The sequence below is a fragment of the Peromyscus leucopus genome, chromosome 1 (assembly GCF_004664715.2).
Source record: "Peromyscus leucopus breed LL Stock chromosome 1, UCI_PerLeu_2.1, whole genome shotgun sequence".
In the NCBI taxonomy this organism is placed as follows: domain Eukaryota; kingdom Metazoa; phylum Chordata; class Mammalia; order Rodentia; family Cricetidae; genus Peromyscus; species Peromyscus leucopus.
In genome coordinates, this window is record NC_051063.1 from 73,698,447 (window position 1) to 74,275,162 (window position 576,716).

A 576,716-nucleotide genomic window follows, 5' to 3' on the forward strand; every position below is an offset into this window, starting at 1 on the left:
GGGGCCTAGGGAAAATGAACCTGCCACATGACCCTGCTGGATGGCCTCCGGTGTGATTTTGATCTCACAGCAAAGCTACTGGGACCCTTTGAGTTCTAGTCCATCCTCCAGTCTTGTTTCAGGACCCCATCATCCCCTTCCCCTCTCATCACAACTCAGGAGCTGTCACCATGCATTAAGGAAGGGTGTCCACTTTCCCGCCTCAGTCACTCACTAGTAAAATGTCCGCCCTCGCTTTGGATCTAAGAGTTCAAACGTCTATGTGTGCGGGCTCCGAGGGCTCCTCCTCACTGCTCACCCACGCTGTGTGCCGCCGTGGACTGAGGTGGTAGCTGACAACACTCTCAGGCCATCTCTCCTGAGCCTCCAGCTATCCCGTCTGCAAGGTGACAGACAGCAACCAGAGGTTAGGGCTGCTGGGTGAGACCTCTGCCTGGGTAGCAAGAGAAGACTGGGGCCAGCGGCGCAGAAGAGAGTCAGCTAAAGGTAGAGGGTGATGGCCTGTTCCTGCTCCTCCTCCACACAAGCGTTTACCCTCCAGCCATCCCAGAAATATGGCTTTTAAATCGGACCTGATGTCTTGCCTGGATCACTCCTCGGCTATGAACCTAGTGTCACTCTGTGCACAGTTCTCATCTTGATTGTGGCTTTGGGGTCCATGTCTTATCTCAGCCACCAGGTTGTGAGTGATAGAGAAGAAAACTCAGATTTCTACACTCTCCTCTCCATCTCTCTCTCTCTCTCTCCTCTCTCACATACACATCTATCACTGAAGTACAGATGCTAGCTAGGAAAAGAGCTTTGGGTGGTCCAAAGATGCACAGTCAAACAAGATAATTCTTGAGCAAGAAGAACTGAAAGCTGAAGTTTCCAAAAGCAATAGTCTTTTAATTCAAAAGAATGGATTGCCAATGGTGCAATTGGTGGGATTCGGGCAGTGGAATAGAACAGGCATGGAAGAGACAGAAACTCTGGCCAAAGGCTTTTTTTAAGATCTGAGGGGCAGGTCTGACCTACTCAATCACACACAATTTTGTTGTGGCCATATCATTTTTCATTTTTCTTAGGACAAACACTTACCTTCATTTACTTAGAAGAGCAGAAAAAGAATCCATTAATTTACCATTAATTTAATGTGTGTGTGTGTGTGTGTGTATGTGTCTGTACAAATGTGTGAGTGTATGTCTCTCTGTGTGTGTCTCTGTGTGGTGTGTGTGTATGTGCACGAGCGCCGACACCCCCCCCCCCCGAGTGCACGTGTGAGTGTGCGTACAGGGGTGTGGAATCCAGAGGTGGATGCCAGGTGCTTTTCTCAGCCTCAGCCCCAGCACTGCTGCCACGCAGCTGTGCGATCCAGGGCTCCTCCCTGCTGTCAGGCTCCCTCTCGTGTGTACGATGAAGACACAGACAGAGCATCACAAGGTTAAGCATTAAACCCGGTGGTGTACATTTAAAGACTGGCATCACAGGGCCCGCCACAGTAAATTCAAATAGCTAATCTTTGAGAAGCCTTGGGCATTATTTCAGGAGTTCCAGAAGCCTGGCTGTCCTTGGTATTTGCCATCTGGCCATCGGGGCCAACTCTAGGTCACAGAAGCACCAGGTTTCATTGAGAGGCCGAACTAAGGAATTTCCATCTTGCCTGCAGTTAAAGCTTTGGCAGGTCCAGCTGTAGGGCAATTCATTGCCCTGTATGAGAGTCTTCATGAGTGACACTGTCAGCCTTTTAAGGAGCGAATGAGAGACTGTTTATATTCTTGGCCCTTTATAGATCCGTGAGAGGCCTGCATAATGAAGAGCAGAGACTGCAGAGTATGACACTGAACTCTTCCACCTGCCCCTCCCATGAGAATGTTGGTCCATCTCTCCGTAATTCCCACCCTGGCCAGCTCTGACCACAGATGGCCAGCATCCAGTGAGGGGCACAAAACTGCTGTTTTGGTGTGAGGCAGTGGCTGACAGTTAACTCTTGTCAACCATGCTGGTTGTCCTAGCTCCAGTCCCCTTTGGTAAAGAGGTGACTGATAACACCTCCCATTGACTTGACAGTTACAGCTACCTGACAGTTACCAGTCAAGCTCATACGATCTCCGGTGTTCAATCCACTTTTGACTTCAGGCTCCATGACATGTTTCACGGGGCTCAGAAGGACCAGCTTTCTGAGGGAGACTCTAGTACCTGTAACTTCCCATGAGCTCTGTCCTGGGAGGTTGTGGGGAAAGTGACCTGCTTCAGTCCAAGTCAGTGCACCCTGGCTGACAGAGGCTTCCTGCTCTTTCCCGGTGTCCTCTGGTCTTGTCCCACTCATTGCCCTGTAGTCTATCTGGGATCTTTGTTCCCTCCTGTCCTTCCCTGGGTCACTCTGTTGTGATGAACTTCATCTCAAGTTCTAAGGTGAAGAATATAATGTGGAGGGTCCCTTTAAAGCCCCACACCCAATGTTGGGTTCTCACACAGTCCTTAGACCTTCCCCATCTTATAGCAAAGCTATAACTAGGCCCCAGGTATACTGCAAATGAGGCCAGGCTTCTTCCTGGCTCACTGTAAGATAAGGAAAGATTGCCCACTTTTCTCTAAATCATCAAGGACAGCCAGTTACTCAACATGTTTACTGAGTGATGGCCATGTTCCCAAGTACTTGGTACTTGGTGAAAAAACAAAACTTGGAGTCCTTCTGCTCCTTAGGTTCTGTCTGTATAGAGTACATAGGACAGGGATGGGAGGAGCAGGTAAACTGAATAAATTATATGGCACTTTGAAGGTGAAAAATTTAGTTGAGTAAAGAGGATATGGATGCTGAGGAGGGGAGGGTGTGGTCCAAGTGAGCTTCAAGAAGAAGGTCATGATTGTGCTCAAGATTATGGAAGGTTTTAATGTTTTAACTTTTAGGTGATGTGATGGCTGGCTTAATTGTTAATTTGACACATTCTAGCATCATCTGGGCAAAGAGTTAATGAGGATTATTTAGGTTAGGTTGGCCTCAGGGCATGTCTGTGGGAAGGTTACCATGATTGTGCTCCTTAAGGCTGAAAGACCTTCCCACTGTGGGTAGCATTCACTATGCAGGGGTTCCTAAATTAGATAGGAATGAGGAAAGCCGTCTTCACACTGCATGCCTGCGTCCCCACCCTCTCTGCCCCTGATGGGAGATGTAATTAGCTGCCACTTTGATCTTTCCCACAGTGATGAACCTAGACCCGTGAGCTAAAATATGCTTTCTCCCCCCTAGGCTGCTATTGACGTAGTATTTTATCACAGAAACAGAAATAAACCTAAGGCAGGTGTAGAAAAGCCAAGGATTGCTCCTAGGAGACTTTGAAAACAACGAATACTAGAGAAACAAGTTTGTTTAATTCCAAAATGAGAAAATGCTAATGCTAGAATTAATAAAAATTTAAACCTCCACATATACCATATAATAAGTTCCTTAGTTGTTAAACCGAGGTAGAGTTTTGGGATGCTTAAATGAACAAAACAGATTTCTTTCACTTCACAAAAGTTCCAAGTCTACAGAGTTGCTAAGAAAGCATCATTGATTACACACTAAATATTATTACAGCATAATTTCAAAACAAAGCTGTAAACATTCTTTCAAAACTGAAAACAAATTATCAAATCTAGGTCAGATTAGATGTGGAAGGCACCAGGTTTTCCTTTGTTTCCTGTATAGAGAGTGGGATCAGGTCAAAGATGGTCCTAAGGTAATAATAAATAGTCCCACCCATTGTGTCTTAAGTCTCAGTGTCGCATGAGATACAGAGGGACTTTACAAGCTGTGAGAGTCAGCTGCCCAGCAGAACGTGCTGCTGCCCATTGTGTGTAGAAGTTTTTCTTCTCAGTGCTCACAAAGGAACTGAAGGCCTCAGTCTGTTTCCTACCACTGAGCTGCATCGCAGCCCTCAGAATTGGCTTCTAATGTCTTTAGAACTGTCTACATGCACCAAGGAAGATCTGGGTTAGTTTCTTTGTTCTCTTGAGTGTTTCCCTGTGGAATCTCATCTTCCTGTGCCTCCCTTTCTTTCCCTGCATCTGTAGCTGGACATATCTCACTGCCTAAGGTACGGTGTCCAGGGAAGAAGGAAAATTCTTCCACCCACTAGACAGACCAGATTGCATAAATCCAAGACTCTTCGGATGACTATACAGCAGATGCCTGCCATGTGTCTGATGCTGGACAGGGTGCCTGACCAGAAGAAGAATTTTAGTACATCCTCTCTATTTTTTTTCTTCTTTCAGTGCTAGGGTTTGAACCCTGAACTTTCATCATGCTAGGTGAGTTCTCTACCACTGAGCCACGTTCCTAATCGAGCACCTACTCTTGATCTACTGTAACCCAAAGCTCATGTAACTATGCTGATTTAGAGCCTGGTCTTCTAGAACAAACTGTCAGCAAAAGGGGCCAGTGAGAAATCCCCTGAATGGACAGCAAACACACCATCAAGCTTCCCTCCTGCCCCGTCTGCCTCCCCAGAGAGCAACCCCACACTCAAGATCCCCATACATCCTTTCTACTTTATTCCAGGTTCTCAAAACATGGTCCAGAGACCAGCAGCCATGGCCTGCAGTTTTGCTGAACGAAGTCTCCCATCACCCCCAGCTCCACCAAGCAGGAATTGCTGGGGTTGGAAGCTCAGGAGTCTGCATTATATAACAAGCCCTCTGCTGATTTCAACGTTGCAGCTGCTGCTCAAGCCTGAAAACTGTTGAACCAGATCAGTGGTTCTCAACCCGTGGGTTGCGACCCCCTGTGCTGAATGACTCTTTCACAGAGATTCCCTAAGATTATTGGGAGACACGGATATTTACACTACAACTCATAACAGTAGCAAAATGACAGTCTGACGTAGCAATGAAAATCATTTTATGGTTGGAGGTCACCACAACACGAGGGACTGGGTTAAAGAGTCCCAGCCCTAGGAAGGTTGAGGATCACAGTTATAGATGATGTTCTCCATGTGGGTGAGTTCCTGCTCTCATAGTTCGATGCCATGGACTCTGGGAAGTCCTGTACTGTGGAAGCCTTCCTGAAGAGTCATAGAGAGCCCACTTCATGGACAGGGGAGAAGATGTGATGCCATCGATAACTGAGTCCCGAGGCCAGGGGGTCTGTGGACCAGCACCTGTGTCGGAACACACAGCCTCTGAGAGGCTTGATGTTTTTCCTGAGAAGTCCTGGGGTCAGTAAGGGAAACAACCCAAGAAGCGGTCCACCTCACAGCAAACACTCAGCCTAAGTTCCAATACCATTTTGCAAATTAGAAGTGTCACAACTCTGAAATCGTGGTCCAAATATTTGTCCTGGGCCTCAGAGCCCATGGGGCAGTGACAGCTCTTCCCAGCCGGGACAGGCAAAGCACAGGGTTTCGTCCATGTTCTCAGATCAACCCTGTCTCTGGTTTTCCTGTGGCTTCCTCCCTTTTGTGGCAGTCCTCAACAACCCAACAAGGCCACCTCTGCCCCCTGCCAAAGGTGGTGGCTCTTTTGGTGGCCCTGTAGCCAGATCAGTGGGTAGTGAGCCATACTGACCTCTTTTCTTTTGTCGGCCTAGAAACACTTGGGCTGTGGGTGGATTCAGGCACTGAAGAATACCAAACATTTTCAGAATTCTACCCTTGAAGAGCAAGCAGCCTGCCCACCGCTCTATACCGTGCACTCAGAGGCTGCTCTGGGGCCTGGTATCAGGGCCCAGGCATTTCTTATACATTCTCGGTGGGGGATTGGTAGTCAGTGAGTGTTTAGAAACAGTCATAGTGTTTGGATGTCACAGTTTGCAAATGTGTGATCAGTGAGCTCGGACTGTGGAAGCCTTTGTTTTTCCAGCCACTTACATTTCACAGAGTCGTCATCATAAATGATCTCCATTGTTCCCACACAGGCTTCCCCTCTGAAGGCTACAAGAGCTTAGAGACCAAGAAACGTGGAGACTTGGAAGCCTGACTTACATAAACTCAAAAGGGTCCTCTTTTTCTCTGCCTCCTCTGGTCCCATCCTTCCCTGCCTTTGGTGCTACAACTTTCAAAAATCTAGAATGATCCAGAACATTTCTTTCTGAGGAAGGCATCAAAGGAAAACCTATAGCAGTGCTAAGATGCATTTTGGACCTTTACCCAAGCACTGGGCAGCCAGGAGTGACTTTCCAAACATCTTACCTGTGCCTGGAGGAGCCCAGTGAGGACGGACAAGATGTGGGAAGGGGCCAGCAGGGGAGATGCAGTCTGGGATAATGCCTCAAGACCCAGAGGACGACAGAGGAAAATACCAAAGGAGATCCTTGGTACCCCGAGGGAAGAGGGGTCTGCCCTTTGGTGGGAACATCACGTGCACTCTTCCAGAGCTTTCCACTGACCCCCTCAAGCCACCACAGTGGAAAAATCCCTTTATCTCCTTCTGTGCCTCTTCCACTTGGCTGGTTTGGGAGATTTTCCAGCTCAGTGAGCCGTGGACTGAGAGATAGGCTGCATGTGGCTTTCAGATCCTAGACCTCCAGCCTCCGTCCACAGTCATTACGCTGGGGGAGTCAGCTAATTAATTAGGCGACCTTTGTGCGTGGTTGGGCACTGTGCTGGGTTCTGAGTGCAGGCGCTCTGTAGGCATGACCCCTCTTCACAGAGTGGCAGTGCACAAGCCAGCGGTGAGCAAGTGCCAATCAGAGAGCAGCAAGCAAGGGGAAGCCGTAAGGCCAGAACTAGCAGTCTGGTGGCAGGCAGCTCCTCATGGCTCTTTAGGCAGATTCATGCGATGTGACAGAAGAGTCTTCAGAACTGAAAGCATCCCTCCCCGAGACTCACACATGAGCGCCTGTGACTAAGCTATGCTTTGAAAGAGGCGTGGTCCTCACCTGTGCAGTGACCCGAGGGCAGCTGATCTGCTAAGAAACAGGTGTCTGCCCTGGAAAGAAAGGCCCACCAGCAGGCCCTGGGGAGGCCAGAGGGTACCAAAACCTCGCCAATGGGTGTGTTAGGCCAAGGGCCGGGGTCATGGTTACTTTTCAGCGATGTATCCCATTAGCTCTTGGGGGAGCTTAGGAGAACTCTGTGTCTTTGGCTCATATCTCTTGGTGACTCTGACTGCCTGCAAGGAAGCATTTCTCTGCAGCCATCTGGACAGGGATCCATGATGGGGTCTGCTAGATATCTTGAGATGTAGTCGTCAACATGCCAGAATGCATCAGGTGATGTCTACGGCACTACGCTGTGTGAAGGAGTGGGTACGTGTCCTTTCAGGCCCCATCATATTACCAGAGCCCACAAACAATACAGCTTGTGTCTGAGAGACAGTCAGAGTCCACTGGAAGCACTCAGGGCCACTCCTCCTGAGCCCAGGCTCCAAGCTAGTGGCCACGCAGGGTTAGCTAGTAAATGCAGATCAGCTGCAAGCCACAGCCCTTCCTAGGAGCCTCCTAACCTCCTTTTGAGTGAGCCTGAGCAAACGGGCATGAATAAGCTGACGCATCAATGGCTCGTGGATACCCACAGCTTTGGCGGCTGTCTATCATTTGCTTCAGCTCCACAGGAGAAGTTCCTTCCATTTCCGTAACTGTATACAGCAGCCTGCATTAGTTACCTGTGGCTGCTGTGACAAATGACCGCAAACTTGGAAGCTTAAACAACATACTCGGGTTGTCCAAATGGCTCAGCACTCTGGAAAGGAGCTTGCCACCAAGCCTGAAGACTTGAGTTAGATTTCTGGGATCCTCTTTGTAGGAGAGAAGCCACTGCTATATGCCTGACCTCTACATACACTGTGACACATGGACTACCAAATAAATAAATATTTTTTTAAAAATACCCTACACATAGCCGGGCGGTGGTGGCGCATGCCTTTAACCCCAGCACTTGGGAGGTGAAGGCAGGCAGATCTCTGTGAGTTCAAGGCCAACATGGTCTACAGAGTAAGTTCCAGGACAGCCAGGACTGTTATACAGAGAAACCCTGTCTCGAAAAAACAAAGCAAAACAAACAAACAAACAAAAAAAACCCCTACACATTAATTATCTTGTAATTTTGGAGGTTACAAGTCCAAAATCAGTTTCACTGAGCCAAAGTCAAGATGTCTGGGCTGGTCCCCTCTGGGCCCCTAGGTAGGAATCCAGTCTTGCTTCTTGAAATTCCCAGGGGTGGCTCACACTCTGTGGCTTGAGGCCACATTACTGCATCTCTGCCTCTGTTATCTTATCACCCTCTGCCTCTCAGCCCTCCCGCTTTCCTCTTAGAAAGCCCCCTGAATGAGGGCTGGATACATGGCTCAGTGGTTAAGAACATAGTTTCCTTGCAGAGGACCCTAGAGTTCAGTTCCCAGCACCCCCATCAGGCAGCTCACAATTACTTGTCTTGCCAGCTCCGGGGAATCTGACACCCCAAGATCTCATACACATACACATGTACACATAAATAGTAAAATGATTTTTTTTTTTTTTTTTTTTTTTTTTAAAAAGCCCCGATGTGGGCCTTGGGAGAAGACTCAGGCCGTGAAGTACTTGCCTTGCTGGCACAAGGGTCTGTGTTTGCTCCTCAGAACCCACATTAAAAAAAGCTGGGCATGATGGTGTGTGCTTCTAATCCCAGCCTTGCAGAGATGGAGACGGGCCGATCCCTGGTGCTTGGTAGCCAGCCAATCCAGCCTCCTGTGTGAGTTACAAGTTCAGTGAAATTCTGTCTCAAACAAGAGAAGGTGCTGGTGCCTGAGGACCAGCATCTGAGGTTGCCCTTTGGCCTTGGAGTTGGGGGCGGGGGCGGAGAGTGAGAGCACTCAAGCTGTTTCTCATATAAGGCAACAGCTGCGGGTTGCAGGAGCCGGGACACAGGTGTCTTTGGAGCCATTATTCTTCCTACCACCTCCCCCTGCCCCCATCCATCCTTCACTATCCTCACAGAGGCTCTGTGAGGAGCTGAGAGGTTAGGCAACTTGCCAAAAGTCACCCAGCCAGAAAGCGGTGAGGAAGCGAGGTGGGATGCAGAGTCGCATGGTGATTCTGACTTAACAAGAGTCCAACAGAGCCAGAGGAGGCCAAGGCCCTGGCACTCTGCAAAGACCCTCCCATTCACGCCTCCTCCAGCCCCAGAGCCGCCCTTTGTTCTCCTAAGGGTTAGGAGCGGAGTATTGTCTGAGCACAAAGAGAACACCTGCAGACTGTCCTAGCTCAAGACGTGACCCACATTAGAAGAATAGAGCCAAGCAGGCCACAGCTGGCTCCAATGCCCCCGCCCCGCCCCCCACCTTTATGACACTCCAAAGGTTGCTGGCCCAGTGTCTCACATGTGGCTTGGTCAATGATTTTCTTAATTAGCCCAGAAGTGCATAACCTTCGTATTACTTAGGGAGATGCTCGGTGTTCTGGGGACCCTCAGTCTTGGTCCAACAGCAAGAGAAAAAAAAAACAAAAACAAACAAACAAAAGAACAAAACACGGTTTTGTCTCTTTGGCTCGGTGCCAGACCCCTCCCCCAAGGCTATTAAGTCAACATTGACTTGTTTTCAATAAGGCACTGTTAATTCAATATTTAAATGGCATTGGATGGGGCTGACAGGCATTATGCATTTTCTCAAGGACGTGTGGACAAGCAGTCAAACCTGCCAGGAATAAAGCACGCTCAGGCCACACTAAGATATCCAGTGACTCACAGAAGCTTGCTGGGCCAGCAGGCAGACTGAGCTGTTCAGTAATTCGAGGATTAAAGAAAAGTTAATCACTGGGCAGGAGGCTCCCTCGTGACAAGCCTTGCCCCAGCTGCCATCCCATGCAGCCTCCTGGCCTGGCTTCTTGTGGTAGTTTCCACTTTTCTCCTGCCCAAGTGTGCCCTGGAACAAACCAGACACTATTGGTTGGGTGAGAAATAGGTCAGGGGAAAATGTGGGTCTGGGTGGAAAACCAGGAAATCTGTGAAGAGAAATAAAGCCGGAGGCCACGTCTGCTTTACTGAGGGTCAGTTCCGCCAATGGCTGGATCGGCCTCTTTAAAAGCATCAGGTGAGGGGCCGACCCCAGGGGAGCAGGGCTTCCGGAGACAGTGACTCAGGAAGGCTCCTCGCTGCAGGTGGGAAAAGGAATGGTCACACTGGGTTAGAGACTGATTTCACATAGCAGGGTGAAGCATTGCACACCTATGGACCTATCATCTCATACTAAAGGATTTAAGATATTCATATTTTGGGAGTCACATTTACACACTTTAAAAGCTGTCCAATTCATAAATTCCAAAGGTATTACCATGGGACGGTTTTTTTTTTGGGGGGGTTGGTTTTTTTAGACAGAGTCTTACTGTGCACCCCTTCTTGTCCTTTAGCTCACTCTGTAGCCCAGGCTGGCCTCAAACTCACAGAGATCCGCCTGCCTTTGCCTCCCAAGTGCTGGGGTGAAAGGTGTGTACCACTATGCCCAGCCATAATAACGTGTGTGTGTGTGTGTGTGTGTGTGTGTGTGTGTGTGTGAGAGAGAGAGAGAGAGAGAGAGAGAGAGAGAGAGAGAGAGAGAGAGAGAGAGAGGAGAGGGGGTTTTCTCTGTGTAGCCCTGGCTGTCCTAGAACTCGCTTTGTAGACCAGGCTGTCCTCAAACTCACATAGATCTACCCATCTACCCGTCTCTGCCTCCTGAGTGCTGGGTTTAAAGGCGTGGGCCACTATGCTCAGCCCCCATATACATTCTTACAGTGGATTTACTTAACGACAAGAGTGTGTCTCTGCTAACTCTTGCTGGGCATACCTAGTAAAGCACCCTCCCAAACTTAGAGACTTACAACAATGACTTTTTATGACTCTGGGCGGTCAGCCTGAGAGATCCTCCACAGGGTCTCCCCTGGCATCTTCACCAGACTGCATCCCCCGGGACGGTGTTGCCTGGAAGGCTCTAGCAAGCAGGTTTGTGCTGGTGGTTGGGCTGAAGCACGTGCTTTTCCTTCCCATGGCTCTCAAGTGTCCAGAAGGCACTTTATGAACACAGGGTTTCCAAAGGACATGAACAGGGGCTGCGTGGCTCCTAGACTCTCAATTTTTCAATTCATGTGCTGATGCTTTTGTTACATTCTGCTGGCCAAGTGGAGCCCCAGGTGCAGGCCAGACTCAAGAGGGTGTAGAAATGGAATCTCTCCATCGATGGGTGGAGCTAGAGAATCAGGGTGGAGATCTAAGGTTGTATGACTCACTGAGACCATTATCATCTTGATCTGTCACAGGACTGGACATCCTAAACCCTTTTCTTCCCTCTTCTTTTCACCCCTTTTCTTCTCAAACAAGGTCTCATGTAGCCCAGGCTGGCCTCAAACTCACTGTGTAGCCATGGATGACTTTGAATTTCTGACCCTCTTGTCTCTACCTCCCCGGTGCTGGGATTACCGGCAGTCATGACGGTGTGGGTTTATCTGACTCTGGAGATGGAATCCAGGGCTTCATGCCTGCTAGGCATGCACTCTACCAACTCAGCTCCAGGCCCTAATCCCTTTTCTGACATGTACATAGGCCCAAAAAAGGCAGTCAGCCACGGTCTTTCCAGAATATTTAACTTTATATGAGCCAGTAAACCACTTCTGGAACAGTCTGCACAGTGTGATGGGGGATGATGTGGGGGGCGGTGTCTGTCCCCTGAGTGGCCACAGTGACATGGCTGTGACCAAAGCAAGCTAAAGGGTTATACAGGGAAGTAGAGGGATCCTCCTCAGCTTTGGATAGAGCAAGTCCTGAGCCCCCAGGACGACATTCCTGCCCAAACTCTCCCCCTCTTCTAGGGTTGCCACAAAAACTTCTTGATGCTACTTGACCTTCACAATCCCTCCAGGACTTTTACTGAATGGCCATCCAGAAAGATAGTTCACTGCCACAGCACATTAGAAAAGAATACACATGTCATCAGGGTAGACACACACTTAAAAGAGAAATCAAAATTCAATGCAGGTAACTGCCCTCCAGAATCCTTAAAGTCCCATCATCCATATCTTCACCATCCTCCAGGATCCTTAAATCCTATCATCCATATCTCCATCCTCCTCCAGGATCATTACAGTCCCATCATCCATATCTCCATCATCCTCCAGGATCATTACAGTCCCATCATCCATATCTCCATCATCCTCCAGGATCCTTAAAGTCCCGTCATCCATATCTCCACCATTAGGATCATTACAGTCTCATCACCCATCCTGCTGCTGGCTCTGACAGCCCTGGCCACCCAGAAAGAATCTGTGAGTTTGGAAGGTACCAGGCTTCCCTGCATGTGCTGTCATCTGGACTAGACTCTTCTGAGCTCCCAATTTCCTTCTTTTGGTTCTTGCTTCAGCTTTATGTTGTAGGATTTGGACATGACGGGACTCACCCACTCGAGTGCAAAGACCAGTGGCGGTCAGCACACTCATAGAGCAGGGCAACTATCATCACGCTCGGTTGCAGAATACTTTCCTTACCTCAAACAGAAACCTGTATCCGTTGACTCTTGTTCCTAATCTCCCTCCCCTCCTCAGCCCTAAAAAAACTCTAACTGGCTTTCTGTCAAGAGAAGTTCCACCTCTTAACATTTTCTTTTTGTTTGATTGGTTTCTTGTTGGTGGATTTTTGAGATAGGGTCTTACCTAGCTCAAGCTGCCCTCAAACTTGTTATATCGCTAAAGCTGGTCTTGAACTCCCAATCTCCCTGCCTCTCAAGAGCTAGGATTATGGGTGAGTACCACCACCATGCCCAGCTCTGGACATCTTTCTATGAACAAACTCACACAGGATGTGGGTTTGGTGACTGCTTCTTTTAGTCAGTATGCTATTTTCAGAGTTCATCCGTGTACTGGGCACAGGTCTTCCATGCCTTTATTTTTCCTAGGGATTAAGCCAGAGAGAGCCCTGAACATGCTAAGCACATGCTCTACCACTGAGTTATACCCCGGTCTGAATAATAGTTCATTATATGGCTTGCCCACATTTCATCTTTCTACTCACTTATGGATGGATATGTAGGCTTTCCCACCTTTGGGAACTTACAAATAATATTGCTATGAACACTCATGTGCAAGCTTCTCTGCAGACATGTGTTTTAGTTTCTCATGGGTGTGTACCTAGGTCCTTCTAGGAGGAACCATCGCTTTGCATTTTATATCATATTTCTGCTTTATATATTTCCCCTGGCAGTGCACAAGGATTTGAGTTCCCTACATCCTCCCATAAGCTTATTCTACTTCTCATTCCTATTTCTGACCTTGGGTTAAGCACCCCCTCCCCGGGGAAGGCCCTCCTTTGGACCCCCGCCCCCAGGGTCTAGGCCTGCTTTATAGTTTCAAAGGGCTGCCCTGTCATTGGTACACACAGCCATATCCTCAGTGCCATCACAACTTCCCAACCACTCTTTCCAGACATCGGCCTCCATAACGGCAGCAACTGTGGGGTGTTTTTGTTTGCCTTTTTTTTTTTTTTTTTTTTTTTTTTGAGACAGGGTTTCTCTGTGTAGTTTTGGTGCCTGTCTTGCTCTGTAGACCAGGCTGGCCTCGAACTCATAGAGATCCACCTGGCTCTGACTCCAGAGTGCTGAGATTAAAGGCGTGGGCCACCACTGCTGCCGCCACCATCGCCGCCGCCTGGCTGCGGCTGTGTCTTTTGCTCACTTTTGCAAGCCTAACTCTTGGCCTGGCTGCAAACTCATATATCTGGAGTCAAGGATCAGGAGCACAAAGGTTATGTGAGTCAGAATCATGAGAAGCATCAATGTTGCCTTCTCTCCTGTTCCTGCCCTGCCCCCAACTGGGCAGCCATTAGCGATGTGTGACTGGTTACTGAACATGACTGCTAAGCAACATTCCATCCTGTTTTATTTTGATGAATTTAAAAATATACATACATACAAATAGAAAGAGCAAGGTACCAGTGATATTGCAATCCAGACAGAGCTCTACTTCCCTGGCCTGGAGTATGGCTTCTCCTGGTTCCTGAGAGATGGCCTTCGCCACACCACATAGTTCGGCTGAGGTTTTTGAGGTGGCCCAAACTGAGCCTGAGACATGGCTGGCTCCACTTGTACAGGGAAGCAGAGGGTCTTGAGCCCTGAAGAGTGCGGCATGAGGCACGCTGGTCCATGTTCCCGAGTGAGCACAGTGCTGTCGTTCCATTGACTTCCACCAATGGCTGACTAAACTTACAGCAGTAAGATGGCAGAAAAGTCAAAACCCAGTCTCTTTGTTGCACTAGCCATGCCCCAAGCACTCAGCGGCTGTGCGTAACTTGTGGCTACCGCATTGGGCAGGACAGACATATGGTATTTTCGTCCGCATAGGAAGCTCTGTTGGCTAGCCCTGCTTTGGGGCTTCCTTGGGGGCTTGGGGGCAGGGGTGGGGGGTGTTGTTGTTCTCTTTCCCTAGAAGCTCCTCCAACTGTCAGCTGGCAGGACTCAGGTCCAAGCACCAAAATCTCACATCCTATATCCATTCTGTAGGAGAAGTGGGGCCAGTCCGGCCCTCCTCACTGCCCTCCACAGTCCACTCGTCCTCTGAGAGCTCACATGCCTGGCACTTCCCGCCCCAACCTAGGTTTACAAGGGCTTCCTCTCTCCTCCTGGTACTGCAAGACACAGGGTCTGCAGGACACAAAACCTCTGAAAAGAGGAGAGAGAGTTAGGTGTGGCGGCGGCGTAATCCTGTGGTGCCTGCAATCCTGAGGCAAGAGGGTTGTGAGTTCCAGGCTAGCCTGGGCTACATAGTAAGATGCTCTCTCAAAGAGGAGGTAGGCAAGCCTGAGTGGTGGTGCACACCTTTAATTCTAGCACCTAGCACTCAGGAGGCAGAGGCAGGTGGAGCTAAGTTTGAGGCCTGCCGGAGAAATCCTGCTTCTGTCTCCTTCTCCTTCTCTTCCTCCTCCTCCTCCTCCTTCTTCCCCCCGCCCCCCATGCATGTGTGTTCTCTACATTTATTTCTATTTGTTTGTTTGTTTATTTAAGCATTTAGACAAGGTCTCAATATATATAGCTCTAGAATTCACTATGTAGACCAGGATGACCTTGATTTGAACTTGCAGAGATCTGCCTATTTCTACCTCCCAAGTTCTGGGATTAAAGGTATGTACCTCCCAGTTCTACGTTATTTTTCTGAGACAGTGTCTTTCACTGATTGGCCAGTAAGCTTCAGGATGTCCTGCCTTGCTTGGCCTCCCCAGCAGTGATGGGGTGTCCACCACCACATCTGGCTTTGTATGTGGTTCTGAGGATTCAAACTCAAGTCCCATTCTTGTGTGGCAAGCGCCTTATCCACGGAGACATCTTCCTAACCTACAGTTCATTCTTGTTCTGACAAGTCCATGGTAAAGTAAGCCAGTGTACACTTCCCCATCTCCACCACTCCTGCTTCAACCCCTCCTCTGCTCTCTAAAATCACCATCTGTGACTGCCCCCTGGAAGATCCGAGGGAGCCACTGGTCCAACCATCTCCTTCTGCATCAGGCCCCAAGAAGGATGCACCCAAGCCCACACGGCATCCGGCTCAACCTTCAACAAGCACAAAATGACTGCAAGCAGCGTGTGAACCACAGGAATCAAGTTTATCAAGTGTTCACGACGTGTTTAGGGGCTTGATAAAGTCACTACGGTTGGTTTAGTACCACCAGCGCCAGCATCACCAGCGCCAGCATCAGATTCGATTCTGAGGCTGAGAGTTTAGCTGACTTGCCTAAGGCCACACAGCTAGTTAGAGGTGGAGCTGGGACCCAAATCTAGGTCAGCTGGAACCTGAAAGTCGCTATGCGTCAAGTGAGTCTGAAACCAACTTCCGAGGACCAGTCTTTCCCTCTCTAGGGTCTGGGATGAGGTGAGTGATGAGAGAAGCGAGCAGAGAGTTGGTTTCAAGAGCAGCACGTAGGATGCAACACTGCTCAGTGCCCATGCCCACTGTTTTGGGCATTGTAAGTAACCATGAGTCATAAAATCAGAGTCTATGAAGTTTCCCCTCGTAAGATGAGCTTGTGAGAGTCTCTTGAGGATTTCCTTGTCTCAAGACTTGTACTTTCCAAGTTCAGAGACTGTATGGTTGGACCCCTTGCCTCTCACCCCAGATGTGCTAGTTTTCATTTCCAACCATGAAGCAAGGAGGGCCCAGGGCTGCAAGGTGCGGACTCTAGTTTAATTCTGCTGCTACCACCCAACGCAATCGTGCAGAGGAAAGGATGTGTTTGACTTACACTGCCGGGCACGTCACTGAGAGAAGTCAGGGCAGGAACTCCAGGGAGACTTTGAAACCAAACCTGTACTGAGACTCCCTTCTCAGATGACTCTAGACTGTGTCAAATTGACAGTTAATGTTAACTAGGACAATGAGTTTTTCTAGATTGCCAGTTTCAGCCACTGGAACTCCGGCTCCCAAGTTCGAGGTCAGCTGTGCCCTCTGGTGGACAGGAATGGATTCTCAGAATTAGAGCAAAATGGTTCTTCCATGAGGGAGCTAATTTACAGAGACTGTATTGGTATTGTATTAGAGGGTGATTTCTTCCTTCTTTTCACCCAGGGTGGTAAAACAGATTCCTATGCCTGTTGTTTTGTGGGGGATAGGAACACTGGGAAGGAAGACCAGTGTGTGTGTGTGTGTGTGTGTGTGTGTGTGTGTGTGTGTGTGTATGTGTGTGTCACAGTGAGGATCCTCAGGGAGGAATGGAAGCTTCTAGATTGCAATCCTTTCTAGCATCACCCACAGACCTCATGTGCCATGAGTGTATAACCCATTTTCAATGGGAAAAAAATCTCAGAGACCCCCCAAACCATGCCAGAAGGCCTTCCTTATGTTTTTTCTCTCATTATTCTTCAGCAACCTGTTACTAAGCAACACTGGTTTTCTAAGGAGTAAAACGACCATGCTTGTCTGGTAAACTGCGCCTCTAGGCAACTGTGGTCAAATCTCTTAGATGTGCTGTTAGATGAAAGTGTGCGGCCCCAAAGGATGCCTGTGATGGTGACAGTGGGTGGTCACCCTGACAGGATCTGGAATCAGCTATGAGACAGGTCTCTGGGTGTCTTCAACGAGTTTCTAGATTAGGTTAACTCAGGTGGGAAGACCCACCCTAACTGTGGGTATCATCATCCATGGGCTGGGGTCCCAGACTGCAGAGGAAGAAGAAAGTGACTGAACACCGCCGTCCATCTGTTTCCTGACTGCAGAGGTGAGGCCGGCTGCCTCAAGCTCCCGATGTCGTGACTCACCTGCACGATGGACTGCACCCTTGAACTGTGAGCCCACGCCGCCCCTTTTCATCGACGCCATTTCCTGTCAGGCATTTGAGTACAGCAACAAGAAAAGTAGCCAGTACAATGGCCAAGGCATGTTTGTAAACTAGTCGGACTCCATGGCCAAACTGGTCGGTGGTGTTGGAAGTCTGGGTAGTGTTTGCTGGGGTGAGGGAGCCTAGGAGAGGCTGGCTGGGGCGTGCAAGACCTGACCATTATGGTTTTGTCGTTTTTATTTATTTATTTATTTATTTATTTATTTGAGGCGGGCTGTCCCAGAACTTGCTTGTAGACCAGGCTGGCCTCGATCGAATTCACAGAGTTGGGATTACAGGTGTGTACCACCACTGCCCTGCTCCATTGTTTTTTGATATGAGCACTGGTCATATTCGTGTCCACCTCACAATGGTTCATCCATCTATATCCTAGTGGATTCTTTTTCCATTGGTTTGAGTTTTCAAAACAGTGCATTAGAATGTCATTTGTCCAGGTAACTGAGCATTTACAGGGCTATGATACCCCATAGTCTTTGTGCCTGAGTGAGTGTCTCGCTGGTCCTCACCTTGATCTGAATTATGAAGGCCATGTTTTCCAATATTCATCCCGCTGTGCCATACATATTTCCAACTCTATCAGACTCTTGCTGTGTAGCCTGGAGGTAATAGCTACCCCAGTTTCTCTCCTCTCTTGTCTCCCCAGCTCCCATTACTACGTCTCATGGACTGGACCTGAATGGGAACAACAGTGTGGAAGCTTGGAAGCGTGGGACACAGGAGGGAGGGGACAGACCTGGCAGTAGGCTCTCAAAGTCTGCCTCTTGACCTCTGATTCTTCCCCCAGCTCTACCTTCCACATTCCCACCACCCTTCCAGCCTCCTGAGAGTTTCTGTTGGGAAGAAAACTCCCTCAACGGGGTGTCATCCCACAGCTGCCGTCAGAATGAATGTACCCCCTCATTCTTTGCACAATACCCTCAACTCTCCACATTCTCGAAGATGATAGGAAATGCAGAGAGGTGGACACACCTGAAGGTGACTCTTCATACAACTCTCTCTCTTAGGAAAGGGTTTAACTTCTAACCCAGAGGGGACAGGATGTCTCCCAGGACTGCAGGACATTGTGTGAGACTATTAGTAGCTGCTGAGGCTCTTAGTCGTACAGCTGCAAGAAGATTAGTCTGTCGACAGCCCGAGTGAACTTGGACATGACTTTTCCCCAATCCTATCTTTGGATAAAAAGAGAAACAGATTACGACTAACCTATGATGTGAGAGCTCGAACAGAGGACGAGGTGGAGCTAAGCAGCAGACAGCTGAGCCCTGGGCTCCCCTCATTAATGTCCTTTTATTTCCTCTTATGTAGGCAGGTTGGTCAGGGCAGGGGATCCCACAGATTCCTCTGAAAACTGTCAAGATGCTGGGAAAACGAATGCAAAGCTGGCATAGATTGGGATGCCCACGGTTTGGATCTTCAAGGTCTGAGATAAGAAACAAAAGAGAACAAATGAGACTTTCAGGACGGGGCTGCAGTGCCAAAGACAGCGGCGTAGGTTCCTGGTTCCCAGCGCTGGCTCCACAGAGAGTGTAAATACACAACGTTTTAGACATCGTTTGGACGCAGGGAGGTGTATAAATCTGTGAGAGTTGTCCCGGGGTCACACCTGTGCTGTCACCTGATCAAAGGGAAGCACGTTGCCAGCCTAGCCTCTCCCCACTCCCCCACCCCCCAGAGAGAATGATTGTGCTGACTCCAGCCCTCCCCAGGGTCAGGACTGAGAATGACTCTGGTTTGTGGAACAGCCCCATACCCAATAGAATACCAGCATGAGCCCCAACCGCAAACCCACAACCCAAAGAACCCCCTTCTGGTTCTCTGGCTATTTGGGGACTGTGGCCACCAAAAGCCAGGTAGGTACTAAGTCTGCTTAGACGTTGGGGCCACCCTAGGGTTGACTGGGCTCTGTGTTCCTGGATTAGCCTTCGGGAAGATTTCAGAGGAACTGATGAGCTGTGGCACCTCACATCTATACACAAATACCTAATGACATTTACAAGGTGGGTCTACTGTGCCCCTGATTTGATTTGTTAGAGTCAACCGCAACTACTGCTTTTTGTTTTAGAAGGTTTTCCCTTGGTATCATTTGGAACGTGATCATCCTTAGGAAACTTGTTGGAGCCCACTAGGTTTCCTAGTGGCTGTACCCAACAGGACTGCATAAGAGGTTGACTGGACTCCGGGCCTGGGTACCAGGTGTTTGTAAGGGTCTAACTAGCAAGGGGGAGGTCTTTTGCTCTACCCCTTGGCCTTGTTATAAATAGCCCTTTGGACTAAAGCTCTGGGCCCGTTTGGGTAAGGATCCAGGGTCACTTGAGTCTATCCTGTGTTTTCTCTGTTTCTTTACCCTCTATTACTAACTCTCTTATCCCTCATTCTTTAAGAGATCCTGGGGTAAATAAGCGTGGGGGCTGGTCTCCCACAGAAACTGAAAACGATCCCCTCATAGGTCGCTGGTGGCCTGAAGACAGGGATGCCCATAAAGGGGCGAGGGAGGGAAGGAGCATAAAGGAAAGAGAAGGAAGAGAGAAAAGCCAGACAAGGGGGACGCTCACGTGGCTTTTGCAGCCTGGCTTGACGAACCCAAACTTCTGCGTGATCTGGTTTGTCCTGAACTCCTGCCATCTGCCATCCACCATTGTCTGGGCTCTGATCTCGTACTTCACCAGGCGCTCGGTTCTCAGGCTGATGGCGCTGTGCTCGCAGATGGGGGAAGGGCACTCCAAGTCGGTATGTCTGATTCTCTGCAGAGAGAGTGGCCCATCCAGTGTGACCAGGTGACCAGCCTAGTGACCAGGGTGACCAGAGCTAGCTAACAGTTCCTGACACCCAGCCTTCCTGTTTCATTCTATACAGATAGGACGGGGCCATTTCTCCAAACGGCCACCGCTGGAACCCTGTGACGTCTGAGACCTCTCTGTATGCAAACCGCTTTCAATGGACTAGGGCTTGGCCGTCAAGTCAAGCTTCCTTATTGCTGTGCTGGGACAAAGCTCCAACCATGTATACACAAAGGCCAATGAGGCTGTTCCATAATTCATCCCTTCCATTCAGTTAGGAAGATGCCTGAGGGCCTGGTGGCCAAGATTGGAGGGAGGGCCCAGGCAGAGAAGAGACTTGTTCTTGGGACACATTAGAAGGTGGTGACCACACTGGGACTAAAACTCAGATTTCATCATTTGGTCATTCATTCATTCATCTATCCTCTTATTCACTCACTCAGAGTTTCTAGGTTGGAGACTGACAGCAAAAAATAGAAAGCCAAGTGAGAGCTTGACATTTAGAGAAGAGCGATTTCTAAGCAAATCCTAAATGGAATACAGCAGTCCTTCACCACGGTACCCATCGTTGTCACTACCCTCTCTGCTGGGCTAGGAGCACAGTTCAACTGTACAGCACGTGCTTAGAAGGCACAAGTGTAGTCGAAAGTTTCTCGGGTCCCACGCCTGCCACCGCCCCCTCCCATCCCCCAGCCACTTCTAAAATAATCACTCAAAGGCTTAATACTAATTATCAACTGTGCGGCCTATGGCAGGCTTCTTGCTAGCTAGCTCTTATAACTTAACCCATTTCTATTAATCTATAAGTTGCCATGTAGCCATGGCTTACCGGTACTTCCACATCTTGCTTCTCCTGGCGGTGGCTGGTGTCTCTCTCCAGACTCCACCTTTCTCTTTCCTGTCTCTCTCCTTGGATTTCCCACCTGCCTCTAAGCTGCCTTGCCATAGGCCAAAGCAGCTTATTGATTAACCAATGGGAACAACATAGATTCACAATGTACAGAAAGACATCCCCCAGTACACAAGGCCTTGAGTTCCATCCCTAACTACCAATCTCAGATAAAACATATACAATGCTTTCTATGCCCAATCTGTTGCAAGCCCTTTGCACAATTAACACATTAATACTCTGAGGTCGGTCCTGTCCTTGTCTTCAGATGCCCTGCTGTGTCACGCTAGACAGACTCATCCCCTCTCCTACTTGTGGGCACTACCTGTCACTTCTTCCAAGTATGACCATGGGCAAAAAGAAAATATCAGCTATTATGTACAAACTGACAATGATTTGACTCCCAGGACAGACAAGCTGAACCCTGACTTTGTCAAGAGGCCACATGACATGAAAAAGAAGTCACTCAGAGTTGACAGCCTCATCTACTACCAGTACCGACCTCCCTAGCTGCTTGTGAAAATCACATGGCATCGCATCCATGAGTGTGAACAGTGCTTTTGGACATGGCCTGTGTGAAGGATGAACTAACGATTCCTCAGTTCCGTTTAATCCCGTATGAACGGGCTGGCCCTGAGTGGCTGCTTCAGAGGTGTGCCTTCCCTGTGCTCCTGCTTCTTACCTGCATAGAAAAACTGTAAGAGGTCGCATCATGTCTGATTCCCTTTATCTCAAAGAAGTATCCATATATAGAAATCCTTTCCGAGTAAGTGGTATATTCCTACATCGGGAAAGAGAAGCGACAAAGTGAGAGGGGGAAATACCATCCATATTCAAACGCAAGAGGATGCAGGAAAACCAGAGGGACACACTCAGAAACTGCCACTGCTCAGAAACAGCTACCAACTTCTTCCAATATTCCTAATCATTACTTTGTATGATTCTTTGGGGGAGAAATAACAAGTTCGGTATGGTCTGAAATGACCGGGGGGGGGGGGGGAGGGGGGGAGGGGGCTGCAGTGACTCTTGTTCTAATGTGATGGGCCTGTGAGACATGCCGTACTATTCTGCAAAAAGATCTACTTTGGTGGGTCGCTGCAGCCAGGTACTGAATCCATCTCTCAGATGATAGATTTAGATTCCAAGTCCCTGAAACATGAGTTCTTTTAAGATCTGTGCTCATTACCTTAAATAAGTCATACACCAGCATTAAATATATATGTATTAAATTAAAATATAATAAATATATATAGCAACAAGCCCAAGACAGAGCACAGCCACCCACCCCAGATCCTGTCCTGTGACTGAGCACTAAGATGCCTCACACTGGAGCTCCTTGGCCACCTGTGGTTTGATTGGAATCCACTGAAACAGCTCCGTGAACGAGGCAGGTCTTGACATTTGGACCGGAGACTTGCTGAGTCTTTGGTAGCTGTCAGCCCTTGTGTTTGTGTGTGTGGTGGTGGTGGTGGGGTTGTGATTAGCCCATGATTTCCCCAGATGTTTCCTGCTTTTAGGAAGAAAACTCTCAACTCCCAGGAATACTCTTCCATCCTGGGAAAAGCAGGGACCATTGGTCACCCTAGTGGGAAATTTGGGCCACACACATCAGATTGCTGACTGGTTTGTTCCTGTCCTCTGTTTTATCGATTTCCTAGGAGTTTGAGTGGTCAAACCAGAGGTCAGAGTGGTCATGGGTGGCCCCATAGAGCTCCTTCGCCCAGCATAGAAGGGATATCTCTTCCCCTTGGCTGGGTCAAGTTTTCAGTACCTGCCTAAAGAGCAGCCCAAACCTCAGGGCTTGTGTAGAAAGATCTTTCAGGTGGATCATGTTGCCCCCGTTCTCCAGCTGAAAGGGAAATGCACACAGCTTACCTGATGCATGGTAATGCACCCCTTATCATTTCCCATCCACCCACTCCTGGATCTCCAGGCCCCACGGTTTTGTCTTCAGACATTTACTGAAAACCTACTATATCCAAGCACTGTTCCCAGTGTTTCCAGAGCATGCAGAGGAGAGAGGAAAATGGCTAAGCAGTGTGATCAGGGGAATAAAAGATGCCCATCAATAGCATCATCATGGGAATGATCATGGTCACAAATTCAAGAGTGGGCAGGACCCTTGTGTGACATTCTACAGAGAAGATTGGAGAGTGGGGTGTGGATCTCAGGAGCCTGAGTTTACAGCCAAGGGGTAAAAGGAAGGATTGGGCTGGGTCAGGGGGTGTGGGAAGATGGAGCTGGGAACTTCCTCAGTGTCAGTCTCTCTGGCCACCTTGAGAGAGGAGTTTGAATTCTATCCTAGAGAAGCAGGAGCTCTCCGTGGAGCGGCCCTCTAATGCACAGGGAGAAGGGCACTTGGACGGTTGGTTCCAACATCACAATAAGTACTTGTGGAGCTGGCTGAATTTTAACTCGTGACTCATGCATCTTCAGAACTCAAACACTGCCCCGCTTCATCTCTGAAAATGTTCCATTGGAAATGCACAAGAAGCAGGGCAGTTTGTATGGACAATCCACAAAGCAGACACGTGGAAAAATACTTGTGTTTGCCAGTCATAAAAGAAATGCATATTTAAAGATGAAACGCCATTGTTCCCTCCTCAATTAACAAAAGTGGTCTGAAACTTAAATGCCCTATGCTGCCAAGTATGGGGACAATGGGGGTGAGTTCATTTCTTTGGGGGGGGGGCAGCCATTTGGTCCCAACATTTATTAATATATACCAGGAACAAAACTGTACATATGCTATAGTGCTAGCATTTCTACTGTGGAAAATCTCCTACAAGCAAATAATTCAAAGTACAGAAAAATAAACTATTATGTGAAAATGTGATCCCTATATAAAGGCAGTAAAGACAGTGAAATATTGACTGTGGCTGTTGCCTTTGGGTGATGGTCTGAGGGGATTTCTTTTCTCTGTAGTTTGAACAGTTTTAATAATAAGCACATTCGTATTTGTGTCTACTAGGGCCTGGGTTTGGAGGGAGGTCTGACCAAGACTCTTCAACCCTGGCTGAATTTCCAGATCACAGGCCATGTGGGACCTCGCCCTCTTCTCTTCCCCTGGAGGAGGCTCCAGATAGGCCTCAGAGACCCAGAGATTTCAAATGAGGAACATATCTCCAGAAAAGGCAAAGCTGCTTCCTTGAGAAGCCGACTCACTGCGTGATAATGGTTGGCTGTAACCCGGACCAGCCAGGACTCAGGGAAGAAATTAATGTGCCTTAACTCCTCCAGATCCTTGCCTTAGAGAGACACAAGGGGAAGTGGTTACAGGCTTGTTCAGAACACAACTTCAAACGTCTGGCTTACAGAAGGAAAAGGAGAGCCATCAGGCAAGCAAAAGGGCTAGTTTCCCTTGAATAGTTGTTGATAAATGGGAGGCCAGTATCTAAGAACCACTATGGCTGTATGCGTATTCCAAATTTATCCCTTTTTGAGGGGAGGGGGTTCGAGACAGGGTTTCTCGAGCCAGGTGTAACAGTCCTGGCTGTTCTGGATCTCACTCTGTAGACCAGGCTGGCCTCAAATTCATGAGGAGATCCACCTGCCTCTGCCTCCCGAGTGCTGGGATTAAAGGCGTGTGCCACCACCACTTCCCCATCCCAAATTCATTCTTAAAAGTAAAAAAAAAAAACTTACAGTACCAAGGAGATAGCTCAGTGGGCAGAGTGCTTGCCACGCAGGTGTAAGGATGGGAGGTCTGGGTGGACACCTGCAGACCCAGAGCTGGGGAGGTAGACAGGAGAGGCCTGGAGCAGGCTGGCTAGCTAGGCCAGCCCAGTTGGTGAGAGACTCTGCCTCAATATATAAGATGGAGAATGATGAGGAAGACACTGGATGTCAAATTCTACATGAACATACAAATGCATATGCTTGCATGCTTACACATATATGGACATGGACACACATACACACATACACACACACACACACAGACTTATACAAAGATACTTCAAAAGGAATAAAATAATCACTCCAAACTGGAGAGCAATTTCAAATTAATAAGAAATGTCTTGTACTATATACTGTTTATTAAAGTTTCAGTTAGCCAGATGTGGTGGTTCATGCCCTTAAGGCCAGCACTTGGGAAGCAGAGGCAGGAGGATCTCTGTGAGTTTGAGCCTAACCTGGTATACACAGTGAGCTCCAGGTCAGCCAGGGCTACATAGTGAGACCTTGTATCAAACAAATAAACACCAAGCCAAATAATTCTAGCATTTAAGTTATATTATTTTTAAAGAAACAGTCTCAACAACCCTGCCAGAACACACCACTGCCAAATGAGCCTTCATCGGTTCTCAGGAAACTCATGAACAGAGAAAGTTGACATCAAAGCCCCTGAGTCCGGCCAGGCAGGGCCTTTCCCTTTGAATAGTTTGCCAAGGTTTTTCCACCCTCTTGACATTACTATCAACAGACATCACAGAGAAGAAGGGAAGCAGCTGCTTAGGCTGTGCACTGGTCCTATTCAAATCTGCCTCTGGCAGGGCTGGAGAGATGGCTCAGTGGTTTAGTGCTCCTGCTGCTCTCGTAGAGGACCTGAGTTCAGTCCCAGCACCTACGACAGGTAGCTCATGACCACTGTAGCTCTAGCTCCAGGGGACTCTTTTGGCTTCTGCAGGCAATTTCACCCTCTATCCCATACAATCAAAAATAATAAATCTTTTTTTTTTTTTAATCTGCTTCTGACCAGACATGGTGGCACACACCTGTAATCCCAGCACTTGTAAGGTGGAAACAAAAGAACCAGAAGTTTGAGGCCAGTCATAACAAGTTCAAAGCCATCCTGGGTGACATGAGACTCTGTCTCAGAAAACAAAAAACAACAGTCAGTGAGATGACTCAGAGAAAAGGGTGCTTGCTGACAAGCCTGATGGCCTGAGTTTAAATCCTCAGGATTCGTAAGATAGAGAGCGTCGACTCCTGTGAGCTGTCCTCTAATATGTTCCTGTTTTTATTTTCCCCAGAGTCCCGAACATGTCCATAAATTACAGAACGCATCACCCCCCAGTTCAAGCATTCCAGCGTCCTGGCTGCAGTCCCGCCTGGCCAGGGGCTGGGGTTACAATGATGTTATCAGTGTCGCAAGGGCATCTAGAAGCAGCTTGCCCTGAGCTCCCTGACTCCATCAGCCACTCCCAAGTCTTCAGCTATTACCACATCCCACAGATCTGGGAATGGCTTTGAAATAGTTCTCAAAAGTCCTTCTAGATGCGGCTATCTCGCAGAGTGGCCCTCCTGAGCTGCCCGGAACATACAGACAATATTTTCCTCCTCTTTCCATATCATGTCACCTTTCCTCCACCCAGAGCATGAGGAACAGGCAACAAAAGAAGTCCCAGCTGAGGACGTAGACCTGGCACTTTAGGGTTCATTGGACAATGCCTCTCAAATGTATTCGTATGAAAAAAATGGGCCCCTGGTGCATGCAGTGAAGGAAACATCGAGTTAGTTTGTGGGAAACTGCCCCGGTGTGTGTCATGAGGGGGAATTGAAAGCATTACCCCAAGCCTCTTGTACCACATCAGGTCAGCCAATTAGAAAGGCAATAAACGGCAGTGAACTCTTCTGGTCTCATCTCTGCTCCGTATTCACCGCAGGAGGGGACAGGAAATGAAGCTGAGGTTAATATGTTTAGCCTGAGCATGTTAGGAACCAGAGACGAGGTGGCTCACAGATGGCTGGAGAGGAGAGAGCCAGGCTGGGCTACGCTTTGCAACAAAGTTGGAGCAGAAGTGACTGAGGACTTCTAGAGAACTGCAGTCTAGCTGATAAAAAGGGGGAGCCACACTGCAGACACCCGGAAGCCTGCCCGCATTTCCTTCCCTAGAGAAGACCGGAAAGCATTTCACCTGCTGGGACAAATGGTTCCAGCAGGTGAAATGCTCAAGAGAGAGCCAGTTTCTCTCCCAAACTGCCAAACAAGTGAAGTGACCTAGAAGCTGATCCCATGCAGCAGCAGCAGGCGATTCAATTAGATGCTAAGAGAACAGCCTCGGGCTATGGGGGTATTATCCAGCTCAGGTGGTAGAGGGGCTTGCCTAGCATGCATAACTCGACAGGGTCAGATCCCCAGCACCACATAAATGGAGTGTAGGGAAACATAATCCTAGCACTTGGGAGGTGGAGACAGGTGGATCAAGTTCAAAGTCATCCTCGACGACATATTGAGTTTGAGGCTAGCCTGGGTATATGATACTCTGTCTCAAGAAAAAGGAAAGAGATGGGGGGGGGGACTTTGGGTGGCGACACAGGCCTGTAATCCCAGAACTCAGGAGGCTAAGGCAGGAATCATCACAAGTGTGAGGCCAGCCTTGGCTGTCAACTTGACACACTTGGGAAAAGGGACCCTCAGCTGAAGACTTGCCTCCATCAGATCGATATGTGGGTATGTCTGTGGGGGCATTTTCTTGATTGCTAATTGATGTAGGAGGGCTCGGCCCACTGTGGTTGGTGCCATCCCTAGGCAGGTGGACCTGAGCCCCATCAGAAAGCTAGTAGAATGTGAACCTGGGCGTAAGCAGGTAAGCGACTTTCCCCCATGGTTCCCTTCTCCCCCTCTGCCCTGACTTCCCTCACTAATAGACCTGGAAGCGGAAGCCAAATATACCTTCCCTTCCTAATTTGCTTTTGGTCATGATGTTTATCACAACAAAAGGCAAACAATGATAGCGCTTTCTACCCACCATGGTATTCATGGAACTTCCTGTTAGCCCCCATTTTACAGCTGGGGTTCCTGAGACGGAAGTCATATATCTTGGAAGTGACAACCCCAGGGAGCATTCCTGTTGCAACATCTGCTGGGGCTTCTGGGGAGTGTCTGAGACATCATCTGCTGGGGGTTCATCCCCAACAGCCTTCCCATGCATGCAGCCACATGGGTGGCGACACTTACCACTGGTGATGCCATGCAGACGCAGACAAAGGAAGAGGGGCGTCCAGCTCTGCCCAGTATCCTGTTCCAGAAAGCAGCACTTCTTGGGAAAGCTTGGAAGAGAAGAACAGAAAGCCTTCAGAAAACTCCCCTCTGGAATGAGTGAGCTGCTGAAAGCCATGACCTAGAGACCCAGCAGGGCTAGACAAGGCAGAAGTACAGACGCAGGGACCACTTAGATAATAAGAAGAGATGAGTGGTTACATTCCCCTCTACCTTTGAGCCACAGGCTCAGAGGCTCACAGGCTACTTGAGAGGCTGAGGCAGGAGGATGGCAAACCATACATGGGCTATAGAGTGAATTCAGGTATGTATCCCTAGAACATACATATTAAATGAATGACAGCATCCTATGTCATTCACAGAGGATTTCTCTACATTTCCCCTTTGAGTTTTACAAATCTGTGGAACAGACAAGGTAAGTTCTGTCAGCTCCATCTTACAGAAAGCTGAGACTTGGCTAGGCTTTAAACCCCAGAACTGAACATCTGACTCCTTAACAGATGCTGCCCTTGCACTAAAAACCAAAAAGGCTCTGGTAGTAGCCATTGCTGGTAGAATTAGGAAGAACCTGAGAGCCAACTCTGGATCCCTGGTTTCACTACCAGTTCTGTGACGGCCAGTGTCAATGCTAGTGCTGATTAACTGCAACACTGGCTGAAGGTCAGGAATGGGTAGAGAAGGTCAGATTTCCAAGGGAAAGATGTGCTCATGGAGGCTCACACCTACCACCCTTGACACATGGTAATCAGTGAGCTGCCGCTTAAATACAGTCAGATGCAACCACACAGCAGGGAAAGGCCAGGCCTAGGGGAAGCGTGTCTTCCTCAAACACAGAAGCCACGAGGTTCCCATTTTGCTACACCACTTGGAGTGGGAAGGCTACTGGAGGAGACCCAGGGCCGTGACCTTCCCTTTGGGAAGCACTTGAGCAGAAGGACTGTCAGCCAGACCCTCTCTGGACAACCATCCTGTCTCAGAGAAATGGGGAAGAGCTTTGAGACAAGCACTCGAACTCCATAACCCTGGGAAAGTGGTGAGGACACAGACGGTTAGGGCTAGTCTGAGAGGTTATGGTCAGCTCATCAACCAACCCATCTGGGGGCCTGGAGCCAGGCACACCATAGTCCGCTCCTAGCCTGGACACCCATCCGTCATGTGACTGAGCCTGTCTGAGCTTAATTCTCCTCTGTGGAGACAAGAGCCACGTGTGTCTCCTATGGTGGATGGAAGAAGCCGAGGTGACAGTGCTTGGGAAGTACCAGGCACAGTTGCTGGAACGCAGTAAAGTCTTCTGTGCCTCCTAAGTCCTCCCAGGGCCCAGGCATGTTGGGAACATGGAGTTGCTCCTGGCGACATTCATCATCATTGTTGTCCAAACTCACAGAGATCCACCTACCTGGTGGCCTCTGATTTTCTAAATTCTCCGAGGGCCTGAGGGGGTGTGACCCACACTCTGGAACCAATCCACCTCACTCTTCTCCTATGGCTTGGTGACATCCTCTGACTATGCCACCACACAGGTCTAGCCCAGCACCTTTCTACCTGTCTTGATGGTGACAGCAAACTTCCATCTGATGTCACACAACAGGAGCAGGTGGGCTGCCTGGCTGGGGACCTCCGACCTGGCTGTGCTGATGGATTCCAGGGCTTGTCCAGCTTGTCTGCCCAGCCACTGTGCTCTGTCTGTGCAAAGACCTCATGGATGGCTCTGCACTTTTCAGGAGCAAACTGTATAAAGTTCCTCAACCCTCAAGGATTGGACCCCTCAGGGAAGACAGTTCCTGGAAACTCAAACACAAACTGGTCACCTCTAGGTCCTGCTTTCAAGGTGTACTCTCCCCAGACCTCCTGAAAGATGGTGCTGGAGGCAAATCCCCTTCTGAGGTCACAGACTGAGATTTTAAAGACCATTCCAGCCACACTTTTCTCATTTCCTTCTTCCCACCATCTGCTGGGGGCAGTGTCCCTTCCTGATGGTAAGTGTGAGGCTCACAGCTCTACTGGCCCTGCATTTCACACCTGAGCCACTGTGCGGTGGAGGAATCTGATGCTATACCTGGGCGTATTGGTTACTTGTTTGTTTGTTGCCTGACAGAAGCATCTGAAGGGAGAAAAGGTGGTTTTTTGTTTTATTTTGATTGTTTTTTCCCCTCACAGCTTCAGAGGGATTTCAGTCCCTCATAGGAGAGAAGGCATGGTGGAATCTGTGGTAGAGGCGTCTCACATCCTGGTAGGCTAGGAAGCCAAGAACTCAGGCTGGAACCAGGGTCAGGCAAAAAAAAAACAAGCCAGAGTCACAGGCCCATAACTCAGGCTACCTGAGAGGCTGAGGCAGGAGAATGACAAACCATACAAGGACTACAGAGTGAGTTCAGACCAGTTTGAGTAACAATGAGACATTATCTCCAAATTAAAAGTTAAAAAATGGGCTGGGATTACAGCACAGTGTTCTGGTGCACGCCAAGCATACATGTGACACTATGTCCCATGTGCATGCGCGCGCATGCGCGCGCACACACACACACATACACACACACACACACACACACACACACACACACACACACACACACACATGGGCCACACACTGGGGACCAGGTATTAAAAACATAAGCCTGTGAGGGCATTTCAGATCCAAACTATAGCACCGCAAACACAAAGAACTACAATTTCTGCTCCTTCAGGAACCAGATCAGTCAAGTCTATAGAGAATGGAGGCGAGGAAGGAGAGGGCTTAGGCTAATGAACATAAAGTTTCAGTTTGCCAAGGCAACAAAGTTCTGAAGATGGTTCATGATGCCACTAAAGTGTAGACAGAAGAAAGTTGAAAAAGGCAAATTGTATGGTGAGTACATTTGACCACAATTTAAAAAAAAAGATTTAAGGTTTCAGAATTATTTTGCTTATTTGAGAAATATCTGAAACCCCCATACACATAAATAAATAAATAAATAAATAAATAAATAAATAAATAAATAAATAAATAAATGATATATATTTAGGGTTTTTTTTTCTAGACTGAGTTTCTCTGGGTAGCCCTGGCTATCCTGGAACTCACTATGTAGACTAGGCTGCCTCTGCCTCCCAAGTGGTTAGATTAAAGGTGTGAGCCACCACCACCACCCAGCAATAAATAATATTTTAAATGGACTTTGAAGTTTCCTGCCTTGTTCATGATCAAGTATACGGGTTTTACCAGCTGTTTGCTTAGTTTTTGTCAACTTGACACAAATTAGACTTGCCAAGGAAGAGAGAACTTCAGTAGAGGAATCACCTCCATCAGATTGTCCTGTAGGCACATCTGTGGGACATTTTCTTGATTAACAGTTGATGTGAGAGCACCCAGGACACTGTGGGCAGTGCCACCCCTGGGTAAGTGGTCCTGGGTGGTGTAAGAAAGCAATCCAGACAAGCCAAGCTAGTAAGCAGAGTTCCATCATGGTCTCTGCAATGGCTTCATTCCCTGACGGCCTATACCTGGAAGCTAACATCAGCCCTTCTCTCTTCGGGTTTCTTTGGGTCTGGGTTTTATCACAGCAACAGGAAAGCAAAGGAAGGTAGCAGCTTTCCTGAATTCTTTAGTAAGTGGGATGGAATGGAGCATTAGCTTTGTTTACATATTCTTTTCTTTTTTTTATTTTATAATTTAATTTAATTTTACATATCAGCCACGGATTTCCTTGTCCTCCCTACATATTCTTTTCTATAAGGAGATGTTAAGATTCATTCTGGACAGCTTGTCTGCTTTTCCAAAATAATTACTTGGAAGAAACAGCCTGTAAGGTGCCAAGGTATGTGTGTCTGTCTGTCTGAGTGCTCATGTGAGGGTGTATAAAATTATGTGTGCACATGTGAATGCAGGTGCGTGTGTTGCATGTGTGTGCATGTGTGTGTTCACAAGTGTGCTCATGTGGGAGCACAGGCTCCCTTCCTACACCATTGTACATAGCAGTAAAAGCACCTGGCTGAATCGAGAGACCTTCTGTCAATGTACCAGGCACACAGTACACACTGAGAAGTATTTGGTGAGTGAATGAAACATTTTGTAAAGGTCCACGAGGAAAAGAAAATGGAACAGAAATGGCTCAGACGTAAATATCTACATTTGCTTCTAGCCTTTCTTCAGATGGGGCTGGAACAGGTGAGAAGGGAGCTATGTGCCCGTGGTAGTTGGTTATTATTCTTAACCTCCTTCAGGATGCCTAGCCAGCCAGACTGCTCCTGCAGCTGTAGCTGGGCCTCCTGGTAGGCTGCACATCCTTGCTCTCTAGTATTCATGCAGCTTGTGGCCACATTCAGACAGTCTCACATAGGAGGTCCCCATAATGTGTGGTCCTCAGTGTCCACTCCATTTCTTCTCAAGAAGAAGGCTTAAGATCACTATCATTCAAATGATTTCACCAATATGTCCACTGTCCCAGTAGAAGATGCTCTATCCTCACTGCTAAGATTGGGCCAGTGAGATGACTTCAATACAGGCGAATAGCAGTCCCAAGGAAAATTGAAGGAGCTAGGGTTTGGGGGCAATGTTGAGTGGCTAGAAGTTTGAGGTTCCGGATCAAATGTGAGTCAGTATGCTGAGAAATGTCTATGTGCACTACACACTGGGAAGAAGGCCCATGGGCCAGCTCTATGAAGCCCATCCTTGGTGGAGGGGCCCACACTTCAACTCCCTTCTAGCACAATTTTCCTCACACCTTAACCACAGCTCCAATGAGTCACTACATGATAGCTCACTCCCTATCTCCCTGTGCGAAGACAAGAGCTGACCTGCAGGCAAGTGGTAATTTTCCCTGGTGGGCATGACTCACTGGAAAGAGTGTCTCTGGGATATTAAAAGAGGGGGGAGGTGGGACTAAAACATTTGGGTTCCAAGCAAATTATATAGAAACAGAGCACAGCACACACAATTCTGCCACGAATAATGCTTTCCCCAAATAACAAGACAAGAAAAGAGCAGGCTTTGCAGTTAGCACGGTGCCCAGATGTTCCAGGAATGGATGAGATGTTTCAGAACAATCCAGATGAAACTTGGCTCAAACAGGTCAATTTGCTCATTAATATGTGAAGACATACTTATCTGCTAAGTTCCCATGTGCAAAGAACATGCCTCATCGTGCCAAGAGGCCCCAATTCCTGTTCCTACAGGAACATGGACCAGACAAGAAAGCAAGGTTGCCCATGGCTTCCTTTCTGGAACAGACTCTTTACAGCTAGTTGGGATAGTCTTTGGCTACAGAGTCACCACACTCACCCACCATCTTGGATGATATGGATGTAATTTCACATTTAATATAGAAGTGTTATAGTTTGCTGTTAAATACTCCCCCTGCGCTCATGTGGTAGACTTGGTCACTAGGGATGGAGAAACCTTCAGGTTTGGGCCTCGTGGGAAGAAATGAGATCTCCTGTGCTGCTCTAGGTGGGATATTACGACCCTAATCCTTCCTTTCTTTTTGCTTCCTGGTCACCATGACGTGAGCAGCTTTGCACACCCCATCATGTTCTGTGTCAACACAAGCCCAAAGGTCACAGAGTCAGTTGACCATGCATTGAAATCCTTGCCCCTGAGCCAGAAGAGACCTTAACTCGGGGAAATGGCTCAGGGGGTAAAGCGCAAGCATGAGGACCCGAGTTTGGGTTCTGAGAACCCATGTGAAGTCAGGCGTAATAGCACGTGTGCCTGTAAACCAGGGCTCCTGTGGTGAGGTAGGAGACAGAGACAGGAGAATCCCCAGCAGTCCGATGGCCAGCTAACCCCATGCGGCTAACAGTAAACAAGAGACTGTGTCTCAAACTGGGTGGAAAGTGAAGACCAACACCCAAGGCTGGCCTTGACGTGTGTTCTGTGGCACACACATCTCTGCACTCACACATAAACCTGTGTGCACACACACATCCTCCACACACACCACACCCACGTGTGCTTATGCATGTCTGTACACACACACACACCACACATACATATGAGAGAGAGAGAGAGAGAGAGGGTGAGAGAGAGAGAGAGAGATTAAAACAAACAAGAGCCCTTCAGTATTGTACAGATAAACAGACAATGAATAGAAAGTTTTCTTGTGAGTGCCTAGTAAGACACTCTCAAAGGGCACTCAGTATTATCACTCTAATTATTAGTTTTTACTTGAATGTTGGGATACACTAATTTTTAGATCATTTAAGTTTAGAGACCATAAAAAAACTAGATTCATGCTAGGAAACTTCTGCACATTCAAATGCTTTTCATTTTTCCAGAAAACTCAGAATTTTATATGCTATCTTAAAAAATATAAATGAGGCCAGGCAGTGGCACACGCCTTTAATCCCAGAACTCGGGAGGCAGAGCCATGCGGATCTCTGTGAGTTCGAGGCCACCCTGGTCCACAGAGCTAGTTCCAGGAAAGGCACAAAGCTACACAGAGAAACCCTGTCTCGAAAAACCAAAAAAAAAAAAAAAAAAATTATATATATAAATGAAAACATCTGGCCTGATGTTTTAAGGTCAGTGTATGGCCATTTTCCTGAACTATTACCTTCTGCATCATGGTTGTTACTGGGCACACCAGTTCCCCAAGCATGTGGCTATCTCATAGCAAAACAACTGTGATCAACTCTTCTAAGTGGTTTGAAGCATCCTGTCACCACAGGCTTCACCCTATGCTCTCCAGATGATGCTAATGAAAATTATATTACCGATGATATTTTTTCCCTCACAATATTTTAAGCAGAAAAGATAGCTACAGGGATAGCTCAGTGAGTAAAAGTGCTCTCCACCAAGCCTGACAATAACCTGAGCTTGGGTTCCAGGGATTCACACAGTGGAAGAAGAGAACTGACTTCTACACGTCGTCCTCTGACCTCCCTGTGCATTTGGTGGCATGCACACCCATACCATAAATAAGTAAATGATTCTTCAATTAATGAAAATGCTTTAAACCAAGTACATACAATTTATTGATCAACGTTAAGGTGCATTACCTGCTAAAAAATGCCAGCATGGTCTCGTGGATTGGAATCACCTGGACCTTGCCGTTCAGCTGCAGGTAAACCCACATGAGTAAGGTTTTCAGGAGATGGAACTCACTAAAGGTGAACAAGCTGGTCAAAATGACAGATGGAGAAGAAATGTTAGGACTAGGAGGAAAAAGCCACTTGTAAGAAAAAGAAAAGGTAAAAATAAGTCTGGGGGTGGGACACAGCCAGCCGGAGTCTGTAAGTGGCCTCAGACAACGAGATGCTGAGTAACTTGTTTAGGGTGACTCAGCTCAGCTGAGGGAGAACTAGGAACCGGAGGCTGGGCCCTGAGCTCTCAGCCACCTGCCATGCCGTTACTGACATGATGATCTTATTTGGTGAGCTCTCACTAAATGCTGTGTTTTCAAGTCATTATAGGTTCTACTGTAATCCCATAGCACAAGCCTATGAAATTGAGATAGGCATGCCTGGCTTTGATAGCTGTTGAAGTTGGTCCTAGCCTTGTGTTTATTTAGCATTTCAATTTGTGTTCATTGTAGCTCTTTGCATTTATTTTAATTTTGATACATTGCGCACAGATACTTGATAAGTTAGGTTATTCAATCAGCCATTATCCCTTCTTGCCTGCTAAATTTTGCAGCCAAAGTGAGTGTCTCATTGGCCTCACTGGACCTTGGTCTGGCTCGAGGCTGAAATGAATAACTTATCTCAGGTCACACTGTTCTGGGCTCAGACCTAGGCATGGGTCTGGAACCTTTGGGATAGGGCTATGATCCCTCAGCTGTGAAAGGGCAATCCTAGCCACTTCTCAGAATGGCAGTGGTGAAGACCAGAGGAGAGGACTCACTGTGTAAGTGTCCAGCTGTTGCTATAACTGTCACAGGGCAGCTTAAGAGGACACACATTCATCATGGTTCTCTGGAGGTCAGAAGTACAAAATGGAGCTCACTGGGCTCTGATCACGGTGTGAACAGGATCAGTTAGTCCTTCCTGGAGGCTCTAGGGAGAATCTTTCCCCTGCCTGTCTTGGCACCTGGAAAGCTCTGTCATCCCCTGGCTTTGGCCCCTTCTTTGGCCGAGTCAGCAACGCAGCGTCTTCTGATGGCCTCTGCCTCCGACTCTTCCCTTTCACACATGGTTAAGAGCCTTCCTGTGACACGCTGGGCTGACCCCCAGGGTAGCCTTGATTTTTGAAGTCAACCAGTTAGCGACCTTCATTCTACCTGCAACCCCAAATCACCTTTGTCGTGTACTCTAACAGAGCCAGATGTTCTAGGAATTATGTGAGCATCCTTGGGGCCATTACTGTGCTGACCACACACAGATAAAGTACTTAGGACAGTGCCCGGCACAGGACAATGTGCTCAGCCATGGCAGGTCTTACTCAAAGTGGCAGCGATGGCTGCTGGCTCCAGAGCCCATGCCGTGGCCACAGCAGCAAGAATCCACAATGTCACATGGTGTGGTGGCGCATGCCTTTCACCTCAGCACTTGAGAGGCAGAGGCAGGTGGATCTCTGTGAGTTTGAGGCCAGCCTGGGTTACACGGCGAGTTCCAGGACAGCCAGGGCTACACAGCGAAAGCCCACTACATCCAAAGCCACTCTGTAAGGCCTCAGGCTTCTGCTGGCTCCACTAGCAAAGGAACTGTTCCAGCACTTCTTCAACCCACTGATATTTCTGGTGTCAGACCCTGGGCACAGCTCCTGGCTGTAAAACATGTCATAGCCTCTCCATTCCTCACCTCAAGGGGTCATCGTAGGTGGAAACCGGGCCAAATCGAGTCTCTAAAGAGCAACACAAATGCAACCCTCCCACCTCCCACTCTATTTCTGGACACCGTATAATTGCTTCGTTCCTTGTGTTTGTCTCCAGGCCACCTACAGGTGCACTGTCTTGAGTCCGGCCAGACAGAACCAAGTTGGTCACTGTCTGGGCCACAGCAGCAAGGCAGGAAAGGGATGTGCTTCTTAGAGGCAGATGCCACGTCCCCAAAGAGAATTTAGGCAGCTGGGTCGGGGGGCTGACTGTGTGGCTTCTAGAGGATATGCTACACATGTGGCCTTCAAGTCTAGAAAGTTTCTTGAGACCTTTCCACGTCAGAAGTAACAAGAAGGATGATCTGATTCCATCACTTGCGTCCTGGCTTTTATTACGACATTTGCTGAAGTTGAGGTCTCTGCATTTAGGACAACATCAGTCTCTAAAAGCATTTCCAAACATATCCAAGCTGCAGCCCTGCATGCCACATGCACCCCAGGAGAGTGATAGATACATCTTGATATAAAATCATAAATTTATTGAAAGCATTGTGAGATTTTTTTTGTCTTTTTTTTTTTGTAACTTCATTGCACGTCCCTTGAACACTGTAGATGACAATGCTGTCTCAATGTCAGCTGCATGTGACATGGCAGCATTAACCCCTGCAGGAAGTAACCACAAGGAGAACATTGGCACACACTTTGAATTAATCCAAGAGCTTTGGAGACTTTAGTGCAGATGGAACTCAGTCTTCTACCCGGCACTATGCCTTTTCTCTGGTATTTGCTTGCACCCACCTCGATGTAACCGATACTTGTTCTTTAGGAGAAAATCGTCATCATGCACAAGACACTGTCTTCTTATTCTGTTTTTCAAGGAAATTGCTGTGCATAAACAATAAACCTCCTTTCTGAACACTGACCGTGGAGAAAGCCACGCCCACGTGAACAGGCTACGAACAAGGACATCCATTACTGCTCTGTGTGTCATAGCAAAAAGACTAAATAAAATAAAAGGCCTTTAGAAGAGGAATAAAAAGAGATGGTTGTGGATTTGTTCCATAGAACCCTGCACAGAACTCAGAATTAGAAAATCTGATTGAATACATCAGCATGGGTTGGGAAGGAGCACAGAGCCTGGCCTCAGTGAGTAGGTCATGGTACTGCCCTACCGCCACAAGGATGCTGATCTGCAAGACAATATAATCTGTTATTCTGGATGTACAAGTATGCAGATAGAGTTCACACACATAACTGGGGGTCCCTACAAGTACCTACCAGCCATTCCCTTGTTTTAAGAATGGTCTAGCACTGGAGGGAAGAGGTGAATTGCTTTGTTGGTAACATTCTGTTGTTACAGTTTGTTTGTTTGTTTGTTTTTTGAGACAGGGTCTCACTACATAGTTTTGGCTGTCCTGGAGCTTACTATATAGACAAGACAAGCTTCAAACTCATAGAGATCTGCCTGTCTCTGCTCCTGAGTGCTGGGATTAAAGGTGTATGTGTCACCACTCCTGGCCTGGTATTTTCTTGTTTGCTTGCTTGCTTTTCTTACTTTTGTTTTTCTGCGTAGCCTTGGCTGTCCTAGAACTCATTCGGTAGACCAGTCTGGCCTCGAACTCAGAGATCTGCCTGCCTCTGTCTCCCAAGTGCTGGTATTAAAGGTGTGCACCACCACTGCTCAGCAATTTATTTCTTAATTTATGATAAAATGTTACTATTTATTCATTTAAAGCAGTGAATGTATTGTTTTTTGTATAAAAATTTGTCCAGTAAAATGGTCCAGAGAGATGTCTGAGTAGGTAAAGGTGTGACAAGTCACCAAGCCTGATGACCTAAATTCAATCCCTGGGACTCATGGTAAAAGAAGAAAACTGATTCCCACAGGTTGTCCTCTGACTTCCACACATGCATCAGGACATGTGCATGCACACACTCATGCATGAGCGTGTGTGCGTGTGTGCGTGTGTGTGTGTGTGTGTGTGTGTGTGTGTGTGTGCGCGCGCGCACACACAACACAAATTAACATTGCTGTGGGATATCGTTCTATATGCTGTGAATGTGTTGCTCTGATTGGTTGATAAATAAAATGCTGATTGGCCAGTAGCCAGGCAGGAAGTATAGGTGGGATAAGCAGACAAGGAGAATTCTGGGAAGAGGAAGGCTGAGTCAGGGATCACCAGCCAGACACAGGAAGCAAGATGACAAGGCAGAACTGAGAAAATATACCAAGCCACATGGCTAAATATAGATAAGAATTATGGGTTAATTTAAGTGTAAGAGCTAGTCAGTAATAAGCCTGAGCAAATAGCCAAGCAGTTATAATTAATATACTGTGTTTACTTGGGGGACACAAGTGGAAAAGATTTGTCCTAACCGCCGACCGGCTGGGACACAGGATAACTTCTAGCTACAAAACATAATACAAAATTTTAATGTTTTTAATAAAAACAGTAAGATGAGCATCCTTATTGATCTTGACCACTGGTAAGAGAACTAGTTTCATAGGTATATTATAGTCTGGGGACAGCCATGGCTCAAAGGGAGTTCTAACCTGGGTTCAAATCCAGCTCACCTGCTGTGTGGGGTGGTGGAGGGGAAACACAGCTTTGACTAATCCTTCATTTCCCATGCTCTCCATCTCACAGGTGAAAACTGTAGATGAAAGGACCGAGCACATGGGGTTGCTGTAGGGAGGAGCCCTCTGGACATCCACTCAGAGTGTTCTGTGTTTGACAAGTGCTCAATAATTGGTAGGCATTGTTCTTGTTTGCCAGAGAAGGACCAGCTTCAGAAATCCCATGTGGGACTGCTCAGCATCACACACCCTGTCAGAGTGTGGGACAGGTGTGACAAGGATGACAGGTGTCTTTTTTTCTTTAAACAATAGTGTGTGTGTGTGTGTGTGTGTGTGTGTGCGTGCATTCCATGGGGTAGGTGAGTATAAGTGCACATGTGTTCTGATCTATGTGAAGCCAGAGAACAGGTGTGGGTGCTCAGCTCTCACCTTCCACCTTGTTGAGGCAATAGCTCCCTTGTTTCTGCTGCAGCCTGTACCCCAGGCTAGCCCTTGAGCTTTTAGGCCTCCACCACCCGTCTCATAGTTGGAGTGCTGGGATTACAGATGTGCACTACCACATCCTGCTTTTTACTTGGGTTCTGGGGATGGAACCCAGGTCATCAGGCTTGCACAGCAAACACTTTTTACCTGCTAGGTCACCTCACTGTGTCTTTTGTTTAGGGAATTCCCAGGATTCTGAGCTTCCCTGGGCCACAGATAGGAAGCAGGGCATCTTGGAAGGCGGCTAGGCTCACCACTATACCACCAACAAAGAGGAAGCAGAGGATCATGGGAACAGAGGAACTGGGCCTCCTGTTGTAGGGTACCCTTTTGTGTAGATGGGAACTGGATTGTCCTTGGGGCTTCCAGGAACACAGAACTTGGAATGAGGTTTTCATAAATTAGGGTTCGTAGAACAAGGCTCACCTGGTGGTGACCTCTACAAGGAAAATGAACTGAGACCACATTCTAGGCAAACAAATTAAGCCCAGAGGCCCAGGAGGTCAGGAAAACAGTGTATATTTGTATATAGTTTGCAAAATGGAAAGTAAAACCAAAAAAAGATGAGGTCAAGGTCAAGGGACTTTTAGAGAGGAAATGCTGGACAGTCCAGAGGTAGAGGCTTCTGCTGAGAAAGGCTATTGATTCTTGTGCTTTTCTCACAGGCTGGGGTAAAGTGACAGTGAGTAGCCAGCAGGTCAGCTGAGTGGGGCCCGGAAATGCTCTACGCCTGTGTGTGTGTGTGTGCATTCCATGCTTCCTGCTCTGGGCTCAGACAACCTCTCAGGACACATAGCCCAGGCCTGGTTTACCTCTTTCTGAGAGGCCTCACTTCCATGATGACTAGGAGAGGGTGTCATGTTGGAGGCAGGATGTGGGCCCAGGAGCCCGCAGAGGCCCTGCCCAGCTCTCCATCAGCTGTCTGCTCTAAGAGATGGTGACTTCTGTCGTGCCAGGCTGGGGGTGCTGAAAGGGTGAACATGCAGTATAGCACTTGGTGAGGGCTCCGTTACTGGAGGAGGTGTTCCCTCTTGATTAAGGTGGACAGTGGTGGTGCCAACCCTTCTCAACGAATGCCCCGACAAGAGACCCTCTGGCCTGGTTACATTCCTTTCTTATTTCCTTTATACGTATATGCATGTGTGTGTAGAGGCCAGAAATTGATATTAACTGTTTTCCTCAATCACTCTCTGCCTCATTTTCTGAGAGGGCCTCTCCCTGACTGAACTAGGCTGGATGACCGCTGGGCTCCTGGGATCTGTCTGACTCTACCTTCCCAGTATGGGACTGCAGACGGGAGCTGCTGTGAACCCAGTGGCCACTCAAGATCGAGTTCCGCTTAAGAGGAAGTGAGGCGCCTGGGCTGCCTGAGTCTTTGTCCACTTCAGGCTGTGTGAGCTGAGGATGTAGGCCCTTAGGCAGGAAACCCTGGCCTAGCTGCACAGGTGCCTCCTGCACAGAGCCAGAGGGACAGGACCCAGTTTCCACCTCACGTCTGCCAGGCTGGCAGTCTAGACATTTGACACGTAATGCTCTGGAACTATTTTCCTGCCTGGTGAGCATGCTGTCAGGCCTGGGTCATCACCGACGTTCTGGCTGTGGTCAGATGTTTTTTTTCCCCCTCTTTTTCAGTGAAATGTTACCACTGTAGGACAGCTCAGCCTTTCCAAGGGAGGGATGGGTGGTGTTATGTAATGTCTAAGGACGCCATGTTTACGTGTTCTTCACTTTCCTGACCTTTGCTCTGTTGGAGGGTGGGGTGGAGGGTGGTGGGTACAAGAGTAAGAAAAACATAAGGAACCAGAGCAGAGCGTCTGGGGCCCACCAGAGCCCTGCGGCTCTGCAACTGGCTTCTGGGATCTTCCTAGATAATGGTGTCCCTCACTACCAGGACTCTGCCTTGCTGACCTCCTTCCTCTGTTCATGTGAGGGCACTGGGTGTCACTTAGTAAATCTAAATTGCAGAATAGGTTAATGATCCAGCATGGAGCAACACACACACACACACACACACACACACACAGGCCAATTGAGGGAATCAGGTGTCCTCTTTTTCTATTGCTGTCTGCCTTATCCCTTTGAGGCAGGGTCTCTCCCTGACCCTGAAGCTCACATTTTTCTTCTAGCCTGGCGGCCAGCAAGCCCTAGCAATCCCCCCATCTCTACCACTCCCCAACACTGGGGTTATGGGCATGCATGGGACCATGCTCAGTTTGTTATGGGGTGCTGGGATCTGAACTCAAGTCCTCATGCTTGTACAAAAGGCATTTTTACGCATGGCGCCATCTCTGTGGCTCTTTTATACAGAATTTCTAAAAATCAAGACACTTTCTACCACCGAAGCACAACAAACATTTGTGGTTTTTAATTTTACTACTAATATTTCTTTAAAGTAGAATATGATTCCCACCTTTGAAAGTCACCCAAAGGGAACATGTCTTTAGAAAATGTCTGTGAGTACCAAGATCCGTCTAAAAAGAGACTTGATGTTCTAGGTGCCTTTCTGATGCTGTGATATAACACTGTGACCAAAAACAACTCAGGAAAGGAAAGGGCTTATTTCAGCTGGCACTTCTAGGGCACAGTCCATCCGCAAGGCAAGTGAGGACAGGAACTCAAGCATGAACTGAAGCAGAAACCGTGGAGGAACACTGCTTATTCTCTCTCTCATTTTCTCTCTCTCCCTCTCCCTTGCCCTCTCTTTCCCTCCCTCTCCCTCACTCTGGTTCATGCCCAGCTAGCTTTCTTATACAGCCCAGGTCCATTTGCCTAGGGATGGTACCACAGGGGCTGGGCTCTCTCACATCAATCAAGACATTTGCCACAGACATGGCCATAGGCCAGTCTTTCCTGTGCAGTTCCTCAGTTGAGGCTCCCTGTTCCCAGGTGACTCTAGGTCATGTCAAGTTGGCAATAAAAATTAACCAGCACACTCTACATCTGAGTATAATATGTGGTCTTAAACTAAACTTTGAATCAGAGGGAGAGGAAATAATGATACCGGGTCAGTGATATCCAAGTATCATGTCAATGGCAAGTTTCCTGAAGATAATTGCCTTGTCATCATATTTTTTTAAAAATTCCCTTTCTTGAGGCTGGGAGGATGGCTCATAGGTTAAGAGCACTGGCTGCTCTTCCAGAGGTCCTGAGTTCAATTCCCAGCAACCACATGGTGGCTTACAACCATCTATAACTGTAGTCCCATGGGTCCGATGCCCTCTTCTGGTGTGCAAATGTACATGCAGACAAAAATACCTCTATTTATAAAATACATAAATAGAGAAATATTTTAAAAAAATCTCTTTCTTAGGAAACCATCTCTGATGGCATTTGGGGTATAGGAGCACTTGTACATAGCTTACTCCAGTTCAGAGGTGTGTGTGTGTGTGTGTGTGTGTGTGTGTGTGTGTGTGTGTGTGTGTATTTACATATATGCAAATAATGAGGCAAATGGAACAGGGACAGAACACTAAGGTGGGTAACTCAGGGCAAAGGGTGTACCTGGGAGTGACAGTGGTTTGATTGAGTTTTTCTGCTCTATGATAATGTAAAAACCACCCATATTCAGTAGAAAGCAAGGTTCAAATCTTGATCTTTTCCTCAAAGAGTGATAAGTGTGATGTGGTCCTTTCTCACGATGTTGAGTGACCATCTTGGTACAGCAGCCCTATCAGCCAAGAGATCACAACAGTGAACACTGGACACCCTATGGTGGCCATATGGCTGGGCTGTGAGGTCAGGGAAATTAGAGGCATCCCAATGCATCTTCAGCGTGGGCTGTGCTTAGCTGAAGATGGCTGTAGTCAGAGGTGAACCATTGCAAATTGAGGAGCCAATGTTCTTTCCACTATTCTTGTTTTTCCTGAAGTTTGAAATTTTCAAGTAAAATATGTTTAAAAGATGAATTAAAAACAGTCCTTTCATCTTGGCAATTTCATTTCTAGAGGTATAACATAAGGAAATAATCTGAGATGAAGAAAAATACACACTGAAGGCCAGTTACTAAGATGTGAATGTTGGTAAAACATCAGGAATTGGGTAAAAGCCAAGAACTGGCCATGGCTCCATCAACAGCCGGAGAAAGCAGGAGACAGAGTTTGACAGGACAGGACAGGGATTTCCAGCAGGAGGAAGCATGCACAGCGTGGCTACCCCTCTGCAGAGAGTCCGAGGAAGGTCCCCGTGTGGCTGTGACAGACCAGGAGATGGTAGAACCAGATTTGCTTTGTAGAGATCAAAGCCAGAGCAAGATCTACATCAGAGGTGTCTCATTAGAGGGCCTTGCCACGGGCCATGATGATGGAGGCCTGGCCTTGGCGTGGCACTGGCACCTTGGAGTGCTCAGTTTGGAAACAGAATTGGCCTCCTGGTCAAGGTGAGGTCGAAGTGGTGTCCAGAGGACTGCCAAGGTTCTACTGTGTTCTGAAGACACTGAGCCTGGAGAGGGGTGTGCAGCAAGAGCTGGGGGCTCTGAAAGTTGGAGTATTTGCCTTTGACAGAGAGGCCAAACAGGCAGTGGATATCCAGGTTTAGAAATAGTCAGTAAAGGAGTAAGGACTAGAGATAAAAATCTTGTCTGGGGTGAGAGATTTTTCTTCTCTTTTTCTGACTTTCCTTGTTTTCCGTAATTAATGTAAAAGAATATTGTCAAACTTTCTTTTCTTTTCTTTTAAATAATGACCTAAGCAATAGTTCTTTGCTTTTCTGGCCTCGGCAGGTAAGGAGACAGCTGACAGCAGCACATCTCACCTAGAAGGAGCATAAAGGACCTGACCCCCCACATGTGATACCCCGAGCTTCAGCTCCCATCCAAGACCTAATTGTCCAGGAGAGTGGAGAATTGGGAACTACAGGTCGAGTCCACAGTGACGTAGGTGTGTCCACTACTGGCATATCTCCTTCCCGCCCCTACCCGCCCCCCCCAACAGCCCCTGTTTCTTCCCACACCCTCCCTGGAGGCAGCACACCAGCTCTGACCTGGGGGACTTCAGCACCTTGTGCAGCAGATGCTGAGGGATGTGCCGGAGGTGGATCTGTGTCCCGACTAGAGGTACCAAGTTCATTGCCAGCCACTTCTCGCAGGAGACAATGAGCTGCTCTTCCATGTACTGAGGAGGCAAAAGAGAAAGGGATTGGATAAAGCATGGCTGGTTCCTCAGCCCCCTCTGCTGGCTTGCGGTGACATTGCGTGCAGATGTGTCCCATTTTCATACAAACTACACTGGGGTCAGCATAGGGGGTGGGGCGGGGAGTAGGGTGGGGGAAGGTGGGGAGTGTGGAGGGGTGGAGAGGTGGAGTGGTGGAGGGGTGGAGTGTGAAGGGGTAGAGGGGTGGAGTGGTGGAGGGTAGTCACAGAGCATTGAACCTCGCTGATTTAAACCACCCCTATGAGATCGGCTCCCAGTTATCTCTATGTCACCAGTGGAGAAACTGAGGTTCCGCGGTGCCTTCTCTTTCTGTAATCACAGAGTAACTGGTCCAGCTACTGTTCAGGCTGCCTGAGCAGAGGCTGGCATGCTGAAGGACCTGGGCTGCCTTCGATGACCCACTGCAAGTCTGGGGAGGAATGAGCCACGTGGAGCTCAGAGGCTGCTCCAACATACCTTTTAGAAGAAAGAATTAAAAGACAGGACCTGCAGGGAGGTGGGCACACAGTCCCACCCAGGAAGCTATTGGCCATTGATAGCTGCTGGAGAGAGTGTTTTTAAATCTGTGGCCCCTAGCAAGTCAACCAGGCTCCGCCGAGAGCATAAAGCCAGCACAACAGTACTCAGTGGGTTGTAAGCAAACTCACGGACAGAGGACGCACATTGTGGTGGTTAGGGAAAAGGAAAGGCTGTGGGAGGACATGGGGGAGGGGTTGAATATGATTAAAATACACTATACAACATTGTCAAAGATCTAATAAAAAACAAGAGGAGGGAATGTGAAAACGACTCCTAGAATCAGGGAGATCTTGGAAGGATCTTGGTTGACCTTGTGTGTCCTAAAGGACGTTGCATGTCCTGAGGACATGGGTTGAGAGGGTCTGGGCAGACCTTGCATATCCTGAGGACATGAGTTTTTCTGGACTAATGACTTGCTGAGAAATGGTAACCAGAATGCAAGGGTGTCACCAAGAGTGACACTTTCTAGTCCCATGGAGTGACTCTGGGAACCAGGTGGTTCTTTGACAAACACTGAGGGTCTTTCTTAGGTAAGTATCATGACATGCTGGCTATGTGGGAACTCTTGCTCTGAAGTCTCATAGTGTGCCACTAGTCAGTGAGTGGGAACTTCAGGGCAGGGGTTAGAATTAGGAGGTAAGGCTTGGGAATCAGCACTGGCCTTCAGCAGTTAGTACCCTGAGTAATTTGCATCCCTCCTCATGTCCATTGTCCTCTGATAACGAGAGCTGCATTGCATTACTGTTCCCAACACTGACACACTGATTGGACCCAGGTGGGACGAGAGCTCATGGTCTGGTCTATGTTCCAGAAGGTATTTGCTGCCTTGGTGAGAAAAGTCATGCTAGAAACTGTTCTCAAATCCCAAGATTAAGGTTTTTCAAGCTATTTTTTTCTTGTTCATGCATCTTTAAAAAAATTTTTTTTAACACTTTAAAGTTAAGTATTTCTACTTTTAAGTAGGTGCTTTTGAGTAGACATATTGGAGTTAGGCCCAGTGGATGACATCCTGGAGCTGGGTGCTTTTGAAACCCTGGCACCCCATGGCCTACATACTCCACCCAGCTGGTCTCACCTTGCAGCCAGCCAGATAGAAGTTCTTGACGGTGCACGGTGTGAGTCTGGACAACATCATGTTGACACACCTGTGGAGAGAGAGCTGTTGATACTGATGACTCCCACATGCCGTCAGAGAAGGTGGGGACAGAGACTTTTGTTCAGCGCTAGGGTGGTGGCAGAGACCTCTCACTGGGAAGGGGGCCCTTATTTTAGGAATTTGAACAAAACCAGCAGGCCTGTTATAAGAGCTCTGGGCTAAGGGAGGGAGGTGAGGCCGGAAGGAGCTCAGGCTCTTCAGAGGGCAACTGAGGAGCCTCTTCAGCAGAGAGTGGCACCATGGCCTAGAGCCAGAGAAGTTTACCAAGATGGCCTCTGGGTGCCCTCCTGCCCAAGGCGTTTTCTTCCTGACACACTGCTAGGTGGCTTCAAATGCTATTCCTTTCTGTCCACTAACAAATTCCAACAGTAACCTTCTGATGAACATCTCAGTTCTTTCTCATAACTAGGTCTGGTTCCCACTTATCAATTCCTCACCAAAATTCTGTTTACTGATCACATACCATGTGCCTGACACAGGCCCAGGACTTTGATGTGCAAGGAACAAAGCTAACGGCCAATGGGAAGACACACACGGCTAAGTACACACTTGAACAGATTACCATGCGGTTACAATTGGTTAGGGGGGGTAGGACAGACACACCCAAACTGCAGCCCAACACATTTGTAGATGACGTCATGTCTCAATGTCAAAAGGTTGGACACCCTTGGGCTAAAAGGCTAGAGCATAAGGTACCATGGGAATGCAGAAAAGAAGGAATCTGATTGTGCTTAAATCTGAAAAGCAATCAGAAACCCAAAGAGTAAAATTTCAGACCTGAAACAGCAGGACAAAGAAGTGGCTGGGGTAGGGATTGAGAGGCCAGTACCCCGAGAGAAGGAAAAGCATGTGGGAAGGCCAGCGGCAGGAATGTGTGCAGACGGTGGAGGAAAAACAAGGATGACAGAGATGACATGCAGAGAGACAGAAGGACGACCGCAGTGAGCTGGAGGTCGGGAGCCGTAGAAGGGTGGCGTGCCACATAGAAGGTGGCATCTCAGAAGTATCTGTCACTTAACCTTCTTATCTGATGTTAGGTCATAGGTCACTTTCAGGCATGAGGCATGCTCACCTTACCAAAGAGGGCACAGAAAGCAAGCTGACACAGACCTCTCAGGGCATCATGTGGGCTCATTATCACCCTGTGGTCATGGTAAAAATCAGTTGAGATTCACTTAAAGGCTAAGTGGTGACTTATTAATTACATTTATGTGCATGTGTGTATATGTGTGCATGTGTGTGTGTGTGTGTCTGTATGTCTGTGTAGGTGTGTGTGTGTGTGTGTGTGTATGGGTGTATAGGTATGTGAAGGCCAAGGCATGCATGTAGGACTCAGAGGACAACTTATAGGAGTCAGTTCCTAGATCCTTGGGGGTTCCTAGGGATCAAACTCAGGTTCTTGGGTTTGGTGGCATGTGTCTTTCTGCTCCGAGCCATCTCGTTGGCCCCACATATTCTAAACATATCCATCACTGAAGCCAGAGTGGCCAGTGAGCAGGGGGCTCCCTAACCCCTAGAGAACTGCTTTTACTGACTTCCATTTCGCTGTGGCACCTTTGCCAATGTGAAAAATAACAGAGATGCACTGTCCGTCCCCTCTTTGGCTGTCACTGAGGACACTGAAGATACCCACAACTGCTGTGCATCTCCCAAGTGATTTGTTTCTCTACATTTTTAGGTAATTTTAATCTCCATCTCATGTAACCCATCAAGTTTGCCCTAGTCTTAGCTGCTAAAACATTCAGAACTGAATATGTGGTGTACCTATGCTATGGTAGACAAGTCTTTGTTTTTCTTTCTCCCTAAAAAAAAAAGTAGAAGTAAATTAAGGTGTCTAGTTGCTTTTATTTTATGTATTGATTTTAAAGCCTGTGCTAGAATAAGGTAAGAAATAACCAGTGAATGAATAAATAACCTGGCCATGACCAAGTTACCCTCTACCCTTGTGTTCTAGGATGGCCTCGTTGCTGCCAGGAGACTTGCCCCAGCAGGGCTAGGCTTGAGGACAGGAGAACCCTGTGCTGAGCTGATTCTAGGCCTACAGTAATCTTGTTATCGAACTTATGAGTCACAGCCTGAGTCCCAAGCCAGGCGCAGCCACCCAGCCTCAATAAGCCATTTAAAAGAGCCAAATTAAAAGTAGAAAGCAGAAAAAAAAAAAGATTTATTCTCGCTAATAAGTTCTGCTAATAAATAAATTTGTATTTATTTATGTGGGCACATTGGCAAAGAGAGATGAGATTCAATAGCTGTACCACCTCACCTCTGCCTTTGGGGCTCTGGTGTGAGATTAAAGTTTAACTAGAAGACTCTGCCCACCATGCACCCATCGCTGTCTGGCCTTCAGTCTCATCCTGCACGGTTGTTTAACAAGTAGTCAGAACTGTGTGGAATCTTTTTCTGGGCCACACGTTCCCCCTCTGGCTGGCACCTTTTCCTTTTCTCAGCATGAGATTCCTGGGGAATTTTTCATTTCTTTGTGGTCCATTGTTTCAGTAGTCTGACAGGTCAAGAGACACAAAAGTCTTTTTAGAATATTTTCATTTCTGCCAGGGCCTATCAGGATTCCCCACTTTCTGTTTTAACACTGCTGGTTCATAAGATTGCAAAGCCCATTAGCTCTCATCTTCATGTCTCTTGGGTCTCTTTTCTCCCCGAACCTAGCTCAGATCCTCTCTGCCTCCTAGCTCTTCCCACAGCCTCCCACAGTGCCTAAAGAACTACGCCCACACCACAGAGGGGTTCCTGATTAACCATTCTTCAGGTCCCCCCCCCCTCTGATGACTGTAAACCACGTAGAGGAAGTTGCTGATGTGACCTCTGAGGTCCTATCTGACCTGGGTTCATCCTAAACTCCTGATTCACCTTTCGCTTCCTCTTCTGCTCCAGCCAACCTGAGTCATGCTGTCACGACACTGATCTCATCTGTGATCCCAGCCTAGGTACCAATGCAACATCACCAAGTGACACATGTGTGCACCGATTCCATCTGTGAAAGACCTCCAGGATGTGTGATTCAGACTCAAGTAGCTGTCAGGGTTGATTTCTCATAAACCAGGATCTCAGCTGAGATACTCCTCAGGGTCTCATCTGATGCCTGAAGTTACAGTGTGGTAAGAGTGACCCAGGGGCCCTGTGGTCCTACTATATGAGCATATATGCATACGCACATACTCATGCACACCACACTCATGACCAGCACATCCCTATCAATTGTACCAACGGCGTCTCAAACACGGGCTCAATTGTGTGGCAGGCCTGCCTGGCCTCTGACCTAGAATATGAAGCCCACTGGTATCATCTGAAGAATCTGGGGCAGGCCCCATGTGCCCAGGGTCATGAGCAGGTCAAGAGGCTTGGCTTGTTATGACCATCGCTCTTCCTGTTCTGGTACTCAAAATAAAACAAGGGAGGAGGCAGGGGAATAGAGACCTGCTCTTCTTGGCTCATCCATGGATGAACATGATGCTAAGAGTCATAAAAGGCTTCCAGTATCAGAGGAACGTGATGCTAAGAGTCATATAGGGCTTCCAGAATCAGAGGAACATGATGCTAACAGTCATACAAGGATTCCAGTATTAGAGGAACATGACATTAACAATCATGTAGGGCTTCCAGTATCAGAGGTGGTGGGCAGAGACTGAAGGTGGCTAGAAGCCCACTTCAAGAGGAAAGCCACCCTCTCAATATGTGAGCAAAAACAGCTGCTCAGAAATGATGTGAGTGCCAAGCTGTCCTTCCGCAGGTATTACGATAACCGGCTGAGCCATCAGTTCTCAACCTGTGGGTCGTGACCCCTTGGTGTCACATCTCAGATATCCTGGAATAGTAGATATTTACATTACGATTCATAACAGTGGCAAAATTACAGTTATGAAGTAGCAATGAGATAATTTTACAGTCAGGAGTCACCACAACATGAGACACTGTATTAAAGGGTCACAGCATTAGGAAGGTTGAGAACCACTGGACTGGGCTGAGCTGAAGTGGGTGTCAGCTACAACATAAGGAAGATGGGAAGTCTCAGGCAAAGTCCGACTCACCCATCCATCAATGCCTACATAGTCAAGGCCAGCTTCCTTAGACAACCACAAGACACCACACAAACTGACTCGGACTTCAGCTGCTCATCTCCCATCATGAGCAGCTACGCAGCTCTGCAAGTCTGGCCACACGGACATGCTGGAAGACTTTCTCAGACCCCAGACCCCTCTCAATGTGTCCCCTGAAGACTAGTCCGGACCTCTGCACACCTGAAGAGTCCTTGGCTTGTGGGGTATCTGTATCCCCAATTGGCCTCTGAGAAGCTCCAGGGGGAGTACCTGACCTGACGAACCCTCAGGGACCCCAGGGAATGAGCTGATAGCTCAGAAACATATAATATTGAATCTGAATGTGTGGCCCCTAAAATTAATGAGTGAGATCCTTCCAGATTTCCCAGGAGAAAGCCTTCTCTGCCCTCTCCAGAACAGCTGGCGTCTTCTGTTGGCTTGGGCGGGATATTCATTCACTTATACAAACTGAGGCTTGCCAAGGAGCTGTGGTAGATCCTTGCAATCCAAGCACTCAGGAGGTTGAGTCTGGAGGATTGCTAGTTCAAGGCCAGCCTAGGCTATACAGTATGCCCTTGTCAGCTACAACCCAAACTAAAACCTGAGGCCCGAGGAGGTTAAATGAGTCAGGCAGACCATCTAAGTCTTTGCACCGAATTGCATCACAATTGCATAGGAAATCAGACCATCACACAATTTCACTCCATGCCTGTCTTCAGGACCAAACGGATTCAGTGGGTATACATCCCTGCAACTTGGAGAAGGAACAGGAGAGTCTAGAAAGACAAATCCCACAAAGGGATTTCCATGTGGCACACATACCCTTTCAGAAGCGCCAGCACAAAGGCACTTCAAAAGATGCTAAGAGGAGGATTTCAGAGAAGTGTCTTTGCTTATCACAGACACAAATTGTGCTTGAGGTGAATCCTACCCAGCCCGAAGGAACGCAACCTTCAGGACTTGTTGACTTCACTCCACCCTGCCTGACTCATTTCCTGTGTTGTGGGGACTTTTGAGCCATAGGCTTGCAAGCCCAGCCGCTTGCCCATCTGTCCCTCTGCATCCCAGAGAAGCCCAAGAAACAGTTCTGGGAAGAGCAGAGGCGCGAATGAGGGCTGAATAAGCAAAACCTCCCCTGACCAGCACCCTAGAAGGGGTTAGGACCTCACAGAAGCAAGTGACAACATGGCTACCTCACCCGAGCCAAATGGGACAGTGTGGTGAATAATTGTAGGTTTGGGGTCCTGGCCGCTCTACTTGGAAGCAAGTTTTGTGTCTCTCAGGCCCCAGCCTCCTCACTAGTAGAGCTGGATCAGGAACACTGCCAGCTCTCAGGGCTGCTTGTGGGGAGGACAGTGGTAGGGAGAAGGAGCTAGGCCCTGCAGAAAGCTGAGAACCATGTCTGACCATGGCCAACATGCCATCTCCAGGCTTTGGGGCCCATGTTCCCTAGGCAAATCCCAGGCAGTGGTTAGGGGATGATGATGAGCCACAGTTTATGACACAAACCACTGTGGCATGTGGTGAACAGGTAGCTTACTACAGAACTAAACAGGGCCAAGCCCCATTAGTCTACATCACTGAAGGCTGAGATGTGTCCTCGGGTTCTCATGATATACAAGCTCCAGGGCCCAGGTGACTTCGGAATGCAGAAGCTTTAACATTGGACTTAATTAATTCTCCTGGTCCTCCTCAAGCTCCATGAGCCCACCTACTGGGCAGCCAGACCAATCAGCAGCCCAGCCACGAAGGCCACACCCCAAAGCAGACACTGGGATCATGGCCACATCTGATCTTTGCGTTTATAAAAACGAATTTTAAATTACATCAATCAACTTTGTGGGTGAGAGAGGAATGCACAGGCCACTGTGCACATGTGGAGGTCAGAGGACATCTTGAGGGAGTTAGTTCTCTACTTCCACCATGTGCGTCGTGGTGATCAAATTCAGGTCACCAGGCTGTGGCAAGTGTCTCTAGCACCTGGGCTGCTCACTGGCCTGATCTTTGCATTTTTCCCTTTCCAAAAGATTCACCGTGACTATATGCAACATTCTCAACAATTAAAAAAATATTTTCAAAAATAACACAAAGCTTTATCTGAAGTGAGAGGCCGGAGGACAGGCAGAAGTGAGGAAGCCAGCTGAGGTGTGTGTGTGCTTCATGGAGAAGGTTTTTTTATTCCCAAATGAACTCAGGTAAAATCGATAGGAGAGCCAGGTCTGAGGGAAGTCACTTTGCATACCTGCATAAACTCTCCCCATGGTAGGGTCCCCCCACTTGTAATTTATTCCTGTGAATCAAGAACTACTTGGCTGATACACACAAAATAATGGGGGCTGTCATAAACACTTAATGCATCAGGGTGAGTTTCATGATGTCCTTTTCTGGGTTCTAAGTCATGCTTGGTACAAAGGGAACTCCAAGGAAGAGGAATGTGTCATGAAATGAGCTTCAGAGAATACTCCCAGTTGGGCTGGAGAGATGGCTCAGAGGTTAAGAGCACTGGCTATTCATCCAGGGGTCCTGAGTTCAATTCCCAGCAACCACATGGTGGCTCACAACCATCTATAATGAGATCTGGATACAGGCACACATGCAGACAGAACACTGTATACATAATAAATAAATACATCTTCAAAAAAATAAAAAAGACTACTCCAAGTTTACACAGGCTGGCCTATCCCTCCCGTCATCCTTACTTTTGAAACAGGCGGTTGAACTGGAGAATGTGAGCAGAGGCCAGCACGCCCAGCACATTGTCCACATTCATCTCCACCTCGTTCATGTAGAGGTTCTTCAGGGCCAGGGCGAAGGCTGGGGGAGCAGCAGCAGAGGGGAAGCCATTAGTGTGGGATTTGTGTGCCCACCCAGGGGTCTCACTACTCCTGTAGCCAGGCGTTGGTGTAGATGCTTGGAGGAAAGGTGAGCGCTGACTTGGGTGCAGACTACCTGGGCAGATGTCCACCTGGACCCGCAGCTTCCTGGGGAAGCTGAGGATGAAGGTGAGGACAGCTGATCTCCCACTATAAGGATCCTCCTTTGAGCCTGTCTTTGGAGTCTGTGTGTCAGATAACCACGGGGCCGACATGTCCCCCGACATATCTCCCCTAACCTGGGGTCCACGCCCGCCCCCCCCAGGAATGTGTCTTCTTGAATCTGTGGAGAATGTTACCTACAGGCTGGTGCACCTTTTCTCTAGGTCCATGCCATGGAGCTTAATGATGGGTCTCCCTTGGAGTCTGAGAACTTCAGAAGAGGCCAGGCACTTCCGGGAAGAAATCAGGATAATTCAGTGATTTAGAGACCAGACTGTCTGGCTAGAGGTCGGATGGACTTGGCCTCCTGGGAATGCAACACGTGCCAGGACGGTAGGGCTATGCTGTTGCAGTGTACTGTGAGGACCATGAGCTGTCTGTACCAGTGCCCCAGGGCATCATCTGTGGTGCTCCTGACCTACCTCCCTACAGACCTGTGTCATTACAGCATTGTCGTGCAAGCTGTGTTCACACAGATGACTGCCTGGGAAAGCTGAGGAAAGGTTGAGAACTCCGCAGGAACCTGCTACTGCTGCTGGAAGCCAGTCAGTGGGGACCAGTGTGGTAGGGGGCAGGCCAAACACTGTTTGGGAAGAAGGGTAGGCCTGTGGTGTCCCTGTACTCTACGGGTGTGAGCTCAGTAGGGTGGTTTCCCCCAGGTCTGAGAAGCCTGAACATCCTTCCCTTCCTGTATCTTGTCCCCTGACCAGTGGCCACATTGATCCTTAGGAGTGATCTGCTTTCCTATATGTGTCCCAGCCTTCTTGATCCTTCTTTCTGTGGACTGTTCATTCCCTCCCCACCAATTGTGTGTGTGTGTGTGTGTGTGTGTGTGTGTGTGTGTGTGTGTGTGTGTGTGTGTGTGAAAGCCAGGGGTTGATGTCAGATGTCTTGTCAATCACTCTCCACCCTTTTGTTTGTGAGGCTGGGTCTCTCGCTGAAATCACTTTGGCTCAGCTGGCTGGCCACTGATCAGGGCTTGCCCATGTCTGCCTTCCTGACCCCATCCAGAACTTGGGTTACAGATGTGCATGCATCTGGCTTTTCCTTATGTGCAAAGATCTGAAGGTGGATCCTGGTGCTTATGCAGTAGGCTCGGTACTGACTTAGTAGTTTCGAGGAAGAGCATGTATCTCTTGATTGCTATGTTTTGCTGTTCAGTTTTGTCTCTGGAAGGACTGACTGACTGTTCAGCGGCCTTCTCAGAATATGAAAGACGGGTTACATTACCGACTCTGGTGACTGCCGGGTCATTGACCTTCAAGGTAATGATGATCTTCTTCACAGGGGACTTTTCTTTGATCTTCTTAGGTGCCTGAGCTAGTGAAGAGAATGCAGTGTGAAGATGGAGAATGAGGCCCACCCACCCCATACACAGCCTGGGTCTTGGCCCATGTCATTTGTATTGTTAGTTTGATTGTTGGGTGGATGTATTTTAGCCGTGACAAGTTATTTTGAAATAGTTTGAGACTCACGAGAGGCTGCAAAGTGGCACAGGAGTTCCTGGGCCACTCTCTCCCTGCTTCCCCCAGTGATCTTAGCATTGCCAAGACGGTGACTGAAACCTGCATTGCCTTGCTGGACTTGCTTCCTGTGTCCTGCTCTCTGCCCCCCGCCTCTCACTGGACTTGCTTCCTGTGTCCTGCTCTCTGCCGCCCTCTCTGCCCTTCTTCCATTCCCCCCATCCAGGCAGTCTGAGGGCAAAGCAGGCCTCAGCCACTGGTTTTGGTGCCTGGGCTGCACGGGCAGAGCAAGTAGCAAGTGGGAACACAACCGGCTACCTGCTGCAGGATGAGCAGGTGACTGTGACATCACATGGTGGCCCTCTTCTTTTTAAAAGCATTATTACGCCGGGCGGTGGTGGCGCAAGCCTTTAATATCAGTACTTGGGAGGCAGAGGCAGGCAGCTCTGTGAGTTCAAGGCCAGCCTGATCTACAGAGTGAGTTCCAGGATAGCCAGGACTGTTTATACAGAGAAACCTTGTCTCAAAAACAAACAAACAAGCAAACAAATGTTATCACGTCCATATATCCATGGCACATCTGTAGGTCGGTTCTCTTCTTCCACCACGTGGGTCGCAGAGACCAAAATCAAACTTTTGGACAAAGGCAAGCACCTTTGCCTGCTGAGCTGTCTCACAAGCCTCATACGGTGGCTCTCGATGCTTTGCCCCATGGGTTTTCAGATCGAGAACCCCTGCCACCGAAGAGTTCTGGGTGAAGGGATGGGGCAGGCCAATTCATTGTTAGCTAGCCCAGGTACTTGGAGTTGTTCTAAACTGAGACTCTCAGAGGGCGTTTCCAAGAGCATCCTTTCTCCTTGGCACAGAGGCCAGAGCTTCGCCTATGATCTCAGGAGCTTCCTGGCCTCTAACTTCTCCCTAGGTTCTAAACTTACCAGTCTGGGTTTGCTTCCCTGAATAAGTGGTACTCTCTCCCTGCCTTTCTCCTTCTCTAGGGGCCTACACATGGGTCCCCTTCTCAGAGAGGCCTTCCTTGGCTGACCCTATATGGAAGACAACACCATTACCCCAACTACATGGCCTGTTTCTTCTCCAAAGACCAACTTACCACAACCTGCTATTATACCACCAATCTGCTGTTACACTTACTGGGCAGGCACATTGATGGTTCACTAGCCACACCATCCCCAAGATGTGCCATGGTCTTTCACACACTGGCCCTAAGTCAATATTAGCTGAACCGACAAAATGAATAGGTTCTAGCATCACAGAGCTCAAGACTGCATGAGATGGGAGCCAAAGAGGAAGTCATGCTGTGGAAAAATGAGCCAACAAAAGTTCCTTTTCCTCAGCATCCCCTTACAACCCTCTGACATTTATCTGTATTCAGACTTAACATTCAGCAGATATTTATGAAGTACCCACTAAATGCCATGCTTGCCTTCCTCTGTACCCACTAAGTGCCAGGTTTTACCAAGCTCTGGATCACTTTGCTCTTGGCCTGATTGCATGGTTTCCTGAATGCATGTTCTTGCCAGTTACTCACCCCATTGCAGAAAGCGAAAGACACTACACACAAATGCCTTGCACACAGTATACACACAGGAGGAGTGGCTAGTATTATAATGGATCATGCTGCTTACCATATTTTATCATTTTTTGAGGTGTTTTAATATCCCCCTAGATGCCTAGCACAATGCCTGGTAAAGCAGAACAGCCTATATTTTTGAAGGAAAAGATAATATGAGCTAGGACAGAGAAAGAGACAGACACACAGGCCCAACCTTCCCTCCAGGTTAGGTCACCAATACCCAGACAGATAGGAAGCTAACCATGCTCCTGAGGTCTGTGGAAATCAAGGCAGTCGGAGTGTGCTTAGTAAAAGAGGTCGTCTCCTTTGGATATCATCCTAGACAATAAACACTAGCTCCTAGTTCAGCTGCCCATCAATGTTAGGTAGAAAAAGGACGAGCAGCCATGGGAAGCCTCAGGAACATACAGCTCTTCAGCACTTTTCCAGAAGCCTCATCCATGCCAACTCCAGGACAGCGCACAGACGTTCCCAGGGAGACCCAAGCAATGATTGTGAGATCAGTGTGCAGCCTTGGGCTGGAGGCTCTGTTTACTTCTAAAGGCACAGAGAAGGTGGTGATGGTTGCATGAGGCACCCTGGGAATGCATGCCCTGGCACTTGTCAGTGTGTGTGGTTATGAGGAGAGCAGTGACAGTCGTGGACATGGAGTTCTCATTGCTATACCTTTTCTGGTATCTGCAGCTAGACTTTGTCACCAGCAGGGATCTTGGGTTAGAGGGGCAGGACCTAGTCTTTAGGGACACTCTTCTGGACCCATGAAAGATACCATGAGCACTGCCTCCCTTTCCACCACTGGCTCTCTTCCTCTCCAGTGTACTCCCTCTCTAAGTCATCAGAGCCTCCATTGATGACTCAGTAGGTGGTCTAACCTGAGCTCTGGGAAGATGGAGGAGTATAGCCCTGTTCTAGAGGACATGAGGCAAATGCTTAGGAACAGAAAAGACATCACAGGAAGGGGCTCAGGTCTCCTTGCTCCTGTGGGGAGTCACAAGTGGCTCACCTATCTGACTCCAGGCCAGTTCAGATGCTGTTAGGCCAGGTGGATGCTAGCAGGTAGGAGAGTGCACTCCAGGCTCAGGGAGGGGTCCTGACTGGGGACTCTGACTGCCTGGCTGGCTGTAGAACAGCAAAGCATGGATTCCACGACCTGAAAATACAATCTCACTTTGACCAGCAGCTGGCTAGCTTTGGAGACCATGAATTTTCCATTTCACCTGCTTATGAGTCAATTTTGAGTATACTCAGGCTGTTGCCCAAAGAAAATGGTCTTGTAACTGCTGAAGACATGTGGACTAGGAAAGAGGAGGGCCAAGGTGGTTAGGGTGCAAAGAGGAGAGAATAAAAGAAGTGAGCTAAATTCTTTTTGGAAGGAGATAAGTTGAGAAAAAGAAAAGAAAAATAGAACAGCGGGGAAGAGAACAGAAGGAAAAACACACATCTTAACCTCTAACCAGCATGAACAGGGCAAACAAGTCAGATTTCGGAACTATGCTTTCCTTCCAGAAAGTTCTTCATGAGATTCAACATAACTCATCTTGTCTACTCTAAATAGTAGGTAGGCTCTGTGTCTTCAGTGGCTGGGTAAGACTCGTTTGTTACAAAGGCAATAATGGGGATGTACTGAGCACTTGCTATATGCCAGGTATTGTTCTAGAACCCCACACCCATTACCTGCTCTAGGCTCCAAAGTCGTGCAACGAAAACTACCGTCCCACTTCACGACCGAGGAAGCAGGTTCAACTCATGGTGAGCACACATTGTAGAGCATGATTTATCACTAATGAAGATGACCATATGCCAATCAATGACCATGTTCTTCCAATCCTGAGGGTACCTGCAGCTCCAGTCCCAGGTCCCCTGGGAGATTACCTTTCAGAATCCTGTTCAGCTCCCTTGAGGGGTTTTTTATGTTCTGCATCAGGGCTGTCAAATAAAGCTTGGCCAAGGTCTCAGACTGAAAAATCTGAGGGTGATGGAGTTCCCACTTGAAGCCGAGGCATTCTAGAATCACGTCTGAGGAGAGAAAGTGATGCTGAGTCACACTTGGGAACACTGCTACCTGAAGATAAATAATAGGCTCCTCCCAATGGCCACAGTTACTCAGTAGATAGCACAGACAAGTGGCTTCCCAGGCCTTTGGGTAGTGTGGGGCCAAGCGCTTGCTGGCTTTGAGAGGGACCCAGTAACAATGTTATGGCAATCCGTGCTCTGAGGGTTGCTGACGAAGTTGTCGATTTCCAAGGCATGTAAGCTGCTCTCTAACTCAGGGGCTTGAAAACAGCTCAGAAGGACCTTTAGGGACCCTCTTGAGTGGACTCTCTTAGGGGGCTTCATATTGAAGTAAAATGGCACTGTAAAGAAAGCCTTTTCCAAACCATGGAATGCTTTATGTGGGGCTGTCCGACCTGTGTCTCTCATAGATGACTTAGAAGAGACCTTAATCAGAGGGCAGGTGAATGATGCCAGGTGAGGCATGATGGGGGTGGGTGAAGCATAAGGTGACTTAACTCTTACTGTTAGTGCAGAGCTGGGGGAGAGGCTGGTGAAAGGGACCATTGTTCTAAACCAGACATGACCTAGAAGGCCACTTGCTGTTTCTTGGCTTTGCCATTATTTTGACTGTGTGACTTGGGCACCTGTCTCTCCTTCTTGATATTGTCATTCACCAACTTAAGATATTGTTTCATGTTGGAGTTCAGAAGCTGAGTTTATGTCTCAAATCTTGGATGACCTCAGGTAGTTTGGTTATGCTGGGTTAGGGGGAAAAAAGTCCCATATATGTAGGTTGATTATAGGAAGGAACAGAATTATAGATCCAGCATACTCCTTCTCTGGTTATCAATCTCAACTTCTAAGATGGCCACTACACAGCAGATATTACTAATCTATCCTGGTGTTCTCTCTCCTCACCTGAAAGGTCTCAGACTGCTTCTCTAGATCCATTAGAGTTGGAGGATGAGAAGGAATTATTAGCTTTCCCTTGGAAAAGAAGCTGCCTCTGACCTCAGGCAACTGTTCTGTGAAGTTTAACCCCAAACAGCTCCTTCAAGAGGCTGGCTTTGGAGTAGGGGTGCGGCTAAGTGATAGAGTGCCTGCCTGGCACAGATGAGGGCCTAGGTTCAGTCTCCAGCATAACAAAAGACAGAAAAAAAAAAACCCACTACAGTTATCTTTCTACTTTCCTTACCTGGATCAATGGACCTTTTTCCTATCCTGATTTATGCTCCTATCACAGAAAAGTCCTTTGGAACAAGTGTCAAGCTGGGTGTCAATCATGACTCTTTAAATCCCAAAGGGGCAAAAATCCCGCTGCCTATTCCTGAATGCTATGTGTAGACTCTTCTAAAGGCTACTTACTGTTATCAGCGTGTTTGTCTTTATTGTGTCACGTGTATACATGCATGAGGAGCATGGATCCACTCCTCACAATGGAAGAGTGTTTACAGGTACCTGTTTCCTGTTAGACTCTGTGGTGCATGAGAAGTGTGGTTCGTGCTGGTTCTGTTCCACAGGGACCATAGTAGGGCCATGAAGTCAGCATAGTTCTGGTTGAATCCACTGGTGACCACTCACCTGCTTCCCCGCTTTCGGTGCCACTGTTTGCGATAGTCTCAGAGAGAAGCTTTTGGAATTTTGAAATGAGTAATCTTGAGAGAAAACACAAACAGAAGATCCAGAGGTTAATAATAAATCAAATTTTTGCTAACTATAACACTTATGAGAGGTGTGGGAGACAGCCTCTGTATGTCTTAACTCATAAGAGCCAAGAGTTGGAGAAAGAAGGGCAACATTCCCAAACCTTAAATGTCTGACCAGATAGGACCCAAAGGGCCATGTAGCTCCATCTAGCTACTTTTGGCTTTGCCATTACCTTGGCTGTGTGACCTGGGTTTCCCGTCTCTTCTTCTTGATATGATTATTGCTATTCAACTTTATGATAGTGTTTCATGGCAAGGTTCAGAAACTGGGCCACAACCCATCCTACTGTATACTTTACTAAAACATCAGTCCTTATATCGTCCATCTCCATAGCAGCCATCTACCCTTACAACATACATCATTCCAGTATCCCTACATTATCTATCCTTACAGCATCCATCCCTACAACATACATCATCCCTGTATCCCTACATCATCTATCTTTACAGAATCTATCCCTAAATCAGCACCTGATCACATCTCCTCTTTGTGAGAGTTTTCTCAACTCTTGACATGATTGATCCCAAATACTGATCCCTGTTCCTGCTAGTGAGCATGACCTACCAAGAAGATATTCAAGACTACCCTGCCTGTGGAATGACTTCCTTTGGAAAGTCTCTAGAACTTTAAACTCTAAAATGGCATACAGTAGAGTTTTCTTTTCTTTTCTTTTTTCTTCTTTCTTTCTTTCTTTTTTTTTTGGTTTTTCAAGACAGAGTTTCTCTGTGTAGCTTTACACCTTTCCTGGAACTCACTCTGTAGCCCAGGCTGGCGTCGAACTCAGAGATCCACCTGGCTCTGCCTCCCGAGTGCTGGGATTAAAGGCGTGCGCCACCACTGCCGGGCTGAGTATTCTTTTCTAGGACATTAACTGCCAATCTCAGGACAGCTGAAAATTAATATTACAGTCTACCCCAAACCCTACCCTGTTCCTCTACCCTGGTTCCTGTCTCAGGACATGGACCCCCAGGTACCCAAGCCAGCCAACTGGGCATGGTCACCGTATCTGTCTCCATGTGATGGAATGCTCTCTTCTGCCTGTTCACGTGCCCTTGCCTTCATCGCTCAACCGTTGTCCAGGCTGCTTCTCGTCTGCCCAGTCATTGCCAGTGTCCCAGCCTCTATCGAATCCTTTCTTTCTTCTTTCTTTCTTTCTTTCTTTCTTTCTTTCTTTCTTTCTTTCTTTCTTTCTTTCTTTCTTTCTTTTTTTTTAAAGATTTATTTATTTTTTATGTATACAGTGTTCTGTCTGCATGTATCTCTGCAGGCCAGAAGAGGGCACCAGATCTCACTACAGATGGTTGTGAGCCACCATGTGGTTGCTGGGAATTGAACTCAGTACCTTTGGAAGAGCAAGCAGTGTTCTTAACCTCTGAGCCACCTCTCCAGCCCGAATCCTTTCTTATCTCACCCCACACAACGTACAGAACTGGTCTTGTCTCTCCTGTTTGGGATCCACCCTTGTGTCCCCACAGACTACTGGCAAAGCTACAAGCTACTGCCTCACTATAACCTTGTGCCTCCCGCTCTGGTCGCAGCCTTTTCTGGCTTCCTGAATGCAGCCCCCACACACTCACAGGCCCCCTTCCTGTGCTGTGGGCTTTCTGGCTTCTCTCCAGGGGCTCTTACTAATTCTCTAGGAAAATCTTCATTGTTGCTTTCTCTGGGCCAGCACCTCCAGCCCCATAGATCCTCAAGACTGCCCCACTAAAACTTCTGCAATGTCTTCTGGTTGCCTGTCTACTCCTGAGTCTTTTACACAACCACAGGGTGTCTGTTTACTGCTGAGGCCCTGGTGCAAGTGTCCGTACCAGTGTTGGGTCAATGTCCGCTCAGTCTATGAGTGTAAATAGCCACGGTGATAATGCTTTTCACAGATGCTGTGTACTCTACATGCAGAGTGTAGAAATAAACTAAAACGAGTCACATATTCAGTTAAAAGATGATTGTCCCAAGAAAGTCAATCATCCAAGGGACACTTGTAGACCACATCTGGTCTGTGTATCCCAGAGTCCACTTGGGAATGCTGTTTTCCAGTGATTCAGAAGCCGTCATGAGCCAGGTGCATGGAGGCGGTTTGGGCAGGAGCCTGTTTCCAGAATAATAGTGACAGCATGCCACCCTTTCAGGACAGAGATGACTGCAAGTGACTCAAGCCCAGGAAGGCATGGGAGCCTGAGCTGTTTACTCAGCGTGAGTGATGGACTGGACCCTCATATCCTCCCTCAGTCACTTAAGTGACATGTCTGAGAAGAGCCGGGCAGGGTTAAGAGTTCAGACCATTACTTTAAATGGGACTGGTGGGTTTTGGAAACTCCAGAGCACTGTCCATGAGCTCAACCTGCCTCACAAACATCCCCATTGCCAGCTGAGCCAGGAGATGCCAGATGACAAAATGGCCACACTGCCTCTCCTTGGGTGTGACCACTGTTTACTATACAGGCTTTGGAGACCTCAAGAGCAGGCTCATTTGAGGATCACTTGTAGAATCTATGGTATAAACATCTCTTTACTCACCAGGAGGAAAAATGCCCTGTGAAGATGTGCCAGGGGGCAGTGGTAATGTGTTCATAGGCTGGCCCTTGTTCCCTTAAGTTGTGGCCCATGATGAGGAAAGAGAAAAGGGAATTCGAGAAGTTTCTCAGAGAAGTATAGGCCTCCTGCAACAAGCCACACATGGAATGCTGGCTTGATACTTAGGTGTCGGGGACTCCAATCTGACTAACTGGGAAGAATTACACAGACCTGGGTCCCAGTCCCTCCATTTTCTTCCACATGACCTTGGGACCTGCCTCTTGGTCTCAGAGCTTTCCTCTATAAAACGAAGATGGCTGGGCAGGGTAGAAGGCTGGATGTCTGAGGGGTCTGCCACTAAGTCTACACTTGGCTGATGTTTGTTCTTTTGTTTCCTCTATAACTCACGTCCTATGTCCCTAATCTCTCTCTCCCTGAACTGTACTCTGATAAAATAGCCAGGGGTCTCCTGTTGACATCCTCACCTCTTTGCATGACCTTCCCGTCCTTGATACGGACTTGGCGCTGTAGACAGGATGAAAGGGCAACACCAACCAGAGTTGCCAGCCAGGGATCAGGAAGGGCTCTAGGCTCATTGCCCAGCATGTCTGGATCTGTAGTGGGTGGGCCTTTCCTTTAAGTCTTGGGGGGGCAGAACCTCCCGTATGCTGCCTCTTTGGTAAGTGACAGTGTGCATGCACATATGCCAGAACCCCCCAGACAGCTTGAATTGTTTTTGAGTGTGTCTGTTCAAAGTTTTCCATGAATAATGTCATATAAGAGAACAGATTCAATTTGTATATAAGAATTTAGGGCTTGCCGGGCAGTGGTGGCACATGCCTTTAATCCCAACACTCGGGAGGCAGAGCCAGGTGGATCTCTGTGAGTTCGAGGCCAGCCTGGGCTACAGAGTGAGTCCCAGGAAAGGTGCAAAGCTACACAGAGAAACCCTGTTTCAAAAAAACAAACAAACAAACAAAAAAAGAATTTAGAGCTGTACAAAAGTAATCAATACTCCCGTGTCTCTCAGCCCTGGCCCCATTCTGTACTCTAGGCAAAGCCATCCACAGAGCTCTGCACAGCATCTCGAAGTGAGCAGCCTCCGAGTCCCCCACACCCTGGGAACCCACAGACACAACAAGCAGAGGTGGCCAGCTGGATGGCACCCAGGGCACTGACCAGTCCTAGGCACAGCTACAGATCCAAAATAAACGGGGGCTGGGAGCCGAGTGGCCCTTGATGCAATATGTTTACTACGGTTGGATCTGGCTCCTGTCAAAGTTGACAGTGACCCCAAGTGGGAGAAGCCACAATTACAACACAAGAGGCAGAGCCAGGACTTGACTGATGAGGTAGGAGCTGTGTGTGCTTTGGGAGACACATGGGTGCTACACAATACAATTCCAGACACTCACACGCACAGTGGCCTTGGAATGTGACAGCAGAAAGTCTCCTGGTATCTAAAGGTGCACATTATTAGGAATACTTCCTTTATTACCTAAATTAAATGTTGTCTATCAACATGAAAAATAAGTAAACAGAAAAACAAATAGAACCTTTAAGGCACTTTCCAAGAGTTTTTCACTACAGATTCCCACTACAAAGACAAAATTGCAATCCCCATGTTTGTGAAAGAAAATCTATCCCATCCCCCCACCCCATCATGGCAGACTCCACCAAGAAAATCGTACAATTTATTCAGAGTCTACTATTTGTAAGAATAATACTCCACTGGGCAGTGGTGGCACACACCTTTAATCCCAGCACTCGGGAGGCAGAGGCAGGTGGATCTCTGTGAGTTCAAGGCTAGCCTGGGCTACAGAGTGAGTTCTAGGAAAGGCTCCATAGCCACACAGAGAAACCCTGTCTCAAAAAACCATAATAATAATAATAATAATAATAATAATAATAATAATAATAATATTTCTAATACATAGCCTGTTGTAGTGCACCAGATTTAACCATCCATTCCAGTTTTCAAAGGAGTTTCCATCAGGACCATTTCACAGATGAGGAAAGTGAGGCTCAGTGAGGTTTGGCCATAACCTAAAGGTCATATTTAACCAGTCACTCAGCAAACATGGAACCAGCAGATCTTCCATGCCAGGTACTGTGCTGGGGCAGCCTTTGCTTAGACAGTCTTAACCATGAGCACGAGACAGGACTTCTGGTTCAGAGATTAGTGGCATCAAGCCAGGGCAAAAGCACCCAGAAGTGAAGGGTCCTTCTGCAATAAGTTCCTTTGCTGTGTCCTCAGGACAGGCAGAACTCACAATTTGGAGAGGTGATGGTCTAGCCTGATGCTAACACTACTTACTAAGAGAGGGAAGGGGAAGGGTGGCCTGGGTAGAAATGGGAATTCATGAGAATTCACGTCAAAACAGTTAGCCATGGTGCTTTTTCAAGAGATCTTTTGCCCCTGGATGATGAACTTAGAATCTGCTGAGGGTCCAAAGCTCATATATAAAGGGAAAGCTGCTCTTTTATCCCCATCAACAGACCTTGTCAGAGCAAGAAGTCACTTCAGACCCTGTCCATGCCTATGTAAGATCCTCTAGTGAAGCTTCCTTATAGACAAACCTGAGCCAGCCAGCCAGCGTGGTCTAGTCATCCAGTACCTCCCCTCCCTTTCTGGGCTGCCGTTCCCTGCCGTGGGCCTTCGGTCCTCCCTACCTGTCTGGGTTCTTCAGAGCGTCGTCAAGGTCTATGTTCAAAACATTGCACATCTGGGAGAGTGCCAGCAGGTCTCCACAGAAGTGCTCCTGGGGAAAACGCCACCGGTTGGTTCCACCAACGATCCGGCGCTCCAGCCGAATCCTGCGCTGCTTGATCAAAGAGAGAAGGGCCTTTAACTTTACACAAATGCCAGCTTCCCCAGACTGTGTAGCACAAAGAAAATCAACGCAAACTTTAAACTGCTGCTGAACTCTCGGACCTGGCTAGCATCCGTCACGGGGCACCTAGTCAAGATCAGGGTGCCGTGTTCTGTGTTTCAAACTATGAAGTACTTTGGAATTTGGGGTCTGGAACAAGAGCTTCCCAGGACAAAAAGGCCAATTGTTTTTTATAGGTAGCAAAGAATTCACAAGTAAGTATATTACTATGCTTCAAGTACTGTTCTTTGAGTACTTAGCCTAACATCAATCAGAGAGATAGTATGGACAGAGAGTTTTCTTTTTGTTAAAATACACAACACAAAATTCACCATTTTATTTATTTATAGTGTACAGTTCAGTGGCATTTAGTACGTTTATAATCTTGTGCAACCATCACCCCTATCTAGCTCCAGAACATCTTCATCACTCACCAAAGGACCCTGTATCCATCAGGCTCCCCATCCATCACCGTCTCCCCACGACAGGTGACCACTAAGCTCTTTTCTGACCATGGTTTTGCTCACTCTGGATAGTGCAAGTGTAGAATCTCACAGTGTCTGCCTCCTTTCAGTGGCCAGGTTTCCAAGGTTCATCCACATTATCAGCACTTCCTTCCTTTTCGAGGCTCCATGGCATTGCATTGTGTGACTCTACCACAATCTGTGCATCGGTCCATCAGCTGATGACCTTTGAGTTGTCCCTGACTCTAGCGTTAGGAATCGTGCAGCTAAGAACGTTCATGCAGTTTCCAACTCTCAGACTCATGACCCAGAGACACTTAGCAAGAAATTCTCACCATGAGGAATCCATGGGAATGGAAGCTGTCAATCTTAAGCCACCCAGGCACCAAGGGAATAGTGAAACTGTGGGATGTGGGATCTGAGTCTAATTCCGGCTATTGCCACTTAGTGATGGACAGCTTCGGGCAAGTCACCTTACCTTTTGAGCCCCTCAGACATCGTTTAAATTGGGGATTAGCTTAAATGGGAATGGGGACAAAGGTGATGATAGTGGTGATAATTATGATAATGATGGCAATAGTAGTGGCAGTATGTGTGGTGATGGTGATGGTGATGTCATTATGGTGATGATGGTGACGGTACTGATGGCAGTTATGGCGGTGAAAGAGATGATGGTGATGATGACTGAAGTGGTATGTTAATAGTTATGGTACTGATGGCAATGTCAGGGATGGTAGTGATTTGGGTAGTCATGGTGATATTGATTGCAGTAATGCTGGTGGTGAGGTGTTGGTGCTGGTGATGTTGGTATGATATTCGTAATGGTGGTGGTGGCAGTGACAATAACGGTGACAAAGATGGCGATCATGATGATACCACCTTAGTTTGGGAGTTACTGAGAGGATAAAATGAAACCTATTGGGAAATGTGTCTTCTTAGCACAATGCCCAGCGAGGTGACTGTACGCTGTGGACTGAGTTTAGCTGTGGTCCTGATGCAGTGAGGCACTAGCATGGATGGGCTCAGCCGTGGGGCTGCTCTCGAATTGCTGGACAGTGCTCCCTGGACTCGCCCTTCCCTGGAGTCAGCCGGTCAAGCTTGAGGCCTTCAGTGGTGCAGGCCCTGGCCCTTATGGGAACATAGGAATCTCACTGTAACCCTGTGCTGCTTGTCTTCCCATGCTGTGTGTGAGCGTGTGAGCATCAGTGCACATGTGTGGTGCCTGTGAGCATGAGCATGTGTGCATAGTCAGAGGCTGACAGTGGATATTTTCTTCATCACCCTTTGCTTTAGTTTCTGAATGAAGAGTCTCTGACTGAATCCAGAGCTCATCATTTCAGTGAGAACAACTTTCTAGCAAGTCCCAGGATTCTCCCGTCTTTTCCCATCCCCAGCACTGGGGGTGCTCAACTCATACTCAGGTTTTCTAAGGGTTCTGGGGGATCAAACTCAAGTCATCAGTCTCACACGGCAAGCTCTTTATCGACTGAGCAATGTGAATGAAAGTTTCCCTAGAAAGAAACTATGCCTGATGTTGAAATTTCTATGAGGTTGATTCATTGATGACGACCTCAATAACTATGGAGAGGTTGGAATGATGCAGGTCCAGAGCCTAATTACAATGGAACTTGGGCTAGCTTCAGTGCCCTTACTAGCCATTCCTTGCCTGCTTCTGTGTATGACACACCCCTGTGACTATCGGGTGACACATTTTGCAATGTATTAACAGCCTAAAATCTCAAAATGTCATCAGTTAACACACACACACACCAGTAGCAGATTTCCCCAGGTTGCTGTGACCCTACCTACCTGGTGGCAGCGTACTTGACAATGTATTGATTTATAATTTTCTGTGTTCTGTTAATATCAAATGTCGTGAAGCTGTTACCATGTCAGAAAACGGACTTCAGAGTAACCTAAATCTGTTTCCTGAGCCAAGATCATCTCCATTTGGCTCCAGAATAAACTATCCCTTATCCCCGTTGAGGGGAGGATTGCGGTTTTTGCATCAACAGCCATCTCCCCAGCCCTACCATTACCTGCCTTCTGGTGAAAGGATCCACTTACCGGATTCAACATTTTCATGAATGATAGTGGAGATGACACGGAAGGAAAGAGATGAGCACCTGGAAGATGAAAGAGCTAGAGCTGAACATTTCAACACGCTCCTGAAGCAGCTCATCAGAATATTGTAGCGGAGACTGAGCTAAAGAATCTCTATTTACCACACACACACACACACAAATAACGACAAAGCCTCAAGGGTGGGTCATGTATCAAAGCAAGACGGCATCTAGGCTTTCTGTTGTTAGCTCGCTCTGTGTTGGACGTGGGGCCTCATACTACCCAAGAGCTCCAGCCTGGAGCTCCACCCCCATGCCTGGGTTCTAAAGGCACATCTGTGGATAGATCTATGCCGTCATGTTGGAAAAGCCGCTCAGATGGAACGGCACAGATGATGACGTCTCACGTTGTCAAGAGGATGAAGATCAACGGATGGACGGCTGCAGGCAGGGTGAGCATGGAATTCTTTATTTGGATCAGGAGACAAAGGGGGAACTTTACCAATTAGTCCTCAACAACAGGTAGAACCTGGTCTGTGCTAGAGCCCAGTGGATTTATGATTACCTTGGCTTACAGGCCATGAAAGAGGACTGGTGGAACATCCATTCTTCTGTGGTTCTGAATGCAATTAGGGCAATTTGGTTACAAGCAACAGAAACCTATCTGATTAATGGGATGCCAAAAATAATAATAATAATTGTAGGAACAGGAGGGTAGGATTGCCTGAAAGATGCTCATGGGAGGAGGACACTCACAGACTCCCAGAAGGACCGGGAACTTCTACAGGGACTGAGGTACAAGCACCAAGCCTGTTTTTGTCAGAGGTTCCCACGGGGATGAATCAGTTCCCCACACCCTGTCTCTACGAGGTTCTGAACAAATTCTTTTTTTAAAATACATTTTAACTTTTTTATTTTATTTTATGTGCATTGATGTGGGGTTGTTGGATCCTCTGGAACTGGAGTTACAGACAGCTGTGAGCTGTCCTATGGGTGCTGGGAATTGAACCTGGGCCCTCTGGCAGAGCAGTCATCTGGCCCCTCTATTTTTTTAAATGTATACAGTTATTTCATGTGCGGCAGATCTCCTGGATCCAGAGTTACAGGCAATTGTAAGCCCCCATGTGGATGTTAGGGATCAAACCCGGCCTTCCGCAAGAGCAGAAAGCAACCTCAACAGCTGAGCCATCTCTCCAGCCCCTCGAGGTCCAATTCTTGACAAGTGGGTCCCACTGACCTAACTTAAACACCCAAGGAATTCTTCCAACTAGACTTCATGTAATGGGGGGCGCAGCAGTTCCCCAGAGCAAAACTGAGGAGAAGGGGAAGTGATGGACAGGGGAAGACATTAAAGTCTGTGGCCCTTGTGAACCAAGACCCTAAGCTACCCCCTGCTTTCCGAGTAGCATTGACCCAAACTGCAGCCGAGTGGCTCGGTCATGCATTCATTCTACAGGTGCCTTCTGTGGGGGAGCCCAGGGAGGGTTGCTTGTTTCTGAGATATGGCAGAGAGCAAGAATGGGCATGAGCTCTGCCTCATGGGATTCCCCTTCCATGTGAGCAGACAGAATTGTCTTTACCTTTACGATGAAGTATATTAAAAATAAACAAGCAAAAACACTGTAAAAGGTAACAGCTGGATCAATACAAAAACAGCAGGCAAAGAAAAGGGTGACAGGGGCTGGAGAGATGGCTCGGAGGTTAAGAGCACTGGGTTACATTTCCAGAGGTCCTGAGTTCAATTCCCAGCAACCTCATGGTGGCTCACAACCATCTGTAATGAGATCTGGTGCCCTCTTCTGGCCTGCAGGCATACATGCAGGCAGAGCACTGTATACATAATAAATAATTCTGAAAAAAAGAAAGAAAAACTTGACAAGGGTTTCATGGTATTTCATACAATGGATGCCTCGCTCTTCATTAAAATCGTCCCCTATCCCTAGTCATCGCAGCTGCTTCCTGTCTTCTAGTCCCAGAAACAGCAAGAGCAACACATACCACACACACTTCATACAGGTTGGTAGTTTATATTACTATATGTATGTATGTTACCAACATAGGTACCCAAACATGCATATATTTAAATATATATCTTTGTATGCTGCTGCATTTATTTCTACAAACCAGACCTTATAATGGAATTATGAATTACACTTGTTTATAAATTATAGTAGAGAAATGCCAATTCACCTTCCCCAAAGTTGCCACAGTTGGCACCCCAGCACCAGTTTTTAAGTACTAGGCTTATCGGTGTATGATTTTTTGCTAATCTGGTGACAGATGGCTTCGGACTGTTCTCATTTGAACTTCCCTGGCCACCAGTGAGCATGGGTGTCCTTTTACACATTATTCTACCGTTTACTTCTTTGTTCCTGGACTTTACTCTCCTCCCGGGCTGCTGAGGTTCCTGAGTGTTGTCCGGGTGCTTTCTATGCACAGTGAAGGGAGCACAAAGCTTTGTGCTTTATGTGTCTGCCCCGTGTGCTTAACAGGTGTGTGGCGTTCTCAGCATACCATTTGGTTTTGCTTTGTTTATATTTTCCAAATTATTGAACTGGGAATCATGTATGGGAAGCATGTTATGTGTGTCTCTGCTTTCTTTGACTGACTCTCATTTGAAAGCTTGTCTATCAAAGCAACCCCGGATGGGAATGCGTCTGAGTGGTAGAGCTGCAAGTGCATTGCCCTAGATTGAATCCTCAGCAACATGTGTGTGTGTATACATATGTGTTTGTGTGTGTGCGCGCGCACGCGCGCACACACACACACACACACACACACACACACACACACACAGACATGCATGCACACACGTACATGGTTTTTCTTTTTTTCATGGCTGGGTTTCTACATCTCTGCCCCCATAACCTGGAAAATACATAGCTGCTTCTCTGACCCGTTTTTCACATAGAAGTCAGAATGGCTTCTGCCTCCCTAGCCTAAAACCCTTGCCTACTTTCCACTGTCCTAGATAAGAGCTCTGAGTCATCAGTGTGGCCCAGAGGCATGTAAGGAGAGAGGAGGGGCTTCATGTGGACCTCATGCAGAGCTGGTCAGCACATGAAGAACTGCTCCTGCCAGGACCCTCCCTACAGAAGGCTCTTTCAGCTTAGAGGCTGCTGTCCAACTTCTGCTTCCTTTTCTCAAGTGTCTTAGTAGCTGACCTTGAGCCCCAGGGCGTTCCGACGGCATTAAAATGTACTGTGATTTTGATGGTTCACTGGGAGCTGTGCTCTTGGTGGGCTTTAACTGTGGCTTCCTCGGTCCTCTGGTGAGGAATCCGTCTGTGACCCTCCTTCAGCTCCCAGCCAGGAACCCCTGACGTGCCTTCCTGCTCTGGCGGAGCTACATGCAAGCAGCTCTCATCACTGGGTGAGCCCTCGGGCTCTGCTGTGTGTGAGGTACCAGATTCACTTACAGTTCTGAAGTCCTGTTCCCCACGAGGGGTGATGCGGGAGGATGGTCACAGAGGTTGCGTGTGGGGTGGAGGAAGGGTCCTTGCACTGGACTCCGAATTACGGCAGAGTTGGAGGCTGGGCACTTTCTGAGCCTGAATCTTGAAAGCTCTCATGACACCTGGGGCTCACCCCTTTCTCCTATGGGCCGAGATGCTTTGCTGGGGGAGCCTGCCTTTGGTTTCCTGGGGGTGGTTGTGGGTACCATGGTAACAGCAATCAGATTCCAAGGACTTCCTGTTCCGGGTTCTGGTGCTAGCTCAGCTGGAGGCTTCAGGTTGTCTGCTGAGGAGAGACAAGGCTGTCATTGAACAGACTGTGAGTGACAGCTCCTCACCCAGACCACTGGGTGCCGTGAGCGTCCTCCAGCCCCCCTCTGGAGACAATGGTGCTATACTAGTTCCGGGGAACATATCAGTGTCCTTACAGCACCTGAGCCACCTGAAGGATCCATCCTCCGATCTTTAATTCCTTCCACTAGAAAAACTTGAGGTCCTACCCAGTTCTGGAATTTGGGGTACTCAGTTTCTAGCTTTCTGGATCCAGCAATGTTTTGACAAAACAATATTTCAATAAAAATCACAGTTTACATTATTGAAACTACCCCCAAAGAGTTACTTTGTTAAGGGGTGATTTTTTTTTTCTTCTGCTTTCCCTAAGAATTGCCTTTAAGTCAAGGATGAGACCAAGACTTTTCTTAATAGGTATCAGGGTAGAAGGTAAAAGTCCCCTCGGTCATGTCCCCTGGGAACTTTGGTCTAGGTCTAGTCCATCACTCCAGAAACCACAGGGAACCCTAGTCATAGGACAGGAAACTGAAGTCAGTTAGGCAGCGTGTGAGGCCGAAGACTGACTCTCGTGAGCTTCATTCGCAGCCTCTCCTGAGGAACCAGGTAAATTATAAAGGAGAGCAAGAAGGCATGATCTTCTACCTATAATTATGTTCTAGAAAATATACAACACAGAGCGCACTGGCGGCATCTCTGGATTGGCCTGCCTGCTCAGCTCCCACCCTCTGGATTCTGCCTGCATCCTCTTTGCTGAGCAGTTGGTTGTATGGAGGATTCTGAGTGGCTTTATCCATCCCAAGAGCCTGAAACCAAACATGGCCTTTAGAAAGTGCTAAAAAACAAAGTCCCTAGAATGGGTGAATTGAATATACAACTCTGCTTTTACATTCAAATGAGCATTGCATGTGAGCCCATGCCTTCTCATGTATGTGCACATGCAGGTATGTATATATGTCTGTGTGGTCATGGACCTGGTGTTTGTACCTAGCTGCTGTGTACATGATTAGAATTGTGTTCACATTTGCATGTCAGGGGGCATCTTTAGTAGCCTGAGCAGCTCCTGGGTGTGTATTTTTTCCTTCTGGAGTGTTCCTTGGATTGGGAGACTGGGAGTGCAGTAAAAGAGGGTTCATGGCAGCTCACAACTGACCCTGTCGGCTGTCACTCAACCTGGGAGGAGCTGATGCTCAATGCTTTGTGCTTTATGGGTGGATAAAGCCGCTCACAGAGCCCTCCACACAACCAAGTACTCTGTAAAGAGAAAGTAGGCAGAATCCAAAGGGTGGAGGTCGAGGAGGCAGGCAAATTCGGAGACACCTCCAGTGTGCTCAGAGGCATAGAACTAGAAGAAGCACGGATTTGGGGTGTAGTCCAAAAACCTTCTGCCGCTTTTTGTCATCCCACCATACCAGGAGAGGTCAGGAAGGGGTACTCACTGGCAGGACGTGGTGACAGAGAACACAGGCTGAGAGCACTGACTTTGTTTTATAGGCAGGGGTTAGGAGCCCAGCTCAGGGTCTGCCCATACTCCTAGAGTATAGCTAGGTGGGAGCAGGTTTCAAGTGGATGCACAGGACTCACAGGGGCCAGATGAGAGCCTGTGCTCCTGGCTAGGATGTGGGCCTTCTCTACACTCTGGAAGCAAAGCATTATTAGAATAATTTTTCTTTTATAAATCCAACACACAGAGGAGACAGATTCAGAGGCAGGAAAACCTGGAGGGAAAGGCACCGAGACAAGAGCTCACTATAGAGCCCAAGACAGCCTCATACCCCCTGCCTTGATCAGCTAGGCTGAGTCTTGCATCAACACCCCAGCTCTTACCCCTCAAGTTTGGGGATGGATTACAGCTTTGTACCACCATGCCTGGCTGCCAAGATATTTTGAAGATAAAACTAATTTGAATGCCATGGCCAAAATTAACCTTCATTAATACTATATCAATATTTGTGCATGCGTGTATACATCCCCCCCCCCCCATGCCTGTGTATTATTGAGAATGGTGACATTGTATTTCCTGATGTGGGGAAAGCGATGAATAGTGTAACCAGGCACTCTGACGGACATTAGTGTCTACACACACTGTCTACACACACTCTTCTGGAGCCTTACCCACCCATCAGTGTACACACAGTCTGCTCTGTGATCTTGAGTCTGTCTGCTGCATCCCTCCTAGCCCAATGCCAAGACCACGCTGTGATAGAATGGTGTGTGTATGAGGCGGTCCCTCAGCAAAAGCACTGCAGGACAGATCTGCCCTCTTTATATCGCTTCTTCCCCTTTACCCCAAACTTTCCCCCATGTACGTTTTTCTCCGGAATGGCTTTATAAATGATCTTAATTAAGATATTTGAAATACAAGAACCTGAACCCTCCTGACATCCCCGCCTCTCCTGAGTACCACTCCTGGCAGGGCAACTGGCTAAGAGAAAAATCCCTGAACACCTCCTAGTGGCCACAGTGGGGAAGTGTCCCGTGACACAATCCCCAGCACCCCGAGCCCAGCCTTTGGCCTTGGCTGTGTTGACCACAGCCTTCAGCTCACCCCTAGAGTCCATGGATCTCTCAGGAGCTGAGCTGTAAGCCAAAGTCAAAAACAAACGCACAAAAGTGGGAAGAGCTCCAGCTCCCTGCCCTGGAAATTGCTGTGGGATGTCCTGTATGCTGTGAATATATGTTGCTATGATTGATGGATAAATAAAATGCTGATTGGCCAGTAGCCAGGCAAGAAGTAGAGGCGGGACAAAGAGAGAGGAGAATTCTGGAAAGTAAAAGGCGGAGGCAGAGAGATGCTGCCAGCTGCCACAATGAGAGGCAGATGCAAAAATACCGGTAAGCCACGAGCCACGTGGCAACTTATAGATTAATAGAAATGGGTTAATTTAAGACAGAAGAACAGATAGCAAGAAGCCTGCCACAGCCATACAGTTTATAAGTAATATAAGTCTCTGTGTGTTTAATTGGACCCGAGTGGCTACAGGAGCCGGGTGGACACAGTTACAGGAAATTCTACTTGGTGGCATCCACTTGATGGGGATGGCAATGACCCACCCCAAAAACTAAATGTGGAGAGGGAAGCATAGCCTAGTCAAAACAGTAAGTGAACCTCCAACCAGACCATGAAGATAGATGCATTGTCTCACAAGAAATTAAAAATAATTCTTTTAGAGCAGGTATGTCGGGTGCTGGCCTGTACTCCCAACACTGGGACGTAGAGGCAGGAGTTCAAGGTCATCTTTGATTATACGGGAGTTTGAGGCCAGACTATCATAAACAAATAAGGAGGAAAAGACTCTGACAGAAGCCCAATATACCTCCAGACAGCACAGATAGCTAGGCTCATGGAACAGCCTGTTACATATGAAGACATGCTGAGGCAGGAGGATCATAAGTTCCCGGTAGGGACTGGAGAAGGAAGAAGGTGACAGCCATCTTTGCCCCATCTTCCCCTGTGGAGGTCTACTTCAGTCTCAGACCTCTGTGTGGTCCTGACACGGTCCTTCAGCATTTCAAAGGAGAAGGCAGGTGACTGGAAACACATTGCTCTGTCCCTCAGTTAGGCACAGCTGTTTCCTGCAGCCCCTCACTGAGAGCACACTATCCCAGCAAGCAACACCAGTGAAGAGAGGTGACCAAGTGCAAAATAGGCCAAGGCAGCTGAATGGCACAGAGCCATCCATATGCCCCATAGGGTGTATATATACACTGAAGGCCAGGGAGCAGTTATACGTGGGAACTGTCCTAGTTAGGGTTTCTATCGCTCTGATGAAACACTATGAGCAAAGCTAACTGAAAAGGAAAGCCTTACTCTCTCATAGTCTTTCATGGAAGTCAAAACAGGAACCCAGGACAGGACAGGACAGGACAGGAACCCAGAGGCAGGAGCTGATGCAGAGACCTTGGAGGAGTGCTAATTACTGGCTTGCTTCTCATGGCTTGCTCAACCTGCTTTCTTATAGAACCCAGTGTTGCATGAATCTTAAAAGTTCTTATTAATAAAATCAAACCTGAGGCCAGGTATTGGGGTGAATACTGGAAGATCAGAGAGACAGAACAAGCCACAGCTACCTCACCTCACCAGTTCCTCAGCTGGTCCCGTTTCCTCAGACTGGAAGCCTCTGAGTCCTCATCCAGAATGAATCTCAGCTGGACTGATGCTCGAAAGCCTGAAAGCTTAACCAGCCAAATGCTTAACCATCCAAATGCTTCTAGTTTCTGGTCTTCATGCCTTATATATCTTTCTCTTTCTTCCTTCCGTCACTCCCTAGGATTAAAGGTTCACTTTCTGGGATTAAAGGCGTGAGTCACTATGCTTGGCTGTATCCTTGAAGAGATGAATTTCTGCCTCTGGAATGCTAGGATTAAAGGCGTGTGCTACCACTGCCTATCCTCTATGTTTAATATTGTGACTGTTCTGTCTCTGAACCCAGATAAGTTTATTAGGGTGCACAATATTTTGGGGAACACAATACCACCACAATCCAGGACCACCAGCCCAGGGATGGCACCACCCACAATGGGCTGGGTCTTCGTCCATCGATCACTAATTAAGAAAATGTCCTACAGGCTTGCCTGCAGCTAGATCTTATAGAGACATTTTCTTAATTGAGGTTCCTGCCTCACAGATGACTCTAGCTTGTGTCAAGTTGACATGCAACTATCCAGTACAGGTACCAACTCAGGAAGGATTCTAAGCAATGAGCTTCCTAAACTTTAAAAAGCATAGTCCTGAGTTCAGTCTCCAGTACTACATAGAACAGGGCACTGTTGCACAGGTAACCCAGCCTTTGGAAGGTAGATGCTGAAAGATCAGAAGTTCAAGGTCATCACTGGCTACATAATGAATTTGAGGCTAACCTGAGCTATGTAAGACTGTCTCAAAAAAGAGGGGAAAAAAATAGGAATAAGAAAAAAAAAAAGACATCTCAACCTGGCTTCTTGGCTTGACAGGCAACAGGACAGCCCCAGAGCTGACCTGGACCTCACAAGTGGGCCTTGGCCATAAACACTGTCACAGGACATTAGCATTTGACAGGCCACCTAAATTGTGATGGGTCAAGAAGAACTGAGACCACTCTGTAAGCATGTCTAACATAGACAAATTAAACCTGATTTGAACCACGGCAAGGATCAAGTATCTGTTAGTCCTGGCTTTTAATAGTAGTTCTGCCTTTCCTTCTGAGAATCTCTTCTAAGATGCCTTGCAGCTCCCCCTGGTGGAATTCCTGCTTCACTGCAACCACAATCAATCCCGCTCTATGTTCCTAGTGGTTGGCTGGAACGGGGGCTTCTCACTACCCAGCCCTGTGTAAATGGGCATATAAATGGCATGCAAATCAGACATTTGCCAGTAATAAATCATGAAGAAGTCTATTTTGAAACAATTGTTTAGTAGACATAGTTTACCATGTATTAAAGATGAAAGCAAATTTGCACACCAATGAGAAGGTATGCCTATTTATTTTCACATAAAAAATGAGATCTTAGTTGAATACTTGATACTGCAGAATACAGAGTATCTCCAGTGTTTTTCAGAGTTGGTCAATATTAGATTTTATAATCATCAATGCTAACCTTCACATGAATACACAGTACAAAATGACAAAAGGTACAATGGCTATGGAAGAAATTGCTGGAAATTCTGTCCTAATCCCATGCCAAAGTCTATTTAGTGGAATTTCAAGAAGCCTAAATTAACAACTCAGTTTTCATTTAAAATCAAGCATCCCAATAACACACCCTCCCAAATACTAATTGGATGTGTGGATTCTGAGAAGTGATGGTAAGGAAACGTTTTAAGCCATCGTTTTCCATAATGAAACCATCAGAGTAGAAAACTTTGCATCTGCAGTAAAAACACTGCCACTTATCATATACAGCAGCCTCAGATGGAAGCCAGGGTGTTTCAGGCAGAGCTGCTGGCATTGTGTGGTGTGACGGCCTGCATGGTACCATCGGCTCATGTTGTATGTTCAGAACCCAGGCTGCAGTGAAGTTGTAAAATGCAACAAGACAGCCAGAAATGCCTTGGACTTATCATGCATTTGAGTTTTAATTTTTTTGAGCATTGCAGATTCAGAAATCTTTTACTATTGCCAATTTTTTCTCACTCCCCACATTCAGTTATACAAACCATATGAGATCATGACCCAATTGAAGAAGCTGGGGTCTGGAGCACAGTGGCATCTTCAGCCCAGGTAAGCCACTCTGCAGAATTCAGCTTAGGGGCTAGAGAGCTGGCTCAGCAATTAAGAGCACTTGCTGTTATTGCAGAGGACCAACGTTTGGTTTCCAGTACCCACAGGTTGTGAACCACCACAACCATTTGTAACTCTAGTTACAAGGCATCTGATGCCCTCTTCTGGCCTTCCATAGATACCAGGCATGCACATGGTGCACTTACATATATGCAGGCAATACAATCATGCAATACAAAATAAAAGCAAAAAAAAAATAATAATTAAGAGCTGGATGTGGATCCCATCACTCAGGAGGCAGAGGTGGGCAGATTTGTGAGTTTGAGGCCAGCTTGGTCTACATAGTGAATTCCAGGCCAGCCAGGGACACATAGTAAGACTCTGCCTCAAAAACAATCACCAAAAATTATTCAGCTTAAAGGAGTATGTTCTCATAGGTACATAAGGACTCTGCGGTAGTTCAGAACAATAGCAAAACTGAACACAATGTAAGTGCCCACCATTCCCAGGATGATCGTTTGCCTGGTACTCTGGAATGCTATGTGGCCACCCAAGGAAACAAATTGCTATATTTACTGATATATAATTTACCACAGATTGTAGCTCACTGAGCTCCACGGAGAGTGCTCGAGCCAGTGAGTGGATGGGCACAGAGTCTCCAAGGAAAAGAAACTGAACGTGAGCAAGAGTTCCTTAGACAGAATGAGATTCTTAGAAAACAGGCATTCTCAGGTGAACTCTCATTGCTGTCAGATCAAAACGTCTGGCAAAGGAGAAAGGACTCATTTTGGCTCACGTGTGCAGAGATTCAGTCCATCACGTGCAGCTCCGTTCTCCTGGGCCTGGGATGAGGAAGGAACATTACTGTGGGGGAAGCATGCGGCAAAGGCTGCCTAAGCTCATGGTAGACAGGAAACAAAGAAAGTGAGTGGGGACCTGGGACCAGGTGTAACCTTCAAAGGGACACTCCCAGTGACCTGCAGTAAGGCCCCACCTCCTAGACACATTTCCAGAACTTTTGTTTTTTTTTTTTTTTTTTTTTTTTTTTGGTTTTTCGAGACAGGGTTTCTCTGTGTAGCTTTGTGCCTTTCCTGGAACTCACTTGGTAGCCCAGGCTGGCCTCGAACTCACAGAGATCCGCCTGGCTCTGCCTCCCGAGTGCTGGGATTAAAGGCATGCACCACCACCGCACGGCTCCAGAACTTCTTAATAAAATATAACCACCGTCTGGGGACCAACCACTTATCACATGACACTGTGGCAGGTGTTTGGTATTGAAGTCACCTGCCTTAGTGTTTCTATTACCGTGAAGAGACACCATGGCCACAGCAACCCTTATAAAGGAAAACATTTAACTGGAGCTGGCTTATTGTTCGGAGGTTTAGTCCATTGTCATCATGGTGGGAAGCCTGGTGGCACCCAGGCAGACTGGTGCTAGAGAGGTGACTGAGAGTTCTACATCCAGACCAGCAGGCAGCAGGAAGAGAATGCCACACTGGGCCTGGCTTGAGCATCTGAAACCTCAAAGTCCACCCTCAGTGACACACTTCCTCTGACAAGACCACACCTACTCCAACAAGGCCACACCTTGGGGGGGGCATTTACATTCAAACCACCACATTCTACTTCCTCCCCCTCATAGGCTTGTAACAATATCATAATGCAAAATGCATTTAGTCCAACTTCAGAAGTCCCCATTGTCTATCGCAGGCTCAACAATATTTAAAAGTCCAAAGTTCACAGTCTCTTCTGAGATTCACGCAATTTCTTAACTGTAATCCCCTATAAAATCAAAATGAATTACAAACTTCTAACATACAATGGCTCAGGATATACATTACCATTCCAACATGTAGGGAAGAGATCGAAGTGAGGAAATACTAAACCAAAGCAAGAATGAAAACCAGCTGGGCAAACTCCAAACTCTGCATCTCTGTGTCTGATGTCAAAACGCTCTTCAGATCTCTGACTCCTTTCAGCTTTGTTGACTGAAACACACTTCTTTCTCTTGGTCTGGTTCCACTCCCTGTTAGCAGCTTTCTTCAGCAGGTATCCCATGGCTCTGGCATCTCCAATATCTTGGGGTCTCCGAGGCAATCCAGGCTTCAACTTCACAGCTTCACACAGTGGCCTCTCTAGACCTCCATTCAGAGACACCTCAACACATGCGTGGCTTTAGCAGCTTTCCTTAGTTGCAGAGGGAGATTCCACACCTATTTCTTCTATCCTTAACTCTAAAGCCAGAACCATGTAGCCAAAGCTGCCAAGTTTTGCTGCTTGCTGGGGCTGGGACATGACCCCCTTGTTCAAACACATTTTCACCTGCTTTCTGTTTTCAATGGTTTCTTTCACTGCATAAGCTTGTCTGTGCTGGAACGTGCTCTGTAGACTAGGCTAGCCTTGAATTTTGAAATCTGACATGCAGCACTGTTACTAGCCCTACACTTTTCCTTAATTCCTTTTCACAAGTTGGAATCTTAGCGGGATGGGGTCTTGCTCTGAGGTCACCACTCCCTTTATTCCACTTAACATCAGGCTTTTCTTTAACCTGTCTATATTTCCTTGTGCCCCTGTTCTCCTCAAACTGTACGTTTTATATTTTTCCTTTCTCAGCTTTCTTCTTTTCATTATAAATCTGCATAAGCATAACTGTGGGAGGTCAGCTCCCACTTTTCCCAGGGTTCCTATGAGAAGGAGAGAGGGATAAGAAAATATTAGATAGAAAGATAGCGAAGAGGAGAAAGACAGAAACACAGGATAGCTTCAGGAGGACCTGGGTCAATACTCAAGGGCCTTTTCTGTTTATTCAAAAGGGCTTTTTATAAGAATATCAAGGAGCGGGACAAAAGACCTCCCCTTTGCTAGATCAAAGCACACCACACAGCCAAGTTGTAGACCCTTCCAAATACCTGGTAATCACTCCTGTGGCCAAATCATCCCCTTATGCATTCCTGCTGGGTAAAGCAAGCTCAGATTCTTGAACCCTGAGTAATTTGGGTCTCCACACATAACCAATAATAATTAAGCAATACAGTCAATACCAGACTGTTGGGAAATTTCCTCTGCCGAAGCTTTTAATCCATAACTCTTCAGTTTAGCCTCAGGCAGATTTTTTGGACAAGGGCAGAAAGCCATCACATTCTTTGCCAAAATATCACAAGAACAGTCTCTAGGCCACATACTAAAATTCTTCTCCTTTGAAACCTCTTGAACTCACCCGCGGCACCATCGTCTTCCACGCTTCATTAAACCCCACTTACAGTGTTCAACTGCTTTTGTAATCCAAAGTGCCAAGGTCGACATTCCTCCAAATAAAATCATGGTCAGGCCTATTATCACAACAAGGCCTATCATAGCAAGTCCCTGGGTACCAACTTCTGTCTAAGGGGTTCATTACTGTGAAGAGACACCGTGACCACAGGAACTCTCATAAAAGAAAACATCTAACCGGGGCTGGTTTATAGTTCAGAGGTTTAGTCCATTGTCATCATGGCAGGAAATATGATGGCATGCAGGCAGACATGGTCCTGGAGAGGTAGCTGGGAGCTCTACATCCAGATCAGCAGGCAGCAGGAAGAGAGAATGCCACACTGGGCCTGGTGTGAGCTTTTGAGACCTCTAAGCCCACCCTCAGTGACACACTTCCTCCAACAAGACCACACCTGCTCCAACAAAGCCACACCTCCTAATAGTGCCACTCCCTATGGGCCTACGGGAGGGGTGGGGGGCAGGCATTTTCATTCAGACCACCATACTACCATAGACTTTCTGTGAAAGATTGTCTGGAGTGTCCCCCATCAGCTTCCAGAGTTTCAAAGCAGCACTCAAAAGTAGAGCAGGTCTATGAAAAAGAAAAGGAAATAAAATACACTTAAGAAGCTAGGCACAGGCATGATGGCACACACCTATGATTCCAACACTCAGGAGGTTAAGGTCAAGGACTTCAAGGTCATGTTAATCTACATGGCAAGTAGAAAGCTAGCCAGACCCTGTTTCAGTAATAAGATGTGTGGCAAAGCAAATAAAGCCCTTCTGGAAAAATGAACACACAGATCCCATCTACAGGGAAAACAAAAGGCAAGTTCAAAATAAACCCTTTTTTCCTGTTCCAGGTATCATTCCAAAGCAAAGGAGATCGTGGTCTGTTAGCTGATGATATTCCAAGGGCCGTGGGAGAGATCAGGACCAACTCTACCTCTGTGACAAGCTACCCTAGGAAAAGAAGGATGCTGAGTTAAAGGAAAACACAAGACAGATATGCTGCCCACAAGCTACAGAGAAACCTGGTGTGGCTGAGACTTGCCCAACAGAGTCATGGACAGAACAAGGAAGATGAACAGGCAGAAGAGGAAGTTGATTTTGGTGACATGTTTTTATTATCTGTAAAATACGGACTCTCCTTGTATATAATGTATCCCTTTTGGAGAAAAAAAAATGTAAGGCTGTCAGGAACACATGTATTAGTGGCTTTTCTGTTGCTGTGGTAAAACCCCATGACCAAAGCCAACTTAAGAGAGTTTATTCCAGCTTACTATTCCAGAGGGGTAAGAGTCCATCATGGTGGGGACATGGCCGGAGGCAGGAGCAGGGAGCTGAGGGGTCACATCTTTAACCACCAGCACAGAGCAGAGTGAAACTGAAGCGGGGTAAGGTTTACTCACAGCTCACCCCCAGGGAGGAACTTCCTTCAGGAGGGCTGCATCTTCCCATAACCTCTCCAATCACCACCACCAACTGGGGACGAAGTATTCAAATGCCTGAGCCTATGGGGGACATTTCTCATTCAAAACACACCAATGAATGTGTCTTTCCATACTCGGTCCTGATAGTCCAGTCAACAGCCGCTAACTTCGATGTCCAGTGTAGGGACAGAAACCTGTTGCACGAATCCTAATTGATCTCCAAGATGACCTTGAACTCACAGAGATCCGCCTGCCTCTGCCTCCCAAGTGCTGGGATTAAAGGTGTGTGCCACCACCGCCCGGTCTCTATGGCTAATGAGTGGCTTAGCTCTGCACTCTGATCATCAGGCAGGCTTTATTTGTTAGATCACAAACAAAATATCAGCACATAAACTTCATGAAGCTTCCAGCAGGCTCCCGTCCATGCACATCAGTGTCACCATCTCTGACAAAGCTTCCATGGAGTAATCATTCTGTGACTTGAACAACACCTTGTAATCAACCAAAATAAAAGTGGCAACTGGAGCTGGAGAGATGGTTCAGAGGTTAAGAGCACTGGCTGCTCTTCCAGAGTGCCCTCTTCTGGCCTGTAGGCATACACGCAGGAGAAACACTGTATACACAATAAACAAACAAACAAACAAACAAAGTCTTTTTAAAAAGTGGCAACTGTTTTGATGACATTCTAAACCACTGGTTCTCAACCTGTGGGTCACAACCCCTTTGGGGATTAGGTGACCCTTTCATGGGGGTTGCTTAAGACTACTGGAAAACACAGATATTTACATTATGATTCATAACAGAAACAAAATTAGTTATGAAGTAGCAATGAAAATAATTTAATGTTTGGGGTCACCACAATGTGAAAAACTGTATTAAAGGGTCACAGCATTAAGAAGGTTGAGAACCAATGTTCTAGACAGCTTGGCATTTTATGTATATATTTTAATTATTTTACTAAGAAAAGAAAGAGTTTATATGACAGTCACTGTTAGGATCCTGCCCTCATTCTGGCACGTACACAGCTTGGGGTCTTGTGTCTTACGTCATCAGTGGGTGCTGGCAGCTACGTACATGCCTTAAAAAGCCGGACACAGACCCCAACCCTCTCCTGTGCTCTCTCTCTGTTCCCTGCTCTCTGCTCTGCTCCCTCCCCCTAGGCCTGGCTCCCCTTTTTCTCCCCTCCACTTTTCCCTCCTAATAAAGCTCTAAAACTAGCATTGGGTTCTGTCGTGACCTTTCGATGCGGTAACCAGCGCTGCCACCAGTGCCGCCACCAGTGCCCTTCATTTATCAGAACCATCGGTCACATTACAGTATTACCTGGGGAAAAAAGTCAGCCGAACGGAACCCTGAGGCTGGGTGGATAAGCAAACCGATAAATGTCTTAAAAGCAGCACAGTGACAAAATTAGGTAAGCATTTCATATGCCAAGAAAGACAAAGACCACAACACCTGTAGTTTCTTGGTTTGGGGATTAGGATGTTTTCCTTACCTGTATTGGTCATCCTTTTAGAAATGAAAATGTTTTTCTTAAATGCTGCAAATAAGAGTAGAGGTGAGGATCCCGGAAGGGAAGGGATGGATATGGCCAGCGAGAGTGAGGGCTCTGGGTCCTCACTGGCAGGACCAGGCAGTAGGTACTGGGCAGGGTGACGGAGGCAGTTCCCTGTCCCTGTTCATTAGAGCCCACATACAGAGGAAACGGACCCAAAGACGTGGTCCATCACCACCGGGCCGACGGCCCAACCAGAGTGGGTCTATCTCCCTCCCTCCTTGTGATGTCCAAGTTTCATCTGTTTTTAAGTCACAGCATCTTCTCTTCCCACCCCATCTTCTCTCCCAGACAAAGCAGCCTAAAACCTGCCCTGATAGGAGCAGGGTACCTCTACAGTGCATGACTCATAGCTGCTGTACCTGGGGTAGAAAGGGGGACCGTTAAGCTGAAACACAGGAGCTCGGGTCTCCTTTTCACACTCAGCCACACCACACACTCTGCCAGTCCACATGGCCCAGTGGGTAACGGCACTTACCGCCAGGCCAGATGACCCACCTGCATCTGCTCCCCAGGACCCCCATGGTGGAAGGTGAGAACTGTTCTCCTAGTTCTCCACGTGTTCCATAGCGAGTCCCCAAAGCTGTCCTCTGACCTCACTCACACGCCAATACGTAATGTAACGAAGAAAACTAAATACATGCATATTCCCTAATCCCTGCCCCCTGTGAATACGGCTGTACCTGGAAATGGCCTTTGCGGATGGAATTGTGGATCTCCAGATGAGATCACCCTGAATTTTCAATAGGCTCTAAGTCCAATTATGGTATTCTTATAAAGGACTGAATATGGTGGCACATACCTGTTAACCCAGCTGAGGCTGAGGCAGGAGGATTGTAAATTCAAGGGCTGTCTGGACTACAGAATGAGTCCAATGCCAGTTTGAGCATCCCTTGTCTCAAAATGAGAAAATAAAGAGGTCTGGAAGGTACAGCTCAGGCAGTAGTGAGAGCATTTACTGTGAGGGGCTGTCTGAGACGTAGAGACACAAAGGGTTGAGAAGGCGGTGTGAACTGGGAGGTTGGAGTGCTGCTGGGTGGGATACAGGAAGCTGGGAGAGGGACGGAATGAACTGTCCTTGCCTGCCCCAACCTCATTTTGACTTTGAACTTCTGCAGTTCCCGGCTGCTATGTTTGTGGGCATTCGTGACAGCTGCCCAGAAAAGCAACTACCTTCCGGCTCCTCCTTTGTCTCATCCGAGGTCTCCTCGCAGGTCACAGGTCACAGGTTGTGGCATCAAGGAATCTGGCAAGCAGTCAGGTTGCTAAGTGGCTAATTACGTGCCTCCCACCAGATATCTCTGGCCCTTCCTCACCACGTACAGAGGAGTAGGCTGTGTACCAGGGCTGGTCAGGCACCGAGGGGCGGGAAAGAAAGCCTGACAACTTGCTACTGCCTTTGCACAATAAAAGGAAATAGATTTTTGCCTAATGGCCGAGGCTTTGCAGAAATGAAATCTAAGCTAATCCAATAGATCCACTTAATTATTTAAGCCGAGTCAATATTTCTCATTTGCTTCCTCTTACAAACCCAGACACGATAATGAAGGAAATCCTATTTCAATCGATGGACAAAGAAAAGGGCCCCAGAAAGAGGCGGAAACCAAGTCTGATATGACTTAATGAAGGCAAGAAAGTGTGACGGGAATTCTGTCACCGGTTCACTAGCCAGTTGAGAGGAGCGTTTTGGTCCAAGGCGGGGATTTCACTGGGAATGTTGGTGACTGAGGGCAAAGGTGGAGAGGAATGCTCGGGCCCTTTCGAGCAAGGAAGTGAGCACTTGAAGGTGTGACCAGTGGCTTGCGGTAATGGCTCAGGTTCTCCTTTTGTTCTTTAATATTTGTGCATGGGATTTCGCATTTTAATAAACTCTAAAGAAATTCTGATCAAGAGAGGACTCAGCCATTCCCAGAAAATAATTCACAGTCACGCTCGCTGCCAAGACTCAAAGAAAAAAATTTATTTACAATAGAGAATTTTATTTGAAACATGCATTAAAAAACAAACAAACCAACCAGCAAATGTGGATCAATTGTACACTCTTTAAGGCAAGAGTCCCTATGCAGGCTGCATACGTTCATGTCACATCAGAAGCTCCTCACCAAAGGGCAAGGCCAAAGTCAGCAATTTGTCTTTTTATTAGAGAATCTGGCAGTCTCCCTGATACAGGAACTCTGAGGTCAACTTGCTATGAATTCTACTAGAAAATGCAAACGGAGAGCAAGGAATCCTGGTAGTTCTCGGCACTGCATACGCTCAAACCAGCCTCATTTAGAAAGGGAACACAGTAGTGCATATAAAGTGAGAAGCAACCGGTCCACGGGCTCGGAAGGACAACAGTGTGCTGACGGTCGTATTGCACGCAACGGCCAAGTCCAAGCACTTGGTTCAAAGTTAGCTTTTCCCCATTTTGGCAATCAGTTCGTCACAAATCTTGGTGAGTTCTTCTATCTCTTTATTCTGAAAATGGAAGACAAGAGCGGTGTTCTGAAATAATATATGCACAAGCAACAGAAATGGACATACACACACCAAAATGAAAACAAAGAAAGCCAGGTGTGGGGGGCGCGAGCCTTTAATCCCAGCCCTTGCCGAGCAGAGGCAAGAGGATCTCTGAGTTTGAGGTCAGCTTGAGTACCGGGCCACCAAGGACACAGTGAGATCCTGTCTCAACAACAGCTATTACTGCTATTACTAGTCAATCAGAATCTACCCAGTCTTCTGGTCTCCCCTAAGGTTCCCTAAAGTCATTGGAGGAAATAACTGGGAGCCAAGTTTACATCCTATGGCTGGGTGAGCTTGGGCAAGTCTGAACCTCGGCTTCCTCATCTTTAAAGTGTAGTAAGAATGACATGAGGTCAGAAATGTGGGGTCGTGTAAATGTAAAGGCACAGTGAGCAGACCACAGCGGAGGGTTACCTAGTACAGTTCTTGTCCCCGAAGTCTGAGGTCCAGGGTGAAGAAGAGCTGGCCTAAGCTAGTTCATGGCTTTCCTGACAAAGGTCCAAGAGTTTAGGGAAATGTTAGAGTTATTTAGAACATGCTCAGTACGTGGTGTGGTGTGGGGGACCAGCCCCTACTTTTTCTCCCAGGGTACTCTTGAGGAGGGAGAAATACAGAGGAGAGAGACAGGTAGAAATATAGGTTAGCCTTGGGAGGGCCTGGGTCAAAACTCACCAGTCCCTCTGTCTCTTCTAAAGGACTATTTATAAAATTGCCAAGGGGTGGAGCAAAAGACCTCCCCCTTGTGTAGCCAAGTGCAGACCATCCCAGGCACCTGGTAACCATGCATGTGGTCCAGCCATCCCCTAACGCAGCCCTGCTGTGTAAAGCAAGCTCAGATCTCACTAGGAAACCTCTGTGGGCTCCCACACCATGGTGAATACAGGTGTCAAAAGTCTCATGCAGAAGCTGTCCTTTGCCCATCTTTGAAGCCCAATAAAAGGCAGCTACATACGTGGGTACAGATAAATGGGCAGCAGTTCCTGCTCCGTAGGAAAGGGATCCAGCTGGAATCCAGCCAGCAGCCCAAGGCTGCCTTTGTTCACGTATAAGTGCCCAGCGGCCCTCCGTGAGGATGGAAGACCTTCATCTCACGTACATTTTCAGCTAGTTTTCCTTTGAGAGGCTGAAGAAGGCTGGCCTCCACCAGCCCCTTCCCTAGAACCTCCTGCAACGTGTCCCAGTTCAGTCCACGGCCGACCCTGGGTTAGGACTCCAGCACTCCACACCCCAGTGCCCACACAGGGGAGAAACCTGAGCTGTCATGAGGGAAAAGCACCATCTCCCAGCAGCCTGGCCATGGCCCACCTCCTGCCCAAACCTAAATCTTAGACCTCAGTCCACCCCGGTGCTGAAAGCCCTGACCACCATTTCCCTCTGATGGACATGAATGCCTGTCTTCATCCTGTGAATACCACATGCCAATCACTAAGCTCAGTTCTCACACTGGCCCTTTAAAGGAAGCCAGTGTTACACCATTTTTCAGTGAGGAACCTGAGGCTCAGAGAGGTTGAGTGCAAGAACAGATGTGGCCAGCCTGGAACACAAATTCAAGTTGTGCTTCGTTCTCACATCTAATAAAAACTTAATGTGCAGTGGCTCACGGCGGAAGCCCTGGAGATCCACATCTAGAGGATGAGTTGAAACCCAGCACCATCAGCCACGAATGGGTAAACTGTCCCTGCCCCGGTGAATGCGTTTCTGAGTCTCTGTAAGACAAGCCTTGTTTGTTATATGGATAACTGTCCTCCAGGGGCGACCATCGTGATTAATTCCTTCCTCCGGAAGCTTAGTTCAAAGTGAAATTATGTTTGCAGATCCATTTTACCTTTGCTATTATCCAAAACCACGTGGGCCCATGTGTTTGCATCTGTGCCTTTCAATCTACCAAAAAACACTGCATCACCTTCGTTTGCAGTTCTGGTCAGGCCAACCACCTTGGAAACATCCGTCCTGGCTCCTGCTTCAGGAACTAACACAGTGTGGTGATTTAAAAGCATCCCGAGGATTCTATACACTGAACTTCCCAGACACACAGACTGACTAGGGAATGTGGTCTTTATTTTAACGGAACATTCCATTTCTATAAAAATATACACAGACTCAACAGGAACCACATGATGATGCTCGGTGATCATCAATGAGTGAACACATGCTTGGGTTTGCAGCTGAGTCTTGTCTCTACTACGGTGACTGCTCTGAACAGTCAGCAGAGCCCAGAAATCACAGGCGGATGCAGTAGCTGGCACATGACACTGGTCTAGCCTTTTCTTTCTAAAACATACTTCTTGTGGTTGACTGACCATCAGTCACTCTTTTGCATCCTCAGAGCCAGGGCTAAAAATGATTTTATAAGTTTTTTTTTTTTCCTTTTTTTTTTTTTTAAAAAAAAAAAGGTGGGGTGGGGTTAGTATCACACTTGATATCAGGGAAATTCTCTCATCCGAAGTATCTTCAGTGCTAAAGAGGACCAAGGAAGCGAGATGAACAGCAAGGCTCGCCAGGGCCATACGATTGGTGGAGTGTGTGAGCAGCTGACCTGCTTCATTGCCAGGTTTTCTCTGACAGCACCTAGCAGGAGACAGCCAGTACCTACCAGAGCAAAGGTTACTGAAACTCAGCCTAGACACCCTGCCTGCTTTGGACCACATGGAACTGGAGCGTTTCTGGGATGGCAGAGGTCTTCACCGGTACATCCGGGAAACAGTGCACACAGTAGACTACCACACTGGAAATCAGGGAAGCTAGGCACAGGCTGAGCAGCCTGAGGAGGTTCAGCCACTGATCACACACCTGGAGAACATCTGAATGTGCCCAGCCCATCCTCTGTCAGGAGACTAGTGGGTTCCTCACCTATTCCCTGGTAAGAATGACAGTTGAAAAGGTTCCAGGGCAATGTCCATCATGCCAATAGTGTTTGACAAATATGTGACACGTGATGTTATGGAGGAATCAGAAATGAAAAAAACAAAACAAAACAAAACAAAAACAAACAAACAAACAACCATATGGGCTGCCATTCCAGGACAGGCAGAAAGGGAAAAAACCAGGTCTAACACAGATATGGTCACGAGGCATGAGTTTATATGGAAGCTGCTCTGGCTTTGCTTTGGAGCCCGCTCCCAGTCTAGCGGCCTGCATTACCAGACGGACTGGCGAGAGCCGGAGAGTGGCCTCCCAACTCTGGGTTCCCGACCTTCACCCTCTCACCTTCTGCTCCAGTGTTCTTTCTAGAGCATCCACTCGAAGCTGCTCCTTCCGCAGGCTAGCCTGGTAGGCTGCTTGCTCCTGCTGGGCCTTGCCTCGAACCTGGGCAATCTCTGCATTGGCCCTGTTAGAACAAAGAGCATGGTAGGTGGCCTCGTGGATACCTCCCTCCCTCCTCCCGTAGGTCTGAATCCAGCCACACTAACTAGAGCCCAAACATAAGGACTCTAAGAACCCCTCCCCTATCGTGACGTGTGTAAGGGTGCTCCCCGACATCACAACGTAATCCTTCACTTATCTCGGTGGGTGGTGGCTGAGTGGGATCTTGGCCCAAGACATAAAGATTAGCTACCCTTTGCAAGCCAATGTCAGGAGTGCCGCTGGAGCTCCCGGCCCGAGTGAGGGGCGAGTTACCTGTCCAGTTTCTCTTCCGCGTGCACCTTCAGGGCCTGGTACCTCTGTTCCTCTTTCTTCACTCGGGATAGGTACTCCTGCGCACATTTCTTCAGCACCTCTTCATTCTGGTACGGCAGGGCCACAAGAAGAGATACTGAGGGGCGCACCAGAACATCCCAAACAGCCAAATCTGACTCCTTCACCTCAGTAGCGCTCCTGTTCGCAACGGCTCAGGATGGGCTTCCTGAATTCTCACCCACATACTCCCCCCACGCCCCCAGCAAAAAACAAAAAACCTGCTGTTGCTCCTCCACCCCGACCCAGACTCTGCAGACACACCTTGCGGAAGCCTTCCAGGACCTCCTTCATCTTCTCGTATCTCCTGAAGAGGTCAGCCAGAGACTTTTCCACGGAGTTCAGGTCGGCCAGGGCTTGCTCCTTCTCCAGGGCCAGCTGCTGCACGGTCTGGTGGGAGACCGATTTCTCTCTCTGTTCGTCCTCTGGCAGGAGAGACCGAAGTCAGACAACGGGGCCAATTCAATCCGAACTAGGTCTACTCAGGCGCAACACGAGCGTTTCCTTGGAATGAACCCATGAGCGCCCCCTCCCAGAGGGTTCCGACGAGACAAAACTCACAGACCTGACACCACAGACTTCAGATCACGACGGATCATGTGGGGAATCTTTAACCCGACCAGTGCCGCCCCTTGCACATCTACACTGGAGACTCCGGGAATCTACTTTTCCTTCACTAAGCAGACCCACCCAGGGTCAGGAGGAAAACATTACTACTGTATTTCCTGGGAGGATGAGATTAAAGGTGCCGTGGTGGGCCTTAGGGGTAACTTCCTGAATGGTATCAAGATAGACGTGAGTCACTGGGAGAAAGAGGTTTCTCTGTCCCTAGAACATCCCCAAGGCCTGGAATTCTGTTCATGGCAACACTGACTTCTTGGCTGTAGAAAGTACCACATGCTAGGCCAACCAAGACAGTATTGGTCAAGTTCATTTCTCAGCAAGTCAGCGCGGTTCCATTGGGTCTCAGGTCAGTTACTGGTACCGGCCTGAGCAACAGCTCTGTTCTCGCCCATCTCTGACCCTCAGCCACTCCACAATGACCTCAGCTGTCTCTACACTATGGGACAAACTGTCTCTGACATGAACACAACGTCCAACCTGCGCACCGCCCTCTAGCCGAGGTGTAGATGGAGTAGGCAAGGCCCGCTTTACTTTCTTGGTGATAGCAGACCCTATGACACCCCCTAGCTCCCCTCTTCAGCACCAAGAGCTCCTGGGGGAAAACAAGCAGCCCAGCAGACCTTTGTCACTCCCAGGTCACCTAGGAGGGTGCCATCTATTGCCCAGGACTGGCTTGGAGCTGGCTGTTAATGGGAAAATGGCATCTGGAACTGCTAACCGTGACAGCAGCCTCAGCTGCAAACGTGGCCGTCTCACTCTGCTCAGAGTCTGCCTGTAGAGACCTCCTGGTATATTGAGAATAAAACCTAGGCTGCACCCCACACACTTGCTCCAGCCCTGACAGCCCACTACCACAGACAGCTCCTGCCCCGGAGCCCAAGGGTCTCCCATTCATTTGTTTCTGATTTCTCAATCACTTCCTGTGTCGTGTGAAAACACATGCCTGTGTGTGCAGGTGTGGTTGGGCCAGTTGTGGGTTCTGGCTCTGTTATACTCCAACTTTCCCTGCCACAGGCCTGGGACACAGGGCTTCCTGCTGCCTCTTCTGATGATAATTTTGTCGGGTTGGTTGGACCGAGAAATGCGTAGGTTAGCACAGCATACGCTGGGTGTGCTTGTGAATGCAATGCATCTTCAGGACACTTGTTACCAAGAGGTGGCAGGAAGTAGGGGGGGGGGGCAAGCCTGGAGGAAGTAGGTCACCGGGGCCAAGTCCTTGGGGCTGATCTTGTCCTAGCTTCTTCCTGTATCTCTTTTCTCTGCTTCCTGTCTGTCAAGATAGGAACTGCATGCCCTTACCACCATGATGGCTGGCTGTTCTGAAGCTGTGTGGCAAACATCACAATCTTCCCTTCAGTTGAGCCTGTCAGGGGTCTGGGAAAAGCAACCTGGCCACTCTCCTCGGGGGCTGACAGCAGGTCTGTTTGGTTCACTGCTCTGGGCACACAAAACACCTCCATACAAGTGATGCTGCTATGTGATCCATGCAGTGCACAGACAAGGGTGGCCACACAGTGACCCGTACGAGGTGTTCTTGTCCCTATCTTACAGAAGGGGAAAGTGAACAGCAAAGTCATTTGTTCACTGAGGGAGCAGCCCAGCCCAGACTCAGATCCAAAGACAAAAGCACAGCCATGACTAAACTCCATCCAAGCCTCCTGCAACAATGGACCCGGACGGTTCCCTCCTGCAGTGATGGACCCGGACGGTTCCCTCCTGCAGTGATGGACCTGGATGGTTCCCTCCCATAATGATAGACCCGGACGGTTCCCTCCTGCAATGATGGACCCGGACGGTTCCCTCCTGCAATGATGGACCCGGACTGTTCCCTCCTGCAACGATGGACCTGGACGGTTCCCTCCTGCAATGATGGACCTGGACGGTTCCCTCCTGCAATGATGGACCCGGACGGTTCCCTCCTGCAATGATGGACCTTGACTGTTCCCTCCTGCAATGATGGACCTGGACGGTTCCCTCCTGCAATGATGGACCCGGACGGTTCCCATCAGGAACAGCAGGAAGTTTGGATTTGGGCTATTTTTCATTCCATTTCTGATAGACCGGCATCTTGCTGTGTCTTAAGCTTGGCATGGTACTGCTGTGTGGCATGATGGGGTCACAGCCTGAATTTTTTTTTTTTTTAGCTGAGGATCGACCCCAGGGCCTTGCACTTGTTAGGCAAGCGCTCTACCACTGAGCTAAATCCCCAACCCCACAGCCTGAATTTTATCTCCAAGCTGGACAGAAACATGTTGAAAAGCCCTGTTATTTTATGGTTCCAAAGCCTTGTCTCCAAATCAAGGGGGCTGTCAGAAGTGAGCATGCATTCGAACCAGCAGGAGGGCCATTCAAACAGACATGTTCATCCTGCTGTTTGACTTAGCAGGTCAGAGTGGGCCTGGGGATCTGCACAAGTAATAAGAGATTCAGATGTAGCTGGCCCAGAGCCCTGCCTGGAAAACCACGGGCCTAGGAGATACCTAATGTTCCTCCATCCCACCTCTATGATCCCAGGATTTCTAGTATTCTCTGCAGCAGCCAGAAGCCATCAAGTGCAGTGACTCTGAAATCTAACAGACCAATTTGAACCTCAACTCTGATAATTTTCTGCTATGTGACCTCGGGCAGGGCTCTCAAACTCACTGAGTCTCCTCACCAGAACCAGGGGATGGCCATAGCATTGGAGAGACTAAAAAAGACAAAGGTATTGGCACCCAGGCACCATCTGGGCAATCAGCGACCTGTTATCAACAGCACCACTGTCCCTAGAAGCTCTGAACATCCCCCTGACTCGGTGGGACAGTGTGTCATAATGACTTGGGAAGTACTGCCTTTAAACATAGAACTTTCTACTACAAGTAATCTACTTCCTACATCTACACTCCTAAGAGACAGAGAGCATTTTCAAGTTTTACTAGTTTTTATTACCCAGATTTTAGCCCTTTCCTTTATTCCCAGCATGCCATATGATGTACATTCTGAGCTGATTGGCGGTCACGTATACATTTCACCAGACAGGCTGAAGGAGCCATTTTTCAAACAGAGTCCATCTGATTTCCTGCATCTAAGATGTCGCCTAGCCTCAGCTTTCCTTTCGTCACTGTTAAAAATAGAACTGCCCAGTCCCCAGGAGCGAGGCAGTGGCAATGCAGCACACATCTTCTGCGTGACCAAGGAAGTTAGGCTCTTAAAGTCAGGAAATCAGGGTCAGCCCAAGAAACGCTGCCCTCTCAACCCTGGTACAGTTTTCTGGCGCTCGCAGGCAGACCACTATTAAACCGGGTGGGGAATGCAGCCAGTACACAAAAGCAAAAATAACCAAACCAGAAAAACAAAACACAAGGGGGGTTGCAATGGGCAGGGATCAGAAGGGGCGAGGGTGGGGGTGGGGGTGGGGAGCATTTACTTACCAGGCTTGCCTGTTTGTTTTGCAAGCAAAGGGCAAGAAGCAACAGAAAATGGAAGCAAAACAGATAATCAGGGCAGTTGTTAGGAAAGCAGAAACAAACAAACAAAAAAAAAATTTGCAACAATCTGGAATGCAGAAAGCACAGAGGTTCCTTTTTGTCCTAAATTCCAAGGAGTTTTAATAAGGCACACTTCCTTCAGAGGAGCTGGTGAAGAGGGATGAGGTGTGGGGCATCCGAAAGCTACATGGGAGGAGGGCGGGCATGGCTCAGAAGAACCAGGGTCTACTTCGGAACACTTCTACACTCATCCTGGCCCTGAGCTGCCAAGCTCTCAGGCCCAAGTTCTCCTTGCTGGGCAGGTGGAATGAAGATGGGATGGAGACATGGGATCCAGATGAGGCCCATGGGTGGGTTTCTGTAAGTGAAGGGGTTCACTTTCCTCGAAGGCAGGCAGGTCCACCCACTTGCCAGTCATGTCACAGGCTGTCTTTGTGGACCCTGAAATATTGGGGTCTCACCACCCAGTCACCTTCCATAGCAACTGACATACAATTTTCCTGGATTAGAAAAGCTTTGGAAAAGTGGACAAGGAAGAGGCTGGTGCGGAAGGCTAGTGACTCCCCACACAGTAGGGCTGTTAACTGAGTGAGGACGCTCCCAGCTGGGGATGTTGCAGTCGTCTCACTGAGCCATTCTGGGGGTTCTCTTGAGAACAGGGAACTGTTCCAAGAGTCTAAATAGGAAACACACCTGCCTCTGATACCCACTCCTCTGGTTGTCAAAGACCAAAATGTTCTAACTTCTATAAACTACAATTTATCTGAGAAGCAGGCCTTGGCATCTAGTCATCTTTATGACCATAACGGCAGGCTACCCTGAGAGATCCACCAGAGAAGCCCCTCATGCTTGGAGCCCTCCAGGGCAGACTCCTGCTTCTCTCAAAGTCCCTAGCTGTGTGCTACAAGCTGGCTGTGGCAGCATTCCCTCGGGAGCCAAAGCTCACACCTTTCCCCCTCAACACCACACCTGCATCTGACGGGTCATCTCAAGGACACTCACACCCAAAGACACCAGGAGCCCAAAGGTCTGGCAACCCTTTCCAGGCTGAGAGATAAGCATGCCTCCTCTCCAGTGCTTTGGCCAGCACTTATAATTCCCAGAGTTTTAATGTTTTTATCTCATCACTAAGCTTGTCTGATGTGATGATGTATCCATCATGGGATCAATGTGGCTGAATGTGCCTGAGGGGGCGGACGGGCTCCAGGTGAAAGCCTTGATTAACTTAAGCCACAATTAACACTCCTGAGAGAGTAAGCCATTCAACCATTGGCCTTCTTGCTCCTTCAAAGGCCACTGTGTTGTTTATCTTGGGATAAACCACAGATGGGTGGAACTCAAAAAGCCCAACATTTGCTAAGGGGTCTCCTAGGGGACCTGCTCATGCACATCCAGCCAGAGCACTCTGTTTGCAGTGACTTGCAGGTTTACCTCACAAATCCTTAGGTGGGTAAAATTATTTTTAAAAACTGATTATCACGAATCTAATCAAGTAAACGGATAGCTCGACATAAATCAATAAATACCAGTTCCCCAAGACTATTACTATAAAAAACTGGACTCTGGAATGTCTCCAAGACTGATTTTCATTTTAGAGAGAGAGGATGGGGAGGGAGGGAGGAAGGAAGGAAGGGAGGGAGGGAGGGAAGGAGGGAGGGAGGGAGGGAGGGAGGGAGGGAGGGAGGGAGGGAGGGAAGGAAGGAAGGAAGGAAGGAAGGAAGGAAGGTCATTGTGTGTCACTTGCTAATGTGGGGCCTTCTTTCTTTGCTAACAGGGTCTGCCAGCCACAGAGGAAGGGTATCGGGTAGGGACTTGCCACAGATTCCATCCTGGTTCTAAGTCCACTGGTTAAAGCATATGGGTACTTAGTCATTAGATTCCAAACTAAATTAGGGTTTAGGGGTTTTAATTCTATGCTTTTCTACAAGCAAAATCCCAAACCCCTACACATCCCAGTGGCCAAACCCAGACTCCTTCCCAACATGGTGGATCACCCCTGGCTGGGCAAATGAGGGCTCAGGAGACACTGGGTAGTGTGAAGTATATTCCTGGGGGTATCTCCCGGTTACAGCCACAAGTACAGCTGCTCTGGTCCCTGCTCTTAAAGGAACATGGCTCAGAGCCTTGTCACCCAACCCCCACCCCAATTACACTCCCCCCCGCCCTATAGTTTGGGCCTGAGCACTCCAGTCACGACACCCACCGATCATCTGGGCGATGGTCTTCTCATACTCAGCCACGATTTTCCTGGAAGAAAGGCAGAGGCATGCTGAACTCTAGTAACGGGATCGTGCTAAATCTCCACCCCACCACTGGGCAGTGTAAGGCTCGCATGCTCTGTACACATCCTTATATTCATCAACAAGTCTGGTTTCCTGGCATACAACCCTCAGTCCAGTGCACCGTCCAACCCTGCAATACCTCCACTGTTCACTACAGGAAACAAAAGGCCAGATCTGCCACCTGATGGCTGAAGTCTTCGACACCCAGGTCTCGCCACCTCCACCAGCTTACCACCAGCTCGTGGACACAGTGGCTCAACATGGACAGACATTTCTTCCTTGAACTAGGCTTTCTCATCCCAAGTGTACCCAGGTTGTTTGTTTACTTCCTCCTATTTCTACCTTACAGAATCTGTTTCTCAAGGTCTAAGTCAAATGTTCTCTTCTCCAGGAAGCCTTTCCTGATTTCTCTTGGAGTTCCCCAACATTCTTTCTGTATCGTCTCCTCTGATGGAGTGGACGCTCTTCAAAGTATATAAGATGCTACTTCTTTTTTTTTGGTTTTTTCCAGACAGGGTTTCTCTGTGTAGCTTTGCGCCTTTCCTGGGACTCACTTGGTAGCCCAGGCTGGCCTCGAACTCACAGAGATCTTCGTGGCTCTGCCTCCTGAGTGCTGGGATTAAAGGCGTGCACCACCACCGCCAGGCAAGATGCTACTTCTTATTCCCTTGCATTTTTATTATTTTTATTTTTTGGTTTTTCAAGACAGGGTTTCTCTGTGTAGTTTTGGTGCCTGTCCTGGATCTCACTCTGTAGACCAGGTTGGTCTCGAACTCACAGAGATCTGCCTAGCTCTGCCTCCCAAGTGCTGGGATTAAAGGCATGTACCACCACTGCCCAGGTCCCTTGCACTTTTAAACTAAAAAAAAAAAAAAAAATATTTTTTTAAAGGGTGGGTTGGTGAGACCGGGTCTCATTATAACCTTGGCTGGTCTGGAACGCATTATATAGACCAGGCTATCCCTGAACTCACAGAGATCTGCCTGCCTCTGCCTCCTAAGTGCTGGGATTAAAGGTGTGTGCCACCACTGCCTGGCATCTTTCCCAGATGAAAACAGCCAGGTGTCAAGCAGCCCTCTACAAGAGCAGTCCTCTCAGGATGCAGGGTTTGCCTGCTCAATGGTGTCCTCAGGAGAGCGGCAGCCGGAAGCAGCGGGAAGCAGAACGAGAATGAGGTTTCAGGAAGATGTGACGGTGGCTGTCAGCATCTAGGTTAGTGGTTCTCAACCTGTGGGCCACAACCCATTTGGGGATGGCATATCAGATGCTTACATTATGATTTATAACAGCCAAGTTATAGTTATAAAGAAGTAGTGAAATAATTTTATGGTTGGGGGTCACCCCAACATGAGGAGCTGTATTAAAGGGTTGCAGCATTAGGAAGTTTGAGAACCACTGATCTAGGTGTTTTGCTTGCTGCTGGAAATGTACACAGGAATGCAAGCTGACTGGAGTTGGGGGGAGGCACTTTTACTGTCTACACATTCATCGGACTGGACTCTCTATCTAGTGCATAGTGTTAGTCTAAAAACACTTGCAGAAGCTAAGGAGACAGGTCAGCAGTTAGGTGTTTATGTTGTTCCAGAAGACCCAAGTTCAGTTTCTAGAATCCATGTTGGGTGGTTCTCAGCCATGCTCCAACTTTGGGGGAATTTGATGTCTCTGGCTTCCAAGGGTACCTGCATTCATATACACAAACTCCACATATAATTAAGAATAATGAGCCGGGTAGTGGTGGTGCACACAGATCTCTATGAGTTCGAGGTCAGCCTGGTCTAAAGAGTGAGTTCCAGAACAGCTAGGACTGTTACACAGAGAAACCTTGTCTTAAAATTTTTTTTTAAATTAAAAAGAAAATCTCTTAAAAACTCCCATGTAAAAATATGAGCCTTGAATACTAATGAAGAATGAACATCTTCTACAGAAGACCCTGCTGGGGGTGAGGGCACCTCAGCATGAACTGCCAGGAAGCCACAGACGGCGCGTCTGGGCAGCCGGAACGCTGAGCCCCACTGACCTCATTTCCATCACTTCCCGCCTGCTTTCTTCGTATTTGTCCCTCCACTCTGAGACTTCTCTCTCCTTGGAGATAACCTAGAGTTGGGGAGAGGAGAAAGCATTCAGTTCTCACCAAATCCAGGACACATCACATACACATGGGATGAAAACTTCTCACACAAAACCAGGATTCCATCCAGAGAATTCTCCAAGCAGGAGAAATAAAGACTTCCCCGAGGCCCCCGGGGGAGTAACGTGTCTTCTACAGCATGTCAGCCATGCCCGTTAGCATGGAAACTAGACAGATCAAAAACCATGGTGTGCCATCCAGCTAGCTAGCTTGCAGTGTTTAGAGGACGGTCTGTCTCCAAAGAGCAGCGTCATGGGTAAATATGGTTGCTGACAACTGGCAGACTCGGACCCTATCCTGGGGTCAAGAATATGGCCCTTGACACCACAGGTCTCATACCTCTGCTCTGGCCACTTGGAGTGCAGAGTCCAGGTCTGGCTGCTGGAACAGAAGGCCAGGGGGTTTCTCCACCTCGGTGGGCCCGATGCGGGAGTACAAGGCAGTTTTGGAGATGGAGACGTCTGCTGGATGAGCAGCTTCCCTCTGTGGATGTTGTTTTCATTAGAGAGAGAAAGAAACAGAACAGTCACCACTAATGGCATGACAGACAGGGTTGCAGGCATGGCCTTGAGAACCGCATTCACCCGCTCAGCTGCATGGTTTTGAAACAAAGAACACTGAAAATATGAGATAATGCAAGGACTCATGGATGGGGTAATGCCAGGTCCAGGGGATGGAAAGCCTTCATGTTGCACACGGTCAGGCACACAAAGGGGCTGATGAGATGGCAGCCTCTGTAACTAGGAACCCTGGGGGCCCACCTGCCTGCAGCCTGCTTATCACTGCCATTTATCAGAGGCTGAGCCAACGAGGCACTGTAAGTCAAGACAGGTCATTATTCTGTTGGCTCCACTTCCAAAATCAAGTCTTGCTGGGGACTGATTCTGAACGCTGGTCTATGTTGCCTAGTTTTGAACAGCTGAAGATTAGATCATTTTTGAACACATTTAAATTTGGCAGTGCTCACGTGGCTCAGCTGAAAAAGATGTGAATCTGCACAAAATGCGAAACTGCTATTGTCCACCTTATTCTGTCTGGGCTTGAGAGATGGTGCCATTAGGTCTGCTGTATAACAGCGAAGAGGAAAGCTGGGGTCAACGACAATATCTTTCTACATTTCCTGATGAAGCCTACAAGCAAGCAAGGTGATGTCCTGCCCGACCCATCTGAAAACCATTTGCAGCTTTCTCAAGTTCTGTAGGGTCCAGGCACCAGCCGCAGCGAGGCGAGGCGAGGAGGGGCACATGGCTATTCTTCCTTTACGTAGAACGTTAAGCAGCTTGCAACACAGTTGAAACACAGTGTTAGGAGCAATGTCAACCAGCACGGCCAGGCTTGTCAGCCTATTTCCACGGCAACAAAAACATCCAACCAAGCACTCTCAGTCCTATGCATTAGCCTCCTGGGTGTAGTCATGGCTGCCAAGGAAGCTTCCAGCCTAGTTAGAGTACAGGTCGGTGCTGCAGTGTGAGGTAGGTGATGGTGGCCCAGAGGGCGGAGTGGACTGCTCCATCCTAGGAGAACTAGGAGAACAAACCGAGCACTGAACAGACACCTCCGTTTTATAGAAAGGGGAGAGGAGACAGGAGGGTGCGGATTGAGAACTGCACAGATGAAAAGAAAGCATCAGTGGTGGTGGGAAGGGGTGGCGCTGAAGGCCCAGGAGCAGAATGTTTATAAACACAGGAATTGCGAGCCCCACCTCTCCTCACTGTAGTGCCAGGGCTAAGGGTCTAAAGGAGGGAGGTAGAAAATGCAGGTGGGAGAGCAATGGATAGGACCGGAGGTGACAATTTAGGACCATTAGTGTCCACATGCAAGGTGCACACAATAGTTTAGTTGTCCTGGGAGAAAACTGCTGTGACCTGCTCACTGTCCCTGCCTGCCCTTAAGTCCTTGACTAACCCTCAAGTGACTCATTGACCCGACCTACCCTTAAGACTTTGGGCTTACCCTCAAATGGCACTCGTGGATCACCTGAATCTCACTGGTCATGCCTGCCCTGAAATGCCTGGGCTTACATTCAAGAGAGTGACATGATCAGCTGTGAGAACCCGGAGCACACAGACCTGGTCAACCAGCACAGAGTCTACGCTTATATGTCAGATGGGATGCCATGAATGTCCTTCTCAGTTTTTGGTCGCGGGGGAAGTCTGTTTCTAGGACATCTACCTAGACACAAGCTGCCAGCCCCTGGCAGCAGACAGCCGGATCCCTCGGGGGAGAAAATGCCCCTAGGCGGCAGGGCAGAGGATCTGCATGAAGGGCAATAGTTTGCACAATGCTACTTCTCTGAAGGAAATGTTCCAGTGGTAACTGGAGAATCACAGCCGGAAATCACCACTCAACAGTTGTAATTAGAAAAGCTCACAAACACAAAATTATGAAGAGAACTTAAAAAGGGAAAACAAACAACAAACCCTATTCTTTTCACTTTTAAGTGTGCGCTTTAAAAAATGGGGGGTGGGGGGGGTGCTGAAGAGATGGCTCAGTGGTTAGGAGCACTAGCTGCTCTTCCAGAGGACTCAGGTTCTCTTCCCAGCACCCATATGCTGGCTCACTTTGTAATTCCAGTCCCAGAGGATCTGACACCCTCTCTGGCCCCTGTGGCACCAGGGTACACACATGGTGCACATACATACATGCATGCAGGTAAAACACCCACACACATAAAGTAAATTTTTAAAAATCTGATAAAAAAAATAAAATTTCAAAATGAACAGGATGTTGGAGCTGCTAAACTCAGTTTGAAACTTCTGAAGACGGATGCAGGATGTGAGAGGCTAGGCCTAAAGGTTTTCCCAAATGAGATTATTCTGCCTCAAAGTAAAGCAGCTCCTTGCGGTGCAAGAGAAAAATAATTTAATAATGAAAATGAATTTTGCATCATGCAGGGCAGGAGCTAAATCTGACCAAGGAACACATTAGAGATGGCCGATCTGCCTGGTGTCCTTTGTAAAACAAGGACGGGATGAAAAAATAAACACAGAGATACCTAAATGGACGCAAAGGCGACCGACCCTGGGTGTCATCCTTCAGCCACAACCACGCGGCATTTTCAGTCAGGGAACGAACAGTTTGAGGACCACTTTGACTCCCTGCCCCCTCCAGTTATCTGTGGGATAATGAATTCAGGACTTACACCTTGGCTCTTCCTTTCAGCCATGAATGTTTTCAAGGGAAATCAAAGACCTGTCTCTCACTAATATTTTAAGGTCAGTTATTTTTATGCCCAGCTTCATTTCTCTCGCACTTAGACCTGCTGCTTCACGCAGGCCGAAAAGCCACCAGAATCCTTCTTACTAAACTGCGACATGGTCACAATTCCAAAGGCACAGATCTTGGCTGCCACCTTCAATCCTTCACGCTGTCTTCAGTCCTGGAAACTGTGCCGTTCCTCAGGTCACTATCTCCCTTTCAGATTCCTGGGCCACCGGCCTCCTGCTGGCCTTGAAGGCAGGAGTCTCATCATGTACCCAGGCTCACAGTTCTCTCTGTGACCCTTTCTTATTGCTAGGCCTTAGGGTTTGGGGGCGGGACATCATGATCATGGCAGATGACTGTCCCCACGGCAGTCAGAAGCAAACTCATATCTGAGGCTTGGGGAGCCATGAGGAAAGGCCACACAGGTGAGGTCAGGGACCAGGAAAACCAAGCTAAGGCTTGAGGTCTCAGGAGGTATCTGGGCCACGTGGCACCACCCAGGCAGGAGAAGGACCTTGGCTAGATGCTATCCATCCCAATCTGACAGCAGACAGTTTCCCAGCTGGGGAGTTGCAAGCACAGGTGAGGCACTTGGCCCCACACCTCAGTCCCACTCCATGGCAGCCATCATAACCAGACCTCATCCAGCTGTGCCAGCCCACCAAGTCAAGAATCAGCCACCGAGGCTAAAGTATAGGCTACAACCACAGAATCGGAAGCTGGAGAGCAAACCGAAGCCCACCAACTAGTCCTCTGTCACTCGTCTTCAGACTGCTCTTGTGGCTTCCAGGGACGTGCCTCGTGGTGGAGGGAAGGAGTGACTTTTGTGAGAGGAAGCAGCAGATGAAAGATGCTGGGCTCCTTGTCCACAGTACACTGTCCCTGCCGAGATGCCGCACTGCTGGACAACAATAAACGCAGTCCCAACCTGACTCTTGTTCCAGCTCACGTCAACCCTGGTCACCTGCTCATCTAAGCCAGGTCTCTTGAGATAATCACACACAGGATTGCCCTCCGTGCGGGAACCTTTCCCAACCTAAAGTTTGCTATTTGTATGATCACGTTCCTAGGTTGCCTGAACACTTCTTTCCATCTTCCATCTTCATCTTGGGGGCCAATTATCAATAAAGGCCAACAGGTCTAGCGATCACAATCACTTTGTCATGCATGCAAAATGTGCCAACACACCCTGCTACCCATACCTTGGAAGGCCAGATAAAGAGCTTCTGAGTATGAACCTCAGGGCTGCTGCATTATGTATTGATCCTTGGGGGACTAATGGAACTCAGCTCCAGCAGAAGCAAGTGGGAGAAACAGAATAAGAAAGCCACAGCCCGGAGGAAGTGGGAGGGGGAAGTTACTGTATGAAAAAAAAATTTTTTTTCCACAATTATAAAGTGGGAGAAGGTGTGTGAACATGACTTTGGGAAGGGGTAAACCAGGAGGAATTAGAAGGGTGAACATGATCAAAATACATTGTATGCACATTCTCCAAGAATGTTTTAAAAATGATAAAAAAAAATTAAAAACTGAAAAGAAAGCAAGCCACAGCCCAACACCAGAGCCCTAGTTCCTGGGGAGGTCACCCCGTTTCTAACTGATTCTGAACAGGAGGACACAGAGGTTCCTGCTGCAGTTCTGTGGAGGCGGACCCAGCAACATCCATTTCAAAGCTGCTCTGAATTTTCATTCCTTCAAAGTTATATCCTTCCTCCTAAGTAATTTTTATTTTTATTTTTATTTTTATTTTTGGAGACGGGGTTCTCTCTGTGTAGCCCTGACTGTCCTGGAACTCACTCTGTAGACCAGGCTGGCCTCAGACTTGGAGTGATTGATGGTTTAAAGTAGTGTTGCCAGGAAAATGGGACGGCATCACTCACGTCTGAGACTCCGGGGCAGAAAGGGCATCTGGACCCACAGCCACCGTATTCTATCTGCATACTCATAGTTTCGGAGGCAGAGAGGGGCCATGTGGTTGCTGGGAATTGAACCCTGGGTCCTCTGGAAGAAAAGCCAGTACTCCCACCGCTGAGCCATCTCTCCAGCCCCCACAATGGTCAAGTTTTAGGCAATTCGCTCTATCTTAAAGTTACTCTGCAAAGATTTAAGAAATCAGTCTGGCAGAGGTGGGTTGTGGGGGTGGGTAGGGAACAGGGTCTTCGGCGCTTGGTGCTTTCTGGAAACCTCCCTTTCGTGGCAATTCAGCTCAAGTTTATACTTTGGCAATAAGAACAAAGACATCTCTGAGTTTTGTTTCTTTTCCTTGACCTGTGTTCCACTCTTCCCAGTCTGGACATTCACACTATGACCTCTTCCTGTCTCCAGGAGGGGACCTGATTTGGGCTCTAGCTAGAGTGAGCCATGAGTGGGCTCTTGGGATTTCTGTTCCTATTCCACACCTGGGAGGTCCTCTGAAATGACCTAGTCTGTGAGGTGGAGCTGAACAGGCAGGTCCATTGGTGACCCCAGTTCAAGGCCCCACAGGCTGGCAAACTCTGGATATACGGTCCTGATTCTCAGTCTGTAAAGCGAGACTTGGCTCTGCTTTCCCAGGAGAGGAGCTGTGGAATATCCAGGTGATAAACAAAAGCAAAATGCTAGCTAACAGCAGCCCCTTTGGCTAACTGCACACCAGTATACGTTAGGTGTGCGGCGCAAGGCTACTGCTGTCCACGAGCAGGGCCTTCTCCACCACAGGCAAACTAGCCTCATCTCAGAGACGGAGGAACTGAGGCTCAGCAAGGTTCATTAACTCGTTCAAGGCTCAGACTACAAAACAAAGTGGGGTTCAGCCCTGGTCCCACACACCAAGTTCACTGAGCTGCCCAACTCTGGGTGGGGGAGGGAGTGGGACTGAGACCACAGCTCACGGGCAGCTTGAGGGTGAGATGCCACCTACATGTCATCACCTAGAGGCCGGGCGGGAAGACTCCAAATGTCTTATCAATGTGTCTTATTACTTATTTTTTATCACGTCTTATTACTGTGTCTCTTTGTCCTCACCTAGATCATCCCATGTCTTGAAGCAAGTCTTGTTCTCACCTCCTACTTATTATTGACTCTCAGTAAAGTCAGATATAAACTTCCAGAAAACAGAAAAATTACAAATTACTTTAACCCATAGAGAGACAAAGGGTATCTACAGGAAAAGGTAACTCCAAGGGGGATTCTCTTCTGGTCCTAGTGAACCAGTACTAACCAGTTTTACATACAGCTAGTCTGCCACCTCACTCAAAGCCTTTTTTATTCCCTGTGCTCTATGCTGGCTTTTCACACTCCCCTCTGCCTGGCTGCATGACCTCATCCCTACACATGTGCTCGGTGTGTGTTTGTGTAAGAGTTATACTTTTAGCTTCGGAGAAATCACACTTCACGGGACACCCACAGTGCCGGCCCGGCCAGTGGTTAGCAAAGCAGCCCTGGGACCCCGTGGCACACACAGCATTCCCAGAAGGCAGTGCACCGCAGCGGCAAACGGGTACCTTCGTGTCCTGGCGGCTGCGGGAAGCCAGGGCGATCTGCCTGGCCAGCTTCAGGGCTTCTATCCGCATGATGGCAAACTCTAACTCCTCCTGCCCGAGGGGTAGGGGTGAGCAAACCGTAGGGAAATGCATCAAGACAGACAGAAGGTTTCCACATCCAGGAATGAATGTGCCACATAAATGCATATGACAGGGTTGCGGGAAAACATACGCTCAGCTTTCTCTCACAACCAACACCTCAGCAGATCATGAAACAGGGGGTTTAATTTCCTTTTTGAAAAAAAAAATCACCCCTTTGAAGGTCTGTCAAGAAATATCATGTAGTCAAATGTGAACTGATTTTCAAAACAGGACGGCAATTTTAACTCTACAGTATTTCTTGCTTTCTTTCCTTGTTTTTAAGACGCTGACCAGCGCTTGCTGTCAATGGCCATGCATCTCTCAGATGCCTGTTAATAATCTCTCTAGGTCGGCCTTGCTTCCTAGTCCAGGGAATAGCCAATTAAGCTGTCAAATTTCCGCTACAGAGATAGGTTTTGGTTCCATATGTTACCTCAATGGGAATTTGGGATTGTCTTACGTATTTAAACAGCTTGGCTTGACCTGATACCTTTTGTTTAGTGAGTAAATCATAAACTGCCTGTGGGGCTATCAATAAATACATCAGGAAAATGACTATTGGAACCAACTTCCCAATACAAATAAAAAGAGTCCTTTCAGTACGCAATCACACAATTTATCTAATTCTGCACCCTGGCTATAGCATACACAGATATCAGCATCTGAGAGGAAAACACTTCATCTGGAACATTCCCAGTATTGCCTCATTAAGTACTGCCTCAGCTCAATTTGGCTCAGGGGTTCATTTTCTACTGAGGTTTGGACAAACTCCCGAAAGGTCACACAGGGGCTACAAACCTGAAGTTTCTGAGCAAATACTGGGGGGTTCTTTTCTGCTAAGTCAGGCTCCAGATAGTCAAGTGCACCACAGAGAGAAGCAGGATGGGCCAGCCTGCTGAGGAGGGCATCCGCAGAGGCAAAGGCACCCTCCGGAGCTGTCTGAAGGCCGGCCGAGAGGAAAATGGAAAATAGAGGAGAGTAGAAAGATATTGATTTCAAGCAAGGACCACACAAACATACACTGCACATTGCTGCATTAAGGCTAAAGAGAACATCGCTCAGTGGTCGATATTCACACTGCCATTGGGACTGAGACTGGCAGGCCCCGCCCCTTCTCCCAGAAGCAGGGCCTCAGGAGCCCTCCCTCCCCAGGCCCATGTCACCCTGGTTTCCTAGCCAGAGCAGCGGAAGCCACATAACCACTGCTTTGTTCTTTGAAAATCTCCATGGGTGGGAGGCAAGCTAGTTGATGGGTTTTCAAACGCCAACATAGTTCATCAAAGAAACAGCACCAAGGACAAATATCAAGGAAAGTAAGGTTTGAGTGAGGACCGTTTTCAATAGTGAAAAGATGATTTCAAACAAACAGGTAACTCCTCCTAGATTAGAAAGACTTCCAAATTAGAAGGCAACTTTGCAGGAGATGAACCATGGCCAAGTCTGCCACAGTATTTATATGCAAGACCGATTCACATCTAGACCCTTTTATTGTTCACTAATTGTGTTTCCAGTATCCAACCCGGCATCCAACTGCCGCATATACAGCAGGTGCCCTGCAAATGTCCGTAGCATGAGACAGATCAAACTGCCTGATAGAGAGCAAAAGCAACACACCAAATCAAACAGTTTCAAACTGTATGATGTCTGCTAGGAGGGAGGTGAAAAAAATATATATATAATTGACCCAAGTTGGTTTGTTTAAGACATGTGGAAGACCCTCCCGTGGATATTACACCCTCTAGGGCGAGCACACGTAACATGTAGGGAATGGGGACAGCGAGGCCTCATCTCAGGGCTACGGGTCCTGCAAGGCTTCTGGAGGTCTTGGGAGAGGGTAAGTTGAAGTCCGGGACCATGAGCAAGAGAAATCTGTCACTGAGACCCAAGAGAAACATAGCTGGTCCCCCAAAGGAGGATGTTCCCTCCCCTACCCGTCTTTGTTTTCTATACAGGCTAGAGAGGCAGGGGCTGGCTGACCACGGCTCCAGCTTGTCCGCCAGTCCAGGGAGAGAAGAATGGAAAACAAGCCCGAGCGTATCAAGCACTTGACTAAGAACTAACAACTGTACAGCCATCGTGGGAGAAAGGAAGGCCCTTCCCTCGCTGTGAGAGGCAGGGTCTCCTAGGCTGACTGCTGTGGTCTAGGGGCCAGCGTGGGGCCCCACAGCCAGGTGAAGAAGGGCGGCATTAGAGGGCTCACTCACAGAGTCCCCCAGGCAACACTTACAATTTCAATCGCCTCTGCGGGGGTGCCCAAGGCCATAGCTTCCAGCTCCTTCTGGGAGGATTTCTCGGGCACCTGCAAGAGAGGCTCCTGGCTGGAGGCCAGCCCGCGTGTGACAGGGTGCTGGAGTTTGGTTGCAGCATTCACAAGGGCTTCAGTCTCCTCAAAACTCGACCTGAGGAAAAAAGTCAGTCGTTAGGGCCTTCTCCCTGGAGACTCGCTGAAGTCTATTGGGAAGCGCTCACGAAAGAGAAAACATCCCACAAAACCCGAGACTTCCAAGTCAGTGTCCAAGGAGAGACAAAGGCCAGGTCTTCAGGGGCCATCCATCTAGAGGCAGGCTACAGTCCAGCCACGTTTAAGGGCCAACAGACAAGGGATACAGATACAGATGCCTTTGGCAAGGGGACTGAGTTCCTCCGGCATTTAGGGAACGGCCACTTGCTTGCTTGTGCATTCTGAGGGAAGAGACTGGGTATCACATCTTTTCTTAGAAAGTGGATAGGCACCTTCGAGAAGATGAAGTAAGATGCTGTATAAACCCAAAGCACTCCACATAGTGCCTGCCACAGGGGACCACTCTTGGAGAGGGCATCATCTCTAGTTAGACATCGCTGCACTAACACCTAACATCTGGAGAGTTTGGCCTGTAGGGCCTACAGTTACGTCGGAGAGACCAAAACAAGAGCTTCCAATCCTGCCCGGTACTGAGCAGGTATCCAGTGATGGATGGGACGACCTAAAGAGCATCAAGCAATGCTTTACATTTCCCCTATCAAAGGGTGTACACCATTCAGAATGTGGACACCGGCGCATGCAAATATTAACATCCACACTAGCAGGAAATGTCTGTCATTCACTTTACATGTGCTAGGCACTACGACACAGGCTTTCCATACACTATCTCCTAGAAGCCAGGTTCCCTGTGTCTGTCCCTCGACTGCTCTGGGGACTAACAGTCTTCTCTTATCTCCCTAAATCCCTAGAGGTCGGCTGACTATATGGCAAAGCTTATACTTGGAAGAGCCAAGGGCTTTTCCAGAGGATAAAGCCGAAACTCACGGTGTATGGTGAGACTGGCTGTTTTTCATGACAGCGTTTCTCTGCGTAGTTTTGGTGCCTGCCCTGGATCTCACAGAGATCCACCTGGCTCTGCCTCCCGAGTGCTGGGATTAAAGGCGTGCGCCACCGCCACCATCCGGCGATACTGGCTTTTTAATGTATTAGCTGTTCCTGCAGTGAATTTCTTGTGTGCTATTGTAGCTTTCCCATTTGATTCCTCTCCCAAGAACTTCTAACAGTGTGACTGATCATTTATTGGGCACAACTTCCCCTATACATTTGGGGTGTTTTGGACAACATTCCCCAGCTGTGTTTATTCTTCATTAGCAAACATCTGGCCAGGGCCATTCTCCGGACCAAAAAAAAGTATTTCATATGAGATAGGACAGACTGTAGATAGATATGTATTAGTTCATCTCACCTATAGATAAGAGAAAATAACCACTAACAATTAAATCCTTAACTCCTTACCTCCACCCCAGTTTATTTCCACAAGACCCTAATTTAAGAGATTTACTGCTTACAGTTCTGGGATGGTGTTTTGGTCATCTGCTAGTTACTGAGACAAGGTAAATATTCCTACTGACCGGAGGAGACAGAGGATAGGTGCCAAGCTTTGTTTCTTGTGCAAATTAAGCTTTTACCCTCCCTCCTTTATCTCAACCCAGGTGCTATTCCTGGTTCTTAAGATTCCCCTTTGTGCAATTAACACAGAGCAAAAGTGCTTTTACTAACCAAATACTACACATTGTGATGCAGGTTGCCTAGCAACCCAGTGAAGTTCCCCCACCCTACCAGAAAACAGTGCAGCCGGAGGATTGCTGACTGTATGTGAATATATACTGGAAAGTTCAGGGACAGAGGGAACGATGAGAGGACAACAGAAGAAGGGACAGAGAGGAGCAAAGTATGAGGACAGAAAAGAAGCTGTGCAGAGGAAATCGACTTAGAAGAATAAAGGGAATGGCCTAAAGAGCTCACTGTGCTTAGATTCTTTTGATATCCCTCAGATTAATTTCTTCACCGCTGATAATGTCTATTCTGGACCCTGAGAGAAATGTCCACTGGCAGGTACCGGTGGGGGATTCATTAATTCCTCTCACTTTACACGTAGGGAAACTGAGGCATAAGAGACTTAAGCTTTCAGTGTTGTACCACACTGTCACTATTGGACCGACAACAGAATAGAGTTGAGTGTGAACTGGCTCTGTGTGTGTGCGTGCGCGCGTTTGTGTGTGTGTGTGTGTGTGTGTGTGTGTGTGTTACTGCCAGTCAACTGTTTCACCTTTATTCAAAGAGCCCTTGGAAATAGAAGTGATGCATCTGTGCCCTTGTGGACAGACTGAGTTATGGACTACCTGCAGACACACACACACAAATGGAACGAAGTCAGAATAACAGTGGGAAGGTATACAAGGACTTGGGGGCCTCTGACCTAAGCCACAACTCTCCCATCATAGAAGTCATACCCCGAACACGGAGTTGGGGAATCCGACATCCGGACGGGAGAAGACTTGACGGGGCTCTCCTGAGCGGTGTCAAACATGAGGTACAAGGCCTGCTTCTTCGGAGTGTCATCATCCTGCTGCAGGAATCAAAGTTACACATGCATTAGCCAGGAACAGTGGCCTGAGTACGCCACTCAAGTCAAGAAAGTACTTGTCAACAAGAAACAAGTAAGCCTTCAGCTTTCTGAGAAAGCAGGAGGTGACTAGGAGAGGGCCAGGAGGGTAGGAGAGAAGGACCCAAGGAGACCTAAGGTGGGAAGTACCCTCTGGTACCGCTACGTGCCCTGTTCAGCCCCTCAGTGCTCATGGGCCACAGTGGCAAACACCCGTGCTGAGGATGCAGAGTTCACCAGCCACGCTCTCAGTCCTCACAAGGGAATGGGGAGTGACAGCATGCTGAGCCCAGTGATGAGCCCGGCCACTGAGGCCCTGTGGTGGGTTTGAATGAGATGTCCCCCACAGTCTTGGGCATTTGAATACTTGGTCCCAGGTTAATGGTGTTTGGAAGGTTGAGGGGGCGGGGCCTTGCTGGAGGAAGCTGTGTTACTGGAGGTGAGCTCTGCTGAGAGTTTAAAGACTGCTTCTGGCTTGTGGTTCAAGAGGTGCCTCTGCTCTGCTATCATGGACTCTTTTTTTTTTTCTTCTTTTTTTTTTTTTTTTTTTTTTGGTTTTTCGAGACAGGGTTTCTCTGTGTAGCTTTGCGCCTTTCCTGGAGCTCACTTGGTAGCCCAGGCTGGCCTCGAACTTACAGAGATCCGCCTGCCTCTGCCTCCTGAGTGCTGGGATTAAAGGCGTGCACCACCAACGCCCGGCCTATCATGGACTCTTATTCCTCTGGAACCCTAAGCCCGAATTGGTCATGGTGTTTTATCACAGCAACAGCAAAGTAACTGAGACAGACCCCAAAGAAAGAGACAGGGCAATGGGCTTGGCCAGAATCAACAAAGCTTCTTTCTTCTTGGCTGGGCAGGAGGGTCACGAGCAGAGGCCACAGCAGGGGCTGTAGCTCAGAACCCCTGAGAGTCCTTCTATAATCAAGGCCTACAGGAGAGTGCAGGTGGATATGGGCACTGACTATACAATGTATGGCTAAAAGGGACAAGAGTTACTGGTAAGGCGGTCAGACTAGAGTCCCGAGACCTGGAGCAATGAGTCTAGGGATGGGGAGTGGCATTTCTGTGTAAGGAGACAACTCTGAACGACCTTGTGCAGCCTTGCTGGAGACCCCACAGGAGTCCCCGCCAGGCCAGTGTATAGGAGGAACTCACGGGTAAGGAGGAGCCAAGCTTTTCCATGTATTCGATTTCATAGGAGTTTCTGTAGTCCAGCTCTGAAAACAACAAATAGGCGAGATTAAGTACCAGGGGAAGACTGAAAGACCTGGCCCAGCAGGGGGTGGGCTGAGCTTTTGGGGCCCATCATTGACTATAGTCTTCAGATCCAGCCTCCATCGAGGCACAGTTCAGCAATTTCAGACAGCCTGTACGCTTCCTGCTGGGAGGAGCTTTGGCCCTTAGAAATGTGAATGAGTTCCAAGGAAATGAAGCTGTGTCCACACACAGGTCTGCAGTGGGCAGACCCCAGTACATCCATTGTGTTGAGATCGGAAGGCACAGGTGTTTGGGGATCGTTTTCGTCTAACTCTCAAGGGCTGCACCATGTAAGATGACACAGCACAGTGACATCTTGGAACTGTACTGTACTGGTCCCCCCTCTGTGAATTCAGTAGCCCCAAGACAGGCAACACTCCTCTAGTGCTCCTTCCTAAGCTGGTTATTTCCCTCAGTTTTACTGGTTGCTTCAGGGCTGAGGTCTGACATCTTGATAGACCATCTTGCCAAAGCCAGTTTTAGGGATCTCTCTTGAGGTCCCATGATCCCAGTTAGGGAGAGTATGTGGGTTCAAGGCCTGCCTGGGCTATAGAGTTAGGTTCAAAGGTAGCCTGGGCAACTTAGTCAGGAGACTCTTGTCTCAAAATGGGAAAAATTAAGAGGGCTAGGGGTGTAGTTCAGTGGGGGTGCTTGCCTGGAATGTACAGTGCCCTAGGTACAATTCCTAGTACAAGAAAAGAAGAGGGGAAGAAAAAGGGAGGGAGGGAGGGAGGGAGGGAGGGAGGGAGGGAGGGAGGGAGAAAGTCAGTCTCATCTGCTTTAAATTCTAAACCTCACAGAGTAGGCATGCAGATAAAGTCAAGCAGCTCCCTCTCACACCAGGCCACATGTAGGTGGCAGACTAGGAACAATTCCACCACTGGTACCACGTAGCACATGTCTGTACAACTTCAGGGGAGGCGGAGTCACTTAAGGATAGGGCTATTTCACACTGAAGAGGCCAATGGCTATTTTTAAAGAATCCTCTCGTATCCAAGGGCCACTTTGGAGAATGACCTCATACCAGGGCATCACACAGACAAGAGGTCTTGACTGTCTTCCTGAATCTAGTTGCTAGAGTTTTGCTAAGGGAAGTGCCCTGGCAGGAGATGAAGGGTCTTCATTTCTAAGACCAGCAAGGTCAGCTTATTGGACTTCTCTGTCCCTGCTGATTCAACAATGAAATGAAACTCAAAGTGCCACACTGTTGTGGATAACATGACAAGGTATAACAAAAAGGCCTACAATTAGTTACACAATGGGAAGAATTATGACCAGACTTATTATTGCTCATTCTAACATTTCTCTTTGAACAGATGTTTTATTAAGAGGAGATGGACAAAGGGCCCTGGAGAAGGATGAAGAGACTATATTCACCTTTTCCTGTCCCCTTCTCAGTCTCCGTCATAAGACAGCCATGGTGCCTACCCAGATGGACAACTTGCCCTCTGCTGGATGTGGGAAGAGGGGGCAGATACAGTTGTGTATAGGGAGGTGGGGCTACCAAGTAGCTATGAAGATTTGTGGGTCTAAAAGCAACTGCTCAGGGCTGCAGAGATGGCTCAGTGGTTAAGAATGTGCACTGCTCTCCCAGAGGATGAGATTCAGTTCCCAGCATCCACACTGGACAGCTCACAACCACCTGTAACTCTAGCTCTTTGGATCCAATGTCCTCTGGACTCCAAGGGCACCCGTAAACACATGATGCACATAAACTCACGTAAGCACACACTCACACATGAATAAAAATAAATCAAAAATAAAATAAAACAAAAACAGTTGCTATCAGGGTCTCCTGGGCAGGCGAGGTCCCAGAGACAGGCTGCCTAACATTCTCAGGTACAGAAGAGAAGGCTATTCATTAAACAGATGAGCACGCCCATAACTCAAGCAGAGTGTGTCATCACTGGAAGGTTATGGAGGCCACACAGTTAAGGTGGCATACACCGCAAGCAGGGCACTCCAACTCCATGGGTAACTGCTACCCTACGGTCCTCTGGGGTTCTGAAACAGCAAAGACAACCTGAAGCTCTTCAGCGCTACTGGCGCACCCAGGTAGGAAGGAACAGGACTAGCTCACGCCCTCATCCTACAAATGAGGCCAGGGAGCCCGGTCTATTCTCACCACAGCAGCACAGAACTATGAAATCAGGCAGATCTGCCCTGCACAAATCACCTCAGGCCTTCTCAATGCACAGCCTGTTTCCCCAGTCTTCAAGGGAGGGGGCTACAGGATCCACCACAGAGCTCAGAGGAAATGAAGCCCCGTGTGCAAAATGATAGTCCCTGCTTTCCCCCTCTCTTCTATGGAATTACCATCGCTGTGCATGTGTGCTCAAATAGTAATTACGATGTCTAACCCAACATTTCCCTTTCCTGTGGTTGGTGACTTCCCTAAGACCAAGTCTCAGACTGCAGCTGCAGCCCTGGACTGATTCATTCCAGGGTCACATCAGCACCCCCAGATGTCTGATGTGCTGAATGTGTCCTTACTGAAAGAACAGGAGGGAAGACCTGATGAGAAGCTTCTCCATCCAGGGTGGTTACAGAGGTGCTTACAGCAGGGCCAATGCCTCCTACAGCCATGGTGTCTTCACATCAACATTCTCTACCACACAATGGCTAAAACTGATCTGTCACTTGCCAAATCTTTACTGCTATTTTCTAAGGAAGCAGATTTCAAAGAGTTTTGTTTTAAAGTTAAATGTATGCCTATCTTCTGATCTCTCTCTCTGAATGTGGGTGTGTGCACACCACAGTGCATGCATGGATGTTAAAGGACAGCCTTGGTTGTCATCCCTTGCCCTCTACTGACTGGGCTTTCTTGTTTTGCTTCTTCAGATGAACATGGCAGGCTCTCTGGCCACTGAGCCTCTGGAGAGTCTCCTGTCCCTGCCCCAGCTCCCTGCAGGAGTGCTGTGATTACAGACACTTGTAAGGGCATCAGGCTGTCACAGAGGTTCTTGGGATTCGAGCTCAGGTCCTCACACTTGCACATTTACTCCCGAGGCATCTCCTTAAGCCCTCCCTATTTGTCGAATTTTTGCAGATTTTTATCTAGCTCAAGAGCCTGGGGTGGGGGTGGGGTGGGGTGGGGGGGATGGGGAACTGGAGACAATATCAAAGTGGGAAGTGAGATGTGTGTGTCCAAATGTCCTCACTGCTCCTGTGACATTAGGCTGCTCTCCCTTCCCAGGTCCCTCTACTTCACGCAGGGGATGGTTATTGCAAAGACCAAACTGAGCTGACACCACTGTTTACCTGACCTTGCATTTCTTTATCCCACACCCATCTTCAGCTCCTACAATGCTCAGAGTAGGGTGGGACAGAAAGGCATCAGGGTTGTGGCCTTCAGTAAACAAACTCCCCAGTAACGAACAAGAACTACACACACATCTTCCTCATGGTGTTAAGAGGCCCCAGATTAAGCATTACAGGCAAGCAGGGAAAGGAGGGGATATCCAGGCAAAGGCTGAGACAGGCAAAGGTCGGGGAGGAGAGTGAACTTCTGGGTTCTGTCTCTGCCTTCCAGCCTGCTGGGAGGACAGGTGTGCGCCACTACACCTACAATCTACGCAGTGGGGAGACACCCAGGGCTTCATGCAGGCACTCTACCAACCAAGTACACCCCAGCCCTAAGATACATGAGAAGAAGTAGAGACTGAAAACACAGCATAAGGAAGACACGCAGATAAGACAAGTGCTTGGGATCTTCCCAAATCCCCCAAGTTCTCACTAGCAAACCTGGGGAAACCATCTGCCTCCAGGCTTCGTTAAAATCTGTGGCCATGGGGCTAGAGAGATGGCTCAGCAGTTAAGAGCACTGGCTGTTCTTTCCAGAGGTCCTGAGTTCAATTCCTAGCAACCACATGGCGGCTCACGACCATCTATAATGAGACTTGATGCCCTCTTCTGGCCTGCAGGCATACATGCAGGCAGAACACTGTGCATAATAATAAATAAATAAATCTTAAAAAAAATCTGTGGCCATAGTGTATGACCAATCTGTGAGGGATATGAACAAGGATGGCACCAAAAGACCCATGGGTGAGTTGACTTAGAAAGCTCAGTGTGACTGATGTTCCTTTGGCGCTGTGCCTTTCGAAACTACGGAAGGTATCATAAGCCATACAGCCAAGGACAAGCAAGTGGGGATTCAGATCTGGGTTAGAGGGGGCTAGTGTGGTTCTCAGCAGGCATCATGTGGCCAGGGGACAGTTGCTCTCAAGCCTTAGCTTTGCATTCAGCGGGAGGTGTGCAGATAGATTGTCACACGGGTAATGGTTACCTGGCTGGCAAGTATCTTTCCTGGCTCTTTGCCCCCTAGCGACAGTATTCTCCAAGGCAAGGTGTGGGTCTGGCTGGCCACCGAGTTGCTTACCCTCTGAGGGCGAATTGAATTTGGTCTCATTTACAAAGTTAGACAGGTCCGAGGGCTGTGGGAAGTCCTGTTTGTCGGCATCCAAATCCACTGTCATACACGTCCACTTCTGGCTGGTGACGGCCAGCTTCTCCTCATCTGTGGCATGAACCACTGCAGAGATGGCTGGGGGTGCTTCCGGCGTGGCAGCTGGAGTGGAGTCCTGTGAGGAGAGGAGACAGCCTCTTCTTTCACCCAGTCTCAGAATCCACGCCCCTCAAACCAAGGAAACCCCTCCATCTGCTCCCCTGGGGCTCTGATCCACAGTGCCCCTGGAGGAAACTTTCCTCTAGTGATCTCCTTTACTGATGGTTGATTTCAGGGAGCGACCATGGGTTTATCAAAATTAATTAGTTAATTAAAAAACAAACAAACAAAAAACCCAACAACCCTGAACATAGTAACTCCTGCCCGTAATCCTAGCATCTGAGAGGCTGAGGCAGGGGAACCGCTGGGAGTGTGAGGTCAGACTGGGCTATGGACCCTTTCTCCAAGGACTGGGGATGTGGCTCCATGGCCTGGTGCTCGCCTTGCATGTGCACAGTCCTAGGTTCAATACCCAGCACTGAAAACAACAACAAAAGGCCTCAGTATGGTGGTTCACCCCTGAGACCCCAACACTCAAGAGACTGAGGCTAGCCTGGGCTATGCAGTAAGTACCAGGCCAACATGAGCTCGTGTGAGACCCTGTCTCAAAACAAAACAATAGCTAAGTCTCTGTCTTGGTTATCTGAGAGATTCCAGCTACTTTTACAGTCGTATCATCAGCACTGTCTGAGAGTCCTCACACAAGTCCTGATGAAGAGAAGGGTTTTTACCGCCACTGTATAGTGAGAGCCCAGGGGAGAGCTACAGCTGGACCTCAAGTCTCCTATCCCTGGAGCTAAGGTCCTGGTATGTTCTTTCCCTGCCCAACGGTCAGCAATTGAAGCTGGGTTTGATCTGAAGATCACCTTGTCTTATAACCCAGAATGGTAGCAAGCCTGCCTGAGGATTCCCTTCCTTGGTCTATGAGGAGGGTGGAAGACATGAGCTTGTTACAAACACCACCAAGAGGGAAAGAGACTCATAATGAACTCAAGCCCCCACTTCTTTTCCCTAAAGATTTATTTTATGTGTATAAGTGTTTTTGCCTGTGTGTGTGTATGTGCATCATGTGTGTGCAGTACCCACAGAAGCCAGAAGAGGGTGTTAGAACCCTTGTACTGACAATTGTGAACCACCATGTGGGTGCTGGGAACTGAACTTTGATCCTCAGCGAGAGCAGTGAGTACTTTTAATCACTAAACTTTCTCTCTAGCACCAAGCTTCTTGAGGGTAAGCATCCCTCCTCTTCCCACTCTAACTCTGATGACATAATTTGTTATTCCTGATAGTCAAGTTTCCCCTGAATTTTCTCACTCTGTGTCCATTGATTTCAAAAGGCCCTCTCAACTTGATGCAAGTTCTCAGAAGATTAAATGGCCAGAAGAGACTAGAAGAATTCCCACTATAAAATCTTGCCCTTATTCTCAACTAATTCCTCATAGCACACACCTTGATCTCCACCAAACTGAGGGGGAGGTCAAAACACTCCACGCCATAAAGAGAAAAAAGGAAAACTCTGCTCTCCCTGTTTTTTGGTGTGCATGTATGCATGTGTGCACAGTGTATGTGCACGTGTGCAGGAGTGTGTATATGCATGTGTGTGTTACACAAGTGCATGAATGGTGTGTGTGTGTGTGTGTGTGTGTGTGTGTGCAGACAAAGCAGCATTAACTCCCCGATTAGCAATGTAATATGCTCAAGGGATCAAGGGAGTGCTGTACCTGAGAAGGTGGATCAGACAGAGGAGACCTCTTTGGTGACTTCTTCACCCTAAATGTGTCACTGTAAATAAAATGGGAAAGGTAAACAACACAGGATCACAGGTCATTCCCAAGCACCCGGCAACTGCCCAGCCTCCCGCCTACCCAACAGCTCATTCTGACTTTGTAACTGATATTATTTTTGCCCCCAAGGGGAAGATCCATCAAGCTGGAAACCTTTACCGAGAAGCCATTTTGGAGAGCCGACCCAGAAAGATGCAGCTAAATTTAACAAACCGTTCTTACTATTACACAGCAAACCTGTGGCGAGGAGACTAATTTCTGAGCCAGCTAAGGCTGGGGGAGGGGCCGCAGGCTCATGACACTAATTAACAGGATCCAATTTTCACATGGGCAAGGAGACGCAGCTCTTAATGAATAGCCAGAGGAGCCTGCGCAGAAACAGGAACGTTCTGGATCCTGTGGGGACCCGGGGAGCCCTTTGTACTCCCAGGAACACAGAGTGCAATGGGTTCTTCTGCTCTGAGAGACTCTGGGTGGGATTCTGACTAAAGGCAGAGTCCAGGAAGATGGTGTCTTAGGCCTCTCCGTGGCTGTGCACAATTAATGGACACCATTCCATACTCTTTTCTCCCTTTCTTTTTCCTTCATACAAGGTAACGGCGGTGGGGCAGACTGACCCCAGGAGAAAGGGAATGGTTTTGGCATAAGCAGTACTATTCAGTCCATGAGCCACCATGCTCTGGGGGTCATTTCTATAATCAAAAGTGAACACCCTCAACCTACAACTGGCCCTTTTCTCCTGGTTCCAGCTCTCCCCAGTATGGTTTTAGGACCAGGCAAGGCTAGAGCTCAGGGATGGAGGAGGCAGGGTCCCTCAATTAAAGTCCCATCACTCTCCTCCATTTCCCATGTTAACTAAGTAAGTAGATAAATCCGATACCCAAGTTCCTTCCCTGTGTACTCTCAAATAAAACACTCCAACAATGGCATTTGAATATAAGAAAATGCTGTGAATGGTTATTTACAGCATTTATGGCATTTGCCATAAAACAGTCCAGTCCCAACATAAGGTATATATTTATTCATGCATATAAATATATAACTTTCATAGGTGCTAGATGACTTGAAAACACTAAAAGGCGGCTGCTGGGGTAGGACAGAATTGGGAGACTCCATGCTATCCTGGAGGCTGCCAGAAGCCTGGGTCCAGGTCAGCTTCCCCTGTAAGGGAAGGTTGAAAGGAACATAGATTGAGAGCCCTGAGCTCTGCCCTGGCTAGGGTATGCTGTACTAGAGGCACACAGGTGGCCAGTTGCATTGGTGCCTGGTGGGGCTACCCAATGATGAGACATGTTAATATCCAGCCTAGACATAAGTAGCCAAGAACATGACCCAAGGCATGCTGGCAATGGTTCTCAGCCATGGGTTCCATGCTGAGCGGATCCCACATCCCCTCAGATTTCTGCAAGCATGAATTTGGAAGAGCCCAAATGGTAATGCCTCATAATGTAACAAGAAACAGCCACGGCAGTCTCTGCCCCAGGCTTCCTGCAGTGCTTCATACGAAAGCATCCTGCTACTGAAAGCAATCACCGCCAGCCCAACTTACAACAAAAGAATGGAATGAGGAGTTAAAAACCAAAAGATGGATTTCAGATGAAGATTTTCACCCCACCTCCACAAAGGAAAAAAACAAAACAAAACAAAACAACAACAACAAAAAAAAAACCAAGCAGGGGAAGGGTTCCATTGCAGACAGGCAGGCAGCTGTTGGCTAATCATGTTTGCACAGCCCAGCAGCTCATGCTAATCAGGGTGAAACAGAAAAGTAACCTTGACGGCAGGGGAGCCCCGACCCATCATCATTCCCAAGCTCTACACAGGAACGCAGCGGCCACCACAGAGACGAAAGGAGAGGGGTAGCAAGCGGAAGCAAGGCGGAAGCCCCACACGAGAGGGGCAAGAGGCAGATTGCATGAAATTTACTTACAACAGAGAACACACAGACATCACATCTTCAACCATCCTAAGACAAGAAGACAAAGAAGAGAGACAGACAGAAGGAACTGACACAAAGATAAATCTGCAGACACCGGGCACTTAGTGGCTTAGGATGTGGCAGCCATCCATAGCGGATTCTGCTCCAGGGTACACAGTCCAGCCTTCTGGGGAGGGGTTGTGGGCACACAGCCTCTTCTCCGGGTTCTGACCACCTGGAGGGTTGGTACCTAAGAGCTCTGCCTCCGCACAATAGTCTCCCAAACCAGTAGACCGGCATGTACTAAGGGTGACGCCAGGACACAGGGGCAGCTTCCCCAACCTTCTTAGCCCTGATGAGCAAAGGGGAAAGCGACTGGGGGAAATACTATTTGGGGTCAGAAGAAGGGGGCGGCTGCCTGATGACTCTCTTTCTAAAGGTGAGAAGTTATGGCTTTGAAGTGTAAGCATTTCTGGGTATTATTCCACTTTTCTGTTTGTTTGTGTTTTTTGAGACAGGATTTCTCTGTGTAGCCCAGGCTGGCCTCAAACTTAGAGATCTGCCTGCCTCTGCCTCCCAAGTGCTGGGATTAAAGTTATTATTCCACTTTCAAATTCTACGTGGATTTGGGTAAGTGGGAGTTGGGGGAAGGGAACCCATGATCAGAATATGCTGTATGAAAAAGAATCTATATGAAAGTTTAAATTATTAAAAAAAAAAAAAGGTTCTAATATGGATCTTATAGAATCTCTAAGAAGGGCCTGGTTGGGGAACAGAACTAAAAAAAGTCCATGTTTGGAGCTGGAATGGCCTTCAGCTACCGTAAGATGGTGACAGAGCAACCCACAAAGCAGAACCTGAGTTATTCTCAGATTCCTGATGCAGATGGGTCACCCTGTGTTATTCCAGCCAGACCCAGAGAGGCCAACACTGGGGCTTGTTCCACGGCCCTGGGATGGGAGGCTGAGTGTTCTCCACCTGATTAAATTACAGCGATGCTTCCCAAGAGAGCCAGGACGTCTGTAGCAACCGGGCACATGGTCGTCAGGTTACAGGTCCTGAGGAATGGACCTCTAGCCGACAAAGTTGGGCTTCTCAGGATGAGTGCCAAGGGCACCAACACCAAGCAGCCAGGGGGAACCATGGCATGTGTGGGTGGACAAAAGCCACTCTTCTTAGGGACTGGAGGGTTCGCTTCCCCCGTCCAGGTCTCACCAATCTCCTCAGGTCTTTCGGGGACTTTCAAGTCTTATTTGAAAAAGATGACTGGAGAGTGGGAAGGCAAGAAAGAGCCTGTCTCTAGCACGCTTGTCAGAGGGCACGCAGCAGCTCTCTCCATCTGGGGCCTCCTGTAGCCTGCTACCCTTTGTGGCCCCTGAGTTAAAGTCGTATTAGCAGGTAGGAACAAATGCTGTACACTTAACAGTATTTCGCAGGGTGTGTGTCTCAGCTAATCCAAAGGCAATGCATATGCTAACCAGGGAAGAGTTCAGCCACCAACAGGAAGGCCGCCAGGTCTGCTCCTTTTCTACAGGACTTCCCATCGTCCCCTGGAGTTGAGAGGTCATCAATGGCTAAACATAAAACGTCAAGCCACCAATTAGTTAAAAGATCAAGGACTGTGGGTTCGGGGATTGGGGGGGATGATAGCAAGGAGGCTGCAGAAAGAAAGGAAACATGTGTCCTGCCTGCTTGGAGAAACAGCCACAAAAAAAAAAAAAACGGTGTCATGACAGCCACGGGGTGGGGGTGGGGGGTGGGGTGGGCAGGACGAGGGCAGCCGGGGACTCCCCAGGCACAGGCAGGACTAGAACTCACAGCAACGCACACCCGCTCTCAAAATCCTCACCACCTCCCTCCTTGAACTTACGTCTTCAGGGGGGTCTTCTTCTTCTTAGCGGGCTTAGTCAGCCCGTCCCCGTCCGCTTCGACGGTGCTGGCTGGGATCTCAAAAGAGGCTGGGGATTTGGAAGGTGAGCTGGGGGTCTTAGAGGATGTCTTAAAGGGGTCAAGGGACTCTTCACAGGCATCGGGGTCAAAGTTGTACGACTGTTGGGGCAGTTTGGGAGACTCTTGCATTTTTGAGGTGGAGGAAAAAGGGTTAAAATTGGGGTCGTCCCACTTGTCTATATCAAAGGTGTAGGTACCTTTAGCAATGGGGATGTCATTGGGCTCGGTAGGGGACCTTGGAGGTGAGGCAGGAGTGTTGTCGAGTTTCTCAGGTGTCTTTTTCATCTTTGGCCTCCTTAGGGGCATTTTGGCAACTGGCTTCTTGCCTATCTTTTTGGTGGGAGGGGCGTTTTCCTGCTGGCTGTCCCAGTTACCCTTGTCCTCAGAATAGTCAAACTCCAGCCTCACGGAGAGCGCTTTGGCAGGCAAGTCCTCCTGCCCCCCACTATCCGATAGGGTCACCTCCACTGCCTCAGGGGCTGTGGTAAGAGGCACTGATTTCCTCCCCACAGGGGGTGAGTTCTGCACTCGGCCACCTCCAGAAACCAGAGGGCTGACGTCTTCGGCACTCTCCAAAGTCAAAGGGCAGGAGGCTGTGGGCACAGCGGCGGCGGCGGGCTCCAGGGGCGTCTCCTCTGACAAGGTGCCCCCAGTGCCCTCGGGTGTGACCGACTCCGTCTTTGTCTCCGGGGCAAGGTGCTCCTCGGTGGGGACTGGACTCTCTTCGTCCGGCTCCTGCTGGGTCTCCTTCACTGGAGGGGTCTCTGTGGGTTTCTTGGCGGCCTGTTTCTTTTTCAAGGAAGGCGGCCGTGTTTTTTTAGTTCGCTTGAGGGTGCTGGAAGCACTGTTAGATCCTGTGCCACACGCATCTGCGGCCAGGGTCCCCGCTTCGGGGCTGCCCGGGCAGGAAGCACCGTCAAAGTCGCTGGCTTGCAGGCTGAGCGAGCGGGACAGCGTGGACTTGGAAGGGGGCACGGACTCGGTGGATTTCCTCCGCGCGCTCACCTTACACTCCTGGCCCTTCGAGTCGGCAGAGCACGGCTCCAGGCTCTGGAAGTTATCCACCAGCTCGATGCTGTCAAAGTCCAGGTTGTACGCCCCACTGCTGGCTATGGGCTTATCTTCGTCGAACACCGCCGAGGAGGAGTGTGAGGGGCGGAAAGGGCTCCCTTCCACGGAGTCGCTGCGAGGGCCATCGGGAACCACGACCGGCTCAGCACTGCATCCTGAGGGAAAGGAGACAGAGCTGTCACCTGAAGACATGGGACACTTGAGAACGCTTCTCGTTCTGTGCCAGAGCAGAGGTGGATAAACCCCAAAGACGGGGGCACCCCCGTCCGTATGGGCAACAAATCCTGGTTTCATAGCCTCACTGGCTCCAGACCCTGGGCCGGTTTCCCTCAGTGCCCTCATCTGTAATAACGAGAGCCAGGTAGCTGATCAAGGGAAAGCCCCATGGTTCATTCATTCCAAAGCAGTTTACTAAGTGCTTGACCTTGACCAGGGGTCATGTTGAGAATCTGAGCAACAATCAGGAAAGAGATAAAGGCTTGCTGTAGACCACTGTCCTCTTGGCCTGTGGGCCACTGCCATCACCACCAAGGCATCACCACTACCAAAGCATCCCCTGACTACTTACTTGCAAGGGACTCTCAAGATCAGGCCTGATGCCAAGTCCCTCATGAAGGAGGAGTTGGGGAGGGTCATTAGACCCTCCCCTGAGAGTCCCATCACGCCTTCCTACACATACCCAGGCTGGGCATGGTCTCTTTGTAGAGCGTGGAGTGCCAACCGAAGGGAGGATTCTATCCTTGTAGCTATGGAGAAACTGTCGTCCACGCCGAAGAGACTTTCTGTGGTGTGGCTGTTTTGGGGTTACCCACACTCTGTAAGTAAGGCCAAGCTGGACTCTAGGGGATTGGTACTTCAGTCTGTCATTCGTGTCCTATCAGGTTTGTTTGTCACCTCCGCCGGAAGTTCACAAAACAAACAGAAAGCACCTTAGACAGAAAGGGCTCTGTGTGCAAAGGCCCTGGGGTAGGAGTACCCCTGGGGTGTTCTAGAAATAATGAGGAGGCTGATGTGGATGACGTCAGACAGGAGCAAGGCAGGAAACAAAGAAGGCAAGCAAAACACAGTCAACCTTTGGTATACAAATTAAATACAGTCACAGTCAATCCTGACCCTGACTGCTCCGACCCTGGGAAGAATGTGCAAGGCTCTGAGTGAGAAGGCCATACAACTGAGCAGGACTGAGCTTGCCCTCCGCCACCCGCCCCTCGGGACACGACCTGGACCCTCTCCCGCCAACCTGCTCGCCTGCCTTACTCTGGCATTGCCTCTTGTCCATTCTCAGCCCTCTCCTCCCAGCTTCCGAGCTCCTCCAACTCTGCCAGCCAATAAGGCTGCTCCTTATCTTCCAACATGCTCAGGGACTCCAAAGGATGCCCAGTGGTCTCCCTGCCCCACTGCTCCCGGGAAACCCACCAGCCCTTGCGCGGATTTCTGGGTTCCCAGCTGTTCTGCTAGAAAAAGGAAAACCGTGTACCGTGGTCTACGGCAGGCAGACCATGAAACAGAACAGGCTGCACAGGACTGACGGACTGTCAGACTGCACAGGACTGATGGACTGTGCACACAGACAGACATTATGATGCATTAGCCCCTTTCTCCAGGTCCACTTCCAGCTAAAGTCCAGGAAGCTATTACACTTGAGTTTCGGATAAATGGACAGTTTCTAAGAGGATGTGGCACATGAGATTCAAACTCATGTGACACATGGTCTGGGTGTCCTCCATTTTTACTTTCTAAATGGCTGTCTTGTCCTTTGTCCCAATACCCCAGGTGTGGGAGAGGCTCACATTCAAACAAGCCAGTCTGTTTCTGTAGAAGGCACCCCACTTCCTCCCACTCTGAGCTGTGGATGCTCTCTGCCATAGTGGGGGTGGGGTCCTCTCACGGTGCTTCCTAACTTTGCTCACAGGCAAACCCCGCAGCTGGAGCCTGGCTGAGAAAGTGGGAGATAACAGCCCAAGGAAATGCAAGCCTCTCAGGTTCAGAAAGAGGCTTACAACCTGGAAAACGTTTCCAATCTGGAAAACTGTCCCTCAGAAAGCTTAATAAACATCCCTTGGATTATGAGCACCTGGGGGAGCCTCCCTGTCGTCATTCTAGCAGCCAGTGCTGGCTCCAGGCCTTCCCATCTCTCCCCTAACCCTAACTCCAACTAGGCACACATGTCCTAAGCATTTGCAGCCTCTGGTCCCAGCTCTTTGCACCAAATTATTTCCTACCACCACCACACACACTTGCTTCCTCCTCATCTCAGGACCGGTGTCCATCTTTCTTCCCTCTGAGGTCACTTCCCTTCTCTTCTGAGGTCCTCTGGCCTTCAAGCACAGCCCCTTCTGGTCAGCAGCAACCTCAACTTCCTGCCCTGTGGCTGCCCCGGAATACTTGGTTCAGAAGGCAAAGGACCAGAGATGCTGAGGGGGCCCAGGTGCTGTCACATGGGCTTGGCAGCAGGGAGGGGGCCTCGGCCATCCCTTCACTTCTGTAGACAGACCCTCCAGTGCCAAGCTTCCTTTTCAATCTGCTCCATCGCCGCGGCTGCCTTCAAATGTCAGTAGTTTTCCTCGCATCCTCGCATCGTGCGGCAGTCAGCAGAGAGTCAGCTTAACATCTGCTTTGGTTTCCTGCCTACTTAGCCCGGCTTTCCTACTCAGAAGTACTGTTCCCTAATTGAGTCACAGGCAAAGACACCCAGTTTTGCTACAGTTTCTTATCTTCAGCCCAAAGGATGCCTGGGGGCAGTCCCTCATCGTGGGGGGCCAGCCTGTTCGGTGTAACGATGCTTTGCTTCATCCTTAGCTTTGACCTACTAGATGCCGGTGGCACCTTCTATCCTAGTTGTGACAATATGTCTCCAGACATTGCCTCCTGTCCCCAGGAGGGCAGCGCTGTTTTTGGTTGGGAGTTGCTACTTTACAGAATGGTTCTCAGAGCAGAATGGCTCTCCCTGTGGTCCATCACAAGGTTGGGATAACTTCCCTACATCATTGCCACAGGCAAGCCCTGACTTGCAAGGTAAGCATGTCCAGTTGGGTTCCCACTAGACTGCTACATAGCCACATAGATCTGCATGAAGACTTCCTTTACCCTAAATCTGGGGTGCCCCCAATGTCGGTCACTATGGGACACATCTTGAATACAGAGGTGAGGAAAGATGGGACCCAAACCAATCCATCTATGTCAACATGCCGCTGCACTCACTGGTGTAAGCCCGGGAAAGATGCCTGTTCTAGCTTCTAGTTCAGTCCTGGGGAGGTCAGCATCTGCAGCTTATGTGAAGAGTCCCCAGAGGCTTCTCAGCTATGCTAATCAGCTCAGTTGCCCCCACTCCATTAAAAGACTGGGTGGCTTTAACAACACAGAAGAAATGTGTTTCTCGTTGTCCTGAGTCCTAAAGCCGGAAGTCCACAATGAAGGTGTCACCAAGTCTGGCCTCTCCTGGGGCCTTTCTCCTTGGCTTTGAGGTGGTCACATCTGGCTGTGTCTTTACATGGCCTTTCCTCTGAGCGGCTGTATCCTTGATGTCCCCCCCTCCCTCCACCCCGAGACAAGGTTTCTATGTGTAGCTTTGGAACCTGCCCTGGAACTCACTCTATAGACCAGGCTGGTCTCGAACTCACAAAGATCCACCTGCCTCTGCCTCCTGAGGGCTGGGATTAAAGGCTTGCGCCATCATCTCTGGCCTTATGTCTCCTCTTGTTACAGGGCCCCACCCTAAGACCCCACAAACCTTAATTACCACCTGAAAGGCCCTATCTCTACCATACCACACCAGGAGTGAGGACTTCAACATGCGTATTTAACAGGTACACAATCCAGTCTACAACACCTGTGCTGGGCAACAAAGCAGGAACACAATCCAGTCTATAACATCCGGTCTAGAACATCCATGCTGGGCAACATAACAGGAACACAATCCAGTCTACAACACCTGTGCTGGGTGACAAAGCAGGAACACAATCCAGTCTACAACATCCGTTCTATAACATCCATGCTGGGCAAGACAGCAGGAACACAGTCCAGTCTATAACATCCATGCTGGGCAAGACAGCAGGAACACAATCCAGTCTATAACATCAGTGCTACACAACATAACCTAAGCTAAACAGAAGCATTCAGAAATGAGGGGTTTAGAGGAAAAACAGTGCCCTGACGACTGACATCACCCACCCGAAGTCTCCCTACCTTCACCGGAGGCCACACTTCTTAGCCTTGCTGGAGCATTTCCCAAGTGACACTTGAGATGGCCAGAACTCTTCCTCCTGCATTGTGAACTCTCTCGGGGACAGGGATGCAATGGCCAGAGTGAACCCTTGGCATCCTGATATGCTCAGATTCTCAACTGACTAATAAATCAAGCCCCCAGGAAGCATGGCTGACCATCTGAGCACGCTAATATGGAAAAGATCTCCTTTTTAAGCACGCTACCGAAGATCAACAGAGCATTACTTGGTCCTCTTGTGGCTTTTTGTCGGGAGTTGTAGGTAATCCAGAGCAAGCATATGATAAATTCAAGACTTCCCAAACTTGTCTAGCCCAAAACACATCTGAGACACTGATTAAAACCTAGACATCCCATTTTCCCACCCACTGATTAGTCCATCCCTTCCTAAGGAGTAGACCAGCAGAGCCAAAGCTTTGAATTTCTATTTTAACAGGTGCCACAAGCGAGTGTCCTGGTCAGGGAAGCCTGGGGCTAGCTCCCTTTATTAAATGTTAAAAAAAACTTTAAAAAAAATTTATGTATATGGGTGTTTTGCCTGCACGTATGCCTGTACACCACATGTGTACCTGATACCTGAGGAGGTCAGAATGAGGTGCTAGATTCCCTGAGACTGAAGTTACAGACAGTTGTGAGCTGGGGAGCATGTGGGTGCTGGGAACAGAATTCAGGTCCTCTGCAAGAGCAGCTAGTGCTCTTAACCACTGAGCCATCTCTCCAGCCCCACTTTCATCTTAAAGCTTCCCTCCCATCCTGTAAGACACACAATGGCCTGAGGATTGAGGGTGACCACAGACAGGACAGGGTCAGTCGAGAGGCTGAGCTTTGACTCCCTGTGAGGATGCCCAGATAGGGGCAGGTCTACAGTGTCCACTGCCCTCCTAATGTGGTCCAAAACACAAGGCTCAAGAAACTACACCCAGTATGGGCCAGCAAGAGTGGCAGAGGCCCCTGGAGAGGCCCCTTCTCTCTGGAAGACCTGGCTGAGTCCTAAAAACTCTCACCTGTGGAGGAGGGCTCTCTGAGCTGCTCCTGGGTGTCCATCTTGTGTTGACAGGTCTCCTCCCAGACCTCCCTCAAGTCCTAGAGGCTTACCAGAGATCGCGACGTTGGGACTGTGGTAGTAGTTTGAATGTGACTGGCCCCCATAATCTCATAGGGAGTACCACTATTAGGAGCTATGGCTTTGTTGGAGTGGGTATGAAGGAAGTGTGTCACTGTGGGGGCAGCAGGCTTTGAGGTTTCCTATGCTCAGGATACCGCCCAGTGTCTCAGTGGACTTCCTGTTGCCTGCAAGACGTAGGACTCTTAGGTACCATATGCCTGCATGCTGACATGCTCCCCACCATGATGATAATGGACTGAAACTCTGAAACTGTAAGTGAACCACTCTAATTAAATGTTTGTTTTTTTTTTTCTTTATAAGGGTTGCCATGGTCATGGTATCTCTTCACGGCGATAGAAACCCTGACTAAGACAGGAACTAACGACAATTAAACTGGGGAGAGTCTATGAAAATCGGACTTTTCTCATTATGGTCCAGTCTTTGAGAAGCTAAGTGACATGGCAGTCAGGATGGTGAGAGATCAACGGGGGCTTTGTGCAGGTGGCGTCACCTACCGGCATCCGGGGGCACCTCTGTGGTGACAGCCCACTGGGGGTGGTCACTGAGCTGGAACCTGGGCCCCAGCTCGACCACATGCACAGCAAATGTCCCATTTCTGTCCTGTTTGGTCTCTTCCCCCAGAGAGCTGCCCACCCAGGATGCCATAGTCTACTCTGGTAGGCCCTAGGTTGAACCAGTGGCTCATCATGCCTTCCAGATCCTCTTGTCATTTTAAAAATGGTCATCCCTTCTAACCTTCTCCTTCAAATGCTACCAGGAGCAACAAATGAAATTGCACAAAAGTGCTTCCTTTGGAGACGAGAGAGAGATAGCAGGGTAGTTAAACTCGAGTTTGGTTCCTAGCACCCGAATGGTGCCTCACAATCATCCATAGCTCCAGTTCTAGGGGATCTGACCCCTCTTCTGACATCCTCGGACACTAGGCAAGCATATGGTACACATACACACATACAAGCAAAACGCTCATAAAAACAACAAAACAAGTCTGAAAATATACATATTTTCAAAGTGTCCCTTTGGTAAGCTAGAGACAGCAGCAAGGTGACAGGCCACCAGTGCAGCCTGGTTCAGAGAAGGCGGTGCCAGGGTTCAGGACTGAGTAAGAAGTGATCGAAAGGCTGCAGCACATCAACTCAGTGTCCTTCACCAAAGCTCCTCAGCCGTGCTCACTGTCGTAGACCCCAGGACACCTCTCAAGACACCAGTGTTGTCCCACTGCTACGATGATGACTGTGCAGGACGGTTTGTGTCAACGTGACAGAAACCTAGACATAACCTGGGACGAGGGAATCTTAACTGAGAAAATGCCTCCGGAAGATTGGTGAGCCCGTGGGACATTTTCCTGATTGACGATTGACGTGGGAGGGCCCAGGTCCCTGTGGGCAGTGCCACCTTGGTCTGGTGGTCCTGGGTGCTGTATGAAAGCAGGCTGAGCAAGTGGCAAACAGCAAACCAGTGAGCAGCACCCCTCCATAGCCTCTGCTTCCGTTCCCGCCCCCAGGTTCCTGCTCTGACTTCCATTCATGATCACAGCAACAGAAACCCTACCTAAGATAGTGATTAAATGTTGTACCAGGACAACAGCTGCCCCGTCCTTGCTGAGGACCCTGGGCTGAGCTACCCATCTAGAAGACCAGGGCATCCCTGGTTCCCTAGAGCTCATGGAGCTGCCAGGGGTTAGAGTATGATTATGGATAAGGAGCTGCATCCAGACTCTCCAGTAGGGTCACAGAGGGAAGTAAATGGGTGTCTAGAGGACCAGGGCCTGGCCAGCTTCTTGGTATCTCCACCCACATTTCTCAGGGCAGTGTGAACACGGCCATGGCACAGAAGCACCGGATGCTGAGTGCCCGCCTTGCATTTGTCCCCATCTGAGGAGCCCAGTTTTCCTGCGTATAAATGAAGGCAGCAGCCTGCACATTCTGGAATCTCTCCCCTCTGGCTGCTGTGTGCTTCTGTGCCATGGCGCACAAACTCGCTCCTAGGACCCAGCACAGGGTAAGTGACTGCTCTGTCAAACAGGTCTCCAGGAGGAAGAACCACGTTTGTATTCCCCGTCAAAGGTCTCGCCTATTATTTCCTGTGGCTCCTGGGGCTCCTCTAGTGACATTCCAGGCATTCTGCAGAGGAAAACTGTAAACAATGGGTTTTCCTCTCCTGCCCTCTCTTTCCCACGGTTTTCGGAACAAGCTCTCCTCTCCCCAGCGCGACCCATGCAGCAAGCAGCACAGTGCCTTCTCAAGCCTTTGCGGCCCCCGGCGGGTCTGCAGGATGGATGGGAAGATGGCGTGGGGGTGCAGCTTCCAACCTGTGCAACAAATCAGGTGATCTTGTGTGCAGCCCAAACCAAGGAGGTGGGTGCTTTATGCAGACGGTCCCCAGTTCAGGTCTCCTGACGGTGTTCTCTACACTGACAGGCTCACTGCAGTTTTCAAAGAAGTGTTAAAAGTCCCCATTCAAAGACTCCAAGAGGTGTGTTCAAAGGTTCCAGGGACTGTGACTCAGGGGCAATTAGCATCGCCAACCCCCTCCACACAGGTTATCTCTTAAGCCTCTATAATGTTCATCCTTTTATGAGCTGCCATTTAAGTAAGAGGCAGGACTGTGTGTGTTTGTTATTAAGAACGGAGATGATCCTCTGCTGTTGAAAAAGAAGTTGGGGAGTGGCTGGCGCTGTCCTCCCTGTCCTGAGGCAGCTGCTGCTCCTCAACAGTGTGCACACCAAGGTGATGAAGACTGAAAAGCCAGAGCCTGGCAAATGGAAGCTCTTCATTTACATCTGACTGCCAGAGAGCTCCTGTGCTACTTTGTGCTCTAAAGCTTACCTTTCTAGACGGGACTCAACTCGTTCACAATGTGGGCCACACTTCAGACTAAATGATGAGGTTCCCAAGCATCATGGCCAGATGTATGGATCTCCCAAAACCAGCGGTGCACTGGGATATACATCTAGTGCGCACGACCCAGGCTCCTCTTCACAGTACATTAAGACCTCAGAGCTGTCCAAAGTCATTCTCCAGAACAGAAGAGCCCCAAGTCAGTCCTAATGGAGCCCACCTGAACATACGGGCCTACTTAACGCCTCAGCCCACTTTCTGACTCCTCGCTTCAAGCATGGGGTGGTAACGAAATGGTTCTAAGTTTGGCTGTTCTGAAGACAACCTTGTATTCATGGGAGAATAAACAGAGTAACTGGCTTAAAGCCTAAAGGGGATGTGCAGGATAGGATATGTTTCAAAGGATGAAAACAGCGAGTGTCTCCCCTTACCCCAAACATGGCATTACTGACTTACAGTATTCTCCGTGTTATTGGGAAAACCATACACGAGGGACCCAGTGGTCCTCAGTTCCTGCCTGGGTCATCTTTGGATCTAACTGACCAGGAAGGAAGCAAGAGCAAAGGACAAAAGTCACACAACCTAAAAAATGAAGGTGATCATCAGAAGTAAATGCACAGCGCCCGTTGGGTGTCTCCACAGGACAGATGCTATGTCGCCTGTCTACGTTTTGTCTCAGCTGGAGCAGCCATTCTGGATGTGAGACCATGTTGGAGGAAGTCGTGTATAACCAAGGAGGGGAACCATACCATGCTTCCAGATCCCGGTGCTCAGCGTCCTCCAGAGTAACGGCCTGTTGCCGCCACTGCCCTTTGAACCAGTGCACAGTCGCCAGATACAGACCACTGAACACCCGATTCCAAGCCGAGAGAAAGGAGGCTGTGTCCTGTTTTTGTGTGGTGTTAACTGCTCAACTGTCTCAAGTTTAATATGGGGCTAGACAGATGGCTCAGGAGCTGTCAGAGGACTGGGCAGGAGATCCTGGAAGATGTACCGAGGGCCATGAAAGTGACCTTCCCCTGTGTGGGCCTTAATGATGTGGTTGAGCTATAGGTCTACAAAGTGTTGGGTATTCAGCCACTTTCCATCCAACTAGGGATGAGTTTGTAAAAGTGATATGGAAAGTGCCTTTTCATTTTGTGTTATCACACAAAACGGAGGAAGGGGCACTGAAGTCTCAGAACTGCGGACAGTTCTCTGGCTCCTCCACCGTAACTCAAGACAGGCACCCACCATGCCCCTCTCAGGCCAGCGTCTAGACTCAGTGGAGGGCACGAGAGGGGAAACACCATCCCTGTCAGCCCTCAGCAAAGGACTCAGTCCCATGAAAGCTGCCCTGCTCTGTTCCCCGGCCCAAGGCATCCAGCTGTTTTAAAACTAACTAAACCTTGGGACTGCATATACTTTCTAAATCAGCGGCCTGCTTCTTTGGCAGGAAGAAAAAAATTCCATCCATTTTTTTTTTTTTAACCACATCAACATCAAGACCAAAACGTTATTTTCAGTTACAAGGCACTTGCTTCCTGAGTGAAGGTGAGCCCAGACCGAGGCCTGTGTTCCCCCGCTACCAGCTCCATCCTTGCTGGGGATGCCTTCAGCCAGGCTGTGAGTGCCCAGCTCTTGGTCCCGCTGTAGACAGAGTAGGCCATCAGGAAGATAGGGTCAGGCCAGGAGAAGCCGTGGACCTTGAAAGTGACTGCCCACAGCACCTAGTGCCTGGTCTAGAGGGAGCTGGCTCTGTAGACTTGTCACGGGGGAGGGCTGAAGCCTAAAGACGGCCAGAGTGGGGTCCTTCAAGTGCTACCCAGGTCTAAGGATGGAGCCAGTTGGTTCCTGTGGGGCCATTTCTATGAGGCTATGTCTCTTGTCAGGCTTTAGACTAAACTTCCCATCAGAGGTGGTTCCATGTCCTCTGGTATAATGGGGACGCACACCGAACAGTATCCATGTGGGCGGGTGCCCTGAGATCGGTTCTGGCCCCCAGTGATCTCCATATCTAAACTGAAAGGTGCTATTTAATTCCTCCTAGGAGAGAAAAGCTGTGGGCAAGTGTAGGCAATCAGGAACCCCAGAAGTGCCAAAGGGTCATCCTGCACTGACTGACTCTTCTTACCCATGTGCTGACGTCCCTTCCCCCAGCCTGGGAGAGCTGGCCTTAGAATACAGGTGTAGAGTGAACTGAGCTGTCTCGTGTCAATATTCATACGGGAGACGGGGTCAAACAGTAGACCAGAAGCTTCTGCTGGAAATTTCCAGCACCCATTTATTTCAACCCTCAAAGCTCCCCCAAGCCTGCAAGAGCTCAAGCAACAGAAACACTTCCGGGACACACACAGCACAACCCACTCTGTTCACCCTTAGACATGATAAAAACCAGTGAGGCATAAAACACAGTCAAGAGAAAGGGGCCACTGTGGGCTGTGGACTGTCCAAGAGCCAACTCTGTCCCCTAGAGCCGGGAGCTCCTGATATTTGGTTACCTGGTTCTTCTGGGGCTGGTGGAGCGCTGACCTCAGGCTCTGGGGTGACTTCAGGGGGTGGTGGGGGTGGGGCCGGTGGAGCTTTGACAGGGGTCGTTGACTCAGGGGTCTCAAAGGCTTCCTCAGAGTCGGAACTCCTGGCAGAGAGAGAGAAATAAGAAACACAGGTAAGCCAGTGCCAAGTAGAGATTCTGCTGAGAAGGCATGGCCTTCTAACTCTGCAACACGCAGAGTTGGGTCAAACATTCAATTCAACTTCTGAGACAGGTGTGAAGGTCACCTCGAAGCATGATTCCCAGGAACTCTGACACTGGCATTAAGATCAAATGATAAACTCTGAACATGGCTCTACTTGAAAGACACGTGTTCACCCTAGTGACAAATTCACACACAGTAGGCCTTTGGATACATTTTGGTTACACTACCTGGTACTGAGTCAGTCTAAGAGATAGAGAGACCATTTTTACTGTTCACCACGATGACTCCAGCCCACCTCTAGGATCCTCATCTCATAAACTCAGTTTGCATTCACTCTCTCTCTCCACCCAGCCTGCCATCCTTTCTCCTCCCTGCTTCTAGATGTTTACTGGTCTCTTCTGCGGGGCTGGAATCGCCATGCAGATAGGCTGGCCCTGTTTTTCACAGTACCCACGGCCTAAGACGGAAGGCGATGCATGACAACCTATAGAGTGAACAAGAGCCGCAAAGTCGGCCCGCGGAGGATATGCAGGCCAAGCCACAAAGAACAGCCAGCCACTCTTCAGTGGTGTGGTGACAGCCCTCGGTGGTCCCTAGGAAAGTCTACCTGCAAGGATGCCTCTTCCTGCAGAGACCTGGGCCAAAAGCCCACCAAGGAAAGCTCCTCTCGGTAACAAGAAGTCAGTGGCCAAGCCTTCTTCTCCCTTCCTGCTTCTCCAAGCTACCTGATCTCAGCCAGAGGAATGGGGAACTGAGTTCTAAGTTCTCCTGTTGCCTACAAGACACAGGGCAGCAGTCCACTGCCCCGAGATGATCACAGGACCAAGGCCACCCTTACCTGTGAGGACAGCCTCTGTGGAGAGCAGCAGCATGCTGGCTCCCATCTCAGAACAGTTCCAATGCACCCAAATGCCAACCGATCCCTGGCAAGGAAGGGAGAGGCTAACTACCAGGATGGTGGCTATACAGGACTGCGAATCAGGACTGCTGAAGATTTATAATTAAGTTATGTCACAGCAGGAGACAGGACATGGCATGTCCGGATTCAGTGCACTCCTCCAACACTGTGAGAGGCTCATAGCCATTCAAGCTCCACAGGGTCACAGGACCAGTGACCTTGGAAGATGGTAACCTCTTCTAAAGACCACCAGCCGGCCAGCAGAGTATCAGCAAGCAACAAACCCCTCTGCTGTCCATTAGGACCCAGGAAATGAGCTTTTAGAACATCTACATCAAGGCTGGGGATGCAGCTCACTTGGTAGTTATTGCCTAACATGCACAAAACCACAGGTTTAACCCTTAACATGACATAAACCAGGCATAGTGGTCTGAGCCTGTATAATGTTAGCACTAGAGGTTGAGACAGGAGGATCAGAAGTTCAAGGTCATCCCCAACTGTGTATCATGTTTGGGGCTCAAAGAAATCAGTAAAAACATCAGAGCTGCTTTTGATGAGACCTGAGCTAAAGCCAACTTTGTACTAGATTTCACTAGTAAATACTCAATTCTCACAAACACAACAGGGAACACGCTGATTTCTTTTACACCCACATATTAATGTTAAGGGACTCAGCTTTTGTCTCTGGGGAAAATTTAAGTTCCATCCGCACTTGGACAGCAACCGATCTTGGTAGGTGAAGTTTTAAGAGTATGAAAACCCAGGGAGGTTATACAAACGAACGGTAAAGAGGAATGAAAATTCTGATCACCTTGCTAGGCCTGGGATGTAGTCCTGGGAAACAACGTCCTCACCCCAGCATCCATACCATAAACATCAGGGACAACCATGACAAAACACACCGAGTTAACTTGCCTCTTTCTGGAGCTTCCCTGGGCAGCTAGCAGCCCGGAGTCCCCACTGCCGCTCACCGCTGCCCACATCCACCGGGCCCATTCCACTGGGGGCCACATCTGCCAGGAGTCAAAAGCCATCTCCATGGAAAAATAGCCCCAGTTCCCACCTATAATATTCTTGCTCGTATCTCTTTCATGACATCACCAAAAAAAGGAAGCTTCCCCGGCCTCCCAGCAAGGAATGCCATGAACTGAGCATCTCCTGTGTTTGGAGGCCCCAGGCTGCCTTCTCAAGCCGAGATGCAGAGAGAAAGAGAGAGACCAAAAGTTGGTCCTGTTGCTTCTACAACCCTGGGCACTGGCAACTCAAGGCTTTGGGACACAAAGGGCCCTGGTCTTTCCGAGTAGCACAAGTGACAAGGAGGGCCGGATGCTCTTGCATCCTAGCTGTGAATTCCAATGAGGTTTCGCAGGCAGCAGCTGCCAGCCTGCACACCTGCTCGGAGGACCACCATTCACCCGGGCCTGGGGTGGGTAAGGAATGAGGACATCAGGCTCATTGTGCCTCATCATCTTTTTACTATGAACTGTGTGCATCCAAACACCACAGGCCACTGAGGGCCACTTCTGGTGCTGCTGGCCTTGTTTGCATATTTCCACACTTCCTCCCAGGAGCAGAGAGCAAGTTAATTAGGGGAGGCAGATAGCAGCTTTTAAAATTCGCTCTTTCCTCCCCGCTCAGCTTCCCAGGGGCCTTAAAAACTCTTCCGAGAGCGAGAATTTCTGCAGTCCGCCCACTAAGAATCTGTGCACAAGAATAAAGCAGCTGGGTGGAGTTCCAGCATGAGTCCCACGGCTCAAGACCCACCGCGCTGTGGCTGTTGGCTTGTTTGCCTTTTTATTAGCAAAGCACAAATAATTACACAGCTGAGACTCCACACACTTTCAGAATGGAGAAAAGGAGGAAATTAATTTGTCACAAATATGTATCAGAAAGAGAAATGGTGTCACAATTTACTAAAACCCCTCCAAATTTCAAGAAAATGTTTACCAGGATATGAAAATGTTATGTTTACCAGGTAAGTAAATACAAGAGTATAATATATATGTGTATGTTTGTATGTATGTATAAATATAAGACATTAAACACAAGAGTATAATATATGCATACATATAACACAACACACACACACACACACACACACACACACACATACACACACACGCGCGCGCTTCTATATGGAAAGTACAACAGCCAGCATTTGTGGAACATCCAGACAGCAGCCTAGGTCTATTGTGTACGTACATTTATCTATCATCTTCAGAACTATGGGCTGGGGCTGTAGCTCGGTTGGTAGAGTGCTTGTCTAGCATGCATAAGGCCCTGGGTTCAATCCCCACCACTGCATATGTTAGGCATGTAGTGTACAAAAACCCAAACAAAATACCTACAACAATCGACGACTAGCCTGCCTGGTGGAGAACGGGCTTGCTTCACAGACAAACCACAGCCTAGAGGAGCAAGCTGTTTTGCAAGGCTCTGCAGCCAGCAAAGGAGATCAAAGCTCCAGTCTCAAACCGTCGACCCCTGAAGCTGTGTCTTCACCACATCTATGGCTTCCCAACATCTTCAGCAAGCGCAATTTTTATGTTCTCGTTATATACAGTCTATCACAGAGAACAAGCAAGCGGTTTAAATGAACTTGCAAATGAGACACTGAGGCTGAGGGGTGCCAGCGCCACCCTTGCCGATCTTTCTCCTGATCACACAATGTTAGGGAAAGTCCCGACGCGTATCCAAAGGGGCGATTACTAACAGCCCGGCGTGTTTAACGGTCTATCCTGTGATCGCTGGATTCTCTACAAGGCAAACAGGCACCACCTAACTGCACACGCCAACTCATCCACCACCACAAGGCAGTATTTGGAGGAATACTCAACACCACAGTGGGGTTTGAAGGTGAGGAGAAAGATGGAAATGACAGATTGTCCTAGCCATGGAAATGAGGGCCTGCAGGGCTCCCCAGCTGTGTTAGTATGGTTTAAAAACATTTCTAAGAGTGGGGGATGTAGCTCAGTGGTAGAGCCTTTGCTTGCCTGCATGCTCAAGTTTCAAGTTCTAGCTACATACACACACACACACACACACACACACACACACACACACGCCGCACGCACGCACGCACGCACGCACGCACGCACGCACATGCACCTAATGTGAACCTCTACAATGCTCTAAACTCTAACCAAGCAGTCTACAAATCCCTGTTCCACACAGTATGAAATATTAAGAACTCCAGTGACATGCTTCAGTAATTGTCCCGCAAACAAGAGTCAGGTAGAGGGAAAAATGGACTACAAGGGCTTATTTCCCTACATTTAGTTTAAACTTCATGTTTTTACTTGTCAATTTATAACAAAATAGTCTAAGATCAGGGGCCACAGATACATCTCTCTCTCTCTCTCTCTCTCTCTCTCTCTCTCTCTCTCTCTCTCTCTCTCTCTCTCTCACACACACACACACACACACACACACACACACACACATTAAATACAAATGTTCCGGTGACACATGGATGTGTGTGCATATAACTGAAACAAGAGTGTTTTTAAATGAAGAGGTACTACAGTTTTACAACATACCATTAACTGGTTACACTTCTCTCAAGTTTTACTGGCGAGATTCCAAGGGGCTTTGTTGGACAAGGGCCTGGGGCCCCAAGGAAACAGCCATGCAGTACAGTGTTTGAGCAACACAGAGCTTTCCCCTTCTACAGAAGGCTGCATGGCTGCTTTAAATCCAGCAGGCAGGCACACCTGAGCACACCCACGGTCCTGCTGGGCTTCCACTCATAGTGCCAACCGATCCTGTGCCTCACTCTGGGTGGTCAGAGCCTGGCCTCACATTCTTCTCCAGCTGGCTAACTCTAAGCCTGGCGGACAAGCCAAGTGTAACTTTCGAGGGCAAAAGGCAACATGGAGCACATACTTCCATCTTAGAAAACTGTCACCTGGGGAAGGAATTTTTGGCAGGTGGTCTCTTTATTAATTTCTTTTATTGTTTGAGACCAGGCTGCCCTCAAACTCACAGAGAGGTGGGATTAAAGGTGTGTGCCACCACGCCCAGCCCTCCTAATTATTTCATTTGGCCCTTTGACAGAAAAGATGGGATGCTGCAAGATAGTTGATTACACTGTGCAAAGATATGTCGCTGTGACTGGTTTAATAAAAAGCTAAATGGACAATAGCTAGGCAGGATTTTGGGGGCAGAGAGATCGCTGGGAAGAAGAAGGCGAGGTCACCAGCCAGACTCAGAGGAAGCATGACATGCAGGAGATGAGGTAACAAGCCATGAGCCATGTGGTAGCAAGTAAATTAATAGAAATGGGTTAATTTAAGTTCTAAGAGCTAGTTAGAAACAAGCCTGAGCTATTGGGTGAACTTTCATAATTAATAAGAAGTCTCCATGTGGTTATTCGGGAGCGCGCAGGCGGGACAGAGAAAGACCAGCTACAACCGAACATTTAATTGACATTTCCTACATAGACCATACAATGCTCTAACTCCAAATCTGAATGAAAAACTCGAGAACACAGTACTCCATCTTCTTAAACAGGTGAAGAAAGACGAAGGGAGCTGAAGTTACTTAACCCGGTCACTAGTCCATTCATAGCAACCATGGTGTAGCCATACCTGGGCTGGCCTTCATTAAGCACTGCCTTCCAACAAGAGACTCAAAACAACCCCTGCCCTGGAAACCTAAGGTTCCCCACTTGATTATTAAGAATTAGTTCACAAGTACTGCAAATGAGGAAGGGGATTCATCTGTACTTAGCTAGTCTAGATCAACTCCTCAGAACACTAGTTTGCAGTTCCCAACATGACCGTGGCCAGGGACCAGATGGAGGACCTTGGGAACACATATCTGCAATGAAATGACATGGGGCGAGGTGGAAGATTCTCCCAACAGCCCCACCTTCTACTAGAAATGGGAGATCTGCCATGACAGAAACCTTGGCTTCTCGCTGCCATGTTCAGCATGAGCGTGGAGCCCATGAGTTCCCCAAGGTCCCCCTTTTCTGATTCCCTATCCCCTCAAGACCAAGATAAAGTTAAAACCATGGCTTTAGCCAAAGCCCTACTTCAGGGAAGATTAGCCTGGCGTGTCTAGTCCAAACGACCATCTGCTGTCCCTGAAGAGAGAGGGAACCCTTCCAGAAGCAAAGCAGAGCAGTCTCACTCTGTACATCTCATGTGAGTAAGAGTTGGATGAACTGGTGTGTATTTTTAAAATTGCTGCATACTGGATTCTATTCATTGAAATATTCCACTAAATGACAACTTTAGACAGCCTTGTCAACAAAAGTCATCCTGGCCAACACTCACCCACCCATATGGGCACACACACACACACACACACACACACACACACACACACACTCACAAACGCAAGCATGCGCACACAGGCTCCTCTTTCCTCCTGCCTAAGACCACTGGGCCAGATGGGTAACTTTCCAGGGAATGACTGACAGGCAATTTCACTTTAATCTGCACATCCTGAGTCCGGGCAAGTCATCTGCTCTGCGACATCATCCTTCACACGACGTAAAGGTGGAACAAGGCGGCTACCTAACCAAATACTAGGATTCATCTTAGACAGTGAGGTGGCCGAGGGACAGACGGTCAGGAGCCGTGGTCCATGAACACAAAGCTGTCGCTGGCAGGCCAGACTGTGAGAATTTTCCGGGCTGACACCTATGGTCACCCAGAGAAAAATCATGCAGATGGGAGCATGTGTAGCTCAAGATTCCCAGCACCTGGGGCCCGCTGGGCTTATGAAGTGGGGCCTGTTTTCAGATGCAAGCGGTTATGGGGAGAGGTGAGGAGGGTTCCAAAGTGAGAGAAGGGGCCGAGGGAGGGAGCACAGATGGGGTGAGGTGGAGTGGGACGTCCCTCCGCTCTAGCTCTAGCCAGTGACAAACTGAACACAGCTGAGAGACAGGATCGACTTCTGGTTGGCCAAGGCAAAAGAGGAATTTATAACAAGGCTATGGAGCTGAGGACTCTGATACGCAGACAGAAATGCCAGCTCCAGCCATTGTTTGAATGTCCCAGCCCTCAGCTCAAGGCTTAAGTCCCAGGAAGGTAGTTCCAACTGGTCTATCTTTGGTCATATGCCTATGTCTTAGCTAATAGAAGGCAGCGAACCTTAGTTAAACAACCCCAAGAGATAAGACAGACAGAATTCCCCAAAAGGCAGTCAGAAAGGAGAGTGGATAACGGAGAGTCCAAACACAGACTGTCCACGCACACCCCCCCTCCCGGCCATATCACCGAACAACTCTAATTAAGTAAACCCTGGCCTCAACTTTCATGATAAAGTCTCAGTTTAAAATATAACGGAATGCTTTAACCCTGGAAGGAGAAACTATCTTAACCCACAGCCAAGGGATCAACCACGGGACCCTGAACAGCCTCACAAAGGCATTAGACAGGAGGTAGCTGAGAGAGCTACAGCTGTATTTGGTAGCTGTGTCTCCTGAGGTCAGAAAGCTCCTCTGTGGTGGCTGCAGAGAGGTCATTCCCGTTACACCAGAAATGAAGGCACTAGATCATTCCCCACATGCACAAGCACACAGATCAGCTTCTGCAAACACCTCCTTATGGTATCATTTACGTTGGAATTTTCACACACACACACACACACACACACACACACACACACACACACCTGACTTTGTGCATTTCAAAGGATCAGGGGAAGAGATATCCTAAAAGAGAGATCAGTCAACTATGATTTAGGAGGCAGACCGGGTACCCCATGAACCTGCACTCACCTCATAAATATTCATAAGAACTTGCTAAGATCCACAATGAAGAGCCCACCATGCTGCTGCCCTCCTCCTCTGAACCGGCTGCATCTCTCAGCTGAATCAGTTCCTTCAAGGAGACAGTAACCAAGCGAGCCCAGCAATGCAGCGGTAGCTCCGACTCTGTGAGCACTAGAAGCGTGGGGAACGCACTGTGCAGCCAGCTGGGCACATCTTCTATTTTATTTGGCTAAAGCTACTCAGTTGGTCATGAAAGGGAACCGGGAGGCTACGGAAAATGTGGTCAGTGCTTTGCCAGGACAAGTGTGGAGAGAATGGCCTGCAGAATGGATATGAAGCTGAATCACATGAGCTCAGGCTTACTCTTCCTGACAGGTAGACAGAACTCAGCCTCCGGGGAAAGGCTGTGTTTCCAGAATGGAGGAAGGTCCGTGTGGCAATGGGCACAGGTGGGCACGTATGAGTGGGCTTGTTTAAACACCCTTCACAGACACTCGGTTTTTAAATGGACCCATCTGTTATCACTCTAGCGACCTCTCAAAAGATACCACCATTCTGGTGGCCCCATGATTGGTGCCCCCACAACTGGAGACACAGAATGTCACAGAGTTTGGCTTCCAGGCTCATGGTCCCTTCATTGGTAGCTGCATCTTGTTAAGACTGGCAGAAAAGCCAGATGGTGAGTCAAGACTTGGAGGAAGTAGAGCTGTCAGATACTCAGCAGGTAAAGGCGCTTGCTGCCAAGCCTGAAGACCCGAGTTCAATCCCTGAAACTCACAAGAGAAAACAGACTCGTACAAGCTGTCTACTGATCTCTACATGTGCACTGTGGACACACACACACACGCACACACACACACACACACACACTTTTTAATAAAAGAAGAGAGAAACAGAGGAAAAGGCACTCAGACTGCCCTTTTATTTCCTTGCCTCCATTCAATGATATTCTAGAAATCTCATTTTGTAGCTGAACTCCTTGCTTAAGTAAATTTACATAGGAATCTTTTTTTTTTTTTTGCCTTGAGGAAGTGACTATTAAACCCAGACAGAGCCTTGTACATGTCAAGCAAATGCCCAGCCCTGAAGTCACACTTTCTACTTTAAATTTAAATTTGCTAAAAATATAACTGGAGGGGCTGGAGAGATGGCTCAGTAGTTAAGAGTGTTTCCTGCTCTTCCAGAGGCCTGGAGTTCATTTCCCAGCACCCAACATCAGGCAGCTCACAACTGCCTGTAACTCTAGCTCCAAGGCATCAGGCGCCCTCTTCTGGCCTCTGTGGGCACCAGCACAAATGTGTACATATACACATGCAGACAACATACACACATAAATAAAAAAGAAAATAAAAATCTAACTAGAAATAAGACATCTATGGACACCAGCAAAAAAAGTATTCACCACACCAAATTCAGGAAAATGAAAGCTTCTTATAGGCTGTTATCAGTCACAGTTTTCTCCAAGGAGAAGGGCAGTAATACCTACCCTACCTGGTCAGAAGCCACTTACGAAATAGGCAGGTGTTCTCACTCACTCACGACACAACTGGGCCTAGAAAACCTCTCTGCTCAGCCAAGCCATGTGCACGGAGCTCACACTGAAAGTGCTTCTGTCCCCTAGGCTCTCCTGGTCTCTGGGAACACACTGAGCTTTCTTTATACATTGGTCTAAGAAGTTTGATATCTAGATACTGAACCCAAATCAAATGAGAAGAGGCAAGGTCATGCTGGTGACTAACACAAGATAGCATTCAGGAAGAGTACGTGGCGGATGAAATAGAAACCCCAAAGACAATGTAGGAACTCGAAAAGCCGAGAGGCTTGGCCCAATGGCTGGGGCTTCTCCAAGCACCTGTCAGTGATTAGCCCCTCCCTCAGCACTCTGGACTGGGAGGGATGAGGGTGCCTTACACACACGGTAGGGAGAGCTCCATGTTAAGGGCTGAAAAAGGAAAAGCCCAGCAAACTAAGGACCATACATATGGTATGGATTTAGAGTGACAAGAGATAAATGTAGGGCTGCAGAGATGGCTCAGCAGTTAAGAGCACTGGCTGCTTTTCCAGAGGTCCTGAGCAACCACATAGTGGCTCACAACCATCTATAATGAAATTTGACATAAATGTACATAAATCCATATGCATATTTGCATACGTGGACGCCTATGTACAGAGCGAGATATATACAAATAGAGGCATCCTCTAAGTGCTGCTTTTGTAAGTCAGAAAAAAATACACTGAACCTCAGATATCAAAGATAACAGACTGCCTTGGCATAGGGGAAGATCCTGACCCCAGTGGAGGAAGTCTCCCATACTGCTGGGGGCTCCACAGGCCAGCCTGGGTTGTTCAGCAAGCTCCTTCAAATCTCATCCAAGTCCTGGACAGGATGAATGGGGACTCCACTGAGGTCTACCCACACAGCTGGATTATGTCCAGAGTAGTATCAGTTAAAGAAAAAAAAAAAAAAAAGCCAAGAGAACAAGTATGGAAAAGCAGAACAGCCAGGATGAAGCTCCATCCAGCACAGTCCAAGGCAGACACACTCACCAGGACCAGCCACTCACCAAGCACTACCCTTGGGGACGCCAGGGGGTCCACTCCAGATGCTTCTCCAGTCAGCAAGAAGCATCCATCCACATCCGCAGCTCATGGTCCTCAGACATCAAGTGTCTACAGAATTTAGGATGGAGGTGCCCAGCCAGGAGCTTTAGACACAAAAGAAAGAGGAACCACCTGTTCACCTCATCTGACATCTTTCATTTCCTCACAGGGCTTCTGCATACATCTTTTTACCTGATGTTCACAACTGGCGTGGCAGGCAGGTACTACCCACGCCTACTGCACAGAGCCTACCACCACTGAGGGAAGGAACCTGGGTAGGGTGGTGACCCAGGTAGATCAACCTCCACTCCCCAGAAGCTTGAGTCTTCCCAGCGTCCAAGAACAAGAATGTGAAGGCAAAACGCCTGTAACTGATTGAATAAATATGTAAATGCATAAATGGGGGCATTGAGATGGGCCAGCAGGTAAAGGTACCTGCTGCCAAGCCTGAGGACCTGAGTTTGATCGCCAAGATCCACGTGGTAGAAGGAGAGAACTGACTCTTGCAGATTGTCCTCAAACCTCCACGTGGTGTCATGGTGGGTGCACTACCCCCAACACACACACACAAAAAAAATTAAAATAAAATGTAATGAATAAACAAGGTTGAGAAGCAACTGAGGGAGAATCAGATATCAATCTCTGACCTCCATACACATGTACACATACATGCATACACACATGCATGGTTACCTACACCTGCACATACACACACACACACACACACACACACACAAAACTCAACTAGCACTGAAATTCCTGCTAAAGCCAGAAGCATCAATTTGACATTGTAGGAATGGCTACTTTGACCCTCTGTTGCAAGAAATTGAGAACTCGAAGCACGGAGTTGGCCTCTGACATCTGTCATAAGCATAAGCAAGCAGGCTGGTGCCTGGGGAGCCAGAGGCCTGATGAGAGCCGCAGCCAGGGTCTGCTGTCAGATTTACACTTACTTCTTTTCGAATGCAACTGAGGGCTGCTGGCAGGTCAGCTGGGTCTGTTTGGACTTATCTGGGTTATTGTCACAAAGCCCTTAGCCTTGAGTCAGTGATGCTTGTAGTGATGTGGGGGATTATATTTGTTCATTTGTGTATGTTACATGTAGTTGAAATCCAAGGTGACTTATCGGCCATTATATTTAAACCATCGACTATGGCTCTGGTGTTTCTGTTGCTTTAAACAAACTGGCATAGAAGGACTGAGAATATCTTAGAATTGTGAAAAGATTTTCCTCCCTGTATCAATTATACAGCAAATAAAAACAAATTATTTTAGTCAACACTTGCCCGAAGTATAACCTGGGGTCACTGCCCTCCCTCTGACACCTGCTAACCTTTGCTTCCTTCGTGTGTCTGAAACTCAGCCGTTCCCCACCCTCATGGTCACTGTTCCCACCCCAGGTCTGTCTGTCCTCATAGCAGCATCCACTCCGGTCCCTGCTGATACCCTCAGAGCAGTTAGCATGACTGACCTAAAACTGCCTGAACTCAGGGTGAGCCCCCTCCCCCCTGACAAGGGCAAGTCCTCCAGCAGCCTCATGCCCCTCACTTGTCCCAGGGGACGGTCATCATCACCACTGCCCATGTCCCAGGCCTCCTGGCAGACTTCATTCTCCCCATCTACCTGGTTCTCCCAAGTACTGGGAGCCAGTCTGTGCACTTGGCCAGCCTCCACCCCACCAGCAGTTCATCATGGCTCTTCAGAGCTCCCCTCAGCCTGGAACCCTAGCCCCTGGCTCTGTGATGACCTGCTCCTGTGCTCTCCTGGTGTCTTAGCTTCAGTGGGCTGTCTCATCTTGCACCTCAGGAAGTGTACAACGGGGTCAGCACTTCTATCTGATTACGGTTCGTACTAAATATTTGAGGGGAATTTGGTGCTTAATTTTATGATTCTTCACCTGCAGCTGCTTTAGTTCTCTCTCTCTCTCTCTCTCTCTCTCTCTCTCTCTCTCTCTCTCTCTCTCTCTCTCTCTCTCTCTCTGTGTGTGTGTGTGTGTGTGTGTGTTAAGAGTGGGGTTCAGTAAACTCACGATTCATTGGTCCAGCTGTTCCCTGCTATGGATGATTTTAAAGAAATTGGTAGCACAGGCTTGCTTTAGGTCTCCCTGGTGTGTTAGCCGGAAGGATATGCTAATTCTAATTATACAGTTTTAACACTGTAAGGGCTGGTGTGAGTGGGTGAACACTACCCCCCTACCTAGCAGTATGCCCAGTACACTCTAGCTACAAACACAGCTCCCATGGCCACCCTAGGCATTGATTACTTTTTCTCCTGCCCCTGATCAACAGCCCAGGAAACTAAGGCCCAAGGCTGGTAGCAGTCTGTCCCTATTTGGAGCCAAATCTGTAGATACTCAATTCTATAATGAACAAGCATTGTAGAGCTGTATTCCATAAGCTGTCAGGATTAATACGTGTAATATACATAAGGAAAGTAATTTAATTTATACTTTTATCAGTTCAGAATTTGTAATAGGGGGCCAGAGGTTGAGCTGACTAAGCTGCATTACGTATGAGAGAAGAATATGAAACTACTCCAGGAGGGGCAATGCCTTAAGAGAAAGGTGCATTTCCAGGCAGTGGGCAAGACCCATAGGCTGCCTCACTTCACATGCCGCTCTCTTCGTTTTCATTCTATGGAAGAATAGGAAGGAAAAGGACAAAGGATTTAAGTCCTGTTTCTTCTTATTGTTCAAAGGCACTGTTTGCAGACTGGCATAAAATAGGCTTTAACCTGTTTTTGTTTTGTTTTTGTTTTTGCATTTGTTTATTTGTGAGTGAAGTATGGGGCATACCCCACGGTGCACACATAGAGATCAGAGAACAACCTGAAGGAGACACTTCTCCCTGGGTCTCTGGCTTAGGGGTGGGTACCTTTACCCATGGGGCCATGTCACCAGCCTGCCTGTGACTGAAGTGCCATCAGACAGAAATGCTAACACTGTTGTACACTGCTTGGGATGCAGGGGTTCTCTTGTGTTCCCAAGATTGCTAATTGTTCCTGTTCAACATTACAGACAGGTGCCTGGAGTGCTCTGGGAGTATCTTCCCTCTGGGGCTAGCTTTGGACACACTTGTAGGTCATGCCAGGGTGTTAGGAGGACACTGTCATTAGATCCCACTCCTACAGACTTTAAAAAAAAAAAAAAAAAGAAAGAAAGAAAGAAATTGTTTTAATCTCACGAGAAGCACATCATTTGTCCAAAAGCTTCTTAGGTTTCTCACCGTGGTCCACAGGGAATCAGGCAGTCCTTTTCATTCATTGTTTCCCTGTAACATGCAATTTGCTAAAAACCACAGTTTTAGGCAGCCTGCATCATCTGCTGAGCTTAAATCAGACATCCTTCCCATTAGGGAAATAGCTGAGATTACAGATTCTTACACGAGAAGAAACTGGAGTGGGTAGTTTATTTGGGATTAAAAATCACTAGCTTGGGTCCAGGCCCTCCACTGAATCTTAGCTTGACTTGCTGCCAGACCCTTTTTTCTCCCTCTTTGTATCTCTTCAGGATATTGGAGAGGTCGGTACTAAGAGAGGTGGGCATGTGTGGCAGACGTGTGTGTGTGTGTGTGTGTGTGTGTGTGTAGGCTGAGTTAGATTAGAAGACCCCAGGCTGAGCTTGGTCACTGCTGAGGGAGAACGTCCAGCAGGAGGTGACCACAGGGGCTGCTCTCTGTTCCTGCTGGTCACTGGGATGAATCCGGTCTTCAGCAGGGATTCCATAATGTGGAGCAGATGTGGGTCCCTGCAGCTGCAGAAGCAACTCTATCAAAGGTTGCACCCCACCATTGTCATTTGTGGGAGCCATGGTGGAACTATGGCTAAGTGTTCCTTGTTCTGCACTACAGGGAGGTGCCTGGAGTGGTCTGGAAGATAATGCTTCCCTCCAGAGGCTGGCTTTGCTTTAGGGAGAACATGTGCGCTCCTGTAAGTCACGCCAGAGTCTCTCAGAAGAAGACTCCTTGAAGGCACATTTACTTGCATGAGTGGTCCTGAGCTTTCCCGGGGTACAGGAATGCTGGGAGAGTAAGCATTAGTCTCTTGGGGAGCTGTGACGGGCAGAAATGCACAGAGGGTAAGCAAAGGCTACTCGGGAAAATGCGGGGTGGGTGTGAGGATCAGGCACCTCTTTGTATTTGTATGTGGGCACGCTTAGCTTTAACCACCAGTTCTAGGGGTTGAATTGTGGGCTCTAAGCAAGGGCTGGTTGCATAAGTGTTAGGTGTGGTGTAGTCTAAAGAGGGGATCTGGGCTTGGCCTGTGGCTGCGGCTTTGGCTGCAAGTAGAAAATATAATAAAAGGGACTTGAATGACGTCTCCTGTGACTGGTGGGTGGGGTTCCACCGGACTGTCACAGCGGCTTTAGAAAACTGGATCTCCCACAAAGAAACTCCAAGCACTCAGATCTCAGGTTTGTGTGTTTAGCATCACTGCCTCTGTGTGCCAGAGCTGACTTTCCCAAAGCCCCTGAGTTGCCTCTCCCTCTCTGTGACCCCTGACCCCTCTAACAGGCTTCTAGGGAGTTTGGAGCCTCAGCTTCTGAACTGTCTGCTCCACCAAGACCTGGAGCCCAGGTAGGAGATGGGAACGCCCTAGGGAGGACAGGTATCAGGCAGGCCTGGGGCCTCTGTGTGGTCCACAAATGCCAACCAACATCCCAGCACCTGTCTCCCGTCCTCACTGGGGGACCACAGGAAGTCTAGGACAATTGCCAGAGTGGGCATCTTCATTCAGGTGCCCGAGAAAAGCATCAGAGAAGTGAGCAAGAGGCAGGGAGAAACAAGGAATAGTTTGAGGAGGCTAGGAGCTTCTAGTAGTTTCCCAGAGTCTTTTAGTCACTGATTCTGAGGCCAGAAGGGCCATCTATGGGTAAGAAATAAAGGAAGGCGCGTTCCATGAAAGGTGGCACCTAAGTGCTCAGCTGCTGAGAGATAAGGGTATGCGATACAAAGGCTAGATGTAATAGTTTCCTGTATCTTCCTGTCCAGCCATTCAAGGAGAGAGAGAGAGAGAGAGAGAGAGAGAGAGAGAGAGAGAGAGAGAGAGAGAGAGAGAGAGAAGAAGAAGAAGAAGAAGAAGAAGAAGAAGAAGAAGAAGAAGAAGAAGAAGAAGAAGAAGAAGAAGAAGAAGGGAAGAGAGATGAGTGGATCTGAATGACACTTGTTGACCACTTCCAAAGCTCTCCTTCTGCAGCTGACTGCACAGTCTGGAGCTGCCCCCAAACTCCAAGGCCCTGGGCTGCCAGCTGCCTGCTTCCACAGATAGGACAGAAGGCCATGGCCAGGAGGTAGCTGTAGCCAGTGAGTTTTCTCTCAGGCCCTACTCCCAGTGTGGGGCTGCGTGTTGTCGGCCATGTTTGTGTGACAGTGGGTGGCACAGGTGTCCTTTCCTCCTGATTGGAAGTTCTGAGTTTCCTCTCTGTTTCTCCAACCAGTGCCACTCTGGTTCATACCTGTGGCCTGCATGTTCCCTCTGGATCAGCACGGTAGGAGGCACCAGCCCAGGGTGTTCAGCTAGACGGACCCACTGCCCCCAATATAAGGAGGGGCGAGCACACCCAGAGAACATTGCTGGGCCCGTCTACTGTCGGGGCTCTGCTGTGCTCTGACAAGTCCCTCGGTAGATGAGGACGCTAGCTTCGTGCAGCTTCTTCCTAGGCATGTGGCAGTGCCCTTTCAGCGTGGGCTGCCTGCCTCAGTTACAACATTGGAGAAGAGGGGTCGGCTCCCCTTCCCTTCTGTCTTTGCTGAAAATAAGGAAGAGAATTGCAGGGGGGCTGTCTGGGGACCCTGGAGATAAAATCACCCGTGAAATCCTGCCCTGATGGTGGTTTTCATTGTCTTCTTTTGGGCAGCTAAAATGATCTCTCTCTGTCTGTAGCAATCTATCTATCTATAGCTAATGTATCTATCTACATCTGTATCATCTATAACTGGAGTTACAGATGGTTGCGAACCACCGAGCAGGAGCTGGGAACCAAACCCAGGTCCTCTGCAAGAGCAAGACTAACTGCTTAACTGCTGAGCCATCTCTCCAGCCCCTAGTCTTAGTAATTTTCAAGTCTATAGTCACCACGCTGGACAGAAGATGTCCTCAACATAACCCCCCCAGTCTAACTGAAAGTCTGTGTCCTCCTTTCAACATCTCCTGTCCCCTTTCTCTCTTAGCCCTTGGCAGCCACGCTTCTAGCCTCTGTTTCCCCGTTACTCACTATTTATTCACAGAGAAGGCATACTGAGTATTTTTAAAGTCAAGCCCAAAGCTACAGTGTCATACTGGGAACTCAAAAGAGGCCCTTTGCAGTTCAAATGCTTCCTCACACATAGCCACACAAGTCTAGTGCTAGTAATGGGTGACAGATTGCCAAATTCATAGAAATAAACAAAACAAAGCTAATCATCATTTGATATACTCATGTGTTGTCTTGTTAACATCTTCCAGTCTAGAATGAACTCAGCATTTTTATCTGAGTGAGATTCTGAGAGATGGTGACTTTTAATACAGCTGAAGAGAGAAATGTAGAGACCCACAGAAGTTTCCTAGTGAGAACTTACTCAGGGTCTAAGAATCTGAGCTTGCTTTACCCAGCAGGGCTGCATAAGGGGATGATTTGACCACGGGTGTGGTTACCAGGTGTTTGGAAGGGTCTACACTTGGCTGTGTGGTGTGCTTTGATCTAGCAAGAGGGAGGTTTTTTGCCCCACCCCTTGGCATTGTTTAAAAAAAAAAAAAAGCCCTTTTGAATAAATGGAAAAGGCCCTTGAGTATTGACCCAGGTCCTCCTGAAGCCATCCTGTGTTTCTGTCTTTCTCTTCTTCGCTATCCTTCTAATATTTTCTTATTCCTCTCTCTTCCTCATAAGAACCCTTGAAAAGGAGGGAGCTGGCCTCCCACACAGAAACAGACTTGCTGATGGATTGTGAGAAGACACCTTTGGTGTTCCTCTTCTGAGCTGTTCATAACAAGGGGACCCCTCTGTGGAGATGGATAGGGCTGCGGCACTGATCCCTATGAATCTGCCTGCACGACCCTCCTTTCAGGGCCATCTCTGTCCTTTGTGCCTCGTCTGGGTTTGCCTGCTACACCGCCCACTTTAGGCTGAAGGCACCAACTCTGCATTCCGTAGGCACTGTTTGCCCCCCATTTCTCTAAATGAGATACCCCTCTGAGACTCTGAATTGAACTCCTGGCATAATGGGGTGGGGGTGAGGAATGAAAAGACCATGGGGCTGTCTGCATTCATCCAGGCTTTCCTGGAGGTCGTTTAAGTTGCCCATGTGTCAGAGGAGTGCGAGAAATCTGTCCGCTTTCCTCAGATGTAGCATTGTTATTGGTCAGAAAAGTTGGAAGACGGCAACGGAGCAGTGTAGTGAGCTAGGGCAGCCCTGGGTGGCCGGATGAGGGCAGCCGATGGAGACTGAAGACCAGTCCTGTGTACCTTAGGTGAGAAGCAAGGTGACATGGGGGAAGATGGACAACTGGGAGAGATCACCACCAGATGTGAGTACCAAGGAGTCTCCGATCAGTGAGAGCAGATTAGAGCCGGGTAGGAGGGCTGTGGGGGGGAAGTGCTGCTTCTCCAGACCCTGCTGGCCAGGAAGGACGTGGCAGGAAGGAACAGGGACAGGGCCTTGAAGGCGCCTGTAGGACCAGCGAAGTGGGCCAGCACTGAGCTTCACTCAGGCAATGGGAATTCAAGATGTGTGCGTTGGGTTGGGATGAGGCATGGCAGGGGACGGAGCTTGGGCAATTCGAGGCACAGGGCCAGATCTAGGTTTATGGTCCAGTAAAAAAGAAACCAAAGTAAGTAGGAAAGGAAGAGTCTACACGGGTTTCCTGCCTTGCAGAGCATCACTGAGTGGTCTTTGTTTCGTTTGGAGTTTCACATTCATCACGTGGGAGACTTGGGAGCTGCCTGTGCCCTTTAGGATTGGGTGGCATCCCTGAATTCCTCGACATCCTTCCTGGTTAACAAGACAGGAACTGCACTTCAGGATGGGCAGTGGTGGGGGGCAGAAGATGACTCCTGACAGGACTTGCTGGAACAGGCTGGGCTGTAGTTCTAGGCGGACTCAAGGACCCATGGCATGCTTATAGCTCGAGAAGAAATCGTCTCATCATGTTGCTTTGGGTCCCTATTACTGTAGCCTGGGAACACAGTGAGGCCCAGTGAGATGTCTCAGCTGGTACGGATGCTTGCCACCAAGCCTGACAACTTAAATTTGATCCTTAGGCCCCACAGGGTGACAGAAGAGAACTGACACCCACAAGCTGTCCCCTGACCTTCATTCAGTTTTACACACACACACACACACACACACACACACACACACACACACACGGAGAGAGACAGACAAAGAGATTAAAAACCAAAAACCCAGAGTGGCCTAGATGGTCAAATACACGTGAAGTTAGCTACACAAGTTAGCAAGCAGGACTTGAGAGTTACAGGGGAGGAAGGCAGCTTCCTCCTAGAGCAGTGGTTCTCAACCTTCCTATTGCTACGACCTTTTATACAGTTCTTCCTGCTGCGGTGATCCCCAACCATAAAATTATTTTTGTTGCTACTTCATAACTTTAATTTTGCTACTGTTATGAATCATAATGCAGACATCTGTGTTTTCTGATGGTCTTAGGTGACCCCGGTGAAAGGGTCATTCAACTCCCAGAGGGGCCACGACCCACAGGTTGAGAACCACTGCTCTAGAAGAAGCTGGGAAGAGGAGGGGAGGTGGGGCAGAGAGGACAGTACCTGCCGGAGGAGATGCAGCTAGACGGGGCAGCTGTGGCTAGCATATGACCTTCTGAAGTTTATAACGGTGGCCTAGAGAGTGGGAGGCAATGAGGCCTGGCCAAAGTGACTGTGACCGGGGCTGGCACACACAAGGCAGATACCTCAGGAAGTCTGGACTGTGGGGTTAAAAGGCATCCAGGGGCCAAACTTGGGCATGGTCCTCCAAAACACCTGGGAGCTCCAGACTCAGGGAGGAAGGGTACCCCAGACACCCTGAATAGTGAATGAGGGTGCACACCTGTAATCCCAGCACTATGGAGGTAGAGGCAGGAAGATCAAAGTTCAAGGTCATCCTCAGCTACATACAGAGCAAGTTTGAAAGCCAGTCTAGAATACACGAGACACTGTCTAAAAAAAGGCCAGACAGACAGAGACTATGCAAAAGTTTCTGCTGAATCCGAGTCTCCTCAGCGAGGCTAAGAAAGAGTGTCTCCCTCCTGGCAAGGAGTCTGCCTCATCCAGCTCTGTTCCCACGTCTGGCACCGACAAACTGCACCCACCTGCCCTGCAGACACAACTGCTAAGAGAATCCATAAATATAAACAGAGCGAAGTCATCTGAGCAAGTGCAACCAATACAGGATGGGCGTGTGAGAGCAGGTCTGACTTAGTCAGTTCTTTGTGTTCATCCGGGTCTCCCCTTTCTGAAACAAAAGCAGGAGTCTGTGCACAATCGGTTTTCAAGGGACAATTGTTCTCAATGCCAAGTCCACACTGTTAAGCTTATGGGGCGAGGACGGAATTGTTCGACACCCTTTGCTGACCTGCAGGGCTGCCCTGGCTCCAGTAATCCATCTGACACGAGGAGCCAATCATGTTTTAGGCTGATGTAGTTTCCTAGGCAACCACCAATATAGTCACAGAAACAGACTGTAGATAGTAGAAAGAAACACAGAGCTGGGGAGAGGCACTGACCCATAATCTCCTGACTTTGATGTGACGCTCACCAGCAGAGTCATTCATACTTGATCAATACCCGAAACCCTACGCTATGAGCAACATGGCACCCCAACCCAAGACCCCAGCAGAAAGGGCTGGCATGACCCCTTGCATGCCCAGGAGTTACTGGGAAGGCCCTGGAATGTTACTGCCTTCAGGGACCCCATAGAGCAAGCTCCAAGATGGTGGAGGACCATCGATCTGGGCACTAGGCCACAGAGCCAGGGTGCAGCTATTCTAGAAATGATGCCAGAAGAGATGACACCCACAAGGAGCCTTTGAGACTTAAGCTTACACCCCACTCAGCAGACAACTTCACTGCTTATTCAGTGTGTGGGGATGGGGGACGACGACTTCTAAGTGTGCCCAGGAATAATATCCAAAGTAAAATATACCTTCTGAAACTTGCACTGTCTGTAACCCATAATACGAACACTATCATTTCAAACTTCTATATTTGTGTGTGTGTGTGTGTGTGTGTGTGTGTGTGTGTGTGTGAGAGAGAGAGAGAGGGGGGGGGTGGAAGTCAGAGGACAACTTTGTAGGGTCTGCTATCTTCAACACGTAGGCTCCGGGGATCCTGCTCAAGTCATCCGAGCACCTTTATCTGGCTGAGCCATTTTGCCAGCCCTAAACCTCTACTTTCTACTTGTCTGTCTCTGCCCCTGCCCCTGCCTATACATCAGTTAGTACCACGGCCTCCTCATCTTTCCAGGCTCTCTGGCTCCTCCTCCCTGCCTCTGCAGCTCCTCTGGGGACCACAGTCCCATGACTTTCCCCGTCTGCAAGACTGTTTTCTAGAGTTCACCAGCAGCCTGTCCTATGAGAGTTCAAACCCTGCCCACTTCGTCTCAGGCTGCCCTGCCGCCTTGGTGGATTGGGGGGAAGGGGTCAGAAGAAGGTGGGGAAGTCCTGGAACTGAGGACAAAGCGCTTGCTGCGGCTTCACTCAGAGGAAGACACATCCCCAGGGGTTGCCCTTGGAAAGAAGGATGAATATGGGGCTCATCAACAGACCTCAATCATCTTCGATAAGAAGTAAGGACTTGGGGGTGGGATTCTCCCTCTCCTCACTACCCGGTTCCCATTTGGAAGTGGTTATTGCTGCCGTAAGTCCCTCCCAGACAGGAAAGGAGCAGCTAAAGCTGCTGCGGCCAGTGGTTTCACAAAGACCTGGACAAAAAGGAGATATGACCGGTTCAGGGCTTCTCACACTCTACCCCAAGCAGCGGAGGGATCTTTAATAAGCACTGGTTAAAAAGGAGATTGGAATCCAGGTGACGCCTGAGAACCTGCATCTCTGCCAGGGGTTGATGCTCCGGTTTGTGTACCACCGTGAGGTCCCCTTACACTGTAACTCCCTGCTTCATTTCCCCAGTTTTCCTCACTCCTCACCCCACTGCTCTCTGAGACAGACAAACCTGTTGACTGGGATTACAAAAACCATCTACAAGACACCCAAACTTGAATCTAGGAGAGAAAGTCTTTCGGTCACTCCCCACTCCTCTCTCCGTTTCACCCTATGTGTGGTCCTCGGTAAATCCAGCTTTCACCCAAGAAACAGAAATGTTGGCTCTCGACTCCTGCTCTCACGGACTGCGTCTGGAGGCAGGTGGACACACGCTGCATGCCCCGCACACCTGACACCACCATCGCACAGCGGAGGCACTTCCCAGCCGTGATGCCTGCTCTGCTTCTGGACCATTCGTGGGTACGCATTTCCATACACGTTACTATGTAAAAGCCAGGCCTGCACAGGGAAGAGCTGCTTTCCTAATGTAGTTTTTGTTTTGTTTTGTTTTTTTTTAAACTTCAAGGTTGGACAGAGCACATCTGTAGGGGAAACCAGTGTCCCCATTACTCAGAGATGGGTGGCAAAGGCTAGCTAGTAGAAACAACATCCCCCAAACTATTTCCCTCTCTCCGGTTCTCCATCACAAATCATGTTGGGGAACAGGGGGTGGGATTTTTGTGAATGAGTAAATATACCATCTTAACAACTGCACTCCAAGACATTCCAGAAGTATCACGTGGTAAAAACCGACTGAGTGGGCCATGGAAACATTGGATGAGCAGCTTTCCTCTGAAAGTGGCCACTGGGTGGGCCTCAAGTTTTACTCAGCTCACACTATCCCCCTGGAACAAACCCTTAAAGACTGTTGTCTGAAAGGCCAACTTCTACCTAATGGAATCTCTCCAGACTCAGCCCTCGGCCCCCGGAACACAAGGCAGTAACTCAACCAGGGAAGACGGTGGGGACATCAGGGACCAGGGACCTCAATTTCCAAGGGCTGGAGAGCACCCAAACCTAGGGTCGCATTATCCTTTCTGGCCCCTCCAGTGCTTTGGTAGGTGCCCACTCTGCTAGCCACAGAGCTGGTGTCCTTCACTGATTTCCAATTCAGAGACTTCAAAAACTGAGGCTGAAATTTTCTGTTCATGAGTCCCACAAGGCAGTGCGATTTTCCGTGCACCTAACAACACTGCACCTGAATGGACAGGACGGCGAGGCGCAGGGCTCATACCATAAAACTCCCAAACACAATACACCTCCACTCCAAGAGCCCGCACTCTCGAGTTACGGGATAAAGACAAATGATGGTTGGACACCTGCTCCTCAGAAAGACTAGCTGTTCACAAGCCAGAGCCTGGAAAACCACGCGGTTCAGCCCGGCATTACATCACCACATGGGTCCAGCGTCTCCCCAAAGACCAGTGAAGGGTGGAACCTCCCCCCACTCACCTCCCATGGGGCCCAAACCCTACTCCACCACGCAGACCAGCCCCTGCTGTCTTTTAATCTACCTATCAAATGCTCAGGACTCACGGTGCTCTGCCACCCCCACCCCTCCAGCCTTCAGAAATCTTTTCCTCTTCGGAGTGGACTGGCAGACCCACTTTGGATTGCAGCCTTACTTCCTGAATTGTGACCCGGCAGGCAGACCTCCAAACTAGCCTGGGTGCATAATGGAGACTACCCTAACAGAAACAGCAGCTGTATAGACGCTCATCCGGATAAAGGCCACTCCTGAGCACTGTGGTTTAGAGAAAAGATCGGATTCCTGGATCGATGCATAGCCAGGCGCTGCCTCCACCAATGACAAGGCTCTTTGGCTGTCTTTACTAATAATAGCAAGCGGCCTTGTCCTCGGTGTTAGCAGCAGCGGAGTACAGGGTGATGATGCCTGGACTAGACCCGGTACGCGCACTCTGAGCTCCATGCCATCTGTCCTGCCGTGCCGATAGCTAACCCAGTACTGCTACCAGGGTAGGAAGATGCCAGCATGCACAATACTCCTCCCAGGAGGAGGCCCGCTTTCCTTGATGCCTCCGGTTCCCGAGCAGGAAATACCAGTGTGTGTGGGTTGGGGAGTGGGGGTGCAGAGGAAAAGATGCTGATAGCGCAGAAGCCCCCACCGTGCACCCTGCTGCTGAACAACCCAAACCGAATTCCAGGGGGGCTCTTTCTGCTTCAGGCAGCATCCTGGGGCTGCAAGATACTCAGTCCAGCGAGGACACAAAACACTACGTGCAGCAGGCGCCAGGTAAAGCCTTGCAAGGCTTCCCAGGCCAGCCTAGGCTTCACGCTGCACCGCATGGGGGAGAGAAGCACTAACAAAGCCGGGCAGCCTCTCCTCCCCCCGGGGGCTCCGGGCGGCAGAGCACTGCACTTACATGGCCTCAGAAACCTCCAGGTTCAGGTCACTAGCTGGGGCTGGCTGCAGGGACTGCGACCCTCCCATCCTCGCTGAGCCCTGGCGTGCAGGCTAGCCGCGGGCAGGGCCAGCGTCCTGGTGCGGTTCCTCCAGCCCGGGGCGGGCCGGCGGGCGGCCGGGGCTGCTGCACTGCAGATGGGAGCAGCTTCTGGCATCCGTGGTGGTGGCGGCGACTGGGAGCTGCGGCTCGAGGCCGGAGCCGGCCCAGGGGGCGAGCACCGAGGAAGTGTGCACGCGCAAGTGGAGCTGGCGGGCGCGCGCCTAGGTGTACGCGTGAGCGTGGCTGGTGCGCGTGGAACTGCCTGAGAGGAGGCAGTGTGAGCCCAAGCACTGGCGTGGTCGGAAAGGATCTTCTCCTCTTAAAGCCCCCAGCTCAGCCTGTGTGTTGGGACTTGATGACGTCACCACCACCAAGTGGCCAGACGCCTGCATCTTCACAAAGCTCCAACATTGGCTCCGGAAAACGCTGGGGGGAGGCAAAGACCCTCCCTCTGCTCACACACCAAGCTGCAGCCTCCTAGACTAGCCCAGACCGTCTGCCAGTGTAGTATGTCCTTTGAGATGTAAATGCGCTGCCCACTGGCAACTTGAGGCCCCCCAGAGGGCGGGGCAAGGTGGTCTAGCCATAGACAGAGTCGGGGACAGGTCCCTTCTCCCTCCCTCCCCCAGACTGGAGGAGGGGCTGCAGGAACCAGTAAAACAGGCGACAGTGGAAATTGAGGACCACACACTTGAACTTTCTTCAGATAGCACAGCTGGGGACGAACCAGTCTGTCCCAGAGCAGCGACCTGGCATCGCTCTCCAGCTCCCAGCTCACCAAGACCAGGCCTCCATGGATACCTTCTTCATTTGACAAAGTCTGCAGAGGTGGAGGCAAGCTGGAGAGAAAGAGGCATGGGGCCACCTTCAGAGGCTGGGTCTGCAGTCTGGTCTTTGGCCGTGAGAAGAATTTTCTACAGAGACAAGTCCTGTGTCATGCAGGCTGTGCTCCTGAGTCAGGCCCCTCACGTAACAGGAAGGGAAAGGTAGCAGTGAGGGACATATAAAGGCTCATCTCTGATCCCAAACACAGGCTGGCTTAGATGCTGGGGACAGCCAGTGCCAGACCCCATCTCCCTACTGGGAAGCAGCCAGGTGTCTCTGTCTCTAGCTCTGAATGTTTCCACAGTTGAGCTCTGGCCCTTCTCACCAGAGACTACTTGAAAGGCATTCTCTGTCCCTGTAAGTGCCGGTGGTTTGGGGACCCCGCCACTCCAGTCTGGCTTACATTCGATGCAATGGCTTTCTGAGCCCTCAACATTTACAACTGACTTTAGACACAACTGCCTATGGGAAAGCAGAAAGACTCATCAGACTTTTCCCACAATTCCTCTACCTATAAGGCAGTGAGTGCATAAGAAATATGTACATATGGCCCGAAAATAATAAGAGGAAAGTAAAACCGATCAACGCAAGCAATGAAATCAAGATAAAGCTACTCACCCCATTTTACGATTCCTCCAGTATACTGGCTGCTTTCTAAAAGTGTGGCTAAAGGTGCCTGCACAGGTCAGCACATACAGAATCTGCTACTTGCCACAGGCTCCAGAGCTGGAGGCCAGCTGAGTTTCCTGAGCGCATATTTCTTCGCCATGTCAAAACACTACACCATCAAAATTGCTTCCAGGAATCGGTGACATTAAATCTCCAGGAAACACCGAGGTTTCTCTCTGTATTTACATGGAAATGGCAAACAACGATGCCAGTCTTGTGGGGAAGGTAACTCTCAGCGGGGCAGCACCTCCCAGGGAGGCCATCACTCACTGTCAAGGGGAGTCTCGTCTGGTAGCAAGGATCCTGCAACTTATTTATCCAATCATATTCATGGGGGTTGGGGGGAGTTCTTTATATTTAAAAAAAAATCTTCTGGGTTCTGTCTGCAGTTGGGGATCCAAAAGAACCTTATAGTGTGTAGGAAAAAAAAATTCATCAATGCTAATGTAGATTCTTTCCCTGGGTGTGTGACATACAACACTGGGTTGCACACTACGTGGGGAAAATGAGGCGTCTCCAGCCTGCACTAATCCCAATTTGTCCCTCAATGGCTCTATTTTGCCTCTTTAACGCTCTGCTTCTAGAAACACTCTTCCACGGCGGTCTTGGATTCTGGACCGAGTGGTAAACATCTTTCTGACAAAGGGCCACCAAACCCTGGTGAGGCTTGCAGGACACAGCCCCTTCTGAAGGAGGAGATCGTCCATGATGGTGAGGTTTGTCAGGAATGAGAGAACCACCTCAGGGGACCCAGACTGTCCTCTCAAAGGGGGAGGAAATCACCTCATGGGAACCAGACTGTCCCCCTCGAGGGACGCCAGTGACAGCAACTTCTTCAGACCCTCGGGCAGAAGCAGAACTGAGATAATGGCCTCTTGGCCTGGCCAGGATTTGCTCTCTCAGGGAGGCAAAGCCAGCCCTCCTCTTCTGCCCACTACCCGATCTTGGAGTCACGGAACCCTCTACCTGCTCTTCCCAACACAGCCACATAGATGAACTCTGCCCTTCGCCACTCCTTGTCTGTGACTGGTGTGCTGGGACTCCCAGAGCTGTGTGACAAAGCCACAACCAGAACCTGGTGTGCGCATGGCATTCGGGGTCACAGGGTTGTCAGAATGCCTTTACCCTTGGAAAGTAGACATTTTCTGCCAAAAGTGAAGGCTTTGAAATGACCCCCGAATTCAAATCCTGCTTTTCCCCCTCATTGGCTGTCTGCACTTGAGCCCATACCTAAGCACTCAGCCTGCAGGTCCCAGCTGACACAGAAAAATGAACACAATACTCTGGAGGACTTCGGAGAAATGAAGCTAAATAAAATCCATACACGCTTGGGCCCAGGTCCTCCTCTCTAAGGACCATGTTCCCTGAGTAGAATACCATTACAATAACAAGGCATCATTGCAGCCAAGTGCTTCTACTCAGAATCCCAACAACCACACAGTTACAATATAGTGACATATTATATAGTGGATACTATCACCTCGCTGATATTAAAGCTGTACCCCCAAACCATGGTAGAAACAGAGAGCACCGGGCACCTCTAAAGTTAATGGCAGCTAAACTCTGCTGTGTGAGATTCCCTATTGGAGAGCCACTCAGACAGACCAAGAGTTAATTTCTGATGCTGACCATGCCCGCAATTTGGACCAAGCTTGATTCTTTGGTAATTTAGCTCACAGAAAATGCCAAGCTGAAGGAATGGGGGAGGGTAAGGACTGTGCGATGGTCTCCAAGTGTCTCCTGAAATTCCTGTGGAGGCCCTAATCCCTGATGTACGTACTGGAATTCAGAGGAAGGGCCTATGGCAGGTGATAAGGGTTAGACAACATCATTACGGGTCCCCTCATAATGGGATTAGTGCCCTTATAGAAGAAAGGAGAAGAGTCGTGTAATCTCCTACACTCCCATGAAAATACCGCAAGAAGATGACTATCTGTTCTGCCAGACACAGCCTCAAAGAGTTTGCTCAGGTGCACACCTGATGAGGGATGCCCAGCCCCCTGGACTACGAGAAAAAGATGTTAGCTGTTCCACCTCGAGTCTGTGCTGCTTCTGTTACAGCAGCCCAGGCTAAGACATGCTGCTTAAGATGTGCTGATGGGACCAAGAATAGGTAACACAGAGAGCAACAGCGGAAAACCTGTGTCCATACCAAGGAAACTCCGAACAGCAGCAGTCTGCGATGACGGGACACTGGTCCAGAGGCCCTGGAGACACACAGGCGGTACCCAGGTCCAGTTCCCTCAATGGCTGTGACTCCATACTCCACTCCTGTTCCCCTTCCTATCTCCCTCATCTCCCCCAAATCATACAAGGTCAAATCACAGATCTGTGTATATTTGCACGGTAGGAAATTCACCAAGATTTACCGAGAAGTATTAAAATGCCACAGACAGCATCCCAATAACCTGTCCCCTCATTTATTCAAACATGCACCAGGCTCTGGCCAAAGCTGAGGCTGCAGTGGAGTTCCTAGACCTTTCTTGTACCTTCAGTTATCCAGAAAATCCACACCAGTGACTCTTAGTACCCTGCTCTCCTGACTTTCACATGCTAGCTCCTCCTCCCATCCTTCCCACCCTGACACTGGTTCAGTCTCCGCCCTGGCCTCCCTCCGAGGAACAGCAGAGCATGCCCTCTCTAAGACACATCAATGGTGCCCACCACTTTCAAGCACAACCCTGATAAGACCTGACCTCAAACAACCCTTCTGCAGGTCTCTGAGCCTTGTACACATGCACAGTCCAAGGCCCTGAAGGTAGGCCAAGCCCACACAGGTCAGCTCCACTGCCCCCTAGCCTACTGATGTCCCAAGAGAGTCTAGAGAGCCGGATAAACCGGGAAATGCCTCCATCATTTCTAACATAATTAGCAATCAACTGTATATTAACACCCCTATAATGTCACGGGCCTGGCCGGTGCCTGGTGACTCAGATCATTTATTCTCATGTCACTAACTGGCAGCAAGCCTCACAAAGCCCTTTTAACTGCAAGATGAACCATGGAGTCCAGGCTTCACATTCCACAGGGGAGCAAGGATCTGGGACCCGCTTAAGGGCTACAGAGATGACTTGGTGAGCCTCCTATTTGTGTAGGAGACTGGGGTTTGGTTCCCAGCACCCACACGGCAGCTCACAACCAACTGTAACTCCAGTTCCAGGAACTCTGGTGTTCTCTACTGGCTTCTCTGGGCTCCTGTACACACGTGGTACACATAGACTCAGCCAGACTCACACACACATATAGATAAATGTGTGTGTGTGTGTGTGTGTGTGTGTGTGTGTGTGTCTGTGTGTCTGTGTGTGTGTGTGTGGTGTGTGTTTTCAAGACAGGGTTTCTCTGTGTAGCCCTGGCTGTCTTAGAACTTGCTTTGTAGACCAGGCTGGCCTCAAAATCAGAGAAGCCATCTGCCTCTGCCTCCCAAATGCTGGGATTAAAGGTGTGCACCACCACACCTGAAATAAATAGTTTTTAAAAAAAGACAGTTAAGCCAGGCATGGTAGCTAGCGCCTATCATTATAGCACTCAGGTACGGTAGCGGAGTGAGGATCAGGAATTAATTCAACATTACCTTCGTCCACGCTTCAAGTTCAAGGCCAGCCTGGACTACATGAGACCCTGTCTCAAACTTTTTAAAGAATGTTTGAAGTACCTCTGATACTCCAAAAACAAACCTAAGTGTCCTACCTGGTTTCAGGTTTCAAGGAAGACAACAGCTGCCATAACTTCATTCCTTACCCGGCAATGCTGGGGACCCCTGAGCCGCTAATCACCCAAGCACGTGGGAAAGGAAAGTAGGTCAAATCACAGAACAGCCCAGGAGAGAATGCGAAGGAGGTAAATACAGCTAAAGAACTAGGCAAGGTTCCGTTTCTTTTAATCCAACCCGCAACATGTAACAGACTAGCCAAAATGGCGAGCTCCTGGTTCATTCAGAGTCTCAGTGTCAGTGCATAAGGCGGAGAGGAACTGAGGATCAGCCTCCAACCCACCCACAAGGCTGGGTGCATGTGCACCTGCATACACACGTGCCCACACACATAGGAACACACGCACGCGGGCGCACAACGCATGCATGTACGCCACACACACAGACACCGGGTAACAAATAAGTAAAACATTTAAATAGTAACAAAAAAAAAAAAATCATTCCACGGGTGAACAGCTTTTCTTGTTATTGACATTGCTGACACACTCTCTCCTAAGTCCACTGCTAGGGGCCTGAAAGGATACAGTGGACGCAGACTTCTACAATAGTCTACCACCAACTCAGTATTCAGCAGGCACACCAGGAGCTACACCTGGAAACCAGCATCAGAAAACTAGGAAGTTTCCTAGGGAGTCCTAGGTTTCCCAGGTCTAGTTGCTCCATCCTGCCATGTCTCCATGGCAACAAGGTGCGATGTTTGACTAGAGCCCCACCTGCCATGTCTCCATGGCAACAAGGTGTGATGTTTGACCAGTCGCTCCAGCATGTCTCCACGGCAACAAGGTTACATACAGAGAAGCAAAGGGCACCACCAGGACCACCTTTTTGTCTTCAAAGCCCCTAATAGACATGGTCACTTCTCAATCACTGTCTTTCCAGTTAGCCTCTTGCTGACTGTCAGGGAGACGCTCAATGCCACTGACCACAAGGCAGAGCCACAGCCCGGCACAAGAGACACGGTGTCATGAAGAACATGAGAGAAATCCTGGCAAAAGATTCAGAGTCTACCAGTGTCCTTTGAAACAGCAATTTGCACAAGCAGGTCTGAGTGGGAAGAGGAGACGCTGCCTAGGGTGATGATCTGACTTCAGAGAGAAGACAGAAACACGGAAGAACCAAGAGACTTCCGGGAAACCATTTATGGACAAGGACCCTACACGTGCAGCAAAAGTCAGGATAAAGTCAGGGATACGCAGCTCTGAAACCAGCAGAAAAGTGTGGTCCGAATTCCTCATCTGCTGTACGCACTAACAGACGGGCTCCATCAAAATCTACAGCAGCCATTCTCAACCTGTGGGTCACCCTCCCCTAGGGGTCCCATATCACATATCCTGCACATCAGGTGTTTACATTCCGATTCATAACAGTAGCAAAATTACAGTTATGAAGTAGCAACAAAATAATTATCTGGTCGGGGGTTACCATACCGTGAGGAACTGTATGAAAGGGTCTCGGCGTTGGAAGGTTGAGAACCACTGCTCTACAGTTCGTTAAACTGAGTACGGTCCATTCATTTCATTTCCTTTTTCAAGCCAAGTCTCAAACATTTCCCCAACTACTGAGGGGGAAATCTGGATTCTTTCAGGGGCTTCATTTTAAATAGCTTCTTTCAGGTAACCATTTTCTTCAGGCTTTGCCAGGCACCCTTCCTAGAACTCACTTCATAGATCTGATCATAAACAAAAATGAACATGGGGACCCAAGACAGGCTTTCGGCTCAGGAAAGCCCCACCCTCCAAAGTCCGGGTTCCTAATTAGAAATAAAATCAAGCTGCTTTCTATGCCATGGACTCACCTGGGCCAGGTGATTGCTTCTGTCTAGAACCAAAACCACAACCAGGGCTGGCCATCTTTCTCCTTGGTAGCCTTTTATAGAAAGAAAGGAAAATTTCATAGGCACGCTAAGAAGGTCTGGGTTCCTAAGAGAGTTTTAATATGTCTGCTTTGACTGTGTGGATTCTCTGAGTTCCTCCGGCACTTAGGCCTCCTGCTACTTTGTACAGGGAATAAAAGGCCTTTTAAGGAGAACATTAGGGTGTAAACAGAGATGAGCATGGATACTGCCAGAATGGAATCGAGGCTGGTTTCCTCAGTCAGACTGGAAAAACAGGCTCAGCATGGTCACCTGCCATCTCCAGGATAGGGAATTTCTAAGGGGCTGTGGGGAAGCCACTCAGGATAGAAAGGCCTCCCTGATGAGCATTCAAATAGCAAATCCAGAAGCCTCAAGCCTCCAATGAGAGCAAAGAGGTGGCAGCCTGTTCACTCTGGGGTCGATTCCTTTTCAAGCCTCACCAGCCATCAACACAGCCTGGCACACTGCTGACCCCTCCCGCCCTGCCCCCTGGGCCCCCCATCCCTGCCCCCACCTCCACCCCACCCACCCCCTGCTTCCCCCTTGTGAGCAGTGCGCCAGAAGCCAGGCAAAGCAGCTCAGAACTGCTGACTCAAGGCTCCTTGAAGAAGCAGAAATCCAGAACACTGGGCCAGAAATAGTAGCCATGAGAATCTACTGAGAGCACGTCTGTGGGCAGAGTGGGTGAATGAGTGTGTCAGCATGTGTGGGGTGCGTGTGCGTGTGTGTATGTGTGTGTGTTACCAGGCCCTAAAAATATCGCCTTCTTTCCACAAAGATCCCAGAAGCTCAATCTGGAATTCTCCATGCCCCATATCCTCAGGGCTAGCTGCACCAGCACACAGCTCTCTGGAGATGCAGGCAGTTCTGCCTTCTCGAATACTTAGCCCTTGAGGGACTGAGTGATTTGTACACATGAGGACAATTGTCCTGTGACCTCAGGCTGACCTGAGTCTTGCCCTATCTTGCTGGCCACCTTATAGAGACCCCAGGGCATAGATGTGACCAGGCTAACTAATGGCTTCCAGAGTCATCAGCATGGTCAGCACTAATTCACCAGCATCTGGATTCAAGCTTGGCCAGAGGAGACACTCCATAGACATAAGAGTGAATGAAGAAACAAGCCACATGGCAAACTCACTCTCTCCAGCACACTGTTACCACGGTAGTTCAGGTTGCCACTGTCTCCTGCCTGGACCATAAGGACAGCCACATGATCCTCAGACCTTTGGCCTCTCCTTTCTATCTACCCTCTCCTGCTACCAGAAATCACCCCAAATTAAATTCCATCCCTGTTAGGATCCTGCTCTCACTCTTCCGGGTCTAACGTCTTACGCATCAAGGGGACAGGGACGACTGCGCCCCCGCCTTAAAAATCCACACACGGACCCCCACGCTCGCTCTCCGCGCTCCTCTTTCTGTTTCCTCTCTGCTCTGCTCCCGCCATCTGTCTGTCTCTCCAGGCCTGGTTTCTTTCTAATAAAGCTCTTTCTCACTCTGGTAGTCGAAGCCGTAGCTTGTAACATTTCCGCCGTGCCCGCCGACCCTCCAGCGCCGTTTATCTTCAATCCCAACTCTCCTTTGCTTGAAGAGAATAGATGGGTTTCCTTTCTCAGCACCTTGGGTCCCGTCCCAGAGACCCCAAGGCCCAGCTGCAAGCCCCCTGCCATTCTGGAACTGACCCACAACTATGCCCGTGGTCTAGGCACCCTCACTCAAGTGTCTCTGGCATCTCCCTGATCTACTGTCGGGGTCTGCGGGCTGTTCCACACCCCCAGTGCTGGCACCTGAGTTGCCCTTTTCCCACTCTTTGCCCTCACCAAGAACCAATTCCCACTGCACATCTCTCTGAGCTATTTGGTTCATATATGTTTGTTTATCACATTAACCTCCACGAGGTGGTTACTACCGTCCTCCTTGCAAAGACAGGTAAACTAAGGCTGAGTGGTCAGGTGACCTGTCCAGTGTTACACAGATCAGAAACAGGCCAAGGGCCATGCCTCTCTAGCTTTATACTCCTACCCTCTACCACACCGCAGACTTGTAACTGGCCCGGCAGAAACGAAGACATTCTAAAGAGACATATCTGTCGATCTATCAGACAACAGAAACAAAAGGACCCCAAAGAATCGGAATTTTCCCCCCCAGGAATCTCACGCTGAGAGAAGGAAAGGTTGCCAGAGGAGGGAGAACTTGCCTCCCAAAAAGAGATTTTACACAGCTCTATCAACTCATCACACCGTCATACAGGATGAGACTGAAGCCCAAGTAGTGACGGGTCAGTGGTGGGCGGGGCCACACCTTGTCTGGGACTGCTTAGATGTACATGTCCTTGACTCTCTATTTAAACTTCAATCTCACATCAGGACCCCAAAGACAGACTTGGGTCAAGGTAGAAAGGCTCACTGGTCTCTTGTCTCTCTTCCCAATGTGATCACATTGAATAAATCTCCGTTTTTTTGTTTTTGTTTTTGTTTTTTTGTTTTTTGTTTTTTTGTTTTGCTTTCTACATTTAATTTCTCTCTCTTTCTCTTTTTGAGAGATTCATTTATTTACTATGTATATAGTGTTCTGCCTGCCTGTTTGCCTGCAGGCCAGAAGACGGCACCAGCTCTCATTACAGATGGTAGTGAGCCACTGTGTAGTTGCTGGGAACTGACCTCAGGACCTCTGGAAGAGCAGTCAGTGCTCTTAACCTCTGAGCCGTCTCTCCAGCCCCTAATTTGTCTCTTTTACTGGGCTTATCGAGGGCGGGCAGCTGGGCCTGGCTTGAGGCACAAGTTGTGACCTCTAAATTTGACACCAGAGTGTGGGACAGATTTAAGTAGGATACAGCTGCTCAGTCGGTGGACAGGTTGATCTGTGGGTGGGTGGATGAGTGGATGAAGAGATGGATGTGTGGGGAGAAGGACTGATGGATGGATACATGAGTGGGTGGATGGGTGGATGAAGAGATGGATGTGTGGGGAGATGGACTGATGGATGGATACATGAGTGGGTGGATGGGTGGATGAAGAGATGGATGTGTGGGGAGATGGACTGATGGATGGATACATGAATGGGTGGATGGGTGGATGAAGAGATGGATGTGTGGGAGATGGACTGATGGATGGATACATGAATGGGTGGATGGGTGGATGAAGAGATGGATGTGTGGGGAGATGGACTGATGGGTGGATACATGAGTGGGTGGGTGGATGAAGAGATGGATGTGTGGGGAGATGGACTGATGGATGGATACATGAGTGGGTGGGTGGGTGGTGGAGTGGGCAGGTGAGTCAGTGGAAGAACAGAAGGACGAAGCAGTAGATGGATAGAAGCATGGATGGATATGTAGAGAATGGGATGGATAAAAAAATGCTACTAAAGCCAGAAAGCCCCAAAAGCAACACAGGACCCCACTTAGACACAACCACTCATCACTTCCTGCTCCTGACTGCTTCATCTCACAAGCAAGATGTTATAAAGACCAACTTGCCAGCAAACGGCAGAGCGCTTAGCTGGTGAGGCCTGAGTCAAGCATACCCAGCAGAACACCATGTGTTCCCAGCTCCCTGCCTCTGTCCAGGCCCTGCCCTCGGTTTGGGGGTTTATTTCTTCACCCCCTTTGGGCTCTGACAAGGCCTCTTCTGGTGGCCCTCTTTTCCATACCTCCCACTTGGGTCTGAGGGCACATACCAGCCTTAGAAAAAAAGCGCCTTCCAACACACATCACACAGGCCGGGGGTGATAGCTGGGTAGCTATGCTGGGGTGGAAGGTGGACTCCTAACCTCAGCTGCCCCCATTCAAGGCCTGGAAATTTCCAGGTTCCCTCCTGAGTCCCCCAAGCCCTGTCACATCATCCTGTCACTGAGGCTGCGGAGGGGTGGCTTCCCTCTGCTTACTCCGGGTTCTCCAGGTTACCTCCCCCCAGGGTACTGCAGAACCTCAGCATCCAGCCCAGAGGACCACAGGGTAAAAGTTCAACAGATTTCTCCAGCCGTGCTCCCCACATCAGGACCAGGGGGTCCTGTGGTCCCAGGGATTCCAGTCCTAATTCCCGTCTCCTCCAGAAAGAAGGGAACAGAGGCAGGGGAGGGGTCCTGAGGCCATTCTCCCCCACAACTGTTTCCACCCAGAGAGAGGATGCTATTTTCTAGATCCCTTCTAGAGAATGAAGCAAGGCTTTCCTTTGCCCAGAGCCTCCAGATAAAACCAGTGAAACCAATTCAGGACAGACCTACTTACCAAATACCACAGAGCCTAGGTGGATTGTCTGTGCTTCTGTCAGTGGGAGAAAAATAATTATGCTGTATGTTCGTGCCCAGGACACCATGGAACAGAGGGTCTCAGTACAGGGCAATGGCTGGAGCCCTGCTTACGGAACACTAGAGCAGAGCCCAGTCTGGTGGGCAGAGGGTCTAGTCTACAGCCCTTCCCCTGGCGTGAGAGCACCGTGCGGCTGTGGTCCGTCCCCACAAACCCACACAGGAGTTCAATCCTCAAAGCCGTGAGTTAATGGCGTGAAGAAAGTGGAAACTGAATTAGGGGTGGGGCCTTTGGGAGGTACTTAGGTTCAGATAATAATGTGGCAAGCCCTCTGAATAAGCCTCAGTAGTTTTATAGGAGAGACTAGACAGACAGACAAACAGGTTCCATGCTTCTTGCATGTGATGCTCTATGGTAAAGCAGCAAGGGGCCGGGAGATGCGCTTTTCCAGAACCCTTGCATCACCATGTGGCCATTCAACCTCCAACAGGGTTAATTAAATACGCTTCTCTCTTTATAAAGTTACCCTGCCTTGTGCATTTCATTATAACAACAACAAAACCCAATCAAGACTCTACCTACAAGATGGAATTGCGGAGGTGGGTGGGTTGCTGGCAAAGAGGCTGGGTGTGAAGCTGCACCAAGCAGTTCCCAAGGAGCTCCAGTCCCAGCTCACAAGAGAAGCCAAGAAGCCCCTGCTCTCCTCTTGCCCAGGAAATGCTCTTGGGTCTTGGAGCAGCTTTGGTAGAGGGATGCAAGCTATTTGGGCCATGTGGGAACAGTTGATCAGAAAACTTGGCAAGCCCAGAGACTGTGGTTCAGGCCAGTGTTGCTCTCTGGGCCTCCTACAGTGACGCCAAAGAACCAGCTTCGTCCCTGAGAGGGCTGAGCTGCCTACCCAGACTGCTATCTCTGGGCCCGTTCAGGTAGGCAGTCCTAGGCTTGGGTTTCCAAGACACCAATTCTTAAGAGATAGCTGTCCCAAGAAGAAGAGACAGTGGGAGGTCAGATCTGAGGTCAGGGATGATGTTCAGTTGGGCCTATGTGCCGGCACACCAAGCTCTTGGCCTCAAGTTCTGCAAGGCTGGCTCAGGCTTCCACCCTGCATTCCTGAAGATTCTGACCATCAGGCTCCCCGGCTAGCCTCAGCCTCTCGCAGCTCTCCCAACAGCACTGGAAGGTCAGGGAAGGGCCTCAAGAGGGCCACGCTGGAGGAGACAGTCGAGTGGCCAGAAGTGTGACAGAGCAGTCACCCATCTCTCTCCCAGGAGAAGCCTGTGTCTTTAGGACGGTTTGCTCAGCAGAACGCCAAGTCTTCTCGAAGTGGTTTCCCCTTGCTCTCTCTTCAAGGCCCATCTGTTCTCCACAAGCACGCAGCCAAAGGATTACCAGTGGGCACAGGGAGAGGGGAAGCGCCTGTGGAAGAGCCATTGAGCCTGGAGTGTGGGACTGTGACAGCCGACCCCAGAAGCCGGAGGCTGCGGACGGTGCCTGGCGGGCTTGAAAGAACAGAGTGTCCACAGAGCTAAGGAGATGTACCTTTTCCAGGACACCAGGTCCCACCGCCCGCTTTCCTCCTCCAGGCCCTGACATGGAGAACAAAGCCACAGATGTGGGGCCTGTGGCTGCCTGTGCATCATGAAATCACAGGAGGCAGCCGGCTCCAGCAGAAGCAGCTCCATGGAAAATGGGAACAGGGCAGGGATACAGCCCCCACCCTGTGGCCGAGGGAACCTCAGACTCTGACCAGGCTGGTGAATCAACACTTCCATTTCAGGGAGATGAAGTGCTAATTTGTGTATTGTTGAAACCACAGTGGATCCATCCCCAAACCCATCCGATGGGAAAAGACATGATCTGCACGGAGCCCTGAATCCAGGCCCTGGCCTTGTGACCGACAACATGGAGCCAGGAGAGGTGGGGGGCACACTTACACAGGAAGCACAGCCGGCCCGTGTCTTGTGCAGCTGAGCCAGGGTACGAAGCCTCGGGGCACATCAGCCATCAATCCTCGGATGTCTGCTGCCCTGACAGGCAGCTACCAAGGCCTTTTAAAAATGCAAATATGATCACATCACTGTCCTGCCCAGGGGCCTCTGGACACACTTAAAAGAAAGGCAAGGAAGCCCAGTGTGGGCCCCAAAACATAGCGGCCTTGGATTAGAGCCCCGTGTATAAAATAAATACCCAGGAGTCCGCATTACATAAATAAGTAATTGAATACATTAGGAAATGGGGGAGAAGAGACTAACCTCGAGTACAAAAGGATTATAAATAACTTATGCGCCCTCCCCCTCTCAACAGAAGGGAGAACGGCTCCCCCCACTGCAGCGGGGGCCGCACACAGTGACTTCTGCCCAGAAGGGACAGGAGAGGCGGGGCAAGCCATTCAGCCAAGGGGCCAAGTCAGCACCAACAGTCATCAGCTATACGGACACATGGACCCTCTATTTTATAAAAATGATTCCCTTAGGCCAGAGCGTTGGCTCCACAGGCCAGTGTGCCTACTGCATAAGCTCAGCGGCTGTCTTTAATCCCTGGAACCCACGACAAGGTGGAAAGAGTTCAAAACTAGTGTCACACAGCTGCCCTCCGACTTTCAAGTAAACCCTGTGGCACCGTTTTATTTTATAAAAATAAAAACAAAAGGTTTATTTATTTTTATTCTGTGTTTGTGTTTTTGCCGGCTCGTAAATGAACCCCGTGCATGCAATGCTAACACAGGCCAGCAGAGGGCAGTGGGTGTCTTGGACCTGGAGTTGCAGACAGTTGTGGGTGACTATGTGGGTGCAGGGAACCGAACTGGGGGACTCTGAAGAAGCAACTTCACTGCTCGGCTATCTCTCCAGCCTCAGTTTTTTTTTTTAAAAAAAAAAAAAAAAGAAGGAAAATGATACTTCAACTCCATCTTCTTCCTCATGGCTACAGTCTAAGCATAAGAAAGTTATCAACCCAGTTCCAGCCAAGGGCACTCTGACGGAAACTACTCAGACTCTCAAGGTTACCAGATAAGACAGGCTTGAAAACTCCCACAGCTAAGGGGCGCCCGGGGAGGCTGAAGGCAACTGTGTCCTCCTGAGTGATATCTGGAACCAAGTATAAAAGTATTAAAGAAAAACTACAGAACTCTGAAAAACAAACCCCTCAGCTAACAACAATGTATCAATACGGGGTCAGCTAACAAGAATGTATCAATACGGGGTCAGTGAGGTGCCACATGAGCACACAACTGTCAGGATGTCAGCAAAGGGAACCATGGAACCAGGGGGGTAGATAAAAGGAATGTCTCTTTTTATCTTCTAGATTTTTCTGTAAGTCAAGACTGTACTAAAAATAAAATAAAACTCTCATTACCAAAGGAAACAGAGAAAAAGACCCCAAGTTATGGCTTGTGGGGGTCACCACCTGGCCCTGCCTGTTGAGCCGCAATGCACACACACACACACACACACACACACACACACACACACACACAGGCTGCAGACTCCAGCCCTACAGATCCTTCAGTTGGCTCCCCTGTCCTGGCTTCCCCGCCCGCCAGCGATATCTAGTCCTTCTTTCTCCAGTGTCCTCAGCCCACACAGAATGAAACCTGCTGAGCCTCCATGTCCTGGGAGGGCATCTTAATCTAATGGCTCTCTCTAGTCTCCAGAGGCTTCCAGGCTCCACAAGGGCCAGGCAGCCTGTGTCTCCTCGGCCTGTGTCCTGTCTCTGGCATGGTGCCTGGCCAGAGCAGCTCAAGTCCATGCTTCTGGCACTGAGAGGCACAGAGGAAGAAGACTTAGAAAGTGCTAGAATGAGGCTTCCAGAAAATAATCCCTCCGAGGCCCAGCACAGCCACCTTGCTTGGTGTGACTTGGTGAGAGGCTTGGGAGCCTCGGATGTGGAACGGGCAGGCAGCTCTCACATCTACTGGACCCAGGAAGCGGAAGGCAAGCTCTGCATCCCTCAGACTGTTCGCATCAGAGAGCGGTCACCCAGGATAAACTTGACACAGTCATATGACCGCCACCGGCATCGAGACACAGGATGGACTTTGATCTTAAAGTCAAGCTCTTCCAGCTCGCATCCTGGCCACCATACTTTCCATTCCTCGTAGTTTTGCATTTCCCACAGTCTCCTGTAAGTGGAAACCTGCGGCGGAGGGGACATCCTCACTCACGGGCTGTCTCTCCGGTCTGCCTCTCGGGAGTCCTGGCCTTACACACCGTGTCCCCGGCTACAGAAGAACTAGCTGCTTCAGGAAGCCAAGCTTCAAGCCGAACAATTCTAGACATGGTGTCAGAGCCTTGCTGACGCCATTCTAAACCCAGCTCACCCCAGGGCAGGGGTGGGGGAGACCACCAGCCCAGCTCTCTCCGGGCAGCTGCTGCAGGGGCGTCCCTGCAGATTACCTGCTTATGTTCTTGGCCAGGTGCTGGTAGGAGGAGGCCGCAGGGGCTTTGACTCCTCAGCTAGCTGTGGCGGAAAACAGGACCGCATGCTCTGAGGCCGGAGGAGCAAGACTTGCATGGGCAGCAGATGGGAGGCTCGGGGGGACACAATGGGAGAATTATTCCAAATGGAACTCGGCTCATTAATGGCACATTCATCAGGCCCTGCTTACCCCACCCAACCCACCCACACTTGTGGAGTAGGCTATTTAAAGACGCAGCACACTGTTCCCTGGGCTCCCCTCTCCGCCCCCCCACCACATATACACGGTGGGGGCCACAATCTCCAGTGCCAAGTCCCCCCTTCATTTGGCTCCAGAGAAACTGGGGGATTCATTAACTGCTCAAGTGTTGGGGACCCTGGGTGTTTTCTTGTCTGAGGTTTGCTTGAAGAGGATTTTTAATAGAGAGGTATTCTAATAGTATGGTGTATGCAATGACATTCTGAGTTGAAAACTAAAACAATTCTGTAAATTCTCCACAGTTTGCCCCCAAAATTTCAAGAGAGAAAAAAATACAAGTGGAAAAAAAAAAAAAAAAAAAGCTGTTGGGTCTCACCCAGGAACCTGTGTGTGGGACTACGGGACACCCCTGTCTCGGGCCCAGGATTATGAAGGCAAGTAGCCCTCGTGTGGCCGATGCTGCCCCCTCCTGGACAGCCAGGGAACCTGCCAGTGGGCAGGGGCTTCACAGGATGCTCTTGGAAATACGAGCCCAAAGCCAAAAGGCACAAGCTTGGAGTCTAAGAGGTTCTAACTATCTATACCCTTTGGCAAAAGGCATGGTGGCATCTACAGGCTGGGACCAGTTTTCAAATCAAGGGACCCTCCAGCCTCTGCAGTGAGCCGCGCTGCTGTCAGCGGGGAGCTGGTCGACTGAGGCCCCCTCAGAGCCAGGCTGGAGTTAGTGACTCAGACCTGGGCCTAAGACCCAGCCTGCAGTGGCAGCTGGGGATTGAGGGATTGCAGTCTGTGGTGGTGCAGGACTCCTTGTTCTTTGGGGGGCAAGCAGCCATAGGAACATGGGTTTCTGAGTCACCACGCCCTGCTCAGTGCCAGCCTCACAGGCTCTGCCTCCGGATCAGACCTGGCCCTGGAAGACGGCAGCCACTACATTAGGTGGCTAACCCCAGGCCCAGTAAGGGAATTCTCACTCCCACTTAAAGCTCTGTGGAGATTTAGCAGGCTCCACAGACGCAACCCCAGCTTTGCTCCTTCCCTTCATGGCTCTGCCCACCCTCTTTGGTTCTCTATCCCCTGGGCAGGCAGCTCCTTCCTTGGTAGGCCAGCAACACCTCACGCTCCAGTACTAGCCCGCTTCCTAACAGGTCATATAAGCACCTCCAGGCCTCACTGTGGCTGCATGGGTCTGTCTCTCTACCCTAGGGAGATGGGCCATGAGTACCAGGAGGAAAGACGGCTGTGTTAACTGAAGTTCCCAGCAAAAAGCCCCACCAGTATACAGGCCACTGATTAGAACTTTAATAACTATGGAGAGCTAGAATATTTCAGGTCCAGAACCAAATTATCTGGAGCTATCTTTGCCTTCTAAATAGACATTTACTGCCCACCTCTGTGTGTGACCTAACATCCTTAAGACTGTGAGGTAAAGAAATCTCATGGGAGTGTACAAACAGACCCCTAGCTTCCTTCCACCAATCCAGAAGCTAAGATAGCATCCGAGGCCTATCACGGATTTCCCTGCTTTGCTGGGGAAACTACCTATCTGATGTTTCCACCAATGTGTTACAAGAAGTCTTGATTTATGACTCTCTTTGTTCTGTTACTATAGAAACATCATGAGACTACATCCATGTTGAAACATGGAATTTGGGGTAACCTAAATATAAACTGTTCCCTTTGATGTGAGAGCTGTGGTGTTTTGTCTTGGTGTGTGTGTGTGTGTGTGTGTGTGTGTGTGTGTGTGTGTGTGTGTGTATACATGCATGTGCACATGTGAGGATGTGTGCATTTGCCCCAGCACACATGTGGCTAGCAGTGGATACCTAACTCAGATTGCCAGGCTCGACAGTGAGTGCCTTTACCTGCTGATCCACCCATCTCTTCAGCACCAAGAGCTGTGTTTCCACATTCACACGCCCACATCTGTCCGATGCGCCATAGTGACCCACCCTCCAGCCAGGCCGCCCACAATGTCCCCTGGCTAGGACAGAGCACAGTTCAGCCTGAGCTGGAAGCCACATTGCCAGGTCCTCAAGAGTCTCACAGGAGTGGGGAGAAAAAAGGTTCCGGAAAGTTATGATCCCTGTAGGCCAGATGAGAGGTAAGCCAGGCATGGGGGTACATGTAGCCTGTAATCCCAGCACTTGGGAAGCTGAGGTCTAAGGATCATGAGGTCCACACAGCCTTGAGGCAGGGGGAGAAGCTTGGACCTGCCTCTACTAAATGTACCTCCCCATGGGAGCCCTTACCTTCTTGTAGGAGGGAATGGGGGGTGGGTAGGGAGGGGGAGGCCAGAGGGGCAGGAGGAGGGAAGAGGGGGATCTTTGATTGGTATGCAAAATGAATAAAAAATTTTTCTTGGGGGCTGGAGAGATGGCTCAGAGGTTAAGAGCACTGACTGCTCTTCCAGAGGTCCTGAGTTCAATTCCCAGCACCCACATCACAACCATCTGTGATGAGATCTGGCACCCTCTTCTGTATACATAATAAATAAATAATCTTAAAAAAAAGACGTCTTAAAAAATTTTTTTCTTAATAAAAAAAAACTAGTGATAACTAAACATCAAAAAAAAAAAAAAAAAAAAAAAGAATCATGAGGTCAAAGCCAACCTAGACTACATAGTAAAACCTTGTCTCAAAACCAAACAGAAAAGAATGAGTACAAATGGGCAAAGCAAACCGCTGAGGGCTGCTTAATCTCCTTCAGAGAGTCACTCTGGACAACCTTTATCCATGCTTACAATCAGCAAAAAAACCAACTACTGTTGGGCACGGCGGCGGCGCACACCTTTAACGTCGGCACTCAGGAAAGGCAGGCGGGCCTCTGTGAGTCTGAGGCCAGGCTGGTCTACATACTGAGTTCTAGGACAACCAGAGCTACATAGAAAGACTCTGTCTCAAAGGGGAAAAAAAGGAAGCAAACTGCTAGTCTACATTTTAGCTTTCTCGAGAGACTCTGCTGGCTGAGCTCCCTGTACTTCACGCATCCTAGGAAGATTTAATTTAATTAAAGGCACACTGAGAAAGGGCGTGTCGCTCACAACTCTGTTCCTTCAAGGGTACTCTCTGTTGGACTGATTGTGAGGGAAGTCACCAGAAGGTTAGGGAAGATGGCCTCAGACCTGTGGTCCCAGGACAGCCCACAGCTGAGGATCTAATAAGGACGCCCTCAGATTATAGCTAAAATTGTCCCTCCCAAGAATGTCATGGAGCATTTTCCAGAGTCACCCAGCACCAAGCTTCCCTCCACTCGGTAGCCTGTCCAGCCCGCTTGTCCTTAAGCCAGCCATATTCCCAAAGGGCCACCAGGCAGCTCCCTCCTGCCTTCCCTCCACGGGCCCCCTCCTCCACAGCCACACCCTTCCTGGCTGGCCAGCTCCCATTAGCTAAAGGCACCAAACAAATGACTCAACAGCTCAATTAAGAATGGGGCCTCCCTCCCGCTGCAGCTAGTTCTTGGCCTAACCAGTGCCTGAGATAGTCAGGCCCCATCAGGGAAACCGAGTGACTCACTACCACACACGGGCACGATGAGCTGACCCCAGCGGAGCCCCGAGCTTCCCTCTGCGTCCTCTTCGAAACCCTCCCTCTGGGCTGGACACTGGCGACCGGAAGTCAGGACTATGGGGTTTTTCCTGTTCTCAGAGAGGCTCAGGACCCCTCATCACCTCTTCCCACTGAGTCACCTCCTTCTTCCGGAAGCAGTCCTCTCTCTCCGGCCACCTGTGCGGCCCAGACCGTCCTCCTCTCAGAGCAGAACTCCTGGGGTATCCAAGGGTGTGTGTCTCTGGGTTTGTCGCCTTAGGGTCATGTTCCCACAGCGACCAAATGGTCCGTTATGGTCAGATCTCACCTCACGTAAAACCCTCTCCAATTCCTCGCCCGTGTGGTTCTAAACCACCTCCAGGCCCATCTCCACAGTTCCCTGGTCCACGAAGCAGATAAGTCCCTTGAGTCCCCCAAGCAGGGCCTTTGCTTGGACAAGCCCTCCATCTAGAAGGCCCTCCACATAGTCACTATGCAATGAAGTCCTCGCTTGAAGAGGAGACAGTGGCCACCAGGCCTCCTGAGCATCTGGTGGTTTCCTGAAAGCACATTCTCCGGCTAGATCAGGAGCCCCGAGGAGGTATTCATCTCTGCCACCACCGGTGGGACACACTCAAGAGCATTCCACGAGCAGCAGGTCCCCTCCTCCCTCACCTGGCTCCCCAACCTCTTGGGCCATTGAAAGTAGAGCCATTGTTCTATGTCCTGGGAATGCCAGAACCTAAGTGCCACGGCAGACCAGGCCATGGAATCTGCAGGCAAAATGAATGCAACTAAGGCAGCATGAACGGCCCACCATGTTCTAACGAGCATCAGGGATTTGAGAAGCAGCCAGGCACAGGGCCTTCTGAGTGCCGCCCTGTGAGTGACAGCTCCTGAGTCACACCTAGACAGCCTTCCCTGGGCCTAGATCTGAAAAGGACCTTCAGTACATCCCCTGCTCCCCCTCCCAGCTTCCTGCAGAGCACTTTGGCTGCTGTAGCAGGGACAGGAAGGCGGTAGGAGTTCCTGGCCAACAGCCTTGGCCAGCTCCTGTCTCTGTTAGTCCCACACGACCAGCACTGACCATCTTAAAGACATTATTCTCAGGAAGGCAGGACTTCATAGCTGAGAGTCACTGCCCAGGACCACTCCCAGGCTGTGTGGGGTCCCCTGGGGTGCCTGCCGAGTCCAGGACAAGAAGGGCAGAGCACTTCAAAATAAACTGTGTCTTTCCACCTCTCAAATCACCTCCGGAGTGGTCCCACTGTCCTCTGAAAACGGGTGAGTAGGGGGAGGTATGCAAAGTCCCTTCTGATTATAAATATCCACGATCCTTTCTTCCTGTGTAAGGGGTTCATTAGTGTTTTCCAAACCATAGTAGAGTAACAAAGAAGCCATATTCAAATCCACGCAAGGTATTCATAATTTTGGAAGACAAAGAGAAAGAGAAACGCTACTTTAATTTCAACTTTTTTTTTTTTTTTTTTTTTGGAATGAGCTGACAACTAGAGAAGACCTAACCCACCATGATTTAGTAGGCAGACAGGATTTTATCCATCAGGGTGCTGTTAGACCCAGCTGGACAAGATCTCTGACTGTCTAGAACGCACTGCCTACGGGTCAGTTTGCTGTCCCTGAACTGGTGCTTTGCCGAAGTCTAAGGCACTTGATCCCTTTAGCGATTCGGCAGCAGCGTTGACCCACTCACAACAGAGGATCCAGCATAGTGATCGGCAGGCAGTCCCATAGCCGGCCAGCCCAGCTCTGGAGAGAGGCTTTCCAAGAGCTATCCTTCGATTCCCTGTCCAGGGCTTTTGAGGCCTTCTTGGCGGAGTTCCCACTGAACTGATAGTAAATTTCATTTCAGAAATCAGCTGGGGCTGCCAAATGAAGCCCCTGTCCAAGGACAAAGACCAGAGTGGCGCAGGCTGTCACAAGAGGGCGATAACATCTCCCAAGGTGCAAGAAGAACACATCATGTCCTGTTGGGCCAGATGGGCATCTTATCTCCCATTTTCCATCACCATCTGGAACACATTTAGCACACAGCCCTTCCTTACAGGCTCTTGATTTTTTTTTTTTTCATCCTCAAATCCCCAAGTGCACATGATCGCGCACATAATCGGGCAGGCCTTCCTTGAGGCCAAATACTCGGCTCAGACTGAAAGTGAGACCCAAGGAACAAAAAGGGAACAGCTCTGAAACTGCTGCTGTGGTAAACACTGAAGTGTCTGCCTGTGGTGTGATGGAACGGGAACCGTGAGGAGCAGGGGGTGTGACTCTGAGCCACAACTTCTGGAAAGGTCCCAAGCTCAACTCCAAAGGTGCTAAGAAAGGCCCCCTATCCAGATATTTCCAGTCACTAATGAGATCTACCAGCACATGGACACCAGTTCCCCCAGGCGAGGGTGTAAACATCCCCAACATGCTGAGCTGCAGATTTCAGAGAGTGGGAGGCAGGGCAGGGGAATGGCAGGTCAATGCCTCCCCTTGGTTTTAGCCACACCCCCTCCACAGAGCTAAGTCTGAGCTAAGATGAAGGGTGGTATCTTCAAGCCTGACCCAAGCAGAACTTCAGCCGGAAGAAAATATTAACTAGGGGAAAGTCATCAACAACATTGTCCCCAATTATATAGGAGAGACTTGGACCTGTGCCGGAAGAGGTCTCCAAGTCTCCCCTTTGTGTCGGGCGCCTGTTCATGTGTGGCATTTCCTTCTCTGCCCTGAGCGGCTGATGCAGAAGACACACAGAGGAGATGCAGAGAACAAAATAAGGCTAGTCTCAGATGTCAAAGGCATTTGTATACAAAGCCTGAAGGTACCTAGCCAGATTAAGTGGCCCACAAACCTCAAAACCGCTCGTTAGTATAAATCATTCAAAACTGTCGATGTTTGACAATTGCCAATATTATAGTGCCAATATTATAGTATCTCGTGATCTAATGGTCACCAGCTGGGGACACAAAGATTGTAAACAAACACACAAGCAGGCTTCTCCTAGTGCAGTAGGCAGAGAGCACGTGGACCTGGAAGTCAAAGGGACTTTCAGTGGAATCCTGTTCTTCAGATTGGGCAATGCCTTTTCTAAATTAAAAAACAACTCCTCCACTTTATGATTCAGTTACTAACTGCCTGATTATTAAAGATTCAGCTAACCTTTGGGAGACAGGTGAATCCACTCAAAGACACAGAACTGTATTGTGCAAACAGTTAAGAACAGAACCCTTCCATGATTTGGGAACAAAAGGAAAAAAGAGAAGCAGGAATCCTGGGTGTCCGCTGCTGGCTGCTGTCTCAAAGCCTAAGCTCCACTCAGAGGTCTGTGATCACTCGATGGAGGCCACCACGCCTCCCCAGTGCCAGATGCTTCTGACAGAAGTCACAGGCAGCTTCCGCCACCAACTGCTGGCCCAGGTCCTGAGTTGCTGTGACCAGAACAAGATTGTCTCCACCTAAATATGTACCACGTGTGGGCCCCACCACAGCAGCAGGAACATCCCCAGGGACTGGAACCATCCAGATTTCTAAGTAGAGGCTTAGGTGGGGCTGCTATCTGACGGTCACTAAAGTCTGGCATGAAGCAGGGAGGTGAGTAATTTTCCAATGGTATTGACGGGGCTCCTCGGGATCCAAGGAGAGACCGCCCCCTTGGGGTCCAGACTGAGAAGGACACAGTGCAGCGCTCCTGACATGACCCTAACACCCTGTTCCACCGCCTGCTAAGCGACACAGTGGAAGGCTTCCCTTGGAAAGTCACTCTGGCTTTTTAGTTGGGTGAAAAAATGGAACAGGTGAGAGTACAACTGTGGGCAATCTCGTCATTTGTAAAATGTTCTAGAGGACGTGGGCCCAGGCTTCTGGGTCCCCAAAGATGGCAAAAGCAAAACAGAACTGGAACCACGAGGAGCAAGTGTGGTGTCTGCACAGAGGCCATGAAGAAGTCGCTTTCTTTTCATCTGAGGAATACCTCAGAGAGAGTAACCGCTCCCTTCCTGTGAAGAGCACAGGAAACTTGAGGATCTGACACCAGAGCATCAACAAGTGACCCTGACCGGGTTCTTATCTTTCCCCCTCAGGAGGTCTACACAGGCTCCCACCCGTTTTTTGTTACTTTGTTGTTAAATCTTTGAGACCCCTCATACAGCAGACAGGCATCCCTGGCAATGCGGTCAAGGTCGACCTCCTGTTCTGCCTCCCTGTTGCTGGGGTCTCAGAAATGGGCCACTGTGCCTGGCTCCATTTTCTTTAAATACCTTTTTATTTTTTCTTAGATTTTTATTGCATTTGTGTGAGTGTGTGTGCGCGCGCGTGTGTGCACACGCACATTTCTGCAAGCACATGTACACATATGGCATGGCATGAGTGTGAGGTCAAAGGACAATGTGTAGGAATCCATTTTCTCCTTCCATCACGTGGGTCCTAGGGACTGACAAGTCATCAGGCTTGGCAGCAAGCACCTTTATCCACTGAGCCATCCTGCCAGCCCTTTGAGTACCTTTTCAAACACATTTAAAATTTTGACATGAATTGGAGAGGTAGCTGAGTGGTGAAGAGTGCTTGCTACTCTTCCTAGCATCCGTATCAAGTGTCTGACAACTGCCTATAACCCCAGCTCTAGGGAATCCAAAACTCTCTTCTGGTCTCTGGGGGCACCTACACACATGTGGCGCACACACACGTACACACAAATAATTTTTTTTATTAAAAATCTAAAAAAATAATTGCGAGTTAAATTTTTTTTTTTTTTAGCTGAGCATGGTAGTACACACCTTTAATTTCAGCACTCAGGAGGCAGAGGCAGTTAGATTTTTTAGTTTAAGGACAGCCTGATCTAAATCAATAGTTCCAGGGTAGCCAGGGCTACATAATGAGATCTTATCTCAAAAAAAACCAAAAAACATTTTTTAAAAAAAGATTTATTTAGCCGGGCGTTGGTGGCACACGCCTTTAATCCCAGCACTCGGGAGGCAGAGCCAGGCGAATCTCTGTGAGTTCGAGGCCAGCCTGGGCTACCAAGTGAGCTCCAGGAGAGGCGTAAAGCTACACAGAGAAACCCTGTCTCGAAAAACCAAAAAAAAAAAAAAAAAAAAAAAAAGATTTATTTATTTATTATGTATACAGTGTTCTGCCTGCATGTATACCTGCACACCAGAAGAGGGCACCAGATCTTATTATAGATGGTTGTGAGCCACCATGTGGTTGCTGGAAATTGAACTCAGGACTTCTGGAAGAGCAGCCAATGCTGTTAACCTCTGAGCCATCTCTCCAGCCCCAAAAAACACTTTTAAAAAGTTTTTTTATTTTAAATTCTGTTGTGTAGAAATCTCCTCAAAGATAAAACATTGTGACTGTCATGTAAATACATAATGTAAATTTGATATGTAGGATACCTGATATGTGACCCCTAAAAAAAGGGTCATTTAACCCCCAAAGGGATTACAACTCACAGGGTGAGAACTGCCATTCTAAAGGAAGAGGAAACATTCCATCCTGCAGGGAAGCGACTTAAAACTCAGGAAGTAGACAACTCAACAGCTTCAGAAAGTCCCTGAAACTGACCAGAATCATTAGGCTCCTCCATCCTCAAGTATCTAGAGCAGTAAAGACGGCTGAAAGATGCTCAGAAGAGACTCCACCCTGCTGAGCTGCTGCAGGCTGTACAGTGTGCTCCAGTCAGGAGCTGTCACCCACACTGGGGTGGTCTTTGGGGATGCAGCTGTCTTTGAGTTATTTCTGCTCCTGTAACCCCTCACCCACACTCCTGAAAGTCACAGCAGGAAAACTCAGTGATTCACCAGCTTGGACTGCGGCTGTATCCTTACTTTGGTCTGCCATCGGTACCCTATCTGGGGACAGTAGAAGTTGGTTCACATCTCTCCACAAATATTGTCACACAAGCTGGACAAACAGCAAGCCTTGTTTCTGCAGGAAGGCAAACCACATCCCCTACCTCTTATCTTCCTTTATCTCCATCCTACTCTAAGCAGGAAGGGGAAGAGGGCCACCTTTGAGGTTGAAGTCACTACAGCGCTCACCAGGACACACTTCTTAGCCAGCACTCCAGCAGGTGGGCAGGGGTTGGTCCATCTGCTGCTCGCCACTCACAGCAAATGTTCTATGGAGTCCACAGATAGGGGTCAGTCAACCCTGAACCACTGGGGGTGGGGAGGGATGGGCTCTAGGTTCCTGAGAGCCTCTGCGAAGACTTTGATCAACCAGTCTATCGAAATACAACCTTCAGTGTGTGTGTGTGTGTGTGTGTGTGTGTGTGTGTGTTTCCATTTAAAAGCACCCTAGGTCACACTCTGATTTACCAGCACCCTAGTCACCCAATGGCGTTAACTCCTGCCAGACAGAACAAAGCTTCAGTGAGTCCCATAGTTCTTTTCATTGGACACATTCGGGCTTCTCTGTACTTCAACACTGTACACAGGGGTCATTCCAAACAGCAAGGTCACCAACAAAGAGCACAAAAGGTTTCCAGTGTGCCATAAGACGGTCACGTGTTCCCAGCACAAGAGCAAAAACATCAAGAAAGCAGTGTCCCTGCAACTTCCAGCCGAGAACGCTCATGTTGAGTGATTCCCTTTGTTTCACTGATCTGAACCCTTCTTCAAAGGACTGAGGGGAGCCATGACTATTAACTCTGGCGTTACCAGTAAACCGCAGAGAAGAGTCAGATTCACAGATACTGACTGAACAAGGAGAACTAGCTGTATTTTACGACAAGACAGTTTCATCACCTTGGGTGACCAAAGTGAAACCAACCAGTAGCAGAGGAGCTGCCTCTTTCCCACCATCCTAGTGATACCCTCCTGCGCAAAGGTTCAGGCTCCGGCTGGCTTCTCTTTGGTTGAATGTTTCCCTGGTCTTCGGCTCCTGCCTCAGTCCTAGCTGTCCTGCCTCTGGGAGGCAAAGCCAGGAAGCTGCCTACTCTTCAGCACTGAGAGCATCTATGTTGACCTCCCCATCCTGTCCTGCATTCTGTGGTCACCCCTGGTTCATGCTGTAGGTGACATCTGCCAGGGATGAGGTTAGGAGAGTGGCTGGGCAGCCTGATGCACCTGCCTCAACATGGCTGCTCTATGGCCTGAGCCTGTTACCATTTTAGAGCCTTGGTCTGTGTAAGATGCATCCAGAATAGCACCTCATCATCCATGGGCCCTGTGAGGATCCACAGATCCACTCAAGATGGTGCACACAGCCATCTTGCTGTGTCTTAGGCAAAAAGAGGCCTGGGACAAGCTGTTTGAAAGGATGGTCCCCAGAGTAGAGAGGGGACCACACAAGAGCAGACCACACCCCTAGCTGGACTTGTTACCCTGTGTGCCATCTGCAGCCATATCCTTGTTTACCTTCTGACCTAGGTGGTCCCATATCCCCCTTACCCCAACTGTAAGAGAGGAAACACCAATGGAGTAAAGAAAACTCCTTTCCTGGCTTCACTAAGGGAGGTAACCCCACTCGTGGCCAGAGGACCCTGGGCCTTCCTAAAACTCGGGGGGGGGGGGGTCAGCAAGTTGGAGCATCACTGAAACAGGGAAGCAGAGGAGGGGTAGGGAGGAGGGTGACCTGCTACTCACAGGCACCTTCTATACACCGCTTGAGTGAAACGTATGTGTAACTAAGAACCTCAGCTGACTCCCATGGTGAGGGGAACACAGAAATCCCTGGCCAGCGCTCAACTGCCAAGGCGTCTCTGGCTCTCTGCTGTGGTTTCCTGCCATCTCTCCCCTGCTATTTTTCCTGCACCAGGCAGATTCCCCAGGGAAAGGGCTTCTCCCCCTGCTGCCACCCACCTGCCTATCACTAGTGACCTGAGACACGGAGCCAGGGAGGGGTCAGTACACGAAAGACACAGGTAAGTAGGCAAGGAGCCTCCTTGTCCTCTCCTCGAACCCATGGGCAAGTCACAGCATCTCCCCCTCCATTCCAGGTCGGGTGCTGCAGTCCCAAGAGTCAGGAAGACAAGTTCTTCCCTTGGAGGAACGCCCCGAGTAGTGGGGGAGATGGACTTGGGTGCAGGGAACTTACAGACTTTTAGAAAGGGCAGCTGAGTTGAAAGGAAGGCTCCTTAGAGGAGGAGACCTGAGGCACAAGCTCCAGGATGCAAAGTCCCTTTTCTGCTCTGCTCACCTAGGCTCCCCCGGTGCTACGAGGGATCTGACAAGACGCAGTGGCTCTTCTGACGTAAGCATAAATTAAAATGTATACAGATGGAGACTATGTCAGGTAACACTGTCAGCTTGACAGGACCTAGAGCCGCCGAGGAGGCGCGTCTCTGGGCAGTCTGGGAGGGACTTTCCAGACGGGCTAACAGAGGAGGGAAGAAGACCCACCCCACCCGTGGGTGGCCCTGTGCCCTCAGAGGAAGTGGCAGAGCTCCGAGTTCATCTCTCTCTGCCCTGACTATGGGCACTAAGTGACCAGCTGTTGGACGGCCCTGCAGCTGTGCCTTCTATGCCCCGATGGACTGTACCCTCAAACTGTGAGCCAAAACAACCCCTTTGCCCCGCAAGTTGCTTTTGTGGGGTATTGTCATAGCAACAGGAAAGGTAACTAATAAAGAGACCCAAGAGTGGATATGAATGTGCACTGTGTAATTATTTATATAGAGGAGTGTGTGTGTGTGTGTGTGTGTGTGTGTGTGTGTATATGAGAGAGAGAGAGAGAGAGAGAGAGAGAGAGAGAGAGAGAGAGAGAGAGAGAGAGAGAGAGAGAGAAGGCCACTGTAGACCAAGCCTGGTCTAAATGCAAAGGCGGCAGGCAAAAGGGAAGTAGGTGAAGCTGAATCCAGGCCAAGGATGGGGTGGCAAAGAGCTGGGGTGTGAAGGGCAAGGAAGAAGGAAAGACTGTAGGGAGACAACAGGACAGAAGACGGAGCTGAGAGCCCAGGTCTCCGTGCCAGGCAAAGGCCCAGGAACCCGGCTCCTCCTCCCACGCTCGGCAGACTCCTCTGTTCTCTGATCATCACCCAAAGACTGAGGAAAACAAGCAGCTGGCCCAGCTGGTGTCCCAGGCGGCCAGCAGGTAGCCAGCGCCTCACACCACGTCCTGAGACGGCACACACATTCTCTGGAGGGCTTCCAGTGTCCCTTCAGAGGATAACTAAGGCCACAAGGAGCTAAGCCCTGGCACGATGTACCTACTGTGTTTAGAACAGGTCTACATATGAGAGGCGAGTAAGGGTGTGGGACGAGGGAAGAGAAGGGAGAGCCCACGGGGCCTGGGCTCAGGCAGCCCCAGCTGTACCTCTGGACTGTCAGATGTGTAGAGACTGAGCTGGCGCTGCCACCATGATGGGAAGAGTCAGCTAAGGGCGTGTGTCCCGGGTCTGCAGGAGCAGCAGGCTGGATGACATCATCAGTTCCAGGGGCGCTACGGAGAAGAAGAAAAAAAAGTCAAGAAACTCAGAAAGTTCCCAGGAGATGCAGATGTGTTTTAACATCTGGCCCTGGGCAGGGCTCACACCCCCTTTCCATAACAGGAAGGAGATATCTGTCCAAAGATAGGTCCAGTTAGAGTGCTTTACTCCTGGCTAACCACAAGCACGTACGGAGACCTGTAGGAGGAGGTTATCAGATTCCATATACAGTCGTCCAGCAACCCCTCCGGGGTGCTGGTTTCATCACCACTTAGAAACAAAGGCACAGACAGGTTGAGTAGCTCGAGCCTGACCTCAGCAGCCACGCTCTGCGTCACCACACTTGGCTGGGCCCCAAAGGTGGGGGAGTAAGGGAAAGGTGAGCGGCCACCAGTGCAGGCAGCCATTCCTACAGCTGAAAGCCATGATTAGGAAGGAGCCCGACATTCTGCAGCACAGCAGAAGGTCACTGTAATTAGAGTGTAGACAAGGGGGCGGGGCGACTACGGAGGGGAGAGAGGGACAGGAGGCAGGTCACAAGACCAAGTGGAGGAACGAGGACTTGGTTGCAAGCCAGAGGATTAACCTGCAGCTTCTGAATGGTCAGGCACCAGTCAGGGCCCTTGGCATGTGCATGAGCGAGAGTGGATGGGCCCAGGAAATTGCCTAAAACTACGTTCTAAATACCAGCGGGCAGGTCCACGTGTATGCCCACGCATTCATCTTCTCTATGGGTCCTACCCACCATTCCAGTTCCTCTGGGGCAGATGCTGGAGCCCCATGGCTACACACAAGGGTCAGAGAGATCATACAAGGAAAGCAGGGTGGGGGGCGGGAGTGGTGGGGGGGAGGGCCCAGCTTGGAGGAGGAGGAAAGGCCACGATGCTAGAGGTCTTTGGTGGATTACAGCTTGGAGACTCCTCAATTGTGGACATGATCAACTTTCTAAATATCACAAAGTCAGAGGAGAAAAACAGCCTGGGAGCTTTGGCAGCACACACAGAACATTGTAAAAGACTCGGCTTCCTTCAACACACCATGGTCTTTCCAAGATACTACTTTTTTTTTTTTCTGTTTTTTTTTTTGTTTTTTGAGACAGAGTTTCTCTGTAGCTTTGGTGCCTGTCCTGGATCTCACTCTGTAGACCAGGCTGGCCTCGAACTCACAGAGATCCACCTGGCTCTGCCTCCCGAGAGCCGGGATTAAAGGCCACCACCACCACCACCACCACCACCACCACCACCACCATCACCACCACCACCACTGCCTGGCCCAAGATACTATTCTAAGAGATGATAAAGGCTGGGAGTAAGGAGACTGTAGTTACGTTAGCGAAAGTTACTGGAGGTGACCAAAACGTCCAACGGTGGGGACCAGTTCATCAGATTAAGGCACAGCCACAGAACAGATTCATTTTGCAATGGTTTAAGAATATTGGTAAGGCCGGGCGGTAGTGGTACACATATGCCTTTAATCCCAGCACTTGGGAGGCAGAGGCAGGCGGATCTCTGTGAGTTACAGGCCAGCCTGGTTCACAGAGTGAGTCCCAGAACAGGTTCCAAAGCTCCACAGAGAAACCCTGTCTCAAAAAATTTAAAAAAAAGAAAGAAAAGAAAAAAGAAAAAAGAAAAAAATTGGTGGTAGAGCTTTAGGCATGTAGGTGGAAATATTTTCATTACTAACTGAAAACAGGAAAAATAAACTATGGGCCACATAATTGAGCTTCATGTGCCTGTGTGCAGCAGCGAAGCAAATGATAACTGTCCAAATGAGCCAGCAAGCAAGGCAGAATCTGCGCCAGGTGTTAACAGCGCAATTCTTTTTTCTCAAGCTGAGCATGTTCTTCCTCTCCATAGATTTCATATCTATTTTCTAGCTCTTTAAAAGAAAATATAATTATATTCCACTTTATTGTGCATGTACATGTGCATGCACATGTGGTGGTCAGAACACAACTTCCAATACTGGGCATTACACTCAGGTCATCGGGCCTGGCGGCAGGGACCTTTTGCAGCCGAGCCATCCCACGGGCCCGGTTTTCTGGTTCCGTGCTGAATGAATACCACGAGTATAATCAACATAAATAAGAAAATACACTTAAGAAAGATTTTAAGTGCCAGGGAACAGCTTTGCTCCCTATCTTAGTGGATGTTTTGTGACATGGGCACCATCAGAACAACCCCACTTCGGAGCTCTGCCCTCCCCAGTGAAGACTTGCCCTCACTCGCCTCACTCTGAGCTGGAAACACACCCACACTCCTTCGTTAGACACCACCAGAGAAAATGAAGGTCCAAGAGAGAAGTTTCCAAAAGCAGACGTCCACCCACCCAGAGGATGGAATGGCATTTTTCAAAGAATACTGACACTTCCCTGAGTTTTCTGAACAGAAATAGTTTCTGGATGACATTTTGACTAATATCCTGATCAGTTATGACGTTAGCAAGCAAGTATGTTATTACATTCAGAAACTGTCAATGATGTCATCTAGAGGGCTGGATTCCAGAGCAGCCCCACTGTGGGATCTCTGCCAGGTGACTTCTGGGGACTTTAGCTTCTCCAGATGTAAGAGTGAAGGCCTGGGCTGTGCCATCCCGCGGGGCTCCCTGATCCAGTCACGTCCCTTACTCTGCTAACTAACTCACCTCTCTCTTCCTGCTGTTTGCACAGCTCTCTGCTAAGATTTGCTATGGACTGAAGACATCAGAACAGTGTGCCCTGCAAGCATTAACAAGCTTCCAGTAATGGTCCGGCAACCTCTTGTATAAAAAATGAAGTTATGATTTGAAATACACATGTATGTGCATATAGAGTAAGCTGAACTATAGGTAATTGCTAAGCATCTGTGTTTGTGTGTGCGTGTACATATATCACATTCACATTGTACCACCAGCTCGGAGACCTTCCTGACTTACTTCCTGGTGGTCTGGTTAAGCTTCAGATAGCTTTGGATGGGGCTAAGCCCATTTCTGGACAGTTAGAGATTCTTTATAAAACATTAAAGATGGCTCAGCAGTTAAGCACACTGGCTGCTCTTGTAGAGGACTTGGGCTCGGTTCCCAGCTACCACCTGGTGGCTTGCAACCATCTGTAACTCCAGTTCCAGGAGATTCAATGCCCTCTTCTGACCTCTGTACGCACCAGGCATAAATGTGGTACACATGCAGGCAGGCAGGCAAAACATTTAGACACATAAAATAGTAATCTAAAAAACATTTCTTCAGCGGATCTCTCTGAGTTCAAGGCCAGCATGGACTACACAGTGAGTTCCAGGCCAGCCTGGACTACATAGTGAGTTCCAGGAAAGTCAGGGCTACATAAAGAGATCCTGTTTCAAAAACTATTTAAAAAAATTTTTTATTTAAGGCTGGGTGGTGGTGGCGCATGCCTTTATTCCCAGCACTCAGGAGGCAGAGCCAGGTGGATCTCTGTGAGTTCAAGGCCAGCCCTTTTTGGTTTTTCGAGACAGGGTTTCTCTGTGTAGCTTTGTGCCTTTCCTGGAACTCGCTCTGTAGCCCAGGCTGGCCTCGAACTCACAGAGATCCACCTGGCTCTGTCTCCTGAGTGCTGGGATTAAAGGTGTGTGCCACCACCGCCCGGCAAAAAAATAAATTTTTATTTAAAAAAAAACAAAAAAAAAAACCCCACATTTCTTCACAGACCTACTGTCTGAAGCTATAAGAGCTTTCTAAATTCTACTAGTGACTAACATTGAGTCTACAATGACTGAAATATTTTTCAGGGGGCAAATTTTGGTTAGAGATTTCAACTACCAGCTGCTGGGCCAGCCCTGGAGACCTAGGCAGCAAAGGTTGAGCGGTCGCTGGAACGTGTGGGGAGCTTGTATCAGCAAGTGCCTCTCTCTCCTCAAGGCTGTGTGTCACTATGACAGACGGAGGTGGCAAGGGCCTGCCTCCAAGAGGAAGGTGCTCACGTACTAGTGTGAAAGGGCCAACTCACGCCTTGGGCTCCACACACTTAAGTTCATTCATGCCCCATCCATATCCTCGTGGGCACCAGAGGGAATTACATGAGACCACACTCTACAGGTTGACAGGCTAATCCAGCGTACGGTAAATTCAAACTCCAAAGAACAGCTTCTCAGGTGCGGTATCTTAGTGTGTGAGGGCCATGGAACATGCGACCGACAGCCTGCCTGTACAGCACTGCTCTGCGTCTCTCAGCATTCTGGAGGCTGAGGTTTCATAATCAGAGCCAGCAGGTCTGGGGTCTGACGGGGGTCCTCCTCCGGGCTCACAGTCTGTGCTCTTTCACCGTGTCCTCATCTGGTGGAAGGGCACAGGGAGCTTCCTCTGGTTCCTTTCATATAACGTTCGTCCCACTCAGGAACGCTCACCCTCAGGCCTAGCCATCTTCCAAAGTCCCCACCTTTTCATACCACCACCTGAGTCTTAAAGTCTGTGCTGGCTAGTTTCATGTCAGCTTGACACAGCTAGAGTCATGGAGAGGTAGGGGTCTCAATCAGAGAAAAAAAAAAAAGCCTCCATAAGACAAAAGCCTGTAGGGCTTTTTCTTAATCAGTGATTGGTGTGGGAAGGCCCAGACCATTGTAGGTGGGGCTACCCCTGGGCTGATGGTCCTGGGTTTCAAAACAAAAAACAAAAAAACAGAGCCGAGCGGTGGTGGCCCACACCTTTAATCCCAGCACTCGGGAGGCAGAGCCAGGCGGATCTCTGTGAGTTCGAGGCCAGCCTGGGCTACCAAGTGAGTCCCAGGAAAGGCACAAAGCTACACAGAGAAACCCTGTCTCGAAAAAACCAAAAAAAAAAAAAAAAAAAAAAAAAAAAAACAGGCCGAACGAACCATGTGGAGCAAGCCAATAAGCAGCATTCTCCATGGCTTCTGCATCAGCTCCTGCCTCCAGGTTCCCACCCGATTTGAGTTCCTCAAAGGACTCTATGTAGCTAGAGTTTTCCTGCCTTGCCCACAGTCAGGACAAATCCTTGTCACCCACCAGTCCCACAGCCACTCAGACCCAACCAAGTAAACACAGAGACTTATATTGTTTACAAACTGTATGGCCGTGGCAGGCTTCTTGCTAACTGTTCTTATAGCTTAAATTAATCCATTTCCATAAATCTATACCTTGCCACATGGTTCGTGGCTTACCGGCATCTTCACATGCTGCTTGTCATGGTGGTGGCTGGCAGTGACTCCTTCCGCCTTCCTGTTCTTTCTTTTCTCCTCTCTGTTAGTCCTGCCTATACTTCCTGCCTAGCCACTGGCCAATCAGTGTTTTATTTATTGAACAATCAGAGTAATTTGATATACAGACCATCCCATAGTAACTCCAGATAAGTGAGCCCTATTAACCTTTTCCTCCCAAGTTGCTTTTGGACACGGTGTTTCATCAAAGTGACGGTAACCCTGACTAAAACTAGGTCTTGTCACGTGAATTTGGGAGGATACAGTCAGACCCTAACAAGGGGTACCCAAGGAACAATCTGTCACAGAAACACAGGATTCTTCCAGGGCAAAGTGCTCTGGTGAGGTTCTCAGAATATTCTAGGAATAGCTGAAACAAGCAAAGGGCATCACTGGGTCAATGTATGCAAAGAGCTTTGCCAATTCAAGACAGTTTCTCAGGCAGCCCCGTGTGAGGTGGTTCCACCCTCAGCACCCCACAACAAGACAAACATTCCCTCCCTCTCCCTTCCTATTTGGTTCTAAACCCGCTGGCTTCCCTTCCCTTCCTCTGTGGACGAGAGTGGTGTGGAGGAGGGAGGGCAAGGGTAACAATGGCATAGGGAAGACCAGGGTCCTAAGGAAGTCACCAGCACAGGGAGGACAGCCAAGAAACAGCACCAGCAAGATCCAAGGCAGGACCGTCCAGGCTCTCGCGAGAAGAGGATCTGTGAGCACAAAATGTGATGGGGCTGGAGAAAAAGGAAAAAGAGGTTCAGGCGGCGATCGGAGGTTATCGGTTAATCTGGAATAGAGGCAGAGAGACTCTCATGTATGAGAGCCTCAAAAAGGGAAATAAGGGACTGGAGAGATGGTGCTCATCGGTTAAGAGCACCGGTTGTTCTTCCGGAGAAGTGGGGTTCAATTCTCAGCACCCACATGGCAGCTCACGAGGAACTGTAACTCGAGTCTCGTAGGATCCAAGGACCTCCGAGGGCACTGCACATACATGGTGCACAGACATACATGCAGGCAAAACACCCGTACACACAGAATAAAAATAAAGGTTAAAAAACTAATAAAAGACAGAAAAGACAGCAAGCATTGGATCACAAATCCATTGAATTAAAGTAACAATCCATGTATCCATATGGACTAAAATGATGACAAGGACAGGTGGATGCATGAGCAGAAAGGAAAGCCTTCTAGTGTCTTATTCGGATGAGGAATGGTGGAAATAAAGATGCCACCACTAAGGACCCATCATGGAAGAGGTGAGTACAGGCCAGGCAGGGGCCATGTGAGGATACTAAGGCAGGTAGGCGGTGGCGTAAAGAAGCAAATGGTGGTACGGTCTCTAAGCATCTTCTACCAAACGCCATCTGATCACAAAATGAAAAGTGGTAGCATCATGGTAGAGAAGAAGGCTCCAGCTCTACCAGGTATTAACCAGGGCCACCTGCCACCACTGGGAAGGCCCAGATCCACTTCTGTGGAATCCCTGCCCCACAGATGGACAGTTTGTCTGCTCACAGATGGACCTAGATTGAGGGACTTTCTCCGTCACGAAACAGCTGTGCTCTTCAAGGTCATGGGAAACTGGAAAGAGGAAAACAAGATTCGAGACTGAAAGAGAGTGGGTGGGTATGACACAGGGCCCAATGTAGGGCTGCATCCTGGATCTGATGGGGAAATGGGCAGAGGTGACGAGGCTGAGTGGACTCTGAGGACTGGTGAGTACTCCCCCATTGGGTGGCTGCATTGGCATCATGCCAGAGGATGCCACTGATGGGAACATGCATACTGGAGCTCTGGAGGGTTCCGGGTTTGGGTCTGGAGGGGGCAACTTCATGCAACTTATTCTTGAATGATTCACAGAGTGATAGTAAGAGATGCATGTATAGAGAGAGGGTGACTGGCTGAGCCTACATGGGAAAATATCGGCAACTGGAGAACTTGGGTGAATGGAGCGTGGGCGTTCTCTGCACTGTTCTCACAGCTTTTCTGAATCAGCAGTGTGCGCAACAAGAGGTAAACAAGCCAGCCTCCCTGCACCAGCACCCACAGCTTAGCTCCGGAGGGCAGCATGGGCTGTGAGGAAGGCAGGATGTTCGAGATGGTCATGGGGCCTACACTGGATGGCTGGGGCTCCAGCCAGCGTCGAGAGGCCTCAGAATGTCAGGAGAGCAGGACACGGACCTCTAGTCTTGGGGTGACAGGAGTGTCACAGAGCTATTTGGAGGCAAGTGGTAGGACATTTAAAAACTGACAGTCACGTTGCTGTAGAGAATAACCAACGAGAAGAGAAATCCCCGGCGAGGGAGCCCCAGGGAGAACTCCGAGACTATTAAGGAGCCAGGTAAGGCTGAAAAGGACACAAGCCACTGCAGAGGAAGGGGCTTCAGGACATCCACCTAGGGCTGGGGAGTAACAGAGAGAGCAATCAGGGACCATTTGGGATCTGAGCTTCTAATGACTTGGCAAGCTCCCAACTACAAGCCTCCCACATAAAAACTTAAGACTTCCTGTGTCATTGGGGACTTATCTTTAACAAGAGTTTAAGATTATTTACTTATCTTTAAAGGAAGTCTGGTTCAACTTAAATAAGTTTACGTCATTCTGACTAATAGCATGGACCAGGGTTCCCTGGAGTTTTTCATCTTGCTGTTAGCATTGCTGTTTTTTAAAATTTGTTTTGTTTTCTTTCTGTTTTGAAGATCTCATGTAGCTCAGGCTGGCCTTAAACTACTCATGCAGGTGAGAACAACCTTACCTCAACCATCACAGCCTTGAGTTCCCTGCCTGATCTTAGGCAAGGTGATCTTTCTGGTCTAGGAATCTTAGCTTGGGCCTGGCCCATCAGGCCACACTGGTCCCAATTTCACCTGCGGAATCTGGACGAAGAAAGCCCAGCTTGGCTCGCCCAGAGCCATCATTAGTGAATACTGACAGAAGCAGAGCCAGGGGTCTGTCAGCTTCACCCCCGAGAAGATGCTCAGAAAAGCTCTGGGAAGGCCATGCCTGGGTGTGCTCCAGATGTCATGACGCCTTCCCTCCGCCTACAGTGTCACACCAGCTCACACCTGGCCTACGACTCATGCAGAAGATTCACAATCAGAGAAGTTTTGTACTGCTGAGCTTTGACATGCCTTCCAAAACCCAGGCAGGCAACAGAGGTGAGCTGCCCCGGGCTGGCGCGCTGTGACTGTGAGAACTCATCCAGCATTCTCCTCAGTGCAGCACAGTTCCTGGGGAGCCCGGCCCCCAGTTTAGTGTTCTGCACTAGCTGACACTGTGGTGCACACCCACAGTCCCAGCTAAGAGAGAGGCCTTGGCATGAGAACTGGACTAGTGTGGGCAACATGGCGAGACCCCTGTTGCAAAAAGGAAGTAAGATTCTCAACTGACCTTAGGGAATGGAAGAAGGAAGACTTGCAAACCAGGGAAGTGTGGAGCTCAGCGGGGGGCGTGCCCGCCTGGTACACACAAAGCCCTCAGTCCAATCCCCAGCTGGTAAACCTGGCTCCATAGCACGGACATATAATCCCAGCACACTGGAGGTGGAGGCAGGAGGATCGGGAATTCAAGAGAAGGTCTAGGGTGCTCCTATTGTTAGGAATAATCCAATACATGAACTTGGTAACAGAACAGCTTCATTCAGAAGAACCTACTTGCTAGGCCTGTGTGAAGAGCATCGTCCTCCCGTGGCAAGCGTGAAGAATCCTATCAAGCTGAGGCCAAGGGCACAGGAGTCAGGAACTCTCACAGCCAGCCAAGAGGCCTGGCTAGAGGGAGGGAGCAGGAAGATGCCTCCCACAGGCCTCTAAGAAAAGTAGCTTGTGGGAAGGACTCTGAGGCAGAGAACAGACAAGCAGATAAGGAAGTCCGGCAAGGTGAAGACTTGGCCTTCAGTTAAAAACAAATGGAAATACTCTTTTTTTAAGAGAAAATTTGTACAGTATCTCAGGGCTTTGCCCGATGCTGTCTGTGATCCCTCAGGACTCCTGACAAGAGGGCAGCCATATTGCTTTTTATAGCAGAGGAGACCAGGTCCTGGGAATAAGGTGACTTGGCAAAGGAGCCCCCGGCCAGAATGTGGGCCTCCCACCACTGACCCTGACATCCTTCAGGAGCCCACGCTGTCTCCTGGAGTCTCCCTCTGGAAAGGACACAGCCCTGCCGTGCTCCACTCAGGGCCCAGGAGGGGTGCAAGTCGTCGTGAGGCCTCTCGGGAGACAGGAAGAAACAGCAGGCCCAGAAGAGAACCTGGAACCTGAAGCAACAATATTTCCCTTTGCTGACAAACCTCAGCTCAGAGCTCAAAAGCAAGTTTACGGGAACGAATGAATGAATGCATGAACAAATGAACCAACCAATGACGGTTGTACAGCCATAAGGAGCATAGCCATGGAGGATGATATACTGCAGTGTCTGGCACACACTTCAAGCTGAACTCTTGCTCATTTCAACTACGACCTGTGCTTTTCATACCTTGTAAGGACTCAATTTTTCGTTTTCAGCCTCAAATGTATTTTGCCTGCTCCTGAAGAGCCCTGGGCTTCAGTGCTGGGCCTTCGCTGATGAAGCAATAAAATGCCCGATCCACCCCCTCTTGAGAAGCAAGTGACTGCAAAGATGGCGGGGTCAGACTGCCTTAGTCAGAACCATCCCTCTGCAATAAAGAGCAGCACTGCCCGAAGCTCAGTCTCCCCATCTGTCTCCCAGGCAACGGCAGCGGACAGACTCCTAACACCAGTCCTGAGAGCCCCTCTCCAGCTGGGTGCCTGGCCAGTGTGATGTCTTCCAAAGAGAAAGGTGCCGTCAGCATAAACACAGCCGGTCCTCCCTCCCTCCCTCCTCCCCGCCAGGTGTGCCTCCTCCTCCTCGGGTGTCCACACTCCTCCTCCTCCCAGGCTGTGTGAGCACCAGTAGAGTGGGGGGGGGGGGGAATCAAGCAGGGACAGGGGACAGATGGCAGGAGGTGATGGGACAAATGTTCGCAAGCACGGTGCAGACCTGTCTTCACAAAGAGCAAGAGCAGGTGGATTCTCGTGGTGGCTTGAATATGGGTCACCTCTGCCAACCTCTGTGAAGTGCGGTCCCCACCCAGACATATTAAAAGGTGGCACCAGGTGGCACCTGTAAGAGGTAATTAAGGCTCTGCCCTCAGGAGTGGATTAATCCATTTATGCACCTAATGGATTGATGGATTATCTTGAGAGTGGATCTGTTATAAAAAGCCGGTCTGGCTGGGTCTCTCACATGCTCCCAGTCTCTTGTCATGTGATGCCCTGTACTGGTTTGTCACTGTGGCAATGAGAAGGCTATCACCAGAGGCATCCCTTTGACCTCAAATAGAGCCACCAATCAAGTAATCCTTTTTCCTATGTAACTCCGTCTGTGTCATTAACAGAAACTGAACTAAGGCATCCCTCCACCCTAGCCCACACCTGACTGAACACTCCACCCCAGCTATTCCAACTCCAGATCTCAGAGCCCAGTTCATGCAGGTTATGGTGGGCTCCGGCAGCATTTAGTGACATGAAACGCCGAAGAGCCAACTGGGAGCTACCTCCAGGAAGTCAGAACAGTGAGCCAGGGCCCCAGGCATCCCCCCACAATATGAAGATTTGGGCTGTTTGCTCTTGAAGATCCCATCTAATCCAAAGACAGCTGATCAGAAACCCAAGGCCCTAGAGGTACAGCCCGCTGGTCAGGCTGAAAAAGGACAGAGGGAAACAGGTCCACGTTTCGGGTCAACCCCAGGAGCAAGGACTAAGAATGGGAGGCAGAGGGTGACCTGCTGACTCAGCCCTGGCCACACAGGATACCCCGATAAAGGAAGGCAGGAGAGCGGGTGGCAGGGAGCCTTGGAATGTACAACTTCACCATCCCCCGAAGCCCAGCTATTATTGTTCCCACACCTTCCTGGCTAATGAACTCAGGTCTGGGTTTCATGATGAGCTCAGGGGAAGAGTTAGTCTCAGGGCAAGCAGAGAACAGTCACCATGCTTCTCAAAAGACCAAGACATAAACCCTTCTAGGTGCTGAGTAGAGCCCCATGGTCAGGTGAGTAACAACAGGGCTGCTCCCTTAATCAAAGCAGCACAGGGCCAGGCGGTGGTGGTACACGCCTTTAATCCCAGCACTCGGGAGGCAGAGCCAGGCGGATCTCTGTGAGTTCGAGGCCAGCCTGGGCTACCAAGTGAGCTCCAGGAAAGGCGCAAAGCTACGCAGAGAAACCCTGTCTTGAAAAACAAAAAACAAAAAAAAAAAACAAACAAATCAAAGCAGCACAGAGCCAAGGGTCATTCAGAGCCTGCAGATCCTCCAGGTCAGGATCCCACCCGAGGCTGTGGTCCCAAAGCACCAAATGCACAACAGGTACATCCCTTCTCCCGGGATACAGCACAGAATTCAAACGGAGGAGTCGCTGGGAATTGGGTAGAGTAGGCAAGGCCCTCAGGTGGAGCCCAGAGAAAAGTCTGAACCCAGCTGGGCTATTTACTAGCTATTCGTAATCCTAGGCAAGCTCATTAAATTATTATGACCCTGTTTCCAAAGCTGTAACATAAGGATGAAATGCATTATCTGAAAAATCATGAAAGGGCACTGAGCATGTAGCTCAGCTGGAGAGTGTCTGCCTAGCATGCACAAAGCTCTGGGATCCATCCCAGCACAGATTAGCCAGTGGAGTTGGAGGCAGGAGGAAGAAGGGTTCAAAGTCATCCTCTGCCACACAGTGAGTTGGAGGCCAGCCTGAGCTACTTGACTGTCTCAAAAAAAAAAAAAAAAAAAAGTGAAAAGAAATAACAACAAAAATATTAAAATTCATAGAAACAGAAATAGAATGGTGGCTGCCAGGTAGTAGAGGAGGGAGAAGAGGACCTGGTTGCCTAAGAGAGAGAGAGAGAGAGAGAGAGAGAGAGAGAGAGAGAGAGAGAGAGAGAGAGAGAGAGAGAGAGAGAGAGAAAGTGTTAAGCCGAGTGAGTGCTGGGGACCTGACCACACAACAAAATCACTACATCATCACCGCTGAGCTGGACACTTAGCTGTAGAGTTAAGATGCAAAACTCTATGCCAAGTGATTTGTTTAACCGCGGTTTAAAAACACAGGTTAGCCAGGCGTGGGAGCATACACCAGGAACCTCAGCATTTGGAAGGTAGAGACAAAAGGACTGAGTTGGAGGCCAGCATGGACTCCAGGGCTACCGAGTCAGTTCCAGGCCAGCCTGATCTATACACTAAAATCCCGAAGTAAGGATGGCACTCATCTTCACCATGGCTCATCAGTAAGCAGTAGTGGGCCATAAATATCACATAGATACACAGGAAAGTGGCCCAAGCGAGAAGATATTAATAGCTGTCTCCTCTGGCTCTTTCTGGCTGCCACTTCATTCAGGCCAGAACCAACACCCCTCTAACTGTCTTGAGCTGAGAACAGGCATCCAGTCCACAAGCAACGAGTTGAAGGTTGGGCAGAGGCCTCCGATATTTTTATGCAGACAGGAGACAAGTTTGAAATTAACAACAAAATAAAAACGTATCAGAATCACAGATTTTTCTCTTGTTCTAAAACCACACAAGCAGTAGAGTTACCTGGTATTCTCCCTGTCACACAAGAGGGTTGAGTCCTTGACTGGAATAAATTCTTCCCCCATGAGTCAAGAGGGGAGAGGATCCATTCTTAAGCCAGCAAGGAACTTCTAGGGAAACATTCTGCACAGCTCTGAGTGCTGAGCACAGAGTAAAAGGAGGCAGGGTCTCGTCAGACCTCAAGAGGACAGACTTAGAGGCACGGCAGACCACAGGACAACCTGGGGAATGGAGACTTAGCGGCAGCTTCGGCTAAAAGCGCTGACTTCTCGCTTGGGCCTACACCTGTCTGTCTTGGCTGCTGTAACCTCTGGATCAGATTCCTGTTCAACTCTGCAGGTAAACACACTACTCATTTAAGGGGCATCTGTCTGAAAACTAGTAATACAAGGTTGATCAGTCCTAAGTTTACTGACCCTTTCTTGGCATATTTCAAGGCTGAGGACACCAAGAAAGGCTTATAACATTTTCCAAATGCCAAGAACAGTGAGCCACGAAGGCAAGCACCCCATGATGAAGTGAAATGACCCCCTCAAAGACAAGCAATCAAGCTGGGCTGCGGTGGCACATGCCTTTAATCCCAGCACTCGGGAGGCAGAGCCAGGCAGATCTCTGTGAGTTTGAGGCCAGCCTAGTCTACAGAGTGAGATCCAGGACAAGCACCAAAAACTACACAGAGAAATCCTGTCTCAAAAAACCAAAAAAGGACAAAGCAATCATCTCTTCCATAACTGAACTGCCCCCTCAAACTATAGGAGTCTCCCCAACGCCTTCAGGACCTCACAGAACCAGATCTGACTTAGGGTTCTGGTAACATAAGCAGGTGTGTCTAGAAAACACTAGGCCAGGTACCTGAAGAGATGAACACAGTTCAAAGTGCAAGAGGTAGCGTGGCAAGAAGAAAGCTGGACACCAAAAGCCACAGGAAGCCTGCACAATACCAGGAAGAAGGGAAAAGATGCTCCTGAGCTGACAGGGCAGAACTTCTTACTGTCTGGAATGTGCTCCTCCAGGGAACAGGTATGACTGGAGCCCCCACACCCTCAAGGGCCTTAAATGCAATAGTGACTGGGTGCTTTTAAGTCTCAATGGCACAGACATGGAGATGGCTCGTGGACCTTGGGGGATTTAGTGTGGACAAGACCCCAAATGAGAGGAACTCATGGAACTGAAGACAGAAGAGAAGTGAGCCAGTGGAGCAAGGGCTTTCTCTTCCCTGCTCTTCCCACCTGGATCTGCTCTCTGTGAGCAGAATCAGTTCATATCCTTTGTTTGTACTGGATCTAGGGAAAACATAAGGGAGTCCAGCTGACTTGCTCCTAAACAGTAAGGTCAGTCAGTAGCTTCTAATGTGTGTAGCCTCTTGCTTATATTTCACAGTAATAACTAATAATAATAAAATAATAAACATAGAGTACGGGAGATGCCAGGAAATCTACCTCCAATAAATAGGCACCTTTAACTATAAGGTAAAAAAAAAAAAAATACTAACAAAAGTGACTGTTCCTTTGCAAAGCACTCTGTAGTTCGCCAGTATCTTCATGTATGTGGCTTCACCAGCATCCACAGCTCTGTGAAGCAGAAGGGCCAAGATAACTCCTCCTAACTTAATTAAAGAGAAGAGATTCCTGGATGGTTCGTGACTCCTTCAAGGTCACACAGCTGGTAAGAAGAGAGATGGGACTCACAGAATGAGTCTATGTCTCTAAATCGTAGGCAGTCTCTACACCGCCCCTCCCCTCCCCAGGGGAAATGAGTCTTGGGAACTTCGCTTTCTCTGAACTGGCAGGCCTGAATCCATTAGCTAAATGAGAAGCTGAAACCCTATAACACAGTGCACAGGGGAGGCAGAGAAGGGGTGGTGCCGAACGCCCCCATATCTGGAGTGGAACCTCCACCACAGTCAATCACTATATTTTCTTGAGGTCATTACTCTATTTTTAGAGGCTCTGCCTTGCAAGCTTTTGTTTCTTGGGTCTTTGTTTTCATGCCTCTCATTTCTCTCAAATGATTTCATGATGCTTTGTCATCCCAGGGAGTTGCCATGGAAATGATTATTAAGGTTATAAACCAAGGACTGTGGCCTCAATGGGGCAGAGGCAGAAAAATCTCCATCACCAAGTTGGATTTCACAGACCTTGGTCACAATGGGAGAGATCAGGAGACCTGGCTCTGAAGCCTTCTTTTTCTTCAGTTTCCTCCTCTGGACAATCCCAGCCATTGCCTCTGCCAACTTCTCAAACCTTTTCCTGATGATCTGTGCATAGTGCCAAGCACAACAACCCAAGAACCACTACTGGTCTAGGGCCGTGGGACAAAATCCCAGGAAAACACACATCCAGGTACACATCAGTACACCAATGCTCTCCACCAAGCTCTCCTTGGAGACTAGCCTCATCCACACCTACAGCTTAGAAGCTGGCAGCCATAGGCTCCTTTCCTCATCCTCCTAAAAAGTATCTCTCGAATTCCTGTGATCTTTGCAGAGCCCTCTACATAGGTCACACCTGGTGCTTTGAGTAGCAATTCCAGAATATTCAGGCCTGCCCCATGCATAATGCCCCTGACTCTCACCCACCAGATGCCTGTAGTGCACTCAGTCACCAAGACAACCAGAAATGCCCTTCTGTGTTGCTAGATGTCCCTTCCAGGGAGCTCCAACCCCAACCAAAGTCTGCCCACCAGATACAGATACCCCGCCCCCCTTACACACCCTTGAAGTTTTGAAGTCAGGTGTTTTGCCTTATTTAATTCAACTGCTATCAAGTCCCCAGGGCCCCATCACTTTACCGGAGTGGTTCTGTGAACTGGACATGTCTTTCCTCATTCGGAGTCTGTCTCCATGGAAACAACAAACAAATAACACCAATGCAATACCAAATAAAACCAAAGAGGCTGCCTGAAGGACCTAGCACCAACAGCACCAAGTCGGGTGTCTGGGGTCCTGCACTGGAGCCCCACTTTGAAGTGTGACCCCTGGATGAGATCCTGGACTCCTTTGACGCTTCTCTTTTAAAACTGTTACAGGAAACCTTGATCTTCAAACTTCCTTCCAGTTTAAATAATCCAAGCATTCAAGTACTAGAGACAGGGATGAGGTGAACAGAGGGACAGGGACACGTCCGGGTTTCACAGGGGCCCAATGTTTGACCTGCAGACTTCTGAAAGTAAAAAAAAAAAAAAGCCTGTATATGAATGATTGGAATACAAGCAGGCCATAGTCCATGGATACAGTTTGAGGCTTGAGCTAACCTCAGAACTTCTTTTTCTTTTAAGATGGGTCTTGTTATGCCTTGCCAGCTGATGTCCAACACACCATCCCCAGTAGTTGTGATCACAGGCATGCAGCAATGGACCCAGCTAGGGACCTAATTTTTAAGTGTTAGCAGGAGGAGGAGGAGGAGGCCTGGAGACTAAATCCACTCCGGTGACTGTATAAGAGGGCAGCTGCTGGCCTATTTCCTGCTACAAGCCTCCTTGGAGGGAAATGCCTAGGACAGGGCTGGGCCTGTGAAGAGGAGACCCATGGGAATCTTTCCACTCACTGCCCAGCACAACCAGCCCTAGTCTCCCTTCCAGTTTCCAAATGTCAGCCTAAAAGCATGAGTGAAGACTCACCTCTGATATCTACATGTGGATCTGAATGGATGAAAGTCAGCCAAAGTCATTGCTTCATACAAAAGAAAATGCTTTTGAAATGTGGCCTCCACAGGGAATGGGGAAATGAATGGGGAGTGCTGTCTGCTTCCTAAGAGAACTGTACCTTCCCCTGGGGTAAAACAGATAGCAGTCTGCCCTGGGACCCTCAGTTCTCCCTGTGCTGCTCAGTAGGGCCCTGGGGTGGTCACAGGTGCACATGTAAGCCCACTCAGCAAGGCCCTTCCCTTCTCTCCTCTTCAGTGGGCTTCTATCATCTCCCATAATGCTTCAGTTCTGTTTCAACCAGCTACCACAAACTTGTCTCTGCATGTGACACCAGAAGACAACGGTGTTGTGTCGTGTCGCCAGTTCTTAAGAAAAGACCAGTGCTGGACAAAGTTAGGAGAACATCAGGCAAACAGAGGGATGTTCCTAGACAATCACAGCACTCCTGAGGCAGCGTGCGCTGGACACTCAGATTCCGAGAACCCTGTGGCAGCCGGGCTGAGCCAAAGGACGCCTAAGGGAAGCTAGGCTGGGTCACGTGCCGCACTGGAGCCCAGAAGTGCACTCGGCTGTGCTGACGTAACTGTTCGAGAATTTAAAAGTCTCAAACTCGGAGGAAATCCTGTGCAGATCTTTAAGACTCATCCGCACGCATCTAGGTGGCTGCCAAAGGTGCCCCCAAGAGACCCCGTGTGACCAACACGAATAGAAAAAGAGTCCAGTGGAAATGGCATAGAGGCAGCCCCTGGACAAGGACGCCCCCCCCCCAAACCTGGAGGACCCCAACACTCTGCCCACAGGCGCGGACTCCTGGTGGCCCACTCGGGAACCAGTCTCCGGGACAGACGCTTGGGTCCCGCCAGTTCCCTGACAGACATACGCCTCTGCCAGCAGGGAACACAATGTGTACTTTGCTACTTTCAGATCCTACCCCAGTCCCTCTTAGGAAAGCTGAAAGAAGCTTCGCAGCCCCTTCTAGCACGGCTTTGTCTGACGGCCAAGGTCCTAGGGTCGTCTGTCTCCTCCCTGACCCCACGTGCGCCCGCCGTGGCCGCTGCGCACTTACCCGGCCGGACGATCGGGGCTGGCCCTCACGTAGCCGCCTTCCTCCGGGGACGCAACTGCCAAAGAGTCCCCCAGACACGCTCAGTCCTCCGAGCCTGGCGCGGTCACCACGGGGTGAACCCAGGAAACGCAAACTTTCCCGGGGCAACGACGCGGGGCGGGCGCAGGCTCCCCGAAGGGCTCGGGAAAAGTTGCAGCACAAAAGGCCAATGACTGGGAGAGCGCCGGCGACCGGGCCAGGCTCCTCCCCCAGCTCCGAGCGCTCGGGGCCAGCGCAGCCAGCTGCTCGCAGGGGCGCCCGCCGCGCTCTCCTCCCCGGCCAGGAATGTGCAGCCCGGGCGCGCCCACACGCACCCAGGGGCCCGCCCGAAGCGCACCGGCGAGCAAGGGACCCAGGGACAGGGCCGCTCCCGAACGCCCTGCCGACTTCTTCCAGGAGGTTTTGAGTCACAACAACTTGTTACTGTTAGTCTTTTTTCCACGGCGCTTTTCCCTATGTGTGGCCACGTGAAGGAAGGATTGGAGTCCCGAGCTGGGGCGGGGTTGGTTCCTGCCTGCTCGCAGGAAAAACCTTAGCAAGAAGTCGGAGGTGGGTGGGGGTTCAGACACTACCTGGAACCACACTCTGGCCTTGTCTTCTACCCGCCTTCCGGATGCTTAGCCACAGAAACTTTCGGTAAACTTTGCACAGCTGCTGCCCTGCCCGCTCTTTGGCTGTTACAGCTCAAAGGCAGGCTTATTTCTAGGGACTGTGTACGTTTCTATTTTTTTTTTTTTGTTTTGTTTTGTTTTGTTTTGTTTTTCCTTTTAGAGTCTGAAATGTACTCTTTCACTTGCATAGCCTTCACACACAGGAATGGTACTTCCCTGCCCACACCCCTTTTCTCTGGAAATGTCTGTTGCTAGACCCCACTTGAGAAGGAAGAGAAGGTGGCTATATGTGGGTGTCAGGCTTCCTATTTTAAGGTTTGTGTCAAAGACAACATTGCTCTTATTTTATAGACTGAGACCAAAGGGCAGAAGACTCAGAGTGACTCAACACTTCCCTTCCCCCCCTTAAAGAAACAGACGCCCTAGGATGGAGAGCCCCAGGTGAGAGGTCCCTAGTAGGATTTGTCGAGTTTGCAGTCACAGAAATACTTTTTGTATTTTGAAAAATACCACTACTTCTAAGAGTCACATCTTGAGGACCATTTAATAGGTTCCGGGGTCACACCCTGGTCATGAGCGTATTGGTAGTGTATTGTTATTGCGTTCATTTCAGTCTACTGATTTGCTCCTCTGTGCCATCGGCTATTTCCTAGGCCACTTCCCTAAGTGTCCTAGTTTGATTTCCTGTTGCTGTGATAAAACACTGAGCAAAAGCAACTTGGGAGAGAAAAGGATTTATTTCAATTTCTGCTTTACAATCCGTCATTGAGGTACGCCAAAGCAGGGATTCAAGGCAGGAGCTTGAAACAGAAGTCGCAGACACATGCTGCTTGCTGCTTACTGGCTTGCTGCTGCAGTCCAGAACCACGTGCCCAGGGGTGAAAACATTCCCATTAGCCAGCCCGTGAGCCTGGGCTCTCCAGCTGGGCAAAGATGTCCTTGAGGTGCCAGACTGTTCCCATGTGAAACCCTCTTCCCCAGGTGACAGCTACAGAACCTTCGTGACAGAGGAAGGTCCCTCTGCTACCCTTGGAAATCAGGATGAAGCAACACCCCCAAGGATGTCCATATCTTAGTGTGTTTCCTCCTCCCTCACCCCCAGTCCGTGACTATGTTCTGTGAACAAGAGTGTGCTGCTTAGTTTTAACTGTCAACTTGACTCGACCTGCAATCACCTGGGAGCATCTCAGCTGAGGAATTATCTAGAACAGGTTGGCCTGTGGGCATGAATATGGGGGATTATCTTGACAATTAATTTGTGTAGAAAGATCCAGCCCATTGTGGGTGGCACTATTTCCTGGTTTGGGGTGCTGGACTGTTAAGAGTAGGATGCCAAGCGGAGTACTGCACAGCAGACCACATTCATTTTCTCTCTTCCCCCTGAGTGTGGATGTGGCGTGACTAGTTCCCTGAATTTCTGCCTTAGTGTCCCCCAGCGATGGAGTGTGTGACCTGGAACTGTAAGCTAAAACAAATCCCTCCTCCCCTGAGCTACTTTGGTCCAGGATATTTTATCACAGCCATGGAAAAGAAACTCGAACAATGCAAAGAAAATGATGATTGCAGGTGGATTTAAACTGCTACTCATCTGACCTTAAAATAAGGGGATTAATTTGGATTATCTGGGTGTCCCAATGAACCCAGTTTAATCACGGAGGTCCTCTTAAATGCAAGAGGGAGAAAGAGTGAGAGAGGGGTGGAGTCTTCTGGAGCACAAACAGCCTGGCCCTGTCCACCAAGGAGGCTTAGCTCTGTTTACAGCCTCTGTTAATACCCTGCTGTGGCAACAGTACTGTGCTTGGGCTGAGAATGCAGATGCAAGGCAGGCTAGAAACCTGCACTTAGACTAGGCCAACACAGAAGTCACCATTAACTGACTAAATCACTGAGTAATCGCAGTCACCACTCCAAGTGTCCATGGGGACATAAAGATGTTAAAGACAGGACCCTGCCTGGAAAGACAGGCTCCATTCCAAGTGGAAGCAGGAAGCAGGAGTGTGAAACCTGGAATACCAACAGATGTCAGTGCCCTGCACGGCTGGGTGAGCAATATTAGGAGATCTTGCAAGAGGCTAAAGAGAATTTCCACTCTGTCCAAGGACTTGTTTCTTCCCCATCAGACCAAGGGCCCCTCGTTGGTTACCATACTCCTGAGCTAGCAATGCCACAGTTTTATAGACAGAGAAATCCTTGTGATGAGGCCTATCTCAGGAAACATGGGAGGCCAGCTCTAACTGACAGGGAAGATACAATGCAGGACAGAGGCCAGGCCTCCCTAGACAGAGAACACACTCACTCCTTGCTAGACAGCTGAAAGTTCACAGTGAACTCTGTCTTCTTGATAATGAACACAAAGGAACACTTAGGAATAGGGACCTGAAGTTTCAGCATGTAATTTCTAGAGACTCAACAGGCCTCAGGTTTGGACATTCACACATGCCAGATAGCGTGAGCTCTGTTCCCCCAAAGGAGCACTGATGGAGTGCCACTGTCCTTTGCGAAGGGAGCAGGAAAAAGCACCTTAGCCTGAGTACTGCCATTTTGACTTCAGACTCCATTTTACCTGCAAGGTGAAATGAAGTTCAGGTTCCTAAGCCCTAGGGGAGCTGAGAACTTTCCAATGGCTGATCAGCCTCCTCCCTAAACCATAGAAACAGTTGTTATACATCTTTAATTCTCTAGAAACATTATGGCTATTCCCAATAACAGAAGGAATAAATGAATCTGATTGGTTGGATTGAAAGGCTTGCATTGTATATCGGTTGACAATGACGGAATATTCAAGGAAAGTCCCTAATCTTTGATTTCTGATTGGAGACAACTGTACCTATAACTTGGCAACAAACGTTTGTGAATTTTATGCTTATAAACCCCACTTCTGCCCCTGCTTGGGGCTGTCAGGAGGAAAAAGGCTTATAGCCCTGATCAATCAGTGACCCTCTTATGAGGTGATTTATTAAAATCTTTGGAACCCATAAATGTTGTCTCTCTCTTTCCTCGTGGTACACAACAGGCTAGACGTAACCCTTTGCTGACTGTAAAGCACTGCGATTAAAGTTATTTTTGTCAAGGGCTTCTGTGCAAGGTCGTACGACAGGAGAGGATGGCTGCCACCCAGCACAGACTGGAAATGAACATTTAGCCCGGTGTTGGGTGTGGGGAGATTTTTCCAGAAGAGGGAAGACATTGGCCAAGTTTCAGATAACTGGCTGGAATTACTTTAGGATTTCTCAGTGCCCTCCTCACTCATAATCGTTAAAGAAAACCAAAAACACAATAGAAGTCCTTATTTTAGAAATGGTGTTTGGCTCTCTCTGCTTCCTGTGTACAGATAAAATGTGAACAGTCAGTTTCCTGCTCCTGCTGCCTGATGCACACCTTCCCACCATCGTGGCCTCCCTCTCTGGAACTGTACAGTATATATCAACACAGAACTGACGGACACAGGGATCAAGAAATAAGGCAGTGGCATGACCGTAGACAGCCGTGAAGTAGAGAAGTCTTTGAAACCATCGTTACAGCTAAGAGTTTGCCTCGGATCTGAAAGGAGACTTTGAACGTGGGTTTTGAGCAGTGTGCTGGGACCCTTAAGATTCTGGCAGCTCATGCAGGCAAACTAAATGCATGAGAACCTTTCAGGGCCAGTCTTCAGCAGCACCAGCTGGGCTCTGCCTCCTCTATCCCTGCCCATCAACCCTCTGCAGCACCATTTCTAACAAGCAAGTTACTTCTTAGCCACGAAGCGAGCAGTTTTGTTCCATCGTGTGATTTCACCATAATCTACTCCCTCACCACAGGCCTGAAAGTATGGAGCCAGACAATCACAGAACCTCAAAGGCTGGAGGAGTACCAACTGAAAAGGCTTGAGTCTTCAGGAGGTGCAGCTCCAATGGAGGAAGTGAGTCACTGAGAACCTGTCTTGAGGCTTTATGGCAGGGCCGGACTTCCTGTTTATCCTCTGCTTCCTAAGTGTGAGTGCTGTGTGACACGCCACCTTGCCTTCTCTACCTGTCAATACATATTCCCCACCATGATGGAACCAAAGCACACCTTCCCTTCCTTCAAAAGTGCACTGTATAACAGGTGTGTGTGCGTGCCTGTGTGTGCCTGCGCACACTTATGTGTGGAGGCCAGAAGTTAATGTCCAGCATCTTCCTCAGTCACACTCCACCTTATTTTCTGAGTCAGGGTCTCTCACTGGACCTGAAATTCACAGATTTGGCTAGAATGGCTGGCTAGCCGCCTTCCGGGATTGACCTGTCTCCACCCTCCGCACTGGGGTTACATCACCATGCCTGACTTCTACATGAGTAATGGAGATTCCAGCTTAGGTCTTCATGCTTCCAGAGCAAGGACTCCACTGGCCGAGACGTCTTCCCGGCCCTGATATCAGATGAGCTTTGTGAGCACTGACTCGCAGTCAGCACTCTGTGGGGGCAGTTACCCAGCATTCTCTCCTTTGATGCTCACAGTGAACCGTGTGGTCGGAATGACCATGACCCGGAGTTGACACAGGAGGAGCCAGGCTTAGAGCGATGACATTACAAGGCCACACAGAACAAGGCTGTGTGTCTGCAGAACCCAAATTCCTCCCCAGCCCACAGGAAGGAAGGGATCTTTGTAACTTTTCTGTGCATTCTGCAGACCTGGAGAGGATATCATATCAAACCCAGGACCGGTGTGCACTCCTTCATGCCGCAAGGGCCCAGCCCACACTCACAACACAGTGTTCATGTCACTGGTGTACGTGAAGGGACTTTTTTATGATCTTCTTTAAAAGAAACACTGCTTGAGCTTCTGAGCACAGTCCTCAGAGCCCGTGAAGTGTTGTGAAGAAGTAAGACACACTCCTCAACTGTCACCCAGAAACACTCGGTTGTCGGGCAGAAAGACATTATTTCTTCAGGCCTTCTAAAAAATTTAGCCCTCGTCTCCGCCCATGTCAAGATGGAATGTCAGCCTTGAACCCAAAACACACAAGGAGCGACACCCTTGAAGGTAGCTTCCTGTCCAAAACTTCTAGGTGTAGAAGGTGGGTTTTCCTTGAGGGCACGTGAAGTCCACACCACGCACTTCACACCTGTATTGCTCCAACATGAGTATGACACAGGATGCCGATGCAGCTCCTGCAGGGTCAACGTGCTCTTGTTCTTGAACTCAGCCCAGTCCAAACTTTAACTATATCTTGAGTAAACAGAGGGCAGAAGCCATACTGTCTTCCTTGGCAGACAAAAAGCTTCCTCCAGGAAACAGAACCATAGGCTCGTGTGATATCGGGGCAAGGATGGAAAATAAAACATCCGAGGGATGACGGCAGGGCTTTGAGGCCCTGGCAGGACTGAGGTGGGGAGGTTTCAACGTGTTCTCCATAGTGGTGATGCGTACATCTCATCTTCTACTAAACATCTAAAGACTAGTGGGCAGAGGCAGCTCGGACAGTTAAAGTCTTCCAAGTCCTGCGTGCCCTATGTCCGTTAAATCAGAGACCCTGGGGCTGGGAGGTAGGCATCTTCCTTGGGGTTTTGGTGACTTTCTTTCTTTCTTTCTTTCTTTCTTTCTTTCTTTCTTTCTTTCTTTCTTTCTTTCTTTCTTTCTTTCTTCCTTTCTTCCTTTCTTCCTTCCTTCCTTCCTTCCTTCCTTCCTTCCTTCCTTCCTTCCTTTCTTTCTTTTTTTTTTTGTATTGGGAATTGATACCAGGGCTTGGAGCTTGCTAGGCAAATACAGCATCACAAAGCTGTGCCATCTGCGTTTTTCAAAGTTCCTCGGACTACATCAGTGTGCACTCAGGATAGAGGTGGCACATGAGTAGCAATGTTCTGTGGGTGAAAAGTCACTGAGTACATTACTAAAATACAGATGCCCACTTGCTGTGGGATGGTCTGTATGTCAAATTACTCTGATTGGTCAATAAATAAAACAAGGCCAGTGGCCAGGCAGGAAGTATAGGCAGGACTAACAGAGAGGAGAAAGGAGGGAACAGGAAGACAGGGGGAGACACTGCCAGCCGCCACCATGACAAGCATGTGAAGATGCCGGTAAGCCTCGAGTCCCGTGGCAAGGTATAGATTTATGGAAATGGATTAATTTAAGCTATAAGAACAGTTAGCAAGAAGCCTGCCACAGCCATACAGTTTGTAATCAATATAAGTCTCTGTGTTTACTTGGTCGGGTCTAAGCGGCTGTGGGACTGGCAGGTGAGAGAGATTTGTCCTGACTGTGGGCAAGGCAGGAAAACTCTAGTTACACCCACTAGTCATGAGGTAGTGTTGGAAATCTTGAATTTCTACAAGCTCTTAGGAGATGCTCCTAATCTAAGGAGCCATGTCTTAGGCATCTGAATCCTGCCTGACCTCTGGCTCTGAGGGAGCAATTTGCCCCTTCAGAGACTTTTGAGGGATATGCATATATATGTGCAGGTATGTGCATGTGGAGGCCAAAGGTCAACCCAGGTGTTGTTCCTCAGGTGCTGTTCACTTTATATGGTTTTAATTTTTTATTATTATTATTATTATTATTATTATCATTTTGGGTTTTTTTTTGAGACAGGTTTCTTTGTATAGCCTTGGCTATCCTAGAACTTGCTCTGTAGACCAGGCTGGCCTTGAACTCAGAGATTCACCTGCCTCTGCTTTCCAAGTGCTGGGATTAAAAGGGTGCACAACACCATCTGGATATTATTATTTTTAATATGTGTATGTATGTGTGTCTGTGTGTGGGTATGTGAACATGAGTGCAGGTGACCCTTGGAAGCCAGAGGCAGCAGATCCTCTTGGAACTGGAGTTATAGGTTGTGGTAGTTTGAATGTAATTTGCCCCCATAATCTCATAGGGAGAGGCATGATTAGGAGGTGTGGCTTTGTTGGAGTGGGTGTGGCCTTGTTGGAGGAAGTATGGCACTGTGGTGGTGGGCTCTGAGGTTTCCTATGCTCAGAATACTGCCCAGTGTCTCAGTCGACTTCCTGTTGCCTACAAAATGTGGGAGTCTCAGCGATCTCTCCACTACCATGTCTGCTTGCACACTGCCATGCTCCTCACATGATGATAATGGACCGAACTTCTGAAACTGTGAGCAATTAAATATTTTCATTTATAAGAGTTGCTGTGGTCGTGGTGTCTCTTCACAGCAATAAAATCCCTAACTAAGACATAGGCTGATGTGAGTGTTAGGAACTGAACTTGAGTTCTCTAGAAGTAAGTGTTTTTAATCACTTGGCCATCTCTCTAGCCCTGTCCACTTCGTTTTGGGGCCTGGAGATCACCAGTTAGGCTAGGCTGGATGGCCAGTCAGCTCTAGGAATCAGTGTTAATCAGGCTATCTCTTTCTTCCCAGTGCTGGGGTAATGGGATTACAAGCTTTTTCACATGGGTGCTGGGATCAAACTTAGGTCTTCAGGCTTTCACAGAATTTGCTGTCTCCCCAGGCCCTTGGAAACATTTCACCTGTCATAATTTTGGGGATGGTACCGACATCTAATACTACTACCACCCTTCTATGCCCAAGAGAACCTCTCAACAGTCAGCCAGCCCCAAATGTCAGCAATGCTGAAGGTGAGAGACTTTGCCTAGAGAGCCCAGACCAAGCCCTTTGTGTAGGAAGCCCCTAGTGTGAATGGCCGAGTAAGTGAACGAGTGAACAACTTTTGGTCATAATGACGTTACTGTTTGTTGAACCAGCTTGGTCAACATGTTTTCTTCATGATGGAAGAGGCAGACACACCTCTATCTGCTAGGCAAGACATACCATTCTGCACCCATCTGTTGAGGGCCTACTGTGTGTAATTAGTTGTGCTAAAGGTGAGGGATCCATCCAGCATGGTTTTGTCCCTGGAAGGCTTACTCTCCCACAGTGACATACATCCCCAGAGCTTGTGCCTGGGCCAGTCCTGAGCAAGCCTTTCCCACTCCATGACACTGAATCCTCACAATGTAGATACCAATTTTATAGGGGGGAGGGGCAAGGCAGGTAGAAGGGGTAGCCAAATCTGAGGGCAGAGGGATGGAGAGATGGCTTGATGGTGCAGAGCATTTGCTGTACAACTCATAAGGACCAGTTTGCCTCCCAGCACCCTTGTAACAAGCCAGAGTAGGCACACAGGTGTCTAATGTAGCCCCAGCACCATGGGAAGCAAAGACAGGAAGAGGTCTAGGACTTGCTGGCGGTGAGCTCCAGGTCCAGGAAAGACCCTGTCTCAAAGGAATAAGGTAGAGAGAGGACACTCAGGGATGTCCTCTGGCCTACACATAAGCATATACCCCACATTCTCCCCCGCCCCTCTGTGTGTGTGTTTGTGTGTGGTCTGTCTGTCTGTCTGTCTGACTCTGTGTGTGTGTCTATCTGTCACTCTCTCTTACACACACACACACACACACACACACACACACACACACACACACACACACACGAGATGAGAGTGTGTGGCTCTGGCCAGCATCTCAGACCCACTCGTGCTCCTACTTGCAAGTGCCTTCAGGTCTGAACCTATCTCTGCATTTGGACATTTCCCTACACTGTTCTAACAAAGGGAGAGGGACTTAGAAGAAAGGACATATATGACCTTGGTTAGGCTTTAAAGCCAGTGGCCAGTTTCCTATTTGCATCACCCATAGTTTCCACGTACAAAAATGCAAAGGAAAAAATTTCCAGAAGCAAAGATTTCCCCCATTGGGGGCCATTTCTAGGTCTCATCTGTCCAGAGTCCCCCTCCACAGACGACAAGACATGAAACTAATAGGTGTGAACCCTGGTTCCAGGTGGGGCTTGGTGGTTTCTAACAGACATACGTCTCATCTTCAGGCAAAACCAAATCAAGCCCTGCAATGACCTTTGAGAAACAGCACAGTATCTCTGAGGGATCCACAGCCCCACTGCTCACAGAGAAACCTGAGCCAGACAGCCCTGTCCTCTGAGGTTTCCTCAATGGACTGCTTGCAGACTTGCGGCCCAGGAGGTGAAGCTCAGGTTTCAGCACATCTTTTCCTTGGTGGGCTCTGTGCGAGACTCTCCTCCCTGTCAACATTCCACATATTCCCCACGTCGCTGTAAATTAGAGAATCTGCAAGCGCTTCAGTACTGCTCACCGCCTGCAATCATCTCCCACAAAAGCTCCGAGACCCAGCAGAGAGCCAGCTGCACAGCATGGAGACTCCAGCCTACTTATTTTACAAAGGGCCAGAGTGAACCTGTAGGAGCAGCTTCCTTGGAAGCAATCCAAGGTCAAGACTACCTTGGGTAAGTGGTACCCCGGAAGGCTCAGAGAAGTCACATACCCTCTCTGGGTTTCGGGTCTCTTACCTGTAAAATGAGGAGGCTGAAGGCCCCTGGGGATCCTTCTAGCTTTACTGTGAATGGCTGAGCCCGTGATGAAGTGGCTTCCATCACAAAGGCCAGCTTCCTTACTACCAGAGGCAGGAGCTGGAGAGGAATCCTCAAGATAGCCTCCATAGGTGGCCTGGTAAGGCAGTCTGGCCTTGGTCCGAGACCTCAAGCCCAGGCTTGGCATTCCCACCCTCCCCCAATCCCGTCTGCCAGCTCCAGACACTGAGTATTTACTACCCACTGCTTGGTCATCTGCCAGGTGTCCAGCAGGGAGCAGGGCCAGATACTTTCCACTCCCCCCCCCCCCTTCTCTGGGAGGCCTGGGTGGGCTGGCAGTCCTGAACATCCCGCCAAGACGGTGCTCAGGGCTCACTTCCCACTGCTATGCCCCGGCTCACCCACTAATGTTAGCTTGTAGCCTTTTGCAGTCGCCCTTGGTGAGAGGTTAACCCCAAAGCCCTGGTTTCCACAAGGAAGAGAATGCTTTCTCCATGAGTGCCGGCTGGTTTGACCTTGCCTCCAGAACAATATTGCAACACTGCGGCTACAGGGTGGGGGAGTGGGGGGGAAGAGGGGAGAGAGGGGGGCGTGGAAGGGAACTGGCACATTCCAGGGAATGCAGAGCAGACAGACACAAGTGAACTTCAGCAAGTTCCCGTTGGCCACTGTGTCAACATTGTCTTTACTACCGAGCTCATGTACCTTAATAGTATTATCATCCATCCAAATGATGACAATGGTGATAAAAATAATATTAGCAATGAAAATAACCCCTAGTATTTAGGTGCTTACTACAGGTCACACAGGGACTCCGACAGGTTTTTTTTTTATACATGCTATTTTTCACTCTATTCATTTATTGCGTATGTGTGCGTGTGTATATGTGGGAGTGCATGTGTAGAGCTCACAGGACAATTTGCAGGTGTTGGTTCTTCCCTTGAACCATGTGGGTCTAGGTGAGTAGGTCTGGCAGCAAGCATCTGTTCCATCTCACTAGCCCCAACACATGTCCGTTTTTATATAATCTCCACAGTGGTTCTATGAGGTCACAAGTATTACACATTGTTCTAGATGAGGAAACGGGCCTTAAGAACTTGTGTAGGTTGAAGAGGTTAGCAGCAGACCTGCCTGCCTCCAAATTTGTCTGATAGCTGGCTGTGTTTAATTATTCAGTAGACACTTAGGGAGTCACAGAGTATCGGGTGCTAGGTAACCAAGATCTAGGCCCTGCAAGCCTAAGTTCCTTAAGAAATATGAATGTGGCATATCCTCTTGGGTAGAGGCCAAGACCCACTGTCTATCCATGTTACTATGACTAGACCAAGAGCTAAGGACCCTGACATCCAGCTTCCCAACCTGTGTGTTAGGTCAACCTGCAGCTCAGGCATGTAGAGGATGTGCTACCCCTTTCAGAGGGCACCTGGGGAGCAGACAGGTACCCAGGGACAGCCTGACTTCTCGGCTGAGACCTAGGCTAGGCATCAGCAAACCACATGCACCACCTGGATGCAGTGAGACAATTTACCTATGCCTTTGACTGCCTATCCCACATCCTTCTAAGGGGAGGCGCCTGTGCCCAGTGTGCCCTGAATGCCCATGTCAGTGTTTTCCTGATGAGACAGACGCTGGCTTCTTGTTCTCAGCATGCAGCCTGGTGCACACTCACTAGGTAACTGCTGAGTCAGCTATGGGAATGCTGCTGCCCACAAGATGCTGAAAGCTCAGGGTTCTTGTCCACACAGTGTGTAGGAGTCCACGGCCTCTGCTCTATTATAGCCGCAGTCACTGTTTGCTGTGAGCTGACGTTGGGCAGTGTGCTTTGTGTCTTGCTCACTTGCTTCCCATTTCAACACTCCTTTCTTACTAAGAGAGATAGCCAGTCCTGATCACGTGCAAAATCATTGAGATTTGGTGCATTCCTGTCGCCTCCCAACACAAGGGCTGGGAGCTGAGAGCGGGAGCACAGCTTGTCTCCGACTCTGATTTCCTCCAAAGATTCATATCCTATTCCTTCCCTGCACTCTCCCTGCTACCTGGGGCACCTGCAGTATCTTGCTATCCTCCTCAGAGATGGGGAACCTGGCCTGAGAAGTCAGTGCTGACCCAAGCCGCCATGCACCTTCTGCGGAGGATGGCTGCACCCATCTCCTGATACTTTTATCCCAACCCCCTCTCATTGGCCTTGAAAAAAGAAAGACATTAAGCAAAGCAGTAACCAAACCCATTCCAGCACCTTCTCTGAAAACAGAAAAATGTGTTCAGCATCTATGTGGAACTCAATGGACTGCTAAAGTATTTAACACCAGATAACTGAGAAGCATCAATAAAGAAAGGGCATGGTGGATCACTTTTGTAATCCAAGCCCTTGGAGGGCTGAGGTAGTGGAAATCCCATGAGTTTTGAGAGTAGCCTGGGATACACAGTGAGTGCTTGAAAGGATGAGACCTGTCAGGAAGAGAGAGGGAGAGAGAGAGAAAGGGAGGAGGAAGGAAGGAAGGAAGGAAGGAAGGAAGGAAGGAAGGAAGGAAGGAAGGAAGGAAGGAAGGAAGGGAGGGGAAGGGAAGGGGAGGGAAAGGAAGAGGGAGGAAGGGAGGGGAGGGGAGAGAAGTTGGAGGGAAGGAGGGGGAGGAGAGGGAAAGGAGAGGAAGAGAGGGAGGGAGAGAGGAGGGGGAGGGAGGGGAGAAAAAGGAGACATCAAGATGCTATGAGCTGGGGCCTGTCGATCCTGCACATTGCGCCTTCTGAGCCTTTTTCCAACCCTTCCAGTTTCTCAGGACAAGAACAACACAGGAACAGTCACCAAAACCAGCACCACCGCCCATCCTGGCTCTCCCTAGAACCGGCAAGGAGAGCCCCGGAGGATGCAGCCACCTGGAGATGTGTGGGCAGAGAGGGTTCCTTCTGCGTGCTGCTCTTTGGTGCCAGCTGCCAGATGACCTGGAGCTGCCTCACAATGCCAACAATTCAGAGACAAGCAGGTCTGCAGGCCTGAGTGTGTGGTCAGCAACAAAACCAGCATCTCGAGCCCAGCATACTTCTTAGATCAGTGCATTAGGACCCTTCCTGCTGGCCTGCATGACTGGGCAGCAGGACCGTAAACACACCTCAGACTCTACCTTATAGCCACACATCCCCAGGGTGAGATGCGGCTCAGAGGTAGGTTGCCTGCCTAGCCTGCGTGAGGAGGCCTTCATCTTCACCACTCACAGAACTAGGCAACAGGAGGAAGTAGCAGTGAGGGGTAGTGAGGAAGAAGGATCTACGACCTGAGCACCAATAGGTGTGTGAGAAATTTCCCAGAGCTTCACTCACAGAACCCACTCCAGCTCCAGTGGTGAAGACTGGGCTCTTTTATAGCTGTGGCAAAACTATGGACTCTGGGCTGCCTCAGACAGAAGCCTCCAGCTCCGTTAAACTAAGCTAACAATTTGGGTCCTCGTTGGCACTAGCCTCAATCTTTAAGATTTATTTTTGTTTTGTGGGGATAAGTGTTTTACCAGTATGTATGTATGAGCACTACATGCATGCCTGGTAACCCACTGAAGAGAGAAAAGGGAGTCATATCCCACAGAACTAGAGTTACAGATGGTTGTGAGCCACCTGATGGCTGCTGGGAACCAAGCCAGCACGTGCTCTTAACCACTGAGCCATCTCTCCAGCTCCCAACACTAGCCTCATTACAGATACACAAAACCCAGACAAGGCTATTCGGCAGGGAGATACAGAACGTTCCATCACTACAGAAGCCAGCATTTTCAAACCTACCCTTGAGATCTAAAGAGCCTTCCTGGAAGAAAGGTTTCAGTCCCAGCTCTCAGAACAGGTTACCTACTGGGGGCCTCCATTTCTTCCCTAAGGAAACAGAGGGACACAAAGAAACTCACTGTGGGTTGAGAAGACACATGGGGCAAGGCTAGGTATGAAGGCGCTTCCGTCCTGAGATGGAAATAAATGAAAGGACTTTACATTAGAGACGTTGGCGTCAGCTGTCCCTGACACAGTGTCTTTCTTCACCTAACCACAGCACTGTGGTACAGTCACTGGACAGGTTCAGAAAGGGTGACGATAGTTCCTATGGTCACAGAACTCGAACCTGACCTAGAACTTGAACTCAGCCAATATCTAGGTCTGCGTGTGTCAGACTCTGGACCCTAGTCATACAGTCTTCTCTGGAAAGTCTAGAAGGGGTGTTGAGGTGACTAGTATTAGCAGGAAGAGTAAGCTCAGCCCAAGCATGCAGGAGGAACACCATATTAGGTGCTAAAATGGCCAGAGGCCAGTTCTAGCCCGACGCCCCAGGCTTTCCCTATTTAGAACCTCAGTTTCTTCCTATTAATATGAGGCCTGACGAGAACGCTCCCAGTCTGATCCCAGGTGGTCTATAAGATATCCGTTTCCCAAACCTTCCTCCTGAGTCCAGCCCGAGTTCAAGCCTGAATGTAGCTTCTCCTGTTGACAACAATGAGAGGCTGCAAGGAGAGCTCTGTCAGCCTGGCCAAGTGTAATCTGGGAAATGATCACCTTGTCGGGAGACCAGCTCTGGCCTTTCCAGTGGAGGCGCGGCCATCCCTGCACTGGGTTCAGGTGTCGTGTGGGCAGAGCCCACGGCAGAGGGGCTACCAAGAGGGAACCGCTCTTGGTCAAGGTAATGGTGTTCCCACCACAGCCCCAAAGGACTGAAGCCAGCCTCCGAGGAGACTGGGCACCTCATAAAGAGACTTGGCACCTTTTCAAAGGACACATTCATCTCTTAGGAAATTGGTCTCAATGATGAAACACAAAAGCTTCAGACCGTGAAGGCTACATGTTAAAGGGCTTCTGGATTCTTCTATAGCACTGTTCACAGGGGCTGCTGCAACGCCAACCCATCCTGCCCGACTTCTTTGGTTTCCTAAGTTCATTTTGACCTATGTTTGAAGTCCGTGGAGGAGCTCCATACGGGCAGAGCTAGGATGAGTGGAAGCCCACAGAGGCATCCGGCTAGAGACGGATTCAGTTCCTGTTCTTTTCTTTTCTTTCTTTCTTTCTTTTTTTTTTTTTTCGAAACAAGATTTCTCTTCTTGCGGGCCCCTGTTCCTCCAGGTGAGCTGCTGCTGCCATTTGTAAAAAGTTCCCACAGCACACCAGACTATGTCCCGAAAGCCACCCACTCCAACCAGGAAGGGTTTTTTTTTTTGTTTGTTTTTTTGTTTTGTTTTTGTTTTTACTGCCCTACCTTATAGCTATAGAAATGGAGGATTACAAAGTCAGAGATGTGAGTAGGCAGGTCTGTCTTTTGAACAGTCTATCACGTTAGAAGAACACTGCTATAAAACATAAGCCAGGAGGCTGCGCATGCGCGTGCGCTCTGCTGTCCTTGCTCTCTGCTGAGGAAACGGTGCTGGGAGATCTTTTTTCCTTTTCCTTAATTTGCACCGCTGAGGCGTCCTCTAACTTTATTCTTAAACTTGAAAACCCGGTGTCACTGTCACTGCTGGTAATTTTAGAGGGATGAAGAGAGAAGGAAGAATCAGAGACCATGTGGGAAGATGGTGTGGTGGGGAGGGGGGGAAGGGGACGCCCGGTGTGGCTTGTTAGGTCCCGCCAGGGCTTCCTAGGCAAGCAGTCAGCAGTCTCTCAGCTCTTCCCTCAACTTTTCAAGCCAGCTGCCCTTTGTGATTAGCCCCGGTCTATGCAGAGTCTAAGCATCTGGGAACACGTTTTGATTCTTTTAAAATGCACTAATAATTGAGCCATGCGTGGTGGCGCACACCTTTAATCCCGGCACACCAAAGCCAGAGACAAGTGTATCTCTGTGAGTTCAAGGCCATACTGGTCTCTACATGTCAGGTCCAGGTCAGCCAGGGCTACACAATGAGACCCTGTCTCAAACAGAAAATGCACTAATAATTGGACAAGACGCCTTCCCAACCATATTCCCATGTGGAATTGAAGACACCTCCCCCATCTTAAGTAAAAATTCAGTATCCAGGACTTACTCAGAACCTCTTGTGAAAACATTCACAATCAAAATGCCAAACTCTAGCTATTCCACTGGCATGGAATATGATCCACAATGGTGAGATCCGATCAATCAATCAATCAATCATCAACATAGTGTCTGGACTCCATATCTCAGGCTTCTGTCTGGATCAGGAATATAGAAAGTACAGAAATATTCTGCAAATGGTCTGTCGGAGCTGGCTTCTCAGAATGGGTGAAAAGATGCCAAGCCACAGGCTACCTGTGGCTTACCACCAGCAGAGCCAGTCAGATATTATAAGCTGGAAGGTAGGTAGGGTAGGTAGGTAAGTAAGTAGGTAGGTAGGTAGATAGATAGATAGATAGATAGATAGATAGATAGATAGATAGATAGCACCCACTTCTACATGAGTGTGGGAGATAAGGTTATCAGCTCACTCTTTTGTTACAGAAGGATAAAGACTTCTAAGACATTGAAGCTAGGGCTAGGGATGTAGCTTAAGAGCAGACAGAGCACTTGTCTAAGACACTGGAGATGACAGGTGCTACCATCCCAAGTCTGCAAGATTTTTGAATTCAATAGATTCCATGGGAGCAGCTCCCCCAGCCTCCTTACAAGAGAGTAGATATTTGAGTGTGATTGGATATGCAACTTGAAACACTATTTTGATGCTGGAATACAGTGAGGCACAGACACACAGACACACACACACACACACACACACACAGACACACACACACACACAGATACATAAAGCATCCCACTAAAAAACCATCTCAACACAATGTTAGCTTGTGTCAAACAAGATCTGTGGGCCATAGGTGGGGTAAGAAAGTGTTCTTTCTCAGCCCTTATGATATTTTAGGATGGTGTACTTTTTTTTTTTTTTTTTTTTTGGTTTTTCGAGACAGGGTTTCTCTGTGTAGCTTTGCGCCTTTCCTGGGACTCACTTGGTAGCCCAGGCTGGCCTCGAACTCACAGAGATCCGCCTGGCTCTGCCTCCCGAGTGCTGGGATTAAAGGCGTGCGCCACCACCGCCCGGCAGGATGGTGTACTTTAAGATGGCATGGGGCTGAGAGTATAGTAGTGAGCACTGCTGCCTTCCAAGACATTTTAGCTCGCAAAAATGTCATTTCTGGCCAATGGAAATTGGCAGATTAGAGCCTCAACTTGGGTGCATATATGGAGATCCCAGGAATCATCTCCACACTGGAGAGAGATGTTTAGTGGCTGAGCTCATCGTACTAGGGAAGCTGGTCACAAAGCCACGGGAGCCTAACCCACCAAGCACCAGGGTACACCACTGTGGCTCTTGAGTCAGCGATCTCCATCACCACTCTGGTGAAGCAGGTACATTTGCTGCCATTACCACCCTACAGACAAACCGAGGTTCTCTGGGTAACCAGTGAGGAGCAGAGAAGGGTATGAATTCATTGTTTTGACTTTGACTTTTATCACACAGCTTCTGTCAGCATCCACCCACTCTCTCCCGGAGACAGCTGCCGGTTTGGACCTTTACATGCAATACCTACTGCCCCAGTCAGCGCCTACTGCTTTGGCAAGAGTCTCTCAGGGCCACATACACTCCCTGAGTTTCACAGGTTTGCAGGAAGAAGCATCCTCCTTGTTTGTGGTAAATTGATAGGAATGAGCTTGCTAGGCAGAGAGACAGGGGTTTCTAGGGTCCTATCAGAAGGTTGCACCTTCTGGATCAAGTATGGAAACTGTTAGAATGGCATCCAAGAACATCCAAGACAGCAGTCACTGGCCCTGTGTGGCTGCTGGGTGTCGACAGGTTCAGGTCCCTCTTGAGATGTGCTGTGAGTGTACACTAAGTAAAGACTCAATATGAAAAAAAAAAAAAAACAAAGCCGGGCGGTGGTGGCGCACGCCTTTAATCCCAGCACTCGGGAGGCAGAGCCAGGTGGATCTCTGTGAGTTCGAGGCCAGCCTGGGCTACCAAGTGAGTTCCAGGAGAGGCACAAAGCTACACAGAGAAACCCTGTCTCGAAAAACCAAAAAAAGAAAAAAGAAAAAAAAAAACAAACAAGAATCCAGCACATCAGTAAGACATTGAGGTCAATTTCCCCCGTGTGTATTTAGTCTTTTTAATGTGGCTATTAGAATATTTAAGGTTACCTTTGTCGTTTGTGTCACATTCCTATTGGGCAGAGCTGGTCCGTGTCCTTCCAGAGACTCTGATTGTCCCCTAAGCCTATAGGGTCTGTTTACTCAGACGCTGTGTCCCCGAAATTCTGTTCAAGGGAGAGGAGCTAAAAGTCATCCCTCTTGGCAGCCTAGAGGGTTCTTTCCAGGGGACTTCAGCTGAAGTGGCTGGAGTAGGGCTCTCTTTGCCCCAGAGCCCCAAGCACAAAGCAGACCAGCTCTCTCCCATCCTGTTTCTTTCAAGGGCCAAAGGAAAGAGGGTTACGGAGCCACATGATCTAAAAGGATGTACTCCACACATACAAAGTCCACAAATATAATTATTTCATTTTTTATAGGTGTGAGTGTTTTGTCTGCACGTATGTATGTGTCCTGCCTGTGTGCCTGGTGACTGACAGATGCCAGAAGAGGGTGCCAGATCCCCTGTAAGTCACCATGTGAGTGCTAGGAACCAAACCTGGGTCCTCCGCAAGAGCAACAGATGCTCTTAGCCACTGATCCACCTCCCTCTAGGCCCCCCACACATGTAATTTTTAAAATTTGGGGAGCCTCATGAAAGATGCGGGGGGAAAAAAGAAGTGAAATTAATTTTGATAATATATTTGACCCCCACCCCCAAATTCTAGATATTATTATTTCACAGATAAGCAGCATGAAAGCAATTAATCATACATTTAGCACTCTCTTTTTTTTAAAAAATTCTAGATCATCAACATGTGATGTGTGCTACCTTAAACACACATACACACATACACAATTCACTGCCACATTGGACCAAGAAAGTTCAGAGCATGTAAAAGTCTCAATAGGAGGACATGACAGCTCCTGAGACCCATGGCTGTAAAGCCTGGAATCAATCATCCTATGATAACTACTAAGGCCTAGGTCTGCAAAGAATTTTGCTGAGATGGGGGAAAGCCTAAATATTTCAACAGGTGAAATTATTCTACAATTTTAAATAACAGTAACAAGTGGTGTGGATATAATTTTTCTATTTTTTTAAATTTATTTATTATGTATACAGTGTTCTGCCTGCATACCAGAAGAGGGCACCAGATTTCATTACAGATGGTTGTGAGCCACCATGTGGTTGCTGGGAATTGAACTCAGGACCTCTGGAAGAGCAGCCAGTGCTCTTAAACCATGAGCCATCTCTCCAGCCCCCTTTTCCCTTTTTTTTTTTCTGGTTTTTTGAGACAGGGTTTCTCTATGTAGCCTTGGCTGTTCTGGAACTCGCTCTGTAGACCAGGCTGGCCTGGAACTCACAGAGCTTCACCTGCCTCTGCCTCCTGAGTGCTGGGATTAAAGTCATGAGTTACCACTGCCCACCAATTGTAATTTTTTTTTAAGGTTTATTTTTGCTTTTAATTATGCATATGTATTGGGGGGGTATGAGTGTGGGTGTGTGGGTATGTATATGTGAGTGCAGATACCCTTGGAGGCCAGAAGAGGGAGTCAGAGCTCTTAGACTAGCTGGAGTTACAGGTGGTTGTGAGTCGTCCCCCCCCATCGCCCCAGGTTGTGTTCTGGGAACAGAACTCAGGTCCTGTGTAAGAGCGGTAACAAGGCTCTTGCCTATGGAGCCGCCTCTCCAGCTCTCTTTTCATTTTTCTTTCCTATACTTTGAAAATGTGGTAGAAGAAAAACCACCCCAATTTCTAATACTTATTTAGAAAACACAATTTTAAATTCTAAAGTGATTAAAACAATGAGCCATGAACTATTTATGGGAACTACTCTATGTCTGGCCCTGAGCTTCCCCAGGAAGAGGATCACATGCCTTAGGATGCTGAGAAGGAAGGTGTTGATGCTGTCTTTGGTGAGGCAGAAGAGATTTCCTGGCTACACGGAAATTTTTCCTATACCTAAAGTTGGAATGCAAGCAACACACGCCAGGGAATGCTACAGACAAATGTTCGTATAAGATCTGCTTGGACAGCCCAGGCCACATGTGCTGGCCCAGAGTCATGGGAGTTGTCCTTGTGGGGCAGCAGAGGCAGCTGGGAGCTGGGGGGAAGTGTTGAGACTCGAAAAACAGGTGACCATGCATTCTTTCAGCATGTGAAAATATGAATCAAATAATTTGCAAAACACCCACAGCTGTTGGTAGGAGGCACAGCACAGGTACTAATTTAGACTCTTAAGACATTCTCTCTCTCTCTCTCTCACGCACATGCACACACACACACACACACACATACACGCGCACAGAGACATACATGCACACACACAGCGCTTCAACAGCTAAAGGTCTAGGTATTCAGCAAAGCTTATGCCCAAAGTCATGTCCACAATGCCTCCCTATGCACTAAGGATACATTTGAACAGCAGCTTCTGCGGGCCCCGCAGGTGACACTCACTCACTTGGGGTAGAGCAAAGGGTAAGGTCTGAGTGACAAGGTTCCATTTGTCACCCACCTGCCTTACCTGGGGACCTCCGTGGAGTGTGGCTTCCACTGTGATGAGCTACTCTTGCTTCATAGATTAAAGCAGTGTTGGCCTCAAAAGGCACCAAACTAGATTAGTGGGTACCTATGCTAAGGACATAGGGGACTGGGGTGTGACATCTGGGGGCCATAGAGCTTATTTGGGGTATGTGTGTGACAGAGTTCTGCAGTTGATTATGGCCTTCATCATAGAACTCTAAGCACACTAAGACTTGCACTGTGTGTGTGTGTGTGTGTGTGTGTGTGTGTGTGTGTGTGTGTTGTGTCTATATATAGGCATGTGTATATAGACTTTAAATGAGTGAATTGTATGCTGTGTGAATTATAGCTTAGTGAAGGTGTTTTGTTTTTCAGGTACGAAAGCAAACATCTCTTTTGGCAACACGGCTGCTCTGAGTCATTGTTGGCTCTACTGAAGCACACAGAGCATAGAAATGGTTATCTGCCCCACCTCCCCACACACCCTTGAGACAGGGTCTGCAATGAAGCTCAGACCCAACTCATGATTCTCCTGCCTCAGCTTCCTAAATGTTGGGACAACAGGTGTGTCTCACCACCCCTGACTGCCTTTCATATGTAACAACTCACACACACACACACACACAAAAAAAAAAAAACCAAAAAACTGCTCTCGGCCTAGTATGGTGGTGAATGTCTACAGCCCTGGCCCGTGGGAACTGGAGGCAGAGGATTAGGAATTCAAAGACATCCTCAACTTCTTACTGAATTTGAGGCTAGCATGGGTTACTTGAGACACTCTCGAATAGACCAACACTGCTATCCTTTGTGAAATCAGCAGTGCATCTAAGGAAGGAGCCACAGGCCCCCAAAGCCTGTGTGTCACTGACCTTTCCGGTCCTCCTGAATCTCTGGCCTCTGCTGAAAAGCCTTGCGGAGCACATGTCTCAGGAACTGCAGGTAAGGTGGCTGAGCCAGGCCCTGGGCTCTTTCTGAGATGAGGAAAGAAAGTGATTGCTAGGATCAGATAGTTGGAGAGTGCTGTCTCTTCCCCAGATCCTATTTTAAAAAGCACATTTCCCAGTAAAGATTAAGTGGCCACCATCCCAGCATCCCCAGGAAGAAGAGAAGAGATCTCCAGGCAGCGATGGGCTTGGAGCTGTTTTGAATCACACAGGGCTCCTTCACCTAAACCATTCCACATTCCAAGGCAGCACTTCAGAGGACGTGACTGCCTGAAGCCTATCACCCAGTCACACGCAGCCAGCCAACGCGCCACGCTTTTCCAGTGGCTTTAGGTGAACTAAAGAACACGAGGAAAGGAACAAGACATATCAACTGAATAGCTCCCGTGCCTCCAGCCACCTCTCTCACACTTTTCAGAATCCTAGCACATCCAGAGAGGGTGCGTGGGGCCCCTTAACCCTTCAGATAGAGTAAACCCAGCCTCCTGAAAAATCACCCATCTGTTTGATTCACTTAACATCATATTGGATCTGAACCTATGAGCATTGCACCTAAGTACCTGTCAGTGTGGAGTTCTTCTGGAGCCGAGAGGTGCAGCTTCATGTTTTTGCTTCCATCAGGCTCTGGAGGAGAAGCAACACTTGTCTTCCCATCCCCTACAGGAGCAGGAAGCTGAGGCCCCAGCTGTTCCTTGGCCTGCTGGGGTCCGGCCTGGCTGTCCTTTTGAAGGGTGGCTGTGTCTTCCATCGTCTGAGCCCTGTTGGAGCATCCTGGGTCCTGACAGCTCCCAGGCAGTGCTGAGTCACCTGCCACAGCGGGAAGCATCCTTGTAGTACCTGTTTGAAGGAGGTCACCAGACAGGCATGCCCACGTCTCAGCTCTGCCTCGTGTGATGTCACCTTCTGCTGCCTCAGCGGCTCCTGCCATTTTGCTAGGCCCCACAGGAGTGTCCGCCACTTCTCCAGCCAGCGGTTTGGGGGTGTCCTGGTAACCCAGCACATTTTGCATTTCTGCAGCAGTGCTGGCAGCAGCTTTGGGGCTTCTTTCACCCCCAAGTGTGGTGGTGATCCACGGCTCACTGTCAGATTCAGGCGCAGTCGAAAGACTTCCGTGAGGAGAAGAGCCCTCCCGGGCACAGGTGGATCCTGGTAGATTGCTTGAACCCTTGGTCTGAACAAGGTCTCGGGTACCATCTCCTCTGCGTTGGCTGTTGCTGGCCAGCGTTTCTAGGTGCTCTTTTCCAGAAGGACTTCCGTCACCTTGAACAGATGCCTCTTCTGCGTGGCTCCAGGGAGTCACAGGGATCCCAGGAGCTCTTTCTGCTGGCACCCCCTGAAGAGCTGTAGAGGAAGGAAGACCCAGTGCTAATTCCTGCCTGCTTCTTCCCTGCTGTGAGTGAGTCTGAGTTCCCGGGTCAGGCTCCCTGGTGCCCTCTAGCCTCTCACTTGTCACTATCAGTGGGTCACAGGTCAGGTGCCCCTCAATGCCGGCACCTGGAAGTTTCTCCTCCAAAGCTTTCTCCTCCAGACCCTTCTCTGGTGCTGGATCCTGGGGAACCAGATGAGAAATCTCAGCCTCAACAGTCGACTCTTGCTGCTTCTCCACCTGGAGTCCAGCAGGAGGCACAGGGAGATAGGCAGCAGCCTCTCCTTGGGCCCCATCTAGAAGCTTCTCTGGGTTCAGTGATAGGCTGGGGCCCCCAGGCAGAAAATTCCTTGAGGCTCCTGCCTTTTCATCAGGTATGCTCTGGGGCCGATCGGCAACCAGGGCTCCAAGCACAGACTGCTCAAAGATCTTGGTGATGTGCTCTCTGAAGTCAGGAAGTCCCGAAATGATGCTGGTCTGCTTGGAGCTTGTATCCTCACTACCTGATGCACCAACAATCAGATCTGGGGTCAGTCCTCCTGCCCTCTCCCTGTTACCCTCTGTCTCTCCTGCTGCATCCACACTGGCAGGACATGCTTCAGCCTCAGAGGGGCTGGCATTTGCTTCTGGAGCTGCAGCCACATACATCTCTCTTGTCGTCTGCTCATCTTTGGCCAGGAAGGTCATCCTGTCCAGGTAGGGCATGAGACTCACAGGTCCCTCAATGGTTCCAGCTTGAGGGCTACTGCTACCAGCCCCCGCTGCAGAGATCTCCCCCTCTGCAGTTCCTGGTTGCAAGAGTGTGGTGAAGGAGACAGCCGATACCTTTCCAGGAGTGTTTTCATTTTCCAAAGCAGGCGGGAGCTCCTTTACGGGCCAGGGACTTTCATGAGGTGCTCTGGGGCCCTCCGAGGAAACAGCTCTCATGCTACCATCTCCTGCGTCCTTCCTGGCAGCACCACTGATATGTAGGTAGGGGGCATCAGGCCCAGTCTCTGCAGGTGGTCCAGCTGGCGGGAGCCTCTGTGAGTCCGAAACAGTGCGGTCTACCAGAATGTCCACTGTACTTCCAGGAATCCTATCCAATTCTTCAGCGGGCAGCAAGGCATCCCCACGGCTGGGCTCAAGCTGGCACGGCTCAGTCAGGGTGGAGATGTAAGCTTCTTTCCCAGATGTGAGGCACTGTTTGGTCTGAAAGGAGCCACCATGCAGAGCGGCATCTGGTCCCTGCATCCCAGAGTCTCCTTGGCCGGTATCAGCATTCACCTCCGCAGATCCATCTTTACCGTCTTGCTTCTCTGCTCTCAGGAAATTTCCAAGAGGCGCCTGGGCTTCTGCACCTAAGGTGGCCAGCTGCTCCATTTCCAGCTGTGGGGCCAACTCTTCCTGGCTTTCATCACAGGCCTCGCCCTCTAGGGCATCCCCAGTGGGTGTGACTCTGGCGCTGGTAGGCACCGGGACTGGAGAACAGTGTGCCGTATCCAGGAGAGCTATTGAGTCAGGTGGACAAGGCGGGGCCTCCACTGTGTTTCTACTTGCTGCCTCTGTCTTACCCAAGCCTTGAGGCAGGGGCAGTACATCAGCTGCCTCGGAAATGCCTGAGTCCCCACAACGTGCTTCTTCACGCTGGCTGCCTGCTCTCAAAGTACCAGCCAGCTCCTGTTGGGACTTGCTCAGCCTCTGCCCAATACAGCAACTATCCTTCCCACCCAAGTTTCCTGTAAGAGAGGTGCCTTCTGCAGGATGCAGGATCTCTGAGGACTGACTGCCACTGCCTACACCCTCTTGTTCATTTCCCCCTAGTGTGGGCAGCTTCTGTCCCAGTAGGGCTGACGGTTCCGACTCCTCTGATGGTGCCTTTCCCAGATCTGTGTCCTTGGGTGGTGAACTTGGAGTACTGCAAGGACTGCCACTGGGGGGACGTTCTGAGGCCTGTTCCTTTCCTCCACGAGTGGGCAAGCTCATACCTAGCCGAGGCTCCCCTTCTGTGGGCACTAGGATTGGAGAAGGATTTGGGTCTTGCTTCTTCAGACCTGGGCCACTTGGACAAGCCCCTTGCCCATATGTAGGTGATTGGGACTTCTCACAGAGAATAGCAAAGATGGATGCTTCTGGGTCCAGTTGGGATGGCTGGAGCTGGTTCTCAGAAGGTGGTGGGAGGCTGTCCTCTGGACAGGACAGATTTCCCTGACAATCTTGTTCCAGACTGACCATGGTGAGTCCATGGCCCATGGTTGAGTTCTTCCCACTGGGGGGAGGTGACACATCAGGTGACACTTCTTGTCCTGATTCGGCCTTCTCCAGCCCACAAGGTTGGCCCCGGTCTATCTGCAAGCCTTCTCCATCACAGCTATAGGGCCCCTGCAAGGGCGGGTGGCTCTTCTTCACTTCCAATACGTTCTCCACCTCCCCAGCTTTGGGTACCTCCTCCGCTGCCGGAGCAGACAGGAAGCCTGATTTCTCAGAGTCTAAAGCAGGAAGTGACTCTGTTGTTCCCAATCCTCCACTGCCCTGAAGCATGCTGGGACTTTTGGTTGGAGATCCTGAACTTTCGCAGATGGGTTCTTGGAGAGGGAGGTGCTCACCAGCTCCATCGGATGCTGAGGACAAGATGGGGTCCTCCTCATGGAGTTTGTGCAGTGAGGTGGATGTGTCAGTTGTATGGGATTCAACCACCACCTGCCCCACTGCCTTTGCTGACCCAGAGCGGGGCCCATCCTTGTGGCCAGCAACTGCTTGGCTAGGCGGCTGTGTTGAGTCTGAGTTGGGAACGATCCTGTTCTCTGTATCACTGTGTGGCTTTGACACCTCATCTTGGTCAGACTCCAGAGGGAGCTTTCTGTAAAAGGCTTGGGACCTCTGTTCCTCCTGGTTCCCAAACTCTGTACCATCAAGGGCTCTGGTGGCTTCTTGCTGTCCTTTAGGGTTGTCTCCAGGTGATCTGCTTTCCTCTCTGGCCATGACTCTATTTTCAGTATTCCCAGGGTCCGCGGGACCATCCGTTGGTCCCACTGACTTTCTAGAACTTTCATTGGAAACCCCATGGGAGAGAGTTGGCGGCAACAGCCCTTCTAGGGCTATATCATTTTGCCCCTGAAAGAAAGGGGCAGGGGCCCCCCGGAGGCTGCCTTCTGGCTGTTCTTCTGGTGTTCTTCCCAGATCTGGTGCTGGCTTCTGTCCCACCACCCCCGTATCTACCTGTTCTGTGGCCAGATCTGCAGAAAGCGGCATCTTAGCCTCAGAATCTGTCTCCTTGGCCGAGTTGGGTTCTTGTAAGGCAACAGAATTCCAGGCAGCTGGGTGTGCTGGGGGACCTGAAGCTGTATGTGTCTCCTCTGTTCTAGCGCATGGAGGGACCTCAGCACTCACAAGCAAGCTCCCATCCGGCTGGCTGACTGATGCCACACAGGCCACTTCCTGGGGCTCAGTTCCTGATGTCGCCGCCGCCGTCTGTGGTTGGCTCTGAACATCGCTGGTGTCTTGGGTCTCCTTCCAGGAGCCACTGTCTCCTGGTGCAGTGGCAAAACCTGGTGGGTCTGAGGACGGTTCTGCCTGTGGCGGATGTATTTCCACTTTCTGCCGACAGCTTTCCTGGGAGGCAGTATTTGTTCCAGCTCCAGGGTTAGCCCCCGAGTTGCTTTTAGAGGGATGGCAGCCTCCAAGAAATTCCAAGTTCTTGGCTGAAGACGTAGGTAGCACCTCCACTCCAACTCCATCTCCATCAGATGAGCTCAGGACTAGATCTTGTGGGACCATGGTCTCAAGTTTGCGGGGGGACTCCTCTAGGACATCTGAGCCCTCCATCCCCAGTCGGGTGGCAGCAGGGGCCTTAGTGGCAGACTCCGGGGGCGAGCAGTCATCTACATCCTCTTTCTCTTGGGTCGCAAAACCACCAGGCCTGTCGCCCTCTCCACACAGCAGCTCTGTCCTTGGCTCCCGGGGAGGCACTAGAGAAAGTCCTGGCAATCGACCCGTGCAACTGGAGGATGAGTTCTGTCCCCCTTCCTTCATCTCTTTGTCTTCTTCAGCACTGGGGGCTGTGGCAATCATTGTATGCTTTGTGGAGCCACCCCCTTCAGGCACAAACGCTGCTAAGGCACCCCCTTGGATACTGGCGGAGGCTCCCCTTTTAGGGTGATGGGTACCATCCTCAGGTGCTGCCTCTGAGTTTGCCAAGCAACCTTCTGAGGGACACTCAGTGAAGGGCATGGAGGCCGAGGGCCACGCCTGTTCCCAGGGCAGTGATGAGCTGGGCAGTGGAGGACCTTCGGGCTCCCTGGATTCCTGGGGGTGCTTCCCTGGCTCAGTCGCCTCTGGGGACTCAGTACATGGGTCCAGGCTGGCAGCACTCTCAGAAGCAGAGCAGGATCCTCCTAACCCAGCGCTGCCAACAATGAAAACATGGGTTGTTTCACGGATTCTCACAGACGCCAAAGACAGGGCCACATACGGGCAGAATGACCCCAACCTGACCCCCACAAAAGGCTACCAAGGGGCCTCCACTAAAAACATACTGACATCCATGCATGGGGATCCACAAGGAGCCCCGCCCCCCCCCCAGCTCCCTCCTCCCATAATCATTGTACATGCCCTTGCATCTTCAAAAAAACCAATGCAGGAAGTCTCAGACATTCAGGTGTGGGGCTTACCATGCGGTCAGTAGTGAGCAGGGAATATGGAAGCTCATTGAAAATAATAAAAAGTATATGAAACCCAGAGGAGTGTGTGTGTGTGTGTGTGTGTGTGTGTGTGTGTGTGTGTGTGTGTGTGTTGATCCAGAATCTTTTGGCTGTTTTTCTGCTGTATATACCAGGAGGAGTCTCCTGTCTTTGCTTCCCTTTTTTTGGGGGGGGTGGGGGGTTGTTCGAGACAGGGTTTCTCTGTGTAACATCTAGCTGTCCTGGAACTCCCTCTGTAGACCAGGCTGGCCTCGAACTCACAGAGATTTGCCTGCCTCTGACTCACGGGTGCTGGGATTAAAGGCGTGCGCCACCACCACCCGGCTCCCATCTTCCTTTTTTTGCATGGACTCACAGATGCTTGTACTACGTGTCTGGCTTTTGTGGGGTTCCGACTCAGGTCCTTATGCTCACTCAGCCAGTACTTTTATCTGCTCAACCATCTCTCCAGCTCCAGTGCCTCGTTTTTCTGAGACAGAATGAGCTCACAGGCCTGAGCTCACTAAACAGCCATCGAGCCCCAGCATATGTCTCTCTCTGGGTCCCCATTAGTCAGATTCTAAGCATACACTATAATCCTGCCATTTTTAAAATGCAGATTCTGGGGATTTAACTCAGGCCCTCATTCTTGACAGGCAAACATGTTCCTCGGCTTCCCAGGGAGCCTTTTAATAAATAAACAAATAAATAAATAAATAAATAAATAAATATAAATGTAGAGTGGGGTAGGGTGAACAAGTTCTGGGTAATTACAGGATGGTCCCAAGCATTCCTGGGACCATTTTGTAGTTGGGGGAAAGGCCTAAGTTAGGAAAACTGTGATTTTGAAATTAAGGGCTATTCTTTTTTGTTTGCTTGGTTTTTGAGATCAGGTCTCAATATGTAGCCCTGGCCGTCCCGGAACTCACTCTGTAGACCAGGCTGGCCTTGAACTCAGAGATCTGCCTGCATCTGCCTTCTGAGTGTTGAGATTAAAGGCATGTGTCACCATGGCCTTGAATATTTTCTTGAATATAGTTGATTCTTCAATTTACAAGAAGAATCCCCAAGTCACTTGTGATTTAAATGGAATTTCTCCACTGACCAGCCTAGATAGTTTCATCTCCCTCTTTGTCCTAACTTGAATATGCTTACCCAGGCAGTGTGTGAGGAAAAAGTTTACCATGGCACACTCAGAGAACTGGGGGGCCTTGGCTCAGAATTAGGGCACTGGCATATCTTACCACCCTCCAGTTATTGTAACACAGGTCGCCGCGTGCTACATTTGAACATGGTGCTCAGTTCTCTATTGTTCTCAGTGCATTTTTGTTTTATTTTATTTTTATGGTTTTGAGACAGGGTGTCATGTAGTCCAGCTGGATTCGAACTCACTACCTTAAGGCTGACCTTACATTTCTGATCCTCCTGCCTCCACCTCCCAAACGCTGGGATTTCAGGTATGTACCACCACACCTAGCTGCATTTTAATTTTGAAAGCGATGTAGACGGACACAAAATTGGGAAAACATTGCTTCTGTGCTTGTGACTTGCAGTGGTTTAGTCAGCTCCTTTCTGGTTTCCTACTGTTTCTTAGGATGTGGTTTTTGTTACTTATATAGCTGTCATTCTATTACTTGCTATAATTATATATTTTCTGGTATCAAGAGAAGTTACTCAAGTCAAGGTTAGCAGAAATAGTTTTTCTAGAGCTTAACATTTTTATTTTAGTATTTTATTTTTATTTTTAAATTATGTAAATGTAAGCCGGGCGTTGGTGGCGCACGCCTTTAATCCCAGCACTCGGGAGGCAGAGCCAGGCGGATCTCTGTGAGTTCGAGGCCAGCCTGGGCTACCAAGGAAGCTCAAGGAAAGGCGCAAAGCTACACAGAGAAACCCTGTCTCAAAAAACCAAAAAAAAAAAAAAAATTATGTAAATGTGTGGACGGGTGGGTATGTGTATGTGCACAGTGCTCACGGAGGCCAGAAGAGGTTGCTGGATGTTCTGAAGCTGGGGTTGCAGGTGGTTGTGAGTCACCTGTCATGGGTGTAGGGAACCCAGGTCCTCTGCAAGAGCTGTAGCCACACTTAATTGCTGAGCCATCTCTCCAGCTCCATCTAGGACTTTAAAAAGTCATTTCCTTTAAAGCTATTTTAAGGGGAAAAATGCTTATTGAACCTTTGATAACTGTTACATACATGTGTCCATAGACCCATGGTATCAGAGGACCGTTTCTATTCTCCACGCCCACTGAAACATTTCCCATACTAGCCAATGCACATGCTTTCCTACGTGTAGGATGCATAGGATGGAAAGGCGGAGGGTACTGGAGCGAGGTGGTAAGATCAAGCTGGGGGATGGCTCAGTGGGGAGCGTGTTTGCTAAGCAAGGGTGAGGCCCCAAGTTTAGATCCCCAGCACCCATACCCCAGCACTGGAAAGGGGGTGAGAACCACATGGATCTCAGGGGCTCACTGGCCAGTCAGTCTAACCAAAACAGTGGTTCCAAGTCCAATGAGAGATTTGGTTCCCCAAAAATATGGTGGGCCCTATCCTGTCTCTAGGCACATCACTGTCTGGAAGAAAGCCAGGAAGACATGTTTTGTAATGATTTGGAGTGTTAATTTTGTTTTTATTGTGTCTGATAAGATAGATACAGTTATCTAATTGTTCTTCAATTATATTATTTTAATAAAGTAAATTAAACATTAAGAACTAAAGTGGAAAGCAACAGAAGACTCTCAATGCCAACCTCTACTCTCCACACTCACACAGGTGAGCACACCCACACATACATGTGCACACGCACAACATAACACACTATCCACCAACTCCCTCAACTTATAAATATGTGCTCCAGACTGATCCGTATGTCTCCCCAAATCTGCGTTGATGTCCTAGGCTCCAGGGTAACTATTTGGAGATGCGGAGGACAAGTTCAATGAGATCATGGGGTGGGCGCCTAATCCAGGAGGACTGGTGTCCTTATGTGGAGAGACAGAGGCAGCAGGGGTGCACACGCACAGAGGAGGGCCACATGAGGACGCAGTGAGAAGATGGATCTGCAAGTTAGGAGAGAGGCCTCACCAGAAACCAGCCCCACAGCACCTTCTCTGGACTTTCGGCAGCCAGCACTGTGAGAAAAATACATCTGTTGTTTAAGCTGGCGGTCTGTAGTAGTCTATCATGGCAGGCCAAGTAGACAAAAAAACAAGCCTATGGGTGCCTGTTGTATGGCACCTCTTGTATGGGCACCTCTTGTATGGGCATCTCTTTTATGGGCATCTCTTGTATGGGCACCTATTGTCCTTTCTTTTCAGTGTTTTTGAGCTGAGGTTTCAGTCTTTTCAAAATAACAAGTTGAAACAGGAATGGATGAATGGTGTCAGTGCTTGGCATAGATTATCTCATTAAACCCAGTAAGCAGTAGACGCAATGGGTGTTACCGCTGCTGTTTGCAGATGAGAACATAGAACGGGAAGGCTGACTTGGATCTTGGTTGGACATCTTCCTACTCTCTCGGCACACTGCCTGAAAGAACAAAACCTTCCAAGGAGAGAGGAGGCTCTGTACTCCACCCATTGCAGCCTCTTGGCCAAGCCAGTCACCTCTGCATGGGACATGAAGTAAAGCCTTCAAGGAGGGATGTGCATCCCATTGCCATGGCAGCCATCTTTGCCTAAGTGCCAATTCCTGCACATAGGAGGAGGGATGGGTGGGTACCTGAGGATCCAAGAGATGGCTTTTAAAGTTTCAAGCGACTCAGCATTTTCTCACCCAAAAGCAACGCTGGCAATGGCAGAGTAGAGAAAAATGAGGGTGAGAGATACACATCACTCCAGTGTCCATGTGGTCACTCAGATGGCAATGGAGACAACTGACCCAGCCCTGGCAGACATGTGCAAAACTGCCTAGAGTTTGAGTAGAGCATGTGGACTTGGCCTTCTGGAAAGTACCCAGCAGGGAGCCAGAACTGTGACGATACATCAGCTGGATGGGCTGTTCCCATCACTGCTGTGACCCCACCTGGAGGCTCTTCCTTTTAACAAGGACTTTACATTTCAGTTTGCTCCATCCATGAACGGAGTCAAACAGTTTACAGAGGATGAGATCAATAGTGTTCCTGAGTATGTTGGCTGGCTTGAGAACTGCAGGAGCAGCCCCTTCAAGTCCCCTCTGTCCCACTGGAAATGACAAAATGACACAAAGCAAGCTATTTCCAGGGCTGCCTTCCGAGAGGAACTGCCAGCGAAGGGGAAGTCCATGGCTTCCCTTCAGGCTGATTGAAATCGTTACCATCTGAGATGGGCTGGAAATGCACCATTTTGGCACCCTGTAAACTTACTCATTCTTATCAGAGAGCAACCAGGAACGAATCTTCCCATCTTCTGCTGAGTGTGGGACACACAGCAGCTCCTTCTGAATAAGAGACTGGAGGTTGGTCTGTTTAGCAGAAGGCCAGAACCGGGGATCTCTTTGATTACCCATCAGAAGCAATTCTTACAGGCAGATTAAAGCCACTGGTCCGAAGCAGATTTGCCTGAGGGCAGGAGAAATTCTGAGAACTATCTGCTGAGGGCTCTACATTAATTAAGCTGACATAAGTCCTTTTATGCTTTAAGACTGAGTAGAAATGTGCAGGACAAGGCTGTGCTCACAATCAGTTAGGGCAGCAAGCATCCTTAGTGGGAGCCTTTCAGCTCTGGGAGTAAGGTCTAAAAGGACAAAGGACCACAGCTTCTTTCCAGGGCAGACTCTTTCTACAGCACCCTAAAGGAGCTCCCTAGCTAAGGGTGCTGTAGGGATAGTCATCAATTTGCTAAGCAAGTATTGGGGAGCACAGAAAAGGTGCTCCCTACTACCTTGGTACAAACCAACGTATCAGTGTAGGCTCCTAAATGCACAGGTCTGAAGACACACAGCAATGCTTATCTACAGGGAGGCTAACTGGAGAACGTAAATATGGCTGCTGCACCCCTGGCCATTAAGACCAACAAACTACAAAGCAAAACAGCAATGGGGGTGAGTTGCCCTGTACCGAGCGTTGACTTGGGTCAAGCCCATGCTAAGCACTCCAAGTTACAATTTCATTTAACCCACAAAGCAGTGTAGAAGAGGGGATGTCCCTCGTGGAAAATTATTCCTAGAAAGGGTTTATCCCAGAAGGAGGGGATGAACTGTGGATGCAAAGCAAGATCAAGGCCCAGGCAGTGCCTGGCTCCAGAGCTGTTTTCTTTTCATGCTGTCTACCCCAGCCTCTCACCTGGACAGGTGCAGCTCTCTTTCTCCCATGCACCCTAGCCTTCTCTCCCCCCCCCCACTGCATTGCCTTTTTTTAAAAAACTCCAGGCAGCAAGCAGAGTAATAATGGCTTAGAAATGTCATCTGTGTGGGTTTTTCTGACATCTGTGGCCTAGCCTTTGTCTCCTGTTCCAACCTGTGCAGGTCTCCTTGGAACCTGGAGTCTTTCTGCCTCTCCCTAGAAATCTCAGTGAAGTCCCTCTGGCCTTGGCTCCCAAATTACAGCTCTTTTCACAGGGTCACCTAGTAGTAGGCACAGTGGTTATCCATGGGATTGATGGCAATTTCCCTCCCTGGAAGCTGGATCCTTGCCTACTTTCAACACTATACTCATAATGTCTGGCATAAGGCAATACTCAGTAGATAATACTGTGAAATGGGTGAACATCTGAGTGGATGGATGGATGGATGGATGGATGGATGGATGGATGGATGGATGGATAGATAGATGTAGATGATGGGTAGATAAATAGATGGACAGATAGATGGATGTAGATGATGAGTAGATGGACAGATAGATGGATGGACAGATGGATAGACATACAGATGGATAAATGGGTGGATTGATGGATGAGTGGATAAATGGGAAGACGGATGAATAGGTAGACATATGGACAGACAGATGAATAGATAAAAGTGAACTTGAATCAAGGATTTAGTAATGTTCTCAAATCAGCGTTTCACTTGAAGATTAAGGAAGTGCTTTTTTCCCCTAGACACAGCATTTCTATAACCTATGCCTCTATGCCTCTTGTTTTACAGATGGGGAAGCTGAGGTCCACAAAGGCAAAACATTTCTTTAAATGCTTCTTGGAAAACTCGTGGTGAGGCAGAATGCCTGAGCCCCAGCCCCTGTGTTCCCTGTCAGGTTCCATCAGTTAAAGGTGTAGAGCAAGTAACTTACTGCCCGCTAGCTACACAGCACGGTTGTCTGTGAATGGCTTCTATTCATAGATTTGAATTCAAAAGAGTAAAAGATGTCCCCACATAATGTCATCACCACTACTCATGGCATTCCAATGCTCATTCTGGAAAAGAAAAGCCAGAAGTGGAGCAAGGGAGTTAGAACAGGCCTGGGGGTTGCCAACCCTGATTCTTGTCCAGGGACTGGGCGCCATAGTGAGGTGGGCATGAGGGATGTTGCCCAGGTCCCCACATCCCTGCATTGGTTATCTAACAGGAGACCATCCCTTATCAGTTCTTTCTTACAAGAAAGTTTCACTATGTAGCTCAGGTTGGCCTCGAACTTACATTCCTTCTGCTTAGTCTCCCTAGTTCTTGGATCATGGCTGAGTACCACCATTTATATCAAAGCGAACTTTTATATCATTTCAAGATCAAGGTGTCATGGAGCTCATCCATTGTCTATCAAGGTGTCGTTGAACTCATCTAGCTTAGTGCAGAGGAGGGAAAGAAAAAAAAGAAAATTTAAAAACTACAACTTAACCAAGTTTTTTAGCAACTCTCCCATGGGCACCTAGAAGATAGAAGAGTGACCTAGTTTTGTGACTCGGGCTAGTACTTTCAGAGGCTGAATTGTCACACACAAGAGCTACCCACTGCTGGGACCATCTCATGTCTGTCACATCTCTCACATATTGTCCTTCACGTGTATCTAGATCCAGATTTTTAATGATTGAATCAAGAAATAAAATGAGCTACCTCATGGTTATGAGTCTTGGCCTTTGGCAAGTCCACAGCATCCAGTTTTATTCATATTGAAGAAAAATCCTTAGAGGTCTGATAAACCCCAATCAAGGAATATGGCAGAATGTTCATCCAAATATGAACATGTCAGCCATTCAAAGTTAAACCTCGCCAGTCATTCATGGAAAAATGTGTTTTGCTTATAGAATTGTATTTGTTTTATCTTGTTACCACAAGGGTAGAAATTGTGGTAAGGGCATTGTTGCTCCATGCCTTTTGATAGGACTTTCAGGGTGTATTGAAATAATTTTTATGCTGCAGGAAATGCTGTACAGAATAGGGATGTAACAGAAGCATCTCTCAGTGACTGAAAATCTTGGGTGTGTGCATATGTATGTGTGTACATGGCTACAAATGAGGACATACATGTGCATACAGGTTTGTGTGAAGGCTAGAGGTAACCACAAGTATTTTCTTCAGGTGCCATTGATGTTGTTTTGGCTTGGGGTTTGCTTTGGCTTTCTTGGAGAGGGTTGTTTGTTTGTGTGTTTGCTGCTTTGAGATGGGCTCTCTCCCTGACCTGGAACTCACCAAGCACGCTGGGCTGTCTGGCTAGTGAGTCCCAGAGATTCTCTTGTCTTGGCACTGGAATTAAAAGTGTGTGCCACCCCCCAGTCCCCTACCCCCACCCCCTAGCTTTTTCCAGTGTGTATTCTGGATAGAACATAGGTCTTCATGCTCGCATGGTAAATAATTTGCCAACTCTGCTCTCTCCCCAGCCCTGCAGTTCTTTTCGTTTGCCCATTTTTATAGTGCTAGGGGATCAAACCCAGGCAAGTGGTCTTCCCGTTGAGCACTCAGAGAATTTGATACATTCTCTGAATGAGATGCCACTTGTGTGTACTTGCTTATTGAGCTCAAGATGTGACTAGGGGATTCTTTTTAGAATAAACCTCAGTGCCCGTCTATTTTATTTGTCCCCTTGTAAGTCACTGACCTATGACCCATGTGGTGGGAGAGTGGGAGGCCAGGAGTGCACATTACTGAGATCCAAGCTGCTTTGATATCAAAGCCATAAAGACATCCCAGGCTCCTCCCAGCACTGGCACAGCTGTGGGGCTGATCTTGGAAAGATTAACTGCTGTCAGGGTTGGCATCTGAGACCATAAACAGGCCCAGGGGACTGCACACGCCTGTGATACAAGGAGCTTTTAGAGAGAAAAGAGAGACCATTTTTGCCCACCAAATCCACCCCCTCCCTTTTTTCCCCCTAGAAGGACCTCCTCACTCTTTCCAGAACAAATGCCAAGTGTTTTTCTGCATCTCTAGATAAAAAACAAGTTTCTTTCTTTCTTAGAAACCGGATAGGCTGTTTCAATGTTTTCAGAGTGCCTGAGCTTCCAAATGTCATAGCAAGAATTACTAATTAGAGAAGAGTTCTCAGTCACAGGAATGACTGCTAAAGATGAGAAGAGGAGAGCTGGCAATCCCTGCAGATAAGGAAAAACTGTCCTGCTGTCCCCAGCCGAGGGCTGGAGAAGGTGACATGGAGGCTAGGGGTGAATGAAGACTGACATTCTCTCTTCCTTGAGGAGGTGAGTGGTGGAGAAGGTGGAGGTAAGTGTCTAGGGAGACCATGACAGCTAGAATCCCTAGGCCAGAGTGAATACTACAGAGAAGAAGGCAGGCTGAATAGAGAGAAAGTTCTAGAAAAAGGAGAGGTCCCGACTGTCATGTGCCCATACAGAGATCATCTGAGATGAGATACATGCCAGCTGAATGACTGAGGAACGAACCTCAGAGTCACACAGAGCTGGGAATGGCTCTGGTTCCCACCAGTCAGGGTGGAGAATGTTCATAGCTCACAGAGCATCTGTCAGGGGACCAAGAAGGGCTCGGTCTCTATGGTGGGAAATTATCCCGCACATAAACATGGCAGTGGCCCCATCTTCCAAAGCAAGATTTGAAAAGATTGAGCTGTTCCAAATAACTGTCCCATAGCAAAGTTCAAGAATATTTATAGAAATATAAAAATATCTACTACCCCAAAGCTCAAAGCTCACAATGTCTGGCATGCAAAGAAGCCAAAAGAAACAGATGAGCCACGGAAGAAAAGAAAATGCAATTTGTCAAAACCATCCCAGAGTTCATAGAAGGTACCACAGGGCCAGGGGCACAACCAGGAGATGAGTGCCTGCTTGGAATGCACATGGCTTGGGATCAATCCTCAGCTGCACAGAAATAAGATCATTATATTTGATATGTCCACTGGGTTAGAGGAAAGTCTGCGCCTCTCAAACACAGAAATGAAAGGCATTAAAAAAAGATCCAAGTCTGATTTTCAGAGGCGAACGGCAGCGGGAAGTGAAGTACACACCGGTTGAGGTTGAGGATGGTAGATTCGACACGAAAAAGATAAAGGCCAGTGAACTTGAAGATGCTGCAATAGAAATGTCCAAACAGAGGACAGAGACTAAGGGAGAAGCATGGAATCATTAGTGAACTGTGGGACAGCTGTCTGTGGGTGAACACATGTGGAACTGGAGTCCTCAGAGGAAGGCAGTAAATAAAAGACATTTTTGAGGAAATAAAGGCCGAAAAGTTTCGGAATTCACTTTAAACTGTAAACCTATGTCATAGCCAAGAATATCTGTTATATGTGCAAGAAATAGCAAAAACAAACAAAAAACAAAAACTGCACCAGGGTATATCACCATCAAACTGCTTAATGCTGGTGAAAAATAAAATAGTAAAAGCAGCTAGAGAAAAAAAGAACAAAGTTGAGGATGATAGCAAATTTATTATCAGAAATAATGTACGCTGAAATACAGTGGGGTAACGTTTAATAGAGAAACAGCAACCAACACAACAATAAAACCAGTCTACTGAGAATTGTTTACTCAGAGAAATATCTTTCTGAAATACAGGTGGGATAAAGACACTTTTTAGACAAGTTAAAGCTAAAAGAATTAACCAGCCAGGTGTGATGGTACAATGCTTTTAGGAGGCAGAAGCAGGTTTATCTCTGTGAATTCCAGGCTAGCCAGGGCTACATAGGGAGATCCTGTCTTAAAAAAAGACTGACACACCAATAGATTTACTGTGGTTTTTATTGTTGTTGTTTGAAATAGAGTCTTTCTGTGTAGCCCTGGCTGACCTGGAGCTCAGAGATCTGCCTGCCTCTGCCTCCTGAGTGCTGGAGTTCAAGGTGTACACCTCCACCCCATGCTAGATTTATCTTTCAAGAAATGCTGAAGGAAGCCAGACCTTTACCAGGAGGGAAAGAATGCCAGATGATGATCAGATTCTACACCAAAGAACAACAAACAGGCACTGTGCACATAGCCTTCCCCACCCCCATTCTAAATCTCATTTAAAAGATAAGTAGTTGTTGAAAGCAAAAGAATCAATTGCCATCTTTGTAACTTACACAGCAATAAAATGTGCAAAAACAATAAAAGACCAAAAGGGTCAAAATGGGAGTTTGCTTTTTCCTTTTTTTTTCTTTTATAAGATTTATTTTTATGTTGTGTGTTACTATTCCTGCGCTGTGTCTGTGTACCATGTGCATGCAGTGCCCATGGAGGTCAGAAGAGGGCATCAAATTCCCTTGAAACTGGAGCTACAGGCAATTGGGAGAAGCTGTGTAGGTGCTAGGAACTGACCCTGGGTCCTCTTCGAGAGACAAGTTCTCTTAAGCACTGAGCTGTCTCCCCAGCCCCTGCAAGCTTACTCTTGCAAGATGCTCCTGATGTACATGAGATGCTATCGCATCATTCAAAGCAGATCCGGATACACAAAAAATACATATGATAGTTCCTAAAGCAACCACGAAAATCAAGTATCTGTGGCCACTAGGTCAAAAGGAAAAAAGAATCAGAAAGATAATCAAAACAAAAGAGATGGGCAAATAGAAAACAATTCTAGATTATTTATTGTAGACTATGGAATAATGCCAACCATTTAATAATCACATTAAATACTATTAAACCTCTAGTTAAAAGGCTTAGAATTTTCAAAGTGGATTAATGATCTAAGACCCAACTATATCTTGCCTACATACAACAGTGACACTTAACAGCTTATTTTTTAAGTACCAATAAGTTAAAAGTAAGGATGTGGAGGCTGGATGTGGTGGTACATGCCTTTAATCCCAGTATTTGGAAGACAGAGGCCAGCCTGCTCTACATAGTAAGTTCCAGACTAGCATGGGCTACATAGTGAGACCCTGTCTCAAAAAGGAGGAGGAGGTGTGTAATATACAAACACTGAACAAGACAGAAATTTGTTTATCTTGTATCAGACAAAGTAGATCTTTGTGCAAAGACTATTATAGGCATAAGATTACTTCATAAGAAAAATGAAATCTTTAAGAAGATATTAAATATATAAGTATATTTAATAATATTATTTAATAATAAAATTATAAAAATAAAAATCTTTAAGAAGATATTAAAATTTCCTAAAACTCTATATACCTAATAACAACAGAGTTTCAAAATACAAAAATCAAAAACCAACAGAACAGAAAGGAGAAATGGGGTACCAGAGCAATGGCTTAGTGGTTAAGAGCCCTTGATGCTCCTGCAGAAGACCCGAGTTTGGTTCCCAGCACCCACGTCGGGCTGCTTACCACCACCTGGAACTCGAGCTCCAGGGTATCTGATCCCCTCTTCTGGTCTCTGTGGGCACCCACATACCCAAGCACATGCACGCTGCAAGTGCGTGTACACACAAATAACAATAAACTAAATGTTCTAAAAGAAACAGAGAGAGAAATTGCTACTTGGAGCAATTGTACCATCTATAATCCCCGCACTTGGGAGGTGAAGTAGGAGGATCAGGAGTTCAAGTTCATTCTTGGCTGAACATTGAGCTCAAAGCCAGCCTGGGCTACTTGAGACCCTGTCTTAAAAACAAAACAAGTAGACAGACAAAAAACATGGCGGGGTGCTGGAGAAATGGATGAAGATGCACTGCAGTTGGGTATTTCATCCATGCCTACTTTCTTAATAACTGAGTGGACAAGTCGGCAGAAAATCATTCTGCGTGTTTAAGCCCTGACAACACCGGCATCCTGCCTGACCCAATCAACGCTGATTAAATATAGCATCTGTATTTTTTTAGTTGTGTGTGTATGCCAGAGGACGATTTGAAAGAGTCAGTTCGCTCCAGCATGCGGGTTCTGAGGATTCAACTCAGATTGTCAAGCTTGGCAGCAAGAGACTTTACCCTCTGAGGCATTGCTCCAGCCCAAAGGTAGCCCAGGCTGGCCTTGACTTTGTGGTCCTCTTGTCTCTGTCTCTTCAGCATGTCCTATGGGCATGTGCTACGACAATGGCTTAAGTAAGTATCTACTAAAAATAAAAGAGTTTCCTCTATAAGAACAGAGAGAACAACTATAAGACAGGTCATATCTACACTAAAACTGTCTCAGTAAAATCAAGATAATTCAAATATGAACAATCTATCTGTCTATAATAGGATTAAATTATAGATCAATAACAGAAAGAAGTCTAGAAAACCCACAACCACTTGAAGACCAAATAATGCACTTCTCAATAGTCCGTAAGTGAAAATGGAACGAAAAGGAGATGGAAGTGCTTGGATTGAGTGAAAAGGAAAAAGTAAAACTTTATGGGCTGCTGCTGTGGGATGATCTGTATGTCCTGTGGGAGCCCTTCTTGGGTTCTTTGTGGCGTTACCCAGCAGGTCCGTATAGAGGATGATTAGGACCATGGGCCTGAGTGCAGGTGTTTGAGATGGTCTGCACTTGGCTGTGCTGGGGGATGGTCTGTATGTCAAGTTGTTCTGATTGGTCAATAAATAAAACCTGATCGGCTGTGGCTAGGCAGGAAGGATAGGCGGGACTAACAGAGAGGAGAAATAAAAGGACAGGAAGGCAGAAGGACTGGCTGCAGCCGCCGCCATGACCAGCAGCATGTGAAGACGCCGATAAGCCACCAGCCACGTGGCGAGGTATAGATTTGTGGAAATGCGTTACTTTAAGATATAAGAATAGTTATTTGTAGAAATGCGTTACTTTAAGATATAAGAATAGTTATTTGTAGAAATGCGTTACTTTAAGATATAAGAATAGTTAACAAGAAGCCTGCCACGGCCATACAGTTTGTAAGCAATATAAGTCTCTGTGTTTACTTGGTTGGGTCTGAGCGGCTGTGGGACTGGCGGGTGAGAGAGATTTGTCCTGACTGTGGGCAAGGCAGAAAAACTCAAGCTACAGGCTGCATCAAAAATAGAGCTTGGAGGTGGCCAGAGAGATGGCTCAGTGGTTAAGAGCACTGGCTGCTCTTCCAGAAGACCCGGGTTCAATTCCCAGCACCCACATGGCAACTCATAACTGTAACTCCAGTTCCAGAATACCTGACACTTTCATGCAGGCAAAACACCAATGCACATAAATTTAAAAAAAAAAAAATAGAGTTTAGAGAAACTGGCATGATACTGTCACAGCAAGGAGAGAACGGACTCTCAAAAGTTATTCTCTCTCTCTCTCTCTCCCTCTCTCTCTCTCTCTCTCTCTCTCTCTCTCTCACACACACACACACACACACACACACACACACACACTTAATCTCACTTCTAAGTAGTTAAGAATTCTCAAAGCCATAGCCAAGGGTTGGTGGCACATGCCCATAATCCCAGCACTTTGGACCCAGCATTTCGGAGGCAGAGGCAGGTAGATCTCTTAGAGTTGGAGGCCAGCCTGGACTACAGAGTTCCAGGACAGCCAGGGTTACACAGAAAAGCCATGTCTCAGAAAAAAAAAAAAAAAAAAAAAAAAAAAAAAGAATTAGCAAAACCAATCAGTGATGATAGACGTCAGGAGAACTTCACTCTTGGGCAGGAAACTAACTGGGAATGAAAGAGAGAACATTCGGATGATAGACAAGATCTCAATCTAGGTTTGGATGTGATTATATAAGTATGGAAAGTATGGAGAGGTGTAAGTGTTCACCAAATTCTCAGGCTTAGATATCTACCAGTATGCATTTTATACAAAAAAAAAAAAAAAAAAATTTTTTTTTTTTTTTGACACAGGGTTTCACCGTGCAGTCCTAGCTTGCTGGCCTAGATCTCCCTATGTACACCCAAGCCGGTCTTGAACTCACAGAAATCCACCAGTCCCTAAGGGCTGGAATTGAAGGTGTGAGCTACCACACCTAGCTACAGATTTTAAAAATAATACAAGAACTATAGGGATTTTTGGAAGAGGATCAGTAATTGCCAGGGTCTGGGGGACAGAGAAGGGAGAGATGACTAGGGTGAAGCCCAGGGGATTTTCAAGGCAGGAAACTATTCTGTATGACATCACAATGAAGGGTACATGACACGACCCATCTGACAAACCCATAGCAGGTGCATCACAGTGAGCCTTAGTGTATACGCTGTACTGGAGAGAATAATACTGCTCCAGCATTGGCTCCATGATGGGACAAACACACCAGTTAATCCAAGATATTCACAATAGCAGAAACCATAAAGAGGAGGGAGAGCAAGGTGTCTGGAGACTTTCTATACTGTCTTCCTCCTCCTTTTCCTCCTCCTCTTTTTCACTATTTTTAAAAGACAGACACTGTGGCCCATGCCTTTGATTTAAAAAAAAAGTATGTGTGTATGTATTATGTATGTATGTGTGTGTAGGGGGGGTACACGTGAGTGCAGTGTACCAAACTCAGGTCCACTGCTCTTAACTGCTGATCCATCTCTCCAGCCCTTATATCATCTTCAAAACTTTTCTGTACATCTAAAACTATTTTTAAAATAGCCTATTATTTTAAAAGTATATATGTATATATGTGAAGTGTTTATATCTACACACACACACACACACACACACACACACACACACATTAAAAAAATGTAGCTTTGAGAAAACAACTGGAAAGCAAACCCAGAAAAGCATGAGGGACACTAGCATTTTGAATGTAGTTATCACTGATAGGAAAAGCAGGAGAGGTTTTCTACGTTCCACTTTGCTCTGAGTTCTTGGCTGTCCCAATGAATAGGTATTGTCTCATGACGGAAAAATACTCCCCTTCCTCTTTTTAAAGCTCAAAATGGCCTGTTGCCCTAGATGGACAGAGAGCAGACCCAAGGCTCCTTTCCAGCCAGCAGCAAAGACCCACTTAGCCAGGACACTTCCAGCCAGCCGCTAAGGTGCCTGCTGGTTCCTGGCCTGCCTTCCACTCCCCTCCAGGGTTCCTTCTGGCCAGAGGTAAACAATGAGTCAGAAGAAGGACAAAGGCAGGCTGACTCTTCCCCTTAGGCAGAAGCCAGGAGAGCCAGGAGGTTGCAAAAGGCAGATGGCAAGATAGTGCAGTGTGCTGCCAGGCACCTGGGACCTTAAGAACGGACCCCACAACTGTTCATAGCTCAGCTAAAATCTCTTTAAGTTTTCTCCTTCTAAGACCTGACTTTGTTTACAGGAAAATTGGACACTAAGGATTGACAGGGTCTTCCGTTCTAATTATGAAGACCACAACACACTTTCAGGCCCTTGTGAAAGCAAGTCTGTGGTTATGGGTCTGGGTGTAGGTTGGCATCGACCATGAATGCGTCTAATTCCATTGTGTCCCGCCCCTGTCCTCCTGGGTGAATTGTCTAGTCTCTCTGAGCCTTGTTTTCCTCTCAGGGTTTCCTCAGGCCATCTGTAAATGCGTACACAGAACTGCTTTGAATGGGGATGTGTTCAGTCTTGGACCTCATGCCTAGCACAAAGCAGCCAAGGACACACCTTGCCTTTCAGTGAAGCCCATTCATTTTTTTTTTTTTTTTAAATCCCTAGCTACCTATGCCTACACTGCTTTTACTCATACATGAAGGGTTTTCTCTTGAAGCAGGAGGGTGTCTCATGAAAAGCAGCTAGGAAAGGAATGGTTTATCCAGTGTCCATGTGATTCTGTCCTGCTCAGAGGAAGCACCTAGCTGCTGTTGCTTTGGGACTGACAGGGGTATGGGTGTTGCTATTTACCCAACACATAGGTAAATCTTATAATCAGGGAGACTGAGGACGACCGCTTCCCGCCCTGTGAGTCAATTCACTATGGTCCATCCCAGCCCTGCTCCATTCCTCTGCTCTATAACATGGTTTAAAGTCACTGAAATAAGAACACTGGGATGAGCTGGCCTATCTGGGCACAGCTATATAAATCATAGAAACCACCACATGGACCTCATAGGATCTGGGGCCATAATCACCCCCATTAAATTGTCACCAGGGGCCTGCTTAAATAAAGGCCTTCCCAGCTAGTCTCTCCTGCTGATAGTCTTTCCTTCATTGTGTCTAAGTTGATCAATTTCCACAGTTGCTCATAAGCGAACTGCCGGGTTTCTTTGGGGGTTCTTGACCCCAGACCTTAGCACCTTCGACTCACCATTTCCACCATCCCCCACAGAGCACCATGAGATCTTATGGTTGTTTCTCAGATACACTGAAAAGGATTATAGGTTGGCCTAGAACTTACATCGCAGACCAGGCTGGCTTCAGACTCACAGAGGTCCAGAGTCTCTGCTGATAGCATTGAAGGCATGTGCCATCACTAATTTTTTTTAACAGAGATTTCACATGAGAATGTAAAATTAGCCATCAACCATGCTTGAGGCCTAGGCACAGGTGACCTTTGAGAGTCACACACTCTTGCCAGCGGTAAACAGTAATTTGCTGAGATGATGCACCTTGTTTACAATCAAAACAAATGCCTTACCTTCTCCCTGACCTTCTTACAGGAAGGAGTTCGTTGACCTTTTGAGTTATTATTATTTTTTTAACCAGACTATAATCCTGTCCAGCGTATCTGAGAAACTACCCTATGATCTCATTCTCACTAAAGAAGGGGGGGAGGGAGTTCCTTACAAACCCTGTGAAGAGAGCCAGCAAGGAGACGCAGCAGGAAAGGCACTTGCCACCAGGCCCAATGACATGAGTGAGCTTGATCCCCGGGAACCACATGGTCGGAGAGAACCAGCACCCACAAATTGTTCTCTGACCTTCCTAAGTGTTCCATGGCATATCTACACCCCTATAAGTAAGTGCAAGTATGAAAGCAACTCTGTGAACAATGCCTTCAGAAGCCACCAGTATCTTCCTATATAACTAGTTCTAACTAGTATTAAGATGGTCACCTGTGTACCTGTCCCTCCTGAGAATCCTGTCTCTGTGTCTTGAATGTGAACAATTTCTCTCATGAGCATCTTCTCTATAACACCCATGCTTAAATATAGTTTATTTAATCTTTAAAAAGATTTATTTTGCTGGGCAGTGGCGGTGTACACCTTTAATCCTAGGCCTCGGGAGGCAGAGCCAGGTGGATCTCTGTGAGTTCCAGGCCAGTCTGGTCTACAGAGTGAGATCCAGGGCAGGAACCAAAGCAACATGGAAAAACCTTGTCTCAGAAAGAAGAGAGAGAGAGTGAGAGATTTATTTTTACTTCTGTGTATGTATATGCATGTGAAGGCGTGTACCTGCCGAAGACAGACCGGAGTGCTGGTATGATACTGTAGAGCTGAGTCATAGGCAGTTGTGAGCCACTTGATGTAGATGCTGGGACCTGAACTCTGGTCCTCTGCAAGAGCAGTAAGCACTCTTAACTGCTGAGCCATCTCTCCAGCCCTTTGAATCTATTTTAAACCCTTTTCTCACTAAACTCTGACTTTGCTTCCTATGGAATCCTGAACTCTTTTCTGTGGCACAAAGAGCCTGGCCCCACCTGAGTGGAGGTTTCTCCAAAGAAGGCCCGGCTGGGGGCTACTGCCCTGCTTCCCCCCACTACAGCCTCATAGCTCTGCTGGTCTACAAAGGTCACGTGACAAAAGCAGCTGCATTTTGTAGGGCTACCATTCTTAGTTGTTGGTACCTAAGAAGAGAAGAGCCCCTGGACCTGATGGGCCTGGAACCAGCCCCAGATGCAGATATCCAGGCCAGCTGTGTTGGGTAGACATGGGGAGCAGGCACAGGTGTTACCCAGATTAAGCTAGCTTCACTCCAGGGGCACAGGACTGACTTCCCTCAGAAACCAAGTCCAGGCAGGGATGGACACTTAATGAGTTTGGGCTATGCAGGGTTGTTATAACAGTGACACCATGTGGCAATCAGGAAGCAAGGCAGTTGGACAAGCTCCTCTCTAGGTGAGGAACCTACCCCTGGGGGCCATATAAGCCCCTGGTTCTACAATTCAAAGAGGGGCATGGTTCTTAAGGCAAAACAATGGACTTTCTACCACGAATGAAGATCAGGAAACACTCCAAGTCTGTGTCCTTGTTTGTGGTGTGGAGATAAGGGCCTGGGCAGAGAGACTCTTTGGCAATATTTTGTGCCTTTTCCTCTGTCATTCTCTCTCCCTATTTGCAGAGAACTGGCTCTAGGTTCCCCAAAAATCAAAGGGTGCTCAAGTCCCCACTACTCAAATCCACAGTGAACTCTCCCAAATACTTCAGATCATCTTGATTCCTTTTTAAATCTGTCTGGTTGTTGTTTTTGAACAATGTCTGACCATACACTCTGTTGTATCCCATACTGGCCTCTAACATATGGTGATCCTCCTGCCTCTGCTCCAAGTGCTGGGTTCAGAGTGGGTTCTACTACACTATGACTCACTAGATTACTTATATCTAAGAGAATGGAAATAGATGCCCCACTGTATTGTTTAGGGAGTAATTTTTAAATCTGTATATGCTCGTTACAAATGCATTTTCCCCTGTCCACAGTGGGTTGAATTCACAGATGCAGATCTACGCACATGGATTTCACCATCAGACTTGGAGCAGGTCCGACACTCTGTACTGAGGAGAGGTAACTGAGCCACGTGGCTGATGTAGATTGAAAATATGGGTTACTGAGGTCATAAGAGCTAGTTGGAAACAAGTCTAAGCTAAAGGCCAAGCTTTCATAATTAATAATAAGTCTCTGTGTTGTTATTTGAGGGCTGGTAATCCAGAGATAGTCCAACAAAGAAACTTGCTACAGAGGTGGATGAGCATTGAGGAAGCAGCCCCAAGGGAACGGTCATGTGGCAAAGGTTACAGGGAGGCAGTATAGTCACGTGGTCAGTGGACAGAGAGGCTGGACCAATGGATATCTTAGTGGTGGTATAGGGAAGTAGAAGTCAGATGGCAACCTCAATACACCAGACTTTAGAAAAGGGACAGCAGGCCAGGCATGGTGGCGCACACCTTTAATTCCAGCACTCGGAAGGCAGAGGCAGGAGGATCTCTGTGAGTTCTAGGCCAGCCTGATCTAGGACAACCAGGTCTTTGTAGAGAGAGACCTTATATCCGTCCATCAATCGAAAAGGAGTGCCCCAAGGGCAGCAGTTGGGGGAATTCCCACCACCCTGGAAGAGTTAAGGATTCAGAATCAGAGCTGAACCGGTTCAAAGAAAGCAAAATTTCATCTTGTAGCCATAGCTCATTTGGCATGGTATCTGGCACTTGCACGCAAGTGAGTATTACACTGCTGTCCTTCTGAGTGATGGCAAGGCTGTTGTGACTCACACAGGAGCCCCACCCCATCCTGCCTCCTACAAACAGCCTGAGTGCACGAAGGATCCAGGGGCCAGGGCAGCTTTGGGATGAGTTCTGGCTCTGCATGGGCACAAACACTCATTTCCCGAGGACTGCCCTGTTTTCAGTTGTGAATAGGATGTTGCCTCTTCCTAGACACACACCATCTCTTTCACGCTCAGTGCCCAGGCCCTTGAGAGACAGTTCTTCAAGAGAAAAATGATAAGTGACTAAAGCTGAGGAACACGCAACAAAGGAGCTTTGAGCTGCAGTTACTCAGAAATCCCTCTGTGACACAAGCTGGGAACATGGCCCCTGGTCTCCTTAGAGACCCTGGGACTCCCTGAGGACAAGGCAGGAAGAACTGGGCCTTGAGTCTCAGCCAGCAGTGGTTCCCAAGTGTGGGATCTCAAAAAAAAGTACCCCATGTCATTGGAGTCAACCTAGACGTTTGGGTAGATCCGACTACTAAATGCCTTGTCCCGTTATTTGTTTGTGAACGGGGAACAGATGATAGAGATCTGGAGGACAAGGAGGCTCCCATGCTGAGATGACAGAGGTCAGAGGGGCAATGCAAAGTACCACTCCTGTGCCGAGCCTAGAGGTACAGGCCTTTAATCCCACTCCCCAGAAACAGAGGTATGTGGGTTCTGAGTTCAAGGCCAGTCTAGTCTACATATAGAGTTCCAGGCCAGCCAAGGCTACATAGCGAGACCGTGTATCATAAATAAATAAACAAACAAATAAATAAATCACTCTTTTGACCCAACAAAATACTATGCCCCATCTGATGATTTCCCTAAAGAAACTTAATGTTCATGCCAAGAAGCAGCAAGAATTTCTTCTGGGCACCACTACCCCAGCTACCCAGGAAACACTCACCCTCTCCACATGGCAATTCCTGCCACCAGGGACCACTTGTACATATCCAGAGTAAAACATTGTCACTTTGTACATGGAGGCTTGAAAACGCTATGACGAAATATGCCGTGACCCAGTTTCACTGTCGGTGACAGGGACTGGTCACTTCAAAGTTTTGGCCCAAGGAGCTCGTGTTTGTTCCTTCAAGGTCTATGATTACAGACTCCTGGGAGCTGTTCAAGAGGGTTACACTAACCATCTCTAAGGCCTATTCATGAGTTGAACCCACAATCGGTCTCTCATCGACTCCACTCTGCTTGGCCTATGTCCCTGCTGGGAACCAAGTATTCACGTCTACTGGCTTTCAGCTTGTGAACACCTGTAGGCTCAAGGGTGCAGAACACTAGGTAGAGAAAGGTTTATTAGGGAGCCGTGAAAACCAGGCTTGGCCATGGTCATGATGAGGGGCCACTGACCACTGGGCTACCCTTGGACTGGCCACACGCCATGGCCACAGTGTGGCTGTGTTGGCTTCTGGAATCTATCCCCCAGCCTCCCTGGGTGGCTTGAGGAAGGGCCTCCTGGATCTTACGTTCTGGGGCCCAGTGCCATACCTCTCCTGCCTCCACCCTGGATTACACATTGCATGTAACCACATATTAAGGCCCTTGGAAGCCTCACTCTTTCTCATTTTTAGTTCTGATCTGGAAGCTGAACTACTTGAAACACTGCTGGAATAGAAGTGTACAGTTACTAATTTCATCTCTGGCCAGAAAAGCTATGAATTCTCCACTCCCCGCAGGCTCAAGCCAGCCACAGAGTGTTCCATGAATCATGGGTCTGAAAGCACATCCCTGAGGACTTCTCACACGTCTAAATTTCCCAACACAAGTGCAGTAAAGCAAGGGCTGGAACAAGCAGTGAGTGGAGCGTGTTGCAGGCTGCATCTGCCCATGCTCCAGAGCCGGGTCCCTACCTGCCAGCACCGGTTCCAGGAGAGTCCCCTTGCTGCTTCTGTAGAGATTGACTGTTCCCAGGTGGTTGCAGTGATCTTGGACTCTGAACTGGTGAAGTCCTCTGAGCCAGAAGAAAAAAAGATATTGGAAAGGAAGTCAGGAATCTGTAAAACCGCAGCAATATTTTTCAATAAGCCACTGACCAAAGACATGCACGATAAAGCCTGTGATTCACAGGACTACTGCCACCAGCCAGGCGAGGCTTAGAAGGTATAGCAGAGGTGTGGAAAGCTGAGCAGAGGTGTCCTAGCTCTCTTCACACACACAGTTCCGGTCATGACTGCTTCATGATGACTGCTTCAGTTAGAACCCAAGAGTGGGGACTGGAGAGGTGGCTCAGTGGTTAAGAGCACTGGCCACTCTTCTGGAGGATCCAGGTTCAATTCCTAGCACCCACATGGCAGCTCACAACCATCTATAATTCCAATATCCTCCTCTGGCTTTGTGGGCACTAGACATGCATATGCTGTATGTATATACATGGAAGGAAGAAAAGAAAGAAAGCAAGCTAAGTCTGGTGACACCTATCAAACTCTGGGGGATTCCTGGAGAAAGAGGATGTACTTTTTTTTCTTTTTTTTTTTTCTTTCTTTCTTTTGAGACAGGGTTTCTCTGTGTAACCCTGGCTGCTCTGGAACTTGCTCTGTAGACCAAGCTGGCCTTAATGCCTGCCTCTGCCTCACCAGTGCTGGGACTAAAGGCATGTGCCACCACTGCCTTGTTAATTTATTTTTATCTATTTATCTCTTTTTTTAAACCCGTGCTAAGGGTAAAGCCCGGGACCTTGTGCATGTTAGGCAAGTGTTCTGCCTCTAGTGCCACATCTCCAATCCCAGCCATTATTCGTTTTTCAAACCAAACCATACAAGTATCAGGCTCAGAATTTAAGCCAAGGGACAGAACAATGAGATGTTGTTTTTTCCAACACTCAATTTTGGTAATGCACAGATCAGAAATCAGGAGAGGAGAAGAAGCTCCTGTAAAGCCCAAGGCATATTTCCAAAGGCAGTCCTTGTGTTTTGTCTTCCCAGGAATGTCCTTGCACCCCCAACTCCCCACTAAACAGCTCCTCCTGAGCTGGTCACAGGTTAGGATGACACACACCAGCACCATGGTTGGAGCGTGTCAATGTGAGGGACACCAAAGAACGCTCCCACTGTAGGAATGGCACACAGTCTCCAACCTCTCAAGAAGGGAGCTCTCTTCTGTGCATGTGGGCATGAGCATTCCCTCCCCCAACCTCCCCCTAAAAACAAAACAAAACAACCTCCAGGCAGGGGCTTTTTGAAAGCTAATTTTGGAGTTTCTGAAGGACAGAGCATCAACATTGTACCCTCTCTGAACCTGGGGCTCTTTTTGAGATCTTCAATCTCCTGTTTCATGGCCATTGCATTTCCCTGGCTCTGTCTGCTTCCTTATCCGGGTTTATTCAACTGTGTCCAAAGATAAACCATAAAGGATACCTCAGTAGCCAAAAGTCTGGATGGTCTGGTGTGAACATGAACACTGCAATGCGAAATCTCCCTTCGCTTTAGCTGACAGATGGTACGATGAGGAGGGAATGCCTGCCTATAATCCTAGGCCCCAAGAGGCTGAGGCAGGAGGATGGAGGGCTTGAAGCTACAGAGCAAGGTCCTTTTTCAAAGGCAAACAATTATGGACAAGAGGAGCAACAATGGCTTCTGTTCATGAAACACTAACAGAGGCACCGGGCTGGCAGCTTCTCCTGAACTTTCAGCAAATCATCACCACTTACAGGAAGATGCTGCCTACATCCTTGCTTTAGAGCCAGCACCTTCAGAGGTTCAACAACTTGGACCACAGAGCAGAGGCCTATTGAGATATTTGTACACTGAATGAAAATGTATTGCTGTGACTGGTTTAATAAAAAGCTAAATGGCCAATAGCTAGGCAGGAAAGAATAGACAGGACTTCCAGGAAGAGAGAGGAGCTGGAAATGAATCTAGGCATGTGGGAGATGCCAGCAAGATGCAGATCCACTTGGATGTACAGAATGGAAGAGAGGGGTTTGGGGATTTAGCTCGGTGGTAGAGCGCTTGCCTAGCAAGCACAAGGCCCTGGGTTCAGTCCTCAGCTCTGAAAAAACAAACAAACAAACAAACAAACCAGAATGGAAGAGAGGCAAAAAGCCATGTGGCAGCCAGGCAGTGCTGGTGCACACCTTTAATCCCAGCACTTGGGAGGCAGAGCCAGGCAGATCTCCTGTGAGTTCGAGGCCAGCCTGGTCTACAGAGCAAGATCTAGGACAGGCACTAAAAACTACACAGAGAAACCCTGTCTCAAAAAACAAAAAACAAAACAACAACAACAACAAAAAAAGAGCCATGTGGCAGAACATAGATTAATAGAAACAGGTTAATTTAAATTATAAGAACTAGTGGGATAAGCCTAAACGAAAGGCAAAGCTTTCATAATTAATAATGATTTTCCCTGTCGTTATTGGGGAGCCAGCGTTCCCAAAGAAAGTCCGACTACAGAGTTCCAAGCAGACCTGCTTCTCTCTGATCCCAGAGCTGGGACAGGATATTTCTTTTCTTGGCCACCTCAACAAAGAAGTGAAGGAGGAGGCAGAGAAAGGTACAACCTGTTCCCCACCTTGGGGGAGGTCACTGCTGTAGTGCTGGGACTTAACGGGGTTCCCTACCCTGCCTGCAGGACTCAGCCTCCCAGGTGAACATCCAGGGAGCACCCATCCCTAGGACAGTAGCAAGATAGTGCACCCTTGGATCCCTTGAGTTTCAAACTCTACACTCTTCAGAGGAAGGCTCCTCATCCATTCGGTATCTCTACCTTGAGCGGTTTTCTATGATAACTCAAGAACCACAGTTCAAAAGGACTGACATTTCTGTATCAGGGTCTTGGATATTTCAAGATATATTTTTATTTTAACACTCTCTCTCTCTCTCTCTCTCTCTCTCTCTCTCTCTCTCTCTCTCTCTCTGTGTGTGTGTGTGTGTGTGTGTGTGTGTGTGTGGTGGGTCTGTATGTGTCTATGTGTGTCTGTGTGCATGTGTATATTGATGCCCATGGAGGTATCTGATTCCCCTGGAGTTGGAGTTACAGGCAGCTGTGGGCCACCCAATGTGGTTGCTGGGGACTAAACTCAGGCCCTCTGGAAAAAGCACTCTTAACTGCTGAACCATCTGTCCAGCCCCAGGGTCTTGAACTTTTTAAAATCACTACCTAACTCTTGCTTGTCTGTTGCGCAAGTGCCAACCTTTAACGCCCGCAGCCAGCTCCCTTCTCATTATTACAGTATCAGTGCTGAATACGCCACAAATAATTGGCAAATAAATCCCCTACCCCATGTCCCTTGATCAAGGTTTCTTTCCAGTGACTCTGGAAATACATCAATGCATCTAGCAGCTCAGGCAGATACAACCAACAGAAGGGAAAGGAGGTTGATCTCAGGTCTCTGTTCGAGCTAAAGGCCGTGCGGATGGAACAAGGGCTCAGTCGTCTCTGGAGGAATCAAAGGGTCAGGCCTTTCCTCTTTCATCAGCCCAGCTCTTTGATGCCACAGCATTGTTCTCATAGCAGAAACCGGTCCGGTCAGGATTCAGAGAAAAGAGGCAGGGCAGGGGTAGAGCTCAGTGATGGCGCACAGGCTGGGATTAACCCTCCCCTCTATCAATAACAGTAACTGTTGTTATTGTCCTCGTTGTTGTCGTCATCATAAAATAAAAGCAACAGAGCAATCCACATAAATGGCACACACACTTTTCAAAGACACCCCTGGGACTCTTGCAGAATCCCTATTTACTAAACAGACAGTAAAGAAATGTTTTCTGTTTTCTAGGTAGTAATGGGGAATTGAGGGTCTTGTCCAGTCTTCTGATTGGAAGTCTGCTCTTTCCACAATAGTAATAACAATTGCCACTTAGAGAACATCCTGCTATGATGGAAAACAGCAGACGCATTATTAGATATGTGCTCTTAACTGTTCTACACATTTAAACCCATTTAATACTGCCAAATAAACACACAGATAAACAGAGAGGTTAAGCCACTTGCCAAAAGTCGCAAAGATCACCATGGAAGTGGTGAATTTGAACCTGGATGGTCTGTGCTCTTTTTTTTTTTTTTTTTTTTTTTTAAGATTTATTCATTTATTATGTATACAGTGTTCTGTCTGCATGTGTCCTTGCAGGCCAGAAGAGGACACCGGATCTTATTACAGATGGTTGTGAGCCACTGTGTGGTTGCTGGGACTTGAACTCAGGACCTCTGGAAGAGCAGTCAGTGCTCTTAACCTCTGAGCCATCTCTCCAGCCCTGTTCTGTGCTCTTTTTTATTTTAGAGACAGGGTCTCTCTATATAGCCCTGATTGGCCTGGAACTCACAGAGATCCGTCTGCCTCTGCCCCGAGTGCTGGAATTAAAAGCATGCGCCACCATGTTCAACTCAGTTTTACCACACAGTGGGAACAGTTAGTTGCTTTATGATCTCTGCCATGTTGCCATGCTCCATCACGCTCCAGAACAACTGGGCATTCGTGGCTGATGCTGCCCAAGAGCCTGGGTCAGATGCCTAGACTCACACCTGGCATGGAGGAGGCAGTCTAGACTGTTGGCTAAGTTTGTGAATCACAGCTTCTATCTGTTCAGTCCAGCAGCTACTTCCACAACAGCTCTTGCCTTTGTTGCATTTCCTACAGTGCCTTTGAATCCCCCTTTCCAGTTTCCCCTTCTTAGCCATGGTCCTAAGACCTACTGTGTGCGGGATTCCTGCTGTGTCAGCAGACATCACTATGAAACCTCATGTGCTTCCAACATTACCCTCCCTCCAGTTTCAAACAGCAAGCTGGAAAGATTGGAAGCAGGAAGCAACACTCAAGTGGCAACCCAGCTGCCCAGTTGCTTCACATCGCCTCTGAACTGTCATTGCTTGAGTAAACAAATGCCTTCCTTGGCCCAGAAACACTCCAGAGCTCTCAGTAGTCTTAAAGCAATCTTTAGACAGTGATAGCAATCGTCCAGTCCTAAAAGCATCTTCTGTCAAGAGTAAAGCATTTACCATTTAAAAAAATGTTTTTCACGGTTCTTACCTTTTAAATGTGTTCCATCTCTCTAGACCATGACAATAAAATTAAAGCATGCTTACTCAGCATGGCTAGAACATGCCCAGAGTGCCTACTGACGCCATCCGTCCACTCCTTGAATGAGCTTCTGGGGAGCAGAGTAAGTGCAGGTGAGGGCCGGGAAGTAGATCAAAGGTCATCCCCATGGTACTAAGAGTCAGATTTCAGAAATAACTGCCAGGCTGGCCAAATACCAAAGAGGAGCACAGGTCCATGCTCCAGCCCGGAGGCAGCCCATCTGCCTGTCAAGCAAAGGCCGCTGCTCAAACCAGTTCTAATCACCCCAAGTCTTTCACCACTAGGCAGTGGTACCAGGTCCTGGGCTCGTTGTATGAGTTAGCTGTTTGAAACCTGGGACTTATGCAGGGACGCTTGGCTCAATCTGGGAGGAGGGAACTGGACCTGCCTGGACTGAGTCTATCAGGTCGATCCCAGTCTCGGGGGAGACCTTGATCTGGAGGAGGTGGGAATGGGGGTGGGCTGGGGGAAGGGGAGGGGGCAGGAAGAGAGAGAACAAGGGAATCTGTGGCTATTATGTAGAACTGAATAGTATTGTAAAATAAAATATTAAAAAAAAAAGGGGGAGCACAGGAAAGAAGACTCCCCAACACAGGCTGGGAGAACACCCCAGAATCAGGCAGGGGACACTAGGTCGACTAGGGAGAAACCCTGGGGGGGGGGTCTCAATTCATCAGACCTGAGTGTTTTCTAGTGTGGATTAGCATGATGTCTCAGGAGGGATTAACAAGCTCTGGGGATAGCAAACAGGTCTGAGTTTGTGTGTGTGTGTGTGTGTGTGTGTGTGTGTGTGTGTGTGTTTGGGTGCCACTGCTGGGCAGCAAGAGCCCCAATTCTCAGCGGACACAGATGAAAGGTATCAGGTAAGGTGGCAGCTGTCCACATGAGAGAGTGCTATCTGCATTATCTGAAACGTTTCAGTAAGTCTGAAATACTCCAAAAGTTTAATTTAAAGAAGACACAATGCTGGCTGTGGTGGTATACACCTTTAATCTCAGGACTTAGAAGGCAGAGGCAAACATCTCTGTGAGTTCAAAGACAGCTTGGTGAGTTCCATGCCAGTCAAGGCTATTTAGTGAGACCCTATCTCAAGATAGATAGATAAATAAATAGACACAAGCTTTGGCCTAAGAACATTCCACTACAGAGCAGGAGAGGGGCTCCTGAAGACTCTCTGGGCAGCTAATGGTTGAGGAGGAAGGGAGAGACATTTTCCTCAGTGCTGTGGGGCAGAAGGTGAGAGGGTAATGTGCTGGAGCGCCTGTAAACTATACCTCATCTATGTTCCTGTGAGTAGCTCTGAACAAACTCAGAGGCTCAGGGAAAGAAAAAAGACATGGGGACAGAAGGGGACTAGTTGGGGGAGAGAAAGGGAATCGGCAGAAGTAGGAGGGAGATAACAGAGGGGAATGAAGGGTAAATGTAAAATTATTATATATACATTAAAATATAATCAAAGCCATCATTATATGTAATTAATATATATCAGCAAAAATTTTAAAGATATATTTCTTTTTTAAAAAAGGATTTATTTTTTGTGGGCGCCATGGGCCCTGGCCCCCGACTGTGAGTGGCTGCGGCCTTGCTTACTGACCTTGACCAGATGTCCTCCCTATTCAGATTCCCTGCCAGTATCCACCCTTCTGAATGCTTAAGGGAAGTTCCTTGTTTGTGTATCCTGCATATTGGGCGTTAACAACTTAGATGCAAGAATGTAAAACATTGGGTCTGGAATGTAGACCATTGGTAGCAAACTTCTGCCCTCCGGGGGTTCCTCCATTTGTGTTGTAAGCCTGTATTTAAGGTTTCTTCCCTCTTTCAATAAACGGCATTCGACATCCAATCATGACGAATAACTCGCTGTCTCTTGTCTCTATTTTTAATCCGCAGCCCTTCGCTTGGACATGGTGAACGGGTATCGGTAATGCGGGCGTTACCACTACAATTTTTAACTTTTATTAATGTGTACGTGTGTCTGTCTGTGCATATGTCACATACACGTGGGTGCATGAGGAGTCCGGAAGAGGGTGCTGGGTCCCCTGAAGCTGCCTGATGTAGGTGCTGGCCACTGAACTCCAATCTTCTGCCAGAGCCGTATGTGATCCTGACCACTGAGCCACCTCTCCAATCCCAGTGAAAACCTTCCAGAGTCCCACCTTCTGGCTTTTCAACAAATACTGTACATAAATGGTGCCTACAGTCACAGAGCTTCTCACTCGGGCTCCCTGGAACCTAGTATTCACAGACCACCCTAGTCCCTCTCTCCCTAGCCTCCTCAGTCTCTGGTAGCCCCCGGCCGACTCTTGATTTCTGTGATATCAACTTTGTTGAGCCCACGTGAGTAAGACCACCTGGCATTGTCTTTGTGTGCCTGGCTCACGTCCATGATAAAGCTGTCCAGTTGTAAGCATCCATTTACCTTCTGAATTATTTGTTTATTCACTTGTCTGGTTTGCATGTAAGTTCCATGAGGCAGGAGTTCACCTGCCTCTCCTTTGGACCAGGTGGTGTGGGAGTGGGCTCCACAAATGGCCATTGAATAGGAATCTCTGCCTAAGTCTTAGGCTCTGCTGTGGTTCCTTGTGAAGTGTCCTAAGCCAGAAGACCATACTATGGTGATATTTTATTTGTGCTGAAATGTGATTTTATTTGTATTTTAATAAAGTTTCCTGAGGGTCAGAGCTAATAGCAAGCCATAGCAGAAGTCTGGCAGTGGTAGCACACGCCCTTAATCCTGATCACATGGCAGGCAAAGTCTCTGTGTGTTCAAGGACACAGCCAGCATGGTGACACACACCTTTAATCCAAGTACCAACCGTAGAGACCTGAAGGTCTGTATAGATAGGCAGTGACGAAGAAGTCATGTGGTTGGGTTTACAACCAATGAGAAGGCAGAACAGAAAGTCAATAAAAATACACACAGGAAGTAGGTCTCTTTCGGAGGGGAAGGATGACAGCGACAGCAAGGGGTAAGAAGATGGTCTTGGTCTTAGCTCTTGGCTGCTGCTCTGACCTCTTGGGCTTTTAACTCTGCATTTGGCTCTGTGTTTCTTATTTAATAAAACCGTTCAGAATTACATCTGCACCATACTGCTCCTAGCCTGGCAGAGGTCCCCTTAGGAGCCTAGACCTGGGGGCCCCAGGACAGCCTGTCATCCTGAATCCGTCACAGATTTATGGAGGTGGGCAAATGCCTTGATCTTCTGATCAAACACAGAAAATTGAAAAACAATTGAAATGAAAATGTGGTGGCTTTCTTCCAACTTTGACTCCGAGCCTTACTTATGTGCCATATTAGGCAAGCTGTGCTGGTTGGTGGCCTGGATTCTCCTAGCAAACTTCCTCTTTGACCTTGGGCCAGTCCTTAAGGCTAGAAGAACTCAGCTTGGAAACCACTGGCCCTGGCATTTTTATTTTTATTTATTTATTTATTCATTTATTTATTTTTTGCAACTTGCTGGAGGCCAGGGTTTTAATTCTCACTCATTGCTCATTCATTTTTGTTTTTATTTTTATTTTATTTTATTTTCAGAGCTGAGGACCGAAACCCAAGGCCTTGCGCTTGCTAGGCAAGCGCTCTACCACTGAGCTAAATCCCCAACCCCACTCATTGCTCATTCAAATGGCCAAGCTGATGAACAGCCAAGCCCCTTTTTCTGTAAAATGTGAGTGATCCACCAAGGCTGCTCACTCATGGGACTGTGAGGAAACCAGAGGATAGTGCACGTGCAAACAGCCTTCGCCATGTACGCGCAGCCGTAATACCACACAACTTCGGAACTGCCAGGTTAGGGGAGACAAACGCCTTGAGCACACCCACCTGGCAGCCACCTTCAGGGTGGAGTGGCTTTTTAAAGCAGATCACACCACCACCTGATGACAGACACACCTGCACAGGCAGGATCAGGAGTGTAGCCTCCCCTGGCCACACCCAGAGGCGCTCACCCCCACAACCTTTCCAGAAAGCTCCCCTTTTTTCAACTGCAAACACCTCCAGCTACCCTGCCACTATGAGCTCAGCTAGCAATGACACCCACAGCTGACTCTGAATCGTTCTAATGACAAATCATTTCGCCCACTGGCATGGAAGGTAGGGCCGCCACACCATTTCCCAGCCTCCCTTTAGGACAAAAGACATCAAAGTCAAAGCCTGTGGGAGGATTAGTGCTGGCTCCCAGCATCTGCATTCTCTTCTGTTGACAACACAAACCTTATTCAGCATCTCACAGCCCATCCAGCAAGCCAGTTCGCAGAGAGCCACATTCAACAGTTATTTCTAAAATTCTAAACCCGTGTTGGTTTCCAACTTAATAGGGAGAGATAGGAATAGGCATTGTGGGGGGCGGGGCGGGGGGGGGGGACACACACTAAATATCCTGTGCCCATGCTCTGCCCACTCTCAGTAGCACCTAGACGTTAGACAGCTGAGAGGCCAGCCATGCAAAGTACACACATCTGTACCTGTGGAGAGCCAGGGTTTGGAGGCCACAGGATGGGGTTGTGTGAGCCAGTGTCCTCCTGTTGAAGGCAAAGGGTCCTCCTGTTAGGACACGGAGTGAGGAAGAAGCATCTTCCAGAACCTTTAGTTTCAACACCTGCCCAGCTTGTGACTACTGCCTCTGTTAAGGTCATTGTTACCATGACAAAACATTGACCAAAAGGAACGTGGGGAGGAAAGGGTTTATTTCATCTTATAGCTTGTAGTCTATCATCTAGAGAAATCAGGACAGAAACTCAAGACAGGGACTGATGTAGAGGCCATGAAGAAGTATTGACTACTGGTTTGCTCCTCGGGGCTTTTCCAGCCTGCTTTCTTATAGTACCCAGGACCACCAGCCCAGGGTGGTACTACCTACTGTGGCCTGGGCCCTCCTTCATCAATAAAAAAAAATGCCCCACAGGCTTGCTCATGGGCCAGTTGGGGTGGGGCATCTTCTCAATTGAGGTTCTCTCTTTCAAAATGACTCTAGCTTGTCTCAAATAGACATTAAACTACCAAGAACAGGTACCCAAGGGAAATTAGACACCAGAGGGAGAGGACTCTAGAGCATGAAGATGTGTGAAGCAAACAGGTCCAGGGCTCAGCGGACTTCCCTCCTCCTTTGCCCTGGTGACAAAGCTGATCCTTAATCTAGGGACAGGAGGCTCACCAAAGCTCACATCTTCTCTCCTAAGCAGAATATAGAGGAACCCTCTGCCGAGTGTTTCTTCATAAATGAAGAAGCTTAAGAAATGGAAACCTGGGCAGGACAGGAGAGTGTGGGAGGCATAGAAACCAGTTAGAACTGTTACCAGTACTGCAGGTGTGAAATAAAAGGGTCATGGAAAGTCAAAGGGGAAAGTGGTTGGACCAGAGGACAGGATGAATCTATCTCCCTTTGTCCTCTAAGAATTTGCTCCAAGCAATGCTGACAGGCTGTCATTGTGCCCTACAGGGTGGATATGAGACTTGGGCTGGACTATTTTGCATGCAGACACAGTATCTGCCCCCACAGTGGGAATATGGCACATTTAGAATGGGTCTATGTGGAATATTCCTTTACACTGTGTGACTATATGTCGCTATGATTGGTTTAATAAACAAGCTGATTGGCCAATAGCTGAACAGAATAAGGTTAGGTGGGAGAGCCAAACTGAGAATGCTGGGAGGAAGAAGGGCAGAGTAAGATGTCGCCAGCAGATGCAGAGAGAAGCAAGATGGGCATGCTGTACTGAGAAAAGGTACCAAGCCACATGGCAAAACATAGATAAGAAATATAGGTTGATGTAAATGTAAGAGTTAGCTAGTAACAAGCCCGAGCTATTGGCTGAGCATTTGTAATTAGCTTCAATATGTTTATTTGGGAGCTGCTGGCAGGACAGGAAAACTCCACCGACAGGTCTGATTCTTTACAGAGGGCAGGCAGGGCAGGCTGGACCACTAGCTGGGAAAAGCACGGACACTTATCTGCTGTCAGCACCTCTGTTTTCCCCCTCACTAGACTGAAGGCACCTCCTGAACACTTAGAACTGAGGGAAATAGAGCAAGTCCGAAGGGGAGAGCTCCTACATTATCTACTGGAGCCTTGGACTCAGCCAATACTGCAACTAGAGCCGTGGGCATCTCAGTTCTGTAAGCCAACACCCCTTCTCTGATTGTGGTCATTAGTAGAAATGGGGTACCTGTCTCTTAGAATCCTCTAAAGGCCTAAACAGAAATTCACAAGGCTAAATTGCCAGCCCACCAATTAACTAACTAACTAATCATAGGATGATGTATTAGGTGTGTAAGGAGACAGTGGGTAGAGTCAGGGTGACCTTCAGATTTTGGTTTTTGGATAATAGGAGAGTTCATGCTGCCCAGGAAGAGAAATGTAGCGTGAGAAGCAGAATGATGAAAGATGTTGATTTGGGTTTGAGGAACTCAGGAGGCTGTGGTGGTACCAGTAGAGGTGGTACCAGTAGAGGTGGTACCAGTAGAGGTGGTACCAGTAGAGGTGGTACCAGTAGAGGTGGTACCAGTAGAGGTATCTGGACGATGCAGAAAATGCAGAAAGATGAGCCCACGGCCCCCTCTCCAAACTACAGACAAACATTCCCACATGTATCCCTCTGCTTCTCTGTGGAAGGCAAACCTCATTCTGTTCCGGAGCCCTAAGACAACCCCAGAGTCAGGGAAGCATCCCCTATCTACTCTAGGAAGGCAGAGCTAGAGAATAGAGGATGGTAGGAGGTGGGAACTGAGGGAATGATCAGGAATAAGTTATTTCATTCACCTGTAGAGCATCTTTACTTTTAAGTAGCAAAGCCTTGAAGCATTAAAATAGACATTGCAATGAATAAAAAAATTTTTTAAAATGATAAAAAAATAAAAACAGGCATTGCTGGTAAGAGTACAGTGAGATGGTTAAAGAGCAAGGTAGCATCACTTTTTTAAAAAAGACTTCTGCAATATATATAGCAAGAGCCTTGCAAAAGTCCTTGCCCTATGACCCAGAAGTTCCCTCTCTATGGAATCCATGCTTGGTAAATAATAAGTATCTCATTCTGGACAGCATAGTTTGTGAGAATAATGGGGAGAAATTGTAAGCCATCTTAAACTGCCAATATTCAGGTTGAAGTTCATCTTTTTTAAAATAACTTATTTATTCTTATTTTATGTACATTGGTATTTTGCCCGTGTGAGGGTGTCAGATCTTGGAGTTACAAACAGTTGTGAGCTGCCATGTGGGTGCTGGGGATTGAACCTGGGTCCTCTGGAAGAACAATCAGTGCTCTTAACCACTGAGCCATCTCTCCAGTCCCCTGAAGTTCATCTTGAGTAAGGCAGGCAGGGTAATTTGAATGAGAAAGGCCTCCATAGGTGCATGTTTGAACATGTGGTCTGTGGTTTGTGGAACTCTTTGGGAAGGGTTAGGAGGTGTTACTTGTTGGAGGAGGTATGTCATTGGGGGTGGGCTTTTAAGGTTTCAAATATATCATTCTCTCTCTCTCTCTCTCTCTCTCTGTGTGTGTGTGTGTGTGTATGTGTGTGTGTGCGTGCGTGCGTGCGTGTGTGTGTGTGTGTGTGTGTGTGCGTGCGTGTGCGTGTGTGTGTGTGTGAGCTCTCAGCTACTGCTCCAGTGCTTGCCTGCCTACCTAATGCCATGATCTTCATCATTATGGTGATAGACTAACTGAAACCGTAAGTCTCAAATAAACCCTTTCTTCTATAAGTTGCCTTGGCCGAGGTGATTTGTCCCAGCAGGTTTGCTCATCATCCCTAGGGGTGTGTTAAAGTAGTCAAAGCAAGTGTTCCTCCAGTCTAGGGACATTGCTCATGGTTGGTGACATGTTAGATTATTGTTTTGAAGACTGTAGAATATTTGGCAGAATTCTGACTTCTCCCAACTACAGGCTGATAGCACCTTTTATCACTGTGGTGACAACCAAAACTATTGCTAGATATTGCCACATGACTCTTTCCAGCGAAGACAATATGACCCCTGGGTAAAAACTACTACTGCTCCATCCTGTTTGTACCTAGCAGCAGGGCCTATGGGGAGCTTGGAGTTTATACAGATCTGTAAAACCTCAGAGAAGGGAAGCTAGCCGGTATATGAGGAGGAATAAGGGTCAAAGTATGTCTAGTGCCCCTCAAGGGCTCTCAATTGATGGCCATGCCCTCCTCCACTCAAGCTCATGATAGAATGTTCCTGTAAGGGGCAAGTTCAAGGAGGCTGACCTGAGCTAAGCCCAGCCAGCAGGCACCTTTATTGACTCACAGAACATTTAAAGATAATTGGAATTAGCTGTTAACATGATTTTTATTGTTTTGAGGGTGGGTTTTTTGTTTGCTTGTTTTGTTTTTGAGACCAAGTCTTCTGCTTCATAGGTTGCTGAACTTGAACTCTGAGAAGATTCACTTGCCTCTGCTTCCAATTAAAGTTGTGTACCATCATTCCCAGCTGTGAACATGTTTTTAACGAAAGTACAGTCTTGTGAACATGTTTTTAAATGTAAGACTTCTTTCTACAATCTTCGAGAAACACAGGAGCAACCATTTCCATGCATTTTGTGAGGTTAATAATACTCAGATACAAAAACCAGACCTCCAAAATTCTTTCTTATAAACTTGGACAGAAAAGTCCAAATAATATATTAACAAATAAAACAAAAACAAAAACATTATAACATGGTATCAAAATATTTATACACCATGGCCACATGACATTTATTCCAGGTAGGAAGGAAGGAAATACTGTGATTATGTCAACTGATGCAGAGAAATCACTAGCATTATCCAATTGAATGACTTCAAAACATCGTAAGTAAACTAGATGTCTCAATTCGATAAACCATGTTTGTTTAAAAAAAACAAAACTAGCCAGGAGGTGGTAGCGCATGTCTTTAATCCCAGCATTTGGGAGGCAGAGGCAGGAGGATCTCTATGAATTTGAGTCCAGCCTGTTCTACAAAGCAAGTTCCAGGACAGCCAAGGCTACACAGAGAAACCCTGTCTTAAAAGACCAACAAACAAACAAACAAAACAAAACAAACCCTATATCTAATAGCTTCCATAACACTAGAAAACTTAATGATCGCCCCTTGAGATTAGGAATGAGGGTAAAATATTCATTCCTTCTACCCTTAGTTAACAAAGCAATGGGTGTCCTTGTCACTATTAAAAAGAAAAAGAAGAGAAAGGATTTTTAAAAAAGAAAAAGTCTCTTCAACAACAACAAAAAATGTTCAGAAGGGTGTGGGGGAAGTAAAATTGTCTCTATTTACAAATTAAATGATTTCACAGGAAATCTCAGAAACAATGAAAACAGCAACAACAAAAAAATCATTTGAACTAATAACTGAGTTAATCACAGAATACAACAGCACACAAAAACCAACTCCCTAAATATAAATATGTGGACACTGAAGCGATTCTCTACTATTTATAGTTACTCTAAAGAAAAAAATGTAGTACTTAGGTAAAAACTCAATAGCACATAGGCAGGATTGATTTGTTTGCTAAGGAATATCGAATGATTAAAAAAGAAATAAAGAAAAGGCTGAATAAATGGAAATACCATGGTTCATGAGCTAGAAAACTCAACACAGCAAGGAAGTCAATTCTTCTTACTTGATCTACTCTTTAATGTAATTTTTATCAAGATCTCAGCAACTCTTTTATAGATATAGGTTTATTCTAGCATTTAGATGGAAAAACCATAGGTCACAGGACACCTAAGACAACATTCTGTGAAAAGAATGAAGTGTGAAGACTCTCTATTTGACCTCAGGAATTAACACATAACTACCATAATCAAGAGAGCAATCACAGCTTCTGTTCTGAATGCCTGTTCTAACTGTATAGAAGTTCACTGAGGTGTCTAGACTTTCGATCTGGTTAATCTTGGTGTGATATTTTTATTTGCAAGTTTTTAAAAAATAAAGTTTATAAAAGTTTTGTTTAAAAATCTAATTAAAAAGAGAGTCAATGTTGTAGAACAGAGGACCCAGGCTAAACCTACACAAATATACCTACAATTTATGAAAAAGAAGCAAAATCCATTCAGTGGAATAAAAACAGTCTCTTTTCAACAAATAGAACTGGGATATGGACATTCATGACCAAAAAAAATAAACATCAAAATAACAAACAAATTGTTATCTTCAAGAGAATGAGAACATAAACCAGAAATTGGGAGGAAAGTATTTGGAAAAAAAAAAAAAAAAAAACCACATCTAAAAGAGGACGGGGGGGGGGGGGGGACCAACAAGAATTTTAGATAGATTTTGTTAAGTCAAAGAAGTTAATCAGAAAAGACTGCACACTATATAATTATATGACATTATGGGAAAAGACACCCCTGTTGAGACAATACAAAGATGTGTGGTTACACCAGCAAGATGGCTCCTGGGATAAAGACATCTGTCATGCACATGCCTGATAACCTGGATTCCATCCCCAGAATTCATATAATGGTAGAAGGTGTGAACTGATCCTTAAAGATGTCCTGTGGCATGTGTACCCAAAAATACACATGCTGATGATGATAAAATATGAAAATAAGTCATTTTTGAAGATCTGTCTGTGGTTGCCAGGGCCTGAAGGATGGAGAAAGGTCAAGCATAGAGGATTTTAGGAATATAATACTATTATGCAAACTGCACATTGTTATATATGTCAAAGTCCATAGAATGGATACCATCAAGAATGAATCTTCACATAATGCATGGACAGTGAGTGGTAAAATGTGTCAATATGGCCACGTGGTGGTGGCGCATGACTTTAATCTCAGCACTCGGGAGGCAGAGCCAGGTGGATCTCTGTGAGTTTGAGGCCAGCCTGTTCTACAGAGCAAGATCCAGGACAGGCACCAAAACTACACAGAGAAACCCTGTCTCGAAAATACCCCCTCTCAAAAAAAGATGTGTCAATATGAATTTGCCAATCCTATCAAATTTATCACTCTAGTGGAGGAAGCTGGTAGTGAGGATGACTATGAAACTAAAATTAACCTAAGAAAAGAGAGCAAAAGTCAGGTAGGGTGGCACAGACCTGAAACTGTAGCACTTGGGAAGTAGAGACAGGAAGATCAAGAATGGAAGGCCATCCTCAGCAACATAGGGAGTTCGGGGCCAGCCTGGGCACATGAGTTGAATGTGTGTTTGTATGAGAAACAGAGACAGACAGGAAAAAAGGAAAAATGGATGAACCTCAAACCTAAACTTTGTACCTTATAAAAGTTAACTCATGGATCATGGACTTAAATATAAAACGTTAAACTTTAAATATTTTAAGAAAAAAGAGGGGGTTGGAGAGATGGCTCAGAGGTTAAGAGCACTGGCTGCTCTTCCAGAGGTCCTGAGTTCAATTCCCAGCAACCACATGATGGCTCACAACCATCCATAATAAGATCTGGTGCCCTCTTCTGGTGTGCAGACAGAACACTGTATATGTAATAAATAAATAAATCTTAAAAAAAAAAAAAAAAAGAAAGAAAGAAAGAAAGAAAGAAAGAAAGGAAGAAAGAAAGAAAAAGAAAAAAGAAAATCTCCAGGATGTGGAGCTAGGCAGACTTAACAATAGAACTATCCAATAAGAAAAAACGAATACACTATATCTCACTAAAATTACAATATTTTGTCTTATGCAAGACCTTATTAAGAGAATGGAATAGGAGACCATGGTAAATGAAGACCACATGAGAAAAGGAAGAAACAAAGTGCTAGAGAGGCCCACAGAAATCCACAAAGATACCCCCACAATAGACTGCTGGCAATGGTTGAGAGACAGCTGGAACTGACCTACTCTGGTGATGGGATGGCCAAACACCCTAGTAGTCGTGCTAGAAACCTCATCCAATGACTGAGGGATCTGGATGCAGAGATCCACGGCTAGGCCCCGGGTGGAGCTCCGGGAGTCTAATTAGCAAGAAAGAGGAGGGTTTATATGAGCGAGAATTGTTGAAACCAAGATTGGATAAAGCACAGGGACAAATAGCCAAACTAATGGAAACACATGAACTATGAACCAATGGCTGATGGGCCCCCAACTGGATCAGGCCCTCTGAATAGGTGAGACAGTTGATTGGCTTGATCTGTTTGGGAGGGATCCAGGCAGTGGGACTGGGTCCTGTGCTCAGTGCATGAGTTGGCTCTTTGAAACCTGGAGCTTATGCAGGGACACTTGGCTCAGGCTGGTAGGAACGGACTGGACCTGCCTGGACTGAGTCTACCAGGTTGATCTCAGTCCTTGGGGGAGGCTTTGCTCTGGAGGAGATGGGAATTGGGGTGGGCTGGGGGGAAGGGGAGGAGGGCGGGAGGGGGAAGAAAAGGGGAACCCGTGGCTGATATGTAGAACTGAATGATATTGTAAAATAAAATAAAAGGGGGAAAAAAAAGAATAGAAAGATAAGTTACAGAACACAAAGGCATCTACAAATTACAGTTTGACTTCTAGACTATGAAAAGAACTCCCAAAATCCAACACTAAAATAATAGTAACATTTATAAAATGAACAAAAGATATTTTGCCAAAGAGATTACTTGTCCCTTATCCATAGGAGATATACTCCTCGATCCTGGAGGCTGCAAGGTGGGTAGAAACAGTGGGTAGCATTGAACCTGCACTGATTCTGCTCATTGCTGTGCATACAGACCTGTGAGGAAGCTTACTTACAAAGTGGTCAACTAAGAGAATAACAATAACTAATAAAAAAATTAAGACAATATACTATAATAAACACTATAACTGGTTTCTTTTTCCTTTTTCTCCTTCAAACATCTTTTTTAAAATTTACGTGTCTGTGTCTGTGTGTGTGTGTGTCTGTCTGTCTGTGAATGTGGGTGCAGATGTCCAAAGAGGCCAGAAGAGGGCACTGGGTTACCCTGGAGATGGAATTACAAGGCGTTAGTAAGCCACCTGACACCGTTCTGGGAACTAAACCCTTGTCCTCTATAAGAGCAGCAAGCGTTCTTGGCCTCTCTCCAGGCTTCAAGCATCTTATTGTACCGTGTGTACTGCTGTGGATATCGCTCTGTATAAACAAAATGCTGACTGGCCAGTAGCCAGGCAGGAAGTACAGGCGGGACAAGCAGAGAAGAGAATTCTGGGAACAGGAAGTCTGAGTCAGGAGATGATGCCAGCCACTGCCATGAGTACCAACATGTAAGATACTGGTAAGCCATGAGTCATGTGGCAAGGTATAGATTTATAGAAATGGGTTAATTTAAGATAGAAGAACTAGATAACAAGAAGCCTGCTACGGCCATATAGTTTGTAAGCAATATAAGTCTCTGTGTGTTTACTTGGTTGGGTCTGAGCGGCTGTGGGACTGGTGGGTGACAAAGATTTTTCCTGACCATGGGCCAGGCAGGACCGGAGAAAACTCCAGCTACAGTGTACCTTCCGTATGACGGTGTAAGATGACTGAGTCTATGGGATCATTGGAGAGCGGTGCATGGTAGGCACTGTGATATAGATTTGGGCTGCTGTGAAAGGGTAGCTTGAAGACGAGCACTACAGTATGGTTGGTCTGGAACCTGAGACTGCCACTATGACTAATGGAGAGTGGCCTGTGCAGCATGCATGGCTTCTTCAGTGACTGATTCTCATCCACACAGGGCAGAGCAAAGCAGTCTAAGAGAGTTTTACTGATGTTTCTCAGATGCAGGGAAAGTGATCTTTTATAGTGTGCTGTGGGAAGGTAAGAAGGCATAGTGACTGGGAAACATGGTGATTGGGAAACATGGTGACTGGTGACCATGGTGACTGGGAAACATGGTGACTGGGAAACATGGTGACTGGTAAACATACTCACTGGGAAACATACTCACTGGTGACCATGGTCACTGGGGAACATGGTGACTGGGGAACATGGTGACTGGGGAACAGTTTGACAATGAAACTAAACATGCAATCATTATAGGAGCCAAAAATTGAACACTTGGGTGCTTATCTCAGAGAAATGAATATGAATACACATGCACATATGCACACACTCATGTGTGCCTGTACATAAATGCACGTGACAACTTCATTTGTAATAGCTAAAACTAGAAACAAAACAGATATGCTTCGATGTGGGGATAACCTGAAAACTATATTGCACCTCCACAGCATGGAATACAACTTCATAGTGACAGAGAACAGAATGATACACAACAGCTTGGGTTTATTGCAAGAGCATTCTGCCCACTGGAGGAAAAAAAAAAAAAAACAGTTCTAAAAGGTAACACGCTGTCTGACCCTGTCTTAGAAAAAGCTAGGATTTCTATTGTGAAAAGATACCATGACCTTGGCAACTCTTATAAAGGAAAACATTTCACTGAGGTGGCAGCTTACAGTTTCAGAGGTTTAGTCCATCATGGTGGGGAGCATGGCAGTGTACAGGTAGACATGGTGCTGGAGAAGGAGCTGCTACATGCTGACTTGAAGGCAACAGGAAGTGGTATCCGACACTGGGCGGCATCTTGAACATAGGAAACCTCAAAGCCCGCCCCCATAGTGACACACTTCCTCCAACAAGGCCACACCTACTCCGACCAAGCCACACCTCCTAATAGTACCATTCCCTATGAGCTTATGGAGACCAATTACACTTTCAAACTACCACAGACCCTATTTCTATAATATTCTTGAAATGCTAAAACTGTAATACTGTCAGCTGCCAGAGTTACGGGTGGTAGACAGGAGAGAAGTAGTGTGGCTATTAAGGGCAGCAAGAAGAATCTGGCCATGGAAAAGATTTGACCTTGGCTATCTCCATGTCTAGACTGTGAAACTGTAGAATAGTTTTGCAAGACGTCACCCTTGAAGCTCTCTCTTTGTATTTTTTTAAACTATACATAAATTTACCATTATCTTAAATTAAAAAGCTAAAAAGAAAGTTAAGAACAAGATGACTCAGTGAGCAAGGGTACCTGCTGATAAGTTTCATGACCTGAGTTTGGTCTCCAGGCCCCACCCGGTAGGAGAGAACTGACTCCCATAAGTTGTTATTTCTGCACATATGTTGTGGCATGTGCGTGCCTCCACACAGATACAGATACAGACACACACACTGCATACAAAAGAAACGTTAAAGACTTTGTAGAAAACTATAGGCTCCTGACTTCTTTTGAACAAATAAAATCTTGCTGTACTGGGCCCACTTCAGCCCATGACCACAATCAGCTGGAGTCGTGGCTTCCTCCCTTAGGCCAGACCTGCCTGTTCACCACAGTTCCTACCTCTCGCTACTGTCTCATCCCCACAGTGACTGCTTCTTGCCTGTCCCCTAAAATCCCTAGAGTTTGCCACAGCTTTTCTTTTCTCACTGATATTTCCCTGCCTGAGAGAAGATTATTCGGAAGAAGGAAGTGAGAACACAGTTGGCAATAGACTGCCTTGTGTTTATTTTTAAACTGTGTGTGCGTGTGCGTGTGCGTGTGCGTGTGTGTGTGTGTGTGCAGGGTGCTCCATCCTGAATGCCACTCCTCAGGCACCACCCACTTTGTTCTTTGAGACGGTCTCTCACTGAAACAGAAACTTTCCCATTCTACCAGACTGGTTGGCCATTGAGCTCCAGGGAATCCTCCTGTCTCCACCTCCCCAGTGCTGGGATTAAATGTGCAAGCCACTGAACCTGGCTTTATTTGTAGGTTCTGTAGGATTGAATTCAGGTCCACATACTTGGGTAGCACACACTTTATCAACAAAAATATTCCCCTGCCCCAGGCTGCTTTTTAAATCCAATTTCTTCAATCAAAGAGGCCCATACCATTAATCCAAAATGTTCACACTTTGTGAGTCAATGGGAAAGTATCTCTGACTTTGTTCACCGGGGCATTAAGCTAATACCCTCAAACTTAAAATGGATAATGGCAAAATTTGGATATGTATTATTATCCAAGGCTTACACAATAAAACTGTTAAAAGTCCATTCTTCAACTGTGAAAACCTTTTCTGACTCGAAAACAATTATTTGCATGAAGTCAGCTCTGCATTCATACATTTGCAAATCATTTTAATCTCTGCTGAGTCCATGGAAGTGGCTGAGTAGATACAATCTGGAGAAAATGTGCTCAGTTCTCATGACATCAATTTTAAAAGCACGGGATAAAAAGTAGTGTTCAGGACTTGTAAAATGAGACTGGCTGTAGCACTAAAGGAATTCCGAAAATGTAATGACGCAATGGCCCCACAGGTACAAATACACCACATGGATCCAGGAGGAGGCTGTGTCTGCCCTTGCCTCTGGACACAGATGTTGGGGGGGGGGCAGTGTAGTCAAGAGAGCTGTGCAGCAGGAGGCGGAGAAGCCTCCTGACCCACCTGGTGGTCCGAGGTGCTGTTCTCGTTGCCCATGGTGACTCAGGGTGCCCAGCGTCCCTCAGAATGTTGTCAGAGTGACTGGAAAAAACGAAAGGGCATAAACATCTGGAAAATGGAAGGAGAGCTGAGGTTTTTTTTCTCTTCTGCTCATCTCCCCAAACTCAGAGCCAGACGATGGTAAATGTTTATCTCTTCAGCCACATCATGGAAAATCACTTTGGGTTTTCTTTTGCAACATACCACCCAGACTTCTTTCCCAACTCGGGCTGCTGTTCTCACTCCCCCGCCCAGGGTTGGCAGCAACTTCTGAGAGGCAAGTTTGTTCCTGAGTCAGAGTTAACGCCAGGGTGCACACATATGCACATGCACAAATGAGTGACAAAAGGCTCCCCCCAATGCCAAGAAATCCGGGGAACACCGCTCCCAGGAGGATTTTCTGTTTCCAATTGTACTCAGTTTGGAAACTCAGTGCGGCTGTTCTCGAGCTGTTGGTGACTGTACAGCCTGCTGACAAACATGAGGAGGCGTGAAATCTACTTCTCTCCAACAACATGGTTTTTGTCGTTCATCCCTCTGAACTTGTCTCATCGACTCAGCTCCACTTCTGTGTGTGTTTTTATGAAAGCAGAGCAGGCTCCTTGCTGGGGAAAATAGGAATCTGGGGGGTGGGCAGGCAGGCTAGGAATAAATACTCATAAAACTGCTGAGACAAATAGAACCGTGCTGTGGGGCATTCGGTGACAGTGTTAACAATCCTCGTAACTAAAAAGTGCCCTACACAGGCATCAGAGGCCCCACTCCTTGCCTGACGTCACTCACTAGAATTCAGGAACCAAGCTGGCACCTTCATTTTTTTTTTTTTTTTTTTTTTTTTTTACTTCATGGAGAAATTAAACCACGGAAACTTTGAAGAAAAAAAAAAATCAGACACTTTTTAAAGCTGGTGCCTCAGAGAACACCAGTCTCAAGCAGTGGGGAGGATCAGAGTTCAAGCTCCAGAACCCAAGTAGAAAGCCAGATGGGGCTGCACATATCTGTATTCCCAGCATTCCTACAGCAAGATGGAACACAGAGGCAGGAGAATGTCAGGGAGCTTGCTGACCAGCTAGCCTGGAGTACGTAGTCCAGAAACAAGAGGCATCGTGTTAGTCTTGATCAGTAGGTGGTGAGAAGGATTCCTCTGACCTCTGTAAGTGAGCTATAGTAGGAGTATGATTTCTGCATGGATGCATACGCGCGCACGCGCACACAAAATTAAAACGAATTTTTTTTAAAAGCAAAATGTAAAACTAAGCTATTGGTTTGCTCAGTCATTCAACCAACACTGATGGAGTAACCAGAACATGCTATGCATACTGGACAATCACTGATCAAAACAATGTAAATATTATAAGCAGGCCCGATTAAAATGCAGTGGGGGGGGCTGTGGCTCAGTGAGAGAGCCCTTGCCTAGAATGCACAAGGCCTTGGTTCAATCCCCAGTACTGATAAAATAAAATACTTCAAAACTGATGAAATGGCAATAATGTCACCCTTGTGCACAAGTCTCTTGTTCCTAACTTTTAAATTAAAAGAATATGGCTCATCAATAATTTCAGTTTGCTTTGAATATTCACTCTATATATGTATCATACTAAGTTGTAGAATGAAAAAAAAAGTCATTTATTTGAAATTGATCTGTATTGTTTATTTTTATTTTGTTCATTTTGGAGACTCCTCATAAGCATATAATGTTGCTAGAACCATCATTCCTAAATCAGTTGTTAAATTCCTTGTATGTACCAGGCTAAAACACATGACGTTAAATTTCATATGATCCGTTGCATTATTAATTTCTTTTTCCTTTTTAGCTTTTTTGAGAGGGGTTTCTCTACATCTCCCTAGCTACCCTGGAACTCACTATGTAGATCACGCTGGCCTTGAACTTGCAGAGATCTGCTTGTCTCTGGAATTAAAGGTATGTACCGCCATGCCCAGGTGTAATATTCACTTTTGATACTCATTCACTAAATAAATTTAATAATTTTATTAAAAACCATAAAAGCTAACTTTTTTCCAAGTGTCCTCAAATTCACCATGTTGCTAAGGATGCCCTGATCCTCCTGCCTCCATCCTCCAAGTGCTGAACTGACTTTATGAACAGACAAAAACAAGTGGCAAAACTCCTGACACAGCATGACCGAGACAGCAAAGAGAGGGCTGCAGAGTCCCATGGGAACCCTCGTCTGGGGACTTCAGCGCGGCATCCTTCAGCCGCCCCAGGCCTGAAAGGCAGGTGCACTTACCTTCGGAGATAGTCTGCACTTCGGAGCTTTCAGCCCACGGAAAGTTTGCTTTTCAGCAACTGGACTTTCTCCTTACCCATTCAAACGCCAGGGAGGTCTAAGCCGAGCCCTGCTTCAGTTGGACAAACAACTGTTCCCCACCCTGGTGCTGTCACAGACCAGCTGGCTTCATACCTGGGCTGTGGCTGAATTTATCCAAGCCTTCCTGCCTGGGAGTCTGCACCTCCCAGCTGGCCCCTCCCAGGGCCTTTATGCCGAGCATTTTCCCTGCTGAGGTTCCTTTCAGAACAGGCTTAGTCTAACCAAAGCTGCCCCTGCCCTCTGATTGGTCACACCAAGCATTGCTTGCTTTTGTGCACGAGATCAGGGAACAGATCTCTTTCTAGAAAGAGGTCACATGTTCACAGAGCTTCTTGTGTGCACCTGGGGAAATTCCACTGCAGATACTATGGGAAGACAAAGAAAACTCGTGGAAACCAGATGACGTGGCAGTCTGGCACCGTTGGTGTGTGCAGAATGAACTTATCCAGGCGTGGCTTGAGTTTCAACCAGTGAAGTCATAAAAAGCACTGCATGACTGGATGTGCTGATAGGCAGGCCGCCTGCCCTCTGGGGTGAGGGAGACCTGCAGGCCTAACCGAGGAGCCACAGGCACCCAGACACCCTGCCCACTCTCTTCTACTCCCACGATTCCTTCACTTCTTACTCAACCTCAGCAAAACAAAAGTGCCTGCAGAAGGCTCTGACCCTGTGACCGGACAGAACCACTCAGGGAAACCAATCAGTGTTTTGTCCAAGGGTCCCTGGATACCAGGGAGGATACTGCACACTCCCTGGGGGTGTTTAAGGCCCGCCAGGGGGAAAGCTGGAGGCAAAGGAGCTCACTACCCCACTTTGCATTTGAATAGAGCAGAACTGTGTATGTGTAGGCAGAGACCAGGTAACCAGTTTTCTAGCCGTGCAATGAAATAGGAAGGATTGGTTCATGATACAACTCTGATAAGCGTCAAAAGCGTTGAGCCGTGAGAGAAGACAGACACAATAGGCCACACATTGTGTGACTCCACTTAAATGGACAGAACTGACAAATCCATAGGGACAGAAAGCAGAGCTGTGGTTCCCAGGAGCGAAGGAAAGAATATAACAGCTGAATGGGTATGGGGTTTATTTTGGTGTGATAGAAGTGTTCTAGAAGTTGGCATGGTAGCAGACACCTTTAATTTCAGCACTTGGGAGGCAAAGGCAGGCAGATCTCTGTGAGTTCGAGGCCAGCCTGGTCTACAAAGCAGGTTCCAGGACAGCTAGGACTATTACAAAGAAAAACAGTCTTGGGGGCGGGGGGAGAGGTAACAGCTCCACCAGGACATCCAGGAACAGAATATGCACAAGAATACCACCACTAAATCAGTCATCTAAAATTAAATACTTAGGTCAAGTAGTGGTAGCACTTGCCTTTAATCCCAGCACTTGGGAGGCAGAGTCAGGCAGATCTCTGTGAGTTTGAGGCCAGCCTGGTCTACAGAGTGAAATCCAGGACAGGCACCAAAAACTACACAGAGAAACCCTGTCTCGAGAAAAAAAAAAAAAAAAAAAAAACATAAATGAATGAATGAATGAATGAATGTACATTATCTGAATTTCATCACAATTGTTTTCTTGAGTTTTTGAGATCTGTAGTCTAGGGTGGCTATGTAGCCCAGACTGGCTTTGAACTCCTGATTCTTCTGCCTCTACCTCTCCAGCACTGGGATCAAAGGTGTACACTGCCATGCCTGCCTATAGTTCTTGTAAAGTCGTGTTTCACATCTTAGGGTTCTATGTAATGTGTAGTTTGGGGGGTAAAGTGAGGAGAAAGAATTCTAGCATTGAGGGGGAAAGGTTTGAAGACCATTTCTCTTGTGTTTATCAAAGGTTAAGTTTTAGAGAAATGGGAAAAGAATTCTTGCCTCTGCACTCTTAAATCACAGGGGAATTTTTCTAGGGTAGGGAAAAACCCTATTAAGGATGAGCAGTTGCAGATGCTGAAGGGAATCTTCAACAGACATAAAGTACAATGAAAACTGGACAGTGAGAAGTGGAAGGAATGGGGAGCTGCTCCTGAGGGAAGGAGAGAAATACGAAACTAGCCAACTCAGGTACGCAGGGCTCTGGAGGTGGGGCATGTGCTGTACCCAGTTTTCAGGTCCATGCATTCTGGTGACGTCACTTCCTGTCACTGACCACCAGCTCTACAGCTCATACTCAAAAGGTGTGAGTGTTCAAGATTTCTCCAAGAGTGTGAGTGGGTTCAAGGCCCAGCGCCATGAAGGGTCAGCTCTGAGCTGGCTTGGTTGAGTGACTGAGACTAATGTAGGGAATGCCTATACACAGTGAGTCACCCTCTGGAGGCACTGGTGCCTTGGGACTCCTCTCTCGGCCCTGGAGACATCTGTCCTCTTCCAATGCCTTCCCATGGTCATCTCTCAGTAGCTGCTTATAAGAAGACCAGGCAAGTTGCCGATTAAGGCCCACCAATATGACCTCATTTTACTATAAGCCCCTCCTTCAGGGCTGTGTCTCCAAATATGGCCATATCCCCAGCACTGAACCTTATGAGCTCAATATATGAATTCTGGAGGATACAAACAAAATTTGGAATCCATCAGAAGAAATTTAAAGACACTTGGAAAAAAACAAAGCCAAAGAATTATAAAAAGCCTTAGGGAAGGCGAAGGTACCTGCAGGGCTCAGAGTGGGCGGATTAGGAGTCTGATCTGATTAGCTTCTGGAGTCTAGAGGTCTCCTGATACACAGGCTAGCTGCTTCCTGGGCTGCTAGGGTGTAAAGTGCCGGACGTTTAACTCGTGAGGACACAGAGGGCCGGGCCTGGCCTGGAACGGAGAAGCTACGAGAAAGGAAGGAAGGTTTGCAGGGCAGAGTAAAGTTTGGTAATTGTCCAGGCCAGCTGATCCCGGTGCTGGAAGATTAAAGAGACAGAGAAGAGGTTGAGGAACACAAGGCAGACATGCAAAACATCCCCAGAGACCTTGCCCAGAACCATGCTGCAGGCCATTGCTCGCTGCAAATCTGGACCCGCAGCCTCTATGCAGGCAGTGCTCAGGGCCTTGACACAGTGTCCTAGTCCCCTTTCCATTGCTATGATAAACAACCCTGACCAAAAGCAGCTAAGGAGAAGAATTTATTTGGTTTACACTCCCTTAGTGAAGGGAAGGCAAGGCCAGAAGGAAGTCAGAGTCGCATCCAGGCAAGAGCAGAGAGACAGTAAATACATGGATCCTCGCAGCTCCCTTCTCAGTTCCCCCTGGCCCACATTGTTCTGCACCCACTGCTCAGGAACAGCACTGCCCATGTTCAGGGTGGGTCTTCCCATCTCAATTAAACATCAAGACAATCCCACTCAGACACGCCAACAGGCCAACCTGATGTAGGGAATTCCTCATTTCCAGGTGATGCTAGGTTGTGTCGAGCAGTTAAAACCAATCAGCACACACAAAAACGTGTTGTCCATGTGAAGACTCAGGTCTAAGAACCACCTGTCCCAGGTAGACACAAAATGGGCCTCCTCTTGGTTTAGTTCCCCTGGGAGCTAAAAACCCCAGACACCTCAGGACTAGAGGCTTTTTATTATGGACTATTCCTTTACACTGTGTAAATATTTGTCACTGTGATTGGTTTAATAAAGAAGCTGACTGACCAATAGCTGGACAGGATAAGGTTAGGGAGAAAAACCAGACTAAGGACATCGGGAAGAAGGGTGGAGTCAGAGGAGTCGCCAGCCAGACATGGGGAGGAAACAGGAAGTACAAGATGAAAGAGAGGTAACACCACATGGCAGAATGTAGATTAATGTAAATGGGTTAATTTAATTTGTAAGCATTAGCTAGTAACAAGCCTGAGCTATTGGCTGGTATTTATAATTAATAAGAAGTTTCCATGTGGTTATTTGGGAGCAACTGTCGAGACACAGAGAAACTCCGCCTACATTTTATCATTATAACTGTTATTGAAGTGAGGTGGCTCTTCTTGAGTAGTTATTATTTGCTGAGGGATTGCCGTGGTCCTGGTACTATGCTTGGTTCACGTATAATCTTTATGGCAAACCTAAATGGTCAGAACTATTATCACTCTTCAGCAGGTGAGGGACCAGAGACTCACTGAGGTCAGAATGTGGCCAAGTGACAGCCATCCTACCTGAAGCCGGGACTAGAATTCCAGGCAGGACTTTTTGATCCTCCCCATGTCCCTTTGTCTCAGGGTGTGAGTATGGGAGGTATTTTCTCAGTGTGTCTCAATCACACATAAGATAGTTGTCCACAAGGGCATAAGCTTCTATGGATTCATTCCAAGACAGAATTTACTGGCATGCTGTATCTCAGGGGAAAACAAAACAAACAACACACTCACATTACCGGGCCTCCTAGGCTGGCACACACAGGGTTGTTTCCATAAAGCCACCGTGGGCATGGAATAAGAGAGCTGGTTGTCCAGCAGATCAGGGCATTCGGGTTGGCTAGAGCTACAGCTGTTCCCCTTGGACAGAACATGTGGCTACTCTGTGTGAGGAGGGCTGTGAGTGGGACCCCAGGTAACGGGACTGGCTCCTGAAAACTGCACCCGGCTTCTGGATAAAGCACCCGCGTTCTGTCCCACTCACTCCAGCGATGGCTCTCGAGTGCAGACAGCTGGCATCTTCAGACAAGGGAATCTTGGGGAGCAAAATGGGCCACGCTCATTGACACTGAGGACCTTCAGACTGCACAAACCTGAGCCACCGTCCTTTACTAAGGTCATGCCAAGAATAGGTCCGATTGGGCATTTCCTTTTGTTGTCTTAGTGGTGGCTGATGTGACCACTGCTGGTGCCACCATCCCCTTGGACACGGCCAACAGTCACCATGACTGGGGCTGCTAGATGTCACCTCGGACTCCTGCCCTGGCCACCATCAGGCACCCAGGGCTGCCACTGCCGGTGTGGAAGAAAGCCAAATGAATGCACAGACCATGCTGGTTACATTTCTCACTGTGCTGAAGTACAGAGCAGGAACAGTTTATGTGTAAGAAGGATTTCTTGGTTGTGACGTGATGTCTCACAGCCGGCAATGCACGGCTGCCATTCACAGGGTGGCTCCACCCTAAACTCTGTGACAGCAGGAGCTTCAAGCAGCTTGCTCACACCTTGGTAGATCAGGAAGCAGAGACTGGGCTGTAGGTGGAAGGCCCGTCCGCAGGCAACCCACTTCCTTTAGTAAGGTCCAACTTCCTGAAGGTTCCACAGCTCCCAAAAAAGTGCCACTATCAGGGAATCAATGCTCAAAAACATGAGTCGGGGGCATTTCACACCTAAAACTATAACATGGGCTTTTCAGCTGCTACCCTAGAAGCTGGGGCTGTGTTTCTTATGATTGGTGAGGGACGGGACATAGAAACAGGCTCAGCACCGGAGCATCTGGTGCGCCCTGACCCTCTCTCCAATGGCAGTATTTGAATGGGACTCACCGTCAGTTTCTGTGACTTACCACTGTGTGTACGAACATGGCAGATAAGCTGCTTCCTTTTCACATTGGCTTCCTCTAACCCAGATATGGTGCAGACTGGCCAACCCTCCACCCTGACAGATAACTAAATGCATGTGTGTGCGGGCTTGTCCATTCATGCTTCAGGACAGCTTCGCTCTGAAAGCAGTAGAAGGGCCAGAGTCCCTTCCCACGACTCAGGTGATAAGTAAACTCTGGTAAGTTAGCTTCTCCCGACTCAGTTTTGTCATTTCTAAATGGGCATCACAATAATATCGACCTCACCGGGCTACGGTAAGCTCACGCCTATAAAGCTCTGGAAGAAATCAGACTGTTTGTTTGTTTTGTTGTTGTTGTTTTTTTTTTTAGACAGGTTTTCTCTGTGTAGCCCTGGCTGCCTGGGAACTTGCTCTGTAGAGCAGGCTGGACTCTGAGAGCTCTGCCTGCCTCTGCCTCCCAAGAGCTAGGGTCAAAGGCATGTGCCACCACCACCCACAGAAATCAGACATTCGATGAACTGTGGACTGATTCTTAACAGGGGTCTCTGAAACCTCCAGGTAAATTGCTCTATAAAATGAAGCCCCCCCCCCCCGCCCTCCGGCCCTGTCAGGGACAAGGACAGAATCTCTAGTTAGTGGAAAAATACAGACCCCACTAAGACAGGGAACTAGATCATCTTACAGTCAGGTTGCCTAGCAACAGAACATTGAGTCAGAGCCCTTGACCCTTTCACCCTGTAAACATCCTACACAAATATCCTGTTAGCTTGCCCCACCTTATGCAGATGACAGCTTCTTGCTCCCCCCACACTGCAGGAACTATATAAACCCTTGTGAAAGGAAATAAAGTTGCACCTTGGTCAGAATCTAGACTTGCTGTGTTTTCCTTTGTATCTCCTGTCCCTACATTCCATCCTTAGGGTGGTTGAGAACCCATTGTAGCCCTGCAGGCGAGGCACGGCCCAACAGTAAAATTGTGCATTTTAGACACTACTAGCTTGTCACACTAGAAGAAGTTCACATCTGCAAGAAAGCACAACTAACTAAGGTGTGCACTGGCGGAGAAAGATGTTTGACTACGGAAAGGAAGAGTTTAGGCCCGATGAGAAGACGGTAAATGCTTTTCACCCAGCCATTTATACTGAAATAGTTGTAGGGCTAGCGACTCCGGCCAGTCCCTCCGTGTGGCTACTTGTGGATGTTGGATGCTCACGTAGCTATAGACCCGTCTTTCTGCGCTCTGACCCACCATGATGTGAACAAGCCACACACCTGCTTCCACTGGCTCGTTTCACCATCATGGTGGACCAATATCCCTGATGCCAAGCTACAACAAAGTCCCCCCGCTGCTTCCTGCCAGGTATTCTGTCTCAGTGATGAGAAACAGAACTTATACAGGAGCCAAGGGTATAAATGAAGACATGAAGTGTGGGAGAGAACAACTGTACAGGAGCATCACTGTAGATGGATTTCTAAATGGTCTTATTAAATAAAAAGCACAGAGCCAGATATAGGGGCAAAAACCTGAGCCGGGTGGTGGTGGCTCACGCCTTTAATCCCAGCACTCGGGAGGCAGAGCCAGGCGGATCTCTGTGAGTTCGAGGCCAGCCTGGGCTACCAAGTGAGTTCCAGGAAAGGCGCAAAGCTACACAGAGAAACCCTGTCTCGGGAGAAAAAAAAAAAAGAAAAAAAAAAAAAAAACCCAACCAACCAAACAAACAAACAAACAAAAAGCAAAAAACTGAGAGATCCAGGAAACAGGGAAAGCCACAACTAACCTCACCTCACCAACTCCACCGCTTCCAAAAGTGAGCTACTTCCCATCTACCCACGCCTATATGCCTTGCTGTTCTGCCATCTGATTTGCTCTCACTGTCCAGCTATATCACTTCCTCTTCCTGCCCAGCTCTGTCACTTCCTGTCTGTCTGCACAGACCTCCAGACCTCCATGGTTAACTAGTAATGGAATTTAAGGCATGTGCCACCACGCCTGGCTCTGTTCCCAGTGTGGCCTTGAACTCACAGAGATCCAGATAGATCCCTGCCTGCTAAGTGATAGGATTAAAGGCGTGTGCTACCATTGTCTGACTTCTGTATAGTGGCTGGCTTTCTCCTCTGATCCTCAGGTAAATTTTATTGGGAGATACATTATATTGGGGGACACAATATATCGCCACACTTCACATGGGTAGGTCAGGTGGAGAACATGGTTGTTGCCCTAGACTGTGAGCCTGGGCTGTGCAGGCATGGGGAAGAGGGGAACTGGAGAATCAGAGATGACGCTACATGGAAGCACTCCCTCCATGATGGGACAGAGGCACAAGGAGATTTTCCAGCCCCACCTGCCCTGGGAGAGAACTGTGTGTAACCTGCTGGACTTTGTGGATATGTTAGTGAATTGATTACATTTTTCTATAAATAAAAAAAAAAAGAAATTCTCTTTTCCCTAGGTGTGCTAGAAACATGCATTTCAAACATTTGATAAACCCTGGAGATTCTCTGGATACAGATGTAATGCTGGAAAAACACGAAGGTCATCTTCTCCACTACTTCCTTTCATCTGTGAAGAAATGATTTCCCCCAGCATCTCTGAGCATGAAGAAGCGGGGCCAGGACCAGCCTCACACAGGCTTGTTCCAGGAAGTCTTATCTGGCACAGCCCTCATGCTTGCAAGGTGCTTCTCTGGGGCAAGAGCAGAAAAGCCAATACAGATGGGAGGTTCACGTCCCGCCTGCTATGGCCTCTGGCCATCGGACCCCCAGCAGGTGAGTGTGTACCAGCAGAAAGTGGAGCCCAGGTCACATTACTCACCATGGGAAGATCAGCGAATTCTCCAGCTGCTTGGTCGGTCCAGTTGCCCACACCAGCTTGGTCCTCCAGACCAGCCAGGTCTCTTCCTAGGCAGCCAGCAGCCTCGGCTCTCCCCTCCTGGATCCAGTTCAGTTGCTCTGACACCCTACCTTGCACAGCTAAGCCCAGAGCTACTTATAGCTCTGTTATCATGTTCCCACTTCAATACAAACAAACAGCTGTCGCCCGGGGAAGAGATTGATGAAGAGACATTGCCTGGTTTTTACTCTGGCAAGGGACCTTCATAAGCACCGAGGACCCGCTGGCTCCCCTAGGTTTGAGTTTGAAATGACCGCTCTTCCTTCACCCCCTCCCTTGGGCTTCTTGCACTTTTCCCTTCCTCCGTTTCTCAGGTCGCTGAGAAATTTGGATATCCAGAGTTCATCCCCACAGAACATTAGAGCCAGGAGAATGAAGGACCTCTGATCCCAGGGCCCTGTGATCAGAGATAAGACTGACATATTCCCTCCTGCTTTGCAATGTAGACAGACTGGATGAGCTGCTCAAAGGCTTGCTCCACACAGGCTGTGCCGTCTTTACCAGCTAGCTCACACCAGGAGCACACAGGATAGTTCCAGCTATACGGACCAGTCATGGAGGTCTTCACCAGTCGGGAGAGGCTTCCTGGTGTTACCTCCCCACCACCCACCACACGCATTCACTTTGTCTTGCTTTATTAGGTCTTGGTAGCAGTTATGGGGGATGAACTGGAAAGAAGTGGCTAAACTTTACTCACATGCTGGTGACTAGAGTACACAGACGCAAAAGCCCGAACACCCAGGAGACCAGAGAGGATGAGCCCTTGGGAAAATATAATCTCAGGTAGACTTTAAAGATCTGCCAGTTATGCAGACTAGAGTTCAAGCCTAAGGGACAGGGAAACCCCAGCTGACCCCTGAGGAGACATACATGTATGTACCTACTTCCTCTTCCACGGTCTCATGAATGTAGGCAAGGCGTCTACCAAAAAGCTACACTCCCAGTATAATCACATGTATAAGCACAAAACCCACAAAAGCAAAATTGGGATTTTGAAACCGCCTTTTATAAAAGACTTAACAGTTATATAACAAGATTTTTCCATGGCCACAAAAGAATGTTCTACAACTGTAGCAGATACCAAGGTGTTTCCCGGATTTATCTGGTTACAAACATATCCTTTATTTTCTGTAACTTCTCTCTGTCTGAGATGTTGTTGCAGTTATAAGAAGGGAGCCTAGGCCTGCTTTTGGTGAGATCAAGCAAGAAGATTATTGAAACAAGGGAATTGTGAACAGTAGACAGAGTTGAGGCAAGTTCCTGCTGATAGTGTTGGAAGAGGACAAGGACTGAGCAGTTGCATGTAACTGGGGCAGAGAGCAGGCCAAAGCTGGTCAACAGGGACAGAGGTTATTTGGTGAGGTGGGAAGAAAAGCTGTAGCCAAACTGAGGACACAGGCTAGCTTGGGATGCAGGAGAGCAGGAGAACTCTGCTCTGACCCCCTCTGCTGCATTTTAGTGGAGAGACCGAGAGTGGCATCATAGGATGTTTGAAGTATGTCTTGATGGCCCAGCCCATGAGTGCCATTTGGTTCTTTGGGGATGGAGGCCAAAGTACTTTTGGAACTACTGTCTGTCAAGTCATGACTCTTTAAAGTAGAGCCTGGGCTAGTTATAGACTCTCTCGTACTGTTTTGGGTATTGCTAGTAGTAGGAAACTCACTACCTCCTGATGAAATAGACATTCTATCTGGAGAAGGTCACTCAATCCCTAGGAACTTATGTCCATTGTTTCACTAACTACGTCCCATCAGGATTCTGCAAAGTACTCTCCCAGAGCTCTCTGAACCACAGTGACGTCACTGGGCATGAACTGGGCAGCAGTCGATGGTGAGGCCTGCAGACTAACGAGAACGATCTCATTGAATTTCTGCACCACCATCCGATCTTAGTTTTAGGTCCAACTTCAATTTGCCCCGTTCTGGGATTGCACTGAGCCAGCGTGTTCCTCTGTCTCTCCAACTGATTAGTGGTGGCTGAAAGCTAGCCAGCCCATAGTTGACCACAGACATATGAGAGATCCCAACAGAAACCATGAGAACCACCCAGAAAAGCAGCTGGCCCACCTGAAAGTGTTAACACACAGAATAAAAGCTAAAGAGGCCTCTCTTGTTTTAGACCATCAAGCTTTGGAGGTAGTTTACTATGTAGCATAAGTTAACCAATCAGATTTCACTACAGGTCCTGCTAAATCCCTTTCTCAGCAGCCCACGTCCAGCCTTGGTTGGCACTGAGAAGACCTGTGCATCTGATCACAAAGGATGCCGTAAGGGAGGTCTGAGAGATGGGTCCCTCAGTTCAGATGGTAATTGACAAGCATGGCCCTTGCCTGATGGCTACTAGTGTCAGTCTATGCCAGACTTAGACCTCTGGGGATGAGGCTCTGAGGATCCTGTTCTGGAATAACGAATGTGATATTAGCTCTGCAGAGCCCCTGGGCTCTGAATGAAAACATGAGCTTGCATCTGGATTTGGCGTAGAGGGTCTCTGTTCCTGCTACACAGATAATGGGATGCCACGCTCAAGGATGTGGTTCTCTTATTCACAATTTCCACATGTCCCTCTCTGCAGATGAGATTAGCAGAAACCACATGGCTTATGAAAACAAGCTGTAGTAACCCACAAAAAATTCAGACATCAATTTGAATCCAAAAGCTGAACTGCGCTGTCACATTTGGGAATCAAATGTAGTATCAATATAATTGGGAACTGTGGGCTAAGGGAAGGGTTGAGGCTGGATAGAGAGAGGGTAGAGACTGTTCCAGGGCAAACCACATGACAGAGATCTTAAGTGGAGGAGGGATGGTATGAGTGTCAATTACAGCAGAGCCAAAGGTATCAGTAGTAACAAGACATCTGTTAGGGCCCAAATGAGAAACTGAAGACATCTGCCCTCCATATGACACTGTAGGACTTTGTAAATCCTGTTATTAGACTTTGCAATTATTATTTAAATAGAAAGTAGCTTTTTATTTTTAAAAATATTTTTAAATTAATATATTCCTGCATGTGGGTATGTGCACATGAGTGTGAGTGCCCTTAGAGGCTGGAGGTGTCAGGTCCCCCAGGAACTGGAGTTGTGAGCTGCCCAACATAGGTGCTTGCTGCTGCTGGGTGGTGGTGGTGGTGGTGGTGGTGGTGGTGGCGGCGGCGGCGGCGGTGGTGATGCACACCTTTAATCCCAGCACTCAGGAGGCAGAGGAGCTCTGTGAGTTGGAGGCCAGTCTAGTCTACAGAGCAAGATCTAGGATAGCCAGGGCTACATGGAATAACCCTGTTTTGAGAGAGAGAGAGAGAGAGAGACAGAGACAGAGACAGAGGCAGAGACAGAGAGACAGAGATACAGAGAGAGCTTGCTGCTCTTCCAAAGGAGTTAGGTTCAATTCCTAGCATCCACATGGCCACTCACAACCACTTCCAGGAGATCTGACACACTTGTTTGGCCTCCGCAGGCACCAGGCACACGAATGGCACATGGACATACATGCAGACAAAACATCCATACGCATAATTTTAAAAAATCAACTAGAAATCTAATTATTATACGTAATCTGAAGGGCTAATGGCCCAAAGCCTCAGGTGGGCTGAGGAGCTCTGGAAGAAAAGCTGCCTTGACTGACAGCACCTGTGAAAGCATCTGGACAGGAGAGCCACATCCTAAACCTGCTGGTATCTGCCACCCCCTGACTGCAGGGGAGCTGCCCCGCAGATGGGACTCTTCCATCCCCAAGCCTCCCCCCATCATGTGAGCACAGTCTCCATTCTGCAGAGGGACTGTGTCCCTTCAGTTATTGTGATTAAAGAACATTTCTGTCTGTAGACACCTGCCTGCTTTCTTTTATTCCCACGTTTCTCCACCGATCCCGACCTAACAGAATCTACAACTCTGAAGTCTTGGTAAGTACTGTTCAGCTCAACTATTAACACTGAAAAGCAATGAGGAGAGTATATACACGCCTCTCTGCCTTCAGGGAATGGAAAGAGAAATATAAGCATCCTCCAAAACAACTGTGAATAAAGAGTGCAGTCATAAAACCTTAGCACAATTTGTCAAATTTTGGCTTCCACACTCCTACAAATGTTTATAGGCAACAGACTGACGTACCTCCCAAGAGAAATGTAAGAAGTAGAAGCAGGTAATAATGGAGACTAGATGGAACTAGAGTTCATGTCAGATCTTTAAATGGCCAGAGAAGGACCAAGAGGGGGCAGATTTCAAAACATAGGGGTGTAGGGTAGAAAGGGCCAGTGAAAGAACACTCTGGCCCTGAGACCAGAGCCAAGGAAAAAAAACACCCTGCCCTTAACCAAGTTCTGGCCACAAAATCCCACCCACATCCCTAAGCACAAAATCCAACCAATCCCTGACCACTGAATCCCACCAATCTCTGATTTGTCCTATGCTTAAAACTCGAGAATCCACCAATCCCCACCCTGGAAAGCTCCACCCACCAAGAGACCCCGTATTCTCTTCACTTTCCTACTGTTTCTCGCCTGGGCCGAGGCAGACACTCTCCTAGTTTTTCCCTCCCGATAAATCTCGTGTGTGAGGTTTGTTGTGTGGTGTGACTTCATAGTGTTCCTTGGCTCCCAGCTGCCAGGATAGCTTTCCATCCGAGCTGTAACACTTACACCAGGGACTTAAAGGGACAGACGGAAGTTAAAGGCAGTCTTCAAAATGCATGGACTGGGGGGAGGGGAGGGGGGGGAGTGACGAGCAGAGACAACAGAAGCACATCTCTCTGACAATCCTTGATCCCTTGGGGATGCCCTCAGATCGCGGCTCTGTCTTGCAAGGCTTACCCTGTTCCCCCCTGTGTCTCCGTTCCTTCACAACAGGAGTCCTCCCTCTGGCAAGATTCCTGCAAAATTCCCTCTTTGGCACACCAAGGTAGGGCAGTCCCTCAAGTTCCTCCTCCACAGGGAAACCTTTTGCAGCCCTGGGACCTCAGGCGCAACAATACCATCAAGAGTACCTTGGAGGAGCTAAGGGTAACTCTCAGATAATAAATCTTTGTCATTTTTAACAGATTTGGGAGCTACATGGTCTATACTTCCTGCTTATTCCAGTAAAACCTATCCTTCTCAGATTTCTGTAATGGGAGTTGATGGCCAGCCACCGACCTAGGGCTGCAGGTCCTCTTTTGTTTCCACTGTGGCCACCCGAAGGCTTGCTCACGCCTTCTTCCTTCTTATGCTTAGCTGCCTAACCTGGTTCTTGGGGAGGGATATCATGGCCAAATGCCACTTTTCCTTTTCTTTTCATCAAAGTCCTTCTGGAACTTTCCTCATTCTTTTCAGCCTCTGAGGAGAAAACCCCTCTGGTTTAGCTTTTCTTTTAAATACAAATTGAGTATGTTTTCTTATTTAATATCAAGTAAAGAAATCATGCCAGCCATGTGGAAAAACCACTGAGATGCCCTGACAGATACAGACTTTTGGTGCTTCATCAACGTTTAAAAGGCTGCTTTCGCCTTAAAAACATTCTGGCTTTACAATAACTCTAGATACAAAAGGTAGACATGTTGCCTACAGATGACAGAAATTGGAGAGCTTTAAAGGAAAGTTTAAATTACCCAAGTCTCTTAAATAAAAAAGCTTCAAAGCTGAGGCGCAGTTACCTGCCAAGCTAAATTGGTTTCAAGCGTAAAAGTCAGGCCTCATTTTTTCCTAGAACTAACAGGCTTTCTACCAAAATGGGTAATCTCACAAGCAGGTTTCATGAAAAGATAAAAACAAAAAAACAAAACACACACACCAAACCTTAAAACTACTATGCTGTTGTTCCGGACTTAAAAAATTGCTTTTTATTATTCCCATGCTCCAATGATGATTTAAAAAAGACCCGCTTTATCAATGACTAATCTCAATAATCAAGCACCTATGTCTCATGGTATAAAAAAAAAAGAATCAATGTTAAATTTCTAGTTAAATCAATAGAGTTTTCATAAGTAATTAATCTACTGTTGGTGACAATTATAAGTACTGGCTACCAAAACTTTTTAAAAAATTATAATTATTATAGTCACAGACTCAAAAATTTGAATTTCCTTTCATCATTTTAAACTTGTTCATGTTTATGTTGCTAACTTTTCAGACTTTATTTTTGCTATGGCTCAAAAACATGAGTCTGCTCAGTAGTTAGAATTGACTACTCTTCAAGAGGACCTGTGTTTAATTAATTAATTAATTTAATTTAATTCCCAGCACCAATATGGTGGCACACAACCATCTGTAATTCCAGCTCCAGGGAATCCCTCTCCCCATCTAGCCTCTGTGGGCACTGTATACACATAGCACACAGACATATACTCAGGGAAAACAACTATGTACATAAATAATAAAATAAAAACAATTTATGAATCCTGTTTCGATCATATTTTTTTAGGATTTATTTTTATCTTGTATGTATGAAATTTGCATATATATCTGGTGCCTGTAGAGGCTAGAAGAGTGAAAATCCCTTGGAACTGAAGTTACAGATGATTGTGAGCAACCATGTGGGTGCTGGGAACTGAATGCAGGTCCTTGTATAAGAGCAACAAAATTAGAAAGTGAGAGAGTCAGGGATATTTGAACAAAAACTAGACTTTAAATATTAAAGAATTATGTGGATAAGTACACTGTGGCTATGCACATACAAAGAGGGTCCTCATCTTTTAAAAAAAGTTTAATTACATTTTGATTTATTATTGTGCATGCACATGTGTGTGGGGTGTGCATGTATGATAGCACATGTGGAGGTTGGAGGACAATTTTTGAATGTTGGCTCTCTATGGTCACCATGTGGGTCCCAGGGGTTGAACTCGGGTTGTCAATCTTGGTGACAGGCATCTTTACTCACTGAACCACTTCAGTCCTTGACTTATAAACAAATAAAGTACTAAAATATTACTGATTGAATGGTGGGCTTATTTGCTTTAGACCAATCTGTCAGTGAGGACAGGGTGGGAATGGTAGTGGAAAGTGGGTTAATAAACAAAATAAGGTTGATTGGGTGTGGACAGTTGTTGAAATTAGCAATGGGCACATCAGGAGGTCCCCTCCACTATCTTTACTTCTGTATGTGTTTTAAACATCCATCATAAAACACCTTTAACCCCAGCACTCGGGAGGCAGAGCCCGGATGATTTCTGTGAGTTCGAGGCCAGCCTGGTCTACAGAGCAAGATCCAGGACAGACACCAAAACTACACAGAGAAATCCTGTCTTGAAGAAAAAAAAAAATTGTTTAAGACATAAAAAAAAAAAAAAGCGGGGGGGGGGGGGGGGGGGAAGAGAAATCCTCCCTCTCTCATTCCAGTTCCTTAGCTAATCCTGGCTGGGCCAAGTTACATCCTGTCAGTGGAAGGCTCCACGGTTAGCTCACCCTCCCCTGACATCAGGCAAGCCGTGATGCAAACCACTAAAGCCAACTAGTTTTGATTTCCTTCTTTCCTTCCTACCATTTCTTTTTTAATTTTAATTTTATTTTTGAGATAAGGTCATACTATGTAGTTTTGACTGTCTTGGAACTCGCTATATAGACCAGGCTGACCTCCAAACTCAAAGAGATCCTCCTGTCCCTGCCTTCCAAGGCCTGAGATTAATAGCCACTACACTTGGCTTCATTTACTCACTTGCTTTCTTTCCTATTTTTTTTTTTAAGATTTATTTATTTTCACTGGGTGGTGGTAGTGCATGCCTTTATTATTCCAGCACTTGTGAGGCAAAGGCAGGTGGATCTCTGAGTTTGAGAATAGCCTGGTCTACAGAGCGAGTTCCAGGACAGCTAGGGCTACACAGAGAAACTGTCTCCAAACAAACAACAAACAAAAAACAATAACAAAAAAAGTATTTGTTTTTGTTCTATGTATATAAATATTTTGCTGCATTATGTCTGCATACCACCTGTGTGTTTGGTGCCCTTGGAGGCCAGAAGAGGGCATTAGACTCCCTGAAACTGGAATTACATGCAGTTATGAGCTGCCACGTGGGAGCTGGGAATCAAACCCAGGTCCTCTGGAAGAGCAGCCAATGTTCTTGACAGCTGAGCCATCTCTCCAGCCCCTACCCTCCTTTAAGACAAGGTCTCACTGTGTAGCTTTGGCTGGCTTGGAACTCACTGAGGTAGAGAAGATTGGCCTTAAACTTGAAAGATCCTCCTGCCTCCATTTCCTGAGTGCTTTGGTTACAGGTGTGCACCACCAAGCCTGACTTAACTCTCATTTTCCAAACTGAATTTCTCTGTTGTACTTGAGACAAGGGAACCAGGGCCTCTAGTGAACTCTAAGCCTAAATGTTGCTAGGCTTCACTCAGCCCTCCCCCCTTTGATGTGGGTTTGGGAAGGGATGTCTGATCATGACCCACTGCTAGGACTTGGACCCGAGGTCTGTTCTTACCATGTATGACTGCATTTCCTAAGGATAACTCTTGGATTTCCCTCATTCTGATATCTATCAAGCTATGCTGCCAATCATTGGTTATCGTGGGCATGTATCATTCCTTCTTCAACTGCTTCTCTAAAGTTAGTATCTGTGGACCAAGCTACATCAACCCGAATCTCTTTATGCTAAATGAAAAGAAGATGCTTGCAAACATTAGAAACTCCTGGGGCAGGAAAGCAAGGAGGAACTGGAAAAGCAGAGGTGCTCCTGACCGGGTCATTACGAATGTTCCAACAGCAATGCAAACACGTCGCCACCTGGCACTCTTCAGAGGACTGGGACACATGACACCATGATCTTATGACAGGTCAAAATTCAAGGTGCGGTGGTTTCTCCTGTTTGCTATGAAATATGACACACGAAATCACTGTCAATCCTGCCTCACACCTCATTATCCATCTCAGCAGAAGCATATCCCAGGGAATAGTTTTCCAAATGACCAAAAGCTAATATAGAACCATGGTTTTTTTGTTTCCCCTGTTTTGTTTGTGTTTGTTTTGTTTTTGAAACGGGGGTCTTATGGAGCGCATCTGGCCTCCAACTAACAATTCTCCTCTCTCCGCCTCCGGAGTGCTGGCACTAACTGCATGTGCCACCATGCTCAGCTAGAGCACTTTTTTTTTAAGTTCACAGATTCATTTGTAAAATTATGTCCCCTCAAAATGAAAACCTTGGTTCTACTTATAAATGACCCATCTGGTTTCACACACCTATCCCCCTTTAACGCCTTTCACTCCATCTGCTTCTTCACCTACAGCCAGACTCTTGCCTCCTCAAATTCCTTCCTTTGACTCCTTTTTTTTTTCCTCTCCTTCACTTGGGCCTGATCCCTTTCAGAGCCACCACAGAAGCAAGCTCCTCCTGTCCCAAAGTAGCGTTCTCAGGAGGTAAAGGCAGCAGGGATCTTTTTGAACTACCCAAGTCCTTTTTCATACAGTTGCTGAGCGACAAGATGCAAAACCCAGGGCCATATTTACAGCAAAACTAGCTAAGAAGTTTTCCTCCACACCGAGCCATACATGAAGAGGGTGAGGGGAGCCAACAGGACTCTTCTTGCCACACCTGAGAACAGAGCCCCAAATACCAAGGACAGGGGGCTGATCAGAAACCAGCCGCTAAACCTAGGAATGTCGTGTTGCTTGTTTTTTTCTTTTCTCCCCCCCCCCCAAGATACCAGAATGCATGTCCTAAGTCTTGCAGCTTGATTCTGGGAAGTATAAAGGCGGCTACTCTGGGAAAGGTCAGTCCTTGGGAGAACCGGGATGTTTCTTTGAAGGCTGTGAACATCTAGATGCGGGTTCTTTCTGCTTTGAACTTTGTACAGATGTACAGAGCTTGACTGACAAATACAGCTCTCTGTGCTGAACATAGGCTTGTGTTGCTGGGTTTAATCTCTTCATGATTCCTTGGTACCAATTCTGGCACAGAGCTCTGCCAACACTGACTGTTCCCCGACTTGAGTGCAGAGACAATTTCCCCTTTTTAGGTCACAAACTCAGAGCCTTCGCTCGTCACAGCCTCTCTCCCCTGTGTCAATTTTAAACACCCACATGAGTAACATTCACGAAACACTGGCAAGTGCAGTGATCTTGACTCTCTCCTGCTACATGCAGGCATCTCACTGGATTAAAACAACACAGGGACTAATCCTGCCACATACAGGCACCTCACTGGATTAACACACAGAGACTAACCTGCCTCTTCAGGCTAGGAGTATAAAAACACCTCTTCTAAGCACAGATGAATTAAGACACCAGGGAGGAAGATCTCAATAGGCTGTCAGTGACACACAAAAGATGCCAATCACAAGCTTGTCCCAGCTTTCGACTCTACTGCCATGAACCACACACTTGAACAGTCATGTTTGGAGGCTTGTTTTTGTACTGTGCTCTGAAAACTCATCCATCACCACTTCCACCTGCTAGTTCCCTATTCCTCCTTTTCTCATCTTCTTACTGATGGAGTAGCCTTGGGCTACTACACATACCCACCTCTGGATACTACTATTGGTATCAGAACTAGATTCTGGCTCAAAATGGGTCAATCAGATATTCTCTCTTTGTATATTTGATAGGGGCCCTGAAAGTCAATCAAAAGAGCCCCCTAGTAATAAGGGGTGGAGCTCAGTGACTAGAACCCTCCTCCATACTTAATGAAATTAAGGAGGGGCAGGACGAGGGACCCGGCAGAGACTAGTCTTCCCCTAAGAGCTAAAGGAAGCCCCTGCTTGTTTGGAAGCTGGTGTGGAAGGCCCATGATGTACTCACACAATAAATACTCCCTACTTCCTCTTCAGAGATCCTGCTTCTTGCATCCCAAGGGTACTGACTGACACTACACTCAGAACTCAGAAGCTGCTCATGACCCCAAACTCACACCTCATCTCAGACCCTCCCTCAGTACCTGGACAGCACTGGCCTCTTCCCTCTCAGCCTTTACAAACCTTCAGAAAAAGGTGCTGCTCAGTTCTGCTCTTCTTTCCACCCTCCCAGGAAAGCTGTTTCCTGAGAACTGGGACCTGGTTACCTAGCTCCGTCTTCTCCTTTGAGAGTCCGCTAGCTCCCATGGACTTCTCACTTCCACCCTAAGTCAACTTTTTCCTCCCTCCTGGGTACCCCTACTTAATGACTGCAGTGGACTCATCTATTTAGAGGCTTAGGAGGAAAGAAGGGGAAATTTACTTCTAAATAGATGAGTCCAGTTCTATTTAAAAGATCTATTCTTTCAGTCACGTGATCTGACACCATTACGGCAACTCTCCGCCTCGTGGTGGTCCACTTAGTGTCCACCTCATCCACCGGAACAGGAGCTCTGTGTGGGCAGAGATTATGTCAGTGTGGAATACAACCGCAGCCTGTCTAGTTGAGAGCATCAGAGGAAGGGAGCCCTTGAATGTTGCTGAGTGGAACGAAGGGATGGACGTCGGGCTACTGCTTGCGCTCTGCTCCATTTCTCTAACTTTTTCATATACAGCCAATCTCCACACTCTCCAGATGCTTGCCTCCTCGATTCCTTCCATCTCCTTTCTTTTCCTCTCCTTTGCTCGGAGAAGATCCCTCCTAGAGTCACCACAGAAGCAAACTCCTTCTCTCCAGCAAGTCTCGTTCTCAGGAGGCAAAGGCAGCAGGGATCTTTTTGAACTACCCAAGTCCTTTTTCATACAGTTGCTGAGCGACAAGATGCAAAACCGGAAACCCAGGGCCATATTTACAGCAAAACTAGCTAAGAAATTTTCCTCCACACCGAGCCATACATGAAGAGGGTGAGGGGAGCCAACAGGACTCCTGCCACACCTGAGAACAGAGCCCCAAATACCAAGGACAGGGGGCTGATCGGAAAGCAGCCGCTAAAACTTGGACTACTGGGGGGTTTTTTGTTTGTTTGTTTTTGTTTTGTTTTTTTGTGACCGGGTCTTAGGTAGCCTAGGCTGGCCTTGAACTCTGTGTATATGGAAAGAAGGATGACCTTGACCTTCTGATCCTCCTGTCTCCAGCGCTAGGATTTCGTGTGAACCACCCACTCCAGGGTTATGCAGTGTCGGGGAGGTGCTGGAGATTGAAGCAAGGGCTCTGTGGGTGCTGGGAAACACTCTTCCAGCTGAGCTCCACCCTGCCCTCTGAGCAGATGCAGACACTGATATTACATGATAGATATTACATGGTGATATAATCTGGATAAGGAATTTCAGTCTTGTTGCCCTGTCAGTTCGGGGGACATGGTGTACACACACACACACACACACACACACACACCTGTTTGAGCAACTGAACAGGATTTTGCTTAACTCCTGATGAGTCAATTATAACTGATATCAAGTGAAACTCAGAAATGCTGCCCTGTCGAGATCAGTCGGCAGCTGATGGAGTTGCCAGCCACAACATCAACAAAAGGCTGAGAAGCTACCAATGAGTGTTGATAGAAATATATTCTCAGATACCCTAAGGCCGACAGCAACATGAGTTCTAAAATAACTCACCCACTAAGGACCTCAGGGGCCAGGGCCTTAGGGGCTCTCAAATGAGTATTCTACACAACCACCAACACTTGGGAGTACAACATGCAAATCACAGAGCCACAGAGGCCAGGAAAAATTACTGTAGCTATCTATTGCTCCAATCGCTCATTTTATAACCAAGGTCCAGTTTAATGGGGTTGTATCCTACCCAAAGCAACCAGTTACTTTAGTAAGAAATCAGACAGCTCGTTTAGTTTAGGAGGCAATGGGGAGAGGAGGGGGAGAAGTACAAATCTCCTTTGATTTCACTTTATGAGGAGAAAATTGTGAAAGCTTCTAACCTTCGCAACCAAACCAGGTTAAAGGCATGCATCAAAGGAATGAAATCGTCCTTCGGAGACTCACTTACCCAGTATCCTCTTAGTGTGGAGAGCAGCAAGGAGGTAGGCGGCCTCTCTCCGAGGTCACATCTAAGCACTGTCCTCTGGCTGTGGTCTGCCTGCCTCAGGATCACATGGAATTGTTCTATAAATGTGCACTGGCTTAAGGTTGGGAACACTGGCTTGTGAGGCAGCGGTGTGTAAGCAATCTGACCCGGGCCAGGTGGCAGCTTTCCAGAAGGCTCTCTCAGGCCAGCAGGGAGGATAACAAGGAGCAGGGAGCTTGCAGCCCACCTGCCAGCCGCCCGCTCTCTCTTTGACTCCAAGTTCACCTGGAATAGTTAATGTCTCCGGCCATGGCTGCGATTGAATCCACGTGGAACAGTGCTACGTTTGGCCTGAGACAGCTGCTGCTCTGCAAAACAGAGCAACCTTAAAAAAAATTAGAATAAAAGCAACAAAATGAGAAGTGCTTCTAGTAAATTGGACAGGTCCTCGTCAGCTTCAGCTGACCTTTTACATAGCAAGTTGTCCTTTCTGAAATGCCAGTCGGCTTCCGTGAGAAAAGAATGACGAACCGTTACTAGCGCACCAATTCTGAACCAGATGCCTACAATTCCATCAGTCCTTCATGGAGCAAAAGAGCGACCATATAATGGCAAACTTGAAAAGGATATGGCGAGCTCAGGGGACCAACACTGGAAATTCTCCAACACATAAGTGACAAGCGTCAGGGGCAGAGAAGTGTCTAGAGCATGCTGTCACTGGCGCAAAGGAAAGAAAAGCAGAGCTAGCCTTGATTTGCTGATGGTTCTTTTGCCTCAGCCCCCCTCGCCCAAATGCTAAGAAAAAAGTTATTAAAGAGTTTGTTAAAAACGGAAGAGGCCATCTGCTTATATGAGGCTTTTTCACGTGTGTGGACAGGGAAAGTGGGTGGCAGTCTGGTAACAGGGGCAAGCCGGGCAGACGTGGCTCTCTCTAGAGTTGGGTTGGCATCGAGGTAGACGGGACCCAACCAAACAAGATGCCTTGGCTGGCCTAGAATTCACAGATCCACCTGCCTCTGCCTCCAGCATGCTGAGATTAAAGGACCATTTTTATGTTGTTTTGTTTCATTTGAAACATGGTCTCTTGTGTCTCAGGCTGGCCTGGAACCCATTTGTAGACATGACCTTGAACTTACGATCCTCCCGCCTCTACCTTCCCAGTGATGGGATTAGAGGTGTGCACCATGATGCCTGGTTTTACATAACACGGGGGATTGAAGTGGGGGCTTCCTGCTTGATAGACAAGCACTCCACCAATGTAGTCACGTGCCCAACCCAGTAGCGGACTCGTTTTAATGTCAAGGTGTTTTCTGTGCTAGGGCTTTCAAGTAGAATATGATTTCCTTGTATCTTTGCACAACTGTTACAATCAATTCTCATTTCAAATGTCACTCAACATTAAAAAAAAAAAATCCATAGCACTCAGACTTAGCAAATCATATTTTGTTCTTTATTTTTTTTAGTTTCTTTTTTGCTGCGGGCCGCAGAAATATATCATAAGAACTCAGCTGGTTATGGCAAAGTCACTACCTGGAGGGATCATGGAATTCCTCCAGAGGAAGCCAAATCCCAAGGAGTTTTTGGTGTTACTTGGCTTGTTATATATCAGCTGTATTCTGTTATGAAAATCATGTGTGCCTTCATAGCTTTCCCAATTGACTTTTCCCTAAGAAGGACTAACAGTGTAGACAGAGCACTCTCTGGACATACACATTCCAGGTAATTTGGAGAACAGCCTCAGGGAAAGGCTTTCTCTGGAATCAGATATCTCCCTTGGCCACTTTCAAGGACTACAGGATACACCACCCAGGTGGACGCCCAACTGCCAAAGACTAACAATGATAACAGCCCACCTGAAAGTCTCCTGACTTAAATTCCACAAGGAGACACCACCCAGGGGGGGCGCCCAATTTCCAAGGACTAACAAGTGATAGCAGCCCACGTACAAGTCTCCTGACTTACAGTAAATTCACAAGAGGACGCCGCCTAGGCCAGGTGGACACTAAGTAATAGTTTTACACAATTTAGCTTAGGCCCTTCTTTTTTACAGCCTCACTAACTTTATAGACCTCTAACTACTTACCTAACCACTTCTAGGAATATTTAGATAAACTTCTGTGCTAACAGCTATGCTCAGCCAGAACTCCCAGTTCAAGCCTCCCTGTATCACCAGAGGCATCTAGCTGTACACAGGTTGCCTAGAGACTGAGCACACTTTCCCCCACCCTGCAGCAAAACGGCAGGCAGCTTGGACAGATAGGAGCCACAGGAAAAAAGAAGACAGTTTTATTTTCTCCCATTGACCTAGCAACTTATAGATTTCTAACATCCTTTACCAAACACATTTAAGGTTATAGTTGTGCACGTTAGACCCCTCTTCTTAGACATTACCCATATTTAGCCTTTAGTTGATTCATTAGTCACTTCCCCTTTGGGTCACAAATGGTAATTAACAACTAGTGCCCTTCTTTGTAATTCTTATCAACCCTCCATTTGATCCTGATAGTGGACAATCACTGCCTGAGGAAGTTCAGGCTGAGTGTCCTGGGTGGAGGGGAGGATTGTGATTTTGGGGAGATATATAACTGTAAAGCAGAGGACAGAAGGGAGAAGAGAGAAGAGAATGGAAGAACGAGATGGGTAAGAACTTGAGAGGAACGAGCTGAGATGGGGAAGAACTAGATTGAAGAGCTAAAAGCGAGGACTAGAGGAACGAGATGGAAGATGAGGAAGAGCCAGATGAGAGAGAAGGAGACGGGAGAGAAGCTGATAGGGAAAGAACTAGATAGATGAGAACCTAGAAGGGACAGAACTAGATGAAGGAATTAAGATAGAACATAGAGGGGACAGTAGATAAATATAGAGAGAAATCAGGCAAGAAAGGAGCTAGACATGAGAACAGAACTGAAGCTGTGTTTAAAGGATGTTATGCCAGAGGAATTAAAGCGAATGGACCAAAGAACTCTGCGTGCGTAGACTGATTTACCGACCCTAAGATTCTCAGCTGGTTGATAGAGCCTTCCGCGGACCCTGGGAGGGGACTATCGAGGGGCTGGACCCCCATAGTCCTCGTTACTTTTTGAAATATTGTTGTGGAATATTTGTTTAACTATGCAAAGATGTGTTGCATTTGTTTACTTATGTAAAGATTTGTTGCATTTATTTAATTATGTAAAGATATGTTGCTGTTTTACCTTGCCTGTCTAAGGCACATGATTGGTCTAATACAAAGCTGAACAGCCAATAGTGAGGGAGGAGGTATAGGCATGACTTCTGGACAGGGACAGTAAGTAGGAGGAGGAATTTAGGCTTCAAAGAAGAAAGAGGGAGACAGAGGGGGAGAGAGAGACATCAGGGAGACTCCAGGGAGGTGCCAGGGAGATAGATGCCAGGGGCCAACCAGCCAGATAGACATGGAAGAAGCAGAAAAGCAGGACATACAGAATGAAAGGTAAAAAGCCCTGAGGCAAAACATAGATTAATAGAAACAGGTTAAATCAAGTTATAAGAGCTAGCGGGGAGCCAGGCAGTGGTGGCGCACGCCTTTAATCCCAGCACTCGGGAGGCAGAGCCAGGCGGATCTCTGTGAGTTCAAGGCCAGCCTGGTCTACAGAGCAAGCTCCAGGAAAGGCTCAAAGCTACACAGAGAAGCCCTGTCTTGAAAAAAAAAAAAAAAAAGAGCTAGTGAGACAAGCATAAGCCAAAGGCCGAGCTTTCATAATTAATAAGAAGTCTCTGTGTCATTATTTGGGAGCTGGCTGGCAGAACAGAGAAAGAGTTTGGCTACATTTGGTGTCCAATGGGAGTCCTGAATTTCCACATTGGGCCTGAGAAAGCTGAAAAAAGGAAAAACAAAACAAACAAACAAACAAATGGATACTGCTCCATTAAGAGCCGCTGCTGTGCAGCACAGCACTTGAGCAGCCGGCAGGCTAAGTAGAAACATTAAGCTAAGAAAAAAGCTTGCCCCAGTGTGGGCACCAACTTCCTAGAGATGGAGCATTAAATGCAGCCCCCAGTTAAATGCAGCTCTCAGCCAGGCCCTCCGGCTTAAGGCTCAACTCTCATGGACCTGAGGAAGAAGTGGAGTCAACTGCCAGAGCCAACCAGTGGAGGACCTAGCTGCCGCCTAACAGTTTCAGGTTTGGCTCATGTGGTCAGAGAATGATACAGGTACACAGTAAAAGAGGTCCAGCTTGGGAAAAAAAAAAAAAAACTGTAAACAGGTTACAACATGTGTAGGTGCTTAAGAAAGAAAAGCAAATGAGTATAGACAGTCGTAGGAAAAAAATAAATATTCTAAAAATAATTAAGTAAAGTCTTTAAAGAAAGAATAAAGTAATATAAAAAGAATGAGCCATGTAAAGTTGGGAAATACACAGGGAGCCTGAATCCTGTATAGTGCTTTGTTGACTTTGAATTTTTTTGAATGCTGATGAGCGAGCGACAGCTGTTGAGTCACACTGGATTTTAAAAGGAATTGCTGAATTAAAACCAGCCTAGATACTTTAGGGATGTCTTAACTTTAAAATGGAATTCAGAAAGTGTATTGCATTAGAGAGGGTATCCTTTTTTTCCCCCACAGGAAATGAAAGGCCGTGGATTCCTTCAAAATTAATAGAGACCAGATTTGATTGGGGGAGACCCCCTGAAAATCTTGGCTGCAGATGTAAAGAAATAAACCTAGAAAAACTACAAGACAGGTGACATATATGCTGGTTCCTTGACATGGGAACAGCTCTGAGGCTGGATGAGACATGAAAAATCTTGTCGGTTACTCGTGGTTTATTATTACATGCCATCATTTTATACAGCATGGATAGAGGTTTAGTTATACAGTCCAAAACAGACTTATAAAGTTGATGTCTTTTACCTGCTTAAACATAAAACAAAAAAAAATCATCTTTGACTGGCTTGTGTACAATGCACAGTCCATACTTGTGTTACTGCAGATATGTATGTTATCTTTGAAAGTTTGTGTCTTTTCAGAGCGAAGGGACCAGACAACAATGAAAATGAGTGGCCAAGGTGATCCAGCCTTTCAGAATGCCTCTGTTGCAGTTTCCTCAGAGTTCTGCATTCAGAACAGCTTCAAGGCTGCTGGCTGAGATGGTTCAGTCTCACGGACTATTCTAGCCAGGATTTTAGATAAGCCTTTTACTTTCCCACTACACAGAGATTAGACAGTAAATGGTACAGCTAGCTCTCCCGGGACTTGACCATTATCCCAATTTTCTCAGGGTCCCCTAAAAGATGTCAGTGGCCCCAAACAGGAATCAGTCTAGAAAACACAATGCCCATATTCCCAAGAGGTAGTTGGGTGGTTTTGGTCATTTGATGGATTATGGATGTTTGTCATCATTTAGTGGGTATATAGGAATATAGGATAAAAGGACAACTATTCATCTCAAATATTTTATATTGGTCTGAAGTTTTCTATAGTGACACAAATTTAAGGTTATTTTTGTTATACTACATATATGTTTATACTCTTGTTTAAGGTATTGTACCTATGCAGCTTATTTAAAAATGTAATATAAAGTTCTATCCCTTGAAACTATTATTCCAACATATTTAGGATAATTTAAGAAATTCAGGTTAGTAGCTAGTCATCTATAACAATCAAATGTATAGTCATGTTAGGTATTTTTTTCAAGGTTAAACAGATATATTTTAGATAGATAGGTGATCTTCAAATGCTTCAGAGACCTACAGAATATGGCATTTAAGATATTTAATAACCTAAGGTTTTTCATGACAGTGAAACATGTCTACTCCTGGAAACATCTGTAGGTGAAGTTTTTCTGTGTCCCGACAGTCACTCCCAAATAACCACAAGAGACTTAATATTAATTATAAATGCTCAGCTGATAACTTAGGCTTGTTTATAGCTAGTTTTTAAAACTTAAATCAGCCCATTTCTATTAATCTATGTGCTGCCCCAAGGCTCATTTACCTCATCTATGAACTTTCCATGCTGCTTCTTTCATGTCTGTCTTGTGACTCCTCAGACTCCATCCTTCTTCTTCCCAGCATTCTCTCTGCCCCTAAAATCCTGCCTAGCTATTGGCCAGTCAGTTCTTTATTAACCAATGAAGTAATGCATATTTACAGTGTACAGAAAGATTATTCCACAGCAATCACCAATCTACTTCATAAGAGGATGATGGACACTGAAGAACTTCCATAAGGAGTTCACTTTCATTGTGGTAAAGCTTGCTATTTGGGCAAGAAACTTCCTTGCCTCGACTGCTGACAGTATACTATATAAGCAAGAAACAAAGGAAAAAGCCTACTGAACTTTGCCAAGGCAAGGTGGGATAGGCCTTCAAAATTTCTGCTTCACAGAAAAGTCTTCCAGATACACTAAGCATGTAGGCTGAAGATGGATGCCCTAATGTTGCAGAGGAAACTTGAGTGACTGTCCAGGCAGTTAGATTTCTTTGTCATTTGTATAGTTTTGGAAGTTGCTTGCTCTGTACTTCCTGTTTACTCCGGGAATATTATCTCCTTGGATCCCTGGTAGAGCTGAAGATGAGATAGCTATAGTTACAGTGTCCCTTGTTATCAAATTCAGAAAAGAAACTTATATAAGAGATATAAACTTTATGGTGTTGAGAAACATAAAAGCTTGGATTGTTTACCTAGGAAAATGTTTTGAGGTCTGAAAAGATAACTTTTGGTTGATAATAAAAATGAGGATAGAAAGTAAATTAGGTACACAAATGGACTCACCAAAATAGGATCGATAATGGAGCATTTTTTTTCTGAATTTGTCAAATACAAATGGACTGGATATTGCAAATGTACTTCTTACTTGACAATTGTTCTTATTTTATATAGTCTTACTATGTTAAAGCTAAAACCTTTCTTTTTATTTAGACAAAAGGGGAAATGTTGCAGGATAGTTGTTTAACTGTGCAAAGATGTGTTGCATTTGTTTAACTATGTAAGGATGTGTTGCATTTGTTTAGTTATATAAGCATGTGTTGCTGTTTTACCTTACCTGCCTAAGGCACCTGATTGGTCTAATGAAAAGCTGAATGGCTAATAGTGACAGAGGAGGAGGGAGAGTATATAGGTGGGACTTCTAGGCAGGAAGAGTAAATAGGAGGAGGAATTTAGGCTCAGGAGAAGAAAGAAAAAAAAAATGCCAACTACAGAAGATAGTCTTATGCCGTATGTCAAACTGGCCTGAAACTTACTGTGCACTCCAGGCTGGCCTTCAGGTGATCCTTCTGTTTCAGCCTCTTCAATGCTGGGTTTACAGGTGTGAGCATGCTTGGCTTTCTCTTTCTAATTATCTGCCTTATTTTCCAGAGCTTAAAGTATACTTGGAATATGTGTCTAGTGAATATTGTTTGAAAAGCTATTTCAAGAAGCTTTTTAAAGAATAGTTCCTTTAAATTCTTTGGGGTTCATTATTCTTGTTATTGTGTGCCTCTGTGTGGAAAGAGTGTGAGGTAGAATAAGATAGGAAAGACCGATTATAAGTACTGATTTACTGATTAATTTAGTGAAATCACTGCTTGCACTGCTTATTGTCAAACATAACTTCATCTTGTTACCTGGAACAGAACAACCTGGACAAGGCCCAAAGGAATTAAAAATTCCCAGCCCCAAGATGCCCATTGCCCTTAGCAACTGGACTATAAAAGCTTACATCTGCTACCTGTAACATATGTCTTGGGAAAACAAAAGACTCCGAGTTAACTGCCACATATGCTTCTGGAGAAAGCCCTGCTCACTTGCTTACTTCGCCTTGTGGTTTTAGAGTATAAAATGAGAATGTAACTGGACTTGGGACCGGAGACCTTCAGGAGCTAGCCTGATTCCAGTCCACCCGTGAATAAACACATCCCTCTTTCACTGTCATGAGTGCTGGAAGTCCATATTCCAGAGAGATTCCCACAACAAGTGTGCATGTGTGATGTGTATGTGTGAGTGTGGAAATCAGAGGACAACTCTGCAGAGGTGACTCTCCTTTACATGGGTTCCAGAGACTGAACTCAGGTCACTAATCTTGTCTATCGAGCACCTTTATTGGCTGAGCCATATTGCTGGCCCTTCCTTTACATTTTTTTTTTCATTGAACTATCCTAAATCTTTCTTACTTAACAAAGCTTCATGTTTATTTTGCTTTCTGATTTTTTTTGTGCCCTTATTCTCTCACAATGACTCTTTGGTGATAAGGAAAGCACATGTGATCCTGTCACAGACTGCATTAACACACATGGCACCACTGTAGGCATGGCTGGTGTGCCTTTTTATTTTAGTTAATCTCACAAAGTCTTTAGGTCTCATAGAACAAACCTCTTGAGCTTGGCCTGGGAATATACCATATGAAGATTTTTGGTGCTTTTCTGACCTTCTTGCTATAAAGTTAAATAATCCTACTTCTAGGAGTTCACTAGAACTCCTAGTTCAGTTTTACTAGAGGCTTGCTGTGGAACAATCTTTTTGTATACTGTGAATATGTATTATTCTCATTGGTTAATAAAGAGCTGACTGGTCAAGAGCTAGGCAGGAAAAGGTTAGGTGGGACATGTGGACAAAAAGAAAGCACAGGGTAGAAGAGGGTGGACTCACCAGCCAGATGAGGAGAGAAGCAAGATGAACATGCTGGGCTGAATAAAGGTACCACCACATGGTAGAGCGTAAATTTTAAAAAAATGCATTAATTTAAGTTGAAAGAGCTAGTTAGTAACAAGCCTAAGCTATTGGCTGAACATTTATAATTATTAATAAGTCTCTGTATGGTTATTGGGGAGCCGGTGGTCCTAATGAAAAAACTCCACCTATAGAGGCTATATTGTGGGAAATTCTATGAAGGTATGTCAAACATCACTATTCTGGATACCTTGAGCACTGTCCTCAGAAGAGGCTTCCTTCAGAGTATTCTATATCCAGTCAATTCATCAACCAATTGAAGGGATAAAATAAAGACTTTTTTTTCATTTATTTATTTGGCCTTTTTGAGATGGGGTCTCTATTACGTAGCTCTAGCTGTCCTGGAATTTGCTATATAGACCAGGCTGGCTCTGACTCGCAGAGAGTGCTGGGATTGAAGATTTGCACCACCACATCTCCCATAAAAAGGCATTTTTCTTGACTCTTAAAACTTTGTCAACTGGGCGGTGGTGGCACACACCTTTAATCCCAGGAGGCAGAACCAGGCAAATCTCTGTGAGTTCGAGTCCAGCCTGGTCTACAAAGTGAGATCCAAGACAGGCTCCAAAGCTACACAGAGAAACCCTGTCTCAGAGAAACAAAACAAACAAACAAAAACAAAAAACAAAAAACAAGTGGTGGTGGTGCATGCCTTTAATCCCAGCCCTCGGGAGGCAGAGCCAGGTGGATCTCTGTGGGTTTGAGGCCAACCTGGGCTACCAAGTGAGTTCCAGGAAAGGCGCAAAGCTACACAGAAAAACCCTGTCTCGAAAAACAAAACAAAAAACAAAAACAAAAACTTTGAAGTTGGGAGTGGTGACACAGATCTGCAATTTCAGCCTTTGGGGAAACTGAGGCAGAAGAGCTGCAGAATTCAAGGTGAACCCAGGCTATGTATCCTGACCTTGCCTCAATCCCACTCCAAACACATATATACATACACACACCATCACCACTTCCACCATCCAACTTGGCCTTCTTTGTATCCCTTCTAAAAAAAAAAAATTAAAAGTACCCTAGGAAAGCCAGGGAATTAATCAAACACAGAACCCGAAGGGAGTAACCTTCACAGAGGACGCTGGTAAAGGGAGGCCAATGGAGACAGTTGTGCAGCAAGACTGGAGTGACATCCAAATGGAGGTGAGCAGGCCCCTGGGATGCAGATCTCCAAAACACAAATACGGGTTTTAGAAGAAGAGGGAAATGGGTGGAGAGCTTGGAAAAAGCTTGACACTGTTGATTTAAACAGTGCACTAAAAGCAATCAGCAACTGTAGAAGAAAACAAAATCGCAAGAAAATATAATCATTGAGTAGAGTGATCCACTTTCTCCACACAAAACCAAACAACAACAAAAACCAACACTCACAGGAACCCAACCAGAACAACATTCTTCGGTGAAATTTGAGAAGCAGCCTGCAGAGAAAGGGCAGGTGACTCTCTTGTGGTCACAGAACAGCCTTAGGGTGCTGGGGTGGAGTGTGTGACGCAAATTCAGGTATGAAAGAACTTATACCCCCAGGTGTGCAAAGTGCTTTAAGCAGCTGGTCCCTCTGAGCTGCCTCCCTTGCAGAAAGATGCCTGGTGTGAAGCTCAGTTGCTTCCTCTGCCTGCTCTTGCTCCTCCCCGCTCACCAGCACTGCCCAACAAACTCCTTTCTGGACTGTGTTATGGTCTGCTTCTGGCAGCACCTGCCTCTGGTGCTGGAGTTTTGATGTGGGCTCCTCAACAGGGGCATGGGGGGATTTGGGAGCTAGACTACTAGCCACCTGGACACGATCTGAATTTGTAGACGCTAACAGTGCAGCGTTAAATGCTTTCACAGTGGCAGCTTATGTGGTACTCTGAGAAGGAAACATGTTAGCTGAGAGGTGTCAGATGTTAGAGGTGTGAAAAAAAAATGGTGACCACAAGGTTATTGCCAAGCTTGATTAGCGCTTTGAAAAAAAAGATAATAAAAGCTAAGGGATTCATCAGCAACTGCCGATAAATATGAAAGGCCAAGAGCCCTGTATGGCAGAGATTGTTACCCACAGGAAGATTAGGTAAAAAAAGAACTAAATAGATGATAGTAGAAACCAGACTTCTCACTGTTGAGAAAGAATTTATAAATAAAAAGAGAGGATGTATCAGTTAGTGAAGAACCAAAGCACCCCATTTCAAGTAAGCCCCTCACCTGAGCTTGAAACAGGCCTGAGTTTCAAAATTCTCAGAGCTGCTGACATAGGTCCCAGGACAAAGTCAGGATGTTTAAAGAGCCTTCTGGTAGCAACTGATTAACCATAGAATGCCCCGATGCCGGAGATGATCAAAAGTACAAAGTCAGGATGTTTGAAGGACTATCTGGTAACAATAGATTAACCACAGAATACTCCAATGCCGGAGGTAGTCTATAAAGTTTGACAAACAACTGGTTAAAACTACAAAGTAAGATAACACAGAAATTCTGAAAAGCCCCTAAAACTTGAGCCAATCAGAATTGTACCCATACTAGCACCCCTAAATGATGTAACCTTATGGTTTTTGTCTTTAAAACCTGAGCTTACAGAGGGGCGGGCACCTCCTCCAGCCTCTACTGTGTTGGATGGTTTGACAAGGAAGGTCCCCGTCACAGTTTGAACTGCTTCAATAAACCTTGCTTTTGCATTTTGGTGAGTTTGTGTCTCTGGTGGTCTCTTCGGGGGTCTCACGCCCAGGGCACAACAGTTAGGGCTCTGTAGAGACCCATAACCAGACATCTGTATAGATACGAATGGGGAGATTTATTATATGCCTTGCCTCAGGCTGTAGGGAAAGGAAAAAAAAAAAAAAACCTCAACATGTGGTCTAGAGAATGAATTTAGTCTGTGTCTCAAAGCCAATGAACCAGGGAAGTTGGTGGTGTATTTCCTAGTCCAAGGTCAAGAGAGAGAAATGGATGATAAAGAGGTCAGGGCAGTCCATGACCTAGAACCAGGAGTCCAATGTCTGAGGGCAGAGATCGATTGTCCTGCTCAAGGCAAGAGAGAAAGTTTTCCGTATGTGCCTTTCTGTTCCGCTGGATCAGGTCCCCCTGAACTGGATGGGACCCACCCAGGTTTCTGAGGGCAGATCTTCTTTACTAATCTGAAAACTACACTAAACTCACCTACAAATAATGTCTCTGCTGAAAGGACCAAGCAGATGCCATAACAGGCTGATCAGTCTCTCAGAGATCAGGCCTCAATTTCAGTTTCCTAGACTTGAGCAAGCAGTCTCTGGGAGGGCCATGAAAAAAAGACATAGTCCTTGCAGGAGCTCCCTTTCTGCACGTACTCTGACTGCTCAAGGTTCAGCCACTTGTTTACTGTCTGTGACCCCTCACCAACTTAGAGCTATGTGCATGAGTCAAGGACAGAGCCTGGGCCACTGAGTCAGCCCCAACAGTCACTACGTGCGAGGCCAGCCACCTCCATGGCAGCTCAAGGACAAAGCCTGGAACTTGTTCAGGTCTGCTCAAAAATGGTAATTGTAACCTCCAACTAACCCTAGTCAATTAAAAGTTACTAACATGATTGCCACTTGCACAAACCAATCCTGAGTCTGTTCCTAAGTAGTCTGTAGACCCCCAAACCCCCTTTGCTTTAACACCCCCCCCAATGCTACTTGGGGTCTCTCCTGCTCTGCTGCTGTGTCAGACGGACAGACGGAGAGTCCTGAGTTAACTCATAGTAAAAAGACTCTGTTTTTGCATCAGATTTGGTCTCTTGGTAATCTTTGGGGAAACTCTGGGTACAACACCTGCCAGTAATTTGGGCATCCCTTATATAAGTTTTTATGTAAATAAATGGCATAAAATTCATCACCACAGAATAAAGAAATACCCCCTGGAGTGCTGGATTAGAACCAGAGACATTGCTATAAGCTTGAGTTTTATTTCTTAAAAACGATTTATTATGTGTAGGTGTGTATGTCTGGTGATCTTATGCATATGTGCCGGAGCCCAAAGAGGGTGTTAGATTTTCTAGAACTGGAGTTATTGGCAGCTGTGAGCCACTATATGGATGTGGGGAACTGAACCTGTTATGCCCAGATCATGACCCCAAAGAGACCACCGAAGATGTTAGATGTCCAGAATGTAACAGCAAGGTTTATTGTATAGATACAAGTCTAGACAGGGAACTCATTCCTACACCCAATATAGTGAGGCAGGGAGGAGTTGCTCTTTATTTGTGAGGCTGGCATTTTAAAGGCAAAAATTGCAAGCCCTTCAGGGTGGTTGGAGGGGTGGGTTGGGAGTTTTGCATGGGTGAAACTCGGATTGGTTTATTTTTATCTCTGTTCTCTTTTAATTGGGTGAGGGTATGTAACCTTTGAATTTACTGGTTTGGGGTTACAATTATCATTTTGGGGGCAGTCCAGCACAAGTCCCAGGCTTTGTCCTTGAGCTGCCATGGGGGCTGGCTGGCCTAGCACGTACTGACTGTGGGGGCTGGCTCAGTGGTCTAGGCTCTGTCCTTGACTCATGCAAATAACTCTAAGGTGGTGAGGGGTCCCAGACAGTAAACGTCTGGCTGAACTTTGAGCAGTCCGAGTACGGGCAGAAAGGGAGCTACTGCAAGGACTGTCTTTTGTTCATGGCCCTCCCAGAGACTGCTTGCTCAGTCTCAGGAAACTGAAATTGAGGCCTGATCTCTGGGAGAAGACTGAGCAGCCTGTTAGGGCATCTGCTCTGTCCTTTCAAACCCAGGTCCTCTATAAGAGCAGTAAGTGCTCTTAACTGCTGAGCCATCTCTCCAGCTCCAAGTTTTACTTCATTTCACTAGTCTATATTAATATGAAGAATAATGGATTTCACCAATCACATTCACCTTCTTCTTCCCCAGTCTTCTTGATTCCAATGCAAATTTGTGTTTTAAATTAACTTAGCAATATAAACTATAAACACATGTATTTATATAGGTGTAAGGGTGTTTATGCATACTTTCCTAGCTCTTTTTCTTTGGAGGCTCTAGAAGCAATGATATTTCAGTAGCAATGAGCATACTAGGCTTTGGCTCTTGGTTTCAAAATCCACTCAGCCCTTGGGAGGTAGTTAGATTCAGGACTATCAAGAGCTCAGCATTATCTTTAGCTGCACAGTTTGAGGCCAGTCTGAGCTGCAGGAAACCCTATGTTGAGAGGAAGGGAGGGAGGAAAGGAGGAAGGGAGGCAGAGAGGACATGACCTCAGGATTCCTAAGGTGGCATAAAAGCTGGTACTTGGTAGTGTGGATATATAATCCCAGTGCAGTAGAGGTGGAGACAGGAAAATCCCTAGTACTTGTAGTTTTTTTTTTTTTTTTTTTTTTTGTTTTGTTTTTTTACTCTTAGTCTTTTGCTCTTTGGGGGTCCTGCCACTCAGCTCCCAAACAAACCATACAAGGAGACTTCTCTTTTGACCAGGCTGGCCTCAAACTCACAGAGATCCACCTGCCTCTGCCTCCCCAGGGCTGGGATTAAAGGTGAATGCCATTACCACCTGGCCTACATGGAGACTTCTTCTTTCTTATAAATGCCTGGCCTTAGCTTGGCTTGTTTCTTGCCATCTTTTCTTAACTTAAATTATCCCGTCTACCTTTTGTCTCTGAGCTTTTTCCTTTTCTTACTTCTGTAATCTTACTTTCACTCCTGATCTGTGACTGGCTATGTGGCTGGGTGTCTAGCCCCTTCTTTTCTTGCTCCTTGTTCTCTCTTGCTTCCCAATCTCTCTTTTTCTCCTATTTATTCTCTCTGCCTGCCAGCCCCTCCTATCCTTTCTCCTGCCTCGTTATTGGCCGTTCAGCTCTTCACTAGACCAATCAGGTGTTTTAGACAGGCAAAGTAACACAGCTTCACAGAGTTAAACAAATGCAACATAAAAGAATGCAACACATCTTCGCATCATTAAACAAATGTTCCACAGCCTAAACAAATGTAATACATCTTAATATTCTACAACAAGGACTTGCTGGCTAGCTAAGTCTTGTCAAAACTATAAGTTCAAGGTTCAGCTAGAAATACCTATGGTAAACTATGTGGAGAGTGGGGCTGGAGTGATGATCCAGAGGTTAAGAGCTCTTGTTGCTCTTACAGAGGACTAGGGTTCCATTGCTACTATCCACAAGGCAGCTCACAACCTCCTTAACTCCAGGAGAGGTCTGGATGTCCTATTCTGACATCTGAGAGCACTGAATGCATTTGGTACACGACATTCATGTGAACAAAGCACTTATACACATAGAACAAATCTAAAAAAATGTGGAGAGTGATAGAGGAAGACCTCTGAAGCCAACCTTTGGTCTGCACTTGCAGATGCACACTTATGCATGTGCACCTATGCACAGTGCATGAACACACAATTATGTGGAGTGAAATGCATACACATATCTTTGAAACCACATTGAATATGATTATCTTTCTCAGACCTGTTATAGGTATTGGTAGTTGGAGAATCAGCTGTGAACATGTCGCTGTGATGCAGATATTTAGAAGGATGGTTAACAGTTTACTATGAGACATAGTCAAGGAACTCTGTTGTGTCCTCCCCAAGGTCAGAGTCGCCAAAGGAACTCTGGAAAGATGCATGGCTACGTGGGGTGGGCACTGGGATCAGGGAGCCAAGGACCTAAGTTTCTGGCTTGCACTGTGCAGTAAATGATGATAGCCACAGCAACGTCAAGGGACCTCAAAGAGAGCCTCTGCCAGACACAAACACAGCCAGCCCCGCCTCCGACCTCCCACCAGAGGGGTCGCTGTGCGCTCGCGCGCAAGCCGGGGAGCTGCGTTGCGCCGGGAGCCGGCGCTCGAGCCCAGCGGGGGGTTTCAGTTTCTGGCGCGAACTTCCGCCGCTCCGAAGTTGCAAGGCGAATTGGCGCGATGTCTGGGGATAGTAGCGGCCGCCGGTCCGAGGGCCGGGGCCGGGGTCGCGACCCGCACCGGGATCGCACCCGCTCCCGTTCCCGCTCGCGGTCCCCGCTGGCCCGCCGCGGCGCCGCGCCAGAGCGCAGGGAGGCAGCGGAGCGCCCGAGCTTGGAGGACACCGAGCCGTCTGATTCCGGGGACGAGATGATAGACCCGGCCTGCTTGGAGGCCGAGTACGACCAGGGCCTGTGCCGCCAGATCCGCCATCAGTACCGCGCTCTCATCAACTCCGTCCAACGTAAGGTGGCGCTTTGGGGCTGCGCGGGCCGGCGGCGTTCCGTGGCCCGGGAGGGCGGCGGGAGGTTTGGGCGCAGGCCGGTCGGCGCGGGCTCGTGGCTGCGCGCTTGTTTGTTTACTCAGTGTACCCTACACGACCTTGGCGCCGGGCAGGCAGGTGCTCTGTTGCTGGTTGGAAACGCGGGAGGTCAGAGCTGGTGGTGACTTGCTTGAGCTCAGCCAGGCGGTAGGGAAGACAAGCAAAATAAGCCCTAGGTGCTTTTTTTGTTGTTGAATCCCGAGTGGGAGCCTGAGCTACGGAGTCCCTCGGGATTGTTAAAATACACATTTCCTTACCCATCTCGGATTCACTGTATCAGAAATGCGGGGTAGGTCCATGAGTTTGTTGCGTGGCTCTTCAGGTGACCCTGTTGCTTGCTAAATTTGACAACCGCTTCTTAATCCAGCCCCTGTATGGGGGAGCGGAAAAGTCGGCCCATTTGATTAAGGTTAAAGGGAGCAAATCTTTCCTGTTAAAAGTTCAAGTTGGAGGGCTCGGGAGATGACTGAATAGGCAAGCGCTTCTCTTGGAAGCGTCATGGCCTGAGTTAGATCCCCAGAACCCACCAAAAAATGTCGAGCTAGTGGCGCAAACTTGTATCCTCAGCTCTGGGGAAGCAGAGCTCCTGGGTTCCCCTGTCAGCTCGCCTAGCTTACTTGGCTAGTTCCAGGTTAGTGAGACCCTGTCTGGAAAGGCAAAGGTGCTGGTGAGCTGAGGGAAAGACACCTAAGTTGTCCTCCTGGCCTTGTGAACAACACACAATAGTTCAAGTTGCTTGAAACAGTAAGCATTACCTCTTTCTGTACAACTGGCTTTAAAGATAAGACATTTTAAATAATTACCCAGGAAGTAGGAGTGGGACTTGGCTTCACTGCTGTAAGTAACAATTGTCAGCTACTAGTTGGTGAAGGGTGAGCATAATTCCCTAAGTTTGTATTCTTTTAAATAGAAAACCGGGAGGACATACTGAATGCTGGTGACAAATTAACAGAGGTCCTTGAAGAGGCCAACACTCTGTTTAATGAAGGTAATTGGTGATTTTTTAAATATGTTGTCATAGCTTATACTCATTGAGTTACCTTTATAGAAACAAATTATTGTCATTCCACAATTCCCCTCTACTAGTGCACCCAACAGGCCCAGAACCTTTTCTTTTTTAGCAACAATATTACTTTCACTGTGTATTTACCATTTGGCTTGGCATATACTTAAGGGTTCTTCATGACTTTCTGGGAGTTGGGGAGCCTTTTCCATGAGATGAGTCCGGCGCTCAGGAGGTGGTGGTGGCACATGCCTTGAATCTCAGCACTTTCCGAAGACAGAGAGGGAGGCCGATCTCTCTGAGTTCGAGGCCAGCCAGGGCTACACAGAGAAACCCTGTCTCAAAAACCAAAGCTAAAGGACAAGAAAAGAAGTCTCTCCCGATGATTCTTTTGCTGATCCGAATTTGAGAGCTTTATATGTGTGTTCCATTTACTGAGTAGATGAATCAGAGAAGAATGCAGCTAGCCTCAGACATCCTGGTTCTTTCCCCCGGCCTTCTCATTTCTGCTCTCTTAGCTGTTCATCCACCTATAGCCTAGTGGAGGTGGTCATGTCTACAAGTACACTCCTTGTATGTAGTGGGCGGCAGTGGGGGAGACTCTCGCATGCACTTTAGGGTGTTGCAGCCTGGCTCCTGGGAGTTGTTTTGTGTGTGTTGTCAATTCCCAGCGAGCCTATGTGGATTTGCACACACGAGTGCAGTTTCTGTGGTGGCCAGAGAGCGCAGCAGATTCTCCCCGGAGCTGGAACTACAAGGAGGGTGTGGGGGTTATGAGTTGCCTGACGTGGATGTTGGGAACCAAGCTCAGGGCCTCTGGAAGAGCAGGACTCTGAGTTAGCTGCCGAACCTCCTCTCCAGCCCGTGAACGTGGAGTTTTCAACTACAACCTTGGTTTGAATTACAAGCAGCGGCGTGGTTGTAGTGGTAACCGCTTTGGCCGTTGTCCAGGGATGGAGGTGGGGGTGCCCCGGGACAGCTACACAGACCGTGTCCTCTTCAGCCTCTCTCACTGCCTTGGGAACAGAAAGGGGCAACTGCAGTGACATAGGATTGTCTTCCTGCTAACACGGTTCTGCACGTTCCCGAGGTCCGTTTGCTTCTGGTCGCCTGGTCTGCTTGGTTGTTTCAGTGTTACCTCAGTGTGTGTGGTGCCTTCTTCCTCGCTCTGGCCATGGCCTCCCTTTCAGTTCCCCTTCTTGGTCTCCACACTGAATCACCTCCAGAAGTTGAGGAACTAGGGTTCCTCTTCTCCCTGGAGTCGATCCCTTCCCCGCCGGTAAGCTTTCTCTTCCGTCCCTAGCCTTGACTCACGGTTCCCTCAGGGTAATTGCTTAGTTACTCCCCTGCTGTCTACTCTACGTCTGACTGACTTCATCGGCACGTTACCTCCCTCGGTTACTGCCCATGTTCAAAGCAGAAGACAAAATTATTCACTTAACTGGGGCCTCCAGGCTTTCTCTGCTTGGCATCCATGGCTGTTACACCTGTTTTAATTCTTCAGAGAACTTGCTCTCAGCTAGACAGGATGTTTGCACTTTCCTTGCGGTGGCCGCTGGGGATGTTGGACAAGGGGTGTGTAGATGAGAGTCCAGCTACCAGCATCTGCTTCCCCTTTCTCTTACTGTCACTTCTGCCGGGACTATTTGTTTATTTTTCTTTTCTTTTCTTTCTTTCTTTTTTTTTTCAAGACAGGGTTTCTCTGTGTAGTTTTGGCGCCTGTCCCGGATCTCACTCTGTAGACCAGGCTGGCCTCAAACTCACAGAGATCCACCTGCCTCTGTTTCCAGAGTGCTGGGATTAAAGGCGTGTGCCACCACTGCCCGGCCTTGTAGTGACTCTTGAAGTGATTAGAATCTTGCCTTCTTTGAAGAAAAGTGATGGCTAAAAACAGAAGCCAGAGCCAGCAAGTTCCGTAGCTGGTATGTTTGCTCTTTTTGTGAGGATTATTAAGGAACTCGGTGCCTCAAGTGAAAATGGTCTCGAGGGGCATGCTGGGCATTTCTGTTTGAATCTGTCAGGGTTGGTTTATCTTGATTTACATTAGAGTATTTCAAATTCTCTGGGACCCGCAGGATAGGGGCTGTTCAACCCAGCACCCTTAGCTCTTCTGTGTTCTTCAGTTGAAGGGCTTTTCACCCCCGCAGACTTTGTATCATCTCTCCCTACCTGTAGTGGACACTCCATTTGAGTTCCATCAGTTCAGATGAGGGCGGTGATTAGAAAATGTTAGTCGCCGGGCAGTGGTGGTGTGTGCCTTTAATCCCAAGCAAAGGCAGGTGGATCTCTTAAGTCGGAGGACAGCCAGGGCTACCCAGGGAAACCCTGTCTCAAAACAACAACAACAACAAAGAATGTGTTAGTCAAAGAGATAGGTGTTATGCATGACAGAAGTTCTGTTATCCTGGAGTTAATAGATTGTGGTTCAGTGGGGCTGGAGAGATGGCTCAGCAGTTAAAAGCACTGGCTGCTCTTGCCGAAGACCTGGGTTTGCAGAAGATGTGTCGGCTCATGACTGTCCGTAACTCCAATTCCAGGGGGTATGTTGACCTTTTCTGATCCCCAAGGGCATCTGGCTCACACATGCTGTGAGTACATACATGTAGGCAAAACATTCATACACATAAATACATCTAAAAGAAAAAAAAATTAAGATTCTGGTTCAGGGACCAGGAATATGAAAACTAGAGAGTAAGCTTTAAGGAAGACTGGTTAGCAGTGATTGAGATTTTAGTAAGGTGGGGAGGGAACTGGTTTTTAGAAGTCCTTGGGTCCACTGCCAGCCTACTGAGGCTTATTTTGACCCAGTGGAAGGGTACTAATAGGTGCTTGGAAATTTGGGGGAGTATCTGTGGATTATGTGTGTTTCTTAACATGTATTTCTTGCTCTACAGTCTCACGAGCAAGAGAAGCAGTTCTAGATGCCCAGTTTCTTGTTCTGGCTTCAGACCTGGGCAAAGAGAAAGCCAAACAGCTGCGCTCTGACCTGAGCTCATTTGATATGTTAAGATACGTGGAAACTCTAGTAAGTTCCAAGCTATGGAATTTTAATTAAATGCTTCTTGAAAACATCTCCTTATGCAATTATCTACCTGCTTATATCACTTTGCAGATGGGTTTTACTTTGTTTCCTTTTTATTTTTATTTTTATTTTATTTTATTTTGGTCTCACAGTCCTCCAAGGAGGTTTTAGGAAATGAACAGATCAAAGTTGAGCTGTGTGGAGGGATTTAGGGTGGTAGCTTTGAGCCCTTTGAAACCTCTTGGCTCCCTCTTCTAAGACTCCGGGTGCTTTGGTTGTTTATTAATGGCCACTTCCTCAGTTACTTCAGAAATGTCTAGGTCATTCTGGGTCATCTGTCCTAGGTTGGACCAGAGCTCACACTGCGGAGGTGGGGTTTGGGGGTGCTCAGGATAGATGTAGGTTGGAGATGAATTACGCCTTGTTGTGTGGACATACTCTTGTCTTGGAAAAGATTTTAGAACCATATAAATAGGATGGTGGTTTTGTATTTAATTTAGTTTTAAAATCGCCCACCTTTGCCTCTTAACAAGCTTGAATAGTTGGTACCTGAAATTTTAAAACTTTTCTGATGTGTCCAAAAAAAAAAAAAAAAAAATAGGGTCTCTGGTTTTTTTGTTTATTTTTGAGACAGGGTCTCTATGTAGCCCTGGCTGTGCTGGAACTCACTTTGTAAACCAGACAGACCTGGAACTCACAGAGATCTGCCTGCCTCTGCCTTCTGCGTGCTGGGATTAAAGGCGTGTGTTACCACACCCAGCTGAACACTGAATTTTGGACGGTGTTTTTATGCTTAAATGGTTATTAGGATGCCTTAAGCGGTGTGTGCTAGGACACCCCTGTAATCCCAGCTGCTTGGGAACCTGAAGCAGGAGGATTGCAAGACTGAGTTATAATAGAGAGGCCCTCTCTTAAAATAAAAATTGCAGAAAAAGGGGCGTGGAGGTGTAGTTTAATAGTATAGCTCTTGCCTAGCCTGCATAAGCCCCTGATTTAATACCCAATATTAAGTTTCAATGTTTTCTTAAAATAAAAATGGCGAAGTGCAATGTATTTTGGAAATGCTGACTAGTGTGCACATGATAAGTATTTTTAAAATAAAAAGTAGGTTGTGCTTTAACCTTTGAATAACATCACAATAAGTTAGTCTTAAAGCCGTCTGGTTGGGGAACCCTTTCCAGTTGTAACATCACAGATCTGACAGTAAGGAAAGGCTGGGTGTGGTGGCCCTCGCCTTTAATGCCAGCTCTCCAAGGGTGGCAGAGACAGGTGGGTCTCTGAGTTCCAGCCAGCCTCACATCTAGTTCCAGGCCGGTCAGGACTGCATAGTAAGGCCCTTTGGACTGGATGGCAGAAGAATGGAGGAGGGCCTGTTCCCCCCCTCTGATCAGATGCTGGCTGCTTTTTTCCCTTCAAAGTCTGGCTGCTTTGAGGGCTTTCTAATTATTGTTTGTATATAGTACTGCTACTTTAACTTAAGAACTTTTGGGCATATCGCAGCCTCATACAATAAACATGTTCTTTCCTAAGAAACAAATATAATACCCACTACACCTGGCTGTAATAATACACTTCTGTAAAATAGAGACAAGAGAATTGTTTGACTGGTTGCCAAGTCTCCTCAGGAAGAGAGACTGTTAGAAATCTCTTCTTGTGCGTTACTGCTCTCTGGGTATACCGAAATCCCTTCTAGGAAGTTGGCCAGTCACTGGGATCTCAGAGCCAGCTGAACTTCCGGTTCCGTCCTGGAGTCTTCATGTGGGGTCTTCAGTTTCCCTGCTAGGATAGTTTTGCTCCGGATGGAGCTGCTTGTGCTCCAGTAGGCCCCTGTGAGCTTAATGCCTGCCATTCTCAAGCCCCTTAGGCTGGGGTGGGAAGGAATGGGTTTCTCGGCCTCCGCACCGGTGATAATTTGGGCTGGGTACATCTCTCTGTATTGAATGCTTCTACTGTGCACTGTAGGACAGTGTCTCTGGCTTCTACCCACTAGGTACCACAGCCTGTCAGTTGTTGACTCAAAAATGTTTTGTATTGCCAAAAGACCCCCTAGGGGCAAATCGCCCTGGTTGAGAACTGTTAAGCTAAATCATCTCACTGTCTTCACCAAATGATCTTCTAAGTATATTGAGGAATATTTTCTCACAATGAAAGGTACTTTTGAATAAGAATTTATATGTAAAATTATCTTTGTAATAAAAGTTGAGCCACTATGAAAATGTGCTCTCCCTCTGGCCTGTTTATTAAATTTGGTGAATGGTTGCCTGTAGTTTAACTGACTCTTTTTCTTCATTTTTTTTTTTTTCTGTAGCTGACACATATGGGTGTCAATCCACTAGAAGCTGAAGAATTCATCCGTGATGAAGATAGAACTGATTTGGAATTAATTGTCTATGATTCCTGGAAAATTTCAGGCAAAACAGCAGAAAACACCTTTAATAAAACCCATACATTCCACTTTCTGTAAGATTATTTTCAAAATCCAACAGACCAGCCATTTGTAAACCTTAAGTTTTTTATTGTAGGGACAAAGATAGTTAAGTAGTAAAAGAGATCACAGTCATGAAGCCATTGTTCAGAGACTGCCCAAACTTAAACAGATATCCATAAACTGTAAACATAACTGGAATCAACGGGTCTCTGTTCCCCTTAGCAGGGAGGCTGTAGGGCAGGACCCTACCAGGGTGTCTCTGCTTGTTCGCTGCCTAGCTCAGGGATTTGAGGTCTGCAGCGTGTTTCTGATTCTGTTTATTACCCCTGAGTTCGTTACCGTGCTGGAGGATGAAGGCTCCTCCTGAGGGTATGTTGAGATTATGGCAGTTTATGTCAGGGCCATTTATTACAGCATCCTTTGCATGATCGATCACTGGCCCAGCTCATTGTCTCAATTTAGGAAATGACGTTGCCTAATCTAGTCCCGGTTCTGGCAAAACCAGGGATGGCTCTTGCTGCTTCTTTAAAGACAGCCTTCAAGTGTCTAGCCTTTCTTTCCTGGTAGGTCTTTTCCCTGGGGTAGCTGTCCAATGTGTTCGATTCCATCCTTCCCATAGCTCCAGGCTACTGGTCTCAAATTCCTTTAAGCCTGAGATTGGTAGAGTCTGTGTTAGACAGCTTTGGAGCTTGGGTTGTAGCAGGGCTGTGTCCTGGCCCAGGCATCTATAACATGCCTTCTGGCGACTCAGATGCCCAGAACTATTGTATAAAGACCACCCTTTTCTTAATGATGTGATAAAATCCAAGTCTGTTTTTTGTTTAGTGCTAATAGGTCTTGAGTCCTGGCATCTCAAGGGAAAGTCTTAGCCTTTGGCATCATCCAGCTCAGTTTCTGGCCACATGCAGTGTTTACAACTCTGTTTGCATGCTGTGTTCCCCCACCCACTGACGTCCTTCCCCTCATATTTCTGTTGAATTCAACTTACCCCTTGGTCCCAACCTGGATGCCTCCAGTAACTTTTCCAGAGGGAAAACCAGTAAATGATCAGTTTTCCCAACCAGATCTCTTCTGTGTTTGGGTAGACATTTCTGCCGAAAGGCTCTCATAGCAGTATATTATAGGAGCTATCACATTGAGATGATATGCAGATTAATCTCATCCCATCTATACTCTATCCTTTCATCTCAAGTATAACGAGCAAATGGAACTAGATTCTAGGGGCCTTGAACTCTGCATGATACATATATTACTGCAACTTAAGGCTGTATTAGGGTTAGTTTTTGTTGGTGGTGGTTGGATTTTTTGTTGTTGTTGTTGTTGAGAATAGAGCCTTGAAAGAAAAGACCCCATCATCATAGGGGTGCTCAGTAGTCCTCAGCTGTTAACAGCTACTCAGACATACCTAGACCCATGTACTCATCTTTCTGATCTTAAAAGTCACCTTTGTGTGACAGGTAAAAGCTAGCTGGAAAGATTCCCGCAGGTGCATTCAGTGGCTTTACTGCTGTCCAGAGCACCAGGAAAACATGAGAGTATCTGATTGACAAAGCGCAAGGAGTTCTTGTAGGAATACAGATGGAGCAGAGAAGATGTCACAGTCTAAGTCTCATCACTGATGCCTGGTCTGAATTTGACTATACTACACCAACTGCTTTAGTCATTGGAATGGGGTTGTTTATAAAGGAAACAGTAAAGACATGAAAGCCTATTTATTTCCTTAGGTTGGGTTCAATACATGGAGAATTCCCTGTGCCAAAGCCGCGAACTGATCGTCCGAGACAACCTCGCATGATAGAAGAGCAGCGGGCAATGCCTGCTCAGGTTTGCTTTTCAAATACTGCCTTTTAGACTAACCTATACTTAATATACATGCTGTTGGGTGTGGTGGTGCAGAGCTTTAAGGCAGGTGGGGCTCTGGGAGTTGGAGGCCAGCGTGACTTACATAGCAAGTTCTAGGCCAGGCCAGGCAGAGCTACGTAATAACACCCTGACTCCACTTTAAAAAAAAAAAAGTTATAAATATCTAAGTGTTAGGGTCTAGAGTCAGGTTCTAGTTATATATATATATATATATATTTTTTTTTTTTTCGAGACAGGGTTTCTCTGTGTAGCTTTGCACCTTTCCTGGAACTCGCTTGGTAGTCCAGGCTGGCCTCGAACTCACAGAGATCCGCCTGCCTCTGCCTCCCGAGTGCTGGGATTAAAGGCGTGCGCCACCACCGCCCGGCCCCATTTAGATATTTTATTTAAAATGTCTCAACATTTTGTTGGATCGACCACTTTTAACTCATTTTCTGTGGTTTTAATCAGTTCTCCTAAACCAGAGTTTCTCACCCTTAGTGCCCTCATTCTTGTTGTGAGGGAACTGTCCTGGGCGTTGGAAGTCAGCCCTCTGCTGACTAGATGCTAATAGCACCGCCCACCCCAGCTATAACCAAGAATGTCTCCAATACTGGCAAGTGACCCCTGTGGGTGGGGCAAGATCAAGTCCAGGCAAGAGCTACTGTGTTGTGACTGTGTTTAATCTAATGACAGTTGAGGTGGCAGTTTGGTAATGTCACTCTTCTATAATAAGAATATAAATATTACTGAAGTGAGATAACTTTTTTTAAACTAAATTTTAAGACACGTTAAAAGCTAGCAAGCCCAAGTGAAACTCTGAAGTTTGGATGTGCAGCAGAGAGAGAAAGGTTAGTGGCTGACATGAGGGTGAGCCTGCATGACGATGGCTTTCTTTCCCAGTTGAAATGCATGGAAGAGTCTCATCAAGAAGCAACTGAAAAAGAAGTAGAGAGGATCTTGGGATTGTTGCAGACATACTTTAGAGAAGACCGTGAGTATGGCATCACATTAAAAGGTGCCGCCGCCGTTGTGTGTATCGGGTGTGCCACTTTCTGCAATGTTATTTTATTTAAAAGGCATTTCAGTGGCATATATTTGAGTTAATTGTGACCTCCCTCCTCCCCCTTCTTTTAAAGTAGTCTATTGCCCAGGCTGGCCTGGAGCTAGCTCAGTATACTCTTGGCTGGCCTTAAACTCATGGCAGTCTCCCTGCCTTAGCCTCTAGAGTGCTGGAATTACAGGCATAAGACACAACATCTGTCTCATTTTGATTCTTTTTTTGTCATATGTATTTAATGAATCTTTCCCCCTAATACCTCACATGAGGATGTTGATAGAGTAACTTATTTTTTTAAACCATTCTTTTTTTTTGAATTTTTATTATTTTATGTATATGGTTGTTTTGTCCGCCTGTGTGTCTGTATAAGACGTACATGCCTGTTGCCTCAGGAGGCCAGAGATGGGTATTGGATCTTCTGGAACTGGAGTTAGAGGTGGTTGTGAGCAGCCACGTGGGTGTTGGGAATCCAACCCTGGTCCTCTAGAAGAGCAACAGTGACTCTTAACTGCTAAGCCATCTTTCTAGCCCCTAAGTTTTTTTTAGACAGATTTATATGAATGAGTGATTGCTGGCTTATATGTAAGTGTACCAGGTGCATGTAGTGCCCTCAGAGGCCAGAAGAGGATGTCAGGTCCTCTAGAACTGGAGACTGCTTCTTATGAGTGCTGGAACCAAACCTTGGTCCTCTGCAAGAGCAGCCAGTGTTCTTAATGTCTGAGCCATGTCTCCAGCCCCCATCAAGTAAAAGTATCATCTACCTCCCTCCTATTTCCCATGAGGGTCACTTGTCAACATGAGGTGCCTGTTTTCATACTTTTTCTGTTTATATCATGTAAATATGAATGCTGTTGTTTTTTGGTTTGGGGGTTACTTTCATTTTCCTTTTCTTTTTTTCCAAGCTAATCATGGTACACACTTTCTGCACTATGACTTTTCCCTGTAGACATTCTTTTATATCATCCAGCTTTTCCTTATTTTCAGGGATTCCCATGGTATGGCTCTATCATAAATAAAGTTAATAATCCTCATCACTGGAAAGGCTCTTTGTTGCATTTTCCTGTTGTACAAACTGCTGAGGTGAAAGTCTTTGTGTAACTGGCATGTTTAGGCCATCATTCCTGAGGAGGGCTCTTTGGAAGGCAGCCAGGTCAGTGAGCATCTCCATTTTAATAGAAATGCCAACCTGACCTTCACAAGCGTTTACTCCCCACAGCAGGAGGCTTGTGTGTTCTTTCTTGTCTCTGGTGAATGTTAGGGCATAGAGCTTGTTGTGAAACAAAAATAATTTTTGTGTTTCTTTTTTCTTTTTTTTTCTATAGCTGATACTCCAATGTCCTTTTTTGATTTTGTGGTTGATCCACATTCTTTCCCCCGTACAGTGGAAAACATCTTTCATGTTTCCTTCATTATACGGGTAAGGTTTTAGATTTCTCTAACATCTTTTACATGTTTTAAAAATGATACACATCTGATAAAGGTATTTGTCCATTATAGCAAAACATTGATTGGTATGTTAGGTGAACTAAAATTTATGGCTTGCCTCTAGTTTTATAAATACGAATCTGAAATGCTCCAAAACTTGAAACATGAGAACATAATTGGAAAATTTCACAACTACTGCATATGATTGGTCACAACTGAAAAGCAGGCCCATTAAAAATAGAGTATAAAGTGACCTTCAGGCAGTGTGAGGTATATATGGAGCATAAATGAATTTAATGTTTAGATTAGGTCCCATCTCCAAGATACTGCATTGTATCTCTGCAAATAGTCCCAAATTCGAAACACTTCTAGTTAGTTCCAAGTATAATGGTATAGCTATATGGAACTATTACAGTATGGTACATTTCCTGAGGTTTTCATGTTATATAAAAATAAGCTTATTCTCAAAACACAGACCCTGAAGCAGCAGAAGGGGATGGATAGTCCTAGCAGTCACCCTCACATCTCTCATGTGATAATATAGAAAGCAGTCAAGTAAATGTGGCCAAACAGCTGGGGAGTATGAGTAGAGAGTCTATGGGAGGGCTTTATAGTAGTTCTGTAGCTCATTAAATGTGAAAAAATTTAAAACTAGTCAAACAAAACCCTGTCAATGTACCATAGATGTTTGAATTAAGACTCGAGTCTTACATCGTGTTGCATTCCTAAACATGGAAGATGAATTTGGCTTTTTAAATTTAGACAGAGGCTTATACTTATCCAAGTACTTTCTCAAACAACAAAGGCATGTTTGCCAGGGGTCCCAAGGATAGAATTGTAATAAAATGTGGAAGGTATATGACAGAAGATGCATAAATCGGTAAAGACAAGACGGTTGTTCCTTAGAGTTTCTAGGATTGAGGGTTGATCAGTTGGCATGGTGGGGAAAAACTCTTGCCAAGTCTCACCTGAGTTGGGTCCCCAGGATGCACATGGTGGAATGAGAGAACGACTTTCACAAGTTGTCCTCTGACTTCCGTGTGTACCATAGAGCCACTCCATTCCAGAAAAGGATCAATGTAGTAATAATAGTAATAAAAATAAAGTCAGTGTGGAATCTGTCCAGTAAATGTTCGTTTGAAACCTGAGCAGTAATCTTTTGTGAAGAAAGATGTGAGAAAAGTTTTGTCTGTAAGTTTGGGTACATGTTGGCTGTCTGAAGTACAGATTTTTCTAACTGATTCAGTTTTTTCATGGATTTGATTTTGGTGTTTGTTTCAAACCATGTTTCTGTTTTAGGATGGTTTTGCAAGAATAAGACTTGACCAAGACCGACTACCAATAATAGGTAAATTACACTATGTTCATAGAAGTTAGTTTTAAAAAATATTAAGGGTTTATGAAATGTATTTTATTCGAGTAAATGTAGGTGGGTTTTGTTTGTTTGTTTGTTTGTTTTTGAGATAGTCTTGCTCCATGGCCCAGGCTAGCCTGGAATTTGCTATGTAGTCCAGGCTGGCCTTAAACTCTCAATCTTCCTGCCTCAGTCTTCTTAGTGCTGGAATTACACAAGCTTCTGTTTTGTTTTGGTTTTGATTTCTTTTTGGAGACACCCTCTCGCAGTATAGAGTTCTGGCTGTTTAGGAACTTGATCTGTAGACCAGGCTGACCTTTAACTCACAGAGATCCACCTGCCTCTGTCTCCCGAGTTCAGGGATTAAAGGTTTGTGCTGCCATGCCTGCTTTTTTTGTTATTTTAAACCATAGAAATTCTGTGACTGAGACAGTCTGACCATGTATCCCTGGCTAACCTGGAATTCTCTATGTAGAACATGCTAGCTTTGAGTCCAAAGAGCGCCGCTTGTCTCCATCTCCTAGGTACTGGAATTAAAAGCATGTGCTACCATGCCTAATAAGTTCCCAATTTTAATAAGATTTATATAAACAAAAGTTCAAATAGTGTACTGTAGCTAGAATTTTCCTGCCTTGCCCACAGTCAGGACAAATCTTTGTCACCTGCCAGTCCCACAGCCGCTCAGACCCAACCAAGTAAACACAGAGACTTATATTGCTTAGAAACTGTATGGCCGTGGCAAGCTTCTTGCTATCTGTTCTTATAGCTTAAATTAATCCATTCCCATAAATCTATACCTTGCCACATGGTTGGTGGCTTACTGGTATCTTCATGCTGCTTTTCCTGGCGGGCCGCTGGCAGTGACTCCTTCTGCCTTCCTGTTCCTTTATTTCTCCTCTCTGTTAGTCCCGCCTATACTTCCTGCCTAGCCATGGGCCAATCAGTATTTTATTTATTGACCAATCAGAGCAACACATTTGCCATACAGACCATCCCCCAGCACAGCCAAGTGCAGACCATCTCAGACACCTGCACTCAGGCCCACGATCCTAATCAGGCCCACGATCCTAATCATCCTCTATGCGGACCTGCTGGGTAAAGCCACGAGGAACCCAAGAATGGGCTCCCACAGGACATACAGAACATCCCACAGCAGTGTACCTTTCCTGGTTAACTGAATATATGGGCGTGATTTAAAACTGATGGATTAATTGATATCATTAATTCACTGTCTGATATAAAGATGAACAAAGTGATAAAGTGCGCTAGATTTTAGTTGTAATTGGAGTCCTGTTTGTGGTTTCCTTCTTTCCAACCACTCATCCGCGATGCCAGTGCCCTCCCTTGAGCTTCTGGGCTATTTCATTCTTACCTGTTAATCTTGCCCCTCTAAAGTCGTGGGTGGAGCATTTAGGACTTTGATTGCAGTTACTTGATACATGTTCTCAGTTTCAGATGGGGCTCACTAGGGTTTAGCTGAATGGCTAGTGCACAGGTACGCATGGCATTCTGGGAAGTACATACAAGTCTCTTCTCAGGACAGACTTCAGTCCTATAAAGTTACCTGTTCTGATTGATGATGTTTGAAAACTTTGTCTTTCACACAGAGCCAGTGATTAACGAAGAAAATGAGGGAATTGAACAAAACACGCAAATTAGGAGTCAAGGCATCATAGCCCTGAGTTACCGTGACTGGGAGGTAAGGCCCTGCAGTACAGCTCTGACTGTGACTTGGTCTGCTGCAAACCCACTGCCTGAATGTTCCTGTTTCCAACCAGGAGATTGTGAAGACCTTTGAGATTTCTGAGCCTGTGATCTCTCTGAGTCAGAGCCAGCATCGACTAAGTGCCTGAAGCCAGCTGAAGGTAACATTTCCTACATGACAGCCACACAGTTGTGTTAAAATTTTATTAGGCAACCCAAGCTATAGTAGTTCCTCATTCCTGTGAAGTGTGGGGTTTGCCTCCCTCTAATGTCCCGTTCCTAGAACTGTAACTGGTCAGGAAGGCAGGAGGCAGGCTGCCCGGGGGCAGTTCCTCAGGATTCCTTCCTTTGGTGTTCTTAAGATCTGTAGATGAAAGAGCAGTGCAGGAGAACTCTATCAGTCTGTTTTCACCTAACCGTGGATGAATGATATGGAATCCTCCCCGGCGTTGTTCACTGCTCTGTTAGATGTCTTTATTTAATGGACACAAAGCAGAAAAGGAAGATGAGGGATGCTCGTAAACGGACATTTCTGAAATGAATAATGCTAGGGAAAAGAACATTTCTTACAGAGGGGAAGATTTTGAAATCCTAGTGGCAGTGATGTGGTATTCTGTACTGGAGATAGCAGTGGGTGGAAATGACCTTGAATCTGTTGGCCCTGCCCTTCAATTTAAAACCTTGTGGAGTCACTTCATTTTAGTACACATTTATCTGTAAGTCTGTCTATAAAAGGACTTAATAGTTTTTTAGCTTCAATTTTCTCTCATTTTGAGAACTAAAATGAACTTTTAAAGTACTTTATATAACCTCAGTGTATATTTCAGTTAACAGAACTTCTTTTGTTTCAAGATAGCTTATCTGTCAGACTGTCTTGAAGGAAAGGGAACTACCCGAGCACAGTGGCTTAACCTGGTCTGACTCACTGACGGCCTAGTCACTAGACTGCATGTATGTATACAATGTGTCAGCCATTAACCAGCTATCTTTTATTTTGTTTCATTTTTTAGAACTGAAGGCAATAATGAAATCCTGAAAGGAAAGCAGCATATATTGTATATATGTATGATTAAATGTTTTTAAAGATGAAGATTGTTTTCAGTAAAATGTAGCTTTTGATAGTTAATGGATTTGTCATGATTGTCTTTGATTAAAGAAAATTCACTGCCAAATTCACAAATAATTGTCTTTATTGTCTCTTGAGGGGGAGGGTATGGTCCTCCTTTTTCTAGTCCTGTTCCAATAAAAGTTTTAATTAGATTGTCAGTGCTTCACAGATTATCATAGTGTTTTTTGTTTTGTTTTTTAATGTTCTAATTATAAAATTAGCTGGCCAAGCCAACAGATAGGTTGTGCCAAATAAAATCGTCTTTTTGTAGGTTAAAAATTGTCAAGTATTTTCTGATGTGACTTGGCCTATGCTTTATACTCAAGACACTGTTATATCCTCTGGCAAGTCAGATTGGACTGTGCCCCTGGCAGTACCAAGTGTGGGCTCACCCTCCTACATGTTCCTCTGCCCTGCTCATCCATGTTGGGCCTTCAGTTGGCCCTGGATGCTTTCTGGGTTCCTTCTCCCTAGCTTTCTCTTTTTAACTTTCCTTCCTCTTGCAGGCACTTTTTCAGGAAAGGTCTGGGTTCAAGGTCTTCCTCTGTCCCAGGAGACAGCCCTATCAGTCATCTCTTCTACTTGGTCTGGTGTTTTCCTTCACCATGCTTCTCTCTTTAAAACAATCCATACAAAGTCCTGTGATTGCCATCTTACCTCTTTAAATAAGAATCGCTTGGCGGGGGTGGGGAGTGGGGGTGTGTGATGGTGCACACCTTTAATCCCAGCACTCAGGCATAGGCAGAGGAGGTGAGTTTCTGTGAGTTCGAGACCAGCCTGGTTTACAGAGTGAGTTCCAGGATAGCCAGAGCTGTTATACAGAGAAACCCTGTTCCAAAAAAAAACCAAAACCAAAAACCACACTTGGCGGCTGGTAAGATGGTTCAGGGAATGAATGCTTCATCCCCATGTCAAGGAGGGAGAGAATCAGCTCTACAACTCTGACCCCCACATGTGTGCTGTGTGACGTGCCCCCTTCCCGTGATAATACACACACAAAGTAATACCTAAGAATTTAATACAATCATTTGGAAATGTTTCAAAACCCTGGCGGAGTAGCTCCTTTCCCAGTTTTACCACTTTGCACTTTTACCAGTTGCTTTCCAAATTAACTCCAATGGGTAATGCTGTATTTGATGTGAAATTTTACCCCTTAGATCTACGTTCTTAGAGTTTCTCTCTCCCTGGTTCCCTCCCACTCTTCTACTCCTTTGCTTTTTACCATAATGTATTTATACTATAAGGGAAGAGTCTCGGAATTTTGTGTTTAAAGAGGCTAGAGCTATGTTAAGTGATTATTGGCCATTTAAAAACATGTAATAAAACAATTTCCCAAATCTTAAAATCTCTGTACCAGAATTTTTACCATATTTCGCAGGCAAGTTCATTCTGTAAACTCCTCCCCTCCCCCCATCACTACTTCCCTTGTAGTCTTTTTGTCCATCTTGCTCAGGCTCTGCCCAGACATCTATGAAGTATCCATTGTTTTGTCCATTCAAACCTCTTGCCAATTCCTAGTGATTATCTCTGCCTTCAAGATTTTATTTATTTTTGTGTATGTGTGTATATGAGGCATGTATATGTTAAGGGCACGTGTGTACCACAGTACACATTTGGTGGTTAGAGGGTAACCTTGGGTCCCAGTCCTCTCTGGCCACCTTGTTTGAGTCAGGGTTTCTTTTGTTTGCTGCTGTACTGTGCACTACTTACTGTCCATGAGTTTCTGTGGACTTTGGTTTCCACCTTCTATCTTGCTATTGGAGTACTGGGATTAGACATGTGCACCCATGTCTGGTTTTTACATGAGTTCTGGGGATCTGAACTCAGGTTGTCAGGCTTGCATAAAAAGCACTTTAGCCTGTATAAAAAGCTACCTTGCCTTCAGGAATTTAAAAGTGTAAACTCTAATGTTTAGAACCTTGCAGGATGGTCGGCCCTTTATTTTCAGGATTGATTCCTCTTCTCTAAACACTAGCTGTCCTTTCCTTCTGTCAGAACAGCTTTGCTGAGAGTGCATCCTCAATCCAACTCATCCAATTAGGACATGATTCAGTGCCTTAAAATTATTGGGGCATGCAGCCATCACCAAAAAATACTCTAGAGCACCCCTCCCCCAATCCTATGCCATTAGCTGCCATCTGTCCTCATTTCATGTTCTTACTCCTTAGCCCTGACCAGTGAGTACCATAAGAATAGAATTGAACAACCTGTGGCCTCAATACTGTGCTTTTCTAATATGTATGTCTAGAGCTGCCATTTCCCCCTTAGATGTCTGTGTTCCATGATTTCATTGTACTAATTACTATAAAATACTCTAAGAAAGAAATACAATCATCAAGGAAATAATTTAAGCTTTGTTTTCTTTTCTAGTTGACTTTTCAGAAATGGTGGCATACTCAAGAGCTCTCTGTGGAGTGGTTTTTGTATTTTATCCACTTTCGACTTTTCCATCAGAATAGTCACCTCTATAAGTTTTTCCTGGGAAGGCTGGTAGATAGGATAAGCTGTGACCTTTTCAAACTCTTTCTTTTCCTCCTTCTTCACTCGTGATTTGAAGAGAGGACGACCATGGCTGGGGAATTTTTGAGTCTTCTTTTCATCATTCTTCTGTTCTGTGAGTTCTCTCGCTCGAATCATTCGGTCTTTATGTCGCTTCATCTGCTCCTTTGCCCATGCTACTTTGGGCTTTTGGGGTACAGCTTTGTATGTTTTCTGGATATTTTTATTCTTTTCATCTTCTTGTATTAATGGTTTTGGGGAAAGTGTTTCACTTGGAATTCTCTCAGGGAGTAGTCTATATTTGTTGTCTCTGAGGCCTCTAGCCCGCTCAGCTCTCAGTATGTGTTTTTCTATGTGATTTATTTCTCTCTCAGATACTAGATAGTCCCATTTTTTTTCATTGTCTGATGTTTTTCTTCTTGACTTCTTCTCTTCCTCTGGGTTAATGTTCCATTCTGAATCTGGTGTATAATTCCATGCTTCTTTGATCATTTCTTGATGTTGTTGATAGTAGTAGGAATCTGCTTTAGCAAACCGGAAGTCAAAAGACATGGTCTTAAGTTTATCAACTGTTTCACTCTCCTGTTGTAACTCCTGGACTAACAGTTTTCTCGCTCGTGAAGAATGGGTGCCACCTAAACGCTTGTGAGAGGGAGTAATCAGAACTTTTTAAGTTGGATGTCCTTTATTTTAGTTCCATAGTACAGCTCTCAATGTCTGGCACTCTTATACCACACCCAGTTTGGGTCTGACTTTCTCCCCCTTTAAGCCTCCTACCCTCCTACCCCTCACACCCAGACCATGTTCTGTCCTAGGTGAGGACTCTGACTTAGACTTACTTGTGAAAATGGAAGCACCCAGCAGCTCCCCCTTCCCACCATCAGAGCCACCACCCCTCTATCCCAGACTCCACCTTCCTGCTTTTATCCTGGAAACATTCTTGTCTATCAGAAGCTAATTCTTCACCTGTGCCTGTTGAGCTTCAAGGGTTTCCCTCTGTCATCAGAACTGCCTACTGTGTTACTTAGATCAGCATAAAGTACCCCTTAGCACAAATGGTCTTCAAACAAGAGAGACTCTTCCTTACTTCATTCACATCCTCGGCTTTTACCCCTCTGCTATCTCATTTGCTGAATATCCCTGTATTTTTGTCTCCCAACCTTAGGGCTGCCCTTATTAGACTTACTAGCCTTACTCGTCTGTCTGTAAGGTAGAGCATGATGAGCCTTTCTTATGGATGCTTTCCCGTGCATGGGTCAAGCACTGATTTAGAGTAGAAGGAGAACTGAACGATTTATAAGCCACATTGAGAAGGTAATTCCCTGCTCTCACCTCTCAACTTCAGGCCTGGTTTGTTTGCTTGTTTACTGTTTTTTGTTTGCTTATTTTTCGAGACAGGGTATCTCTGTGTAGCCCTGACTGTCCTTGAACTCACTCTGTAGACCAGGCTGGCCTCAACCGAAATATCCACCTGCCTCTGATTCCCAAGTGCTAGGATTAAAGGTGTGCACCACCACTACCTGGCAGGCTTGGTTTATTTGATCTCTCTGTTTGCTTTTCTCCAGTTTCTACCTTTTTGAATCTTATCATTTCCAGCTTCATTCATGTTTTCCTTTAATTCGCCTGCCTCCACCACAGGGTGCTAGCCCACTTGTTATCTGAGTCCACATGTTTGTCCTGTCTTCCCAAGCCCATCAAACTAATGACTGTAGCCAGAGTGCCCAGCCATCACTGCTCAGAGAACCAAATGTGGAACTAAGCATGAGTCAGGACATTCTCCCCTAAAATGCTGGGGCCCTTTTTACTCCAGTAAACTTTATGATTTTATCACAGAATCCAAAGTTCATGGCAAATGGATTTCCTCACCTTTATTTTCTTTTCTAGTGGGGAATAGGAACCTACTGCAATCCGAGGGTCTTCAGAACACTTAGCCCAGGCCAGTCTAGGAGAAAAGAGAAATGATACTGGGATTGGAGAAAGATGTCAGGAAACAAGGTCTGGAATGAACTGCAGAAGGGAGTTGATTTGGGACCTGCTTTTCATAGGTAACAGAAGGCCCTTCTCTGCCAACAGGTAGAATTCTGTCTACGTTTAACTTCGGTCTTCACCAAAATGAAGGCATGTTTGTGCTGTGATTAAAGTCTACAGAAGGAGCCGTATTTTGTTTGGGGTTGTAGCTATCAGAAATAACTCTCTAACACCGGAAAGCCTGAGTTGCTGTTACTGTTTCAAATACCACAAAACTCTGTAAGGAGGTGTAAAAAAAAAAAGTTTTGATATGAAAAATTTCAAATAAAACTATTTTAATTGAAGTTACATATAAATATATATTAGATTTCCCACAATAGATACTTCACTATAATAGTTCATTTTTCTGTTTTTGTTTTCGAGACAGGGTTTCTCTGTGTAGCTTTTTGCCTTTCCTGGAACTCACTCTGTAGCCCAGGCTGGCCTCAAACTCACAGAGATCCACCTGCTTCTGCCTCCCGAGTGCTGGTATTAAAGGCGTGCGACACCACAGCTGGGCCTAGTTCATTTTTCTTATCACTTAAAATTGATTATTTATTTTGGTTGTGAATCTTGCCTTTAATGGCTGAGTCACCTCTCTAGCCCTTTTCTCTTTCTCTTTCTCTCTCTCTCTCTGTCTCTGTCTCTCTCTTTGTCTCTCTCTCTGTCTCTCTCTCTCTCTTTCTTAAGACAGTTTGTAAAGACACAGCTCCTTTAAGAGGCACCTTCCTGGCTTGGTGCTAGCAGCAAACGTGGGTGTGGCTCTTTAAGAGGCCCTGCTACAGAACACTTACATGGGGTTTATGAGCAGGGGGCCGTATGCTACTTGGTGGCATTGTGGACCCAACAACTTCTGAGAGCTGGGGTGGTAAACAACCCCCCCCCACCTCTCCCATGAGGCTAAGTTCTCAGGGAACTGAGCCGGGAGGAGCCAGGTGCCAACCACCAGGCACTATTGCCATACACTAAGCTGAGCAGTGCCAGTGACTAGCATAGCAGTTTAAGATTTGTTTCATGTGATGAAAAAACAACATAGATGTTCAGTCAAGATAGATCTAGATGGAAAAAAACCTCTAAATGGGTTACCGTGTATTTAAAAATGTACATAGACTTGGGAGAGAAAAGGGAATGGTATGGAGTAATAGAAAAAAATAGTTTAAAAATAATAAAGTCTTGTGCCTGTGGTGTGACGCCTTGTACAGCCTAGGCTCAGTGTGCTGGGCTCTGCTGATTCCCCATGGGAGACCTTGATTTGGGGGATGTGGGGATGTGGGGTGGCTTGGGAAAGAGGGCTGGAGGATGGTATGTGGAGTGAGTAGAAAATTTCTTAATAAAGAAAAATGAGCCGGGCGTTGGTGGCGCACGCCTTTAATCCCAGCACTCGGGAGGCAGAGCCAGGCGGATCTCTGTGAGTTCGAGGCCAGCCTGGGCTACCAAATGAGCTCCAGGAAAGACGCAAAGCTACACAGAGAAACCCTGTCTCGAAAAACCAAAAAAAAAAAAAAAAAAAAAAAAAAAAAAAAAAAATGAAAAAAAAGACAGAAAAATTTTTTTTTTCTGATTTGTAAAAAAAAAATAATGTCTTTAAAGAAAGAATAAAGTAATATAAAGGATAAAACCCAGGGGCTGGAGAGATAGCTCAGAGGTTAAGAGCACTGACTGCTCTTCCAGAGGTCCTGAGTTCAATTCCCAGCACCCACATGGTGGCTTACAACCATCTATAATGAGATCTAGCACCCTCTTCTGTATACATAATAAAAATCTTTAAAAAAAAAAAAAGGATAAAACCCATACAAAGATGGAAAATACACAGTGAGTTTGGATCCTGTATGTTACTGTGTTGTCTTTGAACTTTCTGATTGAATGACAGCTACTAAGACACACTGGATTATAAAAACTGCTGGATTAAACTAACCTATATGTTTTAAAAAAAAATATCTTTACGTCAAAATGGAAGTCAAAAGGTGTGTTGCTTTGGGGGAGAGGTTATGTTTTTATTTCCACAGGAAATGAAAGGCTAGGGTTCATTCAATGTTAAGGATGATCAGGTTCGACTGAGGAAGACTCCCTGAAAATCCCGACTGCAGATATAAAGACATAGAAGAACCATAAGACATGTGATATATACTTCACCTGCTCAAACATAAAAAATCATCTTTGGCTAACTTGTATACAACACACACAGTTTATACATGTGTGTTATATACATGTCTATTAATACACCCATGTATGTTACTTTTAAAAGTTTATGTATTTTCAGGACAAGGGGACCAGAGACCAATGAAAATGGATGGCCCAGGTGATCTAGTATCTCAAAATGCCTCTGTTACAGTTTTCTCAGAATTCTGCATCCAAAACAGATTCAAGGCTGCTGGCTGAGATGGACCAGCCTCACAGAATACTCCAGCCAAGACTTAATCATTATCCTGATTTCCTCAAGTTTCCCCCAAAGATGCCAGTTCCTCCAAACATCAGGAAGCAATCTATAAAAAATGACACCCACATTTTCAAAAGATGGGTTATGGATGTTTGTTATCATTTAAGGGCGGCTGGTTACAAGTTGTTATTGGTCACAGTCAGGAAAAAAGTTAAATTCAAAGATCTGTTTCTAAAGGAAAGAAAAGGGAGATATGATATAGAAAAAAAAAGGTAGATTATTGAATCTACTTTAATCCAAACAGCAACTATTAATCACAAAAGTTTACATTGGTATGGATTTTAGTTTATTGATACAAATTTAAAGTTAATTTTGTTATATTGTATACATGCTTCTACTCTTGTTTGGGGTATTGAATTTAGCAGCTCATTTAAAATGTAATTTATAATTAAATACAGATTAATAGTCATTTATAATAGTCAGAATTATAGTCAGGTATTTTTTTCAAGGTCATACACAGATATATTAGATAGTCTTCAAACACTTCAGAGATCTACAGAATATAGCATTTAATATGTTTAATAACCTAAGGCTTTTCATGATAGTGAGACACAACTGATCTCAACAGCACCAATCTACTTCAAAGAAGATGATGGGCATCGAAGAACCTCTGTATGGAGTTTTCTTTCTTTATAGCAAAAGCTAGCCATTTGGGCAAAGAAGCTTCCTTTGCCTCAATTGCTGACAGGATACTGTCCAAACAGGACCAGTAGGATGCAAAAAAAAGAAGAAAAAAGTGACTGCCAAACTTTGCCAAGATAAGGTAGGACATTCCTTCAAAATTCCCTGCTTCTCAGAAATGTCTATCAGATATACTAGGCCTGTAGGCCAAGGTTGGATGCCCCAATGTTACAGAGGAACTTTGGGTGACTGTCCAAGCAGCCAGATGTGATTAGGTAGCATTACACCCTTCTGGAGTCTTTTGAGGGAGTTAAAGACTAAATAATTAAACTTATAATTTTCTTTAGTTATAATAACAGTGAATTAGGTATAAAACTTTAGATTCACAAAGATTAGATAATAGAATATTTTCTCTAATTTTGTCTACTACAAGTGGACTGGCTATTGTAACTAATTCTTACTTGTTATATATAATTTTACTATGTTAAAGTTAAAACTTCCTTTATTTCGACAAAATGGGGAAATTCTGTGGAATAATTCTTCCATACACTGTGAAAACATGTTGTTTTCAGTATTAATGAAAAGCCGAATGGCTGATAGCTAGGCAGGATTTTCGAGGCAGAGAGAATGCTGGGAAGAAGAAGGGCAGCAGAGTTTGAAGAATTGCAAGCTAGATGTGGAAGAAGCAACATGGGAAGTTCATAGATGAGGCAAATGAGCCTTGGGGCAGCACATAGTTGAATAGAAATGTGTTAATTTAAGTTGTAAGAGCTGGCTGGAGACAAGCCTAAGCTATCGACCAATCAGCTTTTTAATCAACAATGAGAGCAACACATTTTCTTTTTTTTAAAGATTTATTTATTTATTATTTTTACAGTGTTCTGCCTGCATGTGTCCCTGCAGGCCAGAAGAGGGTGCCAGATCTCATTATAGGTGGTTATGAGCCACCATGTGGTTGCTGGGAATTGAACTCATGTCCTCTGGAAGAACAGTCAGTGCTCTTAACCGCTGAGCCATCTCTCCACCCCCGAGAGCAACACATTTTCACAGTGTATAGAAGGATTATTCCACAGCACAGGTTCTCACTATGTAGTCCTGTAACTTATAGAAACATCCCTACCTCTGCCTCCACTATGCCTGGGTCTAAAATTTACATTTTAAATAGATTTTAAAACAACTGGAAGACAAGTTTTAAAACTTAATGAAGAAAAATATGACAGGAAAATTGTTCTTTAGGATGGAGTAAAGTCACATTAACCTGATTAGCAAGCTAATTAGTGCTGTTTTGTCAACTTAAGCATAAACACTTTTATCAGCAATAAAAGGTTTTTATAACAGAACTGAACAAAACCTGTCTTTAATTTCATTTCTGCTACTTCTTTAAGAGTTTATGTTTCCATAGCAACATTTATTGAATTTACACTAGGTAGTGTTACAGAAGCCTACATGGAATTAATTAATCTTCTACACAGTCTTAGGCGGCTCATATTCATTATTCCCTATATGTGGCAAAGAGAATGGAAGCCATGAAAGATAATGACTCATTAGTGGTCCTAGTGTTAGTTTCTTAGGCAGTTGAGTCCTACGGGACTCCATTTGTTCCCAGATACAGACATAGATTCTTTTGCCTACATCCCAAAGGGAGGGAACACTTACTGTTCCTCTGCACTCAGACCAAACCACTCTGAGTCTGCCACCATGGGCGGCTGTGAGATGACAGCTCTCGGCGGCGGTCCATTCTGCGGTGGTAGTCTTGCAATGCATGTTCTCCTCAAAGCCCTCGTGCTCACTTGTGCTGGCTCTGCAGTCTGAGGCTCTTTCTCCACGGTGTTCCTGGCTTCAGCCATTGTCCTGCTATTTGCCAGCTCCATGAACAGTTTCTTTGCTCTTCATTCTTCCTCCCAGCCCCTTCTGCCCTGAGCTCTGATTTCTCATTCTCTATTCTGCAAAGAACTGGTTTCTAACCACGGAATTTCTGCCCTCAATTCAGATTTTCAACTACCTACTGTTGATCCTTGAGGATGCCTTGGGTTGATTTCTAAGGCAACGCAAAGCAGTCACCACTTTCTGTGTGTCATCACTATCACAGAAGGAGCCTACTATGAGGTGGTATATGACGATATAGTCTGTTGGCAGGAAATGGACTTCCCTTTGTGTGAGCTGTCAGCAACTAGAAGGAACCATTTCTTAAGACATAGGAATTCAACTACAGTATATGTAGTCAAAAACAGTTTCTAATAGCATCTTGTCAATTTTTTGTGCTTTAGAACATAAACTGTACAAACTCCATGTGAATGGAACCAGTAGAAATACTTGATCATACATATCTGTGTTGTTGGAGGCTAGATGTATATGCTGATGGTCCAGTCATATGGTGTCATATATTAGCTGGTATATCACTCAGCTAAATACTGCTTTGATAGAGGTTTTATTGTATCTTTAGTCACAGTATTTAACTTATACTGATAAGTGACCAGCATTTAAAGACAAGGAAGCAGAAAACTCAGTGTTAAAATACAAATTAATTAAAATCATACTAAATTCATGACATTTTATGTGTGGAAATTATTCACCCCAACAAAATTATCCTGTAGTCCATTGAGATATTTCTAGCTCTTAGAAATACAACGTGAAAAGGAGAGTTTGTAATCAACCACGACCTTGCTTTTTATTTAGTAGACATCTGTCCCTCTCAAAATATGCTGTCTACAAACAAGTACTTGAAACTGCAGGCTCCAAACGAGCATCCAGAAGCAAGGCTCTGAAAGTAGATATGTGTGTCTTAAGTTTAAAAAAATCACGCTGCACAGTAGTGGCGCACGCCTTTAATCCCAGCACTCTGGAGGCAGAGCCAGGCGAAACTCTGTGAGTTTAAGGCCAGCCCGGTCTACAAAGCGAGTTCCAGAATAGCCAAGGACTGTTATACAGAGAAACCCTGTCTGGAATCCCTCCCCCGCCAAAAAAACCCCCCAAATCAACATACTTCAAATATTAGGTCATAAAAATTGTTATTTAAATTTCAAAATATTTTAATATTTACTTGCTCTCTAAACCTAACATGATCATTTATCATTCTTTTTCTTTCTTTTGGTTTTTCAAGACAGGGTTTCTCTGTGTAGCTTTGCGCCTTTCCTGAAACTCATGCTGTAGCCCAGGTTGGCCTCGAACTCACAGAGATCTGCCTGCCTCTGCCTCCGGAGTGCTGGGATTAAAGGCACCATCACTGCCCGGCCATTTATCACTTTAAACTTTATAGAAAACCACGTCACTCAGATCAGTCATGTGCTACTAGCAAAAACTTTACATACCCAGAACCTGATCACACTGTATTATCACATCTGAAAACTTACTAGCCAGGTACTGTATAAAGTGCTAAGAGGCATCATCTTGTGAAAACAGAATCGAGGCCTGTTTTTTGAGACAGGGTTTTTCTGTGTAGTTTCAGTGCTTGTCCTGGATCTTGTGCTGCAGAGCAGGCTGGCCTCTTTGTTTCGTTCTTAATTTTATGGAAAACTATCTAGTTTTTTACTGTGGATTTAAAAAATAAAATTTTTTAAATTTAATAGACAGGGTTTTACTATGCAGCCCTAGCTGGCCTGAAACTCTTTGTAGTCATGGAATTCAGAAATTCCTCTTGCCTTCACACCTAGTACTGTGGATTTGTGTGTGTGTGTGTGTGTGTGTGTGTGTGTGTGTGTGTGTGTGTGTGTGTGTAGATGTTCAAGTTCCCTGCCCCTAGTTTGACAAAGTTTTCTTCATGAATGAGTTCTTTATTACTGATACTGTCATATGATTTTTCTTTCTTTACCTGTTGATATGACGAGTTATATTTGTTGTTTTTGTAATGTTGAGTCAGCTTTGTGTACCTGAAATAAACCTCATCTGATAATAGTCATTTTTTATTTTTTATTTATTTTTTATTTTTATTTTTTTTTTCGAGACAGGGTTTCTCTGTGTAGCTTTGCGCCTTTCCTGGAACTCACTTGGTAGCCCAGGCTGGCCTCGAACTCACAGAGATCCACCTGGCTCTGCCTCCCGAGTGCTGGGATTAAAGGCGTGCGCCACCACCGCCCGGCTTAGTCATTTTTTAAAAGCTTGTTGGACATGATTGCTAATATTTTGTTGATTTTTGCATGAATGCTCATTAGAAATAATGGTCTATAGTTTTCCTAGCATGATGCTAGCCTTTTGAAATCGGTTAGAACATATTTCATCTGCTTTTCTCTTCTGTAATAACCTGCAAGGAACTGGTATTTTTTCCTTAAATATTTGGTAGAACTCACTAGTGAACCCATTTGGGCCTTGTGTTAGCTTTTCATAGTTGTGAGATACCTGAAATAAACATGAACAATGGGGGTTGAGGCATTTCATATTTAAACTAAGACAGGCACAGAGTTTTCTACCCCCCAAAGGTCATAAATTATTGACTCAATATAGGCCTATTCCTATTTTGTCTTTTATGATTTTTGGTCAATTACTTCTGTCTTAGTTAGGTTTCTATTACTGAGTTAAATGCTATGACCAAAAGCAACTTGGAGAGGAAAGGTTTATTTTATTATACAGTTTTCAAGTCAAACTCCATTACTGAAGGGAGTCAGGACAGGAACTTAAGGCAGGAACCTGGAGGCAGGAACTGATGCAGAGGCCATGGAGAAGTGCTGCTTACTGTCTTGCTCAGCATGCTTTCTTAGACACCTCAGGACCACCTGTCCAGGGATGGCACCATTCACAGTTGGCTGGGCATTCCCACATCAATCACTATATTAAGAAAAGACAATACAGAACTGCCTACAGGCAAATCTTATGGAGGCATTTTCTCTACTGGGAGTCCCTCTTCTTAGATGACTGGTACGTGTCAAGTTGACATAAATCTAGCTAGGGCCGTTTTTTTTTTTTTTTTAAAGAAATTTATCTGTTCCCTCTAAGCTGTCATATTTAGGCACAAATATGTATTAATAATCTTTTATTACCTCATTAATGTCCATGGGATCAGCAGGAATTTTTTATTCTTCTCTTCTGGGGATCAACCCTGGGGCCTTGTGTTTCTTGCCCTTCCTTACCTATGATACTGGTATTTTCTCTATCTATCTATCTATCTATCTATCTATCTATCTATCTATCTATCTAGATATCTATCTATCTATCAAAGTTTATTTATTATGTATACAGTGTTCTGCCTGCATGTATGCCTGCACTCCAGAAGAGGGCATCTACCATATCATCAGATATGGATGGTTGAGAGCCACCATGTGGTTGCTGAGAATTGAACTCAGGACCTCTGGAAGAGCAGTCAGTGCTCTTAACCTCTGAGCCATCTCTCCAGCCCCTCTATTTATTTTTAACTTACTGACCTTTACCCACTTTTTTGTTTCACTGATTTTTCTCTCTTGATTTCTTTAATTTTACTGATTTCTGCTCTAATTTTTAATCTCTCCTAGTTTTGGATTTAATTTTCTCTTTAATTTCCTAAGGCAGAAATGTAAATTATTGATTTAAAATTTTCTTTTGTAATGTATTCATTTAATGCTTTAAATTTTGAAATGTGGCTGATTGCATCTCACATATTCTAAGCTGTAGTTTAATATTTTGAAATTTTTATTCAGAGTTGACTCAAACTTGCTAGCTTGCTTTCTTTGAGACAAGGTAGCCTTGGCTTTCTTGGAACTTGCTCTTTGACATAACAGCGTAGGCTCAAACTCACAGACATCCTCCTCCTTCAGTCTCCTGAGTGTTGGGACTGCAGGTGTGCACACTCCTCTTTAAGTGTTATTTACAAGTGTTAGTTTGGAGTTTTCTAGAAATCTAGTATAATTTCACTGCACATATTAGATATAATTTTTGCTCTTTCAAATTTAAAGTACTTTTTCATAATCCAGAATGTAGTCTATTTTAGTATGCTGTGTGACCTGGAAAAGAATGTATTCATTCTGCTTTCGTTGGATGGATAATTTATAGGTGTCAATTTAAATCCAGTTGATTGATTATACTGTTCAATTCAACTGGTGATTTTCTTTTTTCTTTTCTTTTTTTTTTGTTTTTTTTTGAGACAGGGTTTCTCTGTGTAGCTTTGGAGCCTATCCTGGATCTCACTTTGTAGACCAGGCTGGACTCGAACTCACAGAGATCCGCCTGGCTCTGCCTCCCAAGTGCTGGGATTAAAGGTGTGCACCTGTAGTGGGTAGCCATTCCAGCTTGGATCTGGAAGTTCCAACCCCCATTGAGACTCTGGCAACTGCCACGCCTACGAGGCGGGGCGAGGGGAGGCGCCTGGGGACCCGAGAGCTGGATGGGCCAGCGCTCTCTCTGTGCGCTCTCTCAGTGCCGGGACGCGGGACGGTGAAAGGTGGATTGTGCAGAGCTCCGGAGAACACCGCTGGATTGCAATACACCTTCCCCAGACCCTGCGACCTACCCATTACTTAATTTGTGAGTTACGCCCTTAAATAAATATCCTTTTAACTACGTGGAGTGGCCAAAATAATTTCTCCAACATGCACCACCATCGCCCGACTGATTTTCTTTAAATTTCTTCAACCAGTTCTCTTCTGGACCTGTCAGCTACTGAGAGGAAAATACATCTCCAACAATAAAAGTTGATTCACATATTTCTCCTTGCAGTTCTATCAGTATATACTTCATATACTTTGCCACTCTGTTGTTATGTGTACACATATTTAAGGCTGTTATACCTTGAATAATTTGTCATTTTATCATTATGTAATATTCCTCTTTATCCCTAATTTGTATTGGTATTGGGTCTTGTCTACAAAACTGATTTAGTGGTTTAAAGTTTCTCAAGGCATGATATTTTTACTCATCATTCTCATCCATCTATTTTTGTTTAAAGTGAGTTTCCTATGGATAACATTTATTATTATTTTGACAAGGTCTCACTATGTAGATCAGACAGGCCTTTCAATGCGTTTTCCTCCTGCCTCCACTTGTTAGCTGATAGGAGTCCATGTATGTACTACATCCATGGGTTTATGTTTTTGTGGGGCTGGGTAGTATACCCAGGATTGGATTTAGAGCCTAGGTAAGCACCCTGTCATGGAGGTGTGCCTGTCCAGGGACAGTTGGTTTTTTCAATTGCTGTATTTTGGTCACTGGCATCTAAAGTAACTATTGGTTAGATTGTTGTCATACTTATTAGTTTTCTATAAGATTTTCATTTTATTTTATTTTATTTTATTTTTTATTTTTTTTAAAGATTTATTTATTTATTATGTATACAGAAGAGGGCGCCAGATCTCATTACAGATGGTTGTGAGCCACCATGTGGTTGCTGGGAATTGAACTCAGGACCTTTGGAAGAGCAGTCGGTGCTCTTAACCTCTGAGCCATCTCTCCAGCCCTTATTTTATTTTTTTAAGGTAGCCTTTCCCCATGTAGCACTGACAAGCTTTGAACTCTCAGTGTAGGTCAGGCAGGCCTTGGCCTCCTGAGTACTGGGATTAAAGGCATGAGTCACCTTACACATACACAAGTTTGTTTTATCATCTTTCTTTTCCTGCGTTTCTAAGTTTAGTTAATTATTTAATGATTCCATTTTCTTTTTAGCATATTTTCTATACTTCTTTTCTCTTTTTAAAAATGGTTGCCTGGCTGGATGGCAGTGGCATGGGCTGGGCATCGGTGGCGCACGCCTTTAATCCCAGCACTTGGGAGGCAGAGGCAGCAGATTACTGTGAGTTCGAGGCCAGCCTGGTCTATAGAGCAAGCTCCAGGACAGGCACCAAAACTACATAGAGAAACCCTGTCTTGAAAAACCAAATAAATAGATAGATAGATAGATAGATGATAGATAGATAGATAGATAGATGATAGATTGTAGATAGATAGATAGATAGATAGATAGATGATAGGTAGATAGATAGAGAGATAGATAGAGAGATAGATAGAGAGATAGATAGATAAGTAAGCGGTTGCCCTGAGTCTGTAGTGTATGTTTACAATGGATCCAGGTCCTTTTACAAATATAATACACTACTGTATGGGTTCTGCAGTACCTTGTGATAGAGCATCTGCAGCTCTAGCCCCCATCCTTAGAAGCCTACTGCCATTCATTTCCAAAGCTAGAATTATCACATTACTTATCCATAAACTATAATTACGGAATACAAGTTGCTATTATTTCAAATCAATCATTATGTTTAAGCAATTCAGATTTAGAAACAAATTATTTTACATCTATTTTTCTTTGCCTAGGGCTCTTCCTTTCTTTAGAACATCTGAATCACCAGACTTGCATTGTTTTCCTTTTCCTGAAGAATTTACATTTTATGCAAAGCAGACAGACCAGAAACACATTTCTTCATGGGAAAGTCTAGATTTTTCTTTTGTTTTTGAAGGGTAAGTTCTCTAGATACAGAATTCTAGGTTTTCTTTTTCTTAGAATACTTAGAATATTTCATTCTTGTTTCCAAGGTTTCTGAAGAGAATTCAGATATACAGAATATATGTGGTTTTTTTTTTCACTTTATTATTTCATTATTTTCTTTGATTTCCTGCAGTTTGAGTATGATAAACCTCTGGGTTGCTTTGAAAAAAAAATCATTTCATGTGTTCTTGTGTACACATGGCAGTATATTTTTACCACTGTGCAAGTGTGGAGATCAGGGAGTAACTAGTGGGAGTCAGTTCTCTCCTTCTACTGTGTGGCTCCAGGGATGAAATCTGTGGAGGATGAGACTTGGCAGTGAATGCCTGTCCCTTCTGAGCCATCTCATCAGCCCTATGTGTAGCTTTTTGGAGGCATTTTCCTGCTTGGTATTTGGTAACTCTATTTGGAAAATTCAGATTTAAATAAAACTAAAAATTTTGTTCCCCAGTGATATGAGCTATATATAGGTGCTCAGTAGCCACATGTAGCTAGTGTGTACCAGACTGAAGGTCCAGGCAGGGCAGCTGGGAAAAGGGCAGGCTGGGACAAGAAGCAATTTCATCACCTGACTCAGAATGACACCTAACTTAAAACTTCTGAGTTGTTTATTTTAGAATATCGTGTACTTTTGGACATATTGGAATATTATATAATTCTGGACAGTGATTGACTCTGGGTAACTGAAATAAGGAAAAAAAAGTGACGCCAGTACAGTTCACACCTGTGATTGCAGCACTTTAGAAGTCCAGGCAGGCAGAGCTAGTGGAGGCTAGTCTGGCCTAGTTCCAGGACAGCCAGAACTACATAGGAAGGCCCTATTTCAAAAGGGAAAAAGTGAAACTAAGGGCTAGAGAGATGGTCCCGCAGTTAGGAGCTCTGGCAGGGGCCCTGGGACCAATTTCCAGTATCTATGAGGTGGAGCACAACTGTCTGTAATTCTGGTTCCAGGGGGTCCGATGCCCTCTTGTTGATTCTTTTGGCATCAGACATAAACTAGTAGCGCGCATACACACACACACACACACACACACGTACGCACGCACACACGCACGCAAGCAAAAGTACTCATACACATAAATAAACAAATTTTTTTTTAAAAAGTGAACTGATTTCTGGGGTGTGGGATAGGGGAGCTACTATTTAGGAAAGGATCAAAAAGCCGTTCTTCCCACCTTCTGGGCAGGGCATGGCGTGTCCACGGCATGCTCTTTTTCAGTCAATCCACATGTGCTTGCTTTTATTCAAATCAGAGCTTCTCTGGGAATAGCCGGGCAAGAGTTAAACCTGCCATTGAAACAAAACAAAACAAAACAAAACAGATGAAGCTTTTCATGAACATATGGGCACTGAGCTGCAACAAGTTATCTCCAATGTTACCCTTATACACTGCAAGGTCATCTCTTAGGTTCTTTAACAACTGTCTGAAATACAAATGATGCTCCACAATGTTAAGTCACCAGGCCAGGAACTACAAAACTTAACTAGACACATCTCCAACACAGACAACCTTAGGCCCTAAGGTTTAGGGTCAAAAAACAACGAAACTTGGGGCGATGGCGCACACCTTTAATCCCAGCACTTGGCAGAGCCAGGCGGATCTCTGAGTTCGAGGCCAGCCTGGTCTACAGAGCGAGATCCAGGTCAGGCTCCAAAGCTACACAGAAAAAAAAAAAAGGAAAACTAAAAAACAAACAAAAACCACTGAAACTTAAAAGTCTATATATTTAATATTAATATACATTTAGTATATATTTAATATCAGGTGCGGTGGTGCACACCTACAATTTCAGCACAGTGGACCCTGGCGCAGGGGTGTACAGAGTTCTAGTCCATCCTTAGCTCCATTAACAGTTGAAAAAGTTTATTCACAAGTAGGAGAGAAGGCTCAGTGGCAGGAGGCAGAGGAGGACTTGGTTCCCAGCACCATGTATGGTAGCTCAGAACTCTCTGCCAGGCGGGTTCCAGAGGGTGCAATGCCTTCTGGCCCCCTCTGGCACTGGATGAAGGTGGCACACATATCTGATATTTGCAGGCAAGACAGGCACAAACCATTTTTAAAAGTTTGTTTCGTGATTTTACTTTTTAGACACTGCAAACGGGAAGTAATGTTATTGTCGACTGTGGAAATTATGCCAGACAAGACTTAAACTGTGGTACCCAGAGGGAAAGGCTAAGGAACATTACCATGGCAGAAGTATGCATTCATTTTTATACTTTGCCTCACACCCTGATTCCCTAAAACATGCTCCTTATAACTGGTTGAAAATTGGAGGAGACCCATGGCATGAATTCAGCCTATACAAATGTTTGGCCTATAGAGTAAGAAATTCTTTTTCAGTGACATTTAAATATTTTGTGCATAAACCACCACCTGGATTTCTACTTTCCCTTTAAAAGGTACGTGGCACTTCATCGTTAGCTAATTTTTTTTTTTTCGGTTTTTCGAGGCAGGGTTTCTCTGTGTAGCTTTGCGCCTTTCCTGGAACTCACTTGGTAGCCCAGGCTGGCCTCGAACTCACAGAGATCCACCTGCCTCTGCCTCCCGAGTGCTGGGATTAAAGGCGTGTGCCACCACCACCACCACCACCACCACCACCCGGCCATCGTTAGCTAATTAGCTCCTGCTAAGAGTTCTTTCAATTCTAGTACCCCTCACTGTCTCGGAGTGTTTCTGCTCTTCTACCTATAGCATTTAAGGCAGCTGGTTTGGAAAAAAAAAACAAAAAACTCCAGCTCAACCTTTTCGGGTGGTCAGGCGGAGTGGTTGGTTGTAAGCGGGTAACTTTCCACCCGAGTCCTGCGGAACGTGACTGGGGGGAACCCCACTCTGGAACCTCAGTTTCCATATCTCTAGAACGGGCTGATAACTCGCGGAAGTGCTGGGGATTGTTGATTGAGCAAGGAAACCGCGGGGCGCAGACCCGGGGCTTGCAACCTAGGCTGGCGTCCAGAGGCCCCGTCCTGGGAGCGGGCGGAGAGGCGCGAACCCGGCACCCGCCGCCGCACTCTCGTCCCTCCCGCCTGGGATCCCGCGCCCTGCCGAGGTCGGGCCCCAGCTCCGAGAGGCGTGGCCGGCCCTCAAGCCCACAGCGGCAGCCATGGCCTCGGTGGTGGAGTACAAGGGCCCGAAGGCCGGCTACTGCTGCGGCTACTGCGAGTCCCCGGAGGGCAAGGCGTCGTGTGGTGAGTGTCCCGCCGTCCGGGGGGGCCGGGGCCGCCTCCCGCCAGGCTCTTGCTACGTCCCGGCAGGTCCCTGGCGCGGGGTGGAGGCCGCTGGTCACCCGACTCCAGCATCCCCGGCCCCATTCGTCTCTCCCCTAGCCTGCCCTCCTTCCCATCTCGGTCTTCCCACCTCAGCGTCTCAGATGATAGCCGCCCCTCACAGAGGAGGAACGGAAATAGCGGACAACTGCCCTCAGTCAATATGGCGCGGGCGGCGTCAGTCGCGAAGGTTGCCAGGTCTCTCCGGCCCGCGAGCGTTCGAGCGGCTTCGCGCGATCTGCCGAGGTGCGCGCGCGCGCGGGGCATTGTGGGGCGGTGGAGGCGGCGGCGGCGGCTGTGCGGGACTGGGTGGCGCTGAGCCGGCGGGGTCGAGGCGATGGCTTCCTGGAGCGCGCCTTCTCCCAGCCTCGTAGAGTATTTTGAGGACCGGTCCTTTTTCCACTGTGGCTATTGCAAGAATAAATCGGGCAGTCTCTCCCATGGTGAGCGAGCGGGGCCGGCGGGCGTGGGAAGCCCCGCAGCCGCGGCTTTGGGGGGTTCTGCGGGGTGACGCTCCGGGGACTTGGGCGGCCGCAGCCTGTGGAGCATCGGGAAGAACCCCGGGTGTGCTCCGCCCTCGCTCCGGTCACTGAACAGCTGCTGGCCTCTGCGAGACGGAAAGGGAGGCAGGGAGACGGGGAGGCTCCTTGGAGCTGGCGGCTGTCCTGCATCCCCGTGCCCCCCCCCATGGGGGCGGGAGAGCCGGGGCCTCCAGCTGCCAGTGTGGAGGGGGCGTGTGCGTGCACACCTGCGCACTGTCATCTTTGGATAAGTGTGCCTGGGAGAACACACTGGGAACCAGGGTCGCTAGACTTGATTGCCCCCCCATCTGCTGGATATATATTATATATATAATATATAAATTATATATATATATATATATATTTAATCAGGGACTCATAACCCTGCCATTCTGTCAACCCACCTCGAAGAGCACAATAGCGTCAACATACGGTGTTCTGTCAGGATTCGGGTTCCTTTTCTTATTTTATTTTATTTTTTTGTTTTTTTCGAGACAGGGTTTCTCTATGTATCCCTGGCTGTCCTGGAAGAACTCCCTCTGTAGTCCAGGCTGGCCTCGAACTGGCAGCCTGCTTCTGACTCCCCCCCCTCCCCCGCCCCCCCGGGTGCTGGGATCAAAGGGCGTGCGCCACCGCCACCACCACCTGGCTAGGATTCAGGTTTCTTAAGGAAGATTTGTTTGTAAACTGAACATCGTACTTAATGTCTCATGTGTCATGATTGGCACACACGGAATGTAGGAGGAACGATTTAATCCAACGTGGAAAACGAGATAACTGAAAAATATAAATTTAGGTTAGACGTTTGTGCATTTTGAAAGACTGGTGGAGTATGGTGTGCTGGTTTACAGATTCATTAAACGTGTTTATTAGGTAGCCAGGCAGTGGTGGCTCACGCCTTTAGCTCCAGCACTCTCGAGGCAGAAGCAGACGTGTATCTACTTAAGTTTGAGGCCATCCTGGTCTGCAAACGGAGTCCCAGGACAGCCAGGGCTACACAGAGAAACCCTGTCTTGGGAAACAGCAACAACCAAACGTGTTTATTGGGGAACAGTGTGTTATTAGGCGAGCTGTGGTCTTGGGTAGACAGTTACACAATCATTAGAAGTACCGTTATGAAAGACCAGTTAAGTGGAAAAATGCTTACATTATAGGGTTAAATAAAATAAACAGGATGCAGATGGTTTACGTGACAGCTGAGAGGATTAAGGCCCAAAGAGAAGCACCTCAAATAGTAACAGTGGCCGCCTTTGAGTGATAGATGACTATTCTTTTTCAGACTTTTAATGTTCTGACTATAATATCTGTAGGACAATGCTACAGTAAATATGACTGAAATTGATACTTTAATAGGGAGACCTTATCACCCCCTCACCCCCAGTAATTGGCCAGTATAAATGTTTTGTGTTTCAATATTTGTGGGAGAAAAGTCTTTTCATCTAGAGAAATAATTATAAATTTCTAACATTTCATTTTTAATATTCACTGTAGGGCACTCTTCTGTTGGGTGACTGATACTCCTATTTTAGACCTGACTGGCCTCAAACTGCAGAGGCTTAATTTGAGGTTTAGATGAGAAAATTGCTGGTATTAGAGTGTGACTGCCATTTGAAAGCTATTAGTTTGTTTTCTGTTGTTGTGATAAACACTATGACCAAATGCAGTTTGGTTGGTTTGTTGGTTGTTTTTGCTCCTTGAGGGCCCTGCCACCCAGCTCCCAAATAAATCACTCACAGAGACTTATTCTTACTTATAAATGCCCGGCCTTAGCTTGGCTTGTTTCTTGCTAGCTTTTCTCAAATTATCCTATCTATGTTTTGCTTCTGGGCTTTTTCCTTTTTTTCTGTTTATCTTACTTTTACTCTTACTCCTTTACTGGCTGCGTGGCTGGCTGGCTAGGTGGCTGGCCCCTAGTGTTCTCCTCTCCGTGTTCTCTTGTTCTTCTTTTCCCTTGCTCTTTTTTCTTTTTCTTTTTTTTTTTTTAAAGATTTATTAATTTATTATGTATACAATATTCTGCCTGCATGTGTCCCTGCAGGCCAGAAGATGGCACCAGACCTCATTACAAGTGGTTGTGAGCCACCATTTGGTTGCTGGGAATTGAACTCAGGACCTCTGGAAGAGCAGTCAGTGCTCTTAACCACCGAGCCATCTCTCCAGCCTCATCTTTTTTCTATTTATTCTCTCTGCCTGTCAGCCCTGCCTATCTTTTCTCCTGCCTCTGAGTGCCTGAGCTCTTTATTAGACCATCAGGTGTTTTAGACAGGCACAGTAACACAGCTTCACAGAGTTAAACAGATGCATCATAAAAGAATGAAACACATCTTTGCATCATTAAAACAAATGTTCTACAAATGTAACACATCTTTTTTTTTTTTTTTTTCAGAGCTGAGGACCGAACCCAGGGCCTTGTGCTTGCTAGACAGGCGCTCTACCACTAAGCTAAATCCCCAACCCCAAATGTAACACATCTTAAAAGAATATTCTACATCAGGGGCAGAAAGGGTTTGTTTGTTTGTTTATTTATTTATTTATTTATTTATTTATTTATTTATTTATTTTCCAAGACAGGGTTTCTCTGTAGTTTTGGTGCCTGCCTTGGATCTCGCTCTGTAGATTAGGCTGACCTCGAACTCAGAGATCCACCTGACTCTGCCTCTCGAGTGCTGGGATTAAAGGCCACTGCCACCCGGCAGGTTTATTTATCTTACAGCTTACAATCCATCCTGAAGGGAAGTCAGGGCAGGAAGTGGAGGCAGGTACCTCGAGGCAGGAACATGGTGGCAGGAATGAAGCATAGGTCGTGGAAGAATTGGTTTACTGACATTTCTATTGGACTCTGACACATTTCTCCCCATCTGCATGCCATTCTATAAAGTATGCTCCTATACATATCTCTGATATAATTTCCTTAATTTACAAAAGGAAGAAAAAAATCCTTGTCTTTTTAAACCTAAAGTTTACCTAAAGTATACCCTTTACGTGTTAATTCTCCTCATCTTTGTTTTCTCTCCATAGTTTCATAGTTATTCCACAATATTCCTAATGTCAGATTCCCTGTCATCATCTTTTTGTTCCCTTGGGATTTGAGTTACTGTCGGTTTACTTACCTAGAATGAGTATTTCTATATATGTTTTTATTGATCAAGCCTGTGCTGTACATATTATGCATAACAATTATTAGAACTGACATTCTTTTGTGCTGGTTAGTTTTTTTTTTTTTTTGTCAGCTTTCTACAATCTAGAGTCATCTGGGAAGAAGAAACCTCAACTGAGGAAATGCCTCCATCAGATTGACCTGTATGCAAGTCTGCTGTGGCAGTTTCTTGATTAGTGATTGATGTAGGAGGGCCAAGGTCACTGTGGTTGATGCCACCTCTGGGCAGGTGGTACTAGAGTGTACAAGAAAGAAAGCAGTCTAAGCAAGCCCTGGAGAGCAAGCTAGTAAGCAGAGTTCTTCCATGACCTCTGCTTCAGTTCCTGTCTCCAGACTCCTGCCTTCAGATCCCTCCCTCCAGTTCCTGCCCTGACTTCCCTTCGTGATGGGTTGTGAACTGTAAGATGAAATCAACCCTTTCTGCCCCAGACTGCATTTGGTCATGCTATTTATCACGGTAATAGAGAGTGAACAAATGACAGCTCTCAGATAGGTGAGACCAGTGTGTTAGCTCATTGGAGAGACCAAGGAAAGTTGGTGTGATGAAGTCCAATTCCAAGGAGAATCTAGATTTCTGTCAGAGAGACTTTATTAATCTTCAGTTAAATGGAATTTGAGTCACTTTTGATGTATTTGATTCTTTAGTTAGAATAGATTTTGTTTTGAGACAAGGTTTCTCTTATGTAGCTAAGGCTGGCCTTGAACTAATAGAGATATAACTGCCTCTGTGTCTTTGAGTGCTGGGATCAAAGGCGGGTGCCACTACACCTGACTTTTTTTTTTTTTTTGGACATAGGGTCTTATGTTACCCAGGCTGGCTTCAAATTTATTATGTAGTTCAGACTGGTCTTAAACTCTCTTGGTCCATCTGCCTCCACCTGCCTTTACTTCCTAAGTTCTGGGATTACAGGTTTGTGTCACCTTTCTTATCTTAAGAATAATATATTTTATTTTTGTTTGTGTTGTATGTATAATGTTCAGCGTGAAGTGCATACAAATTTTTCACTACTCCAGTATGAATGTTCTAGAATTTTAGTCTAAATTTGCCATTTTTATTTTTATTAATTTTTTTATATAGGACCTTACTAGGTAGCCCTGGTTGCCCTGGAATGCAGAGATCCACAAGACTCACCTGTTTCTGCCTCTGGAGTACTGGAATTAAAGGTGTACCTTAGCACACCTGATCTAATTTACCTTTTTTTTTTTTTTTTAAAGAACACTTAGAATTCTAAAAAAAGAGTGCAAATTAACATGGTACTTACTTTTTCAGGCATGTGGGCACATTCCATGACAGTGCAGGATTATCAGGATCTTATAGACCGAGGATGGAGAAGGTAAAGCTCTTTAACACAGATTCTTTCTGCTATTGCTCAGTTGTGTCTTATAACTGCACAGTGAGAGTCGCCTTCAGAATACCTTAAGTTGTAAGGAAGTTTTAAAAAATGTTTATTATATTCTTTTGTGTAGTTGATTTTCTCAGAAATTTATTAGCAAAGTTTAAAAAATTACACATAAAGCAAAGTGCATTATAATGAACCTTGTGTGCTTATTACTAACCTTTGACAGTTACTGGAATTATTCTAGTCTTTCACTAATTTTCCATGCTGTCCCTCCTCTACAAAACAGTTGACAGCAGATTCCATGCTAATTATTATTGTAGAAAGCATATTGGTACAGATATAGCTAAGAAGAAATAGTTTTCCTTAGCCAGGTGGTGGTGGCACACACCTTTAATCCTAGCACTCGAGAGGCAGAGGCAGGTGGGTCTCAGTGAGTTCAAAGCTAGCCTGGTCTACAAAGTAAGTTCCAGGACAGTCAGGACTGTTATACAGAGTAACCCTGTCTTGAAAAACCAAAAAAAAAAAAAAAAAAAAGTTTTCCTTTTAACTTATCTACCATACCTTTATCAACTTATAAAATTAATACTAATTTTTTGCTGAGTGTGGTGTCTGATGCTTGTAATTTCAGCACTAGGAAGCAGAGATCAGAGGTAGATGGATATGTGTGAGTTTGAGACTAGTGTGGTCTACATAGTGAGCTCCAGGCTAGCCAGGGACTGCATGGTGAGACCCTGTCTCAAAAAAGCGAAAACAAAAACAAAAATTAATATAATTTTTTGGCACTCATTTAAAAAATTGTTTTCAAAAGATTTTATTACTGTGTGTGTATGTGTATGTGTGTGTATGTGTGTGTGTGTGAGAGAGAGAGAGAGAGAGAGAGAGAGAGCGCGAGCGAGCGAGCGAGCACCTTTACCTGGTGACCTGTTTTGCTGGCTTACTGAGTTTTGATTATTGTCTAGATTCACGTCTTTCTGTTTCTGTATGTTGTTTTGGTGTACATGTGTGTAGGGGCTGACTTGAGAAGTTTTCCTTGATCGCTCATCACCTTATGTATTGTAGCAGGTCTCTCACTATGTGACATTTTGGATAGTTGAGCTAGCTAGCTTGTTCCAGAGATTCCCTATCTGTGCCTCCTGCAAGCCCACATTACAAATGGCTGCTTGGCTTTTGGGGATTTGAACTCCAACCTTACGCTTACACAGCAAGAGCTTTTATTGCTGAGCCATCTTCCCAGTTCCTAGATCGTCTTTTAAAAAATTCCTTTTTTATGTTTACTTATTTGTGTTTGGGAATGGGCTTGTGTGTGCTACAATGTATATGGAGGTCAGAGGACAACATATGGGATGTTGGTCTTTCCTTCTACCATGTGGGTTCTGGGGATCAGATCAGGTCATCAGTCTAGGCAGCAAATGTTTTCATCCATGGAGCTATCTCACTGACCCAAGATTGTCTTAAACACACACATGCACACAGACTCACAAACACATATCACATACATACATACACCCAGTTGATTAATTGATTCTGTAATTGTTCATGCGTTGTGTTTCTTGGTAGGATTTTTTTGTTTTGTTTCGTTTTGTTTTATTTTGAGACAGTGTATACTATGTACCTCTGACTGGTCTGGAATTTTCTGTGTAGACATGGGTCTACTTCCTGAGTACTAGGATTAAAGGTATACACCACTGAGCCTGGCTGGATAGTTATTTTTAAGTAACTTAAAGGAAAGTTTTTTTATATAAATGTAAACAATAATGAAGCATTAAGTACTGAATGCCAGTATTCTCTAAAGCTGGGATTGAGTGTGCCAATTAAAATGTTAACACTCATTAAATTTAATGTGAGTCTCAAAATGTAGATGAAGGTAAGATGTTGTAGGATTTTGGATGACATGACAAGGATCCTTGTTAAGGTAAGAATGAGCCATTCAGCGATTTTATATGAGAGTGAGGTGAGGAAATTTGTTTTAGAAAGGTTCATTTATAAGTCAGAGAGGTATTTGAGAGGACACTCATGGAGGCAGGAAGACAGAGTTCCAGAGAAGAAACAAGGGCTTCTGTCTTATGTTAGTGGAAATGAAGAGATGACAAATTTAAGATATATTTTACACATAGAAATCTTTCTAGTAAGATATGGTGGTGAGTCAGAGTCATGATGTCTTCAGCATACAATATGGTAACAATAGTCTAAAATGACCCTCAGGTTCCTGGCTTGAGAAATGAATCAGTGGTTCTACCACCAGTAGGCCTACAGTGCCTATAAATGAAGCTTGTTTTGTGGTACTTTATGCTAGCACTTGTGTGTGTCACCCTGAGCAAGGTCCATCTGTCCCACAGCATCATGGGCATTTCTTTTTTAATTTTAAAAATATTTTAAAAATTATGTGTATAGGTATGTGTCTGAGTGGTGCAATGTACAGGTGAATGCAGGTACCTGCAGAGGCGAGAGGTGTCGGAGCCTTTGGAGCTGGAATAATGGGGTTTTGAGTGCTGGGAACTGAACTTGGATCCTCTGCAAAAGCAGTGCATGCTCATAGCCACTGAGCCAGTGCTCCGGCCTCATCACACACAGCCTTATTGCTGTCCCTGTGGTGCTGAGACAGTAGCAGATGAAGGCACTGAAGGAGTTGCGGGTGCTGCCGAGAATGTAATTGAGAGGATTGACTTTGTGGTACATCTGTTAAGGTTTGGGAAGGAAACAGTGGTTTTTTATGCTATTGATTAGATTTTCACCCTTCTTTTAGAGTTTTTCTAATCTATTTTGGTACATGTGAAAAGTATATAAGAAATTAACAAACTATTTTTATAACTTTTAGAAGTGGGACGTATGTGTACAAGCCTGTCATGAATCAAACATGCTGTCCTCAGTATACAATAAGGTAAGGATCTATAATACAAAGATTGTGTGTATTCAAAGTAGAATCTTAGTCTTTTAAAATATTTCTACTTTAGTAAGATATTATAAGGGAAAGTAAAGTAAAAGAATTGTCTTTTCTACCTGCTGATTTGAAATCCACATACTGATAAGTAGATTCTAATATTGTTTAATTAGTCATTGTATAAAGATGTTATGAAAAAAATACTTTCTTTGTTAGCTAGTGGATACAAATTATTCTTTTTTTTTTTTTTTCGAGACAGGATTTCTCTGTGTAGCCCCAGCTGTCCTGGAACTAGCTCTATAAACCAGGCTGGCCTCAGGATTCCCTTGCCTCTGCCTCCTGAGTGCTGGAATTAAAGGTGTGTGCTACCACTGTCTGGCAGAGTCTAGTTTTTTTTTTTTTTTTTAAATGGAAAAAGTAATTTTTGCTTTGAAAGTGGTTGTCAGTTGCAGATAGCTTTTTGGTTAAGGGTGGGAGCTCACGTGCACTTTTCCTTCTCAGTGCTGGGACCCTGTCTTAGAAAGAGTTTCTGTTGCTGCAATGAAACACCATGACCAAAAGCAAAAGCAAGCTGGGGAGAGCAGGGTTTATTTGGTTTATACTTCCAGATATCAGTGGAGGAAGTCAGGACGGAAACTTAAGTATTAAATGCTAGAACCTGGTGTCAGGAGCTGACGCAGAGGCCATAGATGGGTGCTGATTACTGCCTTGCTCCCCATAGCTTGTCCAGCCTGCTTCCTTATAGAAACCAGGACCACCAGCCCAGGAATAGCATCACCCACAATAAGTTGGGACTTTTCCCATCAATCACTAATTAAGAAAATGCCCTACAGCTGCATCTTATGGAAGCATTTTTTCTTTTTTTTTTTTTTTTTTTTTTGGTTTTTTCGAGACAGGGTTTCTCTGTGTAGCTTTGCGCCTTTCCTGGAGCTCACTTGGTAGCCCAGGCTGGCCTCGAACTCACAGAGATCCACCTGGCTCTGCCTCCCAAGTGCTGGGATTAAAGGCGTGCGCCACCGCCCGGCCGGAAGCATTTTTTCTTAATTGAGGTTCCCTCCTTTCAGATAACTCTAGTTTGTGTCAACTTGACATGAAACTATCCAGCACAATTAACCCCTTGTCAACTTGACACACAAACACATTATTATTAAGCTACAACCTTTCTTTTCTTATTTATCCCCAAGATTACACATTAATAAAGACATCACAATATAAAACATTTTAGTAACTTAAGCCTCATGGTCTTACAAATTTAAACAATTTAAAAGTTGTGTCTTTAAAAATATTCAGTCTACTTTAAAATCTAAATTCTCTGTAAAAACCCAAAATATCTTTTTTAAAAAAAATTTAGTCTTTCAACTGTGGACTCTTGCATAATTAAAAAAATTAAGTCCATTCTTAAAGAGGGAAGAACCAGGGCACTGACTGTCACGAACAGAACGAAGCAAAATCAAACTCCAAAAGTGTAAATGACTCAATGTCCAACATGTGCGATTCACTCACAATCTTCCAGGCTCCTCTAAAGGGGCCTGGCTCACTTCTCCAGCTCTGTCTACTGCCGTGTACACAGTTTGTCTTCTAGGCTCTGGCTGGCTCCACTCCACCACTGCTGCTGTTCTTGGTGGTCATCCCATGGTACTGGCATCTCTAAAATGCTGGGTCTTCTGCTGCAGCTGATAGCTTCTTTTATGTTCTCTTCATGGTGCCAAGCCTCAAGTTATCCGCATGACCCCTTCAGTCCTGGGTCCTCAGCTGCCCTGAGGCTGCACCTTCACTCCTGGCCTCTCACAGTGCCAAGCCTCAGCTGTTCTCCACAACTCCTTTGGGCCTTCAAAACCAGTACTGCCTGGGTGATTCTAAACGCTACCAAGTTGGGCTGCCTCTGGAACACAGCTTGTGTGCTGACTCTGATGAAACTCTTTTCACCTCCGAGATGCTGTTCTCTTACTAATCACCACCAATATTTCGGCTCTAGCTGACCAGGATCAAGTACCCCAGCAAAGCAAAGGTTTCACCTTAGTAGTTCTGATATCTTTTTAATTAGAGCTGATTTCTTCAGCCTCAGCTAAGCAGAACCACAGAATTTTTTTTCTTTTTTTCTTTTTTTTTTTAATCTTCTCTCTCTCTTTTTCTGGAACTTGCTCTGTAGACAGACTGGCCTCAAACTCACAGATATCTGCCTGCCTCTGCCTATTGAGTGCTGGGATTAAAGGCGTGTGACAACCCCGACTGGCAAGAACCACAGAATCTTAATTTAAAATAACCAATGGCCCTGATAATCTTTAAACTTCCCTCTGAAACTTCACAAGCTAGACCTCCATCTTCTGCACTGCCCTCAACATTCTTATCTTCTAAGCTCCTACAAGACAGCTCACCAAGCACTGAACACTCAATGGCTTTTCTTGACCAAAGTTCCAAAGTCTTTCTGCAATTCTCTAAAACAACATGGTCAGGTCTGTCACAGTAATACCCCATAGACTCTGTGTGGCTTGAACCTGCTTTATCAGGGGTGGGGACAACAATGTATCCTACCTTTACGTATATTAATTTTCCCACTAAACCAATCTCTGACAAATCCCTTACTATATTTATTAGAAATCCTTTATCATCAAAATTCTATTTAAACTAACACTATTTTATAAAACCATTACTTCAGTTAAACAATACAGTTTAAGAGGAAATCATCTTCATAATAATCCACAGGTAAAAATGCCCAGTAGAATGGGATAGTTAGATGAAATAATCACACTTTGTTAAAGTCAGTCGCAATCCTCTCACACCCAATCACACCATGCCAGATACTGAGAAAAATGGCAGTAGCAAACATGTAAAGGCACAGCACTAGCAGGAGACAGTCTGGAGCTGAATGCCTCAGGGCCTTGCCTATCCGAGATGCATCCATCAGAGCCTTGCTTCCTGGTGGGCTGACTTCCTGAAGCTCAGGTGCTACCTGCTGTTCCTGTGACATGGCCACTAGCAGGGTCTCTGTCTTAGTTATTACAGATTGCAAGAGGAAGCCTCTCTGATGTTGTCTGAATGAGACACTGATTTATGGGCATAGCAGAATGTTGTTAAGAGTCAGTTTATGGATATATGTCCTTTTAGCAGACCAAAATTATTTGATTTTCCTCTAGCCACATGGCCACATGAGCAGTGTCAGGCATTTCATCTCATGGAGTGGGTCTTCTATCCAATCAGAGTGCTTGGTTACTTCCACAGTGTTTGTGCCACAGTTTCACCAGCATAGCTTGCAGGCAGGTCACTGTTGTAGGCCATAGGGTTTGTAGCTGGATTGATGATTACCATTCTCCTCTGGTAGCATACATTGCACCTTCCAGAACTATGAACACGAGTTAGTAAGTGTGAAGGCTCTAGTTAGGCTCCAGCTCAACTTCTTTGTGTTCAGTGAGATATGTTAGTGTTGTCTTTGGCAACAGGGCTTTGTGGAGAGCGACAAATTGCCTTGGCAATAGCCTGGGATATTTGGGAGGCTTCCATGGAGCACATTTGGTCAATGACTGAACCGTATGTAACCTGTTCCCTGACTGGAGATGTCTCATTGGGGCATTGTCTCTTTCCCATTATTTGGTGATTCCATTTATATTTCTTTCGTATGTATATATTTCTGTCTGTCTGTCTGTCTGTCTGTCTCTCCCTCTCCCTCTCTCCCTCTCCCCCTCTCCCCCTCTCCGCCTCCCTCCCTCTCCCCCTTCCCCCCTCTCTACCTCCCTCCCTCCCTCCCTCTCCCCCTCTCCCTCTCTCTCTTTCTGTGAGAAGCTTCCAGAGTTGGAGGTTTCCATACGACCCCTCAAATGGCCTTTAGTGTTAGTTGTTCCCCCACAATCCCTCTCTTACACTTCTCATCCATCCTCCTCCCCATTTCCTCTTATTCAGTTTCCCCACTGTTTCTCCATGACTGTATATTCTAGTTCCCTTTTCTTGGGGGCCCTCTTCTTCCCTCCATAGTTCCTCTCTTGATTCCTAACCTCTGTGGTTATATGGATTATAGCATGCCTATTGAAGGCTTAAAAGCTAACCTTCATGTATAAGAGAAAACACACACAGGGTGTCTCTGTGAAACAGCTCTGGCTGTCCTGGAACTCACTCTGTAGACCAGGATGACCTCAAACTCAGAGATCCACCTGTTTCTGCCTCCCAAGGGCTGGAATTAAAGGTGTACCTGGCATACAACTTTTTGTTTGTTGGTTTGTTTGTTTTTGTTTTTCAAGACAGAGTTTCTCTGTGTAGTCCTGACTGTCCTGGACCGTTCTAGCCTTGAACTGAGAGATTCGCCTGCCTGTGCCTCCTGAGTGCTGTGATTGAAGGTGTGCATTACCACACCCGGTGGCATTCTTTTTGTTATTCTCTTGTCTGAAATGTATTCTTTGAAGTCTTTTATGTCCTCAGTGCTCTGATACTTTAAGTTTGGTCACATACCTGTTTTTACCCATCACATGCAGATATGAGAGGATATGAGAAGCCCTTTTCTGAGTTGCTTTCATTGTATCCTTCAGATTGGAAGCATTTGCTTGCAATCCTTTCTTAATAGTTTTTTTTTTTTTTTTCTCTGTAGTGCTTCTATTCACATCTTGCACCTTTCAGATTGGTTGTCTGTGGGAGTCCTCTTTCCCTCTTAGCCTGTGACCACCAGGTCGAGAGGAGAAAGAGGCAGAAGGGTTAACAGCTTTGTGCGAGACCCATGAGCACGGATGGAGGGAGGCCATCTTTACTCAACTTTGTTCCAGAGTATAAGGAATACATAGGGGACAACCCTAATTTTCAGTAAGTGGCACGCTGCTATCATGAGGCTTAGTAGGTGGCAAGTAGGTTCCTATAGCAGAGCTCCTAGCACAAGTCTTAGAGGGATCTGTGCCAAGGGTCAAGTTAAAGTTTAGAGACAGCTTTTAGATAAGGTCAGTCCTCTTGGCACAGGAGAGACACTCCAGATAAGGGCAGGTAGGGAGTAGGACGCCTTGCTGGGGAGGGAGGGAGTTTCGTATTGCTGGGCTTACAGAGAACTGCCAGGCTATGGCAGGCTTCAACCTCTAACCAGTCAGCAGTGTATGCCAACAGTTCTCTACTTTTTTCTTTTTAGTTTTTCATCTCTTTATTGGATCTTTGGGGACATTTTCTTTATTTTTTAAATTCTCCTACTTAAATTTTTTCCCATCAGACTTTACTACTGAAAACATTTTCCCCCCTTGGCTTCTCTCTCTCTCTTTCTCTTTCTCTCTCTCTCTCTCTTTCTCCCTCTCTCTTTTTTGGGGGGTACTGTTATATTTCTAACAATTTTAGAAAAATAAGAGATTTCTCTAAGAAAGTTTCAAGTTTTTCTTCTTGTATAGCCTGTATTGTTTTTTCTGTTTGTTTGTCTTTGTAGTAGATACTTTGCTCAAGTGTCTGGTGACCCCAGCTTTTCAGTGTCCCAGTAGAAGTTGCTTGCATCTGAAGAATGGGTCATTTTTTTCTATACGTTTTAGGTAAATTGCTTTGGGTTGGCTGTTGTGTTGGAGATTCTGTGAAGTGAGTATTTTTGGGTCTGATCACTTGTTGGAGAGAAAGTGTACAATGCTGATGGTCAAGGGTTAGATGGAGCTGTCAGCATTCACTGTGTAGACTTCTTTCTGCTCCTGCTTTAAGTGTATGTGACACACAGAAGGCCCTGTCTTTGCTCTTCCCTGAAAGCTGAATTGTGTAAACAGTCAACTATGTGGAGTTGAGAGGAGGTCATGGGACTGTCTTGAAAACAGATTTTGAAGGTGTCTTTGTTGGTTGAGCAGCGGCCATGCCAACGGAGGAGTGCTGGATGTATCGGTGACGGAAGAGTCACAAGCCACGGTTACCTTTCTAGAGCTTTATTGGGAGACAGAGGGAGAGGAGGGAGGGAGAAAGAAAGACCTCACGGAGGAGGGAGAATATGGAAGGAGAGGTGATACGGAAAAGAGAGAGCACAGAGAGGGCACGCCCGCTTTTTAGGCTGGGATGGCATCGCAGAATAGTGATGTAATTAAGGACATAATCCTTACATCCCAGACTTTCGCTTATTATAAAAAAACCAGATAGATGGGAATAGGGACGTGGTTTCTCTCAAAGACTGCTTCCAGCTGACTGTTGGATGTTGGTTGGCTCTTGGGGGAGTCTTCTGAGGTAGACAGGCGTTATGGGATACTGTCTGCCATCGTTTGCTCTGCAGACATGTATCCCTCTTGGCTGTGGCTGGGAACCTTCTGTCTGACAAGATGCTGGTGACATAGAAAAAAGCTTAGAGAGAAAAGAATTATTATTATTTTATGTTGGTAGATTCAGTCTGTCCAGATGGATTTTGAAACATGTTAAACTTTATCAGAGACAGATTATTTTAAAGTACCTGTTTCCTTTACTAGTTCAGCATCCAGGAGACAGGTGATCAGTTGTTAAAAGCATCTCACAGTAATAGATGTTTATATTAAAGTCTTTTTTATAGTGCCCATATGCTTTTGGGTCTGGGAGTGCAAATACCTTTTAGCTGTTACAGTTTCTTATTTGATGACTCCGGTTCTGTGGTGGTCCTGTATCATTGACTGAACAGTGAGTTAGAACAGGGAACTGGGAAGAGAAAAGCTTGTGGTGCATGAGAACTTATTTTTTTGGAATTAGGGACAAGGCAAAGATCAGGGCCCTGTCTGTGTGCACATGAGAAACACAGGCAGTGGATCTGGAGTGAGGCAATGAGCTCTTATCTTAGCTGGAAATCTTTTTTTCATTAAGTAACTCTGAAAGTGCAATTAAATCTGGTGAGGTAGGTAAGGCTGTCCTCTGTACCCGACAATAAAGGGAAGGTGGCATCCCAAAACTCCCAGGACCAAGTCAGTGGCTCTGGTGTCCAAAAGGACAGAAACGGATCACTTCCCTGCTGTGTTCTGGGTTCCCTGCCATGTCTGTAGCCAAGCCTAGGTCTGCTGGAGGTCCTAGCTTGATGTACCCATGCATTTTGGTGCCTGGGGGCAGTCAGCTGACTCTGTCTTTCTAGGTGGCACTTTTAACAAGGCTGTTGATGGCCTGGCAGGGCATTCACTAGCCCGTGGCCTTTTTCCTCACTTAAAACAGGGACCCAACAGCTTTTGGGAGTCAGTGAGTGCCAGCACTTGGCAATTTTGTTTTCAGATTTTTATCTCTTCTCTGGTACACCTTAAATTGCCTATGGGGTCAGGAGCCTTGCTCTCCAGATGTTTAAGTTTTAGTTGGGGAGGTCTGGGGAACAAGAGACGGATTTTATTCTGTATCCTGAATTTTTTTTCCCTGATGATTGATGGCTTAAGGACAGCATTTGGAAGATCTACCAGGAGGCAGACTATAAATTGATCCTTTTGGAAGACTTGCCTGAGGCTATAAGCTGATTTTTGGCCTAAGAGCCATCTTGACTACTGTAAACTTATTTGTATGGAACTTAGCTGCTATCAGACCCAGCTGTGCTTCTCAAGGCGTTTGAGAATGGGTGGAGTTAAGGTGAGTTAGGGTGAAAATAGGAGCCAGTCAAGCCCTCCAGTTTGAGCCTGCCCACTGCCAGTGGGAGTCAGACAGAAAAGGTTGCATGTGGCAGAGGCAGAAATGGGGAGGGAGAAGGGTTTAGAGCTTTAACAGAAAGCTTGGGGATAAAGTAACTCTCTTATTTGCCCGTTTGCTGGCAGAAGTTCCCGTGATGATGTTATGTGGCCAGATTTACCGGTACCCGCCCCTTTGTTTTATGGCTTTTGCCCATTTGCTGGTAGAAGTTCCTGCGACACTGTTATGTGGCCAGAATTATCGGCACCTGCTCCTATCTGCCAATGTCAGTGGTAAATGTATCCGCCCCTTTACCCCATGGCTGTAGCCGAGAGAAAAATAAAAAATTAAAATAACAAACCAGGATCAGACTCCAATCTCAGGCATCCTCAAGGAGTGGAGAGAAATCTATGAACCAGCTCAAGTTACCCATTCTCTTCATCAAGGGATGGGAAGGGCTGTGTCTGCTGTAGTTGGTCCACGGTGGACCTGAGACAGCATTTATTCCCTCGTCAGGAACGAAAATGTGCCTGCCTTGTCAGTACAGCCCGAGGACAACCCCCGGGGTGTCCGTCGCAAGGAACATAGCTCAGACTACAGCCGTGAGAACGGCGGACTCACTCACTGTGGGGAAGAATCATGGTGGTAGCAGTAGTGGTAGCTGTGTGGGGGTCCAGCGGTGGCAAGGGACACGCTTGCGGTCTCGCAGTCTCGCTGGATGGGGGAGGAGGCGGCAAGTGGCAGTGGTCACAGCAGGTCCTCGGTGGTCTGAGTCTGAACGGCACTAAATTTTGGTTACTTGGCAGCGCTCATGGCTGGCCGCCACCCGAGGCAGCCAAGCCGACGGAGGAGAGAGTGCTGTTTGTATCGGTGACGGAAGAGTCACAAGCCATGGTTACCTTTCTAGAGCTTTATTGGGAGACAGAGGGAGAGGGAGAGAAAGAGAGAAAGACTGTGTGGAGGAGGAAGAATACGGAAGGAGAGGCGATACAGAAAAGAGAGGGCACAGAGGGCATGCCCGCTTTTTAGGCTAGTGACGTAATTAGGACATAATCCTTACAGTCTTCATAGTTTTAGATTCAGCTTCACTTACACTTTCAGGTCACATGTCAATAATACCTAGATTGTTAGGGATAATATAGAGCAGTGGTCTCAGACTTCCTAATGCTGTGACCCTTTAATATAGTTTCTTAAGTTGTGGTGACCCCCCAGCCATAAAATTATTTTCATTGATACTTTATAACTATAATTTTGCTCCTGCTTTTTTGTTTATTTGTTTGTTTTTCAAGACATGGTTTCTCTGTGTAGTTTTGGTACCTGTCCTGGATCTCGCTCTGTAGACCAGGCTGGCCTTGAACTCACAGAGATCCATATGGCTATGGCTCTGTCTCCCGAGTGCTGGGACTAAAGGCGTGTGCCACTGTAGCTGGAGAGCTTTTCTCTCCGGGTCCCACCAAGTCCCTCCAGTCCTGGACCCCACTTATAAAAGCCCACACAGACGCTTACATTATTTAAACTGCTTGGCCATTAGCTCAGGCCTATCATTATCAAGCTCTTACTCTTATATTTAGCCCATTTCTATTAATCTATACTTTGCCACGTAGCTCATGGCTTACTGGTATCTTACATCTTGCTTGTCCTGGCGGTGGTTCCAGGCAGTTTCTTTCTCTGTCTTCCTGTTCCCTCAATTCTCTCTGTTAGTCCTGTCTATACTTCCTGTCTGGCTACCGGCCAATCAGTGTTTATTTATACAGAGCGATATCCACAGCATGCCATTGCTGCCCAGCTTGCTCCTGTTTGATAAACATTTGAATCCCTGGTAATGGGATTCTCTGCCAATGCAATAAGCCAAATCAAGCTGAATTGATAAGACCAGGTTAAATCTGAGCAAAGCACTCCCCGGTGATCTCTAGGGAAGGAAGGAAGAGAAATCACATGGCAGGTTATGGACTGGAGCTTAAATAACTTGTAGGCGAGGTCTTGATCAGCTCTGGGGGAGGAGCTGCCACTTGGGCTTTCTGAGGAGCAGGGTTTGGAGGGGGGCGGGGCTGAGGTGGAACTTCCAATGGAACACTGTTATGAATCAATTTTGGTTACTCAAGTCAGTTACTACTTACATATATGTTTCTCACCTTCCAGTATTTCTTTCCTTCTCTTTTTTTCTCTGGTTTATATGTTTTTCTCCTCTTTTTTGTCTTCTTTCTTTCTTTTTTTTTTAAAAAAAATCTCTTTACTGTAGTTACAGTGAGTTTTGGAGTAGGATTAGAGGCTGCTTTAAATCACATCTTTTACAAAAATCTTCAGGCATGAAATTTGCTGCAATCTACAGTGCACTATCCTAAACTGACTTTATTAAAAGCTTTAAAAATATTTGCTTGCTTTTCTAGGTGTCATCCTTTACAGTTTCAGCCATCAAAATCTCACAAGAAAGTTTTGAAAAAAATGCTGAAATTTCTGGCTAAAGGGGAGATTTCGAAAGACAATTGTGAGGGTAAGAAGAGATCTGGTCTGGAAACTATTTACTCGAAACTAATGTGTCTCTCCAAGGCTCCCACTCTGACATGTCTGACTCTGGTCAGGTAGGGGAAGGAGTCGGTTGGAACATAATCCTATACTAATATCACAAGCTGTGACACTAGTGACACTGCCATTTGGAGGCTCCAAATGTAGGAAGTATATACTAGGAGAGTCGGCCTTTGCGAGAAAACTGAGGGTCACTGTGAAGATGCGGTTTTTTTGAATTGAAATATTTGTTATTCGGATGCTTTGACAACCCATCTGACTTGCTTCTACTGATGTCCTTGTGATGTAAATAGAGGAGCTGATTGATTGTATACAGAATTAAACAGTTCCTTTGCTGAATAAGGACCAGGGGGAGCGATGACTCAGCAGATCAAAGTGCTAGTTGTACTGCTTGATTTGGATCCCTGGAATCCAGGTAAAAGGCAAGAGGAAGTGTCCTACCCCTGTAATCTCAGCATGCCTAGTGGAGATGGAAGCTGGAGATGAGAGAATTGCCCCAAGCTTGCAGGCCAGGACACAGGCCTGGGGTCCACAGCACAGTGGAAGAAAAAAAATGAGACGCTCCTTTATAATCAAAGTAGAAGGCAGTGACTGACTTCTAAAGATTATCCTCTGTCCTCCACACAGAGCCTGCATGACACACATATACATGCATACATGCACACACGCATGCACATACACATACACACAAATGCTTTTTTTAACTAAATAGTATTTTATGGAATTGTCTCTTAGTTATCTGATCAATTTTAAATTATCAATGGCTTCCCTATACGTAAAAGATTATAAGTACCATTTAATTCATTTTACTTTTCAGTGTTTTAACTTTTAAACCTTCGAAGTTTTCCTATAAGTAATTCCTAATACGGGGATGTAAGACGTGGTAGTGTAATTCTCTGAGCTCTTTCTCACTGCTGCCATAGGAAGCGCCTAATTCTGGGAACCCCCTATCCTCCCCTAGCTTATTCATTCATTCCACAAGTAGGTTTTGAATGCCTGTGGGTGTCACGGTCACTGTCTTAAGTGCTCGAGAGATAATGGTTGGTTTTGGCCCAGCAGGTAAGTTCTTCAGCTTTGTGCACTGTCCTGAATAGATAACTTGGAGTAGGGTTGGCTTAGCTGGGGTCAACAAAGAGGCCAGAAGGCTTGGTTTTAGAGGTTAAGTGCTATTTAGAGCCTTGGAAATAGTTCTGGTGTAGCTCTGATGGAATATTATATGTACATCATTGTATGTTTTGAAAAAGAAAATGTTTTGAAATTTTTTTGGTGTCTAGAAATCACAGTCCATATTTAAATTAATGATTGCCTATGTTTTCATGTGGCCTGTACGTTTGGCTCTTTGTTTAACTTATCGGCTTCTCAATTGTGTCTCAAACTGCTATTGTAGGAGGTGACGTAGTCAACAGGCCAAGGGGAAAGGGTTGAAATCTTAGGTCACCATTTTCTTTAAGTAAGACAAAATTAGCTAGATCAGTTGGGTGGCCATCATTGTGAGCTTGAGCACAGCTGGCCCAGTACTGGAGGTCCATTCTCCTGCTGGAGTGACATGTCTCGGGTGTGGAAGCTCCCTTGCTTTGGAAGGCAGGAGAGTGGGTTTGGCAGATGCACTGCAGTAGCAGGGTTACTTACAGTTACATTAATCTCTAATGTGTCAAGTAATATAGCCGATGATGGGCTTTCATTGTTTCCTCATTTGTAGATGAGCCCATGGATTCTACAATGGAGGATGCTGTTGCTGGTGACTTTGCATTAATAAACAAGTTGGATATAAAGTGTGATCTTAAAACACTCAGCAGTGATCTCAAAGGAAGCATAGAGAGTGAAGAGAAGAAGAAAGAAAAAAGTTTAAAGAAAGAAGGATCTAAAGAATTAATTCATCCACAAGCTATAGAGGAGAAGTTGGGCTCTGGTGAACCATCGCATTCAATCAAAGTTCATATTGGTCCTAAGCCAGGTAGTGTATATTTTGTATCAGTTGATAGTTTTACCTAGAGACTGATTAGATTTTCTTGTGTTGTTTGGGGGGAGGGGGCTTGGGCAGGGATTTTGTTTGTTTGTTTGTTTTCATTTCTCAATATAGTGTTTCTCTGTGTAGCCCTAGCTGTCCTGGAACTTGCTCTGTAGGCCAGGCTGTCCTTGAACTCAGAGAACAGCCTGCCTCTGCCTCTCAAATGCTGGGATTAAAGGCATGCTCCACCACACCTGCTTTGGGGAAAATTTTTAATCAGATTAGTTAATTGTTTATTGGAGGACAAGTAAGGTTACTTCAGGGGTGGTTGAGTGATTTTTCAGTAAATATATAATGTCTAGGATCCTCAGTTTTTATTAGTGATAATAAGGCACATGGTGCCTAAATGAATTTAGTAATTGCTATTTGAATGGTGCATTGCTTATTTCCTGGTTGGGATTTTCCATGAAGAAACTCTCATCTATTTATTTCATAAAATTTCAAAGGCAGTATAAATTCTTGATTCTTTTAATTACCATTTTTCATAATAATATGTAACAATGACCAGTTAGACTTCTTTGATATCATGAACTCATGAGTTGAAACATTTTCTTTGTTGCCTTCTGCTTTGCTTACAACAGCTCTTAAAGCTTGTTTTTACATCCTTGTAGTCTGACAGCTTCCTTACTCTCTGATACAATGCTCCTGGGTCATCTTGTACCCACCCTTCATCAGGTTGCACAGCTGGAGATCATAAACTAGACTAGAAGTCTGTATTATTACACTTAGCTTAGTCTAGGTTTTTTCAGTGAATAGTATTAGGAATCATGATTTCATAGTGATGAGTCTTTGTAAATTTGTGACTGGAGTGTTCTGCATTTTACTACTTATTTTCGTTTCGGTTTTACAATTGTGTCTTCTTTCTTCCACACTTAGAAACTTTGGTTCCTAAGGCTATTGTTAGATTGGAATATCACATTACTACTTATTTGTTTATCCCATAGTATAGCGGTTTTAGAGTATTAATAACTACCTCAGGGATGGTGAGATGGCTCCATTGATAAAGGTTTTGGATACCTAGGGTCTAATTTAAAAAGCCAAGCATGGCTGAGTATGCCTGTAATACTTGGAGGAGGCAGAGACACACAGATTGCTAGGGCTTGCTGGTCAGCTAGTTTTGTTGAGTCAGTGAGCAGGTTCAGTGAGAGGTGCTATATCAAAAATGAGATGGAAAGCTTGTTGTGGTGGTGTTCATCTTTAATCCCAGTACCTGGGAGGTAGAGGTGGGTAGAGCTCTGAGTTCAAGGCCAGTCTGGTCTACATAGAGAGTTCCAGGTTAGTTAGGGCTACATAGTGACACCCTATCTCAGCAATTAACAAAAGGAAAAATGTGATGGTGAGCAACTGAAGAAAACACCTAACATTGACTCCTGGCTTCTGGGTGTGCATGCATACACGGACACACAAACATGAATACACAGCTTCCATGACTAAGACTACTGAAACATTAAAACTACCTTCTTTTACTGTTTTCCCACCTCCCTCAGTATATTTCTTATTAAAAATTTGAATTAAGAAATTAAGAATCTTAAAGGCATGAGTTTGAGGCCAGCCTGGTCCACAGAATGAGATCCAGGACAGGTGCCAAAACTACACAGAGAAACCCTGTCTTTTTTTGGTTTTTCAAGACAGGGTTTCTCTGTGTAGCTTTGAGCCTTTCCTGGAACTCACTTTGTAGACCAGGCTGGCCTCGAACTCACAGAGATCCACCTGCCTCTGCCTTCCAAGTGCTGGGATTAAAAGTGTGCACCACCACCCGCCCGGCTTAAAAAAAAAGAATCTTAAAGGCTAGGAATCTGTGGAACCTGAAGTTTGTTTGTTTGTTTAGCAATGGCTGCAGGTATATTCTCTTGGAATTCATAGAACTTATGCAGATTTGCTCTGCTATTCACATCATTTGAAGTAATGTGTAATGCCTAAGGTGCTGAATCTCTGGGCATGTGGTTAGTGTGGTGTACTGATTTTACATTGATGGTCTGTTTCCATTTGTTGATCTAGAACAGCAGTTCTCAACAGTGGGCCAAGCCTCCTCTGGGGTTGAACAAAGGATCACCAAAGATCATTGGAAAACACAGATAGTGATATTAAGATTCATAATAGCAAAATTACCGTTTTGAAGTAGCAATGAAAATAATTTTATGGTTGGAGAGCACCACACCATGAGGAACTTTTATGAAAGGGTCGTAGTAATAAGAAAGTTAAGAACCACTGATTTAGAAGATCTGTGTACTCTAACTGAGCTGAAACCCTGACTTCTTATTTATTGTATGTCATGATCTGGCAGTATAAAAGAGTAGAGAGAAACAATCATGATGATTTCTTAGTCCTGTGAATGGATTAGTGTGAAGATGTCATAGATGGTCATTCATAATAAAACAAAGCAAAAACCCTAAAAATTGGTTTTCAGCTTATAACCCTTTCCCTGTTTTCTATTCTTTGAGGATTTTTTACACTGCATTTTGATCATGTTCACCTCTCCCCTCCTTCCAGATTTATGCCTCCTTCCCAGCTCACTCAACTGTCCCTCCCCCCTTTTTAAACCCACCAAGTCCAATTTGTGCTGTGTATATATTCTTGGATATGTGGCTTTCACTGCAGGGTGATCAACCCAACAGGTCTACATACCTTAACAGTGACTTTCCCTCTCCCAGCAGCTATCAATTGCTCCTTAGCTTAGGATGGGACTTTGTGTCCACCTCCCTTCTCTATGCTGGGAATTCTTGTCTGGCCTTAGCTTGCGTAGGTCATGCACATGCTGTCTCATCTGCTGTGAATTCGTGTGTATAATTGCCCCACTGTGCCACTGGCTATTATAATGTGTAGCCGGAAGTTTTCCTGTGTCTTGCAGCTGCTTGGTCCCAAATAAACACACAGAGGCTTATATCAATTGCAGATTGTTTGGTCTGTGGCTCAGGCTTCTTGCTAGCTAGCTCTTTCATCTTAAATGAACCCATTTCTATTAATCTGTGTATTGCCATGTGACCATGGCGTTAACTGTTAGCTGGCATGTTGCTCCTTTGGTGGTGGGCTGGCATCTGCTCTGACTCCACCCTTCTTCATCTCCGTCTTCAGTTTGAATGTACCACCTAACCTTATTCTGCCTTGCCATTGGCCAAACAGCTTTATTTATCAACCAGTGAGAGCAACACATATTCACAGCATACAGAAAGACATCCCACAGCAATAGTGTTTCTATCCACTTCTTCCACAAGGATCTGTAGGCCTAAGGAGAAGATGGTGTGCTATAGACTTCTCCTTTAGGGCTGAGCGGTCCACTCTATATACCTTGACAGCTGTGGGTTCTCCCTCTTCCCTTTTTCAGACATGGTCTATTTGCAGCCTGGGAAACCAGAGGAGTTACATTTGAAGGTCACATTCTATTTCTTAAGTAAATGATAAGAAATAGAGTCATCCCAACAACTCACATGCAATAAATCTCAATATCTTAATTGGTGGGTTGTAACTTGCAGCTGCAAAGAAAGAACCAGTCATTGTTACCTATCTAGAGAGATAGTCTTATAAAGCATTTTTTTTTTTTTTTGGTTTTTCGAGACAGGGTTTCTCTGTGTAGCTTTGCGCCTTTCCTGGAGCTCACTTGGTAGCCCAGGCTGGCCTCGAACTCATAGAGATCCGCCTGCCTCTGCCTCCCGAGTGCTGGGATTAAAGGCGTGCGCCACCAACGCCCGGCTTCTTATAAAGCATTTTAAAGGAGTTCTAAAACTAAACTACTGAGGAGTCTAAGAAAAATAAGAAAATTAAGTACTACATTCTATACTTCTGGGTGTAATTAACATTTTAAACAAACATTTTGTGGTTAACAGTCAAAAATGCTGGGCTCTCCTGGACTGGGAGTTTACAGAGAGAGAAGTATCATAAATGGTTGAGACCCAGGATTACCTTAAATCTCTTAATATGAGCTCACTTGGCACTCTCCAAGGCACAGTGACATTAAAAGTGTTTTAAATCTTAAAATATATTTTTCTGTCCTGCATGTAACTTTAGGCCATTAAAAAAAGGAAACTTGCAACTCTTTTGCAGGGTTATGAAGTCAGATTATTCTCTGTAGCACTGGCCATTTGGAAAATCTTCCCCTGTGATATATCTGTACAAAAGCTGTCGTCTCTAGACCTCAGTTAATTGCTTCCTGTCACCCATGCAATTTCAGGACCCAAAATAAAAAAGTTAGTTGGCTGAACTTTGAGTCTTCAGGTTACATACTCGTATCAATAAACTAAGGTTAGGAATTTGTGCAGAGAGTTATTCCTTGTCCTAGGTTATCAGCCAGACCTAGCAAGAGAAACTGGCATAGCAATTAGTTTGCTTTGTACCTTTAATCTTGGTTCAACAAATCAGACAGCTGGCTATTATGTCCTTGTCAACTAGACTGTTTTCCTGGGAATACTTTATCTTAAAAACGATTAGCAAGACTCCTGGTCTAATCTAAAGCTACTTTCACCTAATAGTGTACAGCTATCTTGGCAGCTAGGGAAATTTAACTATTTTCCTTTGCCAACCTGAACTGTGATCTAAAACAGTTTCCAGTGAATTTATAATCCCTGACTTAAGCTAACATTATTGATATCAAATAGACAATGCAGTTTAAGGAGGAGTCATCTTTTAGACAATCCACAAATAGAAATCCCCAGATGGAGTGGCATGCATACTTGAGGAAAACACACTATAATACAGGCGGGGGGGGGGGGGGTTCCCCATAGCTGCTAGGGAAAAATTGCAATAGCACATGTGAAATTACAAACAGAACCAATGGATATTCTGGATTCTGTTGCCTCATGGCCATGCCTGAACGAGGTTTCCCATCAGAGTGTTTTTTCTCCTGGTGGGCTGACACCTTGAATATCAGTTGCCATCTGCTTATGTATGGCTATTGGCAATGGTCTGACTATATAGTTCTGGTCAGAACCCTCTTTGAAGATGGGGCTGGCCTAGAACATATCCACCACCTCAGCCTCCCAAGTGCTGGACTTAAAGGGGTGAACAACCACACCAGATAGTTTTAAAGAGCTGTCAGTTAATACATGATCTTTTAATTAGAACAAAATTCATTAACTGGAACTGTGAGCTCTAACTGGAGACATAAAAATGTTAAAATGAGCAAGGATTCTTCTTAATTAAAAGAAACAAACCCACCACCCACCAGTGTTTATTCTAGATTTAAAAAATGTCCCTAAAAATATGGGCCAGAGAGGCAGAAGTAGAAATGTGATGATTTCTACTTGCAGAAGCAGAAAAATGGATGGATGGATGGATGGATGGATAGCTGGATGGACAAATGAATTCCTTTCAATAATAGAACTGCCTTGAGAAGTTTGTATGACTACGTGCCTTCTTTGACTGCTCCTATCTCTAGAATTTTAATGATCCTGTGAAACTTCAATGTGTACTCTTTGGACTTAACTCTGTATAATCTATAAGACTTGAAAAAACATTTCTAGAGTCAAATGTCATTGGTCTAATATTTTGACATTCTTTTTAGGTAAAGGGGCTGATTTGAGTAAGCCTCCATGTCGAAAAGCAAAGGAAATGCGGAAAGAAAGGAAAAGGTTAAAACTCATGCAGCAAAATGCAGCTGGAGCCTTTGAGGGTTTCCAGGCTCAAGGTCAGCCAGCGTCTTTGCTACCGAAGGCTAAATCCAATCAGCCCAAGTCACTTGAAGATTTAATTTTTGAATCTTTACCAGAGAATGCATCACACAAGTTAGAGGTACTTGGAGGGTTTTTGTTTGTGTTTTGTTTTGTGTTGGGTATTTATTTTCTTTGAACTCATGCCTACAAGTTGCTATTTTACTATTTAGCATTTATTTTTCTATTTAAGAAAATTCTTTAAGAGCTTTTGAAAATATTTTAGGAAACTATTACTAAAATTGTTTTTAAAATTCAGTTGTAGCATGTTATTAAGCAGGGTACTATGGCTTTCTGTGTTACTTGATTGTAGTTAAGTAGTTTACAAAAACAAAAGTATTTAAAAATGAATTTAGAATTAATTCAATTTTAGAAATTAAAATGGTACAAGATAGTTTAGATCATAATAAGTAAATCAGTTTTATTGTAATATTCCAACCTAGGTCTTGATCAAGGGAGCACCAGTGTCACATATACAAATCTGTACTAACTTATACTACTGTCTTAGGGTCGCTATTGCTGTGACAAAACACCATGACCAAAAAGCAAGTTGGAGAGTAAAGGGTTTATTTATTTGGCTTATACTTCCATATTGTTGTTCATAATTGGAGGAAGTCAAGATAAGAACTCAAAGCAGGGCAAGAACCCAGAGGCAGGAGCTTATACAGAAGCAATGGAGGGGTACGGCTACTGGCGTGCTCCCCATGGCTTGCTCAGCCAGCTTTTTTGTAGAACTCCAGGGTGGCAACACCTGCAATGGGCTGGACCCTCCCTTACCAATCATTAATTAAAATGCCCTACAGGTAGATCTTTAAAAGCCATTTCTCAATTGGGGTTCCCTTCTCTCAAATAACTTTGCTTGTGTCAAATTGACATAAAATTAGCCAGCACAACTACCAAATCCTTTCTCATTAAGAAATCCCAGCCAGCCTGGTCTACAGAGTGAGTTCCAGGACAGCCAGGGCTGTTACACAGAGAAACCCTGTCTTGAACAACCAAACCAAACCAAACAAACAAAAATAAATCCTACCCAATTTAGCTAAATTTTTTTTTTGTGCTAAATCCCCATTTTTTTCCAAACTGTTTCATACTTCAGCAACAAATTGAAATTTTTTTGAAGTTTTATTTATTTATTATGTATACAGTGTTCTGCCTGCATGCCAGAAGAGGTCACTAGATCTCATTCTAAATGGTTGTAAGCCACCCTGTGGTTGCTGGGAATTGAACTCAGAACTTCTGCAAGAGCAGCCAGTGCTCTTAACTTCTGAGCCATCTCTCTATCTCCTAAAATTTATTTGTTTTTATATACATTGGTGTTTTGCCTGCATGTATGTCTGTGTGAGGATTTTGGATCCCCTGGAACTGGAGTTACAGACAATTGTGAGCTGCCATGTGGGTGCTGGGAATTGAACCCAGGTTCTCTGGAAGAGCAGGCAACACTTTTAACCACTGAGCCATCTCTCTAGCCTTCATATTGGAATTTTCAGTATTAATTATATATAATAGCATTAATTTCTAAAACATTAACCGTAATAATTTAAAAATATTCTTATGCTTGATTGAATTTGTAGCTTAATATTACCCAAGGATGTTGATGCCAACCTTGATGGGGCTGAAGAGATGGTTCAGTGGGGAAGAGTGAAGACCTAAGTTCAAATCTCTAGCACCCATGGAAAAAGCATGGCAGTGTATGCCTGTAACTCCAGTTTTGTGGGGTTTATGTAGACAGATCCCCAGAGCTTGTTGGCTAGCCAACCTGCCTAACTAAAATGGTGAGCTTCTGGGTCAGTGAGAGGCATTAAGATGTAGAACAGTGGACCACATTCATTCTGCCAAACATAGGCATGTGTACACATACACTCCTGTGCATGCACTGCACACACAGACACACAGGAATTTTTAAAGGTTCACCATAGATGTATTATCAGACAAACTTGAACAGCTTTGACTATTACACCTGCTTGTTACTTTGATACAGGTATTGAGTTTCCTCCTTCCAGAATTGTAGAGAATTGACCATACTACTTAAAATACTTTAAGAAGAGGTTTTTATCCTTTGATCCTAAGTAGTTTATCAGAGAATCAATTACACCTCAAAAAGCAGTTCTGTAGGTATCAGCGTTTACATTTTTAATATTGCAGTATCCAGGGTGTGAGGAATTTGTCATCTGCTGGGTGTCACACTTCCCTGTGCCAACATGAAGTACCTAGTATGCCCTTATTGTAGTGCATTTAATTTCCTTTTGCTACTATTTTACTAATGCATCTAAACTGTTAGTAATTAATAAGATAAATGTTAGCTAGTCCTGTGCACAGTTACCGTTTTTAACTTTTCCTCATTTAAGGCCTGGAGAGCTTTGCTTACTTGTCCAAGATGTTGACATTTTACAGCATAAAGGAAACATAAGAGTCTGCATTTAACTCTACAGTGAAGTGGATACACTTTGTGAAAGTTGCTTTTCATAGTTACAGGGTTAGTTGTAGGTTTAGAGTTAATGATGAGTAAAGGTGGCCAAAGGTAGTTACAGTTTTTAGTGTTTCTGACTAACTGACTGTTAGTAAGTTGTGGACAACTAAAATTAAAGAGTAGTTGTGTTATCATTGCTAAGAAGGACCTGTCAGTTCACAGTAGTAATAGATGTATTTAATTCCTCAGAGATAAGGCTTAAATATACAGGGCTTAAATATACTCTTTTGCTTTCTTTAAGTAGACTGTATATTGCTGCAATAACTTTTTCTTCATTTACTAAATTGATTTTTAATGTTAAAATATGTGTTTATGCTTTAATATTTGTTGAAACATGGTTTTTGATGGGGAGTTTCTGTGACTGCATATTCTGCAGAAGTGAATCAACAAATGAATTAATGAACTGTTTTCTAACTCCTTCTGAAGGTGAGGGTGGTGAGATCTTCTCCACCAAGTCCTCAGTTCAAAGCCACATTTCAGGAGTCTTACCAGGTCTATAAGCGTTACCAGATGGTTATTCACAAGGATCCACCTGATAAACCAACTGTGAGCCAGGTCAGCAGGCCAAGTATGAGATCTTGGTTTAATTGTACTATATTTTTGTTTATATCCAGTTTGTAGCATATCTGCACAAAGATAAGATTGAGTGAGTGGACAGTCTGTAAATGTGAAATCACTATTGTCATGTTAAGTGCCAATTATACATAATTTCAAAGTGGAAAGTCACGTGCAAAGTTGCCTTTATTCAAAGCTGCTGTGTATAGATACATACATATCTATATATCAGTGGTGGAGCTTCGAGTTAATACCCATGAGATGAAGGTGTATTTGGCCTGGTGTGTTGCTATGCTTCATCCATGTTAGAACATTCTAGAAAGAGTTCATAGCAGCTCAGTTATTCCTTATTAATGGAATACCCATACATAACAGAGATGTGTAGGAAAAGGTGTTTAATAGACATCCTTGTCCACTTATAATTTTATATAGCAGATGATTTAAAAAGTATGGGGGTGAAAAAAGCCTAAAATACTTATTAAGTAGAGGTGGCAGAAGTACTGGCTAAAACCAGTTAGTAACAGTAGTGACTACTGTATGTGACAGTACAGCTGGTTGATAGAGAAAAATCAAAGCAGAAACAAATTGGCTCTTGGGAGTTTAAGGTTTTCATGAATGTTGGTAGAAAGTTGGCACTCAGGCCTGGTGCCACTTAGCTCCATTCCTGCTGTTTTATGACAAATCCTGGCTGAACTTTGGAAGTGGTTTGTGGAGATCTTCCTCTAGCCTCACCTTCAGAAGCGTGTCAACAGGTAGAGTTGGTTCAATAGCATTGGCTCATATTTTCCTTGCTCTGAAGGTGAGGCTAGTACCTGCCTCCTTTGAGGACCCAGAGTTCAAGTCATCCTTCCACCAGTCCTTTTCTCTATATGCCAAGTATCAAGTGGCCATCCACCAGGATGCACCTGTTGAATGTGGAAAGACTGAGGTACTGTCTCTTAAACATTTTCCCTGAATTGACATGATTGTAAAGAAACACATATATCTTAACTGTTAAGTAGCGCTGATGACTATGTGTGTTTGTTACTGATCTTTTGTGGGAAGGATTCAGACCTAGCATTTTAAGTCCTTCAATGAAAAATAATTGTAAATTCAAGAGGTTTTCTTACATAGCTTTTTCACCAGAAACCTGAATACAGCATTGTTAAGGGTTTGTCCTCCAGGCTAAGTCAGCAGACATTTACTGCCTATATCATGAAGTGAAAGAACCAAACCTTTAGCTGGAAGTTTCTCTGGTCCCTGCAGTCGGGGTGAATCTCTCCTACCCGCCTCCCTCAGCTGCTTGGTCTCAAGTAAAGACAAAGAGGCTTATATTATTTACAACTATATGGCCTAATGGCTCAGGCTTCTCGCTAGCTACCTCTTACAACTTAACTCAGCCCATTTCTATTAATCTCTGCATTGCCACGTGGTTTCGTGGCTTACCGGTACTTTCACATCTTGCTTCTCCTGGCAGCAGTTTGCAGTGTCTGCCCCACTCTCCTTTTCTTCTCCTCTCTCTCCAGTTCGAATGTACCACCTCACCCTATTCTGCCTTGCCATTGGCCAAACAGCTCTATTTATTAACCAATCAGAGCAACACATATTCACAGAGTATAGAAAGATAGCCCACAGCACAAACCTGTTGAGATTAGTGTATAGAGCATCATCTAACAAGTACTTGTTGAGGGCCTCCATTTCTCAGCTGTGGATATTAAATGAATGAGAGTCTACAGTTGTAACAGTGGGGTAGTGATGTGTTGGAATAAAGGCAGCGACAGGTGCAGAAGTGACCCTGAGCCAAGCATGGCAGATGAGTAGGAGTATGTCTGGACTGAAAGAGAGAAGGGTATTCCTGGTAACAGTTGGAGCATGATCAACAGTGTGGAGACTGAACTACATGGTGTACTTGAGGACTCACTGCTTAGCTTAGTATGGTTAGAGATTGGCCGTGTGTCAGGTGACAGAGAACGGATGAGCTGTGCAGATGTAGTTAGGAGCCAGACTTCTTTTAAAAGTTGTTTTTGGAAGTACTAAACACCTAACTGCCATTATCCATTTTCACCAGTTCTCAGCATGCTGCCATCTTGATTTTTGTCTCCCTCTTCGTGCTCTTTGCTATTTTGTTGGGTTATTTTATTCCAGATCCATTGTGCCATTTTGTCTTTCAGTACTTTAATATGTGTCTTGACTTACTAAAAAGTTTGATAATGAACTAAGACAATCTAGGAAGAATTAAAAATATGTATAGAATAGTTTAGAACTGAGAAAAATCAACTTGGTAGGCAACAGAAACCAAAGTTGCACTGACTTTTTTTCCTGTGATGCTGGATATTGAACTTTGTCCATGATACGCAAGCATTCTACCACTGAGCTACAACTTAGCCCTTGAAGTGATAATTTTCTTTTTAAACAAGAGAATTTTATTTGTATATATAATCCAGAGCTAGCTTTATTCCTTCTGGGAATACCAACTCTGTGTCTTGAGCTCATTGTCTTCCAGCTCCAGTTTTCTCTACAGTTGTTTAATCTCAGGCTGACTTCATGGCAGTAGAGATGGATGCTGTTACTGTAGGGTGCCTCATTCTAACAGTCTAGACTTCAGCCTTTAAAAACCAACATGAGTCTTTTCCAGTGGCTTCAGTGAAGAAGTTGAAAGCATGTCCTGCCTGGCTCCTTGAGGAATATTCTTATCCCAGAGTCAGTCACAGAAGCTGGGGCAATGAGGAATTTAAAATGGAATTTAAAAGTGGAAGATGCTCTTTACCTGAACCACAAGTCTTACAGAGGTGGGAGTAATTGGTAGCATGCTGGATCATTGAAGACCTGCCTGGTGTGAACATACGGAGGATGTCTCTACTCAAGAGTGGGGAGTTTTAAGGCAGAGCCCAGAAGGCTTTCTACCTTTTATCTGCATTTTTCACTTCTGTACATCTCCGTCATTTTGTTCCTCTGATGCTTTTAACTGTTTTCTTTTGTAATACATGATTAGTTTCTTATACAACATTTAAAATCCTTTTTAGATTTTTTTTATTGAATTTTTGAGTCATAAAAATATCTTGAAAGTACCCAATCTAGAACTTACCCTATAGATTTTACTTTACAGGGTCTACTTCAGATTTATACTAACTTCATTCCTTGTAGATACAAGAGAAGTGTTACTTCAGGGTAGCTCTAGTTTCTCTTTCTGTTCCCTTTTTGTGCTGTTATGTTACTGTTAACATGTTTTATGTATGTTATAAATCAGTTATATTTTATATAATTTGTGTATTGGGGCTGGAGAGATAGCTAAGTGGTTAAGAGTAAGTGGTTTTCCAGAGGACCCAAGTTTGGTTCCTAGCACTCATATTAAGGCAGTTCACAAGGGACCAGAGCTTTAGCTACAGCGGATCCAACAACCTCTTCTGACCTCCTCAGGCATGCATACATGGCAAATTTTCATGCACATAATTAAAAATAAGAATAATAAACCTTTAAAAGTGTTTATGTCTTTTATAAGCTGAGAAAAGGGATAAGAATAACTAAATATTGGGGCTGGAGAAATGGCCTAGCAATTAAAAGCACTCACTTCTTTTCCAGAAGACTTAGGTTTGATTCCCAGCACCCCTGTGGCAGCTCACAAACATCTTTTTTTTAAAAATTATTTATTTACTTTTTTGTTTATTTATTTACTTATTTTGGTTTTTCGAGACAGGGTTTCTCTGTGTAGTTTTGGTGCCTGTCCTGGATCTTGTTCTGTAGACCAGACTGGCCTTGAACTCACAGAGATCCGCCTGGCTCTGCCTCCTGAATGCTGGGATTAAAGGCGTGCGCCAGCACTGCCTGGCCTTCACAAACATCTTTAACTCTAGTCCAAGGGGGATTTGATACCTACCCTTTTCTGGCCCCTCCAGGCTCTACATGCATATGGTACAGAGACATAAATGCAGATAAAACACCCATAGACATAAAAATAAACAAATGTTTAAAAAGAATAGCTGTTTATGTTTTGTTTTATTAAACTTACTTCCTCAGCTTTTATTTGTTCCTGTGGATTTAAGACCTTTTAGGCTAGTGTCACTTCTTAACTCGAGCACAGTTTTACCCCTGTCCAGCTCTATTCCAGCTGTACTATCACTGGATTCATTTTCTATAAGTTCCTGATCCAACAAAACCAGTATGCACATCGGTGAGGCAAAGAAAGGTGGCAAGTATGCCCTAGTGTTGGAGAGTCCTGTGTCATCTTGTTAGAGGCTCAGCCTTGGGGAATATGTGTAGCCTCCTCGGTGACAGTGGCTTCAGTAGCATTCTCTCTCTCTTCCCTTGATCTTTCCCAGCGTTTGCATCTGTTGACCTCACATACAGCTCTTCTGCTCTCCTGGTTGTTTTGTTTTTAGCAGCACTTGGTGTGTGTTTCTCTGTAGTCAGGTGTAATTCAGTCTGGATTTCTTGGCTGGGGCAGTTTTCTTTTTTGAGAGCTGGTCTGAGAGGGGTCTTTTGGTTGTCTCCCTTCCTGCTTCTCTTGGGGAAGCCCCTGGTCCACAGTTGAGCTGTTGCTCAGAAGGAGCTTCTGGCTTCCTCTTCATTCCTTCCTACCATAATCTTCACTCTTGTCGAGAATATTTGTGCTTGAACTCCCCCATACATAATTCGTCTCACATATAGCCAGTTCCTTGGGGCGAGTAAAGCGTCTCCCTTCTTTATGCTTTTGCTCAACACTCATTTACTGTGTGCAGAAGTGTTCTGGGTTTTCTGTATGTTTGTTTTTTTGTGACATTCCTGCATCATTTATCTTCAGGGCACTGTACACAGTTCAAGCCTTTTGTCTTCTTCTCCTAAGATAAATAAGTTGGAACTCCTGACTCCCAGGACCTTCCCACTTAACCCCATGCTAGCTCTGTGTAAGGAGGTGGTTTCTGCTGTGCATATGATCCTTCGCCTGCTTCATTCCCATCCTAGGAGTCCTTCTGCACATGCCACATAGGTGTTTTCTCTTGGGTGCTGGCCACCAAGAGAAAGGGACTTGAGCATGCTGCCTTGTTCTTCCAGTTGTCTGCTTTAGATGGGGTTTGGGGGAACAACTAATTCTGACATGAGCTCCAAGAGAAATTCCCCCTGTGTATGATTTCAATTTTCTCCATGAGCAAATAGCTAGTGTTCCTGTGTTTCATGAGACAAAAAGAAAAGTCAGAAGTGTTATTTTTTTGAAAAAACTTTCTTTTCCTGACTTGTTCTAAGAGACTATAGTAACACATTGTAGTGTGTAGTTTTGTTAATTGTAAAGGGAGAACTCTTTTTCCTTTTTTGCTTTTCTGTTGTAAGAAATTTAAACTAACAATCTGTCATCAGTGTACAAAATCCATTTGGGCTGTGTCATTAATCATAAAATAATCCTTTAAATTCCTTAAGTTTTTTTTTGAGAAATTTGAAAAAAGAATGAATATAGACTGCTTAGATATTCTTGATAGCAAGTCAGTTTTTTTTTTTTCAGTAGCATCTTTAGGAAAGTGTCATGTAATTGCACATAGAAAAATTATATAGGATTTACAAATTATTCCAGTATGTATTTCCAGTATGATTTTCATTCAGGCAAGTGTCAGATTTTCAGAAAATAATATTTATAAACCAAATAGATTTGTGAACTGCCTTGTGTATAATACAGGATAAAGGCAATATTTAAGAATATTTGCTTTCTAAAAGCCAATAGTTTTATATAAATATAAATGTCATTTTTTTGCTGAAAATTTGATGTTGAATTCTAGAAAAATGCTATTATTTAATAAAAATTATTAAGCACCAGTTGTTTCTTAAAATAATTACTGTGACTTCTAGCTCTTAATTATCTAAAAAGCTATAGTCATAGCCTTGGTGGCCTCAGATTTTGTACTCCATGATTGTTTTCCAGATTTTATTATGAGCTTTGTCTGACACAGAAAGCTGAAAGACTGCTGTCCTCAGACCTATCTATGTATTCATCCTCTAAGTTGAACCATGTTAGTTTTTCCTTTGCTTTATCCTTTTCAGTGTGAAGCATTTTAACTTACACATCTGACATTTCACTCCTAAATTCTTAAGCATGCATTTTCAAAAAGGGAGACATGTTTTTGTATGGCACAATATAATAAACCTAATAAAATTTACTTTCATTATTAGGTGTGATGGTGTGTATGACTGTAATTCCAGTACTTGGGAGGCAGAGACAGGAGGATTGCCTTGAGTTTGAGGCTAGTCTGGTCTAGTGCTCTTAACTGCTGAGCCTCTACACCATCCCCCAATATGTTACTTTTTTAAAATGGTGATTTGATGACTTAGACATTAAAAAAAAAAGTCTGAGCATTGGCTGCTCTTGCAAAGGACCTGGGTTTGATTCCTAGCACCGACGTGGTGGCTCTTAACTGTCTGTAACTCCAGTTCTAGGGGATCTAATGCCCTCTTCTGGCCTCCATTGTCACCAGGCGACCACGTGGTACACAGACTTAGATGCAGGCAAAAAATGCTCAAACACATAAGAAAATAAAATAAAAATTTAAAAAGTGTCTAAGCCACTAAAAGCTCATTTTAAAAATTAACTTGTAGACCTCCCTATGACAGAAATATAAGGACCTCTACTTTGGGGAAATTATTTATATTCAAGTACATGTGACCGGGCAGCCAGTGTGTGTTCCTTTCTGAATGTCAGAGACAGGAGAGGAGCCAGTGGGGTGTTGATTTGCGGCCTCACTCCAGCCACCAGGTGGTGGTCTAGGCCCGAAACACCTTTGCTCTTTCCTTTGACTCAGTGCTCTCCCTGTGTGATGGGCAGCTTAGTGTTTGCAACCCAAGAAGTGTTGAAAATGCGGTTTCTCTTTGTTAGACTTCATTGCTTTGATTCAGGTGCAAGCACAAGCGGTTCATCACGTGGGAATGTTTTCAATGTCTTAATGTCATTTAATACAGAGACGCATGCTTTTGGCTTCCTTTTCTCTTGGTAGTTCTACTCTATTGTATTTAGAAAATCATTCAATGTTTCAGAGTTATGCAGAGACCAATCACATGTAGTCATGTACTACTTTATAGATACTGTACTCTACATTAGAATTAGCTGCATTTGTATGATGGCGGAATCTGAGTGTTTTGAATTGGGGAGGTACTCGGGGATTGAACCTAGGGTCTGATGCTTGGCATGTACTCTACCATTGAAACATACCCATGGCCTCTAAACAAAAATTTAAAACCCGAGTTAACTTAAAGTGGAAGTCTTAGGTAATCTAATTAAAAATGGCTTTTTTATGAGCAATTTCAGAGTTAGGAAACTCTGAAATTTCCTAGTAGTATATTGTACTATACTCAGTAGTATATTGTAGTCAGTCAAAAACTTTGTAAGAATTTGGAATTTGCTACTGATAGCAAATTACCAAAGGGTTTAATTCATTTACTTAAATTCATTGGTGCAAAAGTACTGTCAAATTTCCAGCATAATGTTGTTAGTATTTGGGGGAGGGGGGATGAGGAAGGGGAATTCAAGCTAGTTCAGGGAAAATTTTTTGCTTACAATTTCTGTTGCTTAAAATTTCCTAAACATTGTCTCATATCACAAGTCAGCATCATATATAACATTAGAGATAAGAAGATCTCTATATCTAGTTTAACTTACTTTCCTTCCTTCCTTTTTTTTTTTAATTTATTTATTTATTGTGTATATAGTGAGAGAGCCAGATCTCATTACAGGTGGTTGTGAGCCACGATGTGGTTGCTGGGAATTGAACTCAGGACCTCTGGAAGAGCATTCAATGCTCTCAACCACTAAGCTATCTCTCCAGCTCTCTATTTTTTTCCTTTTTGAGACAAGATTTCTCTTATGTATCCTTGACTGGCCTGGAACTCACTCTGTATACCAGGCTGGCCTCAAACTCACAGAGATCGCCTGCCTCTGCCTCCCAAATGCTGGGATTAAAGGCGAGCACCACCACTGCCCTGCTGAACTTTCGTTCTGTATAATAGAGGCTTAAAGAATTTTTCCAAAGAAACACAAGTGTTTAGTGCAGGGCAACATGTAGAAAAGTTAGCACTTTTTACATCAGACCATGAACTGCATATTGGAGGGCTGAAGTCAGCCTAAATAATTAATATAGAACAACTAACATCAGTGAAAGAAGTATTGAAATAGATTTTCCAAAGAACTGAAACATTCTACGTTCTCTGAAAACTTAAAATGACAACCTTCCCACAGTGTATTTTGTTCTTGTCTGTTCTCAAACAGAACGCGTAGCAGGACGTGAGTTTGAGGCCAGCCTGGTATACAGAGTGAGTTCCAGGCCAGTCAAGGATACATCTGTTTGCCTGTTGATACTGGCTTTTGTATGCCCTCGGGAATATTGTTTTGCTCTTGTTATATTTCAGCATCCCCGTGCCTCCGCCATTGCTCATGGAGGTCAGAAAAGGGTATCAGAGTCCCTGAAATTGTTGTTATACATGGTTGTGAACTACCATGTGGGTACTGGGAATTGAACCCAGGTCCTCTGCAAGAACCTCTCCAGCCCCTAATGGTAATTCTTGATGAACCATGTTGTCTGAAAGTAAATGTGTTCAATGAAAAATTGTTTGGGTTGATGGGATGAGTGATAACAGTTATAATTCCATCTGTTTGGGTTAGAATATTGATGAGGTAAGGAACACTAAGGGTGAGGTGTAAACTGATTGGTTTTCTGCCTTAAACCTTAGCCTTCCATTCGTTTCCCATGTGGCTCTAAGCTGTTTTTTGTTTTATTTTGTTTTGGTTTGTTTTTCGAGACAGGGTTTCTCTGTATAGTTTTGGAGCCTTTCCTGGAATGCACTCTGTAGCCCAGGCTGGCCTTGAACTTGCAGAGATTCGCCTGCCTCTGCCTCCCAAGTGCTGGGATTAAAGGTGTGTGCCACCACCGCCTCTTCAGCTGTTTTTACTTTTAAGTTCCCTATTGGTGCAATGTGAAGGGAGTACTACAGCAGTGTTTATTGTGAGGAGTAAAATAAGATCATCCTTGTAAAGGCGTTTGGCCCAGGATGTGGATGGATAATGATGTACTAATCTGTACTATAAGGAGTCATCAGAATGTCACAAATACCAAGACCACTGTTTTCTTCCTCAATACTTTACAATTTGGCAACCTCTTATTTCTTTCTCTCCAGCTGTTTCTTAAAAATAGCCTGCTTTGCTGCTGAGACATTTGCCAAGAGCTCATTGGCCTTTGCAGTAAGGTCAGGAGCAAATAAATGAGATGTCTGTCAGTTCAGTCAGTATTGGCAAGTTGATCACTTTATTGTTTTGTTTTTCCACTTATATTAATATATTCATTTGAATTGAAAAGTCACGTTTTATTTGGTTACTTATTTTATTGCAGCATTGAGAATTGAACCTCATGCACTTTAGCTAAACCCTCCAGCCCTAGTTTTGAGTTTTAGTATTAATTTATTCCAAAGGGGGGTGGAATACGATTTGTCAACAGGTAATCTTAAGAAATTTTTATGCTATTTTGACTCATCCTGTTATACCACATGAAACATGTAAAGAGCACCATTTGTGAGCTTTATATGTGTATTTCTTTCCTTGAATCTGGAGGAGGAGGAAACATAAGCATCTCTAGGTTTCTGCAGGAGGTAGAACTTGCTTAGACTTGGGCCAGTCCTTTCCTTTTGATCAATTAGCTATATTAGGTCACTAAAGTCAGTCACATACTTTGTGCTTGTTATTCTAACTTAGAAAAATGTTTGCCAGAGCCTAAAGAAAGGCACAGTACCCAGCAGTGTCCCTGGAACTCAGAAGGCCAAGCTTTGTCCAATGGATGAACCTCAGAGTTGACAGCTTTTAAGAAACATTAGAGAGAGAATTTAGTTGTTGTCAAATTGTAAACTACTCAGGAAGAAAAAGGAAAATTTGAATGATGTCAAAAGCTCTTGACAGTTGTCTTCCTATAATAAATAGAAATTGCTTTTAATTTTCTGAACCAGTACTGAGAAATTTACCTACAATGAGTTAAGCACATTTTAGTGAGTGCCAGTTGTCTTTAGGCTTTCTATTTAGGTCTGCTTTTCCCATTAAATCTGAGGAACTATGTGGTGAACAGTACTACCTACTGATGCCTAGTCTAAACAAGAAACACTTGTAGTTTTACTGTAGCTGTTCATTGAGTATACCAAATAATTTTAGGTAACTGCTTGCATGATTTAAAAGTAGTTGATTTTCCTCTAGTTGGTAGTTATAAAAGTAAAGAAATAATACCCAGAGAATAATTCTGCCTCAATATGTCTGAATACAGAATATTTGTGCTGGTTTATAAGTTTTGGTGCATATATTTCTGGGCTCTTCGTTACAGTTGTTCGAGAAACAGCTCAAAACTTTACATTTAGAGTAACTCCCATATTTCTTTCTCCTGGGTTGTAGAAGAATGTGATTCTTTTATTCACCAAATCAGATAAAGGTTTTAATTCCTTGTATGTTTCTGTCACTATGGTAGAAAGATACCCTTGCACATTCTAGATAAGAAATAAAAAGAAAAATGAACTAGTGTTCAAATAGTTTAAAATAGTGTTGCAATAAATGCTGCTACACAAGTGTCTTTGCCATGTTTCTTTGGAGTCCTAACATAAATGCGATAGATATATTTCTTGTGTGCTTCTTTTGTTGTCTTTTTTTTTGGGGGGGGGGCAGGATTTCTCTGTGTAGTCCTGACCTGGAACTTGTTCTGTAGATCAGGCTGGCCTTGAACTCAGAGATCTGCTTGCCTCTGCCTCCCAAGTGCTAAGATTAAGACATGTGCCACCATGTGCTCTTTCTGAACAGAATTCTACTTGCCTGGGAAATAAGGCCAACAGTTGACAAATGGGACCTCAGGATAAAAACCAGCACAAATACTCTGTATTCAGACATATTGAGGCAGAATTATTTTTTGGGTATTATTTCTTTACTTTTATAACTACCAACTAGAGGAAAATCAACTACTTTTAAATCATGCAAGCAGTTTTTTTGTGAAACGTCCGTACTGATTTCCACAGAGACTAGACTAGTTTTCATTCTTCGAGGTATAGAAAGACTACTCCAGTGAAAGCTTTAAAATGTTGGCGAAAGAAACTGAAGAAAGTACTGTGAGCCAGAAAGACCTCCTGTGTTCATGAGTTGGAAGAATTAAAATAGTGGAAGTACTTGTATTAACCAAAAGCAGTCTACAGATTGATTGCAATCACTAGCAGAATTCCAGTGCCATTGTTTATAGAAATAGGGGGAAAAAATCTTCAGATTCATTTGGAAGCATAAAAATAGCCAAAGCAGTCCTGAGAAGAGAGAATACTGATGATTTCGAGTTATATTACAAAGGCCCAGTAAGTAAACAGCATGGTACTGGCCCACACATAGCTTAAGTTGCTCTCTGGGACAGGACAGAAGGTCCACACACACCAGTCCAAGCTAAAATCATCGGATTTTTGACAAAGATATGAAAATAGACGTTGGGGAAATGACAGCTTTGTTAACAAATGTTGCTGGGTAAATTGGATATTCCAAATAGAAGAATGAAATTAGATTGTTACCTCTCACCCTTCACAACAATCAACTTCAAATGGATCAGAGACTTCAATGTAAGACTTGGAACTCTGAAACTGTTAGAGGAAATTGTAGAGAAAACTCTTCAAGACAGAGAAATTGGTGAGGACTTTCTGAACAGAATTCTACTTGCCTGGGAAATAAGGCCAACAGTTGACAAATGGGACCTCAGGATAAAAAGCTTCTTTATGGGAAAGAAAGTATAGTTAATTGAATGAAGAAGCATCTCAATGAATGGGAGAAAATCTTTGTCAGAGATTCATCTGACAGAGAATTAATATCTAGAATAAAAAAAAAACACCTCTAAACAGTATGGAAACAAACAATCTAATCAAAACATGGGCTAAGGAACTGGCAGTTTGTGAAAAAAAAAAAACAAATACAAATGGCCAATAAACATGAAAAAATGTTCCAACCTCACTATCCATCAGAGGGATGCAAATCAAAACTATATTGAGATTGCATCTTACTCCAGTCAGACTGTCAGTCATTAAGAAAATAAATAACACAAATGCTAATTTTGATTTGTAGGTTTTGTGGTATTTTCTGCTTATCCTCAATTTATATTATTCTGATTTTTGGAAGGTATCCCATTTTTCAAGGTTGATTTGATTTCTGCGTCTGATTATGCATGTGTGTGTAGAGGACAGAAGTTGGTGTAGGGTATCTTTATTCACACTCCTGCATGCTTTTGAAATAGGGTCTCTCATCTGTGGTTTTAATGATTTTTTTTCTTTTGGAGCCTATCTAGGAGAAATTTAGAATTAATTTTCCTCTTAAAAACTAACATAAATCTGACAGGTGTGGTGGCACATGTCTTTAGTCTCAGCACTTAGGAGGCACGCACAGGTGAATCTCTGTAAGTTTAAGACCAGCCTGATCTACAAAGCAAGTTCCAGGACAGCCAGGGCTGTTATACAAAGAAACCCTGTCTCAAACAACCAAAAAAACCCAAAAAACAAAACAAAACAAAAAAAACCCAACAACGACAAAAAACCCGTAAATCTTAGCTGGATAACATGAAATTTAAAGCAAGTACAAGTCCTTTATCATGTAACTTTTCAAACAATGTCTTAAATTAAAGTCAAGCTTTTTCTAAATGTGGGAGTAAGAAGAGTCTTAGACTGTCAGTATTCCTTGTAATTCTGGAAGGCAAAGGCAGCTTTGGCTTATAGCATTACCAAGCATATTTGGACCTCAAGTCATGGAAGTGTCTTTGGAGTCTAACATTCATGGGGCACCAGCTTGGGAAAGTGGCTTGGCTGAAATTGTTTTACAAATTAAAAAGAAAAAAAGGCACACTGATTTAAGTGACTCAGATGAACAAGTAGAGCCAATGAGATCACAGACTACAGAACTCATAGTTCACTATTCTTTTCACCAGTAAAGATTTTCATTGCCTTTTTTGGGGGGTGGGGTGGGGGCGTTGAGACAGGGTTTGTCTGTGTAGCCACGACTGACCTGAAATTGCTCTGTAGACTAGGTTGGCCTCAAACTCAGAGATCTGCCTGCCTCTGCCTTCCGAGTGCTAAGACTAAAGGAATCATTGTCATCTTTTACGATTCCTTGAGGCCTGATGTTATGTGCAAAGTTCTGGTCAGAATGTAGTATACATGATTAACCTTTCAACCTAATAAATCTGTGACATGAATTTGGGGAATATTTTTTTACATTTTCATTCTTGTAATAATTAAACATCTATTAGTTCTCAGACCTTAGTTTGACCCACAGTTATGTACAGATTTAATTCTCATTCTCTTGAGAGACTTTAAAAATGGTTCTGGTTGTGTCTTTAGATTGCTCCTGAAGCTTTAAATTTTTTGCAGTGTAATATGAAACGTGGTTCCTGTGTTGACTTAAATTTCTAAGAATTGTATGTTTATAAGAGCCACATTTGTAACATAAAACTCAATTTTATCCTCCCTGAAAAATAGCCAGTTTAAGACAGTATGAATGTTAAATATAGGGCATTGGAAAGGATAATAAAATGTGACTTAACACAATGTAGAATTGTAGCTGAAGTAAAACTTTGAAATTCCTAAGAGAACTGAGAATTTTACCATGAGGTTGATTCAGCTTAGCAATTGCAAAATGCTAAATAAAGATTTTATTACATTGTCTGAAGTAGAGACATTATAGACCATATAATAAGGAAAAGGTCAAGGAAATGGGAGCAAAAGAGATGCCTAGCTAACACAAGGAGATTCTGGGTAATTGATATGAACAGTTACAGGACTGAAATTCCATTTTGATGGAGGTAGCTGATTACTGTTCTTTGTTTTAGAAAAAATTGTCTTTTTTTTTTTGGTTTTTCGAGACAGGGTTTCTCTGTGTAGCTTTGCGCCTTTCCTGGAACTCGCTTTGGAGACCAGGCTGGCCTCGAACTCACAGAGATCCGCCTGCCTCTGCCTCCCGAGTGCTGGGATTAAAGGCGTGCGCCACCACCGCCCGGCAAATTGTTGTCTTCTAATTAATTAATTAATTAATTAATTAATTAATCTTTTTTGAGACAGGGTCTCACTATCTAGCTCTTGCTGTCCTAAACTCACTGTGTAGACCAGGCTGGCCTCAAACCCACAGAGATCTATCTGCTTTTGCCTCCCAAGAGCTGGGATTGAAGGCATGTGCCACTATACCTGGCTGGGGGGAAAAAAAAGTTTTTAATGCAGTTTATCTTTGTAAAAATTGCATTTTGGTATTCAACATTAACCATGTTTCCTTACTAAACAGATGGCATTTCAAGAACATTAAAAGATTTACCTGTTGAGTATTTTTAATACAAAGATAAAATAATTTATAATAATTTTACTGAATTTCTGACAAAATTAGAAGTGTGTACCCCTCTATTCTTCTTTCCTCTCATTCAAAACAATCAAGTCTCAGGAAAAATGGAACTTTCTAAGTATAACTTATAGCTTGGAGAACAGTTTGCATGTAGAATGCTGTCTAGGAAAACTTAGTATAAGCATTAGTTGCCTCTCTGAAACTGTTAGAAAGTGTTGTGAGACAGGCTACCAGTGATGGATAGCATAGTGGGTACCAAGATCAGAAATCAGAATGCCTCCTTGTAAGCAAGGTGATCCAGTTGCTAGGAAACACAGATGTTGACCTAAATGTTTTCTTACTTTACTTTTAGAAGTTTAAAGGATTCTTAAATTGGCAGTGATACATGATATGTTGAATTCTAAATATAGACCATAATCTTTACAATTATGATTTTAATATACATATGATCTTAAAATACAAGATGTGGGGCGGGAGCAATGACTTAGTGGTTAGGAGAGTATACTATTCTTCTAGAGGCCCTGAGTTTGGTTCCCAGCACCAATTTGGGGTTGCTCACAGCCTTTTGTAACTCCAGCTCTAGGGGGGAGACACACACACACACACACACACACACACACACACACACACACACCACTAATTACAGAATTAAATAAATTAGAAAAAATTGCCAGGCATACATAGTAACACACTCCTTTAATCCCAGCACTCGGGAGGCAGAGGCTGTTGGATCTGTGTGAGTTGGAGGCCAGTCTAGTCTACAAAGAGAGTTTCAGGACAGCCAGGGCTGTTACACAGAGAAACCTTGTCTCAAAAAAGGATGATTAAAATTTTTTTACACATTTTATTAAGGATTCTTTAAAATGGATAGATAAGGAATATAGATAAATAAGGAAGGTGACTATTTTTGCATCGTATTATTTCTGGAGTGATGAAGTATATTCCTATCTGTAAGTCAATAAGAAACTTTGTAAAACATGGTAAAAATGTTTATTTTCCCAATAGGCTTAAATATCTTGAGTAAGATCTTATTAACTATATCCATTGTTTCTTATTTATTAGCATGAATGTACCTCTGTTAGAAATGGTGGCATTGTGGTTATCAATATGTGTTACTTACTGTGGCCATAGTAATCTTTTTAAACTGAACTTAAATTGTAGTAGCTTTAATTTCACAACAGAATTGAACATAGTCATTTTCTTGCCTTGTCATCATGCTGCTGTTGGTTGAAAGGGACCTGTTTCTGCTGTCAGTCTTAGTGGACGTTCAGAGTGCATTTTACCAATCGTTTTTCAAGGTGTTAGCATTTGTACTGAGAACATAACCTGTACAGTCTTGTTAGGGCTTCTCTAAGTACCCGACTGAAGTGGAACAAAACAGCTGGCTTCCCCTTCACACTGATGCAGAGGAAGCATTTTGAAATGCTTTTCATGTCCTAGGATAGTATGTTTGTGCCTTGTGATTTGTCACTCTGTTTTTACTGCTTTGTGGTTGAAAACTTACGTATTTCATATTTTGGAAGTTCAAACATGATGAGCATTTCAAATTTCTTATTTTGAAAACATGACATCACTAATATTAACTGTACTTATTACAAATACACATGCTAGGGTGTGTGTGTGTGTGTGTGTGTGTGTGTGTGTGTGTAAATTGTTGGACTTCAAGAAGGCATTAGCTTCCTTAGCATTTACGTAGTTCTTGTTTGTTATTTAAAGTGATTGCTCTCTTGATTGATGCATCATTTGCTACTATACTTTGTGGGCTGCTTAACAAATCTAAAAGTATATGTATAGCATAGTTGACATGTACATATAGGTGTAAAGCATAGAAACCTTATAATATCAAAGTTCTGGCATAAAAATAAAAACTTGCTATTCCTTATTGTTTTCCATTGTTAAAATGATCTAGTATCTCAGTTGTACTTTCTGCTTTGGGAAAGAGGAGTGTTTATTGTCATGGTTTGAGCTATTGCAATAGACCTCAAGACCATAAAATTTGCATTACTATAAAATTAATTGTGCCCTGTCAGCATTATGAAGGCAGCATTTTGATTTACCTTGTACTTTCAGAAAAGTTCTAACAATAGAATTGTGTTGGATATTAAAGAGAAAAACATTACAGAAAAACATTACTTTAATGCATCTTGCAGTTTAGAGTCTAGATGATACTGGTAGCTTTGATATGCCCTGTGTTATTTTAGAAGTGTATTTTATAGTTTGGGGAGGGTGTAGCTGATACTTTTTAAAAACCGTATTAAGGGAAGTTTCTTATAGAAAACTAAACTTTGAGTGGAACTAATCATCTATGAAGGAATCCTCTGTCTTTATCTCTTATAGTCATTAGTTTAATAGGAATAGTCTTGTTTTATTCAACTTCCATTACTTACCTCTACACCTTTCTCAAGTGATGTAGAAGGAAATCCTAGATATTATATACTTTTATTGCTATTTCAGTCACTTCCTCTTCCAGTTTTGAAGCTCAAACCCAAGACCTCCTGCAGGATGGGCATCGAACTATATCCCTAGCTCCTCTCTGTTTATCTCAGAGAGATTAGAAATTCTTTGTTTTCCCTGTGAGTACAAATTAGCTTTGTTATAGAGAAGTTCACGAGTGCTTGGAAACAGGCCTGTCACTACAGCTTACTGTTGTTAATATGAATTTAGAAAGATGAATTTATATTACTTGGATATTTGATTATCACAGTGATTCTCAAAGGGGATTCTATAAATATATCTATGAACACATGAATTTCCTGTCATCTATATGTATGGACATATGACAGTTTGTATTGTCAGTAGTTCCTGCCTCTCCCTCCAGAATTGTTTGTTTAAATACTGAGAGACAGCCGGGCGTTGGTGGCGCACGCCTTTAGTCCCAGCACTCGGGAGGCAGAGCCAGGCGGATCTCTGTGAGTTCGAGGCCAGCCTGGGCTACCAAGTGAGTCCCAGGAAAGGCTCAAAGCTACACAGAGAAACACTGTCTCGAAAAACCAAAAAAAAAAAAAAAAAAAAAAAAGTAAAAAAAAAATGTAAATACTGAGAGACAAGCAGCATGTAATAGTAATTTGGTGTTCTGTTATCCTGTGTATAAGTCATTAATGAAAGAGAGGTGAAAGAAAACAATGGGGAGTAGGAGAAAGAAAGGAGAACCAAAAGGAAAGGAGGAATATGGTGTGAAGAGAGATGACAGAGGAAACGTGGCAGCGGAGATGCCAAGTGCAGGCATGCCACACTCTCACTCCACTGGGTCTTGAAGTGGGTCTGGAATCTTAACTATTCTTGGCATTAACTAAACCTTGCTCCACATTTAGTATCAGAAAGATTGTTGACTCCTTTCTTACTGACTCTTTTTGTTTGTTTGGTTTATGCTCAGAGATTGAGATAAAACTTAAAAGTGTAACTATTTTAGGACTAATTGTGCTGTATTTGCTTTTACACAAATATTTACCATTGTTTTTGTAAACTAGTTCAAATAGTTGAGTACTTTTTATGGGCTGAGTTGAACTGTGTACTCTGGATAAATTGTACATTATAGAAAACATTAACTTTGTATAGACTTTGGCTTCAGATGTTCTCACTGGAAAATTATGTAATATTTTTCTTTTTTTTTTTTTTTTTTTTTTTTTTTTTTTTTTTTTTTTTTTTTTTTTTGGTTTTTCGAGACAGGGTTTCTCTGTGTAGCTTTGCGCCTTTCCTGGAGCTCACTTGGTAGCCCAGGCTGGCCTCGAACTCACAGAGATCCGCCTGGCTCTGCCTCCCGAGTGCTGGGATTAAAGGCGTGCGCCACCAACGCCCGGCCGTAATATTTTTCTTTGTGTGTTCTTTCTTACTGCTCCTTTCCTGGATGAAATTGATCCTCTTCAAACTGGACTCTGCAGTTCACAAGATTCCTTTGCAGCTCACCATTGGAGGTAAGAGAGTGCTCTCAGATCTTTGTGTAAGCATCACCACTAGAGTGGCTCTGCTTGGTCTTTCGTCGGGCACTTATCTGATAATTTCGGAGTGATTGTTCTAAAGCAATATAGTTTTCCAGTAATAGTAATGGGATGAACACAGCCATTGTTTTGGTGACAGCTATTGACCTCTGCCCCTTTAGGTACATTTGCTTTCTCAGTATAGAGAGGAGTCAGCCCTAGGTTGTATCTCTGTGACTCCTGTGCCGCTTCATCCCTGCTTAGATCTCTGCCATGCTTCAGCAGAGCTGGGTAGGCCAAAGGGGTCATCAAGGAGCCTTCACCTGGGTCAGAGGCCTGAGGAGCAGAGGACCTGCCTGGCACTGAGCATTTGCTTGGATCCAGGCGTTGTTCTCAGTGCTTCCTTTCCTTCCTATTTAGTCTTCATCCTGGTTCTCTTTGGAACTCAACCGGGGATAAATTGTGAGGTTAGAACAGTTACTAGACGTTCAGAGGACCAGAATCCTAGCTGTGATTGCAGAGGAGCTTGGAGATGATTGTGGAGACTTAGAAAGGGCAGAGCGGAAAAAGCAGAGCGCTATGCAGAGAGGCTGGACTTGAGGCCAAGCCAGCACTTTACCTACTAGCCACAGGATACTAGCAGTCAGAACTCCCCTGAGGCAACAGATTGGTGAACAGAATTGTGCTGTTCATTTCCTGTAATATTTCGTATTCTCCTCTTAAGCTGGACTCCCTTTGTGCTCCAGTCTTAGTTTTGTTTTTGTTTTTGTTCTTTTGCTTACCCTTGTCTTTCTCTTTGCTTCTGTTGTTTGTGTCACTTTAAGAGCCCCCCTTTCTCAGTTCTCAGCCTCAAATCATACTCCTTTTCAGAGCTGAACCATAGCCATATATATAATTTGTTTATTTGTTTGTTCTTCTAGACAGAGTTTCTCTGTGTAACAGCTCTGGCTGTTATGGAACTCCCATTGTAGACTAGACCAACCAGGCTGCCTTGAACTCACAGAGATCCACCTGCCTCTGCCTCCTGAGTGCTGGGATTAAAGGTGAGCATCACCATGCCCAGCCATAGCCTTATATTCTTTATGAGACCATCTCTGGTCTCCTTACACATTGAGAGTTGTTCCTTTTTTTCTTTTTTTTTTTTTTTTTTTTTGGTTTTTTGAGACAGGGTTTCTTTGTGTAGCTTTGTGCCTTTCCTGGAACTCACTTGGTAGACCAGGCTGGCCTCGAACTCACAGAGATCCGTCTGCCTCTGCCTCCCGAGTGCTGGGGTTAAAGGCATGCGCCACCACTGCCCGGCGAGAGTTGTTTCTTTTTTAATGGTTTTTATAATGTTGTTTTTATTTTATTATTGAAACTATTCTTCTTAATGATGAGTGATGATGGCCTGTGACCAGTTTGAATCATCACTAGGGGAAATGGACCAGACCAGAGAAGCTGGTACTAACCAGGTTTGGTCACATTTTCTAACCCTTCAGTCTTTAAATGGGGGCAAAGTAAACTGTGGAAGGATGCTGTGCTATGAGTTGAGAGGGACATAGGTGGCTCTTGGGGCAAGTCATTTAATCCTTCTAGGCTGCAGCTTTTAAATCTGAAGAAGAAAGGAACACTAACTAGGTTATTATAATCAAATGAAGTGAATTGTGGCCAATAATGAGCATAGAACAGGATTGAAAGCTTTGTCTTTTCACCTTTGAATGCTATCAGTTGTAGAAAGAGCTTGCAGTTTACTAACTACTCTGGTTAAACATTGGGGCTGCGTGTATGGAGTCTGTAATCTTTGGTGAAAAGTAGAAAGGAAGACATCATGATCCAAATTGAGTGATTGTCATTTTCTGTTAGTTTTCTTCACTCCGTGAAGTTGTTTTGAAGTTGTGCTGCATCTTGGCCAAGTTGATTTTTAAACAATTTTTATTATTAGGCTTATTGATACATGGGACAAAGATAAAATAATTAAAGATGGTCACCCTCCCCCCTTCTCTTATAGGAAATACGGTGAGGGTTTCTGTTGTTCTTCCTTTAACTTGGAATCCACAAGTGCTGCCGGACGGTTTGCTGGATGGCAGCCATCCCCAAATCTCCTGCAGTAGCTCAGAGCTCAATCGGCTCCATTTCACTCCACACTGCCTCAGAGGCAAAGCAGAGCCCAGGCAGGAGAACGCGGGAGCCTCTACATGTGTCATTTTACTGTGAAGCTTATGTTTTAGCCAGAGATAGGTGTGTCACCTTCCACATTTTAAGAACAGAAAAAATCTTTTCAGTAGGCAGTAAAATGTGGAAGACTTGCAGTTGACAAACTGACTTTGAGCTTCACTTTGTCCATAATAAGTCCCATGAATGAACCAGGTCCCTTTGTTGTAAGTTCTGGCCGTTTAACTGCCACATGAATCTAATGAAATTGTCAGGTTATAGTAATTACGTCAGTAATCTGATACGTTGTCACTTGAATGGACCATGTGTGGAGAGTCAGTTACTTCTCTCTGTGGGGTTGACCCGTTTTCATTCCCGAAGACTAATAGCGCTCATTAAGCTTTATGGGAAAGGAGCTTTTATCACTTGTCAAGTCAGGCAGCATATTTCTATTATATTTCTAAATTTGTGTGGCTGTGTGTAACTGCTGATGTACACTTTCCTGCTAGGTTTAGTGGGACTTCTGCCTTATAGCATTTTTATTGACATTTCTGAGTCTGAGTTACATTTTGTGTGGTACCGCTTACAGATGTCTTCAATTAAATGCAGGTAAATAAACGGGATTTTGTATTAGAGGTCCACAGCTTCCTGACATTCTCTTTAGAATCACATTTTGTCAGCCAGTCCAGTAGGCTGTGGTCCATTGTCATGTTTAGAAAGCAGAGAGGTAGCTGCAGCACAAGCTAACACACATAAGGTCATGTGTCAGTGTGGGGACTTGGGCTTCTCTTTAGGTGTGTCCTTCTGTTAGGAGGTATAATAATTACTTACTGAGAAGCTAGCATCTGTAATAGCCAGGATTGTGCTTATCACATTCCTTATATTAATTCTCACAGAATATCTACCTCTTACAATGAAAACTGAGCCCAGAGAGGTAGATCAGACTAGCTAGGTGCTGACAGTATGGGACAAGGTGGGAAGGAGGAGATAGGATGACACTGCTGGGAGATGCTCACAGTCAAGACTATCACTTGAAGGAAGCTAGTAATCAGATGGAGTTAGTGAACTTGAGAACAGGATTTAGGAAGCTTTGCAGTATGGGCATCTTGGGCTTTGCTGTGAGGAGTGGCACTCACCATGGTTGGAAGCTCAGCTGCATCTCTGCCTCTGCCCACTAGATGCCAGTAGTACCCTCTTTATCAGATGACAGACTTTGCCCAATGTCTCTAAGAGCCAGAATTGTTCCTCTTGAAAATCATTATGGGATGTGTGTAGGGAGAGTTAATGAGCCAATAGTGAAGAAAAGATATAGTGGTAAATGTTTTCAGCTCAATGAAAGATAAGAAAAAGTAGGAAAAGTGAAATAAAAAAGTAAACAGGACAAATATAAAAAAACTATAAGATGAATGGCAAGATGGCTCACTTAAATCCTTTTAATTATTGCAATAAATATAAAAGCCTAAATCAAACTTGGCTGCATGGGAACTTTTACCTTTGCATTGTTCCAGGCTATCCTGTGAATATACATGGCTACTGTATTATATTTGATTTTTTCAGATTTTTGTTTTAGTTAAATCCCAATAGCCATACTTAGCCAGTGGTCATACTGTTGTACAGTGTAGGGCCACATACTCCTGTTAAAGTTAGAGATTGTCAGACTAGATAAAAGAATACAAGCAAGCTCTACCCTTAAATATGAAGATGTGGATGACTTGGAGGAAAAAGGCTGCAGTAAGATGGTCCCATGAATATTTACCATAGTAATATTTGATGGGCTGTCTTTAAATCGCATAGAATAGTCTTCAGGATGGAAACTGAGGGCAAAAGCATGCTTCATAATAAAAAGAAAAAGTCAAGTTATTCTAAAATGTGAACCATTCTAAATAAAAGCTTCAAAAATAAAAACTAATAGAAATGGTAGAAATAGTCAAATTCAGTGACAGATAAAGATTTTAGGACAACTTCTTGATACTTTGAGAGAAAATTTAGACAAAATTACAAGTAGTCTAGAAGACTTTGTACATTGTGGTCACAGCTTTACTTAATGGATGTCTGTCAATACTATACTGTTGAGTGACAAAAAGCCACATTGAAGTCAAGCAAGTCATAAACTATAGATAGTATGGTTCATTGGTAAAGCAGTCCCTGCTCTAACTGACTTCCCAGCTGCTCCTATTGTTTTTGATTTTCCCAGTACTGGAGACTGGACCCAGGGCATGGAATAGCCTAGGCAAGTAATCCACTACTGAGCTACATCCCCTTCATCGCCCAGTTTTAAAATTGTAAGTTAGCATACAAAGTGATGGGTTTCATTGTGGCATTTAAAATAGGTGTATTTTTCAAGTAATAAGATTACTCGCCAAAGCAGAGCATATTCTGGACTATTTTACAAAGTTCACTAAATTGAAAAGGATTGAAACTGTAATTAAATTGGTATCAAGAACCGGCCACATGCTTGTAGCACTTTAAAAATAACAGGAGAGCTTAGTGAAAAGTGGGTAAGAGACTTGCTGTTGTGCTTCTCCAGAGAATTGTCTAGAAAACATAAGAGAAACTGTCCATTGATATTCACTGGAAATAAAAGTAAAAACCACAGTGAGAAATCACCATGAACTCACTTAATGGCTGGAATCAAAAGATAGAGATTGGCACGCTGTGGAGAAATTCGAACTCTCTTTGCTGATCTGAAGGTGAAATATAGAACCATGGTCTGGCTATTTTTTCAAAACATTACAGATACTACTATATGATCTAGAAACCCATTTGAGATAGATCATTGAATCTACTCTGAGAAAAAAGATAAAGAAATAATAGGATAAATAGGTAGATCGCTGAATCTACACTGAAGAAAAAGGGGAAGATATAAAAATGACAAAAGGTAGACTACTGGATCTATTATGAAAAGAAAGAGAGAATATGGATATGATAAGATAAAAAGGGAGATTATGGAATCTACTTTTAAAAAGGAACTACTTGTTTTAAATAAGTAATGAAAATTTTTTGGTCTGAGTTTATCAGATGTTACTGGACTGGACATTGTTAATATATATAATGGAGTTTTTATCTGAATCTGTCAAATGTTAATGGATTAAATATCGTTAATGTAATCTTGACTGTGTATATTGTATATACTTACTGTCTATAATTTTTCTTGTATTAGTTATAAGCTTTTTTAAATTTTAGACAAAAAGAGAGGAAATGTGGTATTGTATTCCCCCAAATAATGTGCATGCTAATAAACATATCTGGGGTCAGAGACAGAGCAGCCATAATATTAAACATAAAGGATAGGCAGTGGTAACACACGCCGTTAATCCCAGCATTCCAGAGGCAGAAATCTATGTGTTCAAGGATACAGACAGGCATGGTGACTCATCACGCCTTTAATCCCAAAAAGCGAGCCTTTAATCCCAGGGAGTGGTGGTAGAAAGCAGAAAGGTATATAAGGCGTGCGGACCAGAAACTAGAAGCATTTGACTGGTTAAGCATTTGGCTGGTTAAGCTTTCAGGCTTCTAGCAGCAGTTCAGCTGAGAGCCATTTGGGATGAGGACACAGAAGCATCCAGTCTGAGGAAACAAGACCAGCTGAAAAGTTGGCCAGAACTTTTAAGATTCATGCTACACCCATTCCTTATGATTATGCCTAAGTGAAATAAAAATATTTATCTTCATAGGAAGTCATGCATAAATGGTTGCAGCAGCATTATTTTTTCTAGCTTTTGGCTATGATAACTAACAATCTGTCAGCTAGTGAATGAATACAGTGGAATAGTAGTCAGCAACAAAAAAGAGCTTGGATGACTCTTGAAGAGACTGTAGTAGACCACATAAGTCAGACACAGACTGTATTGTGTTCTTTTTATGTGACTTACCCAACAAAGGGAAATTGATAGAAAGCAGGTCAGAGATGGTCTGATATTGGTAACATATGTGGAAGGCTGACTGCAGATGGACTTGGGAATGTTACAGGTTATAAAAAAAAGTGCTAAGATGCTGGAGAAATGGCCCAATGAGAAAGAGCACTAGCTGTTTAATGTTTGAGTGTTCACAACACTCAAACCATTTGTTGCTCCAGCTTCAAGGGATGCAACACCCTCTTCTGGCTTCTGTGGACAATTGTCTTCATATTCACATATCCATGCAGGTACTGACAGACGTACAGACACACAGACACACACACACAAAGAGAGAGAGAGAGAGAGAGAGAGAGAGAGAGAGAGAGAGAGAGAGAGAGAGAGAGAGAATTTTAAAAAAAGTCTTAAAAAGTTCTAAAGTCAGATTGTGGTTATAGTTTCAGTTTCATAAATTTTCTGAAAATTCATAGAATTTTATGCTTAAAGTGACTAGTATTATGGATATACAAAGGTATCTCAGTAGAAGTAGATGTATCATTTTATCTTTGAATTCTCAAAGAATTGTAGAAAGATCATCTGACATGACTGGGCATGGTGGCACAGACATATAATCCTAGCAATTGCAAGTGGAGATAGGAGGATCAGAAGTTCAAAGGCATCCCCAGGTAAGTAGTGAGTTCAAGACCAGCCTGTGCTACACGAAAACAGAGAAAAAGGAAATCTCACTCAGTTTGATATCCTCCCCATTACTGTATCCTTCAGTGCGGAATGTTAGCTACAGTTTTATTGTTCATCAAGATAGTGGTATATATTGAAATTGATATACTTTAATTAATATTTTAGCACTGTTTTATTAATGCTCATAATATCAGATCACAAGCCATGAATACTCTCAGAAGCTTTTAAACAGTTTTTTTTTAAGATTTTGTTTTTGAGGGGCTGGAGAGATGGCTCAGGGGTTAGGAGCACTGGCTGCTCTTCCAGAGGTCCTGAGTTCAATTCCCAGCAACCACATGGTGGCTCACAACCATCTGTAATGAGATCTGGTGCCCTCTTCTGGCCTGCAGGGACATATGCAGACAGAACACTGTATACATAATAAATAAATAAATCTTTAAATAAATACATAAATCTCTTAAAAAAAAGATTTTGTTTTTGAATGGGGAACTGCTTGGCTTTTTGCAAAAGACTTAAGGAAGTACTCTGAGAAAACACAAGAACCTCACTGTCTATTCAGTCAGCATAGTATTGTGAAGTAGCTTCAATACTGGGGTATTTATTACCAATGGTCAGAATTTTTTAAAATGGAATATGGGTACAGAGACCTGGCTCCTTGTAGAGAGGGAGAGAATTCAAAGAAGGTCTGGAAAGATCAGTGTGGGGAGGCTGAGTTGTTAAGCTGGAAGGGTTCAGATAATTTTCCTAAATGTGGAGGACACTGAAAGTCAGATATGCTGATTGTTAGCATAAGCTGGAATGCTGTGGGGATGAGGCTAGGAAGAGGATTGAGCCTGGGAGTTGATGGGAGTTTTTACCTGTTTATTAAGTGCTTGGGCCCAGTTTTATTTAAAGAAGTAAGCCAGGTAGGAGGTACCCTACAAAAGCATAGTTGTTTGTAGGTGATGGTAATCAGTCTGTTGGTGGTACTGAAAAAATCAGAAGCGGAAGACTGGGCTGTGGCTTGAACCACTGGGCCAAAACAGAGGAACAGGGTTTTGTTGCTTGTAGCTGAATATGTTAGGAAAGAGTCCTGTAGTTTTCAGACTGTGATCCATACACCTGTATGGGAAGTTGAGTGGTATTGCTCAAAGGCACCAATTAGAAACCTGAACAGAATCATCAGGATTGTCATTTGAGTACTGTCTCCTTCCCATGGATGGAAGGGCTGTTGGGCAGTTCTGGCTCAGACAGAGCTGCGAGTAAGTACAAAGGGTTGAACTGAAGACATCATTCCTTGTCTTGACTTCACTTTGCTGAGTACAATGTAAGCACATTGCATGTGTGGCCAGATAATACTCCCAAAGCTTATTGATCAGGAGGGGATGTACTTCAGTTAGGTTTTGGACATCACATGATTATTGAGACTTTAAGTAGAAAATGTGTATTGCTTAGTGTAATGACAATTACTGAAGTCTTTTCCTGGAAAAAACCTCAGGAGACTAAAATGTAAAAGTTGATTTTGAGAATAAAGGAAGCACACTTAAAGTAGAAATTCAAACATTAAATAGAAAAATGCCACAAATTTGTCTTGTTCAAGTTTTTTCTGCACAAACTTGAGTTAGTTTGGGGATCTTGAAAATTCAAGACATTCTCTTGTTAGACTAGCTAGTATTCATCATCACTCCCAAGACCTTTTTAAACTGTGTTCAAAATTAGGGTCATCTTCCCTGACAGTTTTCATTGCTTATTAGTTGTGCATGAATGCTTCAGAAAAGGCTTGAATAGTAAATCCTGGGGTGGATTAGTTTCCATGGGGACATCAGTCTTATTTGATCTTGGCATTCATTGAGTTCTCAGTCTGGGATGTCACCATGAAATATGTTTTCCTATAAGAAGGACTGGAGAAGCAGGAGTTGCCAATTGAACAGCATTAACCAAAGCTCACTGTGCAATTCAAGGTGTGTATTGTAGAGCTCAGTAAACACTGTAGTCAGGGTTTGGAATTCTGTTACTTTTTGTAAGCTATTTGAAGGTGCCTTACTTTGTAAAGTCTTTTTTTGGGAGAGTTAGGATTTAAAATACACAAAAATCAGATTAAGGCAAAGTATTTAGCATTAACAATTAATTTTTAAAAACTCTATAAATTCTAAGGTAAAAATACTTTTTTCTTTCTCACTTCAGTACATTTATTAAAACCATTTATGATAAGTTCATCATTTACCTAAGGTTTGTAAAGTTCAGTTAATTTATGTCTATTTGTGATACTACATTGCTTTTGGTTTTAAGTTAAAGATGAGTAAACCTTTTTTGCTTTTTTTTTTGAGCGTTTGAATTCCTAAGAAATACATTTGTTTGCTCATCCTTTGATTTTGCAAATTGCTAAAATGTCTTAGTTCTTTGTATTAAATAGCACATGTGAGTCCATTGTAACCGTTGGTATGGTGTACCACAGAAGCTGTGTCCACGGAAAAAAATACTGACCTGAGATGGAAGTCCAGCTTTTGTTCCTTCCCAGCATGTCCCCAAATTGGCTTAGTGAACTTGGGCAAATCTCTCAGCACCTTGTTTTCCTTAGCTGTGTAAGAATGTCCAGAGGAAGAGTTCTCAGGACTGAGCAGGTTAAGCAGTGTGTGAGCAGATCTGTTGCTTCTTTCAGGCTTAGGCATTATAAACATACACATCAAGTTCACTCCCTGCATCTACAGCTTCCTGTTCTTCATGCTTGGCTCTAGGCTCGGCTCTGTCTTTTTCGCTATTTTATGATCTGGCACAAATTGCTACTTTACTCTAGAATAAGCCTACTCAGTTTTTTCTACAAAACAAAAGTCATCCATCTCCTTGCATATTCAGATGTGCATCTAATTTTTAAATATGGCTTCTCTTATCCTTATTAATAAAACAGTGACTTGTTTTTCTTTTAGTAAAGTAATTTCTCTTTCATAAAGAAAACTGGGCAGATAGAAGTCTTTTGAGAACTGTTTGTTACATACAGGCATTGTGGCCAACAGGAGAATTCATAAATACAAATGCCATTACTTCTTGAACATCCCTTTACACTTGTTGAAGTGGCAAAGATGAGCATGCTTACATGACCCAGTGATGCAGTAGTTACTTAGAGTATATCAGTAAGAAGAAAGGGGATGTGAACTATATGCTTATTAGTGATTTATTTTTTTACTATTACTTACTGTGGGTTTCCAATGAGGGCCCATTCTGTTTCTTGATCTATATTTAAAATTTAAAATTATTAAAGGTTTAAGAATTTGTTTAAGCTGAAACAAAATATAATACCTAAAATATCAGTTGTTTAACACCAGAAATTATTAGGGAATTGCAAATCAAATCCATGAAGTATCACTTGGTACCCAGTAGGTTAACTTTTAACAAAAACTAATAAATAGTGTTGGTGTGGATGTGGAGAAGTTGCAGCCTTTGTGTGTTATTGGCAGACATATAAAATGGTGTAGTTACAGTGGAGGAATGTTCTTTAAAAACTAAATTGAGCCGGGCAGTGGTGGCTCACGCCTTTAATCCCAGCACTCGGGAGGCAGAGCCGGGCGGATCTCTGAGTTCAAGGCCAGCCTGGGCTACCAAGTAAGTTCCAGGAAAGGCGCAAAGCTACACAGAGAAACCCTGTCTTGAAAAACAAAAAACAAAAAACAAACAAAAAAAAAAAACCCAAAACCAACAACAACAACAACAAAAACCTAAATTGAGCTCAGTGGGTGGTGTACATTTTTGGCCTAAGCACTCTGGAGGCAAGGACAGGTGGATCTCTGTGAGTTTGAGGCCAGCCTAGTTTTCAGAACAGCCAGGGCCACATAAAGGCTGTTTTTAAAAATAAACAACAAACTCAAAACAAAACCAAAAAAATGTCCTGTGCTTGTAGCAGTTCCATAGGAAAGAAGGGCAAGTGTAGCAGTGATTGTAGCAGCTGTTCATAGCAGCCACAAGGTAGATCAACCAGGTGTCCATTGATACAAGACTGACTAGCAAAGTTACACTGACATACAGAATACTGTTCACCTTTCAAAAAGAGGCATGTTCTCACACATTGGAGGGAACTCAAAGACACTTACGCAGATCACAAAAGGACAAATACTGTAATATTCTCTTTAAGGAGGCAATTATCATAGATCATTAAGACATACCACTTTACTCACTTTTCTACTTAAAAACATTTAATGTGGTATATTTTATGTGTATTTTACTGTAATTAAAACAATAGTTTAAAATAATTAAACATGCCAGTATTATAGTTCAGTTTAGTTGAATACAAATTTACATTTAAAACATTTTAAGCATTCTATATGACTAATGTTAATGTGTAGGTGTATGTGCACGTGTCTGTATGCATATGTGGATCCCAGAGGACAACCTCTCAAGTGTTGTTCCTCAGGAGCCATCCACTTTACTTTTTGAGACAGTCTCTCACTTGGCCTAGAATGTGCATGGTAAGCTAGCCTGGCTAGCCAGTGAGCCCAGGGCCTAGCTCTACCCCAAAGCCTGGGATTATAACCCTGTGACACGATGCCTGTTTTTTCCGTGTGGACCAGGGCATGTAACTTAGGTCCTCATGCTTGTATAGCAAACCCTCTTTGTAACTGCATTGCTCCGGTGTAGATATAAACAATCGTCTTATTAAAATAAGAAACACAGAGCCAATGTAAAAGAGAAAGCCGAGAGGTCAGAGCTCAGAGCTAAAATCTTACCTCCTGCAGTGCTCCTAGCTTCCCTGAGAGAGAGCTACTTCCTGTTTGTCTGTCTTTAAATAGTCTTTCTGTTCTGTCTTCTCATTGGTTGTAAACACATGACTGCCTCGTCACTGCCTGTAAGTACCGCCCTCCAGGTCTTAAAGGGGTATGTCTCCAATACTGGCTGTATCCCTGAACACACAGAGATCTACCTAGCTCTTCTAACCACCACGCTCTTGCTATGGCTCTAATAGCTCTGACCCCAGGGCAACTTTATTTATTAACATACAATTAAAATCACATTTCAGTACAAATAAAATATCACCATACTCCGGCCCAATGCTAACTACTTTGATGCAAACTAAGGTGTAGTTTTAGAAGTTCAGTTAAACTGTTCTCATTAGAAATAAAGCCATAGCTGGGTGGTGGTAGCACACATCTCTAATCCCAGCACTCACGAGGCAGAGGCAGGTGGATCTCTGTGAGTTGGAGGCCAGCCTGGTCTATATAGTGAGCTAAAAACAAAGAAATCTGTATTCTATTTAAATCCAGTGATATTGCTTACAAATTTGAGAAGATACTACTTTTTCCTTAGACTAAGAATTTCATGCCAGTTGATTTTTCCAGAGTCACTGTAATTATGTGTATTTGGATTCTTACAATTTGTTTCTAAGCTTTTAGTTTCTATAAGGAGTTTGTTTTCTGTGAATTTGAAAACTTTGATTTATTACCTGCTTATCTCAGTAAATCATTTTCACAGAGCACATACTTGAGTATAATTTGATATCACCTGTAAGTGGGAACTATTTTACATAGAAATAGAAGGAAAAGCTTTTCTGGTTATGGACAGACATGTAGAAAACTTTTAGTTCTGTAACTAGCCATACATCAAACACAGTGGTTTCAGGTCACAAAGAACTGTTTTTTTTAATTGATTAAACTTACAAGTACACAAGTAAAAATACTAAAAACCCAGGTTCTCCATTTTCAGTTGTTCGAAAAAGAGAATAATTCTTCAACACCCATCCAACATGACATCAGATCCAACTCTTGGTTCAATAGTGGGAATACAGTCCTGGTCCTGGAAATGGAAACACAGACCCAGGAAAGAGGAGGACATGAAGCAAAGAATGAGCAGTGATAGATAGCACTGCATGGGAACCACCTTGAGGTATAAGAACAAGTATGCTTGGCTGAGCACTTCTCATGTGTCCTCCATCCAGTGAGCTCACTCAAGCTTCTCCGGAGATGACCTCTAGGGCTCTTAACTGTAATTTTTAAAAAGATAAAATAGTGTTCTCACCTAGACAGTGTAAATACATGTCTAATTTAACCGACTTGTTATTTGATACAAAACCAGTAAACATTAAAACTGATTCAAAGATCATTTGCAGATATAATTTAATGAAATAAAAGATTGAGATTAGATTGCTAGATAGATTAAAACAACTACTAATTATCATATAGAGTGGTATACTAACATTTGGAATTACTCATTCCCTTCTAAGAACTCTACAGGTTGACCTGTGTCCCTACAGAGTTGTAAAATAAGATACTCACAAGAAAACCAAATGTAGATTTTTGTGTCCTAGAGGAACCATTTGGGAGAGGTGGTTTGGGGCTGCTTTGGAAGGGAGGGGAACTCAGGTTCTGTTCTCTGAAGTGTTTCTCCCTCCCCATCCTTACCTTCTTTTGAAAATACTCTCAACTGACTTCCTCTTTGCTAGCAGAGTTTGTTTGGAGCATCACTGAGGCACAGGAAGGCAGGCAGGTGAGGAGACAGGTGTACTTTGTTAGAATAAATAAGCACCCATTTGGGGAACAGTTTGGCTGGAAGTGAGAATTGGCCTATTAATATTCATGTCACCTCTCCATGGAGCTTTGGAAATGGATACACACTGCATAGCTCATTAATCACTAAAGTTAGGCCATCTTTCCCCTGAATTCAAGGTGAATTTTCTTTTGTATAGCAGAGGGGAGCTTTATTATTTTTTCCTGTTATCAGCTAAATCCTTGAAATGGAGGAAACTTGTGAAAATTTTCTGATTAATTCCTTTACAGATCCTAAACTGCAAACTGCAAACTTGGAAAGAAACATTAAGTATTGCTAAACCCCTCACTGACTGATTTATGAGCAAATTAAAGGTAGCTGCTGTATACATGACTTTGCTTTTAAGTGACCTAACTGTAATTCTGTAAACACTGGCTTTGGGAATGTGCCAGTCAGAGTGAGCAAAAACTGGCCTAAGCTTGCTTGTTGGTCTTTTTATTTGTATCTTACCTTTGTTTCTCAAAACTTAAATAGAAGGAAAGCACCGGTATGAATCCTGTTTGTTTTACTTTTTTAAATTTTGTACCTTATAGTTTATAGGCTCCTCCTCATATTTTGAAGATACAGGATGTGGTCCGTGCATTGATGCATGTGTCAGAGGGTCCTCAAGACCAGTGCTGTTTTCATAGTGCCTTCCTGACTCTCACTCTCATGAGTGTACAGTCTGTTTTCCAGAGGATCCATGATGACAGCAGAGGTTGACATGAGCATCAGGTGATCGTCTAATACAGATTTGTAAAAAAAAAAAAAAAATCCAGAACTATGCAACTTTCCAAATATATTGTTTTTTGATTTTGGAAAGTGCAGTGTTTTATGTTTTCTTTTTTGTTGTTGTTTTTAACCACAGAATGAATCAAATATATTGAATTTATTGTTAATTTTAAATGAATTATTAGATCTATTTCTTAAATTTCACTTTGGTTTTCTAATTGATAATTACCTGTATATGTATTCCATTAGACATGAACTCTTGGGTGTTCTCTCTACTTTTCTGAATATAAGGGGGTTTGAGGTCATGAAGTTTGAGACCTGTCAATTTACATGATGATTTTTGGCTTTAAGGCAAATAGATAGTTATATATTAATGAAGTGGGATTTCAAGTCAGTAAGCACTGGTGACTTGGGGTACTTCTCTAGCAAGGGCTCCTGAGCTTCCTGGGAAAAAAAGCGGGGGTGGGGGTGGGGGGTGGGGGGTGGGGTGGACTATTCTAAGACTTAGCTCTTTCTGACCCGGTTGACATGATGGTGGAAGAGGAGAGTATTATCTAAACTTCTTTTTTTTTTTTAACTTTTTCTTTTATTTTACAATACCATTCAGTTCTACATAACAGCCACAGATTCTCTTGTTCTCCCCCTTCCTGCCCCCTCCCCTTCTCCCCACCCCACCCCCATTCCCACCTCCTCCAGATCAAGGTCTCCCCCGAGGACTGGGATCGACCTGATAGACTCAGTCCAGGCAGGTCCAGTCCCCTCCTCCCAGATTGAGCCAAGCGTCCCTGCATAAGTCCCAGGTTTCAAACAGCTAACTCATGCAACGAGCCCAGGACCTGGTACCACTGCCTAGATACCTCCCAAACAGATCAAGCCAATCAACTGTCTCACTTATTCAGAGGGCCTGATCCAGTTGGGGGCCCCTCAGCCTTTGGTTCATAGTTCATGTGTTTCCATTCGTTTGGCTATTTGTCCCTGTGCTTTATCCAACCTTGGTTTCAACAATTCTCGCTCATATAAACCTTCCTCTTTCTCGCTAATTATCTAAACTTTTGATGTTGTGACAGGATGATGTCACCTACAGAGTTCATACTAGAGAAACATGCAATTGAATTACAAAAACAAACAAAACAGCTGACCTCCCTTATGCATATCTATGTTCCCTTGACTCAGGGCAGAGTATCTATGTAAATTTGGTATTTTTCTGCATGAAAGATTTCCCTCTGTTCTTTTATTGTTTTTCAATGATACATAGTAGTATGGATGCACAGGTTGTAGATCACTTTTATTTTGTTGCTTTAAATAGTCTGGCAATGAATTGGCTCTTTCAGTTAACTCCCATGCCTCGTTGAGTGCGGATCAGTTGTTTGAGTACTACCTCTCTGACACTGAGATCCAGTAAGCTCATTTTGTATAGTTCCTGCCCAGTCCTAAAGTCAGCCACCTCTCCTCCTAGCACTGGTTCCTTTGGTTGCAGAAAATGTACCAAGATCTTGGCAGTACAGTGTGCTCATTTCTCTTGAGGTGTTTCTTTCAGGCCCTCTCAGCTGACAGAAAAAGAAATGTGTGTGTATAGTAACTCATGAGTGTGTACATACTTATAGTATGCACATTTCTGTGTGTAACCATCTGTGTTTACAGCGAGCCAAGCGTTGAGTTCTCACATTTCCAACTAAAATCCATCATCACTTGAATCACTCTAGTCACAGCAGTGAGAACCTTACCATATGCTGTCTCTTTGCTTGTTTGTTACACATGTAGCAGTGTCAGAACTGCTAACCTGTCCCCACATGGGAAGCAGTTTTATCAGTATTTATATGCACGTCCTTTTGTTCATCCATTAGACCCCTTTCATTTCCAGATTTACTTATTTCACCTTTTTTCTCTGTCCAGCTCTTTTGGTAAGACTGTTCCATACATTTATACCGTAGTTATATTTATTGTTAAAGTCTCTATGTTTTCACAAGACCTTCTAAATGATTTGCAAAATTTTTCATAATTACATTTACTCTTTTATTTAAAGTGCTGAGTTTTAGCTGGGCGGTGGGTGCTCACACCTTTGATCCCAACACTTGGGAGGCAGAGGCAGAGAGATCTCTGTAAGTTTGAAGCCAGCCTGTTCTATAGAGTGAGTTCCAGGACAGCCAAGGCTACAGAGAGAAACCCTGTCTTGGAAAACCAAAATAAACAAACAAATAAATAATAAAGTGCTTACTTTTGATAAAAAGGCATAGTATAGTGTCTTTGCGGTTATAATGTCATACTGAACAGTCTCATCACCTAAAGGACCTGTGTTTCATCTATTAATCCCTGGTCTAGACTTCTCAAACTCCTCATAATATGAAATAAACTGTGCATACTTTTGCCTTTTTTTTTTTTTTTTAAACTTTTGCCTGTTATACAGTGTAATTGTAACTATATAGGATGCAGACTTCCAGACTGGCATGTTTTACTTAGCAATATGCATTTTAAGTGCACACTCTTTCTCTTTCACCCTCTCCCCCCCTTTCCTCCCTTCCTCCCTCTCTCTCTCTCTCTCTCTCTCTCTCTCTCTCTCTCTCTCTTTCTCTCTCTCTCTCTCTCTCTCTCGTGTGTGTGTGTGTGTGTGTGTGTGTGTGTGTGTGTGTGTGTTTCCTTTGTTAATGACAATACATTATATGGATGGACCAGTTTATCCATTTATGTATTGAAGGATGTCTGGGTTGCACTGGTTTTGGCCAGTTAGGAATAAATGTATAAACATCTTGTGAGGTTTTTGTCTTTAGGTAAGTTTTCAAACCAAATGGATAAGTACAGAGTGTGATTGCTGTTTTTTTGTGCTCAGAGTATGTTTAGTGTTGTAAGAAGTCCCTGAAGTGCCTATTAACTGTTTTGCCTTCCCAACATCAGAGAATGACTTCCTCTTGTCCTGTATCTCTCCTGACATTTGATGTCCAGCCAGTGTGGTATGGTGTTCGGATATGTAGGACTGCTTCATGTTCCTTGTGTAGATCTGTGGTGATTGTGAGCATTGTCCCTTGTGATTAGATGCTGTCTTTCTGGTAAAGCATGTGTTCAGATCTTTTGTCCATTTTTAATTTGGTTGTTTAGTTTCTTATGGTTGAATCTTAAGGCTTTGCACATTTTATTAAGTATGTCCTGTAATATATGTCCTGTGGTGTGACTTTGTTTTCTTAACAACATTTCTTACAGAGCAGAAGTTTTAAATGAATTTAATAAAGTACGTACAACTATTTTTTCCATGTATTTTGTTTTTGATGCTATATCTGAAACCTCATTAACAAAGCCATGATCACCCAGATTTTCTCTCCCAAATGCCTTTGTCTAGAAGTTTTCTAGTACTGAATTTTGACATTTGGGTCTGTGATCCACTTTGAGCTCACTATAATGAAAGGTGTAAAGTTTGACTTGGTGCTTGGTTTACATGTGGATGTCCAACTGTTGAGCACTGTTGTTTGTGGAGACTTACCTTTCTCTATTGAATTGCCTTTACTCTTTGTTCAAGGTTACTGTGTTTGTTGGATTTGTTTAGTCTGGTTTGTCTATTTTTGTTCTGTCAAGACAATCATGATGTCTTCATTCCTCAGTAGAGTTGGGTGTCCTGAGCCTTTTGTCTCTCATGTCCAACTTCGGAATGAATTTATTGGTACTCATAAAACAGCTTGTAGCAATTTTGATTGGGATTGTACTGTCTGGGCAGCAACTTGAAAATAACAGGCATTATAACAGTTTTGATCAAGAAAATGTGTTGTTTCATTTATTTGGGTCATCTATGATTCCCTTTATAGATGTTTTGTACTTTTTTGTGTATAGATTCTGTGCATGTAAGCTTTAAACTTAGCTTTTTTTTTCATGGTGTTTAAAATTTTATATTCTAGTCATCATTATAAAGAAAAAGAATTTCACATCTTAACTTCATTCTAGGCTTTGCTATAATTACTTATTAGTTACAGTTTTTTTTCTTTGTTCTTTGGGATTTTTTACTGTCATGTCATCTATAAAGAAAGACAGTTGATTTTTCTGTTCTTGTTCACTCTCAATTAATCCCCCCATCTCTTTTCCCCTCCTTGTCTTCCCTCCCCCCTCTTCCTCCTCTCCTTCCTTTTTTTCTTCCCTTCCTACCCGTCTCCCTCAGGACTTGCACATGGGGCAAGCACCCTACCACTGGTCTACTTCCACAGCTCCCTTCAGTCCCTTCCCCTGCCTTACTATATTAGCTGGGATTTCACATCTGATACTGAATAGAGTCAGCTGAGTTCACAATCTTAAGTGGGGAAGGACAGGAAACCACCTGGTTTCTTGATGTTAACTGTGCTGTTAGCAGTGGTTTCTGTGTGTTATTAAAGAGCTCAAGAAATCTCTTCCCTGTCACTTGTTAGCAGATTTGGTCAGCTGTTGAAATGTGTCATGTATTTCCTGCACTGATTAATGTATCGCATTATTTTCTTTTTATAGTCCTGTGGAGGAGGTGGATCACATTAATTGCCTTCCTCTCTTTCTTTTTCCTCCTCCTTTCATTCTTTTCCTTTCCTTCCTGTTCTCTTTATTCCTTCTTCTTCCCTCATTCTTGTCTATCCTTCCCTTTTTTAAAACAAATGATTTTTCATGCCAAAGCAGTCTTTATCGGAAGGTGGTCACAACAAAGCAAAAATTTAAATTTATTAACCTGAACAAGATTACTTAGATTAAGAGCTCTTTTTAATGTAAAGAATATGCTCCCTGTTGATGTTTCTGTGCTTGCTTTTCCATAGGCAGAGCACCCTGCTAATGGACCGGAGTGCGGTTATGGCTCCTTTCACCAGCAGTACTGGCTCGATGGGAAGATCATTGCTGTGGGTGTGATAGACATCCTCCCATACTGTGTGTCTTCAGTGTATCTGTACTATGATCCTGATTATTCATTTCTGTCTTTGGGTGTCTATTCAGCATTAAGGTAAGACTGCTTTGTACAGTTGTAATTAGTTTCATGGAGGTTCAGTTAATTACTCAATTTGTTTATATTTCATTATGTAATAGGAATCTATTTTTGATAGTATGTTATAATAATCTGCTGCTGCAGTAGTCCTGAAAAACAAAAGCAAACCAGTTTCCAAACCTCCTCCTTTTAGTTGTACTGCACACATATATAGGGAAGCAGGGATAAGAACAGAAACAAATATTCGAGAGAAGAGACTCCCACCGAAACCTTCTCACCATTAAAGACATTTGTGCTGTGTGACGCGTATCTGCAGCTATGGCCACAAATGGGAAATCATTTTCTAACAAGGGTCACAGATACCAGCAGACAGTCAGGAACTTCCCACTGTGGACAGCCACATGCTTCATGACACTGTTGCAGTCAGTAGCAGAGCAAATATGTAAGTGGTCTCCTAAGACTGCCTGATGACACCATACCTTCTGAGTCTGAAGATCCATACACATCTATATTTTTATAAAACCATGTGAGTGTCTGATGATATGACTGTCAGAATGGGGCCCTTTCCTTAAACAACTCTGTGTTTCTTCAGCACATGCACATTCCTTCCTTCCTTCACATCACATTAGCTGTATCTTTAACTAACACTCAGAGAATATATATGTTAGGATAACAGTATAGATAATGTTACATTTATGGAGCATAAAGAATTCTGACAGTGGAGCTTAGAAAATATATATATGAAACAGTAATCATCTCCAGACATGTGCTTTCTTTTTGAAAAATATATTTATTATTATTTTGTGTGTATGATGGGGGTGGAAGGAATGGACATATCATGGCCTTTTTAGAGTCAGTTCTATTCTAGCACCTTTATATGAGTCCTGGAGATGAAGATCTGGACATCAGGCTTACCCAGAAAGCATTTTACTTGCTAAGCCATCTCACAGGAGTCCACAATGATTTCTTATACTCTAGAATGTATAGAAACATTAACAGCTAGAAAATTAACATCAAGCATTGGCATCATTTCTAAAGCTGTTACTTTTTTGAGAAAGGTTTCTGTTATTCTCCCCCCCCAACCATCTCCCCCACCACCATGTGTGTATGTTTCTGTGTGTGTGTGTGTGTGTGTGTGTGTGTGTGTGTGTGTGTGTATGCGTGTATGCATGCACACGTTATATGCAAATTCCTGTAGAGGCCAGAAGAGGGCCAGCAGGATTCCCTGGAGCTGGAGTTACAGGTGGCTGTTAACAGCTAGATGTGGGTGCTGGCAACTGAATTCCTGTCCTCTGAAAGCAAGACGTGCTTTTAAGTACTGAGCTACCTCTCTAACCTCCTAAAACTGTTACTTTTAAATATTAATATAAATTTCCCATTTGTGGCCATAGCTGCAGATACGCGTCACACAGCACAAATGTCTTTAATGGTGAGAAGGTTTTGGTGGGAGTCTTTCTCTCGAATATTTGTTTCTGTTCTTATCCCTATTTACCTATATATGTGTGCAGTACAACTAAAAGGAGGAGGTTTGGAAACTGGTTTGCATAGCTTGAGTCTCTTTTTCCCTCTGTGTTTTTCTCACTGTGTTCCCTAGTATTTGTGTCTTATAGTCACGTTCTTACACCATTATGAAATGTACTGCCAGATTATCTTAGTTTTTGTATATGTATTATTTTCCTGAATTATCAAAGTAGACACCTTGATGCTTTTTTAAAATTATTTATATGAATTTTACAAATTGGGCTGATAATCATTTTTTGCCTATGTCTCAGTGCCCATCTTGACATTTCCTGCCTGACTTTTCTCTTAATGCATCAATAACAAATTTACAATTATGCAGTGTTTGTAACTGATGTCTGACAATCCTTTTTCCTATGTGTTTAATTGTGCTTTATATAAAATAATTTAAAGGCTAGAATATCTTAGATAGAAGTTTTAAGAGGTGGTCAGATTCAGGTTGCATTTTGGAGATAGATCCCAGTAATTTGTTGGAGCATCGGACGTGGGTGTGAAGAAATGGTTGAGGATGGCTCATGGATTTGAGTCAGTAGTGGTGCAGTAATCCAAAATAGGCAGGTCCAAGAAAACAAGTGCCTCTGTGGCTAGCCAGGCTGTGGTCAAGAGCTACTGAGTGTGTGTGGGTGTGTGTGGGGGTTCTTGCATTTGCTTCAATCTTTCCTTAGTTTGAATCTTGAAAGTAGATTAGTTCTAGGAATAGTAACATTTATTCTGTTATAGAAACATTTTATTTTTGGATATTCTTTGAAAGATTTAAAATTTTACTGGAAAAATGAACAGAGTAGTCCTTTAAACATGGACTTTCTCAACTGGATAAAGTGGCATATGCCTGCAATCTCAGCACTTAGGAAGCTGAGCTAGGAGGAAGAGAGTTTGAGGCCAGCCTGGGCTATGTAGCAAGTTCTGGGATAGGCTACACTACATAAAAAAGCCTCTCTAACAGAACAAAACAAAACCTCTTGAATTTTATGTATCTACTATTGCTGCTATTAAAAAGAAGAAGAAAAAAAAAACAGGGAAGAAAACTCTCCAAAGGCAAAACCAACATTCTTCTTCCTTTAGAAATGTAAATTTATTAAAACTCATATACAGCCTGCCTATTCAGCTGGACAAGCAGGGGAAATTTTGTGTCAAGATTTATCTTAATATGAATTACAACCACTTCACACACAAGCATTTCAGTGAAGATTCAGCTTCTTTGTTTCGGCAGCCCTCGTCCCTGCTAATCAATAGAAAAGCATGGAGGGAGAATGTGATATTGTCCCTCTCATTTTAGGGAAACTGTATGTAAATGGTGTTCCTAGCTACACGGTAAGTTGTGAATCAGATACAGTCTAAAGGGTTGTGTGAAAATGCATATATAATTTTTCCTGATGTGTATCGTATTGGCTATTAAGTTTTAAAAAATTAGTTGTGCTGTTAAAACAGCCCAGATTCCTTGAATATTTTAGAGCATATTGAGTATTATAGATAGCTCTGTTTTCATGTTATGTTGGCTATAGGTCAGCGCTTTTGCCCAATAAAGCATAAAATTTGAACTTAGATGTATTTCTTCAAAATAATTTAGAAATTTTGGGGGCCTCTCTTTAGAAATAATTATCCTGTATTTCAAAAATCATTTTTCTTGCCAGGCATAGTGGTGCATGCCTTTAATCCCAGCACTAGGGAAAGGGAGATGAATCTCCGAGTTTGAAGCCAGCCCGGACTTGTGAGTTCCAGGACAGTCAGGGCTACACAGAGAAACTCTGTCTTGAAAACAAACACACAAATCATTTTTCTTCTAAGAATTGGGTATTTTGATACTTTCCATTAGATTTTATTGAATTACATAGATTTTTGAAAATTGAAACCAGAATTAACTGTACTTTTTTTTTGTTGTTTGGCAGAGAAATTGCTTTTACTAGACAACTGCATGAGAAAACATCGCAGCTCAGCTATTACTATATGGGTTTCTACATTCATTCCTGTCCCAAGATGAGATACAAGGTAATGTCAGCTTCATGCCTGTGCCTGTTTTCACTACAGAACATAAATTTTCAGTGAAATGTGCATCTTGGGGCAGAGGATTTGGAGTGTGTAGAGGCAGGAACAGGTTATTACGGAGACTTTTTGCTTGTTCGTAAGTTCTTTCTGAAGTGAGAGTCACAGCCTTCTTGTGCTGACAGGGATCTCTTGCATTAGTGTGCAGTTTAAGTACATTTTGCAATTTCCTTTTAAAAAACAGTTGTCAGAGTCTCTAGTGAAGGCTGTTGATATTTCCTAAGTGCTGGTACAGAACTGCAGAGGAGCAGATTTCTGCCACTGTGACCAGCACTTCTGTCTGCTGCACTGTGTGGTGTTTACCTCTGAGATGTGTGGAGATGGGGGCGTTCTCACTCTTAAAATATGTAATGCAGGTGATGCTGGGGGAGTTTTAGCATAAAACTGGGTCATAGAGTGGTTGATAGAAGGCCTACGAGAATGTGGGGTTTTCTTCCAGAGTGGAGGAGGAAGGAAGGAGGGGCTCAAATGAAGAGTAGGTGTGATAGAGATGCACAGAGTTCAGGGAGAGACGCTTGTAAGTAAGGGGTCAGAGTGCCAAACCCGTGAGGTCTTCATAGGACAAAGAACAGCTAGACACATAAAAGACCTGTCCTGGCTAAAAGTAGGATTTGTTTGTTTGTTTGTTTGTTTTTAACAAAGTGAAACAGCTTATAAACATGCAAAAATAAAAACTGTTCACTGGGATCCCTGTGTGCCCACTACCCTGCTGTTATCCATCTATCTTCTCTTGCCTGTTCTTTTACTCCACTCCCACCTTCCTCTCCTTTTGAATTATTTTGGAACATAATAAGGATATCCCTTTTTTGGAAGACAGGGTCTAATATAGCCATAGCTGGCCTGGAATTTGGTATATAAACCAGGCTGGCCTCAAACTCTGATCTGCCTGCCTCTGCCTCCCAAGTGCTGGGATTAAAGATGTGAGCTACCATGTCAGCTGTATCTTTTTTTAACTGAAGAGTCCAGGACTGCTTTTTCTCTGCCCCGTCTTGTATTTTGAGGTACTGGTAATCCAAGACCTTGCACATGCTAAGTAAGTGTTCATTAGTTTTACCTGGGCCTTGTATATGTAAATGTTTTAGTGGGTATTTCTAAAGCATAAAAACACTTTGAAAATGATTACAATTTTATTATCACACCTGAAGAGTATTGACAGTGTTTTTTTATTTTACTTTATTTTAATTTTATTTTATGTGCATTAGTGTTTTGCCTACATGTAGGTCTGTATCAGGGTGCCAAATCACCTGGAACTGTAGTTATAGACAGTTATGAACTGCCATGTGGGTGCTGGGAATTGAACCCTGTTGCTCGAAATCTAAATGGTCTTATAATAAAAACCCGGAGCCAGATATTGGGGTAAATGCAGAAAGATCAGAGAGACAAAGGAACAAGTCACTAGAGAAACTTCTTACCACTACTGAATCCTCAGGCTGAATGGAAGGTGAGATTCTATCTCCACGAATCCTCTGACTGAAAGTCTCTGAGTCCTCAGCCAAAAAAGCTCCAGCCAAAAAGGCTTTAGTTCCTGTCTCCTCACACCTTATATACCTTTCTCTGCCTAGCCATATCACTTCCTTCCTAGTGCGGGAATTAATGGTGTGTGTGCTTCCCAAATACTGGTAGCAAAAGCATGAAATCTCAAGTGCTGGGATTAAAGGTGTGTGACTCCCAAGTACTGGGATTAAAGGTGTGTGCCACCACTACCTGGCTCTGTTTTTCTCTTAGACTGAATCTCATGTAGTCCAGGTTGGCTTTGAACTTAGAGATCCAGATGGATCTCTGCCTCCCAAGTGCTAAGATTAAAGTCTGTGCCACCACTGCCTGGCTTTTATGTTTAATCTAGTGCTGGCTCTGTCCTCCGATCTTCAGGTAATTTTACAAGGTACAACAAATGTTATCACAAGCTCAGTCCTTTGGAAGAGCAGCCAGTGCTCTTAACCTCTGAACCAACTCTCCAGCCCTGACAGTGTTTCTAAATATCTTCTGATATCTGGTATAGTCGGTGGTCCTACTTTCTTGTTTTATAATCTGTTTCACCATCAATTTATTTGACTTAGGACCCAAACAAGGATCATATATTCATTTAATTTATATATCTTAAATCTCTTTAATCTATAAGTTTGTTCTTTCACTTTTTTTTCTTCCGGTTCTTTGTAAGAGTAGTTCACTGGACTTAGTAATTGTGATTCTGACTTGAAAGCTTTGAGGTTGAGTATGGAGGTAGCTGTGGTTCCATTGTCAGCAGTCATGGTCTCGAGAAGTGTGACTAGCTACATTCAGTTTTCTCAGCTGTCATTTCTCTGTTTAGGAATCACTTTCTCCTGCAGTCTGTACTGGATGCTAAAACTAGATTTGAAATAAAAGTAAAATCTTAAAAGAAACCCCAAACCAAACTTTAAGTTATCATTTTTTTTAATTGAGCAAAGGTAACATGAAGACTAGTTTTTACACATGGGAATTTCTTCCTGGCATTTTTGGTATGTTTTTGAAATCATAAATCCTGAGGGAAGTCTTTTGAAAGTCAGGAAATTGGGGTAAGTATGTAATTCTTCCATAAAAGTTAAAGCTGAAAAACAACATTAAAATGTTACTGGTTTGAGAGCCAGGCATGGTGGTGTATGGCTTCAATCCCAGCACTTGGGATCTCTGTGAGTTCGAGGCCAGCCTGCTCTTCAGAGCATGTTCCAGCCAGGGCTACATAAAGAAACTATGTCTTGAAAAAACAAACAAAACAAACAATTGTTACATGTCTAGAGACATGACTGAGGGATCTGAGAGCTGATAGGACATTGAAGGAATTATGGTGGAGGAAGCTGTGGGGTCTGATCAGAGAGTCTTGCTGTTTTTAAAGTAGGGCATGGAGCTGTTTGTTGTTAACAGTCTCAATTTAGTGGTATAACTATAATGAGAATTTTAAAATGTGTAGAGCTAGTTAGGTGTGATGATACACATCTGTAATCCCAGCACTTGGGAGCTCAAGGCAAGAAAAATACTATCAGTTTGAGGCCAGCCTGGGCTATACAGTGAATATGTTCCAGGCCATCTAGGGCTACATAGCAAGATAATGCCTCAAAAGACAAAATAAAAAGAAAAATGAGGACCGGGGAGAGAGTTCAGCAGATAAAGACTCTTAACTCTCTCATGCTGTCTTAGAGTTCAGTCCTTAGTACCCACATAGTAGAAGGAAAGAACATGCTCCTGCAAGTTGTCCTCTGACCTCCACACGCATACCATGGCAAATGTGCGCGCGCACGCACACACACACACACACACACGCCCTCTGACCTCCACACTCACACATGCACACATATATACACAAGTTGTCCTCTGACCTCCACATGCATACCACACGCTTGCTATGGCAAATGTGTATACACACACACACACATACACACAGTAGATAAAAAGTATTTAAAAAAAAGAAAGAAAAGTGTATATACCAAGTCTCTGATTAATGTTCCAAGAACTAATAAGTTTTAGAAGCAAATAACTTAATAAATTGGCAACTTGAGTTTGTGATTCTGTGTAGTACTGCTGATCTACTAATAGTTATCATAATTGTAGCTAGAGTTTTCCTGCCTTGCCCACAGTCAGGACAAATCTCTCTCACCCTCCAGTCCCACAGCCGCTCAGACCCAACCAAGTAAACACAGAGACTTATATTGCTTACAAACTGTATGGCCGTGGCAGGCTTCTTGCTAACTGTTCTTATAGTTTAAATTAATCCATTTCCATAAATCTATACCTTGCCATGTGGCTCATGGCTTACTGGCATCTTCACATGCTGCTTGTTATGGCGGCTGCTGGCAGAGACTCCTTCCACCTTCCTGTTCTTTCTTTTCTCCTCTCTGTTAGTCCTGCCTATACTTCCTGCCTGGCCACTGGCCAATCAGTGTTTTATTTATTGACCAATCAGAGTAATTTGACATACAGACCATCCCACAGCACATAATAGTACCAAAGGAGGTTTGCTGGCAGTTTCCATTATTTCAATATTTGTAAATAGTATTAAACTAAGTATTTGTTACTTGTTAAATGCTTTTAAAGATATCTGTAATGGTGAATGAAAATGTAACTTGGAGTTCTAGGAATTTTCCATCTCCATAGCCTCCAAATCAGTATCTTTAGAATTTGGACACATCATCAAAACTGTAAAATACAACAGATGACGAGAGGATGACTTGGAAATCAAAAAACCTTTGACTTTTTGTCCAGTTAATTTGTGTCCTCATTTTATCTTCTAGGGAGAGATGTTTTGTCATGAAATTATATCATTAGTGACTTTGTAGATCTCCGTGAAATGATAGAATTTTTAATATTAATTTATTTTGTAAAGCCAGCATTTGCCTGGAATGACTGTTTTTGAGCACTTGGGTTTTCAATAACATACTGCTTTTAATTGTTATATTATTTCTTAAGGGCTGGGGTGATGGCTCAGTGGGTAAAGCTCTTGCTGCATAAGCATGAGGACTTGACTTTGGTACCCCAGCACCTATGTAAAGAGCTAGATGTGGTGGCACATGTCTGTAACCCAGTGCTGGAGCACAGGATAGAGAGATGGGGGTTGCTGGCTAGCCAGTCTAGCCAGACCAGTGAGCTCCAGGTTCAAAGAGAGACTGCATCTCAAAAAATTAAGGTAGAGATAGAGGAAAGCACTCGAATTCAACTCTGTCCCCTACACAGCCATGCACTAAGGAAATTTAGGGCTTGTATGTATTTACAAGGCAGTGCATAAAGCATTACCAAGTGCCCTTAACTATGCTTGAAGATACATTAACGCTTCATCTGGATTTTCTTGTACAGATTTGTTCAAATTAACAGCCTTTACTTTATAGATTTGTTATATAAAATATATTACATGTACAAAAGTAGGTCTGATATTGACAAAACAGCTTATTTTATCTGTGTTGTATTATTGAGTAAGAAACTGTCATAAAGTCATGCTTAAATGATGATTCTTTCTTTTCCATGTAGAGATGACTGGAGGTTCTCATTATCACTGCCTTTTCCCTGCCCATTAGAGTTAGTGTCCACTTGCTTTCCCTATATGAGACTGGCCTGGTGACTGACTTTCACTGGCTAATGGATACTATAAAAATTATTGATTAGGATTTCTGGGCTATAGTCTTAGAGGGCTGTCATTTTTCACTCCTGTCTTTGAAGCCAGGTGTCATGTAAAAGATGCAACTGCTCGACTGTAAAGAGAGTCCTGAAGCCGTCTTGGATATTTTAGTGCAATTGCGTGATTAAATCCAAGAGACCAGCAGCAAAAGCACCAACTGAGCTCCAGTCTGCTCAGAGTCCTCAGTAATTCATAAATTACTGTTTTAGGCTGCTGAGTGTTGCGGTCGTTTGCCACTCAGCAGTAGATGACAGAAGCATGGTGTGGATATGGAAGTCATACTTCATCCTGTGTTGATTGTGCAGGCTCATGTCCTAGAATGAACTGATCTGGCCAGTTGTTATGGTGGCTCAAAGTGAGAGGTTTTACAGAGCCACTGAATTTCTCTGTGGATATACAGAAATGCTGTGAGCATTATAAGAGTTCATCTTAGGAGGTTTTTATAGAATACTCTTATTGAGCCTACAAATTGTCTTCCTGTGTCAACAGATTTTGCTTTTGTTTGAGTTGCTAATGATGACCACTCAAGATAAAATCACCATGTTTTTATTTTCATAGTTATATAAACAACGCATGTTACAGTAAGTTCTCCTCTCTGCTTACAGTTTCTCAGTTTACAACATTTAGATTACCTAAGATGGTTTTGGTTAAAGATTTATTTTAGTGTGTTTTACTTGAATGTATGTCTGTGCGCCACTTGTGTGCCTGATGCATGAGGAGGCCAGAGAGCACATTGGACCTCCTGGAACAGGAGTTACAGACAGTTGTGAGTTGCCATGTGGGTGCTGGGAATCGAACCTAGGTCTTCTGTTGCTCTTAACCACTGACTCATCTCGGTAGCCCCTATATTTTATTTTTAATGGTGCCATTGGTATAAATGTGTTTTTGTGTTCATAGGTTTATCTTTGTAACTTCTAGTGTTACGGAGTAAGCCTTTACTAAAAAAACAAATTATTTCAGCTTTGTTCAGATTTTTACTTTGTGCATAGTGAACCTTATTTGCTTGTTTATTTATCTCTGTCTCGTTCCTTCCTTCCTTCCTTCCTTCCTTCCTTCCTTCCTTCCTTCCTTCCTTCCTTCCTTCCTTCCTTTCTTTCTTTTTCTTTCTTTCTTTCTTTCTTTCTTTCTTTCTTTCTTTCTTTCTTTCTTTCTTTCTTTCTTTCTTTCTTTCTTTCTTTCTTTCCTTCTTTCTTTCTTTCTCTCTTTTCTTTCTCTCCTTCCTTCCTTCCATCCTTTCCTCCCTTCCTCCTTCCCTTCCTCCCTTCCTTTTCCATTTTTGGTGTGTTATTTTCTCAAATTTCTATATTAATTCACATCTCAATATTTAATCCTTATCTGTCTATACACTTTTTCTTTTCTATATGTGCTACAAAGGATTTTTTTTACTTAAAATTTTATTTTGCTAATACTTACAAAGCATTTCCAATGTTTTCCAAATGTTCACTATTTACATATAAAGCTTACTTTATATTCTCCTTTTTACCTGCTTCAATACATTTAAAAACTAACTACTTAATTACTTTTGAAAGTAGAAATTGGAGTTTACTGAAGTGTTGTTAGGTGTAATTTAAAATACTTTGCTCCCATGTTATCGCTCAGTGCCACTGAGAGGCTGTTGTGTATTCTGAAAGGGGTGTTTTGAAGTCCTTTAAGCAGACCTGTATGCAGGCCAGAGTAAACAGTGATTTCAAGCAGTCTGCTCTGGTGTCATGACATGGCCAGACATCAGTGGAAACATCAGAAAGGGTTCTGAAATAGCAGAAAAGAAACAAAGAGCTAATTCATCTTTGAGCAATCCTTACACTGAATGCCTCAGCTGGACTGTGGGCATACAGAACCTTTGGAATTCCGTAGGATTTTGCCCACAAGAAGGCTTTTGGCATTACTGGTACAAAAGTACCTATAAAAATGTTAATTGGCATCAGCAGAGCTGTGTTAGCAAAATCGTGTGCTACTGAAACCCCTGAGCTTCAAAGTTTCTTGACCAAACAGACCAGCAAATGTTATTTTACTATAGTCTAGCAGCCCAGGGTCTTGCATGTGGGTACATGTGGTAGTGACTTTCCTATTGCTGGGCTGAAAGGAATACAAATGATCTCATCAGTTACCCACAGCACAGAACAAAATACTGGATTCTTTTGATTCAGCATCTGTTTTCTTGATGTCAACTGTCCAATGGATTAGACATAGTCAGTAAAATAAACCACCACAGAATAATTTTAGTAAGTGATTTTGATGCCTCCTAGAGGCAGTGGGAGGTAAAAGAATCTGCTCTCATCACCAAATAATGTTTCTAAAATTGTCTCAAGCAAAGACATGTGGCACATTGGAACACAAAGTAGTTCCTTGAGGGTCATCTGTTTTAAGCTTCTCATTACATATGAGAAAATTAAAGTAAAGGTGGTTGTCTTACCCAGTGTTTGCATTAACTCACATTTAATTTTAGTGACATAAAGGAGCATCTAAACCACAGAATTAGATTTAGGGGCTGGAGAGATTAGAGTGAAGGACCTGAGCATGGTTCCCCAGCATCCACATAAAACCACCTGTAACTCCGCTCAAAGGAATGAGTGCCCTTTCTGGCCTCCTCAGACCAGACAAATGCACACATTCAAAAATAAAGATAGATTGTTGTCAAAAAGAATTGGAGTTCATATAAATAGTATTATTTAATCATATTTTTTATAAATTGTGTGTGTGTATATATATATATGTATGTGTGTGTATATATATATACATATATATATATATATATGTTTTTCATTTTGAAATATCCTAGCTGGGTGGTGGTGATGCACGCCTTTAATCTTAGCACTTGGGAGGCAGAGGCAGATGGACCTCTGTGAGTTCAATTCCATCCTTGTCTACAGAGAGAGTACCAGGACCGATTCCAAAGCTACATAGAGAAACCCTATCTTGAAAAACAAAAAACAAAATTCCTAAAATGCTTAAGTTGCTTATTTAGTTTTAAATTTCTTACAATTGTTTGTGTGAGTGCACATGCATGTTAGAGCACATGAGAGATCAGAGAACAACTTCTAGAAGTTTGTTCTCTCTTTCTTTCATGGGGATTTTAAGGCTGGGATCCAGGTTGTCAGGCCTTGTAACCTGTCTTTACCCACTTGTTGGCCCTTGATTACTTATTAAAGTTAAATATTAACTGGGGGAAAATTAGTCCTTTTAACCACAGGCCATATTATTAATCTTTATCCTTTTATCATCTCTTTGCAGTGAAATAGAATGTTTAAGGGTAGTGCATAATTCTTAACCTTTGAAAAAAAAATCAGTAATGTGGAACCTTGGAAAAATACTAGTACCTGAACTTTATCCTGACCTAGTAAAGAAGAGTACTTGCTTTCCTCTCTGTAATCCAGTCCCTGGCAACCAGTCACTTTTTCCTTTGCCCAAAAACTTCCTGCCTCTGCATTTCTCACTCACTTGCATTAGAAATGGCTTTCTCTCCTGTGCCAGGGCAGCGCTTTCTTTCTAAACTCAACTCATGCCACCAGAAAACCACCCTCTGTTTCTCCCCTGTTCCATTCCTAGCAATCCTGTTCTTGTTAAAGCTAGAAGTACATCTCTGCTTCTCAGAATTCAAGTTTAAGTTTGTTACCTGGAGCTCCCTTGAGCCCTGTCTTAGAGATACCTGTTTTGTCCATGTTTATGGAGGACCTGCTCTGTGCAAAAGATCATGAAAGATGTCAGGGCAAAGGAAGATGACCAGATAGGTCCTGCTTGTTCCTCCTCAGGCATCTTATCAGTTGTGGTCACTCGGGTTCAACAAATTTATTGGCAGATTGAAAGTAGTCAGAAGAATTTTGTTTTTGTTTTTGGCATGCATTGTGTAGGAAAGGTAGATGAGTGTCTGTGAAAATAAAACTGAGATGTGAAACGCAGCCGTGAGTACTGCAGGCAGACAAAGCAGGCGGTTCTAATGGAAATAGGAAATTTTCGGAGTCTCAACTCGAGTATAGCTTGTATTTTCTGTGACTTGCTTTCACTTCTACTTCTACTTTATCAGTTTTTTATTTTTGGCGAGACAGTGTAGCCCTGTGTAGCCCTGACTGGCCTGTAACTTGCTATTTAGACAAATAGACTGGTTTTCAATTAAAAAAAATTTGCCTGCCTCTGCTTCTTCAGTGCTGGGATTAAAAGTGAGCATCACTGTGCCCTGCCTATAGTTAATTTTGTTAAAAGAAGACTTGTTATTGGAGTGTTATACATCTAGACATACATACATACATATACACACACACACACACACATATATAAAATACACACACAACACACACATATTCAGAAAATGCATCAATCTTAAGGATCTAACTTAATACACTTTGACATGGCAAACATCTAGGTGGAACCTAAAATAAGAAACAATACGGCTAGCACATAAGGCTCCACTGATTACTATACCTCTTCCAAAGATTACCACCTCTTTCTGACCTTATTCTAGTTTACCCTGTTTCTATACTTTATGTAAATGGAAGAATATGTAATATTTTGAATGGCTTTTATGCAAACATTGTGTCTATTTATCTGTCTGGTTGTGTGTAATGGTAGGTTGTCTTCAATAGGTGAGTAGTATTATATTTAATGAATATATTGTATTTCATATTTCCTTTCTGTGGTGGATAGACTGCTTCTCTTTTTTGAAAAATGCAAGTGCAGCTGTGAACATTGACTTACATGTCTTTGATGACTATCTCTATGTATTCTAGTGAGTATAGACCAAGATTGCCAGGTCACAAGATATGTATATACGTGTTTATTTCATACTGCCTATTTTTTTTGAAGAGGCTATACAAATTTATAACCCTATTCCCAACATTCTTTCAATATATGTATAATGTATAATGTTGTCATTTCATCTTGCATTTTGCTGTGTCTGGTCAATGTTGAACACCTTGTTTATATAATCGTTGGCGTTTTGTCATATGCCCAGGTTTTATGACCACTTATCAGTAGGGTGGCTTTTCTTAGTTATTTGTAGGTATTCTTTTCTTCTTCTTTTTTTTTTTTTAATTCTTCTCTCATACAATATATATCTGACCTCAGTCTCCCCTCCCTCCACTGTTCTTCCATTTCCTTTCAGAAAAAAAGCAGGCTTCTTGGTGATATCAGTCAAACTGATATCTTATTACAAGATGCAATAAGACCAGGCATAAACCCTCATATCAAGACTGGATGAGGCAACCTAGTTGGAGGAAAAGGGCCCTAAGAGCAGGCAGAAGAGTCAGAGACACTCCCCCCTTTCACTATTGGAAGTCTCACAAACACCCCAAACTAAACAACCAAACCACAGCATGTATGCAGAGGACCTGGAGCAGACCCATGCAGGCTCCATGATTGCTTCTTCAGTTTCTGTGAGACTCTATGAGCCCTGCTTAGTTGATTCTGTGGACCATGTTCTCCTGGTGTCCTCAACACCTTTGACTTCTACATTCCTTCACCCCCGCCCCCTTCTCCCTGAGTGCCACCTAATGTTTGACTAAGGGTTTCTGCATCTGTTCCTATCAACTTCTGGAGGAAGCCTCCCTGATGATGATTGGGCTAGGTACCAATCTATGAGTCTAGGAGAGTATCATTAGGAATCATTTCATTGATTTTTTTTTTTTTTTTGGTCATTTGTGTTTGGTTTTACCCTAGGTCTCTGAGCCATCCAACTTCTGGTTCTTGGCCATCCAGGCAGTGTCTGGCACGGGCTCACTCCTGTGGCTTGGGCCTCAAGTTAGACCAGTAATTGGCTGGCCATTCTCACAAGCTCTGAACCACCATTACCCCAGCATATCTTACAGGCAGGACAGGTGTGAGTTGAAGGTTTTGTGGCTGTGTTGGTGTCCCAGTCCCACTACTGGGAGCCTTGCCAGGTTATCAAAGATGGCCAGTTCAGGCTCTGTATCCTCCATTACTAGGAGTCCTAGCTAGGATCACACTCATTAGTTCCAGGAAGTTTCCACTGTACTAGGTTTCCACACCACTCCCTAATGTCCCCCTATTTCTTCCAGTTGTCTCTCCCTCCATCCCTCCATCCCTCCATCCTTCCCTCCTTCCCTCCTTCCCTCCATCCCTCCTTCTATCCATCCCTCCTTCCCTCCACCCTCCTTCCCTCCTTCCCTTCCCCCCTGATCTCTCCTGTTCCCATGTCTACCTGCCCACAGTCCACTTGAAAATTTATTCTATTTCCCCTTCCTTGGGACATGAGATTACTATGTTCCTCCTAGAGCTCTCTTTGTTATTTAGCCTCTTTGGCTCTGTGGATTGTAGTGTGATTATCCTTTACTTAAATAATATCCACTTACAAATGAGTACACATCATGTTTGCCTTTCTGAGTCTGGGTTACCTCACTCAGGATGATTTTTTTCTAGTTCCTTCCATTTGCCTTCAAATTTCATGATGCCATTTTTTTTTTTTTCTAACAGCTGAGTAATACTCCATCGTGTATCTACATTTTCTTTATCCATTCTTTGGTTGAGGGACATCTGGGTTGTTCCCAGTTTCTGGTGTAGGTATTCTTTATACATCATGGATAAGAATCATTTGTTGGATAAATGCTGTATGGATTTACAACATTTACTCATTGGTTGCTTTTCCTTTCTCTTTATTGTATATTTTAAGGAGCAGAATTTCTTAATCCTAATATTTACCAGTTTTGCCCCATTTTGAAAGTTGCTACTTTTGTGTCTGTGTTAGGATATTTTTGCCTTCCCTATTGCCATGGAAATGCCTTATGTAGTACAGCCTGTTTTTTATGGTTCTTGCTTCTGAATCGTGTTTTTGAAAGACCATCTGTGACCTACATATTAAAATAATGGTGGTATCCAAATTTATTGATTTAGAGGTATCCATTATATTGGGTGACAAAGTACAACAGCATCATTGTATGATGCCATGTATAATAAACATGGCATGTCTGTTTCCATTTTTCGTTTTAAAAATTAAAAACAAAATCCAAAATAAAACAAAAATTTAAAAAACACAAGTGATTTATTTCTGAAATTTCTGGAGTCTGGGATGTCTGAGATCCAGGCACTGGTAGTTTCTGTGTCTGGTGAGAGCTGTTCTCTCTGCTTTCAAGATGGCACCGTGAACTCTGTCTCATGTAGAAGGGACAGAAGGACACAGGGAACCAATGCTGTGCCTAAGGGAAGAACAAAAGGGACCTAAGCTAGTTTCCTTCCTTTAAAAAGACCACCAGTCCATTCATCAGGATGGAGTCCTTCTGACTCAGTCACTTCTTAAAGGTCACCTCCTCCTAATACTACCACTTTGAGGAATGAATTTCAACATGAATTTTGGAGAGAGACATTTGTACCTCAACAGCATCTAATTGTGTATGGCCCACTGTAAGTAAAACCCTTGAAATATTAACTAGAATATAGCATAAAGAACTTCTGGGGAGTATGATAGTAAACGTTGTATAATTGTATAATATAACCTTACAGTGTAAGCATTTTAGCAAAATAACATTAACATGCTCTAAATTACTAGTTAGAGAAGGGGAGTGAAGTGAACTGAAAAGAGACCCACTCTGCATCCCTCTTTCTACTTGGAATAGTGCTTCTCTTTTAGGAGTGCCTCTAGTGTCTACAGATGTTATTGATGAGCACAGCTGAGATAGTTAAAGAAGACTGTGTATTACTTGCCTCTAATGAGTTAGAAGTCAGTGGTGCTGTGAAACTTCCTGCAGTGCACAGGATAGCCCAAATAGCAGGGAATTACCTGACCCAAAATGTCCGAAGTACCAAGGTTCAGGGACCTTGTTTAAAATGTTACTGGCTTGCCATTCAAATCCATAGGCTGGCCTCTAATTTGTGATCCTGTTTTAACCTTCTGAGTTTTAGCACTAAAAGTTTGTACCCATCACATCTACATACATTCAAATGCCTTATTAGCAAACTCTGAGCAGCAATAATCATCTTGGCTGTGCTGCAGAAAATCAGAATGCTAGTTCTGAGAAGCAAGGTGCCCACCGCTAGGACCTTCACCAATTTCTACCAGGCTCCCAACTCCTGTCGTTTGTACGTGGCCTGAGTCGTGATATTTAAAAATGACTTGTGTGGTATGTGGGAATCAAATGCTAGAAAGCTGTGTTTCAGCTGGTCCTCTGAAATCCAAGTCCCTTTGCTTGGTCTTGGGGGTTCCCTTTTCTCCTGGTCTTCCATGTTTGCCTAGAGGTGTGTCATTGTCATGCAGGAGTGCTTCTTACCACTTTGTCTGCCAGCAGTGCGCTACAGTTACTTTACAGTTCATCTGTGACCCGTTTCATTTACGGTAACCTGTCTGTTTTTTAACCCTCTCCATTCATTCAGATGTTTGCTATGTCCACGTGTCTTTTCTGAGGAAAATTGCCGAAGAAAATGCTGCCTTTGACTCTGTATCAGCATACTTAGTACTGTGTGATCCTGCCATCTTATCTGTGGTTGTTGGCCTGGAGATGGGGTGCCTGACCCAAAATCTCAGCTAGCTGTTCTAGGGTAGATTAGTATCATGTAAGGCTTAGCAGTAAAACTTTGGCTCCTGAAGAGGAGATGAGCAAACCTATCAGATCCTTTTCTTTAAGGGTAAGGCTAGGATTGGATTGTGGAGAAGAGTCATAGTTACAGTGAGGACCTTCATAATGAGAAACAGCAAGCAAAAAACAGATTAGGTTTTCTAACTATGGAGCGGCAAAGTTGGACATTGTAGAACATGCTTGTTCTAAGACACATTATCTAGAGAGTAGAGACCTTGAGTTTCTTTTATCTGGTTTTCAAAGAGGTCAGTGACTCAAAAGCTATCAAGATGAGAGAACCCGAGATGGCAGGGGAAGCAAAAGCTGAGAGTTGGTAGCAGATGAAAACACAGATTGGAGCCTCCTGCTGCTGAGGGCGCATAAATAACTGCATGCCAATTCTTAAATATGAACTTGAATCCATGAAGCTTTCGTCTAGCCTAGTTTCCTCTTGCTAGATAGCCTAGAACTCTCTAGGGGCCTGACTCTGTGTAGCTAGTATTTCTGCCTTTGTCTCTATAAGTGTGTGGACCGTTTCCGTATTAGTATGAGCTTCTTGTGAGGCTCATGAGTGAATTTATGTCCTCTAAGCAGAAGGCAACTAGAACAACCTTGTCTACCAGCAGGATGTGTGCATTAAGGGAACAGCAGCTAAGGCAGGTTTCCCAGCATGCTGCTCATTTGTGACCAGTACCACTTAATCTACCCAAGGTTGAGAAGGATAGTGGAGGAAAGAGCTTGGTGAAGCAGTGAAAATTCTACTCCCCATCCCAGGTATTATGTCGCAAAATTGGTAGCATGCAAGCTCTTCTGCTGTGTTCCAGAGAACAAAAACTGACCCAGGAAAGACATCCTTGGAGTTAAGGGGCATGCCAAATGAGCTGCTCTTTAATTTGGATTCTTTATTTTCCCAGAAATGGAGTCTTTTGGCTATCCAGACTTGAATGTTTGACAGGTATTTTCTCAGAGTGAATGATAAGAGCTTGTGACTTCAAAGAAAACAATTGCTTTTATTATAATGGAGTACAAAACGCGCATAGCTGTGACTGTAGAATGTACCTTGTGAATAAACTTTAAATAAGTGCTTGGACTTATAGGTGTGCACTACAACATGCTTCCAGAGTGTTCCCATAATCACTCACCCAGTTTGTTTCCCCAAATGCATTTGTTAAAATCAGAGAAATCATTGTTGGGACCTGAGTGTTAACTAAAGTCCATGCCCCATTTAGATTTCACCAGTTTCTACACTAATAGCCCTCTCCATCCTAGATCCATTCCACCAGCTGTTTTTAGTTGTCTGTCCGGTCTTCTTTTGTCTGTGATAGTTTTAGTTTTTCTTGCTTTGTTTTTGACATTGAAAATTGAGCAGTACTGGCAGATACTCGGGAGAAGGTCTCCTAATCTTGAGTTGTGGGTCTTCTGGTTAAACTGAGTTGGTGGGCTTTTGTGAAACAATGCCACAGAGATAGAGTTCCCTTCTTATAGCACATCAGAACTACCTGAACTAATGTAATTAAATAGGTCCAATGAGTCAGTATTGGCAAGCAGTACACAAGCCTTCAGTCTGTATCTGGATACATCTGACTGAGATTTGCAAGTGACCACATATGCCTGTGTCCACATGTTTACACAGTTGAGCCTTCGGTGCTAATTTGCCTTAACTTTCTGGTTGCACATCCCCCAGGCCACCTCTTGAACCCATGTTGTGCTTGAGTTAGAAGCTACTGTTACTGTCTTCCTTAGTTACACTGCTCTGAATGGTTTGTATAGGGGGTGAGTGTGATTTGTATTTGTGGCCCTCTGTTTGGACTCCGTGTCACAGTCAAACCCTGATTCTGAAAAGGGCTTTGAAAAATCACTGTCTTACTTTGATTTTGGAAACATGGAAATGATATCTGCTTTGTACATCTTTAAATTCGCAATGATGATACTTTTTTCTTTTTTCTTTATGTCTTAAAGAGACATACTTTACATTTATAAAAGTTTATAGAAGTCTAGGTCCTCATGAGTAGCACAGAATAAACAGACCTACGAGTTTGGAAATTGAAGTTTCTCCTTCTGGAATCATATTCATTTATAATAGTGGCCAGCAAGCATTTTCTGTAAAAATCAGGTTGTATTTGGGGTTTTTTTGGATTGCCATTATATCAAAAGCAGCCGAGACTATATGTTAATAGGAGAACATGGCTGTGTCCCAGTAATACTTTTATGAACTTTGAAATGATGTCATAATTTTCATGTCATAGAACATTTTTCTTTTAATTTCTTTTCAACAATTAAAACATATAAAAACTATTCCTAGGTTGTGGACCCTACATAAGTAACCAAATGTGGACCAGGGCACACAGTTTGCTAACTCTTCTTTTACAGTATGCTGGCAACCTACTTTGTTCTACCCCCTTGGTAATCAAGGCCTTGCATGTCTAAATCAAGGTCATTGTGTTCTACATTGTATGGTGCATTTTAGCATTAATTTGAAAATATAAAACCAAAGTATATAGACAGTTTGCTATGTGAAATTCAGTAATAAAATTGTACAGTGTTTCTAGAACAAGCATCATTACCTTGAGATACAAATTATAAAGTGAGATTATATTTATAGATTGAATTTGTACTATATGAAATAGTAATCCTTGAACTATCCCTTGGTGTTTCATAAGTTAAATATTGGTTAGTCAGCATTTCTATTTTTCTTAAGATTTATTTTTATTTATGAATATGTGTCTGTGACTATGTGAATATAGGTGCTTACAGAGGCTGATAGAGGATATCAGATCCCCTGCAGCTGAAGTTACAGGCAGTTGTGATTCACTATGTCTAGCTAGAAGTGTCTCCGGTCCTGCTTGGGCCCTGTAGTCCCGTGGCCTGCTTATAAAATAATCACACAGAGGCTTAATATTATTTATAACTGCTTGGCCATTAGCTCAGGCTAACTACTGACTAGCTCCTACACTTAAACTCAGCCCATTTCTGTTCATCTATGTCGCCACATGTTCTTACCTGTGTGTCATTACATGTTGTTCCCTGGACGGCGGGCTGGTGTCTCTTGACTCAGCCTTCCTCTTCCCAGAATTTTCCTCTCTGCTTATCCCGCCTATACTTCGTGCCTGGCTACTGGCCAATCAGTGTTTTATTTATCAATCAGTCAAAGCAACACATTTTCACAGCATACAGAACATCCCTCCCACAGCAACCATGCAGGTGTTGGGAACCAAACTTTGGAACCTCTGGAAGAGCAGCAAGTGCTCTTAACTGCTGAGCCTCTCTCTAGCCCCTAGCCTGCCTTCCTTCCTTGCTGTCTTCTTTCCTCACCTCACTTCACCTCACCTCAACTCCTCTCTCCTTCCTTCCTTCCTTCCTTCCTTCCTTCCTTCCTTCCTTCCTTCCTTCCTTCCTTCCTTCCTTCCTCTTTAACTTTTTTTTATTGATTCTTTGGGAATTTCACATCATGCACCCCAATTCCACTCATTTCCCAGTTCCCCCCATATCTGCCCTTCACCCTTGTAGTGTCCTCCCCCAAAAGAAAACTTTAAAAAAAAATCAAATCAAGCCAAACAAATGAGCAATAACAACAACAAAAGAAAAGAAAAGATACTTTTCCCTCCTCCGTCTTTCCCACCTCTCCAACACCTCTTCATTTGTCTTAGTGGCATCGGTAGCTTTGATGTGCCACACAGTATTCCCTTTTGTCTAATCAGCTTTACTTGCACATACATTGCTGGTTCATTGCTGGTACACCATCATCACTGAACCCTCATTGAAGCTCCTCTTGGCCACGCCCTGAGTCATATAGATCCTTGCACACTCCAGCAGGTCATAGATGTGGTAGATGTTAGGATGGGCCAACCCAAGGCCCTGGAGGTGGGCCTGGATGGTAGCTGAGTTGATCAGTCCTGGCCACTGGGCTGTCCCCCTCAGGCAAGGGGCAGAACCAGCTCTCCTATGCCCATGCCATCAAGACCAGTTCTCCCATGCCCATGATGAGGGGTGGGGCTATCTCTCCCAAGTTCAAGAAGTGGGGGGAGCTCTCTTGCTGCAGTGTCCGGTGAGAGGCAGGGCCAGCTTTCTGAGGGCAAGCGAAGGGTGGGGCTGGCACAGCATGGCCCTCTAATTTCATCCCACATGGTTCCTCTGGCCCCCTAGGGTAACACAGGCCACAGACATCAACACAGACCCAGACACAGGTGGCAGCCCAGACCTCAGGCATCTGCATGGCCTTCAGTGGTAACAGGAGCAACAGATACCAACACTGACCCTGGCTGCTGTAGGGCCACAGACCCAGACATGGCCAGCAGCAGCAGCTAGAGCCCCAACAACACCATGGCCCTGTGTGGTAGCACAGGCCACTCAGACCTGTATGGCCCCAGCTGCAGCATGGCTCTCAGACTTCAACAAGGCTACAGGTTGTGACGCAGACCCCTGAGCTTCCATGTGGCCTTTGGTGGCAGCCTGGGCCATGAAGGTTAACACAGATTCCAGCTGCAGTAGAACTATGGACCCAGACATGGCCTTTGGCAGCAGACCAAGCCTGGGGACCATGGCCCCAGGTGGCAGCCCAGGCCACTCAGATCAGTATGGCACAGCTATAGCATGGCTCTTGGACACCACATGAATTCAGGTGGTAGGCCAAACCCCGGACATCACCACAACCTTTGGTGGTAACGGGAGCCAAGGACATCAACTCAGACCCTGGCTACATAGTATTTCTCCACCACACATTTGTTCATCATAATGACACCCATCTGCCTGAGCCGAAAGGCATCAGGTGAGCCCGAGTATGTCTTCTCACCAGCCCAGGCCTTGAGAACCCAGACTGGGCTGTGGGGTGGCGAGCACCTGCCTGAGCCTAAAGGCATCATATGGGTCTTGCCTTTCTTTTTAATAACCCTTCAGACACTTAATTTAAGATTATTAAAAATTTTAAGGATTCCAAAGTATATTTTGTTAGTATGAAATAGTTGTTAGGAGTCATTTAAATGCTTTTAAAATGCAGGTACCTTGCAAAATCAAATATTTAATTCAACTGATGATTACTGAGGTGTGGTGAGTGAAGACCCTGGTGTTGATGACTTGAATATAAGCATTTCTTCAGCATACTTTTGGAGAAGAGAAACAGTCAAAAAGTATCTGGCAAGGTCAAATATGTTGAGTTCTGGAAAGGACAGAGATAGGGAAAGAGAGGGAGAGGAAGGAAGAACAAACATACCTAGGACATGGCTTCCTTCCTGTAACTAGGTCTTACTTCTGAAAGCATATACCATCTCCTAGTAATGCCATCAAGTTTTGAATGCACCAGTGGGTTCATCCATTGATTAGGAGAGTCCTCAAAGTCCCATCACTCTCAATAATTGCAATCTACTAGCTTGGGACCAAACTTGGAACTCATGAGCCTTTGTGGGGTACACTTCACATCCAAACCATGGCAGAAATTTAGTACTCTGAGAACACAGATAGAGTAGAAAGAAGTTGTGTGTGTTTGAATTTGCCCCTGCCAATTACGAAACTTTGAGAGCTACAGGAAAGGTGAAAGAACAGTAGTACACTGAACACATGTTTTGTGTGTTTTACGAAAGTGAGTTTGAGAGATTGTGTTTTACTCCACGTACTTGAGCATGGATCACATAAGCATACTTTTCTGTTAACCAAAGCACTGTTACCGCTTTGAAGAAATGTAATATGCTTAGAGTAATGCAGACAGGGCTGATATCCCACAGTCAGACTTCCCAATCATCATGGTGTCTTTTATTTTTCTTCAATCCTGGATCCAGTCAAAATTTGCAAATTTATTTTCATTTTATGCACCCCTCCCCAAGTGCTGGGGATTAAACCTAGAGCTGTGTATATTTTAGGCAACTGCTCTACCTCTGAGCTACACTCCCAAATCCCTTGCCCATGTTTTATAAATTTTTTTTAGAATGGTGCTTTATATGGAATTGTAACTTTGCTTTTATGTTTCACAGCATTGACATTTTTGAAGTCTGTGTCCTGTGCTTGAATTAGTCTCACTTATTCTGGTTAATCTTACTCTAGTAGTAGATTGCTGTGGGATGTCTTCCTTTACTCTGTGAATATGTGTTGCTCTGATTGGGTGATAAATAAAGCTGCATTGGCCTATGGCAAGGCAGGATGGAGCCAGGCAGGAAAATCCAAGAGAGATAGTGAGAGGAGAAAGGAGAGCAGGGGAGACGCCATCCTGCTGTCCAGGGAGCAGCACATAATGGCACACAGGTAAAGCCACAGAATGTGTGGCAACATATAGATGAATAGAAATGGGCTGAGTTTAGTTATAAGAGCTAGCTGGCAAGAAGCTTGAGCCATAGGCCATGGCCACACAGTTCGTGATTAATATAAGCCTCTGTATGTTTATTTGGGTCTGAGCTGCTGCGGGACCTTGGGACTGGGTGAGACCGGAGAAACCTTCCAGCTTCAGCAGGTAACAGCATTTTCATGTAATTATAGACAAAATTTTCTATCAAAAAATGCTTCAGCTTTTTGTGTGTGTTGTATATTTGTGTGTTCATGTGCAGGTGTGTGTGTGTGTGTGTGTGTGTCTGTGTGTAGCTGGGAATTGGACCAGGGCCTAATGTGTTCTGGCAAGTATTTAACACTGAACTATATTTCTAGTCCAATAAACTTACTGAGGTTAACCACCTTTGGCAATATTTTACTCAAGTGATGCTTTATCAGACGCAGGACCTCACCTCAGGAGTCCTTTCCTGTCCGTTTATTCCAGGGTCATTGATGTTTAATTAGATCACTTGGTTAAAGTGGTACCTCCCAGATTTTCCACTGGAATGTTGCCTTTTCCCCAAGGCAGTTATACATTTGTGGGCTCATACTTTGAGACTAAATATCTTATTCTTTACTGTCGGGGTGTACCATGGTGCACCCTGTAGCATGGGTCGGTTGAAGAAAGAAGGCACTCCCAAGATGAATTTTTAGGCCTATATGGTAGCAGGAAGATCCAGACTCTTTTGATAGATTTGAACCCCAAACAGCTGTACCAAGCCATGTTTGTTGAAAGTTACACAAAGTATTTCCTCATACCAAGGTCCCTAATCTTAATTTACATGTCTTACTGAAGGAGAGGATCACATGCTTCCATGACTCTAGTCCTTTATTATGTATCATGTGTAAGACACAATAAAATACAAGAGCCTTAGGTGTGCCTGATGTCTTGTGACCAAAGTCAGGGATGGCTAAAAAGCCCCTTCAGTTAAATAAACACTGTTTTCCACAGGGATTCTTCAAGGTCATTGTACTTCTAAAAAACAGCTGTTCATTCTTATATCTACCCCATACAGTGATTCTGCTAAATTCCTACAACACTTTACAACCTTTTACCCAGGGGTAAAATCCTTTTCAATTTCTGAACACTAGTCTATAATCTCCATAATTTGTGAACATTTAATATGCATTTCTGCATTCTTAATCAAATGCCATTGAAGTTCTAATATACATTCTCACAGAATTTAAGCATTTAAATTTTCTATTTTACCAGAGGTATACAGAGTAAAGATGTATTTCCCGAAGACAGAGAGCTCAAACCTTAATTTCATGCCTTATTGTATGTATAACCATTCTGAGTCTCTATCTGTAAATGAAGACAATACCTACCCCTCTATAGAGGGTCCTCAAGAGAATTAATGTGATAGCATGTGGATAGCAGGCTGTATAGTGACGGGTTCATAGTAGCTAGTGCTAGTGGATACTAGCTTTTTATTTTTACTAATATAAAAGTATTTAATTATATATGCTCACCAAAAATTTGTATCTGTTATAGAAAAAAATTAAACACTTTTTTATTTAGTGACTTCGTATTCCATACTTATACTCCATTGACTCATTCTATATTTTAGATTTTTGTTTTTATTTGTCTTCTCTTAAGGCTAGATCTTTAGTAGAAGTGCTTTGGTAAACTTGATTCTGTCTTGTGTGCTTCATTGTAGCTGTGGTGTAAGTGCTTCCTGCTGTTTCTGCAGAAAGAAGCCACTCCAGTGATCATAGATCATTCTGTTCTCCAAGATTAAGTAGCTGGATGCAAGCGTAGCTTATTTGGTGATAGATCTTTAGATCCATAGCTCACAAACACACAGTCAGATCTGAGGATTGTTAAGATGCTTTTAATAAATAGTCTCTGAAGATAAAAAGAAGTCAGCAAGCATGGAAGCTATCATAAACTACTAGGGCTATGTTGGAAACACTCACAAGACAGCTTAAATTGGCTCCCACTGGCCAGAATGTGTACAGATTGAGTATCAAAAAGGGGTAACTGCAGTGGATTCCAACACATTGAGCATCTTTAGAGCTGTGAGTTCATGATGATACAAAAGTGTTGCTGGAGTGTGCTTGGTACCAATTTGAGTTACTTAGATACTGCATCACCAAAACCAGTAGATTAAGAGGTTATAGGTCTTTGACCTGTATATCAGCAGCTTCCAAACACATTTAACATCCCAAACTTCTAAATTCAAAACTGTAACCATCTTTCTGAAAAATAGCATGGTTTCAGGCTCTGTGTAATAGTAACTTGTCAGAATTACACTTTCTCACATCTGGAAGTTGTAGATTTCAGATTCAATTGTATCTATGCTTGCCCCACAAATTTCTGATGTGATAAATGATAATTATGCTGTTTTGATTTCTGCAAACTCTTATTGGATGGAAAGGTGATGATTGGTTCTTTAAGTTTTAGGAAAATGTACTTTGGTGTGTGAAGTCCAAGGTAGATATCATAGACAGGGTAGTCATTGAAATTTTACCTTTATATGCATATATTTAAGAACTAAGCCCTAAATGATACTTAGAAACCACATATACAAATATTTAAAATAGAATTTAAGGACTTTTTTGTGTTTAATGTGTGTATGGTTTTGTAATGGTTTTATATAATAAATATAATTCTAACGTTTATGGAGACAGAGAGTCTCTGCTCTTAAGAGTTTCAAACACTGAATTCTACCTGTGCTGTCAGGGTTGCTAATTGAGTTTAGATGTATGGGTCCTAAGCTGTATAATTATATACAGTGTTTACTGAAGTTTACTAAAATCTAAGACTCCTGAAGTTTGTATCACAGTTTATGCTTTCACATTTATATAACTAAAATTCAGTGAAAACTACTTGATTTGCTCATCTTACAAATAAAAGCGACTATGGAATTAATAATTAATTGATCATTAGAAAGGAAGGCCATCATCTATGAGGTATCTTTTGAATATGCTAAATACAGATAATGAAATATGAAAGTTGTTGCTGTCCCAAGCTCACAGAATGCTAGTGTCATCCAAAGGGATAGGATGTCAGTTCTGCCAGGCCCCCCTGTGCTGCACAGTTGAGGGAAAGAAGGTTATCCGAAAACCAGAATTACTGAAGTCATTCGGGGCGAATTTTCCATCAGGCGGGGAGAAAAAGAATGATTAGCAAAGATCACGCCCCTGGGATGAATACAAGCTAAGACAGCCCGCTTCTCATTTTCCTCAGTTGTGCAGTAAATAGGCCTTTAAGGTTTGGGGCACTGGGGGAAAATAACAGTTACACTCAGAGATAGTTTACTGACTTTATTAAAGCTATATATTTGTTGGGAACTCAAAAAAAGTTTTGCTTGACTTGAGACTTAAAGATTTTTAAAAAAATGTGGAAAAGTAAAGCCAGGAATCTGTTCCTACAGAACCATTTTGGAAGTGTCACTAGCCAGTCCTAAGCACAAGGTGAGGGCCATGCTGACACGGTGTAGGTGTTTTATTTCTGTTGATGTTTTCTGGAGAATCTAGGCAGGAAAAGAATATCCTGACTACCTTTCAAATCTTGGTTTCACTAATAATTAGCCTTTTCTGGCTCACTTAATTTTTTTCTTCCCACCTTTTCTTCTTTTTCAAAATACTAAAATGAAACAGAATACTACTAACTAGAAAGATTAAGGCCCATCTATTTTTAAGATTCTCTTCAAGAAATATAATTGAACACAATTCATCTTAATTTAATAAGAATTTCAGTAAGTATTTATTGAAAACTTGATCCATAAAAGCCTTTTTAGGCACAAGAAATGAAAAAACTGATATATTTAGGAAATAATACATTGGGGTTTGGGGAAAAAAAGGATGATGTTGTAGGCAAAACAGCATATAGACAGAACCTCAACAGACTGTTGAGTTGTACTGTGTACTTTGTAGAAATTTAGATGATATTCCCAGAACAGTGGCCCCTACCTTCTGTGTCTGATTTAGGCTTCCCTCTTGTTCTGCTTTGGTTTTTCTGGGTAGCATTTGTCATACTTCAATTACAAAGTATAAGTTTATGTTTCTATGTAGTGATTACCATAAATTTTGTCTTCCCCTTGATCACAAGGCCACTGAGATCCCAAACTGGCAGAGTTCACCAGGGCATGCCCAAAACATTAGGGTGAAGTCTAGTAACTGGTCGGGATTTAACCATGGATCCATTAAGTGAGAGAATGACAAGGCAGAGCACTGTTCAGCCTGGGGTTTGGGCAGTTGGTATTTGTAGAGTACTGTCTGCGGAAGCAAACATCTGCCATCTTGAGGAGTTCAATTGTGCCTGTTCACAAAAGATAATCTCACCTCGGCTTGTTGAGTGTTTACATCCCTTCATTGAAGGGCGGCAGGGGGCGGGGGTCGGGAGAACCTAATCTGAGTGTCCTTCCAACTATTGTGCACAACTAGGCTCTCCTTGCATGTGGCTTCAAGGAGAGTGTGTTGGGTTTTAATGTCAAATTTGACACAAGCTAGAATCATATAAAAGGAATGACCCTCAATTGAGGAAGTGTTTCCATAAGATCTGGCTGTAGGGTGTTTTCTTTGTTTTTTATTTGTTTGTTTTAAAATAAATTTGTTAATTTATACCTTGCCACAGTTTCCCCTCCCTCCTCTCCTCCAAGTCACCACACACACACACACACACACACACACACACACACACACACACACAGCCCCTCTGTTCCCATCCCCAATGCACTCCTCCTCCATTCCTGTTTAGGAAAGGGCAGGTCTCCCATGGATATCAACCAAACATGGCATATCAAGTTGCAGTAAGACTAAGCACCTCCCCATGTGTTAAGACTGGGCAAGGCAGCCCAGTATGAGGAGTAGGGTCCCAAAAGCCCGTAAAAAGTTGAGCCCTGTTCCTGCTGTTGGGATTCTCACAAAAGAACCAAGCTACACAACTGTGACATACACAGAGGGCCTAGGTTAGTCCCATGCAGGCTCCCTGGTTGTCAGTTCAGTCTCTGTGAGCCTCAATGAGCCTAGGTTAGTTGATTCTGTGAGTTTTCTTGTGATGTCCTTGAACATTCTGGCTCCTACAATCCTTTCTTACCCCCACTCCTCTTATGATTCCCCAAATTCCACCTAATGTTTGGCTGTGGGTCTGTATCTGTTTTCATCAGTTGCTGGATGACACCACTCTGATGACAACTGGGATAGGCACCAATCTGGTCACAGGAGATGGCCAGTTCAGGCTACATATCCGCTGTTGCTAGGAATCTTAGCTGGGGTCATCCTTATAAATTCCTGGCAGATTCCCTTGTGTGTAGTCAGACGTTTCTCTCCCACCCGCCTGTTCCCAAATACTTGGCAGGTATTTCCAAATAATTGACTGGGAGGCTTAATGTTACTTATAAGTGCTCGGCTAATAGCTCAGGCTTATTTCTAACTAGCTCTTACATTTTAAGTTAGCCTATATTCCTTATTTACGCTCTACCATGTGGCGGTACCTTTATTAGCATGGCACATTTATCTCTTGCCCCTCTGAGTCTGGCTAGTGACTCCTCACTCTGCCCTTCTCTTTCCTATCATCCTTAGTTTGGTCTCTCTGCCTATACTTCCTGCCTGGCTACTGGCCAATCAACATTTTATTAAACCAATTTGCGTGACAAATCTTTACAGTGTACAAGAAGATTATTCCACAGCATTTGTGCCAGGTTTTTACCTGACCCTGAAATGCTCCCTGCTTTCAGTAGTCTTTTTCAATATTTTCCCCCTTGCCCACCCCCCAACCTAGTTGGGTGTTTTTTAGATTAGTGATCAATGAGGAGAGCCTAGCCTATGGTACATGGTGCTATCTCTGGGCTGGTGGTTCTACATTCTTTATGAAAGCAGGTTGAGCAAGCCATGATGATTAACTAAGAATGTCTTACCTAGTCTTGGCAAAATTTGGCAGTCATCTTGTTTTGTGTCCTGCTCATCCAGTTTGGACAGCATGCTGTCAGCAATCAAGACAAGGACAGTTTCTTGCTCAGTGGTTAACTTTGCCATAATGAAAACCAACTCCATATGGAGGTTCTTTGATGCCCAATATCCTTTTTTGAAGTAAATTGGTGCTGCCAGGAGGGGATATCTCACTGTCACGAAAAGCCTTATGTTATTAAAACATCTTAAATGCCGTATTCTGTAGATCTCTGAAATGTTTGAAGACCATTTATCCAAAATATATCTCTGACCTTGAAAACATACCTAACATGCTCATGAATTTGATTGTTATAGATGACTAACTACTAACCTTCATTTTTTAAATTATCCTAAACAATTTGTAATAATAGCTTTCAAGGACTAAAACTTTATATTACATTTTTTAAATGAGCTACATAGGCACAATATCTTAAACAAGAATAGAAACATATATGTAGTATAACAAAAATAACCTTAAATTTGTATCAATATACAAAAATCCATACCACTGTAAAACATTTGAGATTAATAGTTGCGTTTTAGTTTAAAAGTAGATTCAATAATCTACCCTTTTATCCTATCATTCCTATACCCCCCTTTTTTATGTTTTTAGAAAAAGATCCCCAAATATAACCTCCTTTGTTTAGTTTTCCTCCCTGACCATGACCAATAACAACTTGCAACCAACCCCCTAAACAATGACAAAGCATCCATAACCCACAAAACAACCAAAAACCATCCACCACCCCATATGTGGGCATCGTGTTCTCTAGACTGCTTCCTGTTTTCTGTGGGTGATGGCGTCTTTTGGGGACCCTGAGAAAATTGGGATAATGTTCAAGTCCTGGGAGAGCTAGCTATGTCATTTGTTGTCCAATCTCTGTGTAATGGAAAAATAGAAGGCTTGTCTGAAGTCCTGGCTGGAGTAGTCTGTGAGGCTGGACCATCTCAGCTAGCCATTTTAAAGTTGTTCTGGATACCCATTGTTGAAGAAACTGCAGTAGAAGCATTCTGAGAGGCTGGATCACTTGGGCTACTCGTCTTCATTGATGTCTGGTCTTTTTTTTGTTGTTGTTCTGAAAACACACAAACTTTTAAAGGTAACTTACATATCTGCAGTCACATAAGTATGGAATGTGTGGTGTGCACAAATCAGCTAAAGATGATTTTCTGCTCTGTGTTTGAGCAGTTTAAAAGGCACCTTTCAACTTTATAAGTTTGTTTGCACTATATAATCAAACTAATGTAAATCTCCATCTGTGCCCTATGAAATGATGGCATGTAATAATAAGTCATGAGGACTCTGTAGCTAGTAAGATTATCATGTCTCATCCAGTCTCAGAGCTGTTTCCATAGTAGAGGAATCAGCATATATGTCACTTGTCTTGTAGTTTTTCTTGGTTTCTCCCTTCATGTCTGTAGCCAATATTTTCAGGAGATCTCTTTCAGTCAAATCTGACCTTTATTAATTTTGAAGGAATCTATAGCTTTTTGTTTTCAGTGGAAACAAAATCATAACCTGTCTCACAAGGCAACACATTTTCTGACCTACATTCTAAAGTTAAGACATCCATAAAATATATAGGTTGGTTTAATTCAGTAGTTTTTTCCACAATCCACTCTCTCAGCAGCATTTGTCATTTGCTCATTAGCATTCAAAAAATTCAAAGTCAAAAATGCATCCAGACACCCTTTGTGTTTCCCATCCTTATGTGACTTATTCTTTTTATATGACTTTACTCTTTCTTTAACATTTTATTATTTTTAAACTATTTTTTGCTATGACTGTCTATACCCATTTTTCTTTTTCTTTTTTTGAGCACAGTTTCAAGCATACTGTACCTGCTCAGAGGTTTTCTCTGTCTGGACTTGGCTCTCCGTATGTTTGCAGCATTAGTCTGAGCGCATGAGCCAGACCTTAAACTGCTAGGTTATCCTTGCCAAGTGGCTAGTTTATCACATGGCACTGGCGGCTGTCTCCACCCCTTCCAGTCAGCAGGCAGCATTGGGAACCGTGCCTAATCATCCTAGCTCTGGGAAACTGGTGTTTGTGTTGCTGCTGATGCAGGCAGGTGTTTGTGCCCAGGGCTGTATGAAGCCAGACAACACTGAGAACTTTTTTCAGCTTTTTCAGGCCCTATGTGGATTTATGTTCCGCACATTGGGCACCAGTTGTAACAAGCTTTCTTGTCAGACTTTCTTGAACCGCTGCCCCCCAAAATGACACAGAGACATATTATTAATTATGAAAGCTTGGTCTTTAGCTTAGGCTTGTTCCCAACTAGCTCTTAAAACTTTAATTAATCTGTTTCTTTTGATCTGTGTTCTGTCACATGGCTTTTTACGTCTCCTTCATTCTGTATGTCTGATTCCTCAGTGTCTCACTTGTGTCTCCCATGTGCCTAGATTCTTCTCCAGTTCTTCTCTTTCTCCAGAAGTCCCGCCTATTCTCTCCTGCCTAGCTATTGGCCATTTAGCTCTTTATTAAACCAATCACAGCAATACATCATCACACAGTTCCCCGGAGAATTGAACCTTGGGCTGGTGTGTCCCAGGTGAGAGGCTAGTTGGAAACCTTATCTAATGCCATGTGCTCAGATGCATCCCTGATTTATGTGAGGAGCTCTGACTGGAGGTCTGGATTTGTATGTACCCTGTGGATGTTCCTTAGGGAACATGTGAACAATATGAATTACTTTATAGACATCTAGGCAGATTGTGTTGTGATAAATAAAATTCAGGCTCTTCAGTTTGTGGTGGGTTTTCATCTTGTATAATTCCTTACCAGCTTTAAGTAAAATCACAGTTCTCACATAAACACCTTCAAGCACTTTACTTGAAAAAGAAATTGTCCCACTTTGCTGTGGATACTGGGGAGCCAATAAAGGGCTGCAGGCAAGGATCCATACGGCCTGGTCCTGTTGGTTGCAGTGGGAGAATGGACTTGATGAGAACTTGAAAGTCTCCTCACTGCTGGCCACATGACAGTGGCTTCTTTGAGGTAGTGGAGACCGAGGGCCACTAAGTGCTATTTCTGAGGCCTGAAAAAGCAGATAAACACCTGAATGAACTCTTCCCCAGGATGGTGAATCAATTCCCTTCCCTGGCCCCCTCATGTATCTTTAACAGAAAATAAAGCTTTGAATTTTACTTTTTTCTCTGAATATTATTTTCTTGGTCCTGATTCATTCATTTTTTTTCCTTATCCTTTTCAACTTGTGACCCTTCAGTTAAAATTAAATTTGCACTGTAAGTTGACTCTCTGAATCTTTTCTTCACAAGCTTCCTTTGTATTTTCCAGAAGAAAAAGGATTAACTCAGGGTTTCCAAAGTAAAAGCAAAGATTGTGATTAAAACTGAATTAGAATCTTTATTCTCTATTATTTGCCAATAGCAAAATAAATAGCCCAGTCTTAAAGCAGCTTTAAAGTTAGTCCTGGAGCCTTTGAGAACGCTTGGATTTTAATTAAAGAACCACAAAATACCATTACTTTCTGTTTGTCAGGGGAAAAAATATGTATTTTTAAAATTTCAAAGCTTAGTCTAGCAGCACATGGAGTCCATCTGTTGGTGTTCAGAATTGGGGTGCACAAATGGATTCAGATGTTTAGGCCTTTTGTCTGTACTGGCCCCAGCACACTCACCAGCTGAGTGTGGCACAACCACAGTTCTTGAGAACAGAGCAGCTCGAGTTACGTCTAAAGCACTCTCTTGGGGACTGATAAAGTCAATCTCTGTTTATGTAACAAAGTCAGGAGCAAGGGTCTGCTGCAGTGCTCTGAGGATGGGATTCCACTGGTGTTGTCTTTCAGGGAAGGGACTGGGTTTAATAAGCCTGAATTCTGACCTGAGGGGCAGGCTGTGCAGGGCAGCCCACTCTAGTGGGTCGTTTTGAAACATTTTTGCTTAGGTAGTGTTAGAGCAATTGGTTTCAGTAAAGTCAATAGGTTTATTGCGGAAAGTGGGATAGCGATACGTTTTGCCTGATAAAAGACTAAAATGCCTGAGACCTCTTGTATACATTGCCACTGGTATTCAGTAAGGGGCAAGGGAGTGAGTGGTTTGTGCATGTTCAGTGAGTTCATCTTTTTTATATACTTAAATTTCAATTTAACTTGAACTTTCAAAACAGACTCTGCCAGTTTAGCCTGTTCTCAAATGCTCATGAAATCCTTCCCATTTCACAAAATATTGACAAAGTATTCTTGAAAGTAAAATCTCATAAAGGTCTTTGGTTTGGGACCAGAGTTCAAAGGAAAGTCCGTTTGGTTTTGATTTGAAAACTGTAAAAACAAAATACCCTCAAAATGGCAGGGTGTGAATTGGTAACTTCAATTTTATTACAATCTGCCAAGCCCATCCCCAGATGTTTCCAATTAAACACCAAGAATGTAACTTGGGTGAATATCATATGAAAGCATTTCTTTACTTTTCTCTGATTTTTTTTTCTGAGAAAAATAACAAAATCTCAAATCCTTTAACTTTAATTAAAGAAATAACTTCTCATTTAAATGTTTGAACTTTCATAAAGAAAAATGCAACATTCAAAGAGGATTTTTGCATCTCAGTTTTGCACGCGCTGGTGGCCCCCAAATATATAAGGGTTCACATACTTCATCTTCCAAAGGCCAAAAAGAAAAATTTGAAAAGATGTTAAAGCCTTTAGAAATTAAAATGCTGTATTTCTGGATTTAGTTTACAATCAGAGAATAGTTCTTTTAACATTGTAGATTGTTTAAAGAGGAGTGTTTACTCATTTTATTGCTTTGTTTTGGATTGTTTAGGGCATTTTCCATTATAATGTAAAGACTACAACTTTCTTTGATTTTTTTTTTTTTTGATCAATTGTGTATTCAGTTGTAAGCAGTTCTTTGATGGGAATCTGGGAAGACAGGAGATGAAATAAGATGAAAGAAAGCATAATGCCATTTTAAAGCCCCAAATTTCATGATATTTCCCCAGATAATACCAGATTATATATGGATCCATTCATGAGCTTGAAGCTTGCTTCAAATGTGTCAGTCTGTGTTAAGAGGAAAGTTAGTGGCAAAGAATTTGACTGTATGGAAATTTTTATATATTTCAGAGAGAAGATGGAGTTATTCTTAATAACTAATTCAACATTAACATTTTAAATGCAAAGCTAATGATAAATTTGTTTTTGAAGCTTGCTCGGACCATGAAGACACAGGACCACATAACTAGCTGTAAAGATGAAACAGTTGTTTCACTTTTCATCTCCTATTTGATGGAATTTTGATGTACATAGATTTGGAATGCCAGAGGAAGACAGTGATGCAGGTCTTCAATCTGTATTTGCTGTTGGTGAGGACTTGTCACCGACTCCCCTCCCCAGGATGCTACTTAGCCTTTAAGACATAATGCTTAGGGACCTTTGCTGCTGCTCCAGAGAAAGCTGGGCCTTTAGCCTTTGAGTTTCACCAGCAGCTTGTGTATAGTCCTCATTCTTTTCAGTACAACTGTTGGGCCACTGTCCAGCAAGTCACTGGACACAGCTGCCTCCTCTTTTCCTCATAGGTAGTGAACATATGGGAAGACTCAACTTATCTTCTTTTGTTGAATGCCAAGTGCATGTATTGAACTGGCTTTGAGTTTAAGACCCAGAGGTTATTTTGTAAATTATGTGGGAAAATTGTGAATAATTTTAGATTAAGCTATGGAATGACAAAGGAAACATAGAATAGTTCATAGCTCATCACTGACATTGCATGATTGTAGCTAGAGAGTTTGCTTTCCAGTCTCGCCAAGCTCTGGCAGTCCCACAGCCCACTTATAAAATAAACACATAGACGCTTATATTATTTACAAACTGTATGGCCTAATGGCTCAGGCTTCTTGCTAACTATTCTTATATCTTAAATCAACCCATATCTATTAGCCTATAAGTTGCCACGTGGCTTGTGACTTACCAGTACCTTACATCTCTCTTGTCATGGCGGTGGCTGGCAGCGTCTCTGACTCAGCCTTTCACTTCCCAGAACTCTTCTCTCTTTGTCCTGCCTATACTTCGTGCCTGGACAATCAGTGTTTTATTTATTAACCAATCAGAGCAACACATTTAACGTACAGAACATCCCACAGCACATGATCTTGCTGTTTTATTTCTATAATAGTAATGTCTGAGATCTGGAAATGTAGCTCAGGGGTAGAGTGCTTGTCTTAGCAATGGGTCCTGGGTTTATTCCCTAGTATTTTGCCTCCACCACCGAAAAGAAAGAATGCCATTTTCGCTACTTTTAAAGTTGTCACAAGATTTGATTCAGATAATATGAGGATTATGCTGTTTAAATGTTATGTGTATAGGTGTTTGCCTACTGTATGTCTTGCACCATGTGTATGTATGCCTGAGGCCTGCGGAGGTCAGAAGAGGGTGTTGGATCCTCTGGAAATGGAGTTATAGACAGTTGTGAACTTGCATGTGGGTGCTGAGAATTGAACCTAGGTCCTCTGGAATTTCAGCAAGTGCTTTTAACCATTAAGCTATCTCTTCAGCCTGAGGATTGTGCTCTTAACCAACACAGGAAGAAAACATTACCATCTTTACCAACAAAAATGAAGAGGCTCTTCCTCAAGTTGCATGTTACCCCCTCCCTCTGTTGTCTTCATTTAGTGAAGCTTAATAGGAAACACCATGCTCTTCTTTGAAAAGAAAATGCAAGGTTTTTAAAAAATAAATGCTTTGAGAGGAAAAGTGAAATTGACAGGAGCGGGTAGTTTCTAACTTCGTTAAATATGAAACCTCTTTAATTTCAGTGACGTTTATAGACCTTGTCATGATAGTGAACTTAGCCTTTCAGCATTTGGGCTTTCTAAAGGGAACGAAGCTAGTTATTTTATACAATACAGGGATGGTAGAGCTGCATCCAGAGTATGAATTCGATAAATACTGATTGACTCCTGCATGTCATATTAGTACATAAATCAGGACACCCACTATGTTTATAAAAAAGAAAGGTGGAATGTGGTGTTAGATTCATTGTTTACTAAACATCAATGATAAGCTCAGGCTGAAAATAAAATCTCTGACCCTGCATTATAACAAGAAGTTTTAGATAGGTACATATTGACAAAAACCAACAAGAGTGTTGATATGGCCTACAGGTGAAAAATAGTAAGAAGGATTGATGGGCTTCATTGAGAGTGTGACATTGAGAAAAACTTAAAGTAGATAAGACTGAGCTTGGTGGTGAAGGACTGTAATTCCAGCTACTCAAGAGTATGAAACAGGAGGGTTCCAAGTTCAAGGCTTCCCAGTACAATTTAGTGAGACCCTGTTGCATAATAATTTAAAATAATAATAATTTAAAAATAAAGAAAAAAGAAGGCCAGGGTTTTAATGTAGTTCCTTAGTACAGGGTTTGTATAACATGCGTAAAGGTCTTGGGTTTAGTCCCTTCTATATAAACATAGGCAACAACAACAACAACAACAAAAACAGGCTAAGAATGACTCAGTCCAGAGAGACATTGAGAAGCCCTGAGGTATACACAGGTCTGACATGTTCCAGGGGCTCCAAAGAAACCCGTGTAGCCTAACTGACATGATGCAGCTGCAGAAAACCAGGATCATCTAGGGCCTTGTAGACTGTGCCACAGGCTCTGCTGCAGATCAAGCATGCATGGAAATAAAATATGCCTGGCAGTATGAGGAAATAATACACAATTTATTTTTTGGGTTTTTTTGTTTTGTTTTTTGTTTGTTTTTGTTTTTGTTTTTGTTTTTCGAGACAGGGTTTCTCTGTGTAGCTTTGCGCCTTTCCTGGAACTCACTTTGTATAGACCAGGCTGGCCTCACACTCACAAAGATCCTGCTTTTGCCTCCCAAGTGCTGGGATTAAAGGCTTGTGCCACCATTGCCCGGCTACTATTTATTTTTAAAAACATTTTGGACAGGGGTTGGGGGCGGGGTGGGATTCATGTATGCCATAGTATGTGTGTAGAAGTCAGAGAACAATTTGTGAAGGTTGGTTGTCTCCTTCCACCATGTGGATTCTAGGATGCACTCAGGCCACCAGGCTTGGTGGTGAGCTCCGTTACCCACTTTCAGGCCTTCTTTTTTTTTTTTTTTTTTTAATATTCTAGATTTTTTTTTAAACTTATTTGTTTATTTACTATGTATACAGTGTTCTGCAGGCCAGAAGAGGAGACCATATATCATTACGGATGGTTGTGAACCATCATGTGGGTGCTGGGAATTGAACTCATGATCTCTAGAAGAGCAGTCAGTGCTCTTAACTGCTAAGCCATCTCTTCAGGCCTTCCATTTTTAAATGGATTGCCTATACACTGTGGGAGGGTAAGGCACTGGGGGCTCATGAATCTAAGGTTTATTTAGGATTTGATAGAAATACACAGGGATGATGGCTGTACACCTTTGAAAAAGTAAAGAAACTGGACCCTTTGATAATGGGGGAGATTTTGATAGTTTATGAATCCCATCAGTACAAACATGACAAAACTGATGCTTAGAGCTTGCTAGAATCATTTCTTGCTGCTGCTTCATGTCATCAGACACTTTTTTGCCTTTAGAAATTCAGATTTCTAACTAGATATGTCTTAACTGGAGGAAACTGCCTAAGTGCTGTTTGCTGTGTTTCACTGGAAGTAGTAAGATATCAGTTTATTTTTAAGTCTATTATTACTTACAGATTACTGCCATACTTTACATACTCTATCTACATACATGTTGAGTAGGATGTGAAAGTGAGATAGTTTTTTTTAAATTATTTTATGTTTACCAGTATTTTGCCTGTACATATGTCTTTGCCTGTGGAGGCCAGAGAAGGTGTTGGACCCCCAGAACTAGAGTTGCAGATAACTGTGAGCCACCACATGGGTGCTGGAAATTGAACTCGGGTCCTCTGGAAGAGCAGCAAGTGCTCTTAACCACCAAACCAACACTCCAGTCACGATGATGAGATATTTTAACCCCTGGTTATCAAAAATGAATGTAGTTTTTAGACTGAATTCTGATTACTTTGCTAGACTAATTTTTTTGTTTTTGTTTTGGTTTTTTGTTTTTTGTTTTTCAAGACAGGGTTTCTCTGTGTAGCTTTGCGCCTTTCCTGGAGCTCACTTGGTAGCCCAGGCTGGCCTCGAACTCACAGAGATCCGCCTGGCTCTGCCTCCCAAGTGCTGGGATTAAAGGTGTGCGCCACCACCGCCCGGCTTTAGACTAATATTTTTTACATAATTTATTTGGTGGCTCTTTGATAGGTTGGAAAATCAGACCAATATGGCAATGACCTTCAAATTATGGGCTAAAGCATGCAAGTGAGAATGCCTTTGTTCATTGCATTGACCAAAACCAAAGCAAACAGTCCCCCTTCCGGAAGACAGTCTTTTCTAATAGATGTGGAGCAGGAAATGTATTCAGCTAGGGTTTGGAGGGTTTGTCCTTGCACAGTGTTTTAGATTTAACATTTTCTAAATTCTTATTCTATGACAACCTAGTAAAATTGACTGAAATATTATATGGCCATGTTGTAATCTTTCTCATTTTCCAAGTAGCCTTAAGCAGTTCCCACTAAAAAGACAATTACTGAGTATTACAGCTCTATTTGGAGAAAATAGGAACTCTTCTATAGCAACCCGGACTCTACTCCCTTCTCTTCTGAACTCTTTGTCACTTTGAAAGAACTCCTCAAAAAGCCGTGGAATAAGCTGTCAAAGATGTTACATTTTCAAAATTCTGAAAGCTACTACTTCAGAAAGCTGTGGTAACTCACATTTCTTATTTACCGAAAAGTCAGCACCCTAGGAAAGAATTAATCTGCTTTTACTTCATTGTTCAATCTGAATGAGTATACTTAGAGGTTGATTAAATATTTTTTTCTTTTGACCCCAGGAAAGTATGTCCAAATCCTTAAGTAATTACATTCTTAATACAAACATCTCTCGTTTTTTCTTACAATAGGGCACAGGCAGGGTAGCTTTCACATCCCTGTGGTTTTCGTTTGTGTGATGGGTGACTCTGAATTGAGCTCTAAACACTTCAGTCACATAACTTAGCCAGCTTAGTTTAGAAAGCACAATATTTCAGAGTAGTTTATTCCATAAAACTGCATTCTTTGATGGCTTGAGAGAATATTTGAAGTATTGAAAAAAGCCTATACTTTGGAGAATAGCGTTTAATTGGCAAATTTGATTTCAAATGATATGAAGAAGTTAAAATATATTTCTGATCTTTTAGTGAGGTAAATGTAGAACTCTGATATGAGTGACTGTGACCTTCAGAGAACATTGTGAGAACCCAGGTGTTTGAGGAGTTGTGCCTGTCACACAGTTTCTGTGGACCCAAAGTGGGTGCCCCTTGGTCACTCCAGTGGACTCATTGCCGGTTCTCTAAAAGCATGACTTTGTCACCTTCTTGTGGCAGTACTGCTGCCTCTCTGAGTCTTAGTCAGGGTTGTTAGATTCAGACCCTCGTTCCGGGGGTTTGTTCATGAACCTGTGTGTACATAAGGACTGTACTTAAAGGGAAAGTCCATTATTTCAGCCTTCAGGACTCCGAGTCACGTGAGGTCTAGTTACCCTCAATGTTTGCCTTGACTCCACCTCACGTTAGAGAATAGGGTTGTTTGGACAGTTGGGAGTTTCATTGTTATTTTAACACACTTTTCTCACTAGATATTTTTGGGGATTCTCAAACGTTCTTTCACTACATGAAAATATGCTGTTCAATTTTTATTCATTTTTAAAATCATATTGGTTGTATTTTTGCACCAGATTGAGAATTCTAGGATGATAAAGCAAAATGGAGAAGATTCTGCAAATAGAGTGATGAGAGACTAGATTTACCAAAGAGTAAAAATAACATGAAATTGGCATTGAAAACTATGTGTCCCTGGTACATGACAAGCCGAGAACTCAGTATATATAGGAATTTAGCAAGGGACACTTTTAGTCAGTAGGGGAAGTGAAGAGTGCTCAAAAATCATGTGGAGGCCATTGAGTAAATACAAGAGAAATTAGGTTGGATTGTTGTTCCTTATATTGAAGTAATTTCTTACACTGGATTGTAAAAAATTTAAAAGACTAGATTTTAACTTGTATATCAAATTTGAATTTTAATATTCAGACATTTGGAATTTTGAACAAATTCAGAGAACATAAAAGCTTTGGTTTTCTGAAAAAATTCACTAATGCTTTTTACAGTTTGTATCATTCTTAATTATGTATTATCCATAAATGAATGATTTATTTACTTCAGCAAATATTGTATAGTGTTGCACAGTTGAAGTATGTAACTGATCTACGTATTTTTCTAAAATAGAATTTTTGAAGTTTTATTATTACAGAAGTTTTGTTAGAATTTCTACTTTTTAAGCTTTTTATTGTATATTCACTAGATTGTTAGTAGATGTATATTACTAGGACTTTTTAAAACATTTGCATGGACTGAATATTATCAGCCTTGAGTCTCTAAACTAAAAAATTAGTGACTGAGGACAGTAAAGTTCTACTTTTGAAAACAAGTTTGCTTATATGGCTTTGTATGGTTCTCTAATATATGCAAAGAAGCTTCGCTCTGTTCCTCACTAGCTTTTCAAAGAGTAAAAACTTAACTTCCAAATCAGTATAGCCTGCTAAATGTTGATGTATTAGAGAGCCTTGCATTACATGTGTTCTCTAAGTATGGCAAAGCTTTCCTGTTACCATGCCTTTCCTTGCCCCATGGAGCCTTAGAACTCAGGAGTTAGTGTTTGTAATGTCTGTGCCTTTTGTCTTCACTTCTCTTTAGGGTCAATATAGACCTTCTGATTTGCTGTGTCCTGAGACGTATGTCTGGGTGCCCATCGAGCAGTGCCTCCCTTCTCTTGACAACTCCAAGTACTGCCGTTTCAACCAGGACCCACAAGCAGGTATGTCTAGAGCAGAGCTCAGCAGGACATCTTTATCCTTTTTGTGGCTCTTTGTAGTTTTTCATATAGTGTACACTGTGTGCAAATATCACGTACGTGTGTGTGTGTGTGTGTGTGTGTGTGTGTGTGTGAGAGAGAGAGAGAGAGAGAGAGAGAGAGAGAGAGAGAGAGAGAGAGAGAGAAGACAAGACAAACGGTAAAGAAATGATGTGTGCTCTTGCTGCCTGTGTTTTTCCTGTTGGATTAGTTTTCACATGCTTTGAGGGCTGTTGTCTTTATCTTTTATTCTTTAACAATTATCACAATATAAAAATTGTCTACTCGTTTGCTTATTTGACCAATGTAAAGACAGAAATGTTGAGCAATTGAACTAAGTGAGGTTGTAGAACAGTGTTGTGGGGATAATTAATGCATGAAGTTTTTGTGCTGACACTTTCTTTTTATATCTGGTGTGTCTCCTTTTCTACACCGTCTTCCACTCCCTGCCTAGAATAGCTTCCACCACATTTTGTGTACTATTAGTCTCTGTATTAGTATATATAGACACTAAAAGAACAGCCCCAAGTTAAGACCCTGATTTCATCACCAGTAGGTATACTATGTGCTTTTAGGCAATCAAGAAGCTTCCCTGCTTTCAGATTCCTTACTTATTAGGATAAAAATAAAGCTGGGCGGTGGTGGTGTATGCCTTTAATCCAGCACTCTGGAGGCAGAGCCAGGCGGATCTCTGTGAGTTTGAAGCCAGCCAGATCTACAGAGTAGGTTCCAGGAAAGGCACAAGGCTACACAGAGAAACCCTGTCTCGGAAAAACAAAAAAACAAAAAAAAAAAAAACCAAAAAAAACCAAAACAAAACAAAACAAAAGTGAGAGGTGTGGTGACATATGCCCAGAACCCTAGCAATTGTAAGTTAAAGGCAGGAGAGTCACTCATTCAGGATCAGCCTTAGCTCTCTTGTGTGTTTGGGGTGAGCCTGAGAAACATGAGACCTTGTCTGAAACAAAAGATAATAATAGGACCTCCATGCTTGATGAAAGTATTGTATGTATGTACAAAAATGCCATAATGTATTGTATACATTTAATATTGTATGCAGTTAATATATGTTAATAAGAATATGGTAAGACCTACCTTACTGAGTTATAACGAGCGGAAAATCAGACACAGTATTAAGAATTGCCCCTGTTGTTTTGGTTTTGTTACCCAAATTAGGATGTTGCATCAGATTTATGCCAGAGGCTTTTGTCGGCATTTATTTTCATTTGTTCTGCCCATTCTCTCTGAGCAAAAAGAAAAAAAAATGTATGTCCTGTTTACCTCCCTGGAATCTGAGTACCACTTAAAGTGTAAAACACCTCTTGTCTACAGGGCGTCGGACCATGGCTTTTTAAGTTGGCACAAGTTTGATGCTCTTGGGATGGCTTATATTATGCCACTGTGTGCAGCTTCCCCAGATTGAAGTCCTTTGGTGCTCCAAATTGTGCTTACTTGCTTTGAGTCTTCCCAGAGTCTGCCACTGAGATGGTGCTTGAGCAGACTTCATTAGAATCCAGAAGGAAGGAGGAAATGGAAAGCCCTGCAGAGGGGAATGAGTAAATGGCAGTCAAATGCGAATGAGGGACTAAGAAAGAAGGGCACTCATTTCTCAGTTCTGAAGTGACCAGTTTTTTCTCACCAGCGGGTTGTTTTTGTTTTTGTTTTTTTTTTTTTATGAAGTTGGTATATGTAATATATTTTGTTACCTTGAAAAGCTGATATGAAATCATGAGTGAAACGGCTTATCCCTGGTAGTACCTTAGAATCTGAAGAGTGACCACAGGGGCCCAGCTGTCTCATTTTCCAGACACTCTGGCTTCGCCCTAGGTTTTCTAGCCAGAACTTAAATCCCACACCTTAAATTGTTAATCAGAATGGGATTATTTCATTCTAAGTTATACTTTACTGATCAAACAGATAATGTTGCTTTAAAACAAACATTGAATTTGTCAGTCAGCTTTGGTGTGAGGTCCATAGCCAAAGGCAATCGTGTTCAAGAGGAAAGCCCATGATTACCCACTGTCCATGCCTTAGAAAACACTTTCCTCTTTGCCTTCCTCCAGGTCAGTAGCTTATGATGAAAGTTGCTGACCATTTTGTTGAATTATTTCATATTCACTAAATAAGAATAGTACTGTGTTCTTAAATTTGTTTCTGGCTCTCAAACTTAAGACACACCTTTACTTCCTCTCTTTCTTAAATCTAGTTTAAAGGTTACTTGGAAATACAAGAGACCATAGGTTCTCCATGTTTTGTGAAGTTGAAAAGGTGATTGAGTCATTTCCATGCATGAGAATGAGATGGGCATGCAAGTAAATACTCATTGAGTTTATAGATTTTAAAATGCCTTTCCCAAACAACTGCTAATAAGCATTTTATGGCAAAAACAGTTTAGCCTTGCATTATTTACTGTTCTCAAAAAGACACTTATACTGACGAGTGATGGACACATACATGTTATTTCCTGTGTTCTACTGGGTTCAGTTCCTCAGGGCAGACACTCTAGCTGTTAACTATCCATTGTTTAGAATTCATTTCAGTCTGAATAAACTTCTTTGAGAATAGTGCTTTGAAACAAATGAAGAGCACTTTCCATGTGTTGTGTCTTTGGAACTTTGAAGAGAATATTGTATAGTTTTATCAATATTGAATATCACAGTCCAGACACTATTTGAAATCACATTTGTGTCCTGTGGTTTTAGGAAATTAAAATGCAGTTACATGCTGGAATATATTGAGCCTGCTGTGAAACATGGTCATTGGAGATTTAAATGGCAAACTGTGAGAGACTCTCCTCCTCTCTGGGGCCAGTTTTACTTTTACATGACCCAAACTCTGACTCAGAAAAAAACACAGTGCCTGATGTGAGTAATATTGCTAGCCAGCCTGTTTTTTAATCACCAAGTCTTTTTCTCACCCAGATGTTCTGTGGTTCAAGTGCCTCCAGAAGGTGCCTCAGCTGATGTCATTATGCTCTGTAAAAGTGGTTTCAAGGTGCATCATGGGTCCCTCATCTCAGAAATCTCATGTTCTCCACCCTCCATTGCTGTCAGACTGAAATACCCATCCCCAGTACTCTTGTCAGCCTCTGCTCCCCACCTCTTCCTCCTCATCTTTATGAGTGTTTCATTCTCTAGCCTGTGCAGCAAACCCTTTGTTTGTTTTTACTGTCTTATGGTACTATGTGGGCAAGAGTTGACTGTCTAACTTCTAGCAACTCTAAAGAAATTCTCTTGTTGTAGACAGGTATTTTGTTTCCAGTTTACAACTTATACCTATTCCAGTGAAATAAGTTTAGAAGCTTCTCAAATAACTTTTAAGGAAAATAATGTTCCATTGTGGGTTTTTTTTTTTTTAAATTTTATTTTATAATACCATTCAGTTCTACATATCAGCCACGGGTTCCCCTATTCTCCCCCTCCGACCCCCTCCCTTCCCCCCAGCCTTCCCCCATTCCCACCTCCTCCAGGGCAAATCCTCCCCCGAGGACTGTGATCAACCTGATAGACTCAGTCCAGGCAGGTCCAGTCCCTTCCTCCCAGACTGAGCCAAGTGTCCCTGCATAAGCTCCAGGTTTCAAACAGCCAACTCATGCAATGAGCACAGGACTTGGTCCCACTGCCTAGTTGCCTCCCAAACTGAACAAGCCAATCAACTGTCTCACCTATTCAGAGGGCCTGATCCAGTTGGGGCCCCTCAGCCTTTGGTTCATAGTTCATGTGTTTCCATTCATTTGGCTATTTTTTTTTTTTAATAATTGAGTAAAACCGAAATTTATTATAAGCCACAGTCGTCCTAGGGACCTCCATGCTATATATATAGCCTCTATGGTTCTATGGGTTGTGGTCTGATTGTTCTTTATTTTATATCTAGAATCCACTTATGAGTGAGTACATACCATGACTGTCTTTCTGGGTTTGGGTTACCTCACTCAGGATGATTTTTTTCTAGTTCCATCCATTTGCCTGCAAATTTCATGCTTTCATTGTTTTTCTCTGCTGAGTAGTACTCCATTGTGTATATGTACCACATTTTTTCCATCCATTCTTCCGTTGACGGGCATCTAGGTTGTTTCCAGGTTCTGGCTATTACAAATAGTGCTGCTATGAACATAGCTGAGCATGTATCTTTATGGTATGAATCAGCATTCCTTGGGTATATGCCCAAGAGTGGGATGGCTGGGTCTTGAGGTAGTTCGATTCCTGATTTTCTGAGAAACCGCCATACTGATTTCCACAGTGGTTGTACAAATTTACATTCCCACCAACAGTGGAGGAGTGTTCCCTTTGCTCCACATCCTCTCCAACATTGGCTGTCATTGGTGTTTTTGATTGTAGCCATTCTGACAGGTGTAAGGTGGTATCTCAGAGTTGTTTTGATTTGCATTTCTCTGATGATTAAGGATGTTGAGCATTTCTTTAAATGTCTTTCAGCCATTTGTAGTTCTTGTTTTGTGAATTCTCTGTTTAGCTCTTTAGCCCATTTTTTAATTGGACTGTTCAGTATTTTGATGTCTAGTTTCTTGAGTTCTTTATATACTGTGGAGATCAATCCTCTGTCAGATGTGGGGTTGGTGAAGATCTTTTCCCATTCTGTTAGCTGTCTTTTTGTCTTATTGACTGTGTCTTTTGCCCTGCAAAAGCTTCTCAATTTCGAGAGGTCCCATTTATTAATTGTTGTGCTCAGGGTCTGTGCTGTTGGTGTTTTATTTAGGAAATGGTCTCCGGTGCCAATGTGTTTAAGAGTGCTTCCTACCCATTGTTTTTAAAATTAGGAATTGGTTATACATAGACTTAAAATAACCCAGTACTACAGTTACACTTTGCTTTCTTAAGTATTTATATATTATTATTGTGTGTGTATGATGTGTATATGAGGTACAAATACCAAGGCATGTGGGTAGGTCAGGGACCAACTTTATAGAGCCAGTTCTGTGTCCCTTATTAGATGGACTCAGGGAATGAACTCAGAATCAGGCTTTCATGGCAAGCTCTTTACCAGGCAAACCATCGCACTATCCCATATTTTACCTTTTTTCCTTAAATCATTCCTTTAAAAATATTTTCTGGGTGCCTTTGTGGAATTTGGCTCAGATGTGGAGTGAACATGTCACTCAGTGACAGAATGCTTGCCCAGCACGCACAAGGCTCTGGGGTTAATCAGGGAAGGGAACTAAGAGCTAGAGTCAGAGGATGCAGTCTTTGCTTCCACAGCAGAGAAAATGTCTCATGCCTCATGCCCTCCACTGCCCCCCCCCCTGAATGGATCTATGGATACTTCATACAGTAGAATAAGGGTCATGTGTCATGCTTCTGTGGTTGCTTGTGTTACTTTTTTTTTGATTAGATAAAAGTCATTTTTTGTAAGGTAAAAACTACTTGGCTGTTAATTTGACCATTAAGAAAACAAATACTACAGGGGGAGCGTGAGAAAAAAAGAAAACAAATACTACTCTTATATGGCAGGCATTATCTTAACATAGACAGTTCGTTCGCTCACATACTTTGTTGAAACTTTAGCCAGTATTTTGGAGTTGATTTTTAAGCCTTGATAAACTGATTTGACTCACAGTGTTGAGCAAACAATTTGGTATTACTCAAGAGTTTATAATCCTTGTTTCAGTGTTTTTTAGAGTGAAACTTAGTATTGAGCATATATCATTTCTCAAGTATGTATTATTTCACCATCCTGTTTTTTCCCCATGTTACTCATTTTATCCTCAAATTTAACATTTTATATCTACTGTTCAATGTTTGTTGCAAAATACAGGCAAAATTCATTTTTGTCAAAGGGTGAAAATACATTTTATACCAGTTGTGCTCTGTACTTTTCAAGTACTTATTTTTATTTTTATTTCTGTTTTCACTTGTAATTACAGTAATGTATACCCTTTTACCATAGAGTAGTCTAAAGTTGGCTTGGTTCTGTGCAGACTTTGAAATGTTGTCAAGAAATTTTCTAATTTTTCTCTAATGTGACCAAGCCATATATCATTGCTTTTGAACTTAAATTTGCTATGAAAACAATGATACTTACTTTGGACCAAGTGCTTTGTGCATTTTCCTGGGATAGACTGTGTCTAGAACATCTTAACTCTTCCCAGAGTGGCTGGAAATCTAAACTAATATGAAGAACCTTTATACTAGTGTGGCCCCTGAAGCTCCAATTTGTGTTATTTTACATTATTTCAAAGGGGACCTCTTTTCTTTTTACTCCGTTCTTTTTTCTTCCTGGCATGGTTCCCTGACATTTTTCCTACACTTCTGTAGTTCTCTAGCTTATGTCCAGAGAAAATCCAGCCTCACTCAGATCTTGAGGGTCTGTGGAGCAGCCAGCCCAGAAAGTCTCTCTCCTGTATTCACTGATTTGTATTTGTAGGCCTGGCATCACTTCTTGAACACTATTTATGCTACTTCAGAAGAATATACGAGCTAACATGTCCTCGTAATCTCTAGGAAACAATGCCTAACAAGAAAGCAAACTTACCAAAACTTCCTTAGGGCCCCCAGAATCCTCTGCAGTGATCATTCATGACAGAGGAAGAACTCTCCTAATAGGTAGGTACAGGGTCGATTGCTGTTCTTTGAGGACTTCTGAGGATAAAATTGGTGTTTTTTTTAAGAATAGTAACTTTCTTTAAAAACAATTTGTGTGTGTGTGTGTGTGTGTGTGTGTGTGTGTGTGTGTGTGTGTGTGTATGTGTGTGTGTGTGTGTGTGTCCCACAATATGGGTCTAGCTCACCTATCTTGTGTGTTCCAGGGATTGAATATAGGTTGTCAGTATTGATAAGAAGCAATAAGTACCTTTCTTACTCAATAAGCCATGTCAGTGGCTCCCAGATAGTTTTAAAAAAAATTTGATGCCAGCCTAACTACTCAAAGTTATAAAATGGGTGGTATTGCTTGAAGAATAGTTAATAAACAAATACTCTTTATTGTCGGTAGCAATGGTGGTGATTAGATATAGCTAGCTGGAGGTAGAACCAGTTGTACCAGACTACATGTTATAAAGGAAATAGGCATCAAAGCAAGAAAATAACCTGGATATTTGGTTCAAATAATTGGTAAGTCTGGAGAACTTGTGTTAATATGGAAAAAATAGACTGTTACGTTTTGTGAACAAGGTTTGTTAGAAACATAGGTGAATTCATTTTTGTCTTTCTACAGTGTCAGAATTAATGGGTGACAATTTCAGTGGCAGCATTGTGCCAGATTCTCCCACTTTCCATATGACCATGGCCAAGGCAAACACAGGCTCTTTTAGTACAATCTTAATTACTAATATTAACAGACAACAGTAGATTTATTTATCCACCCACCCACCCATCCATCCATCCATCCATCCATCCATCCATCCATCCATCCATGAATGACTGGAAAATATTAAGAGACTGCAGCAGAGTTCAAGATGTTTCAGAAGACCCAAGGTGCAGATTCTGAGGAGTGAAATAATCAGAAGAAGGTCTTTGGAGAGGCAACTGTGGCTGCTGTCATAGAGTCCAGCAGTAAGGCTGGAGTTGAGCTAGAGAGGTGAGTCCACCTGCAGAGACAAAAGGTAAGACCAGGTCAGCTGAGTGACTGGATGGATTAAGACCGCAAATCTATACGTGCAAAAAAGAAGATGGACAGATAGCAAGCAATTCAAGTAAATTGCATCAACAGCAGGGCTGAGCCAAGCTGAGGCCTCTGGGACAGTCTGAAGTTGTCTATCTCATCTTTGATGAACTCACCAGGTATTGAGATGACAGGTTGGTGGCTGCTGTCACCATCAGTGTTATGTATACACCTCTTTATGGAATACAGGTGAGGAAGCTATAACACGCCTTCCTTGGTCTGGTGTGTCCCATAGGTTCTTAGACCTGATTTTTTTGATGTAATTTTACAGATAGTGCTGTCCATCTGTCCATTCTGCCCCTCAGAAAGGAGCTGCTGTAAAATCGAGTCTGTCAGGGCAAGACATAGTCTGCAGAGCCACTGCTTCACATTGTATTGTATAAGGTGTGAGCATCCCTGGGTTTGGGGATTTGTGTGGAGTCTAGAACAAAATTCTGTAGCTGAAGTTTTCCTGTGTCTCAGCCTGCCGGCAGTCTGGACAAATCTCTCCCACTCACGTCCCCCAAGTAATCACACAGAGGCTTGTATTAATTAAAACTACTCAGCCATTAGCTCAGGCTTCCTATTGACTAGCTCTTACACTTAAACTCAGCCCATTTCTGTTAATGTATATGTCGCCACGTATTCCGTGTTCTTACCTGTGTGTCGTTACATGCTGTTCCCTGGAGGGCGGGTTAGTGTCTCCTGACTTAGCCTTCCTCTTCCCAGAATTCTTATCTACTTATCCCATCTATATTTCCTGCCTGGCTACTGGCCAATCAGCATTTTATTACACCAGTGTACAAAAGCATTATCCCACAGCAACGTTCTATATGTTGAGGCATGGTAAGTGGGACTCCCGATCTTAAATCAGAGACCAAATCGCCCTAGTCTGCTTAGTTTGTGTTGTCCTTTAGTGAGGACTCTAGGAAACAACAGCAAAGGTCTTCCTATAATATTTGCATATTTGACAAAAGGTAAGCTCTTACTGCTTGTATTTTTTATTATAAAATGTCAATACTCAGGCATATTAAGGTAAACTTTGCCAATGACTAAGTTTTGAAGATTGTTTCAAAGCCAGTCGTGGCAGGGAATTTGAAAGCAGATTATTGCATGTTTGTCAACTTGTTTTCATTGAGTAAGCTTGCACGTGCCAGCATGCATGTACAGTACATGATCTGAGTTTGAGTTAAAGGTGAATCCAAGGAGATAAGCAACAATGCGTAGAGGTCGGACACAAAAAAAAATGCAAACCGATGCAGCATGTTCCTTGGTGTCAGAAGGGGACCATGTGACTTTTATCATCCATGTAACTGGATCCTGAAGAAAAACAAGTGAAGAAAGTAAAGGCTGTTTTATTTATGTGTTGCGTCCATCACAGCTCTGGGGACAGACCTGATTAGGGCAGTGAAAATGAAAAAACAAACAAACAAAAAAAAAAAAACAGGTAGATGGACACTTTAACAGAAAAGCCGAAATCAGATGGACTGGGTTCTCTGCTAGAGAAACCACAGCATCCCAGAAGCTCAGAATGTTTATTATATGGAGTTGAACAGAAAGGTAGGGTTATTACATACAGATAAACAATGAGGTAGGGTTTATGGTATACATGACTCAGACTTTACTCACTCAGGACTTCCTCTGCTCCCTACATTCATGAAATTGGAGTACATCAAGGTGTCTGAGAAGTGATGAAACATGAAAAAATATGGAGGACAGGTGGGAAGAGTAGCCTTGGATAAGAACAAACTACCTTTTGGGATGAGAGGTAGGGAGAGTGCTGTGAGGGTGAGGGTGAGGGTGAGGGTGCTGTGGAGGCCTAGAACTACTTTCCCTGTGTCTTTCTCTTACTAGTGCAGTGGGTGCTGGGAACACAGCAGGACAAGAGATTTGAGTAGATGTGTTGAGGTAGCTGCTGAAAAGAGTGGGAGACAGCGCTGACTCCCAGGCCTTGCTAAGACTGGTCTTCTTGGAATTCTGTAGGTGTAGTAGTGCTTCCTCCACAGTTTGTAAGCTGTGACTGTAGCTGCAGGGTTGAGACTTGTCTGTTACAGAGAAAAGGCAGGAATTCACAGAGATGATTGGAATGAAGAAATGGGATCTGAGTTCAAGTTAGGAAAAACTGAAGGTGGTGTGAGTAGAACAAAGTGCTGAGGAATAACGGTGAAGAATTGGAGGCCTCAGAACTACGTCTGTGGGTTAACTGAACAAGCTAGAGAGTCAGGAATGGTGTTCAGACAAGTTCTTGGTTTTCTGATTTAGAAACATGACAAATTTGACATTGGGATTGGGAATGTAATATAGAATTAATGTGACAGTCATTGAAGAAGATTCTGAAGTAGTCACATTGGTGAAAGCTCAGAATGTCTGAGATTTTCATTCTGTGTACCATTTAACTAAGAGTAGTAAATGACCCAAATGAAGCTCCTTTTCATTTACCAAATAGCTATGATGCTCACAAGTCCGAATGAAGGTAAATGTATAGAGTGCATGTATTAATAGAAAAACACCAATGTAAACTTTTAGAAAAAGAGAATTTGAATTGATGATGATCAGCCGGGCATCTATCTTAGTGTTTTTAAAAGTTCTCTCTAGTGCACATACTTGTGCATGTGTTGCTAGAGAACTGGAAAGTAGCTTGAGCCTTCCACCTGGGGTTAGATGTGCCTTTTCTGGAATGCAGCTTCTTAAACTTTGGAGTGCCAACCCTATGTTGGGTCACATAACTGAATGTGGAGGCTATAAAAATTCTGGCAAAAATAAAAGGTTTCCTAATGTACCAGGTCCAAAAATTAGTTCAAAAATCAGACAAGTGGAGGTGTTTTGGCAGTGCTGATCCATGTGTATTGCAGGACTTCATCACAGCCTTTGCTCTGAACAGGGTATGCTGAGCTCTGATTTGAGACTACTGTAGGTTATGAATTGCAGTTTTTTTTATATGCAGAGTTTTCTGTACTTACAAAAATTTATTTCATTAAGGAAAACAAAGACTTCACATTTTCCTATCATTTCTCATTACTGTTGCTTAAGCTTTGCAGTCAATCAGTAAGTGAATTGTTCAGTGTAGTCTAAGACTCAGAATGAATGTTTGAGATAGTAGATAGCTTACCACAAACTTTTAACTTGTTAGCTTTAGGCCAGGAAGGAATGCATTTATTCCTTATTTGGAGCGTTCAAATGCTCTTCTAGTTCATTTCTGCTGAAATAGTAGCATTTGAAAGTTTGAGCTGCCTCCTCGAAAATCTTCCTCCTTATCCAATTCTGTGACTCCGTGCCTATCCCAACACAAATGCAAGTATATGGAAAGATTTAAAATTGAAACAAGTTTCAAGAAGTGAATTTACTCTCACTAGATATAATGTGCTGTTGATAAGAATGACTTTAATTTATAGGAAAGTGGATTCAAAGATTTCCTCTAGTTTAAAAATATAGTATTCAGCTCATTAAAGTAACAGTCTATTAAAGAAACATTTGTCCCATTTGCCAAATCTGAATGCAGATTTTACAAATCGTATTTTCAATGTATAAGGCTTTCAAATTTTAGCAATTGTTGAAATAAAAAGGACTTTTGAATAACATTTGATTGCATTTACAAGACACTAATTCAATTTTTAACATTTAAAATTTTTATAAATGTATTCAATTTCCCACTTAATTCAATTATCTGACAAAGTATTCTTATAAACTTAATTCAATTTGTGGACACAATGAACTAAATATTTACTTAGTTTGAAATCACACTATAAATCAATTATTTAAGCATTTCCTGTTGAAGTAATAAATCATTGTTTATATAAAAAAAAATCTTCAGGAGTCCACTGTATAACTACTGGAATTAATAACTGAATTAAACAAGATTGTAGCTTATAAAATTAATATACAGAAGTCAATTGTATTAGCAGCAAACAAAAATGAAATATAAAAGAATCCTCTTAGAATAACAAAAGAATATTCATTATTTAGAATTACATGTATCAAAAGACACTCAGGACCACTACATTGAGAACTACAAAGCATTGCTTAAAGAACTAAACATGTTCGGAGTCTTGAAGACTCAGTGTTGTTAACATGACAAATGAAGTCTTGAGTAGTTCCTATTGTTGCTCTAATGGCCCAGTTCTAGCTAATAGTATTAATATATTATAGTCTTGCATTCATCAACATATTCATGTGTTTATTCTCATCAACATTTTCATAATGCTTCTACCAGGTTAAAGCCTATTTACAGTGACTTTCCAGTGGTCTCCATATCCCAAAGGAGGTGGTTGTATTGTTCATGACCAAGTGCTTCCCTGTCTAATTATTTGGTTAGCCCAGGGAAGCCTGCATCTGTTAAGCCCATGAGCTCATGTCTTGACCATTGTTTACATTCCTTTAACTCTTAAGATTATGTTCATTCTCATCTAACTTTAAAGAGATTTGAATCTATAGAATCCTACATTGTATCATACTCATAAAATTACTCAAATTTTAGTTATTCAAATTCTGTTTGAATTTCAAGTTCCTCTCATTACATTTTTTGTTAATAACTTCCAAACTTACTTTATTCACATTCACATTGCTTATTCCTAATACCTAACCATTGCTCTGCAATAGTAGATAATTACTAGCTCATGGAGTCTTGTTAATTTAGTGTTTTAGCTAGAAACTCAAAGATAGGTTCTTTGATTTGCCAAGTGATGGATACTGTCTGTATTATGCTTACTTTTCCAAGCTTTGGACCTGAAAGTTGATTGTAAGACTGATGAAGGTCCTGTGACCATTTTGATTGACAGCTTGTGGACAGCTACAGACCGGATAGTAAAGTCTGTATAGTAAAACTCAAGTGTTTGAAATAGTGGTCCCATTCATCAGAAGCTCAAAATGTGGCTGTAGGCAAGCAGAAGGACAGGTTAAAAGGTTTCTCTGTATTTAATAGTAAAATCATACTTTTCTGAGATTTTTTTAAAATTACTAGTAGGCCTGTTTGTCTTTTAGTTTTGTAAAGACCCTGTTTCTATATTTTAATTAGTCTTAAATTTTTGTGCATGTATTTTCTGTGTGTGTGTGTGTGTGTGTGTGTGTGTGTGTGTGTGTGCGCACGCGCACATGTGCTTAATTATGCACTCAAATGCCCTGCAGTTTGTGTGTGGAAATCAGAGGACAACTTACAAGAATCAGTTCTCTCCTTCCATTGTGTTGTTCCTGGGGTTTGAACTTGGGTCTGTTGGGCTTGGAGGTGAGTGCTTTTATCTACCTATTGAGTCTCACCAGCTAAGAATGTGGTTTTTAAAGGGTCCACTATCAATCTTAGTTAAAGATATTATTATATGTATGTATATATATATATATGTGTATATATATATATATATATACACACACACACACACACTAAGGTCTAATTTTATAGTTTTATTGGTTTAAATATATTTAAAGGTAATATCTCAATGAAATATTTAACTGAAAGCTGTCCAAACCTAAATGCTGTTCTGTGGAGTCACATAATATTACTTATCTGTGTTTAGCTGTTTTCAAACAACTTTCCTTTTGTTTTCTTTGCAATGTAGTTATTTTTGTCTGCCAAGTGTCTGGATTCTCCATGGCTACCTTTTGAGGAAGGTGTGACTTTTTAAGCTTGAACTTAAACCTAGATTGAAATGCCTTATCTGTTTATATAATGTACTCAAAGGTACACTGTGTGTGTGTGTGTGTGTGTGTGTGTGCGCGTGCGCGACAAAGGGTGACATCAAATGTTTTTCTTAGTCAGTATCCATCTTTGTGTTTGAGTTCCGCAGTTCGCTTAGACTGGCTGGCAAAGACCCACAGGAGCTGCCCTACTGCAGCTTCCCCAGCCTTGAGATCACAGACAGACACACACTCTATACTTTGCCTCTTATGTGAATACTGGGGATCTGAACTCATGTCCTGATAGTTGCCTGGCAAGCATTTTACCAGCTAAACTATCTCCCAACTGTACGTTTAAAAAACATTTGTGTGTCTATTATGGCTTCCACTTTAGTGTTTTAATGGGATTCCTGAGTGTGTGAATGTGTGAACGAGTGGGTCTGTTTCTTGTGCCTTCTTTTTTTTTTTTTTTTTTTTTAAGTTTTATATTACATATATGAGTACTCTATCTGCTTGTACAACTTTATGCCAGAAGTGGGCATCAGATCCCACTATAGATGGTTGTGAGCCACCATGTGGTTGCTGGGAATTGAACTCAGGTCCTCTGGAAGAGCAGCCAGTACTGTTAACCTCTGAGCCATCTCTCCAGCCCTTTCTTGTGCCTTCTATTGGGCTAGTTTCTTTCTGTTTGTTTTGCCCAATTCTGATGTATTAGTGTTTTTCTGTTTCATTTTATTATTTAATAAGAGAAAAAATTTTTACCCTAGTGAACATTATTTGAACGTGTTAGGGAAGTTTTAAGTAAATTTTACGGGGGAATTTGTTCTCTTTTGGTGTACTTCTTTCATTCAGTAGTCTGAGCATTGGTGTGGAGAACTCTTGAATTGTGGATTTGCAGTTCCAGCTCTTTTTTCTTAGGGAAGAAAGAAATTCTGTTTCCTCCAAAGTGTAATTTGTGACGTGCTGCTGTGGAATCTGATGCATGTGTCAGCTCCCCAGCTGCCTCTTCTGCTGTGGACCAGCCTTTACATTCCACAGTAAAATGTTGTTTACATGCGAGCTCTGATTTGCATTTTAAATTAATATCATCTAATTCCCCAAACCTGAATTAAACCATTTTTTTCAGGTTATTGACTGCTTAATTATTTGATCTTGACCTGTTCAACTTACAAGTTAGGGAGTATTAGACAGGTGAAGACATTAGGTAACTATCATGTGTGGACTAACTATAGGCATGTTTATTATTTGAACAAGTTCATTTGCTGTTTAAAATGTGTTTTAAAAGTTTCACTATGAACTGTAGTTGTAGCATCTCCTTCTTGAAATACTTTATTAAACCTGTTGTTGTGAATCCTTTGATAAAAACAAAGGTTCTTGTGCAGCACACTTCATTTTTTAAATTAGGAGTTTCAAGCATGTTTTCTTAAAGCATTCTAGCTGCACTCAGGAAGCAAGCAAAAGAAGGAGCCTTTCAGTTCATTTGTACTTTTTGGATGGGCCAGTGGTACTAGAGTTTGCTTTTGGACATAGTTCTGGCTTTAAACTGCAAACTACAGACTTTTCTTTTATATAACTCCACACTTTCAAAGCATGTCTGAAAACAAATAGTGCTTTTGGAGAAATTTTTTGAAAGGAGGAAGGGGAACACAGAAAGCCATTGCTTTGTAGCTTAACTGTTTCACTGTTACTCACACTACTTCCTTTGCTTTAAAATTCTTCTAAGGAGAACTGCTTTCCTCTTTTCAAGAGTTTAACAGGAGCATCTGTGTGAAAGTGAGCAGCCTTGCTGTCTGGAAGGACCCTCTGTGTCTGTAGACTCCTGTTGCTGTTTGAGACTTACAAGGTTTTGATAAGGGAAGAGTTCGGAAAGATTAAACATTGAGAAACTAGAATTTAGAAAGTCTTGACTTCGGAGGACTTGTGAGCCCTGTAGATGCTGAGCTTTGTGAGCACACAGCTGCTTTTAATGCTCATGTTGTCCACCTCAACTGATGTGGCTGTGTATTTAAGACAAGAAGCTTAGAAGGCCTGTTGCACCTTCTCATTGTGAAAACTTTTTGCTTCAAAGTGGGTATTGAGAAGTGCAAAGTGTAAAGTAAAAATGAAAGCCAAGAGCACTGGGTCATCTGGGGAGATGCCAGTCGGGAGATGGCAAGTAGATTTCAGCATAAACAAAAGTCATCGCTGAAAGCACATAGAACTCTGAAGTACACGGACCATACCCCTGGACTGCTGCACACAAGAGAGGGTTGGAAGGGCATTCTAAAGATAAAGGCTAAAATCAAACCTGCACAGCTAGAGAAGTTTTTGAGGAAACATTTCTTCTCTGAACAGGAAGGTAATTCACCAGGAAAATAGCAAAACTTATTCTCTGCAGAGCACTTTGTTTATCTTTTTTGTGAATAGAAGTTGCTTTGTTGAGGCAGATTGCAAGTCACAACCTAGTCTCCAAATGGGACTGAATCATGACTCTTCGCTATGTGCATTGAAATTTTGGAGAATTCACCAGTTACCAAGGTCCTCTCTTTGGTTCTTTTTTTTTTTTTTTTTTTTTAATGTTTTAAATTTATTTGTTTTTATTTCACATACATTGGTGTTTTGCCATGGGTGTTGGGTCTCAAGAACTGGAGTTACAGACAGTTGTGAGCTGCCATGTGGGTGCTGGGAATTGAACTAGGGTCCTCTGGAAGAGCAGTCAGAACTGTTAACCACTAAGCCATCTCTCCAGCCCCCCTCTCTTAGGTTCTTGTTAGTAAAAGAATTTAAGAACAGAGTCAACAGGAAGCTCAAGGACAATTTTATTAGAGTTTAAAAGAAAAATGGAAGGGCAGCAAGCTGTCAATCTCAGCAGCTGCCTGGAGGAGCAAGATATAGCAGAGAAAGAAGAAAGGCCGTGCCTTTTGAGGAAGCTGGCGTGGAGTATCTTTTCTCTGCCTTGATCTTGTGCAGATCTTGTGTGGGCAACCATAGCTGCTGTGAGTCCATCAATGCAATAGTCATTTTTTGTACAGAAGAGAGTATTTAACAGCACTCCATCCCATCCTCTGGCTCTTACTATTCTTTTTGCCCCCTCTATAGACCACAGTGTTCCTAAGCTGTAATGGGGGTGGTTGTAGTGGTGATAAAGATGACCTTGACATTTTATTAAGGATTTAGTCCAGTTACTTTGTAGACTATTCCTTACTTTGTGTTCATCATATGTTCTCCGTAATTAGTCGTTACATAGTTTTAGTAAGAATATTAGAAATGATGAATTCATATCAGGAGGTGTGTATTATCACTCATATGACAATTGGTGACCTGATAAAGTGGTGTGTGTCACAAGTTTACACTATAGTCAAAGTTAGTGTTTTGTATAGGTCAAGTGGTTAATAAATATTCTGTACAAAGATATCTTCAGATGATGTATAAGTATCCTGTCATATCAAACTTAAATCTACTGGTTTTTACACCCTTTGATGGAATGCTTAGGGTCAGAATACACAGAGTAGAAACTTGAGAGTTGTAGATGTAACCAACCGTCTTATTAAATAAGAAACACAGAACCAATGCAAAGAAGAAAGCCAAGAGATCAGAGCTAAGAGCCTTACCGCCTGCTGCAGCTAGCCTCTTCAGCCAAGAGACCTCTCTGAAAGAGACCTACTTCCTGTGTGTTTGTTTTTATATAGTCTTTCTGTTCTGTCTTCTCATTGGTTGTAAACCCAAACACGTGACTGCCTCGTCACTGCCTGTTTGTACAGCCCTGCAGGTCTTCTATGGTATTGAGATTAAAGGCGTGTGTCTCCAATGCTGGCTGTATCCTTGACTACACAGAGATCTACCTAGCTCTTTTACCAAGTGCTGGGATTAAAGGCGTGCGCCACGAACGCCCAGCTCTGCAATGGCTTGCTATTAGCTCTGACCCCCAAGCAACTTTATTTATTAACATACAAATAAAATCACATTTCAGTACAAATAAAATATCACCATAGAGAGTACCCTTTTTCATTATTGTACTACAGTTTTACAAAATCATATATTTTTAATTAAAATTTATATTTAGGGCTGGGGATATGGTGCAGTTGGTATAGCACTTAACATTGCAAGTTTGAGGACCTGAGTTCAATCCCCAGAACCCATGTAGAAAGCTAGTGTGGTAGCACTTACTTATGATACTAGCCATGGAAAGGTGACTGACAGACAGATTCCTGGAAGCTCTCTGGCCAGCTAGTCTAGCAAACCTGGTTGGCTTCCATTCAGAAAATAATCATAAAATTGTTTAGAAATTAAAGGAGCCCAAAATAGTCTTTTTTTTTTTTTTTTTTTTGGGAAGAATGGAATTAATACTGTGTTTTTGTCATTGGGCTAGATGTAGTATTCATTGGACTAGTATTGAGTTAGAAAAAAAGTCTTTGTATTTAAGACCAATTACTTTTCAAAAAAAAAATGTATTCAGACAATTCAGTGGTGGGCAAGAAATAGTGCTGTCATTGAAGGAAGGACCCTGCATTAGTTGGATATCAAAATACAGAAGGTGAAACTGGTCCCCAGTTTTGCATTTGCAAAATCTAACTAAAAACAAGTTGAACTTAAATTAAAAGATAAAATTTAAAAAGCCTAGAAAAAACAGTAAAATCTTCCTGGCCGTGGGTAAGGTACTGGTTTCCTAGGTATGGCAGGACATGCAGCACTAAAAGGAAAAGGACAAAAATAAGCCAGACTTCATTAAAATCAAACCTTTTTATACTTATAAAGACTACACCGTCAAGAAAGGCAAGTAGCTGGACTTGGTGGCACACGCCTTTAATCCCAGTATTCATACAGCAGAGGCATGAGTTTGAGGCCAACCTGTTCTACATAACAAGTTCCAGGCCAGCCAGAAATACATAGTAAAACCCTGCCTCAAAAAAATGAGGAGAAATAAAATTAAAAGTACAGTCCAAAGGAGAAAGTACTTTAAAACCAGATAAGCCATTCATGAAAAGATGCTCAATATCATTAGCCATCACAGAAATGCAAATCAGAACAAGGGGCTACTTTATCCCCACTAGGAAAACTAGTCAAAAGACAGAGAGCAACAAGTACTAACAAGGACATGGTAAAACCTGTGTACTGCTTCTGGGAATCCAAATGGAGGCCAGTGCTGTGGACAGCAGTGTGGCTGTTCTTGGATATGCTGACTGCTAACAGATGGAAACTTTATTTCTCAGATGATGGAAATGGGCTAAAGTTGGTTAAATATTCGGCAGGATGGTAAATGCACTGGAAACTATCCATTCAGATAGTTGGTGAGCTGTTTGATACTTGAATTTGTTATGTCCACATCATGAGTCCCCCAGAGACCATAAGGAGTCAAAGTTCATATGCAAAAGCAACGAACCTTTATTGCAAGCTCAAGCTCAAGCTTGGGCTCTCCATTCCAACACAGCAGTTGGATCAGGGAGAGCCTCGAGCTCAGTTGAGGCAGGGTTTTTAAGGAGTAAAGGATGAGGAGGAAGGGGAATTCCAGATTCAGATGGGGGTTAAACTGATGGGATTGGGCAGGAATGAGGTAACAGAAGTTTTGTCAAACAGTGATTGGTACTGGTGTTGCTTCAAGGAAATTGGCAATCTATATACGAATTATGTAAGCTATCTTTAATGTTCTAGAGCATTTAGTACTTGTTTGTCTCTATTCTGATTGGTCCCCTGCAAGGTACAGTTTGTGACTTTCCCTGGTTATTATAATGGTGAGGTCTAGTCCCAGTATAGTTAGTCTTATGTTAAGTTAGGCCTCTTCAGGTTGTATTTCATAAAGCTATATTCAATGATAAGTTACAAAAATGCTAAGTTGCAAAAAAGGGCTGTTTAGATTTGTTTTAGTTTTCACTTTTTAATAAAAAAATAGTTGTGAAGTTGCTAATGATATTTCTTATAGAATATATAAGTATATTAATGTTCTCCATGATGGATTCCCAAAGCAAATTTTGACCGCCCCACGTGAGCTTGAAGAAGGGGACAGGAGCCGACTGAATTGGAGGGGACACTGTGCTGATTTCCCCTGCTGCTTAGCTGCCTGTGCTGAGCAGCTTCCCTTCTTGGGTTCCTTTTCCTGTAGAGGCGGAAATACTGTTCCTACCTCCTATCACTTTGAATTTTCCGAGTTGAGTATTGATTACATATATATCTCCCTTTAGTGTATCTGTTGTGATAAAATACCCTGACAAAACCAACGAAAGGGTTTAGTGTAGAAAGGATTTATTCTGGATTACATTTCAAGAGTTTATATCATAGTGGGGAGGTCGAGGCAGCAGGAGCTTAAAAGAAGCTGGCCATATCACATCCACAGTCAGGAATGGGAGAATGATGAATGCCTGCTGCTGCTCAGCTGCTTTTCTCCACTTACACAGTTGAGGATCTCAGCCAGAGTGGTACCACTCAACCCAATTAATAAGGTCAAGATAACCCCCCAGAGGCATGCCCAGGTAACCTTCTTCCAGTTGGTTCTAGATTCAGTCAGGGTGACCATTAACACTAACATCACATCCCCTGTTGCGCATTTGCTGCTCAGCATTTCAGTTCTTATATCAATTTATTTGCTGTATATACCTGTATTCTTTAAAAACTACAAAGTACTTGTTTTCATTTTATGTAATATTTCTGTAACAATAAATTACAAAGATATGCAAATAGACTCTTGAATCATTTTTAGAAAAGCCTAGAAAAAAAAGAAAGCCGGGTGGTGGTGGCATTGCACACCTTTAATCCCAGCACTCAGGAGGCAGAGGCAGGCGGATCTCAGTGAGTTTGAGGCTAGCCTGGTCTACAGAGAGAGTTCCAGGACAGCCAGGGCCACACAGAGAAACCCTGTCTCAAAAAACAAAACAAAAAAGAAAAGCCTAGAAATTTCTTAAGTCTTTGAGAACAACAAATAAGTTAAGGCCCCTTAAGAAGTACAGTTTTGATCTCTAGCTTCTCTTGCTTTGAAAGCACCTGTTTAACAGTTCAGCTCCTATGAGTGAACAGTTATGTGGCGTGAGCGATCAAGCAATCCCCCTGCAGAGTTTTCCTTCATTAAAATATCATAGAGCTGGCAGCACATTTGAGTCATTAGTGATCAAATGCTCATCCCCAAGAACTGGCAAGACTCTTTGTGTTTTTATTTTATGAAATTAAGCTATGATACAGCTTTGAGAAAGGAGAAGTAGTTCTTGTATCATAGGAAGCTGGCAGCTTTCCTTGGCTGCCATGACAACATCTTCATGTCAAAATAGCTTGTTCCTGGGTCTCTTCAAGTCCCAACAAGGAAAGGCCTTTATGCCTGTTGTTTTAGCACTGTAAATTTGTCTGTGAGCACTGATGTCATGTTTATAAGATGATGCTAAAGGGGTTTTGTAAGAATTTGAGCTACATTTTCTTCCCTGCTAACTAAATCATAATTTTTAGTTTTTTAAGTATCTTACAGGATTTTTTTGTTTATGTTTAAATTACTTTTAGTCTTAACTGTGTGAGATGTACTAAATGTCCCTTCCTTGAGAATATGACTAGGTGATCATAAGCCACAGGTCGTGCAGCCCAGCAACAGAATGACCATGTCTGCATCTGCGATGATCGACAGGGCTTTCCGAGGTTCATGCACTCTGCCCACTTCTGGGGTGATTTGATTCTATTTTCTGTCTTAAAGCATGGTAGAAATGTGATCCAAAACACCCATCTTTGAATACTTAAATGCATTTGATGAATCAGACACTGGGAACTGGTATTGGAGTTTGAGAAGAAAAGGGACAAAGTGTAGGCACAGGATTATATATGTGGACTGCCATTTCCACTTTGTTTCTGTAATATCTGAGTTTTACAACAGAGGTTACTTTTATTGTTTTAAAAACAGTGTGACTATTATAGGATATTCATTAATTCATAAAAAAATGAATTGCTGAGTAGCTTGATAATTCTGTTTTTTAAATAGTGTGTTTTTAAAAAGAATATATAATTCCATCTTTTCTTTGTGTCTGTTATTAAGTATCTTAATTGATCTGTGTTTCTTTCTTTCCAAATACTGGAGGTTTTACATTATCTTTAGCTTCTTTGTTTGGGCAGAATTCTGTTTATATTCTAAGTCTGAATTGTAATTAAGATCTTAAATGATTTGTTTATTTTATGTGTGTGTGTGTGTGTATACACATACATACATACATATATATATGCATGTGCACACTGTGAAGATGCTTGTGAAGAGAAAGCATTAGATTTCCTCACACTGGAGCTACAGATGGTTTGAACTACTGTGCAGGTTCTGGGAACCAAGCCCTGGTCTTCTGCAAGAGCAGCTAGTACTTTTAACAGCTGAGCCCAACTTAAGAGTTTTAAAGGAAAAGATGGGCTGCTTTAAAAATAGAAAGCTAAATTTTGTTGTTTGTTTAGTTATTAGTAGCTTAATAATATGCCTTCTTGGTTAAATAAATAAAATTACTTCCAAGAGAATTACCAGTTAAGTTTACATTGATATGACTGCTGAATTGTGTTATCTTAGCTGGGACTTGAGGGTTGGGAGAACTGTGAGAAGCTGGTGTATTAGGTGTGGTGAGCAGTAACTTAGTGAAGTCAAAAGGTGTGAAGAGAAGTAGGCTGACCTTTGATAGATGCAGGCTTGTTCTCCACTTGTTACAGTGCCTTTTTTAATAGAGTGTAATAGTGGGACTATTAAACTAATTTTTATTTCAGAAAATTAATATATTGATAAATATTTGTATTATGTCTCAGCCTAATCAGGTGAGCCAGTGATAGAATTGGTACCATGTTATTTGCAATATTAAATAATCATAACAGGCTGGTACAGCACTTGCTTAGCCTGTACAAGACCCTGAGTTCAATCCTCAGCACCACCAAAACAGAAAAGAAAACAAAAACCCCACAAGCTTCTGGGATTTCAGATGACTGGTTGTATTACTATCTAAGAGGAGATGATGCCAAAATCCATTAATACCTGCTCTTATGATAAATGACTCTTCTACGCTGTTTCTAATAAAAAAAAAAAAATAAGGTCTTCTCTAACAGGGCATAATTCCTCTTTGGCAAGTAGTACCTGATCATGAGGTTCTTGTTGGAACATATTCCTACAACATTGCAGCAAGCTGGCAGCTTTCCTTCGATGCAGCGACAGCCATCTTTCATATCAAATGGCTGTTCCTTGGTCTTCGAGTGCTTTAAGGAAAGGCCTTTATGCCTGTTGTTTTAGGGCTGTAGATTTTTGTCTGTAAGCACTGATGTTATATCTACCCAGCAACTATTATAAGAGGATTTTTTTTTTTTTTTTAAGAATTTAAGATACATTCTTCCCCTTTGGGTAAAGAAGTTTATTTTTAGTGTTTGAAGTATCTTAAGTAGGATTTTGTTATTATTTAGATTTAAATAGGTTTTAGTGTTAACTATATAGGATGGACTAAGAATAAGTCTGGGGCTGGAGAGATGAGTCAGTGGTTAAAAGTACTTGCTGCTCTTGCAGAGAACTCCAGTTTGATTCCCAGCATTCCCATGATGGCTTACAACTGTTCGTACCTCTAGATCCTGGAGATTTTCCACCCTCTTCTGGCTTCTGCAGGCATCAGGGACACAGGTGGTACACATACATACATTCAGGCAAAACATAAATAAACCTTTTCTAAAAAAATTAATAATTCTGCCTTCCTTGAGGATGTCCATAAACCATAGGCCATGCAGCCCAACAGACAGAACGAATGCTCTACTCCAGACCTATAGGCAGGCCTGGCGTCTGAGATTGGACAGGCTCCCTCTCTCATGGGCGGATTTGGATACAATATATTGGTACTCCCTCTGTTTCTGGCATCTGAGGAATATTGTTCTTTTCTCTGCTGAAATTGATCTACAATGAATTCTCCTAAGTTTGATGCTGCTTTAGAGCAACAACTTCTGAGAAAGAAGAAACTTTAGATGTTGGTGGCTTAGTTACAAACTCCATCCCTGGCCTTATGTGGTAGATCAGAGCCATGTGTACATTTAAGATGTTCTGGGTCTATTTTGGGTGTATAGAAAACATAGTGAGTTCACGCTTTGGCTTGGGCTCCTTTCCTGGGTCTCTTTACAAGTATACAGATATTTCAGAATTTACTATCAGAAGCCATTTCCTTTGGTTGGGTTGCATTGTTTTGGTTTTTGGGTTTTTTTTTGGGGGGGGGGCATAGTCTTGGCTTAGTAGCCTAGACTGGCTTAGAACTCTCTATGTAGCCAGGGTGGCCTTGAGCTTTATGATCTTCCTGCCTCTAACTCCCAAGTGCCAGAATCACAGGTGTACCCCACTACACTCAGTTCATCCCAAGTGTTTTGAGTCAGGGGCTCACTACCTGCATTGGGCTTTCAGCTGAAAGAACAGTTGGCTGTTCTTCGCCTTCTTTCTCTCCTGTGACTGCTGCAATATTGTGTCTTTAACACGTGCCTCACAGGTAGCCAATTAGGTGTGTTATTTCCAGACACTGCTCTGAGCACATGTACACAAAAGCGTTTCTCCAGTTGTTGTCCTGCTCTTAAGACTTACATACTTAAGAAAATCCTGGTGTTCAAGGTTCATTCAGACCAGTTTTCACTTGGGATTTCTACAGAAGGATTCCAAGATGTTTGGGGACTCCTAAAAGCTTTCTCTGGTGATTCCAGTGTGAAGTCAGGCTATAGGTGGCCTGGTTCAGTGGTTTAAATGTATGTACATGTCAATGGATATAGTGTAACACTGTTCTCTGGATTATAACTAGCAATGATTCCAGTAATAGGGATCTAGAATAATGTCAGCTCAAACATTATTTTATGGAGATATCCAAACATGACAGCCCCGGGCTGGCTTGACCGTTTGTTCCTTGAAGTCAGAGGCTGTCCACTTGCAGTCTTCTGTTGTCACTAACCAAAGGTAAGCTCCTGCCCTTACATTGGTCCATGTACAGGCTATAGCCTGAAGAGAGGGGTACAGATGAACTTGTTCTCTCTGAAAGGCTCTTGCAGTCCCATGAAACACTACCTGTGCTGACCAGAACTGAGTCATGAGGCCACACCCAGCTTCAGGGAAAGCAGAGACACAGGTGTTCTTCTAGGTGGTTGCATACCTTGATACAAGCCATGAGCTCCTGTATGTGGAAGCCAGGAAAGCCTAGTATAGTAGCAGCGGCCACAGCACCCTGTGCTGTGTCTTCCATGGAAGCTGTGAGAATCGGCCATCCATAAAGAACAGGAGCCAGGCCTCCCTGTGCTGCTCTGTTGGCTCTAAGTTTCCATGCAGAGCCAAAGCCTCGGGCACATGTTAGCTAGAGAGGCACTGGAGAGTTGACAGGGACTCGGGAAAGATTCTGAAACATTGTAGATGCCACTGCACTTCTGGAAATCAGAAAGGTATAGTATGGCCAGTGGTTTTCAGTGAATGTGAAGTCTTTGACTCTACTTCGTTTTGCTTATCATACTAGGGAATGCTTATTGCCTTTCATTAAGGAACTTCCTGTTTATTCTTAGGAACATGCTCATGAACGTATTGCACAAAGAAGACCTGCTAGTCCATCATGTATGTTTCAGATTACATACTTTGGTTGCACACATCTTTGATATATGGCAGTCTTTGATCCATATTTGTTTCTTTGCAGTGGATGAAGGACGCTGTAAGGACCTTGACCGAGTACGAGTATTTCACAGGCGTGCGGCCATGCCTTACGGTGTTTATAAAAACCACCAAGAAGACCCGAGTGAGGAGGCCACTGTGCTAGAGTATGCAAACCTTGTGGGGCAGAAGTGCTCTGAGAGGATGCTGCTGTTCAGACAGTGAAGAGCTGCACCACAGCCCAGCACTAGCCTGGGCACTCTTGTCACAGTCCTGCCGTGTCTCAGCTCCTGCAGCCACTCACCAAGTACATTCTTAGAGCTTTTAAAAAGTATTTTGTGGAGTTGTATTTATGAGAATCTTGTGACTAATATAAAGATTTTAAAATACATGATGATCTAGCCCCTTAATTGGGACTTGTCCTTTTGAAGTTTCCTTCTGGAGCAAGGTGTGCTAAATGTCTCCAGTAAATACTTTAGGGAGAAAAGTGAAGAAGTGAATCTAAGTAATTTCCTCACGTTGCTGTTTTTGTCTTGGAATTCTAACACAGAGACAGTTTGTTAGACCAGTGGTTCTCAACCTGTGAGTCTCAAACCCTACAGGGGTTGTATATTGGATATTTACATTGTAATTCATAATGGTAGCAAAATTACAGTTATAAATAGCAATGAAATAATTTTATGGTTGGGGGTCACTACAACATGAAGAACTGTATTAAAGGTCGGCAGAATTAGGAAGGTTGAGAACCATTTACTTAGACCCACGCAAGATGTTAGCTCATGCTGGGAAATTTAGGTGGGGCCAAAAGTGAAGAGCACTTCCATCACTAGGAAATATGTCTTCCCCACAAACCAAAACTCTGTTATCCTGTTCAATATTAAATTCTGCCAGTGTTACAGTGTGTCATTAATAAACAACCTGAAAAGGAAATGTAAACATTGCAAAGATCGGTATTCACATTGGATGTATGTCCAGGATGGTCCTGCTATGTCTGTTGTGTTGGCATAATAGTTTCCCTGTTGCTAGTGTTCCCTTGTGCACCAGAGGATGATAAAATATACAATGACCTTAGTGGTGTTTGTGCTATTTCTACAATTCTAAGAAACAACATTTTAAAGAAACATAGTAACTCCTGCTTGATCTGAGGCTTATCCAAAGAAAATAGGTACCTACTTTGCATTCCCTGGAACTCAGGACACTTTTCTGTGGTTAGTGATAGCAGGGGTTAGTCCTGTAGCTATGCTGGTGGGGCCTATGGCTTGTGTGTCAGAGAATAGGCACTGCCATGGTACTTGAACCTGGAGGCTAGCCACTTTCACTCTTGTGCGGTTGGGCCTTTTTGCCTGTTAGGTGGTGGGTAGCCGGCTGGTTAAAGAGACACATCAGACATGGTGCATCAGACATGGTGAGGGGAGGCTCCCTGGAGTGTGTTGGAAGCTGGAGGAACATATTAGCTCTTTGTTTGTACTTATCTGTAGCTGGTCCCTTCTGCTGCTACTTGCTTGGCTACCTAGTCTTTTTAGCCCCATTTTTCTTTCTTTTATTGATTTTCTTAAAGCCATATTGTAACACTTGTAGTTTGAATCCCAATACTCATTTTAAACTTTTACCCCAAATACACTGAACTTAAGTAAAACATTAAATAGTAGTCTTTAGCTAGTTAGAATAAAGGGATGATAAAAGATTTAAAAATTTCATCATCCATGTAAACTCTTTATAACGTGTGTGTGTGTGTGTGTGTGTGTGTGTGTGTGTGTGTGTGGTGGTGGTGGTGAACTGTGGTATGACATGTTTTTTGCTATCAGGGATAGCGTCAGAAGAAAGCCATTCTCTGATTGCCAAGATCTTACATTCTTCTGGATTTGTGACCTATGAAATAGTCTCCTGAGGACGTCTAAGAGAGCCAACTTGGAACTGTCCTACAGTGAGGGTAGTGTTACTTTATTTCTTTTTATAACAATTATTCCATAATAAGCAACTAAAATGCTAAAAATTAAAAGGCATCTGAAATCCTACCAAGCTAGTAAACCCACACAGCACTAGTTTGCCCCAAATAAACTTACTCCTTGCTGTTCAGTTGCCCTCAATGGCAACTTGTGAATATATATGAGATTGAAGATTGTAGAAAATGTGATAGGTAGTCTCAGTATTATTAAGTAGAGTGGGTCAGTATATATGCCCTTGGCACTGGGTAGCCAGGCACACTGCATCCATCCATGGTACTGAAAGGTGGGAAGAGAATTTCAGCCCAATATCTTACCGCAGCTCTGAGTTCCTCCTGAAGAGTTTAGAGGGAAGTAGCTCATTGTCCCTGTTTCTACACTGATGAGCCACCCCAGGGTGGCCCCAGTGACACTTCAGAGCAACTGGGGCATGAAAATTCTTCAGCTCAGTTGCTATGTTCTCCCCCCCACACACACACACACATACTCCAACTTTTTTTTTTTTTTTAATAGTATGAATCTTAGGAGTCTGTATGTTGTCAAAGATGTATACTTGGGTGGGGCTGAGGAGATAGCTCAGTTCAGTGTTTGCCTGGCAAAGCTTAAGGACCTGAGTTCAGGTCTGTAGAACTCATGTAAAAATTCTGTGTCTGGTAGTGTGTGTGTGCTTAAAATCCCAGCACTGGGGCATCAGAGGAGCATCCCTCAGGGCCACCAGCCTACTGAGCAAGCATCAAGCCACTGAGAGACCCCATCTAAAAGGAGGTAAACTGCATTCCTGAGGATGACAGCCAGTGTCCACACATGAGTTTAAAAGGATTCGTGCTTATGTTTTGAGCTCTTGAGTGTGCGGTACAGCTGGTATAGGGCAGTCAAGGCAGGTATCCTAACTTTGCGTTGTGCAAAAGTCTGTCTGAGATACTAGAGTCTGTGTCATTGGCTTTCATCTAAATAAAGACACATGGAGCTTTTTCGGAGACTTTTCTATCTTCTCCAGGCAAGAAGCTATGCATGTTCCATCTCCTTGCTTTAGTCCCCTTCTGAGTTCAGGTAGTCACCCCTCCCTCCATGCCTGACAGCACAGACATTATTTTGATTCTCAGTGTACTGTCTTTATTTAAATTATTTTCAGTTCTCTGAGACTTTTGTTATTTTTATTACAGATAATCTGAGCACTTTTATATTCTAAGATAGAGGCTATATTATCAGATGAATATATTCACTCAATTGAAATTATTTAGATAAAAGAAATTATTGTTTATGTTTTCTTTCAAGCAGTCTATCCTATTTTTATCCATTTACAAATGCCAGTTTTGTGTGGTTTCTCAGCATATCAAAATTATTATGTAAAAGAACCTTTCCAGCTTTCTGAACAGCAGATAGTTTGGTTTATAAATATTGTATTTCAGTACGAATAAAGGTGAAAGAATACGATCACTTACCCGAAATGATTTTACTGTGGCTGACTTAGAAGGAAATGAAGTGGGAACTTGAAATGTTTGAATTACAAGTTATTCAAATGTGTGTTTCTTTCCTAAGGAAACCAATGACTATAAGACAAAGTAAGTGTGATTGCATTCAATATTTTTGCTCTTCTAAAAAAGCCCAAAATGAAAAAAATAAAGCTGTTTCTATCTGCAGTGGTTCTTGTCAATCATTTCTTAAAAATATGTAGGCACTGCACCATTTATGCCTGTAATCCCAGCACTCAGGGGATGGAGGCAGGAAAGTCATTCAAGGTCATCTACAACTATATAGCAAGTTTGAGATAAATGAGAGACCCTGTCTCAAGAGATACCCCCCCACCCCCCCACACACGTATAGTCTTGAATACATTTCACCTATAATAAATAGGTAGAAAATGTTGTCTATATGAATTATAAAATTTCATTGTCAGTAACTAGCCATAGACCATTTGATTATGTCAAACAAAGTATGGAGTGACTTCTCTGGAGAATAAATCTCAATTTAAGCAAATGTGTAGAATTTCCCATAGTAAATTAGGATAGGGTGAATTTTTTGTTTTTCAAGATGGGGTTTCTCTGTGTAGCCCTGGCTGACCTGGAACTCACTCTGTAGACCAAGCTGGCCTTGAACTCAGAGATCACCTGCCTCTGCCTCCTGAGTGCTGAGATTGAAGGCATGTACCACCACCATGCCTGGCTGAACTTTTTTTTTTTTTTTATCCTGAGGGATTTTCTAAATTTTACAGAATTATTTTCAAAAATACAAGGCCACAGTGTATTTAAGTCACAGTGTGTATTGGTGGGATACATGTACTAGTGTCTGCCTTTCCATGTGATTGTTGACAGAATGAACCTTACTTTCAAGAGAGTTAAGTATTACTTTCAGTTTCTGTGGACATTTTTTTTCTAGATAAAATGGTATGCTTTCATTATTTTTCTGACTTGAAAGTGACAGTGTTTTCTGGGTGTGGTGGTGTGCAGCCTGGTCTACAAATCTAGTTCCAGGACAGAAAATCACTTTCTACTGTTCAGATTTTGGTATGTATTCTTTCAGACTTATTTTCTACCGTGTGTGTGTGTGTGTGTGTGTGTGTGTGTGTGTGTGTGTGTGTGCGCGCGCGTGCGCGTGCGTGCGCGCGCGCATATATGTTTTTTATTTTTAAAGTGAAATGTATATGGCCTCATGCTTTTTCATTTTTTTACTGTGAATATCTTAGAATGGTCTTAATGCTTGCATAGTATCCAGTGTGTACTTACGTTTGGAGCAGGCTTTTGACCCTGAGCCCTCTTTATGTATAATGGGCATTATTATTAACAGCATTACCAGGTTTTTTGATATTATTTGTTTCCTTTTTAAGAAAAATCAAGTTTTGTTTTTAGAATGTAAGTAACTGGCAGTTTATATGCATTATTCAAACAAGATAAACGATTAAATAAGGAGCATTCTTTATCTGTAGTCCTGGGGATCAAACCCTATACATGCCAGGCAAGCATTCTACCCCTGAGCTCCACAAAGAGGAAGGCCACCTCTAGCCCTGTTATGAGGTTATCAGTGTGGAATTAGTGTCAGCACTGTAGTTCCTTCTCATTGCGCCAGATGACCTAAGTGAAATAAAAGGTATCTTAGGGTTTCTATTGCTGCAACAAAACACCATGACCAAAAAGGAAGTTGGGGAGGAAAGGCTTACACATCCATATTGCTGTTCATCACTGAAGGAAGCCAGGAAAGGACCTCAATCAAGGCAGAATCCCGGAGGCTGGAGTTGATGCAGAGGCCATAGAGGGGAGCTGCTTACTGGCTTGCTTCCCATAACTTGCTCAGCTCATCTTATGGAAACTAGGACCACCAGCCCAGGGATGGTACCACCCACCATGGGCTGGGCCCTCTCCCATTGATCACTAAATGAGAAACTGCCATACAGCTGGATCTCATGAAGGCATTTCCTCGACTGAAGCTCCTTCCTCCGGTGACTCTAGCTTGTGTCAAGTTGACACACAAACACATCACTAATTAAGCCACAACCCTTCCTTTCTTATTCATCCCCAAGATCTTAATTTTAAAAGTCCCACAGTCTTTACAAATTCAAACATTAAAATTTCAGTCCCTTTAAAATAGCCACTCTTTTAAAAAGTTCAGGTCTTTTCAGCTGTGGGCTCCTTTAAAAATTAAAATTAAATACCTTCTTCAAGAGGGAAGAACCAGGGCACTGTCACAGTCTGAACGAAGCAAAACCAAACTCCAACAGGATAAATTACTCAATGTCCAATTATCTGGGATTCACTAATGATCTTCTGGACTCCTGCAAAGGGCTTGGGTCACTTCTCTGGCTCTGCCCTTTGCAGCACATATGGCCTGTCTTCTAGGCTTTAGCTGGCTCCACTCCACTGCTGCTGCTGTTCTTGGTGATCATGCTATGGTACTGGCATCTCCAAAATGCTGGAGTTCCTTGCTGCAGCTGGGCTGCACTTTTCATCAAGGCTCTCTTCATGGTGCCAAGACTCAACTTCTTTGCATGACCCCTTCAGTCCTGGCCTTTGACTGCAGTGAGGCTGCACCTTCACCAGTGGCCCTTCCTGGCCTCTCACAGTACTAAGCCTGAGCTGCTCTCCATGACCCCTTCATGCCTTCAAACCTAGTACCACCTGGGTAACACATATTACCAAGTCCAGCTGCCAGCACAAGGTCCAACCTTGGCCACCTCTGGAACACAGTTTCCCTGTGCTCTCAGGAAACACTTCCCAGATTTCACCTCTGTGATGCTGGTCTCTGTTAATCACTGCTAATTTCTTAGCTCCAGCCGACCAGCATCAAGTACCCAAGCAAAGTAAAATTTTGCTTTAGTAGTACTGGTATCTTGTTAATCACAGTTGCTTCTTCAGCCCCACCTAACCAGACCCACAGGATCTTAATTCAAAATAGCAAACAGTTCTGGTAGAGTCTTTAATCTTCCCTCTGAAATGTCACAAGCCAGGCCTCCATCTTCTGCACTGATCTCAACATTCGTATCTTCTAAGTTCCACAGAACATCCCACAGAGTTCTTAACACTCAATGGCTCTTCTAGCCCGAAGTTCCAAAGTCCTTCTGCAGTCCTCCCAGACAGGGTCAGGTCTGTCACAGCACTACCCCACTATGCTGGTACCAATTTCTGTCTTAGTTAGGGTTTTCTATTGCTGTGACAAAACACCGTGACCGAAAAGCAAGCTGGGGAGGAAAGGGTTTATTTGGCTTACACTTCAGCATTGCTGTTCATCACAGAAGGAAGTCCAGACAGGAACTCCAACAGGGCAGGAGCTGATGCAGAGGCCACAGAGGGTTGCTGCTTACTGGCTTGCTTCTCATGGCTTGCTCAGCTCACCTCCTTAGAGAAGCCAGGACCAAGGATGGTACCACCCACCATGGGTTGGGCCCTCCCCCATCGGTCACTAAATGAGAAAATACCTTACAGCTGGATCTCAAGGAGGCATTTTCTCAACTGAAGCTCCTTCCTCCCTGATGATTCTAATGTGTATCAAGTTGACACACAAAACCAGCCGGTACAAAAGGCTTTAAAATATTCATTCATTGATGATTGCATATACATCTATAATGTATTGTACGTTTACCCCATTACCTTCTTTTACCCACCCTTTGTGGTATTTGGGGCTTCGACTGTGCATGTCCCTCTAGGAATTCTATGCAGTATTGAACCCATAGTGTCACTGTGCTGGCTTAGAAGGTGAGGCCCATGGCAGGTCATCAGATCACAAGGGCAGAGATCCTCTAAGTTTGTCTAGTCCTTTGTAAAGCCATATCCCTCCCATCATGGGAAGATATAGCAAACTAGTGTCTAATTGGATAGTGTGTCCACATCAGACACCAAGTCTCCTAGTACCTTGATCTTGAACTTCCCAAAAAGTTGCTCCAGAACTCAGGAATTCCTGAGTTCAAGTTGTCTTGAGCCAGCAATCTGTGTATTGTTAGAGCAGCCTCAGCAGACACCCATTAGCATTATTACACCCTCACTCCCCAGCTCCTCTCTTCTCACTGTTCTTTCTACTAGATATCTATACTACTGTTTTTAAGTTTGTACACCTCTAAAATTCCAACAAAATGCCTTAGCTTATGTTAACCTATGTTAAAGGCTTGTGTTTATTTAAAACATTAAGGTTCTGAACTACTGAGTACTTCAAAATCAAAGGTCTTTAAATGGAGTTTACAGAAATGAGTGAGTTACCATGCCACTGTTATTGAGCTGAACTTTATGTTTAGTACATTGGCTGTGTTAAGGGCTTTTTGTGTTTCTGTTTTTTTTTTTTTTTTTACAAGACAGGGATTCTCTGTGTAGCTCTAGCTGTTCTGGAACTCACTCTGTAGACCAGGCTTGGCCTCGAACTCAGAGAGGTCCACCTGCCTCTGCTTCCCAAGTGCTGGGATTAAAGATGTGTGCCACCACACCTGGCTTGGCTGTGTTTGAAATTTAACCTGAGTGAATTTGTACTTTTCTATCCAGTCAGTTACTAGAATGTCTTCTCTCCTGTTCAGAAACTATTGTCTGTGAACTCTCTCAACCAAGAGCTAATTACTAGTTTTTAAAAAGCATTTATTATTGTGGGGAGGCGGGGAGAAGGGAGCTTATGAGAGTGAGCACGCCAGAGTGTGCACACATTTGAGAATTTGGGTGCATGCGCCATGGTATGGCGGTCAGAAGCCAACTTTCAGGAGGGTAGGCTATCTTTCACCTTGTTTGTGAGGCAGCGTCTTTGTTTCTGCCCTGCTGAGTATTTGAGCCTAAGCCAGTCCTCAAGCTTTTGAGCTAGCCTGCTATGGCTGCCTTCCATAGCCTCCATAGGAGTACTGGAATTAACAGATGTGGACCGCCACCTCTGCCTCTCTCACATGAGTCTGGGGTTGAGCTCAGGTCGTCAGGCTCCCACAGCAGGCACCTCTACCCACTGAGCCATCTTGCTGTCCCAAGACTTGAGTTGTCTAGAGCTTCAAAACAGCTTGGCTTTCTCAATTCAGCTCTTCATTTGCAATATGAAGAATCAATGCCAAAGAAAAGTTTCCAGCACGGGTCTAGCTAACCCCACTGTGCTGAGGCATTTGTGGTGACACTCAGGAGGGGGTATCGTGTCCTTCACTTGTCTGGCATGCATAAAGCAGACTCTTGGTGACTAGCACAAATGTTTTCTTGTTTAAAGATCAAAGAGCTATTAAAGCTTGAGTAAATGCAGCATGAGAAAAATAGCTTTAAATTTTTTATTTTAATGTTGCAGGCTTGAGGCATTCACTGCAAGAAAAGGAATAAATGCACTCTTGTATAATTTGACTGTGTGGTTTGGGATTGAATTTTCTCTGAGCCAGGGTCTTAAAATCATTTAACGTAGGCCCTTTAAAGAAAAATTAGCGTTAAATGAGAACTCATGAATTCTTCATGAGGTCCAATTCATCATACTTTGTTAATTCACTACTCAGTGAGCCTGAATAGCACCTCTCAACTAAGGGAGCCTTTTGACCATGAAACAAGAAAAGCATTTCAAGTTTGTGGATTCAGAGCATAAGCTGTTAGTTCAGTTATACACACATATTCCACGTGCCTGTCCACCATCTTTTCAGATATGGAGAGATGGCCAGACTAAGGAGTTATCTTACTTCTGTGTGTGTGTGTGTGTGTGTGGGTGGGTGGGTGGGTGGGTGTGTGTTTATAGACTGGAAGAGAATGTCGGATGCCCTAAGTTTTTTGTCATTCTCTTCACTCCTTTGAGTCAGCATCTCTTGCTGAACCAGGAACTAGGCAGCGTCACAGCTACACTCTGTGAACTTGTAGTTTCTGGACACTGTGGGATTGTCTCCATTTCCTGATGTCACAACTGTGTCAGGATTTGCAGTGACGCAATGCATGGAGATGGCACTTGTTTGTTTGTTTTTTGGTTTTTTGAGACAGGGTTTCTCTGTGTAGCTTTGTGCCTTTCCTGGAACTCACTCCATAGCCCAGGCTGGCCTCGAACTCACAGAGATCCACCTGGCTCTGCCTCCCGAGTGCTGGGATTAAAGGCGTGCGCCGCCGCCGCCGCCGCCGCCGCCGCTGCCGCCGCCGCCGCCGCCGCCACCACCACCTGGCTACTTCTTTAAAGAAAGGCTTGAAATGCTGAAAGATTGAGTCACAAGATTTTTATGTTCCACCTCCTGCATTTCCATTTTAAAATATTTTCTCTTGTTCAGTTTCCACTACTCACATCAGGTGACTCACCGCTTCTTCAACTCCAGCTTCAGGGGGTCCAGTGCCCTTTCTGGACTCTGAGGGCACCTGCACACCTGCACATATCCACACAGAGGCAACACATGTTTACATGGAATTCTTTAATTAATTAAATGAATTTTTGTCTTACATTTCCTTCCACCATTTTAGTGGTTCTAATTATGTGTTTATTTTAATCAAATAGGTTTTTTGTAAACTTATCCATACCTCTGTGATAATATATGGCAATAAAAATATTTTCATGAATCTCCCCAAAAATGTTTACCCCAAATCTAGAGGCCTGGCTTTGCTCATTACACTCCTCTTCCCTGTGAATAGTTTGATTTGCAACTGCTAGGTCAGTCACCAGTCAGCCTGCCCAGAAGGCAGAGTGGTAGAGATGCAGTTCTGTCCTTTTTTTTTAAATCTTACATTTATTGTATTTTAGTAATTGTGTGTGTGTGTGTGTGTGTGTGTGTGTGTGTGTGTGTGTCCTGCTCTATTGCTCTGCCCCAGATTCCCTTGAGACAGGTTCTCTCGCTGAGCTGGAACTATTATGCTGGTGGCTAGCAAGTCCCAGGCAGCTTTCAGTCTATATCCCCCACAACATTGGCCTTACCACCCTGTACTCTTCACATGTATGCTGAGGATTTAAACTCAGGTCCCTTGTGTTTGCATACCAAACAGAGTATACTGGTTCATCTTCCCAGCCTCCTTTTACTGGTGACTAGTTTACCTCCCTAGTGCAGCCTGGTTCTAACCAAAACTGCATTGATGTCCTCAACACACAGATCTTAAAGAATCTCAGTGGGAACGTGCTATTCAGATAGAAGGGTTGGCTTGACATCACCAGAGTCATTTTGCCATTTCCTTGATCAGTGCTGGTGGTGGTGGGAAGTTGCTAGGAGCAACCAGAGGTGAGTGGTGGCCATGCAGTATGAGGGATGCTGTCTCCAGAAAGGAAGAGTGACTGTCTTAGTTAGGGTTTCTATTGCTGTGAAGAGACACCATGACCACGGCAACTCATAAAAGAAAACATTTAATTGTGGTGGATCCCTTATATTTCAGAGGTTTAGTCCATTATCTTCATGGCGGGAAGTAAGGAGGCATGAAGGCAGACATGGTGCTGGAGAAGGAGCTAGGAGTTCTTATGTCTTGACTCGCAGGCAACAGGAAATGGCCAGAGACACTAGGTGTGGCTGAGACCTCCAACTCCACCCCCACAGTGACACACTTCCTCCAATAAGGCGACATCCACTCCAACAAAGCCACACCTCCTAATAGTGCCACTCCCTTTGGGGGCCATTTTCTTTTAAATCACCACATTCCACTCCCTGGCCCCCAAAGGCTTGTAGCCATGTCATCATGCAAAAATGCATTCAGTCCAACTTCAAAGATCCCCATAGTCTGTAACAGCCTCAACAATGTTTAGAAGTCCAAAGTTCAAAGTCTCTTCTGAGATTGTAATCTCCTCTAAAATCAAAATTAAAAAACAAACAAACAAACAAAAAACAGATCACATACTTCCAACATGTAATGGCTCAGGATATACATTACTGTTCCAAAACGTATGGAAGAGAGCGAGGAAATAGTGGACCAAAGCAAGACTGAAAACCAGCTGGGCAAACTCCAGACTCTGCATCTCCACGTCTGAATTTGAAACGCTCTTCAGCTCTCCAACTCCTTTCAGTTCTGTTAACTACAATGCACTTCTTTCTCTTGGGCTGCTTCCACTCCCTGTTAGCAGCTCCCCTCAGCAGTATCCCACGACATCTTGGGGTCTTCAAGGCAATCCAGGCTTCTCCTTCACAGCTTCATACAATGGCCTCTCTAGGCCTCCATTTAGGGACACCCCTGACACAGGCCTGGCTCCAGCAGCTTTCCTTAGTCTCAGAGGAATATTCCACAGCCTTTTTCTTCTATCCTTAACTCTAAAGCCAGGACCACATGACTGAAGCTGCTGAGTTCTGTTGCTTGCTGGGGCTGGAACATGGCCCCCTTGTTCAGTTATATCTTCACCAGCTTCCTGCTTCCCATGGTTTCCTTCACTGCTTAAGCTTGGCTGTCCTGAAACTGGATCCATAGACCAGGCTGGCCTCAGACTCAGAGATCTGCCAGCCACTGCCTCCCAAGTGCTGGAATTAAAGGCACTGACCACCACACCTGCCTCTAAGCTTTTCTTTAATTCCTTTTCACAGATTGGAAACTTAGCTGGGTGGGATCTTATCCTGAGGTCACCACCCCCTTTTTTCCATTTCTTAATCTGTTTGTCTCCTTGAACACAGGATTTAGCTCCATTTCACTTCCTGGTGTTCCTTTTCTTCTCAGATTACACATTTTGTATTTTACCTTGCTCAGCTTGCTCCTTTTCATTATAAATCTTCATTAGAGTTACCACTAATAACTACATAATAGAGTCTACACTAGGGTATTTTGAGATTTCCTCTGCCAGTGGAATTAATATAAAACTCTTCCCTTTAGCCTCAGGCAGACTCTTCAGACAAGGGCAAAAGGGAGCCATTTTTTTCACCAAAATATCACATGAACCATCTCTAGGCCACATATTAATTAATTCTCCTCTGAAACCTCTTGAGCCAGCCCCCTACAGTTCAAATCACTCTTAGCACCTCTGCCTTCCATGCTCCTACTAGTAAGGCCCATGAAGCAGCACTTAAAGCATTCCACTGCTTTCCTAACTCAAACTCCCGTTATTATTCCATACGACTCTAAACAAAAACATGGCCAGCCTGTCACAGCAACACCCCAGTCCCCAGTCCCAACTTCTGCCTTAAGGTTTCTATTGCTGTAAAGAGACCACGGCATGACCATGGCAACTCTCATAAAGGAAAACATTTCATTGTGATGGCTCACATATGAGACCTCAAAGCCCACCTCCACAGAGACACACTTCCTCCAACATGACCACACCCACTCCAACAAGGCCACAGCTAATAGTGCCACTCCCTTTGGAGGCCATTTTCTTTTAAATCTCCACAGGGACCATCACTGGCCTGGTTTCCTGTCTGCTCTTGGGAGGTGGTGTCTTTCAACCAATTCTACTGATTATCTTAGTAAGAAGGTCAGGAAAATAGCCAGAGTGTGGCTGAGACTAAGGCTTCGGCTTCTACAGCAGCTAGTGGTTATGCTTGAAGTCTGGGGAGCAGTGTTTTGCAGGACTGAAGCATCTATGTGCCTAGGGGCCCAGTGCTTTTAAGGGAGCTTTACCCTGCGCTCACTAGCCCACTCCTCTTCTTGGGGATGCTTTCCTTTTCTAGTAAACAGTCTCTTGCCCTGGCCCTTCGGGCAGCCTCACTCTTTCTCTGAAGCCCCCTCTTCTGCCATGCGCTGTCTCCATCGCTGGATGCTCCTGTTGTCTTAGGCCCTAACTCAAACAGGCATGGCTTTCTTATTCCTTTCCTCCATTCCCCTCTTCCTGCAGCTTGCGTGTGCTATTGTTTTTCTTTCAGAAGCTAATAAAATGTCTTAAGTAGGACATGGTCATGTTACTGGAGCATTCGAAGTTCCCTCTTGTGAGTTCTTAGTCTTGTTAATAAAATACTTAAGAACAGACTCAGAAGAGGACAACTTGAAGTAGTGAGTTCTCTCCTCCTCTGTGCGTCCTGGGAATCACACTCAGATCATCAGGCTTGGTGGCAAGTGCCTTTTACTGAGCCATCTCACCACCCACCCACCCAAAAAGTTATTTTTATCTTATGTATATGGGTGTTTTGGTGTGTGTGTGTGTGTGTGTGTGTGTGTGTGTGTGTGTGTGTGTGTACCACAGAAATGCCTGGTGCCCCCTGAGGTCAGAAGTGGGCATTAGATCCCCTGGGACTGGAGTTACACAGTTGTAATTTGCCATGTAAGTGCTGGGAATCGAACCTGGGTCTTCTGCAAGAGCAGTTAAGTGCTCTTAACTGATGAGCCCAATTCTAGTCCCTCCTCCTTAAATTTTTTTTTGAGGCTGTATCTCTTGTAGCCCAGGCTAGCCTTGACTTGATATGTAGCCGAGGATAGTCGTGAACTTTTGATTCTTCCGCTTCTACTTCCCCAGTGTTGGGGCTACAGTTGTATACACCTCATTGGTTTATGCTGTGCTGATGAAAAATCCAGGGCTTTGTGTGTGCAAGCTAAGCACTCTACTAGCTGAGTTATATTCCTTAGCCCTAAATGAAGTCTTTTTTAAATTCGGGGTTATTTTATGAGCATTTGTGTGTGTGTTAGTGTGTATTTTCACCATGTGTATGCAGTGCCGGTGGAAGCCAGGAGAGGGCGTTGGATCTCCTGGAACTGGAGTTACAGGTGACTGGCTGTGAGCCACTAGGTGTGAGGCCTGGGAAGTGAACCCAGTTCCTGTGCAGAAGCGTCATGTACTCTTAACCACTGACCCATTTCTCCAACTGTTTTATTAAAAAAGAAAAGAAAAGAAAGAAAATGTGTAAACCCTGTCATTATTTCAAAGAGCCCCTGAGCACTGAGTCCTTTCAAGTCATTTCAAGCTAATCAGATAGTTGAAGGAAATAGTTAAAATGCATTCACTTTAACCTAAGAAACACCCAGTGCCATTTAAATATTGCCATTCAGAGTCACTTAAGAAATAAGAAGCTTCTGTTAGTGGATAATTACAGTTATCTGCAAGTTCACAGGACTGAAACAGGTCTTGGAGACCATGTAATTAGGATCCATTGCAAATGGCCCTTCACAAAGAACAGTCCAGTGTTAGAATGGTAAGGACTTACTGATGGCTGCCTTTCCCTAATAGAACATGCATAAACAATTATTCACAGGCGCCCAGGCAGAGCCTTTCTCCAGGGGCACCCTGTTCTGGATCCCTGTGGCATAATGGGGCTAGGGGAAAAAATGAGCTCGAGACCTCATACAGTTATGCATATTTTTGTTTGTTTTGTTGGAAACAAAACCAACCAACAGGCTGTCTGGAAAATCAGCCCCATTTCATGGGCTGTGGGATTGCCTCGCTCAGCAGGTTGCTGTATTCGAACTGAAAATGCCTGTGACTGTTTCCAGCTTGCCCACCCCCCACCTTCCACCCCCACCCCCCATCCCTGCTTTTGCCTTTTTTCCTCTGTTTCTCGTCTGCATGCAGGCATATTCTGGAGGAGGCTTTGCAGCTTAAAATGAGTGTTTCACTGAGCCACTCAGGGTAGCAGAGAGCTGTATTAAATAGGTCAGGAAATCAGACACACTTTTTGGAATGGAGAAAGGGTGTCGTTGTGTAGTGCCATAGAACGCTGCTTAAATGGGTGGCAGAGCAGGGTACAGTCTGATCCTGGAAAAAAAATGGGTTTGTAACTGGTGTCCCCAAAGGCTAGTTCTGTATTGAAAAGCAGTTTGCTGTAGCCTCATTCCATGTGAAATCAGCTACGTGCTGAGCTGGGCGTCCAGCCTCTGGGGCAGCGGGCCATTGGCATCAGCACCAATGCTCTGCTCACAGGGCACATGCTGGCCACCACTCCAGTCCCCATGGGAGCTGAGCTAGAGCCTCAGCAGCTGCCTCTGTCCAGCTGAGAGGAGCAGTGTCTTCAGCCTCAACGGGATGAGCTGCTGTGGGGAGGAGGTTTCCACCTTCTTCATTGTTCAGACAGGTTCTGACTCAGTTGACTTTGGTTGGGTACAGAGGGGAGACTTTACTCTCTGCCCTTTCCCTCTTTAAGTTTTTCTAAAAACCACCAGGGGGCAGAAGGAGCTCCCTTGCTTGCTTGCTTTTTTTTTTTTTTTTTTTTAAACTTCTGACTGTCCGTGGAAATGAGTGCCTTTCTTTAGGTCTCAAGGGCTATGTTTTTAATATCAATTGTAATTTTCATGGCATTGCCTTTCTTCAGATTTGAGTAGATCTGAATGCATTCTTCCTTCTGCCACTCAGGAGGCTGTGAGGGGCAATCTTCACAGGTCGTTGTTACTGCTGGCCATGACTCAGTTGCCATCCCAAGTGGAATGCAGTGGCATCTGTAGCAGGCTTTGTACCACCATCCCCAAAATAACGAACGACGCAGAGACTTCTTATTATGAAAGCTCAGCCTTAGCTTAGGCTTGTTCCACTAGCTCTTATAACTTAAATTAACCACTTTCTATTCATCTATATGTTGCCATGTGGCTCGTGGCTGTTACCTCTCCTTCTGCAGGTCCTGCTTCCTCTGCCTCCAGCTGGTGACTCTGCCTTTCTTCTTCCTTAGACCTCTCTGTCCCAGAACTCCCACCTAACCTTTTCCTGCCTAGCTATTGGCCATTCAGCTCTTTATTAAAGCATTCACAGTGACACGTCTTCACACAGTGTAAAGGAATATTCCTCAACAGTCACCCCCCTTTTCAGGGCTCTCTACACTTCCAGCCTTGCTAGGCCAGGGCAGCCTTAGTCTCTGGGATATGGATTTTGGCAATCATCTTCAGTTTCCCCAACCACACACAGTATAGAGATGCCACAAGGTTATCTGCCCAGCATGTCCTCTAAACCTCAGGTAGTTCTTACCATCTATCCAGTGAGGATTAAGCCACCCATCCTGGCAGGCTTACCTTTCACCTTTGCACCTCATAATGTCCAGCCCCAGTTGTCTCTCTCCCCTCATCTTTCTTGATCCTCACTGAAGTATTTCTCCAGCCACCAGGCTCACGTTCTTCCAGCTTCATAAGTTCAAATCTCCAAGATCTGTATCAGGCCTCACAATCACCTCATTGTCTACACTATCAAATCCCTTTTCTTTGGCCATTTCTTTTCTTTTTTCTTTCTTTCTTTCTCTTTGTTTGTTTGTTTGTTCTTCGAGACAGGGTTTTCCTGTGTAGTTTTGGTGCCTGTCCTGGATCTCACTCTGTAGACCAGGCTGGCTTCGAACTCATAGAGATCCGCCTGGCTCTGCCTTCCGGGTGCTGGGATTAAAAGCATGCACTATCACTGCCCGGCTTCCTTGTCCGTTTCTTAAGAGTCTAGGTAGTCAACACCACAGTTGACGCTGTGGGAATGGCGCCTGTAGATTCTATCAAGTGAGCACAAGACTGGGCCCATACAAGAATCCTGTGTGTCATATGAGTGCCCAAATCCCAGCATCCAGGACCGACACTGGCTTTGCCTCTCACTGACACAGCACTGGGGAATGTCTAGGAAGCATTCCCAAAAAGCGAGACCAACCTAGACCACATTGAATTTTACAGGGTCTTCACGCATTAAGAATATCGGAAACACCCATAAAGGAAAGTTGTAAATTTAAGACATATAAAAGAATTTTGCTTTATAACCCTAGGGAAGCACCAATTTGTTTGTTTCCAGACATGCAGTTACTAAGGATCATCTCTGAGGGGCGTGTCCTTCGTTCTGCCTGCTTGTGTGGTCACTCGAAGCCAGGAGACAGGTAGGTGAGTGTGAGGTCCATAGGTAGCATGTGGACATGTGTGCCAAGGAAGGGACCTTCGTGTTCATCTGCTCATTTGAGTGACAGCAAGAGAAGGGACCAAATAGATCCTACAAACAAAAGCAGGCCAAACCTTTGAGTAGGGAAGGGTACGCATGAGGAGGAGCTGTCTGGGGACACTGGGCTGATGGTAGAACAGTTGCTTTGCATAATGAATTCCTGACCTAATGAGTGTGTGGAAATTGGTACTTGTGAGTAGGCCTGCTTTGGGTTTGGACTTCACGTGCCGCCTCCACCTCCACCACCACCACCACCACCACCACCAACAACAACAACAAAGTGTGCTTAAAAGGGATCAGTGTAACCTCCACTTAATTTGCCTTTTTCTTAAGTTCCTGTTCACGAAGGGCAAGATATTCTAGCAATGGAGTCAAAGCTATTGGAGCACTTTCTGACCATACTTCACCCTGGGAAAAGGCTGCTGGCATCTATTGGAGATCTTGAAGGGGGGTGGGGAACCTTGCCAGCCAGCCCCTGCAAATGCAGAAGAGAGTTTCAACCCCACGGAGAGGCTTTAGTCATTGGATTCCATTTTGCCTTGGAATTTCTCATGCCCTGGGATTCTTTGATAGAGGTGTCTGGGACAGGGTGCTGTTGAAATCCAGCTAAACAGTAACTGGTGATTTCATAGTGTTGATTAACCTGCCCTTGAGTTCTAAGGCCTTGAAGGAATGTCACTTTTCTTTGATGCCACTGAGACATTCAAGAGCAGTTTAGCACAGAGATGAGTACACGTTGTCCAATAGAGAGGTGTGTTATTTCCAGCTGTCTGCAAGATGGGGTGGTCACATGCTGGACAGACAGCCCTAACGCTAACCTAGTACATCTCTTTGACGCAGACTGACTCCTCTCCTAGGAGCCTGGGCTCTCGACCTGCTTGTTCTCTGTAAGCACTGTGCAAAAATCTAAGTACACATTCCTGATCCATTCATCTGTTTCCTGTTTTTAAAAAAGGTTGTATTACATGTACATGTTTAATTATTTATGTGTGATCCCTCTTTTCAGTGTTTTTTAGTTTTTACTTCTGTTTTGGGATGGAGTCTTGCTCTGTGGCCCAGGCTTCCCTCAAGACTCAGAAGCTCAAAATATATTCATTCATTCATTCACCCAGCAACTGTCTGAGCATCTGCTAGGCCAAATACTGCTCTTGCCACTGGGTAAGTCTCTTTCTTGTACTGGTTTCGGTGAGGAATAGAGAAGTACAGACAGACAGACAGACAGGACGGCAGTCCAGCCTGTCTTCACATACAGATGTACATACACTCTGGACATCTATGTGAGATGGATGTGTATCTGCTCAGTTGAAATCGCCATTCAAGAATCACTTTCTCTTTCTTTCAAATTTTATTTAATTTTATTTTTTGAGACAGGGCCTCCGAGTAGCCTAGGTTGACCTAGAACTCCCTGTGTAGTTGAGAATAGTCTTGACCTCTGGATCCCCCTGCCTCTCTCTGACTCTGGAGTGCTAGGGGAACCCAAACCATTTGCAGTGAAGGGATACATAAACAAGACTGCTGGACCGTGGTGCTTGTGGCATGAGAGACATTTTGGAAAGGGCGATCTGGAAGGGTCTTTTTGAAGTAGTGACAATAAACATGTGCTGAGTGGATGCAGTCATGAGTTCATGAATACCAGGAGTCATTGGAGAAGCAGGGATATAAGACAGGATCACCATGTCTGCTTTTTAGAAGTTCCCAGTCTCAGAGGATAGACTCAAGACCATGAGATGGAATGGAAATTATTAGAGCACAGGTAAAATGGTTGGTATCCCTAGGAAAAAGGCAGAGAGGGACCCTGAGAGAGGAGATTTGGGCCTGAAGTTGATTTTAGAGATGAAAGCAGGCCAGGCAATCCAGGCAGGAGGAATGGAGACCTGGCTCTGAAGGAGGCGAAAACTCAGGGCAGGTACAGGGAGAAGGGAGCAGTGTAATTTAGCTGCTTTGTAGGGAACTCCTCATGCTGCTTAATGGCATCACACAGAAGATCTCTGAGTACACAAACACAGATGTAAGCAAATGGTGTCTGAACAGTTATGGCAGGCTGAAAGGACCCTGAGGAGCTGCCATGATCGCCCATGCCAGAAAGGAGAGGACTTGTTATGGGATGCCTTTCTGTATGCATCCATTGGTTAATAAAGAAGCTGCTCTGGCCTATGGCAAGTCAGGTTATAGTCAGGCAGGAAATCCAAGAGAGAGACAGGAAAAAGAAAGGCAGAAGTGAGAGATGCCAGCCTGCTGCCCAAGGAGCAACATGCCAGCAGACCAGTAACACCATGGCCATATGACAATACATAGATGAATAGAAATGGATTAATTTAAGATAGAAGAGTGAGCTAGCAAGAATTCTTAGCCATAGGCCATACAGTTTGTAATTAATATCAAGCCTCTGAGTGATTATTTTAAAAGCAGTTGCAGCACTGCAGGTGAGAGAATTTGTCCCAACTGCGGGCCTGGGCAGGACTGGAGAAACTTGGGGCAACAAGGACTCACTCACTTTCCAGGATGAAAATGGAGCAGGCTAGCTGGGTGTATAGCAAACGTGTTTATAATCTAAACACTTGGGAGAGCCGATGCAGGAATATTATGAATCTGAGGCCAGATTGAGCCACAGAGTGAGACCCTGTCTCAAAAGCCGCAAGACAGTGCTGGGGAGATGGTTCAGTGGGTGAAGGGGTTGACATGTAAGCTGGGCATGGTAGCTCACATCTGTAATCCCAGAACTCATGTGCTGTGATGGGAGACAGAGGCAAGAAACTCCCCAGAGGCTTGTGGGCCAGCCAAACCCATGTACTCAGCCGTGAACAAGAGACCCTGTTGCAAACAAGGTGGGAGAGGAGGATTGATAACCGAGATTGCCCTCTGACTTCCACGTGCACACCCATTTACACCATGCCTGCACAAGAGTGGGAGGGTCCACAAGGAAGGAATGAGGGAAGCAGGAGCAAGGGGAAAGAAATGGAGCCCGCCGCCAGAGTCAACAAGTCGGGGTGAAATTTCCACCACCAGCTGGAAAGGCCTCCTTAACTCTGTGCATTGTAGTCCTGTCTTGCTTGCTTGTTCCTTTGATACAGGGTCTCACTGTGTAGTTGTTGACCACGTTGACCACATTGACCACGAATGTGAGGTCCTACTGCTTCTACCTTCTGAGTGTTGGGATCCCAGGCGTTTGCTACGGTGTTGGGCTTTGGCTTCAGTATTTTTTTCCTGAAGTCATTTGTGTGCATGAGTGGGGGCCCATGTGTACGTGGCATACCTGTGGAGGTCAGAGGACACCTTTGGGCGTCAGTCTTCACCTTTTCCCTTTAATTTGAGTCAGGATCTCTTATTGTTTCCTGCTGTGTATGCCAGGCTAGCTGGCCTATGAACTTCTGGGAATGATATCTCTGTCTCTTATCTCACCGTAGGAACACTGGAGTTACAGACATGCCCCACCTTGTCCAGCTTTGCCAGTGTTCTGGGGATTCGTGTTACCCACTACATTGCCCTAGCTCCTAGTTTGGGCATTTCTGTCCTGCTAACACTGCTTAAGTTTGCTTGGCTTTGAACTCACAAATCAGAAACTAAAATGGGCTCACTGGTGTTTCTTCAGCGTCGTCTTTTCTCCCAAATACAGTAGGGATGTTGCTAGATGATAGGACAAGGACTTCCTTCTGAAGAGACAATGAGGTCATACACTCCTTGCCTGTTCATTGGCTCCAGATAGTTCTTTCATTGACTTTGACTTTTTTCATATACTTGGAGGCTAAACTTAAATTTTAAACCTCAGAACACATAGGCTGGCAAATTAAAAAATTGGTTTTCTAAGGAAGTAAAGAAATTGGAAGCTGTGCATTGTAGACAGATTTTTCTTTGGGCTGCCAGCTCACAGATAATGACATGGAGTCTTATTATTTATTTTGAAAGCTCAGCCTTAGCTTAGGCTTGTTCCTAACTAGCTCTTATGACTTAAATTAACCCATATTTTTTAATCTACATTCTTCCATGTGCTTGTTACCTCATCTCCATTATGCTCATCCTGCTTCCTCCATGTCTGGCTGGCGACTCTGCCTTTCTTCTTCCCAGAGCTTTCTCTGTCCAGAAGTCCTTGTTATATCTCCTGCCTAGCTATTGGCCATTTAGCTTTTTATTAAACCAATCACAGTGACATATCTTACACAGTGTAATCAAATATCTCCCAACATTTCCCCCTTTATGTCTAAATAAAAAGGAAAGGTTTTTAACTCTAACATAATAAAACTATAAACAATAAGAACAATTATCAGGTAAGAATTACATTCATAATAACCAGTTCATTTGGCATATTCAGAGAAAATTCTATTATCTATCTTATCTTGATGAATTGAAAGTTTTATACCTAAACCATTTTTTATCATAAGTTGCATTACCATCTTAAAACTATCTTCTTTTTAGACCTCAAAACATTTTCTTAGATAAACAGCTTAAGGTTTTATGTCTCTCAACCTTACACATTTATACCTTTTACCTTTATGCCTTTTTTGGTGAGTTTTTTTTTTTTTTTAATTTAGTAACAAAGAAAACTGTAACTGTTATCTGTCCACAGTGCACCACTGATAGGAGTGTGGAGTCATGCAGATGCTATGGGAGACTCTGGCTGGCTGTTCCTCACAAAATTACACGAGGACTTACCCTAAGGTGAGGCAACTCTACTGTGAAAATGACCAGAAGAACCAAACAAGGATCTTGAAGGACCACGTGTTCGTGACAGCATTGTTATCAATAGCCAGGAAGCAGCCATGGACGTGTGCATGACAGAAGAGTGGGTCAAATGTGGTCTATTCATGTAATGGAATCTCATACAGTCTTGAAAAGGAAGGAATTCTGAAGCACTGTCTAATGTACATTCCCCTGTGGACATTATGGTGAGTGAAATGCACCAGATGCGTGACAGAGACTGTCCATGCTCGTCTGAGCCGGCTAGGATTCCTAGAGAGGGAAGCACAGTGGTTGACTTGAAGTGTTCACTGGGTACAGAGACTCAGAGTTGCAAGATGACAGAGTTAGGGGCAGTGTTGACATAACAGTCCAAATGCTTTGAACACAGGGCTGTGTGCTTAAAAATGGTTGCATGGCAAAATTTATGTCGCATACGTTTCATCACAATTTAAGTGAAGCTGAGACTATGTCATGGCCTCCTGATCGTCTGTTTCACTGTTTTGTAAAGATAAATTTCACTGCAGGCTAGTTATCCATTCTCTGCTGTGCCTGAGACCAGAGTGTTTCTGTTATTTTTAGGTATTTGAATAAATATATGTACATACATATATGCATACATGGTATTCTAGGATAGAACTCAAGTTCAAACACAAAATTCAGTTGTCTCCTGTGTGCCTCATTCACACAGCCTGACGGTGATTGTATACATTACTTAGTGTGCTTTTTTTGGTTTGAGACCCATCAGTTGAGTTGAAGTGTGAGATTTTCCCCCTGTACGATCCTGTCAGCACTCAAAACATGTGGAGCATTTCAAATTTCAGATCTGAGGGTTAGAGGTGCTCCACCTGTGTTTGACGGAAGTTGACATGGAAAACGTGGCACTTACAAAGAAAAGGAATAAACTCTAAGGGCTGAAACTTTTTCTAATAAGAAGAATTAATTTGATTCTTTGTAGTGGACTCAAAATAATTTTGAAAATTCTTTTGGGCAAATCCGACTGTGATGTTATTCTGTCCTCAACATGACCAGAGGATAGGGGAAAGCCAAGAGCATAGACCCCTGGGAAGGTATATTTCCGAAGTCTACTGGAGAGGAGTTACAAAAGCCTGGACGGGGCCTCTGCCGGTTTGTCAGGAGAATTTCCACTCCATTTCAAAGGGAGAGACATCGTAATGAGTGTCCAGGCCATTTTAATAAATACAAAATTCCCCAAATGGCCTATTGTTCCAGACTCTATGGCTCTAATAAATCCTGTAAAAATAAAGATTGAACTATACAGAGTACTTAGGGGTTTTTGTTTGTTTTGGTTTTTCCTTGTTATTGTCACTTGGCTTTGCTGCTAAAAGTCACTAGGCACCTGGCCTCACCACTCCTCCCCGAATCACAGCTCTGCACCACCCACAGGGAAGAGGGTGACCCACGCTGTCCTTGGCTGACCCACGGCAGGGAGCAGGCAGAACTCAGCTGCCACACAGGGGCATGCTCGGCTCTAGGACCATGGTGCCTGCTTCTCAGATTCCTTATCCCTTTGCAATCTTGCACTTTTATTTAATTTCAAGATTTGGGGGAAAATTGCAAGAATAGTAGAAAGAAGCACTGTGCATGTGTCTTTTAGGAATGAAACATGGGCATACTGTCTTATCAAAGGGCATCAAATGTCATTTGTTTCCCTAATACTGTCTTCTATAGATTTCTTAGTCCAGGTCAAGGACCACTGCATTTAGACAGCATGTAGAGCTCAGTTTTAACCACTGACTAAGCAAGCAGCCCACCCCATGATTTCCCATTTTTCAATGAAAGTAGTTGGCGGTTATGAAGATCTCTTCTTGATTATGTGTTGGATGTGGATGATTCGGTGTCCTTTCTGTGGGTAGCACATCCAGGGACTGACAGTTGAGGCACCTTGATATGATCTGCACATATGAGGAAGCCATTTCAAAAGAACAGCTTTTAAAAAGTGTAGGGCTGGGAGAAAGCTCAGTTAGTACAATGCTTGTCACACAAGCGTGAAGACCTGTGTTCAGATCCCTGGCAAGGCAGTGTGCACTGTAATCCAGTATGAGGGATGTAGAAATCGGAGGATCCCCAGGCCTTCCTGGCCAGCCAGTTCAGCCAAATCAGCAAGCTCCGGAGTCAGTGAGAGACCTCTCTCAAACAATAAGATGGAGAGCTTTGGAAGAAAACACCCAGCGTCAGCCTCCAGCTTCCGTGCCTGTGACTGCGAGGCAACAAAAGCAACTGTAGTGAAGCAAACATCTGTTTACCTCTCTAAGCTGTGGCTGAGAGTTTTCCTGTGCTCTGCCTGGACCGCAGTCAGGACAAATCTCTCTCACCCGCTGGTCCCGCAGCTGCTCAGACCCAAATAAACACACACAGGCTAATATTATTTTTTAACTATGGCCATGGCAGGCTGCTTGTTATCTAGTTCTTATATCTTTAATTAACCCATTTCTATAAATCTATACATTGCCACGTGGCCGTGGCTTTCTGGTCTGCTGGCACGTTGTTCCTTTGGTGGCGGGTGACATCTCCTGACTCAGCCTTCCTCTTTCCAGAATTCTCCTTGTCTGTTTACCCTGCCTATACTTCCTGCCTGGCTGCTGGCCAATCAGCATTTTATTTATCAACCAGTCAGAGCAACGCACATTCATGGCATACAGACTGACATCCCACAGCACTAAGCCCATGCCAGTCAAGAGCTAGAATTCTGTCAGCTACTCTGGAAACCCTCCTGTCCTAGTAACAAGGCCTTTCTTCCCAAAGTAGCCATTACTCTGGCTTTCATGGTAATCATATCTACACTCGATTTCTGAGTCTATAGTACCCCATAGCTTCCTTTAAGCTGCCCGTTCCCTGGCCATCTGCTACCTACAGCACCATTTTATTTTTTTCCAAGGCAGGGTTTCTCCGTGTAGCTCTGGCTGTCTTAGAACTCGATCTGTAGACCAAGCTGACCTTGAACTCACAGAGATCCACCTGTCTCTGCCTCTGGAGTGCTGGGATTAAAGGCGTGCTCCACCACTGCCGCCGCCGCCCATTCCACTCCCCCCCCCCTTTTTTAAACCATACATCTGTTGAAGGAAAACATTTGGCCTAATCTGCAGAGTTTCCACCAAGTCATGGTTTTTGTTAATCACTTGTACATGACACATGGTTATATCCCTCTGCTCTGTGGTCTAGGGGCTTTGATCAGACAGGCGACATCCCTTTGATTGGGTTACAGGAGGTACTCTGATTCTGTGATAAAGAGCCTATAATACTGTAAGCATTCCATGAATTCACTGAGGCTTACGTATTGCAAAATGATAATCTGATGTTATCATTTATTGGTCAGAACGATCACAAGGTCTCACTCTTGTCTCCTATTTGTATATCCTTAAGTTTGGAGTGTAGAGGAAATAATCCATATTCCTTCCCTACATGTACTAATTTTCATGACAGTGCATTTATTTCTCCTTCTCTGAAAGTGACCAGTTAGACCCTGTGCACGCTCACACACATTGGCTCTATACTTACACACACATATGTCTATATGTACATAATCATGAACCCATGTATTTAAACATATTTGATGAGTTTTCTTTTGTTTTGGGTGTGAGCCTATCCTTTAAAAGCTGAGCCATCTCTCTAGTCCAAGCTTTAATCCATTTTGATTATTTTTAATTTTTATTACTGTTATTATTGTTATTATCACTGTTGTGTGTATATGATGTATGTGTGTGTATGCATGCCAAGACACACACGTGAAGGTCAGAGTGAGTTTGATTCTCCCCTCTTTGTGTGGGCTCCAAGGTCTGAACTGGGATTGCAGGCTTACACCACAGGTGCCCTGACCCACTGAACCACCTTACCTGCCCTTAGTTTGTTTTTTGAGACATAGTCTCACTTAGTAGTCCAGGGTAGCCTGGAACTCACTATGTAAAGATCAGGGTAGCCCCAAGCTCATGGGCATCTACTTACCTTTTAGCCTCCTAAGTGCCGATACTACAAACGTGAGCTACCACACCATCTCAGTTACTATTCATATGGAAGCACGTGGTCTGCAGAATCAAAATAAGCTGAAAGACATGAGGCCACTCAGTGAAAGACTATCTCCCAGACTTCCTTGCAGCTCCATGTGATCAGGTGATTAAATCCTGGCCACTGCCAAGCAATATGAAGTGCTGTATGAAACCTCTGTTGTACTCTTAAAGGAAAACCTGGCTTCCCTACTCTCTCTCTTTTTAAGTTTTTATTTTATTTATGTGTACATGTGTATGTGTGTGCCATGTGTGTGCAGGAGCTCACCTACGTGCTTGTTAGAGTGACAAGATTCTAATCCATCTTTTCATCTAGCAAGCACCTAGGTATAGCTAACTCTGTTGGTTCTCGGCTCACACTTCAGCCCCGTACTCCGAGGGTACAGATGGCTGCTTAGAGAGTGTGTCTGCTGAGGGGACACTTGAGGCCACTGCAGTCTTTACCAACCTGTCCTTACAGAGATGTCACATCTTCACGTTAAATAACCAGATAATAGGCCTGCACAGTGAACGTCATCACAAGACTCTTTACTTCTCAGATTTATGTATTATTAGCACTTGGAGTCTTCTGTTAGGGTTGAAAGTCTGGGTAACAGTATTTCTAGCATAACAATAATATAAATGAATTATTTTCTAAAAGAGAAAACAAATCACAGTAGTGTACAAATTTCTTGGCATTATAAATATTTTGATTCATGGCCTCCATCCAGTTTTCTTCCAACACTTTTAAAAGTGAAAAATTATACTTTATGCCAGTATAAATAGCATTTTTTATTTTCTGCAGAAATCTAAGCATTTTAAGTACTTTTAAGTATGTTATCTTTTCAGCTTCATTAATGAGAATAGAAATGAGCATCCCTGGGACATTTGCCTGGCCTGCTCAGGCCTGGCACAGCCATCCTGGCTCCCTGGTACTGCTTTGAACCATTAACTCCCGGGTGGATAGTCTGTCGGGGACTTTCCGCTTTTCTCATACCCTAAGTATTCTGGTCATCAAGACAGCATTTTGGAGGTTGGATCCTGGAGTTTCTTTCCATTTTCTTCTTTTCATGTGTTTTTTGTGCATGTCTGCATGTTGTGGAGACACACCTGTGTGTCAGTACAAGCATGCACACACGTGTGTGCCTGTGTATACCGAGCCCTGAGACTTATGGCAGGAATTGTCCTCAATTGCTCTATTGCTCTTCCATTTTATTATTTTTTTTATTGTTTTTGGTTTTTTGAGACAGGGTTTCTCTGTGTAAGTTTTGCGCTTGTCCTGGAACTCACTCTGTAGACCAGGCTGGCCTCAAACTCACAGAGCCTGCCTCCGCCTCCCAAGTGCTGGAATTAGAGGCATGCGCCACCACCACCTGGCTCCATTTTATTCTTTTGAGGCAGGGTTTCTCATTCAAAGCTAGAGCTTGGCAATGTGGCTGGTCTTGCTAGCTGGCTTGTTCCAGGGACCCTCAGGTCTACTTTTAGAAGCTGGCGTTACAGACAGGTTGCCACATCGATCCAGAACTTACATGTGTTCTCCCTGGCCTCTCTTGGTTGCATTTCTAGCCGAAGAGCCTTTTCTGCTTGGCCTGGCAGTGCTTAGGGAAGGGAGCTTTGACCTCCCTCTCTGAGGCATAACCAGAACCATCAGAATTGCAGTGGCATTGTGTCCTAGGAGGTAGTACAAATTTTTTTTTTTAAGATTTTTTTTTTAAAGATTTATTTATTTATTATGTATACAGAAGAGGGCGCCAGATCTCATTACAGATGGTTGTGAGCCACCATGTGGTTGCTGGGAATTGAACTCAGGACCTCTGGAAGAGCTTTTGGTGCTCTTAACCTCTGAGCCATCTCTCCAGCCCGAGGTAGTACAAATTTAGCAAAGTACTGTTCTGTGTGATAAAAGTAATTTCTGTTTTTGAGTTGTGTGTGTGTGTGCGCGCACGCGCGCACGCGCGCGCATATGAATTTCAATGTGCATGCACGTGTGTATGGAAGCCAGAGGTTGGTGTTAGGTATTTTCCTCAATCAATCACTGTCTACCGAATCTGGTGATCATTGACTCTGACAGCCTAGCTGGCCAATGAGCTTCAAGGATCCACCCACCTCTGAGCCTCTAACACTGGGGTTCCAGGGTCACACCTCCATGCTCAGCTTTTTGTTGTTGTTGTTTTGTTTTGTTTTGTTTTGTTTTTCGAGACAGGGTTTCTCTGTGTAGCTTTGTGCCTTTTCCTGGAACTCACTTGGTAGCCCAGGCTGGCCTCGAACTCACAGAGATCTGCCTGGCTCTGCCTCCCGAGTGCTGGGATTAAAGGCGTGCACCACCACCGCCCGGCATGCTCAGCTTTTTATGTGAATTCTGGGTATCTGAACTCAGGACTTCAGATTTTCGTGGCAGGCACCTCAGCAACTGAACCATCTCCCCAGCCAATTGAACACTTTTGCAAAGTATTTTACTTAGTCCTTTCAACCACCCAAAGAGGCAGGTGCTGTTGTTTCAAATGGGAAATTAAAGCCTGCACAGATTTGGTGACCTTGTGGAAGACACTCAAATGAATGGCTGGAGCAGGATTCAGACCCAAGATCAGAAATATACCTGAAGATTCTATGATAGGCTAAGAACATAGTTGGGATGTGTGTAATTCTGAATCTAGATGTTACACTCTATTTCAGCTTTTTGAGAGTCACAGCTGATACTTGCTGGCTTCTCTAGCCCCAGCCTCTGAAGTACAGCCTTGATCAGACCTTCCTTCCTAGGGGTGTAGCCCAGATGAGGGGCTACACATGCTGTGTGCTCAGCCCGTGTTTACAGATGCTTTGCTTTACCTTGGTGGTGGTAGGGCAGTCCAGGATGCCCCCTCCCAGAGAAGCCAGGATGCTGCCTCCTGTGTTCTGCTCTAGCCACTACACCTGGCCGAACTGCGATTTCCCACCTCCCTATTTTCATCTGGAGGTTCACTTCTCTTCTCTCCAACTTGAAAACCACTAACTCTACAGTGTATAAGGCATAAAGATATTTATAGATGGAAAGGGGTCCACCTGCTCCTCTCTGGCCATCTCGGGGGCATTTTAAAAACTAGTTAAGGAAGCACGGCGCTTCTTTGGAGCTGACTTATCAGAAGCAAATACTGGGGAGTTATTCCCCCCTCCTCTAAATAGGAACAGAGCTTTCTTCTCTGTCCCTGGACCTCCTCAGCTCAGTCCAGCTATGTCCCACCCCCAACCCAGGGTCACATGTCTGTGACCCGCCCCAGCTGGGAAGGAGAGAATAGGGCTTTAGGGAATGTGACCTGAGCAGTCAGCTTAGGCGAAATGTGCACAATAAACTTCTTTCTGGACTGAATTGCTCTGTAAAGTGGCAGTCACTTCCCAGGCAGTCAGGCTACGGAGGACCTGCCATTCTGCTTGTACTAATCACTGTTGCTATGGAGAAAGCCACCATTTCATTAGAGAGAAAGCTCCGTAATGCAATTAACACAGACTTCAGTTCCTCTCCATCTCTTTCAGGTCTGGAGATGAGGGGTTCTGGGGTGTTGCTTTCCCTGGATGCCCTCCCTGACAGCAGGCTAAACTGGGCAAGAGGGATGCAAACTGTCCAGGGTCAGCCCTGAGATGGGCTGGGGGAGGGTAAATGGAGGAATGGGCAGGAAACATGGTGGGGGACGGGGGCCTTCAAACCAAACCAAACAAGACGCAGAGAGACCTCTGCTTGTGGGGATTTGGGTTTGGAAGTATGATAAAATTCTCTTCCACCGTCTCATGAAATCAGTATTTCTACTAAGCCAGTGGCCTGGCTGGGTGTAGACAGGACCCCTCAGACACCTCTGGGATCCCCTGAGCTTGCTTGCCCCTCTCTTGGACTGTTTCAGATCCCGTTCCGGGCTCATTTGCAAACCCAGGAAGATAGTGTTTTCTCCTTAACCGGGTCATCCTAACAATCATCCCCAGGGGTCCTGCCTGGCTCGAAAAAAGGAAATGCTAATGAAATGATGACTTTTGATGGTTATGAAATTAGGGTTGAGGACAAGTTTTCTAAAGTTTCTAAGATCTGGGCATCTCCCAGGAGGGGGCTGGAGCTTCATGCTTCCCGCCTTCCTCTGCCTGTGTGGAGGAAAATCTCAGGCAATAATCCAAACTCTCAATTAACAAGGTATTTCTTTTTTTTTTTTAAATGAAGAAAAAGAAGCTATACTTAAGCCTCCCCCCTTTGAAAGAATCCTTCTAGAGAGAGAGTGCAACAGAAAAGTTGGCCAACAAAATGGCCAAGCAACGCCCGCATCATCTCTAATTAGCTAATGCATTTCTTTCGGCCCTGCTCTTGGGGGAATTCTCAGGCCAGTCCCCTGCCGCTCCTGGAGACAGCAGCAAGGCAAATGACACCAAATTTTCCCTCCTTAATTAAAATGTTAAATAGGGTTAAGATGCCAATCCGCCTCGGAGTGTTTGTTCCCCTGGTGAACTCGGAGCCCTGCCGAGGTCAGTTCAATGGGAGTTCTTTGAATCCAAACGTTATTAAGTTCCCAAATGTAATCAACCCAGAGAGTTTAATGGAAACTTTCTCCTTTCTTTTAATAAGCATGTGAAGGAAAAAAAAAAAAAAAAAAAAAAAAAAAAGCACCCAGGTTAGGTGCATTGCCCTTCTATAACCAAATCACTATGGCAACAGGCAGCTGGTCTCTAGAAAGCCTGGTGACGCAGGGAGGGGCCACCCGCAGGAGCCCAGTTCCCCAGTGCGGTCCCCCAGGTCAGGCATAAATCTCTTCAATGGGATTAGATTGTTTAAGGGGCTATGGGCTGTGGGAAAACTTTTGTCTGCTGTATTCATCGTCTCTGCGGCGAGTCTCAACATTTCCACTCGGGCCACAATGGGGTTAAAAGTGAGAGCAAATGTTTTGATGGGTTTATTTTGAATTATGAATACATGGAGCTGCATAATCGCCTGTCACCGTGGCCCTGCCCCTGGCTGGGCCCTCTGAGGACCGGAGGGTGGGTGATGGAGGGAGCAGTGAGAATCGGCACTGGGGAGTGACTTCAGCATAGAGAATGAATTACATGGGCCTGAGGGGACCGACCCTCTGTATCCTAGAGACAGGGGGCATGCTCACGGTTCTGCTGTGGGGGTGCACGTGGTTCCAGAAGCCGGCCTTCTCCTGACCGGTTGGTCCTTACCGAGGTGACTGCTGCCCACTAGGTTATTATGTTTCCTTCTTGTGGTCTGCATGCTCCGGGGGCCTGATGCGATGCTGTGTTCAGGGCTCGGCCGAGGACTCCCTGTCATGAGACGATCCGTGCCCCCCTCCCCCATCTCGTATGTTCAAGTCTCAAGCCCAGAACCTCAGAACCTTCCTTCAGGCTCTGTCAAAGGGGATGAGCTTGTTGAAATGAAGAAGCTGAGACCTATCCAATGAGACTGATATCCTTTTAGAGGAGGAAATTTAGGAATACAAAGATACTAAGTGTGTGTGTGTGTGTGTGTGTGTGTGTGTGTGTGTGTGTGTGTGTAACACTGTCAAGAATTCTTCAAGAAGGGCCAGGCCCTAAGCCAAGGAGAGAGGCCTCAGAAGAAACCAGCCCCTGCTCATGCCTCCATCTGAGTCTCCCAGCCTCTAGAACGGGAGACAATGTACGTGAGTTGTCTGAGTGGTGTGGTCTGTGGCACTTGCCTCCGGCAGCCCTAGAACGCATGTTCCCACTCTGCCGTCTTCCAGCTCTAGCGGTGTTGGCACCCAGTGTCTGAAGAAGTGGGAAGAGGCTCTGAGAAGACACAGGCCGGAGTCTGCGCTTTTTTTTTTTTACAAGGTTACAATCCTAAACTGAGGCTGCTGCCACCAAAACAAAGTTAGTGTGGGTATCTCTCAGCCCGTCCCAGGGGCCCAGCCTGTCCATGTCACCACTGTATTAAGACCCCCCCTCTTCCAGGTTATATAGTATTGACATGTTTAGTGGAACCCAGTCACTTTAGTTTTTAAATCTTCTATATTAAATGTGAGCAAAATTTCTTTCTCAGCCTCTTTTTCTCAACATTCTTTCTTTCTCAGCATCCTAGGAGTTCCCAGTGGTGATTCCAGACTGTGTCCACTCTAGGACCCCTGCCCCACACCATTAGCAAGGGAAACAAATCCCTAAGGAGCAAAGTTTGTGGGTCGTGGGGGAACAGGGAAGCATGATCCAATTTTAAGCAGACCCAGCATATTACACTTGGACTTGAAAATGTCAGGCTGATGATTAATTTTATGGAAATAATTATTAAAAATTGGAGATATCTCAGTGATAGAGAACATGGCTAGGAACATTTATTCACTGTGATTAAGCATATTCAAAGGATGCATTTACTGATAGTCCCTTTGCGTACATTAGAGTTGGAGTCAATGCAGAAAAACTTGGATTAGGAGAATGTCTTTCAAAAACTCTTGTACAAGGTTGGGTGGGGATGTAGTGCAGTTGGCAGAATGCTTGCTTAGCAAGCACAAAGACTGGGGTTTAGCCCCCAGCATAGCATAACCTGGGTGTGGCCCACACATCTATATTCCCAGCACTTGGGCAGTGGAGGCAGGATAATCAGAAGTTCAAGGTCATCCTTAGCTATATAGCAACCTTGAGCCTAACCAAGGCTACATGAAACCTTTTCTCAGAGAAACACCACTTGCATGATGCAAGATCCACCCAATTAGAGGACAAGGCAGCGGTCGGTGATTGACGTCTCTTTCTTGCACTGGTTGCAGTGAGGAATAGAGCGGTACACACAGACAGACAGATAGACGGAAGTCCAGCCTGTCTTCACACACAGATGTACGTACACTCTGGACATCTATGTGAGATGGATGCATATCTGCTCAGTTGAAATCGCCATTCAAGAATCACTTTCTCTTTCTTTCAAATTTTATTTAATTTTAATTTTTGAGACAGGGCCTTCGAGTAGCCTGACCTAGGAGTAGTAGGGTTGACCTAGAGCTCCCTGTGTAGTTGAGATTAGTCTTGACCTCTGCATCCCCCTGCCTCTCTCTGATTCTGGAGTGCTGGAATTACAGGTGTGGACCACCATGTCCTAAGAACCATTCATCGAGTTTTTGTTTTAGGGGCTGTTATGCCAAGTACTTAGCATACTTGGAGGATACCACATGGTCTGTTCTGCTCTCAAGGAATTCAACATCTATTAAAGGAGAGCAGTGGAAATAAACAGTAAGTACACATATGTACTGAATGTGGTACAACATGAGATAAGAGAGATTTGGCAGTCACATGCTCCAGAGCTGTGCACCCAGGACCACACAGCTACCATTTGAGATGTCCAGCCTCAGTGTGTCAAGGTCACCTGCCATTCTGTTTCTAGTTTTAGGGAAGAAGAAGATGGGATGTGGCTGTATGGACACTAAAGATGAGAACTGAATTAAGCATATTGTAATTTTTTTCTTGAGGTTGTAATGTCAGTTGGTCTGACATAATCTCAAAAAGAATCTAAAAGCCAAAGGAGACAGCCTTTACGGCCCAAAGCCTCTGAAGTCTCTTGGTTTGGGAATCTGGGATCACCACATCCAAGCAGCTCCATGAGCCAGGTCTGTGTGTCAGTCACCCATGTCCCTTCTCCTCCCACTTCATCCCCACCCCCCTCCCTTCCCTCTTGAAGGTCACAGGAAGCCCCAGTGGCCCTCTGTCCCCACTGTGTTCCATGGCCTAAGGTGCCCTGTTCTATCAGTTCTATCGCTGCCCTGTTCCAGAGCTACCAGCAGCTGCTAACTGCTGGAGGATGTGCATCTGGGTAGCCAACTAACTGCTGGAGGAAGTGCATCTGGGTAGCCAACAGAGCAGTTCCTGGCCCTAGGCGTGCGGGCGCTCAGTGGTGAGGCCTACCTGGCTTCCCAATGTCCAATCATCCAAGGGCTCTGTCCTGGCTATGCCTCACCCACACATCTTCTGCCTTCCTCCCCACTCACCTGCTAGTCTCGCCACACCCTGGAAGGACTCACCATGAATGAAAATGAAAGGTCACAAACATAGTCATGAAAAAGAACAAGACTCACGCAATGAACAGCGCATGGAGAAGCAGCAGCAACTCTCCTCAGTGAAAGAATTGGGAAGACCAGTCACCAGACAGAATTCTGAGTGCCAATTTCTAGGCACTGGGGTCTTGTACGTACTTTCTTTTTCTTCCTCTGCTTCTTCTTCCCTCTGCTTTTTCATGTCCCAGTTAAAAATATTTGGGGTTTATTCTTTTGTGTGTGTGTGTGTGTGTGTGTGTGTGTGTGCGCGCATGCAGAGGCCAGAAGAGGGCATCAGATTCCTTAGAGCTGGAGTCATGGTGATTGTGAGTCACCTAGCATGGATGCTGAGAACCAAACTCTGGTCTTCTGGAAGGACAGCAAGTGTTCTTATCTTCTAAGCCATCTCTCCAACCTCCACATTTCCCAAATTTTTAATGCCCAAAATATTTTGTTTTAATAAGGGGAAGAAGAAAAAAAATACTAAAAAGGGGCTTGAATAATCAAACTTGCAGATGCTTCAAGACCTAACTCAACTTGAACTTCAGATGGTAGAGAAGGGGAATGAACTTGTACCAAGTCAAACCAAGTTCAGGCCAAATCTTTCACTTTTCTTACCTTCAGCATTTATCAGGCTCTGCTGTGTGCTGTGATTATGTGTATGGCTAGTAACTCCCTGATTGGATGGAGGATTTAAGAACAGAGATGCTGCCTTGCACAACCCCACTTCCCAGAAGTCATCCCCAACATGCAAATGTGAAGCTGGAGTAGGTGACTGACCTCTATACAGAACACAGAATTCACCAGGAGAGCACGAGACTCTAAGATATAATGGGAAACAGATGCAACCAGAACCAGGAAAATCAAACACAAAGGTGTAGCAGTGATAAACTTCTAAAGTCAGAGCCATCAGGAAATTCAGAATTTCAGCTCTGCTTCTGACCGTAACCTGTTTACATCACACATAAGAACTGGAGACCATAACTGTTAGCTCCACAGTCCGTGACACACATTACAATAGATTGAGTATTGAGGCTGTCGTCGCAGTCCCAGAAGCCATGACTGTAATTCCCTCATTCGCATACAGGTGTAACGACATAGGCATAAGTCTGCCTTAGCGGCCGGGTTGCTCTCAGATCTGAACTGAATGGATAACAGAAGCACTACTAATGGCCAAGGCCTTCAGGTTGCCCCTGGAGTCTTGGGGGCTTTGTCCATGACTGCCAAGTGACTGTTTCAGAAAGCTGTTGGTATAAATGGAGAGAATATCGTCTCTCACTTTGGTCAAAGGTGATGACATTGGCTGTTGCTGAGGGAGCTTATGGTAGGGACTTGAACTTTGATAAAATTGGGATATTACAGACAATGACTGTGTGCATATTTGACGTCGGTCTCTGCTGCGGGCTGCAGGAATATAGCATAAGAACTCAGCTGGTTATGGCAAAGTCACTACTTGGAGGGATCAAGGATTTCCTCCAGAGGAAGCCAAATTCCAAGGAGCTTTTGGTGTTACTTGGCTTATTATACATCAGCTGTCTTCTGTTATGAAAATCATGTGTGCCTTCATAGTTTTCCCAATTTACTTTTCCCTAAGAAGGGCTAACAGTGTGGACTGATCACTCTCTGGACATACACATTCCAGGTATTTGGAGAACTGCCTCAGGAAAGGCTTTCTCTGGAATCAGATATCTCCTTTGGCCACTTTCAAGGACTAACAGTGATATGCTAACCGGTCATTAGCACTCAATTGACCTCCTCTTTTACCACTCCCATTTTGGATTGTTAAAGAAAGCCTGGTGGTCACTGCTGGAGGAAAAATTCTTACCTGCCTTTATGACCCTGTAGAATTCAAGCCTGGTGACCTTGCTCGACCAGGGGCTTGATATACCTGGAATCTGGGGAGATTTAGGTAGAACGTGGAGAATGGAGGACAGAGAAGAGAAAAGAGAATGGAAGAACTAGATGGGTAAGAACTTGAGAGGAACAAACTGAGATGGGGAAGAACTAGATTGAAGGGCCGGAAGAGAGTACTAGAGGAACGAGATGGAAGATGAGAAAGAGCCAGATGGGGAAGTCCTAGCTGAGTAAGAACAAGCTGGAAAGGACCTAGATGAGGCAGAATTAAGATGAGAGAATTAAGATGGAACTTAGAGGGAGCAGTAGATAAACAGAGAAATCAGGCAAGAAAGGAGCTAGGCACGAGAACAAAACTGAAGCTGTATATAAATGATGTTATGCCAGAGGAATTAAAGCAAGTGGACTATAGAGCTGTGTGCTGAGATTCTATTTCCTGAAAATAGTCCTCGCCGTTAGTAGTTCTCTCTCCTGAGCCCCTGGGATGTATAATATTAAGGCTGGACCCTCTAATATTATACAAGAAGTCTCTCCATGTTTTCGGAACTCTGTATCTTTTTTAAGGAAGCCACATGCCCTGAGGGGATGGCAGATGTGCCACCTAAGCTGAGAAGTGAATGGGTTTTCCATTGCCGTGGTTCCGGCTGAAATGTCCCACCACACCCTACATGATCTCAAGGCCTGCACCATTCTGAGGCTGAATCTGCTGAACCTATGGATTGCCTCTGTTCCTTAAAAGATGTACGCAGGGCTAGGAAAAAGTAGAGCATTTGCCTCCCAAGTTCTAGGTTCAGCTCTTACCACTTTCCACAAATGTGCACATGCACAGCACACAGTATGTGCCAAACCAGAGCCTCCATCTTTAACATCTGTGCCTGGACTGCTGACCTGGCTGTGAGATCGCACTTCCTTCTCACTGTTATCCCTTTCCCGCTCTGAACCTCTTGCTATGCCTGCCTCACCCTGTGGAGACAGGACAGGAGAATGGACACAGACTCCTCTTTTCAGGAGCTCTGTAACCCGAAGGGCCTCTTTAAGGCTGGTGGCACCATCTTTTCCTGCTTTCGTTGAATCTGGTAGACTTGAGCGTTTCTTACTTGCGGATCCCTGCTGCTTTTCTCTGGAGGGGGGGGGGGTGGCTTCAGATATCCCGTTGTCCAGAGGGTAAACCCACCATCACTGGGGAGGAGAATGTACTGAGATGCCATGGTGTCTGGAGATGGGTCTATCGAGAAAATGTGGAGAGCAGGCAGGCTTGGATCTGGCTGAGAGCGGAAAAACCCTAAAGTAAGAAGAGCTTTTATGTGGATTTATTTCCTTCTTCTATAATTGTCTAAGAACAGGCAGTCTGCATTGAATCGACAGCTTCATGAAGTTCTCCTTTCTTCTGCCTGTTTTAACTCGTACCTCAAAGTACAGAATAGTTGCTTAATCTGCACCCATCACATTCACCTCTTCATCAGTAGAAAGCAAGAGAAAAGGAAGACTCCCTTATATCCCACTGGGTAGAAGTGAGTTTGCAAGCTACACCTCCTTGCAGAGGCATCGGAGAGACACAGTTTCTGTTTGGAGTAACTTTGTCCCTCTGGAAACAAACCAAACAGAAGTGTTATTTGGCAGGGGTGGAAGACAGGCAGAGGGTGGGGTGGGTGGTAGGTGGTGGTTTATGGTGTTCCTGGGAACTGAACCCTAGAGGACCCTGTTGATGTTCGGCAGGCTTTTCATCCCTGAGCTGTATTTGAAGCCCTGAAAGCGCTGTTTATAAAAGAGGAGATAATAAGCAGTCTGAAGACCTATTTGAAGGAGAGAAATATTTTGAGACTTCTCTGAAAAGTAGAGATACACAGGGAGACTTTAGTTAGAACACCAGCCACACTAGAGTTCATTTAATGGAAGTTGGACATCAATAACGATCAGAACTAGGCAGAGTGGGGACCCTCTATAGTCTCAGCTACTTAGGGAACTGAGGAAGGGTCACCTTCTTGTGGCTACATCATGAGACCCCTGAGCAAGACCACTACAGAGCCTGATACCCGATGCAAAACACACAGGGGTTTATTGGTAACAAGCAAACCGGGGCTTGGTCCGTGTCCAACATCCAACACAGTGAGTGGAGGAGGACGGCCCTGAGCTCCCAGGGTGAGGGGTTTTTAAAGGGAAAAACCGCAAGCAGGGTGGGACAAGCCTTTGTATCATATGATTGGGTGAGGGTGTGTCACCTTTGAATATACTGGTTGGGGGTTACAGCTGTCATTTTTGGGCAGGCCTGGACAAGTCCCAGGCTCTGTCCTTGAGCTGCCATGGAGGCTGGCTGGCCTTGCACATTCACACTGACCCATGCATGTAGCTCTAAGTTGGTGAGGGGTCCCAGACAGTAAACAATTGGCTGAACCTTGAGCGGTCAGAGTACGTGCAGAAAGGGAGCTACTGCAAGGACTGTCTTTTGTTCACGGCCCTCCCAGAAACTGCTTGCTTGAGTCTCAGGAAACTGAAATTGAGGCCTGATCTCTGAGAGAGGACTGAGCAGCATGTTATGGTGTCTGCTTGATCCTTTCAACCTGAGGCCAGGAATTGGAGACTAGCCTGAGCAACATAGCAAGCCCCATTTCAAAAGCATAAAAACAAAAAAGGGCTGTTGTAACTGGGGGTGTAGCTCAGTGGGGCCCCCAGGCCCTCCCAAAATGTAACTCATCCCGAGGGAAGGACCAGGGATTGGAAACACCTTCAGTCCTCTGTCTTCCTTCCCCTTTCCCAGATCTTCCTAAGGGAAGAGCAGACTCTGGCCAAGTTGCTTTCTGGCAAAGGGGCCAATGCATCCCCACCCGCCCTATCCCGACCCAGTGGGGTGCTGAGGGCTGAGAGAATCTGCATTCCTTGGTGATGCAGTGAGCAGCAAGCTGGTTCCCTTACAAGGCCCTGCCTCAGTATCTCATATAACAAATGAAAGCAAACAGTCCTTACCCATCCCCTGGTCAAGCTGATAATTATTCAAGCTTCTGACTGGTCCATCACACACTTCTGAGTAGGACAGGAAATTGTGAAAGTTTTGATTTTTTAAAAAACCAATTTGGGGGCTGGAGAGATGGCTCAGAGGTTAAGAGTACCGACTGCTCTTCCAGAGGTCCTGAGTTCAATTCCCAGCACCCACATGGTGGCTCACAACCATCTGTAATGAGATCTGGCAGCCTCTTCTGTATACATAATAAATAAATCTTAACAAAACAAAAAACAATTTGGGCCAGGCGGTGGTGGCGCACACCTTTAATCCCAGCACTCAGGGAGGCAGAGCCAGGTGGATCTCTGTGAGTTGGAGGCCAGCCTGGTCTACAGAGCGAGATCCAGGGCAGGCACCAAAGCTACACGGAGAAACTGTCTCGAAAACAAAAACAAAACAAAAACAAACAAACAAAACTAACTTGGAAAAAAATGGATTGAAAGAAGGATTCTAAAGACTTGCTCATTTTTAGGCCATCTGGGCCAGCTGGGTGGCTTGGGATCTGATCTTTAACCTCTTTCCGATCAGGCCTAGCAGACCTTGTAGACAATGCTGGGCTCTCCAATGCTGTTATCACTATTAGGGAGGCCCCGGGCACAGGGCAGAGAACGGTCACACTCACCCAGTGCCTTCAGTGTACTTGAAATGACACCTGGGAGGCTGGCATGACTGGGTGCCTTTTTAAAAAATTCTTCAGGAAACTGAGGCTCCTCCGGAGTGGGAGGATTTGCCAGGTTGCAGTGCCAGGGAGTTGGCCTTCGCTTCCTTGTCACGGAATCCAGTGACACTTCTATTGAAGACAATGCCCGCCCATCCCTAGGGGACTCTGGCTTCCCTTACTTCTAGTCACTGGTGATCAGAGAGCAAGGTGTCTGTCACCCAGCACAATGCCTAGATCTCACTGGCTGCCTGGTAGCTGTCCACAACACTGAATGGAACACGGATATGACAGTCAATTAGGACAAGAAGAGTCAGGCAGCTTCTACCAGAGTTGAGACTCCGCTGCAATTGTACCGGATCTCCCCTCCACCCAGACCCTGCCCTTGGCCAGACAGCAAGAGTGCCCATAATGGGGCTGGGTTTCTCTGGATGCACGCATGCATGCACGCACGCACGCACGCACGCACGCACGCACGCACGCACAGCACCCAGCCTTTGGTAACAGGACCGTTCCCATGCTGGGAGCCCTATGGTTACATCCTCAACTTCCTCTGGGCAATGACAAAATAAGCCAGAGCTGAGACAGACAACAGCACTTGGTGCTGACATGCCTGGTAAATGAGTGCTCAGTGTCTAAGTAAGGAGGAGGGACCCTCTCCTACCTCCTGGAGCATCTTACCCTGCCTGGCAGCCTGGCTTCACTATTCTATAAGGCAAGTTGCTAAGTCTCTTCCAGTCTCAACATAACTCAGTAAAGCGCTTACCACTCAAGCATGAGGACCTGATTTTGGTCCCTAGAAGCCAACTAAAAAGCCAGGCATGGTGATGAATACTTATAATCTCAGGTCTTGGGAGGAAGAGATAGGTGGATCTCTGGGGCTTGCTGCACAGGTAACCTCCAGGTCTGTGAGAGACCCTGCATCAAAAAACATGGTGTATGTCACCTGAGGAGGAATGATATCCAAAGTCAGCCTCTCTCTGTCCAACTCCACCCATGTGCACATGCATCCATGCACATCTTCACACACCTGAACACACATGCACAATTCAATAAATAAGTACAGTAATAATCATAGTACCCATCATAAAGGATTGAGTTAATATATATGATATGTTGAGTGTGATACTTGTCTCATAAATACATTTATTTAATACTCATGATGGTTACCCTGAATACCAACAAGAAAACAGGTCTGTGATGATCCGCTGGAGATGTGTTGAACATTATGGACACATTCTTTAGAAAGTCAGGCACCTCCTTCCTAAGGGTCAGAGCTTCATAGTACTGGGCCTGTGGAGATGGAGCTAGCTGAAGAGCCAGACACCAGGCTCTTAGGTCTAACTGACGAGCTTGTGTGGCTTTTCTTATCCATGTAGTCATTCACTCACTCACTCACTCACTCACTTACTCTCTCATTCACTCACTCACTCTCACTCATTCACAGATATTTATCAAGTGCATATTAGGAGCCAAGCATTGCTAAGTCGAAGGGGTCCTTCCTGATAAACATGATCATGTACTTCTATCCTAAATGAGGGACTCTCATTGAAAAGGCCCAGCATAGCCAAGTTTACGGTTAAACCATAGACAGCAGGGGACAAGGTCATTTCTAATAGCATGTTGGCTATCGATTGGGATATATCAAACTGTCCTAACACAAGTTTGCTTCCAACAATGGCCGCCATCTGTCTACTTGTGATTCTTCATTTTGGGCAGAGACTACCTGGGACAACCTGTCTTTGCTCCATGTGGCATCATCTAGAAAAATCAACTACCAAAATGAGTACTGGCTCCCTTAGCTGGCCAGCTGCTGGTAGCTGGTAACTAGGGGTTCAGCAGGAATCATTGCTAGGTCCTTGTTTTCCATGTGGCTGCTCCGCACACCTAGGGAAGACTTCTCAGGAAGAAGGCTGATGATGATAATCATTCCAAGAGATTATCAGGGCCTGGGAACCTCAAAAGGATGCCAGCAATCTGATGGGCCATTGTAACCCTCTCTGGTCACCCACTGCAAGCTCTCTCTGTCTTGATTCTTCATATTTGCACTGAGAAGCCGCCCTTGCTGCTGCTGCTGCTGCTGCTGCTGCCGCCGCCGCCACCGCCGCGCTCTCTGCTTTCTGCCTGCAGCTTCTGCACCAGGGTCCGCTCCACCGCCATTCTGCAGCCAGAAAGCTGTGACAAGAGGCATAGGAAGACTTCCTGGATGTTTTTCAAGAAAAGGCCTAAAACCCATTAGTGCAGGAGTGGTCCATACCTGCCGCGGGCTGTGCTGTGAGCCTAGTTGTCAAGTACATCCTGCCAGCAAATAGAATAGACGAGGAAGACAGATTAAGTAAACCCCCTTTTGAGAAAGAAGAAAGAGTATCAATCATCAAGGAATCTAAGAGGGTTCGGTTGATCTAGTCTAGGCAGGTCTGGCACCTAAGCCAAATTCCAGTGAGCCAGTGGACCTGAGGCTTGGTGGCCTGGGGGAGGGGGGGGGCATCAGGACAGAAATCTTCTCTGGAATTTAATTAGATCAAGATGGGCGATGCATTCCTCAAGGAGGGAGCTGAGTAGTTAAATTATACCAGTTATTTTTCCTCGGGTATCTGTTCAGGGAGCCACAAGCCCACTAAAGATATGTGATAAGGAAGCTACTTGTGTCATTTTAAACTGGTTCCAACCAGCTAGGCTGCTCCCCATTCTGAGCTGCTGGCGATTAGCTGTCATCCAGCCTGCACAGGAGAGGTGGGTAAGAAAGACATCACCTCCTCAGCCTTTGCAGGAACAGGCAGGCAAGATGCCTATCATCAGCACACATCTCCCAGGCAGGTGCAGGCTCCGGCATGAAGCCGCAGCTGCAACGGGCCTTTTCATTTAAAATGACATTTTTGGGAAAGGTTAGAATCTAATCCTCTCCCAGGATAGAATTATTTCAGTTACCACTGATCCTCCTGATAAGTGAGACAGGGCTTCATTTCTTTCTCGCTACTGAGGTATCTAATTTTATAAAAGCCTTCTACAGTGTCGTAATTTATTGTAGCAACAGGATGGCTACGTGTAGGGACTTGCCTACTTTCTATTAATTTTCTAGATGAATCCCTTCCCTTGCCTCAAGAAGGTGTACGTGCCTTTCTCTGTGGGCTTCATTAAGACTGTCTGAAGTCATGATTGTAAGATCATTACGATGTTTTTGGAAGACAGTGGGTTTCAAAGACTTGTACTTAAGGGACTTGAGAAGAACACCATCTTGATTCCTGTCCCGGGCTACTTTTTCCGAGCTGGCTGTGATCTGGGCGTGCAGTAATTGACGCATTTTCTTAATAGTTTTCCCCTCACACCCATTGTTCATGCACTTCCTACCCCTCTTCTGAAATGGATATGGAAATAAGAAATTTAACTTAAGAGTCTAGCGTCTTCCAAGGAATGCAGAGCTGATGCACTGGCCGCACCAGTGAACATAGCATAAAAATAGAGTTAGTGTATATACACCCCGTAAGCGGGGATAGCGGTGACTAAACCAGGCGATCTTTGATAATAATTCACCATTTCTTTATCTATGGGATGTCTATGGGGTGCGTGTGTATGTGTGTGTGTGTGTGTGTGTGTGTGTGTGTGTGTCCGTGTCCATGTTCCTGCAGATATGTCTGTGAGTCTGTGTGCAGAGGCCAGAGGAAGATGTCAGGTGTCCTACACTATCAAGCTGCACTTTATTCCCCTGAGATAAGGCCTCTCACTGAATCTGGAGCTAGGGTACTAACCAGAGAGCTCATATGGTCCTCCTGTCTTTACTGCCTTTCATCCACATTGCTGGAATTGTAGGTATGTGTGGCCACACACAGCTTTTTTTCAATGTGTGAAATGTAATATATATATATATAAAATTTTGAGATTATAATATTACATTTCTCCCTTCCCCTTCTTCCCTCCAAACTCCCCCTTATACCCCTCCCCACTCTTTTTCAAATTCATGGCCTCTTTTTTCACTATTTGTTATTGCATTCATATGTGTATATGTATATACATGTGTCTTCCTGGGTAGAACCTATAATATTACTTGTATGTATGGTTTCAGGGCTGACCTTTTGGCACTGGACAACCAAGTGGTATGTTCTTCCCTGGGGAAGACCACCTCACTGGTTCCCAGCTTTCCTCAGTTGCCTGTGGTTCTTTATGTAGGGTTGAGGCCTCGTGGGATTTTCCCCAGCCACTTTGGCGGGTCCACTGGTGTTGTCCTTGGTCAGCTCATGTATGAACGGCCATGTTGGTGAGACTTTATGGGTGTAGCTTCTGACGTTACTAGGAGACACAGTCTCACAGCGAGCTCCCTGATCCTCTGGCTCTTGTAATCTTTCCGCCCCCTCTTCTGCAATGTTCTCTGAGCCTTAGGTGTGGGAGTGTTTTGCAGATGTGTCCATTGGGACTGGGCTCCATTACTCTGCGCATTGGTTGTCTGTAATGCTCTCCATCTGTTGCAAAGAGAAGCTTCCTTGGTGCGGGCTGAGGACTACACTCATCGGTGGGTAGAAGGGAAAATGTTTAGAGATTGTTGTTAGAGATTATGCTGGCTTTGTAAGTAAATTTGTGCCTGTAGATTTGCCTCCAAACACTGTGACTTCATGAGTGCTGAGTAGCTAGCTAGTCTTCCAGTACCAGGCATGGTGTCCTTCTTGTTGAGAGGGTCTTAACTCCAATTAGAAAGCTGTGGATTATGGCCAAGGTATGTGTACCACTACTGCATCCTTAGTGTTACTGTGCCATGACACATTTTTTTTAAAAATGTGAGTAATGGGGATTTGAACTCAGGTCCTCAGGCTTGTGCACAAGCCCTCTTGCTCTTACACATTGAACCATCTCCCCAGCTCCTGTTTGTCTGTATCTTTAATTAAGATAACGATTACTTGCAATTACACGGTAGCCCTGATAGAGGGAGGGTTAGTATGGTCATCAATTAGAAATCAGTTGATAATTAGTGGAAATGCTTGGCAATGGCCCTAGCCTCAGAGGATGGGATAGAAGGAAAAGGAAGTCCACCCTGGTCCTGAGGGTCATGTTGGAACTTTCTGACCGGAAGGAGAAAGGGGGGCAGTTTGGAGTGGGGCAATCTTGGGAACAAAGACATTATTCTCACAGATTCCTAAGCTTGGCTTTGATTTCAAAGGGAGTGTTTATATTTGCATTGTAATCCAGGCCTTCTCAAGTTGTAAGTTGAGGAGAATCTTTAAAAAAAAAAAAAAAAAAAAAAAAATCTCTGTTTTGCAGAGAAGTTAATTTGAGACTCAGATATATCAATGAACTAACCCCTCTAAGCTCAAAAAGAAAGATCACAGATTAGAATGAAAGTTGTTATTCCTAGACTTTTGAGCAACTGACTCTGCCTGCCCTGGCTGCTGAAGGAAGCAAAGGTAGTCTGTGTGGTATGAGCCACAGGGGTTTCCTCTGGCTTATTGAACCCAGGTATTGGTCATTTCTGGTATTTTATAGGAATAGTTCACTGGTTGGGCTGTTTCAGACCCATCCAGGTTCCTGCTTTGTTTTGATTTGTTCTAATGATTCTCCCATCTCTGTCTTCCAAGTTTGAGGATTCTTGACACACGCTATTATGCTAATCTCAGGTCTCAGGTCCATTCTATTTTTAAATTGTGTTTTCAATGTGTGTGTGTGTGTGTGTGTGTGTGTGTGTGTGTGTATGTATGTGTATGTATGTGTGTGTGTGTGTGTGTGTGTGTGTGTGTGTGTGTGTGTGTGTGTGTGTGTATGTATGTGTATGTATGTGTGTGTGTGTGTGTGTGTGTGTGTGTGTGTGTGTGTGGTGTCATGGCTCATGTCTGGCAGTCAGAGGACATTTGGAAGGGTCACTCGTCTCCTTCCACCATGGGTCTCTGGGATCAAACTCAGGTCCCCAGGGCTGGCAGCGAGTGGACCTGCTGAGCCTCTCACTGGCTGGGGTTCCTTCTCTTACAGGTTTGTTTACAGAATAGATACAGCGTGTTCTGTAGCCAGCTGTGTCTTCCTTAAAGTGGGGCAAGTGAGGTGATGCCAGACACAGTGTGATAGATGAGCCTTGTAGCAAAGCGCAGCAATGGTTTCGCCACTCAGGAGAGACAAGGCAAAGACAGGCGGAGAAATTTCCTTCCTACTACTTGGGGTTTTTTCTTTTACCTAAAAGTGGGGCTAATGGTATCGATGTATAGTTGAGGAGGGCCTTCATCACATAGGCACAGTAAAGTGCTGTGTGCCCTTTCTGGGTCCACAGTGTTCTGAGGCTGTTGTGTCTACTCATCTCAACCCAGCCAAGTGTGGTGCCTCTCTTTGTGAAGGGCCCCAAGCACGGAGTCACGGTTGGCAAGGCTGTCAGCCCACAGTTAGGCCTCTGGGTGCTGAAATGGTCTGGGGTGGCACTCCTAAATTTGGTTGCTATGTGCATTTCCCTTTTAGAGGGTTAGAGGTTTCTGCTTCAAGGGTTTCCTGACTTAAAGACTGGACTTGCTATCATCATAAACATGTCAGAAAGAATACTTCCCATGAGGGAAGTAATAGGTGCTGTGTAGTCCATTGTTACTTTCTCAGAACACACAGACTCAGACACACAGGGGAGGCAATTCTAGAAACACAGCCAAGGTCACGTTTGTCAGGAACCCTTCCAACCCAAAGAGGACCACTTGTTAACATCTGTGTTAAGGGATGGCGAAGGCGGTTCACTGTGTGTCGGTGTGCAGCTGGGGTGGAATTAGTCTTGCAGGTAGAGTCTCTTTCTCCTGTGCTATGCTTACTCTCTCTCTTTTTTAACCTAAGTGTTTTTTATTTATTTGTTTGTTTGTTTGTTTTCTGGAGACAGGAGTTCTCTGGGTAGCCCTGGCTGTCCTGGAACTCATTCTGTAGACCAGGTTGGCCTCAAACTCAGAAATCCACCTGCCTCTGCCTCCTGAGTGCCAGGATTAAAGGCGTATGCTGTGCTTTCTCTCTCTCTCTCTTAAATATTTTTAATTAAAATAATATATATATTAAAAAGCAAAAGAGGCCATTTTGAATAATGCAGGTAAACAACTCTAGAAAAGGGCATATACTCTTTATAAACCCAAAGGCTCAAAATTGTTACATGACCATGTGCTCCCACATTCCTGAGCTGCAACCGGATCCCCAGCATAGCAGTACTGGGAGGGGAGACAGAGGCCTGCTAAGAGGAGGGAGAGGGACCGGATCATTGCTGTGATTGCAGGAGCGGGCTCCACATAAAAATAATCCAAAGACAGGCCCTCCCGCTCTTCTCTGCCTCACTTTCCCTGCTGTTCTAGATTTGACCTCAACCTCTTGACGGCCCCACCCACATAGCCCTGCTCGGGATGAAAGACCCCCTCTTGAGTCTCCTGTTATAGCAACACTCAGACCCAGACTGAACTCTCCAGAACTGGAGGGAGGAATGGAGCATTGGGAACGCTGTCTTCCAGGCCCAAAGTGGCTGCTGAACGCACACTCATGGCAGCCGTGGTTACCTCAGAGACAGGGCCTAGCAATATTCCCTCAAGGATGATGGAGGAGGGAGAGGCTCACAGGGGCCCTCCCACTGTGAGGACCGTGGCAGTTAACAGTTGCTGGGGAGGAGCATGTAGGTTGCTAGTACTCCTGTAAAAATCCTTCACTCTATGCTCATACAAGCAACCCTGATTGCATTTATTGGATTAAAAAAAAAAAAAAAAAAAAGACAGCCCACCACTACCACACACGAAGAAGACTTGAAAGTAGCAGGGGGATTGGGGACTTGGGAAGAGGATTGGAGCAGTGGCAGTAGGATCAAAATACATTATACACATGTATAAAATGCCATAATGAAGCCCATTATTATATGTAATTAATAGATGCTAATAAAAATTGAAATGGAAAGAAAATAAAAGGCCTTCAGCTCCCCAGCTCCCTGGGTTGAAGAAAGCAGTGAGAAGACTCTTTACAAGGCCTTTGAAAGCCCCAACAGCCCCTTTAGTTCTGGAAGCCACAGCAGAAGCTGGGAGGAGCCAGGCAGGTCTGGAGGTGACCCCTCCCGCACAACCCAGCCTCCTCCAGGAAGCCAGGATGTCTGGCCCACTCAAGCCTGGCTCCACGTCTACACTTGAACTGCTTCCTTTTACCCAGAAGGAACCAGGGAGGCTCATGAGAAGACTTGCCCTTCTCAGACACCAGTCAAGTTTAATAGGTGAGATGTCAGGGATCCAGCAACGTGACAAGGAAGGTTGATGAACCAGTGCAAAGCAGCTTGTTCTTATTGGTGAGAAATGTACTTTATTTTTCTTCCGGTGTGTGTGTGGGCAACAACTGTTTTTCAATGTTTAGTGGCATAGAGGTGCATACCTGTTGTCCCAGCACTTGGAGGCTGAGCTAGGAGGATCTAGAATTTGACAGCAGCCTATGCTACAGACTGAGACCCTTTCATAAATAAATAAACACATGGGCAAACAAGTGAATGCATTGGCTTCTAGTCACCCCAGGATTAACGGACTATTGATGGGTTGCTCAGTTGTCTTTAAGTAGAGTCTTCTTGGCTGCAATAGTGTATCTCTAGAATCCTGTGGCAGTGCATATACACAGAATAGTGCATCTGCCACCAACAGGTCCCCAGTCTGCACACACAACCAACAGGCCCCCAGTCTGCACACACCACCAACGGGCCCCCAGTCTGCACACACCACCAACGGGCCCCCAGTCTGCACACACCACCAACGGGCCCCCAGTCTGCACACACCACCAACAGGTCTCCAGTCCGCACTTGGGGGTAGATACCCTCAAAGAAGCAGCATTGTCTTGGGGTTCCTGCACCTGCAGAGCTCAGGTTTGCAGTTCACAGTTCTCCTAGAGTGCAGCAGCCTTCAGTGCTGCTGGGTTGCCATGTCTTTGTTAATCAGAACATAAGGGCTGACCTCCCTTTCTTTGGACAAGCTGGACCATGTTGGAGCTGTAAATGCAGGACCATAAATCAGCTGCCCTACAATGGCAGAGTTCTTGAAAGCCCTGAAGGCCCATATGCATTCCTCCTGGTTAATGAACAACGAGGTAGAGCCTCTGTTCGGCTCAGGGGAGGCCAAGTTAGAACCAGAAGATGAATATGTGAAAATCAGCTGCCCGGGAGAACCGAAGCCATCCAGGAAACACAGCTGACTTCAAAGGCCTCCTGCCTCCTCTACACAATGCTTTGCTGCCTGAATAATTTGTATGAGAAAGCAGATGCGCCCGCCATGAACCCAGCTGTGTGAGCCTATTTTGCCCGTGTCCTAAGTGAGAGGGATTTTTCTCTTAAAAACTATCTTTACATCTTCTCCTTGAAGTGCTGGGTGGATCCTGTGGCCTAATGGGAAGCTTTTCCAAAAGGCTAGAGACCCTGGTGCCCTCTTGATATGACTTTCTGTGGCTCCCAGGTGCAGAGACCCCTTCTCAGCAGCCCATGAGGGGTAAGATCCCATAGGCTTTCTTTTTTTCTTTTTTTTTCATTTTTATGGAAAAACAGTTTATTTTGGCTTAATGTTCTAGAGGGATTAGAGTTCATCATGGGAAGTATGGCGGCAAGCTTTAGGCAGGATGGCAGAAGCCAAAAGCTGAGAGCTGGCGTCTGCAAATGCAAGCAGAGAGAGAACAGAAAGCGAGACCATAAACACCCAAAGCCTACACCCAAGGATGTACTTTCTGCAGCGAGGCTCCACCTCCCAAAGGTTCCACAAGTTCCCCAAACAGCACCAACCCAGGGCTTTTGTGCAACCCTGGCTGTCCTGGAACTCTCTCTGTAGCCCAGGCTGGCCTCGAACTTACAGAGATCCACCTGCCTCTGCCTCCCAAGTGCTGGGATTAAAGGTGCGCACCACCATCACCTGGCTCAATAGGCTCTCTTAACCATGAATTAAAACAAGTTCTTGCTGATGGCTGGAGATCCTGTAGGAGTTTCTCTTTCTCCGTGTGATGAGATGCCCCTAAGTCTCTGCAGCAAAAGACAAGGGGAATATTCAGAGCCTAAGAAAGAGCAAGCACTCTGGAGATGTGGCTCAGTCTGTGAGGTGCTTGTCACACAACCGCCCACTCGAAAGCCAGGGCTGGCAGCATGCTCCTGTAATTCCTGTGTTGGGGAAGTGGACACCGGAGGATCCCTGAGGCTGGCTGGCCAGCTAGACAAATTGGTGTGTTTTAAGTTCAAAAACAAAGGTGGAGAGAAACTGAGGAAGAAGGCTGATGTCAACCTCTTCTGGCCTCCACACACATGTGCACAAACACACGCAAACATGCAAGCCACAACCTACTTGTTTCTCTCTCTCTCTCTCTCTCTCTCTCTCTCTCTCTCTCTCTCTCTGTAACTGTAGTTTATTGGTCTTTTCACATTTATTTCATAAGCTTAGATACAAATCTTCTAACGTTAAAGTCTAGGGCAAGCCTTTTCATGTTAGTTAATGGGCTGGGGCACGACTCAGTTTTTTCCCAGTACCATCAACCACGTGGGGATACACATTAAATAATAGCTACAGACCCATAGATATTTTCTGAGTATGCAAGGAGAAAGCACGTATCATATTTGAAAAAAAAAATGTGTTTACCTAGACTGGCATTGATTTAATAATAAAAGGAAAATGTGTTCAATGGTTTTACCTTTTAAAAAACACACAGCTCACTTTTTTTCAGGGCCAAGACTTCTATTCATCCACATATTTCAAGGGAGAAGGAATGCAGCAAACATGTCCAGGGTGACAAGAAGTTCAGGTTTGCACACGTGCTCTATTTGTCACTGTGAATGAGGACCTCCTGACGTGAGGAGCGAGGGCCCCTTGTAAAAACACATCACTCGTCTGCTTGCAGGAACCTGTGTGGCCCAGGAGTCTCTAGTGATATAGGAACTTCTCGGGTCCATTTTGAGCTCAGGTAAGGTCTGAAGTCGAAGTGAGAGGCAACGATGCAGGTGGCTGGGAAAGGCGGGCGCCGAGCGGCTCTTCCCTCAGTTCCACACAGGAAGTGCTCTCCTCAGTTCTGTGTTGCAGGTCATCAGCCAACATAGTCTTGGTGTCTTTGGTTCCAAGCCATGGTTCTGCGGACCAGCATGCTGTCATGGTGCAGGTAGCTGCTGCCATTGAGAGCTTCTCATGCAGGTTCAGAGCAAAGCTGAACCATGGCACTTTCTCTTTCAGTCCGTGTGGGAAACCTCTCTTGAGACTCTGAAGAACCCTGCTTAGGTATGGTATTTACACCCCTGTGATCCTAGCACTCTGGGAAGAGAGACATGGAAGATGGAGCTTTTGAGGCCAACTTGGTTTTACAGTGAGACACTAAAAAAGAAAGGAAGGAAGGAAGAAAGAAAAGAGAGAAAGAAAGAAAGAGAGAAAGAAAGAGAGGAAGAAAGAAAGAAAAGAAAGAAAGAAAGAAAAGAAAAGAAAGAAAGAAAGAAAGAAAGAAAGAAAGAAAGAAAGAAAGAAAGAAAGAAAGAAAGAAAGAAAGATGGGGGAGGGTGAATCCAGTTTGGTTTACAAGGGATGTTTCTTAGCTGGGGGCTCTTGGACCCTGGGAGCAATGAATGGGTGTTAGGGTAGCAAGCCTTGAGACCATCTGCACAATTTATGTGAAAGCTCTCGGTTCCCGGCAGATTCTCAAGGGACTCTAGCCTGTCCAAAGGTCACTGCCATCACCTGGGCTGGGCTCCTCCTACTCAGAGCCCATTTTTCTTTCCTTGTGATGAATGAACCTCAGCCAGTGTGGCCCCCTCTCTTCCATGGTAACATACACTCTTTCTTCTACCGGCTTGGTAATTCTCCTTCCCTCCCTTCCTCTCCTGTGGGAGAGCCGCCCCCACTTTTTCCCCAGGGTGCTCTTGAGGAGAGAAGGATAAGAGATATTAGGTAGAAAGGTAGAGGGGAGAGAAACAGATAGAAACACAGGATAGCCTCAGGGGGGCCTGGATCCTTATCCACTGGACCCTCCTGTATTTTCTAAAGGGCCTTTTATAGGAATGCCAAGGGGTGGAGCAAAAGACCTCCCCTAGCACAGCCAAGTGCAGACCCTTCCAATCACCTGGTAACCATGCACATGGTCATCAATCCATCCTCTAATGCAGCCCTGCTGGGTAAAACAAGCTGGGATCTCACTGGGGAACCTTTGTGGGCCTTCACACTCTCCATACCTGTCACTCTTCCTACTCTAGCCTCCCTCGTGTGCCGTGTAACGTCCATCCCTGCCACTCCCATCCGGTCCTCACACACTGACTTCCAACACCCTTCAAGTCAGACTTTCCACCAAGCTGCTTCGGTTGTCCACAGCTCCATTCTTTTCCGAATGCTTGTTCCGTCTCTGTATGCTTTCACGCTTAATCATAGACTCCTTGTTACTGTATTATTTATGTCATATAATTATCCTCCCATATATGTGCTTTCCCATACAAATTGGATTATGTGGACAAAACTCTAGTTCTTTGCTCAACAGATACTTAGATAATGTCTTACTTAGCTCATACTGGGCCTGATGCAAGATTTGGAACTAGACACACCACACACACACACACACACACACACACACACACACACACACCACTGAATGCATGAATGAGTTCAGGTCAAACCATGCCACTCAGCTTGGTGCCTGAGAACTTCAAAAGGGAGAAATACCCAGCCAGGATTTCCTTGATTTGGAGCAGAAAAAGGACATGCCACCATGGCAGCTTTTAACATGTGACCTTCTGGAGGGGGGCTCAGGAAACCCCAAGGGACAATTCCTTCCACATCCAGGGAGTTTGCTTTCTGCTGACTGCTCCATGGCAGTTCCTGATTTGGGGAGTTCTCATATGCCTCCTTCACTATTCCTTTCCAAGAGACAGCCCAGCGGAAGGCCGGGCCAGAGCCTCCTCTCTCCACTGAGTTTGACACACCCGCTTGCTCGCTCTCTACCAAGCTTCCTCATATTCTTGTCCCTCGGGGCCAGCAACTAACCTAATATTCCCACCAGACAGAATTCCTTCCTGAAGACACTGGGCTTCGGAAACAGCAATCAGAACACTGCCTCTCTCTGCAGTGAGTAGAGTCCTTGTACCCTCAGGTGGGCCCAGGAACTCTGCCCAACCTACAAGGCTCTGCCCAGAGAGCTCCTTTGAAAGCCCTGAGCTGTTTGTCTTGGCAGATGTGTGGGCAGCTGAGCTCTGCCAGGGGAGCTGAGGCCGAGAGAGAGGCCAGGCCTCTGCATGGTTTCCTGAGCCTGCATCTTGTTTGGGGATGGGTTCTGCTGTGCTGTGCTCCCTGCTCTCCGGGCTGGAGCTCCAGTGCGGTGAGCCACATCCTGAAGACTTCCAGCTTGGCACTGCTGCCCAGGACGCTCTTTTCCTCTTTGCGACAGCCCAGAGCATCGATGCCCAGGAAGGCCTCAAAGAGTGAGTTATTCCTTCCCACCTCCTGCCTTCTCCTGCCAGGAACAACAAGAGAAGGGAACGGCAGGGATGCTGGGCCTCCCCCCTGGCAGCTGGAACAGAGCCTGTGTACCCTCTGAGAGCATCCTGTGGTGTGGCCTGTGTACTTACCCCTCAGGAATCTCTGCTCCTGGGTTATTGGAGGCGAAACCTCCCCACAGAGGTTCTGAGTAAAATGGTATATTTCAGTCTTGGTGCAGCAGGTTTAGGTGGGGTTGCCAACTGCATTCTCTAGGGACTCATTATAAGGATGGGACAGTGCACATGCACATTGGCCACCATTCTTTTTTTCTGCGAAAACACACATACTACACATTTGTCTTAGTTATAACCAGTTAGTTATCCCCAGTCTTTGACTAACCAGTTAGTTATCCCTAGTCCTCTGGCTAACCAATTAGTTATCCCCAGTTCTTTAGCCAACCAATTACTTATCCCTCGTCCTCCAGCTAACCAGTTAGTTATCCCCAGTCTTCTAGCTAATCAGTTAGTTATCACCAGTCCTCCTCTCCAAAGTCCCCTGATAACCATCATTGAACATTTTGTCTCTATGGATTTTTTTTCTTTCTGGATATTTTATATAAACAGCCTTAAGCAAAACACGGCCTTCTGTGATGGCTTCTTTCCCTTGGCAGAGTGTTTTCCAGGTTTATTCATGCTGTCATATGTGGCAATATGCCATTTCTTTTCGGTTTTGTTATTTGTTTTTATTTTAATCGTCTCACTATGTAGCCTTGGCTGGCCTGGCATTCTCTATATAGACAAGGCTGGCCTTGAACTCACAGAGATCCATTGACCTGCCTCTACTTCCTGAGCACCGTGTTTCTCTTTATATCTAAATAACTGCCTCAACTTCGGGCTTTTCTCTCTTTTGTATCCATCCCCACTTTTACTCTGCTTCAAGACTTTCTGAAGTCTTGACCATCTGAAGTTGATTCCTTCGAAGCCCATCCCCTCCAGTCTGTCCCCAAACCCATACACCATACCTGAGAGCCATATGTGTACCAGACTCCCTGACAGACGAGCTGGTTACAACTGTAGCTCTAAGACTGGAGAGACGGCTCCGTCAGGGAAGCGCTAGCTGTGTGAGCAGGAGGACCTGAGTCCAGATCTTCAGCATGATGCAAACAGCCAGGAATGGTGCACATGACTGTAGCACAGACAGACACACACACACACACACACACACACACACACACACACACATGCACGCACGCACGCGCGTGCACACACATGCACGCACGCACATGCTTCTCCAACAAGATCTTGCCTATGTGTCTTGCAAGCCCTGCAGGGTCCTTAACAATGAGAGAGTTCAAATTCTCCTTGACATACAACAGCACTGCATCCTGATGAAGCCACTGAAAGGACCAGTGCAAAGCAAAAAATGCATTTAGTACCACCAGGCAGGTGCGGTGGCATGCGGGAGGAGGATGAAAATGAAACCCAGAACAGCGCTATGTATACACTTTCTGCTTAGTGGTAAAGTCCAAGCATTGGAAGTTGGACCATTGTGAAGTTGGGGACCTTCAGTCATAGATGTCTAAATCCAACCACAGTCTTGGGATGTGGCTGTGTGTAGACTGACACGTGAGATGCTACTTACCAATGAGGAAGGGGGAACACACACACACACACACACACACACACACACACTCACACTCACACACACACTCACAAACCCGACTCACCAGCAATGCCGTGGAGGGGCTGGTGACTGTTCTAAAAAACAACTGCTATTTAAAGCATGTGGTTAGAGTCTTCAATCAGCCTCAGTTATTTGCATATTAAATCAATTTCACATGCAAAAGGCTTCCTTGTATAAATTAAATGCTCGATCAAAGACCCTCATGCTTCCCCAAAGCCTGTTCTCTCCAGGCTATTTGGAAAAGCATTAACTTGAGCTCTGCTCACTTGAAATATCACTTGTAGGTGTTTTGTCCTTATTATTAATTTATCAAATACAGCAGACTTACTATGCAGCAGGCATATTCCAAATTTTTTAAAGCTATCAACTCATTAAATTCTCTTAACAAGGAGGAAATGGACTTTTTTTTTTTCTCGATGAAATGGACTTTGTTATTGCCCCATTTTACAGATGGTAAAACTGGGCTGTGCATCACTCTAAATGGGATGGTGCTGACTGAGGATGCTTCCTGAGGAAGAGGCTCAGCATCCCACCTTCCCCTGTACACTATGCCCCTAGAAGGACCTGACCTGTCTACCTGTGGGTAAGAGCACATGGCCCTGCGCCTGGCTGCTTTGGCGTTTCCCTTTACTTCTGTAGTCCTGTCTCCTCAGCGTCCCTCTGAGTTGAGGGGAGAGGAGCAGACTGTGGCCAGGAACAGACAGTGCAGGGGAGATCACCTACACAACCATTGATAAACGTGGGTGCCAAAGCACTCTCAGGAATGGTGCTGACAGCCTGGTGGTGCGGTATTTGAAGGCTGTTTCAGAAGACCACAAAAATGTCACCATTGGCCTCTGAGTAAAGCCCATGGCCTGTCCAGTGCCAATGTCCTAGGTTAGTGTGTTTCAGTCAGCATTCAGTAAGATGTTGACACCGGGAGCCGGGTGTGGTGGTTCACACCTGTAATCCCAGCACTTTGGAAGACAGACAGAGGCAGGAAGATCTGGGATTCAGGACCATCCTTGGCTATACAGTGAGATGATGAGTTCAAGTCTAGCCTGGGCTACATGAGCCTGACCCTGTCTTTAAGTATAAATGTGACACTGAGGGAGAGAGTCCATGGGCCCCTCTGCACTGGTTTTGTAACTGTCTCTGAAGTTATAATTATTTTAGAATAAAGAGAGTTTGGTAATGCCATTGTTTAGGAAGCCAGGGAACTATTGATGCATTTCCAGCCACATGGCTGTGTTGCCCTGAGGAGCCTGTGACAATGACTGACGTCCATAGAGGGAGCCTATGACCATCTCAGGCCACACTCACTGTTGCAGATGCTGAGCCCCACATTGGTTTCTTACACTAGGGGTTCTTTCTGTCCCAGAGCTGGGGCATTCGAAGCTGTCTCTTTAGAAGTCCTGTGTAATTACCCATAGATCAGCACTCTTCTCAAGGCGCCCAGCCGGCTGTCCTCTCGGGTACCAGTGGCACTTAGACATGCCTGTCTCATCCAGATTCCTCAACATCAAGGCGGGAGTGATGGGGATGTCCCAAGTTGAACTGCAGGGGCAATATATTGCACAGCGACAGGATGGGCTCAGCCAGCGCAGGGGACAGACAACCGGAGCAGGGTGGGAGAAAGAGATGGAGACCTCCTCTTCCCTCCTCTTCCCTCCTCCCCCTCCACCAGCCAGCATTCGGAGATCCAGCGTCCTATGGCGCACATGGCAATGAAGCTCTGGTGGCGGGAGACTCACTGTCATCCTGCTTTGTGCTGTGACCACGCAGGGCTGCCATCTTCCACAGGCCCCGAGAAGCGGGCAAAAGCGTCCCTCCCGTGGCCAGGCCACACGTAGAGTGTGTGATCTCTGCACTCAACGTCTTGGATCCTGAGGGACGAGTCTTCCCCATCCTATCGCCAGAGAGGCAGCAAGCTGATGGGAACAGGACACTGATCATTAAATCCCCAGTCCTCAAGTGCCACCAGGCAGCCCTCACGGGCAGCTGCAGCCCAGACCTTCCATGTGGATTGCGTTCACAGCAAGACCTTGGGGGTGTAGGGCTGATTTGTCACAGTGTTTCTGGATTGGGCTGGGGAGAGGCCCAGAGGATGAGCCCAGGAATTCCATAGCCTGCAGCCAGGGATGAGGAAGTACTGCTTCCCAGCTCTGGGGCAGGACCTGGGACTCGGCACTCAAGTTTGGCTTCAGTGCCAGGACTTTTGAGGTCCTTGCCCCGCGGCCGCCCTCCTGTCACTGGTGGGGTTGGTACCGGCTGCAGTGAAGGTTAGCGCTGATGCCAAGCCTCACTTTCTCTCTCTTCCCGAAGCTTCTTCCATCCCTCCTCCTCTCCACGTGCCCTTTGACCAATGGATAATGCGGCTCCTTCCTTCACCCCAACCCCGGCTTGCTCTGGCTCTTATGAGTTCTTCCCCACACATGGCCAGCGGCTTTTCTGAGGCTGAGTTTGTATTCCAGCAGGGCTGTGCTGGGGATACCGGCTGGTTGGTGTTTTCACTTCCCTCAGAAAAGGCTGCTATTTGGGACCCGGTCCTGCTGGAAGGTGGGGAGGCCAGAGACTTTCTCTGGCAGGGCTCATTCTTTCTGCTCCCACCCAGTGCTGGTGGACACAGGTTACCGCAACTCCACCTACATCCCGACACTGGGTTAAAGTGACTGAGGCTCTTGGAAGTCCCCTGTAGTAGCTGGAGTCCTAGGAGCATGGGGATAAAAGGGGGGAGGGGGAAGTAGGGCCTCTTGCTAGTCACTTGTCATCTCGTCCCATCCCATGCTCCCCATATGTTGAGCTGGTGAGAGGTAGCCTTGCAGTCATGTGGAAGTCATCTTTCTAAGCCTCTGTCTGGCGTCACACTCAGGAGTGGCTGTGTGTTGTCTGGTGGCTGTAGCCAACATTTAGCACCAATGCTCATGCTGTCTTATTGCTTACCAAGTAGTAGCTCATGTAATCCCCACGATCCCATTTTACAGATGTGGAGGCTGAGACACGGGTATATTTGATCCCATGCTGTTTGACTCCAGCGTTCCCCCTCTTGGTCACTAGGCAAGCTGCTAATCATTTTATAGTCATAACATCTTTGTTAAGCTCATCCCGATTGCACTGGGCTTTGATGAGTTCTCTCGCTCTTCTGCAAGAAGGTGTTTTTACACTATTTGTGGGTACAGACCACGAGGCCTGGTGTTGTCTGCCCAGGGATTACTGATCTGGGCTTTTCTGTATCCTCCTTGGCTCCTTATTTTGGGGCAATCAGCACAGGAGGCCGGGAAAGGTTGGGGAAGATATGAAGCACAGTGCAGGGGAGGGGCTTGCTCTTGCCTCCTGAGCTCCCATACTGTGGTGAGTGCGGCAACATACTCACCCCTTCTTAGGCAGGGCTCAGTCCATGCTTGTTGAGGCAGCTGCCTCACACTGTCCTGATTTTTGCGGGGTGTCTTCCCTTGTCCCTGCTAACATGGCAGAGCCTTACTATTGGAATCCAAGGGCTGGGGTTTGGGGTGCCCCATTTCCCATCTCCCACTTCTCTCCAGCCCCAGTAAGCCTGCCCCTCCCCCAGCTGCCAGGCTGGCACCCCACCACCCTCTCCACTAGACTTAAGACCTGGGAGACATTGGATATACCGGTGCGTGACTTAATGCCGGCTCTCAGGAGGTAGAGGCAGGAGGAGGATCTCTGTGAGTTTGAGGCCAGCCAGGGCTACATAGTGAGACCCTGTCTCAAACAAAAAACAAAAACCTTGAGGTCATTTTTTTTTAAACTTCTTCCCCACCTGTCCTCAGTCCAAGGTTGCTGGAGTCAAGGGAAGGCCACACCCTTCAGAAGGACACCCTGATATGGACACTGTGGCCCCCAAAGACAAAGATATTTGATAATCACCCCCTTCCCACACCACTGAAGGTAACCTGTACCTGGGAGCATGGCAGTGCTGAGCAAACCCCGGCCCCCTTCCTTGTGGACTTCGAGGAATCCATTCTTGGGGGACTTTTTTAAAAGTTGACTTGAGAGACCATTAGGCTTCACTGGCCCCGGTGCCGTGGACTCGGAGTAAGTAAACTGAGGTCCAGTGGAAATGAGCGGACACTTGGGTTTAACCAATCAGAAACCTCCCCAGAACTTCCAGCTGGAGTCTTTCCAAGGGAACAAACCACACTTGGCAAATGTATGATTGTCGGCAGTCAAGTCATTTCCCGCCTGCTGCTGTATCTGCCGGCAGACTGCGCCTGCGCGGGAGCCTCTGCGGCTTGGCGCTCTGGCCCTTCTGGAACACTTTCGTGCTCACACAAACACTGTTGAATTTCTTCTGCCTAAACTTTTCCTTTTAGAAGAAATGCATTCGTTGACAATTTTATACATGGTTATGATACATCCCGACCACACTCTCCCCTGGCTCCACCTTCTTACCCTTCTCTCGCCTCCACCAAGCCGACCCCACCCCCGACTAAGGCCTCTTCCCACTCTCAAGTCTCCTTGTTTTTGCTTTGTGAAGCCCCTGGGCTTTTAACCAGAGCAGCCTACGTGGACCTGGGATAAAGGTTTCCTCTTTTTTTTAAAAAAAATCGATTACATTTATTCCCAGGTGTGTAGATCTTAGGATGACTTGCCGTCGTTTAGGGATTCTCTTCTTCTTCCACGTCAGTCCTGGGGACTGCACTCTGGTCATCCGGCTTAGTGGCAAGTACCATTACCTGCTGAACCTCTTCACAGGATCATCCTGGAGGGTGGTCCAGCTCCGGATCAGGCAGGGTGCCAGACCCCTGGCTTGGAATTCGCCCCTTGTGCTCGTCCCAGGCTTGGCTTAGTTACGGGCTGGGACAGCTCCTGCAGTAAGGACTTGGGTCAGAGGGTGGGTGTGGGGTTTTGTCCGACAGGGGAGACCAAGCTAGCGATAAGCTTCACAGTCACACCAGAGTTGCACGACTTACGAGACTCTCCCTGGTGAGCCCCCTGGGGTCAGTGGAGCCCTGTGACATCCCGGCAGGTTTGGTGGCTGACCCCTCGGAGTGCTCCAGCTCCAGCCCCGCTCCCATTTGGAAACCAACTGAGATCTTATTTCATGTCTCCACCCAACTTGGTTCAGAAGCTGGCTTCATAACGACTGGGTGAGGGTTTAACTAGAACTTTCCATGTGGCCCCGAGGGAAGAGCTACCATACCTCCCTTGCCAAACTACAGGCTGATTTCGATGTGTGTTAATAGGCTTTGGGTCACATTGAATTTGTTGGCCAAAAAAACCCTTCGGATTTCGTAGGTTGAACTCTGCCTCTGCTTGTTCTGGGACTCGAGCGCTGCACATAAATGCTTGCAGCTGCTCTCACCCTGCCACCCAGTGCAACGGGACAGAGTTTTCAAAGGAGAAACCCAAGAGGTACCAAGAGTGCGCACACACCCTGGGTGGAGCTCCCTCCCCAGAGGTGGAGACCACAGCTCTGATTTGGTGGGGGCACTTCAAAGGCATTCCATTCATACTCACACAGCCCCTCACCCCACCCCACCCCACCCCCAACCTCTTTCTCAGTGCTGGGGATGAATCCCCAGGCCTTGCACATGCTGGGCAAGCTCGGTACTGTTGAGCCACACCCCACACCCCTCTTGCTTTTTTTACTTGGTTAGCACTCTGTTGTCATGACTGCGGCATGTGATTTATGAGCCAATGCCCTGGTACACGGTTCCCCCTTTTCTCTTTAGTGGCCCGTGTGGCCCAGGTGGCTTTGCCAGGCTCCTCCTGCAACACCGACTGGTTCTCCATGGACGGTGAGGTCGTCCCCAGACTTTTGTGTCTTCCTCATCTGAGAGGTGAGTTGGATTATCTAACAGAATTCTTTCTTTCCTCCTTCACGAGGAAGGCGGAACATCTCTTCATTTAAGTCACTGGTCCGTCACTTCCACACACTTGCTGGGCGAGCCTGGCTCTCGTCAAAGAAGGCTCCAGAAATGTACTGATCATTCACATTCCCCAACACTGACCACCATAGACGCTTGAAGCTGTGTTTCAGGAAGGCTTGCCACAGGCCTAAAGAATGAAGAGGCAGCCAGTCAGGGTAGGGGAAGCAGGCCCTTGGCAGAAGGGTACAGCTTGCAGTCCCTCACCCATAAGAAGTCTTTCTGCCCATCAGCCTGGCCCCTCTCTCTGGCCTATCATCAGACTGACAAAAAGAACAGGGAGCTTTTTTTTTTTTTTTTGACATTCTTCTGTTTGGATGTGGTTTGTGTTCCGAGGGCTCCTGTGTGGGAAGTTTGGTCTGCCATCTAGTCCTGTTGAGGTGACGGAGAGCTCAAGAAGTGAGGCCTGGCAAAAGGTGGTTAGGTTATGAGGAGGCACGGCCCGCAAAAGAAATGATGGGACCTTAGACAGTTCCCTTGAGAGTGAGTTGTTATAGAGGAACAAGGTTGACTCCTTCTCCTACCTTCTAGCCTCTTCTTTTATCATAGGATGGCTCCCATTGTGTGCCCTCTCACTGTAATGCAACCCACCGTATGGTACAGCTAAACGGGCCCTCACCAGAGCCGAGCCGATGTCAACAGCTTGCTCCCGAATGCCCAGAACTGGCAACAATGCTGCTGTTCAAACTCAGGACCTTGTGCATGCTGGGCAAATGCTGGTCCACAGGGCATCACTACCAGCCTTGAGTATTTGACGACAGTGGTGAAAACTGGACTAACATGGCCAGGCAGATTGATGTGACATCCTGTGAGGTCAGCACGATTGTTGATCCTCTTTTGCAGATGAGGAAATCAAGACGTAGAGAGATCCAGCACCGAGTCCAGAGTCACCCAGCGGCAGTCAGGATTTGAACCCAGGCTACAGTTTTCATGCTATACCAACTCTCACGCGGGTAAACATGTGCTTCCCGGGCTGATGAACATGAAAGTAGCCACGACTCTAGAATAGGGTTAATTTGAAAGACCCAGCCAGAAGTGACATCTGAGTTCTCCCTTGTCACTGTCACCTTTGCCAGAGATGTTCTTTGAAGGGTCACTTCATGGTAACAAAATAAACTGGTACACTAGTACCACAGAAGCCCCTTCCTTAGGGCTCAGATTCACCTCTGTTCCCTTCATCCTGTTGCTGCATGAACATGAATATCTGGATACGGCTGTTTATCTAAATTGTCAACTTGATGGGGTCTGAAATTGCCTGTAAGATGAGCCTTTGAGCTTTCCTGGAGAAGATTGCCTTGATTGGGTAATTGAGGTGCAAAGACCTGCCTACTGTGGGTGCCACCATCCCCTAGGCCGGTGCCACCATCCCCTAGGCTGGTGCCACCATCCTCTAGGCTGGGATCCTAGCCCACATAAATGGTGGAAGTGAGATGAGCACAAGCATTCATTTTTTTTTTTTTTTTTGCTTCCTGACTATGGACACATTGTGACCCCCCAAGTTCCTGCCACCATGCCCTCCCTGGGTGCTTGGATTACAGCTTTCACTACCAGGCCCTGGGATAATGTGGCTGGCTCCATCCATGGTTGACAAAGGGAAAACATGGATTCACATGGTCCATAGATGGCCCCTGTCTCAGCCCCCTTAATTTATTATGGTGCCATTTATTTCCCTCCTATTTCTTTTTTAATTGAAAAAATATTTTTTCATACAGCATACTCTGATCTCAATTTTTCCCTTCCCCCAGCTCCTCCCGACTTCCCCCCCACCCAACTCCATGTCCTCTCCCTTTCTCTACGCTCTTTCTCTCTCTCAACAGACAAGCAAAAACAAACAAGCAAACAATAACAATAGAAACACACACACACACACACACGCACAAACCCCCACCAAAACAGAATCCAAAATATGCAAGCAAAAGACAACTAAGAAAAAAAATACCCAAACAAAGCAAAATGAGACAGAAAGTCTAAAAACGATCACTGTTTACTTTGTAGTTCGCTTCCTTCCTAATCCCAACACTCTTAACTGTGGCCTGAGACGACTCCTCCAGCCCTTGCAATTCTCTGTGCTTCAAAGTCGTGGAGAAAATGGAAGGCTAGAAACCTGGTTACTGACGGCAAGAGAGACAGACAGTTTCAATCCCCAACCTCCAGGACCCTAGTCTTCAAGTCACATCCCACTGGTGACCCAGGACTTCGTTTCATAAACTGGCTTTTCAGGCAGACTTGGGCCGCTCAATCTCTTACCAAGAGTCCAGTCCTGAATTCTGGCTTTTTGTTGTTGTTGTTGTTTTTCAAGACAGGGTTCTTTGGTGCCTGTCCTGGATCTTGCTATGTAGACCAGGCTGGCCTCAAACTCACAGAGATCTGCCTGCCTCTACCTCCCGAGTGCTAGGATTAAAAGTGTGTGCCACCACTGCCTGGCATCCTGAATCCTGGCTTTTAAGCACACAGAGGAGCTGCCCATCAGCTTTGCCAACATTATCCCTCCATCCACCTCACCTCCTCCTGGTCTCCAACTTGCTTCTCACCCTTGGGCCTCAAACCCAGCTCATGCCCTCAATCCACTGAATACTGAATACTTCCCAAATCAAGGCTATATCCAAGTCCTACTTTTTCTTAATTCCGAAATGGATCCATTCTCTCTCACCCCCCACCTCCACCACACTCTATTTACCTGAGTCCATTGCTTTGCCTAATGGAGCTTCTCTTCTGGCAGCCCCTGAAGTGGAACCTCCAAGGGGTGTGGCCTCATGGGAAACTCCTGCTTCTCCAGTGTTAGTGCCTAGGGAGCTTCGAAAGAGGCTGGTGCCAGGGTCCCCTGTTGCCTGCTCTGGATGCCACATCAAGTTTGACATGAGGGCCTGGGGCAATGGCTCAACTGGTTAAGCGCTTGCCAGACAAGTGTGAGGAGCTGAGCTCAATCCCCTGCCAGCCAGCTGCGGTGACCCCCACCTGTAATGCCAGCAACTGGGCAGGCAGAGACAGCAGGGTGGAAGAGGCTGGCTGGCCAGCCGGTCCATGTGAGCCAAACTTCATGTTCAGTGGCTCTGTCTCAACAAATAAGATGGACGGGATGGAGGGATGGCTTAGTGAGTCTTTGCTGCTCTTCCAGAGGACCAGAGTTCGTTTCCCAGCATCTATGTCCATCAGCTCACAATTGTCTGTAATTCTAGTCCCAGGGGATCCAATGCCTTCTTTCCACCTCATCAGGCACCCGTGCGTGCGCACATGCACACACACACACACACACACACACACACACACACACACACACACGGAGAATGAGTGAGGAAGACCCCCTATATTTTCCTCTGATCCCCATAAGCCTGTGCGCACATGTACGTAGGCATGTGAACACACATGAGAGAGCTTGACAGGAGACTGGTTTGTAGCAATGTTTGAGAGCCCTTTGTCCTTTTAAGGCTGTCCTGCCACTTGGGCTCCCACTGAACTGCATGGTATCACGGCAACCTGGAGGCGAAGATGCTAAATTAGATTATGATCCCGAGCCTGCCGACAGGACTCTAGTGCACTCCGCATGTGCAGTGTTTAGTTTTCAATCACCACGTGGAGGAAAGTCCAAAGAAATGGTGGGATGGTTCTTTTGTATCTTCGATTTAATCCACAAATGCAAATCTTGTCACCTCCATAAGTAACTGCTGTGATAGTTACTAATGGGACACTGTGTGTTCCTTCTTCCCCCACCATAGCTCTTTGAAATTCACAGTGTTTTACATTCACAGTCCGTCTCAAGCTGGACAAACCACCTTTCAAGTGTTCAGTAGCCTCATGTGGCTTGCTGCTGCCAAGCTGGACAGGCTGTGACAGACCACAGGTCTATCGATGGAGTCCTGGCATTCCTGGACGGCTGGCCTGGAAGGTACGTTGGTGCCATGTCCTGCGGCCGCCTCGCTGAGGAAGCAGAGGCGGCTTTGGCAGTTGGAATGAGGGAAGTTCCACACTTGCAGCTCAGGACGGCCCCTCCTTTCCAGTTAAATCAGGGTATCTTCTTATCTTCCCCCACCCCCAATCTGGGTCCCACATCCAAAACAAATTTTCTCCTACTCCAGGCCTCCCGGGGCCCGGTTCTGCACCCAGCTGCAGACCTGCTGTGGCTTCCTGTCCTATTTGCTCTGTGGAGAGCTGGCTGCCAGGCCCAGCAGAAGAGCAGGGCGGGACCTGGCCCAGAGATCCAAGAGGGCTGAGAGAAGTCTGGGAGTGTGTTCATTGCCTTTAGCTTTCTCTTGCTCTGTCTCTAGGCCAGCATCCTGACCACCTTCTTGTCCCCAGGCCCATGGGTTCTCCCCAGCAGCTAAAAAGCCCTGTAAGCACAATAGATCTACCGTGAGAGTCCCTGGCTGTGGGCCAGCCTCCCCAGGGCAGTCCTTGGTGGGGTCATTTTGATGCTCAAATGTGCAAAGGCAGCAAGAACAGGACTATTATTAGACCTTCCCAGCATCCCACTTACTGGCCACATGATCCAGCACTTTGCTGTCACGGCAAGAGCCTTGTCCCAGCTCTCTGAGACACTAATGTGGCATTTCTGAAAGCCTTTCCCCGCTGGTGCGTACGATCACGGCACTCCGATTATCTTTAATTTCCATAGGCAATTAATCTTCTTTGTCTTTCTTCTTTTTCTTTCTTTCTTTCTTCTTCTTTTTTTAATTTATTGCATGTGGCCAGTTCCCAGCCTTTCTTGCTGTTTGGAATCTGTGAATCGTTTGGGCGCATGTGGAAGGCTGGCTTTTATGCCCTAAGTTTTTGCTGAAAGCTGGGACAGCAGGGATAGCTAATGAGATCCCACCCCCCCACCCCACCCCACCCCACCCCCGCCCCCGCCTTTATTTCTTTTTTGGGTACTGTAATTCTTAGACACATGGCAAGAGGTTTCTCTGGGAAACTTGGAGAGATAACTTGTTGGTGACTCAATTCAGAGCATCTCAGAGTGCTGCCACCTGGCTGACTCCACATCTCAGTCAGTGGGACTGAGCAGCATCTGTTCCCAGGTTTGTGGCAGGTTTGGGGCACATGTGACAGGCATGAGGCCTCCAGCCCTTGTCAAGCTGAAGACATGAGACCCAGTGTACAGGTGACAGGGGACAACGGCGGTAGACTATGCATGCTGAGCCAAGGACTGGGCTTTACGACAACAGGTTAGAAGCTGCTCATTTGGTGGCTGAAGTGTGTGTGTGGCTCTTGGAGACAAGGACATTTGATTCTTTTGCCAGCTCTGCTCTTCATATTCTCTGGTGTGGAGTCCCAGAGCCACTTTGCAGCATGAATCTTCAAAGTTCTTATTAATAAAATCAAACCCGAGGCCAGTTATTGGGGTCAATGCTGGTAGATCAGAGAGACAGAACAAGCCACAGCTATCTCACCTTGCCAATTCCTCAGCTGGTCCTGTTTCCTCAGACTGGAAGCTTCTGTGTCCTCATCCCGATGGCTCTCAGCTGAACTATTGCTGGAAAGCCTGAAGCTTAACCAGCCACATGCTTAACCAGCCACATGCTTAACCAGCCAAATGCCACCACATCACTTCAAGGTTTTTTTCCCTAAAACTGTCAGCTCTTACCAGTCTCTAAAACTGTCTGCTGTTCAGGAAAGGTAAGAATGGCCATCACCCACCATCTACTTGTCCATCACCCACCATCTACCTGTCCATCCACTCACCATCTACCTGTCCATCACCCACCATCTACCTGTCCATCACCCATCATCTACCTGTCTATCCACCCACCATCTACCTGTCCATCCACCCACCATCTACCTGTCCATCACTCACCATCTACCTGTCCATCACCCACCATCTACCTGTCCATCACCCATCATCTACCTGTCCATCCACCCACCATCTACCTGTCCATCACCCACCATCAACCTGTCCATCCACCCACCATCTACCTGTCCATCCACCCACCATCTACCTGTCCATTACCCACCATCTACCTGTCCATCCACCCATCCATCCACCACCTACCCAGCCCATAAATACATACAGGCATATATTGTACTGCTTACTTTTCTCATTGCTATAACAAAAGCAACTTAAACAAGGAACGAAGGGTTTCTTTTGTCTCACAGTTTGAGGGGATACAGTCAGTCATGATGGGAAGTCATGGCCACAGGAGTATGAGGCAGCTGCTCACATCGTGTGTCTAAAATCAGGAAGCAGAAAAAGATGAATTCTAGTGTTTGCTCACTTTCTCCCATTTAGTCAGTCAAGGATCCCACTTCGCCATTGGGGGGTGGGGTTTCCCAGTTTAGTTAACCCAACCTAGAACTAGACCCTCCTCTCTCACAGACAGCCCAGAGATTTGCCTCCTGGGTGATTACAGATCTTATGTTGGCAACTGGTATAAACCATCACATAACCTGCCCATCCAGCGTACTGATACATCTAGCTAACTAACCATCCACTCATCCAGCCGTCTCTGCTCTCATCCGCCCTCTGGGAAATAAGCATGCATTTGTCCACTCATTCACTACCCTTGTTCCGATGATCTACTCAGATGGACTGTGTACTAAGTGCTAAGAAACTCAGAGGCAACAGGCCTGAATTCTGATCTCAAGGCATGTTTAAGAGGTCAATGACATACACACAAATATTCCCAGTAAAGTAACTAGGGTGGTGTCTTTAGGGGGAAGCAAGGACTCTGAAGTCAGAGGAAGGAGGAGGCTCTTCTGAGAATGTGGTTATACTACGGGCTCACTCATAACCTAAGCACTGGACTCATGGAGGATAGCTGTTTCTGTATTCTTCATTAGCCCAAGGCCCTTGAAAAATAGGGAATCACAACACCCAGGCTAGAAGACCCTTGTTCTGGACCCAAGTATAACCATCTTCCTTTGGTCCCTTCAAACTGCACTCTATTCCTTGGGGGATAGCCTGGGAGACTAAAGGCCATGCCCATCTTGAGCCCTCCTGTTCTTCCAGGTCATGCTACAAAGACATAGCAACCAGCATTTTTAGCCCTAAAGGACCCAAGAACTCATTTCTAGGGTCTCTTCAGTTCCTTTCATGTGTGGGGGCTCCTGAGATCTCTGAAGCTTCTGCCTGCTCCACTTAATCCCTGGGTGCCAATCCCGGTGACATATCATGTCACTGGTATAGGTACCTCAGAGCCCACACTGAGGGCCATGCTGCTGGTAATCGGGATGGCCCTTGGGAATGCGGACTGGGATTTCCATAGGTGTGCAGATAAGGCCCCCTGTGTTGGCCAGGAGAAGCAGCTACAGGTCAAAGACAGGAGCCTGCTGTCCCTACACTATCAATTTGAGCACAGAGTTCAAGAATGCTACATTCAAACATGGGATTCCAGACCATTGTGAGGGCACATTGTGAAGGTAAGTAAGAGTAGAAAACATATTAACAGTTGATTTTTAAAACTAGTATTTATGCATTTAGACATACAATACATGGATCTCTCTAGTATACCTTTCTCTTCCTGCAAATAATAGGGACAGGACCTGGTTGGTGGCTGAATTAAAAGTTCCTAAGTACACAGAACAACTAGATATAGTTCTTTAATCTGAGTGGAATTGGAGGACAGTGATGTGAGAAATAATTGGGACTGTGGAGCAAGGTGAACAGGAATTATAGATGAGATAAAACATGTCAGTGTTCAATTCTTCAGCTTGGCAACTGGATTATGGTTACTAGGGAGAATCTCTGAGGTTGAGAAACTCATGTTTGTGCATTAAAAAAAAAAGCAATGGCTCATGATGTTGAGAGCGTGAGCAGGTGCTGAGGGGTGGTGATACCCGTAACCCCAGCACTTGGAGGGAAGGAGAAAAGAAAACCAAGGGCTCAAGACCAGCTTTGACTATATAGTTCAAGGCCAGGCTAGGCTACAGGAGACCCCACCTCAACAAAACAAAAGGGAAGGAGGAGGGGAGCAGAGGAGAGGAGAAATTAGAAAGAAGAGTCAGGATAGCCAAACGTCCAAGCTGTTGAATGCGAGACTGGCATACACTCGTCCTGTTTTGTTCTTGCAGCTCCTGATTTCAGCTGCAAGTTTCAAGTTCTTTCAGGATGCAAAGCTGCAAACAAGCTTCCCAAGGCCATGGGCAGTGTACCCCTTAGTAAGTGTTGGCTGGGCGACACTGGAGCCAGCTTGTAGGTCTAACAATTAGCAAAAGGTAAACAAGACGACTACTCACCGGCCAGTCAAGACAGAGTGCTTGCCTGCGCCTGTACCGTGGTAAGAGCTTCGAATTATGAACTCAGCCTTGGTGACAGGCTGGAGAGTGTTGGCACCGTGGTTCTCCACACCGAGCAGATGGGAATAGTGTAGCACAGAGGAGCAGCATGTACTGCCAGGCCTGCAGGGCTTGGCAGCAGGGGCAGGGTTTGCAAGCTTGAAGCTTGAGTTTTGCTGTTCTGTTATCATTAGCCGGATTCAAGGTCTCAGTAGGATTAGTCAATCATTCTAGGGTAATAGTAGTGATCAGCTTGAGTAATCCTCATGGCCCCTCACAGGCAGGAAATAATATTCCAGAGAAGGGAAGAGGGACCGGAAGCCTACAGCATGTTTCCTGGTCTCTGCGGGAGAGTTTCTAGTAAACTAGTGAGAATCAAAGGCCAGAAAGGGAGCTTGGGTGGCATGCTTAGAGGATGCCAGTAGCTGGGTCTGCACAGATAGGCACGCAGATCTCTGAGTTCGAGCCCAGCCTGGGCTACAGAGTGAGTTCCAGGAAAGGTGCAAAGCTGCACAGAGAAACCCTGTCTCTGGAGGAAAAAAAAAAAAAAAAAAGAATGTAATAGTCTAAAGGGTGTTCCCAGGGACTCTCCCAGGGCCCATGATGGCTGTGTCCCACCCATGGCCACACAGCTTGTAGGGCATGTGTGTATGCACCTTAGGGTGACCTACAGTCGGGAGGAGGAGAAGCAGAGAAGCCGAGGTGTGCTAAGGACCTGAGCAGCCGGGGTGACCTGGGTGTGGGAGAGGAGGGTGCCTTCAGGGCAGTGATCTATTGGATCAACACGACACTTGTGGGATATGGCAGCAGGATTGGCACGGAGGGATTAAGTGGGACAGACACTTCAGAGGTGACAGAAAGGATCTGTCGGTGAATACGGAGCACAGAGTGGCCAGCCAGCACCTTCCAACCCAAGCAGAGAACCTGATGGCGCTGGTTTAAATAAGCCTCTGCTCCATGCCTGGCTCCGCTGTTGAATTACTCCTCTTCCTTCTCATGGAGTTCCCAGAAAGCAGTTGTCCAAAAGGGATTAGGAAAGCAAGAAGTTTCTTCGCAGCAACTCCAGTGAGAAGAAGCTCGCCTGGAGCAAGGAGGAGCTGGGAAAGTCTTCAGACCACAATGGAATGCAATGTGGGGCTGATCCCAGCAAAGGAGGGACAAGATGCAGACCAGACAGGCAGGACACAGACAGGCAGGCAGGGAAACTGAGTGGACACAGCTTCATCTGCAGGACAGCTTCATGTTCCCTGGCTGGTAAAGCTTGTCCTGCAGGCAGGTGGATTTTGGAGCCTAGAACCTGGGGCCCTGGTAAATCATGCTTGCTCTGTTCTGAGATGCGGATTTCAGAATGCCTCTCTTATTCAGTACAAACCCTGTCTCCTCCCCTGTTCCCAGTGCCCCTGGCTGTCCACTCCCCTCCAGCTCCACTTTGGTCCCCTGTAGCAGCTTTCCATTTGTAACACACTACATAATTTACTTATGTTATAATACGTTTATTTTCTGTCTTCCCAACCCCAGCCCCAACTAAAATGCAAGATCCTCAGAGGCAGGGATGTTTGTGGATTCTGTTCTCTGGTATATCCCCAAGGCTCAGGACAGTGCAGACAAACAAAGATAGATGCTTGTAATCCACTGATTGGAACCAGCAGAGCCAAGGAACCAGGAAGAGACATCAGTTTTGGAAGAAGTCTTTGGAGTTTAGTGTCCTGGAACCAAGATGCTGTGCATATGGATGGACTCACTCTCCTGATGTTAGATGCCTTCCTCTACACAGGAGGACCCGAGCTCACATCTCCACCACTCTAAGGACAACAGAGGATGTGTATTTCAAATTACCTGCTACAGTGGTGCCTTTCCAATAGAATCCACCAATGCTGTTGCCTCAGTCTCCCTTGAAGACAAGTTTCCCACGGAACAGGCTGCAAAGGTGCTTGACTCTTGGCAACCCTCTTGAAGTGGTACACAGGAAAGTGCTGGAGCCCTGTCTCCACATGCAAAGCTGCTTCCCAGGGGGCTCATTAGAAGCAACATCCCATATACTGCCCCAGGACCCCAGCAGTCCCTTCCGGATATTCCTCTCTCCTGGTGTTGCTGACCCATGGCCAGGTCCCCAGGGCCGGGTGTTGACTCCGATGCTCCACTGGGTCACTTTGTCGGTGTTGAACCTGGCACCATGTACCCTGGCTGCCCAGAGGTTGGAAGAAGTGTCTGAAAGCTGCTTCCACACTTGGCTTTCTCCTTGGAAAATTCTAGGCTGCTCCCTACCACCAAGTAGGCTGGCCGCCTGCTTGGCCTCCCAGCATCTTCCTGCCTGAGGGGGCCGCTCCCTCCTGGAGCCAGCCCTCGGCCGAAGTGGACACCCACGCTTCTTTTCAAATCTCATAAACTTGCTCTTGACATGAGAACACCTTTGCAGAGCAAATGCGAGTACTCTCTAAGGGGCTGCTCTGTAAACTGGCTACCCCCAAATGGGAGATGAGCTGAGGTCAGGACAGCCAGACAGGGCTCCTAGAGCTCTGGACAGGATTCTGTTGTAAAAACGGAGAACTCTTTGCATGGTGTGCCGAGGCCTTCCATAAACTGCTCTCCTTGGCCTTGTATCCCCGCGTCCCATCATGCAGAACCCCCGCCACATTTGGGTATCCCACAGCATGGAGACTTCGTTCCCATGAGAACACATTTCAGTCCTATAAAACCCAGTCCCAGCCTCCCTGCAAAGTTCCTTGTCCCCCTGGGGCTGTTCCTTGCCCTGAAACATGGCAGCAGATGTCTGAACCTCTGGGCTGCCATGCTGCACATGCTAATTCTCAGCCATTATTTCCAACCAACATGTCCTGGGGTAGGAATTACCATCAGAACTGCCCTTCAGTAAGTCCCCACAATATGCTGACTACGTCGGCTAACTTCATGTGTCAACTTGGCTGAGGAAGGTGGCCTGAGACGGGGCCAAGCATTACGCAGGATGTTTCTGTGAGGGTGGTTTTCAGATGAGACTAGCATTTTAACTCGGTGTTCTTGGAGAAAAGCAGGGTGCCCTCCATAGTGTGGGTGGGCCCTGTGCAATCGGTTCAGGGCCTGCATGGAGCAAGAGAATGACCTCCACACAGAGGGTGTCTTTCCAGTAGTCATCCCCTAGTCTTGAACTTCAAAACCAGACTCCTCTCTGTGTCTCCAGCTGCCAGACCACCCTGCACACTAGACTTGCCAACCTCTTTAACTGTGTGGCCATCTTTCCAGAAAGCCCAGGCTAATTCAGCGAGGGAGCCAGGGCAGTCAAGAGAAATGTTATGATGTGGAAGGGGAAGGAGGAACAGTGTCCTCAGAGTACAGATGACCCTCTCACCCAGTGTCACAGATAGAGGAGTACCTTGCCATCTTACCTAGGTAAGAAGAACTGCTCAAAGTCAGGGGTTTCTTTGATGCCTCAGGGTCACAGCATGGATGTACTCCATGGGTCATGGCATGGCCATATTTAATGATAATTTATCACTTTTGTGTGTGCTATACAAGTGTGTGTGTGTGCATGTGTATCAGGTCAGAGGTCAGCCTTGGCTATAGTTCCTCAGGTCCCATCCACCATGTTCTTTGAGGTAGGGTCTCTCACTGGCCTGGAGCTCAACAAGTAGCCTAGGCTGCCTGGCCAGTGAGGCCCAAGGATTGCCTTGCCTCTGCCTCCCCAACGCTGGAATTACAAGCATATGGTACCATCACTCCAAGCTTTTTAAATGTGAGTTCTTGGGGACTGAACTCAGGGAGTCATGCCCGCAAGGCAAGCACTTGGGTGACCAATCTCTCTTCCCAGTCCAAAAACTGATCACTTTTGCAGCCAAGTCATCTTGTCCGTGTGCTCTTCTACCCACAGGAAACAACTAGCCTGCTTTGTGGTTGACATTTGACTCCACTAAGCATGTGTGAAACACCGAGCTGGCTGTCTTGGCTGCAGCAAGGGGGGTCAGCGGTGGCTTTGCAAGCTCTCACAGGCCTTCTCCGTCAGCAGCCTCAGTGGGAGGCCGAGCCTCACTCATGTACAACATGGCACCCCTCCCTCCTTCCTGTCCACAGCCTGGCATGACCCTTCCCCAAATCGCTTTGGTTCTCTCTAACCTGAATCCGGCTTCCGTGGCATCGCCAGATGACTCCAGCCTTGGTTTCTCAGGACTTAGACTCAACCAAAGAGCTGACTCTGGTTCCCACAAAGATTCGAATTTCTGCTTGTGTGGTAATCCTGCTAGCCCATTCAACCTTCCTTAAGTCAGTCAGATTCTGAGGCTTACACCATGCAGTCTCATCAACTTTCCTTGTGAGCAGAGACTTGAGCTCAGTGAGAATAGGGCGGAGAGGAGGGAGAGGCCCTTCATGTCCATCGAGTAGCACCCTTGTGTCCATTGAGTACACCTCCAGGCCTGGTAATGAATAGGCTGTATATTTCATAGATCCCAACATGTAAATTTCTCCAACGTATGCATATTTTGAACAAACTGCCAGTCACACAGCTGGTGTGGACATGATTGCTTCCATGTGATAGCAACATTTCTAGGGTGAGTGACTTGACCCAAAATGCCAGAGGTGATAGAAGGATACTCTTCTGAGAAACTCTCTCTCTCTCTCTCTGTCTCTCTCTCTCTGTCTCTCTCTCTCTGTCTCTCTCTCTGTCTCTCTCTCTGTCTCTCTCTCTCTCTCTCTCTCTCTCTCTCTGTCTGTCTGTCTGTCTCTCCCTCTCTCTCTCTTTCAAAAAGAGGCTCTTAAATGTCTTCAGCAGACACCAAGAGCAACATCTGAGGGAAAGTATGAATGTGCCACTCTGTTAAAAGGGTGACTCAGAACAGGTTTGTGAAGAAGATGAAGACTTGTTGGGGACAGTCTGGCCAGAGGGATTCACTTGCAGTTCTCATTTCATCCAGAATGTATGGGTTGTTTAGGATGGAGAAACCCAGTGTCCAAGAAGTCTAAAGACTTCTCTCCGTACAGAATAGGCTTTCTAAGTTGAGAGTTGATAAAAAACGTTTTCTGTAAGGGCCAGGGAATAAGCACTGTAGGCACCGCAGGCTGTGGAGTCTGTGCTGACCACTACACTCCGCCACAGGGGCACTGAGACAGCATGAGAGAGTTCACCTGCAGCCTATGTTGGGAGGCACTGATGCTTCCATTTCATGTAATTTCTGGGTCTCAAGAAATACTGTAGTCAGGCTTTTTGGGCAGGGGTGGGGGGATGGGGGGTACCAGCTCACAAAAAATGACATGGAGATTCATTATTAACTGTGAAAGTTTGGCCTTAGCTTAGGTTTATTTCTAATTAGTTCTTATAATTCACATTAACACATATTTTTTAATCTACATTCTTTTGTTTGGCTTGGTTACCTTTACTCTGCACTCCCCACCCTGCCTCATCTCTGTCTTGCTGGGGACTCCACCTTTCTTCTTCCCGGAGCTCTCTCTGTCCAGAAGTCCTGCCTATACCTTCTCCCTAGTTATGGGCCATCCAGCTCTTCATTAAACCAATCACAGTGATACATCTTCACACAGTATAAAGGAATATTCGACATGTCCCCATTTTTGTCTAAATAAAAAAGAAAGTTTTTTAACTCTAGCAGTAAAAGCTATATGCAAAACAGAACAATTATCAGGTAAGAATTACATTTACAATGTCCGGTCCATTTGCACTTGGCAAATTTAGAGAAAATATTCCATTATCCATTCTATCTTAGTCTAAAGTTTTATACCTAAGCCATTTTTCTCATAACTTGTATTACCATCCTAAAAATATTTTTTTAGACCTTAAAACATCTTTTTAGATAAACAAATTAAGCTTTTATGTTTCTTAACCTTATAAGCTTTACATCTCTTATATAAGTTTCTTTTTTTAATTTGGTAACAAGAAAAATTGTAAAACTCTATCTATGCTTCAATCTCCATCAGAGACTCAAGAAGGATAAAATACTACTTGAGTAAACAGGAAGTGCAGAGAAAGCAACTTCCAAAACTACAGAAAGGAAAACAACAGATGGCTGCCTGGACAATCATCCAAAGTTCCTCTGCAATGCTGGGGCATTCATCTTTGGCCTACAGGCCTAGAATGTCTGGCAGACTCTTTTATGAAGCTGGAATTTTGAAGGACTCTCCCACCTTCTCTTGGCAAAGTTCAGTAGATGCTTTACTTTGTGTCCTGCTTGTCCAGTTTGGAAGCATATTGTCAGCAGTCGGGGCGAGGGCAGTTTCTTGCTCACATGGTTAGCTTTACCACATTGAAAGTCAATTCCAATCGGAGGTTCTTCGAAGCCTGTCATCCTTTTTTGAAGTAAATTGGTGCTTCCAGGAGTAGACGTGTCTCATTGTCAAGAAAAGCCTTATGCTATTAAAACATTTTAAATGCCATATTTTATAGGTCTTTGAAGTGTTTGAAGATCATCATCTATCTAAAATATATCTCTATATGACCTTGAAAACATACCTAACATGACTATAAGTTTGATAGTTATAGACAACTATCAGTCTGTATTTCTTTATTATCCTAAATAGGTTTTAAGGACTAAAACTTTACATTACATTTTTAAATGAGCTGTATAAGTACAATACCTTAAACAAAAATAGAAACATATTTATAGTATAACAAAATAACCTTAAATTTGTATCAATATACAAAAATCCATAACAATATAAAATATTTGGGACTAGTGGTTGTTCAAAAGTAGACTCAACAATCCATCCTTTTATTCCATCTTTTCTATATTATATCTCTTCTTTTTCTCTTCAGAAAGAGGTCTTTGAATCTAATCTCCTTTGTTTAGCTTTTTTCCTGACTATTGCTAATAACAACTAGTAACCAACCCTCCCTAAGTGATAACAAACATCTATAACCCATCAAATGATCAAAAACCATCCACCCTGCCTCTTAGGAATATGGGCATCATGTTCTCTAGACTGCTTCCTGACGTCTGGGGTGATGACATCTTTAGGGGACCCTGAGAAAATTAAGATAATGGTCAGGTCCAGGGAGAGCTAGCTGTTATCTCAGTGTGATGGGAAAAATGTAGGGCTTATCTGAGGTCTGGAATAGTCTGTGAGGCTGGACCATCTCAGCCAGCAGCCTTGAAGCTGTTCTGGAACTCTGAGGAAACTGCAACAGAGGCACTCTGAGAGGCTGGATCACCTGGGCCATCAGTTTTCATTGGTGTCTGGTCTCCTTGTTCTGAAAACACACAAACTTTCAAAGATAACATACGTATCTATATTAACACAAGTATGGACTGTGTGTTGTACACAAGCCAGCCAAAGATAATTTTTTTGTTTTATGTTTAAGCAGGTAAACTATACATCACTTGTCTTGTGGTTTTTCTAGGTTTATTTCTTTATGTCTATAGCCAAGATTTTTAGGGCTCTCCCCCAATCAAACCTGAACCTCTTTATCCTTGAACAAATCCATAGCCTTTCATTTTCTGTGGAAACAAAAGTATAACCTCTTCCCCAAAGCAATACATTTTTTTTACTTCTATTTTAAAATTAAGGCATTTCAAAGATATCTAGGCCTTTCACAATCCAATATCTCTAAGCAGATGTTATTTTCTGTTCATTAGCATTCAAAAAATTTAAAGTCAATAAAGCACCATACAGGATCCAGGTGCCCTGTGTATTTACCATCTTTTCATGGCTTTTAAAAAATATTACTTTATTTTCTTTTTAAAGATTTTACTTTGTTATTTTAAACTATTTTTTTTTCTATGACTGTCTATAGCCATTTTCTTTTTTTTTTCAGCATCTAAGCACATTTTAAAGCATATTATGCCTTTTTAGAGGTTTCCTGTATCTGGACCTGGCTTTACTAAGTATCTGCAGCATTTTCTGACATCATGAAACAAATCTTAAACTGCCATGGCAGCCACCGGCACAGCTCAGCTTAGCACACGGCACTGGTGAACAGTGCTGGTGGCTGGCTCCAGCCTGCAGGCAGCAGCTTGTAGCCATGCCTCTGTATGCTGCTGAGCACCAGCTCACCAGAGAGATTGCAAGACCAGGAAGCTCCTTGTCCAGAACTTTTTTTTTTTTTGCTTTCTCAGGCTAAGTGAGAGGTGAGCCTTATAACATGGTCTCAGAGGTGGTGTTCCCTTCTCTTTATTTCAAAATGTAGGCTTTCAGCAATCCTGCTAAGTGGGTAACATTCCCATATGGGGGCACCAAGTTGGGAAGGTTGAGCCCCACATTGGGTGCCATATGTAGTTGGGCTTTTCTTTGGGCTGCCGGCTCACAAAAAACAACATGGAGATTTATTATTAATTATGAAAGCTTAGCCTTAGCTTAGGCTTGTTCCTAACTAGTCCTTATAACTTAAATTATCCCATATTTTCCTTTTTTTAATTAATTTTTTTCATTTATTTTACATACCAACCACAGTTTCCCCTCCCTCTTCTCCTCCCACTCCCTTTCTAACATCTCCATTCTACCCCCCCCCATTCACTCCTCCTCTGTCTCCATTCAGAAAGGGGCAGGTGTCTCATGGGAATCAACAAAGCATGACACATCAAATTGGGGCAAGACCAAACTCCTCCCCCGACATCAAGGTTGGGAGAGGCAACCCAGCATGGGGATTGGATGTTCAAAAGCCAGCTCAAGCTGCAGGGACAGGGCCTGATTCCACTGCTAGGAGCCCCACAAACAGACCAAGCTACACAACTGTCACACACATGTAGAGGGCCTGGGTCAGTCCCTTGTTGGTCCAGAGTCAGTGAGTTCCCATGGGCTCAGGTCAGCTGTTTCTGTGTAGTCCATATTTTTTAACCTATGTTCTTTTATGTGGTTTGATTGCCTTTACTCTGCACTCCCCATCCTGCCTCCCCTCCATCTTGCTGGTGACTCCACCTTTCTTCTTTCCAGAGTTCTCTCTGTCCAGAAGTCCCACCTATACCTCTTGCCTAGCTATTGGCCATTCAACTCTTTATTAAACCAATCACAGTAACACATCTCCACACAGTGTAAAGTAATATTCCACAGCAAGATACTATTGAGTTTTTGAGCCATTTGCAAGTATCAAAGCCATGCATAACTCATGGACCATATGAAAGTACATAGGCTGGGAATCATTTGCCAGCTTCATTTTCTAGGTGAGAGGTGAGCCTTATAACGTGGCTTCAGAGGTGCTGTTCCCTCCTCTTTATTTCAAAATGTAGGCTTGCAGCAATCATGCTAAGTGGGTAACATTCCCATATGGGGGCACCAAGTTGGGAAGGTTTAACTACTTAGGATTAGTGAGTAGGTCAAGTTGAGGTTCAACCCTAAATCTGCTTGACTCACTGCAAAAGGCAAAGATGCTTCTTCCAAACTGACATTACTGTATTGAATTCTAGGCTGGTCTGGAAGTCTGGACTAGAGAGTGAGACTCCTCTGTCTTTAAAAAATAAAATAATAAAGGATTGTATCAGGCTCATTGTACAAGCCACCATATAAATATCAAGAAACACACATTTAAACAGAAAGGAAATATAGGTAGGAAGAATGGAGTCAGGTGTCATTTCTAACGTGAGTCTTCTTGGTCTGTCCATGTGTTCACCATTTTTGAAACAGAAGCAGGGAATTGCTGCCCTGCTTGGGTTCCCCAGAGGAACTGAGGTGTGGAATGAGCCCTGCAGTCCATGAGGAGGGCCTGGCACAGCCCTGTGGTCCCAGAGCCACAGAAGGAATTAACAAGTGTTCTGCTTCATTTTTCCAGGCGCCGCACTGTGGGCTGACCTCCTGGAAGATCCTTTAGATGACTTGTGCAAACAGCCTTCCAAAATCAATAGACTGCAAAAATCTATCTGGCTTGTGAAATCTTCCTTGGTCCCCTTCACATCCATCAATCCCTTCCCCAACCCCCACCCCAGCATTTAAGACTCCCTCCGGACTGGGCTGTTTGGTAGGAGCATGACAGGCCCGAAGGCTGGCAGGTCAGTATATAGCTGCAGTGAATTGATATGAGAGGTGAGTTGTAAAATATAAAAATAAAAACAGAGCCCAGGCAGCTATTTGGGAATCCTTCTAGGCCTGTCGTGTTTTCAGCAGTGTGAGCCATCCACGGAGGGCTAACTGCTTCCCCTGCTTGGTTGTGGCTGTGGAGGGTTGTACTAGTTACTGGGTGGGTCTTGCTCCACAATGTCAACGTCATTTATAGAGCAAATGTGATGTGCTGGGCATGGTTCTCCAAACCTCAGAATCAGTTAGCACCAGCCCTGAAAGCATTGGCCCTGCTTTACAAAGGACAGTACTGAGGCTCAGAGGGGTAATGGACTTGTCCAAGTCAGTCATTGCCCCAGAGCTTCGCTAGGATCCAGTTCTTTACTATCTGCCTCTGCAGTACGGGCCCAGTTCCTGTGCCAGGACCACTCTACTAAAACCAGGTTGGAATCTTGGCATTCATCACATCCCGGACATCAGGCCTTATGCCCAGGCTCTCCTTGATGTCCTTATCCATCAGGGAAGCTGCAGTATCTCTGTCTCCATGGCTTCCGGGGGCAGGTGGCAATGAGGTGTTCCCATCTAAAGAGGAGAATGAGCCTTGAGTGTCCCACACCTGCCCCTATGATCAGAGTGTAATAAGTACTGAATCTGGGATGTGGCTTGAATGAGAGATAATCCCCAGGACCTTGGATATTTGAACACTCGCCCCTCCCCCCACTGGTGGTGCTGTTTGGGGCGGGTTAGGAAGTACAGCATTGCCGGAAACCTGTCACTGGGGGCGGGCTTTGAGCTTATATAGCCTCACCCCATTTCCAGTTCCCTCTCTATGCTTTGTGCTGCTTTTGAAGAGGTGAGCTCTTAGCTGCCTGTTCCTGCTGCCATGCCTGTGGTTTGTGGCTCTGCTTCCCATCTATGATGGACTCTTACCTCTTTAGAGTCTTAAGCCAAATTTAAACTCTTCCTTCCTTAAATTTCCTTGGCCATGGTGTTTTATTATAGCAACAGAAAAGTAACTTACTACAATGATGAGTCTTCTTCTCTGCCAGCCTGTCACTCAAGGCAAGTCAGGTTCCCAGGCAATAGCACCCAGAGCATTCTTACCTCGAGTCCAGGGAAGCAGCTCCTCCTCCGCGTTGGGTCTGTGTATACAGCCAGCTCTGGCAGGCAATTGAAAACACTCATGCTAAGAATGAAAAGCATGCTGCAGTGTTTATGGAAAATGAGATGCACTTGGGATTCAAGACTGTCATGCGGGGAGAACCAATGGAACTCATGAGATGGGAGTGAGAAGAGACGCCAGACCCAGAGTCTGGAGAGCTGGGTACCCACGCAGCAGCCCTCGCCTCCCCATCATGAAGGCACATGAAGTGGTCTGGCTTTCACAGGACACCTCCGTTTGCTTTTGTCTGTGACCCGAAGGCTAGTGAAGAAGCAATAGTCAAGCTGGACTCAGATTTTATGTTTGGATCCAGAATTTCTTAGCAGAATTTCAGGTCTTAATAATAAATTTGGAGGAGTGCTAGGCATGGGAACCAAGGCCTCATTCATGTCAAGCCCAGATACTTTTAAATGTCACATTTCATAATAACTACCATTTTTTAAAATTAACTGTTGAAGTCGGGAGCTAGGGAGTAAAAGGTTTCAGAAACCAATGGATACCGCTGTCAGCAGTCCCGAGGACACATGGAGAGACTGAGTGTGAGTGGCATCTAGGATGTATGCAGGCTAGCCCTGGAGTGGGCCTCATGTTCACCTGGGATGGGAGTGCATAACATGTGATAGTTTGTCTTGATCATCAGGTTGACAAGGTCTCAAGTCAACTAGGAGACTAGCTCTGGCGTGCTGTGGATATTGCTCTATATAAATAAAACACTGATGGCCAGTGACCAGGCAGGAAGTAGGTTGCCAGGCAGGAAGTAGGTGGGACAAGGAGAGAGGAGAATTCTGGGAAGCGGAAGGCTGAGGGAGAGACACTGCAGCCACCGCCAGGACAAGCAGCATGTAAAGACTCTGGTAAGCCACCAGCCACGTGGCAAGGTATAGATTTATAAAAATGGGTTAATTTAAGATAAAAGAACAATTAGCAAGAAGCCTGTCACGGCCATACAGTTTATAAGTGATATAAGCGTCTGAGTGATTATTTTATAAGTGGATTGTGGGACTGCGGGGCTTGGGGAACCTGGAGAGAAGCCCTCCAGCAACACTGGCGTGCCTGTGAGAGGTTGTCTAGAGTGGGTTAACTGAGGTGAGGAGACTCGTCCTAAACGAGGGCATCATGACCCCATGGGCTAGGGTCCTGAGCTGAATAAAAAGGAAAAAGCATGGGGAGCAGCTGCCTTTGTCTCTCTGCTTCCTTGATCACAGGCAGGATGTGAGCTGCCTCTCGCTCCTCCTACCATAATGGAACTGTGCTCCAGAACTGTGAGCTAAAATACCCCCCCCCCAACACACACACACAACACACACACACGTTCCTAAAGTATCTGTGTCAGGGGTTTCATCACGGCAACAACAAAATGTAACCATTACATATGCCCACCAGAGAGCATCCCCGCCTGTCCCCAAAGGATCAGTACCACCTGGAAGAAGACAGAGTGCCAGACAGGGGGCCTGCAGGGCAGGTAGCACGTGAAACACAGGAGGCCAACGTGGAGCAGGAGGGTCGTATGCAGGAGTTGAAGGATGGGATGACAGGGCTGAGGCAGACCCCAGGGAGAATGAGTCACTGGTTACTCGGATGGAGCGGGGCGCAGACTACAAGACTCACCAGCAGAGCAGGTAGAGGTCTGGGTTGGGCAGGGCGCTGGGACTTCGTGTCAGGCAACAGAAGCTTGGCTTTTGATCCGGTGCCCTCAGGAACAGAGTTCCTTCTCGACTCCTCCCGCTTCACACTCATCAGCTACCCCTCTTGTTATTCAGGCCACCAGTGGAGTCATCTTGATGTCATCTTTAGTTCCCCTCCTCCAGCTCACCCCCTTCAGGCTAGCAGGCTCTGTCTGCCCCATTCTCAGACATCCCCAACCAACCCCCTTCCCCTGTCCAGCATTCATCCTGGCCCAAGACTCTGTAGTTGCTTCTCTGTAGCGGCCTCCTCAGCCGCTCCAGCTTCCACATACCCCTGGAAGCCAACACGACTTTTGAACTCTAACCTAGACCAAGCAATTTCCCAAAATACTCTAGGAGCTTCCCCCTGTCCTAGGGTTGAAACCCAGTTCCTGATGAGGCTTTGCATTCCTGAGGCTAGTACTTTTGTTTGTATCCCCCACGGCCCCTCTAGGCACAGGGACTGCTCAGCCCAGGCTTACCTCTGCTGGGAAAACGCCTCCCCGACTCTTGGTTTATCTCACTCCTTATCACTCGGGTCTCCATCCTGTCCTACCAGGGCTTTCCCCACTCACGAAAGCAGTCCCTCCCTCAACCCTGCTCCGGCTCCTACCGGCGTGGATTATTGCATTTTCTTTATGTCAGCTGTTGTAGTAAGTATTATCGATTCATTTATTCTGAGTCATCCACTAGGGCTCAGCTCTTAAAAATAAAGACTTGATCTGATTCCTGGTAGAAACTGAGGTCCTAGGAAAGAGCTGGGCCCTGGGGCTTGGGAATCTGTGAGCCAACAGGTGTAGTCCCTGGACCCCTTCTCAGAATAATGCTTTTAAATAAATGTTTTAAAATAAAATACCAATGTTTTAAAATAAAGCACCAAGGATTGGAAAGGAAACCAAGCATAGGTAAACATATCAGAAATGACTATTAAAATATAAAAATATGTGACATATATGCATTATATTAACATAAAGCAAGATTTGAATAACTGTGTTAATATCAGTGTGGGGAGGGACGCTCGTGGCATTTTATACCCGCTACAATTTCGAGGTGATATGAATGTCCTGTGACTTCTATCAGTGAGAAGTCACGAGGCCTCCTGATACTACTGTGGTTCGGTGTCCGTGATGGTTAGCTTTGTTAACTTGACGTAGAATCAGCTGGGAAGGGGGTCTCAATGAAGGACTGTCTAGGTTAGGTTGCCCTCTGCATGTCTGTGAGGGACTGTCTTATATTATCTGAACTGATGTGGCAAGACCCAGACTAAGAATGGGAGGTGCTAGTCTTTGAGTTTGAGTCCTGGTTTATAAGAAAGGAGAACACTAGTGTGAGTACATTTATTCCCTCTGGGCCCTTGGCTGTGGACGTGACTAGCTGCTGTAGCCCTGCCTCTTGACTTCCATCCCGACAGTGATGGCCTAGAACGCAGAATTGTGAGCCAAATATCTGCCCCCTCAAATTGCTTTTGTCAGGGTGTTTTATTACAGTAACACAAATAAAACTGAGACAGAGTCTGTGTTCATGGTAGGAGTGGAGATTCATTGTAGGTTAGTAAAATTAAACGTATAATTTGTTTCCATCCAACTTCACAGATTCCTTAAGTTCACTGAGCCTGGCTTGAGAAATGGTTGTAAATGTTCCATTGTTATAATTTGGATAAACGGATGAGAAGATGAAGCTTTGGAGTAGACTAGTTGTGAAATCTACGTTTAGTTGAGACTTAGGTGAGTTTAGAGCCAGACTCTATGCTGGGTGGAGAAGATGGGACATTCCTGTCCTTGAGGAGTTCCCAGTCTGGTTTGACCAATACAGTCACAGAGATAAGGTAATCTCAATGCAATATAATGAGTTTGGTGGCCTGTGGCCCAGGGCTTAGCCCACCCAAGGGTGTAGAGCAAGCCCCTGCAGGGGAATTCCTGGGAGCTGAATGCTAGAGAAAACATATCTGTCCTGATGGAGCAGGGCTCGACAGGTGTTCTAGACCTGGGGAACAGCATGGGCCTGACTCAGAGTTCCAGGGAATTTTAAAGTCTAGGAAGGGACCAGAGTACAGAGAGGTGAGTAGGAAGGGGTTCCTTCATTTCTCCCACAGGTGTTTACTGAGCGTCTGCTAAGGAGCAGATCCTGTTCTAGAGACGAGTGATTCTGTACCATATGAGACAGACAGATCTCTGCCTCCAGTAAGCCCGCATTTCAGTCAAGGATGTGAAACAACAAACAAATAAGCACACATTATTGTATATCATGGGAAGGTCTGAGAAAAATCACATACTGGCTAGGGGAGGTGCTTTAGTGGGTAAGCCCTTGCCTTACAAGTGTGAGGATCCATCCCTAGAATCTTCACAGAAGCCAGGCATGGTGCATCCCTGTAAGCCCAGTGATGACGTAACAGAGATGGAACAGGTAGATTCTTCTTTTTTTTTAATTATTTATTTTTATCTTATGTGCATTCATGTGAGGGTGTCAGGTCCCCTGGAACTGGAGTTACAGACAGTTGTGAGCTGCCATGTAGGTGCTGGGAATTGAATCCGGGTCCTCTGGAAGAGCAGCCAGTGCTCCTATTTTTTTTTTTTAATTTTTATTTTTTAAATTACATTCGTGATATTCATTAATTACACTCATGATATTAATCACTTTTGTGGTATTCATAGATTACATTCACGGTACTCATTCAATTATATATATATTTAAATGCTGAATGTCATTTATTGAAGGAGGGAGGAGGTCTTAAATACAGGCTTTCAGCACAATGGTAGAACCCCGGGGGGCAGAAGTTTGCTACTGATGTTTTACAATCTTGCATCTAAGCCGTTAACACCCATTATTCAGGATACACAGACAAGGAACTTCCTAGGGCATTCAGGGGGGTGGAACTTGACAGGGAATTAGCATAGGGAGGATATCAAGGTCAAGGTCCACAAGCAAGGCAACAGTTACCCAAAACGGGGGCCAGGGACCTATAGGTCCCCCTTTTATTAAAAAAAATGAGCTTCTGACTTGGGTTGCGTGGGACGTCAGCAGGTCACCTTACCCATCATGGAGACACCTGCCCAGGCCACACAGGTGCTCTGTCTTAGGTTGGTGAGTGCCCCCCAGGAATTACCCGTCTCTGAATACTCATTATCATACAGGCTCAATCGTGTGTGAGCTGCAGAGTTAACTGCTGCCAAAGATCTCAAAGTGGCACTGGGCTTGCAATCTGTGTGTTCGACACAGAAAAGACCAACAGAGGTCCTATCTCACCCATAGCCAGTAGTTTAAAGGCAACCGAGCCATTCCCTTCCTTAACGAGCCATACTGTACATTAGAGTCCTTGTAAGATAGTATCCCAAAAGCAACTGGAACTTGAGTTTATAAATTTATAATATAGAGATGTATATAACTACTGAATTAAATTTATCATCCCCAGTAGAATGGAAGATTAACTAAATGTGGTAGCTTTTGTTGCCAGGGTTTTCACTGTGCTAGCTGTAGTAAGCAATTATGAAATGGTAATCCCAGAAACAGTAGCAGCGGTGGCCGCCATTACTATAACAGCAACAGCAGCAGCAGCAATGTCAAATTCTCTTCTGGAGTGTGTGGACATCCACTGGCATGGATACAACTCCAGTAACACAAACTGCCAAGGCCCATTTTTCTTGATCCCCCCACGACTTTAGCTAGCAGCTCTTCTGGAGAATCCAATCTCATGGGTATAGTTCCTAGGCTTACATTAATGCTTGCCAAAGCTGTCCATCTCCATTGGCATCAGAAGGGTAGATTTTTTTTCATGAAGACCCATTAGGTCTCTGTAATGTTGGGCTTCAGCAGCAGTCACAGGGTGCTTTCAGTGCTCAGGAATCCAAAGAGGAACCTCATTGTCCTGAGGAAAGACAGACAGAACTCCGGGGGCGACACCAACACTAGATCAGGTCTCCTCCACGTGCTAGTAGAAAGATCCTTCCATCACTCCAAAGGGTGATTTGCAACAGGAGCCCTCCAGTGCTTATCTGCAGTGGATACTCCAGCAGAATCCACCAATAAAAAATTTAAAATATATAAAACAAGGGAAAGAATAGAATGTGGAGAGGAATGATGAGTCCCTAGTTCTCCCTTTTTTTTACTTTAGTAAAATGTTTGTTTGTTTAATATTTCAAATTTTTCTTTTATTTTATTGTTTAAAATTAATTAATTAATTTATTTTTCTATTATCAGCTTGATACAGTATGTATTCTTATCTTAATAGTGAGATGTTTCATTGAGGCTTGCTCAGTAATTGAGTAAAACCGAAATTTATTATAAGCCACAGTCATCCTAGGGACCTCCATGGTTCTGTGGGTTGTAATCTGATTGTTCTTTATTTTATATCTAGAATCCACTTATGAGTGAGTACATACCATGTTTGTCTTTTTGGGTTTGGGTTACCTCACTCAGGATGATTTTTTCTAGTTCCATCCATTTGCCTGCAAATTTCATGCTTTCATTGTTTTTCTCTGCTGAGTAGTACTCCATTGTGTATATGTACCACATTTTCTTCATCCATTCTTCAGTTGACGGGCATCTAGGTTGTTTCCAGGTTCTGGCTATCACAAATAGCGCTGCTATGAACATAGTTGAGCATGTATCTTTATGGTATGAATCAGCATTCCTTGGGTATATGCCCAAGAGTGGGATGGCTGGGTCTTGAGGTAGTTCGATTCCTAATTTTCTGAGAAACCGCCATACTGATTTCCACAGTGGTTGTACAAGCTTGCATTCCCACCAACAGTGGAGGAGTGTTCCCTTTGCTCCACATCCTCTCCAACGTTGACTGTCATCGGTGTTTTTGATCATAGCCATTCTGACAGGTGTAAGGTGGTATCTCAGAGTCGTTTTGATTTGCATTTCTCTGATGATTAAGGACAACCAGTGCTCTTAACCAGTGCTCCTAACTGCTGAGCTATCTCTCCAGTCCCCAGGCAAATTCTTAAAGCTCACTGGCCAGTTAGTCCAGTCTACTTGGCCAAGTTCTAGGCCAATGAGAGACCTTGTCTTAAACAAAAGATGAGAAACTTCCTGAGAAATGACATCTGAAATTGTTTTCAACCTCCACACATGTGTGCAAATGCACACACACAGAAGCAGGAGGAGGAGGAGGAGGAGGAGGAGGAGGAGGAGGAGGAGGAGGAGGAGAAGAAGAAGAAGAAGAAGAAGAAGAAGAAGAAGAAGAAGAAGAAGAAGAAGAAATAAAAATGCTAGGTAAGGCTGGGGTGGCCATGAGTGCTGTAGTGTGGGGAACCCCTGTAGAATGTGCTAGTAAGACTGGGAAGGACCGGGGCTACTGCTGATGCTGTTGGAGACTGTTAGGACTGCATCGTATCCCCCGAAATCTGTGTACTTGAGCCCTATCCCCAATCGGCCTGTGTTTGTAAACTGGGGTTTTGGAAGGGTCATTAAAGTTAGGTGAGGCCTTGGGATTCTGCCTTCATCCAATAGGACTGGTATCTTGACCAGAAGAAGGGGAGACCTGATGCATGGCCAGGCATCCGTGCCAGGCCACGGGAGGACACAGTCTGAGAATGGCCGTTGGCAAGTCAAGGAGAGACCGAGCCTGCTGGACATCTCCACCTCAGACTCCCAGCCTCAGAACAGAGACGGTAAGTATCTGCTGTTTAAGCCACACGCCGTGGTGTTTTGTTGTGGCAGCTTCAGGAGACTGGTCCAGATGTGCAATGTTAGAGGGCCCAGATGTGCAGCTGGTAGAAATGAAGCAAAGTGGGAGAGAGAGCTCATGGCAGTCACCCCGGGTCATGGGAAGTGGTGACAGATGGCAGCTCAGAGGTGATATCCATATCAAGCAGGACTCCACGGAGACCAGGAGTGTACTGGTGTATTGGCAGCCTGGGGTCCCAGGTAGACGCGGCTAGGGGGAGTTCCTTCGAGTGTGGGTTAGGGGGACGTGGACACCTTTCAAGTAGGAACATGGTCACCAGACTCAGACTCCAGGACACTGGGGTTTCTCCCACCCCTTCATTTCCATGCCAACTAGGAAGTGGGGGTGGGTGGGGGCGGTCATTGTCCTACAACTTCCTTTCTCTGGGGGCTGGGCTCTTTGGGTCCCATTGTTCCCTCGCACAAAGGGGCAGTGATAAGCTGGTTGTTTGTGGCTTCTGGTGCCAGCAGGAGAAGCTGCCTCCCAGTTTTTCACTCCACCCCGAGGTAGCAGATGCTGCCAGGCCTCTGGACACAACAGGGCCTACAGAGGAAGGCTTGAGATTGTACCTGAGCCACAAAGGGGTATTGATGGGTTGTGGGCAGGCTCAGGAGGCTGAGGACAATGCCAGGATAGCCTGGGCTGGCACAGGCTGTCTGGACTGTGAACAGTATGTCTGCGGCCTCTGTGTTCAGTCCCAGATTCCTTTGCTCCCTCCTACTCTTCCTCCCTACTCCGCTTCCTTGGTAACCCCCCCCCCCCCTGCAGCAGCTACCTCCAGTCAAAGTCTCTAAGTCTCCTGCTGCCTGCCTCCTCTTTGGGTAGGTTGCCACCCAGGTCCACTATGCCTTTGTTCAGATGCATCCTCACCCGCCTTCCCTACACACTTGTCTGGAGTCCCAGGGCCTGTGGGAAGGGCTGATTCTCAGCTGCAGGAGCTGTTGACTGAACATGGCCGTCTGGTTGACCTGATCTCGCTTGGATCCAGGCAGCCAGCCACTGGAACCAGTGACCTAACATCTCATCTTCTGTCACTTGGACATCCTCTGGGATTTACTTTACCTGGATCCTGAAAACGAGGCTGTGGAAACAGGTTTCTGATGCTGTCTTCTTCACATCCTCACTAGGTCGAGTACCCTGGCTTTCCTCGGGACCCAGACATTCTGCCTCCTTGAGCCCAACTGGCTTAGAATGGGCTGTTTTCTGTTCTGTTCCCAGGCCTCCTGTTCTGTGTCAGCACCTCTCTTCTTTCTTGGGTTGACCAGTAGTCTGGCACTTGGGTTTCCATCAATGCCATGGAATCTAGCATTTTAAAGGACAGTCCAAGGGGACAGTGTCAATCTCCAAAGGGCAGCGTTTTGGCTCTCTGGGCTGGTGGCCTGGGACACCTGACCCCCTCTTGGCTCAGGTGTGTCAATGCTGCTTCACATCATAAATGCTCTGAGCTGCCCACTGTGGGGCTCTGTCTCATTTCATCATCATGGAATGACCTGCTGTTGAATATTTGCCAAATGGAGGTAGAGCGCGCACTCCCCGAGGGTGAGCACTTGCCCATGTTGTTCCATTTATGTGGGGCTTACGAGAGAGCTTGGCACAGAATCAGCCCCACCATAGTTCTCCAGAACATGTGAATGCCTCAGAGTCCCCTAGCCTGGCTCTTCAGTTCCCCTAGAAGGCTGAGAGCTGGACCTAATAGCTTTTTGGGGTTGTGTACAGTGTTGGACTCTGCTCTGTGTGGGTTTTCTTGGTAATAGTTAATATGACTTCTCCTGTGTTCTCTCTGATGAATCTACGGTCATAAGCAATTACAGATGACATTGGTTTGCTTTCCACAGAACTGTCCCATTTGTTCCTTAGAGTCAGCTGCAAGGGACTTGGGACTCACTACTATTACCCCTCCTGCTTCCAATAGAGGAGAGGCCAAGATGTGAGGATGCTTCAAATTTTGCTCAAGGGCACACAAGCTGAGGATGAGACTCCAGCCCAGCTGGGGACACTCTCTCCTGCTTGCCTGCCTGCCTCCTTGCCTGCCTCCCCTGTTCTCTCCTTTAGGCCTATGGTGGGGTAGAGTGCAGTCCTGGTTTACTAGCGAGCCTTGAGAGGCTTCCAAGCTAAAGTAGGGACATCTTGCTGCCCGAGGGGACAGACATTCTCGTCTAAATCTGGGGCCTCTGAGGACCCCCACCCTAGCTTTTTAGAATTTGAGATTAAAATCAATAAAATTAACCATATAGGGGCTGAGGATGTAGTTCAGTCAGTAGAGTGTAGATGTAACCAACCTGCTTGCCTGGCATGGCCAAGCCCTGGGTTCTAGCGCCAGCACCACATAAACCAGGCATGGTGGTGCTGCCTGTAACCCTAGTTCTTAGGGGCTAGAGGGGGAGGACCAGTCGCTCAAGGTCATTCTTGGCTATCAAGTGAGTTCAAAGTCAGGTTGGGTTATGTGAGTCCCTGCCCCCCAAAAACAAAATACTGAAAATGTTCCATGTGCAATTGTATTTCAGTGTCATGGGCACACTCCCTGTGTCATGCCCTGTCACACACAACCACAGGAAATTTTCAGCTGTTTTCCTCATCTCTAAAGAACTGGCCCCCACCCCCACAGCACCAGGTAACCTCACTCCCCTCTTCACTTGGGGGGGGCAGCCATTACTGTCCCCATCGACTTTCAGTGTCTGTGAAATGGACTGGTCTCCGCATACACAGAGGGCTATACGGTAGACATGTGGCCTTTGTGTCTGGGTCTCCCACTCAGCAGAGCAGTTTCAAGTGCATGGTGTCCTCTGTCACCGCACTTCATCCCTTTCTGTGGACAAATAGCATTCCTCCGTGAGGCCTGAGCTCATCAATTAATTGTTCCCCCGGGCAAGTGACACTTCAGAAAGGCTCTGAGGAGAGTTTTTACTTCCTTGGGATGTCACATTCTGCACACCGACTCTGAGAAGCAGCCCTGCATCTCAGCCCAGGTGGACTCCTTTCTGCCTAAAGGAGTTCAAGACACAGCCATGGCCTTGAGGACGCTGAGATGCCCCCGAGAAGGCACAGAGAAGGTCAGAAGAGAAGACAAGGCAGGCCCTGTGGTACACAGCTGCCACGCAGGAGGCGGAGGCAGGAGGACCGGGGACCAAGGCCAGCCCGGGTTCCATGTACAGCAAAGAAACTGAACCAATACGTAAATAAATGAAAATGTGAATAAAGGGCCTGGGAAATGGTCCAGCCAAGAAAGCACTTACGCCAGTCTGGGGATCTGAGTTCAGGTCCTTAGCCTTCACAGTCAGCTTCAGGTGGCAGTGTGCCTGTGATCTGTGATCTGTGATCTGTGCTGAGGAGGTGGGAACAGCCAGATCCCCAGAGCCTGCTGGCTAGTCAGTCTAACCAAACTGGAGAACGTAAAATTCAGTGAGAGACCCTGCCTCAGAATCAAGATGGACAGCAGTAGAGGAAGATGACTGACCTTGACCTCGGATCATCATGAATGTGTATATCCACACGCCTAAGTACACATACCTGCATAAACATGACGGTGGTTGGGACTAGCCCTGGCCCAGGGTCACTGAGTGTGAAGTCCTTGGTGGCTCTCTCAGGACAGATTAGGTCACAGGCCAGACCCTGTTATTCCATCCTTACTCTTCCCTACCCTGTCCTGAGAGCTTCCTAAGATGCAGCCAATTTAAATCCAAGCTTGTGCCTCCCCTGCACCTTCACTGTGTAGCTTTTCCACACTCACAAGAGCCCTCCTCAGGGGACGGATCACTAAACCCTCACACGAGACACCTACGAAAGGAGTGAGGGTTTCTGGAACAACCCTGTGAGTTAACTGTGTTACAGATCCAGGACCATGTGGTCCACTTGCCACACACCAGCCACAGCACCAGCAAGCGCAGTCCAGTGGGCAATGTGTGAGGAGATGGGAGACTTCCCTCTCCAATGTGCTCTCCACAGCTGGGGTTGGAGCTGTGAGGGTTTTCACGAGGGGCAGGGTGACTGGAGGTTAAGAGAAGCGGGTGCAGCAGGCAGAGTCTAAAAGCTTGACCCAGGAACGTGAGCAGGGGCTGCCTCAGGCTTCCCCTCGGCTTCAGCTACACAGGTCCTGGTAAGTGTTCGGGAAGTAGAGCTTTAACTCTGTGACATTGTCTAGCGTTGGAAACTCATTCCTGCAACCCCAGCCCCAGCCCTCAAGAGGCTGAGGCAGGAGGATTTCTACAAGTTGGATGCCAGTCTGGGCTACAGAGTGAGACCACCCCTCCACACACACACAAATACTTATACCACTAATAACAATAATTATTAATATTATAAATTTACAGTTTTAAAAAGCTGTGCAAAAGCTGTGTGTATATGGCTGACCTGCTTTTGTCATGGGCTATTTCTAGTTCCCAGTGGGGACTGGGTGAGAAGCAAGGTCCTGTCTTAATGAGACCTGAGCACCACTACATGGCATCTGTGACTACCTGGCTATGATCCACAATGTTTCCAGACACACTCAGTGTCGTGGAGAACAGATGGGGCCCTGCATGCCGGGCTGTGGCTCATATTTAACCAGCCATGGCTCCTCTGGCTCTCCCTCCCGGCTTCCTCTTCTTAGTGGCTTTGAGAGCAGATTCAATTTCTCCCTATGACACATGTTTATGAAAATGCTTTATAATTATTTTTGTGTTTGTGCATGTGTGTATACACATGTGCCAGTCTGTGTGTGGGGGGCAGAGGACAACTTGTGGGAGTAGGTTCTTTCCTTCCACCGTGTGGGCCCTGGGGGGTTGAACTGAGGTTATCAGATGGCCTTTTAGGTGTGGAGATCAAAAGACAACTTGGAGGAGTTGGTTCTCCAATTCTACCATTTAGGCCCTGGGGATCAAACTCAGGTCCTCAGTCTTAGCAGCAAGCATCTTTACCCATCTGTGCCATCTTGCTTGGCCCTAGGTTCTCCTTATTTGCTAACCTGGCCAGTGCTGATAGCCATGCTGTATCATTTGGCTGATGCAAAAAAAAACTTATCAGGACTTTGAGTTTCTTGAACTCCTGAAGCATGCTTGCCGGTCAGGTGGCCATCATGGCACAGTGCAGATGACAACTCAGTGGTCTGGGCTGAGTCACTATGATTGTCTGAGTGAAAATGGCACCCCCCCCATAGACTCATAGGGAGTAGCATTGTTTGAAAGGATTAGGACATGTGGCCTTGTTGGAGGAAGTGTGTCACTGGGGGTGGACTTTGAGGTTTCAGAAGCTCAAGCCAGGCCCATTGGCTCCCTCTCTCTTCCTGCTGCCTGCCGATCGAGTTGTAGAATTCTTGGCTCCTTCTCCAGCACCATGTCTGCATGCATGCCACCATGCTTCCTGTCATGACTACAACAGACTAAACATCTGAACCTGTAAGCAAGCACCCCCAATACAATGTTTTTCTCTGTAGGAGTTGCTGTGGTCATGGTGTCCCTTCACAGCAATAGCAACTCCAGGATAGGCACTCAGGTGAGCCCAAAGCTACTAGGCTCTGTCCATCCTGGGCTTCACAAGACCCCATACTCATCATCCTTGTGCCTGGGCTGAATCAGCCTTCGTGGGACCTTGTAGACAATCCATAACAGGGCTTCTTCTCAGTCTCCAGGGTACCAAGGCAGGACTCCTTCATGGCTGTAGGTATTCTGGCAGCTGTGACCAGCTTGGCTGACAGGAGACAAATCATAATTTTGTCGTGCTAATGGTCAGAGGTCCACAGCTCAAAGTGCACCTGTGACTATCCAATGCACTCTTCTGAGCCTGTGGATGCCACTGCTACCCCATGGCACAGCCGGGGCTGTTGGAGACTCCACTCATGTGCATGGGGAGTGTCCTGTGGTGTTCGTGTGGGAAGGATGGGAACTTTGGGCCTCTCTCCCTGGCTGCAGTCTCTGTTCTCAGTCATATGTAAACTGTTAGTGTGGCTTTGGGTGTCATATTACTGCCACATGGGCTGTACAGTGATGCAGGGGACAGGAAGGGGGACTAATTCCCCTCCTGGGGATGGCTGGGCCAGTTTCTGAGTCAGCCTGCCCAGGAGGGGTTCAGTGTACATGCATGGGAGAGTGGGCTCTGTGTAGAGGCTGTGAGTGCACTTGGGCATCTGGAACATTCTAAAACCAGAAGGGAACCTACACCCTAATCCCAAGAGAATGTGGGGAATGAGTAAAGCTGCTCCAGGCTGGCCTGACAGAGCCTGAAGCCTGCTTTGTCTTTCTGAGCTTGGCACGGTCTACGGTGTCTCAGCTTGAGGGGCTTTGGTGCTTTCCTGGTAATTTATGGGACAACCATTTCCTCCAGGACTGGGGTGGAGCAGCAGAGTTCAGACACACCGTGTGGGGTTAGGAATGAGGTGGGAGCGACTAAGTAAGAGACCTTTAAGCCCATGTGTGGGGGTGACATGGTGAGGAGCTGAAGTAACCAGTTTGAAGCATCTTTTAAAGTTGTCATGGTTCAAATCCAGGGCTGAGGAGCCAGACTCAGGAGTGGCCTCAGGATGGGCCAGGGGGATGCTTGGGTACTTAGGGTATGAAGTCAGGAAGTTGGCTCAGCAGGGGTGTCAAGGCCTCACCCAGAGCAACTGTTTGACTCTATAGGTGCCTGGGGATATTGAGAAGGGGGGCCCAAGTGAAGGTGGGTGGAAATAAGTGAGGGGCTTCTTCTCAGAGCAAAGGAGTGTTGGAGAGGCCGAGGGGTGACATCTGACATCTCCGGAAGGAGCAGGCTCACTCAAGGACTTCCCCAAGCTTTATGTGTGCATTCATCCTGTCTTCATGAAGATCAAATGTAGAGTGGTATTGTGCCCGATGTACAGGTGCAAGGATTGAGGCTCGTCGGCAGATGTCACCGAATGTAATGGTGTAGTCACCCAGAAGTGGAACACATCTGTAAGCAAACTGTATCTGCCAAGCCCCCCTGGGTGACTCTGAGCCACACTGTCTAGGGGTTGTGTGGTGGTGACCATCTTCCAGAGGGAAACATTTTGGTGTTAAAAGCAGAGACACAGCATCTGTGGATGATTCAAAGAAAAAAAAAAAAACAGCAATAAGGGACCTTATTAGAAGCATCCTGTAAAGTCCAGGAGACATCTTTCTGGGCAGGAACTAAGGCTAGACAGGTTTTTACACTCCACAGTTTTTGTTGGTTGCAGTTACTGACTGATGCCCCCTGTTTTCAGGAAGGATGGGAGCTGGGGGCAGGGGGCGGGGCAGCAAGCTGATGATGTCTGTAGTTGTGTCTAGCCCATAAAGTAAGACTTTCATTTTGAAGGATTTTATCAAGTCAGGGTGTTCAGAGAGAGCTTGCCTCCACCTGCTGCTGTACCTGACCCGAGCTGCGTAGTCTCTGAGCTGGTTGATAAATACCGACTGGACAGCAAGTGTTTACTGTGTGCTGGAGTGTTGTTGAATGTGCTTTATGGGAGTTATCTGACACACCTATTCACTTCGTTTGTAAGTGGGGATATGAGCCTAGAGATGCTCAGTAACTCAGCGTTGGAGTCATGGTTGTGATTTCAGACAGCCATTTTTAAAGGGCGCGCGTGCGCGCGTGCGTGTGCGTGTGCGTGTGTGTGTGTGTGTGTGTGTGTGTGTGTATGTGTGTAAGACGGCTCAGTGGGTAAAGAAGGCATTTGCCATTCAAGCCTGGCTGCCTGAGTTTGATCCCATGTGGTGACTCCATTTCTAGTGATGGGCAGGTGGCTCCGTGGACAGCCCCTTCCTGTTTTCATCTGCCTCGGCAGCCTTCCCAGGGTGGCCCAGGCCCATCATTTTGTCAGGAAGGTGACACAGGGCCATCTAACCCTGCCTACCTGTGTTTATTAGCAGACACCCACGGAGTCTTCCCTAAGTCCTTGCTGCCCCGAGCCAGGTGGGCTGTGCACTTAGCTCTCTAAGCCTGCTCTTCTGACTCTTCTACGCATGTGCACATCATCCTGTTGAAATGCAGGTTCTGACTCCAGAGTTCTGCAGTGGCGAGTTCCCAGCTGACGCCAAGGCTGCTGCATGTTCATCTCTGCAGGACTCTGCTCTTGTCAGGGATCAACGCCAGTGTCACTGGGAGACACGATGATGCACTGAAGGCTTCTGAAGATGACACTTGGTGACAGGAACCATGGAGCTCGGCTTCCTTCTCCACTTTCCTAGTGAATTTGGTTGTATGAGCAGTATACTTTTCTCTACAGGTGAGAGGGCCGTGCAGTTTTCCAGGCCTTTTATGGGATGGAAAAAGGAGTAAGATCCTACCAGCACGTAGGACCGTGGGCTTCTGGCTACCCTACCTTCTATAGCAACTTCATCAACATCTATGCTGCAGCTAGACCTGAGAGATGCCACAGTGATCTCCGGAAGATCTGCAGGTTATGAGAAAAACTGTGTCCTTTATGGTCTGCTTAAGAAAGAAGGGAGAAGGAGGGTGGTGGTGGTGCACGCCTTTAATCCCAGCACTCAGGAGGCAGAGGCAGGTGGATTTCTGAGTTCTAGGTCAGCCTGGGCTACAAAGTGAATCCCAGAACAGTCAGAGCTACACAGAGAAATCCTGTCTTGAAAAAACCAAAAAGGAAAGAAGGAAGGAAGGGAGAGAGGGAGGGAAGGAGGGGCTTGAGAGGTAGCTCAGTGGTTAAGCTCAGGTACTGCTCTTGCTGAGGACCTGAGTTTGGTTCCCAGTACCCACGTGGGACAACTCACCACCATCTATAACCCCAACCTCAGGAGTTCTAATGCCTCTGGCCTCCAAGGGCACCTGCACTCACATGCCCATACTCACACAGAGATACACACATACACACACACACATACACACACACACACACACACACACAATTAAAAATAATAAAAATAAATATTTAAAAACCAAATCACAGGGATTTGTAGATTTTCACATTTGAGGCAGAACAAATATTTATAGATAGAAAAAAAACTTGGTTATTTTTTAACATGAATATTTTAGTTAATTGGTGGTAAATTATACCTTCTCATTTATTGATTTTGTAGTTGTTTTACTATTTATAATGATAAACAATTTCCAGTATCTTTACACTTTTATTTATTATTATTGTGTGTGTATGATGGGTGTGTGTGTTTGGGGGAACATGTCAATATTCGTGTATGTAGTTCAGAGGACTACGTCATAGAGTGGAATTGGTTCTCTCTATCTTGAGGATTGCAGAGATCAAAACAGGCAGGCACCTTTACCTTCTGAGCCCTCTTGGTGACCCCGATTTCCCGTGTCTTTGTTTGTGGGAATATATTCATCTTTTTTGCAATGTTCTTTTACAAAATTTTCTGTTTCATCTGAATTTTCTACTTTTGCCATTTTTAGCATGTTTCTTCTTTACTGTGTTTTTTCCATTTTAATGATGCATGCATTTTTATTATTAAAGTCATTCTCTCTTTGTTTAAAAAACACATGATTGTTTCAGAAAATGCAGGTAATATAAATAAATAGAAGAAGGTGTGTGTGTGTGTGTGTGTGTGTGTGTGTGTGTGTGCGCGTGCTCAAGTGAGCATATATGCATGTGTTCACATACAATTCCACCTATTCAGGAACAACTTCCATTAACACCTTAAAGTCCATATTCCAGATGCTTCTTTATGTCAATACCAGTTGGGTTTTTTTTTTTTTTTTTTTTTTTTTTTTTTACTTTTTACAAAAAGTTGCCAAATTGCCCCATTTTGCAACGTGTTTTCCTCACTTACTTTACTGTGAACATCTTTCCATGTCATTAAACCTTTTCAGAACTGTCATGTTTGTGTCCTGCTGTATTGTTTGGCTCTTTATTTTTAGTGACTTCACGGCTGGCTATTCTGAGGGTTTCCTGTCTTTCACTATTATAATCCATAAGGAAGCCAATGTGCTTTAGAAAACAAATTTTTGTATTCTTCTTTCCCTAGGACAAATTCTGGGCATCAACCTGCTGGGACAAGAAAAAAAAAAATCAAACGTATTTCCAAGACGTGTTTGACATCTGTTAAAAAAAAACTCTCAGAAAAGTTGCCCGAACTTCAGTCCCACTAAAGTGTGCGGGTGTGCTCTGTCCTTGCCGGTGGCCAAGAGCACATCTCTTATGTTCTTAGGCTTTCTCACAGGGAGAACACCACATCTGAAAGTTGCTCCACTGTGAAGTCCTTTGATATTAGGGACATTGATTATTTTTTATACGTATCACAAAAGTTTATTTCTATCTTATCAATCACTGCTCTGTTTTCTTCATGCTTTAAAAGAAGACCTTTTTAAATTATTATTTTAGAATATCCCTTTATTTGGAAGACATCTTCGCCCTTTATTGTATATTTTTATAAACCATTTTCTTGGTCTGATATTTAGTTTGGACTGTAATTTATGCAGAAGTTTTTTTTTTTTTCATTTATTTAACTGTGTCCTAATTAACTTTAACAACCAACTTGACACAGTCTAGGGTCACCTGAGATGGGAGTCTAAATTGAGGGCATGGTTCAGGTTGACCCGTGGAGGTCCAACATGAAGACACTGCTAGCTCTGGATTCTCTTTG

General features: G+C 45.6%; 5 protein-coding genes and 3 long non-coding RNA genes across 37 annotated transcripts; 5 read left to right on the forward strand and 3 right to left on the reverse strand.

Moving 5' to 3' along the window:
- Window positions 1–18,487: 18,487 nt before the first annotated feature.
- Btbd16 (BTB domain containing 16) lies at window positions 18,488–71,924 on the reverse strand. 3 transcript variants are annotated; one of them, XM_037209890.1, is made up of 16 exons: window positions 71,615–71,923; window positions 68,201–68,259; window positions 65,470–65,618; window positions 60,157–60,230; window positions 58,453–58,596; window positions 54,757–54,846; window positions 53,191–53,305; window positions 46,359–46,428; window positions 44,595–44,725; window positions 34,801–34,920; window positions 27,787–27,878; window positions 24,051–24,133; window positions 22,657–22,734; window positions 21,568–21,666; window positions 19,772–19,960; window positions 18,488–18,639 (listed from the first exon to the last, which is right to left on the reverse strand). In XM_037209890.1, exons 2-16 carry the CDS (start codon window positions 68,216–68,218, stop codon window positions 18,571–18,573), a joined length of 1,521 nt encoding a protein of 506 aa, XP_037065785.1. In that variant the 5' UTR covers window positions 68,219–68,259; window positions 71,615–71,923; the 3' UTR covers window positions 18,488–18,570. The 3 variants fall into 3 exon arrangements, with proteins under 3 accessions (XP_037065785.1, XP_028724156.1, XP_037065789.1); XM_028868323.2 differs by having other exon boundaries at window positions 65,470–65,621; XM_037209894.1 differs by lacking the exon at window positions 34,801–34,920 and having other exon boundaries at window positions 65,470–65,621; window positions 71,615–71,924.
- A 14,396-nt stretch (window positions 71,925–86,320) lies between these two features.
- On the reverse strand, window positions 86,321–297,881 carry Tacc2 (transforming acidic coiled-coil containing protein 2). Of its 18 annotated transcripts, none has more exons than XM_037209926.1 (24): window positions 297,800–297,881; window positions 274,324–274,401; window positions 262,509–262,565; window positions 252,889–252,989; window positions 226,121–231,310; window positions 225,486–225,587; window positions 186,535–186,660; window positions 133,922–134,058; window positions 122,106–123,411; window positions 118,255–118,315; window positions 116,408–116,609; window positions 111,925–111,986; window positions 110,618–110,730; window positions 108,090–108,261; window positions 106,661–106,801; window positions 105,743–105,832; window positions 99,396–99,539; window positions 98,946–99,022; window positions 96,850–96,893; window positions 94,590–94,598; window positions 90,820–90,980; window positions 90,499–90,605; window positions 90,088–90,208; window positions 86,321–86,835 (listed from the first exon to the last, which is right to left on the reverse strand). In XM_037209926.1, exons 2-24 carry the CDS (start codon window positions 274,354–274,356, stop codon window positions 86,770–86,772), a joined length of 8,622 nt encoding a protein of 2,873 aa, XP_037065821.1. In that variant the 5' UTR covers window positions 274,357–274,401; window positions 297,800–297,881; the 3' UTR covers window positions 86,321–86,769. The 18 variants fall into 18 exon arrangements, with proteins under 18 accessions (XP_037065821.1, XP_037065813.1, XP_037065802.1 ...); XM_037209918.1 differs by having other exon boundaries at window positions 110,618–110,733; XM_037209907.1 differs by having other exon boundaries at window positions 116,315–116,609.
- A 15,357-nt stretch (window positions 297,882–313,238) lies between these two features.
- On the forward strand, window positions 313,239–328,719 carry Nsmce4a (NSE4 homolog A, SMC5-SMC6 complex component). Its single transcript, XM_028868218.2, has 11 exons — window positions 313,239–313,623; window positions 314,612–314,689; window positions 317,599–317,729; window positions 320,035–320,186; window positions 321,879–321,978; window positions 322,900–322,990; window positions 324,379–324,473; window positions 325,781–325,829; window positions 327,443–327,534; window positions 327,614–327,700; window positions 328,550–328,719. Exons 1-10 carry the CDS (start codon window positions 313,341–313,343, stop codon window positions 327,686–327,688), a joined length of 1,146 nt encoding a protein of 381 aa, XP_028724051.1. The 5' UTR covers window positions 313,239–313,340; the 3' UTR covers window positions 327,689–327,700; window positions 328,550–328,719.
- Window positions 328,720–330,807: 2,088 nt separating this feature from the next.
- LOC114692458 (putative uncharacterized protein ZNRD1-AS1) lies at window positions 330,808–348,052 on the reverse strand. 3 transcript variants are annotated; one of them, XM_028868203.2, is made up of 4 exons: window positions 347,947–348,050; window positions 345,767–345,878; window positions 333,013–333,088; window positions 330,808–331,788 (listed from the first exon to the last, which is right to left on the reverse strand). In XM_028868203.2, the coding sequence occupies exons 2-4, from the start codon at window positions 345,796–345,798 to the stop codon at window positions 330,982–330,984; spliced, it is 915 nt and encodes a 304-aa protein (XP_028724036.1). In that variant the 5' UTR covers window positions 345,799–345,878; window positions 347,947–348,050; the 3' UTR covers window positions 330,808–330,981. The 3 variants fall into 3 exon arrangements, 2 of the variants coding, with proteins under 2 accessions (XP_028724036.1, XP_028724031.1); XR_003734423.2 differs by having other exon boundaries at window positions 330,982–331,781; window positions 347,947–348,052; XM_028868198.2 differs by lacking the exons at window positions 345,767–345,878; window positions 347,947–348,050 and adding an exon at window positions 337,868–339,027.
- On the forward strand, window positions 347,398–483,069 carry Ate1 (arginyltransferase 1). 9 transcript variants are annotated; one of them, XM_037209967.1, is made up of 13 exons: window positions 347,398–347,777; window positions 352,804–352,867; window positions 355,689–355,751; window positions 365,660–365,763; window positions 367,495–367,749; window positions 373,298–373,524; window positions 376,336–376,464; window positions 377,264–377,392; window positions 394,636–394,668; window positions 413,303–413,484; window positions 416,871–416,970; window positions 454,588–454,708; window positions 479,533–483,069. In XM_037209967.1, exons 1-13 carry the CDS (start codon window positions 347,693–347,695, stop codon window positions 479,709–479,711), a joined length of 1,671 nt encoding a protein of 556 aa, XP_037065862.1. In that variant the 5' UTR covers window positions 347,398–347,692; the 3' UTR covers window positions 479,712–483,069. The 9 variants fall into 9 exon arrangements, with proteins under 9 accessions (XP_037065862.1, XP_028723996.1, XP_028724003.1 ...); XM_037209959.1 differs by lacking the exon at window positions 347,398–347,777 and adding an exon at window positions 348,117–348,298; XM_028868163.2 differs by lacking the exon at window positions 377,264–377,392 and having other exon boundaries at window positions 347,589–347,777.
- Window positions 483,070–526,551: 43,482 nt separating this feature from the next.
- LOC119087526 lies at window positions 526,552–529,614 on the forward strand. The gene is made up of 3 exons (XR_005090992.1): window positions 526,552–526,931; window positions 529,322–529,399; window positions 529,496–529,614. It is a non-coding gene; the product is annotated as an uncharacterized LOC119087526 (long non-coding RNA).
- A 1,080-nt stretch (window positions 529,615–530,694) lies between these two features.
- On the forward strand, window positions 530,695–534,708 carry LOC119088836. The gene is made up of 3 exons (XR_005092575.1): window positions 530,695–531,690; window positions 531,797–532,043; window positions 534,175–534,708. It is a non-coding gene; the product is annotated as an uncharacterized LOC119088836 (long non-coding RNA).
- Window positions 534,709–545,464: 10,756 nt separating this feature from the next.
- On the forward strand, window positions 545,465–552,456 carry LOC119088839. Its single transcript, XR_005092576.1, has 3 exons — window positions 545,465–546,941; window positions 547,593–547,679; window positions 549,315–552,456. It is a non-coding gene; the product is annotated as an uncharacterized LOC119088839 (long non-coding RNA).
- The last annotated feature ends 24,260 nt before the right edge of the window (window positions 552,457–576,716 follow it).

What these genes read in the sequence shown, in the direction of transcription:
- Btbd16 (XM_028868323.2), bottom strand. An exon ending in AAGGTGCTGAAGTCCCCCAG is followed by an intron (nt 34,921 to 44,594) that starts GTCAGAGCTGGT and finishes CATTTTGACCAG; the next exon opens with CTTGTTCACCTTTAGTGAGT. An exon ending in AGCCAGGCTGCAAAAGCCAC is followed by an intron (nt 18,640 to 19,771) that starts GTGAGCGTCCCC and finishes TTCTTATCTCAG; the next exon opens with ACCTTGAAGATCCAAACCGT.
- Nsmce4a (XM_028868218.2), top strand. Translation starts at nt 313,341, where the DNA reads ATGTCTGGGGATAGTAGCGGCCGCCGGTCCGAGGGCCGGGGCCGGGGT. An exon ending in CAACACTCTGTTTAATGAAG is followed by an intron (nt 314,690 to 317,598) that starts GTAATTGGTGAT and finishes CTTGCTCTACAG; the next exon opens with TCTCACGAGCAAGAGAAGCA. An exon ending in ACCCATACATTCCACTTTCT is followed by an intron (nt 320,187 to 321,878) that starts GTAAGATTATTT and finishes TTATTTCCTTAG; the next exon opens with GTTGGGTTCAATACATGGAG.
- Ate1 (XM_037209959.1), top strand. Translation starts at nt 348,193, where the DNA reads ATGGCTTCCTGGAGCGCGCCTTCTCCCAGCCTCGTAGAGTATTTTGAG. An exon ending in TGTCCTCAGTATACAATAAG is followed by an intron (nt 355,752 to 365,659) that starts GTAAGGATCTAT and finishes TTGCTTTTCTAG; the next exon opens with GTGTCATCCTTTACAGTTTC. An exon ending in TCATATTGGTCCTAAGCCAG is followed by an intron (nt 367,750 to 373,297) that starts GTAGTGTATATT and finishes CATTCTTTTTAG; the next exon opens with GTAAAGGGGCTGATTTGAGT.
- LOC114692458 (XM_028868198.2), bottom strand. Translation starts at nt 338,082, where the DNA reads ATGGAGCTGGCAAATAGCAGGACAATGGCTGAAGCCAGGAACACCGTG. An exon ending in GGTCTGAGTGCAGAGGAACA is followed by an intron (nt 333,089 to 337,867) that starts GTAAGTGTTCCC and finishes CTTTTCTCCTAG; the next exon opens with ACTGGCCTGGGCTAAGTGTT. An exon ending in CACTAGAAAAGAAAATAAAG is followed by an intron (nt 331,789 to 333,012) that starts GTGAGGAAATCC and finishes CCCTCTCACAAG; the next exon opens with CGTTTAGGTGGCACCCATTC.
- Tacc2 (XM_037209900.1), bottom strand. Translation starts at nt 274,356, where the DNA reads ATGGGCAACGAGAACAGCACCTCGGACCACCAG. An exon ending in AGCTTGGCTCCTCCTTACCC is followed by an intron (nt 110,734 to 111,924) that starts GTGAGTTCCTCC and finishes TGATTCCTGCAG; the next exon opens with CAGGATGATGACACTCCGAA. An exon ending in GCGGAAGAGAAACTGGACAG is followed by an intron (nt 90,209 to 90,498) that starts GTAACTCGCCCC and finishes TTGTTCTAACAG; the next exon opens with GGCCAATGCAGAGATTGCCC.